The following is a 559,027-nucleotide window of genomic DNA, read 5'->3' as shown; positions in this document are numbered from 1 at the left end:
TTCTTTGCTATAACACAAAATTATAATTTCTTTTTCGTATTTGTGAAAATCCAATGGTAAAATTACAAAAAAATACTGGAGAATTTTTCTGTTTGTGTAGCACTTCCGTGTGGAAGACTCAAATTGCCATGTGGGCATTCAAAGCCTAAACTCTTAGTTTTTTTAAGATAGGTTCAATATATCCAGTTAAATTTATGGGATAAGACAACAGTGCCCTTCCGACCTGCCCAGTCCTTGCTGTTTGTACCTCATGAATCCACAGGACCTACTTACAAAAGTTGTGTTTGATTACTTGAACCTAGAGAGGTTAGAAGTCATTGGGACATTTCTGATGCAACAGAGTGAGGAGGGAACATACATTTACTTATTTTTGTAAAACTGAAAGATCTTGGACATGCATAACATCTTTTATTAGAATGAACTCAAACTGTGATTCCAGACCTTTTTCATGCTCACATCACTACACTACCGTGTCTACTTTACAAGCTGTGAAAATGAGACTAAGAACCCACACTAAGTACTAGACATAAGACCAAGAACACAACCCAAAATCTTGTCTGCTGTTGCAATTCATTTCATTGTTGAAGTCTGGGGGAATGGAGCAGTTAGAAAAGTGCACATGCCTTTTATACGGAGGCTTTCTGAATCACAAATGGCAAGATGAAGTTATCCTGGCTAACTAGGTGGTGGTTTATTCACAGGTGTGGAAGGTGGAGATAAGAGATCCTTTCATGAAGACAGGTAAATGGATAATGTATGTGATACAAAAAAGGTTGACAAAGCTGAAGTTTGCAGTTTCGTCACAAAAGTTGAAGGATGAAGTCTTACAAGCCAGACCTAGATTCTAAAAAAGGTGTTTAGGTATCTATCTCCCATTCAAATAAGTAAGAGGATTCAGACCTAAGTTTAGAAATAATTAGGGCATAAAGAGAGATAGTTGTCTATCTAGGACAGTGGGGAGCACTGAACATAGCCTAAAATACCAAGTTCCTTTAGGAAAAATCTCTGACTGGTTTTTTTTTTGCTGCATAGGCTGCTTTTTCTTGAGTAGTGTTGCGCTGAAGTGAACTGCAAGCCTCTGTGTATCCTTCTCACAGATGCACTGATGTGAGGGGATGGGATGAAAGTAGGATTTCATAAAATTTTTTCAGGCATGAAGTAAGCAAAAGGCGGAGTGGAGGCCGTGCTGAAAGGAGAATAAGAGATAATAAACGGAGAAAGGAGGCAAAACAAAGTCTTTGAGGGATGAAATGCTGCAAAGGATTAGTCTGCAAATAAAGATTTTGTAGGGTTTCAGGTTTATGCACTAACTGGGAGAGTAAGATCTGTGTATTTAGCTTCATGCCCAACTTTCCAAGAGGTTCAAGAGCTGCAGTGATAACCAATGATCTAAATCCACTTCTAGGCTGAAAAGAGTCCAAGTTACAACTAGACTATCACAACTGACCTACTTGGTACACTTGACAGTAGTCTCAGTGGAGAACTAAGGAGCAGATGGGAGTACAGCCTGATACATTGCTCTGTGGACAGTCGTTTCAGAACAAAATCATGTTTTGGAGAGTACAAGTTGTATTCACTGCATACTTCAGTCTCCTAGATCTTGCAGACTAGCAAATTTCACCATTCCCTGTGCAGAAATCTATCTTTACTAATTGGGTTTGGCTAAAATTCCAGAAGGCTCCATAGCAGTGTTTCTTTAGAATCATAGAATTGTTAGCGTTGGAAGGGACCTTAAAGATCATCCAGTTCCAACCCCCCTGCCATGGGCAGGGACACCTCCCACTAGATCAGGTTGCTCAGAGCCCCATCCAGCCTGGCCTTAAAAACTTCCAGGGATGGGGCTTCCACCACCTCTCTGGGCAACCTGTGCCAGTGTCTCACCACCCTCATGGTGAAGAACTTCTTCCTAACGTCCAGTCTGAATCGACCCATCTCTAGTTTTAGTCCATTCCCTCTAGTTCTACCATTACCCAACATCCCAAAAAGTTCCTCCCCAGCCTTCTTGTAGGCCCCCTTAAGATACTGGTAGGCCACTATAAGGTCTCCTCAGAGCCGCCTTTTCTCCAGACCGAACAACCCCAACTCTCTCAGTCTGTCCTCATAGGAGAGGTGCTCCAGCCCTCTGATCATCCTCGGGGCCCTTCTCTGGATACGCTCCAGCACATCCATATCTCTCTTGTAGTAGGGGCTCCAGAACTGGACGCAATACTCCAGGTGGGGTCTCACGAGAGTGGAGTAGAGGGGGAGAATCACCTCCCTCGACCTGCTGGCCACGCTTCTCCTGATGCAGCCCAGGATACGATTGGCTTTCTGGGCTGCTAGTGCACACTGTCGGCTCATGTTGAGCCTCTCGTCCACCAGCACCCCCAAGTCCTTTTCTTCAGGGCTGCTCTCAAGCCAGTCACTGCCCAGCCTATATCGGTGCTAGGGATTGCCCCGACCCAGATGGAGGACCTTGCACTTGGCCTTGTTGAACTTCATGAGGTTGGCATCTCTTCCCTCCAGCGTGTCAGCTGCCCCACACAGCTCGGTGTTGTCGGCAAACTTGCTGAGGGTGCACTCTATGCCACTGTCCATGTCACTGGCGAAGATGTTAAACAAGACTGGTCCCAGTACTGATCCTTGAGGGACTCCACTTGTCACTGGCCTCCACTTGGACGTGGACCCATTGTCAGCCACTCTTTGGGTGCGGCCGTCAAGCCAGGTCTTTACCCACTGAATTGTCCATCCATCAAACCCATATTTTATCAGCCTGGAGACCAGGATGTCATGCGGGACAGTGTCAAAGGCTTTGCTCAGGTCCAGGTAAATGACGTCAGTTGCTCTCCCCTTGTCTATTGATGTTGTGACCTTCTCATAGAAGGCCACTAGGTTTGTCAGGCACGATTTGCCCTTGGTGAAGCCATGTTGATTGTACCCAATCACCTCTTCATTATTCTTCTGCCTCAGCAGTGCTTCCAGGAGGATCTGCTCCATAATCTTACCAGGCATGGTAAGAGCTCCTCCTTGTCTCTCTGTACTTCTTTCTTTCTCTACAAATTATTGAACACATTCCAGCTATCAGTATTGAGCACTATTTCATTGGCACTGAGGCTTGAATGGGGTTGAACCAAGACCCTGCTGCCCAGTTCTCTGTGGTGCAAATCAAATCGTAGGACAACATACATCATTGGGCTGAGAAAACAGAGGAAAGAGCTCCTTTATTAGATGTTTTAGTTGAGACACCTCATTTGCATTAATTCTCTACAGCGGACTCTGTTCTTGAGCCAAAGAAATGACTCTCCCTCTCCTCACCTGTTTTACAAACGACTAGTAGATACTGCTTCTTTCTGTTTAGCTAGGTAACGTATCATTTTACCTAGACTCGGCAGTCTGCTGCTCTTTCTCTGCATAACATCTGCTGCAGTTTTCATAGCTTGAATTGCTCTTGGACTTGTTTTAAAAGGCATGTTTCAGAAATGTCTTTGAGGATGTGAATTATCAGTCATTGTTTTATCTGCTAGGGTGTTCTTCCTTTATGTTTGTTATCTTACTTTTTAAAATAAGATTAAACAGGCTTTGAAGTTTAAAGTTTATAGGTTTTAGTTCTTGTTTAGGTTAAAGGTACCAAGAATGGTAAAGTAATTTGTAGCAACAGGATTTAAGTGCAGCTTCAGAATTTAATTTATTTTTGTATGACAATAAACTGGCATTTAATCTCCTTCACATTTTAGAAGCTAAACTGTAAATCAATCTTCACGTAAGACAGCAGTCTCTCTCTGGCTGGTCAGTTCTAACTTGTGCTTCTCCTTACTGTTGTAGTATTTGTGTACACACTTCTCACATAGACCTGAAAATTCTGATATTTACTGTTCCAAAGCCTTTGTGTTATTTATACTCCATACCTCATTTCTCTACTACTTGATGTGTGACAGGCGTTTTATTAGTTAGTGCACTTTTAAACCACATTTTTGTTCTGTAAATTAACTTCAGTAACATTTGAGATTTGGCACTTCAATTTGCTCACTTAATTCATATTAACATGCTTAATTTTTTCCAGAGAGCCTCACAGCTTTGTCTCGGACTCTGCATTTTACTCAGCAGCATCCTCAGCGTTTACTCTGCCCATGACATCACCTGTGACAAACTTCTAAAGGCCATCTGGGATGTACAGTTGTTAGTAAGACATTTTAAAGGCAAAAGGTTTGTGCAAGTATAACTCAGAGCATAAACTGGTCTGAAGAATCTTAATTGTTGTTGAAGAAGCAGAAAGAACCCCAAGTAAAGTTAGAAAAACCCCATATCTTCTTTTCTTCTAAACTGATACTTGCATCTGCAAGAGAATGAACTGGAAGCCTAAAGTGACACAGTACTGAATAACTTTTCAAATAACTATCTTGAGCTGTAATGGGATAATAACGCACTCTGGTCTTTACAGGGCAAGGGTTAGTGATTCAGTCTCTGTGTGATGCAGGTGGCTCACTACTCCACCCTGATATAAAAGAGGATGGTGTGGCTCCTGTAGGAGTTAGCTAACTAACTTAAAAAGTTTGAATCTAGAACACCTAAAAGCAGTCAAACTGCAAGAGTTCTGTTTTGTGTGCATCTCTTTTAATGACAGGAAAGCTTTAGGAAGGTGGCAACTTGGCCTGCACAGACTTTTTTTTTTCTCTTTGAGTCAGTGGAAATGCTGGCAATAATACAGGGGTAAGAGCTAGCATGTTGTATGATCATACCGACACATGAACCAGTACTCACCTTCACATAGTTTTTAAAATCGCAAGGATGTTAGGCTTGATGGGTTCTTGCTGGGGATGAGGGTGTAGGAGGGATGGCTTCAGGCTGCCAAGTCATACAATTCTACTTGGATGGCTTCATGTCAAGGAATAGTAATGAATGAGCAAACTTACTGTGCCACTAAACTGTACAGAGCAGCAAAACTAGCTCCCTCTTTTGCTCTGCTGAAAATAATTAAGGGAAACGAGTTTTATAGTTTCATAAAAACAATCTGACTTTCCGACACAAGAATATACAAATTGTCTACTGCTCCCCTAACTAACCAACTTTCCTAAACAAGATGCTGTTATTTGTTGCCTGCCATTTTGTCTGGTCATTAATAAAGAGTTTACACAGATGGATGGGTTTACTGTCCTAGCTAGAAAATCAAGTAATAGTGATGGCAATGTTATACTTCTGTGGTAATGGAAGAGTACTGCAAGTAACGCCATCCAGACAAAATTGACAAGGAACAACTTCACATAAAAAACTTGGCCCTCCATCTGGGTGTGTCATTTCCTTTGGATTGGAAGTTTTCCCCATCTTGTATTTTGAGAGATAAAATATTCATCTGACTTTCTTCAGAACATGTATTAGTTTCTTCCGTCAACTGTGGGAACGCATCCCATATTTAATTGAGTGATTGGATTTGTTTGGAATGTCAAAAATGAGTAAAAGCTCATTAATGGCATAGGGGCAAGCCCTTGAACTCTGTCTCTGATGGTGAGAATTTATTTTAGGTAGTGTAAGAAAGTAACCTATAGTCTGGAATCATATCCCTAACTATTTTAGACTGCTGGAGAATTCACAAAAAAACTTGTATAATGGCCTTTCGTGATGTGTTTTCATTAAGTCTGAGGCAGCTCAGTAAAGAAGCTACAGCATGATTTATTTTAATCAGTTATTACAGAGAAGTCATTAAAAGAAAAACTTGGCAAAATCTTGCTTACGTACTTCTTGCATTCCAAATCCATAAAATGTTTAGATACAATCTCATTTCATTATAACCAAAACAAACCTCCCTTACTAGATTTCTTTCATTTTTTTCTTTAAATTATGATGTTTCCGTATCTCTTCTGTCTACACTAGCTTTCCAGTATGGTGCCTTTTGTGTTTGTTTTCTTTATAATGTCACTAGGATTAGGCAGGTTGCTCTGAGGAATGCTATCATCCCATAAGGCTTGGTAAGAGCATTTGGCAGGCTATGAACTAGGGAAAATAATTTAGCCATTTTTGTCATCCGAAGATGACTTTCAGAAATGCTTGCACACGTGATTATTCTTCCAGTTCAAATCATCAAGAATCTGCATTTTGACCTACGTATTGTACATACGCTGAAAGTTCTACCAACTTTTTGGCCTGTTAATTTCATTTGATATTTCTTACTGTTGAGCTAAAATGTATATATTCAGCACACACACAATCCTCCTTTTAAATAACTCCCCTATTTTAAAAGAGAGGTGCCATGGGGCTATTGAATGATTTAGATAGGGGCATAGGCACAAAGAATGTGTCTGGCTCTGTTCCTGTGACTTCGGAAATGGGGTACGAGGCAGAAAGGTGAGGTGGGATACTGGCTACGAGGACAGTGAAGCTTTCTGAATAAACCCAAAATTTGTGTGGATTCTGTCATCTTGTGTGACTGAACTTGTGGAATCAAGGTATTACTTTCAGCATTTTAAATGATGGGTGGCTGGGCAAGGAGCAGAGAAAGGGGCAGGAAAGGAGAGCAAAAAAAATCACCAGTCAAAACTATCACTATCAGTTTTTCATCTATTTATTGATGGGACTTCAGTATTCTGATTGGTCAGTTGAGACTCATAGGAGCTGCGTACAGACAACCAAAAGCAACTCCCCTTCCTGCAAACCATCAGTAGGTTTCTCTGGTACGTCCCTTTTCACCATAATCCATACCGCTGTCACCTCTGTCAGGCATTCCTGTAATGAATTCTAGGCTAACTATGTTTTTAGAAAACAAACAGAAAGAGAATTGCATTAACACTTGTATCTTGAGACACAGCCTCTGTGCCGTGATCTACATGTGTTCTAGGGGAAAAAATAAGTATTTTTAATAATAATATACTAAAAGGAGCAGCTTAAATGAACTGACAGTCCTTCATTTTTCCTGTATAGCTCCTGCTATCTTCTACTCTTTGACACTAAAGAGCATCCATATGTACCTGTATGTTCAAGATATTTTGATGTGGGTCAAGATATGATTGCTGGTGGGTGAATACATAGCATTCACTGTATATTGAGTCTGACTATTTCTACACCAACACCAATAACTACCAGTAATCCATTACTAGAATTCTTATGCAAGTTGCTCTTTTGTCCTATTTAAAACAGAAGGTGAGCAGTACAGTACAGAGGAGCTGGAATCCCAGTCCTGAAGAATCCAGTCCAGAAAGTTATTTCCGATGTCAAACAAGAGGCAGAGAGTACGAAGAGATAAATTATTCAGTAATGAATCCTACACACTTGTAATGCACAAGTTGTAATGAATCTCTTGTAACTTTGTGAAGTTGTTTACCTAATATGGCAGATCTGCCATATGGTACCCTAAAGAGAGTGTTAGAACAAGGACATGAAGATTTCTAGGTTTTTATTTCTAGTTTTGTGTGCAACTGTAAACTACATTCAAGCTAGCAGATGTGAGCAGTAGAAGAATACAGGCTGCTCTGACCCTTCACGCTGACTACTGCTGCCGTTTGGTAATTTCAGCCATCTCTCACATCACTGTCCCTTCCTCCATCACTGCTCTGTCCCCATGGCCCAGATGCCATGGAAGACAGACCTGCAGCTGCTCCGCACCTTTGGGCTGGTTTAGCTTAAGTCGAGTTTTTTTACCCTTAATAAATCATTTGAGCAGCAGATACAGATTAACTCTTCCACTGGTTAGGGAACGTGACCAGACTCCTATGCTGGCTAGTTCTTTGGTATGTTGCTTATAGAATTTCACCATAGCTAAAACTAGCTATGGGCTCAACCGTGGCAGCAGCAAACTGGTCAGGACTACCCCGCTTGAAGCAGCGTTCCTCCCTCATAAGAAACAGGCAAGATGACCTACAATGACAGCTGTAAAATTACAGCTACTTTGCAGCTTTGTAATTTGGCAAAAATTGATAAAATGGAAGTTAAAAGTCATAGAAAAGGGCATTTTCTTTCTCTCCCTTGAGTTTCAAATGATGACTGAGAAAATCTGCAGAGAACAAAACATTTGAAAACAAAAGATTAATGTAAAACTTCTCAGAGGAGCTAGGCAGTCCCTTCTAGGGATGCCACCCGGTGAAGTGATCAGAGCCTCAGGAAGGGCTCAGCCTGGTAATTTTTACTGAGCAGCCAAACTCTACTGCAGGTGAGAGGCCATGAGAAACTGGAACAGTAACATCCCTTACCATAAACTGTGAATTTCTAAGACTTTTGATTTAATGATATTTACTCACCTATTATTCGAGGCCTATATGTTAAGAACAAATACCTATCGGTTTTTATGTTTCCCCTGCAGCTTTTGGCAAACAGCTTCTCCCTTGTAGACAAGACACCTTGGCATACTTGGGAACAGGGTAAGGCATGGGACAGCACTTCGGCGCTGCTCCCATCGCTCCCCTGGCAAACTGGACAGCAGAGCAATTTAATTCACATTACAGTATGACAAGTGAAGTGATCACCACAAATACGTGATGCAGGAAGCATTGACACCCATGTTTGGGCAACCCTAAGTAGAAAATACTTTGTCTCTGACCTATTTAAAGCAATCCCTTCTCGCAGGTAACTCGTAGCTCTTGTCCTTCCGAGTCTCCACCTTCCGTCAGCTCTCATGGGGCCAGGGGATCCCGGGCATCGCCATCAGCAGGTGCCCAGCCGGCCCCGCTGCAGTGCGGTTCCAGCCTCCAATTCCACCCAATACCTAAAGGCAAAGCTTATTTTATAATACTGAAAGAGGAGGTGCTATTTTAAGCTTAAAACTTACCAACATGCTACGATTTATCTTTTAGCTATTATTGTTCCAATAGCTCAGTTTTCTGGGGAAACAGTGCCTGGCAAAAGAGAGCATTTATTAAAAGGCAGGTTGTATTTTTACTTTAACGATATTTACTTCCTTTATGACGGTTGCACAAGCGGGTCAAAGTGCGGCTCCCTACTGTAAGGCCGGCGCTCGGCGGGACGTGCCCACCCGCGACAGCGCCGGGCCGGGCCCCCCGCGCCCCCCCCGGCATTCCCGGCCCCGCTCCCCCCAAGGGTTAACGGCGGCGGGGTGTGACACGGGCGGGGATCGCGGCAGGGCCCCCGCCGCGGCGGGCTCCGAGCTGCCAGTGGACGGTTCAAAATCGGGATCTCCCTCGCTTTTTTCACCTCCCTCCCCTCTTCCTTTTCGCCTTCCCGGCCCTGACGCCGCAGCCGCCCCCCCCGCCTCGGGCGCGCCCTCCCGGGGCCGGCCCGGCCCGGCGTGCTGAGTCAGGCCGCCCAGGCCGCGGAGGGAAGCCTGCCCAGACCGCGCCCGGCAGCGGCCGCCCCCGCGGCCCGGCCGGCGGGGCCGCCTCCCGCCCCAAGGGGCTGCGATCCCCCGGGCGAGGCCGCGCTGCGGGGCAGCCCTCGGCCGAGGGCGGCGCGGGGCCCGGCGCGCTGCTCCGCGCCCGGGGCTGGGCCTGGTTCCCCCCCCCGCCCGCCCGCCGGTGGATCAGTTACAGCAGCTGGCACAGGTGTGGGGCGCCCTTCAGACTCGCGCCGGCGGCGGAGACCCGGACGCAGGGAGCCATGCAGCCATTTTGGGCCCGGGCAGACAAAGAGCCGCAGCCGCCGCCCCCGCCGCTCCACCCGCCGGGCCCTAGCCCCGGCCTCGCCCGCGCCCCCCGCCGCCACCCCCGTCCGCCGCGCCGCCGGCGGGCCGCTGCCGCCCGGCTCCCACTAAGCGCTCGCAGCCATTTGCCCTGCCTTTTATAGGCGGCCGGCGGCCAATGAGCGGCGGGCGGAATCCCTCTCCGGCCGGTGATGTGAGGCTGGGCGGCCGCGCCTGCGCAGCTGGCGGGGCCGAGTGTGTGTGTGGGGTGGGGGGAGGGCGGGAGGAGTGGAAGGGGAGGGGGGGGAGGAGGGAGCAGCTCACAGGAACCCTCCAAAAAAAAGATGGCGGCGGGCTCGGATCTGCTGGATGAGGTTTTCCTGAACACGGAGGTGGATGAGAAGGTGGTGAGCGACCTGGTGGGCTCCCTGGAGTCCCAGCTGGCGGCCTCCGGCCACCACCACCAGCACCACAAGGCGCAGGAGCCCCTGAGGGCCGCTGGGGGGCTGCTGGGGAACCATGTTGTGAGCAGCAGCAGTAGCAGCAGCAGCCCTAGCCCTAGCCCTGGAGGAGTAGTAGTAGGAGGCAATGCTAATGCCCAAACAGAGAGCAGCAGCGGCAGCAAGATGGGACTGAGTGCCCCAGAGATCACAAAAGCAGGTAACATGGGCAGGGGTGGGGGGCTCTGAGGGAGAGGGGCCCTCCCCTCCCCCCACTCCCCAGCTCCGGCTGCTCCTTCCCTCACTGCTTTCCCCCCTTTTCCCTCTCTCCTCCTTCTCGTTGTGGCAGGAGCGGGAGTGCAAAGGGTGGTATCGATCATCTGGGGGAGAGCCTCCCCTCATCATGCCCCCTCGGTGTGTATCCGCGCCTCTGCTCCCTCCCCTTTATTTTCCCTCCTCGCCTCTGCTTACGAGAGGGTGTTTTATCATGTGTGGGGGCAGCTTCCCCGCAGAATCCGCCGGCAGAGCCCGTCCGTGACTCTGCCGGTCCCCTCTGCTTTTCGTGCCCTTGTTGCTGGAGTGTAAAGGGGCTGCCTTCGTCTGGGGGGCCGAGGGCGGCAGAGCCCACCCCCTTGGTAACGGCCGTGCCTCCCATGCCGTCCCCGGCTGCTCCCCTTCCCTTCCCAGGGGTGGAGGTTATGGGGGGGATTCCCTCTTGATAATGCCGCCTTAGCTGTCTGTGTAAATGCTCCTTCCCCTCCCCCTTCTCTGTTGCTGAAGTGCAAGGGGGTGTTATTAATCATGACACCTATTTCCTGTAGAGGAGGAAGCGAGGGGGGATTTCAAGGGGAGGAAGTCCCTCAAAATGCTTCCCCCCCATATCTGCCTGCCTGAATATTCTTCTCCCCCCAACCCCTTCCCTTGTTCCAGGGGCTTGGAGGGGGGCATCCAACACCTCTCATTCCTCCTCTGCCCTCAAGGGGGGGTTGTCACAACACCAGGTCCCAGGAAGGGGGGGAATTCAGGCCACAGCACCCCACCTTGTACAATGTCTTCTCCCACCCACCCACCCCCCGTAGCTACCTGGGAATATTCCCCCTCTTCGTGTTGTGAAGATTGTAGGGGAATAGTGCAAAGGCTGGGACTAAGGGCTCACAACACAAGAATGGAGGGAAGCTGTTTTTCAGGGGAATTAAAAAAAAAAATGTCTCCCCAGAATTTCTCTGCAATTCTTCCCCTCCCCCTATTTTTATTTTTTTTCTTTCTTTCTTGTTGCTGAAGTGTAAGAAGATATTACAGACCTTCTGTCATGATTAATGAAGCTCTTCTAGGAGGATCTCCTTAACCCTTATAACATGCATCTCAGTATCTGTCTGTCGCTATTCTTTTCCCGTTTCTGTCTCCTTAGGGCCAGGACCTGGACTGTGTGTGATTGTACTTGTGATAGCACCAGGCCTCATCAAGGGGCATGAGGATTATTCAGGACAAGAAGCTACATCATCTTGTCCCTTCTCAAAACCAGCTTTGCTTTTTATTTATTTACTTTTAACTGTCTCTGGCTGAGGTAACTACAGATCCGAAGAACAAATTCTGTAATAAAGTGGAAGAGTCTTCTGGTAACCTACTCCAGGCCTTGCAGTACTTCTTATCTTGACAGCATGACGTTTTTCTTTCCTTTCACTTTTTCATATTTTGCTGTTGTTGAGCCTCCTGATCTAACTGACTTACTCTGTAGAAGATGAAGGGATTAGAGGGTAACGTGTGCTGGGTATAGGGAATATGTCTTATTAATGTGTCTTCCATTGCCGTTTTTCCCTCCTTGCAGTTGCAGTCCTGTTGCTAAATGTGATGGCAGGCTCTAGAGTGGGGAAGAGGTCTAAGGTGATCTTCTTCCTCCCTTCCCTTGGTTCATATCAAAGCTGTTTTCCCTATTTTGTATTATTGTAGTGTTGAAAGCAGGGGTGTTACAATTAATATTGGGTCTGCCAGTCTTGGGCAGGAAGTTGGAGGCTTCAAGGTAATGTCTTCAAAGCCACCTTCAGTTTGTGCTCTGTACGGTTTTCTTGGCTCCAGGCAGGTAGCCTGGGAGATGGAGAAGACTTGGTAATGAGGGAGAACGTTCTGTCTTTGCTGGACTTCTCTTCTTGCTCATTCTCTCTGTTTAACCTTGTTGTTGTTTTGCAGGAGCAGGAGGAGTGCAAGGGGGCGTTATTAATCATAACACCAGGTCCCAGACTTCAGCTCTGGATGGAGCCACCACAACGAGCACCAGCACCACCACTGCAGCAGCAGGAGGATCTGAAGTCACTGCTGCTCCAGGGACCCTCAGTCAGGGCAAATCGGTGGTTATCAGCACCATGGCAACTGCCTTGTCCACCAGGAATGGCAAGATTGGGACCACAACAGTGCAAACTTTGAATGGGAGTAACGTGGTGATGAACTCTCACCACACAGGAGGTGCTGCTTTCGCTGGGACTCCTGTGACTGCTAACCCTGCTTCTGCACCTGCTGTTGCCCCTCTTGTTAACAATGGACCTGGATCCGTGGGGAAAGGAAATACTGTTAATGCTGTTTTGCCATCAGCTTCCAACACTGTCATCCAGACTTCTTTCCTTAATACTGCTGTGTCCTCTGCATCTTCCTCCTCGCCCACAGTTATCTCCTCGCAGCCACCACCGAGCATTGGAACTGGGGCGCCTACGGTAACGCTTGTGAGGCCACCGATTCACACAGCAGGACCCACAGTAGCTGCAGCTGGTGCAGCCACTCAAAATGGGAGCAATACTGTGATCAATTCAACCATCAGTGTGGGGAGTTTTCCTGCTGTTGCTACAGCCACTGTGGGATCTGGAGTTTCCCTCCAGACATCGCTTGTGAACAGCCAGTCTGGTTCCACTGTGCCAGCAGCTCCCGCCACACAGGTCATCAAATCTGAGTCTCCTAAAACTATAGTCCAGGCAGTATCCCAACAGCAGACGCTGGCTACTGCTGGCCAGCCCAGTACTACAGGGGGTAACATGATTATTGGGCAAACTATGCAAGCTGGGCTCTCCAATGTTGCTCCCAATCCTGGTGGGATACCTCCTGCAGCTCCTGGCACCCCCACAGGAATGGCTAAAGGCACTGCCAATACGGTGGCACAAAGTCTGCCGAGGACTCCAACAGCAACTACGAGTGGAATCAGAGCAACTTTGACTCCTACAGTTTTAGCACCTCGTTTGCCTCAGCCACCTCAGAATCCAACTAACATTCAGAATTTTCAGTTACCACCAGGTGAGTAAGAGGACTGAAGGGTTTTGTTTTGGAAGTGTATTTCTTGCAGGAAGGAAGGTATCCAAATAAGATTTCTTGCTGTTTAATTGTGAATTGTGGAAGAAGTATTGCATGTAACAATGAGAATTGTCTGGTTTTGAGGAGTAGAATAGTAGCATTCCACTACTTAGCATGTGATTTCGTGTGACCAAAAAGTCTTTTCAGCAGTAATAATTTGAAAATAATTCTGCCTAGTATCTTTGTTACAATGTGAGTGTAGATGAAGCTGCAAACTGCCAAAGCGTGACAATGGAATATTATCAAATGAAATGTTGCTATTTCACTTCCACGTTAGGTGTGTTGACTTTTAAGGCGCTTTTGTCAGTAGTTCGTATAACCTTCACGTGCCGTTCAGTTCCCTCTCTGTCCCTGCATGCCCCCAGTACCACAGAGCTCTCATGAATAGAGAAGCAGCAGATACAACACAACAAAACTACCTTCTTTTGCTTTAAATGCCTTCAAAGTCTGACTTATAAGCTTCAAATCTGTGAGGTTTTGATGATCTTTTTAGTCACTGGAGTTCTGATACAAAAGGCAGTCTTCCTATGTCCTTACCTCACCCTGTTGTGTCTAGGGTTGCAGCTTTTGTAGTAGCTAGTCTCATGCTTAGTGCTGAGCATCTCTGGACAAGGAATCTAGTTCTGAACTCAGTGGGTGAGTCAAAAGCAGGATGAGAAGTATTTCTTTCCTGAGAACTGTTCTGTCCCTCCTTAAATATCCTAGATTTGGAGATTTAAGGTTATATATTTGCTGTTATTTTGAACCAGGCTTGTACTTGTGTGCAGTTTCATTTTTAACTGAAAATACTTGTATGAACCTACACATAGCTTCCTGTCTTTTTAATAATATATAGTAATAGCTGTATTCTTACTATTCACTGTTTTCAGGGCAGTATACAAAGAGCAGCTAATTAAATTTTACTACTAGTACCGAATGAAATCAGTAGTAGTTGTATATCATCTGTTTCAATTGGTGTTTGTGAAAGTACATCTATTGAAACTCCTGACCAACCTTAAAGCAGTGCACCTGTCACATAAGGTAGATCAGAAACCATACTCTGTTACTACACACCACCTTTTTGTGTAATGTACTATTTATGGTATGTGATGCCATGTAGTTTGGTGAAGCCTGTCAGACGTTCTGTGTGTCCAAGTTCTAACTGGCATAAATATTCCTCATTTTTGTGTGCAGAAGATTATTTCCTATATGAGTAATTTGAATGACACACGTTGCTAATTTAAAAAATAGCAGTAAAACGCAGACCTTGAAACCCCAGTGCCTAATTTGAAGCTTGTAAATTGATAGGCTGGAAAAGCCTTATTTATTTATTTATTGCCACAGCGTATCAAAGGATTTTTCAGGTTTACAGTCTATTGCCATGTATACCTACATTTTCACTAATACTGCATTATAAACCCGATTATGGCAAAAATACTACTGTTGAGTCCAGTGGGACCTTTTTTCCAGGTAGCTGATGTTTTCAAACTGCCATAGCATACTGAAATGTGTTGCTCTTAAAAGCGGCGTTGCCGGTCCTTAAGCGTAATTGGACCATAAATTGCTCCTTTGGAGGTCTCGATAGATCAAAGCAAAACAATATAGGTTCTAAACACTTGAGGTTTTTTATTAAGCACTTTTCTTGTCTGTCCTACACTTTAAAAATATTTATAACTTCAAAAGAATAGCCTGACTCTTAAAACAAGCAAGTCTACATGACTGAATACATAGAAATTGGAAATTGGGCTCTTGCTTGATGAGACAGACTTAATATTGGAAAGGATTTTTTTTTTTTTTAGTGGATCAGATTTTTTTAAAATTGCTTTGGTTTGCATTTTTATACCTTGTGAAAGTAGCCAACTTTGAAAATGTTTTGCATAAAGTGTTTCTTACGGAACACTTAAGAACTGATGGATGTTGAGCTCTTACAAACATCTCACAGGTGCAAGGGCTAAGCACCTCTGAAAGTCTAGCCACACGCAACTGCTTTAATCTTTAGCAGAGGACATATACATTCATAGTGAAAGCAGAATAGATGACTCTGCTTTTGAAATTGTATTTCAAATTACAGCATCATAGGCCAGACTTTTAAAGGCAGTTTGATAGTATGGAGCTGCACCTGCAGTGCTTGCATGCATACAGTAGGTGCACATCATCGAATTTGCATGCACAAGTTTATGTTTTTAAAAGTTAGTAGTGTATGTTAATAAGAGTTTGTAGGACTTGGTGCATGAAATAGCTTGAGATCATACACTGCACATATTGCTTTTTACACCAAGATTTACAAACACTTGTAAAGAGCATTGTAATGGAAGGTTTGACCAATAAGCAGCATGTGTCTTATAGTTATTTTCTTACCCTGAATTACTGTTTCTAGCTCTCCAAAATACAGTTACAGTTTCACGTGTGTGGAAAGTAGAATGTAAAATGTCAGTAACTGTTACTAACCTGAGGCTTGAAAATTAGAAACCTTGAAAGGTTTCAAATGTTTTCTTATATAGGGCATGTAGAAAATAGCTCAGTCAACACTCTTTAAAATGTATTACTTTTAGAATAATGCTTTACATTGCATCAAGGCAATTGTGCAACAAACATCGACTGACGAAATTGGAGGTGTTCGAAAAGCTAATGGGCCGTAGTTATTGTGACCTTACTGGATTCTGGTATCTTGCTTCTCAAAGAAACCGGGCTGTTTGGAGCATCTGTGCATTAATAATGGTTTTCCACTACTGACGTCTTTGAGGACGAGGACTATTGCACTTAGTCTTTTCTTCAGGAGCCTGTGTTTGGAACTTTGTAGTCCAATTGGACAGATTTGGGTAATGAGGGTCCAAAAATAACCTTATTTATAGCTTCTTAGCAAAGATGTGAAAAGATCAGATAATTTTCTAGGGGGCAGGAACACAAGTTATGCAGTGCTACTTGGAAGGTGCAGCATCTTTTGGAACTGTGACTGAAAATAAATTGTATGAAGTTATTTGTTTCGGAGTACTTCAAGCAGTAATACGAAATGTGGTGTGTACAGTAACATGGTAAGAGGTAGGAAAATTGATGAGTTTGTTAAAGCATTAAGTCAGCGTTCTGCTGTTACAGATGCTCAGAAATGTCTGCAGAAAACTGTAATTGAGATTATGCTCCAAGATTAATCTTTTGCAATGTAAGAGTTTGTAAAGTCCTTAGAGGTCATTGCTGACACATGTACAATCATCTTGTAAAACGACAGAACTTGTGCACTTTAAAATCACTCTTCAAAATACTATATTCTCCAGCAAAGCAATAATACAATGTCAAAACCATCGTCTGTGAGTTTATGCTTGCTTTACCAGTATTGTCAACTTGAGGGATCAAAGATTTGGATTCTGTTCTTGCAGATGCTTGATGTTGTTACTCTCTTCTGCTTTCTTTTTATGTACAAGCATCTCATAATAAGCTTTTAAGGTGGCTGCTTAAACAAAGGAGCAGATTGGAGAGGGTTCTGTAGGTATCGAGTAAGAACAATATAGAGCTGGTAGGTCTGGACAGTTTTCTCTACCAGCTTAGGTGAAACTGAAATCTAGAAACCTTCACTTCCCCCTGTCCCCCTCCTTGCTTTCCTTTTACCTTCTGAGTGAATGTTAGTACTTATGAAAATTTGCTAGGTTGATCCTAAAGACTAGCTTTTTTTTTTTTCCTGAATATACAAGATTCTGTGACACTCAGTCCTGTTTGAAGATAGCAGAGAGGAGAGATTGTCTTTATGTAATTTTTTTTACTTCTGCGATCAGGGTCAGTATTCTCCTTAGCAGTCAGTAATGCAGTTGTGCAGCTGTAGTAAAACTGCTATCACATATTTGTTTTGCTTTGTATCTAATAATAAAACTTCTTTATTACTTTCACAAAATTTAGTTGGATCTGCCAGTAGCTGATGATAGCGGATGAGTCTAGACTTCTTCATCGCTTGCTTTCTGGCGGCGTCTCGTGCCATTTCTCTAGTGACTATGAGATGGGCCATTTCCCAACTGTGAAACTGATGGGGCTTCATTAAAAAGTGAATGTTCCAGAGTTCTGAACAGTACTAATGCAAGTGACCTCTACAGTTGGTTTAAACTTACTGTTGGTGCTTTTTAGAAGTAAAGGGTACCTGGGAGAACATTGGTGCTATGCATCTGCTGACCCTGGAGGGTGGACTACATCTATTTGCACGTGCAAGGTTTTCTTCATGGCCTTAAGAGCCTGGAAACTTCACTTGGTGTTAAATGGAAGCTTAGGTTTTGTAGAAACTGATGATTTTTAGTTTGTGTTAGCTATCCAAGAAATATTCTAACTTAGGCCTTGATTATAGTGGTTTTAGGATGGGAAAATTACCTATTGCATACTTAATTTAAAGCATGGGTTCAGATCCTTTTGACTTAAGCAGTCGTGATTTTTTTGGAGCTGGAGCCACTGAAAAATAACTGTAGCAGGAGTAGTTCATTTTCCTTCAGTAAGGAGCTGGGGTGGTAGGCTGCCGGGCAAAAGAGAGCGGATAGAAAAAGGAGAAAAGGCAGCAGGCTGGGAAGAATCAGGCAATCTTTTCATTGTAAAACAATTTGTGTTACTTGTTCATACTGAATGTGGCATACTTTGGTTACTTTGTACTTGAAACATGTACCCCAGAAGTGCCTAAAGTAACTAGGAGTATAAATAGATGAGGAAATCTACAGGTTTCCATAAAACGAGAAATATGGAAAAGAACAGAAAAAATACTATGAAGTAGTGGAATGTAGTTGTTTCTATTTCTCACTGACTAGCAAGCGAGTTCAAACATATCCTGATTATAGTTTCCCTGTATGTTGTATGTGCTGCCAATATTATGCCTGTTAACTGTGTTGGCATGGCTGTTTTTTGTTAAAAATAATGTCTGTAATGCACAATGATAATAGGAGGCTGCTTATAGCGTGTTTTACTTTCAAAGCATTTTACAAAATTTAATCCTTGCAACATGCCTGTGTGGTTGGTAAATAAAGTAGTATGAACTCTGCTTCAGAGCTGGGGGAAAGAGCAAGTTAGAGAAGTTCTGACCTGCCCAAGGCCATGAGGGAATTGATATTTTGCCAAGATAGAGCTTGGGAGTCCTATACTTGGCACATAAAGTGGTATCTCTCTTTCTGAAAGATAACTGTGGATCTCTTCTGCAGTACTCTTCTGGGCGAGGGGTGGATTTTATGTTCAAATCATGCATCAGCAAAAGGAACATTCTGCTTTATTTGAAATCTGCTACATCAGATCTGCCATATGTCGCCAGACTGAAAGTTGTGTTTGTTCTTATTGCAACTTTCATAATTGAGGAATCCTGCATGCTTAGCTTTGTACCCCAAAGAACTTAAGACTCAGAGATCTATGCGATAGGATTTTTGTTAAAATGAGTGTCATGAGGCAAACCAATGCCTTGTTTTGTACATCTGATAAGAGTGTCTGTGTCTCTTTAAGTGATGGGATCTAATGGGTATATAGTCGTTGTTCCGTTAAGCTATGAAAGCTATTAACTTTGACTACATATTGTTGAGTTCTGTTATGGAAAATACTGTTGTTCCCAACAGCCTTTGGAAGAACATGTATGGATTTGTTTCATTTGCCTATCTATCCTTCAAATTGTGGTCTTCTGGGTTTTTTTGGGGTATCACTAGGCATATGATCAAGGTTGTTGGTCAGTGACCAGAAGTGAGTGATTGATTTATCTCTTTTGAGCCATTTTGCATTCTGCTACTCCTGAAGTTACATGATGTTTCTATGTTCAGTGAGCTAAATGAGTTTTCCGTCTCTGGAAATCTATGTGGGTTACTTCTAAAATGCAGCATCTTGGTTTGAGGACCACAAATTTGGATGCTGCCCAGGACTTGAATCACTTACTAACACGGGATGCTGCAGCAAAGTTAGCAATCTGAATGAAAATGCAACAGTTTTGAGCACCGATAAGACGGAAAATGAAATGTTTTGGTGTGTGAAAACTCATTATTGTTTGTCTTCTCTGTTTTGGAAAATGATATGTAAATAGAATCCTAAAAAAATGTATGTAGTAGTTCAGGAACTCAGTTGAAAATACTGATATTAGCCTGAGTGGATTTTAGCAAAGAGAAGAGATTGGCTCGTGGAAAGCTGGCCTTCTAGCTGCATACAAAGGGCCTGATCAAATGCTGAGTCTGCTAGGCATACAAGTCACTTAAGAGCACAGCATGTTAAACCTTTTTGTGTTACTATATGTATTTTTTGCCAGAAATACTTGAAATCAGCATTTTTTACCTGAAAATAACTACTCTTGTCAGGATTGTTCTCTGTGTTGAAACTTTATGAATGTTTATAACTCCACTCATCTGTCTGAATCTGCTCCTTGCACTTGATGTCACTGCTTGATGTTAAAAAGAAAACTTTTGCCGGGTGGAAGACAGTGTTAGCAAGTTTAAACTTTTTATGTTAGGCGTATTATCTCTTGTGAAAGAAGACTTGGAGAGGTAGTGGCATGAAAAAAATAATTTTGAAAATTGTGTTTCTCACAACTGAAGACAATGATGGGAAGGAATTCTTAGCGGAGCTTAGTAGACACCTATTTTGGTTGTATTATGAACTGTAAAGCTGTATGTGAAGGAAGGCCAAACTCTAGAGAGAATATGTGGTGCTCACAAGTTAAAGGACTTTTTCTGTGCCCCAGCCACAGGGATGTTCCCGTGTACAATAGTTGTGTGATATGGGGACGTTGCTGAAGTTTCCCCGGTGCACTTCTGGGGCCAAAGCCTCCCTACGGCTCTGTCCTGGGACAGACTGCACACCGTGGGGGTATGCAGGCTTTGTTTTTGGTGTTGTTTTAAGTTGCTAGTGCATTAACTTGAATGTGTTTTTAAACTAATTATGGTCTTGCCTAAATGCAAGAAGTTGTGGTCTATTTATACTGATACAGGTTTCTTGAAAGTTGTAAAACCCTTCTTGTCTGGATACAGTTTTTGTGGTATCGGCCCTCTTGCATACTGCTTCCTCATGAGAGAAGGAAAATAACTTATACAGTAAGTATCTTTTACAGCGATATAGTTGTGTCCACTCTGGATTTGTGCTACTAAACTATTGTGGCAGAATGGTCCCATTTCCAGCTCAAATGTTGAGAGAAGCAGGAAAACTGTACACAGACCAGGCTCTAATGAAACAGGTGTAAGGACCGTGTGGGCACTCATATTTCAAATCAGGTGAGGCTTTTTTTCATCCAGACCATGGACACATGAATAGAGCAAATGATTTTTATTTTTTTTATTTTATTTTTTTTTAAACAACCTTTTAGGACACTTTTGCCTCAGTTTAATGTGGAAACTCTTACCCCAGCTCTATTCTGTGGTAATTTCCTTCCAGAAATGCTGTTTGTCTTCTGCAGGTACAGGTGTCTCGAGGAACTGAGTGCCAAGTTTTTACCACAAAGCCTCCTGTCTTGGAGTAATTTTCTTCAGTTGTCTTTAGGGTAATGCGTGTTGTAAATTGCAATAATTGTCCTTGAAGCCTCATTTATGCCTTTAACTAAGGGTTTTTTAAATATAGAATATTTTTTTGGTGAAAACAAAACCTTGATTATCATCACTCTATAATATATGGGTTATCAATAATCAAGACAGATGTGATAGTAATAAGGAATTGATACAGCTGCGTCCTGTTTGTGCAGCGAGATCTGTATAGGCAGAGTTCAGCCCCTCACAGGGCTGTCTTAAGGCATTGTACAAACATAGATAATCTTTGGCTCTGTAACTGTTGTCAGGCTAGAAATAACATTTTAAAAAGATGAGTTTCTGTACTTGTGTTACCAGTGATCAGAAAGTTACACTTTGAACGTAAAAGGCTGATTCTCAGCAAAGTGCATAAATAGGTTATAAATCCTTTTACCCAGGGACAGTCCTTTTGCCGTGTATTTGTACAGGATTTAGTGCAGGGTGCAACTCAGTTGCCAAGCTCTTTTTGTGAGATTTGGAAAAGTATATTGATAAAAATGGAATAACTTCTTGTGAGTGTAGAACTCTGTTTATAAATTAGAACTGTAAATTGTGAACACCATGCATCTTTTAATTTTGATGCTTTTTTTTTTTTCCCCCATAAAACCCATTACTGAACTATTTTTTTCAGTAACACAGTGTAACCAGTACCTAGGCAACTAGTAACATAAAACTTCATCAGTATGTAGTATTATTCTGCATGGCTAGCATGACTGTTCTAAGGTTTGTATTGAATCAAGTAAGTCTCTAGTAAAAATGGTCTAACTTATCATTATAACTTGATTAATATATGTTTCTGAGAGTAGTTGAACTGTTAAAAGCCATCACAGTGCTTTTGTACAGAATAAAGCACATGCTGGGTAGACTCTGTGCAGACAACCAGTGTAGATTCCGTTGAAAAATGTGTGCTCTACGTATCAGAGTATAAACAGCAGCGAAGCAATGAGGTGTGCGCCATGCTCTAGTCTTTCTTAAATGGTTTGAGGGGGCAGCAATGGCTGTAGTAAGCTGTCTTCACGCTTTCCTTCAGTTTATTAATCAAATATTTCTCTAAGGGAGGGCTAGTTTAGTGCCTCTCGCAGGATGTAATAACATCAGGTGCATTCAGCGTGAGTGGTGGTGCAGCGAGTGGGACCAGTTGGACTCACATGAGTCAGAAGTACCAGCTCCAAGCAGCAGCACTGGGGAACTGCAGCACCTGTGGCCAAAGAGGTGACGGAGGTGACCAGCAGAGTGTCTGCTGAGGGCTCAGCAGAGGAGGTCGGAAGAAGACTTCTGGAGGAGGAAGGCTGAGAGTGGCTAAACTCTGCAGAACTTCATAGAAAAGCAGGAGGAGCTGTTAGTTCTTAATAAACATATGTGCAGTCATGTTTGCAGTAGTATTAAGGGTGGACTGGAAGAAGAGGCAAGTGTTCGAGCCATGAACTTCAACTGCTTATTTCCTTTCATTCTTCCTTTTTTCCAATGTATCATTTGGGTTTCTTTTCTTCCCTGTCCTCCATGGGGGAGGGGGAGAGAAGGCACTAATTATTTATAAGTGTTAGTCATACCCAGTCATTAAGCTTAGTCATTACTCAGGACTGTGCACTTGATGGTTAGTAAAAATCAAAACTAGACTTGATTTTGTTTAAAAGCTTTCTGCGTTCAAGCTTACAGGTGTGAAAATACTTTTATTTCTGTGTTCAGACTAACTGGAAAAGCAATGCTACTTAATAAATGTTGCTATCGGCCAAATGACCTGTAATGTCATGTCCACGGTGATAGTTTGTATTTGAGGCATAGTGTTTGGCATATTATCAAAGCAGAGTAACTTCTGTATCGGCAGTGAGAGAGCCGTAAAATCGCAGGCTGTTTCTGCAGAGGCGGGTTTGAAGGGAACGTTTCCACCGAGGCTGCCCTGGGTAGCTGTCAGGCGGTGGCATTGTCTAACATCGGGTCTCCACAGCTCTGGCTGAAAAGGTGGCATCAGCAAAGGGTTTTGTCACTGCTAAAATTAGAAAGGGTATATACCTAGAGTAGGGCATTCACAGTGGGGACATATTAAAGAAAGCGTGTTTTATGGGATTTCATGTACTTGGTTGTTTTAGGGTGTTGCTTTTTGAAGGAAGATCGCATGGATTTAATGCATTACTCTTCATCAGGTATTTGTGTGCGGACTGTGGTAAGTGCAAAGTAGCTTGCCCATTCCCATTTCATCAGGTGCTTGAACAGCACTAATGTTGATGTGCCTCAGTACAGACAAACTGTTTGCCAGAAACAAAGACTAGTTGAGTTTTAAAATCTCCTATTTAGCATAACAGATCAAAAGAATTAGTGGCACTTTATTTTGTGTCTTCCTTTCTCAAAAACAAATCCGATTTTGGTATAACATTATTGTTTGATGTAAGTATATTGAAAATCATGGCAGAGCTAAATCTGAATCACTTTGAGATCAATAATTAAAGTAATTGGTTTAGCTCTTGATAGTGCTTCTCTTAGTTCTTTCTGCATCAACCTAAAGACAGATTTGTGTGATGACTGGGTTGCAGTTTGACAGAGCACTCTGGTGTTTTGGCCTTGTGTGCCTGACTAGAAAGGAATGTTAACACACTTTCAAGGAACATTGCTTTCCAGAAAAGTCAGAATAGTTTCAAGTCGCATTGTTTTGCAGCATTTGTCAATTGTTGCTATATAAAATGACGTATTTCCCAGAACACTTCTTACACACCTTTTCAACCGAGATTTTTTTCCATACGGGATCACCGTTAAATACAGTGGTTTTTTGGTACTCCAGGATGACATTATTCCTTTGACTATATTCTTAAGAGACTCGTGAATCAATATTCTACAAATTATTCACTTCTTCACGTTTTGTACCAGGACAACAGTACAGTTGAGTTCTGTAGTTTGAAACTGAATTCTTGCATAGTAAGAGTAAGCAAATCTTCCACTACGAAGTTGAATCTCTTTGGCCTTTTGACTCTTCAGTAAGAAAAAACAAAAGCAATTTTTCATAATATGAACTTGTGTACTTGGTCTGTACAAAACACATTTTCTGTGCACTGCAGTCAGGGTTCTTGGTGATTTTTGAGAATGTATCTTTCATCTATGTTGGCAATAATTGTAAATCAGCTGTTCAAGAATTAGTATTTCCCAGACCATAACCGTTAGTTGTGGTCTGTGATCTGTGTGTGCAGGTTGGGCACGTGGGGAGAGTGGTCATAGGCAAATGAAGTGGAATGCTGTAGTAAACTAATGCTGTAGTAAACTAATGCTGTACCAAAACTTTTAGGCGTTGTATTTGGGTAAAATCTTATTTTATTCCAGCGTGATGTTGAGTTGAAAAGTGAAAGGAGTGGTGTGCTTTCGTAGCTCTATAGTAAGTGCTTGTCCAAAGCTCTGTGCCATGTCAGTCTTCACTGTGGTGTGAAGTTTGGTGCCTGTTGGGAGGCTCCAAGTGCTTTGTATTAAAGATGCTCTGAAGCAACACCTGACAGCCATGGTTTCTCATGCCAAGTTGTAGCTCACCTGAAGCAACACAGGAGCTGAACATTTAACAGGCACCTTTAAGACGTGTTCGGCATAGCGGGTGCTCTGTGGTCTCAATCCAAGTGCGTGCAAAACCTTGGCATTCATTGCTTTAGGGTGCCCGTTACGCTGCTGTGAGAGGTGAGGGGTCTGGTACAGGATCTCGGCCTGCTTCAGTGTGCTGACCAGCTCTGTCCCTGCCTGGCAGTTTTATGGCCTGTAGACCTGCAGCTCAGCAGGGAATGTATCTGCTACTAACTCATGTTTGTAGAGGCTGAGCTCATCCGTGCCAGTGCGGTGCAAGCGCTTCTGGAGCAGGTGAAGGCACAGGTAATGGTGGGTTCATTTTCAGCTGGCTGGTTTACAGGAGCCGACACCTGCACTATGTAGACTTCTCCGTAAGCACTATGGTTATCCTGTGGAGCTAAGACACCTTTATAGATGTCACAAACCAACCAACATTTCTTCATGAAACTCAAGAGCCTGCGTCGCTGATGGTGTCAAACACTTTGGCAAGGAAGTTCAAGTAGAAGTGTTTTCTGGATTTGTTGTGCAGCAGAGATCACCTGAGGTTCGAAGCACCTAAACTAAGGTCACGTATCTAATGTGGTGGTGCACATCTCTCATCAGGTACAAAACAAGGTGTTTTCACTAACATCTAATCCACAGCTGTGTTGCTGTTTAAAGTTCTGTGCTGTTCATCTTGATTTGTAATCACTATTTCTCATGAGTTGGTGTATAGATTGTCCCTTGTGAGCTGCTACATGTTTGCTGGTTTATTACAGGTGCTCTTCTTTGACGTATGTAAATAATTCTAAATCTGCCAAAAGTTGTCTTGTATTAGGGAAGATTCCCTTGATTACTCAGATTTTCATGCAGCTGCAGTGGACTAGTAGACTTTGGCATGTTCTTCCCTCTTTTCCTGGCCTTTCATTCCTATAGAGTGAGAACTTTTCCAGACAAGTCAGTTGTCACAAGAGGAAGAAAGGCGGATTGTTGGACAGCACTGATGTTGGTACCAGGTTATCATTTCCTTTTCTGTAATAAGGGACGCTATCGTATTTATCACTTCTGCTGAAAGTTCTGTAGTGTGTGTAGGCAGCTATCATTTTTTCCAGCTGTCTCCCCGGTATATTATCTTTTTTGTATTGGGAAAATCTTAGAAACTTTATTCTTTTACAAATGTTTTGTCATTCCAGGGACCCTGTATAGCCTGATCCAGTCATCTACAGGGCATTGCCTCATCCCCTTTTGCTGTATATGGTTTTTGTGGCGTGCACGATACCAACTTGCATAACATTACAGACACTTGCTTTCCTTTTTGTTGCAACAGAATCTCTTCTGACAATACAGAAGGGACACTACAATAAAGCTTTCTCTGCTAATATGGCACGGCTTGCTTATGATTACCATCTGATTTTTTTGCCATGTCAAATGTTTGCAGCATCTTGACACAAATGAGTATGTGCTTGAGAGCTTAAGGCACAAACTGCCTTGATGTTAAGATAACCTCTTAGTGAACTTTGCTGGCAAACCTAGTTAGGGTTTGAAGATATGTTGGATGTCAGTGGACTTTATGATCAATAACCCTTTTTTCTAGAGGTGTTCGTAGGGACTTGATTTCCTACACCAGAAGCATCAATCCTCTAGTTATTCTTTCAGGCTTGGACATTCTTTCTGAACATCAGCATGTGTATGTATTGAACGTCAGTTTTTGCTGCCTAACAATTCTCCCTGACCCGAACTTTTTCTCTGGAAATAAAGTTCAGTTACTTTTTTACTTTAAGAAGATAATTTCCTCAGGAGACTGGAAAGGGGTATTCTCCATGCAATTTCAAGATCATACATCCATTAATTCTTCTGTCACATCTCGGCTGCTAAAAAAAAGAACTTGCTAAAGGTCTAGGTTCCTTAGTAATGGTTCTGAATTGATCTGGATTAGACCATGGGCTACATTGTAGGTAATGAGCAAAATCTGTCAGTTTGAACCTAAATATTCTTCCATTCAGTATTTGCATCAGAAAGAGAGATGTCGCTTGTGATCTGACGGGATACCTTCTAGGTTTTCTATTTCAGATACACGAGAGTTTCTTTCTTGCATCCTGGTATGCCCGGTGACGAACGTGGGCAGACCTTTTTATGGTCCTCGTGTTAGGTGCTTGCTAACTGTAGATGAAGTCTCTCAGTGTGTCACCTGCTGTATGAACGGAGTCCCTGAGAAACAGAGCATTTCTTCTGAGAGAGGGCGGCGCCACGCTGCGTTGCTGTTTGAGTGGCTGCCTGCTAGCTATGGCTGTTAGGAGGCGACAGTTTGCCGGACTCTGTATTTCCTCTGAAGATGCCTGCTGTATCTGCAGAAAATTTTACCTCTGTCATTGGGAAGTCCAGCTCCTGTAAATATTATTAATGTAGATTTACCAGCAAAAACAGATAACAAACCAGGAAACTCTTTTGGCTTGGGCTTTTTGTGGATGTAGAGGTTCTGTAGCAAGAGCGCTGGAGTTACACGGGTAATCAGAGTGGTCTGCAAAGGCTACAAAATATTTTTTTACTCTTCTTCCTTTATTATTCTGGTAACTTTTTTTCTTTAGTCTTTGCTAAGCCAAGACATGTTTTAAAGAAAGAAAGAAGAGGAAGGCATTAGAAAAAGGGCTGGCTTGTGTTTTTTCTGACATGACGTATGGCCAGAGGTCTTCACTTTTTATTCCAGTGCAGATTTTGCAGGTTCTATTAATTTAAAAAAAAAAAGGAAATCCAACTAACAAAAAACCCCCAAAGCGTAAGACTTTGTAAATGGAAGTGCCATTAGCAAATGGAAATACAAATAGCAAGAGGCAAAGACGACACTGTAGAATCATGCGGTTACATTGTATAATAATGAACTTTTCCATCCAAACCCTCTGGAAAACAGGAGAGATCCAGGAAGGTCTCCACAAGGAGAACACACGAGATGACCGTTGTACTCATCAGGAGAGCAAGTCCTTTCGGCATAAGGAGCAATCCAACTCAATTTTGTTAATCCTTCATTTGGAGCTGTGATGAGTTGTTTATTCAAACTAAAATATGACCCTCTTTCAAGATTCTGTTAAGCCTCCAACTTCTAACAAAAATTGTAATTAATTTTAATTAGTTTTTTAATGAGAGACTTGGAAAGAATGCTTGAATGTTTGCATTTTTAATAGTGAATATGGTTTTAGAGTACACGTGACCAGACTTTCTAGGAAAAAGAAGGCAGAGAGAAATTTAAAATGGCCAAGTTTTGTTGTCACCTTTTTCTAACTGAATATTTCCAATGATCGTTATTAGGTGTTTGGTCTCAAATAGCACTTCATACATTTGTGGAACAAAAACCTGGATGGTAAACTTGAAACAGAAAGATATTTTTCATCCTTACTTTAAATATGTTGCTGAATTTAATTGGATAAGTGAGATACCTTGGTACAATTCCAGCTGTCTTCTAGTACTTGGTAGTCGTTTCTGATCTGGTTCGTGCAGCATTTGTACCCTTATGCATTGGAGTTTGAGATTATGATACTTATCATAAAGTATCATTAAATATGTACTTAAATATTTAAAATACAAGTTTTGGAACATGAGAAAGAAATGTTTTGGGTTTTTTTTTTCTACACCTGTGGCTGTCAGCCCCTTCTTTTTTTCAATTGCAACAAATGAATCAGTTGAGAGGTGGTTAATGTATGTATGGAGAGAGGGGGCTGTTGGAGTCCTACAGTGACTTTGTTTAGAAGCGTGAAATAAATGGGACTTTCTTTTTAATTCTTAATCAAGTTAGCTCCAATGAGCTTTCTGAACTTCACTGAAAATCCACTTAATGCCAGCTTGGGTATAGTTTTGGGTTAGTGAGTTTCTTTTTTAGCTAATTGGGTTGGAAAAGAGTCTCTAGTTGGGCTGGAGGGAGAGAAGCTGAGAGCAGCTCCGGCTGCCTTCTTACAGAATTCTCAACAAGGCTGGAGAGATGTTAAGTGCTCAGTCAAAAATTACTTGCCCACACGCTGTATTACTCCTGAATTTCTGCACAGAAATTTCAATAACAAAGTTCATCAGTCGTAGACCCCAACTTAAAGATGTGTTAGAAACTGTATAAATTGAAAATAACTGTGTATCAAATATGAGTGCAGTATAAAAGAACTATTTAAACAGGGACAGCTATGAATGTAGCTTTGTATGAATTACTTTTTTATTACGAATTCAATACTTGGGGGAAGGTTCAGACTTCCCATAGTTAGCAATCTAGCGGGATAGTGCTTAGAGCCAGGGTTTGAATTACAAATGATTGTTTTGTCTGTCTGCTGCTAAAAATTGAACTTTCTTGATATGTTTCCTAAAGCTCACATTAATATGCTTTTCAACTGTCTGTTTCAGCAGTTGTGCTGTGTTAATGTGTAGGCATGTTCTAATTTTCATGTAGCTCAGGGAAGAATATTTCATTGTTCAGCCGATGCGCTTGCTCTTCAGGGGTAGTCAGCCTTCGTTTTGTGGTTATCGTCCTTCTTTTCTCTCTTTCCTCATTGATGTTTTGGGGAGCAAAGAGTTGCCAGTCCTGGTGTCCCGAGGGCTGGCTGTGCTCTTGCAGGGCACAGAAGTGTAGTGCAGACCCATTCTTGAGCCTGACTTGTGTATTGAGCTGGAGAGTGGGACCGGTAGCGTAGAGCTGCGGGCCTGGTGCTAAGAAGGCTCTCACATGTGGGTGAGGTGCTTTGGGTCGGCACTTTCTAATAACTCACTTTTGCACTGAGAGAGAAGATTAAAAACAAACCACCCCCCTTCCCCAAACCCAAAACTAGAGTTAGTATCTCTTATGTTGCTTCTGGAAGGAAAAAATATATAAGTCTCTAAAGAATTTGGGTGGTACATCAACCCCCAAAATGGTGAATTTTAAGAAAAAGTTTGTTATGGGACGTCAGTAGAACTCTGATGTTTAAGGGCTTCTGAAAGCACAGACATATATAGTTGCATTGGGCTTTTTCAATTGCTAGAAACTAAATGGTCATCAACAAGCCCTAATGTTTGATGTTGACTTGAAAATACTCGTCTAATCAGACCTCCACTGTGCTCATGTTTTCAATTATAACAACATTGAAGATTTCCACTGATTCAGTGTTTAGTTTCTTTAGCTCATTATTATGAAGGATGACAAAAATGGGCAACGTGAGTTCACTTCCCAAGATTTTATGCTTGCACTTTGGAAGAGGATGCCACGTTCTGTTTGTGCAGGAATTAGCTTGATGTAGTAGCAGGTCACACTCTAGTCTTTTAAAATATTTAACTTGTCTGGTTTTTTCAGTAGCCCCCGTAGCGTGAGGCTGATGGTGAGAAGGTAGTGATGGTTCTAACGAGCAAGTGACAGGATCAAGCTCTGGATTCACTATTGAGGTTTATAAATTTCTTGGAGGTGGTGGTGGTGGTGTATGGCTTTGCTGTTCTAACGAAAATGCTTCTCCTTATATAAGTTACGGGCAAAAAGACCTTACTTTCTGGGATGGTTTGGAAAATGGTTGGTTTTTTTTTTTTGGACTTGTCAGCTAAACTAAGAGTAGTTATTTCTACAGTCTGCAAGATTATAAATAAGCTTTCCCCCTCTTCTTTTCCTACAGAAAACCAGTTTGAGAATATTTGTTTCTAGATATAACTCTTGTCCATAGCACATTGCAGTCCCACCTTAACACTTCTAAATAAGTCATAACGGAAAGTCACCTTTTTGATGTAAACTAGTTTAATGTCTCTGTGTGGCTCTGCTTCATGAAAAGAGTTAACGTACAGAACGTAAAGAAAAAAATTAGGTTTTCTTTTTCATTTATTTTTGTAGAAATCAGTATATGGCTTTTTGCAGTTTAACACTAATTTTCAAACAGTCCAAGAAAACTGCTTAAGAAGTTGTCTATAAACGTTTCAACGCATCTGAATAGGAAAGCAAATAAAAGCTTATTCTTTTGAAGAAGTCATGGTCTGAGTAGCATAGTCCGGATCTCCAGATAGTGTTGGGCAGCACGTGTAGGCTTTTTCTGCACTGAACAACACTTAACAAAAACTTTCTGATTTCAGTAGTGCCTCTTGATTTTCATGGTGAGGTTTCCTCCTGTAGTTTGTCGCTCAGAAAGGCTAACTCATTTTGAGTGCCCAGTTTGCTTCCTTAGGTGGCTTTTGCAGAGCTGATGAGGTCCTGGGGCTCTCGTGGACTGACTGAGGCGTGCGGAATGAGTGAGTCCTGGGAAAGTAGTTCGTGTTGGCCAGATCCTGTTTGTGCCTTTGAGAAAGAGAGACTATCCTCTGAAAATCTGCCGGTTAAAACCTGGTTTCCTATAGCTACCCGGTGGGGTTACGTGTATTGGTCTGAGTCACTGAGTGGGGAATGACAGCCTTATTTCCCTCTCCATTTTATTTTTCTTTTGGGGTGTAACATGGCACAATGCAGTCTGTTGCAGATGCACATGAGAAAGATTATGATTTTATAGCCGCTTTCATTACTAAAGTTGTTATGGGAAATTAATTTAGAACTTAGACAATTGTGTTCCTGTTGATGGTGAAGCCTATGTTTGATTATATTTTTTTTCCCTCTTAAAGAAGAACGAAAAATAATCTTGCTTAATGGCAAGATTTTATTTTACTTGCAGTGTTTCATAAAACAAATTTCTTAATAAAGAGCAGGTAGGACTTTTACACGTTTGCTGATTTTAACCTCTAGTCACATGGAATTTTTTGGCTGGGGCGAATACGACTCATTGTGTGTTCTGATGCACACCATACTGAGCATTTTGATAGAGAAAGAGTATTTCTGTGATTAAGCTATTCTATACAAAATGTGATAATGCGGCTGGGTACTTTGCTTTTATTCTAAACCACTTTTGTTAGCTGTGTAGTCCTTCAACAGCACATTAATTTGGTATGTATCTGACTTAGATTAAAAAAAACACAACAGAAAAAATATGTTCTTTCATCTTTGAAAAGGATATATGTGTCTTGACCAATTTCTTTTTTACCAGGCATGGTACTTGTGCGTAGTGAGAATGGGCAGTTGCTGATGATCCCTCAACAAGCCTTGGCGCAGATGCAAGCACAGGCACATGCCCAGTCTCAGCCTCAAAATACTATGACTCCTCGTCCTGCTACACCTACCAGTGCTCCTCCAGTGCAGATATCGACAGTGCAGGTTAGTGCACTAGTTCGTAGTGTTAATAACTGTAAGATTTTTTTTTTTCCTGTGAAGAATACAGCAGAAAATAAGGCGTTGATTTGAGTGCTTTGAGGAAACCATTGATCAAACTGGTGCTATACAGGCTTTTCCACATGGCATAGGCATTGCGTTTTGTTCCTAATTCTGCTACAGTTTGGCTGTTACTCATCAAAAATATTTTTACCTCGCTGAGTGGCATTAAGTTTAAAACTGTTTGATATAAGGAGGACTGTTCAAGACCATATATGGTTAACATGGAGAACTCTTTTCCCCAAAGAATCCTTATTCTTTATAAAACTAAAAGAAAGAAGTGCATATGGGTATATATATACTGAGATCATCACAGTTGCGTGAAGTTAAGACTAAAAATCCTTCTCACGGATTTATAGAGGTCCAGATGCATTCTTTTGTATCTGTAATAATGGCAACTATCCAGAGACAAAATACTAGATAAGGTAGATTATATTTAAATATAGGAACTAATGTGCTTGGGTTTTTCTCCTCTTCCCAGGCTCCAGGAACGCCAATTATTGCACGACAGGTGACACCAACTACTATTATCAAGCAAGTGTCTCAGGCTCAAACAACAGTGCAACCCACCACAACGCTACAGCGTCCTCCTGTTGTGCAAGTGAGTTTCTAGAAAAGTATTGCTTAGATGAGATACATCAGCTGTTAAGATTAGCTGAAAACCTGCTTGAGACTGACGGAAATACAGGAAATATAATTACTAAGTGCGTAGAAGAAGTATCTTCTGGGTTATCCTTTCTAAAACATTTGCATATCGCAATTTACTGTATATTTTGGACATATATGTATATTTTTTATAGGTATATTATTATTGCTTTGTGTTATACCTATATGGATATATATTTAAAGATATATCCTGTTACTAGTTTGTATGACCGCAGAACTGACTAAAATAAAATATCTTTATGCTTTCTGCCTCAAGAAAGTGACACCAGTTCCCTTTGGATTTGGAGCTCTGATGATATTCCTGTGATGGCTCTGTAGTCCTCTGAATTCTGCCGCAAAATTTACAATTACAGAAAAGGCTGTACTGGTAGCCTCTTCCACAAGCCTCTCCCTCTTACACGAGTCTCTGCTTTGGTCTGTGTACTTAGGGAGATTCTGATAACTCAAGGACAAATAGTGGTGTCTTAGTCTGTGGCTGTCTTCTAATAGCCTGGCCTGTATTAATGCTACGCTTTCTTGTAGATTTTTTTTTTTTTTGATGGGTGGTGGTGTGAGTTTAAAACACAGTGCAAAAGTGTGAAATTCTCCACATGGCTTCCAGGCAACAGTGATACAATATGATTGCTGTCGCCTAATCTGTTTCATTGTGCTTTCTTCATCCTTTGAGTAGACAGGATTAGAGAGTTTTAATTTAAAACATGCAGGTTTTGCTATGCATCCAGTTAACCTTTTTCCCCTCAGAGAGCCTTTGCCTATGCCAGTGATCTTTCCAGATCTAAGAGTTAATTTACCTAACTGAGTCTCCTTCATTTGCACTGCTGTTATAGGACAAAAAAAATCATTCCATCTGCATATTTTTTGCTGTAATGAGCATACCACGGACTTCATTTATCCCGATTTCAAAAAATGAGACAAATTAAATGTCTCCCAAAATAGCAATGAAAGTTAGCTTTGGCAGCACTGGAGCCTCTTTTCTTGTGCATCTCTGTATAAAGAGCAAGTTTACAAATAATTTTTTAAAATTCTGAGAGCTAGCTTTAGCTTGGTAAGAATTGCTGTCTCTCTGATTGGGTTGTCATTAGTAATTAGGCTGTGTTGGAAGTCCATGAATGAACTGTGCACGTGAAAAGTGCTTGTTTACAATGTTGATTCTTTAAAGGTGGTATGGTATTCCTACTTGGAATTACCAACTTGTCTACAAGACTAGAAAAATGTTTTGTCCCATTGTCCACCAAAAAGATCTTGGTAAGACCTGAGCTTTTGTCTGTCCTGCCTTTTTAGAAATCCCTCCCTTTGAAAGTGGCATTTGATGGAATAGGCATAAAAAGCTGTTGCATTCATAGAAATTAGTACTTGGTTTAGTTGTGTTTTGAAACCACGGTGTAGGAGGTTATGTTTATGGTATTATTTTGCCATTTTATCCAGTAACCAAAAATCGTGCAATTCTTGATCAACTTTTAGGATTTCGGTTCTGAATGTGTAGTGTTTTGTGCCATCTGGTGGCTCTTTCTTTCCACTGCAACAGAGAGCAGATGAGTAACTTCTTTTTATAGTAGCTTGGAAGGTGTTCTGCTGTCTGGTGGCTCAGTTTCTGTTTGATGGGTCAGGAGAAGAGGCTTTGGTGTGTTCCAGGTAAAATAATGCTATGCTTGTATTCTCTGCAGCCTCAGATTGTTCTGGGTGGTACTGCACAAACGACTACGTTGGGGACAGCAACGGCTGTACAAACTGGAACTCCTCAGAGAACAGTGCAAGGAACAACGGCAACCTCCACTGCTGCCACAGTAAGACACTGAGTGCAGTTAGAGCCTTCTCTGGTTCATTCCCGTGCACACGTGTGCGTGTGTGTATGTACATAGACCTGAACCCAGATCAGAGGGGAGAGTAGTAAAGGTGCAGGAGTTCTGTGAACTGTTGGTCTTGAAAAGGTAAACTTTTAGTAGAAGCATATAGTTTACAAAGTGAATGCAGGTCACTTGGATTTTGATGGCTGTCAAAGTATTCGTTTTGATTTCTGTAACTGTTTTAAAGCACTCTTTTTTTTTTTTTTTTTTAAAAAAAAAAACCACCACCACATATTAGTTGTACCTTATAGAAAAGTGACTTGTTCAGCACTGCAGAGTAAAATCAGTGTGAGAAGGGGTAAGAAGTTGGCACTAACTCATTCAAAATGCATGTTTCCAGGACTGCAAATCAGGGCGAATCCGTGCCTTATGCACAGGGAAGGAGGAGTTTGTTGTCCCACCAAAACACGTATTTTCCCATATACAACGTGCCATTCTTAAAATACTTGGTATTTCCCAATGTCATTAAGAATCACAATTTATTAAATTTTGATAACAAAAATGTACAATACATATGTGTATATGAAGCAAAACAATCCAGTCTGATTATGTCTTTAAGCAGTGAGGGACACAAATCTGTAAAAAATATTCTGAAGTGGTGAACCAGAAAAGGACTCTATTTCTCGGAGTATAAGGTCAGATCGTGTATTAAAAGAGTTTATCTTCCCTTCTCTGACTCTTTCCCTTCTACTTCTCTTCCTCCCATAACAGGAAACTATGGAAAATGTGAAGAAATGCAAAAACTTTCTGTCCACATTAATAAAACTGGCATCATCTGGAAAACAGTCTTCAGAGACTGCGGCTAACGTGAAAGAATTAGTACAGAACCTGCTGGTAAGAAAAGTTAATTAAAAGTTCTAAGAAACAATGTCTGGGTGAATTTAGGCTCAAAACCGAGGGGTTGTTTTTTGGAGAGGACGGAGATTTTATAATCTGAGATAAATCAAATTGAAACTTTGCTTCTTCTGAATTTAAACATATTAATAAATTTTCCTTTAGGCTTTTAAGTTTTTACCAAAAAAAGTAATATTATCTGAGGCTAATGTAAAAGCGTGACATACTTAGTATTTATAGAATGAGTACTAGTATTGCTTAGCCTAGTTGTTCGCAACCTTTAAGTTAAGGTAGAGCTGTGTATTCCAGATGTTATCACATGCTAACCAGAGGTTGTCACAAGACCAAAATTCAAAGTGTGTCTTCCATCAGGGATGTACATTTAGTTTTGTGAGAGACATCTGCCTTTTGAGCATAGGGTGGGCACAACTGTAGCTATTTGAAATAGAGGAACTGTGGTACCTTGGGAAAAGAGAACCCCAGAGACGGGGCTGCTGGGCGCTTCGGAGCAGTTGTGCAGGTCCCATGAGTATTCCTGTAGGTTCCACCTGCTTCTCTGATCTATAGACAGGACATTCCTGTAACAGTGAGAACAACTGAAAATGTTTCTTAAAATTGACTGAAAGAGAAGAAAAGGAAAGATGGGACTGTAGGTCTTACTAGTTGAAATTTGCAGTCAAATTAGTCGCTACCATAAAGCTATTGATAACAATTTATTGAAAATAAGTGGTTTTATCATCCATCACTATTTTTAGTTAAGTCTTAATTTTTTTTTCTGGTATTGAATATCTGTAAAAATTAATTTCTATAAGTCGGTTCATTTGGATTTTCTGTTTTGAAGGATGGAAAAATTGAAGCAGAAGACTTTACCAGTAGGCTGTACAGAGAACTTAATTCTTCACCTCAACCTTACCTTGTGCCTTTCCTGAAGGTAACTTGTGTTCGCTGGTCCTTATATATTTCTGTGCCTATGTAATGAAATCTGAAAAGTTTTCTTTCTGTGACTTATAAGCAGTTTCTTTCCGTAGCACCAAACCTATGAAATGATTTATTATCATCTTTTTAGTCTTGGAAAGAAAACAAGGGATTGAATGGTACAGAAAACTGTACCTTCTAGACAAACTCTTTTGCTGTGCTGTATACCTGTTTGGATAAACAGGAAATTAGTCACCTTTTGATGATAAATCCCATTTATCATAAATTTTATAGTAATTGGATACATCTCAAAATAATGCTTATACCAAAACATTTACCATCTGAAAATCAGAGAAAGTACAGCAGCGCTCTATGATAAAACTCTGCTTGACTAATATATGGCTCTGAGCAACCTGATCTAGTGGGAGGTGTCCCTGCCCATGGCAGGGGGGTTGGAACTGGATGATCTTTAAGGTCCCTTCCAACCCTAACAGTTCTATGATTCTATGATTAAGGGATATAGTTGTAGGCGTGTGTTGATGTTTCTGGGTTCTGAAATGCTTGTTCAACCCAGAGCTGTTCATGAGGACAAAAATCGTTACCACAGGAAAACAACTAATGTAAGAATCTATTAAAACACTATGGTCTCTGTTGAGCTATTCTGAAATTTTCTCCAGTGTTCCAGCGTGTCTTATAAGCCATCAGATGTTATAGCCTGCTATATATGTGGGAACACAGTTGAGGATGGCAGCACGGGCTTGGTTTGTTAAATACGTCCCAGGGCTCCCATAACCTAGACGCCCATGATATCCAAGCTTCCACAACTAAAGGTGCTGTCACTCTGTCTGGCTTTAAGTGTGAAGTAGCATGGTATTTCTGTGTGCGCCGCTGTCGTGTATTTTTGGGTGCATGCCGACTGATTCAATGGACTGAAATGAAAGGCATTGCATTTTACAATTAACGTTTTCTTGTGTGATCTGGGATTAAAATACTCAAGCAAATTCTTTCCTTTCTTCCTTTTCAGAGGAGTTTACCTGCCTTGAGACAGTTAACACCGGACTCTGCAGCTTTCATTCAACAAAGTCAACAGCAGCAGCCAACAACGCAAGCAACGATAGCGACGATTCCATCTGCGGCGGTGCTTCTAAGCTCCTCGGTTCAGCGCACAGCAGGAAAGGCGACTGCAACTGTAACGAGTACCCTCCAACAACCTGTCATCAGCCTAACTCAGCCCACACAAGTTGGTGTCAGTAAACAAGGGCAGTCTACACCACTGGTACGTTAGCCGAAGTGCATCATCCCTTATTGCACAGGGGCTTTTTGATAATGGTGACTTTTCTGCTTAAATTGGTGGTTTAGCTCAATCGGAGAACTTTGATCTCTTTAGAGAAAGTATCTACTAGGAAAAAAAAAAGTTATAATTTAAAATCCATTCTTGATTAACGTACTCTATTATTTCCTATTTTGTTGTCAAATATTGTCAGATTGTCTCAATCACTGCACAGCCATGACAGAGCAGGCTTCTGGAGGATCTTTCATTTCCCATTTCATAAGTCTAACAACAGATTACCCCAAAAGAGGAGAAAGAAAACAACTTTCTTAGGCCTGCACATAAACCAAATAAGAACAGTATAATGTGCAGCACTTTTTTTGGTTTTCCTCTTCTCATAGCAAAGCAGTGTCTGTGTGTAAGCTTTTTCTAGGATGTGTATTAATTAATACACATTATTGAATTACTAGGGGTTTTTTTTGCTACTTAGTACTTCAACGTTCCCTTTAGAACGTTTGGCATTCATTTGAGCTGCTCTGTCCAGAAATTTTCGTATAAAATGAAAAGGAGAGATCTCTTTTGTCAACCCACAAATATTTTTCACTTGCCTTGAGAGAAAAACTAGCGATTGTATTGATCTTCTGCCTTTATAACCTAGGTAACCTGTAGAAACCTGTAGAACCTTTATAACCTATAGCAAGAGATTAGGAACCCAGGGAAGGAATAAAAACTGAACGTTAACTAGTGCAGGATTTACAAGAAAATGGTTTGGCCTTTAACGCAAATAAATATATATAATAGTAGCAAAAGTATCAAAAAAACCCCTTAGAGTTATGGAAACAGAGCTTGCAAAACAGGTAGAGTTGGTAGATTCCTTTTCAGTAGTTTGCAAATAAGTTTCTGAAAAACTAGTTGAAGGGAGACGAGGAGTTTGCAATCCAGGGCTCTGATTGTAGCCCTGCGATGTGACCCTGCCTTTGTGAGTTCTTCAGAAGCAGAGTGGCTACAATTGCCTGAGACTCAGTCTAACCTGACAATCCGGTGGTACAAAGCGACCCAGCTGTAGTTTGTGCTGGTTCTGGATGAAAACGGCATATGTAGAACCAGCTGGATTATCTTTAACATGTCTCTCTTATTTTTAGTTCTAGAGTTTGTTCAGGCAGATCCCGTTTCCCTCCGTATCTCTAATGTAAAAACCACATGTAGGAAGTTTTAACTGGACTTTTGTGATTATAGATTTTTTGTTTGCTTTTTTAATAGAAATAGGTTACTGATATTTTTTTTTTGTACCACAGAAAGTGGAATATTAGTTTTTTTGTAAGGTGTTAACTTATCTAAAGAAACTTTTAAATACCTTAAAATGAGGTGATTCTAGATCAACGAACAGATGTGTTAGGATCACAAGTTACAAGTTGTTTGTTAGGTTTGTTCTTCCTGCCTGATTCTTAGCCGTAGTTATTTCTCCAGTTGTTTACAGTTCGTTTTTTCTGATTACTTGCAGGTTATCCAACAGTCTCAAAAAGCAGGGGCGTTGATAAGGCCCCCACAGGTAACGTTGACACAGACACCAATGGTAGCACTGCGGCAGCCACACAGTCGTATTATGCTCACTACTCCTCAAATTCAACTGAATCAACTTCAGACAGGTAAGAGGTCAAATGCTTGCTATATGCCATCTTTGACAGCATTAACTGAAGTCTGGTTTATGAATGTCAGTTCTGAAGTGCCCTGTAGCTGTACGATGGCTGTTGTACTCCTGCTGAAACCTTCAGTGCATTGTGCCATGGTGGCTGGGGATACACATATGTCAGGGCAGCATTTACAGTCAGAGAAATTGTACGGCACTGGAATTGCGTGGGAGGATGCTGTTTTAGATGGGCGAAATGCTGACAGAAACTGTTGAGGTCTTTGCACCAGACCTGTTGCCATTGCTCCCCACGTCTGACACTCTGATATGAATTTGATGGAGTACAAACCTTGTCTGTCTTCCTGCAGTACCTGTGGTAAAACCAGCAGTATTACCTGGAAACAAAGCTATTGCCACCGTTTCGACACAAGTAGCTGCTGCTCAGAAGAATAAACTGAAAGAACCTGGGGGAGGCTCTTTTAGGTGAGGAACCGTGTGCTTATTTGTGCTTGTGCTGCCTGGGCTGAACGCGGTGGGACCCTTTCTGTGTGCTCCACGGGTGCTGAATCAGGCTGGGGAAACTCGCAAGGACTAGAGGTGGATTTTCTGTGGGCAGGTTTGCTACTTTATTAAAGGCTTTAACAAATAGCTGTGAACGTCCTTGTGCCAGAGTGGTTTTAGCATTTAGCTGGCACTAAGGATAAATATCAAACCTCACAAAAAATTCCTGCCTGGACAAGCAAGTAGAGTTCATTCCTTCATTCCTCCCAGCTCTGCTCGGGTGACTCGGATGTACAGCCTGTCTTACAGTGATGAGTGCAGTTTATTATCGTTTTGTGGTAGCGATGGGCCTGGCCTCTTGTTTCTCAAGGTGTTGAAACATTTCGTAAGAAAGGATGTTGACAAAACAGTTAGGAAGTACAAAACCGTGAAAATACTTTCAGGGCTCTTTGGGATCAAATTACATTAGTTTTATTTTATCATATAATAAAAGCAAGTAAAATGCAAAAATGAAATAAAGTATTTGGGTTTACTGTAGAATTAATTATATGCAGCTGTGGTATTGTAGCAGTGCGTGTGCATAAGCACTAAATGTTATGATTATAATGAGTTTTCCTTTCTTAAGGGATGATGATGACATCAATGATGTTGCATCAATGGCTGGAGTCAACCTGTCGGAAGAAAGTGCTCGGATATTGGCAACAAACTCGGAGCTAGTGGGCACGTTAACAAGGTCCTGTAAAGACGAAACCTTCCTTTTCCCGGCACCTTTGCAAAGAAGGATATTAGAAATAGGTATGTTGATTTTTCTTGAGCTTTAATAAATGGATTTCACTAGTCTTGGGTTTAATTGAAGGCCTTTTCTGTAGAAATTGATTTGAAGAGTTGAAAGTTGCTGGAGTCGTTACCTTTTGTATATTCTGGTGCTTGTGGGCAATCATTCAGCTTATGAAAGCAGAATAGTGTTAAGGGATAGCAAACCTGTAGAGTTGCCTTCTAAAATAATGGCAATTTAACATCAAAATTACTGGACCCGGTTAAAATTCTGGCTGTATAAACTGATAAGGCGTAACAAAAATAATAACATGTGTGTTTTAAAAAATAAGCCCAGAAACACTTTTATCATATTTACTTACTAGTTTAGAATTGATGGTAGAACAAAAAGCATTCCTCAATTATTTGTTATACTGTAGTATACAGCATTTATTAATAGATTGTAAATTTTCTTAAGATAATGTAAATTTTTGTGTTTGACATTTCCTGTTTAGTGCTTGTCTGAGAGATACCTGAAAGCCTTGTTTTGCAAAAGGCATTTTACATTTCCACGACTGAGATTAGCCATGTGTTTACCTGTGTTGTAAAATCATGTTTTACAACTGACTTCTCTCCTGATTGTAGGTAAAAAACATGGAATAACAGAAATCCATCCTGATGTAGTTAGCTATGTATCACATGCTACACAACAGAGACTACAAAACCTCGTGGAAAAATTATCGGAGACTGCTCAACAAAAGAACATTTCTTACAAGGTAACTGTATTTAATTGCACAAATTAAATGCCAAAATTGCACAAATTCAGCAGGCACTCACGTTGGCTGTAGTGCATGAGTTCGGTGTTCTTCATTCTGTGAAGTTAGGTTGGTTGTTTATTCTCTTTGGCTGATTCATCTTATATTAAGATATTAATACACGTGGATGACTAGAACTTTTCTGCTTGCATATACAAAATGTTTTTAAAACAAATGCAGAGAAACTGTGCCCTCCCCTTTATTATGTCAAATGTTTAGAGTCTGAGTGACTGTACAATCAGATAGGCAGATAAGAGCACTGGTTTGCATCCTCAAGAGACTGCAATCTGACAGATGTGTGTTCTTAATAGATGCAAATGCCTAAACAGCGTTTAAAAAAACCCACACAGCTCTGAGATGCGTTTGTGAGGTTAAAGCTGTGATGATATTAGTTTAGAAGTCAAAATCTGATGATTCATGGAATAGAGCAAAATGCTTTTAAGAATTCTAGCTGGTTTGACTGGTGTAAATATACACTTGCTATTTGTTTGAAAAGGACAAAGTGAACATTTGAGCTTTAAATGCATATGTTCTTCTACAGTACAGTACAAGCTAACAGCTTTGTTTTTAAGAAATGTAATGAGAAACATATTTGCCGTGTTTTCAGGATGATGAAAGATACGAACAAGCAAGTGACGTTCGGGCACAGCTCAAGTTCTTTGAACAACTTGATCAAATAGAAAAGCAACGTAAAGACGAACAAGAAAGGGAAATTTTAATGCGTGCAGCAAAGGCAAGTGCTTGGATTTCACACACGTTTGCAAAGTGTCATTTTTGACGTCAAAACTGCAGAGTTTCTTTTCATTCTAAAGCACTTGTAATGAAGGGGAAGACTCTAATCTTCAAAGATGGAGCTTGATGAATATGTTCTTTAGCTAGAGCTCTGTTCTGCTTTTCATGCTAAAGCATGTGAGACAGCTTTTTGCCACTGTCATTGCATGTTCCCAAATTAAAGTAGGTCTTAAAACTTAGTCATTTGCACTTTGTATTGTGAAAAAATATGAATTTTATAGCCTGGTAGTACTCTGAAATGGAATAGAGAGGTTACAAGTGTGTTGGAGAATAGAAATAGAACTCAAAGATTTTTACAAGTTGGAGAAATACGACAAATAGGAAGCAGTTGATGTAAGCGCAAATGTAAGCATTAGACTTTGTGGTTTTACTCAGTGACCCAAATATAGGACGAATATGACTAACTAGGCAGGAGCGCTCTAGAAATAATTCAGAAAACAACGGAAGGTTTCTGTTGGGTTTGTGATCCGGTACGAGTTGATGATGTTAAAATCCACTGCTTGCCTGCAAGTTGTGACCTAACACCTTCATTTCAGTTGGTTCCCGTTAGACCTGTGCTGGAATACTCTGTCCAATTTTGGGGCCCTAGACCAAGTAGACTTCAGAAGGAAAGCAATTTAAATGTCTAGCAATTGTGACCTATGAAGAAAGATGAGAGAGTAGATCATTTACTTCACGAGAGAGAAGGCTGGGGTCAGACAAAGTCTTCATGACTGTGTTTTGCATGTTCATGTAATTCCCTGTGTTTGCTGCATCTGAAGTGCAGCGGGGAGTACGTAGGTTAATCATTAGGAAAAGCTTAACATTTTAAGGGTACTTGAGCACTGAGTTAAAATAATTTATTTTGTTGGTGGTCTAAAGAATATATGGGGTTAAAAACGGTCAGGATTTGTTTGAATATAGTTAGTCTTGCCTTATGTGAGAGTATAGATGAAGGACTGTCTTGAAGTCTTTCCTGTTTTCTGTTTTTTGACTTCTTGGAAAAAAACAAGAAACTAAGAGAACTGATATATGTAGCAAAGAAAATTAATTAGCAAATGTATGTTTACGGTATTAGACAATAAAGTTTACTGGAATTATACGTTCTGTTGCTTCTAAAAGTACGATACATAGAAGAAATTGTAGGCGCCTAAGTGAAATGGGCAATTGCTAATGAAAATGGTGTGTTGGTCAGTAGCTGCAGTTTGTTCAAACCAGAGTCTGACTTGTGTAGGAGTGGCAGAAAGAGGTCATCTTAGTAAGTGCGTAGTTACACAGCAACGGGGGGAATTTTTCCAAATAGTAAGGTCTGATTCCTTTTTTTCATATGCAAAGTGTGTGTGTTTCAGTTCAAATCTGTGTACTTTGTCTTGTAACAGTTTTGTTTGAGGCATCAAAGCTTAGCTATTCTTTGCTATATTTAACAAAGGTAAAAAAGCAGATGCTTTTTCAAAAATAGATACCTGAAACTAAGAAATGGAAAAATGCTTTTAATATCTAGAAATTATTTTCCCCGGTTGCCCTCCCTGGGAGTCATAGGTATTCTCCACTTCCTGATGAAGTTTAAGAAAAACTTTCACGTGCTATGTAAACCTTACAATCTTTAACTGCTTTCGTAACCGAATTAATTTTTCTTTCTTTTTCTCCAACCATTCCATGTTCATCCTTTATCAACATAGTCTCGATCTCGGCAAGAAGATCCAGAACAGCTTAGGTTGAAACAGAAGGCCAAGGAGGTAAGTGTTCACCTTAACACGAACTTTTATTTTGGAAATTGAAAGAAAAATAATTAACTGTACTTGTTCTGGCAAATGCAGATGCAGCAACAAGAACTAGCACAGATGAGACAGAGGGATGCCAACTTGACCGCATTAGCTGCGATCGGTCCCAGAAAGAAAAGGAAAGTAGATTCACCGGGATCTGGATCAGGGACAGAGGTACGTATGGTGTAATTGCAGTCTTTGGTTGGGCTGCGTCAGCCTCTGTAAAAACCTTTCTGCTCAGAGTGTTTGCCTAGTTTGTGGAAGCTTTCTGAGTGGCAGAAGTGTATTTTGTGTTCAGATTTGCCTGCTCTGAGGCCAGGATCAATCTTTAGCATCTGTGTAGCTGCATAGGGAATAAAATTGGAGTTGTCATTCCTTGGTTCACGGAACTGGAGGAATGTTAGAAAAGCCATTGCTGTTCTCTCAAGTCTCTTCTTTTTTTGGACCTCCATAGTTTTGGGAAGAGATTGTTGTGGTTGTAGCCAGTCTAACTAACTAAGAGTGCAGAGTAGTGCTGCTGAGGTGGGTGCAGTGGTAGAACTAAATCACTGCTAAATTTGACAATCCAGGTTTTAGGAACTTGCCTAACTTCTTTCTTTAGCTGGTGATTGGCCTTAGTTTTGGTATCTCTGCAGCAGATCAGTTTGACCAATTCTGCCTGATTATGATGTTCTTGCGTAGCCTTTGTATATCTTTCTGTTTAATCTGGCCCTTCACAAACTTCTCTGCAGACTAAGTGTCAGTATGCTCAGTATCTGATTCGTTTAATGTTAACTTAAATTCAGGTAGATTGGTAGACTATCTGCTGTATTTCTAACCAAGTTAATAAACATTAAAGAGTATAAAACTACTTTCTGCATGGAAGACATTTAATGTGGGATTTCTCTACTGTTTAAAAAGTAAAAAATCTTCTTGAAACTTGTCATTTACGGGGCCAAAAGCTGTCTCCGTAATTTGAGGACTTTTCCTCAAATAATTCTGTTTAGTACTCCCTGAGCATTCCAAATTTTTAGTGCTAAAGCATTTATACTGTAGAAAAGCCTCTTGTTTCAAAATAATTTGCATTATTTTATACTGAGTTGCTGGAAGCAATAATTTACATGTGCTTGATATCAAATGTTAGAGAACACTCTGAAAACTAGTAAATGTTATTTTTTATAATAGAAATCAAGCCTCTCAAGAATCTCTTAAAGTAATTTTGAGTTTTGAAATTTACGAAAATGCCTGTTACTGATAATAAGCCTTATTTTTATATAAGTTAACAAATTACTGTATTAAAAGTTTATAAATGTTTGAAGTTATAAAAAGTGCAGAGTGTGGCACTTCTACAAAGATAGATGTGTCTAGAAACGAAGTCGTCTCTGAGGAATACGCTGAAGTATCTCATGCAGCGTTAATGTAGGCGTTGCTTACTTACGCATCCTCAACTGGGCAACGTTAATAGTCTGTTAATGTCACTTAGGTTATGGGATGTGTTTTACATCTACTGTGAACACTTGTTTGTATTTCATCTAAATCTGACTAATTTAGTTATCCTAGATTAATCACTTACTGGTTAACCAATTAACTACAGGTTCCCTGGAAATCTAATCTTTTGTCTGTTTAATTAAGAACCAGCTGCTTTTGATCTGATAGACTCACAGCTGCGCTTTTGCTGCTGTGTCACTTGACATTTTTAAATTGGGCTCCACTTGTCACCATTTGTGTGCAGTTTGTAGTTAAGGCATATTACAAGAAGTGTGGAAAATAAGGTTTGTCATTACTTAGACACAGATTTGTAAATGTAAGCTTTTGATGTCTAGGAATGCTGAATCTTAATTACATGTAAAATCACTTCGAAGTAGTAATTGTACTGTTTTGATTCAAAATTCAACAAAACAGGTTGCTGTCAGTTTTAGACTTTTATGTCCGTGTGATTTTATGGAAAGTTACCAAAAAGCTTCTTAACTTATTCCATGCCTACAGGAGTAGCACAGTTCTGTGTCTTTAAAGACTCCTGACATTTTACCTTTGCATTTGAAGTATTATAGTCTACGTAATAAAATCAGGCTTGAGCTTCTACTGGCGGATATTTAAAAAAACAAAAATTAGAACCCCGTCTTATAATTCTCTCTATTGTCTTGTTAGTAGTCATATGTATGTATTTGAGAAAATTTAATTAGCATCCTGTGCTCTCTCCTGCATCTTCTAATTTCCATGCAAGTTGATGGAAATGAGGCACCTAAGTCCTGCAGGTGCCTTAAAATACCCTTTGAAAATCCAGCCTTTAAACTGTTCTAGTGGTTCTTAGGGATTTGCTGCTCACTGGTGCAACAGGTAACGTGCTTGAGAAACAAAAGTCTGACTTCACCGTTAGCAGTGCGGTGAAGCGAGAACACCCGCACTGGGCATCGTATACTGCTAACCCAGAAACGGTAATTTACGGCACAAGTTTAGATTGGTTTCTTAATAATGTACATTGATCATAAATGCACTACTTTCGCATGTAGAGAAGACGGTGTTAGCGTGAGCCTCAGCAGCTTATTCACATGGCTTTTGCACTACTTTAAATTTTGGCTTTTCTCAGGTCTGGAGTATCCTTATTTAGAAGAGTCTTTTAAAATTCTACAAACTCTTGGGCAGATGAATCTATTTATTACTGGAGTGTGTTTGGACCTTCTGCTGCCACTAAGTATTGAAGTTCAGTTAAAAAAAAAATAAAAGGAAACATTATTCTAGTAAATGAAATTGAAGGGAAAAAAAAAAAAGAATCCATAGGTGAGACACAGAGCTATAACCTGTCCCCGGTCCCTCGGAACACCTTCATGATTTACACAAAGAGCAAGGTAGCGGCGACAGGCAAGGGCCAAACCATTCCCGGCTGTAGGATTTGAGGCCAAAGCTGGCTTTTCGGTGTGTGCCTGCCATCTGCTGGTGGCTGTGCCCTACTGCGGCTCCGAGCCCTGCGCCCGCTCGCCGCCCAAAACCTGCCTCCGGTGCATCTGCGCAGGATCTGATCCGATGCCAGTCTTCACTGGAGGAGCCACCGGGTTACTGGGTAGCGCTCCTGCCGGTTCTCGCGCCTGCTGGCTTTAAGGCACTCCAGGATTTCTTTGCTTATATAAAGGAAGGCATAACAGTCATGGAAGAGTTGCATTAATCGGATGTATCCTATCAGAACTGTGTCTTTGGCAAGTGAACATACACTGGAGTCAGCCCCGGCAGATTTGCTTTGTAACTCACTCACCAGGCAGAGTACATCTAACAGCTGAAGGATGTGGGTAACTCTAAAGATATCAAATGGGGTTTTTCCCCTGGTTTGTTTTTTTTTTTTTTTTTTTTTGAAGCGACAAATATAATAATATTTGTCTTGCCAGTTTGTGTGGAAAACTACTAGCGTTTACCAGAGGGATAAATGTTGCTGAATGATGGAGAAGAATTCAGAGGCCGTTAGGGAGTGCCTGCCTGTGTCCAGGGTAGCTGCTTCTTCATCTAACCCCGAGCTTGGTTACAGCCCTTCTCGCCAAAAGGAGAGCTCATGGCACCCTGCCAGGAAGATTGTGGGGAACTAGGACGTTATTCAGGACTTCATGGGCCAGGGGGACAGGACGGATCCCCAGTTCTTCAGGAACTCCAGGGCTACCCTAGGAAGCTGTATGCCAACCTTGTGGAGAATACTGTCACTTCTGCTGGTTTTGTTTGTTGGGATTGCTTATCAGTGGTGCCTTCCTGAAGATAAAGAGCGGTGCTTTGGGGTCTTTTTGTCTATATTATAAGTCACCAAAAACTTCTGATTGTTCAACTATTGTTTATAAATAAGAATTAAAAAGAAATCACTGATCCGGTAGCGTACAGCATACTGTTTGATAGCTCCCTGTGCATAGTCACGTAGTTCTTACCTCCCGTGTTTTCCCTGAAGAGTTTTGGGATACCTGAGGCCCCGACACGTTCTGATTTCTCTCTTCTTCTCATTCCCAGGGATCTGGTTCAAGTGCAGCAGTCCCAGGCAGCTCTGGAGTTGGAACAACCAGACAGTTTACGCGACAAAGGATAACGCGGGTGAACCTCAGGGACCTCATATTTTGTTTAGAAAATGAGCGAGAGACAAGCCATTCACTATTGCTATATAAAGCATTCCTTAAGTAAAATGGAAAAGATCAAGGTATTTTTGACGGAGAGACGCCTGAGGACATTTTTTATATATTTGCAAATTACGCCTTTTTGTAACAAGCGAATGGGATATTGTTTAAAAAACAACCACCTCTTTACACGGAACAGTTTTATATTCCTGTTTATAAATAAACTCTTCAGTATAGGAGAAATACATTTCTGTAACAGTGAGGATACTTACAAGGCCTGTGGATACTATAAAAGGACAATTAAATTTTAACTCATCTCTTGATTGAGTGGCCTTCTTGCCAAACAAGCCATATATAAAGACTGATGGAATCGTTTAGCAAATAACTAGCTACCCTTTGTCAGCCCTGTAGCAGTTTCGACATTAATTGTACATTTTAGTTCAGTTTTATTCAACTAAATCAATTATATAGGAATATGTCTACAGCAGATGACCTCATTTCATTTAGCTTTTTTTTTTAAACAGTCAGTTAGCAAAGCAAACTGATTTTTTTAAGAATATTTATCTTTCCCCAAAATGTTCAGAATCTAGAGGGATATACAGTTAATTTTAAACATAACCTCAATTTTAATCACATTATTGCTTATTAGAGGCCCTGAAATCCCATAAAGGAGGGTTACTTCTGAATGTTTTAGCAGCATCTGTAAAAATGCATTTTATTTGCTATAGTTTGTAAAGCTGTAAAGTTAAAAAAGGAAAAAAAGGAAAAAAAGAGAAACCTTTTCAGCATAAATATATTTTACTTGCACTGTGTTTTTTAGCTAAAGTGAAAGCTTAGATTAAATAAAATCAAAGTTGAGAGGAATCATCAAAAGACTGTTTCTCAGTGTGAATCAAGTGTTGAAAAATGGTTGGTGTATTTTGTCAGTAATTGTACATAATTTTTGGCACATAACATAAAAATGGCTATGTAAACTATAATTATTTTGCTAAAAGACTGTATGCAAGCTGTGGGCCTACTTTAAAGATGTCCAGAGCAAAGTCCCTTCTTTGTACCTATTTTTTTATTACAAATATACTAATTGGTTCTTTATATTTTCAGAGGTTATTGTATTAAATTGTCTATTGATAGTACTTTTATGACTGTAAATACTTTGGCTTTCTTTGTGTGAACTCTCATGGTAGAATTTAACTCTCTTGCGTGTAAACTGAATGCTGATCAGTATTTTTATCAACACCTGACAACTGTTACACCCCTTTTATTTTGTCTTTTAGGAAATCCTGTCTTTCCATTTTTTTTCATGTAAATTTTGCACAGTTACTTGTTCATATGTAAATATTTTACTTTCAAAAATGAAGTTTTTAATTGCTATTGTTTTATATAGGATTGAAAGAAAATTAACTCCTTTATTAAAAACAAATTTATCTGTATTTGCTAATGTATTTTTCTCTCTAAATCATTTCTCCTCCTGGATTTATTTTTCTTGGCACAGTAAAAGATTAGTCTACCTGAGGGGATGCTCTTTCCTAAAGATGCACTTTGGGGTTTTTTTAATATTGTTTTGTTTTGTCGGTGTTTTGTCGGTATGTAACTTTATGAATCTTGAAATTTCATTGTTGTCTTAGGGGTTTTGGACAAAGATCAATGGATAGTGGCGTTTGGTTTGGGGTTTTGGTTTGTTTGTTTGTTTGTTTGTTTGTTTTTTAAGCAGGGAAAGTTTCTGAAGCAATCTTAAAAGTATTTTGTCTAGTGAAGGTTTAATAAAACACCCTCTCCTTGAGGGCAGCCTGCTCCCTCAAACGCAATTAACTGCGGTGGGTTGCAGAAGGGGTGACGTGAAACAGGGAATTTGGAGCACAACTATAAAAGAATATAATCGGGGCCGCACTTGTGAAAATCTTGTGAAAATCTTGTGAAAATTAAGGTGAAGACCTGAGGGGGTGTAGCTCTGATGCTCTGTATGGAATGTTTAGCTGTTGGTTGGTTTGTTTGTTGTTTTTCATTCCCTCTCTCATGGGCAACTTAAAAAAATAATAATTCACAGTTGTGAGGGCCTAATCCTGCTATTCGGTTAATAGAAAAATCACATTAATTTGATAATTAGATCTTGCGTGCAGCCAAACCCATCTCCAGGCTCCTGCGCCGGGCGCACTGTCTCCCACTGGCGCTCGCTCGGCGCGAGGAGAGCGGGTGGCCCCAAGAAACGGGATCAGCTCCCGAAGGGATGCGCTCACCCGGCCGCGCGTGTGACGCTGACTTGGAGAGTTGGATTGTTTGTAAACTCCAAACTGTCTTTCAAATCCTGTAATGTTATTAAGTGGAAAGAAACAACTTTGACTTTTGGCCAAAACATTGTCATCGCCTTCCTTTCATTGCAACAAGCGTGGGTTGTCCTAATCCCCACCGGCCGTCCAGCGAGCGAGCACCGCGACCGCAGGTGAGTTGGGAAGAAACTGCCCTTCAGGTGCTGCTTCCAAGAGTAAGTTGGGGGTAAGATATATTTGAAAAATTCAAGTTATTACATGGTGTGCTGTACGTCGCGCTCCCGCTGCAGAAGAGGTAGTAGCTGAGGAATACCCTGGAGAGGCCAAGGGAGGTGGGAGAGATCTTCTGTAAGACCATACTTCTTGGTTTTGCTTTAAATAACACGTCTTTAAGAGCACAGTCAGGCCTTCGCTCCGTATAATTTTTCTCAGCTTTTAAAAGTTCCTGTTCTCTTACTCTAAAAAGCTGGTATAGTGCCCCTCTCCCTCCAGTAGTTCCAATTCATGTCATTTTTGGCTGGGATGTTGGCACTTTGTTGCTGGTCCTGGGGCGCACGCTGCCACACGTGGCTATCGGCGTGCTCTTGGGGAGAGGTTCTCAGGGCAGGTCAGTTGCTGCCTCTGGCTTTTTTTTTTTTTTTTTTTTTTTTTTTTTTTTTAAATGATAAAAATGGTGACTATTTTTGAAGCTGCTCAGAAGCTTTATGTCTCAGAGCAATGTCGTAACTGAGGAGGGGTGGCATTTACAGGCCAACACGTGTGTACAGCAGCACTTCTCTCGTGCGTTGGTGACCTGTAAAGAGAAACTGGGATTCTTTCCTGGCCCTAAGCCTGCACAGGGGCATTTACCGTCCCCTTCCGTCACCTTCCTCGCCCAAAGAGTGCTGCAGCTGCTCTGTAGCACCTGTGGGACTGGCAGTGTGTGCGGTGCACTGGTGATGGCCGCGGTGGGGGCTCTCTCTGTGTCGCACTTGATGGTCATAGAGTCATCGAATTGTCAGGGTTGGAAGGGACCTTGGAAGGGACCATCTAGTTCCAACCCCCTGCCACGGGCAGGGACGTGGTGGTTTATTCTACCTTCTCTTACCGCATCCATCCCTGTGTCCGGGACGGGTTCCTTCTCTCTTGCCTGTAGGTCACCAGCGTTTGTGCCTGTGACCTAGAGGTGGGCTCTGCCCTGGTTACGGCGGTCTGTGGTTTTTAACACCTTTGATTAGATAGCGCATAGCTGTGATGTTCCTGAGCTATTGATGCCATCCTTTCTCTAGCACAGAAATTCAACAGAACAAATAGGATATAATAAGGCGCTCTGAATTCAACCGGTTTTTCATATTTCACAGGTATATAATTCAGTAGATGTTTTCAGGGAACCTATTGAAATACATACTGAGAGGTGCATGCGTGAATGCTCCTATAAATGCCATTGAATTCAGGGTAATTAAGATTTTATTGGAGACTTATAACTGATCCAAGAAGTTTCCCGTATTTCAGAGATTGCCTAAATTACAAATAATGATATGAGAAGTCTAACGCAATGGTAACTTTAACCATTTTCTTATGTTTACAGTTATTGTCCATCTGCGGAGGAGAGCTGACTTTCGGGGGCAGGTCGGGCGGGCTGGCAGTGCAGTTGGGGACAGAATCGCAGTGACACCTTCGGCCGCCGCGTTTCCCCGGGGTGTGTGGGTACACCCGCGCGTCCAGGTAAGCGTGCAAACCCTCGTGCTTGTGGGTTCCAGCTGGGAACGGCCCCTTCTTTAAATACTTCCCATGTTTGTGCAAGGACTTAGAATCACAGAATAGTTCGGGTGGGAAGGGACCTTAAAGCCCACCCAGTGGCACCCCCTGCCCTGGGCAGGGACACCTCCCACCAGCCCAGGCTGCTCCAAGCCCCGTCCAACCTGGCCTTGAACCCCTCCAGGGACGGGGCAAGGGATGATGACTTTTTACACATCAGGGCTTTAGGCAAGTGCGGGCCAACGCAATGTGTTAAAATATGATATAAAGTGCGAGAAGAAAAGGTTTAGGTGCTACGGGTTGATCCTAATCTTTCAATCTTTGGAAGTGTCACGCAAGCAGCACCATGTATCCGACTGGCTTCTCTGTATTTTGGGACATTTTTTAGCTAGTGCTGTTTCCCTGATGGGAGGGCTGCCAGGCTGGTGAATTTGGGGGACGTTTGCTCGTTGCAGCGATGCAGAGGGAGGGCAGCGCATGGGCCCCTCTCTGCCTTCTCACCTGCCTTTCATTCGCCCAACACGCGTCACCTCTGCAGGGAGCGTCCAAGTCCTGCCCGGCAGAGCATCCCGCTGGCTGCCCATCGGGACTGTGCTTCAAATCGTGTTTTAATAGCAGGGGCCTGTCCTCCCCCAGCCTCAGCCGACCCTGGGCTCAGCCCTCCCCCGGCCACCCTGGGCACGGCTCGCTCCAGAGGCCGGAGCGCCAGGCCGGGCTTCATTCCGTTTTGGTGGTGTTACCGTTACTCGATGGCACACCGAGCTGTGAGAAAGGGAATAAATTCTTTAAAACCTGCTTTTAGGAATTTGCTGACAGCCCGGGTACCCCCGTGGCTCCTGAGGGCCCCCGGCTCGTGCTGCGGCGGGGGTGGGAGCGCGCCGGGGGAGGCTTCGCGCTTCAGAGCCGCTACCTGCTTTTACTTGTCTTCTGCTGCCTCAGAAATAGCTTTCCTCATGAAACACCGTATATTTTCCCTTTGTTTTCCCGCTCGGCTTATTTACTGTTATTCCTGTAAGGAGCTGGGTTGTGCCCTGTTTGGTTTCCCCCTGGGAGTTTCCCTGTTCTGAAGTCAATAGACAACTTGTACAAACAACACGAGCAGCATTTGGTCTCTGATATGTACCACGCTTCTGTAAAATACTGAATAAATGCATAACAAATCTCCCTTTTACTGCTCTGTAAAAGTACTGTATGGTTTTACTTGAGCACCTACATACTTTTCAATCCAACAACAAAATTAAGTTGCCAAAAATAAAAAAAAAGTTGCAAGAGCTTTCTGGTTTACTGCGATGCGTTTGGTGCTCTAATTTCAAGCACACGCGTTGGAGTGTTGCCCAATTATTGCAGATTGGGCTTTGAAGAACAATATATCTAATTTCCCAGGAGACCAACGCGGTGATGTTTAGGTACAACCTCCTTAAGAGAAAATGAAAATCCTAATGTCGCTTCAGGCGCGTCACGGCGTAGCACGAAGGCTCCTTTGCTCCGCTTCGAGAGGGACAAGGGAGAAATCCAGGTAAGTTGTGGGTAAGGCCCTTCACCTTGGGGAGGAGTTGGTGGAATTGACCATTTGTGTTTGAGAAACAAGAGTTAAAGCGCCTTAGAAAAATCAAATGTTCTCATACGTTCCATGCTGATGCACAGCAAGGGTGTGTGATGTGGTGGTGGTGGGTTTTCCTTCATATAGCAGCTTTTCTTCCTCCTTTTCCTTCTCCCCCAAAACCTCTGTCCCCTGATTGCGAAGGGCCCGGGGGCTGGTGTGGGTAGGGCCGGGACCAGGAGCTGGTGACGGGGGAGGAGGGAACGAGAGACCTTCCCCCCTGCCCAGTTTGGGATCCCAGCCGAGATGCGGGGCAGCACTGGGGGATGACCAAGCCAGGGGGTCAGGGGGGCTTCACCCCCCAGAACGTGCCTGAGGCGGCACCCGCCGCTGATGTGCTCCGCCAGCTTGGCTTAAATGTGAGAGAAGCTGGTCCTGTGCGCAGTCTATGCAAATAAATGCATTAAAATAGCTGAACCGGGCCCCTGGCACCTGCACAAAGCAGGTCGGTGCGAGCATCCTCCGTCTCCTTGGCAACAGCAGTCTGGGATGGGTGAGGGGGTGGCCCGGGGCGGAGAGAGAGGGTCACCCCCCCAGTGCCAGCGTCCCCTCCCGGCGGTGTGAACCGCTCTCTGGGGATGGATTCTGCCGTGAGTTTATGAAGTCGCTTTGCCGGCGTGGAGGGGAGTCGGGGGGGGGCTGCGGGACCCCGGGCTCCTCACGGCATCGCCTGCACCGAGCCACTGCCTGCAGCTTGCGGCTCCCCCTGCTCCCAGCCCACTTTATTTATTTACGTACATAGAGACACAGAATATATGTGTGTATATATGTTTATATATAGATTTTATGTATATTTATACATAAACACACACACAAGTATATATGAAAGTCTCCGCGGGGAAGCTCTCTTCTCCCACAGCGGGGCCGGCTGCGTGACCCAGCAGGTCTCCCGTATCCCTGCTCCTGCATAAAGCTGGTTTTGCAGAATCGAGGAGCGTAAGTTGTCACCCAAAGCTGCTTAGAGGTGTAAGAGGGGAATCATCCCGTAGTTGTGCACCAAGGAGCCTCCCAGATGTGTTGTCCTGCGCGTGAGTGCGATGGGACGCTCGCCCTGGGGATAAGGATGCGAGTAGCTACTTCAAGGAGAACTACTGGGTTTTTTCTGTAGCCAGTGAACATTTCTGTTGCAGAGTATTTTGTGGCTGGATTTGGAAGGGGAGGGGAAGGGGAAGTGTGAGAAGCTGAGGAAAGGAATAATCAAGTGTTGGCGAAGTAGTTCAACACTCGGCATGAGCTTAATGGGAGAAAACCGGGGTCAGTGTGGAGTCGGGGGGGAGAGTAAAGAGGTCAGTGCTGGGGTTTTGGTGCCTGTGGTTGAGGGAGAGGAAAATAATGGTTTCTGGAGGGGAAAAAAAAAAATTAAAAAAGAGGGGAGGGTCATGGAGGCAGCTGGTCCTCGCTGTCCCGGGCCCTCACCCGGCAGAGGGGATTAACTCGCATCCCATTCCTGCCACATCTGGATTCCTGCGGAGGGAGCACTCGGAAACCCTGGGCTGGGCAATGCTCTGTAATTGCTGTTATTTCATTAATAAGGCGCCGTATCCATCTCTCCCCCGTGCTCAGGCGGCAGATGGTGCTCTGAGCCCGGCTACGCTGCCACCGAGTGCTCCCGCATCCCTCCTCCATCCCTCCCGCATCCCTCCTTGGTGAAATACAGTCCTGCAGAAATCACAGGCCAGGGGGATGGGGGGGATGATTTTCTGCTTAAATCAAGGTATAAATTATACATTTGCTGAGTGCTAAATAATAGAAAGTGGGAAGGGGAGAAAGGGGGGGATGCAGCTTATCCATGTGGTGGGAAAAACCCCAAACCTCCAATTAAAAAAGATAAATAAAAGAAATGAGGACAGCCCTGTGTGCTGCAGCAGACTTTGATCAGAACGGGTGCCCCAGACTACTTGTTTATGTATTTACGTCTTTTTGGAGGGCACAAGTGCCGGGGGTGGCAGATGTCTGTGAATTTACAAGCGCAAAGGCAGGTACAAGCCAGGGGAATTCGTCGAGGCGCAGAAGAAAGGGATCTGCCGATTAGAAACGTTTACAAAACAGGACACAGATGTTCAAAGGGAACTTCTGGTGATGGCAAGATGTAAGAAAATCAGTGTCAAAAAGCACAGTGCACGCAGAATCAACATTTTAACCGCCGCCTCTTAATTTCCCCTTTCTTTCAAGTGCTGCGATATCTACAAGTTACAAATCTATAAGGCTCGATACGAGATGTATTTGAAGAGGGTCGAGGTAAGCTGAGCTGGGAGCTGTGGCTGCTGGAGGTAGAAAATCCCAAATATCTCCGGAATGTTCTTTGGGAGGGCTGGCAGAGCCGGGAGGGCACCGCTGTGGATCAAGCTCTGTCCTGCTTCTTGTCGCGATTCGCTTCCCCGCCGCTCCGAGCCTTTGCCGGGCAGTTTCTGTGCGAGGAGATGCGGGTCGCTGTGTGTTCCCTGCTGCCCCCGTCTCAGCCGGGCTCCCTGTGGCTCTTGGCCCCAAATCCCGTTAATCTGTGCTGAGCCGAGCAGTGGTGGGATTTTTTTTCTCCCCCTCGTCCATGGTTGGGGGATGCTGTGATGGGGAGAGGTGGGCGCAGGGCCGGGCTGTGGGGGCGATGGCGGGGTGACCCCGCTTCCATCCCATCCTTCCCTGCCACCGGCAGCCAGCGGAGGGTCGAGGCTGTCCGTCTCCCGGGGTGCCCGGGCCACTACAGACCCCCGCGGTGCTCCCCAAACCACACTCCAGCATCACCCCGCAGCTCGAGGGCTGGCTCGGCCCCGACACCCGCATCGATTCCAGGTCAAACCATCCCATGGGCAGCGCCGTGTCAGGGACTGCGGCGTTTTCCAGGTCGCTAAGTCCTTTGGTCTTTAGCTCTTTGCCTCCTGAACACCCCCAAGGTGTGTTATAATCACCCCAAAATACAGCTGCTAATCGTTTGGTGTCCCCCAGGGGGGAGGAAGAGCAGAGTCGCATTAAATCGCAATAATCAAGAGCTGCTGTAACAAATGAAGTCGAACCTACTTGACAGGAGGGAGCAGAGGTGCTGCCTCGCTCGCTGCGAAGGGCCGTGTTTAGCGGTAATCTTATTTGTAATCTAATCAATATGTTTACTGAAGGAGAGAATATCATCAAGTGTTACTTTCAGACACTTAGGGGATGTGACACCGTTCACAACTCAAACGTAAATGTGTTAGTTGACTGCATTTGCTAATAGGAGAAACACGCTGGTTTTTAGCAGGGCCGGCGGAGGGGGTTATTTGGGGGGACGGGGACAGGCTCCCAGTCCCACCATCTCCAGGCGAGTGCCTCTTTCCTGGGCTTGCGGACAGACGGTCACCTCCAGTCTGCTGAGGCTGACGCTGGTGCCTGCCCGCAGCCAAGCCCACGTCTCCTCTCCTGAAGGTCGGAGGCCTTCATCTCATGGAGGTGATGCCCGAAGACTTCCTTTTTCCAGAGGAGTTCAGCCTGTCATTATAGAACCCTCAGCACTGGGGAAGGACAGGTGGCAGTGCCTGGCCTTCAGCTGCTCTTCTGCCTTTACTAATTGCTTTGCTTTGTGCTGGTGCTGGGAGAAACCCCTTGACTTGGGTCAACACCGAGGATCATGAACGGGAGCGTCACGCTGTGCCAGCCGGGGCTGTCCCATGCTGAGCAGAACCAGATCAGGCTGCGTGGGGCCGGGGAGAGCAGAGGTGGGAGGAGGAGGAGGAGGAGGACGGGCAGCAGCCGGCAGCGCAGTGGGCAGGACCTGCTCCACCACCAGCAGCTCCTCGAGCAGGGTCACCCACGTCAGAGGAGGAGGTTTAGAGGAATCACCTCTTTGAAGGAAGAGGCTGTTCATGTGTCAGAGGAGGAAATGCCTTTTGGAAATGGTCCAAAGGAAAAAAAACCTGTTGGCTCCGTAAATTGCTGGAGAAGCAAAAGTTGGTGGCTCTCCCCCAGCCATGGGCAGGCAGAGGAGAGCAGGGCTTGTGCCATGGGTAGGGGTCCGGGGGTCCTGCTGGGGTTGTCTCCCTCCCCCGAGGTCTCTGGGGGAGCTGAGATCTCCCATCCGAAGCCCCACACACTCCCACAGTCCCAGGGTTGTGCCATTCGCTGCGGGAGCCGCTCGTTGGCACCCTCAGTGTAGCTGCCGAGCATCATCCGGGCTGGGGCAGCACTGCGGGGGGTGCTCGGCCAGGCTTCCAGGACCCCCTCCCAGCCCCCTGCCCGGGGTGGCCACCGGCCCCCTCCGTACCGCACATCTCTCATCCGTTGGATGCTGTTAGTAAGGGGCTGTTGCTAAAACAACTAGGGTTTTCTGAGAATTCCTTGTCTGCCGCTTCTAGGGCTCTTGGAGCGGGTTATCGGGCCATCAGAGCTCCGTGGGCACGGCCTGCCAGCGCCGGTGGTGGAGGATGATGAGCAGTAAGTGAGAAAGGCCAGCGGGGACCGTGCCAGCCCTGGCAGCTCGGGGACACGCGCCTGTGGGGACGAGCACGGGGACAAAGCCAAAGCTGCTGGGAGGTAAGTTTTCAGAGCCCTCTGCCCCGGGCAGCGCCAGCTGAGGCGGGAGTAAGGATGAAAAATCAGACTCTTTTTTTTCTTTTTTTTTCTTTTTGGTTTTCAGGAAACTTTGGAGGTTTTAGTAAAAACTCAGAGGCTGACACATAACATCCATAACAAACAATTAGGCTCTAATGTGCCCAGTGGAGGAGTTTCCCACTCACCGCAGGCAGTCAGAAGGTGCCTTTTATCCTGAAACATGAGGGTTATATGTATAAAAGTGTATAATGTTTCCCTTATAAAATTTTTATCCTGTCTAATGTATCCCAAAGCTCTTTAAAAACTGAAAATACAAACTCCGGAGGTTTGGCTGCAGTTGCAGGGGAAAGGGATGGCTGCTTAGTTCAACACGGACCGGCAGCGATGGGGGACGTTGTATCCTAAGAGGGCAGAAACATTGTCCACGAGAGGTGGGATGGGACCGTCCCCGTGGGTCTTGGCCAGATGAGCTGAGCTCCTGGAGCATCTTTGGGGACCCAGAGCCCATGGCATCGCACAGCCGTGCACCCTCCCCGCTGCTGCACGGCACCTTAAATCTGAGCTAAACTGGCAAGGAAGCTGGTAGGAAAATAAAAACGACACGAAAAATAAATGCTGGCTCTTTAATTATTTAAATTAAGACTTATTTGAAAGCTGTGTTTGCAGCAAACACCCCCCCCCCCTTTATTTTTTAATGAGCTCCAGCGCATTGAAAGGGGGGGGGGAAATTCTAATAAACTCCTCCTTGCAGTTTCTTAACATGTTTAATTAAACAGGTAGGAAAACCCCCTCCATCCACCGCTTCCAGAACAGGAGCTGTCAGCGCTCCTTCCCCAGCACATCATCCCCTGCCTGCGGGAAAAGGGCCCAGGGGTTTCCAGTGGGGCTGGGGGATCCCCGCTGCGACCCAGGAGGGGCTCGGGGATGTGGGGCAGAGACCTCCAAGAGCTTCTCCCTGGGGAGACCGAGGGCCACCGTCAGCCCCGCTCACGAGAAGGCTTTCCTGCATCCCTAGTGTGGATGCTGCAGAGGAACGGGCTCATCCCTTGCCTAGACCAAAGGAAAAAATCACCGAGGGGAACATATGTCATTTCTACCCTCCTTTTGTCATTTTAATTGAATTGTGTCATACTGCTTTGCTTTGCTAAAAATTGTTAATTAGCAGCTTAGAGCAGTGGGCCGGTGGAAACGGGGAGGTCTCGTCTCGCTGATGTTAATGCGGTAACAGAGGGGCTGAACTGGGGAGCCAAATAAAATAGACTATATCAGGGAATAACGAAATAGCTGGAGATTGCTGTGCATGGGGTGGGGAGGAGGTCAAGCGTGTGAGTTAGAGCCAGGGCCATTTGCAAGCTAATTGTGGCCACTTATTTATCTGAGTAGAGGGGGCAGGTGGGTTTAGGTGGGCTTTGGAAATTGTAACCCCATTCCTGCTGCAGCCCCAGTGGTGCGACTAGCAAAAAGCAGCTGATGGGATGTAATAGAAAATTATGATTTTTTGCTTGCCTGTTCTCATCTTTGTCTTCCTGCCTGGATCGTGCCGGGGTCTGGTTCGGGAAGGGCCGTCTCTCCCTGTACGTACTTCGCCCAGTGCAGCCCAGTCTGGGGGGAGCCACTGTTCATTGCTGAGCTTCAAGTTATTAAAGAAGAAAAAAAAAATCAAAGGAAATGCTTACGCTTTAGTTTTACGTTGGCCGTGCCAGGGCTTGGATGTGGATCCGTCCATCCAGGAAAGGTGGGGATGGGACGCTGCCACTGTGAGGGCAGGATGCTGGGGGCCGGCGGCGGCCTCGATGGGGCTGCAGCAGTTGTGGAGCGAGATGTGGGGCTGGCAGCCCCCCACCAACGCTCGGCAGCGCTCCGGTATCGCACACCCTCCCTGTGCAGCCCCTGCGGCTGCGAGGCCTTGGCTGCGGCTTTTCCAACCGCGCAGCTGGAGAAAAACACTTTGGGAAGCTGGGAAGGACTGGGTAAACCGGTCAAAACACCTGTGAAACAGCGTTTGCCGTGGTCACGGGGAGGATGTTCAGGTGGTGGGTGCCTGGGCAGCGGGGCCACGTTGCCCAGGGCATCACCCGCGTGTCCCCTGCTGTGGCTCCCAGTGAACACGCCGGCTGCGGGGCTGCGTGGTGCTGGCACAGTGCTCCTGCAATGGCTTCCTGTGGGTTTTTTTTTTTTTATTCTGTTTTTGTTGAAAGTGGCATATTTTTATTCGAATAACATCAAGAGAAATTAAAAATAGACCCCACTCATCGGCGATGACAGCGTAGTTATAAAATCCAGTGCTTCAGCAGAGAAACGCCAATGCGACAGCCCCCGGCAATGGGAGAAGCTGGTGGGTGAAGGGTGGGGGGCTGCGCCGGTGCCCGGCACCAACCTGGGTGCGGAGGCGCGTCCCCCTACCAGGGAACAGGCACAGAGAAGTGGGCAATGGCGTTTCTGGCACAGTCCAGGTACTTTTGGCCGCAGAGGACGGGTGTGGGGGACGCAGTGGGGGCCGTGCCCTGTTTAATGTCACCCGGGCGCTGGACGAGCGGCCCTGGGCGGAACGGGAGCAGAGGGGGAGCATGAGCCGGGAGTGGGTGGGTTCCACCAAAGCACAGTGTACGGATGCTCTGGAGCTGATGCCTTGGCCAGGGCAGCGGGCATTCCCTGGGCATTCCCTGCCAGCTCTCCGGAGAAGCAGGGTAAATATTTGGACAGCTCGTCCCCCTGAGCGCCCGCTGCTGCCACTGCTCCACTCACTGGGAGCAAGCTTGGGGGGGGTCGGTTCCTTGATTTAAGGGATATTGGAGGAGAAAACACAGGAGAGGTGTGATGTTTCAGGAATATCTTTCCAGAGGAGTTGCTGTGGACAGGTAGCTCGTTCCCCCATGCCGGCTCAGACACGCTCTTTCCTCCTCGTCTCCTCCTGGTGCAGCTGAACGGGGCCTGAGGACCCCAAGGGAGGCAGGAGCAGCCGCTGGCACCCCGTGACGGCGGCATCATGGAGCTTGTCTTCCTGCTGCCGGCAAGCAGAGAGCAGTGTCCCCACGTCGCTTTCTCTGCAAACCTCCGGCTGGTGTGCCGTGATGCTTCCACGCTCAGAAGCGTTGTCCCCGGCCCCTGTCCCTCTGTCCCTGCCCGCCCTTCAGTGCCGATGCTCCGCTGCTCCCGCACCCACCAGCCGGGAAATCGGTCCAGGTCCGTGTATCCGGACCCGGTGCCGCTGCTGTCTCCTGCGCAGGGAGAGGGCTTTGCTTTAGTTCTCTCGTTATCGGATAGACTGAGTCACACCAGGATAAATACTGTAGATATTACAGTCTGTGTGGGCCTTAAAAAGACGAATTTGGATGCTAACGTTGCTGGTTGTCACCGTGCTATGAGAAATGCTGTAGAAATAGAGAAAATATAATAGATACTTCAGATTTGCAGCCTTAATAGCTTTACAGCACATCCTAATTATTATATATCTATCACATCAGTATACTCCAGCACTCATGTGGTATTTTTATTTAGCTCCATCTGGCGTATGATAACATGCTTCAGATGCCAAAACGAGTGCGAATTGGAGAGAAATGTAATCTATAGTTCTGCAGAGAATTTCCTTAAAAGACATCCTAGAACAAGCACATGTTGTGTAAAAACAATACTGTGGTTTGGAAAAAGGAAACGCTTCTGGGGGAGACAGAGGGACATGAGCGAGTGACAGTGCGCACGCACGGGAACGCTGGTCCCGGCTCCCTGCCTGTAGCCCGCAGATGCGATACCCATGCCGTATTTGCTGGTCTCTCGGTACTTCACACCTACGCTGTGGTGCGGGTTGATTTCAGGTTTTCTCAAGCTTTGCAGGAGATGCAGGAGTGGAAAGGGCAGGCAAAGGGACAGTGGGGACCCAGCAACGAGATGGGAAGGGGCCGGCAAAACGCCTTGGGAATACAGGCAATGGGGAAAGGCATAAATATTGAATGGTGAAAGAAATCCTGCTCGCCGTTGGCTCCTTTGCCAAGAGTTTCGGACTTCCTCAGCTGTGCAGAGGAGAAAATGGCTCTACTTAAATGGTAGAAATAACAAAATCAGTTCCCTGGGGACAGGCATCCCCCGCCAGCAGGCGAGGGGCACGGCGCGCGGATGCTGCCAGGATCGCGGCACCACAAAGTGCCAATGGAACAGCAGTAGGGAGTGTTGCAGGACGCACATTAAGAGGGAAGAAGGGGCTTTGCAGGGGGAAATCCGTTCCCAAGCTGTGTGGGATGAAGGAGACGATGCACATGCCTCGCCGCAAGCATCCCGTGCTGGGGAAGCCGCCTGCGGAGCCCCAGGGATGCAGCAGCGCCGAAACCCTTCTCTCCTGCTCTTGCAGAGATTTGCCTTCGTTCTCACAGCCCTGCCCCAGAAAATGGAATTGTAGCGAACGCCTCCGGCAATGAACTCCTGGCTCTGCGGAGAAGCAGTTTATGGCCAGACCGGCAACAGGCGAGTATTAAATACCCGGCTCCGTCTCGCCCTGGCTGCGCTCCGAGCGCATTGGACATTGCAACGACCCTCAAGGCTGCTCGAATAAAAGCAGAGAGAAAAGAGTGGCTGCACTTCTACAGGTGAGGAACCGCGTGAAGTTTTCGGAGGTGGCTCATACCACAAGGTGCGGTGTGTACAGGACACAGGCAGGTGAGCTAAGACCTCCCCGTTTTGACCCGTGTGAGTTCCAGTGGGATTTTCCAAGGGAATCTTGCTCCGCCTTAGTAGCAGGACGTGGATGGCTGCACAGACCCAGGCCTGAGCTCGGGAAGGGTAATCACATCCCAAGCTTCTGCACAAAACCGACGGCAGCTCCGTGCAGCTGGTCCTGCGCTGAGCGCAGAGGCGGCTCGGCCAGCCTGGCCCGCAGCGGCTGGAGGAGGGGCTGTGCTGTACTTACCCCCAGACTACTTTTAATCGTATGTTTTCCTCCAAACAAAGCGTTGCCAGCTTGGTACTTAGAGATCAATGCATTTTATTCGTCACCTCCAGGCAGGCACCATTTCCTATTAATGTTTTCTTCGCTTTACGGTCTAATTAAGACCATCCGACCAGCAGAATGCTGCTGTGTTTGTTTTAAACTACTATACCTAATTATATTTTTTAAACCTTGTGTGGAGTAGCCTGGGTCAGAGCAGGCTGGAGGCTCGGCATCGGCTCCCTCCTGCTCCAGGGCAGGAGCTGATACGTGCGGGGACGTTGTGCATGGGTCTCTCTTGTCATGCTTTTCCTTGTTTTAAGATGTGGGAGCTCAGGAAAGGCCCTGGAAGCTGCTCGGCACCAACCCAGCCTTTTAATCCTGAGTTGGAGCCGGGCTTCTTGCCATGGAGTGACCTCTGAGCAATGGGAAAGTCCGACCTGAGCCTGTTGGTCCAGGAACCCCCCCAACGGTGGTGCATCTCCCATAGTTTTCTTTGAAGTTGTCCCCAAGCTCCCAGCGCCGGTGTCATTGAGCTTGGCTCCGTGTCGCATCCGATTTCGTCGCAAATCACCTCAAAATCCTTTGAAGGGCACGGCTCCCCCTAAACAGATTGTAGGATCTCCACCTACCCCTCCGCTACGTTTAAATCAAACTTCTCTGAATATATTACACCGCAGAGCCATATGTTCAGTGCCACTTCCCTCGGCGTGTCACGTATTCCATCGGCTGTAGGCTTCCTGAGACACACGGACATTGCCAAGAGCGGGAGCGGCGGACGAGCCCTCCTCCCGCTGCGGCCAGCAGCGCGTCTTCAGGCGGCTGAGGAGGAGGTGGGTGGGGTGGGCTCCATGGGCCGCCGCTAAATGCCACAAGTGAGAAATGCCCCTAAATTTTGCTCCACGGACCCCCACCGCAGAGGTGGTTGTGCCACCCCACCGGGGCCGACGGGGGCCTCTGCCCGGCCCCCTGCTCCTGCCGCCTTTGCTGCCCCCCGGCTTCGCTGGGGCTGTGCCCATCCCAGCAAATGCCCGATGCCCTCGGTGCAGCCCTGTCCCGCTCCCTGTTTTTCCTGGTTTTCAGTTTGCATTTCCATGTAACGCTCGGCTGGATACAGACATTCGAGTGTGTCGGGCAAAAGGCATCTAGGGCATCCATAAATTTTTGCTGCCACGGGGGGACAAACGTGTTCCATTCCCATCTGAGCAGAACGGGACCTGCTAAAGATGCGCCAGGTTTCATCTTCCTTAGTATTAGCAGCCTCCCAACGGGGCCATCGGGTCCTTGTCCTCTCGGCAGGGACCATACCTGCTGGTGTCCTCACCCGGGGGTGGGTCCCCACCCCAGGATGGGTCCTTCCCCGGTTCTATTGTGCAGTTTCCTTTCCCCCCCCTTGGTTTTTGCCCCCTTTGGCCACAGGGGCTGATGCAGCCAGCACCTTTGGGGGTGCCGGGGGGCTGCGCAGGCAGGGCACTGCCGGGCCCCGCTCAACGGCCGCCTCGACTGCAATTACGGCTCTGAAATGTCCTTTCCTGTGAATGCGTTCCAGTCCCGGCTAATGTATGCTCTGATATTGGCACCGCTCTCCCTAATATTCCTGCCAGCGAATCCTCTGCTCTGCTTGAATATTCATGGCAGGGAACGTGAAGAGAGGCACAAGCCTAAATGAGGTGAGTTCGTTTAAAAATTCAGGCTCGAAATTCAGCGGCTATTTCTCGCAGCACTCACCCAAGCGTTAGCTCCCCCACTCTATTAATATGACTCCTTGTTTCGGACTTCTGAGCAAATTTTCTGCATTTCTCCCTCACTGAATTTGCACAATCTTCCCCCCCTAAGATCAGTAGCTTTGTATAAAAACAGCAACTCTCTGTGCTGAACTTTGCAGTCAAAGGATTTGTTTTCCCTGACTCTTATTTAAATTACTCTGCCTTCACCTCCCCGTGCATGGTTCAGAGCCTGCGGTGGCTCGGCGCTGGGATAGAAATGATTCTTGCTTAGGCAAACTCTCATTTGAACTTGTCAAAGGAATTCGGTGTGTTTGTAATTAAATGCCTATCACACCTTCTTTAACCTCGCTTACACGAAGTCAAAGCGCTAGAAGAGCCTGCGAGAGGCAGGAAAGGCTCATTTGCACCTTGAAATGCCCATGTTTTTGGAGATCAATGCTGTCTGTACAGAACAAAACTATGAGCAACTTTCAAGTGCTTTTTTTTTTTTTTTTGAAAGTAGTGCCTCTTTTACATATTGGCTTTATGTCTGATTATATAGTGACTGAGGTGCAAGACAATAGGAAAGCAGCCTGTAACGCAGTGACTCCCTCGGGCGCGTGGCGGCTCCGGCACGGCTGGGCTGTGCTTTCCTCTGCTCGCTCCCTCCTGAATATAATCACACCCAACCGGATGATGGAAAAGAAACACCACCGCTACAAAGCCAAGCGTAGGAAGTTTAGACTGTATCAGAATTAGGGTAATTAGTGTTTGCATTAGGCTGTTTCTCAGCCCTACGACTGATGGCAGGCGCAGGAGAGGGAGGGGAGGCAGGAGGGGCTGCTGCTCTCCTCCCCCTCCTCCCAGAGGTGCCATCGAGAGCGGGCGACGGCTAGACTTTGTCCATGCCCTCCGGCTCTGTGCTGGCTCGAGCCTTGCCACATCCCCACGTCCAGGCTGAGCTGGGACTTGAGCAAGCCCAAGCTTGGCCCAGGCACCGCTCTGCCCGCTGCCCTGGGGTCGGCCGGGAGCAGGTACCGCCGTAATCGTCCATGCACCACTCCTGCAAGGCTATGAAATTTCCGATTAGCTTGGAAACAGGGTAGATAAGCGTGTAATTCCCAGTCCAAATTGAATCAAGTGTCCAAGCACGCTATTCCCACACCGCTATGTAACGTCCATCACCACCACCTCCCCTCCACATCTTTTAGCCTGGGACATTTTTCTTTTTAATTGGTGACAAACATTATCCTTGCAGTAGAAACTTTGCTAGCGGATGGAAGGAAGGGGCTGTTGTCTTTATTTGATTTAAAGAAAGGCTTTGCTGTTGTGAGGATCTAATGCATAATCTTTTGGGGGGTTTCGTACCGACTCCCACGGCAGGCCAGCTACGGCAGCCGGGCTTCAGCCTGGCGCGGCCGAGGGCAGGTGGAAGCTCAGTCTGAGCCACGGCACCGTGCTGCCTCGGGGAGCGCAGTCCTGGGCCCGGCCCATCGGGAAGCTCTGCCAGAGGCTTTGCATTGGAGATGCGTTGATGCTGCTGAACGTGGAAAACCGAAGGGGATATTAATGGCTCACTTAACAAAAATCTCAAAGTGCATTTAGGGTCCCACAGACACCCCGAGTCAATTAGAGATCAGGAGACAAACTGGTGCTGTTGCATGTGCCACATGGAATTTGTGCCCCAGCCCGCGCCGGGGGAGGGACACCCCGCGCCCACGGGCACCCACGAGCCGGGCAGACCCCAGGGCCGCTGTGCCGCTGTCGGCTCCCAGCCAAAGCCACGGGGGGTGGCTGAGTGCCACAAGTTTGAAACCTGCTACAAAAATAAACAAATGATGCCATCAGGCCTTGGCTTTCCCCACCAGAGCAGCACCTCGGGTGCTTGGAGGCGGCATTTGTAGAGGTAGGTCCCCACTGAAACTGTCCTTACTCCCTTTGCTCAGCACGAAGTAACCCCATCCTTCCCACCTGCAGTCAGTGCCCTTTCCCCAGGCTTTCTGCAGCTTGTCGCCTTTTAATATTTAGCAAACAAAACCCAACGAGACCCTTTTTTTTATTAAATTCTGTCCCAGTATGCAACTGTGTAAAACATCCAAATCCCAGGGATGGCCAGGGAGCCTGTTCCACCCCGGCTCAGTGGCTTTCCCAGTGCTGGGCTCATCCGAAGAAGTAACAATCCATTATTTTTCTGTCTATGCAGCAATTGCTCCTAATAGCCGTCTCCATTGTGCGCCTTCTGGTTTCGAGCATGGCTAGTGGGAGGTTTGTGCTCGGCTTGAAGGGACGCAGGCTTTTAACGATCAGAGAAAGCGCCAGCGAGCTGGAAGTTCACAAAGCGATGCCCTTATTTCTGCTTTCCAGAGTGAACTTCTCCCATCTGCAGCTCCTTCAATTTAATAAGGTGGGGGAAGCCAGAGCCGGGCGAGGAGGTTGCAGGGCGGATGGTGGTTCAGCTCCAAAGCTGTGGTGGGGGGGGTTAAAGCAGATTTTGGGGGGCAAGTGGGCATTGCACCGGGGCTGCTGTTCGTGGTAAAGCGCGTTGGGATGGTGCTCAGAAATCTGTGCGCAAAAAGCTACGGTTCAGCTGGTGAGTTCATCCTCTTGCTGTACTCAGCAATCCCACCCCCGTACCGCCCGGAGCCCCCAGCTCTTCCCCAGGGCCGCATTTCCAAACACCGGGGCAGCACTGGGCCACCGGGGTCTGCAGCGATCCTTCCTCTGGCACAAACACTGTCCACGCCGTGGGACAGTGTGGCAGCATCAGCCTCTCCTGCACTTACAGCAGAGACTTGGCTTTGCTTCAGCGTTTGTGTAACAGCAGGAGAAACCCGGATCCTTGTGCCCAGGGAAATTCATCTTGGGCCAGGCGGAAGCAAGCAGCAGGTCACCCTGTCCCGAGGTGGCCTTTGCCAGTGACAACAAGAGCCCTGGTGGGACAGCCCAGCGAGACAGCCAGCAGCAAAGGCCATGGCTCGTGTTTGGGACAGCACTCCAGATGGATGCCTTGGTGGGCTCCAAGGGCAACGCAGAGCTGATGAAGTGGGATCAAGCAGTAACCTTGGAGGCAAAGCCCTGTGAGGGAGGTACCAGGCTCCTCAGCCCAGGGCCGAGCTTGCCACTGCAGGCAGCGGGAGGAGGAGGAGGTGGTGTAACCCAACCCACCTTCATTACCAGGCTGCCTCCTCCAGCCATGGGTCCCATTTGGTGGGGTGGGTTTGGACATGCTGCTTTGGCCGGTGATGCCTGGGGTGGGACAGCGAGAGGCTGGGAAGGGCTGGAGGAAGGCACTGGTGGTCTTTCCCTCATGCCAGAGGGAAGCACCACTCCTGCAGCCGCACAGCCTGATTTTCTTGTGTAATCCCATGGAAATAGGGATGATTGTGATTAACTAGATGGGCTTTGGTGGAGAGCTTTGATCCTGTCAGCAGAGATGGAAGAGGGATGGGAAGAGCAGAGAGCACAGGGAAGGGTGTGGGAAGGTGGGAAGCGCCGTTGAGGTGCTCCCGGTGGACAGGGAAGAGGTGATGGGCGTGGGGGGAGATGCTTCCCACCACCGCTCAAATAGGCAGGGGGAGGACAGGAGCTTGCTCTCCTTCTCGGGCAGAGCTTTCTCTTAAACCCGAGCTGTGATTTCCATCGGCACCGTCAGATCAGCCCCTGAAACGCTGGCAGAAAGGGCAGTTTGACATCAATTACTGTAGTCCTGTCTCTCCCTGGTTTCGCAGCAGCCCGTGGCGTGCGTTTCGGAGACAGATGTGTTTGATTTGCGGACGTGATGTAGAGCAGAATATTAGGCAGTGTGTTGGGTTTGGTGATGCTCCAGGTGTTTTAGTGGGAACTAAGACACCGCACGGGCTGGAAGAGGGAGGGAGGAGCTGCCCAAATCCCTGTTGGTGGGGGAGAGATCCAGGCAGCCGCAGGGAGCTCGGGAAGTAACGACTGGCACCACTTGGGGTGAGGGGACAGCCCGCCTGCGGGCAGCCCGTCCCTGAGCCAGCTGCCCTGTGCTTTTAGTGAATCCTCCCAAAATGAAGCGTCAGGCGCCTGCAGGCTCGTGGCTGTCGATGGCAGCCCTGGGCATGCAATTCCCCGGGAGCTGAAGGATGAATAAACCCAACGCAAAATAATTAATATCAGCTCTCCCTTTTGACCTTCCTCTCTTCGCAGGGGAGCACTGGGAGTGCTGGGGGGGGGTCTCACCTGCATCTCCCTCCAGCACGAAGCCCAGGGTTACCCCCCTGCCGCCACCGTCCCACCTCCCACTCGTCTCCCCCCCCGGCAGTGCATCCCGCAGGAAGAAGCAAAACTTGTCTGGATCAGATCTTTTTTGTAAATGCAACCTCGACACCCCCACACTTTAATGCAGCACTTTCCAGTTCTCTGCGGGAGGTTTTGTAGTGGAGGCTTCTAAAAAAAAGGGGAATTTCTGGCATTATTTACAGTTAAAAAGATTGGGTTTGACACATTTATGGCTGAGACAGTGAACATGACTTATGGCAAATCAATTTACTGTATTTGACTGCGACATCTGCGCTGCCGGGGATTTGATTGGGAATTGACGGGGTTATTTGCCCGAGGGCTGGGAGATGCCACCACTGTCGGCGTTGGGGCCGGCCGGGGTCCGGGCTGGAAACCCCATGGTGGTCTCGGCGTGCCAAGGGCGCAGCCAGCCCCAGCCTCTCCCGCTCTTCCCAAACCCTGGGAAAGCAGGGGCTGGGGCGGGATGAGTCTGGAAAGGTCCATTTGTGCTGAGTTGGCGTTTTCTCAGCTTTGCCAGACTTTCGGGTTTGTTTTCCATCCCTCCCTCCTTCCTTACAGCCCATTTGGGTGTCTGAAAACAGAGATGTTGGAAACTGAATTTATGCTACAAAGCAAAATGGTGTAGATAAGGGGGGGCCGGGGGGAGCTAGAAAGGCAGCCTTTTTTTTTTTTTTTTTTAATTTTTTTGCTGATGGCAAGTGGTAAGCATGTTTTATTTATGTATTCAGAGATCCGCCAACGTTAGGTTTTTCTCCTGACTGATGCATTGGCTGCAATGACAGCTTACACCGAGCCGGCTGTGCACGAGGCTTATTTACCCTCCGCAGCCACCTTCCCCAGATTGACAGGGAATTATTCTGCACCTTGAACCGCTACTCAGTTAATGCAATGCAAATTTTGCCTCTTCATTAAAAAATTCTTTTTTTTTTAAATGTGCAGATTATTTTTTTTTTTTCAATGAAAGGGGCTAGAGGCTTTTCTGAGATGGAAAATACAAGCCATCCTGAAAAAATTGTAGTAAACTCCACCTTCCACCTGCCTTGTTTTTCCCTAACTACAGTGGCGGTGGAGCGTGGATGTGAGGTGAGAGCTGAAGGATCACAGAATCCCAGACTGGCAGGGGTGGGAAGGGCCCTCTGGAGATCACCCAGTCCAACCCCCTGCCAGAGCGGGGTCACCCAGAGCAGGTGGCACAGGCGGGTTTTGAGTTTCTCCAGAGGCGGAGACTCCACACGCTCTCTGGAGGTGCCTTTCCCACTCCGTCGGGAGCTGGGGTTTGCGGAACCGCTCGCCCTGCCCACGAGAGCCGCCCCGGCGTCCCCAGTGCCCGCTCTCCTTCCCACCCACACTGGTGGAAAGTCATTTGTCTGCTTCTCTCCGAAACACTTTTTGGGGTCCTGGTGATCAAAACCATCTAAGATCAATAAAATTAGAGAGAAACTCCCCAGGTGCTCAGCGGCCAGGCTGGGTCTGAGGCTGGAGGAGATGCTCACTCCCAGGCGGGTGGCTGCAGGAGCACACGCGTGGGGTCAGGAGCAGCGTTGACCCACAGGGACGTTGGTGCCGCCGCCGCTCCGCTCATGCCACGCAGCTCTGCCCGCCGCGGCGCGGCTTCGCTCCCGCCTCACCCTCCGCCTGGGAGCTGCATTGGCAACATCATCACTGAACGAGGGTTTTAGCAGCGTGTGGTATGGAAGGCATCCAGGGTTGTGGTTTTCCAAGGTAACAGCAGAAAGAAAGGAAAGAAAAAAAAAAAAAAAGGTAAGACTGAGCTTTTGTTAAGTAATTAAAGAATTGAGGCTTGCTGGAAAGCCCCAGGGCTGCGCTTCTGCGGCTGATCAGGAGGCTTTGTTTGCACGAGGCTGGTAAACAATTTGCAGTTCTGGGCAATAACCTGAATTATGTTGTACAAAAAAAGAAGTTGGAAACGCTGGGTTTATATAGTTATTTCGGGGCAGGGAGAGGAAGGAGGGAGGAGGTTTCTGATGGCAGACGGTGTTCACCGAGGTTGGTGTGAAGATGCCCTCGCTTCTCTAGCTCTGTCCACGGGATGCTTTTAGGTAAATAAATAAAGTTGAGCAAGAGCAGAGAGCCCAGGATGAATCAGCGCCGGTGCTCCTTCCTTCAGAGTAACTAGGTCTAGCCGCTGTCTTTTAAACAGCAGGGCTCGGCGCACGGAACATTAATATGCTCCGTATGTATCCTGGCTGCATGCTTACAGCCCGGAGATTTGCATGCTAAATCTGTGCTCCTGGAGCCTCTACACCCACATCTTTAATTAAGCAATGCCCCGTGTTTCTGCTCTATAGGATAAGTGAATACATGCGACTCCAATGCACAGGAGAGAACTCTGTAATGATTTGGCTGTTTGTTTAACTGAGGAGGAAGTTAGCTCGGTGGGTTAGCCTTACCGCAAGCTACACTTGGTTGGAAAAATATATAAATAAAGCGAGCTGTGATTTCCCAGCTGACAGGAGCTGCCAAGACGGCACCTTCACCGGCGCGTGGGGGAGAGGGAGGGTGTCGGGGAGGCCGAGCCGAGGGGCTGCTCTCGTCTCCTCTCAGTGTGGCCAGCACTGCCTGGCCAGGGTTAGCCCAAGGCCAGTGGTCTGCATGGCTTTGGGCTGGGGCGGAGCCGGGGCAAGGGGAAACGTCAAAATTGGAATAAACCCAAGAAGCGCATCTAAAATATACACTGCGTTGGCCAACCTGCTGAGGGTGAAGTTTGCCGGGGAGGCTGGGGGAGCGCGTCCGCCCCAAGCTGGGGGCACCTCTTGGTGCTCCAGCCCCGTGTCCCCACATCCCGGCCACGCTGTCCCCGTGGGGTCCCCATCGGGTCCTGACCTGCCCACCCTGGGGGTCCTGCCTTGGGTACAGGATAACAGGCAGGCGGACGCTCATTAAATCCCCTCCAGTCCTGCAAATGGGTTAAGAACACTTCATGGACACCTGTTAGGAGGAGATGCTTCTAGGAGAGTCTCAATGTTAAGCACTGTTGACTCTACCCAACCTTGGGTCAAGTGGCGTTTGATAGCGTGGTAAAGGACACGTACTCCAGGGTCTTCACAAAGCCACAGGAGGGTTTGTTTTTTATTAGACACAACCACTGAGACTCAAAAAAAGCTTCTAGAAAGGAGGCACCCCTCCTTACCACTCCGCAGAAAAGATCATCTGAATTAACATGAGCTTCTTGGCTATTAAACGGAAATTTTAAATGGGAAGAAAATTCTGCAGTGACTGCTAAATTGCGTGTCAGCAGAAAGGGAGAAAAAGCAACGTGTGTCATTCCTATTATCATCTTGAAATCCATCTTCCCTCGACACGCCATGACGGTGGATAATCCCCGATACGATGCCTGCATCACTAATATTTGCAGAGGCAGGATTCCTATTTTGGAAGAATTTTGCTCTGCATATCTTACCCCCCACCTTGAAAATATGGTCTGAGATTATCCGAAACACTGAACACGCTGTCGCTGTGAGTGGTGAATTTTGCTGTTGGTGGCAGCAAACCGGCCTCTGAAGTCCAAGGTGTCATGAGCTTACTGGGACACCAAGTCCCTGCTGGTGTGCGAGGGGAAGGGCCCTTTCTCTGCTGAGCTTTGGGTTGTCGTGCTCTCCCATGCTGCGTGCCCAGCCGCGGGGCCAGACCTGCTGACAAGGACAGGGCATGTTTTCTTTACAGAAAAGTGGGGCTGAGCCCCGTCAGGATGAAGGTGAAATGGCGGTTGCGTGTACCCGGAGCTGCAGAAAAGCACCTTCAAAAAGAAAAAGAAAATCTGTGCTGCTTTTTTCTCGCCTGTGGACAAGCACAGAGATCAGACGGGAATGCCAGGGCATGATAAATTTTGCAGCACCTGCGTTTTCTTAACACCCCCCCGCCCAGTTGCAATAGATGCGAGTGGATGTTCCGCTGCGATGGGTTTAGATGTAAAAGTCATGAAGGTGCCGCAGGGACCCTCGCTGCCGAGATGGCGCTGCATCTCCCACAGCGTCTCCTTGGGCGAGGGCCCCGTCTCTGCCTGGGGCTGTTGTTGGCACCTGGGTGGTGGGACAGCCCAGCCCCAGGGTAGGGTCACCTCTCTGTAGGGTTTATCATGGTCATTAGGCAAGTGGTGTGGGGCGGACGGCCTCGCGCTGGTGGGAATTTAAAGCAGGGCGTCGTAATTAAGTGGTAATGCACTGTACAAGACAATTTGCTAGTTCTAGGACTCAGTTATCGTCCCTCACAAGTCTGTTCTCTGACAGGTGTCCTGGTGGTTTGAGGACAACCATGCACCCTTGGCCCCCAGCTCCCCCCACCCTGTGGATGGGCGCCCAGCGGGGAAGCGGTGGCTGTGCTCTTGGCCACAGCCTTGGCTTTCCAGGCCAGGCTTTGGTGCTTTTGCGGTGGAATGGGGCTGCGTGTGCCAGGTATCGCTCAGCGGGCAGGTTTTGGAGACCGGTGGGCATGCGACGACCTTGCATTGCTGCCCCTGCGCCAACACATGGTGGGTGGGCGAGGGACCGGGGTGGCTTTGTTTGCAGTTGAGGGGCTAAGACGTGGGTATGAAGTGAGTGATGGAGGACCAGACCTTGTGCGTGCACATCTTTGCATGTGGCACTGAAAAACTCTGGACCAACTCCCTCCTTCAGCAAAACAACCTCAGTGCCAATAATTCTCCCCCCCCACCCCCGGCTCCCCATCTCGCTCCGCTGACAGGCTGCAGGAGCACAAAGATGGCCAGGAGGAGAAAAGTGTGGAGGGGAGGGTGATACAGGAGGGAAAAAAACCAAGCTAATGATGTAGGCATTTGTGCAGAGGTTAAAAATGAAGCAATAAAACCTTTACACAAACTTCCAAACGCTTCTGCAGCCACACACCGCAGCTCAAAGCAGGGAATAAATAAGAGCAAGTGCAGCTGGTTGCGGGCAGAGGGAAGCTGACAGAGCCATCGCTCCTCCCGAGCGCAGCCTCGGCAGCGAGAGGAATACGTCCCCGTGATGTATCTGCGGCCCCCGAAACACTTGGCTGCTGCTCCCCTTCCTCCTGGCTGGAGGCAACGTGCGCTGGCAGCCCCAAACCCCCCCCCGGCCTGGGCTGCATCCCCAGCAGCGTGGGCAGCAGGGCGAGGGGGGGATTCTGCCCCTCTGCTCCGCTCTGGGAGACCCCCCTGCAGTGCTGCCTCCAGCGCTGGGGCACCGACAGCAGAAGGACACGGAGCTGTTGGAGCGGGGCCGGAGGAGGCCCCGGAGATGCTGGGAGGGCTGGAGCCCCTCTGCTGGGAGGACAGGCTGAGAGAGCTGGGGGGGTTCAGCCTGGAGAAGAGAAGGCTCCGGGGAGAACTTCCAGCCCCTGCCAGTCCCTAAAGGGGCTCCAGGAAAGCTGGGGAGGGACTCTGGAGCAGGGAGGGGAGCCATGGGACGAGGGGGAATGGGTTTAAACTGAAAGAGGGGAGATTGAGATGAGATATCAGGAGGAAATTTTTTCACTCTGAGGGTGGTGAGCCCCTGGCCCAGGTTGCCCAGAGAAGCTGTGGCTGCCCCATCCCTGGAGGGGTTCAAGGCCAGGTTGGACAGGGCTTGGAGCAACCTGGGCTGGTGGGAGGTGGCACTGGTGATCTTTAAGGTCCTTTCCAAATCAAACCATTCTGTGATTCTAAGAGTGGAGGCTTGGGGTTTCCAAATGCCTCCTGATGGATTTGGGCCATTGGTTGAGGAGGGACAATGCATGAGCCGAGTTTGCCGGGTCTCTGTGGCTCACAGCAGGGTCCCTGGGTGGCACAGCACCACCGTGGCGAGCTTGGTGGTTTTATGTTCCCTGCCAGCCTGGCAAGGGGGGGATTAAAGCTTGTGTGTGGGTTGAGGGATTTATTTTCCACCCTTTTGGAAAGCCTCTGAGAGGAGGTCTTGGGGGGGGGAGCAGGGTGGGGGGTGCAGGTGGGACACTTCCTGGTTGGATTTGAGGGAAGGTGGGAAAGAAAGAGGGACTTCTGGGGTCTCCTGACTTTTCTGCTGTGTCGTGGAGGGGAAGGGCTCAGCGGGGGGCTGGGAGCCTGGGGAGGCTGCAGAGCACTCTGCAAAAGGGGTCGGAGGCTGTCGGGTGGCCCGGTCCACCCACCCTGGGTGCCCGTGGCTGTGAACACCCGGGGGGGTCAGCAGCTCCCCCGCTACAGGGGGCTGGGGTCTTCACCCAGGTTCGCAGTGGGGGGAGACAAGTTCAGCTCATGTCTCCTCCACGATGACACAGGGCTCGATGCTGGAGACCAAAGGGCTGGTCTAAAGCTGGGACAACACAAGGGTCTCTCCGAGGGCGTGTGCGGTACGGCAGGAGTTTTGCGCAGGTCCAGCTCTTCCCCTTGCGCAGGACCCCTGAGCAGAGGGAAAAACACATGTAGGGTCGGGAGTAAAAGCCCCGAGAGCTGAAATCCCACGGCACGTGCTCCCGGAGTCAGGCTCAGTCAATGCGAGGGGAGATCCCCACCCCTGCGGTAGGAACCGCCGGTATCTTTCAAATGGCTTTAAGTGGCTCAGTGTAATGGGACTGGTTTTATCCTTTTACTCTTTGCCTAAGGGAGGTTTGCGCTTTATCCTGCCTCATGAGCTTGAGAAATTTATGTAGCTAACTTTCTGTTCTTCGGGCCGATTTCCTCCCCTTGGCGTGCCGTCAGGAGATGGTTTCCTTCATCTTTTCCTTTGCTGGCACCATTCCACCACGCTCTCCTGCCCCAAAGAGCTTCGGTCACTGTTGTGATGAAGGAGAGCAATGACGAAATTGATGATTTCTGATCACACACCCGTCACTAAGGCTGATGCATGGAGGATTCTTCAGCCCTGGATTTCACTGGTCCACAGTGGCTCTGCATCATGGACTTGCCTGCAAAGAGGTTGTCCAGATGCTGGTGGAGAGCAGGGAACAACTCAGAGGAGGGAAGGGATGACTCCGCTATCTGTCTCCCAAGGCTTTCATGCTGTTTGCATTGACAAGAGGCTTTTCTTAGCCACGGCTCTGACTAGAGGTCCCAAGGATGTCCATCATTAATCCATCACTGATTTTCCAAAGGCAGAGATCTGCTGCTGGGAAGGCATTGGGCGTCCCCAGCTCTCCATACATGGAACCTCTTTCTTCCCACCCTGCTGGACTTTCTACCAATGCGCCGATGGCAACAGGTATCCCCCTGTGCTGCGGCAGCACCAGGCTGCCCGAGAAGGCAGAAGGTGGGGAAAAAAGGCTTTTTATCCAAATGAGCCTCAATGTAGAGCCAGGGGGTCCCTCCGGTCCCGTGCCAAAGCCCCTCTTGGCCACGCAGGGAGGAGCGGGGTCGCCCCGCCTGCACTGGGGCTGCCCACCATGAGCCACGTCCAGCCCCGCTCTGACCCATCGCTTCAGAAACGGGAGTGCGAAAGAAATGTGAGCGTAACGCAGCTTTCCAGGGAGTTATTCTGCAGCCTCTGCAGATGAACTCCCCGTCTCCTTAGCTGAAGGCCTGGGTAAAGAACTAATTATTTGGACCTAAGCTTAAATCTGTTTCCACAAAGATGGATTTGTGACTCTTGCCAGCTTCCCCTGGAGGATTGCAACCTCATTTTGTTCCTCATGAACTTCTGCTGAGGTGTAAAATAACAACAATCTTGAGAGCTAAAATCGCTGAAGGATGGATTAAATTATAATGCAATCAGTCCCAAAGACCTTCTGTCTGCAAGTAGCAGCATTAGGCCGTCCCAGGAGCGGCGCAGGATTACCCAGCCTCCGCCGGCCGCTTTGTCTTCACCAGGAAACTGCATTTCTTGGGCAGAGAGATTACGCTATCAGCCACCGAGTGTGTTCCTCGGGTGCCTTGGCATCACCCTGCCTGGGCCAGAACTCGCCTTGAGAAGAGCTATGTAAACCCCCCAACAAAAAAAAGGACACAGACGGCAGTGAATATCTTGAGGTCTGCAGCACGTTCCCGGGGAAGGATCGCTGCCGACCGGCCGTCTCTGCGAGGACTCGAAATCACCACCCGAGAAGCGAGGCTGGGGGCTGTTAATGTGTGTGTGTCTAGGATTTAGCATAGCAGGGCTCCAATCCCCACCGAGGCTTTTTTAAGAATAAGCTCCTATAAATAACCAGGACAGAGCCCATGGGATGATTTTCAGGCATTTGGAACAGGCCCCAGCTCGGGGAGCAGTGAGAGAGTGGGGGGCTGCTCCCCTGGCCCCTGACGCCTCCTGCCCTGCTCCCCGTCCCGCCGAGCCCCGCACCCCGGGATCCAGCACAACGCGCTGCTGCTCCGGGGAAAACCGGGCTCCCTCCGCCAGCAGCGACTGGGGCTCCGAGCCCCCAGTGGGGTGCCAGATGGTCACCTCAGAGCAAACAAGTCCTTTCACAAGTGCCAATGCAAGGAGGTGTTGGGTTCCTCGTGGCTCCTGGCAGCTGGCTGCACATCCTCTTGGAGGTTTTATCCCGGGGCAGGTTTAAGGTCTCTCGGCCACGGAGACTCTGTTTTGCCTATGCAAATTCTGTTTTATCTGCTCCTTGAACGAAGCGTCTGAGCTGACAAAGCTCTCCTCTGGCCCCTTATTTTTCACAAAAAGTGCAGGGACTTAATTATCTTCCTGGCAATTTACCTGCTCCTCGTCAACGAGCTCACCGGGCTGTGCGGAGCAGAAGGGATGCAGCGGAAAGGGATGGAGGCAGAACAAGGCTGCTTTTTCTTAGGAAATCCTGCTAAAAAGGCATCTCCTTTCTGGAGCTGACCCCGTGCTGCCCTCTGCTCCCCGCTCAGCCCCCAAAGGCGCCTCGGCATTGTTCGGCCGCACTGATTAGGATGCTTTGAGGAAAGCGAGCCTTGAGGCCCCTGCCCTGGCACGCTGCCGCAGATGGGAGGCCGAGCTGGCCTCGGCCTTTTGGCTGTTCATCTGCCTTGTTCCTGGGCAAAGAAATGGAGAGTTTCTCTTAAAAACCCCCTCTTCTGCCTGGGCTGAAGTCTGTAGGTTTACTGCAGCCTCCCTCGAGACAGGGGAAGCCCAGACGATGGGGACCGAGCTTCTGTCTGCAGAGGGGTGGCACGGCCAGGGCTCCCCCAGCGCCTGCACGCCATTTCCAATGGAGCTGAAGTCTCACTTCTTTGGTTCTTTGCTAAGTCTGCTTAAAAGTGGGGGTTTTTTGTAGTTTTTTTTTTTTTTGGTTTGGGATTTTTTAATTTTTTTTTTTTTTTTTTTTTTTTGTGAGGAGGTTGCTGCACTGCCATGGTGTTTTCTTTGCAAAACGGCGAGTTGCGCGAGTCCCCTCCGGTTGCACGTGCAATTGCCTGGGTGCCGCCGCGGCGCTTCTGCGGCCGCCGAAGTCTAAGAACAAACGGGAGCGACAAGCAATGAACCGAGGCAGGACAAATGGAAACCCAAGATGCTCAGTGAAATATTTAGCAAACCATTTTGAGCAAGAGAAAGAACGTTCTTCTATTTATTATAAGCTTTGGAAGCGAGGAGCTGCCTGCTCGCAGAGGGCTGAATACCTGCAGTAAAGCCGTGCGTTCTATTTGCACATTTCCTTGCATTAAGGCAGGGAAGATGTTAAAGTGCTTTTGATCAGAGTCACTTAAATAGCGGACATCTCCTGTGCAAGCGTGTTTTCTGCCCTGCTGTGCATGGGAGCGTGTCCCAGCCGGGGCGCAGGGGCTGTGGTGGTGCACGGGATGTGGTGGCGGTGGCATCCCCGGCAGAGCAGGGACAGCCCCTCCTCGGTAATGCACATTTTGTGTCAGCCTTGTCCCTTGTCCCCCGAGCCGGCGCGGCCGCAGTGCCGCAGCCGTGTCTGGTTGTTCGGGAGGTGGATATTTGCTCCCAGCTGCGGCTCTTTTACAAGGGCACAAAAGAAACCGCTTTAGTAATGTACTCAAAAGGTAAATATTTTATACAGTACCACAGTAACGTGATGTATTGCCTTCTTGACATACTTTGCTGTTTGCCCGAGATGTGGGATTTGGGGCCGTTGGCGGGGCCGGATTCCTGCGTCCTCTCCTCGCTGGGGCCTCGTGGGCTTTTCCCACCAGGTGCTGAATTTCTTTCTGTCCCCACAAAACGGCAAGAGCAGCTCAGTCGCAGCTCGTGGCAAACTGTGAATTCTGATCAGATGACGGTTATTGTTTTAAGCTCTCAGGATCAAGAGCGTTATATTAAAGTCCTTGCTCCTTCTTGAGGTGCGAAGTGCGAGGAGACTCATGATGGTAAGTGCAGGGCAGCCTGCGCTGGGTGCCGGGGACCTCAGCTGGGAGACAGCAGAGGCCGGTGAGCCTTCACGTAAATGTATATGGCTATACGTCTAATTTATACTTGCTGGTGCCCCCGCTGTAGGAACCGCTGACGAGTGACTGCCGTAGCAGCCTCACCAGCAGCGTTTGCACGGCAGCGTGCGCTCCGGAAAGCTCGTCTGCAGACCAAGGTGCCTGCAAGACTTGAAATGCATCCCACAGCTTCAAGGAATCGGCGAAGTGTTTGCCTTCGACCGAACCCAAAGCACTTGCGCAGCACCAACGTCACCGTCCCACGGCATGGCCGGCGGTGTCTGGCGCTGGTTTTTAGCCCACCCCTACGCCTGGCTGGGGGAAACCGGCCAGGACGTGGCAGGAAAAGTGCAGGACGTGGCAGGATGCCTCGTCCCTTGCCTGTGCCACGCGGTGACGGGGTGCGAAATCCCCGACACAAGGAGCCGGGTGTCCCGCGGGGAGCAGCGAGCCCTCAAAGGGCATTTCTGCAGAGGGCTATAAATCCCCCTGGCATCACCTGGCCGTTACATTCCAATCAATATGGTTTTCACAGAGCAGGATTAGTTATGTCACCTTTTGTACTCCAAGGTAACTCAAAGTACTTCATAAAGTAATGAGTTTAGCTATAGATAGCACAGGTTAATGGTGCAGCCATTATGTACTCAGTGATAAAGCTTCCATGCGGCCTCGGATATTATAAATCTGGTTTATTAAGGATGGAAATATTGACAGAGACCTGTTTCTTCCCTATTCCTTCTGCAGCCTCCTGGGGATTTCTGACAATCCACTTCTGGCAGCTTCCAGCACAGATAGAGAGAGCCTTTAATCTCTCAGAGGAAAACTGCTATTTTGGGGTAAGCACTAACCCATTGATTCATATTTGCAAACATTTTTCATGTGTTGGGAGACTAAAATGGAGCCAGGATAAGCATAAACGGGAGGGCCTGTGCTAATTCTCCAAACCAGAAGGAGTTTGAACTGCTTTGCAATGATGCTGGCTGGACACGGCCAGCCCTGCCCTCCATCCTTCCCGGCCAAGACTCCAACCACCCGAGCACCGTGCCCGGCTCCCTGGCTTGGTGTAACAGCCCCTGAGCCTTAGATGATGGTTCTTCTGTATTTCTATTACTAGAAGCAAAGGCAGGGTTTTAAAGATGCACATGACAAACAAGCACCCGGCACTGGGGAAGTCCACAGCATCGGATCCTGCTCACCATGGAAAATGTGCCTACACAGCCATTTAATGACTAAAAATGCTGCTAAAGGCGGTTGCTGCTTTAGGTTAAATTCCTGCAGGAGGGGCAGGTTCTGCCTTTCAGCGGGGAGCCGTGACCCGAGGCTGCTGCGCAGGCGGCGGGCGATGGGGGCTGCGGAGCCGGGGGCAGCCCCATTCCCCACCCGGGCAGCGTCGGGGCTCTCCCCGCGCTGACGGATCCTGCTGTTACCGGACTTACCGCCTTCAGAGCGAAATAACCCCGGGGTCGCCCTGCCACCTGCTCCCGGTGTGCAGCGAGGGGTGCTGGAGCCTCTCGGGCTGCACCCCTGAGCCGGCGCTGGCACTAAAACATCTCGTTAGGTCTTACCCATCCTTTTTTTTGCCTTTCCCACCATGACCCATGTGTATAAACCCCCTCGCCCCCCCCCCCCGCCCAGTTTCACCCTCGGCTCTGGGCCGGGGTTTGGGCTGGGGTTCACAGCCCCGGGCTCAGCCGGGGGGGCCTGGGGCGTGAATCCCCAATTAGCGGGGAGGGAGAGTTTCCCTTCGCTGCAGGGGGAAACGACCCTTCCTAAAGCCAACCGGTCGCTAATTAACACAAACCCACGCACTTTACTTGAAGCGAGGTTTCCCCTTCCAAACCTGTCGACCCAGCGCAGCTCACCAAAGCCTCTGGGCGTTTCAGCAAAGGTTTGGGGTCATTTGGGTTAGATTGGCTTAAAAACCACCTTCCCGAGGAGGCGGATGAAAGGTGGCGACTGAGGCGCCCATCTTCCTGCTCCTCGTATCTCCATCAAGAGGGGGCTGGACGGTCAGCAGCAGCAGGGAGGGCAAACCTATCTGCAACCCACGGCCTTTCTGGAAAAAAACCCCAGGAGTAGCCCAGAGGTTGCATTAAATTTTTATTTTTCATCTCTGGCTATTGCATGAGGAACCTGTCACCGGGCTGGCGGTGCGCTGGGTTGCAGCCTGCGCCTGTTGTGGGGAGATGTTGCCATTACTCACAGCCACCCCCGCCGCCCTGCACGCAGAAAAGCATCGCAGCAAAAAAAAAAAAAAAAAAAAAAAAAAAAATTCTCATTAAAAAAAGAAGGTGGGGAGGGGGGTGAGGAGCAGGGGAGATGGATTGTGCTGTGGCGCTGAGATGAGTGCGGGGAAGCTATACATTAATCATCGCGAGAGGCGGAGGGGGGAAAGTCCTACAGCTCTATCAGGAGGGAGCGTTTGCGGTTGGGGAGCGTTTGCGGTTGGGGAGCGATGCTGCTGCAGAGGCCCCGGCTCACTGCGCGCTGGGTGGGGAATCCCAGCTCCCCCCGTCCCCCGCCCGCTCCGCGTTGTACAGAAAGCTGTAATGTCTCAACTCCGTCCCCCCGCGCGGGATCGGCCCTGTCTGGGACAGGAGGGTGCTGTAAACAATAACCCAAGCGTCGCTGCTGCCGGCTGAGCAGGGCGCCCGTGCTGCCAAAGCCCGTCCCCAACGGTCCCCTCGCTGGTCCCTTCCAGCCACACCGGGAGGAAGAGGGATGCTGCTGCTGGGGCTGATGGGTGCGTGTGGTGCTGCCCTCCATGTGGCTGGGTGGAGAAGCGCCGGGGCTATGTTAACAGTAATTAGTCAAAGGAGCTACTTAGCTGGGCACAGGGTTCCCACAGGGGTCCGCATGTCCCAGTGTCCCCGTCTGTGCCACACACACCTTGGTCCTTCGCAGCTCTTCCAGCCCTGACTGGGAGAGGGAGCGGGATTGCTGCGCAACGCAGCTGGCCACGGGGGCTTCTTCACAACCACTTCGCATAATAATGAGAATAATGATGATGATAATAATAATAATAATGGTACTAATAATAATGATGATGATGATGATAGTCAGCATCCAGGAAAAGAAGCCAAAGCTCAGGCTCAGGGCGGCTGTTATCCCCAGCCCATGCTAACACGCATGTGCGCGCGCACACACACACACAGAGACACACACACGCCCTCACTGTGCCATTCGTTACAGCAGAGCAAATTTTTCTTTCTACGTGGAAGGAATTTGGAATAAAAAAAGACCTTTGGGTTCTTTTATCTTTTTTTTTTTTCCAACCCCCCCCCGCCCCGAGACAGCTTGGCCAGCAGTTAATAAAAGCATTTAATCCTCCCGCTGCTTCCTGCACCCCCACCTGGGGGCTGTTTTAACAGTAGTGTAATATTGCTTATAGAGTTATGGGGTTTTTTTTTTGGGGGGGGTCACCTAAAACTGCCTAATGTGTCTGTTTACTCAGGTTTGGGTTAAAAGACTGGTCTCTATTTAGAAAGACTTTTTTTGAGAAAAAAAAAAAGTCTTGGTAACACAAAGGTTACAGTCTGGGAAACAAAAAGAAAATGGCAGTTATTTCATTTATTAAAAAAAAAACCAAAAAAACCCCACCCTAATCCTTGTGTGTTTCAGTTTGATCTGAACCAAATTCTACCGCAAATTCCGGCATCTGCCTTTGACTTGGGAGAAAACCAAACCACCCAACCCGAGAACCTATCATAACTGTAATAATGGTATTGTTTTTAGCTTTGGTACAAAAGTCCAGGGGTTTAGGGGAGGATGGCTGTTTCCATCAGCTCAGTGAAACTATTCACACGGTCAAAGTTAAGCACGCAGCTAAAGCACTGGAGGAACAAGGCTTTCTGCAGGCAGGTAAAAGGCTAATAACGCGATGACGAGAGCCCAGGCTTCCACAGATAGCAGAAACTAATATTTGTGATGCAACAGTCTTGCATTATTCAGTAGTTAAAGATAATTCTAAGAAACAGAACAGCTTGAGAATTAGCAAAACTAGCAATAAAATATTCTTAGTTGACTCCGGGGGGAAGTAAATTGCCATGTACGGGATTTGCATTCATCTTAATGTTTATTAAAAATGAGAGAGCGCTGCTTTCCGCTCCTCACCCGGCTGGAGCCCCGCGTCCTCCCGGCCCTCGCTCAGCCCCGGCTGCGGGTGGGACGCGCTGAGGCCTCTCGGTACCTCATGGCATGGGTGGGCTGATGTTGGGATGAGGGTGATGGAAACCCAACCAGCCGCCCAGGCCCTGCCCAAGTGCCCGGGAGGCTGCGAGTGGTCGCTGCCAGCGTTAATTGCTAATTGGGTGCCAGGCTGTGGCCACACAGCCTCGCCGCAGGGGGGTCCTGCCCCCTCCCAGGGCACTCGGTGCGACGCCGAGGGAAGAGCAGCTTTAGAAGAGCAAGAAGCTGCTGGCCCTCAGGGAGGTGCACACAGAGAAGTGCTGCCATGCTCGGCAATGCCAGCGGGGACGAGGTCCCACGCTCTCTTTGCCACTTGCACAGTATTTTTTTTTTCTAGCGGTTGCTGTGTATTTGGTATGAGAGGAACGCCAGGAATGCGTATTGGTTTAGTTGTTGCCAGGTGATGTTTATATTTTCAAGGACTTTTTCCAGCTTCCCATAGAAGCTGATAAGGAGCGTAGACAGACCGCTGGCATGGCCCATGGGATGTTGTGTGTCACAGACATCACCGTTGGTGTATAGTAAATGGGGTTAGGTGGGGGGGGAAAGGGGGGGTACTCATGATCACTGCTGGGGATGGTGCCAATTCCCCAATTTACTGGGTGGTGAGAGCGACTTGTGTCTTGTATAATATTGTTTTACCATTATTGTTATTATTTTCCTTTTCTGTTACTGTTCTATTAAACTGTCTTTCTCCCAACCCACGAGTTTTTTCCTTTCCGTTCCCACCCCCTCGTCTCCCTGCCCCTCTGGGGGACGGGGGAGAACGGCGCGTGGTCCCAGCTGCTGGCTGGGCTTAAACCACGACACAAAGACCCCTGAATATGGCTGAATTGGGCTAAAGCACAAAGATTTGGTATCACAGGAACGAAGTCACCACCCGACTGATGTGCACCGACAGTTCCCGGGGCTGCAGGAGGAACCAGCACCACCATCGCCGCCACCTCGGTGCCCAAAGCCACGGCCGGGCTGGGGCCGAGCTGCACTTCCCGCTGTAAGGAATGTGATTTCCCACCCGTGGCCAAGCGCAGAAACACCCGGCATCTCCCAAAACCCCACCGACGCCTCGTAGGTGGAGCCACCCCCGCACCCAGGCCACGGGTCACCCCCTCGCTGCAGGGGTAAGTCTGCCGTTGGCAGCGAACGAGCAGGGGTGTGCATGGGGGGAAGGAAAATGAACCAAAAAAATAAAAAAATTAAAAAAAAAAAAAAAGGCAAGTGAGACTATTCAAAAGGGGGACTTTATTTTTATTACACTGGAGCCAGGCGTCAGTGCGCCAGTTCAGCTTTGATACACAATAAATCAGCAAAGCTGTTACTCAGTTTGGAACCCAAGATTGCAGTGGCACTAAAAACACATTGAAAACATTTACTTTCTTCCCTTTTTTTTTTTCCCTCTTTTGTTTTTGGTACAAAAATGGTACAAACAACAATACAAAATATTTGTGCTGTTGACGGTTACAAAAAAAGGTTTTTGAACTGGGTTAACGGACGCAAACGGCTTTTGCGCTTCAGCGTGAATACAGCAGAACAGCAGAAGTCTTCCTTGAGAACAACCACAGTCATGCGGGCTGCTACACAGCTTCTCCATCGGAAAAGGAAACATGCAAAATCATTATTAAAATTAAAAAAAAAAAAAAGAAAGAGAAAGTGCTCCAATTATACATCTATATATCGTTGTTGTTTTTTCCCCTATTTGATTTGTAGCTTCAAGCACTAACTACATTATGTACACATTGTGTGAGCAATTGTGCATGGGGTTGCTGTGTGCCGCAGAGAACTTTTATTTTCCCCATGAAACTGAGTCAACTTTGCGTGGGAGACACCTACGTTGGCGAGCTGCTGCTTTAAACATACGCATTCATCGCTATACGGCATTCCCCCCCACCCCCAACAGTATTTTTTTTTTTTCACATTTACAATGAAGAGCTCCAAAAGACATCACAAATAAAAGTCCCGTATTTTACCTTTTTTTTTTTTTTTTTGAGACTAAACAAAGTTGCAATCTTGGCATATTGTGTTGTACAGACCCTGCACTGACCGTCACCGTCCTCCAAAGCCCCAACGCCTCCCCGCTGCCGAGCAGTTGCAGGCCATACGGCCACCTCCCAAGTCCCGCTTACTGCTGCAGGCTGGATTCCGGCCCGACTATCCCTCCCTAAACACCCCACCTCCCTAAACTCCCCACGTCGCCTTACGACCACCACCGGCATCGCCTGGTCCAACAAAAATGGAAAAAAAAAAAAAAGAAAATGGAAAAGAAAATGCAGAAGCAGAACTATGACTAGCACGTGACCACTAGGACAGACGTGCCTACTGACTGTCATTAATTACCTGCTGAACCTCCTCGTGTCCTTGCAAAGCATTTCTGTGACCGATGCCTCTCCCTGGCTCAGGCCACACAGGACACGGACCGAGGGGGCCGCAGCCGGGCGGTGGGGCTCTGACGCCGGCGGCCGTGGGGACAGCTGTGCTATCGGACTGCACGGTCCCTGGCTCGGGGACGTGCAATCCTCACGCCCAGGAGGTGGGGAGCCACAGGTGTCTGGCGTGCCCCACACCCTGGGGGCTCAACTGTCCCCATCCCCTAGACAGCGTGGTGAGCTGCGGTGGGGTCCCCTGACAGCGCGACGGGGTGCGGGGCAACGGTGGTGTTTTGGGGACAGGGTTCCCTCCACCTGCCTGAAAGCAGCTCCTGCCCCAAGGTTTGCAAAAAGTGGGGACTTGAATGTGTGGCCACCACTTCTTTAATTAGCACCACTGCTTTAGATTAGATCAGTCAGAGACCGAGCTTTCTGGTCTCAAGGCATTAACCACTTCGGTGGCCTGTAAGAAAAACCAGTGACTCTACGTTCAGCCAAAGCTGCCGTTTCCCTGCCCCGGCTCCGTGTCAGCCACTGTCACCTCCAGCTGTGGATGGCAACGCCGCGTCACCTCCGCGACGGTCAGAGCAGGGGACACACCGATGGCTCTTCAACGGTCCCTCTCAGATCAAGCCAAGTTTTCTCAGCCGGGTTACAAACCACAAGGAATATTGACACGCAAAAAGGGTTGCAAAGTGACCTGTTTTCCTTGCTGGATGTGCTCCTCGCTCACCTTCCGTCTGTCCCACCGCGAGGGAAGGGGCCCATTGCTGCTGCTACTGAAAAAGCTGTAAAGCTGGGTGGTGGAGGGTGCAGGGGGGAGGAGGAGGAAGAGAAGAGGCAGAGGAGAAGGTCCTGCACAGGGAGACTGAACATAACTAGGTCAAAAGACATTAAAATAGTTGGTTTGATTTACAGGCTTGTGGGGTTGGAATGGCTGGATTGCAAACGCTGCAGAAAAAGTATCTGCCAATTTCGAAAAAGTTTCCGCCGATTTCAAAAAAGTCTCCGATGGAAACTGGTTGGTTTACTTTTAATCACTCAAACAGTTTTGTTTGACTTAGGTTGCATAAATGTTCTTAAAAACCTGAAATGTTTGGAGGAGCTGCAGCCTGACAGCCCCTTCACGGCTCCTTTCGCGCGTCCCCGGTGCAGCGGGGCCATGGACGGCAGCCGTCCCCTGACCAGCCATCCCGCGCCGTGGCCGTCCCCATTCCCACCTGAAATCCTTCCCCCCGCCAAAGCCGCCGCAGAGACGGAGCATCTGGAGCCCGGAGGCAGCTCCTGCTCGGGGGAGCGGTGGGGGGTGGCGGCGGGGGCACAGCCGGTGGCGCAGGCTCCGCGCGGGCACCCCAGGAGCCGAGCGGCGGCGGCGGGGAGCTGGGAGCTGCGGGCATGGCCCCAGGCCTCGAGCCGTGGCCTCCTGCTGGGTCGGTGACGAGGGTACGGTGACGGACACAAACCACTGACGGAGGTCACCAGCGAGACACACTGAGCGCGTTTTTTATTATTCACTACTTGTGCTGTGGCCGGGCAGTGTCTGCAGAGGTGCAAAGCCCAGGTGGTGAAATCCTCCGGCCCGTGGCTTTTCCAAGAGAAAAGGGGGAGAGCGGAGCGTGGCCGCGGGCAGGGAGCCGGGGCTGTGGGCCATGCGGCCAGGGAGGGACGGCCAGGTGGGCTGGAGGCGGCCGGAGGAGGTGGGCAGCGCGTGGCAGATGCAAACTATGACTTCCATAGTGGTGACGGGAACCAACTGAGTTCCTAACTATGGACCAGGAGCTGGGAAAGGCATCGGGTGCCGGCAGTTCGCCAGGCACCGCACTGCTAGCCCGCCCCCGGGGAGCCCCCTCCTCGCCTGGCCGCCACCGTCCCGCTGCGGGTGCGCGCCATCGCTGCCCGCGCTCCCCGGGGGACCGGGGTGAGCGCCCTCGCTCCCCGAGCCACAAAAGGACAAACCGACCCGTCCACCGACCGAGCGCGACAAAAAGGAAAGACAAAAAGCATCCTCGGGAGTCAATAACATGCCGGTAACGCCGGAGTCCCCTCGGGCAGACTTTTACCACATTGCACTTCATACAAGACACATTTCAAATGCTCGTTAATTTACAGAAATTGCATTTTATAGAAAATATGATACAATGAAATATAAAATGCACTAGGAGCATTTCAAAAATCTATAGTAGACGATCTTGCAGCCCCTGTACCCTCGGAACCGGCGTCCACTCGTCACCGCAAGCTCTCGTCCTCGCACTCTGCCGCTCTCGCGTGCACGCGCTCGCTCCCCCCGCCCCCCCCAACTCTTAGCATTCAGCTTGAGAATTAATCGAGATATCAAAAAAAAAGCGAGATTATCCCCTGGATAATCACCTTCCAATACTGTGCACATTCTTGGATTTAAAGGAAAATATATCTAAGCACTTTTACAAGTTTTAGCGAACCCACTGCAAAATCGTCTGCAGAATATAAAACACAGGTAATCCAAGATTTCATAGCACATTAATTAAGTGGCTCATAATCCATTAAATGTGGTTTATATTACACATCCATGCAGTCTAAATCATTTTACAAACATTAGACATAAACCCACTAGTCCAAATCAGTAAAGGAAAAATGTAATAAAAAAAGCTAATACCTATTTGTTATTGGTTAAACTGACCCTACGTATAAACTAGGTAGTATGCTACCATTGATAATACTGATGTTGAATTACGCCTGGATGCTGCAAAACCTCTTGCTTACTTGGCAACGCTTGAGCATATTGACCACAAGATACTTAACAGGCCCTCGTCGCGCTCCTTCTCCAAGAAAACCACATTTACTACAGACAGCGGCGCCTACCCATCGAATAGAAAGGACACACGTTAGCTGAGTTACACGATGGCGCTGAGCTTTGGCTACTAACGCTCCAAGGCATTAATATTGTACTAGACTGACTCCATACTTACGGATGGGAAAAGTGCTGATCAGCTCTCCCTGCCCCCCGCGCCCCCGGCCCGCGCCGCACAACCCCGCCGTGGGCGAGGAGGAGCCCGTCCCGGGCCGGGGGACACCGCCACCTACCCCAGCTGGCGTTTCCATCACTCGCCGGGGGCGGGGGAGCCGAAACACGCCGAGAGCATAAAAACAAACAAATGGGCCTTTGGTCATTTCACGATTTACTTTGTAGGGTTTAGGCAAGGGCTGGCGGAGCTTTCTGTGGCAATAACCAAAGGCTTTATCAATGCTATAGTTCTATGCAGCTACATTGAGTGTGACCGGGGGACAGCACAGCCCCCCCCCACCCCCGGTCCGTATTTTGCATCTGATAACACTGAATTATATACAACATGATGACTAGTTCACCACCTGCTGAGGCTTAAAGATGGCTGTTAAGATTTCCACTCAAACCCCCCCCCACAACTCCTCTTCCACCCCAGAATGAGTCACCCCCTTTAAAAAAAAAAAAAAAAAAAAAAAAAAGGCAAAAAAGAAACAATCTCCACAGTTCCATTTTGTTAACTCCTTCCCAGCTAGAACTGGCTTAGGGTCACAGGGAGTGCTGCCCAGGATGGTTGTATGTTTGTTTTCATCACTCCTGAGATTGAAGGGAATCTGATACATGCACCAAAAGGCACTTTCAAATATATATATATATATATTTTAAAAACAGTGCTTCTGTTCTAAGAAATTCAAGTTAAGACAGAGTGCCTTTCACTCTCTTTAGTCATAAAGCAGATAAACGAGCAATATCCCAGCTGACATTAAAAAAACCAAACAAAACAATAAAAAAAACCCAACCTGCAGCAGAGACAAGTGTTCATGCGAGACAGCTCAATATTCTAAAAAAAAAAAAATCGGAAAAGAAAAAAAGGTAAAAGAAAAAGAAACCTTCTATATCACCACTAAAAATAACAATACAGTCAGCAGGGGATATTAATTAAAAAAGCTGCCACATCTGTACAGTTCTTGCTTCTGCATCGGCTCTTTTTGTTAATGTTGTCGTCTGTGGGTTTGTTTATTTTTTTCTAAATTGTTTTTTTTCTTCTTCTTCTTCTTTTTTTTTTTAAATTTATTTAAATAACGTGAGGTCAGTTTAATCTTCCTCGCCTCCCCCGTACATGTCCGCCAGTTTCTTGAACCTGGGCCCCCAGTCGTTCAGGTAGTCGTAGTCCTGGTCCCCGGAGCTGGAGGAGTTGAGGGAGCTGACGGAGCCGGCGGTGGAGCCGCTGCCCTCGTAGTCGAACACCAGCAGGGAATCGTAGGGGGGGGCCGTGGGGTCGTTGTCCGCCGCACGCAGGCCCTGGGGGGGGCAAACACACGGCGTTAATGCCCCCCGTGGGGTTTGTGGTGGTGCTGGGGAAGGGCGCTGGGTACGGGTCCCCCCTCCGCTGGGGATCCCTGCAGCGGAGCGAAGAGGGGATGGGGACAAAATGAGGGTCCCGGCGCCCCTCCCGGCTGCCCCCAGCAGAAAATCCACCAACTGCCAGCACCTCCGAAACAGCCGGATGGAGCGGGAAGGGAGCTGCTTCCAAGGATCCAGCGCTGGATCTGGAAAGCTTCCAGTTCCGGACAGCCTCTCCTTTCTGGGGTTGCCTCTTAAGATTTCCAGCTTGGCCAATTAAAGAACAAACAGCACCCTTCCTCTCCTACAAATAATTTTAATTTTGATGATTTTGTTTCCTTTAGGGGGGAAAAAAAAAATCACTCCCGGCCAAATTCTGCAAATAGGAGAGACTCGGGGTGTGAAAGCCCGGCAGAGGGCTGGGAATCTCTGCCCTCCCGCCTCGTGGGCAGCAGGGCAGGCAGCCACGGAAACGGCCTCGGGATACGGAGAAAAAGAATTGCTTTGCTGCAGCCCGGTGTCAGGAAAAGCCTCGTGGAACGGACCTGCAATAAAACAAAACGTTCTGCATTCGCACCTTCAGAAAGCCCAGTCCCGGGGTGGGGAGATGGGGCGGGTTTTACGGCAGCGAACGGCAGCCGGAGCAGGGCGAGAGCGGGGCTTCGTGCGCGGGGGTGTGTGTAACGGTGTGCGGGAAGGATGGGCAGGAACAAAGGAGGGAGGAATTTTAGTGGTGAAAATGAGAAAAAAGCACAGCAGGAAATGGATGTAATAACAGAATTAAATCGCTACAACATTTATTTTTCTGACTTAGGAAACGGATGGCGCGTTTTGTCTTGGAGGAAATAACGCATTGATTGGTTTGTAACCACTCGCTCACTCAAAACCAAAAATGAGGTAAGAAATACTAAATGGGCAGATATTTGTACAAGCAGCTAAAGGAGCGGTAGTCTAACATAAAATAAAGAGAGCCTCTCTGATCCGAGATGAACCTCTCTGTTCTGCAAACTCTTTTGAGGTTTCAGACCAAAAGGAGCTTGCGAGGGGCAGACAGAGATTGGTGAAATAATTCCAAGTCCAGGAGCCACAAATGGCTCCTTCGGCTTTAGGCAACCAAGGCAGGTGCCTGGCCACCGCCTGGCCACCAGGACGACACGCCTTTGCCCACGTCCAGCCAACGATTTTACTGACAGCAACTGCAATATTCATAGTAATCCAAGGAAAAGTGGGATCAGGTTATACTGCCCGAATACCGAAAAGCACAGTGTTTGTGATACCCACAGAGAGCTTGTGCTTTTTGTTTGCACCTTGGCTTTTTACAGGCTCGGTGCCTTTATGAGGCCAAGTCCGGCGTCCTTTGCTCCTGCCCATCGTTCCCCTGGCGCCCATCGGACTCCTCGGGTGAGTAACAGCATCGCTTGGTCCACGCAGCCAGCGCAACGCCGCACAGCCGATGTGAGCTGGCTGCTCAAGCTCTCAAGATGTGACACGGCACACCCTGCAGCACATACCTCATTAATAAAGTCACCAATATCCCCTGGATGTGGGATTACTGGTCTTATAGGATACTGCGGTTCAGCACCAATAGGTCTCTCATCCACCCGTCGGACTCCAGGTGTCTTGTTCAGCACGTGCTCCATGGTCTCCGGCTGCTGGAGCTGGCTTAAATCGTAATCCTGTGACAAATGGAAAGGCACAGCGTGAAACCAAGAGCTTTTCCTTCAGATCATCTACTCGCCCAACGTACAAACAAGTCGAAGGGTCTAATCCTATTTCAGCTGAAGTTCGATGGCAAATCTTATCCCTGGCTACGTAGCTCCTCTGACTATCTAAATTACAGAGGAACCCGACCTCTGAATAGCTCGTACAATTGACCTCCTAAGACTGTATCTTAAAACGGAAGGTAAATCAAATATTTAAATGCTCTACGAATATTTTACATGGTGTCTAAATCTTTGGGATAAAAAATTGGCTTCGGTTTGCATGTGCACAGATACGTGCATCATTTTTTGATGAAATACATAATATAATGTAAAGACACAGTGTTGGTAGGCATATTATTGCAATTACATTTGTACAGAAGTAAAAACATTAAAATGTGTATTGCATTTATGCATGTAGGCCTTTCAAAGTAATTATGTTCTTTCTGCTTGTGAAAAATCCCAACAGAATAGGTTTCTATCACGGAATGAGAACCAGGTAATATTTCATTAAAAATGTATTCATGTAGGTAATGGTGTTTTGCTCCTCTTCCTTTGCTGTTATTTTTAACGAATCCTTTCTAAAATATTTAAGCCTACAGTGTAGTTGCCTGAAAGCAGATACTTCAGCTACTTTGAATGCTTATAACAGTACTTTGTTCTACCGGTAAAACTATTCTTGTGCTCAGATGGGGACGATTGAATCTCCAGGAGCAATATTTATAAATAACTTGTCAGCGACAAGAAAAAAGGAATGCTAATTGCAAGGATTTTTCCGTTGAATATGAACATCTCAAGTTTTGGGCGAAGTCCCTGCCTGGGCTCCCCACGGTGGCTCTCGCCAGTCACCCGCTTGCCATCGGGTGCCGCTGGGACCCCCACGGCAGGACGTGCAGCGGTGGGGCCGCCTGCTCCCAACCACTGGCCCTGGCACCCCCTGACCCCCCCATGCCCACGGCAGCCCCCGCACAGACCCATCACCCACGCAGCCCATTTAAGACAGCAAGAATAAAGCCGTTATAACGAAGCAGGGTCACGTAATTTGCATGAACATCATATCTGAGAGTGTCGTGGGCTCTTTACTTGTGTGAGGTGGGAATAAAAAACCAGCGACTTAAACACAAGAGACAAAACTCTGCTATTTTAGCTGAGGAAATACATCCGTAGCAGAAGGATGGCATGTCCCAGGAGTGCAGGCCAGCAAGCTCTCGTGCAGCATCAGTGCCGGTGTCCGTAAGCAGCAGCCAGTGCAGAAAAGCTGACGCGTTCAGGCAGAGCGTGGCTTAGGGCTCTGTCACCACGCAAAGCCGTGCCACCCTGCGCTTCGCGGGGAAAAAGAAAATCCCCGAATCTATTTAGACGTTTCTCACAAACTACGTCCAGAAATTAAAAGAAATTAAAAGGCACATTAGAGAGGATTAAGTAAATCCTGGGAAAGCCCACAGAAGCTCTCGGCTGAAGCAAGCCAGGGCCAGCGCCTGCAGCCACGGCTCTGGGGAGGGCGGTGGCCGCCACCTGGGTTTACTAACGTCTCTGATGGGGAATGGGGAAACACGCAATTTTAATGGCTGAAATACCAGAAATATTGTTTGAAGAGGAGTGTCGATGGATTGATTTACAGTCTCTCCCCAGGAAGCGGGCCTACGATAGCAAAATCCACGTAGCACCGACCTCCCAGCACAGGAGAGCGTCCCAGTGACAGGCTGGACCTAGGCTGGCTCTCACCGATGGCCACGCCACACCAGGGAAGCCAATAACGCTGCCTGGGCACAAACAAGGGCAAACACAACCCTTTCTTTGCAAGTACTTTAGTGAAAATAATGTGGTTTCTGCCTTTTTGAGAATATAGATTGCACAGCTGCTCCTCAGCCATGACCTGCAGGCTCTTCTCACCTGGTCTTCCTCTCCGCCTCCCTCTTCGTCGTACTTCAGGATATTGTCCCTGACGTCGTCCTCGGGGTCGATGAGGAGCTGCTTGGTATGGCGCTCCTTCTCCCGGCGTTTCATCCACACCACGAAGAGCAGAACCATGGCTGTAACGGAGAAGCAGCGGGGTCAGCCGGGACCTCACGTGGCGCGAGGCCAAGCTGCGTGTGTCGAAGCATGGTGGCGTGTCCTACCACTTCACCTGCCCTCTCCTGCTGTGGAGAACCTCACTGGCTGCTAGCAAGAGGAATCAAATTTAATCCTATTGCATGTTCTAATTTATAAGGGAGAGATCAGTGAGAGCTGTAAATACTGCGACAGGCCTCCACTACAAACGTTTCTTTAAGATCCATCACGAATGCTGATTGAGCTGATGTTTATCAGAAGCCAAACACACAATCAAAGGAAAAGCAAACAGAAAGTGTGAAAACTGATGCTTTCTGAAAATATTTGATCTAAATCCTGAATTTTCAGGATTTAGATTTCCACCTTTATTTTATGCAAGGGCACAAAATAAAGGCGGAGGAAAGAGAGCTGCCGAGGTGCTGAGAAGCAAATTGTGTTCCACCAGCGGGACAGGGCGATGGCGGTTGGGGAGCCCTGGCCATCGCTGTCGCTGTGCTGTCATCTGCACTACGTCACGCAAGACTGGTTTGGCAGGGTGGGTAATACTGGTTTGTGTAATCCGATTTGGGCTCACTTATACTCTTTTTAGGTGAGTGAGGCAGGCTTTCTGGACTTCCAGGATCGCATTAGCCAGGACATCAGCGTATGCATTTGGCCGTGGAATTGCAAAGCAGATCTAAGATCATGCGAAATCCTTTCAGAGAGCAGGGCTCGCTTTGCAGAACGAGGGAGAGCAAATCCGGCAGCACTCAGCCAGCTCCTCAGGCATCGGCAGCTCCGTGCCAGGCCCTGGCTAATCTCAGTTCGGTAACAGAGAGAGATGAACCGAATCATGAGAATTTTCCCCCCCTTAAACAACTTTACCCAACAGGAACGCTGGCTCCCTGCTCCCCAACCTCCTTCTTTACAGGGCCATCCACGTCCCAGAGGCCGTGCTCCCTGTGACTCCCTGCAGGGAAGTCGCTCTGGGAGATTAAGTCTCCACTAACATAAGGCAACCAGATCTTGTCTTCTTCAAGAACCTGTTAATGCGTTAGTTTTCACTCTCATATTCAGTAGCTGCAAATAATGCCATCACAAATGAAATCAAGCCTGGGCAGCTGATGCAGTCACACCTCCCCGTGTCTCCTCTCCCTCCGTTCCCCACGCGAGCCATGCACACAGCTGTGACGGTGGCAATCTGCAGGAGACGGGAGAGACGGATGGACAGTGGAGGTGGCAACGTGTGGCTCAGGTTCATATCACTCAGGTCAAGCCTTGACCGTGCCAAAACAAGGCAGGATGTAGGATCCCAACCTCTCTTTGCGTTTTTAAGCTGCATAAGGAGAACAAGCAACCAGGTTTTCTCTCCCTTCGCAGAGCCGTGGCGTTGCTTCCCCGCGGGCAAGGATGGAGCAGAGATGTGCGCTGGGGACACGGGTGAGCGGCTGGGCTGCAGCCCCACTGCCTGGGGAGGGGGTCTGGAGGATCTGAGTTTTTCCTCCCAGCACCCAAGTGTTTATACCCAACAGGAGTTTGGTGAAGTGAGGCGAGGAGGACGGGACAGCTAATTACTGCCATTGTGTGCCAATTGGCTGCCATCCCTGCCTGCCAGCGAACAGAATTGTTTTCAAATAGTTCAGCATTTCTTTAATGCTTATCCTAGATCTATTCAAGAGAGAAAAAAGGAAAGAAAATGTAACTCTTATCTGCAATATAAAACCTCAGCTATTTAGCAGACTATTGAAGTCCTTTTCTCGTTCCTTTTCAAGTCTCTCACAACAAGATACCTGCCTAGTCCACAAAGACAATATTATAATGGTTACCAGGGTTTATCTTTTTCTTTCTTTCCTTCCTTCTTTTTTTTTTTTTTTTTTAAATGCTGCTTTTTCATGCACTTGTGGAAAAAACTGTGCCATTAATGCCTTTACAGCTACCTTGGAAAAAAAAAGAGACCTTCAAAGTGTCAATAGCGGATGTAGTGCACTCTCCTTCCTTTTATTCACTCTGCAGAATGGGAAGTGCTATTACTGCTGTTAGACCCATTTTCCCTCTGCATGTAGTTTTCCTTGAAATCTATTGTCTTCACCCTTCACAATTTTTTATTGCACTGCTCTTCTAAATGTGTTATTCGCGCAGCCGATACATCAGGTTTCGGGAAGAAGAAAAAACCTTTGAGTGAAGGTAAAGCCAGAAACTTCCTTCACCTGAGCCACCTCAGATCTGTCCCCTTGCTGCCTCTTCCTTTTCAAGCCATCAAACTTTGACCTGCTGACTTTAAAATGGACAAACAGCACAAAACCCCCTGCATCTGCCTTCTTCTGGGCTATTGTTCAGAGGTCACGATATAAAACAGATAGAAAGGAGGCAAAACACTGGAAGGATGTAACTGGGAAACCGCTCATCGCAAATTACATTTTTCATCACTGCTACAGTGCTTTGCAGCTCTTGAAGATAAAAAAAAAAGTCAATTAGAATTACAATGAATGTAAAAATAAGCTTTTGTAATAAAAACCATAATTTAAAATGGGATAATGTATCTGAAAATGAAAGGAGGAATCTCTTAAATCAAATGTCCTTCAGCTGAAGTTAATTTCAGTCAATAGGATTTTCAACTGTTTAAATCATATTTTAGCACTGGATTTATAGCAGAGCAGCAAAAAGGAGACCCGTGTTTTATCCCCTCTGTGGCTTCCAGTGCCAGCTTTTTGCCCGCCGTTGGCCTGCCCGCCCCAGGGCAGCGACCGCGCGGCACTGACGGACACCGCGGCGTCCGCTGGGCGCGCAACTGCGCCGCTTCCCAACCGGTGTCCCAGCCGGGGGGAGCAGCAGAAAGCACCTTGCTACGGGACCCCGCAGCCAGCGCAGGGCAGGCAGCGGGCAGGGCGGCGGGGATGGGGATGCTCCCGCCGGCTCAGGGGGGCTGGAAGAGGAGCGGGGACTGCGGGGCCACAAACACCCTGGTCTCTTGCTCGCTCCCCAGACTGATCCGGTAAATCAATTATACAACAATATGTTCCCATCGCTGGCCCAGGAGGATGGATGTTTGCCCAGAGATGACCCATTCTCTTAATGTACCATATCGTATCCACATTAGGTGACATTTGTAGCATACGTCGCTCTGTCTGCTCTCTGTTTAAACACATTGGGGGTAAATATTAAATGTGATTTAGCACCATAACTCCCATTAGCTTTAATGGGAGCCCCATGGTTTCATCCTGCGTTTCTTGATGAATATTTACCTCATTGTTCATTTCGGCGCTCATTTTTATCTATTCCTACTGTGCCAACTCCTGCTTGAAGTTATAATGATATCATTTTTATTTTTAAGTGTGTGCACACATGGTTATTGGTAATGCTTATGAAAGCCCAAGACTAACAGCGTCGCTGGGCAAAAGGGATGGCTTTGCTTCGAGCCAAGGGATGGCCAGCCCTTCTCTGCGATGCCCCTCCAGGCCCCCAGCGCTCCTGACAAACTGGGGATCCGTCCTCTTAAAAACACTCTCAGAGGAGACGACAATTCTCCAATCTGTTGTCATTTTACAAGAAACGGGAATAACTACTGCTGTTCTTTTGCTGGGAACAACCAGAAGACTACAGCTACGCACTGGCTCTGCCAGGGACTAGCCAGACTTTTGTAACCAGTGCCTCTGCTACTGGGAACCAGTATATCCACAGCCAGCCAGGGACCTGAGAGCTATGGAGGAGTTTGTCACAGGATTTTGGACAAGTCCTTCAACTTTTTCCTGATAAACGTGGAGAATCGTATCGTGTTCACTACCTACAAGACGTTGTCAGGTGTCATGGTGTTTGTAAAGCTACTGGAAGCCTTAGAAAGAAAAGTCCGATGCGTGTGGAGAGTGCTCCAGCTCCTTTCAGTGATGGAGGTTCCAATGCAGCTGTGTGAACCACCCCCTGCAGCCCGAAGCTCACGGCTCTGTCCTTTGCGTGGCTCTTGAAAAACACCACGTATAGGAACGGGACAACAGGGAACGGGATGGGCAACATGACATCTCCCAGCAGGGTCAGCCCCTGCGGTACTTACTCAGTAAAATGATGATGCAGATCAGGATGGCGATGATGGCGCCCGTGCCCAGCCCCGCGGCAGCCACCGCCCCGATGGTGGTGCAGTCGCCGTTCTCGTCGCACGGGCACACCTTCACTTTGATGACCGATGTGTTGTACAAGGGGGGGTTTCCTGAGTCCGTCACGATGATCGGCACATCATACACACCCGCTTCCAGGTACATGATTCGTAAACTAAGCTGGGCGTAATCGCCTGGGGAGAGCGAGACAGACAGACGGGTGACAGACACTGGCAGAACCTCGCAGCCACGCTTGTACAGACGGGGCTCCTCTGCTAGAGCGGTCTCCTGAAGGGGCTACCGACACCACACCTGGGCAGGACAGCTTCACACGTCTGCCCTAACACTTTGGTCAACAATCAGCCTGTTTTTTGCAAAATACCGTGTTTTTTCACTGCTGCACTAACCTACTTTGACACCGTTTGCAAATCCAGTTGCACGCGTTTAAAATGGCACGAAATGCAAATACTGAAGCATGGATGATTCTCCCTGGGTCTGGCTGCCCCTGCCCAGGCTCTCCACTCGCCCACTCTCCCATCCCGGGATTTTTGGGAAGCTCATCGGCCATCGACGACATGCTCAGCCAGGTAATCCTTGTGTTCCCTTCCATTGTGACACAAGAGCTGTGGGAGCGAGCCCTGAGCTGCCAGGGCACAGGCCATGGCCCCTGGCCCGGCACAAGGTGCCTGACCTCAGCAAGAGGGATGAGCTTTGAACCTCAAAGCAGCCCATGGCTCCATGATATTTTCCATCCTCTGCTGAAGCTACCGATAAGAGGAGCAATTAGGGCCATTTGCGGTTGCATGCTGCAATATAAAAATCTTTCACATACTGGTAATCTTCACACTTACCTAGCCCTCCTGGTTCCATGGTAAATTAAAAGGCTGCCTTTATGCAATTATGGTCAGAGAAATGAACATTGATCCTGATTGTGGCTTATGACAATTACACTGGAACATAAGGAAGACTGATAATAGCTTTTTTCCCCTTGGCCATTATGGATGATTTATACTCTGTTCACTACTGGTAACTGTTCATAATTATGAGCTGCACTAAAAAAAGCCAAGTGCCAAGGCTCTTAGAGTTATGCTGCAGGTCTGATACAAATCATTTCTGATTAACTATCTTGTCTATAATGTCGGCCATAATGTGCTTTAAAAAATAAAAATCAGATAAAAAAGTAGGAAAGTTTGGAAGTTTGAAGCCGCACGTGGCCTCATTAGTGAATCAGAGCCCAAATGTGCTCAGGATTGCCTGCCCCATTTACCATTCAGCCGTGTTATGGTCCAGTTCTTCCTCACCGCAGATGGCACACTTGGCAGCTCGAAGACAAAGGGCCCGACGTTTGGATCGATGTCAGCATCCGCGGCTGTTATGTTGATGACATTCAGGTTTGGCTTTTCACAGATCTGTGCCTCCTTTGGCAGGAGCTCAGGAGCGTTATCGTTGATGTCGATTAGGTAGATCTGCAGAGTGCCAGTGCCGCTCGCGGGGGGTATACCTGCACGGGAGAGGCAGAGCCGAACACGGACGGATGACCATCACTCGAGAAGCAGCGGGAATGAGAACACCATGGACCAGCCTCCTCTCTGCCTTCCAATTTTAATAAACCAGGATTTTCACCCTCCCTCCTTGGACCTTATTAGGGACATACCGCACTTCCATGGTCCCTTGCTTTAAGAGGTGTTATTAAAACTTCCCCAAGCCTCCTAATGTTGCTGGTTTTTGCTCCTGCAGAACACGGAGGTTGAATTCTGCAGATTTGTAGCCTACAGCGATGTCCTTAGTCAAACTCTAAAAATACAAGGAGGTGATGCCAAGCTGCTAGTGCAAATTTTGGTAATGGCTGTTTTGAAGAGGAAAACCCATTAGGAAGATAGCTAACGAGGGGAAGAAGAGGGCTTGGAGGGGAAAAATAAGTAAGTAGAGTTATCCGTTGGTCAGCATTTACTGTAGCACTTGCTACAGCTTTTCAATTTGCAGACTATTACACGGCTTCAAAGAAAGCCCAACTCTCCAGTCAGCCCTGCCTGTAGTGGGAAAGGTCCTTGCTCAAAGCCTACGGAATGAGCTACCCAGCACCAAACGCGGTGGGTGATGCTACTAACCCGTGGCCTGCCCACCGTCTCCCTTCTCAGGCAGCGTGACTTCAGCAATACATTATTAAGTTTGTATTTTCGGTCCTGGCTCTTCCTCCCAGTGCTGGATACAAAGCTACACAAACCACTTCCCCACTAGGCTTTCAAACATTGCTGCTGCTTCCACAGACATTCCTTCCTACATTCCTTTCTCATTTCTGCTCCATTTTTCAAGGGAGCCTTGAAAACTCCGAAGGAGCCCTGAAAATCCTTCTTTCGTGGTTCCTAGACAAGCTCGTCAATCATTGATCTCATCCTTTCATCTAGTAAGCACGGGGTAGGTCTCCCTCTAAAACAATGTCTTTGATCAGCCTTGAAAGTCTCTGGAGAGACAGACAGCCCGTCAGGATACTGGGGCTGAACATGAAAACTGACTTTCGGGACCAAGCAAAATGATTTCACCGTATTCACATTACCCAGAATATCTTCTGGGATGAACGTAAGACCCACACTCTAACCTCAAGACAGACCGAACACAAACTAGCAGTCCTGAGAGGCACTAACCGGCACGTGGCTGAAATAACCTGCAATTGCCGCGGGTACAAAGGCAGTTTTGTAGGGCTATTGGGTATTGCTGGGCTCCGGTTCCTGGTTTTTTTGGTTCTTTGTGCTCCTGACTGCAGTTCTGGGGCAGTCTCAGGAGAGATGAACAGTAAACTATTTTTTAAATGTCTAAGTCCTACAAACCATGGAATATTTCAAATTATTTCAGCTGTCGTATGTGGTGAGACCAAGGATAGAGTAGGAATTGATGTACTACAAAGGATCCTTGGACTTTATGCTCAAGAGACGAGGACGACCGGAGCACCACTGACTCCAGCGGAGAAGTTGCTCCACTGCCTGAAATTACGATTGAAATACTAATGACAGTATTTCAAAAGAAAGAGAAACACACAACCGCTACATCTACATTTAACCGTTGCATTCCCCATCGTTGCCTTTTTCATCGTGCCAGCGTCGGCACTCCTGGAGCAAGGTACAAGCCAACTGGCTTTCATGTTCAGCAGCAGGAGTTCAGCTTTCATGTTCAGCTGCCTGCACGAGTCGCTCCCAGCCTGCTCATGCAAAAATTTCTGAGGAACATGGGCCACTACCCTGACAAATCACGGCAGAAATGAAATAAACTGTGCCTGCATCTTCTTGTCACCATGTGCCTGCAGAAGAGCAAGAACTTGCGTGCAGGGTCACTAATGCAGCCTGGTTTCCTACAGGATTGGGCCCCAAAGGTGAGTTCCCATGGGGGGCTCCGGTATCAAGGAAGGGGCAGGACCCTGCTGCCTTCAGTGACGGCGTCTCTCGCCCCTACTCAGCTCCCTGTTTTATGAAACCTGTTGGAACATGATATATTTGAGTTCTCAGCTTCCCTGTGAGATTGGTTGAAATTGGCTGAAGGGTTCAAACACCGCCAGGCTCCACACCTGTGTAGACACGGTGTGATCCAAGAGCCTCCCTCTGCTGGAAAACCAGGCAAAAAGTACGCTGTTAATTAGGATTCCCCTTTCTGCCCCCTTACATTGCAGCCAAGACTTTTCTTAAAGCGAGCATCTCTGCCTTAGCGCAGGGAGAGAAAAAGAGCATGTCCAAGGAGCATTTGGCTAAACTTCTTCTTTATCATATACTGAAAACAGCAAAAAGAACTTCAAGGAAACAAGATGCTGCTGCTTCTTCAAGAAAGAAACAAAAATCCCCACCAAAACGCCTGACCCAAAGCCTTTCTTTGATGAGTACGTGATGCCAGAGAACCTGGAACTTGGGAGAAAAAGTGGAAAGAGTCTATTAGCCTAGATGAAACTTTAGCTGTTATCTTAAGCACTCTAGACAGAATTTTAAATAAGGTGTTGCTTTATGTGCATTTTAATGGCTGCAATGTACCAGTGATAGATTAATTTTTCAGAATAAAGAGATTTATCTAGGTCCTCACTTTCTGAGCTGCTGAATGATGGATGTGGAGGCGCCGATGCACTGCAGCATCAGCACCGACGCCAAGGAAAGGGGGTAACTCCGAATCACGTCGCACTAAGTGCCCGGGATTTGCAAGGTCAGATGGTGAGGATTAGTTTGATGGGTTCAAGGCTCTACCACTGCTTTTGTGAATAGCCTCGGCCAACTCATTTGACCTGTTTTGCCCTCCGTCTCTTGCAGATGAATGCTGCTACATCCCCTTGAGACTATTTTGGATTTCGCTGCCCTGGCTGTCTTCACAGAGGGGAAGCTTGGGATGGGGCTGCGGGACCACACCAGTCCTACCACTGAAGGCACAAAGAAGGGGCAAAATTTCCTTCTTGGTACTGCTACTCTGCGTTGAAACTCTTCCCTGAGTTTGCCCTGCCCCGGCACCCAGGACGCAATGACTGAAGTGAAGCCTGAAACCCCAGAGGGAGCAAATTTTCATTAGCCCCACAAGCACCACCGCATCTGCTCATAATGGACGTGGCACCCTGCAGCCTGAGGGACGCCAAGAGCTAACACAAACGCTGTCCTGAAAGCACCTACAGAGTACGAGCGATATACTCAGGTGCTCGCAGCCAAGACTAGAGTTAACTTTGTTGATGAAGCATGGCTCTGGCCCGATGTGAGTGCTCAGCACCCTGCACGGGGAGGGTGGGAGAGGGGGAGGAAGGCCCTCTCCTTGCCCAGGGAAGCTACTGAGAAATACCAGCATGGCCGCATTTAGGTATGGTTAGCAAAAAAGTCATCGACAACTCCTAATCGGAATGAGGAAGAGAAATCCAGGGCAGCAGCAATGGACCGCCTGGCCTCGAGTGCGGCCAGTGCTGAGGTTCACGGTACTAATTTGGCCAGAAGCACTGTGTGATCTGTAATGAGTAGAGAAGAGCAAGCCTTAACAGGACCTCTCTGCCAGAAGATCAGTACTGGCCTCAGCGACTCTGATAATAAAGTACACCAGCATCCAGAGGCTCTGATGATGGCTGGGCATTTCAGAAATGGAAGCAGAGAGAGAGAGAGACCAGCTCCGATGACAGACAGACAGGACACCTCTCATGAAATCCACAGCAGTTCAATGGATTGGCTTATTTTTAATACCCACCTGCCATCCCCTACAATTATTTCTGGTTTCCTGCTGGAAGGCTTCCTGAACGCTGTGATCAGGGCCTTTGGGACGATTACCAGGACCGGTGTGCTCGGCAGCCCTCAGAGAGCACATCCCTTTGGTATTTTTTTAAGTTCAGGCTACACGGCTACACTGAACTCCCCAAATCGATTTTCCATTTGCCCTCCCTTTCCCTTAATAACACTCCCCGTATACTGTGCACATTTAATTTACTCCAGCAATTTCCCGCCCCACTTTCACATTTTTGACCATAAAAACCTGGGAAAAAGATAACTTATACTGACAACTCTGTCAGGGCATCATTTCTCTTAATGCATCACATTAGAGTCTTATTGAAGCATGAACAATGTGAAGCCTGGGCTCACCGTTGTCAGCCGCCAAGAATGTGGCCTCGTAGACATTATTCTTAATGTAGTCTGACTCTCGATCAAGGACAGCAGCAGTAGTGATCTGACCATTTGTGGCATTAATGTTCAGCCAGTTTGCAGGATCTGACAGCTTAGAGTATCTACAGAGAAAGGAAATAAATACATGGCAGTCTTTCCACTGACAAATCCTTAATATTGCTTGAAATAAGTTTTTTCTGGACTCCTGACCCATGATTCAAAGGACTTTTGGATACCTAGTTTTGTTGACAAACAGAACGCTAATTGAGTATCTGGTTTTTGACCTCTACAATTATTCAATTTTTCTATTTCTTTCATTTTAAAGGTTTTTCTTTCCACTAAGTGCCACTTACATACCAGCTCCCTGCTGGTATAGGAGTGGACACAGCCCGAGGGAGTGGACACAGCCCGAGGTCTCTGCAGCGGAGGAGAACGGGGGTCTGCGATGACCACTGCGCTTGTATGCCCGAATGAGAGGATGGATTCCTGCTCTCTCCTCTGAACATTGCCTTTCCTAAAATAGCTCTTTCTCCAAAGCCATGGATATTCCCATTTTCTGCCCAGTTTGGAAATACCACATTGGAAGAATGGTGGTTTTCGGGCCACTCTTTGGTATCAGAATTGTATCTTCCGCAGCCATTGCCTTGGGGACTCTGTAATGGGAACTCACCGCTGTACTAAGGCATGGACCCAGGGGTGAAGCACTTTCAGGTCTGCTCTCCTGTAACGTTTTTGTATGTTCCTGAAAGAGCCGGTGAGATGACGGTACGCATGTGGGACGTTCGGAGAGAGCAGTGACAAGGGGGTCCCCCTGGCAGTCCCCTGCGTGCCCTGGGCCGGGAGGACCCAACGCCAGACCCCCGTCCCAGCTGCTCAGTCAACTCACAGCCCCAGTCTGTTCACGTCCTACGCAGTCAGCTATCAACACGGTTTGTTTTGGGCAAACTTTTTCCGTGTTCTTCAGATTATCATGTTCTGTTGAAAACTCGCTTGCTTTCCTGGTTTTATTTTACTCGTTGCTTTTGATTTCTACCTCTCAGTTCCGTACAGTTTGAGTTCAGATGGACCCTTATTACTTAAACTGGAACTAAAACTAAATGGACAAACTATAAATTCCTGAAATAAGCAAACAAAAGCTGAGCCTATTTCATGGGTAACTCAGACCTGCTGATAGTTTTATATAATTTTTTTGCAGTTAGATACGCAGGCAGGAGAACTTCTGGCTTCTGGTGAATATTCCTTTTCAGAAATGGGCTGTTTGAAGCTGAAACTCAAAGTGAAACTTCAGCTGCGTCAATCCATGTGAGCAGGAAAGCAACACACAGCTGCACAAGCCCTTGCCAAAGGAAAAAATTACATTTCATGGAGCTAGACTCTTTGGGATGTTTTCATTTCTTTTTAATATCACTGCTGTGAGTCTCCTGCCCTTTCTCTGCTAAATGACCAGGGATCCAGTTTCAAAGCTGGCTTTGTGAACGTGCCTGTGGCTAATGAGGATAACTTGAGGTGTGACATTGGCCATGCCAAGCTGTGCCTACTGGAGATGCTCCGGCTTCCTTATCTCCTGTTTGTAAAAACCCTATTTCATCAAAGACTATTTAGAGAGAGCCTGAAAGCTGCAGCAAGGCTCTAGCAGCTGGATCAGCTCCCTGAAGTGCTTATCATGGATCTGTAGGCTTAGCTTTTTGGGTATCTTATTTCCTGACTCACCAATGGCAACTGTGAAGCAAAACCAAAATATCCTTTGCAGGGCTCACAACGGCAGGAGCCCAACAATGCCCCACTGCCTCCTGCAAAGCCTTGGCCTTGGGCTGTCCTGATGGAAACGGGGAAAGGGAGGTTGTACTTGGGTTTGGAAATTAAGTGCTGGTGGATATCCAAAATGTGCGTCCTGGAAGCCCTGGGAATAAAACAACTCAAGGAATCGGCTGTTCATATTCACAGAGAGTCTTACAGGACCCTGCACGTGCACAGTGCGATGGCAGGAACGGCTCGGCAGCGCCGGTGCCTCTCCCCGAAATGGCGGATGCGCGTTTGGGTTACAGGTCATCCACCTCCGGCTTCGAGGGAGCATTCCGCCAGAAATGAGCCGTTCTCCCCTCTGAAAACCAGCCTCGGTACAGACGTCAGGGAAATAAAGACCCTTCAAAGGCCAATGTTTCAAAACGAATAGAAGAAAAAGTGGCTTGTTAGTTAGGATGGTCTCTCTCCTCGAACGTCGCAATACCTGCCTAAAGACAACAAGCTGCGGCAGAGAATAAACTATCATTTTCCAGACCAGACAGCTCTGTGCCAGGTGAAATATTTCAAACTCTTCCTGACACGAAATGTCACAACCGATGCAAGTTGAAGTGGCCTCGGCTGTGATCACGTCAGACACTCGGGTTTTGCCAAAAATACCGCGTTCCTTACAGAGTGGGAGTAAAAAAGAAACAAACTTCTGTGGTTGTAGAGGTATCCAAGGGCAGGAAACGCATTTCCCATCTGCACAGACGGAGGCTGAAATACTTGCGAAAGGTGTCACAAGGACTCTCATTTTCACACACACTTCCCTGCCAATGTATTTCCCGGTGGGAAGGCGTGTGAGTCGGGGTCCTGCACCGGGGCTTCAGCCCCCGTCTGCCCAGGTGGCACAAAACACAGCAAGTGACAGGCTCCCGCTCGCAGCATGGACTAAATCCCATCTTAAACTGACTTTCAGAAGGCTAAAATTCTGCCAGCTGAATCCAATTGTAGGGAAAGCAGCTAACGGAGAGGTTGTGTTTGGCAGCTGGTCTGAAGGGAAAGGGAAGGTCGGAACAAACCTCGCTGACGGCAGAGCAGGCCAGGGCTGCTGGGGTGCTTCACGCCCACCGGCGTTAGGCAGCTGAGGACCCAGTGCCAACGGCATGGGAGTGGGCGTTTGGCTGCGCGGGCAATGTTTAAATGTACCACATCTTAAAGGCCTGTTCAGCAGCTGTTGTGACCAAGCGAGCCTTGCTCTGACCAGGCTGCCAGCTCCTCTCGCGCTCTGCTTTTTAAGCCAGGTTGAACCTAAATCCTCTGGCAACAACACAAGACATGATTAAAAATCCCAGTCAGTCCCTTTGGAAATCTAGCCCTTCCTGTGCCTCAGTTTCCCCCCTGCAAAACAGAAATAACAAAGCTGACTTTTTCTAAACCTCTGTGTTTATAAAGTGCATGAACAACTTAGGCCAAAGCATCCCTGACAAGGCAGAGACAAAGCACTTAGTACCCTGCAGCCCTGACCTCTGTCTTTGAACCAACGCGGGGACCCCTCGCTATCGACCGCGTGTGTTTGGAGCTGTGAACTGCCCTTTGCTCTGCCTGTCCCCCCGCGCCCAGCCGTGCAGCGCCTGCCTTACCTGGAGCGGGGAGGATGGCGAGTTCATCGCGGGATGCTCTGCAGGCACTCGACTGGGGGTGCCAGTCCCTGCCAAGCGTTTTACTCGCATCGTAACAGTTAGTTTGTGAATTAGCTTTCGGCTGCTTTGCTCCCCACACTGGAGCCGAAAGCCCGCGCCCGTACAGGAGCTCACTTGCCTGCCTGGTCTCCCACCTTACTGCCTGCTGCATGAAGCGGTCGGGATCCACCGCGGAGAACGTTGTCAGGACTGTCCCCGTAGGCACCCCTTCCTCCAGCCTGATTAACTTGTGGTTTGTGGGGAAATACGGTGCTTCGTTGACGTCTGTGACCGAAATGGTGACTCCTGCTGTCGACTGGAAGGACATCTGGATGCCGCTGGCCAGGGGAGCTTGGTTTGATACCATCACTGTCAGCATGAAGGCTCTGTTCATCTCGTAATCGACTGCCTAAAACAAACAAACAAGCAAGCGTAGAGCCAAGCAGAGAATAAATTCTACCTTCTGGCCGAAAGCTGCAAGATTGAGAAGGCAGATGATTTCAAAGTCATTGCCTCATCTTGTTTCTTCCTGAGCCCAGTTCTTTTGAAGGTGTAAACCCAGACCAGCTTCAATCCAGTGGAGGATTTGGCCTTCCAGTATTTGGAGGGTCAAATAGTTAAAAAACCCCACAAGGTAAAAATTGTAAACAGCAGGGAGGATTTGCCCTGTGTTTTGTTCCAATGCGAAGTAGTTTCCAAAGAAGAACCTGCCTGTGTTAGCTGAGCACTGGGTGAACCCACCATGGGCTGCTCTAAATGCACCGGGTGGAGCGCGTTCAGGGGCCCTGGACAGGTTCTTCACAGCACCAACGGCATTTAACGCTGCAGCCTAAGAGCCAGGACAGTCTGTGTGGGCTCAGAGCTTGACGTGCTCTTCCTTTTCCCTCCTAAGTGAGTTTATAAGCAAAGGTGGAACTGCAAGGACCAACGCCTGGTCCTGCTTCTCAGATGGTGCTTCCAAGGGGACCTCTCCTGCTCTTGCACGATGCCTCAAGATCTCCCGAGGGTGCCCGCACGCTGCCACGGGTGCGTTATGCCGATGGGTGGCCACAGACGTCTCTTCAGCACGTGCAGAGAGACGGCGTGGCTGAGGAGCCAGGAGAAGTGAAAAGCCTCTGCTGGCACAACTGACTGAGCCGCAGTATAATAATAATTTCTAAGCCATCCCACTAATTATTATGAGGGAAGTCACTAATCATCTGCCAGGGAGGCTTGAGTTATGCAGGATCACACCTCTGCTTGTTAAAAAATGCTTTGCTGTAATTTATGAATTTAGAAGCGTAACCATTCTCCCTAATACCTTCTCCAGCGCTGAGTCTGCAAAGCCTACGCTCCTGGTGTAAACCGCCACCGCTACGCTGGCTTCGGCACAGCCCTACTGATTTACATCAGCAAGATCTGGCTGCCATGCTCTGTTTAAACCGCAGTATTGTCAGGGGAGAAATCAAATCATAGGAGGCTACACGAGAGAAACAAATTTCGGGGGCAAAAGGTAAAACAGTGGAATCTCTATTCGATTGAAGTGCAAATGTTCCTATTGCTAAATGGTTTCCTGACAGGCAGGGCCAACATTTAATAAATAAAAGGAAGCATAAAGATTCCCAGTACACCCACCAGCCCTGACTCACGGACTTGTATCGCATTCAGAAAAGACGCGTGGTAAAAGTTCCCATTTAAACGCTATTCAAGGCCTTGAAACAATACGATTAATGCATTTCCCGAATTTCTTTTCACACTCCTCTAATTTACATTCCTCCAGGCTTCACTTTTTTTTTTGGTGCCGGCCTGTTGGCCGACCCTGCCCACAGCCAGTCTGCACCCCCCGGCAGGGGCTCAGACGCAGCCGGGGGGGCTGATCTGAGCAGCCCCAGAGGGACCGATGTGGGGAACCGCCGGGCTCCTGCCCGACGATGCTGAGGACACACTGACCACACAGGGATCTGCGAGGATGTGGCCTGATCCACGGGAGTGGGGGTTTATTCCCCCCCAAAATGTAGAGCTGCTCACTCGGCTTCTTTTCCTCTCTTTCTTCACTTTTCCCCTCTTCTGGGAGCAACAAACCCCGGGCTGCAGAACAGCAGGGGAGGGAGCGGGGCTGGGCTGGGATCGCCCAGTGACGCCCATCCACAGACCGTCCTGGTGGCATCAGTGCCACGTGCTGGCAAACGGTGGCACAGTGACCACCGCGCTTCAGTCTGCGAGAGAGAGACAATCTGCCTCCTTTTCTTCTGTGCTCATCTCAATGCCAGTTCACACGTTTTCTTGGGAAAAAAAAGGGTAAAATCAAGAGCATGCATCTTCACGGCAGTGCTTGTGCCATTGTCCCTGGTGGGACAGGAGCCCCTGGCAGCCGGGCACAGTCCAGCCCTAAGCGGAACTTCTCTCTCACCATAATAAGCAATTTCTACCAGGACAGTTCATACTTTTGCTCCCTAAACTGCCTCCCTGTGAGGATAGCGCTGCGCAGAGCACACCGTGTTCTTCACAGCGCACCAACTCCTGCCACCTCCACGCGTCTCGCTGAAACGCTGCACGTTGGGCAGGCCAACAGGAGGAGCAAAGCCACCCGGAGCCGCTGCATCTGGGACAAGCAGGTGCTGGACTGTCACCTACTTTTTAATTTCACCTCTAAGAAGCACATGATATGAAATTAAAAAGTAGCACCTTTGCAGATACCCCTTGTTGGACGTTCGGTGTCCGATATGGCACAAACACTCCCCTGGAGATGCTGCACCTTCTCCTCCGAGCTGGATGCAGCAGAGTGGAGCCCGGGGCCTGCCACGTGTCCTCCTTTTCTCAAGGTACTTTTAACTGCAGTGAACAAATTTGCCTTATGTTATTATTGAAGCAAATAAAAACTGAAGCTTCGGAAGCATCTCCATTATAAATTCACAGCTCTGATCCATGCCGAGTTTGTAATAACGATTTACTTAGCTGCCTGCCACAGGGCAGCCACTGCTGCTCGTGGAGATTGTCTTCAGACTCTGCGGTGTCTCAGCTGAGTGGGAAGTTTCTCTCTCCCCTTGATCAAGGCTTTCTTTGAAGATTAGGGCCTTGCACTCCTATGGAAATGGTTTGGAAAGGCATGAACAGAAAAAGGAAATGTTACACTTTTGGTGACTGGACGGGAGCTGCAGATGGGGTTTTGCTGAGAGCAGCTGCAAAATGGCCCCCAGGAGCATCATCTGAACTCCAAAGGGCTTCTCGGTTTGGAAGCATTTCCAGCTCTCCATTTCTGGCCCCCGAACTGCTGGTGAAGGGGTGGGATTTCTCACAGAACGCCCTGCTCTGCGCTGTTTCTGTCACGGCTGGGGCCTCTCTGCTTGCAGCAGCGGGGAGTTATGTGTAAGCGATTCAAAGAGCCACATGAATATCCGGCCATGTCGGGGCTGTAAATAAAACGTTCATTACTTGACTTAATTTTTAGCCTGTGTTTTCAACCTACATCAGCGATCAAACCAGCAAGAGACAGCTCCCACACCACAAAGAACAAGCTCTGAAGGGCCACCCAGTTCAACGTGCATACATTCATCTACCCTTTAAGCATATTCACTTATTAACACAGAACAAAATATTTCAAAGGAGAAGGTGGAATCCTAAGGGTCTTCCCTTCCTCACCATGAAAATTTAATCACAAGCAATTTCACTCGTTCTCCTTGCTGAAAATACACCAAAAAGCCTCCCGGCTTGATAAGGGTAAGACACTCCGGGCAGATGAGGTGAGGTTGTGCGGTGAAGACACTCACTGCAATCTCAAGCTTTGAGCTCAGCTTGACAAGGTGGGATTTCCACGTGGTTCCTCGCATTGTGATCACCGTGGGTCACACTGCAGTGGAAAGTCAGCACCAACGTCGCCGGTGCCTTGACAGATCTGCCCTGCTTTTTGCCTGCAAGTTCTGAGTAAGGGAGGGCTCGTTTTGCAGGAGTCCTCATGTAGCAGTGACGATCATGCGAATCCCCTGTTGTTCACTTTGATGTGCCTTTAAACTGCCGTCGTGACACTTGACTAGATTAAGGGGTTCTCCCCTGCTCTCACGAAAACGTTGGCATTTCGATTTCAGACTGGCTGCTGATGTCAATGGAAGTTAAATTGTTGCGTTTTACTTTGTTGAATGTTTTATGTTTAAGCAGAAAATATATAGATATGGATATGGGTGTACTTACATACACATACGCATTGCATCCACATACACGTGTCCAGAACTACTTCTAAGCTTGAAGAGGTTTTGTAACGTGGCACCAGATAGGGCTGTCACCCGTCGTTACAGAGCAACAAACCAAAGGACCCTGCTGAAATACCATCTAGCAGGTAAGATGATGTTGCCCGTAAAGTCTCAGCAAAGTGGCATCTGCAGACACACAGGCAGAGCCTAAGGGCCAGAGAACAGGACAAGCTCACACGTTCCTACCAGCGCAACCTCACTGGCATTTCACGGATGTCGCTCCCCCTAATACGCAAACCGTCAGTATTAAGAATGACTGCAACTTGTTAGCTACAAGGGAGCGAGGATCTTTTCCGCAACACAGAGCTATTCTTAAATCACGTTGCTCTTTAAACATTAGTGTTTCATCCCAAGTTGTTGATTAAAGTTTTTGTTAGAGAAGATGTCTGTTATCAAAAGATGCAGGCTTTCTCCATCACAGCAGGTGTTTTCCTTCTCAGGGGCGGTGCATGCCGTGTGAGCTCCTGCAGAGCACAGCAGCCTATTCGTGACGCCTTCCCTTTTTCGGTAGTCAGAGGGAGCATCCACAGGTGTCTCATCTGGGGAGAGATTCCCTGAATGCTGCACGGATCTGGTTACGTTCTGACTGTGTCGTGGCTGCAGAAGCATTCATGGGCTGCTGGCCTCAGGAACTGCATGGGAAGCGAGCGCTCAAACGAAGACAAAGTCATGTTTTTGGGGGCAAGGAGGGAAAACAGAATTGGGTACTTGTTGCAGATACCTTGAGTGTTCCAGCTCTCCTAACGCTGAAGGCAATGGATGGAGGAAAGAAGGCAAAGAGGGTATTTACAGTCTCACTTCTCGGAGTCTTTGGACAAGATCCTCTGCTGATCTAACCTGGGAGTGGCTTCCACTGGAGTGGAGCTATTCTGAGCTGAGGATCTGGCCCACACTGTGTGTTTATTGCTTGATACTAGGAAAGGGAAAATGTCTCCAACTTTTTTCTGCCAAGCAACTCAATCAGAGGAAAATCTCTCCTCTCCTTCTCTTACCAGGGAATTCACTCCTGAAATCTCGCCTGCAATCCCTGTTTTCAGAGGATCACTTGACTGATCCTCTGCAGTGAAACGCTACCCCTGATTCGCAGCTAACGGGGAGTTTTTTGCCTCAAAAGCAGAAGGTGCAGCTTCTGCCCAACCTGCCCAGTGGGGCTGCACAGCCCGGGCACCATCCCCCCCGAGAGCGCTCCACGAGCTGAAGAGGAGCAGGACACGGAGGTCAGGCTCGGATGCTGGGAGGTGCCTTCAGCACCCGAGAGTTCATCAGAGCTTACGGTGGGCTGGACTGAGCTGGGAGACCCAGACCCAGGACATACGCTTGGAGTAAAAGCAGACAGGACTCCTGCAGGGAGAGAGACGGGAAACAACGGATCCGAGCACTCTCATTCCCGGGTAGAGAAGGCAGGAAATAACTGCAGGCTTCTGGCAAAACTTGTGGCCTTAGTTGGCTGAAAGGGTAACAAACACGAGTTGCTTGGGCTTCCCCCTTACCTTCACGACGGTTACCATGCCTTCGTTGGTGACGGGGTCTGTCCGGATGGTGAAATGGCCAGAGGGGTCTCCGCTGATGATGCGGTAGATGGCGTTCCAGTTGGGGGAGTGAGGCTGGTCCCGGTCCATCACCGTCAGATTTGCCACCACAACCTCCACTCTGTTCTCAGGAACCTCTCCCGAATACTGCAAATAAAAGAGGGCAGTGGTCACGGTGGGAGCCTTCTGTCAGTCCTCACGGCTACCCCCCCTCTCCCCGACACCAGCACACCAACTGGGAAGTCAGACCCATGAAGACGACCACAGGGCTGTATGTTATGAGCAACACAACTCTCTCTCACCTCTGGTTTTCCTATTTTTTTTCCTTTGAATATTTTTCCAAACCTTTCGAAGTTTGGTCTCACCTCTCAGCCCAAAGGAGAACAAAGCTACTACTGCCCAGCCACCACCCAAGTGTCAGCAAATGCTTCAAGTAAACGAACAAAAAATGTCCTTGATATTCTCGTTCAGTTACAGCAATCACAGAGTCAATCGTCGACAGCAGGTAAAAATGGCAGGCTAAAATATGCAGTTTTTAGGATGACTATGTCCCTTTAACCTGAGGTATTTTGCCTCACTCAGATTTCAGTGATGGCATTTTATTGCTTCTTCAGTGATTTTACTTCATTTTCTTTCTTTCTTGCCCTTGATTTGATTTTTGTCTCATTATTTAAAGCGTTTCTCGTGATTTTGCCACAGCCTTTCCTGGTGCTTAATTCTCTCATTTAGCACTGATTTCCACGGAGCATGTCCAGTTCAGGCATATCCTAATGCATTAGCTGCATTCTTTTCCGCTTTCCAGTCCCTGATTTATCATGCGGCTGATCAGGGATCCTGGCCTGTGAATACTTCCAGTGTTTGGGGCTCAAAAGCTGCCAGTAAGACACATTCCCAAATTTTCAACTGTCCTCATCTCTCAGCATCGCCTATTAGCAGTGCTTGCAAATCAACACTCTGATTGACATATGGCAAATTAAACACCGGGGAAACGAGGGGAGCGGCTGGCTCCGAGTCTGCAACTGAAATCCTGGCCCCGAACTGCAGGAGCAGAGCACTTCTGAAAATCTGGCCTTTGGTGGGCAGCAATGCCAGGTTACGTCAACGATAATAAATCATTCCTTTGTTAGCACAAGAGTCCCTTCCCACTCCTCACCCATGCCCATCCATTGGAGCCTTTTGGTTCTGCGTGCTCATATTTAGTACATATTATTCCACCGCTGACAGCAAAAATATCCAATCTGCCTTATGTTAATGTAAATTTAAATTTGCCCTTTAGTGGTATCCTGAATGGCACTTTGCCCTCTTTTCCGTTATGCACCTGTCCTACACGAGTTTTCATTAGCCAATGCAGATGGCATCCCTTTCCAGCCACGCTGAGTGGTGGGGACGAACAGTGGGAAGCTGCAGGATAATTGTAATTCCAGTACACGCTGCAGCTCTTATTTTCTCTTTATTTCCCATAATTTCACTCATTCTTTACCAATTCTCTTGCCCAATTTGGAATCTCTGCGGCACACAGCTTAAGCAGGGGTAATATCATATGGAAATTTATCAAAAGCCTCTTGAAAAATCCAGTAGATTACATCATATGTACACTCCAATTATCAACCTTGTCTGAAACCCGCTCCAAAGAACGGAAGGAGATTAGTTAAACAGGATTGCCTCTTACTAAATCCACACTAGTTACCGCACATTACATTAAATTAATGTTGTACGGCATGTCAGCGATGACAAGCTGATGAGCCTCCAGTCTCCTTCGGGAGGTGCCGCGCTGCTGACATCAAGGTATCATACTGCAATTCCGAAGGAGTGAAGCACTTCGTGCGACCACCTCAAATCCTTCACCTAGGACCACAGGTTTTTGTCCATCACTACTAGGCTTGTGCCTTGCAGAACCCAACGGAATTAACTCATCAAGAGCAAGCCATCGGCTGGATTTAAGACATTTAAGAGGCCACCTCGAGTGGGTTGTAACCCAGGTGCTGCCAATGACTTTGGGTTACGTGGAGAACTCCCACACAATCACCAACGGATTTTACAGCAGCTTCTGTAAAAGCCATCACAACATTCGTTTTCAGCCCGTAGCGATAAAAGTTTACTACAAGACGTATTTCAAAAATATGAGGTATATTAAAAATTATAAATACACAAGCACATCTCAATATAAAACCCGGAGGAAGATTACAACAGTCTATAAAGCTTTTCCATTAGGGTAAACCCCACAACACTCGGCATATATTGAGCAGCCCAGGAGATCATCCAGTCCTTGTTGACACCTATTAGGTATAGACAGGGAATGATGAGTCCTGTGTCACACTGAGGGTGGATGTTGTCTATTACACTTATAAAGCCAAATATTTTCCTGATGAGAAGAGAGTACCTTCACTGGAATCAAAGGAGCCATCCACAGCTCTTCAGGTTAAGAAGCAAAATCTTGGAGAGAAGCACCACGAGGAACAGAACGATTTTCATCAGCTACAGATCAGCAGCTATTGGGAATCCAAACCGGAGCCTGTCTTTGCTCCTTCTAACACTCCCCCACTATCAGTATTATAAGTAAATGCTGTAATGTGTATTGTCCACAATTGTCTTTACCTTTAATAAAATTAAGTAATGACATTAAATTACATCTGCTAAAGGAAGGATGGCAGCTCAAAGCTACCCACACTTCTTTCATGTCGTTCCCTCCCTACCCTGGAGTAATTTAGGATAATGAACAATGCCATCTTTCACCGTGCTGCTTTGCAGCATTCCCTGTGCTGTAAGTTCTCTTTCATAAGATTACAATTGATTTTCAAATACAGACAAGCGTATCTATTCAAACAAGGTAAAACAATGGGCAACAGAGGAGCTGCTGGAGTAAACATAAGGCTGATAAAGCAGCGCTTGACCTATACTTGTAGCATTTACTCATATTCCCCTGTATTTCATTTAGCTTCACTTTCAATTGTTGCATTTGAAGTCCTTAATTTCCAGAGTGCTTTTTAAAAGACCATTCACGAGGATTTCTATGGCTGATTGTTACACACTTCGCTTCCCTTCTCAGATAAGGATTTGTTCGGAACCTGGCATGTTCTTAAATCCTTAAATTCTATAGGGTCTTTTTTCTTCCTCTCCCATAAAAGCCTGTCCTGGCAAAAGTCCTTCTCTCGTTGCTCTGGAGCTGGCCGGTCTGAAGCCATGTCTTGCAGAAAAGGGAATAATTCATTCTGATTTTCTGGTTGCATCAGATGATACTAAAATTGGTTAATCCCAGAGTTTGTCTTTCGTCTCACTCAGTACCTGGCAGCATACAAACACGCAGACAAATATCACTCCGGAAGAGAAAGGGATTGATGGGGGGGACACACGATGAATTCACACAATGACTTGACTTCGCGCAATAAATGCGGAGTCTGGGCGCTGAAGCCACGCACAGCGGAGTAAAACCAATTAGCTCACTGCAGCAGCTCCTAGGGAGGTGTGGAATTGAGATGGATGAATACAAAGATAATTATTCAGGCTTCCTTCTAAAGGGAGTTCCTTTTTTTCCAACGTTCTTACTTTTTTCTAGCTGGTTTTGCTAAAAAAGCTGCGAAAGCAAAGACTTGTTCACATGAATGTCTGCGGGAATGATTTTTGTGTTGTCTCCAAGATTTGCGAATGATGACGCAGCAGTAGGGGCAGAAGTAGTTTATGAGGGTTGAATTGCCTAGAGAAATAGAGTATTTTATGACCTATAGCTATGGATTAACGCAGCAGAATAAGGGCGTCTCAGTCCTCTTACTAGACTTGGAGCCCTTCCCCTGACAGCTCCGACTGCCGCCAAGCCCTGCATCTTCTCCCGAGGTCCCACAGGGCGAGAGAAACCCAAACGAGAGCGAGCGAGCACACACGTGTGGCATGTCGCATCCCTCACCGCCTTCTGCTGCCGGGCCACCCCGTTCGCAGCAAGCTCTGGGCACGGGCGACGTGCAGCTGGGAGCCCAGCACACCGACCCACCGCTCCTGCGCGGCCAGGGCGCGCTCCCAACCCAGCGCCGGCACGAGAGCCAACTGTTTACCTTTTCCACACGATATTTAACAGAGACGCTTGAATAGCAGGCAAATTAATAAACAACCGCGGTCTGGTTGCAGCAATCTGTGTAAAATGGAAAAAAAAAAAAAGAAAAGATGAAAATCTCCTAATAAATCTTTAATTGTGATGTGCCTGCCCAGCTGCAGCGCGGAAACAAGCAAATGCCATCCTAATTGATTGCTTCTTATTCCATCTTTATAGGCCTGCATTTTTTATTGTGAGGGCTGAATAAGCCCAGAGGTGTAAAAAACCTCTAGATTGTACTCTATGTATCTGCCAACTTGATATTTAGATCAATAATCCTCTTTTTTTTTCCCCCTACTCCTACTACCGGTAATTTAGCTTTTCTTCCTAGCAGCCTAATTGCTGTTTTCTTAAGCCTTACTATCAATTCTCTGACCTTTAATTTCCAATATCGTTCGCTGTACGGATGACTGTACTAGGTCTGCAAGTTCTCCTACCTCTCTGTGCCGCATGGGACAAACTTGGCCATCAGGTTCTGCGGCCGTCAAACAGTGACCTCCAGGCTCTCGCTCCAGCGCTGCCGCTGTGCAGCACAGACCACAACCTCACTCGGATCCCCACAAAATCTCCATGAAGCCAACCATATTTTGCGTGCAAAGCAGATCGTGAGACGCTCATTTCTTAATCACGTCTTATTAAAGAGCTACTCGCTCTGGTGTGTTCTTGAATGATGACCACCCTCTAGGTACCGATGTCCTCTCATTTTTTTTTTAAGGCAGTCCGCGGCCCCCCTGCTCTGCATTCACCAGCCAGCAACCCCTACGGAAACCTCCTGCCGTTGGGTTTTCAGGCTGATGTCCCCAACATCCCCCGCACTGCAGTGTCCCTGCTCCACTTCACCTTCACTTGGATCTGCTCCACAGTCCATCCACTTATGCGTATCATAGCTCAGACTGGTTATATGCCATGTGGCAAATGCTTCCCAAACCGTTATCTACACAGCCCAACGCACTCGTGCCAGCTCGCGGTTCTGCTCGGCTGGTACGAGGCCCAGCTGTCACCGTGCTCATGCAGAAATTAATTGCTCAGGCTGCAGCACCGGCTCCTCGCGGTCGGGCAGGAGTCAGCCTTGCCCAGCCCAGCGGAGGGAAGTGCATGGCAATTAGCACCAACTTTTACAGGATGCTTTGGAAGTTCTGCCTTTGTCTTCAGTGGTTTGTGCTATTAAAATGCCTCACCTGCCTGCGAAGGAGCTCTCACAGCTCCACGCATGGTGTGGTGGAGACAGACCACCCGCTTGCTTATTGGGAGTTCCTACAAGGAACGACGAGCGATGTCCAGCGCGGTCTCAACGTGTTGGTTTCACTTCTGATGGCTGAGTTTGAAAAAGAAGAGCAAGCCCTGAACTTTGACACTTCTGCAGCTGATCTTGCGGCGGGGTGTAGACAACCTCCATCGTCTTTCTGTGGCTGACGACAGCTGCTGGCTCTACGCTTTGTCTTTACTGGTGCTCAAGTTATGACTAGTTTTGGATTAAATGACAAATTTACTCTTTGAATATGAAGACAAAGCTGAACACAGGAAAAGAAAGCAACACCCTTTCCTTCAGAAGCAGCAGGAGAAAACCCTCACATTTCAACTCTCTGGTGTGAGGAAGGAACGTGCAGGTTTCAGCTTGGTTCGAAGACTCTTCGAGTACTTGCCAGGAGTTCAGAGAAAAGAGCACGTAAAAGTAAAAGGATATTAAAAAAAAAAAAGAAGTTTGCACGTCTGACAATGAGCACTAATTTTTTTTCATTATCAGATGTTACATTCTTGTGACAGTATGAAAAGATGCCACAGAAATGATGACACGAGACAGTATTCTGCTGCAAGATAACCATTTCCAGATAAATATATCTTATGAAACGAGGTTCGAAGTTTGCATAGAAATTTAGATATTTTATAAGAATGCATTACAACACAAAGGAGCTTTTTACAACGTCAATATGAAAGGTTTAAAAAGAGATTAAAATTATGTCCTTGGAAAGGCATATAGCCTTGTCAAGGAAGAAAATTCTACATTAACCCTGTGTAGGAAAGTTGTACTTTATCTGTATTTCAAAGGCTATAAAGAACCACTTTAATCAACCTACTTGACTTTGGGGACTTGCACGTCTCACTGAAACTCATGAAATCTGGCATAGTGTGGTTTCCAGAACACAAAAGCCTTTAATCTGTAACCTGGCACTCTTGTACATTCAAATCCTGATACTATCTCCTTGTTAGGAAGAAAAATTGTGAATTTATCCAAAATGGGATCTCATCTCGTCTAAATGATGTAGCCTTCGCAACAGTGACCTTTAACAAGGGTTATACTCAACAATAAAAGATTTTATCTCGGGAGCCAGTGGAAACAGTATATGTTAAAATTCTGATCTGATAGAGCAGCCTTTTATTTTCCAGTTTTAGACAAGAATCCTTTGAACGTTTCATTTGCTCCCTTGTCTAACATAGCTTTGTTTCTTGCCTCCAGAATGAACAGCAGGGAAAGGTAGCTGATACCTTTCTGCAGACTATCTGATTGTCAGGTATAATTAGTAATGCTATCTTTTAAATAGAGGCACGGATTTTAAAACAGCTGGAACTGCCTACAAAGCCTCATTCTTAAGAAAAAAATAATTTGTATACATACATTTATATAATAAAACATTTTTGCACAGATACATCACTGCCTTATGGTGGCTGACAGCCCAATGCTTCCCTGCAGCTGCAGCACCAAAGGCTCGGTGACCTGCCCGTGTCTCCGAAGGCAGCTGCAGAACTGTCTCCGCTGCCTGGGTTGGGCAGGATCCTGAGACCATCATTAATTCATCTGCTACTTGATAAATCCGCTAGGGCAGCCTGCATTAGTCTATCGATCTCGCCAGTGCGTTGCCGTGCAGCCCCGTGATCCCCGCTGAGCTGGGGATGGAGAAGCTCCCGGTCGGGGATGCTGGCAGAGACCTGGGCGCTGGGATGCGCCGGGGCACCAGCACCCCCCCAGCGGGGCTTCAACCGAGGGGCCCGAACAGGCCGGTACGGCGGGGGAAAACGGGTCAGAAGAACAACCGGTTGTGAAGCTGCACCGTCTCAAAGGCCAACAGCGGTTTGGACACATTGACCTCAAATTGCCAAAGTTGACCTCAAATTGCCAAAGCGGTGCCAGCATCCCAGGCACCACCCAGCGTGGCCAGAGGAGACCTCGCTCTCCCTCGCTTGCCCTTACGCCTTGAAATAACCATCTTCCTTAAGAGAGGATGACATTCGTTCATACGCGGGCATGTCAAGCCTCGAATTCCTTCCTCCTCCTTCAAACTGCAAGCAGCAAAAACCAGCGCTGTTCTGACCAAAACTTTGAAAACATGTTTTTCCTCATTTACATGCAAAGCTGACACAAACTGTGTGACAGTGCAGCTCCTAAGCGAGCCCAGCGTACTCGGCCGGTCTGGCTCTGCACTTCTTGCTGAAATGTCTACAGAAGGGGATGTTTCAATTCAGGCACCTGTAATAAAGTTTCATAAAGAAGGACCTTAAGCTGATAAGTCTGGTTTAGGATTTTCTTATTAACTGCCCACTCCTCATAACGAGTTTTTAATTTAATTTTTTCAGATTTTAAGGCATATAAAAGCTGCTCATGTGCCTTTGGGATCTGCAGACGGATATTTGGGAAAGGGAGAATTTTAAAAGCACCGAAACAGGATTTTTTTATGTACACTATAATCCTGGTATTGAGATTTTTTTAACAAGTTTCCTGCGTCGCAGGGCTCAGCCGACCCGCGTGCTGACTCCAGCTCAAACCTCCTCCGCACGGAAATGGAAATCTCTGTTGTTTCCAGATTAGTCTCAGAATTAGCACACAGGGGGATTTTTTTTTAATGACTAGATTTGACCACCGCAATCAGGCACTGTAAAACCCACAGGGTCTGGACACAAACAGGGCCGCGGACCGGACAGAGCGTCCTTGCAGGAGAACGGCGCTGAAGCATGTGTTTTATTCCAGCGCTGCTACCGTGGTTTAAAGACGTGATTTCCTGAGCCGGTGCCACAATGGCCAATTTTTTATGCCCTTCCTGCTGTATCAAATGTGGTGGGGTGAGGGTTGGCACTCACTGTGTCCCCCCGCTCCCTGTGCCGGGGCGCCCTGGGGAAGGACCCGGGATGGGGACGTGTCTCCGGCTGCGGGGGCTGCTGAGGAGCCCCTCCGTTTGCGGACCCGAAGCGAGCGGAGGAAACCCGGGCGTCCCAGCTCACCCTCCCACGGAGCCCCTGAAACCCCGCGCCACGGAAGAACGCCCGCCTACAGGAATTCGGAGCACAGAACAAAGGCTAAATGAAATGCCGCGTAATTCATCGGACTCACCAGGAGGAAGAGGATTCTCGCTGAAAACGAGGGAGCTGGACTTTGGTTACCATACGGAAGCCAAAGCGCGTGTAGCAGAGAAGAGCAACGCACTGAGAAATGGGAGGATGTTTGGCCAAAGAAAAGAGGGAGTCACTATATACATGTAAATTTAGAAAGGAAACCCTTATTATTTCTTCTCTGTTTTTTTCTGGCAGTTAAAACACGCAATTGCACTAAGCTGAAGAGTTTGAAAAAACTCCACCATGCTCAAAAAACCGACGTGAAACCTTTCAACCTTTCCTCTCTGATTTTAACTCAGGCTGTTTTCTGTGCCCTGACCCTTTCTTCTACAACCGGGGAGTGTTAAAGACATCCTGGACAGTTAGAAATATTTGATAAGAGAAAACTCACAGCACTACCAAATCCTTTGCTAAATCTCCTTTTTTTTTTCCCCCCAGTATGTCACCAAGGATTTCGTAAGTGAAATGTGCTTAATGAAATTCCAGATATATATCCTCTTAAGATGACATCCCTTGGAAGTAACTGTTTTTGAGGCAACAGAATATTGAAGAATTAAAAAGCTGCCGACCCAAGGAAGTTAGGCAACTTCAGAAGGGGATTTATTTCAGTGCCTTGCAATAACGCAGTTACAAAATATATTTAAATTTCTCAGCCTCACATCAGCGCCTGAGCCACTGTGTACTTTTGAGGTAATGAGTGAATCCGAATGCCAGTGGGTGTTTGCCGGGACGTCTGGCAGACGTGGGACGTACCTGCCAGGGCTGTGCGGACGCCCCGCCTCACCGGGGACGCCCCGTGTCCACATGCGGGCAACCGAGCTGTGCCCTCCGATGCCAGACCTGGGCTCACGAGGAGAATTTGGATATTTAATGTGTATCCAAAAGCAGAAAGAGGCATGTAATTTAGAAAAAAATCATTCAAATTTGAGAGAAATGCCACAGACAGATAAATTGGAGAAAATAAATGCTGGTGTGGGTAGATATGAGAGATACGGGAGCATTAATGTCTGAGTTCTCCTTGAAATTTTAGCTTGATTGACACACCAGAGATTATGGGAATGGTGTCTAATCCACGCACGCGTCTCAGGTGATGGAGACCAGGGTGATTTCCGTCACAGCACATCGCACAGCAGGGAGGGGGGTTCTCTGTAGGGGTTTCCTTTGACTATGGAGGTTTTGTCAGCGATAGCTGGCTGTGTCACCCCCGCCTGTGTCACACCTTGCTCCTCAGACTGCTCTGGCGCCTTTTTCTCAGTGGGTGACTCCTCCACACCACGCCGGGAGGCAGGGGGTGGGGAGGTGGCCTACAGCCTCTCCCCCCAGATCCCCCACACATCCAACAGGGGAGGAGGAGAGAAGTCCCTGCTAAATGAGATGTCACACCGGGGGATACAGCACTGCCAGGGGTTGCAAATGAAGAGGCTCACAACAAATGGCTGACGACAGCGATAGCCGAGAGGTGCTGTCGCACCGCACTGGCCTCGCCAGTGTCCAGGTACCACCTGTGCTGCGACAACACTGACCCGACCGCACACACCAGCCAAACAGCAGGCTAGAAAACCAAACATGGAAACAAATCACAGAATGGCCGGAGCTGGAAGGGCCCTCTGGAGATCACCCAGGCCAACCCCCTGCCAGAGCAGGGTCACCCAGAGCAGGTGGCACAGGAACGCGTCCAGGCGGGTTTGGTATGTCTCCAGAGACGGAGACTCCCCCACCTCTCTGGGCAGCCTGTGCCAGGGCTCTGCCACCCTCACAGCAAAGAAGTTCCTCCTCGTGTTGAGATGGAACTTCCCATGGTCAAGTTTGTGCCCGTTACCCCTTGTCCTGTTGCTGGACACCACTGAGAAGAGCCTGGCCCCATCCTCCTGACACCCGCCCTTTAGGTATTTATAAGCGTTGATAAGATCCCCCCTCAGTCGCCTTTTTATTACATGTCGCTGCGATGCTGCTGATGGATACGCCCGCGCCGCTCAACCCCCGAAGGTCGGCTCCCGCCGGCAGCGCGGGGCGAAGGGGGACGGCTGGGCTCTGTGCTGCCAAAGGGGCCACGAGCAGGACCGCGGGCGCTACCACCCCTGCGGGGCCTCAGCTCTAATTGCCCGAGATTGCGCCCTCCTGCATCGAGAGAGCAGCTTACGCTACTCTTGACTTTACACCAAGCAGTACATGTGTCAGATTTGAGAGAGACTATTTTTTTATATTCCCCCTCTTTTTTTTTTTTCTGTGACAGAAAATTGAAATCTGTAATGAAACTATTGTTCCCATTTTTTTAAATCACTGGTCTTTGGCAATTTTAAACTCTGAGGTCTGAAAAATTCATTACTACTAACTTCCATCAAGGGTGTTCCTGAAACCAAAATTACTTAATCAACTCAATTTAGCTTCTTGTGTAGACCTAATTCAGAAAAACTTTATCTTCTTGAATTGTTATTGCAATTAATTTCCCCCCCTTCTTTTTCTGCAGCAGACGACATTTCAGTAATTAGATATTTTATAAAAATGAGTTATTCATTCAGGGTAGCTTCACTTTTATATTTGATTAATCATATTACCACCGAGGTCTGGGTTTTGTCTCCAAGGAAAGTTTAATGACCTCATTTTAATCCTTCTTTTAACCACCAGGCAGGTATCAATGAAGAGAAATAAAATTATCTTCTTTTTTCTTTTTCTCTCCTTTTTTTTTTTTTGCAATCTCAAGATTACATTTGATGTTTTTTCTGCGTGACTGACCCATTTACAAGGAAGAATCCGGCTGATTCCAATTAGGTTCAGGACAGAATCAGGCTAAACAGAGCCTTGAACCGCACCTTAATAACTGACGCTCAGCGTAAAGGAGAGGAACCAGAAGCATTTCACCACACGGCACTCGGTTTAAAGCACTGTACACGATTAATTTAGTGATAATTTGAAAATGAATGTACTGAAAGGAAATAAACAAAACAAAAGCTACTGTAAGCTTAGGTTTTGATTAATGGGATCTATTAGTAAGAGACTTCTATCAAGGAGACCACATTTTTTTTTTATATCAATGCACATATACCCACACAATTGTAACGGAGTAATTCCCATAAACAACAATTTATTTTATAGATGACTGTTTGCCTTCTATCAGTGTCTATCTATGCTTTGAATCTAGCTATATGCATACCTGTATTTGTGAATTCCTACATACACATCTTCGTATCTATCTATCTACCCATCCTGCAGACTACACTAAGGGGCCTCGGAGGTATTTCATCCTCTCTGCCACATGCTGCACTGCTGCAAAGACTTCACAGAAATCACAGAGGGGACTGATGCTCTTTTCATTAAGACACGGGGAATTATTGCTTTCTCACGAAGTGAGAAGTATCTTTCATTTTAGATGAAAGAGGTGGTAAAACAAAGAGCAGGAGTTGAGTATCCACAAGAGAGCATGGAGCGTGTCTCCTTTTCCGTGGCACCGCAGTGCGAGGGCGCGCAGGCACGTGGGGACGCTGCGCCTGGCAGAGCTGACACCCATCTGCACCCCGCGCGGGGGATCCCGCCGTCCCCATCCCCGTCACAGCTGGGCAGGCATCCCGTCTGCTAGGCTCTGCTGGATGGGCTTTGCATTTAGGTCGGGATCCACATCCAGAGGTGAGTTTTGATTCAAAAGGCGGGTCAAGAGGTAAAGAATTCCTACAGGACATAAATACTTCCCTAACCAGGGCTGACCCGTGGCTCTGCAGCGGCAAAGCCCCCGGCGTTAAGTGTGGTGAGTCCTGGGCAAGGCTGAGACAGGATGGGAAGAAACAATATTGTTTCTGCTTGTTCTCTCTCCCTGTGTTACTGCTACCCCTTGACCCAACAGACGTCCTTAGTCTAATTCACCGCTTGCGACAAAGGCTTTCATCAGGACCTGCAACGTAATGAGAGGCGGAGAGCCCATTTCCGTGTATAAACACTGAATTCTTATTTAGGAAAACTGAACTGATTTGTAGTTTTTAGACTTTGCCAACTATATATTTAACTGAAACACACACAGAATTAGGTAGATGTTCACGCACCCAAAGGCTATCGGGTATATTTGATTCACTTGAATATAATAATTTATTTCAGTTAGATGATGACAGCTCTACAACAGCCCAAGCTTTACCGCGTAGTTCGGCTGAGCTTTGTTTTGATTGGAAAATTGCAAGCGAACAGAGTCCCCTGGGATCTTCCATGAAAGCACAATTGATTTTTAACGATAAATCCTGTCTGCAGGACTGCACAGAACTCCTGGGTTTGTTTTTAGCTGTAAAACAACGCAGTCTGTAAATTTTCTCACTATGCCGTTAGATCTTTCCCCTGCCAGCTCTGACCTGTGCTGTTCACCTTGATTTCTGCCACTTCTGACAACTGCCTCTACATTATGCCACAGGCATAATTTGGGTTATTTTAAAATACCGTAGCATTCAGGCTAAGCTATATTCAAACGTCACTGTAGACTTTCTGAATGGCACAGGTGTACCGACGGGGACTGTCAGACCTGAATGGGCAGCTACACACACAGCTTTAGTCCGTACGCTGGGAAATGGGGTACGCGGGGCTCAAGATTTAAGCCCTTGATCTTTTCCAGATCTGGACACGCGCCCAGGCCCTGGGAGACAGTCAGCCACCCACTGCCACTGGTTTTCCCTGGATGAGCTGTGGTAAGACCTCTTTTTAGGACAGCCCTTGGTAGGCGCCCCGGTCCGTTTCTCTGTCCGTGGGAAATCCCACCGGGATGCCGTTCCTGCCGGGCTCTCCCTTCACAGCACGAGATTAACCTGTAAAACACGAGCACGCACGTAAGGGGGAATTCTCACCACGCTCACAGGTACCGAATGCTTCCGGATACATCTGGCCGTACATGTGCTTAGGAAACCCCAGACCGCCGGCAGGCTGGCTTGGTTTCTGATGTGGTTCCTACCACCGTTTAATATTGTTTCCCCAAACTAGACCTATTTACACCTTTGCATCTTTTACCTCATTTGGAAGTCAGTAACTTTCAGCCTAAAGGAAAAGCTGAGCGTTTCCTTTGCTACTTTGCTAGTCCTGAACACACAGTTAAAACCAGAGCTCAGCAGGATTCCTCTCGGGGGGTGGAGACCCGGTGAAGCATTCACCCCAAGCTTTGCCACTTGCAAAAAAGTCACATTTTCACAGCTATTTCTGCAGCTCTGCACAGTGCTGCTCTTGCACTGGTTGATGCGCAGCTGTATTTTGTCCTCAAACAAATGCACACAGAACAAGGAATAAAATTTGGGCTTACGCTTGTTTGCTTTTCCAGAATTTTGGCAAGTTCAGAGAGCAGAAGGACTAAGGAACCATGATGCCATGGCACATTTGATCCTAGGAAATATTAGTGCTCTCGTTCAAGACACCGAAAAATCTCGTCTGGATTAATAGATACACATCTGGTGAAAAGAGAAATCCGAGCGGAGCCGGGTGCCCAGCAGGGTTAGCAGGATAACCAGGGAAATGGAAAAAAAGGGTCTGGAGGAGCCCGGCTGGTTTAGCTCCACAAAATGACGTGCACTGGTGTATCAGGAGGCAGACGGGAGAGAAACTGGGAAGGAAACACCGAAACGGGAGAAGGAAGTACTTATGGTACAGGCCCACGCTAGCACGGCAGTGCTGCACCAGCGCCTGCTTCGCTTTTGAAAGTCTAAGCCTTCTCAGAGGGGGCTCATCAGCATTTCCCACCAAACTCCTGTGAGCCAGAATACCTGCACGGACAGAGCTCAGACACTTCTGGCAGTGCAGTGCCAAACAGAAAACACCCTTTTAACGTGGGTCTCTCTCCATGTCATTCTGCTCATGAAGCGCCGAGCTCCTCACTCACATAGAATCACAGAATGGTTCGGGTTGGAAGGGACCTTAAAGATCATCCAGTTCCAACCCCCCTGCCAGGGGCAGGGACACCTCGCACTAGATCAGGTTGCTCAGAGCCCCATCCAGCCTGGCCTTAAAAACTTCCAGGGATGGGGCTTCCACCACCTCTCTGGGCAACCTGTGCCAGTGTCTCACCACCCTCATGGTGAAGAACTTCTTCCTAACGTCCAGTCTGAATCGACCCATCTCTAGTTTTAGTCCATTCCCTCTAGTTCTACCATTACCCAACATCCCAAAAAGTTCCTCCCCAGCTTTCTTGTAGGCCCCCTTAAGATACTGGTAGGCCACTATAAGGTCTCCTCAGAGCCGCCTTTTCTCCAGACCGAACAACCCCAACTCTCTCAGTCTGTCCTCATAGGAAAGGTGCTCCAGCCCTCTGATCATCCTCGTGGCCCTTCTCTGGACACGCTCCAGCACATCCATATCTCTCTTGTAGTAGGGGCTCCAGAACTGGACGCAGTACTCCAGGTGGGGTCTCACGAGAGTGGAGTAGAGGGGGAGAATCACCTCCCTCGACCTGCTGGCCACGCTTCTCCTGATGCAGCCCAGGATACGATTGGCTTTCTGTTGAGGCTCATGTTGAGCCTCTCGTCCACCAGCACCCCCAAGTCCTTTTCTTCAGGGCTGCTCTCAAGCCAGTCACTGCCCAGCCTATATCGGTGCTAGGGATTGCCCCGACCCAGATGGAGGACCTTGCACTTGGCCTGTTGAACTTCATGAGGTTGGCATCTCTTCCCTCCAGCGTGTCAGCTGCCCCACACAGCTCGGTGTTGTCGGCAAACTTGCTGAGGGTGCACTCTATGCCACTGTCCATGTCACTGGCGAAGATGTTAAACAAGACTGGTCCCAGTACTGATCCTTGAGGGACTCCACTTGTCACTGGCCTCCACTTGGGCACGGACCCATTGTCAGCCACTCTTTGGGTGCGGCCGTCAAGCCAGGTCTTTACCCACTGAATTGTCCATCCATCAAACCCATATTTTATCAGCCTGGAGACCAGGATGTCATGTGGGACAGTGTCAACAGCTTTGCTCAGGTCCAGGTAAATGACGTCAGTTGACATCTCACTGCGCACTGGGTCTGTCCAGCCGCAGACGGGGTCCTGACGCAGCACTGCTGCAGCAGCCAGGGACCAGCCCGAGCCAAGACTGTTAATTACACAGCCCAGTTAAAAACTGGCAAGAACTGCTTTTTCCAACATACTTGCAACAAGTACTTGCTCCTCCACTGATTAGCCAAATCCACTTTGCCACTGGATTGACCTTACCCAGTGACGCAGCCCCTTCCGCTAGAACACGAGCATCTCTGCGTGCTGGTACTCCCTACCCGCTCTCCTGCTCTAGGTTCAGAGCCAGCTCTGGCCAGGCTGGCGAGGGCCAGTCCCAAACCCTTCCAGCTCTTCTTACTGGGAACCAGCGCCGAGATGCGGCAGCACGGCGGGGAAGGGGACGCAGTCCTAGAGTTGCCTCTTTAAAACACCCTCCACTGGATTCAGCCTCAGAAGAGGAGATTCTCAAAGCAGTGCCAAAGGGCAAATTTTAAAGTAGCTTTAAATAAGACCTCCTAAGGCTCAGGAGCTTAAAGAACTTGAATAGCCCAGTTTCTTTTTTTCCTTTCTTCCATATTTTTTTTTTTTTTTTAAAGAAGAGGTTGATTGCCAGGCAGGTTTTCCCAAGAATCCACAAGCTCAACTAATCACAAGCTCTTCAGCCCTGTGAAATAGTATTTCCCTTGCACGGGCTACTATAAAAACAAGTTCTGCACAGTAGGCAAATTTAAAATAACTTTTAATTAACATTTAAGACACAGAAGTCTGATCATGCAAATTCATCTGCGTCTCCTCTCTGCGCCTGATTGTTCCTGATTGAATATGATAAAAATAGACTTTGTATGAGTCAAGTGTAGGCACGGATTTCTTCAACGTCTCCTCCCCTCTGATTATGCATTTCCTTAGATAAAGTGGAAACCCTTGGCTGGCTATTAGCGGTATCACGGGTCAGACTGGAAAGGGCATCCTGTCTGATAGGAGTTAGATTTCACTGGAATTAAAGGCATTCCTTCCGTGAGCAAAAAAGATGCCTTCACCTTGCATAAAATCTCACCTGAGCCTCTCCGGCATTGTTCTGTCTCAGCTGGCTTTTAATCTCTGAAACAGCCACACTAATTTGAGAGCAGCCCCCCCTATCTGAGGTGAGCATCTGGCCAGGGGGGCAGCTACAGATCTATATTAATACGGCAAATACGCAACTCGCCTGCACACAGGAGATAAATATTTGAAGGGAGGCTGAGGAGTTTGCACATAATGAAGACATGTGAGAGGACACGACCCTGTTATGAGTAACAGAGACTCCGGATAAGGGAGGGCACACTGATACCAGTTCCTTTATCTTGTAACTGTTATGGAGCCCGTTTCCCACTAACACTTACTACAAAGCCCTTGTAACACAGGCCGGTTAAAATGTCACTATTTTACACCAGCTGATGATTTGGCAGGTGCAAAACCTACCAAAAATGCCACGAAAATGAACTAGCACAGTTAATCACTCCCGAAGGACCGTGCAAAAACTTGGGCGCAGGGGATTAACCCACCCTTTTCTGAGGCATCTGGTGCAGAGCCCGCGGGCACGGGCTGGTCGGGCACGGCATGGGGACAACGCGTCCTCCGCTCGCCCAGAGCTCCTACCTCGGCTCTTCAGCAGTCAGGAGAATTGCCCCTCTCCGTTTATTTTTGCAAGCAACAATGTCACATGAAGAACACAACACAAAGAGCGGGCTGAAGTCCCTTAGCCAGCCAGAAGAGCCTTCCCTGGGTCACGGTCCTGCACTAAATCATTAAAATTGCCCAAAATAGCTGCTTATGATGTTTACAGCATCTCACAGGATGCTCCACTCTTCTGGTGCGGATCTGATTGCTTCCCACTCCGGGGCAGACTCTCCTGAGACATTGCCTCGCTGTTAGCTGCTCTCTGAGGCTTCCCAGCACGGCCAGATCACATCGCAGATCAAGAAAATGTTCACCATCACAACACCAGAGCCTGAAAGGATTAGAGGAGGTCACCTCGCCATCGCTGTGCCCCAGCGCCTCGCCGTTTGGTGCAGGTAGTCCTGGTCGTTGACTATCGGGACTAGTCATGACTCTTGCTGATGGAGGCTGGACTTACAGTTCACAGCAGACTTTAGTTTAAAATTATTTCGTCGAAAGACTGTGATTTTTTCCCCTCCATATAATTTCAGAATCCTTTGTAGGAGAAGGTGGGGCTACTTCTTCCCCTGCTATTGTGCAGAATTTCACCCACTCTCAGGCGATGTGCTCAAGGGTACGAAAACCACATTGATCCACTTTCCCGTAAGCAAGCAATCATTTTGGAGTTTTATCAGAGTGTCTTCAATTTGTACATTTAAAGATCTTCCATGTGATTTTTTACTGCTCTTTTTCCACTTCTCTCCCAGCGCTGTGTTTTGATCCCAGCCCACCTGGTGCCTCGGCTGCCCGTCCCCCCGCGCCTCGGCAGGGCAGCCGCCCCTCCGGACATGGGCTTTGGGCTCCTGTGTGCCCGTGTCTGAACCTTCACACGGTCCCTGCACGCAGCCTCTTCACCCCCCAGCCTGACCACGGACGTGACCTGACTTTCTTGACCATCGCAGCGGCTGTTTTCTTCTCTCCCGTCCTGTTGTTAAGTTTTACACAGTAACATTAATTCCCGCTGCTGAATACATGAGCTGTGACACCAGCATGGTGCAGTGCCCTCCTGAGCTACACTCTTATCCAGAAACGATTAAGTCTAAAACCACCCTGGCTGAATGACAGGTAATTTAGGAGCGCTATAGGGTGGGCCTTTGTATGTGTCTATGCTGAATACAGTTGCCTCAGTTCCTTTCATCTGGCAGCTCTCCAAGAGCAAACCACAATTTCAGTTATTCAGCCTATTTTGTTTTTACAACAGCATCTCAATACAGAAGTACTTTAAATAAAAAATACACTGTATCTGTCCAAGCAGTCCCCGCTCTTAAAAGAGACCATGGGCTTTCCTACCCTCTGAGGAGCTGTAGATTTCCTGGAAAGAGTTCTTTCTGTTTTTTGGAAGTGTTAAAATGCAGATCAGCCTATTTGAGGACAGGAAGGAGATTCAGCTCAGGTTTAAAGAGGCTGATCCGCACAATGGTGTTCTCTCTGCCAGTCAGGGGAATGACATATTGTCCTTTCATACTCATGTGAAATTCATCCTGCCTATACCTAGAAGTATATCAAAGATACTTGTTTCCATGGAATCAGAAAATATTGTTGTAAAGCACCCTTGGTTTTCAAATCTTTATAAAGTCCCATGTGCTACTGTGCAAAGCCCTTTGGCCCCTGCAAAACTCCTTATTCACTGATTGAAATTAGAGAAATAATGATACAGATCAACCCTGCTTAGAGGAAAAGCAGAATTTTCTAATCCATTTAACACAATCTTATGGGTAATTCTCTTGATGGCTTTTATTCCTTCTAGGTTTAACACACAGTGAGACATTAAATACTCAGAATTCACCTGAAAGCAAATTTCCATTATCTCACCTTCCATCAGCTTCAGCTTTGGAAAGTGTTTTGGAAAGACATTAAAACACCCCACATCTGGAGGGATGCTGCCCCCCCGAAGGCACTGATGGGGGGTGTGACTGCCACGGCCCATCCCGGGACAAGGACCAGCCAACCTGGGTCATCGGGAAGTACCTGCGCTTAAATGGCGTGGCCACTAGATGTCATTCCTTTTTCACGCCAGCGTAGGTTAAAGTAGCCTTTACCCGGCAGAACAAGGTCCCCCCGGCAAGCACTAGCCAGCTGGGGCACAGGCACCGCTGTGGTCAAAGTCCCATGGCCCGGGAGACGCACAACTCCGTAGGACACGCCGCTGGAAAACCTTCCTGACAACCAGCCCATGCTGGCAGGAGAAAGGACCAGATGGCCCAAGACTTTTATCAGACTTCTGGGGCTCTTCACAACCGCACATATCCTACTGCAGGAGGTATTTAACGACGACTGTGCCGTACAGAGCTCGGCGCGTTCACTCGGGCGGACACGAAGCACGCGTGCTGCTGCTACACCCACCCTGTCCTTGCCCAGCAGCAACGCGGGCCCAGATCTAAAATAGTGTTGGGTGCTCATCTTTGATGCAGGAGGGATTTAGTGCCTGCCTTTCCCTGAGAATCCAGGCCCAACTCACTTCATCAGAAAATGCTGGCACTGCTCAGCATCCGAGCACACCCCACCCATGAGCCTGGCTCCCAATGGGAAGGAAGGACCCGGACCCCGCAGCAGCCATGGAGCCGACTGGGGTCCACGGTGGCATGAACTGGGCTCTGCATGACTTCTTGAGTTCTGCTACGTGTTTGTAGTGCGTAAGGGTATAACTAAGGGAAACTTCAGCACTATGTGACTAAGTATTTGCATATCTCTTAGGATGGAATGAAAATTCAGAATAAAATAAATAATACAAACATTCTTCAAAGGATGTTCAGTGTCTTGAGCAAAGCGCAGTGTGACTTTCTGTATTTTTAAAGATTTGGTATCAGTTTAAGACAGATCATTTACTGCTCCTTGTTGACCGTCATAGGAATAAAAGCGGTGGATCCGCAATGATTTCTCACTGATTAGCACATGGACCTCTGTACTGCTCTGTGGTTTCTACAATTACCAAGCATATTTCTGATGCTCTGCGTCTATGGATTGTGAAGGTTGGAAGCAACCAGACCACATCATTTCACCTTCCATCTCTTCATTTTTACCTTAACCAGCTCTAAGAATTTGCCATTTGCAATTTCTTTATTTTTTTTTCCCCTTGTCCCCCAGTAACAGCAACTGGGAGCACATGAGAACAGAATAGAGAAATACTGTACTAATATAAGAACAATCTTTAACTGATTAAAGCCAGATGTACTGAAAAATGTCTACACGTTTACTGACAGCACACACAAATACATCTGGTAGAGCTATCAGTAAAAACAAATTTTACCGGATACCTGTTACTATTTAGAGTATTTACCGCTTCCTCGAAATCATATCCAAGCTACTAAGCCCCAAATCTCTCTTACTGCTCAGGATTTCACTCATAAGTAATAACAACTCTGGTATCTCTACAGCCAGTTGCTGTGGAACCACTGCACCCTCTCCGCTGCAATCAGACAGACTCTGTTTGCCACCTTATTTCAGCTCCTTTAGTACCTCAGCGAAATTGGTCGCCAAATAGTTTTGCTACTTCATGAATCATTATTCTTTTCCTTTTTTCCTCTTGTTTTCCCCCCAGAAGTCTTTGTTCTCTGGCTATCTGTCACGTTCTTCCCGTCTGCCAAACCAGCTGAGAGGGACGACGGCTATAAACACCCTGAATTTCTGCCAGGCCGCGCGTCCCCGCACCGCTGTGTTGATGTATCGACACTCACAGTGCTGGTGGTGAATTCGGGCGGGTTGTCATTCACATCTGTCACTGTAATGATCGCCGTCGCCGTGTTGGAGAGACCATAGTTAAGATTTCCTTCCATATCGGTGGCTTGAACAATGACGATGTACTGCTGAACTTTCTGGAAAAAAAGAAAAGGAAAGATGAGAAACAAAGATGCGTCCTGTAAAATGACTTCGTTTATTTTCCGTATACAAGGGCAATCTTTAAGACGACTAAGAAGTTAATTGGATTCAACATGTTAGTAAAAAAGACAGATAAAATTTTCTACCACATTTTGGAAGGGATTTTTACATAGATTGGTGGATATCACCTGTTTTATGGGAAAATAAAAATCTTATGGGCAAAATTCCTTGGTTGAAACAGACATTTTCGTTCATCTTAAAGGATTTTCGGCAACATTAGTTTCTGTCTTCTGAAAGCCAGTAGAAATTTTGCTAATGTGTTTTCACTGAAAACATCACTAAGAACATTATAACCCCCAAATTGACAGCAACGTTCCCTGGCCGCCCTCCAGCTCGTTCTGCTCACACAGCCCGATGCCCACAAAGTGTTTTGATACTTAAAATACTCTCCATGCTTCAATCCTTAACACAGTCTTGGTAAATAAGGAGAATTTAAGTCCAGTATGAAAAAAAAAATATTCAACGCAATAAACAGAAGCCTAGTAGAACTGCTTTAAATTCCTGAGCACCCCAACCGACGTGGCTCTCAAAGAAAAAGCCTTACAGAGCCAGCCATAAAAATCACTCATTAGAAGGTCTTCTAGAAGACGCTGTATGTCAGCGCAACTGGAAAATAAACCTGAATAAAACAGGAGGGGCACCTGATGCTGGATGTATGTACTTCTCCCTGGGATGTCTCTTCACTTCGGAATATCTGCCCGCACTGAGAAAAGCCTCCGGAGCTTTAAAACTGGCCTCAACACTAAATTTTCACTTGGATCTGTGGAATTTACTATGGATGCCTACGCGTGTTGCGCTAGGGGTTCACGGAGCACGTTGCAGGCAGATAAGAAAGCGAAGCTCCTCTCCTGCAACACGGGCAGAGCGATGCGCTGAGAGCCAGGGAGGGATCCAGCCCAAATGGGTGGGACTCGGGGCAAAGCCAATCACGGGTGTCCATTCGTTAAGGTTTCAGGTGTAATTACAGACACAAACTGGGACACGAGGGCAAGCGGCTGCGATGGTGCCATCAGAGAGCCCGAAGGGTGCGACACCCAAGGGGAGGCACCAGGTTCGGCAGCAGAAGCTTGGGCCAAGCCACGGGCATCGCCCTGCGCTCGGAAGAGGGCTGAGATCCTCCAGGGCAGCTCCGCTCCCCCGCCGATGCCAGTGTGTGCAAAGTGTCAAATGCCCTCTGGAATTTCAAAGGGCAAGAATTAGGTCAATTAGGTCTCTCTGTTCCTACATAAACATTCTCAAAGAGCTGTACCTGGCTTAACTCCTAATTCTTCTGAGTTGCTAGAATAACAGAGATCTGAATTTTAGCTTTATCTTGATTCCAGGTCTTTTAATTGACAGATATTAACCTGCTAAATTGTCAAGAAATCACACACGAGGATCCATCAGCACCTTGCAACTGGAATATATTATGGAAATGCACTTTCATTATCTCTTGCTGCCTTGTATAATAAAACATGAGGGAGAAACTATTGTTAGCCCTTGTTTTTCCTCATGCAAAGAAGTTGCCGTTCATTACTCCAGTTGTAAAGCACCGTGTAACTGTAAGGCTGAAGTGTCCTTATTAGTGAATGTAATTTTGATTTCACATTTAGCTTTTCCTTCCTTATTCTCTCTTATAGACAACTTGGGAGGCTGACAGAAGTACTCCCTAACAGGCCGAATGCTGGTGAGCCAAATCAGGTTTAAATCACAGAAGGAGGGGAAGGTATTTAAAAAAATAGTGGCAATCAGATTCCACGGAAACCAGCAAAGCAGGACAGAGGGTCACACGAGAGACCGCAGTTCAGTAGTGCCCTAGATGGCAAGGCCACCCCTCACGCTCCTCGCCGCAGTGCGACGGAGACAGGGAATTCACAGCGTTTCCGACTCGATGGCGTAGCCACCCCGCGGTACTGTAAGACCCTTGGGAGCGCCGGCAGGAAAAAAAAATGTTCCTTCCTTCAGTATCAGCCGAGAGGGCGATGAAAAGTCTCCATTGGCCAGGGGGCTGCTCTTCCACCTCGGCTGTTTTCCACCCTCCCGTGTTTGCAGACTGACCCCCCCAGCAGCTCCCAGGCAAAGGCAGCCCCCGCCTGGGCAACCACAGCTCCGGAACCCCCAGCACCCTCAGGCGGGCTTGAGTCTGGACTGCGAGAGCGAGCTGCAGACCTTGGGGAGGGTCACGCTCCGCCTGCGCCGCACTTACCCATCGTGGGACCCAGCCTGCAAGGCTCCCACCCCGCCTGCTCCGCTCCGGCTCGCTTCGCGCACTTCTTAACTAAAGCTTCCCCTGGAAACACGGCTCTTCGCATACAAGAGGGGGCAAGGGACTAGAAAGTTTCATTTGAAAGTTTTCTTAACTTCACAATTTCACTGCTTATTAAATTATAAATACTCTCATGACATATGCCTCTGTGTGTGTGGGTAATCACAGACCCTGTCTTATTAATCTCAGCTTCACAATAAAGTTATTTTTATTTAACAAAGTGCCTTTCAGAGCACCGTAGCACAGTGTTAATAAAAAACCCCGCACAAATTCAGAACACTAAATTAAAGAAATTTAAGAGAAAGATTGTATCAATCAGATAATACAAAGCCAAAAATGAAAAATGCCCAGAATTTAGTAACGTACAATCATACCAGCCACCGAGAGCCGGGGCATAAGGATGGGAAGAGGGGAAGGAAGGCAAAGCAGCGCGGCGGAGCGCCCAAGCCCAGCGAGCAGTGCAAGGAGTTAGAGCAGATCTCGGATGGATGGAATGGTCAGGCAGCATCATTCGGGAATGGACCCGTTTGGGACGGGGGCTGTACGTCGGGACACCGGAGGCAGCGGCGAGGGGCGAGCTGTGGGGAAACTTCAGAGCCAACACCAAAGTTGTGCTGATTTCCAGCAGCTGAAGACTTAACTGTTGCATTCAGAGCAAGAGTGCAATCTGCCACGGAGAATGGCCGCGGCTGGCACGCAAAGTCTCAAAAAAGGCAAACCCATGGAAATGGAAGGAGTCTGGGGTTCGTCAGACCTTCAGGCACCGGGTTACCATCCACATCCAGTTCCATCCGGAAGGCCCCAGCGCGGGCATACAAGGGTGGTGCTTTCAAGTACCCAGTTTTAGTTTATAACTAATTCAATTCTCAGTAAGATTGGCCCCAGCAGATAACAAATTACTGATTTTTTTGTTTTTCTGTAGCTAACCTTTTTGCTTTTGTGCATTAAGCTGATTTTATTGAACCACTCAATCAATTTTAATTTCAACGTGTCCTTCCAATTCGTCACAACATCTCCAGGGGCATCTTAGTTTGTTGTCCTAATATTATTATTATTGTTACAGTTATTAAAAAAAGAAAAAAAAAAAACCAAAAACACAGCTCCATGCCCCCAAGCACAGGAGACATTTTCTTGATGGCATCTTCATCATACAGAATAATTCTCATAGACTCTTTCTTAACAAAAACGACATTTTAAAAAGCATGGGGCAGAAACTACAGCATAGAGGTAACACAAAAAGGTCCTAACCCAGAGAAATGAAAGAGTTGCCCTATGTCTGCCCTGACAGAGATGCTGAGGAACTAACGAAATGAGCCTCTGCCCCCAGGGGGTCCAGCCTGAAAACCCAGCCCCAGTGAAGCCCCTGGGTGGTCCAGCAGCCAGTATTTTTAACAAATCTAACAGATCTTCATGCTAGAGGAAAGTCGACGCGCTGCTTCTACTTAAGCCAAGGAAAATACCCCTCATCTGATAAATGCAGAGCTTTTAGTCTGACCTAAAAACCAAGATGGGCTTTTGAAGGAAAAAATTATGAAGGAAAGAATAATTAAAGGAACTGTGGCAGATCTAATCTGTCTGCTCTTCTGTCAATCATCTGATACAGTGACACAAAGAAATGCATCAGCTAAATTCCAGAAGATGGGAATTAGTTGAAGGAAGTTAATGGGAAGTTGAGCACGGGCTTGGCTACAAACGCGGCAGTGCCTCGTACAGAAAGGAGTAACAGCCTGAAAGAAGGGTAACCTGAGAATTAAACAACAAAACCACGATGTGATTTAACAGCACGAAATACAAGCTAATGCAGCAAGGGACCAATCGCAAAACTTTTCTGGAAGCTGGTTTACTGGACACGAGCAAGGAGGACTGGCACCATGTCCCACCAGCCCCCTGAGGAAGACACAAACGCCGTGGGCAAAGGCATCGTGTGCCGCGTTGGCGCTGCAGATACGGCAGGACGAAGGCCTGGTGCCAAGCCCCGCGGGCTCATCGGGATGCTGTGCGCCATCCAGGCCCCTCGTAGTCACTGCTGAGCAACCCGGATCCCACCAGGTGCCGGCAGTGAAGAGCCCATCACCGGAGAAGAGCCTGGAAGGACTTGGCTTGTTTTGCCTGGCAAAACGAAGGCTGATAGCAGACATGATTGCCGTCTATAAATACATCGGGAGGATAAACACGAGGAAGGCAAAAGAGCAATTTAAACTAAAGGACAATGTTGACACAAGAACAAACGGGTACGAACTGGCCATGAATAAATTTAGGCTGGAAATTAGTAGGTCCTTCACTGCTAAACGAGCGAGATGCTGCAGCAATCTCATATAGGGCCTGGGGAGCAAAAATGTTCCAAAGAAAGTATTAAATTAGGGATACAATCCTTTTGGTCTAGGTAGAAATTATGACAAATTGAGCTAGAGCAGAAGTCAGATCTCAGCATTCTCTGTGTACTAACAACTTTTTAGGAAGAAAAAGAATAAAACCCCTTTCAGGCAAATACCACAATATGTTTGTGTGAAAATGGTTTAAGCCTTAACACCGGTGGCTATCCCCGCTCCCGCCCGTTCCACCGGCGCACACAAAGGAGGAGGTGCCCCAAACGGAGTCACAGCTATTGCAAGTGGCTGCCCCATCCAGATACAAGAACGACACCGCCTTAAATCCCTGACCGAGCTGAGCACAGCCTTGTGAGAGGTTATAAATAAAACAAAATCATATTCGGAGAGAATCTAAAAGAACAAAGTATTTTAAAATTAAATCCTAGGAACGAAGTGCTCTCTGTGATCCCCATTTTCAAATGGGCATGCCCACTATTTATAGGAATATGGCTATTCCTGGTTTACACGTGCAATTATTGTAGATCACACACGAGCCGGGTAACTGTGTACGCTGAAGTCCAGAAATGCAGTAATTATGTGATTAAATTAATCTGCATTATGGACAAAGGGTTTGCAAAATTAGGACCTACATTTTCAAAGCTCTGTACAAATATTGTCCAATTAATTACCACTTCCTGAGAAATGTATGACTAGCTAATTTTAGCATCATATCTGGTAAAGCAAATAAGGTTACCGGGATGCTGCTTTACTGAGTAGGAATCTACTGATGAAGGAGTGAGAAAATCTAAATCCTAATTCCTTCCATGGCTATCCTCACATCTTTAAATTTCTGTGCTTTTCCATCTTCCCTAACTTTTGCAATGCCAATGAGAAAAATACGGGAGTATTTTTTGCTAAATAATTTATTTACGTGCTAGTGACATTTTGATGTTCACTTTTTTTTGGTGTGGGACAGCTGATGGTGAACACACGAGGAATAAATACCAGAGCCAAGAAAGCCAATGTGAAAACAAATAGACAAACTCCCCCCAAACATCCACTTGACTCTAGCAGAAGTACTTTTTCCAAAAAGGTCCAAGTAGCCATCATTTAAACAAAGCTCACAGGCAGGCCTTTTGAAGGATTTATCCCTTAGTACTCCCTACTTAGCCGTTAGCTAGGAACACAGATTTCCAGAAGAAAGCCCCGTTCTGGGAGCCCGGCGAAGGCAGCAGCTCCCACAGACCCACCAGAGCCCCCGAGGCGTTTCGCGGTGCCCTGGGCGGGTGGTGGTGAGCGAGCTCCGCCTGAGCTGCCCCCGGAGCCAGAGCCGCGCAGAGCCTTCCACGGAGCTCGACCTCCTCATTCCCCGCAGAGCACAGCGTCCCGTCACGCACGCAGCACCTCGGCAGACAGCAAACCCCGGGCCCGTGAATCTTAATGCACAAACTGCTGCTGCCTGGGATAAAAAAGATGCAGTTTTGCTCCATCCCAATCCCGCTAGGCAGATCCAGCTACTATCCAAGGCATTTCGCGCTCCGGCTAGGGCAGGGCTATGACAAGGGAGGGGACCCCATTTTTAAAACAAACTGGGCTACTTAGTGCTGCACAACCAGGACCAGTGAAGCAAACAGACAGGTTTATTTTCTCCGTTTGGCTGAGGTGATACGGGCTTTTGTTCCAGCTCCCCACCCACAAGCACCCGGGCACACCTGACTTGATGAGGTACCTGCGACCGCAGAGCTCGGGAGCGGGCAGCGTCTTGCTCTAACTCTACCTATCGATGCGCAGCTTCGCCTCCTGAAGCAGCCGTGTGTTAATTAAGCTGGCTTTCTTCCTTAATGGAGGTGCCAACATGAAACATCCCGGCCTCTAACACACACGTCAGGCCCCGTGAAATCCCGTTACCATCGGACTGGCCCTGCCTGGCACCCAGGTACTGAGAAACACCTCTGGCTGAGGAGAAGCCGCGGTCCCACCACCCGCTGCTCTCCGAACCGCGCTCCGCAGCGTGCTCCCATTAAACCCATGGCTGCGGCACGGCCCAGCTGCTCCGGCCACCCCCTGTCAGCCCGGTGGCACTGCACGGGCAGCCGAGGGTGGGAAAGGCAGCAAGCACTGAGGATAACACCTGGGGAGGTTTCCCTCTGCCATTGTGAGAGGCCGAAGCACCCCGTGCTCAGCGCCATCCCAGCACACGCTCCACTCCCACCCATCCATGCCCAGCCAGAGCGTGCGGAGGAGGAGGGAGAGGAGGAACGCTCCTGCCACCCTCCCCACAGGCGAGGATTCCTGCCGGCAGCGCAGAACGTGCGTGACTCAGAAAGAAGGAAAATATTTATTCGGGAGCCGCTCTGATGAGCGCTTCTAGCGTTCGCTCTGACTCACCAGCAGCCGGCACCCACACCGCCAGGCTGCCCGCAGAAACCAGCCCAACACACGCCACGTTCTTCTGAGACAAAGAAAGGCACAGGGGCCACACGCCAACGCCAGGGCTTTTATTTGCCACTGCACCTGTATTGACAATCGGCCTGTGATAGCTTTCACCTGGCAGCCCAATTAACAACCAGCAATTAAACTTTTTCTAACGCTTTCCCTCTCAGCACCTGAGACCTGTAACCTGTGGGGTCTCCCACTTTGTATTACTCATCTTTTTCTCTCTTAAGCTACTGCACTTTAAGATAGTATTTTAATGCGTTATAATTTACACATTTTAACCCACTTAGAACCAGCAGATGCGATCAGTTCTTCCAGCTTCTCCCAGGGTGGGCGCTGGATCTCCCAGGTGGGTGTCCCTGGGACCTGCTCCAGCTTTGCAGCCGTGTTCTCTTTGGTGTGGCGGCTTCTGAAAGCCAAACAGCTTCTGGTGGTGGGTACAACGTCCAGCAACGCCGAACTGAGCTTTCCTATGAAAGCATGAGGAAGTGCTTTAAAAGTCACCTGAAAGAAACGGAATGTGATCTTTTTATCACATTGAGGTTATAATATGAAAGAACACCGGAAAGCCTTTCAGGAGTCTACTCTCTTTGGCCTCTCAGTAGTGTCAGACCAAACGCTTTGGTGGCTGTTGCCCCTGGCTGCCTTTTTTGTGTGTTATTCAGACAGTGAAAGTGGAAACCTTTCCAAAGGACAGGCTAGGTACAGAGAAGACTCTAACAGCCACGCCGAAAGCCCTCCAGCATCCTGGCCGTACCTCCCCGAAGCCTCCAGGACAGGAGATGCTGAACCAAACCGAATTCTCATCCCCCTGGTGTCAGGGTGAGAGCCGGGATGGGGCTGAGCAGCCGGCGCCCGGAGCGGGGCCATCGACTGAGCATCGCAGCTCGGAAAGAGATCTTCTAGTTGTCAGGGATACAAAGGCAAGCTCAGAAATATACACTCCAAACACTAAAAAGCCCCAAAACAAAACCAGTAAAAACCCCCAGCAGACAAATATCTGAAAACGGTAAGAGAGACCGGGGATCCTGGTGGATCATTTTCGTGGTAAGTTTCTTAACGCCGGGCGCTAGCAGCACTGTGCGTAGGAAGGGCTGCATTAGACAGGAACAGAGATGCTCTGGAGTGTGATATGCTGCAAACACATTCATCTGAGATAGAGATGTGTGTGTGTATATATATATATTTCTGAGTGAGTTTTGCTCCTGAGGGATCAGGCATGGAACCCAGGCTACCAAGGGTTTGAAAAAACACCCAAGCTGAAACCCCACGGCGGTGGGACACGGGAGGAATATCAATGCAGCAACTTCTGCCCGAGGAAAGGGACCTACTGGAAAACACATCCAGCAGAACAGTCAACTGACCCCAACGCACCTGCAGAGGCTTTGCCACGCTCTGACCCCCGCTTACGGGAGCAGCGTGGCCTGAAGCACGCTGGATACAAGGTTAATAGCCAAGGAGGGGCCGTTTAACCTGATACTTGTTCTAGGCTTCGAGTTGCAAAGGATGAGGACTACAGGTCACCACATTTTTTATCTGACATTTGAGCACAGACATTTGTCAAAACTTGAATGTAGTTGGTTGAAAATCTTTTAAGCCCAAAGAAATTTTTATATATGAAATAGTGCTTTAAAATTGTCCTCATTCTTTATTCTCTTCTATATTTAAGCCTGTGACAGCATTTTCCAGTTTTGGGAAGTTTTTTAACATGTACATAACATTTATTGGGATTTTTTGGTTGGTTTTTTTTTTTTCTGACTGAGCCTTGGCAAGTAAGACACCAGGCCTGGAGCAAACGGAAAATAAGGACTGGGCTGTTTTCAGAAGATAAGTATGAAAAGAAAAACACCACAAAAAGAGGCCAGTGTTCTATAGAATTTTTTTTTCTAGTCTAAAAATATTTTACGTACTGATGCTGCCAATGAGGGACCTAACGGACTTCCATGCCTCAAGGAGCCCCATAAAGGCATTTGGGTCGTGCACAGTCTATTGAAGCTATTCAGGCGCTATGGACTGACCTCAAAATTATTATCGGAATTATTATCAAAATTACTATCAGAAACTCTGTTGTAACGGTATCTCCGTCCTCGGATGGTATTGACTTTCCTGTTTAGAAAGACTGCCAGTTAACGACCTTCTCTTATGGTTCTCATTTAATGCCAAACTTAGAGTCACAGAATCATTAGAAATGGGTTACATCTCGCTCTTCAGTGATCCAAACTAGAGATCAGACAGAAGTCCACAAGGAAGCAAGAGAGAAATAAGGAAAATGAATTACATGCTTCTGATTGTCACCACTGCTATTCATGCAAGGGGGTGGCAGTGAGCTGGTATGAGCTACAAATAAATTTCATTAAAAAAAAAAAGAGGTACGACAAGTATCTTGGATGAGGTATTTTGATTCCGACTGCAGCCCCTGAGTCGGTGCCAAGGCAGAGCGGGGCTGTGATTAAGGCTCCAGCTTGGAAGACCTGGATTTCGTTTGCATTTTCCCAAACACTCCCCAAGTGACCTTTAGCAGGTCATTTAATTTTTCCGCGCCTCAAAAGAAATTGAAAATAACACTTCAGAACGAAATGAAAACACTTCCTTATCTCACAGCCATATCGTGAGAATAAAAATCCATTAGTTTGCTGAAGCGCTCGGCCACCCGGGATGAGGGGGGCTGCGGAGGCGCCCACCCCCAGCAGCCTCCCCTCCGCGGGTACCGCCGCAGAAGCTGGCGCCTCCAGCACCCTGGCAGGAGCCAGGAGCAGACGCCGCTTTCAAATCCCGCCGGTATTTCACAGGCTTTATGCCCCAGAGACGCCAGGTCATCTGGCAAAGCACTTAAAAGGGGACCTGAGGAGCAAGGCTTCTAACTTTTGGCTGAGGCAATTTTTGTAAAACCATGAAATTACATCCGGCTTTTCTTGGACGGGAAGAGAGGAGCAATAGTTCAATGTCTAGGTGGCCACACGGCAACCGTCGCTGCTGAGAGGTGCCCTTTGGTAAGTGTGCCGCCATTAAATTGATGCCGCTTCCAGTTTGCGTCTGCCGCCTTCTGACAAAAGGAGTGAGCGTTGAGAGACGGAAAAAATCCAAAAACCCCAGGCAGACCAGAAGGGAAAGTAAACAACAACCTGAAACACATTTTTGAAAACAAAAAATGATCTTCTTTGGGCTCGCGCAAACGAAATTCTTCCTATAGTGGGTAACTTCTGGGTGATTACCCAAAGGCCAGGCTTTGGGAAAAAAAACCCTATCCTAGTTATGTCCGTTGCACTCTCATAATCCACAAAACCTTTGCTGTCAAATGCTGCCAGAGCGATTTAATAAACAGGGAGAATGCCTTAATGTATTCTGAAACCTGAAAACCACCCATCATTAGCCCCACATGCTGTTTTCCTGCTTTCTCTGCTTTAAGCCATTTAGCCGCTACAGCTGTTTTTCTTGTAAGTCTGACTTCTGTTTTTATCAGCCTGATTTGTTTTCTGGTGTATCTCGCTTGATTAAAAAGAGGAAGAAAAACCTTTCACAATTCAGGTAAAACTGCCTTCTTCTTTAAGCTCTGTCGGGCTGGAAGCTTGGAAAAGATCATCAAGAAGATCAGCGTAGGTGAATAAATATTCATAATATTGCTCATAATTTATACTTGGTCTCATTTTTGCAGATAGGCTTGAAATTCCACACTCATGACACCGCTGCTATAGTCAGACCTTGTTATTCTTAGGAGCATGAGGTTTTCTAAATCCCATCAACGCAGCAATTAAAAAAATAAAATCAAAGCAATATATTCAAGATAATATATTCAAACCACTTCCTCTAATCCTATAGCTATACACATGGTGTGTACAACACAAGGATCCTGGATTTTAAAATTAACGGCACTCAGGAGCACACACGAGTCTTGGGAATCTCTACTGTGTTGACTCCGTGCGGTCTGGATAAAACAAACTAACTTGGTGTAATTCGTTATTCATTGCTGCGAATCATTTTAAGAAAACAGCTTGGCTAAGGCCTTGCTAGCTGCGTATCATATATGCCTTCACCAGTATGAATTGAAGGGAACATCCAAACAGTGAAGGAACAGGTTATAGTCGGAAAAGCAGCTGATTTAATTAAATTTGGCAGAATGAAAGGTTAGTGGAAAACAGTCAAATAACTGAGATTAATGCAAGATGCCCCCTGTTGTATTTCCCTTAAGAGCTGTTTTCCCAGGTATGGGAAGGGTCACGTTGTGTCGATTTGCTGAGAGAGAAAGTGATTGACAGAATTACCGGGAAAGAAACTCGGTTTGGTTGTGGAGTCGGAAATACTAATGGGGGCTCCTGTCAAAACCAGCCCTGCCTGCAAACGGCTCTGTCTCCCTGGCTTTCCATAGGGCCGCGCTCTTCAGGAGCTGCAGACAACCAGGGGCAGCTGGGCAGGGTCAGGCAGCGGAGGCTCAGATGGAAGCTCCCGCCCACCCCCGCCACTGAAAAGCCATCACGGGTCTGTGCCTCGCGTGCATCGCCAACGTTGGGGCCGCTGGGCCAGCGCCGGGGATCGAGCAACACGGGACGCAGAGCAGAACGTCCTGCCTGACGCCTCCACCGCAAACTCCTCCTCCGCCAGCTTTGGCCCCCAGAGCCATGGCCGTGTGCCAGCCACCTCTAACCTCTGTACGGCACCGACCAGCCCCTGCTCTCACTGCCGCCCGGGTGGGACCCGAGCCAGCCTGCGAGCCCTGCTGCTTACTGAAAAGTCAATTTTTACGTGGAAAGATCTACAATGCTGTGGGAAAAGCAACCAAAAGCTTATCCTGTGAGCAAAGGCTTTCGAGCTGGCTGGAAATGCTGACCCACGACATGAAACAAAGACATTTGAACAACAACGAGATTTGATCTTGTTCATTTCGTACGTATTGGTAACGCCAAAGGTGCGACACACAAGGAATAAAAAAGTGCCGCTGGTTCAACACTTGATTGTTGTACTATGCCTTGGTGGAGAAGAGGGAGGGATGCCCAGGGCAGTGGTGGAGTCGCCATCCCTGGAGGTGTTCCAAAGCCGGGCAGACGTGGTGCTGAGGGACACGGGGCAGTGGTAACTTGGCAGTGTTGGTTAACGGTTGGACTTGAGGATCTTAGAGGTCTCTTCTAACCAAAATGATTCTACGATTCTGTGATTGTAATTCAGACTGAATCTGATGGAAAACCCACGCAAGTCCAGCACAAAATCCAGTAGGAAAGTTTGCGATAACTCACCAAATGCAACACAGCTACAATCCCTTAGGTGGTACGAATCCCTCACTGAACAAGATCTAGGATTAATGGAGGCTAAAATGCTGTACTTCTTGGAATGAGGCATCTCAGCTGTTTTTTAGAAGCTAATGATCCTAACGTTTATATGTAGACGTGTTAGATAAATACAAAAGAAAGATTTTTTTACTAAACATTGTATTAATGGATTTGAGTGAAGTCATGAATGGATTACATGTACTTTAAAAAAAGGCAGGCCACCAAAATAAAGAAATTTTTGCAGAGAGCACTCTTAACAGCGCAGAGCTTCCTGTGGAGCTTGCTGATGTTCTCAGCACTCACTGCTCTCTGGGGTACAACATTTGGGAAATGAGAAACAGAGAGAACCCAGGAAAATATTGATTGCTGTATTGAGCAATCGTGGGTTTGCAATAGCAAGTGGCTGCAGGGCATTTGGGCAGACTTACTTTGGTGATGATGTCTGCGTCTTTTGGGTTCTGTTCCGCCCGAAGACTCAGCAGAGAAACACTGCAATGAGGTCTGAAATCCAAGCTCTTGGCGCTTTGGGGACACCGTTTGAAGGATGCGATGGCAGCTCTAGGGCAGCCCAGCTTCAGCGGGGCTTCACCGCCCTCCACGGTCTGTTTTCTGCTTTGGGGAGCAAAGACCTGTACAACTCAATATACTGCCTGCTCAGAAGGTCTCAGACAAGAGATAAAACGGGGGAAGTGAGGAACCGGAATGAACGGCTTCACGATAACCTGAAAAACTGCTGATAAACTAAATGACTGAGAAGCCGGGCTGGCAGAGTGCCACCGCGAGAATTCGCTGTGATGAGCAGGGACGTTTTCCTTCCCATATTGGGCCTGTCAGCCTTAATCAGATCTCCGTTAGCAGAGGCACTGTATGTCCAGGTGAGACTACAAACAGAGCAATCATTATCATCCGGGAAACAAACTGCTCAATGTCAACGGCAGGAGGAGAAGGTCTGGCCAGAATAGTTTTTTAGAAAGTCCTCCGAAAGAAGTGTATTGATATACAATGTGTGAAATTTAAAGGCCGTGTTTATTAATTTGAAGGAGGAGGGAGTGGACCAAGAAGGATTTTCGACAGTCCTAAACCGTCCCAGCTGTCCAGGGAGACCTTTGGCAGGGTAACTTGGGTCCTGTCTTGTGACTGTCTAAAGTGAGGATGGAGCAGTAGCCATGAGCCATTTCAATAATTGAAGGCAGAATTTAATTTTCTCAGATCAGGGCCTTAATCAAGCAGCATTTAATTTCTACGCTCTTTGTCATCTAAGGGATGCATGGGATCTTTGCGAGTGTCAAAGGCCTTTAAGTGACCAGGAGCAGGTTCCATCTTCCCAGGGGAAATTTTATAAAGGAGTCAGCACTGTAGAGACCCCCTTGACAACCTCCCAGGTTCCTGTAATACGGAATTAACTTCACATCGCCACAAGGTACGAAAGAGGAACTTGCCAGCCATCTTTATGGGATGAAATGTTAATACTTGCAGTTATAAAATTAGAGGAATGTAGCAGTTTCTTGGCCATTAGCTGCAAGAGGGAGTTTCAGCATTTCAGTTCTTTCCAATTCTGGCTACATTTCCTCTTAAAAAACATTTACGTATGGAAGAGCTGAATTTCATACAAGAAGCAAAATGACCCTGAATTTAGTAGCCTATATTAGAAAATACTTAAAAGTAACAGACTGAAATGAAAAATCGCAAAGCGTAATTCTGCCAAGATAATTAATCCTTGTTAACCCATGACCTGATCATATATGATGCTGCGCTGACGAGCTTACTGAAATGCTATAAATAATGCTGACATATTTTATTTTCTTTGTAGGCATAAATATTGACAAATTCATACTCATTAAACTTCTGTGAGCTGGGAATTATCCCCATTTCTCAAACGGGGAACGGCAAGAGGAATTAAGACTATTTTTGCAGAGGCATTCATGAGTTTGGGGAGTCCGGTTTGAGATGCTGAATCCCGTTTTAAGCCTTCTTTCCGCACAGGAGTAAAGCTATATTGATCACATCCATACTGGCAACGTTACCTCTTTTCCCCCCGCCCTCAGCCGAGACCTGTTTCTATGTGCAAGAAAATCCTTTTGCTGCGACGCAGCAGTCTCCTGAGCACAATTACTTAGCGCAGAAAGAAACTTTGTGCCGCTGTAACTAGACTGACCGTAAGTTTTGGGCAGCAACTCATCGTTTTATACTCAGTGTCAGAACTAGCCCAGCAAAATATAACTGCAGAATAAGGATACAGGTACATAAAAAAATGTTCTGAGACAATCTGGGGGATGGATTTCCAGTCCCTCCCCACTGGATCTGCTTCCTCGCTCCCCACCTCTGGCTCCCACGCGCCAGCTCCCATCTGCTCAGGCTCCAAACGATAGTCCTTGTTCCAGCACTGATACCTCCTGACAACTAGAAAGGGAAGGGTATGTTGTGGCACGAAGAATCCCTCAAAACTAAGTATTTTTGCTCTGGTTGTGATGCGGAATTCAAATGCAACCACCTCAGCTGTCCGTGCCCCATGCTCTATAATCTCAGCTCCCTGCGTGACACACGGGAAACATCTCAAAACTTCACCAGAATATTCTTCAGGATTTAGTTTAATGTCTTACCCCTGGAGCAGACTTAGAAGGGGCTGATGAGATTCTAAGTTTAATGCTCTCCTAAATACTGGTGAGACTTGTACTTTTGGAGAAGAAAATAAGTACTTGCCCTACTCCTACAGCAGTATATAATGCTAAACTTCCATAGAGCTTCTCACCTCAGGCTCTGGAGGTGGTGTACAAACTTATACTAAGTAAATGTTCTATGTGTGTTGCTTTATTTCCTCCACTTCTCAGACAAAACAGTGCTGTGAAAGTAGGAGGAGTAGAAGCCGATGTCCTCCATTGCAAGCGAGAGCAGGGCTGTAAGAGCGGGCTCCATGGGGACCTGGAGGGACCATCCTCTTCAGGCAGGACGTGAAGTCCTGGGACTTGGGTCCTTGGGCTCTCCTAAGAAGAAGCGGGAGGCTGTGATAAGTATGTGTCGAGATTTTTGTGAGATGGATTAACTCCCTGTGGGGAATAAGGTGAGATCATGAGAGGTATTTAATTTTATCATAAGTTGCACTCACATTTGTGTCCCAGAGGTGAAAAGGTTTTATCTCGTCCCACTAACGGCAGTGTTCACCTCACTCCCGGTTAATGGGAGCTGTATGGATTTTTTATTTCCCTTTCCTTGTAGCAAATGTCAGAACAATCCAGGTTTAGAAATGTATTATCTGAGAGCAGAAAACAAAGTGCTAACTCAAACAGCAGTAACAGGTCCTTACTTTGAGTCATTAAGGTCTCTAACTAAACCATTAGCCCACGGAGTCATTGATCTGGAGGACGGACCTTGCCCACGCAAAGTTGTCCCTGTCACTTTGAAGGGGCAGAAAGTGGAAAACACAACGCGCATCACAGAGATCCCATTTTCACCGCTCCATTCGAAACAGAAAGGCTGGTCCTGGGCTGGCACCTTCCTCAGGTTTGGGAGGGTCTGCACATTTGCCTGATGTTATTTTTCAGAATCTTTTTCAAGCGGAAGGGGACGTTCAACCCCAGGCGCCCAGTGCCGCTCCCTGGGGCTGTGTGTGCAGCACGTGTCAGAATTGGGCCCTGGTATTTTTATAAAAGGGAAAAAAGCAAACAAACAAAATCAACAGATGGAAATCCTCAGATGGAAGGGGACACACTGGTTATTTATTTAAAGAGCTGCTAAGGTCTAATGGAAATTTTCAAGAAACATTCCATTTAGAACTAGCAGAGGTTTATTTAGCCCATATTTTCTGTTTGTTTTCAATCATTTTTCATAGCAAAGAACATTTGCTACCAGTGCTCATTCCTAGCATCTTCAATTGTGTATTCCCCAGCACTACTCTGGTTGCTACGGAGACGAGTGAGATGCCACAAACAACAGCAAAGCTCTTCTGGTGCGGAAGCAGCGCACCAAGGAAACAGCCCTCGGAAACACGAGATCTTCCAGCCCTTCTATGCTGGAGAGGAAAATGGGTGAGACCTACCGGACATGTGGCGTGCTGGACCCCGAGTCCAAACAAAGTATTTCCCCAGAGTTCATTCCCTGTCGCCAGCTGCTTTTCAAGCTGCACAAAAGCCACGAACCCCGTTACTCTAGACTTGATGCCAAAGAACATTTTCTACCTGGATTTGAATAATGTGAATATATTAATTAAAGTTGATAATGGCTGATAATGATTTCCATCAGCAGTAGAATGTTGCCATATTTATCATTATCTATGAGATTCTCGTACTGCACTGTAATTTATATGGAGAAGACTTGAAGTAACGTGACTTGCCATCTTAACAACTTTTCTGATAACACCTTTAAAGTCACAGAACATTGTTTTCTCAAAGAAGTCCATTTCTCAGTACATGAAGGAAAGCAAAGAGGGGAGATCAAGACCCCCAGGTTTTGCTTTGAGCAGCTTACCCTTGAAAAGGAGTTGATTTTGAGACTGGCCACAGCACTGGCAAAAATCTGAGAACAATTCAGCATTTGTATTTATTATGGACATTGCTTTGCAGAACTCTGACATGGTCTACAGACAGAAGTAGGGCTTAAAGTAAAGGGAGATGGGGAGAGGGAAGACAGAAACTCTGTGCTTTGGTCCTTTCTAAAATCCATCAGGAGAATCCACCAGGAGATACCTCTGAGGCTGGGGGAACCGGCTTCCCTGCCTGAGCAGCACTGGCCCCAGGGGTCTGGGCTCGGCCAGTCCTCGCAGCTTCCCCTTGGACTTCAGGGAAAGAGCATCTCTCCTTAGGCAGCGCTCAGGGGCCCTTCGAAATGGGAGCTTTGGCAGCAAGAAGTAAGAAACATCTTGCAGAAGCCAGAGAGGTTGCAGCAGGAAGGCGGCCAGAAGATGTCTTCTGCGACCCAACGCTCGGGCTGGAAGGGTGGGCAAGGAATGGACCTTCCCTCAAGGGGGTGAAGAGGGGATGACCGGATCCCACTAAGGAAGCACCCAAATCCTCACACGGTGGTGGAACACAAAGGTCTCCAACCCAGTGGGGTAGAATTCATGGGACTGCCATGGTACCATCTCGATCGGGATGTAGGAATCATCGCTGCTGCCACCGCTGTGGCCAGGCTCAGCGGGGCTCCTGGTGGGACAGCCCCTCGGAGAAGAAGAACTACAGCCAGACGCTGAACGTCGGCCAGCAACTAGGCTTTCATGGCAGTATAACCTAAAAAATCGCCAAACTGTATCTGACTTTAAAAATTCATTTTTATACTAGGCCACTGGATATAGACATGGACTGAAAATTCTGGAACAAAAAAATCAAAAAAAAGCATTTCCTATAAAATAGGTCTTAGGGATATAAAATTTATAAAATATGAATTCATGGAACATGCAAAACAGATTCACTTCTAGCTAGCATTGACAAAACTCAGAAACGTCAGTAACTGACAAACAGAGGTCAGAAAAGTTTGCAAAATAAAATAGGAACAAACCATCTGGGAACCTCAAAAATCTCTGATGACACAACCGCTCTCGGTTTCAGCAGACCTCCACTCAAAGACAGAACAACAGGAATCTTCTTAAATATTTGTTGTTAAGGTAAATCTAAAATGATTGTCTAGCACAATGTTAATTACATTGTACAGCAATCAAAACAGAGACGCCGAGTCTAATGAATCCCTACTCTCACCTTTGGAACAGAACTGGAGTGTCTTGTTCACCTCCTTATTAGCCCATAAATATTCTAATTAGGAAGCGACTCCAGATGAATAGGATTAGCAATAAGGACATTTTAGACTAGGTACACAAGAGATACTCAAAACTCTCATGTCTTATCTAAGGCTCTCCTGACATTTATAATCATGTAGAAACGCTAAATTTACATAGCTCTGCCTAATTAGACATGGTTGCAATTATGTTTGTGGGCTTCCTTTTTTTCCTGCCCAAGTATAACTTACACTGTCAAAACAGGAAGCAGGAACTGAATAGAAGCTCAGCAAGAAATAAAAGTATTTCTGCTATTTATTTTTTGACGGTTTTAATTTGAAATTCGTATTTCAAAGCCATTCTTTTTCGATGCCAGGCAAGAACTGGCTGTTACGGATCCAAGTCCAGATCACTGCCGCTCTACATGTAAAAATGTGCTTTTTTTTTTAGATCGGCAGCATCTCAAGAGCAGGCCGAATTCTGCGAGAGGTGACACAGGCTCTGCCTGCCGTCAGTGGGCGGCCCCTGCTCCCAGCGAGAGCAGGAACCAGAGAAACTCGTGTCCGTTGAGGACCGTGAGCTCCCCGACATCCTCACCCTGCCCGTGCATTTCGCGGACTGCCCTGCGGTGGTTGTTTCAGTCCCTCTCCCCGGCCTGAAAGAGCCTGACTCTGACATTTCTGAAGTAATTCCGTGTTTGCCTTCCTTGGCCTTCAGAAAGATGGCGAGAAGCAGGTAATCCATCAAGCTGTATTTTCTGTGCGGCAAATGCTGGCATTATCGGGCAGGGATTTGATAAATGATGTGTACATTATAATAACTGAATTTCAATATATTGTCTTTGATGTCTATAATAACGGATAGAGTTCTTCCACCTTAGCTCAAACATAAATCAAAGTAAGTGATATGCACTCAATTCAACATGCTTACGAATTTCTGTTTCAGAACTAAACCGTAATCATGAAAACTCACCTGTGCCGGCAGCCGGCGCCCGCGCGGAGCTCAGGCTGCGCTGGAGGCAGGCGGAGATGGCCATACAGATGGGACTGGGGTATCGGGCAATTCCCAGGGCAAACAGCCACAAATCCATTTTATCGACTGCTTAAGGTCTAGTTCTCTCTCCTCCGGAACACTTTGTTTATTAGAAAACCAGCATCTTATTTGACTGCCACGTCACGTTTCAAGCTCCATGCAAATGAGGCAGCAGGGTCAGGGAGCCCTGGGAAGCCGGGCGTCCTGGCAGCAAAGGGCAGCGGCTCTTGGCACAGCGGTACTTAGGAATACCTTCCTAATAAAGACTCAGGAGGAACGGGGGAACCACCGAAGAACGGTATTGAAAACCTGTTTACAGCTTCGCTGCTTGGAACGTGGGAGAGGTGGAGAAACAACAGTTCTGCTCGTGCAGGTTTGTAAAAGCCAAAATAAATCAATTAAGAAACCAAGTATCTTCCTTCTAGCAAACTGAATCACGCAGCAAAGCGACCCCCAGGAGCCCCCCCAGACTGTTCAATGCACAGCCCAGATCGGGTACATCCACCAAAGTCACCCCAAAACCAGCTGAAACCCAAAGCCTGATGAAGCCCAGCCGCAGCCTTCCAAGGAATTTTACCCTCGGGCTCCACTGAGCTATAAAGAGCTGGCATCTTTCTGAAAATCTGCATGAAATAAATGCAGCAGTCTGCTTCTAAAGGGACGTAACGGGCATGTTTTCTTTGGCTGGGACACGAGCCTCACGCCTGCTTTCTCCTCAAGCCTTCTGATCAGGAGTGCTATCAGCCGAGATGGCTGGATCTGAAAGCTCCCGATGACAGCCCAAGGAGCTGAAACAAAATCAATAACCGTACCAACACCACTCCCATCCTCTGCTCTGCTATATTTAAGATCAATCAATATGCATAAACGACTAGCGCCAGGCACATCTGCACTAGTCTCGCACATAATCAACTTTGTCTTGTCTCCGCTTAATATAATTTTCCACCATATTAGCAGTCTTTATGATATCCTGTCTTTTCAAATAGACATAATTCCGAATCACTACATAGTTCAATTGGATTATTTGAGTGGCACAGACCCACGCTCGCACGCGCGCACACACAGATCTGCTCCTCGGTGACAGCCTCTCCTCACCGCGCCGCGGCTGGCATTACACTGTGGTGACAGTGTTCGCAAGGAGGTGACATTCGAGGCCGCAGCCAGATTCTTCCGATACCTCTGAAAGAAAAATTTGTGTGTCTGTGTGTATACGTACACTTAACAGACTGGGAAAAGAAATGAACTAACTTATCAAATGCCATGCTGAAGCATCCATTAAAAATTGCACACACTTTTAATGACTTGGGTGAGGGTTGCTGTTGCATAAATTTATTTAACGTTAATGTCCCTTGTTTGCTGTAAATTTCCCACTGTGAAATTACCAGGGCAATTCTAATGGAGCTGAAGCCTACAGCTGCACTCTATGATAAAGGAGGAAATAATTACGAATTCCTCTGGGAAGCCAAAGAAAGTCAAAGATCTCCTTCGAAACTGCTCCCAGATGAGCTGCTCGTCAGCAGGCTCCGGAGGTGCAGAGCCGCTCTCGGGCGCCGGGGAAGCAGAACGAGCGGGATGCTCGTCCTGACGATGGCTCCGCCACCAACTGACATTTAATTTGGAAGGATTGAAAGCTGGTGTCTGCAACGGCTTCTGCCAAGAAACGTATGAACAGTCAAGACAGAGCATGGAAGTGGTTTTATGTTCCAAGTTAGGATGATACTGTGTAATTTTACATCTAATCACCTAGCGCGAGACATAACCAGCAAACACAGCTCCAAGAGCTCACGCCTGAAGCTCTGAGAGACGCCCGTATGATGAGAGGATGCTGAACTACGTGGGTTGTGCCATCTAGAATGGCATTTTCGACATCCCTTTGAACCCAGAGCCTATAGCCTTTGCCAGAGTTCACATCAAGACTGGAAGAAGGATAAAAAATAGTAACTGCCGAAACTCTTCTCATGATGTACAGAAGATAAAGAGCTTCAACCTCTTCCTTCAGCTGCAACGTCCCAGCTACGCTCAATCCATGCTTGACTGCTCTCCAAACAACCACGAGTGTTCACGCTTATCACGGGATCTCAGTTTTCCTCCTTCAACACAAGACATCCTGCACTACCAGCACCATTCATTCATTAACCAGATTTGGTTGTTTTCAAGGCTGCTGATGTCCTGTCATCAGAGACAGCAAGCGCTAGGCTAGTTTCGGCGAGGAGATGCTCCGGAGCCTGATCAGGCTCTACTACCAACCCCTTTGGGCCACTCACCTCCTTAACCCTCTGTCCCTGCGAACATCTCTCCTCCCCTTTCTGTTTTCTCCCCTCCCTTGTCTCTCCCCGCTCCTGCAGAGACCCAATGCCGCAGGACAGATGTTTCTCCCTTCTTCTCCCTTCCTCCACACCACCCTGGGCTGGCCAACCCAGCCCAGCCCTGCCGCCGGGAGGCAGCACCCTCCCCTCGGGCAGCTTGGGACTCAGTGCCCCTAAGGAGCGACCCAGGAATGGCTCAGACTGCACCTCCGAAATGATAAAACAACTCAGTCCTGGTAAGGAAAGCAGAGAAACGTAAGAAACAAGATCAGCTAATGGAACAGACAGGCAGTATTTATGCAGTCGCTCCCTGTGCGTCACTCACAATAACGTGCTGCAGTGTACTTCAGGCTTGTTTCCCAAGAACAAATGTACTTCTTATTTATAATGCAACAAAGGATAAAGCAGGTTTCCTGATTCTGATAAGTGACTCTGTGATTATTCCTTCAATAAAAAACATCATGTCTTTGAGATTATTCTTTCACGTTTTATTCTGGTTCGGAACAGAGAAGGCACAGACGAGCGTCTCTAAGCCTTGAATCACTTCGTTTATTTTCTCATTAACAAAACCCGGGGATCGGCTAGAGAACACTTCAGTGGCACTTAAGGACTTTTGAACACCAGATTGAACTTTGCGGACTGGACTTGCAGCGGCACATAACCAATGCACGGCTATGGGGAGCGTCACCATTTATCAGGTAATTGCATCCTGCGAGATGATAACGCGCCGCCGGCGGCTTGCGGCGTTACCCGTGCGGATCGTGACACGGCACTCCCCCGGAATAGCAATCGCCCGTCCGGCTGAACGAGCGGCGAACCGACACGCTGCTGGGAAGCCTGTCAGCAAAACGCCCGGACAGTGCATCAGCATCCTCCAGACATTGGCGCGCTGTGCCCCGGTGGGGTGAAAAATGTTAACTGAAATGTAATCACCCGCTTGGACTTTCTACTTACATTCAAATTTCTCTAAGAAAAACATGCACCATATTATTTACTGTGTCTTCTTTTAAGGTAGCTGTCACCACAGGGTTCCAAAACACCAAACAGACTAAGAATGGGATTTTCTGTGTCAAAATGTCCCATTGAAATTCAGACACCTCCTTCTCACAGTCTGTGCAACGCTGCGAAGCAAACAGGGCCCGCACCTCATTGGAAAAAATCCCCAACCCAACGTTGTGTTTATGTAACGGTGTATTTATTTAGGGCCACTCCAAACAGATACAGCTGGTGAGACTTGAAAATAACTGCGTGTGAAAACGCAAACAATAATTTACGTAACTTTAAATAAGTTCTTCCAAGATGTTTTGATGCGTTTTCCCTGAATGCTCCCCTGCACACCTGCTTATCGAGTACGCCATGCAGCCTACCTTAGTTTCTGGGGACGGTGCAAGAAAAGCACCCTGCCCGTGCTCCTCTCCAAACCTGCCCCGGTACAGCGGCGGGGTCGCACAATAATGCGAAATCCATCTCTCCAACCCATCAGTCAGCCTTCGGAGACGCTAATCCTGCAGGCGGTGGTCACTCCAAGTTACGTTAATAGGCTCTTATTGCGAACGGTGGAATTAGCTTTCAGAAGAGCATCCCTAGATACCCATTTTGGTACGGTGGGATGACAGCAGTGGCAGAAACCATACAGCGAGCTGAAGGGGCCTGAGGATGAAAACTGGTGGAGAATATTGTGACAAAGTGGTTTTTCATCAGAAGACGCTAAGAGTGAAACTGCTCTCAAGGAAGGGCCGTCAAAACCTCTCCCTCACTTGGAATTCATTTTTACTTTGCAAAGTAGGCCCTTTTTAAATGGTTTTAATGGTCTGAGATAACTTCGACAAAAATTGATCTTTTAAAATGTCAAACATCATTTTAGGAGATCAATATCAACGTGACATTTTTGCAGCTATTAAAATAAAAATGTTGATTCTCTCCAGATTTTTTTTCTGATTGGCAGTTACGATTTTAAAAATTCATTACATTGTCCTAATCTGGGGGTGGGAAACTCTTGTGGGGCATTTCCTGCCTAATCAGGATCATCTACATAAATGATTGCTGACGCTTCCATCTCTGCTCACACGGATACAGCTGAGAGATTCTCCAGCTCTCTAGTCGGGGGCTCACAGAAATGTTGCCGTGGCCAAAGGAGCCGCGGGCGGGCCACCTACCCAAAGAGCCAGCCGAGGTCCTGCAGGTTTCCCTGCTCTCCAAGCTCCTTTCCCAGCACGAGCGAGGTTGGCTCATGGAAAGCAGGTTTCGATCCGGCTGTGCGCGCCACGCTCGGGGCAGGGATTGCTTTGCAAGGGCTGCTGTGTTGAAGCCGGGCAGTCATTCCTGCCTCTCCCGCACATGCTGATGGAAGCCGCCTCCGCTTCCCATCCGCAGGGCAGATTTTGGGATAGTGAGGAGCGCTGGTAACCCTCTCAGATCTTCTCTTTGTGCTCAAATATGCATTCATTCAAACCACATCTCACTGCTGATTTACAAGCAAATACCGTTCATTACCTTTTCTGTCAAACATCATGTCTTCTGATATCAAACATCAAGGGGGGGGAAAAATGCACATAATTTACAAATCTAATAACGCATTTCCCACCACTCTCCTCTGCATTGCCATGGCCACAAAAAGATGGAATCAGCCAAGATGAAAGCATTTTCAGGGCTGAAGTTTAATGGCTAAAATAATTGCAGAAACATACACATCTCCAAAACAAACCACTTCCAGCATGAATAATGCGTGGAGTATCCTCTTATCTACTACTCCACTTCACCTCAGTACAAGCTCCCTTGGAGCACAATACATACAATATATTGTAGGGTATTTCAAACGCTGCAGCTCTCCACGGCCGGGCCAGCTCCGCTCTGCTGCAAACAAACCGCGGAGTCTGCACAGAGCTGCTGCTGCTCTTCTCTCTCTGAAATTCCCCTTCAGAAGGTGAAAACAACACTTCCTAAGTAGGTATTTCATGTGGCATACGCTTGGGTGGTATCAAACCCTCCCTTTAGAAAAGCAGCTACCTACCAGAAAAGCTTTACCAACTCTCCAAGAGTCACTCGCTGTTGATTTGCAAACCCTGCTTCCCGTCCTCAGGCAAAGGAGCCCGGCCAGCTTAGCCCTGCTCGAGCTTCTGCTCAAACCTTTAATCATTAAAACAAGATTTTTCCTTATAAACGGAGATGAATTCCACGTTGGTATGAATGTGAAACTGCAATCTATTTATTTTTCAGAGCGCTGTATAAATTAAGACTGGAAAGGCCAACTTACTGAATGTCTGGAGAGTATGAGTCACCGCATTTTTATCCAATTAGTTCCCCTTCTAAATTTTAGCCATCAGATTTGAGGTCACTCAGTATGTGACCTGTTTACTTTAACCGAAAACTACATTTATTTTTCTAGAAAGGCATTTGGAACAGAAAGCATTTTAAGTGCAAAAAATGAATAGCTTGAATAAATCATCATTGTACTGACTCATACTCTACTTAATGAGGATTTCTCACACTAAATCCCCACTTTTTTTTCTTTTTTGTAAATTGGAATAACAAAACAACAATGAAAGGAAAATATTTAGCCTAAAAATTAGGAGAAAAAATGGTGAGGTTACCACGACGAAAGAACAAAGCGCCTCGCTGCCCTGCTACTGCAAGCTCCTACAGGCTTTAACGTGCCATTCTGGGCAAAATACGGGCAGGCCCTTCCTGCCTGCCCTCGGCACCTCCCGGCGTATCCCTCAGACTCAGCCTGCAGCGAGCGGAGAACATCCCAAACCCCGGCACCCGACGCTGTGGGTATTTACAGCCAGTCTGGTGATGCTTGGAAGTGCCGAACAAGAACGGCCCTCCCCTTCAAAGGGCCACCTTCTGCCACCTTTTGGGATACTGATTAGTGCACAACTCCAGGAATTAAAGAGCATTCGTGGTGCGGAACAGCAAACTCCCACGTTTTTGGCCCTGTGCACACATTTCTGTCTTTTTGGAAGTATGACATGCCCAGCAACTCCGTACTCCACGGTCCTGACACGGTTCCAAAGCTCTGGTGAGATGCACTATAAGACACTAGATGGATCACCATTTTAATTACGCTTTACGGAGCACATAGTGGCGTCTCCATTGTTTACACCGATCACTTTCCATTTGAAGAATACTTTAAGACTAGAAGACTCTCTATCTGGTCTTCCGACAGTGACATTCCTTTGCATTTAAGCTGCCTTCTTCTTACGCTCTGTTACGAAAAGTAGCTGCTGCAGACTGAAACATCCTGTGAGCTCATTCATGCTCTCGCAAGCGTCGATGATAATATTTTAGTAAGAAATGTAGCCAAAGATGCTTATAGGAATGGGTTGTGTTACTAAAAAACGTACTACTAGGTCTAGGAAGAAAGAGTTAACAAAGCCTCTCTTTAAAATGCTAATAACAGACAATGGGCTGTGGATAAGTTAATTAGTGGAGCCAGCTTGTGTTTAATTATTTCACTTGACCTGGTGCAGATTTAGACAATAATCCCTTTAGAGAGGGGAAGGGGCTGTTGGAAATTATGTGATGTACCAGAAGGAAAACTTTCCATCTGCCTGAGCTGAGCAGGTAGTCTACTATCTAAAATTGGAATGATACGCTATTCTCCACTGTAAGACAAGCTCGAATGGAAAAAGAAATGCAGGTCTGAACCAGAGAGATTATGCTAAGGACCTCGTGAGCTTTCCACTCCGATACTTAACTTTCCCCCCCCCTCCCTATTCAGCTGGGATTTTACTATTGAATAATGTATAAGCCAACCCACTCTAGTCAGAGGTGGGATTTCACCAGCAACTTGAAACAAGCGCAACCAGACTGAAGCAGGAGTCTCTGAACACACGGAAATGTGTGCGAAGAAAGAAAAGGGTCTATAGACTCCTAGTATACGTGGAATTTTCTTACAGGAGAGGCTCTGAAGATTTGCACATTTGAAAAAAGAGAACTGATTAGGTTGGGTATCAGTCCTATTCTGGCTCAGACTCTACAATCGGATCCAATTAAACTCAAAGGTTTGTTTTATCCGAGGAGGTCAACCCCAAATCATGCAGCTTTTCAATTTGGTACCATCTCTTCAATCGCCTGCCCAAATACGAATAAGAAGTTTAATGTGCGAATCAGTACAATCTCCTCCAGAGGCTACAGCATCTGAACGCCAGCAATGCTTAAAGGAAGGCAGGTGTATAAAAGAGAGTCTAAGCCAAATGGAAAAAAGAATTAAAAAAACCAAAGTGGGAGCTGCTCTGGCAGGCAGTAAATATGCACCGTCTGAGTGGGAGAAGACTCCTCATTTCAGCCAAAGGGTGGGACTCATTCTTGGTGGGAATCGGCTCCACAGGAGATGTAAACTGCCTGCAGGTTTACTTTTACGCACTGGCCAGCGATGGCAGGGCCATTCGTGCCCCAGCACAGGGAGGACAATGAGTGACTACGGGCGGAGGAAACCTCAGCCAGGCTGAGCTTAGGCAAACTCACGATCGAACAGTGACAACAGGTCGTCACACAGTGTATAACCAGTTGGTCTCCAGCCCACTACATTTGCGTCCTGATCATCTTGCTGGTGAATTTTTTTTGGAGGTGAATACCATGGCTGTTTTCCTGTCTACTCATTGGACTCCCACAGGTTCCAAGCTATTTACCAGCCTCTTTTTTTGGAAAGTTCTTCTGTTCTTTAGAAGTTTCTCCTATCATCTTCAAATATTTTTTTTAGTGAAACACTTACTCATGCTATCGTCTTCCAAGGCTCATGGCTCAGAGCTCTATCAGTTTTACTAGTCTACCTAGCTATCAGATTTTTATCAAGGAAAAATAATCGTAAAAACCTTTCCATACACAAGAGCTCCAAAAACTGATTGACAGCTTTGTATTGAGAGCGTTGCAGCAATCGTGCAGAAGACCGAAAGGTACAGATGATTCTGGGAACGCCCACCAGAAGCACGCAGCGCCACTGCCGTTCGAGAAATGCAAACAGGGAGACATAATTCTTTCCAGGTACTGTAAACAAGGCTTCAGAACCACTGACATAATTCCCTTCTTAATTAAAACAAACAGCATTATTTCTACAACGAGGCTTCGCTCAGGTCTTTCCCATCTTGCCACAAGGGCTACCGAGGAATCCACCACGCCATGCTGGACCAACCGCGCTCACGGCAGATTCCAGCCTGCCCCATCTGCCAACTTCTGGTATCTCAAATTACTACAAGTGGCCCTCACTGGGTGCACCACGCGTTTCCAAAGGCACTAAACGGGGTTAATAAAATGAACCTTCTTCACTGATGAGTGGTAGTGCTCCTCACCATAATTTGCTGAAAAAGGTCATTCTTGTCTGTAATGAGAAAATGAAATGCATGCTGCAATGATGGAGCAAGCTCAAATCAGTCCTACGTACAATGTAGAAACGTAAACCAGAATCAAGCATAAATCTACTGGCTAAATTCAGCTTATGGCTAATCAGCTCTTCCTTTGACAGGATACGCTGCTGTGGAAATGGGATAATTTTATAACTGAATAATTTAACCAGTTTTATCTTTAAGTAATGATTTCAGGCATATTAATATATAAAGCTTCAGTATTTACATTTTTGTTACATGGACCTGAAAAATTACAAGGTGTCAGGACTAATACAGTATTCAGCGATAAATGACATTTTCAGAGTGGCTTTCATCCCCCAGCGTGACTTTGTGCTCCACAAATCCCTGGGATGGCAGGCGGCGAGGGCAGAGCCCGCCGTGCCACGGGGCTGGGGCAACCGCTGCGCGAGAGCGAAGGGAAGCTGTCGGAAACGGTACGGCCAAGGCTGGAGGGGACAGGGAAAACGCGCTCTGACCGCTGTACAGAGGATGCTCTAGCACTTTACCTGCTTATCCCTGTTAAGACTCCGGTAGTTTATGTCTGGCTTGAAGACACGTTCCACAAAGACTTCCAAGTCATTATTCGAATGCTGTGAGATGTGGAAAAGCCACTTACCCTTGAAGTCTGGTACAGTCCTTCATCATCTCAGCCATTGGAAAACACGCTGGGAGCCTGTGAGTCTGGAAGCTAAATACAGGGGCTTGTGGTCCGAATTCACAGAAATGGATGTGCCTCACTGGCAAAATAATTACTAATCTCTCACGCTCGTTCTCCTCCTGCGAGTTCAGCTACGGATGCGTTTTTTAATGCAGTGATACGGGAACTTCATCTTTAAAAGCAAGATACCTGTGGCTCAGCAGAATCTAACAACCTTGTTTTAGTTCTTCTCCGAAAAAAAAATAATGGAGAGAACATGAAAACCAGAATCCCTCTCACTTTAAAGAACTCCTGTAATAGATACAAACAGCAAACACAGCCCATGGTAGATTGTGCCTGTCAGAAGGTGACATCCTCTTACCAATTTTGCATAAGTCCTCATCGCTCCTTGGAGACGGCTAATTTGGGTGAGGAAAATGGGAAACAGAAATTCTTAGGATGCAGTCAAGCCATTTAGACGCCGCTTCCCCTCATTCTTTGTATTTTGTCAGTACACACACACGACTGATAATCTGCACAGGTTCACTCAGGTATCACCCGCACCGCGCCGAGGTCCTTCACCCTCACGCTGCAGCAGACGCTCCTCCAGCCCTGCCCAGCGGAGCAGGCGCAGCCCTGCAGACCACGGCATTGATGCGCAGTGAGGGGAAGTAATTAACTCAGGCGACGATAATTTAGAACAGAATAAATTCCTTTTGTTATATTCCAGGGGTGGAAAAAGGACTGAAAGCTGCTGGACTCTCCCGTCGGAGGACAGCGCGGAAAGCAAGGCCCCACCTGCGATACCTGTTGGCTACACTTAGAGCATCGGCCGCCTGGAAGAGACAAACCCAGATTAAACTCACTGTATTCGGGTAATCTCAAACTAGTGGATTGCTACCTATGGGACTGTTCCACAAAGGATGAACTCTAGCAGTCTCCATGGCCAAGCTAATTCCTACCACCAGTGCCATGCCTTGTTTACTCCCGGCCAACATTTGAAATGAAGCAACAAGGAGGTTTTGCAAAGCTACTGCAATGATCTGGAGATAAACGTACTCAAAATAGTTACCACAGATGGTAAAAACCGATCCCCGCTCAGTTTTCGGAAGAGCAGAGTATCCTTTTTCTTTTTTTTTTGACATAACATTTCAAATTTGTGCTCTATCAGAAATGTCTAGTTGCACCAAAACCAGAGTGTTGGAAAAGAAATCAACTGTCTCTGCCAATAAGAAGAACTTTTCCTCTTCCCCACAAAAATCCTGCCATTTCATTCATAAATAAAATAAGCCACTAACTCAGTTGTTGGCAGGCTCTCCCTTTTATCTTTCACTCACTTGAGAAAGACTAGCAACATCACGTTTTCAGAAAGCCAAGTGTAGTAATCATAGAATCGGATTTCATGTATTTTTAAAAGCATTTGCAGCAGCAGAGCTCCAATCACTGTTAAAAGAAATATAAACATACAGAAGTTCGGAAGAAGCAACTCCAAGCTCCTGCCTTTCTTCATTTCTTCAACACAAGATGAATGTGCGGGGAAGGGACTCCTTTCTAAAGGAGATCTCAAAAAGTCAGCCACATTAACGCTACAAGCACCGCAGAGCCAAAATACTTATTATCTCAAATAAGCCCGGATGACATTTGAGATGCCTCGACGTCTCCTGGCCTGCCAGCGGAGTGGGGGATCAACCACCTCCTTCGCTCTCATTTCTCCCTTTTCCCTCCTGCTTGCTCAAAGTCCACGTTCATAAAATATTTAGCGGGAGCTCTTCAGAGGATGGTATCGCCTATCCTATAGCCCTAGCGCAGTTTTACTGCGCTACCGAGACAGACATTCTGCCACCAGAGCAATCAGAAGAGCTGACGGGGCTGAACTCCTGCCCCGGGAGCTCACGCTCAGACTGACGCTCTGGGCTCCATCCCCGCCGGGGACCCAGCGGGAGCCGCGCTGGACAAAGTGAGCGAACACCCAGCAGATCTCTTGCACGATTATAAGCAGAATTGTTACTTTTCAGAACCGAAAGCAGAAATACGAATGTTCTGCCTGTTTCCCAGCCCAGCTGGGGGCAGCTGACCCTTCTTTACCTCTTGTTATTTTCTTCCCAGTGGAAAAAGAAAAAAAGAGCAACGAAATCCAGAATTCGGATGCACTGCTAACTCCATCTGCCAGCTGGGCAGCAACTGACCCATTTCTGGTACCCCCCATTTCTGGCGCAGCCTGCCAGAAATGAACTAAGCTCGCACGGTCCCCCTTGCGCCCTTACCATCTCCCGTGTCCGCAGCCTTCCCTGTTAATCCGCGCATTTTGTGCTCCCACCGCTATTTCCTCTTTCCCTCCTAGTTTCATTGAATCAGCTACAAATTCCCTACGTTTCCCTGCACTAGAGCAAGTATCTGCTTTTAACCTTTCCAGCTAAGCCCGGCTCTCCGAATGCACCTTTCAACCTCTGGCACGCTCTAAATCCCTATCATTTTCCCTATTAGTTGAAGGGAGACATGTTCCTTTTTTCCACCTTTGGCATTTCTCACCCTTAAGCATCCAGCAGCTGAAACCAGGCTGCTGCTAAACCGTCCTCCTTTAATATTTTTTATGAAGCGCAGTGCAATTATCTTTATCTTCCTTGGGGATCCATTCAATTAAGCGCAGTCGTAATGAGTGAATGGACACAGAGCATTGTAACCATATTTACATCCAGATTAATGGGAACCAGGTAAGATAACTTTAAAGCCATCAATATTTTAATACCTTGGCTTTTCATTTTGCTATCTCCAGTGTCAGACACATTTAGAGAGACCAGCACAATTTGAGAGGCTGAGTTTTTAATTTCCTCCTTGGTTTGTGGAAATGAGGGTTTAGAAACAGCAGCAAACTGCAAGACTTTGTCTTAAAATACATTTCTTGCAGGTTAACTGAAACACTTCTCATGACGCAAAGCAAGCTGGAACGCTTCGTCCAGGTTCTCGGCCATTTAATGAATTGAAGGCAATGTAAAAAACCAGTAAAGAACCAGTACTTAAGTGGAGCTGCTGAGAGCACCGGGAAGGCTCATTTAATGAGCACGCAACAGAAATGCTGAGCTAGAAACACTGATTTTCAAGTCACTTTTCTCCCCTCTGAAAGACAAATGCTGGATCTGGAACGTGGATCTGTCTCTCAGATTCGGAATAGCTTTGACAGCTATTTTCGCACCTGCTTTGAGGCACCTTCACGTCGCAGGAGCAAGGTAGAAGGGTCCAACGCAGACTGAAAACCTGGTTCCGTTTCAGCACAGCTTAACATAATAGTGTCATAGGCGCTGATAAATGTGTCAATAAGCATTTGGAGAAATAACTGGTATCCAGGGAATTTATCTTGGTTGTAGTAGTTTCAGCTGAATAGGTCAGATTTGTTAACATTTTAATTTACACAAATCTGCATTCCAAATACTGCTCTTCGGCTCCTTTTCCTAACAACAAGAAAATGTCAGCAGCAAAACCAAATTTACTCCTCTAATAGCTTTCTCAAGATTTCAGGAAAAACAAACAAAAACAAAAAACCAATCTGTGGTACAGTTACGGGAGCGCTTAAACACATTTTTCAATTTGGACCTAATACAATTTTATGTTAATAAACCAGAAACTTTTGTCAATTCCAGATGTAATCCTGGGAATAAGCATGTCCCGTAGCTTCACGGCAGCCCCAGGCCTGTGCCCGGAGCCGGTTGTTCTGCCTCAATCCAAGTGTCCCTTGTCTCACCCGGTACCCAGCCATGGGACGCCCGCCCCGGATTTCCATCTCCAACGTGCCAGCTTGCCTTGATTTCCCAGACTCACTAACGTTAAGCATATGGTTCCCCTGCAAGTTTTTAAAGTACTTCAGAGGCAATGAGATAAACCTGACAAAAGCTGACCGTTTTTGCCTTACCCGTTCGCTCTAATTATCACCTGCCTCTTCTTTCAGCTGATTTGCCGAGATTAAAACCTCTCTCCCACCAAGCTATACCAACCTATGTCTCTGAAATGAATACAAACCGATGACCTTTCTCTACCCGTAAAGCCCTACATTAAAATGCTGGCCCCCACTGATGTCAAGGGGGCAATAATAGTTCTGTCATTTCCATAAAAGCAGCATTTTCCTGCCAGAATTCAGATCCCTCCTCCGAGTGCTGTGCCACTGTCCCCCCGAGGGCTGCCAGCAATCTCGACAGCACTTGCGTCTCCTCTTGGACTGCGAGCGCGCTGCAGGCTTCAGCATTGCCTGGGATAATCTACCTGCTTAAGATTCCGCCAACTTTCTGCTTCTCTAAAGAAAAAGAGCCGGGAAAGGTCAAACCTGCCCTAGGTTGTGCTCGCAAAGTCTGCCGCGTCGGGTGGGAAGGAGCAGGCTGCGGTGCTCCTCCTGCTCCCCCAGCGCTGCTCCTTCTCTTCACATCCGGAAAGCTCTCTGCTCACCCCACCTTCTCCTTGCGGAGACGTTTCACACGGTGCTACCCCCGGCTCGGCTCGCCCTGGAGCCCTGCCTCGGGCAAGCCCCACATCCGCGCCGCTCCCAGCCGCGGCCGGGTCCCGGCGCTGGTCCCACCAGCTGCCCCGCGGTGCTTCACTTGCTGCTGAGCTGCTGCCGGTGCTTCCATCGCCCTCGGCAGCCACCTGCAGGATTCCTCCCACAGCCCCCATGCAGCTCGGAAGCGAAAACGCGGCCCCAGGCATATGAATGAAATGGGCACAAACCCCGGCACAGCGATGCCTCTCCGCTGGCGCTCGGCAGAGCGCTCTGCAGCGGGGCCAAAAACACGCCGCTGGGGATGATGTGGAAGGGAAAAAATCTCCAAAGTGCTGGAGGGTTTCACCCCTCTGATGTCCCAGGTAGGAAACCCAGGGCCTCCCGCTCGCTCCATCCCTGCCATCCGTCACGGGGGCAAAGGAGGGAAAGGAAGAGCAAAACCAGTTCCTGGTGCCCTCTCTCGGAAGTGCAGCACGTTGGGCTCTCTCAAAATGGATTTCACCGGACTTGCTATCTCTGGGGACTGCCTGAAGTTAAACGTCTGAGCCTAAGACTATGTAAGTCCTTGCTTTTGTATTTGCTGCATAGCCATGTTCTCTTGGCCAGCTCTTCAATGAACAATGACCCTTCCCATCACTTACAAGCCGATCAAGATCTCCTAGTTGCAACAGACAGGTGACACTCCATGAACTGCACAGACCAATGGGAAAAAATCCCAGAACTTAAGTTCCCCCTGTCCCTTCACCCCCATCCCCTCCTCCCCAGGTCACTCCAACCCACCACTGATGCTACATGGATTTTTGTTTAATGCGTGAGGTATGTTCATGCCTTCTCCTCGAGCTATACTCACATCTGGAGAGGGCAGACCTCTGAGAATCACACCGTACAGCTTACACCAGTAGAATATGCTTCTGCATTTGGAAAAGCTGTACATTGTAAAATACCAGAAAGAAGAGGTACTAAAGGCAGAGCCTCACACAAAACCGAAACCACTGGAAGACATTTTCCTAGTTTGGAAATCACATAAAGGTGCCACCATGAAACACGTCAAGTGTGTTGAGTATGGGCTGTGTAACTGCTTCCAAAGATAACATGCAAAGAACAAAGCAAGACAGGTCTAGAAAGGGCTACAGATGCATGGCACTTCATTTGTCCCCTGACAGAAGGGGGACAAATGCCAATTTATTCATCCCCCTGCTCCTCCTGGAGCATTTTCTACATCTTTGAGTTGTACAAATTTACACAAGGAAAATATCAGCTCCATGAGTTTGAAGATTCTCCCAGGGTTTCATCGACTGATATGGATTGAGACAAAAATATCACATCAAAGCCATGGTGCCCCACAGCTGCTGCAGAAACAAAGACCACGATCTCCACGCCGCAACTCAAACTTTTAGCGGCTTTATATTCAAGACAGGATTTGGGCTTTGCATGTCAGCAACCCTCAACAACGGGAAACCCGGTCTGACGGCGTTTAAACTCACCTCTCTGTCCAGTCCAGCAGCCACAGTGACAATGTCTCCCGTCTCGCTGTTAATAGTAAACATATTTTGCGATGGGCTCTGTGGGGTCTGAGTGACGATTCGGTATCTCACCATCCCGTTCGCCGTGGTACTATCATCTGCATCATTTGCTGTCACTGTCATCACGTAGGTACCTTGGAACAAGAGAAGACGAAATATCAGGACTAGCTCGTTGCAGAGCAGACTGCGGTCCCATTGACTCGGGGTCATGCATTTTACTCAGAAATGCTACGGAATAGACAGCCCATTGCAATCCAGCCAGCTAGGCAAGGCGAGGATTATGAAAATAGCAACACTGCTGAGACTAGATGATCTGTAAGGATACTGATTACACATAACTGGTACATAGCGAGAAGTCATATGAGGATATCTATGATTAACTTCTAATTCTTTCAGTGATTGTAACTTTTAGGGCAGCATTTTTCGTCCTGCAATTTCATACAGATTCCCACATGAGATTTTTTTCCACCCAATCACTGCATTCGCATGCATTCAAACGTTTTTCCAGAGTTTAATAGCGGAGAGCCCATCAGAGTTCTCAGCAGCTTCAGAAGGACGCCCTCAACACGCCCATGCCCAGTGCAGGAAACAACTGCCTGCTGCCTCCAGTTCTTAGAGAAACGTCCACCTTTCCAGCCCCTTCTGGAGAAAAAAAACCACTTCTGCGGAGCAAATGGAACAGCTGCTGCCCAGCAGGACAGAAAATCAATGATTTGGTATGTGTGGCCAGCGATGTATTGAATCATTGGTTTGTTTCTTGCTAATCACCAGTGTCTTCATTTGCCTTGCAAAAAACAATCCCTACTTTTGAGATACTGTTGGTAGCGCATTGATGCACTGACAGGCTCATTATCACTGGAGTTTGGCAGCAGGGTGTTTTGCTAAAGTGGGAAATTATCATTATGAGGGTAAAAGATGTTACTTGATTGGATGGACTCCTGCAGCTGCATGGTCCTGTGACCCCCCAGAGCTCCCAGGGCCCAGCTTTACGCTTGTGATATTGGTAGGAGAGAATACTAAAAGGGCAAACACACACTGCTTACAAAAAGCAATCTGCAACAGTGGATGAATCTAATGATAAGAAACTTGAAAGGAGGAGTGGGAGGCAAAGAGAGACAGGGAAACCAGACATAACCCCGTTTAGTGACCACCAAACCCAACAGCACCAATGGAGAGATGGGAGGGAACGCCTGAACACTGCTCGTTTGCGAACTCTGAACAGACGAACCAACTTACGAGCCTGCCGCGCTGGAGGAGATGCAAAGTGGTCCCAACAAGAACCTGAGCTGATTCAAGATGGAGCCACACATTGTTTTACAAAAAGAGCTGAGCTTGTTCTGCCCGCTTGGTTAGATGTGAGCCACTGGCAAACTCGAGGACACGTGGCTCCATCAGCACTGCATCGCGTCTCATCTAACGAGCCCAGATCCCCAGCTTGGTCACAAAGCTACCACGCTTCCAGCTCAGAGAGAGCAGAGCTGGAGAGCTTGCATCGCTTTGCAAGAGAGTTTAAAAACACAGCCCATGCTCTGAGTGGGCAGATCTACCAACGGCAGCAGCACGCCCCTGTTCTGTACCCCAGCAAAGTGTCTTCAAGCCACTCGGCACGCAGCCGAACCCTCCAGTGTCTTCCCCAACTTTCGGAAAACAACATTTCTCAGTATTAGCGAGAAGCGGCCTCATAAGTTTGTATTTCTGCACTGTGGAAAGTGCTTTGCTGATCTCCTTCCATCTGGCTCAATCAGGCTCTTTTTGTTCTCTGTGGTGATACATATCCCTGTGAGTTTTCTTAGTTCAATAAGAATTATAGATTAAAAAATAAATGAATGTGTAAAGCAAATTCTAATGATGAATACATTCCTATCTTTCTGCAATAATCCTGACTCACATTTGTGAAATGAAAACAAATTATTCAACAACTTTAACATTTTTCCGATCAATAAACTTCAGGAGAGGGAAAGAACACTGAATTGAAACAAGGCTGTGCACGCAATGAATTTTCTCCTTTCTCTTCAAGCATTCTTTTTTTGCTCTTTTGCAAAGCCAGTTATCACGAGACGACTGATACGACTAAAGAAGCCAACGCTTAGATAAGTACAGGGGAAATGTACAGGAGAAATTTAAATAGGGAATATGCAGAACGAGATGTTTGATTTGGAATTTGTGTTATCTTAATGCATTCTATACTGAAAATATCTCTGAACAGAATGTCAAAACCTGGGGCTAATGAAAACAGAAGCGGAAGAAGAAAACAGAATCTATTTTAGGAGGTGCAGTCTTAGGACATTTTCCAAAAATCAGGTGGTATTTCACGATTCCCTTCTAGTGCAAGAAACAGCCTAGAAAGGAAAGTTGTTTGTTGGGGCTACCAGGTTCAGACAAGGGCACCCCACAGCTGTGGTGCCTCCGCATCCAGGATCTCTCAGACGGCACTGTAGTGTCCAAAACAAACCAGGACATGTGTGAGACGGTGGGTTCCCAAGGTGGCAAGCGAAGCCACCAGGCTGTGGCTGTAGTGGGCACAGGGTGAGCTGACGGCAGCTGTACTGTGGATCATAGAATCACAGAACCATAGAAACACAGGGTTGGCAGGGCCCTCTGGAGATCACCCAGGCCAACCCCCTGCCAGAGCAGGGTCACCCAGAGCAGGTGGCACAGGAACGCGTCCAGGCGGGTTTGGGATGTCTCCAGAGACGGAGACTCCCCCACCTCTCTGGGCAGCCTGTGCCAGGGCTCTGCCACCCTCACAGCAAAGAAGTTCCTCCTCATGTTGAGATGGAACTTCCCATGGTCAAGTTTGTGCCCGTTACCCCTTGTCCTGTCCCCGGGCACCACTGAGAAGAGCCTGGCCCCATCCTCCTGACACCCACCCTTTCAGTATTTATAAGTGTTGATAAGATTCCCCCTCAGTCGTCTTTTTTCTGGACTGAAAAGACCCAAATCCCTCAGCCTTTCTTCATAAGAGAGGTGTTCCAGTCCCCTCATCATCTTGGTAGCCCTTTGCTGTCCCCTCTCCAGCAGTTCCCTGTCCTCTGGAACCAGGAAGCCCAGAACTGGACACAGCACTCCAGGTGCGGCGGATGGAGTGTATAGGAGGTCTTCACTCTTTCCCTGACCTTTTTGCTTCTTTCCTGCAGTGTAGCGTTGGACTGAGCACATCTGCTCTAGAAAAAACCAACTATTTCAACAGCAATTGACCTACATCCCCATAAAGGGAGATGGGACTGGACAAATGTCTCTGAAGTCATGAACTGAGCACCAGGGAGCTGTATTTCAAGAGGCAATCTGCTCCCTATCTCATATCTTTAATTTCCATTATGAAACTCAACCACAGAGAAAATAAAGACAGGAACTTGGCATTAATTACTAACTTGTAACTTAATAAAACGTCCTCTGCAAAGGGCCCTGTGTGGCTGCAGCACTCGGCAGCGCATGATGGAACTGCAGCAGCCGCTTCCTTCCCCGGCTCCCCGCTGCTCCCGGGGGCGGCATCTCTGACCACAGGCTGCTGTAAACCGCCTGCAAATTACTTCTTCCTCTCTGCAGTCTGGCTGGTGGCCGAGATGGCTGTTCCCCTTCCCATGCACTCGCATTTCCCACCTGGCACTGCTGGCCGAAGCATAAGAGAGTGACGGCACCTCCTGTTACCCACGCTGAGGGTACCACTCCTGAGGACCGCTCCCAGGGGATCTGCAGGTAGAACCCACATCACCATCCGTATTCCACTCAGTTTTCTGTATATTTAGTCTGTCTTTATGCAAGACGTATCCTCTAGACACCTGCATGCTGCAGTAAATGACATAAACAATATATCTGTGCACAGAGTATTCAATAGAGCAACGTGGAAATTTACTGCGACAGTGTCTAACATCTTCTGGGTGCTGTATAAAGTCTTCCACTACGCTGAGATGGTTGGTGATGATTTACCTGCTATAAAAGTAAATAATATTGTGTTCTATTTCCTATGCATGGGGATACATCTTCATATACTTTATATTAAAATAAAGGAAATACACCCCCATATCCAGCCCCTATTACTACACCGATTAGGCAAGTACACGGTGGCAGACTGCACAGCTCCTGCACACCTGAGGATCGGGGCTGGTATTGTTTGCGTGTAAGTGAAAAAGTACAGACTGCCCAGACTGGCCTGCAGGACGCGTGCATGCATTTTGTGGAAATCAAAGAATTAACCCCAGCACCTCTAAATCCCTATATCCTACCCACGCGGAGACTGGGAGCAGTTTGAACAGAACAGAGACACTGGGCAAACTCCTCCACGCCACACTCCCACCCCAGGCCCTAGGCTGCCCTTTCTGGGTCAGCCCTCGCCACGGGTGATGGAGATACAACGGAGGCGTACAAACAGGGCGAGAGGGACTTCACGCTTTCAGTGTGAGAGAGAAGCATTAGCTTTATTTTTCTGCTCCAAAGGGCTTGCTCTCAAACCCGCTGACAGCAATAAATGAATGCATAAAGTGCCGAAACTCAGGAAATTTGCCCCAGCCTGCGCAGTGTATCCCCCAATGAATACTCAGTCCAGACGGTGTTGGATGTAACTGTATTAAACTACACACCTGGCCTACTGACTCAGGTAGACAACCTGTTGAAAGAAAACCATTCCTCATCAAATAAGGCACACGGTGTGTTAAACAAAACACCTAACCTAGTACATCATGTCAATATTAAATCAAATTTGTTGCATGTTGAACAGCTCTTCTGAGAAGCAGATTGAATTACCATGCACAGCTAGTGATGACAAGATTACTGTGCATTAGCTTTCATTAACTAATGTGCCAAGTTCATACATCACCTGAGTTAAAACTGACGTATGGCATGATGAAGACGATCTATCTAAAGGCAAGACCCCAAGAATCTGCAACTTCACAAAGCATTCCCTTTGATTTCCCAGAGACGGCAATCTCCTAGATGTTATTTTGTCAAACGAGGTATTTTTGTTTCAATCTAACAATGGAGAAGACACATGAGAGAGATGCTTGAAAGCACCCTTTATGGAAAATATTCCCATTAGATTAATTAAGCTTTCTACAGGATAGGCAAAATAATGCCTTACAGAATCTGAGGGGATGGAAGCAAAGGGACGTAATTTTTACCTGTATATTCAGTTTTGTTTATCAATTTTAAAATTAATCGCATCTGCTTGTAAAAGACTGCAATAACATTTTGTTAAGGTTCACTATATCTCATTTGATCTTTACACGTTGAGTAAAAAAAAGAAGCAAAACAAGAAAGATAGCTGCCCTGTGTATGTACAAGCAGATAAGCACACGGTCATAAACAAATGTCCCGTCCAAATCCCTCTGGAATCTCAGAATCAGCTCAATTCTTTCTGGCTCCGCCGGTCCCAAAGCACGCCAAGGACTGCTCATTCTCATCACGTCGGCTGCAATCTCTGCTCTCCCGCCTAGGCAACTTCATTTCTCCGTAAAGACTCAGCTTTCATGGTTTTAAGGCATACAAACAATATCTTAGCACCGTTGTGCTCCCAAAGTCTTTGTTACAATTGCTTTATAATTACCATTTTTCTAAGCTGGTTTGATATCCGTTAGTTAGACTTAATGCATGTTAAAAGAACGAGCTAATGGGCACTTATCAGGAAGCCAAATTAAAAAAAAGATAAAAAAACCCCGTTCACTTTGCCCTTTATACCACATATCACTATAAAAATACACAATCCTCTCTGTCTACTCATGTGATATAAACAGAAAAAGCTAAAACTTCATCCAGTTTTTACTGATAACGCTGATTTGCTATTCAGCTTTATCTTACAGTTTATGGTTTTTAATGGCTGGTAAATGGTTGCAGAATCATTAAAGGTTGGTTAACCTTCTCAGTCTAATTTTGACCTACAAGCTACTTAATTTAATCATTCCCCCATAGAAAAGGACCGAATCATTATGTGCAGACATGTAGTGATGGCCATATTACATTAGATCTTCATTAACCCAAGTTAATAATGGCTTTGTACTAATGGAAGCCTCCCCTTCCTCCTAATTTTTTTTTCCCCCAAATTGGAAAGCTCACTTAGTGAATACTCTGCATCCGATGTTAGAGAGAGAGAAGACAGTAATTGTTGATGGGAAGGTTTAATACTGAACAGCAGTGTAGAATGTACAACGTTTCCTAAAAACAAAATTTTCCATTCAGAAGAATGTCCTGATATTAGTTTTCTTCCCCACAGAGAACGGGAATCTCATGCCCCGACTCCACAACAGGAACGCTTCAACCTTTAAGTGATTTCATTCATTGCAACAAAGTCTTGGAACAGAAAGACAGCACGCTGGAAAAGCAAAGATGTCAAAACCAAGTTACAGAGAGAAGTACGATGGGATCCTGAACAAGTCCTCAGAGCACAACTACACACGTAATTACTTGTATACAGCTCCCCTACGTAAAACGGGATCTTTCTTACCAATAAACACGCTGAAGTGTGCTTGCGCTACTTGTCTTTTTAATTGATCAATAAAACTAACAGTATTCTTCCACTCCAAACCCGGGAGGCGAGGGACGGGGGGGCGGCGGGTTGCGATGCCGCGGAGAGATCCCAAGTTGGCTTTACCTGCGCCGCCCGGTACCCGGCACGCTGAGCGGCACCGAGCTCCTCAGGGCTGTTCGCCTTGCCAGCGAGTGTGGGTTTGAGAACAGCATTGGGAGAACTGCTGCAGCGTTACACACTAAAACATCTCGGCAAACCTGTATCCTCAAGTTGAAAACATAAAACGCATTCAATGGGCGACGCGAAGCGCTTTCACACACTCGTTGTCAAGGGTTTCAAATGAAAAAGGGGGAGCGACGCACAAAGGTGCTGAGTGGAGTTACGCAGGTAAACAGGAATGTGTGCAAGACATCACGATGACAGAAGTGCCTGAAACTCTACTGCAGATGTAATAAATTGCAAATATACTGAAATTAAACTGCATCGCACATGCTCTAGATAGAAAACTAAATAAAACCAGCACGTTCCTTCTGAACGATATTCCTTCAGTCATAACTGATAGCTACTGTCATTCTCTTCCACTGCTATTTTTGTAATCACTGGCAAATTTTGACCTTTCAAGCAGCTAACCTAATTCATAAAGGATGCCACTTCCTAATTAGCGGAGACATCAGACTCTCTCAAACAAGGCAAGAGCCAACCTAATGAGAACAGAGAGAGCAAGCGGGTCTGGAGAGATGACTGAGCAAGTCGAAGAGGCTGCTGTCACCCAGAACTGCAATAGTACCTTCTTATTGTCAAGAAAGAAGTAAGAGAAAATGCGCGGGATGCAGTGCATACATGGGCATGGCCAGATTTGAAGGTAACTCCCGTACGGCAGCCTGCGGAGGCCCCGCGCACCGCGGAGAAATAACACAAGTAAAACGACAAGATGGGCAAAAGCGCATTCAGCCTCTGAGCAAAGAGCTTTGACGGCACAAATCACCGAGGCTCAGCTCGACTGAGTTCCTGCAGATGAACCCTCTCGAGTACCAGAGGCAAATTCAAAAAATGGAGAAAGCGTGACTTAGGACAAGGTATCCTGAACACCAGCACCCAACTGTGCTTCCAAGTACGGCTGGGTTTCACGCTTAACTGAAGGCATCTGCAACCAGTGACATCGTGCAGACCCGGCTGCACAAAACCTGAGACTTAACACATCTTCCACAAGGCTTCAATCCAATCCTTGGATTTTGACAATATAATACAGCGCAATCTAATATAGTGTAATATAATATAAATACTGTAATATTTATAATACTATGTTCTTTGTAACTGCTGGGTAAAAGGAGGCAGAGAGGACCGTTGCAGTGCTGTAACTCGCTTCTGGAGTGGTCTCAGAACAGGATTTCTGCATTTTTTTTCATTGTATCAACTTGGCCTTTTTTTCTGGAGGGAAGAATCATCGGTCTGGGGATTTGCATTTTTTTCTCACCTACAGTCCTATAATTCCCTTCCTTGCTCCTGGGACTGGATGCTTCTGAAAAGGAAATTAAGAGCACAGATTTCATAACCACTCACCTTGAAACAGAATGGAAAGCACTACTACCACATGTGTCTGCAGAAAAACAATTTCTTAACTTAAAATTGTGCTTGGCTGAGCAAAAGAACTTAAAAAATGAGTATTGTATATCCTGAGTCTGTGTGCAATGTGTGAGAGAATAGAGTCGGGCTGGACAAAGTCATTTTTATGACATGCGTATGAAGCGCAAGGATAAGAGCAGCAGCTCCCCAGGCTGCGCTGACGGCACCGCACGGGCGGCGCGTTTTGGCTGGGGATGAGCCCCGAAGCAACGCACCAACCTGGAAGAGCTCGGGGAGGATCTGGTGAGACCTGCTCTGGCTCTTGAAGGACTTTCCTTTCCATGATCTCTCTGAAACACGCGGCACTTGCGTTACTCCTAGCACGAGCGCTGCCAGCAGCACGGGCTCCGCCTGGTCTCCCGGCGCCACGTCCCACCAGCAGCGCCCCGGCCCCGGGCCAGGACCCTGCTCTGGGCTCTGCTGAACTGGGACCATCCTAAATGATGAGTGCTACCATCAACCTACCACCAAGCTGGTAAAAAAATATTGAAAAGAATAGTTTAATTACGAACAGCACTATGGCATTTTGGAATGGTTTGTAATGGAAGAAAGGGGTTTTCACTCGGTGTTCCATTAGTTTTTAAAAGTGAAGCATCTTCTTTTCCAATCTCAGGCTTTAGTTTCCTCCCCTGCCACCCCGCAACGCCCTGTCCCTTCACGGAAAGATCCACCTGCAGGACACGGGGCATTTCTTCATGAATTGTACCGATGGGCTGGAGAAGAAGAAGGAGCCAGAAATGTAGAATCCGAATTCTCCACATGAATATATATATACACACACACACAAATGCAACTATATGCCTTAAAAGATTAATTTCACAAGCCTTAAATTGCAGTTTAATTTGAAAACTAATTCAGCCTCATAATTGGCTTTCTGTTCAAATCACTGAGGCTAAAGATTTAAATTCTTAATATTCAGATGACTTTCAAGTTTCTGGCCCCATCTGTGCATTAGTCCATGGTGTTAATCTCTGAGGGAATCTCTGCTGGCATAGAAATAAAATAAACAAACTGGGACACCAGTAGAATAATCGGCTTTTAAAATCCTTGGGTTTTTTTTAATATACTGCTTATTTTTATGAGATTTCTTTAACTCAATTTGCCACATATAGATTTGGCTCCCAGCTATTTCATTTTTCACGTGGCACGCTATCAACAATTATTGTATCAGAGTTCCATGAAATCAGGAGGAGACAGGGAAATATTAAATTACAAGATTTCTCATGTAAGAAATACTAATATTCCGTTGTTTTGGAGGACTGTCCACACTCAGCACTCTCTCACACCACTGGCAGGGCGGGTGGCAGGAGGACACGATCCCACCCAGCACCAGGAGAAAGAAGGAGCTGGACGAAACTCTAATTTAGAAGAAGCCACTTGGACTTTTGCTGTCGACTTGAAAGGGACGGAGATGTATCCCGAGAGTTAGTGAAGTGGAAAGGATGAATGGGAACGGAAAAGGCCAGTCTGACAGGCACAAATTGTTTTGGAGAGATGTGTTAATTTTTGACAATCTTTCTGTTAAAACAAAATAGATACAACCCAGAGCAAAGCGCTCCAGTCACTGCGGAGCATTTCACATTGACCTTTTCAGAACGGAACGCTTCAGTTAAGTGAGACATCCACATCCCACCGTCAGGTACACTGTACAGCGGTTCTATCAAAACTAACCTTCCGCAGTGACCAAAATAATCTTTCTCCATCACATTTTTGTTCTGTGATTAAATTCCCTTTTCTCTCTGTATTTTAGCATTTTCATTTAATCTTATCGAGCCTTTTTTTTTTTTTTTTGGAAAACTGCAGAATTTCTTTTGAAACAGCCCTCCCCACGGTCACCCCTGGGACGCCGCAAGCCCGGCGGTGCAGGGCGGTAATGGCTGTTGCGCAGAGGGGGAAAAACCCACCCCCAGGCCGGCTCCCCCCTGCGGCGGGGCGAGGGCTGCGGGAGGGCCGTGGTGCCGGGCAGCAGAGCTGGGCACCCCCTCCCGCTTATCGGCGCTTGAAAGGCGACTTGTGCAGCGCCGGGAGAGCTCTGCTGATTGCGGCTGCCAGAGGCACCAGGGGAATCGCAGCCCGAGCTTGCAGCTGCATTTTTAAAACTTGGCTGCGTTCTTCACACAGAGGCAAAGTTCAAAGAGGCAGAACATTATTCAATATGAGTAAAACACGGTCTTTTAAGATACACTTTCAAACAGTGGCGCATTAAATCAAAACAACTAGCGGAAAAGAAAATCCTGCATCGCTATTCCTGTTCTGCATTTTTGGAAGGGCCTGCATTTACACATGTAAACTGTCCAGCTGCGTGACCTTAGGCTAGATAAACTAAAAACGCATTAAAATGTTTTCTTGGGAGTCTCACAAAAGGAAAAATAAATGCAGTTTAAGAGCCAGCACACATCTGAGGATGTATAGGGGCAGCCAGGCTGTGACACGCGTGTTCACACTATGGAGAACTTCACAAGAATGAGCTCCTGATTTCAAGAAAACTATGCTACAGCGTAAGATACTATTTCAATTAAGTTATTTTAATCTTAACCAGCAACAACAACCTATCATAATTAATAATACTTGATGATTTCTTTTCTGTTCCTGTCAGGAGTTGCCTCAAGGTGACTTGCACATTGCAGGGAGCACGCTCTTGGAAAGGCAGGAGTCGGAGAGCTCTGCGGTCTGGGAAGCCCCTTTGCCAAAACGCCACCAGACTCTCTCTAATGAGTCTCTTCACATTGCTGCCAATTCTTCCAGCGCACGGACAGTCCCCTTTGAAGGGTATTTGTATTTTAGGCTAAAGCAAACTTGCTTCTTCCATGGGAGGCTAAGTGCCCAGCAGGTTGGAGTTACCGTCCTTCCCGCATCCTCATCTCTTGGTTCACCCTCCCTCCTTTCGGTTCACTCACTGTTGAGCCAAGGTCACACCTTACGCGGCCACGCTCCATCCTCTGCCTCGGCAGCAGGACGTGCAGCAGTCCTGCGGGGTCAGAGATGAGGCACGGCGCGCTCTCCAGCTCACCGCATCCCGGCTGCTAAGAGGGGACCATGCTTTGTAGAATCATAGAGTTGTTTGGGTTGGAAGGACCTTAAAGACCATCCAGTTCCAACCCCCTGCCATGGCCTATGAAGTGGTCTATCAGCAAACAGGGGCTTACAATGCAAAGGGGCAGATGAGTTTAACTCAGCATCGCTGCTCACTCTGCCAGCGGTGGTGCCCTCTGTAGCAGTCAACAGAGAGCAGAAGACAGCTGATGGGTGTCACCTGCACCACCTGTCCTTACACAATGAAATAATTTGCTAAAATTTTATTTTTATCTACCCAAGGGCTGGCTAAATTACAGTTTCTTCTGATTATCTCTGTATCTTTGACATGCCGCTCCTACAAAACCAGTCACCCGGTAAAGTCAGAAGCAATGGACAAGCCCCTGAAAAAATGTTCACGTAAGATAAAAAATACTCTTGTCCCCACCAAGCAATCCATGATTCTCCTCCAACACAGCTCATAAAATGAAGGCTGTTAACAGACATATCAAAACTCAAGCTGTCCCCTGCATACCCGGACCTCTGCGTTTAAGTGACAGCCTCATGAAATGTCTACTCTTCAAAGCGTTCACCGATGGTCACTGGTTGCTTCCACTAGACCAGGATGCTCAAAGCCCCGTCCAACCGAGCTCGCGGTGCGGCACCCTGCTGTGGCAGAGCCCCTTCGCTGGGACAGCACTGCAGAGCCCGACCCTGTCCCCTCCGAACGGGATCTGCTCTGCGGAACCCCTGAGGCCCTACAGGGGCTCTCCCTGCAGCTCAAGGTCACTGCGCCCTGCTCAGGCTGTGCTCAACAGTCTCGCTCTGCAAAATCTCCATGGGCAGAGCTTGAGCTCCATGTGTCCCTTTTTTCTTTTTTTTTTTAAGTCTCAGCAAAATTCCTACTGACTTCAAACAGTCATTGGCTGCTCACACTAACTGCCCTCAGAGTCAGCATTTATTTGGGATACTCTCATACTCTAGCTCCTTTTCTCATAAGAGGTGTGCAAAATTATTAAGAACGTTGCAGATTCTGCGGTAATTGAGTAATACTGCATTTTTAATCACAGCCATTACAAATGGACATATGGAAGATGTGAGAAATAACAATTGCACAGGATACCCAGGGAAGCATTTCCAGTCCTCAGGCATAGTTCAAGAGCAATGAACAGTGGAAAATGAATACTGAACTTCTGTAATATATAATAAGATTTTTTAGTTTGCTTGAAGCAAATCTGTACTTTCTACATGGATATACATACATATGCATATATATATTTATAAATGCATATACCTATATAACTCACTGTTAAATCAATACTGAACACGTTTTGCTGTTACCTCTAAGAATATGCAATGTCTTTCATTTGTCAACCATTGCCACAAATAATCATGAATTCTGGCCGCGTATTTTTTCTCTTGCAATGGCTGGTGGGGTACCTCCTTAATTATTATAACCGTCTGAAGCACCTTGAATGACAAAGAAGTTCCCAAATCTCCGCAAGACCTACGCTTAGCTAAACGCACTGTCTCGACGTGTCTCTGCACAAACCAGGGCTGCAGGACTCGGAGGCAGAGGAGGAGCACGCAGACATCACGGTAACTCTGTGACCTCTCTCTCACTTTCTCAAAGACACAACATCTTGTTTATTGCCAAGTACATGGAACGGGCGCCTCGGATACCCAAACTCACAGGAGGTTCTACAGAAGCAAAGAGCAGAAATTCAATACTAATACAAACCTTTAAAAGAATACCGATTAAACAGGAAAGAGGGAAGAAAAAAACCCCAAAACATCAAAGACAAATGTAATTGCTTTTGAATAAAAACAGATTGCTTTCTACCTACCTGCCTTAAAGGCAAGCACTCCAGCCGGGGATACAGAATACCAAAAATCACTTGTGCAGAGGCACAAGTATTTTGTAGGCAAAGTTATCCTATTCTGATTTAATAGCTCAAAGGCTTATCTGGATTTCAGACAAGAAGAGGATGCAATTTACTGCTTCTCTCGCACAAATGAGCAGAGCTAGTTAAAACAGTTGGGAACACTTTGAATATTGATCTGTCCTAGAGTAAGACGTAAGAAATTTGATTCGCTATGGAAATGTTGTATCAACCTTCAAACCCTGATATGCCCCAAAGCGGCCTTCAAATGGAAGCCAGAAAATCCCGTGGGAAGACGTCACTGGAGCCATCAGCTCAGGGACTTCTCACATCCCCTCTGCCGAGCAGGACCGGGATCGGCATTTTGAAGCGGGGACGCCACCACCCAAAGCGTATCAGGAAGGGAGCTGTACCTATTCTTTCCTCAAAAAGAATGTCACATGCTGTCCCCACTACGTGTCACCGCAGCAGCCCATTCCTCACGCTGCTGAGAGACAATCAATCACGGCTGCGAATCACCTTGTTAAGAACAGTGGCCACCGGAGACTTTCCCGTGACACCTGAGGCAGCAGAGAAGCCATGATAAATGTTTGCTGACACAAAACAAAGTCACGCGGTATTTAACCCCTCAGCTGGCAAATAACCGAGGATAAAATTTGTCTGGGAAAAATCTCACTCAGATTTCAGGAGACTTACAAAACTACTGGTGACAGATTTTCCAATATAATTTCTGCTTAAAGAATGAATACGCTCCTGTCAGCTATGTTCAGCGATAAGCTAAACCGACCCTGCTACCATATTGGACACCGCATGGTTACACCACACCTAAATCAACAGCACAGTTGAAAAGAAAACACTAAAGACCCTTATAACTGTATTTTTCCAAGCATATAAACAAGTTCATGTAAAAACCATTACGTGCATTCCATGTACAGCTTACACCCTCACTAATTATTCACACATTAATTTTCTGAAATTCCGCTTCGAGTTCTTCCCCATTTCACTCTCTGTAAGGAACGTCCACGGGGACGGAGGATGAGCCAGCAATTTCAGTGGGAATATTCCCACCTCAACAGGTTTGCATCGGGCCGCAAATGAGAAAGGATTTTCTTCACACTTTGGGATACAGACTTTATCGGAGTCTGAACGGGTGCCAGGTATTGAGTTTGCCAATGGCTGGATTAAATATCAAGGAGGCAGATAATTCAGATTTCAGCAGAGGGTCAGCGAGAGGCCACTGCCAGGTTGGCTTTCAGTACTCTGCAGATACAATAACAGCCCTGTACATCTGTAACGAGCGTACGAGAACGGCAATATAGAGAGCTACTCCACAAAACTGGTGCTTTTACAAGTTCCAGCCCTAGGAAGCGACCATCAGGATCTAGGTTCCCTCTAACCCAAGCCTGTGCTTTCCCTGGGGCCAGAGAATGAGATCCCAGCGAGACTGTTCTCCCCTCCATTGCTCTTCAGCAAAGAACCAGCAACAACAAACCTCTCCTACGTTCGCTCTGTTTCAAGGGGGGGCAAAGCCACCATGCCGGATCAATGTTTGGAAGCTAGTGAGAACTTTAAGACTTTTTTCAACTGTACCTGGTTTAGAGCCTTCATCAACAGATCCATTATAGACTTGGTTTATAAACTCCGGTCTGTTGTCATTCATATCAATCACATAGATGTAAAGGTCAATAGGATTCTCCACCTTGTTTCCATTCATATCCACCGCATGAGCCCGGAGCTGGGAATAAGCACAATGAAAGCACAGTATCAGCAATGGGATTTGTTGCAGAATGAGAGACCATGTTTTGTAAGGACTGACTTTACCTCATAAATACTTTCTCAGAATTGAACCGAGCAAGTATCTAATTCCAGCAGAAAGCAGTGACGTGGTTTCCATCTAGAATCTACACACAGACACTTTTTCAAGGCTTAACATAATATTGAAATAATATTTTAAAATAGCAATTGTCAGTGGAAACACTTTAACTCTGCTGTAGTGATGCTATCTCCTTCATTGCTAATAGACCACTATATTTCAATTTTTATGATGTGCTGAACCTTGTCTGAAAAGCAAATTTTGCTCAGTTCCAAACAGAGTGAGGAAATGAGTTTGACTTGAGAGGTTTCTTATGGGAACCTGCAGCCTTTCATACCCAGAATAACAGGGATTAATAAGTGAAGAGATTTCAGAATGACATCAGTATTGTTTACTCTTTGTTTAATCACGGTCTCCAGGAAGAGCAACAGTTCCTGATGCCATTGCTCTATGCACCGAAAGACGTAAAAAAAGTCCCTTTCCTTCAAACGATGGGAAGCCCTGTGGCACTAAGAATGAAATATTTTTCTCAGGCTTGACTAAAATCTCCAGTGATGAAGCATTACAACAACCAGAGCCACAGTGTTAAGTCCTCAGCTAAACTGGAACTGCGGCTTTATCTTATTAGCAATAACCATCAGTAATAATGCTCGAAAACAAGAGCATCTGCTTTCTGAACAAAAGGGACAGATACAGCATGTCAAAATGAGTAATTAATAAAACGAAGCAATCAACAATAGTCTGGAACAATCAGTAATCAGGTGAAAAAAATGGATAGCTTTCTCATTAAAGGGAACAGGTGGCTACTCTAAGTGGTGTGTGTGCGGAACGTCGGCTTCGGAGGAAAACCCAGACAAGTGTGGACGGGGCTGCCGGGCCTGGGCGATGGTGGGCAGCGCAGGGGCATCACCTGGGTGCTGGTGCCACACGTTCCCTTTGCCATCCCCCTTCATTTTGGCACCCGTGAGCATCGCTGAACCGCCGCGATGGCATGGGACATCCCGCGGGGGCTGGTGGGGTGATGGATGGAGACTTCCCAGGAGGTCAGTGCGGTGCGAGGGCTGGCTGGGAGAGCGGGGCTGGGGGACACCAGCCCATGCCTGCGGAGGGATGGAGGCCTCTGGTCCCTCCCCACCGCTCCCTGGGCTGCCGAGGGTCCAGCTCCTCCGCCAAGGAGGTCTCCAGCTCCTCTGGTGCGTGACAAACACACGTGCTAATTGCATTAGCGCTGGTTTCTGCCCTTCGCCCTGGCTGGGCTGTGACTGACGCAACTTTCTCCTTCATGTACAGTGCTCAGAAGCCCAGAGCTGAACAAAAGGAACCGCGCGCTATTAGAGAGGGCTGCAGTAACATTTAATCAAGCAAAGAGAACAAACTGCCATGTGAAATGAGCTGGGAGAAAAACATTTCTTTTAAAGGAAGTTAAGCAGCACTTTTTCCTTAAAGACTGAGGAAGTCCGGCTTCGTTTCCAATACAGGATGTACCGTCTGTACTTCGTGACTTGTAACGCTCCTAATATCTGCATTTCTTGCCCGCACACAAACTGCTTGGGCTCCCACCTGTTGAGCTCTCCTTCGTCACGTCAGATGTCGCAATTCAATAACTTTACCAGTCAGAGGTCAGACTGCCTTTGAAAAAAAAAGTAATTCGGAACTAAAATTAAAGTTATTATCTTCAAACTGAGGCAGCACTGGGCTCTCTCCTGCTGTATTTCCAGCAGCGGAAACGGTTCCACTCAGAGATAAAGCAGAGAGCGAAGCTGGTATCTTCCCCCTCAGATCTGACTCTCCCCCTGCAAATTTTTAATTACATTTGATAGCTTTTGTTTGACATCTCCAGGAGTAAGGGATTTTTCAGCAATGCAGGTCTATCTGCTTGTTGCACTCACTAAGCCCATGTACCCACAAACGCGTCACCGCCTGCACTCAAGGAAAAAAAGATTCAATAAGCAAGACTGCAGGAATCTCATCAAACCCGCGGTGACGTGCACAAGCGTCACCTCTGTCCTCAGCCCAGCGCCAGCCTACGGGTGCTGACACTTGGCCCTGAGCTACGGGAGGGAGGACACTGCCTGGGGACACGGGCACTGGTGCCCGGACTATCGGCTTTCGGGCAGCCAGGAGGACGGCACCCGCTCCCCGAGCCCAGCGCAGCAGACCCTGTGCCTGGGCCGTGCTGGTATCTGTCTGGGTGTCCATAGCCGCTCTTCTGCTCCCCGGTGCGGCCGTTACTGCTGCCCTTTCTGCACACCCTCTTCTCTCTCCTGCGCCTTTTTCACCTGACTTCAACGAAGTTTTCTTCTTTTTCCCCTCTTGTGCCTGCTTGCATGAATTTTCTCTATTTGTATTCTTTCAACAATTCTCGTGTGCTAACGCCTCCGTATCCTTCCACAACACGTTGCTCCCCTGGGGTCGGTGCCAACCGCAGCAGAGGGAGAAGAGAGGCTTGAGCCAGAGGGTTGAATCTCAACTCAGCTCAACAGGAGCTCTTCCTCGTTAGACACCATTCCCAGCGGAGAGAGCAAAGGAAGGAGGGACTCCAGTGGGGCAATCTGTCCCACGGGAAACTAGTTGTATCTCCAAGGCTGATCAGATACTACATTTCCCTTCCTTCATTCATCTTCTCCCTGTTCTCCTGCCCAACTCTTTGTATTAACGAGGCACCCTCAGGCCGGACAAGACACTTTGTTCTGGAGTCGTTCTTCAGATGCGGAGACAGGGCTCATTTCTGCGAGGCGCAGTTCGAGTCTCCGCAGCTCAGGCTGCTCCCTCCTGTGACCAGGCGGCTGTTCTGGTGGTAGAGCCGTGGACGGGATGGGAAGCAGACGCATGCAAGTGCTTTGCGGCACAGGGCAAGGCACAAAAGGTGACGGCTGTGTTCCGTCAGACACACACGTCGTTTAGAGCTGGAAAGACCTCCAGGGAAAAGGCTGGTGAGCACAGCCTGGGCCCCAGGACACAGGCCAGGCACAGGTCGTGCGTGAGTATCCAAATGGGAGCTGGTGGCTACTGGAGACAGAGTTAAGAAACATTTATAAAGTTGGCTTGAAATACTTACATTGTCCCCAAGAGGGAGAACGTGACAGGAGTAGAGAAGGAACAAATAATATCAAATAAAATACCTTGCAGAGGATTCTGAAAAATTAATACAGGTACTGGGCTAATCTCTAGCCGGTGTATCGCTCTGCTGTACACCAGCCAAAGAGCTGGCTCGATATTCTTTAACAAATATTGTTTAAAAGTATGACAATCATTGCTATCATATTCCGTAGCAGCTACCACAGGTCTCTGAGGTTTTTCTACTGACAGTTTCCAGTGTAAATGTAGCTGTTGGCATACAAATGATTCAGTATCATGATTATTGATTACACTGGAGGCTGGTGGTATCTGAAGGTAGTTAGTCAAAGTCAACACAGTGAATTGTGTTAAATATGAATATTACTTATGCACTAATACCACTAATACAAATATACATTATCAATCAGTGACAGAGCCTTTATGCAATAAGCATACAATGTCATGCCTAATTTGTGCATGCTTAATTGTGATTAAAAGTTCAAATTAGAGTATTGTGACACAAATGGCTGGCATTACTCACTAGAACTTGGTTCCGAATACTGGAATTAGCTTTTGTATCCCTTAATTTCCAGTAATTTTTTTTGTCTCCTTGCACTTCAAGGAGACCTCTGCAGACTATCACCCACCTGGTCTGCTCCAGCCATTTCGAGACAGCATTTCCTCAGTCTGATGCTGAGGGCACACACGGTGTCTGGGACTGGGTTAGGACTTGCTTCAAAGTTTCCCCATAACGCACATGACTTGAGCATCATAAGCCATGACTACTTACCGACACGCTTACGTTGATGTCTTTTGAAAACAGAGCTTGAAAAACGTCTTGGAAAATTAACCTGCCGATTTACAATCCCTTGTACTTGCCAGGCCTAACTGCAACTTGATGTGAAACCGGCGTCTGGGTCAGAAAAGACGTTCAGAGTGGCTAATTCTGCCGGCAGTACAGACGGGACTTCGGGAGCACAGTTAAATAAGGCCAAGAGAACTCATGCATATTAAATATAAGTACCTGCTGAAACGTCTTTAGCATGCAGTAAACATTAAGGGCTGTCTGCAAGGGGAGATGAAGCCACACAGGTCTGTCGCGGTGAGAGGGCGGCAGGGAGGGGACGAGCTGCGGCCCCCAGGCTCGTCCCCAGACACGGGCACCCAGGACCAAGGGTGGCTCCCACCGCATCCTCCAGCGCCACACGTCCGGTCCTGCACCGCAACGGGGGGTTGGCTAAGCGTCTGCAAAGCCCTTCTCTTTTTTCCCTGCTCGTATTTGCAGCTGACTCTGCGTCTGGAATGTCTGCAAGGCCCCCGGAGAGTTTGCACACTGGTTTGTAGCGCAGACGAGAAAACAGATGAGGCCAAAATGCAGCTGAACTTGCGATGGCTACCATTCCCGTCGTGCTGGGAGGCTAACGCAGGCACGCCAGCGCACCCGGCACCTGGGCAGACACGGTGGGCCCCGGGGGCACAGACGCCTCCGCACACATCGGGCTCGGAACCATCCTCCCGAGGAGTTCAAGAATGATCTTGAAAACAGGGGAAGTTCTGCTGCCGAACTCCCCATCTAATTAGAAAAAAATCTGTTTCACCTTAGGGAAAAAGGTAGATTTCATCAGACAAATGGCTTGCTAAATGCGGGGAGAGTTAAAACACTAGTATTTTAAAAATGGTAGTCCTGAAGCAATACAGATAATTATGCATAAGAAAATATGTGTTGAAAATGTGGGAGTTAATGAAACAGAACTCTTCATATGTAGCCTCACAACACTTGCAAATTATTATTATTTTTTTATAATTAGTTTTTAGATTACCTGGGAATGAAAGCAGCAAGGACAACACTCAACAGTGACAGAGATGCTGCAAAGACTTCGTTCTGTTTAGGACTGCAGCAAACCTGACGCTGTATAAACGCACCCCTGTAGAATGCAGCACACCCGTATCGGACAAGACGCCCACGTCCTCCTGGGTGAAAAAGCCCAGAGACCAGGGATGGTGCCTTCCAGCTCCACCGACACCCCTGACCCCAGCTGAAGAGTTAAGCTACTAAGCTGAGCGAAGGAAAACTCTACAGCAGGTGTCAGACCCATGCGAAGGTGGCCAAGCTCAACGGTTCAGATCCAAGCCCATGCCGCAGCCACGGCTTTTCCAGCACTCGGAATAAGCCTGGCTCCAAGCCTGTCATTCCTTTCAATTGGAGACACGGCTACATGAAGCGGCACAAATTCATCGACTTCCCTGAAACTTGCAACAGCCGAGACTTTGCACTCTGTTTTTCTTCAGGAAGCTGGCCTCATTTTTTCCAGTTTCTAGGATTGCCCATTCCTACTGTAAGCGTCTGCACTAGTGTTTGGGTCATTGCCTTGTACATGGTGTATTTATAAATGCTTTGTAAAGGGTTTTTAAATGAACAATTGATGGTTCAATACATCACCAGTCCATTGCTATTGAGGCCGAAGGATCCAAAGGTTGTTTACAGCCATGACTTAAAGTGTTCTCCGTCCCCTTCTGCTGTTCTGCTAACAAAGGTTTTCTATCACTCGCTATTCCTGTCTATAAGGTCTTGTAACAACCTTCTCAGTTATTCACTCTCTATAAACTACATCTTCCTGTAACCTTCAGAGTGTGAATACGCTCATTTACATGTGGATGTCACTAGTTCAAGGTTTCCGTAAGGAGCAGACAGGGCTGGAAATCCTGCGGGGCGTACGAGGCAGACCTACCCCCTCACCTTTGCCAAGGTGAGAATTCAGTTTTCCGAATTCACGGTGACCGGCAGGTTAGGTTCATTAGGAGGGGGCACGTGATTTGTTATTACGGAGGACAAAATCGCTTTCATCTTACGGTTCTGACTGAGAGTCTCTGATAGTAGACACCACAGTGGCTCCACCCAGAGCGTTGTGTATTGTATTATTGACTACACTGTGATAACCTGGCACCGCTGAAACAATACCATCAGGGCTGAGATGACACACACCGTCTCTCAAATATGCCTTTTTCAAAACCACCGCTCTTCATGTTTTCCTAGGCACAACAAACAAAATAATTGTTCTTGTTCACGGAGGATAAAATAATTTTCCTTCAGATCTTCTTTTACCCAGGGGAAATCTCTTTTTCCACCCAACTAAAGAGGTAATCTATTTTCTTTATCCTTCCACCCCAGTCCAGAAGCTGTGTCAACATGGTTAACTGGATACCTGATAAAGCTGACAGAATGTGCATCTCCGACGGCGCAGTTTGGAATATGGTGTCAGTGGAAGTGACCCGTACCGTTCCACTGACATTACCGCATCCCCGGGAACGGCTATTACGGTGCCGACAGATGCGGCTAATGCTGATACAAAGCAATCCACGGAACAACCTTTCGCAACCACTCCAGCAGAGAAGTAACGCGTAGAGGCACGAAGTGTTTGAAATTTTGCAGGGCTATCGTGCAAGGTGCAACACATTTTTTCAGCAATTTGTGGGACTGTAGCTGCTGTGCAATTACGCTGCGCAATACCGGGGCTAGGATTTATATCAAAACATAATGGCCAATTACACACTAAGTATTCTGCAGGTAGAGCATTTTATGAACTAGGATAGTGTGAGGCATCGCTTTTGAGTGTAATTAATCTTAATTAATTTCCTCATATTTAATATTAGCCTATCTGCATATTTAAAAACCTATCTGACACCCCCCCATCATACTGCCTGAACATCTCCTAGTGATTTAAAATGAAAAACGACTATACCAATTATTGCATGTTTAGCTGCGGTAATGATTCTTAAATTAGTAATTTCCCAAGACGTGCTAATGTAGCGATTGGCTTCTCATGGTTTTGGGGGGTTCAGTCCGCACATAAATTTGCAGGGATTTAATAAGCAGCGTGAAGTCGCACCACTCTAAACAAATGACTCTGACTTTGGGTCCGAAAAGGACATCGGTTTAATGATGCTCTGCATCGGTGTGGCTGATGTAGCAAGGGCGGGTTACACTAAAGGACAGCGGGCACCAAGGCAGCCTCTCCGTGCACACACACGATTGCTCCGGCAGAGACTCGCGCTCCGAGGCGAGCCCGAGCACCTCTGTGCAGCCCCTCGGTCCCCACTGAGACCAGGACCAGCCCAAACTGGGACCTGGGCTCTGATTTTGAACAAAAAGCCCCGGGTCTTCTCCAAGCTGCACGTCCCTTCTTGAGCCCAGCGATTCTGGTACAGTTTTGCTTTGAGCTTGTGAACCTCGATAAGCCTCAAAATGTGTTATGCTTACATGGTAGGAAGCTCTCTCTTCCCTGTCCATCGGGCGAGTCACATACATCCTGCCGGACACGGGGTCAATGCTGAAGACTTCCATCGGTGGCTGGTCGGCTCCCACTCCAGTGATGCTGTATCTGATATGGATCTCTTTGTCCTTATCGGAACGAATCTGGATGGAATAACAAAGACAGCAATCGATAAGTTTTGGACAAAAGCCATACGGATGTTTAAACAACTTTAAAGATCTGAGCCTGAAAGCTGCATAAATGTACTACTGCTGTCAATTTTGACAGGGGAGCTGTACGCCAAAGGTTTGGGGAAAAGCCAGGAAAAGCGTATTCCACATATTTTCAGCTATTTTTCTCCTCTTTTATTCATGACAATTCTCTAGGAATCATTGAAATTCTGACTTTTTGCCTTAGATGCGGAAGAATCTATATGCACAAAAAAATGCTGTTTCCATGTTATTGAAACCTTCGGCTCCTTAAAGTGTCCAAATCGTTCAGCCGTACCCGCAGCCTCCCAGCCATTAATCACTTCTGAAAACGGTGTCTGCAGGCTCCCCCGTCACGTCCTGGGTCCCTGTGACTGTGCACACAGATATTCCCATCGAATTTGGAGAAGGGGACTGTTTGGTCCCTCTTTCTCCAGCCCTGCCGGCTCGACAAGGGGAGGCCGGGAACGCCCGCTGGGACGTTACCATTCCCTGTGCCTGTTTGGTGAGGAAAGGTGCGTTTGGCACGTTGCTTTTGAAACACCTTCCCACCCATACCCCGAGAACAGCACCGCAAACCGAATACAGCAAGAGGAGCTACATGAACCTTGGATACAGAGCTGAGAAAATAAAGAAGGGAGGTTAATATGTTGTCCTAGCAACCCTGACTATCTCTTTAAACCCAAATTAAATTTTCTGATCAAATGCTGAAAGAAGTTCTTGCAACAGCATGACTATTCCTGAAAGAAAGTGCAAGGTACAAATAAATTACCACCCCCCGCACCATCGCAAACTGTCTTGGCAGTGTAAAAGCGACGTGCATAAATTTTTCTCTAACAGGTCTATGAATACAACAAAGTAGTGGGTAGATAATAGAAATCTCGTAGCTGAGTGCATGTCAGCATCTCCGCTCCGGCAGCCGCACGCTCGGAAGAGCCTGAGTGGGCTCAGTGGGATGCAGGAGGCCCCGCACCCCCAAAACCGCCCCGGTTTGGGGAGCGACGGTGGATTCCCAGGGCAGAGGAGGCTTTGCTGGTCAGGCGAAGGAACCGGGCTGGGGCTGTGGGCTGCTCTCGCGCTCCTCCCGCACGCGACCTACCGCCGTCCCCTCCTCTCCCGCGGCGGGAGGCGGACAAGAAGCCGAATGCGTCAGTGCAGAATAACATCAGATCCCCTGGCTCCGCGAATCTCCTCTGATGCCTTTGTCCAGATCATTACCAAGTTTGTACACTATTTTCTTTGTACTGCCTCCACCAAATAGTCTGCTCCCGTTAACGGCTAATAATGTCAGTTATTACGAGACACTGCCAGGATTGATTCGTGCTGCACCTCCACTGCTGGAGCTGAAGGTCAGGGAAGAGAGACAGTTTCATCTGTCTTTTCTCTACAGGATTCACTGCTTGTTTAGGCTATTAGTACCAAGGAAAACTGATTGGACTGACACGGGCATAACCACTTAAAAGAGGTACCGGGGACATTGTGAAAGTGTCCTCACGCTGCACACAAAGGTTTAGAGGGGGTTTTGTGTGCCCAGTGGGTATTTGTAATAGCCACCCGAGTAGACAGGTATAAATCCAACTTTCATTAGCAAATCCATGGGTGAGAAGGAGTATATTAAAATCAAGCTTTGTTTGCGCAACTGTGGTTTTAATGACAGCAACTGACTTAACAGTTCAATAACTGAAGCCCCCAGTCCCCATTTTTAGAAAGTCAGCTCTCACCCCGCCAGGCGGAAAGGGCTGAAAATTGAATTTATGTGAACATCTGTGCAAACGTCTAGCTCGAGTCAGGGAGTTCAAGCTCCAACCCACTACGTACACGTTTACAGCTGGGCTTCAGGTAAGTGAAAATGGAGGAAGCCGTGGCTGGGCCTCTACCTTCGAGACGGCGTGGGGTTCCCGTTTAGAAATTAAACAGGGTAACGTGGGACGCACAGTTGCGTGTCTGCCTCTATCAGCGTGTGCCTGCACAGCTCCAAAGGACCTGTAAGGTGTCAGGATCAAACCAGCCCTTCACCCTTAAAGGTTTTCTTTAACAAAGGCGGAAGACAAAAAAAACCAAACCCAAAACGCAAACCCAAGATATCTGCACTTTTCCTGCCTCTCTGCGGCCAGAAGCACGGAGCCGGGAGGGTGTCCCTGTCCCTGTCTCCAGCTCGGCCCAACGGCGGCTGTAGCTCAAGCAAAGCCCCGAACAGCAAACCAGGGTCCCTCCGAGGAACCACAACGGCAGCGATTCTAACCTGAATCACGGAAGGGGAGAGTCTCTTAGTTCTTCGTGGATGTTTTCCTGCTCTATTTCCTGTTGCACAGAGTGCCCAGATCCCGTTGTGAGAGAAGCATTAGAAATGCATAGAGAGAGCCAGAAACAGGGAAAAGGAGGCTGGATTTAAATATTCAGTGCTAACGGCGCTATATTTTATTTTCAGGAAATGCAGATAAACAGAAGCTCTCTAAGAAAGCTATGTACAGTTTAATAAAGTGTATGCTATAGGATGTCCTTGCAGCACTTATTAGCATTAATAGGGTCTAAGCTGTCTGTATGTAAATCATTGCAGATCTAGGAGATGAAATATATCATAAGACGCACATGAGTTACCCAATTATACTAAGAAAAATCCATGAGCTAATTGTACTGCATCGAGCAAAACAAAGACAGGGGAAAACATGTTGCAGATCTTCAGCAATGACTCATTATTTGTTGTTAATTGCCACCATCCAACAATGGCTTGCCTGTTACCTGTATTTAATTCCATTTCCAGTAAGAACACAGGGACATGAAGTGTTCAGGAAAAAAATATCACGTAAGGAGTAGCACTTGTCACAGAAAGTTGCAAAGCCCGTTGACAATGAAGCATAGTACGTATTACTACCAGGGAGATATTCATCGCACAAAGGCACATGCTTTTTATATTGGAACATGTAATTTTAGCAATCTTAATGAGATTTAAAAAAAAAAAAAAGATAGATTTTTTTTTTTACAGTAATCCAGTAACATTTTGACCAAAGGCTTCATTTGCATAATTCCCAGGGTGCAATTTAGTAAATCTTGTTGAGAAGTTAAGAACATTATCTGAATACAATGTAAGGTTTACTTCTTTTGTTGAAACCATTCCTGGAGCAGTTTACCATAATAATAATAATAATAATAATAATGAAAAAACCTCTATTCCCAAGGAGCTCACTAGATCTGGAGAAAAAAATTACTGGTTGGCGGAATTTAATGGCTCAGGAAAGAGTTGCTTTTTCATTCATTTATGCCTGGGAAGCGAGAAGATGATAACATATCCGTATGATAATCTTCTGACTGGAGAACATACACATGAATTTTTTTTTTCATTTCTCTTTCCTTTTATAATGCAGCCGAAAGTTATGCAGGTTCTGGACCACAGAACAGATGGCAGAAGGATAGTTTTCCTTAGCTGCACTTCTGCATTTTTTACTCAGAGAACCCTCAGAGCTTTGAGCTTCTCCAGCGCCAGGCATGGTACAACCCTGCATAGGATGATGTGAGCAAGATGAACGATGCAAGATGAACGATGAACGATGACGGCTGAGGACTGTCGTAAGAGGAATTTGCTTGTAAAGCAGCTTTGACTCCCTAAAACACTCCTCTGGGATGGGCTGTATGTTGGTGATGGAAAATGCCCCCGATCAAAAGGCAGTTTACGGTGGCAGATGGGATGCCCTGATCCTATTCAATCTCATGAACGCAGGTGAAATTCTCTCCACAGGAATGTTGGGGTGCCGGGCATCCTCCCCCATGCTGACAGATGCAAATGGACCCTCTGGGAACTGGGGGACCGGGCACCAAAGCCACAGAGGGACCCTGCAGCAGCGCCGGGTACCAAACCCGCATTGCCAGACCTCCGCCTGGCTGCGGCCGGCGAGGACACAGCAGCCTGCCGGCCCCCCGGGGGCCACAGCGGCACCTGAGCTGGGAGCACTGACGCTCCATCCCAAACGGAGCACAAGGGCTGCCGCCAAAGTCCGCAACTCGCAACCAGCCTGGCTCTGCTCTCATTTCTATAGAGCAATCCCAGGACCAGGAGAAATCACTGCGATTTCACAGATGGGTATTTTCCACTGCAGGTTCTGATATAATAACTAAAATGCGTGAAAATGAACATTGCAACTCTTGAGATGCTAAAGAGCTACGCCCTTCAGAGCTGCTTTCTCCTTCGTAGCAATCTCGCATTCAGACGGGCTTGGAAAGCAGCCTGTGGTTGTGACACAGCACTGCATCCCGCTTTTGCAGACAAAATCTTAGGGTTCGTGCGTCTCCATCAGGATTTACTGGGCAGCTAAACTGTTCCTGCAAGTTTTACTGGTAAGCAAAATTTCAGCTGATGAGCTCCTTTGAGGTACCGGATTTTATCACCCTGTTTTACTCCTGTTGATCCATATCCTTCTTGTGCTTTTAGCACTTCCATCTCTCGCTGCAGGGTACTGAATTTATGAGCCCCCTCATCCTTGCAGATGACAAGAAGAACCAGAGATCCGCGTAACCCTCCCGCGCCAGGAGCAGAGGCAATGCGGACTAAGGAAAGCTGTATAGTCAGCAGATTGGAGGGCACCTGTGAGTCCATAAATTACACAGTTTTTGGAGCACGACATCGCTAGAAAAAAGTGACCCAATGGAGATTGTTTCGGTGTCAGCAAAGGAAATGCCTGGAAGCCTAGGAACCCGGGTGTGTAAGGAAAGGCTGGGCAAACAAGGACAAGTGAGCCCACAGAAGAGCAGACGGGGCTGTAACGAGTACTCCTGTACCTAACCAACTCTACTCAGAGGATTTCACTGAGCCCGCCGTGGCCTGGGTTCTGCCCATCACCGTGCGGTGGGATACCTGAGTGCCTGGGAATGGATCTGGAGAAAGCAAAGCAGGCCAGCTATACTCCGGTGCCTTTTCTACCCACAGAGCAAACCAGAAAATAAATTTCCTTTGAAGTTGTCCAACTTGTTCTATAACGTATGGAGTTAAGAATGCTCTTCAAAAAACACTTAGTTTCCCAAATCTCCCACAGAATACTACGCAACATTTGCACTAACATGACCTGGGGAGACTTAGACTTGATTTTTTTGTTTTATAAAACCCATTATAATTACTAATGAACACATAAAATAATGTAAATGATAAGCAGTAAGTATCTTTTATTATTAAGCTCTTAGCTATTTTGCCCATTAAGAAAACCAAATTAAAATAATTGAAGACTATAATCTGTCATGCATTCAAAATGCTCCACAGAAATTCAGACAGGCAAACATATTCAAAGTCTTCAAATGAGCACACTTAAGAGTCAGTCTAAGCATTCCAGGATTGGCTCATTAATTTTAGTGGAAATATTTTAATTCAGCTACTCTTACTGCTTATTGAAATCCTTGCTAAGGACCGACTTATTTATTTTTAACTGAATCTGCAATATGTTTAAGACTCATTTGTATAAAAGTTCTTAACTCTTATTTCACAGTTGTTTTAGAAGCCAGTAAAGAGACGCGTCTCTAGCCCTCTATTTTCAAACAAATTCCTGCGTGTTGCTAAAAGAATCGCATATGGTTTCAATAAATAGATGCAAAAGTCAAATGGACAGAGAAAAATTAAGACAGATTTGGAGACCCAGCCAGGTTAAGGTGATATTTATGAACCTCTGTCCCCTTGTATCACACTCACCAATGATCCCAAAAGAAAAAAGAAAAAAAAAAAACAAACCAGAAAATCCTCTAAAACGCCTCAGCCATCTTCAGGGAAAACCATCTACTCTGCACCTTGCAAAGCAGGTGCTTTGGCACGGCAAGGGCAGATACCATGAGTAACAGGAACGTCTCCCCTGACCGCGACGCGGGGCCAAACAGCAGCCCGCAAGGCTTTACCCACTGCCGCACAGAACGACCATGGCTGAGCTCACTTTCCCGTGGTGGCAGTATTTGCAAACGAGTTTAAGCAGGAAAAGATCTCTATTGGCAAAGAAAGAAAGGATGGAAACGCACATGTGTAATTGTGGATTTCTTGCTTCCCTCAATGGGGACTGGTTTCATCTCATACAGAACTTTCTAAAAACTTTGTGTGTGGTCTAAGACAGGCAGATAAACAGAAGACAAGAAAGCCTTTCCAGACTGAAATCCATCCTCCTGCCTTGAACGCTTAAGTACGCACCGATTTTCCTGGAAGAAGCGGTTTTCTCTTTCCACATATTGTAGAGAGAGAACCAAGGATTATGCTTAAGACTAGACACCTAATTTTTCCATGGTTGAGATTCACTGTGATGAATGCCATTCTTCCTGCAGATACAAACAGCATTTAGATACTATCATTACTACTATGCAAGAGTTTAAGTTTCTTCCTCTTTAAAATACAAATCCAAAGCCACACTATAAAAACACTCCCTTTGTCCCAATGGCTGGATGTCTCTCACGTCAGGTTAAATCCTCCTCTGCTCCAGTTGAAATCTGTGCAAAGTGATTTATAATGTATTTATTTTGATGATAAATCACAGTAAAACTTGTATGCCAGAGAGATTAGAGCTGTCATTTAAGTTATTGACGCAACTGATGACGCAGCCTGCATTACGGAAAGAAATGGAAGTGCAAAACCTTGGAACCCGGAAGAGGAGAAGCCCCACGCGCGCCCCCTCGCGCTCTGCCGCCCGCAGAGGAGCCTCCCCCGGCGGCTCCCCGCTGCCCACCCGCCGGAGCTGGGCTCCTCTGCGCCGACCCTGAGCGCCTGGGCTGAGGCGCTTCACCACACGTTCCGCTGCTGAAAGCTTCCAGCATTTCCCAGGTCCTTCGGCATTGCCGTGTCTCCCCGCGTCCAAGGGCTGTTCTCCAGCGCAGCAGCTCCCTTCAGGCCAATCAGTCCCTGTGGATACATTTCTCCGAAGCTTGTCCTATGCCCGCCAGTAGCTTTGATAGTCTTCACTCCTTCTCTCCCTTCCAAGTTTTTTGAATTGTTTACCAGGATTTTTCTCCTCTACCTGGATGAAAACGTAACATTGAGCAGATGGAGGACAGGAGAATATAAATCAGACTCAACAAGGAGACCGTAATGCAGCGGGAAAGAAGAGTTTCTGTCCGTGATTCTGGCCAGTAACTGTGCATGACCCCATGCATACATACGGGATGAAAATGAACTTGTCAGACTCATGGTCCACTTCAAAACTACCATTATTCTGCTTGGGATAGAGGCAAAATAGCAATACCTTTGCCTAGGAAATGGAATTTCATACATGATGGACGAGCCACTACCAGCACAGGATACCTGTTACGCAGCAGCGCAACCAGGCCCAGGATCTGCTGCATTTTAAAACTTTGCTTTCCTGCCTGCTGAAACAGCAAAGAATTTATGTTTTAGCATCAGTTGTCCGGACAGAAGACGACCGAGGTCTGCCGGATTTGCTGGGCCACTCTGCTCTCTGCGGAACTCGCCAGTTGGGCCAAAGTTTTCGAGCGGTGACTTGGGACTGACTGCGGCTGAGACGATGGCAGCCCTGCCAGGTCTCTGTCTTCACCAGGGAAAACTCAGTAAATTGCAATTTGTTGTGTGGTCTTCATGATTAAATAATTAAGCAATTTTCATTACTTGCTGTTATGAAGGTCAAGAAGCTAATGTGCCTGTATCAGGAACTGGCCAACGCTAATGGATCTTCCACATCTAATGGTAATTGATACGGCAGAGTAGTTTCTAGAGCAACATGTGCCTTTCTTCAGACCTTTTGCAGCCGGTTCCGTTTTTAAGCACTCCACTGTGGAAACACTTCAGACCGTAGCAAGCTGAGCGAGAGGGAGAAGAGCTGCTCTGATGGGAAGAGAAGATTATTATGGATCAGCAGAATATCACCACGTGACAAACGTCTTATCACCGCCAGAACATTGATAGCGGAAAGAACAAAACTCGGTTTTACTACTCTTTTTCTTATCTCTCTTACAAGAGAGCAGATCCTTCAGCGCGGTGACTGAAGGCATCCCAGTGGAGATGCTCCTATCGGGTGAATTTTGGCCCTGAAGAACCGAGGCTGGTTCACACTGTGCAAGATGCAAGTGGCTGATATTAACTCCCTGGGATTGGAACCAGATGCACGAGCCCTGCTCTGCTGCAGGGGATGCTCCCTGACAAAAGGTCAAAGAAAATACCTCCGAGAGTTCAAAACACATTGTTCTTATTCCTGTGCTCGAGGAGTCGTGACAGGCAAGAGAAGATCATCCTTCATAATCTATTTATGAAGGGCTACGCACTGTTACCCTTACGCAGGGCACCATCCTGCAGCGCCTTCTTGCAGCTGACCCACTGCTCTCCGCTATGGCTATGCCCACGTGAAGACTGAGGCAAGAAAAACAGATCACGGTGGCGGGACTTTGTCCTCATTTCTTTTTGAAGTATGTCTGTCCTGAAGCCTTAAGTCACGTCTGCCACAAAACCAACCAGCAAAGAGAACCCGGCACCTTTCTGGGTAAACCCGAGCAGGAAACCCGAGTGCTCGGTGCAGAAGATAAACAAGGGCAGCAAATCCTGACCCACACGGGAGCCACCGGATCACCGTAACTAACGACCGAAGCCCTCAGCTAGCATAAATCACTGGCTTCAAACAGAGGCATGCTAATTTATTTCAGCTGAAAATCTGCTCCATGGCGTTTAAAAATTAAGCTGCACAGCAGAAGAACAAGTGAAGAACGATCTTTGTAGAATGGCAGGCAGCAACTGAACACGAGCAGGGTTCCTCTCGGTGGGACAGTGAGCTCGGACACAGGGAAAAAGCATTCAGTGGGGAACACGCACGCTTGTGTCCTCATGAAGGGAGTTTTTCCCAGACTCAAGGGACAGAACTGGTCTTAGTATGACCTTTGCTTTTGTAATGAGCTCTGGCTTTCCCAATCATACATAGCCACGGGTTGAATTCACATTTTGCACGACACCTGCGGATATTACTGATCTTGGAGAGGTGATGCCGTGGCATGATTGCGAATGCTGGTCTCAGCAGAAAATTAAGCTTTTGGACCTGTCTGCAAATAGCTAACAATAGGAAACAACAATAAAACCCTCTAGTGCGTATATTTCGGAGAACAAAATCTGCTGAGGCTCATGTTTGAGACAGTACTTTGGGATGCTTTTAGAGCAGGATTTAAAGCTCTGCAGTTCTCAAAGTCTCTCTAATAAGTTTAATTATCGGAAAAGCAAACCCACTAGTTTGTTCTTTAGGGTAGATTACGTGGCACAGCACGTACGGAAGTTACTTCAATGGTCAGAAAAGGGAAACACCAACTGTGAGGGGGCACAAAAAAGTTCTGCCGATGCACTACAGGAGCAACGCTACCAGGCATCAGTGCAGGTCTAGACTCGATGATCCTTGTGGGTCCCTTCCAACTTGAGATACTCGATGATTCTACGATTTATTGTCCACTGAACAAAGCCAGCGTGAGATGATTTTAGTCCTAGGACTCATCCTCACGTTACGCAGACAAAACATTGGATCCTCTATAGCCTTTCCCTGAAGGCCAAATTCTACCCGTGGATGGCCACACACGCTTCCTTCTGCAACAGGGAAGAGCAGCTGAGCAGGACACCCGTGAGGTGCTGAGGGTGTCCTCAGACCCAAACACCCCTCCTTTCTGCAAACCTGCTGCCTGCACTAGGGACGGGAGACTGCCTTCAAGGAAAATTCAAACCTAGCTGAACTCGGCTCATTGGGAACAAATTCACAGGGTCGAATTTTTGGCAAGCTTTTCTTTCCTTAACTGTACCTCTGTGCGGGTTAGATCTGAGACCCCTGCTCCCTTTGTCTTGAATTCACGTTAGACCTATTCACGCGACTCACTGACGTGCTTCCCGTCCCCACTCCTTTAACACAAGAGGCAGACGGGCCCGCTTGAGGACCATACATTTAAAAAAAAAAAAAAAGGCAGTTATTTCTGACATGTTTTAGAGTCTTTTTACATCTCACCTTCATTTATGGCATGTTCTGGTTTTGAATTTAACCCCCCAAAGCCAGCAAGAGTCCTCAGAAGTCACAGACACAACCAAAACCTCCTGCCCTTCGAAAACAGGCCGAACAACGACCGCCTTCGCTAGACACCTCTTGGCAGAAGGTGCAACGCGCAGACGCCCGAAGGAGCGGGTCAGCAGCCACAATCCCGAAAGGGTACCTGCAGCCGAGCTCGCGCCAGCCCCCCAGCGCCGGCGCAGTGAGAGGGGCTGTGTGTGGGGACGCTGCACACGCCGCCCCAACCCCCCAGGTGACCCCCACCGCAGGGCAGCCCGGGGCTCCATCAACCCTCCAAAGGCCATTTCTAGGATCTCAAGATGCTCACAACGAGAAGTGTTCCTACCACTAATAATTTACAGGGGGGACACATTAATTTGCTGCTGCTGCCGTTTGCCTCCCCAAGCCCTCCCCCGCTGGGTGGGAGGCGCGAACCACCGACACAGAATTTCTGCGCAGACCCGCAGCTTGGGGGACTTGGTGGAGCCCAGCCTGATCTGGGATGCTAGTGCTCCACTGCCTTTTTAATTGCAGACACTCCGACAGACATACTGAATTTCTTGGTTAATTTTTTTTTTTCCCCCAGTATTATTAATTGATAATTTAATTTCCGATCTGGTGAATTACATGCAATTCCTTCACCATCAGTTAAATGACAAGTTTCGAGCAGAATAGTTTAGGTAAGCAGATTGTCAGTGCTTATGGCTGTAAGACATAATTATGTACAGCCAACTGTGTAACGCGCTTGAAAAAATTATAAGCCTATGCACAGAAATTAAAATTATTTCAAGATGAAGTTGTACAAATACAGCTGCAAAAAGCTGCAAAATCCTATTAATTTATTCCAACTGTAGTGAGTAGTGCAGCGGGGTTTCAGCCCCCGCCGCCCTGCCCAAGAAAGTTTAACTATAACACGCAGGGAATCAAAGGCTAGATGTTTAAATCTAAACATGGCTCCAGAAAACTATTTCAGCTATTATTTATGTACTCATAAACTTCTGGGCATCAGCTGGTAACTTGGCATGACGACTCCTCCGCGTGTCACGGCAAACATTAAACGCTAAATTACCATATGTCAGCTTAGGGTCGTTAATAATTCTACCACATCTTGGACAACTTGAAGGCTTTTCTGAAACTGCTGTCAAATCGAATCTTTCCTTCGATCAATAAAGCAGCACAATGAAATACGCCATTTGTGGTGTCTGAAAGAATAGATTAGCAAAGTACTGTAAATGCAACTGGCAGGGTCTAACTCCGTTTCTTACCCGGAGATCCCCAATACGCGTATCAATGCCTCCAACGAGGCGACCCACGCGAGGGAACGGCACGTATCTGTACCTCCCCTTTCTATTTCGGTGACGGGCACTTCTGGTTTGCCACCAACGCCCCCGGCCGACCCCAGAGCTGCGTGTTACCTGCACATCTACCAGGCAGCAGTTAATTACGGCAGCAGTGTTTGTTCCGCACCGCTGGGTCTATCAATCGCAGCCGGAGGAGTAAAATCGAGAAAGACTGCAAGCATAGAGAACCCATCCGACCTTCCGCTTGTTTTCCAAGCTGTGTAATAGAGATATCTCTGGCAATACTGAGAGTAAGGACCATCAGCAAGCTCTGAGAACACCAAATAAAGTAGGAAATGCAGAAATCTGCGCACTGGGCTTTGTTTAAAGGGGCATTACCAACCCCAAACCGCACTTGTGCTGCCACTTGTACTCTCAGTCAAGTACAGCGACAACTAACGCACGCTGCTACAGGGGTAAAACCCACTGGAAGGAAACGTTATTTCCTCTGTGCGTGTGACGGCATCGACGGCACATTTCGAGACACTCAACACCAGCAAATCAGGGCCAGATCCTCAGAGCAACTGAGCTCCTGCTAAAGCACCTGAAACTGAAGTCAAATTATTTCTAAGGCTCGCAGCAGATTTTGCCATGAATCTAGAGAAAATCTGGCCCTGGCTTCCCATAGTGCAGCCACAGGTCGTTTGTAGCCCCTATATGAGCCCTGGGAGGGATTTTTACTTAACGCAAACTGAAAGCAAAGGTGTTGCATCACGAACCCCTTCTCCGCACAGCACCCAGCCTGGTCCCCCCTCCCGCGGGCAGCCCTCCGGGAACCAGGCTGGGAAACCCGGCTCCGGTTTCTTATTTGTAAGCACAGATGAAATCCCAGCTCTTCCAACATTCCTGTGTTTTCTCGTGCTCTTTGGCCCGTTCACTATATCCACTGTCGTGTCGGATTGTACAGCTCAGCTGTAAGTCAGAAATACGCCCTTCGGGTCTTACAGATCCACCCCATCCAGTGCACACCTCTTCCTAACGCCTTGTTGGAGACGGATGACAGCAGGAGTGGACCTGAAACACAGCAGTCCCCAACGAACTTTCCAGCCAGCAGCACTGAGTAAGGGAAAACCATTTCTTATAGAACATTTTTTTTTGAGCATTTTGGGTTTTTTTGTAATTCAGGTCACTCAGCCCTCTGTCGCCAACAGATTTAGCCGTAGCGGTTGTTCTCAGGCTGCAGGGCCCTGAGAAAGTGATGTGAAAGTCGCTGGTGGCAGGAAATTGCCTTCATAATACTCTCAATTTAAAAAAGTTGATAACGACGCAGGGAATAGGCCCTGTGGGAACCGGGAGGGTTGAAAATAATCCACCAGTGAAAGAATTGTGAACTGCTGACTCTCAGCTTTTAATTGGGATGGAATTACAGGTCATCTTCCTCTATCAATCCCATCCGTACTCAAAAGGTGATAGTAAAAAGGAACAGATCATTATTATTTCATACAGTATCTTTTTTTTATCAGAGAAAATTAAAAGAAAACAGTCTGTCGCATACCAAAATCAGGCGGCTGCTTTATAAGCCCTGCCTTGCTCTCCAAGCTAGTGTAAATCAGCATGGCCTCTTTGAGTTCAGTGGCTTTACACCGATTTCCACTGGCTGACAAGCTGACCCAGTATTTCTGTGGTGATTAGAGTGGGATATCGCTTCATGTTTATTTCTAGGAAAGCTCAAAGTTGGTTCTTGTGCCTTTGAGAAGCTGGATGTATGCGGGGGAATGATGTTTCTTCAAACTCTAAATCTTCAGGGCTTTTTTTTTTCCTTTTTAATAAGAAGCAGGAGGAAGATTTCCTGACCCTCTGAACTATCCCTGGTTTAGAATACGCTACATGGCATGCCTGTAAACAGAAGAAGAAAGCTCTTATGTGAAACTTCTTAAACTGCAGAGGATGATGGACAGCAAATGGGCTGCAAGCCAAGGAACATGACAATTAGCACAGAGAAAGTTTTCAGGGTTTATTCCATCAGTCAGCACTTAAGGAGGCTTTGAAGGGGAAAAAGCATCCTTTTATATATTAATCCACTACTTCTGCACTTTCCCCCTGTTCCACGGATTTAGTGCTTAGCTGCTAAATATCTATATGCAGAGCTTTATTAAGAGGAGTTGGTTTACTTTTTGAAAGATTCCACATCCATTAGTTTATAGAGAGAAAAAAGGCAAACTCATTTCGCCTGATGCAATATCCAGAGTTTAAATGACGATTTACTCTTCCCCAGCTTCCACTACTTAAAGATGGGGATGAGAGAAGAGCTGCATTTCTCGCAGTGTTATTTCTGGTCCTCACCTTACTAAAGAGTCGGGCTGTGCTACCGCTGATAAAGGAACTCAGTGGGAAAATCCCCCCCCATTTCACCCCCTTCCTGTTCCGTCTTGGCAGACTTTGTATCTACAGAGGCACCTTACTGTTCCAAGAGAAAATATTTTCTTTTTTTCTTTAAAAAGAAAAAGTTCTCTCAAGCAAGAAGTTGGGCAACAGCAGGGGACAATGCCATGCCATTATTAATTAGCAAATTCCAAATGAATCATAGTTTGTGCCTAGCGGGGTATGCTTGAAAACCATGTGAACTTTTAAAATGCTGTGTTGAGCATAATAGCCGCAGCTTATTTTTATATATATTTTTAATAGGACTAACAAAGAGTTGCTGTGGAAGGGCATCTTATTTATTCCCTCCATGGCCCTGTTCCCAGGCGTTTGTGCTCTTGCCCATCTCTTTATTTGGAGGATGACACCCCCCTTCACTCATCCCTTTTGGTTCGAGGCCACTACTGGGCGACAGGATTTTTCCTCTAATTAAGAGATGGCATGTGTGGTTGTCCACGCTGCGCCCTGAATCACCTAGCAGGGGGTGCACTGTGACATGCCACACTTGTCATTTCCACGGCTCTTTGATCCCGAGTCCCCAGGACTCCACAATTTGCCTTCCTGGCAGAAGCAGGCCCTGGATCCTGCTGCATCCAGGGCTCCCACCGCGCCGCAGGTCGGGGCTTTCATGCACCCAGCTCCCGGCCTCAGCGTGGGACCCAGAACCGAGGAGGGGCTACATATGGCAGCAACTGCAGCGACAGACCCTGATCTTAATTTCAAGATTATTTAGGTTGTGGTTGAGCCCCGGCACCTGCCTGTGCAAGGCTCATCAATTCTCTTTGATTTGGAAGACTCTGTACATCTGTGTCAGACTGTGAACTTCAATTTCAGTGCAGAGCTCCATTGCTGTTTTTCCTCCCTTTCACTCCTATATCAAGGATAAAAGACACAGGAGCTGAGAAAAGAAGTTGGTGCACCAGCACGGGGTAAGAGGAGTGGGAGGCTGTGAGCATTCATTCAGGTAGCACCCAAGGAGCAAAAGACGCCCTTGGAGACCCGAGAAACACCAGCACTTCAGCTCTGGCCTTCAGGGGGGCGGTGAATAAGCAACAGGTCAGACCGAGAGCAGCTTCAACCACCTGATCCCAGTTCCCTCAAAAAGCCTCGGATGTCACTATAGAAAGGTTTCACTGGCCACTTGAGCGGGCGGCAGAAAGATGTCCTGAGAGCCAGGACGTGGCCAGACCAAGCCACAGCCGAGTGGGACACGGCGCCGGCGACTCGGCCTTGGAGGGGAGGTTGGATGAGACACCCCAGGCGTCCCTTCTGCCAGGGGAGACCAGCCCCACCTTCCAGGGGAGAAGCTCTTTCAAGGTGGGCAGAGACACGGAAAGACCCTGAAATTTTTAAAGGATTATGGTCTAAACACAAAGAATGTTCCAGAGCAGTAAGAACACTCATACAATGAAACTTTATTATTTTTTTTCTAGGCGTGTGTACTTCTCGAACCTGCTAAAGGAGGACCAGTCCCAGGGAGCGTTACGAACCCTGTTGGCTGGGAGGAGGGAAGAAAAAAAAAAACAAACAGGAAAACAAAGAAAATCCAATCCCTCCTCATGGTGTACCAGGACAACCCCGCTGCAAGCAGAAAGCAGGCTGCGGGAGGATTCAGCCGCTCAAATTCACATCACACCGCGTGGGTTTAACTTAACTCAAACCTGTCCACCGTGGTGTAGCAAGAATGGCGATAACTGTGAGATTCACGTGTCTCCTTACGCTTCCCCTCACCCTGGCAAACAGAACTGACTGTGCACAGAAACGCTGGGGGCTATCGCAACCTAAAGAACAGCTGCAGCGCCCACTGGGATCCAGAACACTCAGAGCTATTTTAATCAAATTACTATTGATTAGGGACAAACTAGAGTCTATTGAAGTTAATGGACAGATTTCCATCAACTTCAAAGGGCTCTGGAATAGCCTGTAACACAGAAAACAAGCAAGTATCAAAATGAGAAAATGCATTTCAGTCTAACCTTAATTGCACGAGATGAAAGAACTGTTTCAGAAGAAACTTTTTGAAACTGTTCTGCCCGAGACAAACATCAAACATCTCAAATGGTCCAAATCCAGCGAAGCTACCCACAAACATGGAGAGAGCCTGAGAACGGCAGCACGGCCAGCCATGGGTACCAGACGCCTACAGACAGGTATATTAGCTCTGCTGACAGCCAGAGAAGACCTTTACCAGCTTAAGTAGGAAAAAAATTTTGCAATTTTGTGCGTGTGTAGATATATACACTAATTTAGTTTCACTCTACACTTAAATTTATTTTCTTTAAGGAGAGGACATTTTGCTTTTCCTTTTTTCCTAGAAAAATCTTACTGGTTAATTCCTCCCTACAAATACATCACTCGTCCTTTTGTCTTCACAGGACCTAATCATCTTCTCCGAGGGATGAATACAAAATCATGACACAAGCACTTTCTTTAAACTAGCCTCTCTCTTACTGCCTAGAACATTTCATTGTCTTTAAAGCTATGTATTTATGTGACAGCCAGACATCCATTAAAACCCACAAATCTTAAGGCCTAAGAGGTATAAAAGGGATTTCTTCTTTTAGATTTTATAAGGGAAAAATCAGGCCTGAATACTGGGGGCTTGAGACTTTACTGATCTTCGCAATATTAGGTTCTTCCCAGAGTTGGTGTAATTAAGTACCGAATCTGTGGAAGAAATAAGTTTTCCTCCTATTAAGGAAGCTAAACGGAGAGTGCACTCTAAAAGGCTTGCAGGGACCAGCAGCACCATATTGTTCCCCTCTCCGGCATTACGTGTCCTCAGCTTTCATTCGTTCAAGAGGTTTAGCAGGTAAACAGATAAATCCCACTTGAAGTCGCTTGTGCCCTACTCAAATGGCAGCGGAGGCTGTCCTGGCCTTCTTGATCACACAATAGCTGAGAAAATTTGAGGTGATAGTTGGAGGAAGGAAGATTTTGGGTTTAAATGATCTATCTTGTCTAGTTCCTTCGTACACCAACATTCACTAGGACGTTTTGTTCAAAGGGTATCAGAATAAGTACCAGAAATCTGCCCATACATGTCATTTTTTCTGATGAATGGATGAAGATCCCAAGACCACCATTACCACCAGGAGAAGAATGCAAACATCTAACAAACATCTAGCTACCAGAGCCCTGATTGCCAGGTCTCCTGGCAGAAAAGGTGGCAGAACATTGTCCAGCAAAGGCTCCAGGCCCAAGGCTTTCCAGGCAAACCCTTCCTTCATAAAAACCCTTTGAGAAGTCCAAATGCAAAACCCAGCAGTAGTTGCTGGGAGCTCTTTCTCCAGCTATGCCGCCATTTCAAACCGCGATGTTCAACCAGGGGAGATGCTGTTTATTACTTTCCAGCTCAGTGGTCACCTGGGTGGTCATCTCAGAGTGTGCGACTGGAGCATTGGCCAAAGAGCACATACCTCCACGCTGCTTCGCATAACCACCACTGGGATCGAAAGCTATGGTTCATGTACCTCTTCATGTCCTATTATCTGTGGATCACTGACAGGGTTGATTATAACAGTTTGACATGACTCCAAAGGAGCCGTTATGGTCTATTGTATCAATAGGTACCTAGGGAGCCTTTAATCCGCAGATGCATGTGTAATAACAGCATACTAAAAACATAGTATTTCTTTTTTCTTAAAAGTTGCTACTGCTAAAGCAGCAGAAAGAACCAAAAGTAATGTTCATTGTAAAAATAAAAGCCCTGTCATTTTTCACATGACAAAAGCACAAAAAAAGTCTGAAACCCAAGATTTTTCCCCTTTCAGTTGTAATATAAAAATGATCCGAAATGCCTACGCCGGGAGACAATTTGGAATGACTTGTTTTCCTGCTGAGCTATAATCTTGGTCAGCGGGAACGCTACTGATGTGACTCAAACTGCACTGCTGCTGTAGAGCGAAGGAAAGAAGGGGTGAACTGTCATAATTCTGAAATTAGCAGAAATGGGTTTTGTGTGTATGATGTGTGAAAGTATGAAAATAAGCATGGGGGAAATTGTTTGTGTCCCTTGGAAACGGGTAGATGGATTTGATTAAGAAAAGTCTACTTCCATGTTAGGTTCTCATGGGGTTCCCGGATACTGCCGAGACAGGCGTGCTGCGAAGGCGCACGTACAAAGATACTGTTTTAGCAACGAAATTGGAACGATACACAGAATAGACAGTTATCACTTACGAAGTCACAGGCTCTTGTGTTTTTCAGAGCAGATTCTTTCCAAACACTTACTTGTTCTGTGAGGTCTATGAGATGCCACATACCCAGAGCACAGAGTCATTCAAATTTGTTTTCCTTGAAAACGCTGTTAAAAATTATTTACTTAATAAAGAATTCTGTTTACAAGAAACAAGTTAGGAGGCACTCTGGAAACATCTGATTGCTCATTCGTTAAGCCGTAGATTTTTGCAGATACAAAATTGGTTTCAAAAAAGGGTATAAGGTACACAAACATCCACCACCTCTGTCGAGAAGAACACCGACTGTTCAATCCTATTCCTACTTTGTCCCGGCAGAGAAACACACCCACAAGAAGTTTTGCAAAAGAATAAACATCCATTGTGCCAGCCATTGAATCCTTACTGGGTCTTAATGTTTCCAGTGACAGCGGTGACAGAAGAGTGCCAGCACCTCCGGAGAATTTTAATGGAAAATTCTCGAATGTAGAACTGCCCTCTGTGACTTGGTGCTTCAGCCCCTGGGTCTTCAGGGGAAAAGAAAAAGGTTACAAACCCCACGCCATAAACAAACATTTGACAGTTAGCTTCGAAACGTTATTTAAATAAAGACTTCTGTTGGAGTTATTAATGCTTTTAATATGGATTCTCCTCTCCTCTTCTCTTTTTATTACTTTGTGTGTCTTTCTGGTTATTTAAAGAGTTGTGAAAAGAGCTGGTCAGCACTTCAGAGCTCCCACTGCTCATCAGCGACAGATGCCGACCATAAAGCTAAAGCCAACACAAAAACAACCCCAACCCAGAATCCTTTTTTCTTCTCTCAGGGGAGGGAAGGCAAACACGTCCATACCTCCCCATCCTGCTCCTCCAGCGTCCTACTGGAGAGGACACCGAGCCAGCACAGAGCTCGCTGCCTTGGTTTAGGTCGGAATATGGGAGCACCAGCTCTTTGTGACTATAAAGCACTATATTCCCTGGATGGCATCTGCTCCTGGGGGAGCGTTAGAGAAACCCAGGAGAACATCTCACACCCTCAGGAGAATCCGTGGGTGCTTGCGCAGGCTGTGCCCCCTCCCCTCGTGCTGCGCTGCCCTTTCCTGGGGGCAACAGCTGGCTCTGACAGCTTGGTGTTTGATGGCGTGGGTATCGCACACATGGGAATAGGGGCACGGTTTCCAAATCATCTGGTGGAGTAAAGGGAGGAGACAGCTCCCCAGCAGCGAGAGCCAGAACATCTCTGCGCTCTGACAACGCGTCAGGACTCCGGGACAGTCAAAAGCAAACCGGAGACCTCCTGTGCCCCGAAACATCTGGTCATCTACATCAGACCAGTGGTGGTGTCAGATCGTGCCAAATGCATCTGGGCTTCTTTCTTATTTGCTTCATCTTCCGCACCTTCAACCTGAACTCGTTCAAAGCACAGATCAGCTGGTGAATTTCGAGTGCTCACGGAAGCCGGGACCGTTAAACACAGGCAGAACAGGACAGACAGACTCCAAAGGTAAAAAGCTTTAGTCTTATCTTCCAATACACTGACCCGTGTAGCGCAGGCTCTCTCGGTACCAGCTTCTTACCCCGACATGCCAATGTTTAGGTAACATTTTTCACATTAACAGCCCAGCAAGGAAAGAGAGAGCCAGACAGTTCACGTTCATGAGTAAACTACGTAGCCAAGGAGAGCAATAGACCTAATCCATCTGGAGTCTGAAATCGGATCTCCAGGGATGCTTGAGATTATTGCCCTACAGGCTGCCGAGAGTTTTTATCTAACTTAATGGTTTTCCTAATGCCAAAATGCTACTAATGAATAATATGGCCAGATGAAAAAACTTTTATAAAGTCACTCACAACTGGATTAAGTGTATCAAGATGTTTTCTTTGATATCTTCTTGTCAGCTCGTATCAAGTGACTCTTCCATGCTTTCATGTCAGGTAATTCCCAAGAAATTCATGGCTACAATCTAAAATAAACGTGTGACTTTCAAATCAGTGAGAGCCGAACGCTAGGAATTTTAAATTGCTGGGATAAAACTGCTAGCTACTTCATAACACTCTTGCTGCTTCCAGATTTAATACCTGCCTTTTCAAACACTATCAATTCACTTAATATGTCAGTGGGGAATAACATTACTTTATTTTATTTTCCTTTACAAGGATCATGAACCATTTTCTCTTAGAGAAACGTACCAATTACCCACATGCCAATTGTCCCAGACACTCTCTGATCTTACAGCATGGCCATTCAGTTCAGACGCACACAAAGCTTTCTGATGCTACAAAAGAACCACCATGGGCTAAATTCTGGGCTGATGTAAGCAGGCAAATTTCTGCCGACATCAATGGAACCGCACTCCCCAACGCGGGTTCTGAGTTTTGCCCTCTGCCCCAAGAATCTGACAAATGCCGATGGAAGCCGGAAAGAAACGTTTCAAGTGAAAAATACCTAATTTAAGGAATTAGCAGAGCAAAGCGATAAAAAAAAGAGGCGAGAAATAAGAAGCTATATTGTTCCACTGCCACTGGCATAGGCACGTTGTGCCTTGCTCTGCCAGCTGGGACGGTCGCGGACGGGAATTGCGGCTGGGGCAAGGCGGGCCGCGTTTGTACTGCCCCCTGCCCTTGCGGGATGGCTCGGCAACGGGAAAAGTGCAACAGGAAAAGGGAATCAGTCTTTGGGAAAAGCCACGTTCAAGGGAACACTGAGGGGTCAGGTAGCGCAGTGGCACAGCTTGGCCACTCAGCATGGAGCACCGGACGCGGCGACTACAGGGCACAGCGAGTCAGCGCCGGAACTGGAAGCCGTGTATCCAAGCCTGCCCTCGCTAATTGGTCCTGCTGAGAATTTGGGTACGTTAGCCAGGGCAGAGTGCCACGCTAATGAAGCTGTACTGGTCCTGTGCCCGGGGCTGGTCGCTCTGCGGGGCACTGCCCTGTGCTCGCAGGCTGGCCAGGCTGCTGGCCGCCACCGCGGCCACCTCCACCCGCTGCTGCCCCACGCGTCGCCGTGCCTGGCCACGGTGCCACCCGCAGCCCTGCCTCCCACGAGCCCTGAGGGTCGAATGAGCTCTGACCAGGTAAAGGAGCTTCGTTATTCTGCATTTGCTGACTACATCCCAGAGCTACCGCGCTGCTGTACCTTCTGCAGGCTCCCATGGAGGAGACGGGGCGCCGCGCTCTGACCCGGGGAGAGCTGGCAATGCCTCTGCAGCAGGTCCCTGCCAGTTTATTTCTGGTAATGAATTGTCCCACTGTTTCAGCATTGTTTACGGTGATTTATTCAGAATATATCTGCATATACATTATATATGCAGCTCTCACCAGCGCCTGGGTAGACCTTATTCTGCATTGATTGGGATGTGCTGGGAGATATGCCAAACATCGTTAGCAGGGAGCATCACATTGCACTGAACTCACCAATGCCTTTCAGCAAGGAATACTCACCTGTCCTGCTCTTCTGAGAACTATTAATAAAGCCCCAATTTAGGACTTTGCCCGTTATAGCGTTGATGTTATTGCAGGTTACAGACGCAAAATACCACCCTGACTGGACTGATGAGCTCACTGTGATATCCTAACCACCGGGGAATATCAGCCCAAAGAAATGAACAGTGGTTTTTAGACTTCAAATGTTTCCAACATCTAGGTGGCACATGGAGAACTGAACTGCAGAAGCCAGGATTTCAAAACCAAAAGGACTTTGCTCCTGGGGACTGAGCATTGCACGATATTCCTCAAGGGTAAGAAATGATGGGATCCTCAGATTAAGATTAACATTAAGATGAGTTCATGGAGTGAAACCATAACATTAGTCCAATACTGAACCGGACTATACACTTGGGCGATCCTGTGGCAGGGAGAAATTAGGAAGAAGACATGGGAAAGAAATCAGTCACAGCCACATGATAAAGGAGAAAGATCTCCCTGTACCTGCACACTGCAGTGTAAAACCTCTATGAGCCAGTAGGAAAGATATTAATGAGCATCAGACAAACCTAATAGGAGTTATCAAAAGCGGATACCAAATGTGATACAAATAATAAAAGAGAGAAAAATGTACAGTGAGAGAGAATAACGACACTAAAAATGGTGGCTTATATCTCTAGGACCACAAGTAACAATTTAATTTGCACTGACCTTCAAGAAGCAGTCACAAATTTGATTTTAAATGAGCAGGCTGCAGCGTTAGTGGCCATTCACATGGCAGACACCCGCTCGCCTCCTCTTAGTGGCGGCTGAAGACGAGGGATCAAGGGGACAACCCCCTCTTGAATTTTGCAGCCGTTCCTGGCAGACCCAGGGCCAAGCGACAAACCCCGCGGTGCTGCAGGAGCCAGGGACGTGCTACGCCCGACTTGTTCTCCTGCAACCCAGTTGTTTCACGGCATATTCCCCTTTTTAACAGGTTGCTCTAGTATTGATTCAAATCAGCGAGAGCTGCATCGCTCCCCCAAAGGGTTTGAGTGTTACATAGGAAGAACATTTCAAAAGACTTGATCCTCCTTACTTTTTCATGCTTATTCCCAAAGACGCAACAGGAGAGAGCTTGAGGCTTCCCCCGTATTCCTCCCTTTTACCTTAAAAACATTTCAGGAAGTTATCCTCGGTCGGCAGCAGCGTACCGGACAGGCGAATCTCCCCATGTAAAATCAGCTGGCGACCTCTCAGCGTGGCTTCCTTGGCCGAGCGCCCTCCACGCAGGCTGGCGGCCAACCTCCCAGCGCTTCTGCTTGGACGGGGCCCTTCTTTGTTTTATGGGTCTTCATTTCGTTTTCGTTTTAATGCGACGGTAAAAATTTTATCTGATAATCTAAACAAGGTAATAATTTTGTGCTATAAAAGTGCCTGTCTTCTGTTGTTACTGCCACCATCATATATTGGAGAGTAATATTTTCAACATTATACAAAATTGTTTTTCTATTAAAATGATAAAATGGCAGTGGTTTTATTACATGAGTGATTTTCCAGGCACTGAGATGCCCTTTACTGCAGACAAGAATAATAAACACATTATTCACCAACACATTAGGGAACAATCCTTTGATTTTGGAAAACAGTTGTAACAAACAAGTAAGTTACTGCAGCGACATGCTCGGGACCTGCAGCCCCAAATCTTACCTCCTGTAACTAACTGCTGCTAATAGCCAGGGACTCCGCCTGCGCCACACGTCAGCGCTTTGTTCCCAAGAAGCTGGGAAATCATAAGAGCGACACTGAGAATTGTTCATGCACTTTTTCCAATCCCATCTAATCCCGGCCTTGGGATTTTAACCCTTTCTTCCTACTGAAGTCTTAAGTATTTACCATCTGCCGCTGCAGAATCCGCGAGGATGAAGAAGGGTAGAGGATTAAATTAATTAACAAATTCTAATCCTAAAACAGCGTTGGCGATGTTAGGGCTCTGAATTCTAATGAGGATTTAAAGTAATGCTGACTACTTCCCCATTAAAAAAGGAGGAAAATTATGTCCCATTATCACATCCCCAGCCTCTGCCCACCCCACACAGCACTCGTGGGGCGTCTGATCTGGTGGGGTCCATTACAGGGAGCGCTGGGTTATCTGAGGAACCTTCCAGCCTCGCCGGCACCCAGGAGCACAAACCCAGCTGCACAGGTCAGAGCTACATCAGGCTGTTGCTTGAAAACATTATCAAGGGGACGTGTATTACTGTACGTCCTCTAAGCTCTTCCCAAGGTAATCCTAAATCAGGTAATACAACCTGATGTATCTGACCGGCAAACAGACCTGGGATTTTATTCCCTCCTCTTCACTAACGCAAATGGGCCCGCATCCGTTGCCACCCAAAAGCAGCAGACGGTCTGCGTCCGCAGGTAACCAACGGGAACGTCAAAACCGCATAAACACGTGTGTCTGAGGTGTCTCAGGTCACCAGTGACTCCAGTTTAATCCCAGAACGCAGCAAACACAACACGGGAAGGCAGAGCTTCAGCAGGGAAAACACGGCTTTCCCCTCCTAACATGGTTTTACTTGTCATAAAAATCAAGCACCGGGTGAAAATCAGACCACGGCTTGCCCGTAACATGACGGCTATCTATGCAATATAGCGAAGTACAACGTGCCCGCGCCACAGCAAGTGGCGTTACGATGTGCGATAGGACAGTCCACAGACCCACACGCCATTAAAAAGCATTCAATTTATTGGGGGAAAAGTGCAAATTTAAGCCATGTTGGGAAGGGAATTTCACCAGGGGAGCTGGGCCCTTCGCGCTGGGAAGCAACTTTAAATTTTCCAACATCGCTGTGAATTTGTAAAGGAAACGTATGGAAACCAGATGACATATTTCACAAACTGCCAAGCAGATTTTGCGTGGTTTTAGAGAACCTGTACTCCAGGGAGCGTCCACAGCAACTCGATGGTCTTGATGGCTCACATTTGTTTTGCATCTTTGTGCAGAACCACCAAGACATGATCATTCATCTGTCTCGTGTTTCCATAGAGGTGCACGCTTCCCAGCCGCGCCAGAAGGACAGATGTTGCCTTTCCAAGGCAAATGCCTTTCCAAGGCAGGGGAAGAAGAGGGGGAGAGAGCACCGGAGGGCTCGGGGGCTGGAGCGCGCTGCCCGGGGAGCCCCCTGGGCGGTGCAGAGGGGGCGGCCACAGCCAGCGCTCCTCGGGCACGGCGTCTGTGTGGAAACCGCTCACTACACTGCGAACGAGATCGGGTTTGTTATTAGTCTCCATAGTGGAATAACAAACTGCAGAATTCATAGTACCTAGAGACCAGTGGCTACACTTCGATTTTCAAGCTTTTGCAACCTCTGTGCGCAAACAAACTCTTCAAAACAAATGCAAATTTGGCAGTTTATGCAACAGTGAAAGCCACCTGGGGGGCTTAAAGGCTGATGCACTATCAGCTGAGAAAATGAGTAACCCTGAAACACAGAACCTGAGCTCCGACATTTGTGTATTGATCCTCTACAAACTAGTGCAGCAAGTAGATTCCGAAGGACGCCAATTCCTTATTTTTTAAGCCTTTTTTAAGTAGGAGAAGCTGAAGAGATCTGACTGTTTACACGTCGTGAATCCCATTTTCACAACCAGGCCCTGAGTTTTGGAAGCACAGCCTGCAGCATACAAGCTCCAGATTACATTATTAATATGCACCGATACCAAACCTACCGAAGCCAATGGGCGCCTTTGAGGCCCTGTCAAAAATGAAGCCTGTAGTATTTTATTTACATTTTGATGCTTGCTTTAGAGGAGCGACTCGCTGCACAACGTGATGCATTTGCAGATATTCCTCCAGCTCTGCAGCCCGAAAGAGGTAATGGGCTATGAGCTTGTCTGAATCTTGACCAAACGGAGTATTTGTTCTTTCCTAAGGATGGCTCACCGGCTCATGGGGATGAGAACACGTAGCTGCCAGGGAGCTTAAAAACATCATTTCAGAAACTACAGGATAACTTAAGCAACAGAAACCTGAATCCCATTCAAATTAGCCCGTCTCCTTTGAGACATACTGCTAGCCTAGCAAGAATAAAAAACAACTTTCCCTTCTGTACATTGTGCTTCAGAATACTGTTATCTTTAAGACATTTTGTTCACTTCTTGAGAAGGCCTTATCAGGGAGGCACAGGATGTTATAAAGCCTAAGTAACCATGCACCCAAAGTGTGTGTGTGTGGGTGCATATCCACTGGCAGAACTAAAATAGATTTAAAAATACTTCCACATAGCCAAACAAAGCTGGAAGATGGGCTGGTAATTATATGTGCATTCCAAGTAGACTACACACAGTAGGGGTTTAAAACATTCATATAAATTATACCAATCAGCACAGAAAGGAGGAAAAGAAACACCGAGGACATCAAATATGACACTTCTCTATAACTGATACACACGAGTACTCAATCATGGCAAAACACTGCCTTAGAACACAGGGACTAAAATGTCATCCTCAAATGAGTTCCATCCACAGCTTTGCTGCCTCTGTAAATGCATATGATCATCTTAATGATGTATTTTGAGGAGACGTGATAAATCACAGAGTTAAAAGACCCCATGGAATGTGAATACATGTGGAGACTTTTTTCTGGAGGGAAAAACATATTGCAAATGAACTGGAGTACCGCATATCGTGCAGGTTTGTTTTAATTGTGTGGTTGAACATGGAGCTTCAACAGCTTCTGGGGTGCGATAAGAGAACGGGTTTGTTAAACCCCATGCAAGAGGCGCACGGGACATGGTGGCTCTACACGCTGGGGAAGCCGGCATGGCAAGGTTTTGTTAGGAAATCTCCAGTCACAGCGCCTCGGGACAAGGGAATTAGAAAGAGAATTAGGATAATCTTTCCAGGCAGAAGATTTAAAGTCTGCTACAGTTATTCTCGATTGATCCCCAAAAGATTGCCAAGAAGTGTGTATCTTAAAACTGCTGCTAATTAGGAGGTTTTAAGACACTGTTATAAAATACCTTCTGCTTGGCTTGTAAGGGAAACCATTTAGGCTAGCAGTACAGAGAACAAAACAGTCATAAAGCGTTATTTGTAGCTTCTATTATATTCCCATTACACTATATTATCACCAGCATAGTTACATACCTAACATAAAACCATTTAATGAAATGTTTGAACTTTGAGGAGACCTACTGGTAACCTTATTTTTAGCAACGGGGATGACATTTGTTGTTTGCTGCAATACAAACAATAATAATTACACACAGAGATGCTAATGGGGACGAAAACTAATATTTAGTGCTGTTGTCTACGCGTGAACACACACACAAATATACAGAATCCAGGATTAGTAATTTAAGAGGGTTTTTTTGCTGTATGGGATGCTTTTTGAGTTTACATTAGAAGCAGTGACAGACAAGCAAGAACGCTGCTTGAACGACCGCACGCGGGCAGACTCAATTCCGCCAACCAGAGAACTCAACGTTCTTGTCATTCCTGTAAGAATGGGAAAAACCTCTAAGAAGTTTTCATTATCAGTTTGCACTGTGCATTATGGCTGGTTTAAAACATGTATTTGGAATGTGTTATATCTAAATGCAAGCCACGATGCTGTCTGACCATTGATTTTTTTAGCCTGTAAAGATGGCTAATCTCACCTGGCCAAATTGCATGACCTTTAACTGTTCCTTAAAGATAAGCTAGCGAGAGCCCATCCCAGACAATTACTGGAGGTGTCAATATGAAAGGTACAAAAAAATAATATAAATGTTCCCTAATTTTTTCACACTTTTGCATTATTTGCACTTTCCTCCTTGCCGCTTGCTTGTCTGGATTTCATTAGTGAGCCACAGGCTTCTGCTTTTCAACTCTGGCATCAAAACCCGAGTTTTGTGGGATGTTATGGTCTTTGGGATTCATGCTACGTGAAATACCACTTACAAAGAACAGATGTGAGAAAACATTCAGAAATAATATAGGTTGCCCCAAGAATTGATTTGTGTAGAGTTTTTGTAGATTATTCGTTCTGTTTTCCTGTTTGTTCTCTTGCAATGGCTTACAGAAATAGCTTTCTCAAGACTTCTGCAAATGGATAAAGAAATCGCAGGTTCAGGTAAACAGAATTATGCCTGATCGTAATGCAATTACAATGCCCCACTTCTAACAAGCGAAGAGGGTGCAGACAGCAGGTCTGACTTGACTTTCCGTTTGAAAGCTCAGCTACTCTGATGTCTTTATGTCTCTTTTTTACATGTTTTCTCATGATAATTTAGGATTAGCAGCTTTGAGAATCAAAACCGAGAACAAAGTTTCCTGAGCTTAAATTTAATTCTGGCTTGATTCTGATCCAACGCCTTTGTACACTCGCCAACTGTGCCATACAGCATCACGGAGTGGAGGATCACCGAGTGATCTTTTAGGTCTTGAAGGTTTTTTTTCTTGTTGAAAAATGAAAAAAGATGAAGAATTGTGTGGCCTCAGCACATTTCAAAATATTTGACTAAGAGTTTAATATTACAGGATTTATCCCTTCTCAGCGAGTGTGTTTTAATACCAAACCAGTGAAATCACCTGCTATATGAGAGGGACCAGGTCAACTGCTGGTCATGAAAACGCACTAAGATTGACAAGCATTATTATTGCGTGCCAGCGACTTACGGGTGTACTGGCTTTGCTTTAGAGACCACTAGAGTACAAAAAGAAAAGAAAAAGCCCATCAAATAATTAAAAAAAATAGCACACAGATGTAGGAGATATTAGTGAACTTAAATGTAACGATTTACTGATCACCTGGACCGTAGCCATATATTCTGGGGCAAACCTCTCCTCCACCTTGATCCAGAACATCGGTGCATCCCAACTCCCTCCTCCCGTCCCTCCAGCTTCGTGGCTATTTCCTGCTAGCTCTCCCAGGGGTGACATTAGCATCAGAAACGTCCCTGTGGGTGACAGCTTACTCCACTTCCAGAGTGAAATACTCCTTACGGAGTGTCTGTGTGCAAACAGTGAGGGTGCAGTAAATTCCCATTCTATCTTACCGCACGCTCCCATTTGATCTGCATCAAGCTTTTAGCCACACCTTACGAAATGAATACTCGGAACCCTCCCCTTTGAGAGACGACCAACCTGCTGCAAGCCATGGACACAGCTGCTCCCTCCGCAGCCCCCCCAGATGTCCAGCTGTATTAATACCTCCATGCACCCCCAAAAGCACCATCCTCTGCCTCCAGGCACACTGGAGCCCCGCGGTGCTAAGTGTGAGCTGGGGACGGGTTATGACAGATACGAGACAACTCGATCCTGGGGCAGCTGGAGATGGGAGGGAGACTGAAGGAGGAGCTGGGAGTCTGTCTGGAGGAACCCATCTCAAGTTGGACCAAGGCCAAGCCCATTCCCCACAGCCACGCTCTGCAGCTCTACTGGAGTACAGAAGAAGGGAAAAAAAGCAGAGCCTGCTGGATCCGCTAACAGGAGACAGTGCTACGTATTAGGGGGAGAAATGGTGAAATTCAGGGGGAACACTAGCTTTCTGTAAAAAGGATTAATGCAAGAAAGCCATGGGTTTAAAATAGCCTAATTGACCCAAGCATAATGTAGTTCGCAGTCACATGGTGAAGTCAGGCAGTATTTGAATGCCTCCTCATCATTTAATATAACATTTCTGGTAATAGAATATTTAAATCCTATTTTATCAAAATCTCATCACTCAAGTGTAGGAGCCTTTTCCATTGCTGGAACATACAGTGTTATAAATTCATGAAGGTCGTAATTATGAGCAGCTTCAACACTGCAAATGTGTTTGGCAAAGATATTATGGCCTTTCTAAACACAATTTGAACGACTACAGCACACATTCAGAGTTGCAGGGGTTTTGCTTTTCATGTGCCTTGCAAGCAGCAGACTGGTCCCTTTTCCCTGAGATTCCTGCTCAGACAGAAATGTCCCGTAGCCAACAGGCCACCCAAAGCCCGCCACTGCCGCCTACCCCAACGAGCAGACACAGAGGAACACTCCCATCTCATGAAAGTGGAAAAACAGCATGTTCAAATCCTTATTTAATTCAGCCGTTTCACATCTGGATAATTAGTCAGGAAAGAAATCATTTCCCAAGATAGAAGAGCTGATTACCCCTAAGTGGGACTTGGGCTTTCCCAGACCAGCGCTGCAGGGGGCTCCGTGGCCGCAGCACAGCCCCTGCAAGCCTTCCCCTCTCTCAGGAGAGAACGCTTTTTCTTTCCTTTTTTTTTTTTTTTTTCTTTCTTTCCTTTTTTTTTTTTTTTTTTTTGATAGGGAAATTGCTTCTCTCTGCCCAGATCTAAACCGAGGATGTCCCTCCGGAGCCACCGCTGAGCTCTCCGTGTTTTCAGGCAGTGCTCAGATCTCGGGGCTGCCGGGTCCCTGCCCGGCAGTGACTATTCAGCTCAGCCCCTCTCCGTGGCGTCGGGATCGTGCAAGGCTCGGCTCGAAGCCGGACATCTGAGCACTACCTGAAACACTGCAAAACACAAGGCTTGTTACAGATCCCACAGCGACCAGGTTCGCGCGCGCGCTGGAACTGATGGAAATAGCAAGTGCACACAATGGGCCATGGTTTCCTCTGCAACACCCGGGCGATCTAAAAAAGATTCAGTTTGGGCAGCTGAGCTGCTCTGCGTTTACGCTCTAAGAAAGGAGATGAAACTCCTGCGACAGTTGTGTACAGGGCTGGCTCGGAGCAGAAGGCTGCTGCGCAGGGAAGGCAGTTTGTGAGGCTGCGGCAGAAACAACTCTGCTCCCTCTGGCCTCATTTAGCTATTCCTAAGCCCTGGAAAACCAGTCTGGCTGCTGCCACTGTCACCGTGAAAGAGAGAAAATGTAATTGTGAAATGGTAGTGCCGAAGCCCAGGGACACTATTTCCTTGCACATCCATCTTCCCCGGCAGAACACGGCTCAGCACCTCCCGGTGCTCCATCCTCTTCCCAGCCCCATCCTCTCCCTCGCGGCAGCAGCATCCACCCGCCTCAATTCACCCACCACACGGGGAAACCTTGGGTTGGCTCCGGTTTAGTGTCCTCCCTAAAGCAGGTAGCAGATACTTGTTTGGGAAGAAAGGAAAAAAAAAAATATGCTGAAGCGTTTTATTCTTTAGCCCAGGCTAAAATTATTTTCAAATAGAACGATAAATGCTTCCGTTTCATCCAGCCAGTAAAGCTTGGTCTCTCTCTGCATCTTGTTTTCTGCTGTGCAATTTACATCCTACGGCACATCCTGGTACCCAGTTCTCATCAAATCAAACTGGACCAGTGCGTACCGCGCACAGCAATACTTCATCTCATGCTCAGGCAACCGACTTCACCCACCAGTTACACACCTGAAGCAGCCCCTGTATTTTGGGGGCGTACAAGCAAAACCCACACGTCTACACATTAGCTGAGAAGTTAACGTCTACTATTTAGCATTACACAGCACGGTAAATTAGATGCGTCTTCATAACCTGTTTATTTTACCAAATGTTCCCTTATGTTCAATAATAACATAGTTTTTCTACAATCCTAATGGCAAATTCCAACAATTTCTCAATTCTACAACTGCTGTCACACTCCCAAAATCAGCAGCTCTTCTCGAATGAGCAAACCACCACTGGACAGGATCCTAACTGGATATTTATTTAATGTGAATTGCTTCATGGTTATCAGAAAGAACTGGTTTTATTTGAAAAGGCCCACTGCTAAATAAACCAGATATGGTAGGATTTGACTGATTTCCTACTAACGTCCCTCGTAAGCGCCATAGGGTGCCGTGTCAGAGGTGACCGCCCTTTCCATTCAGATCTTCACTTTGGCACAGAAGTGTCAGGTACAGAACTTTTCTATTTCTACTGTCAATGGTAAAATCTGTCATGCAACACAATGAGAAGTCACACTTAGGATAAGAAGATCTGCAGAAGTAAAAGGCAGCATACATAAAAGCTACCGCACTAGGTTTTTTCTTCACGGTCGTGACTTCGAGGTTGCTTTCCAGCAGGATATATCCTTTTGTTCACATTCTTTATTCTCTTCTTACTTGCAAACATTTAACAAGAATCAAAGCCAACCAGTCACACAAAGAACATAGCCAAAATGCTCAGATGCAAATAAAGGGTTGAGATACGTATTTTTTAATAATCAAAGCAAGCTCCTCAGGTCTGAAGTACAAAATTCTAGAGGAAAAAACCTAAACCTTTGGTATCTAGCTACAAACGTTGAGCAAGGGGACACAGGCTGACAAGTAAATATTGAATTATACAGAGCCCTCAGTTAATATTTATGTTCACATTCTAGAAAGTCTAATATAATTGATCAGATCTGCACTTTAAGACAAAATTATGAAGATGCTTTTCACAATTGGCTTCCCTACTGAAAGATGAGGTTTTGTGAAATGAAAATATTCCACAGTTACAGCATTTTTCTTACAGAAAAACGCCCAGAGTACCAAATTCTTGGGTCACTTCTCACCAGAGAGAGAAGAAAATTTAATCTAACAAAAAAATCCCCAAACAACATGACCTTTTTGATTAAAAAAAAGGAACGCTTTCGTCCAACTCAGCTTCCCCAAAGTAGAGGTGTCTGAAGTGTTTTATTTTCTTGCCATTATGAAACAAACACAAATCCAGAAGCTCGGGAAACTCTTGCTGTGGTGGAATCACGGATGCAGAGGTGCAACAACACACTATGAAGAGCCCGGTCCCGGGGAAAGGCGGCTGCACCCTGAACCGGCGCAGCACTGGGGGAACTGGTTTAGCATTCAGAGGGGGCTGCGCACACAGACCACGGCACGTCCCTTGGCGACTTCTGAACCATCTGTGCTGGGATTGGGAGCGTGCTTCGGACAGGCACACTCCCGAAGATGGATGGAAAATTGCGTGCTGGGATGAAACGATTCAGGAGGGACTTGGAAAAGTGGAGAAGGTCTTCATTTAACCCCTTCTTCATAAACCACTACTTCCAGCCAGCACGAAGCACGGCCACTGCAATTTTATTATATTATTGAAGTGGCTTTTGGATTTATAAACTTACCAGAAGAAAATTCCAAAGAAGGAAGTGCAAGTTGTTATACTAACAAGACAAAAACCAACATAACCCACTGAGCTTTAGAAGCTGAAATCAATCGAAGCCTTTCCATTGACTTCAGTGAGAGCTGGATCAGGATTTAAAGAGATTACCATTCTGAAGTTCATCTCTGTTACAGTTCAGAATTTTTCTTTTGTTTCACATCACATTAAAGATTCAGCATCTCTTTTCCTAATGCTCTGAAATATAGTATGATCTACAAGAGAACAGAAAACAGAACTAAAGGGGAAAAAAACCCCTCCTACACCTCATTAAGATCTAAAGTTTGTCCTTAATGTGCCTATGAACTCAAAATGAGTGTCTAAATGGAGACATTTTTTTCTGCTACAGGGTAAAGTGATTATAAATGTCTCTTTGTGCAAAAGCTTAGTGGTATTTTATGCAGCTGGCACTGCAGCGTTTGAAACAAATCCAAGAAAACAGATTGTATCTTTAAGGTTAGAAATCAAACTTTCCATCGCTGGAGTGCACATTTCCTGGTAATGGACTAAGCTCTGCCACCAGAAGCTATGCAAACGGCATCTCTGCCGCTACGTTACGTGAAGTGTATTGCTGTCTTTATTCCCTATGGCCTTTTTATCCATTCATTCCACTCCCAAACTATCATCAAATGGTCATTACAAAGTCATTTTTTTGTAGTTTTCTATTTGGTGTATTCTTAACATTTTTTTCCTAATACCCATTCAGAACCTTTAAGCTTTTTAGCCTACATTTTCCTATGGATCAGCAAACACCACGGATGCCTTTGTCAGTCAGCAAGAGCAGTAGCTTCAGTTTACAGGTAGAAATATCCCATGCTGCTAAACCTTAGCTACGATAAACCTCACGCAAGAATAGAGAAAGCCCACATCCACACAGCGCCATTCTTCCCAGGCTTTGGAGGCATTTCAATGCCAAGCGCTTATTTTGTGTATGTTCTTTCTGGATGATTGAATTGACTCTCAAAAGCTTAAGAAACCCTGTATTACCATGTAATGAAATCCCACCGTGCCTTCCCTTGCAAATCCTGCTCTGGCCCAAGGCTCGTGAGAAGGGGCTGCTCTCAGGCTCGCGGGCGGCTGCTGCGGCCTCCGGGGATGGAGCAGCCCCGAGAGCAAGGAGCTCACTCGCCGCCGCTCAAACAACCTGCCCTCAAACCCTCTAGTGATGTGCAGGTTAAAAACAGCCTCTCGAGGTTCACTGGACTCCCACACAGTGATGGAAGCCATGAAGTGGGCTGCTCTCCGCCTGATGAACTGCCCAACGACTGGCAGCTGTGTTCTAATTTGAGCTCGCGACTAGTCCTAATGAATAACCTCATGTACAGCACAGGCCGCAGAGAAAGGATTGGTCTCCTGTTCCTAGCTAGAGGCAGATGAGGAAAAATCCTATTTTTGGCTACAATCGCCGTTTGATCTTCCACAAGCAGCCCTGCTTCTAATAAAACTCCACACTCAATTGCGCTCAGTGGGGACACCGCAGCGAAGAGCGGAGGGCATGGAAGATGCAGGCTTGGAGAATGGCAAATGAGTCTGTGAACCAGCTGGATTTATGACCCACAGTTTGATCCAAAGTGGTTTGTGGCCAGTAATTCCTGCCGGTACTGTACAGTACTGGCTTTTAGCTCGCTCTGTGCTACTCCTGCAGATGAGGAGAATCTATTCTTTCCAAGATCTGTGATTGCTGCCGGGAAACTTTGTCTGTGCTGTCATCTCCCCTCTAGAACTTGCTCGGGTGTATCCGGCACGGGTACAAAGCACATCCTCTGCCCAGGCACAGACAGCGGAGAGAGATGAGAGTCTCGCAGCGTACTGCCATTAGTATTCCTTACGTATTTGTAAACGCCTGGGTTCAGAGAGCGTGTCAGGTTAATACGTAGCTCTGTGACTAATATCACCGGAGTCGACGGGAGCAGCTCCATGATTACATGACTCGGCACAGGTACCCCAGCCCATGCCGGAGGGATGCCTCTGCCGGAGCATCCATACGGGATACTGGCCTCAACACATAATATACCCCAACTTAAAACCGCCTCCATAAACTCAACTTTCCCTGGAAAGCACTGAGGGGAAAAGCAAACAGATTACATTGCAAGTTTACCCACTTGCCCTACGACACGGGAAAGGTGAGTGCAAATATACTGTATCTCCCTCTTGGCATAATGCAGCACCGCAATCTCTTGTCACAGATACCTGCTCAAACATGACCTTGACTCCGTCCCTGGCAGCCGCGTGCCACTAATAACTGATAGACAAACAGGCACATTTACTTTATGTTTACCTTTCTCTTTGCGCCCGTTGCACGGGCTAACGCCGCAGAGCCAGGCTCCCCGATTAGCTCTGCCGACTGCAGTCACACTGTGGCCCCCATTAAAGACAAGCATTTTGAGAAACTGTATCCATTCCATTTTCTATCATCAGTCCTTTGTGAAAGTTGGATTAAAAGCACCTCGGTGGTAAATCTACCTCTCCCAGAGGTAAAACGCAAGGAGCAGAGAATGATGTTCACCAGCAGAGAGAGGAAGTGACTGAAGGACAGAGAGAGAGAACAGGGGATGAAATGTTGCCTTTAAGAAAAGATGTTGGGGATAAATATTGAAATTCTTAATTTTCAAAGAGGTGCCTTTGTTTTGTTTTCTGCTTCAAGGAAATCAACGGTGCTAGTCCCAAAAGCCACAGCATGAATTAGTCTGTTATTCAGCAATCGGAGGCAGTACCCTACTTACCGATGGTACTTCACTGGTCCTACTAATACGTTTCAAATATCCCGATCTTCCCATCATATTTACTATTTGCATTAAGTGATAGTCTCCTTTAAAATAAAAAAAAAAAAAAAAAGAAGGAAAAATGAAAAAAAGAGGGAGCTCTGGGGGTAGCAAAGATTAAAGGCAGACTGTCAGTCTGGCTCTGCCTGGTTTGTATTTTCACTCCAATGAGTGGAGTGTGTATAAATAATGCCTTTGATTGCTTCAAAGATGGGGCTGGTGTCACCATAGCATTTGAATCATGGCACTTTCTCTTTGTATCGCTTCTGTCAGTCAGGAACAATATAGAACTTTTTTTGTTAAAGAAGCCTTTAATTTCACATAGTAATTACCTATTTGATCAGACAAAAGGTGCTGTGAATGAAAGTCATTTACTTGTTTGATGTGACTGAGACTGAGTGTCACTACAGCTGCGAGACTGTCAGAGAAAACACTAGCGGCTGATTAGATAAGCAGTCCTGCGCGGAAAAAAAGGGTGAAAATGGACGGGGAAAAAAGTCAAGTTCTGCCCAATTTAAATACAAGGAAAATGAGAAATCCCTCGGACTATAAGTAATGTAATTATCAGAAAATGCAACTCCCATACAGCTTCACTGAAGTCAACTTTCCAGACACAGGGTTAAACGCCCTCCTCTCTCCTCTGCTTCATCAGCCAAGGCCGATTTACAAAGCAACTAACGATCTGCTTGGAAGTGGGCGAACACCTGGTGCTGTGTCACACACTCATTCACATGGCCACCGAAATCACACCACCAGGACATGAAGAAGTATCACCTGCTTAAGCCCATCTACTACTATTCAGATAAAAGTTTGGTGTTTGAAATCAGAGACATTGTCTCCTTGTCAAGAGGAGCCTTTTGGTACCTTCTGGGCCACAGCAGCAGCCCAGACACGGTGGGGATGACTTCAGCTGGGGGGGTCTTGCTGACCTTCCCCAGTGAATTATGTTAAAAATGCAGAAATTTGTGAGACTCAGCCAGGCTGTCGACTCACGCAGACACAAGGCCTGAGAACCCAGCTTCAGTTTTGGGTCTAGCACAGACCCAGGCGCAGATGGGAGAGGAACTCCCATCTCACCCTACCCCAGACCCAGCCGTTTGCCTCCCGGTGTCCAGGTTGGGCCCCTCTCTAATCTCTCTGCACAGTGACCAGGATATTAGTGGGGGAAGGACCATCTTCTGGATGGGACACTGACGAACTAGAACCTGCTGGATGAATTCACTCTTCTGATCATCTCAACTTCATGCCAACAAAACCTTTACTCCATGGCAGCAGAATCATCTCTCCCTTTTGTACACAGGAGCATGCACGAAGCACGGGCGGGTGGCTTCAGCTCCCAAAAAGCTTTCCCTTCCCTCCACCTTCCTCTCCCTGTCCTCCGTGAAAGCAGCAAACAAGGGGACTGCGATTTCCAGCCGTTCGTCGCTGGTAAGCGCGGCGCAGGAGCAGCCTGGGATGCAGGCTGTCTCACCCCTGCTGGCCTCTCTGCACTAGCTGGTTAGTGCTGCACATGTTTAAAACATTAACTGGAAATATTTTATTCTGTTGGATAACGTATCAAACAACACAGCAATGAAACTTTCAAGGGCTTAGAAGCTGTGCCTGGAGGTACTCGAGAAGTCTCGTGGACTCCTTTACCGCATGCTGCCGGGGTGCTGCGGCACAGCCCGAGAAAGCCCAGGGTGGGTTTTTCGTCCCCCGTGTCTTTAAAGTGACTCAACAGAAGTGACTCACGTAGCACGGAGACCGAACGCCTTGGTTTCTCTTTCTACATGCTCTCAAACCAGGCAGAAGGTAGAAGACAAAAGGAAAGCCCTCGGCTGGCTGACAGTTTAGCACCGTGTACTGCCGCCCGAATGCGGAAGGCTACTCACGCGACGTACGCAGTGCTGTGGGAAGGCTGGAGCCCCTGGGGCAGAGTCCTCGCAGCCAGCGGGAGCAGGAGGGTTGTCCTCAGCTCCACTCCTGCAAGGAGAGCAACCTGGGCCCGCTCCTGTCCTGCCTGCGGCCAGCGCTGCTCAAAGCTCCCATCTAACGCCGCCCGAGGAGTCCCCATTGCCTTGTCCCCATACCTTGCTCTTCAGGTGGTGGCTCTGCTAACGAAGGGGCCCCTACCCTGATGAGTGTCTCCTCAGACTGCGTGTTCCCAATCTCGGCTGGGAACTGCTTTTGAGGAGCTGCTGCTGCAGCATCTCCCCAGGAACTGCTCCAGAGCTACAGACACTCTCACAAAGGCAAAGCCAACACCACGGGAGCAACTGTTCTCTAAAAAAACCAAACGGAACCCGTATTTCTCTTTAAAGTCTGCTCTCAAAATCTAATTTCACACCATGATCAGTTCCAGTGTTGGAATTACTTGCTTTCTTATTTGAATAGCATAAAAATGAACATATTAACAAATAATACTCATAAAATTCACTGGACAACACAATGGAAAAAATTACACTGCATGAAGAACTAGGTTACAGAAGTTACATCACCATTTGAATCAGATGTAATATGCATCAACCCGGAGAGCCTGTATATAGAATTAAAGAAATCATTTAATTTTAAAGTAATATTTTATTCAATGCATCCCTCAGTGCATGTAACTGCTAAATGAAATGCACTGCACGCTCTACAAACACATCATCACCTTGTAAATGAAATACCCACGATATTAAAACTGATATAACATTTATTAAAACCATTATGCAAAGAACAAGGTTGGATACTTGAACCGCTGAAGGCAAGCGCTAGTTCTGCCCTCTCAGACGTGCATGTGCTAAGCAGCTCGTGGCTCTGAAACGATGAACGGAGGAGTCTGTTCCAAAGGTGAGAGTTCATTCCGCTGTCAGAAACCCACCCCTCCATCCCCGGGAGCAGTCTGGGAAGGTGCCGGGCTCCCGGCGTTGCCGTGCGGGAGCAGAGGTGCCCCGGCTCTGCAAGCAGCGCTCCTGCCCCTGCGCAGGGCACCAAGGCGTCTGCCTTGTTCCACATGAGGTCACTGTAAGAGCACGTTAAATCCGCCACAAAGCCCAGCCATTTGGTTTGATATTGTTTCTTCCCTCTAGACTAATAGCAAAGTTTAATAGTGCCGTGTTTCAGGATCAGACCGTGACCTGTTTCCTCAGGAAGGCAGAGGCTGAGCACAGGGAGGATTTGGTCTCTCTCCCTTACAGATCTGCTGTGATGGCCAGGGGATGTCACAACCCCCAGATGTAAGGGAAGTAAAGGGATCATTCATTTGGGAGTCCCAAGGTGGACAAGGAAGGGCTGAGCGGAGGCTGCGTGCGGGGGGAGCGCCGTGCTGAGCCCAAAGGGCGATGCCACCTCCCCCAGAGCGGGTGCAGACACGCAGCGCAGGGACCCCTGTGGCTCCGGACCATCCTTCTGCTTCACAGAGCACTCTTGCCAGGTATTCCCTCTGTGTATTTTCAAGACGTTTGGGAAGTTTTTCAAACGCAGCCACCTTTACCATCTCCTCCTTTTCAAAATCAAGCATTGTACTACTAATTAATCTGTAGGGGACAGGGCTGACTGCCTTAAAAGCATAGCTCTATTGTGAATGCTAGAAGCATATTTTTATAGGAAAATCTCAGAATTTTACTTTACAGTATTACTTCATTCTGGTCTATGACATTTTTAGCATCGCACAAAGGATGCCTCTCTGCAGAACGCTTGCAGTTCAGCCGAGTTACACATTATAAAACCCTTCTATTTGTTACTGCCTTCAAGCCTCTTCAAAACGAATTCTGGTTAGGATATGTGAATGTAAAATGCTCTTGTTTCCTAATGAAGCACTTTGAAACGCGCTGTAGGAGAAGCTTGATTTTACCCTTCCACAGACACAAAGAGGAGTTCTCGCCTTTAAATGTTCTATCCTGAAAGATGAATTCACACAAGCCACATAGAGCTCAGGCTGCCAAAAAGGGAAATACAAACTCTCTTCCCCATCCCTTTCAACAAATCTCAGTCTAGAACAGAAAGAAATGAAGCACACATTCGGCAAAAAGGGATTAAAGGAAAGACGAGGGGAAAATCCTTTTAAATACTAATATCCACTGAAATTAATCTCCAATCACATCACAACAGAGACAGGTCCTTGACAAAAAGAAAGAAAAAAAAATGCACCTAAATATACCCCATGCTGCCAGCCCGACATTTTTCTCCAACCAATAGTACAGAAATCTGTATGTACCTATAGAGACGGATTACCACGACCCCAGCGCAAGCCGTGATTTCCCTACGTAGGTACCACACATTGTGCTCCACTTCCGAGGACGCCAGTACTCAGCTACCAGAAAAAGCTAAGCAGATGCAAACCCCGCCACAGTCACTCTTAAAACCAAGGTAAACCTGGCGCCTCCACGTTTATTATAAACTGGTTGGGGACCTAATGAGGCTAAACAGTTTGGAGAGGCTTCACGCTGGGATCTGCACCAGTTTATGTACCCAGCTGGCAGCGGCTGAAGCGGGAAGGTGCGCGTCCTGTGATGAAGCCCGCCTGCTGCGCAGCTCCTGTCTGAAAAACGCCCGTGCTTGTGTTTGAACTGCCCGCCTGGCACGCCATCATAGGCAGCGTCATCTGTACTCTTCTGGCAGGGAGCTCCCAACATTTTACACATGTTGGTGCCAACTTCATCTCAACTTTGCAGAACCAGTCCCCCGGCACGGGCGTGCTCCAGTGAGGCAGGACAGCCCGACGCTGCTCATTCCCCGCTACCCAGACTTGGAACCAAATGACAGTTTTCCATTTCTAGGCAAAACTGAGCAACTGAATTAAAACATCTCATTTGAGAACACAAGTTTAAATTTAAACACCGCATGCATAAAAGTATCACATTTTTTGACTTTCAAATATTTGAGCATTGGGAAATTATACCGTAGCAAATGTGCCCGGACTGACTTTTTCAACAGCACCATCATTAACTGCTCACTTTCATGAGTCACCCACAACGTCCTCACACGCTGGAGACTTTCTGGTCAGACATTTCTAATCTGATCAAGAGAACACCGTGACATTTCATATGGCAACGCACTGATAAAAGCCCTCCCACACTTCATTATGTAAACAGGTATAGCTGCTAATTAATGAATTAAAGTGGAGAAAGAAACCATTGGCAAGACTGGAAACTTGGCCCAAAGTCTCCCACGAGTAATGTTCAATCAAGTGAACTAAACCCTAGTAGTGCTCGCTGCCAGGTGCGGCTTTAGCACCCGTTGAAGGAAGCGGATTTTTTGCAATATCCACATTTTTCCTTCCTGCTTTCCAGTTACTAAGAATTTTTGAAGTGATTTTGCTTTACTACCACACAGCTACTCTCATTGCAGGTGTACAACAGCACTCCACACCAGGCACGGAAACAAGGAGTTAAGGGTCAAAGAGCACCTCTCCGAAGAGGGCGCGTATCCGCACGGTGCCACCTTCTCCTCACCTCCTGCCATCCCAACACGGCAGCACGTTCAAAACAGAGCGAAGCCGTGAATGCGGCAAGCTGTTCAAATACGGCTTGGCTGCAGATAAATCTCAAGGAAATTAAAGACTGTTTGGATTCAAGCAGAGTTTTCAGTGTTGCCGTGCAGCAGGCAGTGGGACAGTTATTAGACTGTATGGCAATCTTTGGCCGGCGGTAGGGAATACACGCTCCCATGCAAGCGGTAAAGTGTTCAAAAGAAGAGTACGAAAACTGAAACCATGCTGGCTGGAATATGGAAAAACTACTCTCTCTCAATCGTACTCCAGGTTGCCTAGTTCTTCCATGGTGATATTCCTGTTTAGTTTAGCGGTACGATTTTAGACATGATGAGGATTTCAGAAGTGCAATTACGGCTTCATCCTCAACATCAAAACCAGCACAGTTCACCCAGCACTACATTTAAAAAGCACTAAGTACTAGACTCTCACCAAGAGGGAAGCAGTTAGATTTTCAGTACATAGAGTTTGGAAACCTGGGGTTGAATGAATGTGAGAATTACCAAACTCACATTTCAGGAGCACAACCCAAACGTATGCTAACAAAAAGCTGTTCAGAAAGTTGGCTTTTTCTTTATCTGCAGAAAATTAATGAAAAACAAAACCTACATAAAAATTAGCATCTTAGTAATTTCAGCCAAAATACAGTCAGATTTTGAACACTGGAGCCATTACGAAAAATGTAACGCTGCTGATGCTACTATGTAATGCGAACGCTCACAAGTTTCAGTTTGGCTGAATTTTATTTTTAAAACTAGATTTAGTAGAAAGATCCATCAGCTGTGCTTTCAAGTTACCACCAGCAACATCTCAACAGCTCCAGAGCAAATGCAAAGAAGGTGAGGGGATGACACGGGGGGATTTGGGAGACTGTTCAGTTCTCAAATATGCCCTGGGTTTCCTTTCTGCCTTTTGCCAAGTCGTTTGGCCTCCCTCAGCACCAACAGCATCTGTGCCTGCGAACTGAAGTCTGAGACCATGTAAAACCACTCAGTATCGGAGAACAAAAGCCAGTTCGCTAAAGCCACAGATTCAGCCACAATTCAATTTGCAAGCGAGAACTGGAGGCACGGGAAGAGAGGCCGGACCTCAGCCCCGTTGGATAATTTACTGCTTAATTCCTACCAGTTCCTCCTCTCAGATTTTACCAGGTGTCAGCCGTAATTCAGACGCAATTGGTTGTGTGTACTTGTGTTATGAATATGCTATGTGCCGTTTACTACTCAAGAGCAGTAACAGCAACCTGGATTTGTACAACATTTTAGCATATCCAGCGCTTCAAAGAGCCTAACAAAAGGAGATAACTCACCAGGACGGCAAGCCAACCTACCCATTACAAAATAAATAAATCAGTTTTAAGTTGAGACTTCAAAAGGGAAACAGTAGATGCCCCATGAAAATCTCTGTAGGCATGGGCTTCCACGGAGCGAGAGCCACGTGGCTGCCGCAGCAGCGTCCTCGGGTGACACATCGTGGTCCTCGCCCAGCCGAGATTAATGAACAGCGGGAATGGAAATGCTAATAATTAAGAAAAGGTTAAAATGTTCACACTGTGTGAGAACGGTGCATAAAAGGATACAACCGCTAAAAATCACTGCAGCAATGCAGAATTTTTTCACAAACTAAATTCCAACTGGGAATATATTAAGAACAAGAAGAAAGAAATTCTCAGAGTAGAAAACCAACGCAAAACAGGCAGCGAAACCCAGCCAGCTCTGTGGCACGGAGGCACTATATACATTAGAAACTAAAGCTCTATTCTGAACCAAAAGCCATTTGAAAAACAAATTCACAGAAACACCCAGACCTGACAAATCCCAAAATTACTATCTGAAAATTTTTTAATAAATCAGACATTTTTCCATACGAACAGTTTGTGTTCAAAATAGCATTTGCCCCTTAAATCTCTCCTAATACAGCTCTAATTCAGAGTAAGAAACAGGGCCCAATTTTCAAGGCACACATTTAGTACAACTAGTTATTCCGTTGTCACAAATAAACACTCGAGTGATCAGCTCTGCATCAGTCTCACCGGTCGCCTGCACGCTCACTGGCCGTGCTTCCCTCCTCATCACGCAGCCTTCCTGCAAAGCTCACCCCCAAGTTTTTACAGAAGTTTGCATGCAAAAATTGGAAAATTTGGTCTCGGCTCTCCTTATTCTTTTTAAACCCCTTGCCCTCCCAGAAAGAAGGGAAGGGCATTTATTAACTGCATGTTGAGGAAACTAAAACATGCCAAGAAAAATTATTTCCAGAGTCTGCCAGGGGCTTCTCTTCTGTAGGTGAAGGGTGGCCCGACCTCTGCATTTCAGGGGGCGGCGCTCGCCGAGGCCTCTCTCTGCTGCGGCAGCTGCATGAGGGCAGGCTCCAGGGAGCCACAGCTACAGAGCTCCGCAGATTTCTGGTCCTTCTGCTGCAGATAAAGTCAGTTCTAGCTGCCAGCCCACACCTTGGAGGAACACCAGTCCCGCTGTCCACAGCACAGACCTTCCTTCCTTTGCAGCCAGCAGAGACCAAAACCTTGGTGAACGTGTAAAATTCTCCTTTACATCCCAAGGGTCAGGAGACCTTTCTCTTGCTTCAGAGCAAGCACTTCAAGAGCAACAGCAATAGCCCCGGGCTCATCTGACTTTAACTGGCGACTGACACACAACCTCAAGGGTCTGTGTTCTGGAAAGGCTGGGAAATAATTTTTTTGTCCATTTTAAAGTACATTTAAAAACAGAGAGAATATAAAATTACCCAATACTGAGATCCCCTAAGGTGCCAGGTCAAAGCCCCAGCTTCGATCTCTCTCAGCAGGTCAAGACCTTTCAGCTACAGGAAAGAGAATAAAGTCATGGATCCCCACAGACAGCCCATGTGCCACCCTGCGCCTCCCAGTGATTCCTCCTGTCGGATCCGGACTGGTGGACCGTTCCCGTCCCCTCTGGGCACACCAGGACTGACAGTTATAGCTCATGATGGTCTTGTACAGCCACATGCCAACATGGTCATCTCCATTCACCATGGCTGCACCCAGATATATGACTGGGTGATGACGATTATTTCAAATCCATCCCAGTTGATGTATATACGTACACAGAAGCGGGCTTTGCTGTATCTCCAGAATTCACTATAAACTGACTGTTAACACACTAGGAGAGATCACTACCTGCGAATTGTACCAGACCTCCCATCTTCCCATTACTTCATCTTCCAAAATTTGGCAGTCACATTTTGCTACCCGTGAACTGCTCTTAGCAACAGAGCGTAAGGAAGGAATGTCCTGTAACCAGGAGAAAAATGACATAAGGAGTAGCGAATATTTTTTTTTTTTTTTTTTTTTTTTTTTTTTTTACACACATACAGTTAGTTTCCACATGCGTAGTAATTATTATTTGCAAACCACTAGTCTTGAACAGAGAAATCAGCATATAAAGATTTTTTCAAAGATAATATTAGCATTGTACCAGAGAACACCTAAAAGGAGAGCAGGGCCTGCAGAACATGGGTCGTCCCCACCTGTCCAAGGGACTCTGTCAGCAACTGATTTCCTAATCACCACAAATTCATCTTCCATTTGCTCGCTGCAATTATGCTATTGAAACCTGCAGGTCTGCGGTTTTTTCCCTTCCCTTACTCCAAACTGAATTCATTTTTAATGTCTACTGCAGAAGGCCAATATGATACAAAAACCCCAAACATTTCACTACTCATGCACTCTTATTCATAATATCACATCAAATTGCTGAAGTAGTACCATATGGCGCTTGAGCACAGAGCCAGAACAAGTTGTTCAGCTTGTCATAATCTCAAAAGCTGCATGAAACTTAAATAATTTCTCTATGAAGTGGAAGATCTTTGGGTTTAATATAACTCATCAGAAATGGATTCTGCATTTTCCTCCTATTATTTCCCATGTTTTCTCTGATTCACATTCCATTTTCCAGTGTGAGCTATCAGTATAAGTGGCTACAACTACGGGGCTGAAAGGCTCTAAAAGCATCCTGTCCACACTTTCTTCTTGATCATTCATCATCGAATTGAATGGATAAACATCTTTCTCAATCAGACAGATATATAATTATAAATAAAAAAAGCTCAACCAGAAAGACTGAACGAAAGCGATTAATGAAGTCTCCCACACTTTTATTCAACGCTTAAAGCAATACCCTCACTTGTAAAACGTCCCCACTTCCACCCACGCTGTCCTGGAGGAACACACAGCAGCCCTTCAAGAAAACCGGTGCGGTGACATTTAAGTGGTACATAGGTCCAAGGAGAGACAACGGTGGGAATGCTCAGGGTTTCACCACAGATTGCTCTGTATTTACATTCTCAATTCCTGGAGTCACTCCAAGTTTACCTGTTGTTTTTATATTTTTAATTTTATTTTTTTTTTTTTAAATATTTCTTACTCTCATGCCTAAGAAGAAAGGTTTGGAGCGATGCAGGCTTGGAGACTGAAGGTGCAAGAACTAGAGACAGACGAGCCTTCAGCTGACCCCGCAGCTTTCAGGGATTGTGACCGACTCCTGGCTGGGAACGGCTGAGCAGCAGCGTGGTACCATCCCAGATGGAGAACACACACAGGGAGATCTTCCCGGGAACACACAACAGTAAAAATTAAAAGGTGAAGGCAGAAGCAGGTAAGACCCAAACTGGAGGGACAGGAGACAAGTTTAAGGGGAGCACTGGGAATGTCAAGACACGAGGAAGGCAGATACGTAGCCAACGGTATCGTGCTGGAGGGGAGAAAAGCGCATTACAGAACTCCTCAATGGGAAGGCTTATTTTAGCTGCTGCTTAATCAATTGAAAAATGAAAAGGACGGCACCAAATCAAGCAGAATTTCCTAGGCCGCCTTTGCGTGTATGTTCAAGCCTCATTCACACATGGGAACAGGATAGGCAAGAACAGGTGCTGAGAACCGTAGCCTGGCACAGGCAGCGCAGAGACGACTACTACGCAGCCTCTTGCTTAACGAGAAAATAGAACCAGGACATGTCTTCTGGAGCTAGCGCGTACCGGGAGTTTCCAGAAAAATACTTCTATAATGGTTACATATGTGATTGTTCCTTTTTTTCTTAGCTATATGGAGAAAAAATGACTCGTCACGAGCCCAAAGGGAAAAGTGCTTGGCTGCACGGGGGAAGACGGGACTTGTTGCATCTGTGGCTTCACAAAAGGAAAAGAACAGCTCTTTAAAAAAAGCAAGCAGCACAGAGAATATCTAGGATAAATAAGTGAAAGGAATCAGTTCTTCTTCCCTGATGAAAAGATGATGTCAAATTATTAGATGGCTGCACGGCCGCACACGTGGTGATGGCTAATGTGGGGCGGCAGCAGCCTGGTGTCCCTGCCCCGATGCTGCGGCCGCCAGCGCAGCCAGCTGGTGTCACAGCGGGAGGAGACAGGCCCCGGGGACAGAGAGCAGGGACAGCACGCACCCCCTGGCACCGCTGCCCTTTGCACGCCCGCACAGACGGGCTTGGCCACGCCGTTTTGTTCTCTCCACCAGGCCCGGGCGGGTTTGGGGACCAGCGGAGGGTCATCCCTGCCCACACGTGTGCTTACTGCTCAGAGGTCTGCGTCTGAGCCAGCGGTCTCCCTTATTCTGTGTTACTGGGAGGCACTGGAATGGCTCCGCAGCCGCGGACCGAGGCTCACTCCTGCCCTGCCCATGTCCGCACGCTGCTATGCTCTTTCTTTCAAGGGCTTTTACCTTTAAAGATCTGTAACAGCATAAGAAGTCAAGGAGGGCCATTCCCACTTTCTGGTTTTCTTTATCCTAAGGGCCTATCTCCTGAAACGGCAGTGAAGAAATTGAAAGAGTTGTAAGCCATAGAGATCCACGCTTTAAAGGCACCTGGGCAGGAGGCAGGATTTGCTAAGGCACCCCGGTATCTAACTCACCTCAGCCCACAAGAGAATCTAAATCACCAAGGATGAATTCTTCGCTGTGCCCCATCCTGCCCCGCGTTCTGCCTGGGGTAGAGATGTGGCTTCCATCCCCGCGCTGCTCCTGGCCCAAAGAAACACAGGAACGTGTTTGTCTTCAGAAATGCCCTGCGAGGCCCGGCAGCGCTTACCCGTCCTCGAGACAGGCGAGGTGGGCCAGGCAGGGGAGCCTCGGAGGGCTGGATGCTGATCCCTGCCACGGGTCAGCGTCTCAGAGGGGCGACGGGAGAGGGAAAGGGAAGGAATCACAGGAAGGCTGGAAGAGAAGGGCCTGGAGAGCGGGGCCATGCACAGCCCCACCACATACAGCCTACGCCTGGCCCCAGCAGCTCCCATTTGAGGCTCTTAATTCTTGGAGATGCTGTATCTATTAAGAATTTTTAAAAATCTGGACAGGGTAAAAAGGAGAAAACAGAATAAGATATTTAATGTGAGCCCCTTTGACATGCCTTGGCGTAGCTCCTCTACCAGCACAGCCTCAAGGGAATATGACAAGCAGCCCATAGAAATCGGCAGCCAGCCTCGATGGCTCGCTCACAGCAGCTTACTGGCATCAAGAGCTCAGACAACACAACATTTTAGGTTATGTTAAATGATGTGTTGAAAGCACCTTGTCCCAGAGAAAAAGGAAAAAAAAAAAAAAAAAAGGAAATGAAAAAGCTGTTGTGTGCAATTAGCAGCTCCCTTTGATGAATCCTTTCCAATGCTACCACCTTTTTGCCAATACTCCCTTTCTTGAAGGACAATTCTGATGGAGCCAACGCAGGCAGAACTTCAAAACAGGATTATTGAGAGAGAAGATGAGTTGTGAGTGACAGCACCCATTAACCTGGGACAGAAAACTCTCCCCGATCGGCATTAACTCCTCGAATGCCTGATGCATGCTTACAGTAAAGACCAATGGAAAGGAAAACTCAAGTTTTCCTTACTTTAAGATCATACCATTCAGCATTTATTCTCTTCTTTCAACAACATACGCACTCAGTGCTCAGTACTTATGAATACCCTCTATCCAATTAATACCCCATTAAGCCGCACGCCCGCAGTGACTTTATCCTCAGACCACTGTATGGCAGCTTTTAACTCCATAATACCCCGGCATTATTACCATATTAGACTACAAGGGATTGATCTAAAGCTCACGGAGGTTAATGAGGGCTCATTAAACTTTGAATTAGGCCCTAACTGCTCAGCAAACATGAAGTGCAGTGAAACAGTACGTGTCAGATAAGATGACAGAGGACGTAGTAAACTTTAAGGCGAAATATTGAATGCTGATCAGGACAAAGGCAGGCACCAACGGGGAATGCGGGCGGAGAGCAGCCACGGGAGAGAATTACGACGACATTACACCCGGTATCAAGCGGGACAGCTTTGTGCCTGTATAAACAGATGTTGCCTGGTCTGACTCTGATGTGATTTTGTCATCATATGGTTAGACATAGCATAATATTGACATTATGGCTTTCCTTTAGATTTTAGTTTTGAATTTCAGCTGGAGAGTGTGATACTGGAGACTTGAAATCAGTATGACTCCTTCCCTAATTACTGATTAATCAAGAGCTAAGGTTGCTTACATAAAGAGTCATGGGGAGAAGGAGGAAGTCTCATTAAGAACAAGAGGTTAAGAAAAAAAAGAAGGGAGGGGGACATTTAACAACTGGATAGATACAGAAAGAGAAGAAAAAGAGCTGATTTCCTAATAGCATGTTATACCTGAATGTTAAATTTTGTATTCGTGTCTAATTAAAAAGTTATAAGAAAACGTTTTAATACTTGCAGATACCACGGGTTATGGTTCAAAAGGAATAACAAAGTTTTTTTTTCTTTTAACAACTTCAGAAATACATATATGTTGTGTCATTCTGTCCCTTAGGTGCTCAAAAGACACAGCAGCTGGTACATAAATTTTGAATTGCCTTTTCCTTTAGCATACAAAAATCTGCGCCATAAACATAACACTGTCTGAAAAATATTCGGTAAACCCAGACAGTTGTTGGAAATACTTCCTCCGATATTTAAATTCCTCTCTTAACAGGAGTTTCCCTGCAAAAACAGATGCTAACGAATAGTGCGTTTGCCATCAAGCTGAATGCGAATGCTTTGGTGCAGCATTTTCTTTTTTCCATGGAGACATTAGAGGGTGCATTTCCCATCACTGAAAGAAAACTGCCACCTTGCTTCTCAATTCTTTGCTTTCAAATAATAACTAACTGCTATAATCTTCTGTAAAAGATTTATGCTCTGATGATGTCTGATTCTTCCACCCTAATTTCTTTTTGTTAGAGGCAGTTGAATGCCATTTACTGGTAAGTAAATTGTGTCATCACTTCACTGCAAACCGCACCATTGAACATGTAAGCTGGCCAAACATTTGTTTTCCAACTCACAGAAATCCCTTTCAGAGGGACATGGCTTAATCAGCAACACTTTTTAGTGCAGATTCTTCATCTTAATTTCTTTCCCCCTCTCTACCAATATGCTCCCTTCCAGTGACGTTACTTCCGAAATAACTCCAACAGGTTACACTGCGGTCAGAAACACAGCCTTTTAGCTGCCACGCTTGCCACAGTGGCTTGGAAATACAGCAAATTGGCCATTTCCACTGAATTTTTCGTAGTCCTGTAGTAACGGGGGGCGCCGGAGCTCCACCTCTTCCCCTGGGGGGTTTCATTAGCGGAGGGGGCTGGAGACCACGCACTGCCCGTTCCTCTACGGGGGCAAACCACGGGCCCTGCGTCCAACCTTTCCACAACACCGCGTGCACCTTTCATTGCTTGGACAGAAACAACACGCCCACACGGCCTTTCTCCTTCCTTAAACTACCCTGCTTTTAATGACAATAAAATGAGCTTATTTACTTAAATAAATGTTATAGCTCACAGAGCCTTGAAGCACAAATCAAACAAATAAGTCAACTGCAAAACAACCTGGAAGGGCTAGGAACCCAAGCACAGATGCAAAAACCTCCTCAGGTCATGTAATGTTTTGGTTAAAATGAGCGGAGATCACGAGTTAAAAAAGGAGTCGGGGAGGTGAACTGTCCCCCCGACGCCTGCCAGCACTACGGCATTTAAGGGTCTGTTAATATTTCCACTAGAAACTTTTGGGTTTAGGGGTTTATAACTTGAGTGATAGAGGCTTAGTCCTGGTCTCCAACAGCCCATCCCCAAAGCGGGATTCTTCAGGCAAAGCTTTGCAAGGGGAGGCCAGGCCCAGGTGGTTTTTTATGCCAAGGCCAAATACTCTGCATGACTTTTTATCCAGCTACATCTCATATATATGCATATATATATACACACACACACATATACACCTCCCAGAAGCCACGCAGAGACCTGAGGCAGGGAAGGGACCCCTTACACGTGTTGGATGAAGGTTTTTTTTCTAAAGCACCATCTCCCAGGCACCGCAGCCCCCACGCCTCCCCGTCCCCAGAGCCGTCTCCCGCTGCCTCTCACCCTCCAGGAGCCCACGGGTGACGAAGCACAACCCACATGGGGCCTGGCCGAGCCAGGCCCACACTCAGCACCCTCCATCAGTATGAAATGACACCACAAACTGCACCAAATCCTCATTTCCACTCTTTTGCTAGCTCGCTCTCTTTCACGCAGGACACTTGAGCTTTGCTCAGAGCAGCTCCCTTTGCTTCCCCGGCGCCACGCTCCCAGAAGTCACTCACCTCAAAGTCCTTCTCCAGCACGTCTCCCTCACCCGTAATGAAGGTCCCTTCCGACCTAGGCGATTCTATGATTCTACGAAGCAGGAACAGCCCCTGCTCTTCCCAGAGGCTTCTTCCACAGAGTGCCCACAGTCGGGGCAGCTGCAGCCCAGCACACCTCATTCTCTGGGGTGAAGACAAAACCTCCCGCACCTGTGGCCAAACCCCATCCCTCCTAAAGGAGGAGCCCACCCTGCCCTTTCAGGAGATGCCTGAGTCTCTTTTGATTCACAGAGCCAAGAGAAATTCAGCTCTTTTTACTTAGTGTCAAATATACAAAACCAAGGTCGACCGGATGGCTTTTCAGGGCAGGCTTCTGGCTTGGAGTCTGTTAGGGAAGAAGGAACATGCCTGCGTGACACACGCAGAGGCTTGGGGGGGTGTGCGCGTCTGGAAGCGTGGTCTCTGTGTGCTTGCAGTACACGCAGAGAAATGCAAATAAAATCAGGAATCTAAGAAAAACTCTAAGCATGGCCAAAGAGGTTGGTACCGCATAATGCTGAATGCTTGGTCTTAATCCAGTGAGGCACTACTCCTGTCCTCTTCCAGTCTCCAGTCACTGAGTAGACTCAGAAGAGCCACTGGAGCTACTTAAAGGCTCAAATTTAGGCACGTACTTAAAATCTCAACTGAACAAGGGCCAAAATGTTCAGTACCATCTGCAGATACCCAAACTGCCTTGGGCAAAATGTTTCCCTTAATGTAATCCAAGGTTTTGTTTGTTTGTTTTTTAGTTGTCTAACTGTTCAGATAGGAGGAAAATGTCCTTTAAATTAAGGAAATTAGCAACAAATATGAATGTTATTAAAAATATGATATTTATTAAAAATATGGTAAGGGCTATGGGAAAGAACAAACTGCAAGGAAATGGGGCCTTTAATGACACTGTGGTAACTGCTGCGCACCCCCTGCTTGCTGCCCCACCATCTAACCATGGCTTACGCCTCTCCTCAGTCTGCATTACAGACAGAGGAGAAAGGATTTAGATGGTGACACCTTAATCACTGAAAATCTCAGCTGTTATAAATAAAACAATTAACTGCAGCACTGAAGGCTTAATTTTAGCCCAAGAGTAAATTCCCTAAAATCTTAAAAGCTGACATCCAAAATTCCAGGGTGCTGAATTTAATTTTTCAGCGGCGCAGACTAGCAAGAACATATGCAACAGTAAGGAAAGAAAAAGCGTGGATGGGTTTTTTGCTTCCTATCTCGTTCCAGCCTGATACAGTGAATTTCAGCAACAGCCTAGCTGTCAAGGTTATATCTGCACCATCATTCTGCAAATCCAAACTCACACCCACACAGCGGCACTCTGTCTTCAGGACTCCATTTCAACTCATCAAGGAAGCCAAATCCCACAGTAACCTATTACTAATGTGGGTGATGAGTGTTAAATAATGAACTACTGCAGCAAAGAGGCAGATTGCAAGTTCTTTGTCTCTGTTCGTGTCTCAGCTTTTTTCATTATTACTATTTTTCTTTGGAGAAGGCATGAGCGAAACCAAAGCTTTTTTCTTAGCAAATTAACCCACTGTTTTTGTGTACTCTCTGTCTTTACAGATTTTCAATAGCTTTCACGAGCTGTGTACATTAGCTCTGACTATGCCTTCCTGCCTTTGCCTCTGCACATAATGACAGCCATACTGAGCGGCTATTACAGTTATCTCACTTTCTGGAGAGGACGGGGATGTAATGATATGTTGCAATATGTGCAATGGGGTATTAAGCTAAATACTCTTTGGAGTGATCGATGAACTATTTTGCAGTGTGCCTGGTACGACAGTTGAAGGCGAGGGGTACTTATCCTTCTGTGCTTCCTACATTGCCTGCTCCCGAGGTGAACCTGGAGCAGGAGCGAAAAGGCAAGGGCTGGAAGGGGGCGGTGGTGGTGGAGGAATCACCCGAGACCCAGCAGAGAAAAGGAGCTGCTGCGTGGTCCCTGGATGGTGGCGGACAAGGACCTTCGAATCACGGTAAAAACAAGCCTGTACGTTAGCAGACCCGATGCACAGATGCAGCAGCTGCACTCGGACATGAAATGAGGTGACGGAATATAACCATCAGCAAAAGGCTTCTGAATACTTGATAACACCCGAGTCCATTATGAGATTCTTCAAATAACCCAAGGACAGGCCCAGATGCCGATAACTGGAGAGCGCTGCTCATGGCCATGGCAACAGCTCTGTGGTCTTGAACAAAGCCACTCATCTTTTCTGCCTTGGTTTCTTATTTGTGAAAGAAAGACAATCCTCGCTTACACAAAGAGGTTGAAAAGATCAGATCCTGTACGGAAAAATGCCTAAGCAAAGATCGTACGGCTCTAACTTACAATTTTTATTTAACAAGTAGCAGTTGGTGTAGGGTCACAGATACCTGCTAGTATATCCCAGCCCATTGCTTCCCGGGGATGCTGAACGACTGCAAACCAGCTTAAAACACTGGACGTGAGGTCAGACCAAAGGTCTCTTACCCCGGTACCCTCTCGGTTTAACCCACTGCAGCCCAGATTTTTGCTGTCCTCTGTTCTTCATAACTTCTCCATTTTTCATGCCTGCAAAATTGGTAGCTACACGATGGCCCTCCTTTCTAGGAACGTATTAGCACAAATCTGACCAGGATTTGTACCAGCAGTAGGTAATTATCCATGTGCATGGATATAAGTTTTAAGACACCAGGTGCTAAGCACAAACACTGATCCTCTAATGACAGCACCTGGACCCCGACCTGACTTTAACCCATACTATAAAGCAAAAAAGTAACATCCTGAGATTCTGCTTAAATCTGAAAAAAATCAGAAATATTATCAATGAATTTTGAGACTGCTGAAATTTTGTCAGAGCGGGAGCAGTCTCGTTGCTGCCAACGGCTTCTGCGAATGTCTTTTCATGTTGTGTGGGAAATTAAAAATTGGTTCCATTTCTTTCATGCAACTGGGACTATATTTGATGGAAATTTATCACTTCCAAGTCACATGACATTTTGCGATTTCGTGGTTTTTTATTATTTAGTGGGGCTTTTTTCCACTCATGTTACTACTCCCAAAGCATCCTGGAAAATGGCAAAATCTCAAGGGCGGTATTTTCAGCTGAAGTGGGCAATGGGAGCCCTTCATATTTGTCTGCAAAGTGTCAATCACCTCAAAATCCCAACCTCGCTTAGGATGGTTCTCCTTCAGTAGGTAAGGGCTGGCAAAATGAAATTCTTCAGTAATACACCGACAAACTCAGAACCACGAAGCACCGAATTCCCCCTCAGTCTGGATTTGAATGCATAAATAAATAAAGCTCTTGCATTTATTTCTGCTAGGAGGTTGTATTATTCCATTCTGCAATTATGGAAAAATGCAGAGCGCAGGCAGGATTTAGTGTCTGAGTTTTTGCTGCAAGACTTCTGTCAGTAGAAAGGCGTTTGTGCTCTCGGGAATCAAAGTGAGATTCACCCATTTGTGGCAGGTGTTTTAAGCACTCAGCCTAACAATCTACCCACGCATGGCACTACAGCAATTCAACGACTAAATTAAATCTCTGAATATTAAATTAATGATGGAAATCTAAAATATTAATATATTCTAATTGAATATTCTCCGATAAATTATCTAGGCATTCTCAGCAATTTGATTTTACTTTCATTTCTTAAGGAACTTTCAGCTGCATAAATACAGCTATTAAAGCAATTCAAAAAGGGAACATTTTCTGCTCAGACAAGAGAACTCTAAACACAAAGAATCTAAAAATTTCTTTCATATGATTGATTAAATCATAGAGCCCAAGACAGCTGAATCATTAAATGACTGCTTTCCTTCAGTCCCTCTGGCTTTAGCAAGGACAATATAAATTCCCCATGGGTCTGAATACAAGGAAATACAATATGTATAATTACAGTATAGGCTTGAATGCTGTTGTAGGAGAATTTCAAATGGAGCATTTATGCTGTAGCTGCACTTTTCAATCCATAACGCTGTATGTGTGTGTGCATGTAAAGCCCATAAAGCACTGGGCATCTGCTTTCTCCGACCCAGATTCCCAACCGGTACATGCTGGTGCAGCCCCACCAGCTTTGGCAGGGACACATGAGTTTACATCAGGATCCGTCCTGCTATTTCTGTGAAGTGCTGGGGATTGAGAGTGACATCTCCACACGCCAGGGAGAGGGCAAACAAAGGAGTGTAGTGTGAGGAATTTACACAGTGTGGTATAAGTTTAGGAACCTGCTCTAAACTGCATGTTTGTAAGACATTTCAAACGGACGTGTCAAGAAAGCAGCAGAGTGTCCTAGTTCCCTCTCCCCGTTCATTCCCAGTGTGCCGAGTCCTGGTTTGGCAACACACGCACAGATGAATACCAGCGCCAAGACCATGGCAGCACCAACGCTTAATGAACCATTTTCCTGCTAATCTTTTCTCCCTTTGGTGTCAGGCTGGTTTGCGGCATGAAATCACAGTCAAGAGCTGTTGCAATCTACATCCTTTAACCAGCTTTCCAAGAAGGGCTGTGCCTCCGCAGAGCAACTCAGCACGCACAACGTCCCGTTTCCTCTCCACCCTCCGGGCTCGCTCCATCTCATTCCTCTCTGACTGTCACAATAGAGACCAAATCACCTAATTTTGGAATTTCAGCTGGTGATGCTCACAGGGGTACCAAAGAGGAGATGTACTGAGAGCCAGAACTAGCAATTATGGGGGTTTTTTTGTGGTTGGTAAGGCAAAAGAAACAACTGTTCCCATGAAGAGCAGGGAAGATCTAGGCCTGTTTGTAATCAAGGCTGTCCGTGTCTCTCTCAGGAAAAGTAAGGTCTGATGTCCTTTGGGAAGTGTTTGCAAGGCCTTTTCTCGACAAACCTTCTCTCACCACAGACAGATGCCATCTGTCTTGCATCTGGGAGTTAATGGATCCTGAACTGCCAATTTCACAGCAGTAAGCAACGTGGCTGAGAGAGGGGGCATGAGGGATTTCCTACAGTAAAACTATTTAACACAGTGCAAAGGCGCATGCGGCAATAGCCATGACGAGCAGAGGAAACGGCAAAATTGAGGGCTGATAGTCCAAGCCGGCAGGGATTGCACAGCTCAGCATCTCGTGTGTATCTCCAACACCAGGATTTTAGACTTCTGGTGAACTGTTTCCCCGCACCTACTTCCTGCACCAGGAGGGGCCACGGCACACAAACAGGCTGCGCAGCTCGTGTGTCCTATCAGCTTTTTTCATAGTAAGTATCCAGTTTCACCGGATAGCTTAAGACGTGCTAAACCCACCCACGAGTCCACGCACTAAGAAGAGCTCTCTGACCCAGTACCATGCACCGTGCCGCACGAAACCCAACCAATCAAGGACACCTCTACTAAGAAGGAGCACGAGAGTCTTCAGGTATATTATATTCCACCAACTTTCCAAGCCACTTCAGGACTTTCTGATTAAATTTACATAAAATGCATCCTTCCCTCTTACTCCCTGTTATACACATTAGATTATTTCTAGTATTCTTGTGTCTGAGATTACCAGCGCTCGCATACGAGAGAGCATGCTGTGCCTGTAGCACGCAATCAAGGCAGCTCGCAAGAGCACCAAGATCCTGTCTCGGTCATCCTCAGTGGATTTTCATGCTGGTGTAATGAGGACGAACAAGTTGTTTATCGGAAGAGATCTAATGGACAAATACCCCATTTTTCAGTTCCAAGTTTAATAAAGGCAAGCTGGAAAAATTAGGGCCTACGCAGATCAAGGTGGAGACAGGGGGCTCATACGGGCTCTGGAAAGGTCCTGGAGACAAAAGTTGGAAGTTTGTAGCGTTCATAAAGGTGAATACGGTTGCGCTGGTTGACAGAGGGGCCCGCTATTTAAGCACCCCATGACCAAAGGGGTCCTGCACAAGACACTTGGTCTTTTAAGTGAACGATTTTCATGCAGCCCAGTGAGACAGGCCAATGCTTCAGCCTTGAAAACTGACTCGAGATCCCCGTTAGAAGAAGCTGGAGACTTGCATGTGGATCCAAGACTGCGATACTTTTTGAAGTTCAAAAGAGGATGAAATACAAGATTAGTTAATAGATAATTAGATAATAGATAATTAAGAATTAGCTACACGTGAAGCTAGAAAGGATGAGTCAGTGAGAAAATAGATGGTACTCAGCAAGGGCGCAACTATTTAGTATATTATCTTAGTTGATCAGTGTGCCTGCATGAGTCATTTGCTTGGAGAAGGAGCGGGATTTCATATTGTTTTTGTATTTTTAATAGGCATTTTTAGGGACCTCATAGTTACAATAATGAGAGTACCTGACAATTAGTAAGGAAATTATCCTCACTACAGTAAAATATTTCACAGCATGTAAAATATTATTCCTAATACAAAGGTGGAAGTGAAGCACAAGGAAATCAAACCCAAGATTTTCATAAATGTTTGCAGAATAAATAATCATATATCAATAAAATTTGATAACTGTTTTCTCAGCTCAAAGACAAAACCAGAATTTGCAAAACATTTTTTGTACCAACAAAAATTATTTTTAGCTTATACATGTCAGATGTTTATTTCCACAGCCAAAACTAATCACAAATTCCTATTATTATTTTTTACATATTATTTTTCTGAAATACATTTCCTAGTGAGTGTGGCTGATGCATATGAACAGACACGGATGTGCCTTTGAAAGAAAAAACCCTGTAATTAACAGAGGGCTTTTTTGGCAGGGATAATTTCGTGACGTCTTCCTTTTTTCTTTTTTTCTAAAAACTTTTTAATTTAATGTATTTTATCAGAATGAAATGGTTTAATGAGCAGAGAATTATAGTTGATCCCAGCTGAACCAGATAGGGCTGCATTTCGAGGTACGTGGCTCCCATCAAGCTGCATTCACCTTTGCTACGATTTAAACTTCATTCAGGCACAGCCTCGCTAAAAATACTGACAAGTAACTAATCAACTTCCATATAATGGAATTTTTACCTTCACAATAGGAAGCAGGAGTAGGAGGGAACCCGAAAGATTTGCCTATGCATTTCAAATTAGTCTGACCTATAAAAACGCAAACAGCAAGTGGTACTACGAAAATGTACTTCTGGTAGGGCTTTCTGGTTTTTTAATATCCAGATTTTCTATGCCATCCCTTCCTCTCCTTGGAGGTAACCAGAACCAAAGACAGCATAATGGAGGGACTGGTTTCCATTAGTTATACCTATAAAATGCAAGCTCCAGCAGGGCTGTCTGGACCAAAAATAGTTCAGTGTCCAGGAACTAGCGTTAGGTTTGGGCGCTTTCTATAAAGTAGCCGAGACAACTGCGACAGACTTCTGTCCGTACAAATGGCATCTGAGCTGCAACTTCACATGTGCACTCCTAGCTCCAGTTTGTGAGCAGATGGACACAAAATACTCGGCGCCCAGTAAGCAAAAGCATGGGAAATCAGATCAAAACTGCTACCTAGATCTAGGAGACAGCAGAACGCTCCAGGGCGATCTGAAGATTATGCGGATGGAAATAATCAGATAGTGCTGGTCTTCGAAGATGTTGGTTTGTCCTATTCCGGATAACTAAAGAGCAACGTCTAACAGGGGAAGCTGTAACCCCTGCTAGGAAACACCCAAGCTTCATGTTCAGGGCCAGCAAAGGGGCCAGACGCTGCAGATGAGCAGAAACTCAACCCAAGCTTGAAACATCAGGGGTCTCACACTTAATCAAGCTGCACTCTTTGTACCATCTTCCCTGCCATTATGATACTTTCTGTACGTCAGGTGCAAAGGAAAGCAGCCCTTTGTAAGCCATTTCTTTCTTTCCACCCCATTTTTTACTTCATTTTCAGTGTTTCCTCTAGCGTCTGTATTTAAAAGGTGCAATGGAATAGATCGCTGAAAATCCGGGAGCTCTTTTTCCATCAGCTAGGTTATCTTTCCAAGGTTACTGGTAGTTTCAGTGATGAATATCAATTCTTCTGTACCTATACAAAATTTATTATTTGTCACTTTCATTAATACTGGAGTTTTGCATCCTTGAGTCCTTCCGTTTCATCTCCAGACTGTAGGGGGAAAAAGTGCCACCGAGATTTCAGTCCTTATAAATCCCCAAATTTGCCATGGTAAGCTGGTGCCAAGCTGCCCTCTCGCTGTCTAGTCAAAGCTCAAAAGAAATCAGCAGGGAGTGGGATGGGGCGTAAGTTCATTTTGCAAGCACTCTGCTTACTTTTCACAGGAAATCAAGAATTAATCTAAATTATTAATCTGATTTAGGAAGATATTTTTGACACAACAGGTTATTCTCCTCTTCAGACATTTCTTCGGCTTAGTAGGACAACACATTAATGGGTCACTCCGCACCCAGCACTGCTGACCACACACAGACTCCTTGGCTTCCTGCCCTGTTTTTCCAGGACAGACGTAAAAACATTTGCCACCTGCTCCTTTTTTATTCCCTAATTGCACAAAGAAAGCACACCAACAATCCAGGTTTACCCAATACTTGGTGAGTTGGGAACATGCACCTTCAGTCATTGCGTGAGTCGTTGCAAAGTTCACCTGAACTTCTAAAGGACTCATCAAGCTCCTTCCTTCCTCCCAGACACGGGCTGTGCAGACGAGTGTCAGCTAATCAGTGTGAGACAGGTAATGAGGACAACTCATTTGAATCCAGGCACTGTTTCAAGACGACTCGGTGAACTTCCTGAGAAGGGATGCCAATGAGACACCACTGGTGCTCAAAATAACTTCTAAAATTTTATAATTGTCGCCATTTTCTTCCAAGGGAAGAGTTGAAAAAGTCTGCCAGGGAATTCTTTTTTTTGCAGCTAATCTTTCTACCGCTCCAAAAACTGAAACCAGCAGCCGCAAGAGCAACGACAACGTGTGTTTGTATTTTGCTAACGCTTATCGACAGCATTAATGTATCAACCAAATGTGTCTGTCAAAGGCCCCTTTTCCCTTCTTTTTCTCTTCCTGTCATCCAGTAATCATTGCAGAAAACCACATGGGTAAACCTGATCTTGTAAGGAAAGAAACTAGCAACACAGAGAGGATGAGGGATCCATCTGCAGCGGCGGCAGGCAGCCAACCTCCTCCAGCCCCGCCGCGCATCTGCACTCCGGCTCCGCGAAGGCAGGGAAGGACGCTCACCCCCTCGTCGCTGGGTGTCACCAAGCCCAGCTTTACACCTGCAGCCGTTTTCTGGATGAGAGCGTGGGCAAAGTGCCATCTTGGCAGCAATGCCAGCGTCTCTTGAGGGACTGGCTGGAAGGAGGCGATTAGGCTGCCGTTCAGCTGGAGGAGGGAAATCTGGGGCAAGACGCTTTGGAAAAGACGCGTTTCGGCAGTGTGTAAAAGGCAACTTTTCTTGCATGAGGGAGGAGGAGCAGAGAGCCTGTGCTTCGAGCCAGACCTCCTGTGCCATGAGCCTGGACCACACCTACCGCTTCACTAGACCCACGGCAAGATTACCATCATCATTATTATTATTTCTATTTCTTTTTTAACTTACTCGGACCAGCTGCTGCGGGAAGGGTCCTCTGGAGTTTTCGGGCACGTTGATGGGCGGGATGACCCAGTCTCGCTTTTGCCGCCGCAGGCCGTTGGCGCTCTGATGCTGGCGCCACGGGAGCAGCGTGTCGCTTTGCTGCTGCGCCAGTTCCCCGGGCACCGTCTTCCTTCCTTTTGGCTGTTTTGGAAACAAGAAAGCACAACCAGTTAGTTTCTTCCTCGCTTCTTAGGACCTCCCCCAACAGCAGCGCTTCCCTGCACGCAAATGGTCACGTGTAACTGTGAAAATAATTGTTATTAACATGATATATTTCTGTATCACAAAGACACAATATGTTTTGCGGGCAACTCCGCTGCCACTTTGTTTCCACAAATATACGGAGCCGTCACTCTCAAATCAAGATGCCTCCCAGAATATATCGTCTTCATTACACCAGCTGCAGGGAGCTTTAGCGGCACATGGGGGTAAAGAAGTTTCTGCAAATTTCTTGTAAATGCAACCTACCAGAACACAAAAGAAAGGAAACAATTCCTTTACAGCCCATGTCATGGGTCCAGTTTTATGGTCGGAAGTTACCTGGCTCCTTGGCATTCCCAGGGTTACGGTAACCTGCGGTCTGTGCTTCTGCAGATGCATCCTGCCAAGCCAAACAAACCACGACCAGCGGGAGAGTCAGCTCCTCGGCTGCAAAGGGGAGTTAGTTCAACTTCTTAGTGCTTCACGAGGAATGACCTTTTTATAAGAGCTGGGTTTTGAACACAAATCCCAAACACGCATCTCCCCACACAGCCTGGGAAGTGTAACACATCCCGGGCAGCAAACAACTTGCAGTATTTGGGGCACTTTTGAACCCTTCTTTGTGACTTTTTTTTTTGTTTTAAACTACGGATTCTGCCCATGACAAACTTTGGTTTTGGTCACATTAAAGTGCTGGAGCATTAAAATGGAAATGGTGGAACCACGGTTTGGAGTTGGCGAGTTGTGTTCACCATTAGAAAATTTCTCTTTACACAATGATGAATCAATGAAATGTAGATTTGGAGAGGCTCCTCAGAGGTTACCCCGTCCCAATACTTTGTGGCCTTCTAGGATTCCAGGCATGACTTCTGGAAAGTCTGCAGAAAAAGATAACTAACAAAGATAAGCTTTTTTTACCGTATGGTGACCTGGTCTTCCACCAGAAAATGTTTAAACTTTCATAAATCAGAAAGGCTGTAAGCCACATTCTCTTCATTTGAGGTCAGATCCAGTGGGAATACTATTCTCTGAATTTTACCATTTTCAGCTACGTCCCCAAAACCAAGAACAATGTAGGAAAACCCAGCAAAGTATTTTTTGAGCCTTCTGCAATTTTAAGCCACTCTCACTTTTAGTCTTACTCCAAATGTACAAACGCAAACATCCTACAAAAATTTGCTAGCAGTTATCTGTAGGCACTGATTTCAGTGGGGATCATCACTCCGGGCTTTATAGTTTGATGTAAATCTGTCTATTAGCACATTTCAATTCCTGATCTGGAAGCGCAACGAAGCTGGCAGTCGCATCAAAACTATACAGCCCATGAAAACTAAACACTCCATGGAACTGAGCTGTGGCTCCAAAGCCGTGTGGACCTTCTGGATGCTGGTGCAGCTTGATCGTGGCTCCGATCTGTGCTCCCTGCGGAGCGCAGACATCCACTGGGTGCAACGGTTGGAAGCGTTTGTGCAAAAACGCAGCTATTTCTACTGCAAACCTCAAAAATGAGCCAGCTCCAGAGCTGAATTTTTGTAGAACAGATAAAAGGGTCTTTTTCAGTCACACACGTAGCCACGTTTCCCAAACCCCCTCTCACACTAACTCATGCCACCGAGGTGGCTGCTGGTTTGTGTTTGCCTGGACGTTGTTTTATACACCTTCAACAAGCACCGCCACCGAGGTGCTGCAAGATCGCACCATCGCTCTTCAATATTTCCATGTTGTTCTAAAAATTCTCAAGAGTGTAACGAACAGAAACAGCGTCGCGATGCGGCAGCGGAAGACTTTTCTCAGGATATTCAGGATATTGGTAGGTGCTGTTGAACTCCTCTTTCCTACGGGATGCAATGTGCTATATCCCATAGTTTTAATCTGAAAAGGATTTTATCACCAGAAAGGTGTCTTTTCTGAACACTGATGAAAACAATGTTATCTAAAGAAGATGCCCAGAAACGAATGTCAACATGAAACAGGACTCCTAGACACGAGCTACAGAAAAGTGCCTATACCCACTTTTTTTTTTTAATTGGCTTGTGATTCCCAAATGGGGATCCTTTGAGAGCAGGTATTTGGATCATTTTATATAATTGGCAAGTGAGCATGGGGACAGATTATGAAAGGATGGTCAAATAATTTGTGCTCTGCTGAGTTTACACAGTGGAATGAGTCTGAACTAAAGACAGACTTGAGAATTAACACGAATCCCAGAGCTCCGTGTATACTGAAATAATTAGTGTCAGCTCAGCAAGGCAGTACCAGCCTTTTTAGTCTTTATGAAATATTTGCTGGCAGGTGACTAGACAGTGACTAGCTTGCTTGTCACTCTTGATGATGTTTTCCTACATTAGAATAAATCATCAACATGACTGTGAATTTGGTATGTAGAATTTCAAAAGCGTCTTGCAACAACAAATTTTTTTTTTGAACAACAGCTCTTTTTTATCTTCATTTGTTGACGATGCATTCTCATGACCTTAATTTCTCTGGTGTTGTTTAAATACGTTGTACATGTTTTCTGCTGTTTAAAAGCTGTGAGACAAATGCAGTAACAAAGTCTGGTGGGTACAAATGCCAGAACTATTCAGATCTCCAACTGAAACATCCGAGAACATCTCTGGAATAGCAGCAACGACTAACCGCCAGCCCCAGAAAACTCTCCGGTACTTTCGGGTTTGCAAGGATCTGAAGTCCAGCTCAAAAGCAGAATGTGACACCAAACTAAATTAATTCTAAAATACAGTTTCCAATTCTGTTTTTGCTTAATAACAGTTTTCACTGAGATAACAACTGCTCCTTCTCTCGCGGCCTTACTGGCCATATGCTTTCCAGAATCTCAGGCAGAGATTTTTGAAAGATAAAATATTCCTCTACCTTTTGTAGTGTCATCAGAACACAACCTGCCTGCAGTCCTTCTCACAATCAAATCGAGCATCTCTAATGCTACTGCTTTAGGGTGGTTTCCCTCCCGTCGCTTTTGTGAGGTGCCATCACCCTCCTACATATGGCAAAAGGATGACGGGCGTCCGCAGCAAAGCAGAGAGGCCAGTGCATGAGACACATGCCCACTGGAAAATTAAATCCACTCTCCATTCTGAAAACTACATGGTGACATTTATAATTCGTTACAAGGGGATCAAACACCAAGCATGGAACGTGTGAGCCTGGTCTCTGGCAACAGACAGACAATTAAACGAGGATATAAAATAATCAGATAATTTAGCGATTATGCCTGTCCGTTACTTTAGGACATTGATAAGCTAGAGAAATACAGCTGAACCAAAACAGACGAAAACCAGGACAACCGTCAAGTTCAAGGAGAAAAATGGATTACAAAGTGTGGGATGAAGAAAAACAACAGGAGAAAAGACCATACCGGGATGTAAATTTGCAATGAATTTGGATCCAGTATGATCTAATGCCTTAGTGTTCATACCAGAGCGGAATTTTTTAGAGCTTGCTAATGAAGCGATGCAAAGCGTGCCGTGCTAGCTGTGTTATTTAAAGCCTACATTCCGCAAACCTGGGGTCAACGCTTTGCTCTGAGTTGTCCAGTGTCTCTTCCAACGGGCTTGTGGCCCAAAACTGCAACACAGGCGTGCACAACGCCAACGTGGGCAAATCATAACGCAGCCACTGCACCTTCTGAAGAGAAAATGCTTTCTTCTCTGAAAAGTACAAATACAGTATTTGCTGGGAGGATAAAGGAAACTCTCTGAGTTTTATCAGGGAGTCACACTGATGAGCTGAGGATTAACTGCACTCCTGTGCGGCAGAATCTACCCTACGATTCCCCTTGCCACTCTTTTGGGGGGGGTTTGGGGCTATCAGTTAAAGTCAATTAAAAACATGCTGAAGTCAACTGGAAACCTTTCGCTGAGGTGACAGGTCAAGCTTTCAGAAAGGCTGAGGGAGGCCCAGCCTATAAGGACTGCGCAAAGATCTTTCTTCTCAAAGGCTCTCCCCAGAAGGTGTCCAGCTTTCTTGAAGTCCATGTCAGCCACTTCACTGGCATCTTACAGGGGTCATTATCAGTCTAGCATTGCCTTTAATGATGGTGAGCGCCACACCTGCACTGGGGAGAGGACACGCAGGTAAACCCCCAGGGACTGTCAGACTGTGAAACCAAACAGAATCAGGAAACCTTACCCCAAGCTGGTGAGGCTGCGTGGTGCTCTGGCGAACTCCACTTACACCGCGGCGCTGAGAGCTCAGGGCGATCCCTTGTCTGCCTTTAGCGCTGGCAATGAAAGACAAGGCAGAACGGCCACGTAGCCAGTGGCTATCTATGAGCTCCGGCCACTGCTGGTCTGTGGCTTGTCAGCCTTGGAGAGACTCGGACTGAACAACCCTGACTCACACAAGAGCACGAAAATAATTCACTGAGAGAACAGGACACGTGGGACCCCTATAGCCCCCCAAGCCCCATCTCTGCTCGTGAAGAGAAGGCTGCGAGCCACTGACTTTTCACTAGTCCACAAATAAAACCAGTGAGTGTGAAGAAATACCAGCTTTCACCTTCCACTACACTTAGCAGTCGCCAGTCACGCCAGCTGGCACGTCCCCCCCCCAGCCAACCTGCCTTTGATATCCGTCAGCCCCTGGCTACAGAGACATCTGGAAGTTATTATCCAGCAGAGCGTATCACAAACCCATTTACATAATATAATATCATATTTTGTGTTCCTGCTTAGCTGAACATTTTGGATCACTCTAATGTTTGGGTAAATAAGCCACCATTCTCTGCATATAAATAGCAGCGTGTCTTAGGAGATTATTAATTTTATAGAGTTTGACCCGCAAAACAAAATGCTCTAGATTCTGCACTAAAATATATTATCCTTGCACTCGGAATAAAAGCTACCTCTGATCGGAGGAGAGGTAATAAGGCTTTTATTTCCCAAGTATCGAAATTATTTAGGATTTAACCTGTGCTTTATTTATATGCCAGGCTTATGATTTTTACAGGATCTTTACCACTTTGCACTAGACATTTTTGAGAAAAGAAATAATACTTGGCTTGCTTTGTTTCTAGTGTTGCTCCTAGGGCTTAACCGAACCAACGTGGTTTTAATATCTTTTTATCAATACGAGGGGATACAAAGCCACGTTTAGTCCATTGCTCAAACATATTTCCTTCACCTCCTATATCAATACACGTTTCGAAAATTGGTACCATTTTCTACCAAGGAAAAAAAAAATCTATTTAAAAATATTTAATCTGAAGCATTTTTGCTTGTTTCCATGGTAGCTGCGGAAAGGACAGGAGAAAATGATATTTACCAAACAGAAAATAAGACAATGAAAATATAGCTTAGTTCTTTAACAAAGGGAACATGAGCGCGCTGCAAAATAAACATTTGCATGAATTCTGTTCTAAGGAGACAACATTTTGCTGACATCGGGGACGGCAGCGGCGGACGAATGAGCCCCTTTTTTCCCAAAATGCACCATTTCCCCAGTTTTTGATCTTTTAGCAGAAAAGAGATATTTCATTTTGTGTTCTCATACAGTATAATGAAAGGGTTGCAGAACAAAAGGCAAATTTATTTATTTTAGGGTAATTGATTCTTTTCTATTTAGGTCATTGCTGAATTCGCCAAAGTTGGAGACAGCAAAAAAATAGTTTTAAAAAGATCAGACTATTTATTTTAGACTTTCTTATGTTACAGTCAATCTACGTGGAGGTATTCCTTAGGAACCGCTCAGGTAAGGAATCCATAATTGGTTTTTCTCCTTACCCACCTCCCAGAAATCTGTTCCGACTATCTGTATTAGCTCTATTTACTCATAGTTGTAAGCTGTGGTAAATTTAATCAAAGATAGCTTCGTGTCACGTCCCATTACCATCACGGCATAAGTTGCTATTCATGAATGATTTGTGTCAAAGTGCTCTGAAAACCAGTGTTTTAGCAGCAAGATGTTCCAATGCGCGCAGTTCTTCAGCAGGGGCATTAAATTAATGTGTTTGCAGAGAAGCCACTAATTGACAATGAGACGTGATTTTGGCAGTAGACTTCCACTTTAAAGATAATGAACAGTGTTCAGATACAGAGAAGAACCCCCTCTGCTCCTAAAACTATATTAATAATTTCTGGGATAAACAGGAGTGGAGGGAACCAATCCCGACAGGAGATTTCAAGTGCCAAATCAAGCTGTTTGATCATCACGACTTACAAAAGCAAACAGTGGAATCTCAGCGTTTGTGACCTTTATCAAATCTGGCTACATACAGTCAGGAATGTTATGTTTGGTTAGGAACTCATTAAACAAAATTACCTCTCCATTTATAGAAACCATACAATTACAGTATAAAACATTTTAATTAAATCAGCTAGTTAAGCAAAAATTCATTACTTTTTTTTTTTATCAGCTAGCAGTGGGGCTGCATAGAGCAGATCACATTAGAGTCAATTAGTAAGAAAAATTGTCAGATTTGGCAAGTACGTGAGCTTCCAGAGCACATCAGCTGACAGGGAAGAAAAAGTTTGACTAAAATCTAGCGGAGTTACTGCCCCCGGAGGAGGAGAATGAGCCACGTGAAATGCGCGCACACGCGCCGGCCGTGCCAAATGCCCCTCTCTCCCAAGGGGTCGGTGTCAACGCTGAGCAACCGCCTCTATCTCCACCGGTCCTTGGCAGGTGAAAATTGAGGCGTGCACGCAGATTTCAGGTTGTTAGGTACCCGGCTGGCTCTGCAGACTTCGGAAAATTTTATCCAATAGAACTAATAAAACGCGATCGGTGTGACTGAGGCATCAGAATGTTCCTTAGCGCTGTAGGGCTGCAAAGCAAGAAAAAAGCTGAAGGAGAATAACAGGTAAAAGCAGGAAATTTCTAAATAGGGAGAACATAACGCTCTGGTTTGCAAGTCAGGCAGAAGATCCTTCTTCACAAAAGACGCCGCAGGGCCATAGTGGGCAACTGTAAGGAAATGCAAAGTTACATCTGGACTCCAGAGAGAAGAGCCCCACCAGCTCTCAGCAAAACCCACGAGGCTGCCACAGAAGACTCTTATTTAAAACAACAAATACGGGTTATTCTCTCTGATGAGAAAACCCAGCACGGTTAGGGCCCGGAGAGGGACCTCGCAGACACAGACTGCAGCTACCACGCAAGCTCGCGCCTTGAGCCAGAACATGGCTTTTCAGGTGGCTGCTCACCGGGTGACCCCTGCTGCGATGGAAGAAGATCCAAGTACAATTTAATTGAAATTCACCCACACCTGAAGTCCCCCCATCTTCTGTTTACCTACACGTTTTGTAAATTATCACTGTTTTAAGTTGAAATCTGGTAAGTCACCAGAGCACTCCAATGTGCTCTGCGTTTGTACTAGCGGAACAAGGACACCTGCAGGCAACGCACGCTCACGTTCGTTACTGAGCAGACATGAAACGCGAAAGGTGTCTCTAAGGTGAGGGACATTTGCGCTGGGGTGGAGAGGCAGAGCTGTGCTGGAACCTCTGCGGTGCCACACCGCACTGATGATTAGAGGTATCTCCTGTTCTGCGCACTGCTTTCAAGAGTTCAAATGGTGCTCTTCCTCTTCCATTCTCTGGAAGAATCACATACCAAAGCAGGTACATAAGAAATCCATCTGCCTTTGGTGGAATCTTTTATGGTTCCCGCAGGTTTCAAGCACCTGAGATACTCTTCTTGCCATTGTCAGGCTCTGAATATTACAAGAGCTTTCAATGAACCGAAGAAGATGACATCATCCACAAAGCACAGCTCTCAATGTACTTTTCTTTCTCGTTTTAAGGCTTGAACACCTCATCCCAACATGAAAAGTTCTGATGAGGCTGTTTCTTGTAAAGCTCCCCACATCAACTTGACCTTTTCACATTCCCTTTGTAAGATCTAATCTCGCAGCGCTTCTTAGGTAGGATTGTTTAAGAAACATCTAAATTACTGTTGTACTCTACCTTCTAGTGTTTACAAAAAGACACTTCTATCTTCAAGTTAATGTCATTCTCATAATTGGAAGAAGCCATACACAATGGCTTCAGAACTACAAGTACTTCTCAAGAGCGTGGCTATTAAATTACGGAATACTACATACTTGTTACCTGTTCAGATACCTATAGGACAGGAATAAAGGGGGTAGATCTTGTCTACGCTATCAACTAAAAACTGCTACTGCAGCTTGATATAAGCTCTCTCATTCTGCACGTATCTTGTTGAGAAAAATGTATGAAATATCTGGGCTTGCAAGCTGAGTTCTTCTACCCAGATGAAACTTCTAACAAATAATTTGAAAAACTGTTCCAAAATACATTTCCTTTGGCTTCTAGAACTCAGCCTACTGCAATTGTTCTTCATCGCAGACAGAAGCAGGAGCAAATCTACCCCTTAACAAGCCTATGAAAAATTCTAATCTCATTTTATTTTTCTAAAGCCATGAGGTTCAGAAGATACATGAATTAAAATAATCATAATGAATTAAATGTAACAATACTCCTTCTCTCCATAATGTTTGCAAGTAAAAAGATCACAAGAGATTTAAGAGATCACAAGCACCACTGCTACTTTAGCACAAAGCGAAGTAATTCATTCTGGTACTTCTCCCCAGCGCTAGCGTGCGAGTTTGCCCTTTCAAGTCATCCTTTGGTTATTTCAAGAGGCTCTTGAGAAAAGGCTGTTCGTCTTTTATTCCCCAATTTTATTTTATTCTGGAGTGCACCTAAGCAAATGCTTAAATTCCGACATGCGAACACGTTCAATTTCTCTCCATTTGCATGATGAAATGCCAGTGTTCAAATGCTCTGCTGGTCGGAGAGCGTGGACTGGTGGGGCCAGGATCTGGCCTTGGAGCTCGGGAGGAACCGCAGCCCTTCTCCACCCTGAGCGTGGAACCCCCACGCTGTCTCAGCTCGCCGGGGCCAAGAAAAGACAGGTGGGCACTCACAGCCCCTGAGAAATGTTTGGTTTCATGGATGCACCCGCATGAAGCAATTTTTGCCTTTAGTCAAACTCATGTTTACGCACAACTGTCAAAGGATTACCACAGCAATGAAGGTTTTTTTAGGAGATTCAGTCCAAAATATTTTTTGGAAGCGGCAGTCAGACTTCAGGAGTTAACAACAAAGAACACGAAACCGGAGGTCAAAGGCTTTGATCTGGCAAGGGCAAGGCACACCTCACAGGCCGGCAGTACCAGCAGTCCCAGGGTTTTGTTTTATCAGAAAAAACTTATGTCCACACAGGCAGTTCAATCCTTAGGACTTCTTTTTGTTTGAAGGAAGACAGATCTGCAGTGAATTTCACTTACGGATGATCTTTCTAGTAGGGCTTTGAGCCTGACCCTTGGTAAGATGCTGACTATTTAAGAACTAAATGCAGCAAGTGCAGCGCTCGGAAACTTCCCATAGTGGGCTGATTTTCCAAGGCAATGAGCACCTGTGTGTCACGTTTTATCTTGGTTTCAGAGCCAGGCAATGTCACTCAACACACCTGAAAATCAGGCCAAGTAAATTCACACGTTTTCACAAACAGCACTTCCATCTCGTGCGATGATTAAATGCTAGATGTTCAAATTCACTTCAGCATGAGGTCAGACACGGTCACCTCAAGCATCTTCATTAGACTTACACAATTAACATGAGCAGTCTCACTGGTAACAATTATATGATATTAATGTATTAGTCATACGCTTTCTGGTCTTTTCCACCGATCTGATTTGTTAAAAGCCCAAACAGTGTCTCACGAGTTACCTAAAGAGAACAGAAATCCCCATATTCACCCTCAATGACTGCGGTCAGTCAAGGCCTCGTTTCACCGATGAGGATACAGAAATATAAATGATGCCGACTGCTGTTTTACTGGACTTAGTTACTGCCTTGGATCCCCCACAGAGGCAGTCAAACAGGACAGCCCCAGCAGAACGACCCAGTACTTCAGATGTACGTAAATACGGCCAGAAAAAGGCAGAATGACAAATACAGTCCTGGCTCTTCTGAGGTATCTAGCGTTAACCCAGTTTGATGGGGCAAACTCCATCACCCTGATGCCATATAGACAATTCGCATCCCACTGCAAGGGAAGGAAGGAAAGGGAACAAATGCGGCAGCTCTTTTTCCCGCTTCTTCCAGGCACACCCACCGGAGAGCATCAGGGAGGCCAGGAGCCCTGGCAGCACAACTCCCACTCAAACTGTCATCTTCCTCCATCACCGCTCCCAGCCCGGCGCGGAGCATCCTCGCTTGCACAATAACCCAGGTCATAAACAAGATCAGGGCTGAATAAGCCTTCCCTTGCCCGGAGACCGTTGTATTTGTGATCAGCAATAAAAGGCCATATTGGAATTTAAAATCTCAGCCAGGTAAAATGCCAGAGATGATTATTTAAAGGCTTTAAATAAAAATACGTCTGTCTGTAAGAATCAGCTTTTCACGTTCATACCAAATGGCTGTGGACTCATACCTAGGTTATGAAAGAAGCCCAAAATAAGATGAGAGATAATAAAACACAAGCTGGGCTTAAGCGAGGATTGATTTCTGACAGTCATTCTCAGCATTTTGAACACTAGCTGCACACCCATATATTTGCAAGATTTTAATTGCGCAATTCCCAGTAATTTAACATTGCAAAAATGTTCATAATTCCATGCTCAGAATTTGAGAAGCCAAGACAATGAGAAACTCAGGCTGACATAAACAGGATTCAAAGAAAACAATATTTTCTTTTCTAAAATAAGACACCGGCAGCAGATGACTGGCATCCCACATGTACTGAATGTACCGCGAATCTCCAAGCTCTTTTGCGGCAAACTCCTTTCCACGCTGTGTTTCTACGACCCTGATTTTAACTCACGAGGTGAGAACTGCAGGAAAATACACAAACTAATGAAGAAGAAAATGTGCCAGACATGCCTTAACGCGCTTAGATGCATACAAGCACTGAAAAATAAAGATCAATATGAAAGTGGGGGCCAGAACTTCAGGTGGGACAAGCCAACACAGGGAATGCGGATCAGCCAGGAGGGCAGTGTGGGAAGTGACGGACAAATGGTACGTATCCATCCGTTTACTTAAGACAACTTGAACTTCTGCAACTAAGAAACAGAGGACACTGTGAAGACTGAAGTCTTCAGCAGTGTCACTGTCCACAAATATAATCTTCATTTTTAGATTTTTGGCTAAACGGAAATCCAATTGTTGGAAATAGCAGCATGCACAGCAGACACCGCACTGCTGATTCCAGGTAAGTCAGGTCTGGCTTTACTTTGTTTTCTTCTGGAGCATTATCCCATGCAAGTTTATCTTTCATAAATGCTGACACAACCTACAAGGACTTTATATTATTTCATAAAAAAACTTCTTTTATTTTCTTTTTTTCTCTTCTTCTTTCCAAATTATACCCACAGGTCCGATTGATGCTTTCAATTGCAACTCCAGGCAGCCAGACAAGAACAGTACGAGAAACTTTATCTTAAGTATTTATTGTTATGCCAGAATATCAGTCAGTTTCCTCTGGGGTAATTCGGCGCTCCTGTGGGAAATGTGTGACCTCATTTGCATTTTCTAATTGAATTGCTATCAGGTTTCCTGCAAGACTGAACAAAAAAAGTTTCTAGAGTTACTACCACCACTTGTATTAACAAGAAAAAAGTTTACGTTCAAGTGTTTGCTGGGGAGGAGGGGAAAACATACACCTCGTATCATAAAATACATTTTTAAAATATTTACCTTCTTTGCTATCATTTCATCCTACTGGCATTAAACTTTAATGTAGTACTTTAGAATTCTTTCATTGCAGTGGTTTCCAGTGAAAATTTGCAGATTTGCCCAGGTTATTCAGTTATCTAAAGCAATTAGCACATTCATAAGGCCGACACTACGAAGGAGGGGAAACTCATTGTACTGGGTCACTCGCCAGCACAACGTCGGCTGGCAGCGGGAGACACGGCAGAGCTGTGGGAGCTGAGCCACGGGCACAGGCACCAAAACCTCCTGCTTTGCAAGGAAAGCACACACGGGGACAACTGCCCCAGCAGGAGCCATCCTGAACTTACCTGCCACCCCGAAAGCATGCTGGCCACCACCAAAGCTCGCCCAGCCCATTACGCACATTTCCAGTCATACACTGCGATAACAAAGGATCACAAAGCCAAAGGACCGTCTATTGAGGGGTTTATCCTCTGCGCCCTCCTGGGAAGTCGACCACTGCCTCCCTTCTGCAGGCAGGCAATGCGCGACGGGGTTTGCTCCCCCCAGAACGCACCGGGAGTTTGCGGCAGAGCAGGGACCTCACTTCTGGTCCCCCCCGACCTCTGCCAGCACCCCAACAATCACGACGTCTCCTATAACATTTATTCTGTGTTAACCTCCGTAAGGAACTAAACGTCTAATAATGGCCACACCAGGAGGGCTAATCATGTTGTCGTGAAGTGTTAACCCACGGATGACTGTGACCTGGATTTGGGTTTCTCCTCTCCGAGGCGACTGGGAGGAGCAGAAGCTCCCCATCCCGCGGTGGGGCTGCCCCAGCTGAGGACCATCGGTCAGGCGCCGCTACAGAAACACAGCGGACGGCGAGCAAGGCAGGAGGACTTGTTTGTGCTGTAGGTGCCAGCAAACAGACATCAGCAGGTGCAGTAAGGCAAATTTCATGCCAATTAATTTTAATGTCTGGGAACTGTTCAGCATTTTCACAAAATCAGTCACAAATTTACAAAGAAAAATGGAAATGGATGTATGCGCCAGAACAGAGAGTCGGTCTCTCTCCCTCTCTCACGTCGCCTCCTCCTTTCTCTCCCATATTTGCCGTCTCGATATCCTGAATAGAACACAACAGTCTGAAATGTCTTTAAAAAAATTATGTAGTTCTGCTTGAGTCATATTATACTATACAAATCCAAATGTGAAATCCGTTTCTAGTAAAAGCCATGAAATGTAGTATATTAGGGTCACGGCCTGGAACACATTGAACTGGATATTGTTAGGTTTATGGGGTTTTTTTAGCATAAACACTATTATTTTTTACAATAATCTTATAATCATATTTATTTCTTTAGTAAACAAAGGATTATTTTGCTGGCAAAAAGCACAAGCATTTAAATAAAACACAAGTCAGATGCCTGCAATAGGGACCCACAATAAAACTGCTTATGACCTTGTCATTAGTCTTGTTTTCCATATTTTTCCAGCCTCAAACTACACACTAATAAGGCTTTTAGAAAGGAGGGATATGAATTTTAAAAAGCTTAGTGCTCTCTGTTTTGAACCGGAGTTCAGCTTACATTAACATCAGATGAATTTCCAACCAAATATTTTACTAAAACAGAAATGTGTGCTTATTCAGATTTCTTTCGGCTACGATGAGAAGAAATTTAAAGCAGTATATACGACACCTTACTTTGTTCCTTCAATATTTAATTACTTTTAGAAGGAAGCAGTATTTCTTTGGTTAGAAAATGGCAAATACAGTTGACATAACATACAGGGCTTAATTATATCTTGCAGAAGCCAGAGCCTCGCTGAAGAGCAGCACAAGTGTATTTATACTACTCTAAGCCATGCAAAACCTCAGGGGTCAGCCCTGTGGGCAACTGCTGGATTTAAGTCTCTCCAAGCCTTTTCCTTCTTGTCTCACGCGTGGCAAAATTTCTCCCAAATGGCACAGACTCGCGTGGCGTCATTCTGACAGGACGGGGCAGAAAGTCTCCCCCTCTCCCCCTGCCCTCGCTGCCCGAGCTCTGCAGGGAAGAGGAGAGGAGAGGCTGGTCCGGCTGCTCCGACAGTTCCTGCGGAGCATCAGTGCAAACTCCGGCCACGGCCAGGTGACCTCGCCTGTCCCTGAACTAGCCATGACTGCTCCCCAGTGACACACACCTTCATCCCTGCTCTGCCGGTCTTCAAGATCCAGCAATAAATCAGGCTCTTCAACCGACTTCCTGCCAAATCCTGCTTAAATGTAACCGCCCAGCCATCACAGAGCGGGGTTTTTTGAGCAGGCCCCAGGCAGTATGTGTAACGGTGTCACTCAGTGCAGCACAGGATCTTCAGCCCAGACTAACGCTGGAAAGGAAGGAGGAGAAAATGAAAAGGTGGAGAACTGCTGCTGCCAAAGGAGCTATGGAAGAGGTGGGACAGAGGCGCTACTCAAGGAGCTGAGCGGAAGAAACGCGTTTCCATGGAGCAGCCCCCAGTTCCAATGGCACTGGGCAGCCACCGCTGGGCTCACCCGAAGCAGCGCTGCTCCGGGGCTGCTGGGCAGGGGCTGGCCCTGCTCGCCTCTCACCTGCCTCTGTGAAACCATACAGGAAAGCAAGCACCTGTACCCTCCTCTCTGAAACACCGAGTGGTGCTGGTTTTTCATTCTTCAGCTGTGGGGAGGGGAAGATGCTGGCACTGAGTGGAGGGGATGTTTGTCACTGTGGTGCCACCCCGCTGGCCTGTGCCGCGTGTGAGCAAAGGTCCCTCGCCCGGCGGCAGCAGCAGCTCCCTGTCCTTGCCGCAGCGGAAGGGAACAAGCCCAGCGCTCCCTGCTGGAAGCCCCCCCGCCCCCGGGCGCGGCAGGGCCACGCAGACGGCTCCCGGAGAGGAGAGAGTCACAGTGAAAACCAGGGAGATGCCTTAGCAGCAGCCAGTGCACAACTGTATGCTGTCACTAACGGAATCTGAACTTGACCTTGTATCTCTCCAGAAGATGGCCGACCTTGACTCTGGAGAGAGCGGGACATCCCTCCTTTGCAGGTTTTATTTCAAGTCAAGAGAGCGCATTAGCAGTGAGATGCAAACACGAAGTATGCAACCTTTAGTATACACCACAGCCAATGGTCACCTAAAAATACAAAAGTCTGAACTTAAAGAACATTTCCCTCAGTGGTGACCTCAAATCGTCTCTGTCAGAGAGGTTCAAGGATCATTTGCATGGAATTTGATGCTGCTCGTGCTATCTTCTACCCGGACACTTCTTTAGGAAGCCCAGACCAGGCAACACGAACAAGCCGCTGCCGCACGTAACTCTTACAGGTTTGGGGCACCGGCAAAAGAAGAATGAAGCATGAAAAAGCGCTTTGAAATCTTCTTACCTTGTGTCCATTGTGTTGCGGCTTCTCTGCCACCAGGAACCTGACCATCGCCTCCCGTCGGCCCAGGCTCTGGGGATCCCACGCCGTCACCCTCAGCACCGGCGGCTTCGGGGGCACCTGCAGCTGGTGGGCAGCGTACAGGGTGCCATCCGCCCTCACCTTGAAGTCGGGGCTGTTGATTTCATACCGAACTCCCTTGTTACCGGCACAGTTATTAAATTTTACTAGAACAGAGAGCAAGAGATGGAAGAAACGTGTGAGATTGGCGTGATAAGAAAAGCAATCAAATACAAGTTTCAGACATTTAATTTTCACTGATGTCTTCTATATCTCTAATAACCATCAAGGAAATGATTTAACTGTTTCTTCGACCTTTCAGGAGTGCTCTTGTGCTTTATCTCCGTTCCCCAGGGAAGACGTTGTAAGCCATTTTTAAAGTATTTGATACAGTTTCATTAGATCTCAAACACAGCTGTTCCCCATTTCTACAAGTGGATTTCTCCCTTGTCGCCATTATCTTTTAAATTCGACTGGAGTCTATTACCCACACTGTGGGTATTTTTTTGCACGAAATGTTCTCCATTTCCCTAACCCTTCAATAACCTACTTACCAGATAGCCTATTTGCACATTCTTAACTGAAATTCAAAAGCCCATAACAATTCCATTATCAGAAACATAAAACCAAAAAACTTAAACAAAGGAGAAAAATTGAACCCATTCTGCGGATCGCATCCGCTGCTGGAACCGGACCCCCCCAGCCAGAGCTGCAACCCCCCCCGGCCGATCCCCCCCCCACCGTAGAGCTACTGCAACAAGGAACCGTAAAACTTCTCTTCGCAAACCACAACTTGTCATTTAAAAGCCTACACTGTCAGATCAAAGCTCCCCAGTTGCTGATATTTTTATTTTTGGCTTTTTTTTTGGTCAAATTCTTTTACAGTCTAGTTTGAAAACTATTTTTATTGGCATTATGAAACATGTCACATACATTAGGCTGGGAAAAAAACAAACTATTAGATGACAAAATTGACAAATCTGATAGAAATTGAACCTGCAGCTAATCACACAGGAAACAAAGCGCGTCCTGCCACTCGGGTAATCCACGGGGCGGAACACACATGTGGTGAAGGAAAACATATTGTACCCGTAAAAACATCTCAAGTGAGTGAGAACGGGTAGACAGCGTTCTGGCCGGGACGGATACAGGGGATCCTACGCCGCGGCTTCCGAGCGCTCTGCAGCAGCGTGCCCAGCCTCCCCGAGGCAAGGACAACCCGCTGGTCCAAGGCCGATGCAGCTTCAGCAGGCACTCAGTTTTTGCCCCAGAAAAGCCAGCTCGGAGGAATCCTACCTAGCCTGGCTGTGGTGGGAGGAGAAGGGATGCCACGGAATCCAGGAGAGAGGAGCTCCCGGGCCAGCTTTACCCCAACCGTCCCCTTCTCCCCCGCCAGAGGTGGCTGCTTCTGCAGCGCTGCTTTGAGCTGAATCGGGGACTAATCTGGATTTAAACAAAAATATCCAAGGGATGGCACAGGAGAAAGAAAAAAGCAGGCAGGAAGCTGCTCAGCCTGTGCTGCTGCCAGAGCCCCCGGTGCCACCGCAGTGTGGAGAAACGCGGAGCAGCCGGGAGCGGGGAAAGGGAAAATCCACCTCCTCCTTCACCAAGGAGGTGATCCAAGGAGGACTGACCAAAATCCACCCCCCAGCACCAAACCTCTCAATAACCGGGTGCTGTGACCATGTCGTAACTATACAGCCCACAGAGGCTTTCCATGCTACGCATTTATTTAGGTCACATTTGTACATTTTTGTGTGTGCGTGGTGAGAACCGTCAGCTAACGCTGCACTCGTTCCTGGGCACAAACAGCAAATGTCACACATGGATTTACAGAAAAGAAGATGGATAAAGTTATCTTGTATATGAAAAAAACTGCGTAATGCTTTTAAGCAATTTCATTGTCATAGACTACATCACTAAAATCTCGTTTAATGTGGAATCCAGGGAAAACCAAAGTCCCCCCGTTTTTTTGGAAAGCAGGGGTTTGCCCATCTTTACCTTTCACTGTATCTCAGACCGCGGCAAAGGACCTCCCCGCCCCGTCTCATCTGAAATGCTTCAGTCGAGACATTCGTGCAGGTATCTCTGCCTTCTATCTCCAGAAACATAACAAATGTTTTCCCACGTAAGAGGAAGCAGCATCCCCTGCATTACTCCAAGTTTAAATGAAACTTTGGTCACAATTTTTTAAGGGCCAGGATATTACTTATTTGCTACTTTGGCCACAGTTTGAAGCTCTTGGCACCCCTTCCTCCAGCCACTGAGTGCCACAGCACAGGGCAGACGTCCAGCGGTCTGGAGGAGGAGATCTCTGTCTTACCAAGGTGAGACATCCATCCACTCAAATAAATAAAGTAGAAAGCCTACGGGATTGAGTCTTCCATGATTTCCAGAAAAGCTAGGAATCATCTCAAATTTCAAAGCTCAGATGTACAAATTGGAAGCCAAATTTAAAAAAAAATAGATGACTCTGTTGAGGCTTCAAACTTCAGCATCGCCAGAGCTGGAGCTCGGGCCCCTCTCGAGGTGCTGTGAGCCATGCAGTGCGGGGGCATCCCACCCAAACCCCACCAGTGCCGAGGGCCACCAGTCCACGCTAGCCAGCCAACGCTCCATCCTTGAGGTCAACCGGCACACAACAGCTCAGCTCCTGAAGGACAGAATGTCTTATCCCCCCAAAGGAGGTTTCACTTCGAAATGGCCTGCTGGGGACAACGCGTGGTCCGCACCGGCAGCCAAACCCTGCGGTGCCACCATCAACTGACTGTACGGGCAACCCCAGGCCAGCTCTCAGACCCATCCCAAGCCCTGCTGCTTTAACAGTAAAGACACAGCTTTTGGACTAGTCTGAAAAACAAAAATTCATGGAAGCACTGAACGAGGTTAAACGCACGCATGGTTTGGTGGCACCTACATGAACCAGCGCTGCACACCCGGAAAAACAGGGATGGCCGCAGAGACCCGTGAGGGGGCTGGTGCTGCCGGGGAGGTCCCCGCGCCCCTGGGGACCACCCTCCTGTCAGATCCCCTTCATCGCTCAGGAATTTCTGCAAATCTCCCTCGCATTCACAGCTAGAATAAATATGTGCAAAAACATCAAGTGCTTTGCTGCTAATAGGTTATTTATTTTGAGCTCCATGCCACCAGCGCCGTTGGAAACGAGGTGCATCGGTTGGTGTATTATTGCACCCCTCTGCTGTATAACGGCAATGCAGAAAGGCAGTTCCACCTCTACCTCCTGAAGTACCCACATGTCATACACAGAAAGACATTTGAAGAAGAGAGAAAGGAGTGATAATGACTGCACATTAAAAACAATTCAGAGCTTACTTTGATTTTATTGAGATTAAAAGAAAGCCCGACAGTGTACTACTAGTCTGAGGGGAAAAAACCAACCACATCCCTTCCTATACGTGTAGGTAATGATTTCAGTATTCAAAGTACTTAAACATCTGCTTAAGACACAGCGCGTGGCTCCAATATGCCGCTCCCATGTCATATGTCACTGTGTCAACTTTTATGCTCCATTATCTAAAAATGGCTACCTCTTAGACAAAGTCCCTCTGTGACTCGCTAATTACTTCCATTAGTTTAAAACAAACTTGACTAGAGACAGAGAAAATCCTGAGAGAAATTAAGTTTAATTTTTTAAACAAGCAGCGTCGCTGCTCCACATTGCTCTTCCCAGGTAGCACAGGTAGACGAATGCTCAGCAATGAATTAACACAGCCAGCTCCTCTCCGAAGAGTCCTTAGGAGCTGCAGGCACAAAAAGGCTTCAAGGACGTATGGATTCCATAATGCTTAGTCACGAGGAGGGCTGGCACCTGGCACGGCTGCCCCAACAGCAGCAAACAGGCCATGGCTCACCCGGTGGCTCTGCAGAGATTTCAGCCACGGAGGGGAGACAATTTGGAACCCCCCCAGTGCCCAAATATCAGGGCTGAGGGTGCTCAGCTGCTGCCGGGCACCGGGCAGAGCTGCTGGTCTCTGGGACCGATCGGACACGGCGTGGGAAGAGCCGCGACACGGCACCGACGAACCGCTCCCCTCTCACCACAGCCTGCAGGGCTCCGATGGGAATCCCGGCTCATCCTCCCGGCTGCCCCAGGAAAACCATTCCTTGGGAGGTCACACCACTACTAACATGCACTGTTATCTATACACATACATCATATATACAGATGTAAAATATTTTTTCCAAATATGTATATTGGTTTGGAAAAAAAAATCAAACTATTGTTTTGTTCTATAATAAATAACAGCTCAAGGAAAGGAGACGTCGACCGTATTTTCAAATTCCACCTCTTACCTCTACTCTCTGCTCTCATGGAAACAGAAATTAAAATTTCATCCAATGGCAGAAAACCTTTGCTTTTTCTTTTTTTTTCTTTTTCTCTTTTGGAAAGCTCTAAGTCTATGTAATCTGCAGTTGATGCAACTCTTGACTTTAAAATAATTTAATAAATAAACAAACAAACATTGGCTCTGTTTACTAGACTCAGATCTCTCTGTGGACACAAATCCATCTTTCTTTGACCAGTTTGAAGTCTGAAGAACACTGCATGAATTTAACATTCAAAAGCTGCAGCATCAGTAATTAGGATTTCAGATAAACAGCAGAGCCACACATCTATCATTTTTACAGGATGGCAAAAAAAGAAAACTTTTTTTAATATACTCTGGAAAAATGTTCAGTGATGCTTATCGAAAGCTTATGCTGAAAACAGCATCAAATGCCTGATGAAAAGAAAACCAAGAAGGCACCCTCATTAGCAGGCTTTTAGGTTTAACCCTTTACCCTCATCATTTTTAATTGCTTCTCTATGAAAGGAGGAACTACGACAATCCGATACCCTGAAACAGGTATTGAGTGATGGGCAGAGAAGCTGCAGGAGTCTGCAGCGAACTGCTGGGCATCTGAGAAAAAAAGTGGTATTTTTCTTCAAAAAAGACACAGGGTGAAAAAAATTTCAACAAGTTTTGCATTGTTCCCTTTTATTATTTAGCTTGTTAAGCTAGCTGGACAGAGTCAAACGATCAAGCGAGGATCTTGAAAGATGTACGAATACGCTGCACTTCCTTGCCCCCCAGATGTCTGAGAAATAGATTGAATTTAATAGGACTATAAATGGTATAAACCAAAGAATTCACTTTAAGCCTTATCCTTCTGGATTCCCCTTTAGCTTCTCCTGGTCCATTAAAAAGTGCCCCCTCTGGCAAGCTGCAGCGGGCTGGGAGAGCAGGAGGGATAACGCTTATTTATTAGGATATACCCCTCGGCGGGACATCAGCCTGCAGTTCAGGACACGGGTCCCTTCAGGACGCTGCTTTTCACCAGGGTTTTGAGGATTATCGCTGCGAAGATGCTTCTTTCCCGATGAACTTCAAAGCAGCAAACACACAGAGCATTTACAGCAGGACCCCTCTGCTTTTGAGCTGTGTCTCTGGAAGAGCTCCCTCCGCACCCGGCGCGACGGCGATAACCTCAGCCGCCACATGCCCCCCTCGCACCACCTCCACGGCACCGGGAAGATGAGGATGGCTTAACCGGAACCTTTGGGAATTTCACATGTTCAGGTAACCTGCAGAGTCCCGAGCATGTACAGAAATGTCCCTTTTGTGTGATCTTTGGCAAATCACTTGTATTCCTGCCCTGGCACTTCTGGCCCAGCACTCCTGTGTGCCTGCACTCATCCATCTTCCCCGGATCCCGCAGGGGCTGGCAGTCCTGGCCAGCATTCCCGGCTGGCGTTCCCCTGCCTGACACTTCATCAGAAACGAAAAAACCCAGTTCCCTAGTGGATCGGAGCCTGTCGTCTAAGAACAGGCGTGAAACCATTCAGTTAACCAAAAGATGTAGGTGTTGCCGGGCCCCCTGTGAGCGCATCACATTCTCGCAAAGGGATTTCTCCATTAGCTGCTAACACGAAGCAGCGCGCGCCGGGCCGCATTGCAAACCTGCATTTATTTCAGAAAGTAAGTTCGTAGCATAAACTTTTACGTGGCCACATTCTAGAGGCATCTTTCTTTATGTTGGCGCAACCCCTCTGCGATTCTGTGAGGGAACTGTTCTACAGCAAAGGGAAGGAACGGCACGCGAGCGAATTCCCCACGGCCGCGTGGGAAATCCCCAGCAAAGTCGGGATCCCGATCCCGAAACGCAGGCTCCCCCTTTCTCATTCCAGCTGCCAGATCACACCGCCTCCATCACCACTCACTGTTAACCAAGCGCAAGATAAAAATTTGAAATGGGGAGACAGATTTTTACGGTTTTTACAGTTTCCATGTTTTGTGGAAACAAACCAAACCAAAAACCAACAAAAAACCAACCGACTGGAGCCATTCCACTTCCACACAATGCTGCACTTAAGTCCAGAACCCTCCTTCTGTCCCATTCCAGCTTACAGTGAATCCCAACTGCCACACGACACACAACCCGATTTGCTTCTTGCAGTTAATAAAATACTCAGGGCCCTTCTCCTTCCCTACAAGAAAAACAAAGCATAAACAGGGAAAAACGATGGCTGTAAAAGAGAATAAGAACAATGTATAATTTTCATCCTCCCATTACTAATTTTATAGGTTACATTTTCAACCATGTCCCCATAAAAAATATTACACTAATAAACTCTTAGTGTCTTTATTTAATATTTATAGCACCGTGGGAGAACCAAACTCTACTGGTAAAAGGTAAAACCAGCAATTCAAACAGCTCCTTCAGAGTCTAATAAACATATCCCCAGTGATCAAGTTTAAGAGTATACAGTTTAAGAAAATGCTTTGATACAGAAAACTGTTGGAGATAAATGGAAGTATGTTGGTTGGTATATGAATGTATATAAAACTGTGTGTGCCTAAACCCTCGGCTTCACAAAGCATGGATTATTCATTAAGTGTTCTCAGCATAAAAACCAAAAATAATGAATGAATTAAGAGAATTAATGAACTGCCCCACAGTCTATCATCTGCTAAAAATATTTAGCATGATTTAGCATGTTCTCAATGTTATTTTCTTGCAATTAATGGTACAGAAATCTGCTGCAATTTTACCCATTTTCCATATCTCAGGTCAATGTGAAACATTACATCCAATTTTCCAGTGCATTATTTATGATCTCTGAGCTATGACTGCTAATATTTGCCTTACTGGAATAATAATAAATTACCATAACAATTTACCATATGTAATTATGTTAAACAAAACCGTTCTTTATTTATCTTCTTGTAATCTTCAGTTACAGTGAATCCTCCTATACGGCGTATGCAACAATACGACATTCCCGACATTCCCAATCTCTCATATACTTGTCAGAAATGACTCCACGTGCTAGTCAACTGGTGACACCTCCGAATCAGCGAACGAGTTGGAATCTATCTCCAGCAGCAAGTAAGATAAGACTTGAAATGGCACAAAAAGGTATTTTACGTTTGAAAATGCATTTTGCATTTCCCCCTTTCCACGCCAAAGCTGAGCCCCCCCCCACCCCAGCTCTCCCCGCGGGTTTGGAGCTCCCGACCACTCACCCTCCTGCGCAGGCTCTTTGGCTTTCGCAAAGCCAGGGTTGCCTCCAGCAGGTTTTATGGGGAAAACCGCAAGCCTTGTTCATGCACAAGTCATTTATTAAAAAAAAAATAAAAAAATTCTGTGGGCAGAACTACATGGAAAATCCATCTTTTCATTTCCAGAGCCACCTGAATGCTTTCAACGCCTTTTCCAGCTTTATATTCACTTTTAATAGCTCTTGCTTACACAGGGTTTCTGTTTCCATGGCCAGATGAAAAGAAAAGGAACAATACAATTTCAACACCCTGAAATCGGAATCCTTTAGAAACTCATTCTGTCACCTGTACAGCCAGCCAGTAGCAATGAGGAGTTGAGAGTACATTAAAAAAAGATCTAAATCCCATTCAAACAAAACAAAACCAGCCCTACAGTAAACAAAACCCAATTCCCAGACACTGCCTGCCTCCTTCATATTCCCACCAGTGCTGTTTTTCATTTACTGGAAGCCAATCCAAGTAAAATACATGTTTTTAAGGAAGAAAAAAAAAAAAAGTGTTATTTCACTTTTGGTATTGGAATTGGAGGGGAGTACAGACCCCTGGAGAGAAGGACTGTAGAACATGATAGAAAAGATGAATCACTCTGGCAGCAGCCAGCCAGCCATTAATTTTCAGCAAGCCAGGAGTTGGTCCAATTAAACCAGGCTCCTTTCTCTACATTAACATGCTTTACTCCGTTCTTTTCTGAAGCTAAAACATCAGCTCGAGACCCCAAAGGCTTTTCTATTTAGGATCAATCAATCTACCTTGCTGCACTGTAAAACATACACTGTCAGCTCCGAGGCGAGCTCAAAAAAGAGCAACAGTGGAAAAATTTGATAAATCGACATGTTCTGGCAGTTAGGAGAGGGATCCTTCCTACACTATCACTTATTTTTATCTGATTAGAAACAAGTATTAGTGAAGGGAATATTCCCCTCTATTCTCTGCCGGTATTTAGCACTGGACTGAGAGAGGAGTCTTTTCATCCCCAATTTTCTAAATCCAAGCCAGAAGCTTCCTACCACAAAGGCAGAGAGACACTGCCCGTGTTTCAAAGGGCGGCAAGTTTGAAGCGGGTGTGCATGATGTGGGACTCACACTGAAACCCCTTCTCCAGCACAGGAACACGAACCCGCGTCTGTTAGTGCCCCGTGTCAGAGACGGCGTTCACCGCCTCCCAGGGGTTTGTGCTCAGGGCGTCACCGCAGGTGCACGTCCTCTCCGGCAAGGACTGCTTTAGTCGGGATTTCACTGCCCATTTGAGACCCTGTCACTCTCCCTCTACCTGACTGGGATGCTTCAGAAATGACTCACTAATAAATGAGCCGGGGACTGATGCCAGCGGCTGGGAAGGACACTCATAGGGTCCGAAATCCCCTGCAGAGCAGCACCCCGAGCTGGATCACTCAGAGATCGCCCCTTTCTTCGGCGAATGCCACAGTAACTGTGCCGTTGGCTTCCACTCTTGTTCTCCATAGACAGCTTCATCCTCGGATAATAAACCTTTCACAGTCGTTTCACCATGACAGTCCTCCTCTGTTCTTGACAGTAAGGTGGACCAAAAGCCACTGGGATGTGTGGCTGATGTTCTAGCTGTGAATTAAAAGGCCATCAAAAAGGCGGCTGGTGGGGGTGATCTTGCAAATACCAACTGCACCACACTTTTTAGCAAATCCTGAGTTTTCACTGGCAGCCGTTTTCATTCTTTGCTCTTCTCTAAATTCCATGCATCTGTAGGATAGTACTGACGTTTTCTATGGCACTAATGAGATCATTTTGCAATTAAAGGCTAAGTAGAAACAAACCTCTCACCACTCTACAGGAGAGTTTGGGTTCTCTGATTAAGCAGCAGTAAATAAACCTGTTTCACTCCTAGTCCTGGTGCAGAGGCTTTCCATGATTAACTCTCCAAACAAGATGGACTGATTGACCCCATGGATTAATCAATGAGTTTCTCAGCTTCAGAGCAAAGTGCAAGTTGTGGGAGTTACCTGCAGTAGGATGTGTTTTAATTATTATTACTACAGCACAGAGTAAATAAATCCCAGGACACTTTATTTGGAGGTTTTACCCTTAGCGCTAACGATTTTCACAACGCTCTCATGTTTGTCAAACTGCCTACACGGGAAAAGATTTTAAACATCACTACGCATTTCTTGAGGAAAACCTCCAGATTTTATGGTAGCTTAACATGCCAATTATAAAGGGAGGAGCCTATGTAATTGTAGGGCAATTCTCCCCAGCACGTGCGGGCGGAGCGGAGACCCTGGCCCTGCTGGGACCAGGAGCATCCCCACACTGGGAGCACTGGTGGGGGGCATGCACCACTCCTGCACAACCGCCGCCATCCCTGCCCGCTCCCACCGACGGCGACCTGCGGCCCCGGGGGTTTTTCCTCTCTGCCACAGATCTCTTTTCAACTTGCCAGAACTGTATTTGAAAGACGTGGGGAGCTGCAGGAAGATTTTCGGGAGAAAAAAATTCCTGAACACAGGCCATTTGCAGCCCAGGAAAAGAAGTTGAAAGAGATGCTCCAACCGTGGCTGTGTCAGATCGCCTCAGGCTCCTCTCTCCTCACACTCTTCAAAACAAACAAACTCTCAACACCTAGAAACAGAGGCTGCACATGTCAGGGGGGGAAAAAAAATCAGACACACCAGTAAAGACACTGAACTCCTCGTGGACTTGACTTGCGTGTAAATACTGACAGCTGTGGGCCTGACTGTTCTCGTCTTCCTTAGCCCGGCTCAGGAGCGAACCTGTGCTGATCCAGGGAGTCAAATCACAATGCGGGAAATGAATAGATCTTTCAGGCAAGAATATTAGAAATGGAAAATTTTGTTAGCTGTACGAATCAAGGCAGGGTAGCTATATTTAACCTGCGGCTGCTGTGCACCTCTGCTCGTCTGCCTGCACAAAAAGCAGCTGCAGTCCTTACCTTCAGCTGTAGCCTACACAAGCCTTCAGGTTTCAAGAGAAATCAGTATTAGGTGGAATAAAACACTCTTTGACATTTGGACAAATTCAGAGCGCTTTATTTACAGATGGCGGCTCTGGGTTCTGTTGCTGGCACTCGGTCAGAGCCAGCAGGAGAAGAAAAAGTGGCCCCGATGCCAAAGCTGCACTTGAGCGGGCAATAAATACTGGGCAAGTGAGAGATGGCGGGGCTGCAGAGAGCCACTGCGTCCTGCCCCAGGGCTGGGCTCCAGTCTACACTGGACACATGGAAAATTCACCCACCGAGCAAGATATTAATTGGAAAAGCCAAACCACAATAAAACACAGCTCCACACTCCCTGATGTTGGTCATCACTGAATAAAAATGACCCCCCTGGCCCCTGCAGCCGCCCTTGAACCGGCCACGTCCTGGCAACGGCATCCGTGCAGCCGCGGCGCTCGGCTGCTGCCGCCTCCGATGGAGACACAGGGAGGAGGGTTACTGTCGTTCTCCCTTTCCTCGCTCACGTTTACGCCCTCTGCCCCTTCTTACCACGGTGCTCTGCAGCAGAACGCCAGCCCTCCCCTCGCTGAAGAACGATCTCGGGATTCAACCAGCAACCTTATATTGAACGGAGTGCTATCGGCAGGGCTCAGTACCGCCAATTAAAACAGACAGACTAAAGCCAGTAAATTAGAGAACGTGACAAATGCAGCACAAAGCACTGACGATCCCAGAAGGTATCAAATTCAGTGTTAAAGTAAAGAAACAATAGGGAAGTCCAAGACGTTTCAGAGTGTAGTGAATCAAATTAAATTGCCTGAAATTCCACATGGAATACATTTGACAAATTTCTTTCCCCCTCTTCAGCTTTCTGTTTGAGATGAACTGTCGTCTGGCAGCTTCAAACGTCTGGCACAGCTTCAGCTTCAGTTTGCTGGGGCTGAATCCAAACACGAACCTGAACTTTACCAGTTCTGCTCTTTTTGTAAACATACTTGCTGTGGCTGCCAAATGCTTTCCAAAAGCACACAAAACCCAGAATCCAAAAGGAAAACATTGTCTTGCTGCAATAAAATTTGCCTTTTCCCACCTACAGGGATCACCCCGCGTGCAGGGCCGTGGGTCGCTCAGAGCCCCCGTGTCCCCAGGCGCTGTGGCCGGGGCCGGGCCCGCAGGAGGACGCGTCTCCCACGTCCCCGCGCCATCCCGCAGCCCCCGAGCCACGGCCTCCCCCAGCGCCGCGCGGGCAGCTCCTCGTACAACGATCAGCAGAAGGATTCCTCAGACGCGCCGGGCAAGATGAGCAGTAAAATGTCATTCTACGCGTGTCACTTATAGCCAGGACCAGTTAGATTACCCCAGTGAGTAGTCTCGGGAACAAATTCATTCTAAGGTAGGGAACTTGAGGCAGATACAAAGAGGGTTATGATCAAATTGCTCCTGAGCGCAGACAGCACCAGCCTTGATATATCACATTTTTTTCACTTCGCTTTTAAAACAGAGCTGGTTTTGCAAAACGCTTACAACAACGGCACGTTTCTTTGAAGCAGGAGGTGATTCTTCACCAGCAGCTTCCCACTAGCTCTGCGGGTTCTCTCTGACAGAAAACAAATTCTTCCTTCCTCCATTTTAAAGCTTTTTTAAAACTACCAAGCTCCATAAACCATACAACTGTGGAAGGCTGCGCCTTTGGGCTGAAGAGCAGCAAATGACAGAGGTGTGTGAACTCTGGCGGCGACACACAGGCCGGCAGCCGCTCTCAGAACAGCGGACTTCATTATCCAGGCAGCATCGGCCTCATCTCCCAGAGCCGCGTGGGGTTCCACCACTGCCCGACACAGACAGCATCTGGTTCACGTAAACTCTGATTTATTGCGTGTCGTCTCTCCCCTTGGATTTTAATTATGAATAGATCTTGTAACTATTACATTTGTATTTGGTTTATTCATCTAGATGTTTTTCTACACCAACTGCAAACTGAAAGCTCTTTCTAAAAATAGTACAAAAATATACTTAAAAATGCATATGGCCTTTATTATGAAAATCCCTATGCTGTATTTTTAGATGAAGTAAAAGCACCACTGAAACCACTGATTAGCAAGCAACCTTTTACCTGATCTCCCAAATAGGAAGAGACTGAAGAAAACGTTTTTTTATTACAATAAAAACTCCAAAGAAAATAGAGTACAAAACGGGCTACTGCTCTTGACGTTAACCAGCGCGGTAACGAATAAAAATCACTCCTTACTGCCCCACTCTGACGGCTCCCAGGGGCTGTCTGGGGGGTGTTGAGCCTGTTTCAATGGTCAGCCGTCAACATTTAAAGAACCTCTCTAAGGTGGCACCTGCTCAGCAGAAGAGACAGATCCAGGCAGTCCCTGAAGAATAAACCATCCTTTCTCCCCTGGGTAGGAGTAATACAACCAGGAATGCCGTAGTTGGAAGCCGTCACCCTGAGAAAGTTTTTTGTCTAAGCTTTTTTTTTTTTTTTCTGATGAAACTCTTGCTCTTTCTGGGAATAAGTTGATTTAGAAGTGACTTTTTAATTTGTATGGTTGAATAACTACCACCATAAAAGAACATACAGTGCAATAAATAAATACCGCTTGTAAACTTCAGAACTCTCTGCCACCGCTTCATCCATCAAAACTAATTCTGTAAAAAACAAAGGATGTGACAAACCCAACCAACCTTTTCCTCCATCTTCCAAAAAGACTGACATCTAGTTCTGGAAATGTCGTAACGTTGCTATTAAATGATGGGGTCCTCTGGAAACGTTTCGCGGTCCTACACAAACACCCTCCCCACGGACCAGCAGCCCTCCTCTCCGCAAGCGCAATACACCCCCTGGGCAGCTGAGCTCCAAGCACTTAGGCAGAAATCCCGGCCCTACTCACAGCACAGAATTTTTGGGAATATTAGGGAAAACAGAAATTGCCACAGATGTCTGAATTTCTGGAACCGGAAAGCAAAAAGGGCCAATAGCTGTGTTTCCCTCGCCCCAGCGTCAGCAGACAGCGTGACCCCCATGCTGAACCCTCCTCTGCACAACGAGGAACCCTCCAGGTGGAGTAGGACGAAAGTAAGAAATATCTTGGCTCTGTATTTGTTTTTTAATTAAAAAGTTTTGCATGTACACAGCTATCTTCTCTTCTTCCAAATCCACATTGACATCTACTACTTAGCATTCTGAAGTGATCGCCAGAGGAAACATGATTAAAAAATATCATATTCCACGGAAATTTTCTTAGTGCAGCCCATCATGGTGCTGTCTGGTCCCCTTTCACATCAGCTCAATTGTGAGAGTTTTAAGCTGGCACCAAAAAGCCAGGCCATTGGAAGACATAAAAGTCAGCTATAAGGTTGTCATTTTATTTATTTATTTATTTATTGATTGATTGATTGATTGGTTGAAAAAGAAACGACGACTGCCTGATATATTTTAAAGGTTAACCGAGTGTGATGCATGGCATCAAGGAAAGCCCCACCAAACCTTCGTTCCCGGGTCTTTTACAAGCTACACAGACATCACCAGTCTAAGGATCCAACGATCCCCACTTGACCGACAGGTACCGCAGAGCGCCGGAGAGGCGTCCTCTCCTGAGAGAGGAGAGAGCAGCAGCTGGCCCCGGCCCCAGGAGGACGCTGCCCGGGCTCCTACGCCCCGTTACCGACACACGTGGCAGCGCTTCAACACCTCCAAGTCACGCATCTGCAGCTTTTTCAAAACCAGGCCTCGGCGAGGACTGTCAGCGACGTCTCGCTCCACGTAAACACTTGGTTAGTAACGGGATGAAATTACACCTTCAGGTTTATTCTAACTACTGAAATAAATCTTTTCACAGAACACATAGGCATTCATTCACATTGCACTGCTATGACCATAAGTTCTCATTTTTACTGTTTAATTATTCATCGTGGATCAGGTCTCAAGTTAAGCTAATATGCAAAGATGAGGAAGTATGGGCACTTGTTTATCTCAGTTTTTTCCAATTAAGTCAAGTCATTCATTAATCACATTACTTTTCTACTGTGTGATAAGCAAGAAAAACAAAACCAGCAACCATCCAAACAACAACAAAAGACCCCCTTTATAGAAATAGCAGGATATTCTACAAAATTTACTTGCATGAAAAGACTTTGTTAAACCAATTAAAATATCCACGTATAGGGATGGTTCATACTATTGACTCGGCCTACAAGGGAAATTTTTCTTCTTTTTGGCTTTTAATGTCTACAATATTATGAGTGAATTGACCTAATTACAGATTGTATGATGGAGACTGGCTCAGGTTTCATGAAGAATTTTGCCTGGGAATATGAAATTGTCCTAAATTTCCCTCCTGTTCCATTCCTGCAGTGATAATAAATGGTACATCAACCATCAATTTCATGTCTATTACCAGGTGCTATACCTGAATTAATTAAAAACAACACTTCCAACCCCCCCCCCAATGTCTACTAAAAGTAACCCTCTTCTATCTTTTTTTTAATAAAAAACTTGGTAAAAGTTGAAATAAGAAACAAGAAAAATATCATTCAGTCCATAATTCATACAGTTTTAATGACATTTCTGACCTTTAAAACAAAAAATATGAACAACTCACACAGACCATTGGCCAAATAGAAAAAGTAACAAGAAAAGCCAGCACAGAAAAGAGGAACTAACCACAAGGAATCCTCTGTGGCTCCAATATGACAACGTTTCCACTCTTTAAACATAAAACGCCATCAAAACTTCCCCCGCCACTGCCCTCACTTTATCTGAAGAGACTTCCTATTGCTCACCCAGTTACTCTGATGTCCACAAGTTTCTGCTAAGTAGACTGTGCTAAGGACAGATCACTGGCTGAAATGTGGCTGCCAAACCAGAATATTATTTTCTTTTTTTTGCCTGTAAATACTAGCAAGAGTCACGCTCTGTCATCTGAATTGGTCACTGAAAATTGTCCAACAGCGGATATAAACTTCACTGAGCCCTTCTGATTCATGCCCATCGCTGTATTAACAACTTCACCTTGTTTACAGAAACATCGGAGTCCTGGGCTTTTAAAGATATCCCATATTTCACTAATGAAATATGTGGCCTTGATTATTTTTGTGCTCAAACATAGGCATCATTTGATGCTCTGTCACTACACGTATATGCACAAGTCAGTTAATTATGCTGCAAATTATTCTACTTAGCCATTTGCCATCGCGCTTGCCTGACTCGAGCGGCCAGTTGGCACGGTGAACCCATTACACGGAGGATGGGGCAGACATCGAGCTCCACTGAACCCCAGCCCGCCTCACCCCCAGCCCTGAATGGGGTTGATTCAGATCTCTACGGTTTACATTAATGTTTTCCTGAAGGTTTATAAAAAATCAAACAAAAATGAGAAAATTTTTTTGTCAAACCCGGCTGCCACCGGCAAGTCCTTCTTCTTTGCCGGACTCTCCCCTGTGAATACACCTCCCAAAACACTGTGGCCTGTGTCCTCACATGGTGGCACTGAAGGTCACGGAGCTGCAGTAGGAGCCCCCGCAGTGTCCATGGACAGTTAGGTCGTTGGTGCAACCGGGCAAGCAAAGCTGAAGAGCTCTCCTCTGTGTGCTCGTGGCCAGGACACCTGCATGGCACCTATCTGCAGCACGCCCGGCTTGATAGCTGCTTATTTCCTTGAGCACCAAAGGGGCTGAAGCTGTAAAATGAAAAGGCAGTGGGGTGGAACGTAACCATCTGGGGAAGATCCCCCCAACTAGTAGTTTCAGAAAGAAAAATACAGGCTGTCTTGTTTAAAACCCCTGTCATATGTTTATGCCGCCGTCCTCCTTGGGTATTTGCGCTACACAACGCCCCCGTGGAGCGGCGATATTACATGTTAGCTCTCTACCCTGTTATTTCTGGCTGCTTAAGCAGCAAAGGACCAATATCCCGTTCAGCTATGCTCAGCTGGTGCAAGAGGAATCGGTGAGATATCGCTCTGCGGCTCGCTCCAACACCTCTCGTCCTTGTGTGGCACCGCTTGTTTGTGACAATGATTGACGACTCGTACCAAGCCTCTGCAGTCGCTATTACTAGGAACCAAATGGGTATTTCTTCATGAGCTAACCCTTATCTCGCAAACTCTATGAGCTTTAAGGGTAGAAAGCTTATCCCCTGGAACAGTCTTTCACTTCTGAAACACCTCCTCCTTTCTCCTGTGATTCACTGTTCATTTATCTTCACGGGAAACCTGGTATTTCTGAGTTGCAAACTACAGACATCTCAGGCTCTAGTTTATGGAAAAGCCATCCGCGGAAACAAGAGAAATGAAAAGCCAACACTCCCACCAGCGTTATCAGCTGATTTTAGACTATAGTTAATGAGTTCTCAATCATACATAATTTTACATTAAATTGCATTTACATGTAAGTCACAGCAGACTGAGCAGCGGTGTACGTAGCCATCAACCAGTTTCCAGTGACCATCAATAATTAATAGCCTCTGTTTGCCCTATAATCTTGTTTCCTAAATCCAGATTGACATCTACCAGGCAGACTGGCTCCCAAGAAGTAATTCACACCTGAAACACGGAGCAGGCGCACGGCCAGTCTCTCAGTGACGGTTTACTTCCTTTCCAAAAGTCACCTCTCTGTTTCTGGGAGCAGGAAGAGCACTCAGGTCATTTTGGTTTAAAAGGGAGCACCAAACAGAGCAGTGCCAAATATCTCACACAAGGCAGGAAACCAACTAAGGGATTGATGAATTTTATTCACCTACTTACTGAACATCCCACAGAAGAGCCACAGAAAGTGCTTGTGCCCTCTTCAACCTCTTACCCCAATGATTGGTGGTGACAGTCTTGAAAACCTTGGTTCCATTTGGCATTATACGCTGTTGTCTGGTTTTCATGTTGGCATCTAAAGGGAAGACTGAAGGCAGAAGGTCCTTGGCTGGGCCAAATCACGCTCATTTTGAAGTGACATCACTTGGCGAACAAACATCATCACCTCGTCTTTTGAAACTACCTGGTCTACCAGGGAACAAAGAAGAGCCGACCGAGCCCCCGCGGGTTTAGGGTCACTCTAAATAACGAGCATCCAAAGGACTGGTAGGCAGCTGCATCACAGCCTCCTGACCAGGGTTCATCCCCATTAATTGTGAATTTAGGCAGTTTTCTGACACTGTTTGAGTGGCAAACGAGGGCCAAAAGATGATCAAGTCCGCAAAGAATACACTAGGATAAGCAAAGGAGAAAGCAGTAACTCTTATTCTGTAGCTCCAAGCCGTAAAACATAGGCTAAACAATATTTAGTGATTTATTCTGCTTACCTCTAGATAGACAGAATACTAAAATATTCTCCTCCACCTTAGCGCCAAGGCAGGGTGTGGGGACACGAGGTGAAATCTGTTTACGCCACCTTTTAATTTAGCTGATTTGGGCTGAAAGGATTGCATTAGAGATGAATCACTCCCTAAGAGGTTTCTTTAAAGCAAGGAATTTTAAAAAATTCTGAAAAGCTCAAGGTCTCCTAGTACACGTGACTATTTTGCTGTGTTTCAGCCCTGGAAAAAAAAATAATTACTGAAGCAACAAAACTCTGTTTCTTCTAGTAATAAACAGTAAAAGCTTGTCTGGGGGAAAAATAGTGATTAGATTGTGACTGTGCGTTGCTTCCAAATGTAAAGCCATTTTGCTCGAGACAATATTAAGATGCTAGGATGCAAGGTTTGATCATTAATTTTGGCTAACGCTAGACATTAGTGTTACTGCAGTCTTAGATTTTTTTTCTTCTCCCCTGGTTTTAGACAGCCTTAATCATGCTTACAGCCGATTCTAATTGCTGAATCGTATCACTCTCCACCTTCTCTAAAATGCTTGGGGCAAAAGAAATAGTGAAGATTAATGACAGACGTGTAATTAGGAGAAAATGTAAAGATCTTGTGTTAATCATTCAGAAATAATTTGATAAATATGAAATTCTGAAGAGCTCTCAAAGTAGAAGATGATAAAATGAGTACGGTAGCACAAAGCTAAGCAAATCTGTACGTACCGCGCTCCTTGCGACTGGAAAGAGCGAGCTCACGCGAGCACGCGCAAGCGTGTGGGTACGCGAGGGAGGCTTCATTAACATAATGGCATTCAGCATGGAAGACCATCTGTTTTAATTGAGCAAGCTTATTCGTACAATGCTTTGCTCCACTAATCTTGTTTAGATTAATGTTAATGTTCTATTAAAAGGTAGTTTATCATCCCACAATACTGAGGTAGTGATCGCACCCAGAGTAATATTCTCAGCTCTTACGGAGTCAGAGAGCTCCCTCATTACCAGGCTATTGATCATCCTACAACGCAACTTTTAAGGCTGGGAACCTTGGTTAAAGTAACCATAGGCCTTTTTTCCAGTGAGGGTAAAGGCACAGATACGTAACTTTTATGCAATTTATTTAAAATACAAAAGAGCCCAGTCTGCAAAATGATTCTCAATTATGCCTTTGGATAACTACAGGAATGACGCTTTAGCTAATAATGCCTTTCAGGTCGTAACAAGGAGAGTAAGTATGAAACCAGGGTGGGTTTCTCTGGATTGCTATCTTATCTTTTCTTCCTAGGACACATCTTCTCACCATTAACACTTGATCTGTCCTTAGCCTTTGCTTTTAATGAGAAAGCAGGACGCTGAGCGCTGCCTGGAAGCACGCCTATCATTAAAAACGCAGACACAGGGCAAGGCAAAAAAGTGTAGCAAAGCACATTTTGTATATGGATCTAAAAATCCCCAAATTGCAGGAGCCATTACTATATCCTGAAGGTTTAACTTTTTTTTTGCAATTATGCAGAATCTGAAAATGAACTCTTGCATCCTCCATAGCTGGAGAATATTGTACGTAAATGTTCTGGTTATTATTTTTTAGAAGGTTATACTTTTAGAACAAAATTACGTGCCGGCCAAGAAATGAATCATTCCATCGTTGTTTGGGGGGCGGGTGTTGGGTGTTGGATTAGCAAAATGGAGTACAACCAACTAAATTTATAACAAAAATAAGATTATAATCAGAAAAATAAATTCTAGAGCCATCTGAGTTGGGTCACATTCAGTGATGGAGTGGGGTTTCTTCCTTCAAATACCTAACACTGCTTGTAGGGCAACGTTCTGCCTCCCCGTTCTGCTTCTCTCCTCTCATAAATGCCACCTTGACCTGCTCGAGCCCAGCCTCAACCCCCCGGTGAGGACCACACCTCCTGGCCACCCCAGCCACCACCATGCCGTTGCGTTTCGTCGCCCCTCCCTGGGTCCCCTTTCTCCATTGCACCAAGCAGCGTCTGGCCCCTCCAACGCTTCTCCCCTCTCCGGTGCCACCACAGCCTTGGCATTTGCTCCTCTTGTTCTCGGCCAAGCAGCTTCGCCCTTTCTCCCTTGCTGCTCCGTCACTTTGGAAGAGCTCCTGGCGAGCCAGCAGCACGGCTACCTTTCCATTTCCCTCCTTGAAACATCTCCTTTGCCAGAGCAGACAAAAAACCTTGCGAGGGTTAGGCAGCTGGCGTGCTGGGCCACTGCCTCTTCTCTGGAAATCGTTGGCTTTGTTCGGGAGGACTCGCCCCATCTGTCCATCTCAATTCATCAAACGTGTCCTGTCTTACCCTGAAACGGCAACCCCGCAAGGGCAAGGATCAAGTCTTTTTGTGTTTATTTTGTACAGCTCCCAGTACAATGGTGCCTACAACTGCCGCTGCTAAATACCACTGCGGTACAAATAAAGTAACAAAAGGAGCAACAGAAGTAGCCCCCCCTTGTCCCCAAATTTCAAGCACGGCTTGAAAGAGTCCAGTTAGAATTTTTATTTCCTAAGGGAACATTTTATAATTACATTTTGGACATACAAACAAGGAAGATGAAGGATACCAGAAGATGAAATATATGTGAAGAAATTCTGCACATGCCATTCTAAAAACAATAATCTCACAAAGCAATAATTCAAGTGAGATTTCTCCCCCGAATACCAAAACATGCCAGTCGTTAATTAAAACTCAGAAAAGCTTCTCTGCGCTACAACAGCATCGCCATTCCCCCTCGCAAAATCGGGAACCTGAGAAGGAGAAAAGTTAAATGGTTGGTCCAAGAAACCCCAGCTGACAGTTGCCGAACTGCAAAACACTCCAAGCAACACCAGACGCTTGTTCTCACAGTGGCTCTGGGGATGGCAAAAGCTCCTCCTTTTAGCCTGGGATAAGTTTTAAGTTTCTGCGTAAAACTAAACCTGAGAGTAGCCCCTGCACCGAGCTTTTCAAAACCCCATCCGAGCTGACTCCAAAATACACTAATTATGTGGATTATATGGGACACAAAGACATCTTCTCCTTAAAGAACCACACTGCGAGATGAAATCCTCTCTCAAATTGGTGTACTCTTGTGAAAATGAGACCGGCTGAGGACACGTTTATGAACCAGAATTTTTCATGGGAATGTTGGAAGAGACTTAAATGAACCCCTTAATTTGCAGGGCGGAATTGTTAATGCTTCCCTCAGAAAGACAAGACGCATTTCCAGCTCTAACAAGCGATATCCATCTATAGCTAACAAGCCATACAACCTCTGAGCCAACGCTGACAACTTCACAAGGGAGACGCACGGGCCAGAGATGACACGGGAAAAGTTGATAGTGATCAGGGTTACAAATCACCCATTTCCTCAGCATTAGCCAAGTGCCCGTTCAACGCTCCAGGCTGTGTCCAACACACTGAAATTACAAGTGACAAAATAAAATTAAAATACACAGACATCTCTGCCCCCATCTGTTTTCACTGTTTATTGTCCTTTCTGAACAAATGCTGAGCGCTGTCTCCCCAGCCTGGCTCTCCACGCACAGCACATCCCTTTCGCACAGCTCCTCTGCAGGGGGATGCAAGGGCTTGCCTCACGGGCTGCTCGTTCTGTGGGGCATTTGCCACTTTTTGGGGACAGGTACGCTGGGCCAGAATGGCGAGCAGCTGGGATCTGGAGTGCAGGAGGTCCTGCATGAAGTTACAAGGTTGGCTGCCTCCAAGCACTTTCTCCTCTGCGCTGAACCCAAGAGAAGAGAAGTGGGAGAAGCAGCCGGGGAGTGTGAAACCGCCGGGGCAGCGTGAAATTGCATGGGAAGTGTGAAAGGACAGGGACAACACTCTCAAAGAATCACAGTTAGCAGACAATTAACTTCTATACGCCGTTTTATTCCATCATCCGCTGTACTCAACATTAACATGCTCCAAGCACCTTCTCCTTTAGGCTGACGTTAGGCCGCGCAGCACGTTTTCAGCAGGGTGTGCAGGTACCCGCCTGTCCTTCTCCGTGGCTCGTTATGGGAGGGCAGAGATCACACGGCCTGTGGTGTACAACCACCTCAGCACCTTCCCTTACATTTCCAGGCTACCTCCTACGTTTCCCATAGGGAGGGGAGGGACAGCAGCGCCCTTTGGGGCCACCCTCTCCAGTGACGATGATGGACGGGGTGCCTGCAGGACGACCAGGGGAAGGCCTGTACGTACAGGAAAGGGGCAAACCCAAACACCTTGCTCGGCCAATGATACAATGCAGAATGCGACTGGCATTTTTTTCCTCCCAAGACACATAAGAAATGCATTCAGGAACCTGTGACTAAGCTGCACGGGCTGGCGGCCAATGCACTGTATCTACACATGACAAATTATGCATTCATCCATTGTTTGAAAGTTTTGAATTCACTGTTGGTGGTAAACTTTTTACTAGAACACACAGATGGTCCTGCCTGATCTTGTTAATGAAAAACTCTCACACAGCTACAAAAACAGACGTGATCATCTGTTTTTCAACATTCTGAAAAAAATCTACAGAGGTGTAAGGTGCTATACAAATGAGAATAATTAGCTTGTGCCATCTGTGGACATTAAAAAAAAAAAAGAGTATCTGTATTCCTATGTTTTATAATGATAAGCATTATGTCTCCAGCAAAGTATGCACTTAATAACTTTTCAATTTATTGTGACCTTCTGCTCCAATTTACTTAAGGAACTATAATACTAGCTGTGCCTCACACCTTTTTCACCTTATAATTAGCAAGTAATAAAAAATGCTATTAAAAAGTAATAAGTCTGAAGCTCTCTGACAATTCACTGATTAATTCTAGAGATTTTAAAGCACGTTGGAACATACTTGCCTAAAACATCCATTTTATCCAGTTCTCAGCACCGCTAACAAGCGCTGGTGTGTGATCCAGTCTCACAGCTCACCGACACGTAATGGCAGCAGGAATTGCACCCTGCAATGTTGGATAGTTTGATGACAGGATAATACTTCCCAGTGTTTCCACTCCAAGTTCAGTGGTGAGCTGTGTTCTGCCCTTGCACATACAGTGCCGCACGCCTGGAGTCTTCCCGCAGGACGGGCACAGGGATGCCCTGAGCATCTGACGAGGAACAGTTAATACTGATGAGTGCACTCGAGGGACAACAGTCAAAATGATCAGTATCCAGGACAAGATTTCACCCGGTTCTGCATAACATCCCCTGGGGACACCGGGGGTGCAGAACTCCTCTTCCTCAGCCTCCAAACCACGGGGAGTGACCGGGAAGGCTGGTGCGGCAGGCGGCACCGGCTGGGTTCTCCCCAGCACTTCTGCAGCGAGAGCAGAGACTCTGGCTGCAAAGGGAGTCGGGTCATTTGCACAAACAACTGAAGAGCACTTTAAATAGCACTGTACGAGCTCATGCTGGCTGTCCCCACGCTGGAAACCCGGAAAAGAAAGAGGCAAGGCAGTGAGGAGGGCTGAGAGCGGCGCCTGCGTTACACAGATGTTTTCTGAATACCAGCAGCAGGAACAGTCGGGGAAGGTGCTCCCCCAGTCCGCTCCCAGCCCTCTCACAGTGGGCGCTGGTGTGAAATAAATCCCTCCATGTACCGCTCAGCTCCTCTCTCTGAAGCATGTACTGAAACACTGCCATATTAATGGTTTTCCTTTCACATTATGTGAAAACAAGCGATGTGCAGCGGACAAATGCCGAATCCATGCAATGCTGAGAGTGGAACGCCGCTGCCATCGCCACTGCTCATGCTCTTCCACTCATCGACTGCTCTACGTTATTCATGCAGAGAAAAAGGCAAACAGCTCTCTGCCTCCAAACCGCTGCCGAAACCCAGGACTTTTCTCAACAGCATTTTCTACACAGAGCTCCAAAATGGACCTTAAGCCCCGAGCACTGGGTCAACAAACGCTATGTTTTATTTATTATTTCATGGTTTATCGTTATTTTGTTAGATGCCAGTGGCAGACCCCTAGTGTACAATGCAAAGATCCAGACCATAATCGCCGTGCCCCAAACAGCCCGTCACCTAGAGAAGATTAAAATATATAACACGTCCTGCGCTCCACTTGGAATCCCAGCATCAACTCCCACAGCCGCAAAGAAAAAGATACCCAGTCCTTACTCCCTCATCTGCTGCACGGTTTAGTACCAGCAAAGGTCTATCTCTGTCCATATTTGACTTGGAGCCAGGACGACCGTGCGAGGAAACAGGCAGGAGGTACTGAAAGCGTTTTTTAATTGAGTAGTCCCGCTCCCAATATAATTTTGTGGTCTCACTCATTTAAAAACCATCCTGTACCGTCTGGTCTTTTTGATTTGTACTTTCTGATTTGAGCCACCGTCATCCTGACTCACCTCCTGCCTTTAGAGAACGTTCATTCGTTACCTGTTACAGATGGTTAAGATTAAAAGTGTGAACAGGCCAGGACCAACTTATAACAGGAACTCTCCCTCACCCATTTTCTAACCGTCTTAGGGACACGGGTGAGGTTAGGCAGCCTTTGCTGTCAGCCCAAGGACTTGGGGTGTTTTCACCTTGTAAACCTTGTTACCTTCAACTGACCCATTTTCATTTCTATTCCTGAAACACTTCTTTTTTTCTCTCCTCTGATGGCACTGATTTCTGAGATGTGAATGTATGGCCCTGTTGAAGGTTTGAGAGTACCTGCCTTTATTATGACTGCTGCGCTCATTTAAGCTGCAGCATCTCCAATTAATTTATTTTAAAACGTGGGTTTTTTTTTTCAGACTCCCACTGAATAGAAAGTGGCATAACTTTACTCTGAGATGACTTTGAGAAGCCTGCGTGCATTGCTCTCTCCTAAGTGCACTCTGAAGTCAAATCAATTCACAACGTCATGTTCATAAAGTGGGAAATGATAAGAAAAGAATGAGTTCTGTTATACAAATTACCAGCAATTCAGTGTGGTACCTTAATGTCATTCCTGTTCTTCCAGGGTGTCACTGAATGCACCAGGCAAGCGAAGTGCCCATGTGAAATGAAGACACTAAAAGTAAATGTTTGCTCCTATATTGTAAAGAACCTCATAAACGTCAGAGGTTTTTATTTCATGCACACCACAGCTTGTCGAGACACCAGGAAACATTTGGCTCTAATGGGAAACCGATGTTCATTCCAGCCCCGCGCTGCCCATTAGCGCCCGTCTGCCGATGCTCCCTGCACGCCCCAGCAGCCAGGCACAGCGGCCGGCCAGCGGAGGACAGAAACACGGTTCAGTTTCGATGGTGTTTTAAGTGCCAGAGGGATGAGCAATTCGTGTACTACTCAAAAACACCGGGTGTGAAGTCTCGTGTCCCTTAACACAGACAAGTGTAGGAAATTCTCATTATAATTATCTGTTAGCTCAAAAGTTTATCGAAAGTTTTGCGCTGCCCCACCTTCTCTACGCTTCTGCATTTGACAGCTCAGCTCACCTCTGGAGCCTGCAGAAGTGGCAGATTAAAGGTGACGAGGTTGTTCTGGCTGGGCAGGAGCCATGGCGGCTTTAAGGCAACATGCTCTGGGTGCTCCTGCATTTCACTGCTTCTTGTGATCTCCCTTCTGCCCGCATTACTGGGCACAACAGCGGCTGATGCTCTCACTCCACCAGGCGGAGAAAACCCTGCTCGCTGTGTTAACACATAAGGCGGTGAGTCCCCCACCTCCTTTCCCTGCCTTCCACTTGCAGTGGAGGGCTTTTTTACTCCCGGTTTTACTCTGTTTACTCAATAAAGGTGCGAGGTGGAACGCGAGAGCAGCCAGAGACAAGGAGAGCTGAGGGGGGACCTGCCTGGGGTAACGCTGGTGACTGCAAGTTGGAGAGAACACGGAGCTGAGGCGGCTGCTCCAGCTCAGCACCCCTTTGCTGCCCCACTCGCTCCTAACATCCCGGGGTGTACGAGTATGTCGGGGCGTACCAACTGCATGAAGGTGAGCCTGGCTGAGCACTATAATCCCACATTACAACTTAAACTGGATGCTCCTATCGTAACAAGGGAGCTAGGTATATCATGTTTCCTCCAGTACTCCCGGTACTGAGCAACGCTGCAAAAGCCCAGTGCAAACACACCACAGGCCAGATTGCCAAGAGAGACCAGCATCCCAGCAGTTTCTGCTGAAACACGGGTAACAAATAACTAAGGGCATCGTATCAGAGATGCTCCATTCCCATGACAACACATTACAACAGATGGTCAGCCCCCAGCGACTCAAACCTTGCTGTAAACCTGGTAACTTCATTAGGTGATTCGAAGGCGGCTCTGTCCGTAAAAATCTAGTTTCAGCCACGAGAAGGGAAGATCTGAGCATCTGACCCCATCCTCCTTTGGAAACGGAGGCTGAGCCCTTCTCACAACCCAGGTATTATCCTGGGGAGGAAAGAAACGTTCAGGGAGGAGCTCAGCCTGCTCAAAGGCAAACTGCGCTTTCAGAGAGGAAAATACACACCCGAGTGGTATGTTTTTCAGTCTTGGAAATGCTAACGAGATTTTTGTGTTTGAGTTTTGGCTTTAAATGAGTCAAATCAAAATTAAGGGATTTCCGTGCGTGATACTGAACACACACACACACACACACATGCTTTTGCATAAGGGATTTGTGTTTTGTAAATTACACCCTTTAGCCATATCACTAGTCATTAACCTAATTTAAATTTCAATAAGGAGATTCTCCGCTTTTATCATTAAAATTAACTAGCTCCTCACTGCGAAGATACAATCAGGAGGGCGAGGTGAAAGGATATCACCAAGTCAGTCTGATTAACTCCACCGTTTTACTCCGCAGCTCCTTGTACTCCCCTGCAGTGATACAAAACCAACTCCCGAGCGACTTCCCCTCGCTGGGGGAAAACGTGCCAAAGTCTCCCTTTTGCAGTGTCTCGCAGGCCACTCGCTGCCTGCTGTTCCTGCTAACCGCTGTCTGTCAGGTACTGCCAACGTTTGTAAAGACACCTCTGGGATCATCTCGCGAGTGCCCTTCTACGCTGTGTTCAAAGGCAGAGGGTCACTGCAGGAATTACCGGTGTGAGCAGCGAAGGCAATCCTGGGGACCAAACCTGGTGGCTCCCGGTGCCAGGCTGCCGGGTCTCTCCGGTTGGGAAGCTCAGCCACCATCACCAGTTCGCAATCAGAGCACACGATGGCCCCACAACCACCCACTGCTGCCCCGGCGCCCGGGACATGGCCCAAGACAGGCAAAGAAGGGAAAAGCTTTGTCTGCCAGGAGCCGACAGGACAGGGCTGTTGTAAAAACACCAGGAAAGAGATGCTGCCACATCCAGACGCTCTCTGGAACAGGAAAATCGGCACGTGTGGGGAGGCAGAGCTTGGATGGAGGAGATGTCCTCAGGGCTCGGCCAAAGCAGAGCCCCCCAGCCCCAAGCCGTGGCACGGGCCCACCGGGACCTGCTGCCCCTGAGGAAGACATGAGCAGGCGGGTGCCGCCAGGCACCGAGCTCCAACCGCGTGCCTTGGGCTGAAAGCAGGAATATAGGGCAAGGAAATCCCAGCCATGCTGTTTAACAGGGTTCAAATATTCATTTGGGAGGATGCTGCAAGTCCTGGTGTGAAATGAGCAGGTAAAGAGAAAGCACCCAGATTTAATGAGCTTTTTTTTTTTTTTTCCCCTAAAGTTACTGGGGAACTTCATGGAGCCAAATTCCAGCAAAAGAGGCACCGGGAGTATAATAAATCAGAGAGAGAAGTACAGCTCCTCTATGAACGGGTGTCCTGCATCTCTAGACCAGCGGGGGAGAAGCCACAGGACTTTCAAGGCTGATTTGCCTCGGGGCATACTCTTCTGCAATTTTTTCCTTCCAGAAGTAGCTTTAGAGCCAGCGCTGAGCAACACCAGCCAGCAGAAAGACAAACAAAGTGGGTGGTTAGAGCAAATACAAAGATAAGACCTTTGTAGGGCTTCATCTAGAAAAAACTGCTTCTCAACAAAAGGACATCCAACAACTCACTGAAGTGCCTCTGATTTTATGGGTCCTGAGGATGCAGTAGAAAATTAACGGCATTGTAGATTTCACAGAAAACAGGTAAGAAAGGACGTTGAAAGGAAATGTTATTTTAATTGGATTTCTTTGTTCTCTTGTTATCACCTCAACAATGCCTGCAGTACTCAAAAATCTTCCGGGACTTAAGAAAGCTCCATTTCTTTGATTCCATTCTCATTTGAAACTTATATGAGAAATATTATTGGTACGTAAGAAAAAACACATGTACAAGAGTATGCAAAGGACACACTATGCTAACTGTCGTAGGGTAAACCTGCTCCACACAACCGGCAACAGATGTAACCCAAGAATTCTAAATTCCAATCAAATGAATCTGAAGATTAATTGCAAAATCCATCAAAGTACTTTGGGGAAAAATGGTAAACTGTACATAAACATTCAGGGACTTTTGCAAATTCCCGTAGCCTATAATTAGATTTACTGAACGCTATCAAATCCAAGGCTCCAGTGCAAACATAGACAGTTTTTGTTGTTTTAAGATGGGTACACAGATACATGAAATGTGTCTAATTACCAACAGTTGTTTTGTTTCCCTGTTTAATTTCAACAGCACAAATCCACTCAGCACAAGAGCTTCATGTACACTGGAATAATTAACTGCAAAGTCTGAATGTCTACAAAGTTAAAAAGTAAAATAAAAAAATGGAAAACAGTCATAAGCCCTTGATGAACCATTTTGGCAGCGAACGCAGGGCAGGGGTGGTGATGCCTACACCTCTCCTACCATTTACATCCAGATTCATTAAATTCTCATCTTTACTTTTCTCATTACAGAGAAATATAAACGAAAGCCCTTAATCCTGCAATTTCACCCAGGTGAAGAGCTGAGTTTGCATGAAGCCGTTACAGGGTTACTGGACTCTGTGCCTGCAACAGCCCTCTGAAGGCTGCAGAACCAAAAGAGGTCATTCCTAGCCACAGGATCTTCGGAAAGTGTCACCCATTTCCCCCAAAATCCCCAACCCTCTTTTTTGAGGAGGACTTTTAAAGATTCCCATATCACACGTTACACACGAGGGATGCTGGAGTGCGGACCATACCCTCTGATCGACCACGGCTGCGCTTTCCTACCAGAGAGGGATTTAACTCATCAACGTCTTTCCCCTTTCAGATGCTGAACCTACATCCAGATCTAAAGCGATGCAAGACTTGCTGTCTCTCATGCGCAGTCCACGTCTGCATCCATGTGTTGGAATAAATATGTTAGTATTTTTAGTAAATGCACAATTACATATAATTTTAAGACTAAAGTCACAGGACGTTTAAATACGCACACACCCAACAGACACTTTACAAACAAAATTACAGATGACATTCTTCAGTCTTAACTGTTCTATGCAAAATATTTCCCAAACTTGAAGAAAGAACACACTAATCTGTTTGCTAGCTGAAGTAATTTTAGAATTAACTAGAACACTTTTTATTATTATTGGTACTTGCATGTTTAATTTTAGAAGCGTAAATCATGTAATTAAAGCTTTGACATAAGAAGTGATTATGTTCAAATGCAGCTCTCAAGCTACAAGAAAATACGGAGGGATGATTCCAGATTTTTGTATTTAAAAAAAAATCCATGCATTTTAGAAACGTGCCACAGAATACTGTGTTAAACATCACTTTCCTGCAAGCGCACTGGAATAAACCAATAGGCATCATCTTCCTATAGCTGCTTCAGCATTTTGGCTTGCAGTGAGGCTTCCATCGGGTTAACAAGTGGAAAATCGGGCAAAGCGAACACCTTACCGAAGCTCTTTGGGGACTGCGGCAGAGGTGCAGTGGGTACGTACCGAGCACGGGCGGTGGGTCGGGAGCACGTGGGCAGAGGCAGCGGCAGAGCCGTGTGCGCAACGCCCGGGGCACGCCAGCGCTGCGGCACAGGCACGGATCGCCTGTAAGATCCGCCCGCGTTAGACCCAACGCAGCCACCTGGGACATGCTGCCTGGCACAGCCCAGCCCGTGTGCCTGACACGGGGCAGCGCGAGAGCGCACCAGCAGCAAAACCGAGCTGTGCCGGCTGGAAACCAGTCCAACGGCATCCCTGGCTTCAGCGTGGTCTCAACTAATCCAGGTTACTCTGCCTATGCTGTGAGGTAGGAGCGCAGAAACAGCCAGCCGGCAGAGATCAGCTGCCACCCTCCAATGTGTTACTCCATGATATCATGCATCTGGTTTTCTGAGACTCCAGACTCAAGAGAGGTGCTTTAAGAAGTTTTACACTCTACGTGTTACTTGATGACATTGTCTGGGATTCAGAAGACAACATACGGACTACAGTAATTGAATGGTGTATTGAATGAGAATTGAATGAGACTTTTGCCCCATCTGTTTCTCTGATGCAGCAATAAGTCACTAGGACGGTATTTTCCTAAAGTCCCGGTTCCAGCCTCAGCAGGACTTTCCTGGCGCAAGCACCGGAGAAGACAGTTCCCAAACACGCACCTGAGGTCTCCCATCCAGAGACCACGCTCCGTGGGCAGGGCAGCGGCACTGGAACCACATCGGGCTGTCGCACTGGTATGGACAGCTGGAGAAATTCCTGGTAGCACAGACCCCGACACAACGAAGGGGTACATACACCATATACGCCATGTGACGCAGCCGGAGGGGTCTCCGGCCCCCAGAGCAACCCACGACTGGGAAAAACTACAGATTACTTTTAGCCATTAGAGCCACAATGAACAACTTCTGTATGAGATCTGTCTTCCAAAGGAGTATGACAAAATCTCCCCTCTATTCCCAAACAGGTTTAACTCCCAGACAATTTCTTCTTTCTCATGTCTTTTCCCCTTATTGAAAAGAATCAGCACTGCTGAGTTGACGTAAACTGATAGCTACATAAGATAATTTTTTATAAAACACTTATAATTTCATATTGCAATAATAGGCTTAACATAATCTCTTAGACTTTGTTGGAAATTAGACCCTTAGGGAATTAGAAGCCTAACGCACCTTAACTTTCCATTGTATTTTAAGTCTAATTGGCTTAGCATCTTTTGAAAATTCCAGCTTTAATTATTTGTTACATTAGTTCTTAAAGTTACAGCTGAGTAAGAAAAGTGAATAACAAGGTGCTCATCCCAGTTTCTAGGCAGGGTAACAAAAGTCCAAGTGCATCAGCTGAACCTCTGTCAGAGAAGCACTTCGGCCTCTCCAATTTCCAGGTTCCAGGAAGGCAAATGCTTGGAGCATCCTGAAATCCAGCAAGCCAAAGAGCAGAAGCAGAGAAGTTACCCTGTACCCCATGCGCCCAACTTGAACAACTGGTAAATCGGGGTATCCACTGACCTCTGTAACACGGAGAGGATTTTGTAAACAATCTGTTTAATAAGCAAAATTAATTCTGTAATCCGACTACAGTAATGAGCCCCCCTCAGCTCTGCTTCTCTACTAGTGTAATATTATTCACAGCCTATCTAGACCCATGACAAAGGATGCTTCTATACTTTGTAAAGTAACTTAATCCCGTGGTCCATGTATTATTCCATTTTTCTAGACTCTGGGCGTCCTTTTAAGAAATCTTCCTTTTCAAATTGTGCTTTGCATGGAACCAGAGCTACCTGTCAGCAGAACTGCTGCCCAAATCACAGCATCTGTGCGTGCAGAAAGGCCATGACTCAGTACCTCAAGAGGAAAACAAGCAGGACAATGCAATCAGCTGGCATCCATGCACGAATTAATGGGCTGTAATTTCTGAATTACATACATTAATGCCTACAGTACTATGAACACTATGGCCAAGAGTAATTCACTTCCTGAGCTTTTCTCAGAACCGCTTATGAACCTCCTTCATGGTCTTTTTGCTGTTTGCATAGTTCCTTCGACACTGAAAAGATTCATTTTTAAAAAAGAATGGAAACAGCACGTGCCACTAACGTCTTGCTGCTGTACGCCGGCAAATGCACAAACTGCAAAAATCAATGAGCTGCATGATTCTCTTTGCTTATGGTGCTTTTACATCTCGCACAGCTTCGGTCATGGCTCGGCATCCAGCCTGCCTAAAGGTCATAATATGACAATACTTGGAGGAAGAGAGAGGAAGAAAGGGCAGTCTGTAACCATGGCACGTCTCTTAGAGATCTACAGTCCCCTCCGGTGCCAGTGGGGATGGCAAAGAACGCTTTCCAGCCAGGTCTCTCTTCCACTGTTGCTGAAGTACTTTCAATAGATCTGAACTGGATTTATACTCGCATCTAGATTTAAAGGGGAATATCCCACGACAAGGAGAACGAAGACAATCAGATACTATCCCACAGATGTCTGTAGAAGTTTAAGAGGTTGCCATTGGCCCTGCCATCAACAAACTTCGTGATGCACCCGTGATTTCACATTTGCCCACCACCACACACTCTCTGCCAAGCACAAAAGACTGGCAATTATTTATCACTATTGGCAGGACACCAGGACCAGGCTTTAATTTAGTACAACCGATATTGGTTTTCTTTTCCTTCTCCTGACAGCAATTCCAAAGAGAGTCAAAATAAGACTGGATCCCAGCGTGGTGGGTAAGGTATAGGCACATCATAAAGAGCTCTGTAAGAAACATTATGGGGTTGCCTCTGACTTTTTTCACAAACAAATAATGGCAAAGCTATACATTAAACCATTTCTAAACACACGGGATGTAGGGTGAAAGACAGGAGGCTCTGTATCGTAGACGAGAACTGGACACAGGATGTTACGTGACTCACACCTTGCTCCTCTGCATTCCTGATTTGTCGAACAGAACATTAGGATAGGGACCAGGTTGCAAAAATTGATACTGGGATAAAGTATTTTCCTACTTCATGCGCCCAGTGAGAGCCAGCCTGGATCTGGGGACTGAAGGCTGGTGCCGGGTTAGTCCCCTCTGCCGGTGGCTGCCAGTGTGGAATTCCAGCTGGCTCCGAGGGGCCGGCTGCCAAGCTCGGCTGGAACTAACTGGCAACTCTGCAGGCAGTTCCATTGGCTCATGTAAGTGCTAAGCGGAGAAATAATATGAATCAACTATACCTAAATGAGGTGGTTTGCAACCAAAAAGGAGAAATAAAAAGAAGAATACACTCAAAGGTGTCTGCTCCTCTGGGTTCTTACAGCAAATAGCCAGGGCACGTATCCATAAATGCAGCTGGAGTCTAATTTCAGGCTTATCTTAAATAGTAGCGCATTCACGGATTTCGCTGGCATTATTCCCAATTTACATTCCAGCACATTGTCCCATCTCCATTCCCTGCCTCCCTCCAGGAGCGGAGTTCCCAGAGGTCCAGGGCTCCCGAAACCTCTACAGAGGCTGCGTGGCTTGGTCCGTCCTGTCCCTACACCTGGGGAACGGATGCTCGCCTGAAGCACAGGCTGAGACCCAGGGGGATCACGGCCCCAGGGCAGAGCTGCTTTTACAGAGCGGAGGAGAGGAAAGAACGTATTTGTCCCTAAAGCTGGCAATTTAAAGCAGTCTCTCTGCTGATGGATAGCCTATCTTTTTGTACAAGCAGTGCTACAAGACCAAGGTGAAGCACATTTGTGGAATGCTTTAGAATTATCCGTGTTAGAAAGCACCTCTATATATAAAATATTGCTATTACTATTAGCCTCTAAAGTAGGTTTCATCCTGCAGAGATGCAACCTTAATAAATCTGAAGATGATTTTAAAATGTAAACAGTGTGTCGGAATATTCAGTACTCAAATTCTTCCTCCAATTGCTGGAAAGGTACGAGTCCAGGAGAAAAGCAGAATAAATCTTAAAGCTGTAATGAAAGCAAGTTAACTTCATACCTCTTCCCAGTCTTATTGCTAACCATGGCACAACTAGTAACTTGGGGGACTAGACGTGTTTCCATCGCAACATGTGTTACTGCATGAGGACATCAGACTTTGAACGCTGTGTTTTTTCTGAATCGTGGCAACAGGATGCCCTGCGCGGAGCTTACCAGTATTCTCTTATTTGTTCGGCACTTGCAGCCAGAGTGACCTTTCTGGAAGCACGGAACGGTCAGCTGGTTAACATATAAAATATTGAGAAGGTCAAAGTGTGTCTTAGATGACCACGTTTCACATTAAAATTCAAATACATCACTGTTACCATGTAGTGCAATGAGAACATGCAACAGCACAGAACAGTGGTTTTGTGACAAAGGTATAAATATAATCATTTCCCAATATTCTGTGATATGTGAAATCTTCTAGCCATACTTTCAGAATGTGACATTTTAAATAGCACTTCTACTTCCAGAGGCATCTGATTTCCACAGTCACCAAAGTGAGGGCTTTTACATTTCCATTTTCTATTGGGAATATTCCCACTGGGTGCTTCTGTCACCAACTTGCAGGTGAAAAGGGAACGTTACGTATTGAACTTGTTCTGGGTAACGTTTTAGGGAGTTAAAATAAATACTTGAAAATGCGTGTCGGAGAACCTTCCTTACATTGCACGCCAGAAACAAGCAGCATCTTTCGCACCGGGGGGTGAGGGGAGCCGCTACCCGGGGGACAGGCCGAGGTGGAGCAGAGCCAGTCCCGTCCGACTGAACGGGGAACGGGGGGAACAGGGGGAACAGGCTGCAGACAGGCAGGGCAAGAGGGATAAGGGGGGAGGCTTCAAAAAGGGGACGTATTTGATCAGTAGGAGTCTTTTTTCCTAATTCTTATAGAAGGACAATATAAAAGTGCTTTTTTTTCATTCTTAAATCCCACACTTTCATGTACTCTATATTACCATTGCATATTTATGGACGGGTTTCCATGTCTGCCTGGCTGCTTTGCCTGTCAACTCACAACAGCTCAGATCTCCTGAGAGAATAAATTTCATTGATCCTAATATATACAGTTATGAATATAGTTTTTAGCGATATTAGCATCAGAGAACATCTGTTTACTTTGAGTTAATCAAGACTAATATTTTATCTTCTGTCTGGCTACAACACCCACCTATATGAAGCATTCTGCTTCAGTTGTAAAGATGGAATCCTTAAGTAACATAATATTAAGCACATACCACATTTTTGACAGGGTTTTATCAGGTACTGTATGATTAAGACCGACTGATTTGCCTCACAGTTGATCCCATCTCAGCGTCCTGAAATAACTCAGGATAGACGGTAGAGAACCCAGAGGCGTGCAGTGGTACAGACAGATCAGCGTGGCACCCTGGACACTTTCCAGCAATGGAGAGAGAAGTTGAGTCATACTTGGAACTTTCCTCCAACTCTTTATTTCAACAAAAACTACGGCACAAGGCAAATGAGGGCAGACAGGGAACTCTTGTGGCCCCCTAACCCATTTTCCCTCACGTGGTCCTCGCCACGCTTATGCAGAATGCTATTAATTCCTCCACGTAGGTACCCATCATTAATACGGGCAATCTGGATGTACGATATCAAAGCCTTAAATTCTTGCTCTTGGAAAACACGTCTGTTTTGATCTTTCTATGCAGCCAACCAGTAAAAATGTTGCACATATTTTCTGCACCTATCCAAAGAAATTTATCTTTCACACCCTACTTCATGCCATATGTTGGAAGCTGAAAGAATGAAGGATTTAGCTGTCAGTCTCTGAAGGCAGCACAGGCCCTCTTCCAACTGCACACAGCGTCAGATCTGAAAGTATGACATTTCACTTTAGCTTCTGTCAGCACTATCTGCAGTGTATCACTGGTGCACTGTTGAAAATATTCTTGATAGGCAGCTCATATGCGCTGGATAAAGTGCTCATTAATCTTGCCTTTAAAGTACTGAGAAGTTGGGTGGCAAAATTCTTAAGTGAACGCGCTCGGCTCCCGCACAGAATGGATGTTCCCACTGCATTCCCCAGCCAACAAAGGGAGGCTTCAAAAAGCCGCCTGCGAAGTGATTTCGGCTCTGTTTGTTTGCTCTAGGTACGCTGGGTTTCCTTGCAGAAAACCTCCCTCCTCCCGGTCGGTTTTGTGCTGGCAGCGAGGCACAGCCCTGCAGCGAGGGGAGCGATGCTGCCAAGGCACGGCCCCCGGCGGGGGCCGGCTGGGGACGGGCTCCGCGCCCCCGCATCCTCTGCGGGGCACCCACGGCCCGCCACGGGCCTCGGGACACAGCCCTGCCTCCCCACGACCGGAGTTAATCCTCTCACCGCCACAGAGCAGGTGCGTTTTGAAAGAACGATTTTGAACCCCCTCAAGAAATAAACGCACGGGGTGTTTTTTAACAACTGCTCTTCCCCCATGCTGGAATACTTTAGTATTTAGCAAGAATAGTTCAGTCTGCAAGAACCTGGTTCTCTGACAAATATTTTAAAAATGTTTCCACAAAACAAGGACACTTCATGAAACATTTAATGAAAATATGGATTTTTGCTTGTTTTTAATCCCTTCCCTATTAATAAAAGATTGGTTTTTTAAAAGATTCACTATTTATTTTTCTCCCTCTGCAACCTAATACAGTAGAAACAGACAGCAGGTTAGGCATTTGCCAACAGCAACACGAAAACAATAAAATGAAACAGAACAATATTTTTTTTAGCTCCCCCTGCCCCTCCCTAAAACTTCCTAGGCAGAAAATGTATGGTAAGAAATTCATTCTGACAGGGGACCATCAATCACTTCTGGTGATGATCCTCCGATTTCTGATTATTGTTCACCTATGTTATGCTTATACCAGCATTCATATAAGAGAACTGATTTCACAGTAGAACGTACTAAATACTTTACTAATAGCTGAAATCCTGCATTTCATAATAACATCAAACCCATGTTTTGGTTGGAGTCTTCCAGTGCAATTCTATGAGGAATAAAAAGCCAAAGCAGAAAACAAAATCTCAGAGAGACAAAGCTCTCCCTTTTCAAGATAGATTTACACTGTAAGCGATACCCATAATAAAATGATTGAATGCCATTTATTTTAGCTTTATTAATCTTTGTAGTGTGCAAATATTCCTGCACTAGGTAGCCACGCTGGTTACACCCTGACGTACCCACTGACCAAGCACCACACCAGGCAATGACAGTAACCTGCAACGATCAGCTCCAGCCGAGCCTGGCGAAGCCTCAAAACCTCTGAATTTCAAACCAAGCTGGTAGGAAAGTGGCTGCACCAACTCCCTGTCTACCTGAGGCCCGGCAGGAGAGATGCCGGAAGACGTTCTTTGATTCATTCACACGGAAGTATGAATGAATCAAAGACCTCACCCAGAAACATTCCTCAGGCTCCATTCATGCTCGTGAAACAGAAGCACGGGCTCAGCATCCCACTCTCACTAACGCCCATGCCTTATTTTCCCATGGTAAAGCACGTTTTGGTGTACATTCTGACTGTCCACATTTATTACCACGTAAGAATGTCTACACCATGATTTCGGATACATGTAAAATCCTAAAGCACGTACACTTTACTAGGGAGCCTCTCTCAGTAATAACATTCAGCCACAAACTCTAACAGCTTAGTGTTAACTACCCTCTGCCAATATCTTAACATATATATCCTTCACAACCCATCTGCTTTGGAAAAATCTGGCAGAGAAGATCTGGCAGTGCCTATGAGCTATGCCCTACGGCGCACGGAGGATAGGGGGAATAAACCACGGCCAGCAGGTTCTCCAACAAAAACGTCCTGTCCCCCGTGCGAGCTGACTGACAGCTCAAGCGTTGTAGCCGTGCTGTGGCTGCACCAGGAGAGTGAACATCTCCAAGTCTTTGCTGAAAAACACCCTGTCGTACTTCCCATCTTCCCGTAACAACTGCTGGGTCCCAAGACCATATGGCAAGAATAATCAGTGGGCTACTAATGCTGTCGAGAGTGCATTAGTAAAGGGGGACGTACACGTGCCAGAAACACCTCCCTTGGAATCCCACTGCAACAAGTTTGGAAATGAGCCACAAAGACCCCGAATCTGTTGCTCACCACTAGCTTGAGAGAGGAGGCACACAAGGTCTGCAGACGACCACCTGCTCGGTGAAGCTCCTCAGGATGGAGCTTCGCCTGACTCGTCAGCTGGGGGATGACGGGGAAGGAAGCGTGGCATTTCAGGAAAACCAACCAGAAAGGACCACGCCGGTTAGAAAGAACGCTTTAAGCAACAGAAACACCTGCTAAGTCGATGTCAAGTTACCACCCAAAGGACAATACTTGTATTTTCTGCCATGCCCCAGGACGCAAGAGGCTCAGCCCAAGCCGTGAGTGCGTACATGGGAAGCAACACGTGAGACCTCGCAGTATGTCTGCCTCCCGACGTACTAAGTCCAGAGACTGTATGGAATTGGAGTCTTGAACAAATAAGGCTTAACTTAGCCCCGGTGAAACTAATAAGAAACTTTGTACAAAATGCCTTTTAAGTAAAACCTACTGAAGCTTTAGACCTCCATATTAAGTCTTCAAACACTCCATCTTACAAAGGTCAAGCATCCAAACAAGAACTTGACTGATGTACAAATCTAATGAGAGATGCTCGCATACGCTCAGTGTGTGTGTGCCAGAACGACTCTTCTGTGCATCAAACTGCCACCCGCACAAAGAGAGTCCCCGAAATGATCACAGTCCATAGGCACACAGCTGTGCACGGGTTTCTACCTGCAAATTTGCACAAACTTGCACGCATACCTTATAAAAAAGCAGAGCTTAAAGAAATGTGCTCAGCAGACACTGCTTTGCCCATGGCATCTAGTTTTGGTTCTACCCAAATAACAGAGAGGGGGGTAAACAAGCCACATCTTGCCCCGAAAGGACAAAACAGCAGGAGATCACTGAGGAGTTCTTCAGAAAGGCACCTATATGGTCCGAGCCCACCTGGGGGGTCTGACTTGCCTGAGACAATTTAATTGTACCACACAAACTAAACAGCTCTCTGTCATGTCAAAGCGTGTAGCTTCACTTATCAGCACCTAAGCCTTTTTCGGTGAAGCAGAACTGAAGTGTTTATGTGAAAGCTGCTTATGTGGCCAGCCACTCGAGAGTTCTCACTTTAAAGTACCATGAAATAGGCACGCTATTACGGGAATTAGGGACATTTCTCAACAGAGGGCCAGCTGGCAATCACAGGACACCCGGCTTCATCTGGAACGTGATTGACTTCGCACATCTCGCCCTGACCAACCGCACGTCGGGATAAACCCGGAGCATGTTGAAGGTTTACCTCCAGAGGTACCTCATCTCTGCTGGAGCCACGGATCGGCAACGGCGCGACACCAGGAGGAGAAACTCTCCTCTGTAAAGGCCATAAGAGACCCCTGGCAGTGCCTGGGAAAGGGAGAGCGTCAGAGGCAGGGATGTCACAGCGATCCCGGGATGCTGGGGAATGCTTCACAAAGCTGTACTTGATACTGTCTCATGTTTTTGATTCACTATTTTACTTAGTAGACACATCTGGAAGTGTTAAGATTTTCCTCTGTGAAATTTAACTTGCAGAGAAGACTCTCTTCTGACACATTACAAATTTCAATCAAAAAGTTATAACTTGCTGAAGTGCCACGTACAGTTTCCTATTGACCCCGCAGTGGCTAGCGCCACGATCTATTACAGGGGAGACTCACTTACATTTATTTCCCTGAGGAAGTATTCATACCACCACAAAAGGGAAAGCTGGCTTGAAAAACTCTGGAAGGACCTGAAGTATAAATGTCCCCTGATAAAAGTTGCCATGAAGCATTTTGACTTCATAGAAACGAAACTTTACAGAAGGTATACTGACTTATTTCCAGTTGAAATTTTTCAGACACACAACTGCATGAGAAATTTCCCTTCCTTTTTCAGGCGTGAAATTCCAGAATTTCTCCCACAATGGATATTTCCCATTTTACTGTGCTCCTGCCTGAGCCTCAGTCTGCTGTCAATTCAGTGGAAATGCTCAAATCCAGTATATTCCTATGAAGAATCCTGTATATGTGTTAGAAAATGCGTATCAGCAATGGCGATTTCCACCTCGGTACACACCTACTGACAAAGGACAGTTTCCCAGGCCCTTCCAGTCACTCGGCTACACAGCCAGTGAGTAAATAAGGAAAAATCCCTCAGTATCTTGGAGGAGGCAAAATCTCTGAGTTATTTGGTATCTGCAGCCTCCCCACGGCAAAGGCACAAATGCAGCTGGACGCGCACACTGGGCACCGAGCAAGGACCCTCTTTCCTCTGCACTCCAAGGTGTTGCTGTGACTGTGAGACCATTCGAAGCATCCCGATACATCTCCACTGGCCCATCCCAGCAGCTCGAAGCGTTCAGCCAGAGGCACTTTGGGTACTTACCCCTCTCTGAACTCCGCGTGCTCCAGCTCCACCCTTACTGGTACGCCACAGGCTCGTTTTGCGTTATGACTAACCACAAACCTAGCAGTGAATACAGTAGAGACCCACTATTTAAAATGTTTGGCGTTATTTGTCATTTCTGTTGGTTTTCCTATGAATTTCTTTCCAGAATGTGGTGGATATATTAATGATGGGGAAAGCTGCTGTTTTAACAGCAATAGAGTATCCCAATAACACTTTTGTTTCCAAGTATTTTCATGTCAAGACTACAATTTCAGGCAATTAAGCGTTTCACCATCCCTGAGAAACAAGTAATTATTGTCACTCCCATCTAACAGACTGAGGATCTGGCACACACCAGTTGCTGACTAAAACAGAAACCGGAGCCGGGATGTCGGGAGGTGCTGCAGACGGAGTGCGGGAGCCGTTCGCAGAACGCTGCACCCTGCCTGGGCCAGGGGGAAGCTGGGGGAGAACTGGGTCATTTATCCTGACCCCAGGAACTGCAGATCAGCTCCAAGCAGTTTCAAGCTGTCCTTTGTTTATCAAGCACGGTATTTCGAAGCTGTGAATGCTTCTCAGCCATTTAAATGCCATATTTCCCGTTGAAGCTCCTCGGTAAATTCTTAGTGTCAGTGACATCTTGTGGCAATGAACTCTTCGCTACAGCATATGGCAAACGCCGGCAGGAGAGGGACCGGCAGCCATCCAGCCTGCTGGTCCCTCGGGTACCGGTCTGGCCCAGCGCGGAGCCAAACCCCGCGCAGCCAGAGCCTACAGCCCCTTTCGGGATACGACCCCTTCTACCAAGGTCTGCCCAAGTGAAAACCTACAGGGTTATTCCAAACCCAGAAACTAGACATCATTTTTCGAATTTCCTGTCCTTTGTACTGCTTGAATGCTTGGGCTTCTGAAGTCCGTATGATTCATCCCGAGAGCTTTCCGGCTCAGTATGCAAATTTGGCATAAAATACATTTAAACAAATTGTTTGAGTTCATAAGGACTCAAATAATTTTGTTTTCTCTTTTCCTCGTTCTTTCTTTTGTAGAATAAAAAGGGATTAGTGCATGTCCAGCTATCTAAACGGAACCCTTTTAGGAAAAAATGTTGACAAAGGAGAATGTATATTTTTATAGCTCTGAAATCCATGCAGAAAATAAGTATTTCTAAGATAAATACCGCAACTTCATAACTTCAAAAAGTATTTGATGAAACAAAATCAATTTGCTTTAGCTGCATTTCATTTCCTTCTGTTCTAATACTTCCTTTTTTAGACTTTCTTCTGTCACTTCGTGTTGTTGGTCCAGTGAGTATTAAAAAACCCACTGAAAAGTCCATGGCTGGATACACAGTCTGCTTAAACAAGTGGAATCTTCTTTACTCTCAGCAAATCTGAGGTCAAGCCCTTTGATAGTCTTAAACAGAAGGGTATTTTTGCATTATGGCTGTTTCTCAAACACTTGCAACGTTCAGCTTATTTACACATCTTTGCACACATCAGCACACGCTGTCAGTGGGAATTCTCTCTCTCGGTGCTGTTATTAAGCAAACTTCCATACAGGTTACTTGCATGGGATTTTACAAGTTGGGAGAAAGAAGGAACCTGGAAGAAGAGAAGCAAGGGAAGCGCAGCAAACTAGAACTGGGAGATTAGCTACATTCAAACCACCAAAAGGTCACAATAAATGATGTGTGTCTGAAACACATATCTGATTTCATCCTTCTGAATGCAGAGTCTTGTGAAGTACACAGACATACAACAACTCGCCTTTTATAGCCTAAGGAGAAAAAATTTAGGAAAAGCAGAAATTTTAAGAGGCAACGGCAAGGCAACAGGAAATTCCAAGTATCTCTCAGTCTCTTCAGTTTGGAAAACTGTCTGAACGGTCTGCTCCGTGCCTAACACAGATTTCAGGCACTGGAAATCCCACTACTACATGCGAGAAGGAGGTGTTTAAAGTTGCTCATTTCTCACTGCAGGCGTGTCTCAAAGCAAACAGCGAATGTTCTGGAAAAAACACTGGACAAAACCAAAATTTTTGTCAACTGCTATTTAAACACTTGTTCAAACTCCTGCCTACTCTCCCGATAATTGCTTCCCATTTAGATCAGTAATTAAAAAGCAATTGTGCTATTTTACATGTGTTACCATCAATTTACTCTTCCACTGCATATCTGAAAAAATGCAAGATGAAAGCACTTGAGCCTGGATTTAGACAGTCTAAATTCCACTTGAGTTCCTGCACCTAATGTTTCCAATTAGCGAGGTGTCTGTGCAGACCCAGCAACCGGGAATCAGGAGGCAAAGAGCCCGAAGCCATCTGAATCTGGGCCTCCCTGCAAGCACCTTGCTGCAAAAACACACCCTGATCTGCAAGGGCTTGAATCCGCAGAAGGGTTTCTGGGCTGGGGCACTGCTTCCATGCACTGCTTCAGTCAAGGTTAGTTCATTGATTGCATTTAAAGACAGGTTATTGACAGGTTTATGTCATAAATCGTGTAGCAACACTTAAAAAGAAATAATCTGTCCATAACCCTGATCCATAACTTCCCTATGGCATTTATGTAATGCTCAGTCCTTCAACTGGCTCAAAGGCGGCTGCACTGAAGTTGTAAAGTACGGCTTTAGTAAGGACTCTTGTGGAAGAAAACCTTAAGAATGGGACTTTTCCTATGAGGAACAGGTATCTGAACTAGATAAGGAAGGGTTTCTGAGCACGGAGGGACGTGTCTCATCTGTGCTTATCAGTGAACATGACGGAATGGAATCTATACCCTGAAGGGCTCCTATTTCACGACAGGTGGAAGATGGAATGTTGGTAACAGGAATCAGGAAGTCCCATGCTTTCAGAAAGCCAAAACTCTGTAGACATCTGTCACTAAGAACTGGGTTTGTTTCCATACCAGATCACGTCTCTTCTGCATGTGTTTGTTCTTAAATAATACAGCACCGGTTGTAAAATCCACATACCTCCACAGCTGGGTGACGGCCCTCCATATTTGTGCGAACCAGGGTTACTAAAACAAAATGGGCTGACGACATCTGTGGCCTTTGGAAATGTGTTTTGGAACATCAGCACGGACAGAACATCAGCAAGAAGTCAGGATGTCTGCAAACAGCGTGGACCAGAGCAACTCAGGGATGTGCCAGAGCAGGAACCTGGGCATCCACGGGCTGCTGGGAGAACACTATGAATGCATTAACTCTTCTTTTGTTACTCATTTTGATCAAGAGGGACGCAGCAAGGACGGCATTCCATTTGCTCACAGACAATAGTCAAGATTTGACCAGTGCAGCAATGGCTAAGACAAACACAAAGCACACGTGTGATGGATGGAAGAGCAGTGTCATCACCTGAAGACTGCTGAAACCCATGAAGTCACCTGCAAAGCCTTCCAGGAAGAACTCAGACTCCACGGTCAATGCAAGTGTGTTGGATTGGCTCAGTCACCTTCAAGAAGGCAAATCACTGTAATTCCCTTTCAAGGCAAAACAATTTCAAACTCACTTTCTCAAAGTTAGGCACCTAAGCACAAGTGGCCTTATTTCCAACAGTAGCAAGCACTGAGGCTCTCAAAAAGATGAATGGGAGCTGTGATTGCTCACCACTGCTGACAATCAGGTGGCTTGTGGTTAAGTGTCTACATCTGCAAAAGAAAAAAGCTGGCTCAAAGGCTTCATTTTTACTGCAAGTGCACGCGGGGGTATTTGAGTGCAGCCAACAGTCTGAGCGCCTTCCTTGCAAAGTCTTGCAACCTCCAGCAAAAAATGCTAAAAGCATCGCGTGGGTAATGCTCCTTTTCTCAATTTGCAGTTGTACCTTCCTAAATATTTTAAAAGTTTGACATCAGTTGCAGGCACAGGTACCCAAGAAACGTGTGCCTTCTGCAGTGCGGGTTCCCCCGGGAGCCCGCCATCAGGCAGCGCTGTGCTTAGACTGAAGGGAATACTGCTGACTGAAGCCCATTTGCTGCAAAGGATGGACAAGAAACTAAAAATTTCTTTAAATAAATTCTTTTAAGTTGCATCCATTAGGCTGGAGCTCACTTAGGCTGTATATTCTTGCCGTGTTTGCGGTGGGGCTGTGACTTGCCAGATACGCTTAATAAACCTTTCCCCCATTTAGTCCATTTATTTTAAGAATCAGCTGCTCAGTAAAACACAGAGAAGGGTCACTTCTCACCAGGAAAACAGAATCAGCACTCCTTGCCCCGAGATCCTGTCCTTCATGCAAAGAAAAGAGTGCCCATAAATCTACAATGGTGGATCTCAACAGCTGAAATGGGATTTATTTGGATGCCTTCCACACACTGCAGCTATATTTCATAACCACTTACAGCGCTCACTAAATTTTGACATGGCTGTTCTTGCAAACATACTCTTTTCATGGGGGGGATACTTAACTGTACACCTTCTACCCACTCAAGAAGTATCAGACTGACTACCTTACAAGCAAGATCTGAAATCTGTTGCTACTGCGCCATAACTCTTCTTGAAAAGGTGTTTCAAGTTCTAAGCACGATGACAATTCAGAAATATTTAAAAACACAACCTAGACCCATTCTTTGCATTCTCGACAGGATCTCAGCTATCATTCGATCTCCCTGTTCACCGTCACATTTTCTGCTTCTAAACAGACAGGGAATGTCCTGACATCTAAATCAAGTTAAGGAAGAAGGAAATAAATTTTTCTCATTTAAAAATCTTTTTTTTGGGGGGAGGAAAAATACAAAATCATTTCATCACCAAAAGCACAACGCACCGGTTCAAAGCCTGACCTCAAGGAAAGTAAGAAAGAAGAAAGTGAATATTGAGAAGGGTGTCAGCTACTATACCTAGGAGAGAAGGAATTAAATTAATGAAGAGAAATTAAGCCTGAATATTAAGATGGGGAGGAATCTGTCACAGAGAGGCTTCTTCCTCTTAATGCAGCACAACACAACGACGTATGCTTTTTGCCTTGTGGAGAGGTTTACGTGCGTACCAGACGCCTGACTTCCTAAGGCTTTGGAAAAGAACCGGGTGCCCTAACCGTCCTCTACACCTCTGGACGTTCTCTCCTCAGACCCTAACTAATCCTTATTCATTTCACTTCCTCCATTTCCAGGCTGGAAATGAAGCACTCAAGTGCTCTGCGCGAGATTATGGGATGATGTTGTGGAAGCAAAGCTGAAGCCCCACCACATGGAACATTTCAAGGCCCACCATCCTGACGAACGCACGAGAGCGACCAACCAGTCCCACTCCGCGGGGCAGGCTGGCGAGAGCAATCCACCACCTCCTCCCCGTTCCTCTTTCTCCCAACCAGAAATCCAGTTGTGTAATGACAAACCCGCAGTTTCAAAACAGAGCTGCAGCTTCTGTGCAAACTCAAGATTTTTCCTAAAGGGAGTCTTTTCATGCTCAAAGTACAACAGACACTCACGTAACTACGAACCACCATTTTAATTTTTCTTTTTGCCTCATCAAGTACTTAGTGAGCAGAAGGTACTACCTGTGATAAATGCTACCTGTCAAGACTTTACTTTGATCATGCTTCAAGAAGGAAGGATTTCCAAATCATTTGCTTGGAAATTTTTAATTCTTAAGTGGGTTGTTTGTTTGCCTCAAAGGAAGCACTAACCTATTTTACATTGTCAAAAGTCTATTTTTAAACAAAGTTTTCCTTTGTACTTTAAACATTCCCTAAAAATACTTCTTAGGCTCATTTTGTAAAATTAAAACGAAGTAGATGTTTAAACTATCATCTGATTCAGCAGCCCTGTCGCTGTGCTTACCCAGCGCCTGTGGAAGGATCAAATCTGGCCAATGGCTCTGTTCACCTGAATTAGGGTGTTGAGTTAATACTGTCATTTGTCATGGCACCGAAGTCCCTCTAACTGTGTCAAATCGCAAACAGCAGAGATTCCTAGTTTTGCTGAAAATTCTTTTAAAAGTCACAAGCAGAGCATAAGTATTACAGCCCTCTCACTAGCCCTTCCGATGGTTTATATTTAGTGTCAAAAATAAAATGAGGAGGCTTGGTGTGGGAGGTGGTATAAAAGGTCACCTCTAGAGCTTACAGAAAGGATTTGCCTTGCTTCGCTAAGCCCCAGACACCGCACTTCAATTTTACCGGTTAAATTTGACTTTGCAGGACCGGGCGGGAGGGCTGCGATTTATACAGCGCGGTCAGCAGAATCCCCCGAGCGATGCATCACGGCCGAGCAGCGGCAGGAGCTCCCCGGGCTCGGCCCCGCGCAAGGAAACTGCGCCAGAGAAAAACCAAAGCAGCCTGTTTTTCCTGTATGATGGAAGATTTGGAACTACACTGATATTCGGAGCCGTCATGCTCTAAATGACTGGTAGCCTTTTTATGGAAGAAGACAAAAAAATAGCCAGGATGTTGTTATCATCTACATATCACCTGTTAACAGAGGGGTCCTAGCACTAATATTACCTATTTTAATCAACAGTAAAAGCAGCAGCAGGAGAGTGATTCTCCTGGCAATGGAGACTTCGCTTTCTGCATTTGGAGGATGCTCTTTTCCACTCCTTCATGTCACGTCTGAGGGAATTATTCACAGCAAACACAGCAGCCAGACCGCTTTGTTTTGCACTTGCTGTTCTTAAGACTCGAGAATTTCATTAAAATCCTTTCATGTTAAAAAAAGGAAAATCTTGGAGGAAGGAAAAAATAAAGCTTCTCCCCCCATTTTATTTACAGACACTGCTAAGCCTCCTTAAGCTACTTTTGACTCGCTGTCTCATACCCCGACAAAGCAGATGTGAGGAAGGCAGATATATAACAGTACAGCACGCACAGCAGGGCTGCCAACTGTCAATAAATTTATGAACAGTTTGTAGATCTACAGGAGTTTTGTGAAAATTCTTATTCTTTCAGTAAAAACTGGCAAGCTCTCCTGCATCTTGGCAAAAAAATATATAAAATTACAATTTGAGAACATAGCAGTCTACTTCTACCTGGAAAAAAAAAAACCCAAACCATAACCCTGATGTTGCTGGATCAGATCATTCCTGCATGGAGCTCCCTTTCAAATCCCTCTGATGTTGGAATGGATAACGGAGTTGCTGATGTTTAAAAGTAATTGGCAAATGAATTCTGCAGGATACCAAATATTGTGCAACGGAACGTGAATGCTGTTTAGTTAACCACTAAAATAGAAATACTTTGTTTCAGAAATAACTTACTGACATTGGAGTTTTAAAAATAACCACAAAGAATTACTTTTATGAAAAATCACATGGGATATTTCCCTTTCTGCCCCAAAACTGGGTAGGTTGATATTCAAATGCTAATCTGCACAAACAGCTCCGAGCTCCGGTTTCACTGAGCAACTCGAATGTGCAAAATCTGTGCTTCCAAAATGTAAAAGCTGTACTGAAACCGTTTTGCATAACTGGCTTAATATGCATGAAATTATAGGGGCACCCTACAAATTAGTCATTGCGTGCTTTGTACTTGCACCTGTTTGGGTGTCTGTAACCTGCCATTTGCCTGTGTGGGTCCAGCAGGCAAACCCCACACCTGGAGACCCCACGTACATAATCCACAGCGCACGCCCCGGGGCAGGCGTAACGACGGAGGTCAGCTCACTATCCACAGACATTTAAAATATCAGGCCCCGAGCTCCCTTGCTCTACGGCTAAACCCTAAATTCAGTTTTTGCCTCTCTCCAGTTTTACGGATTGCCAAGGTTTGATTTAGAGAAGAGCAGCAAGAACACTACTGGAGAGAAGTCTTGCCCACAAATTTTTATTGTAACAGAGTTGAATTTATTCCAGCTGGCTTTCTGCAATGCAAATAGTACAGCCGAAGATTTTACATTCAAGATTAAGCAGAATTTTAAAGGCAGGAAGCACGCCTGCCTGCAACAGCATCTCATGAGGTCCCACATCTCTTTGTGTGGTTGAAAAAATTATGAAGAAGCTACAGAACATCCATTCTTCTCAGTAGCTTTCCTGGTCCTATAGCTACAAGTTAAAGATTTCCAGGGCTCATGCCATCTGTCAGGCTTCACAACCATTTTGAATACTTACTCCAACCACGAGCTGTGCTACGTTTCTATCAGCTGCTTTTATCAGCACTAAGTGTTCAAGGCCAGGCTGGACGGGGCTTGGAGCAACCTGGCCTAGGGAGAGGTGTCCCTGCCCATGGCAAGGGGTTGGACTACATCATCTTTAAAAGTCCATTCTGACCCAAACCATTCTATGATTCTGTCAGGGACTTAATAAAATAAAAGTAAGGAACTGAGACTGTGTCTTCATCTTCTTCCTATTTTGGTTTGGGTAATGATAAACATGAGCCTTTCATAACAGTCTGTTTGTATTATTTTTGAAAGTTATTTTAAATGTGTAAATTTGAAGTGTACAAGTGAAATCAACTGTAATGTTTCTCAGCATCCCGAATGTCAGAAATGGTGTGTGTGCACACACAGACACCCCACCCGAGCAGGGGAGGGAAGCAGCGAGAGCAAGAGCTCACATCCATGCCCAGACAATCATTCTGGAGGGAAGAAAAAAAAAAAATTGCCTTATATCAAACTGAGATTAAGTGAATTTCTGCCACTACTGAATGACTTGGGAACTCTATGCGCTTTAATGTACTATGAGCTGTCATTCTCATCTTTATACAAAGACACTGAGTTTCTCAAGAGCAGCTTGAAAAAGTATTCAACATTTTCTGTACTTTCTATATGTATTTTTTTCCATTAAAATGATACTGCTGCATGTTAGCAGGAATAGCACAGACCTCTCGTCTCCCCCGGTTTTCTGTTTGTATATATTATTTATGGGGAGAGCTGGCTCCAACCCTTGCATTTAGGCTACCTGACACTTGCTATTATAAAATATTATTGTGACCTTTTTTGAGTTCTTAACACTGTCATTGTTTACAGCTGGCCTCAGAAATTCAGAAAAAGCCCTGCAGGCTTTTCCTTGGTCCATGAAATTCCTTTCAGATTTGACGGGTAATGATTCGAAAATCTCCATTTTGTTCTCTCCCTTTGTCAGCAAGGATTTGGCTGTCCCCAGACAACACCTGGACCCAGGGACGCGCTGCACCCATGGCCGCAGCACTGAACGCAGGGCAGCAGCACGTTTCGCCACCCTGCAGGAGCTGAGTTTTGAACTCCATCCCGCCCTGGCCGGGGACATGGTTTGTGAACCCAAGTGCTGCGACACCGGTTTTAACCCATCCAAAATGAGTTCTTCAACACGGCCACTGGTCCCACGGCTACACGATGCCCTGGGACTGCTGAACTGGCTCTTTAGACATGCCCCTTCAAACTCCTGACCCTCCAAGGCCACGGCCATGCATCAGGTATGACTTCACATGACATACCCCAGCAGAGACCCCGGAGACTGGCATTAACCTTTCACCATTTGCGCCCCGGGAAGAACAGGCAGCGCATCAACAGCAATTGAGCTGTACGTGCCCCGGAGCCCCCGGTCCCTGTCCCACCACCAGCACGGCAGACCCAGCTCTCGCTCTTGGTGGGTCCAAGATCCAGTCAAGAACAAGCTGCAGCTACGAGCGCACCCGCCGTTTACAGGAGGCAGCCCGGGGGGGAAACGGCGGCATCGAAAGCCGTTTTGCAGCCGGCGTGTACCTACCACACGAACACTTTCAGCTCCAGTAATTCTTTTATACTGCAGCAGGGACAAGATGACAAATCTGATTATATTAAAGTCCATTCTTTCACCCAGCTTTCCAAAATATGCAAGTTTACCATACGCTTTAATGGAAGAATAACCTGCCTCTTTGTAGGTAACTATTGTTTCAGCTTTAAGGGATTCAATCCTTTCGTGCCTGCCTCGCCACGCGTGCTGAGGAGTCAGCTCCTCTGTATTCCTGGGCAAACAGTGCTTCTGCCGAGCCCCACGCTGCACGCCTGCAATCTGACAGACAGCAGCTACGGAACCTTTGCAAATGGGTCTTCTCCATTATGGGGCATTTGTACCCAAATTTTAAAAGATATTCAAGTGTCTATTTACTAATTATGTCAAATTAACATTAGAAGCATATATATATATATATAAAAATGCAGGGAGGGAGGAAGAAGGATAGATATATGGATAGATAGACAGATAGCTAGCTAGATAAATTGTCTAATGTATTTTGCCACCTCACAATTTAACTGTATTCTACTGCATCAGATTTTTATTTTTTTTTTTAAATTTCAGAGAAGACACATTGTTCAGTTTGTCAGTGCGAGAAAATTCATACCAGGTACTGCAGAGAGCTACTTACCGGCACCGTATACAATTTGTAGGTAATTCACATTAAATTATATCTCCCATTCCACTGTGTATTAGAGAACAAAAGATATGCCTGCAAGAATGACAATGTTACATCTGCATAGGGAGTCTGTGATTATTATACAATAAGGCACATTCTTCCCACATCCACCTTATGGAAATGTGGATGCCCCGAATCAAGGGCCACATTTTGATACCACTTATGTCAATGGGACGTTGCCACCAGATAGGACAAAAGATAAATTTCTCTCCCAATCACACTGAATATAAAAACATAAAATACACTGGGAAAGAAGGGTGGTGGAGGGCTTTTTTCTTTCTTTCCTTTTTATTTTTTTCAGGAGGGTAAAATTACAGATCTAGTCTAACGGTTTTTTTCCTTCTGGTATGTGGGTGTCAGGATGTCACAGGTTCTTCTTCACCTCGTGAAATATGATTTTGCTAATGTTTCCCTCACGCTATAACAAAAGCCAAGTAGGCGGTATGTACTGGCTTCCAGAAGTGCGAAGTCCTATTATTTTTTTGTAATAAATTCAAATGCGGTCTGCAGGAAGGAGTTTATCCTGGAGAAGGGATTAATTTTTACTCTTCAGCATCAGCGTGAACACACCCGCGCCCGTGTTTGCACGTGGACTAACATCGACCTACGGAGGAACCCCGAAATAAGCATAAACAGCGGCAGGAACCGTGTGTCATACTAATCCACGAGAAAATTCTGGGGCATGTAGGTGTGAGGCTATTTACGGGATTTCCAAAAATGTCAAAATGTTAGCAGGTTTTTTTAATTTTTTTTTTTGCACCTGCAAAGTGAGGGTTTGCAAATCTGCAGTTCTCAGCACATGTGGAGGCAGTGTTGAGGCACCGGTAAACAGTCTGAGCCCGGGTAAACACTGACAGTTTTTTCGCCTCCTTACATAAAGGAGAAAAAAGCAGAATGGCAGCTTATCAGAAGGGCTTTATAGAAACCCAAAGCATGGAAGACAGGAGTAAAAATCCAGAGCAGTCTCTTGCATTTAGTGGAACAGCCCTTCCTAGTGCTAACCGCAAACGCCGAAGTGGCTTCAGCAAACCCTCTCCTAGGGACATCCAGCCCAGGAAAGCAAACGGGAGACGTTCACCCCCCGGTGGGTGGCACCCGCCCCGGCACAGAGATGCTGGGGACTCCACGGCGAAGGAATGACTGGTTCTTCCTTTGGCCCTCGCGCGCCCGCCAGGTCCCACCACGGGCCAGCGCTGGCCCCGCCGCAGCGGGAGCCGCGGAAAAGCCCCGTAAGCATCATCTGAGGGGCAATCACAGCAGAAACGGAACGTTTTCCGAGGTGACTCTTTTCCTCACACAACTTTCATCAAAGATCAAATAAAAAACCTAATTACAGTATGTGTATACATGCTAGCTCACACACGACCAATCCCTATACTAATGAGTGAAGCATTTGAACGTTTGAATTCTAAGGAATCAAGTCTTTGGAGAGCTTTTTAAAAACACCAAGCAGTTGGGGTGCCTGATGTTCTTCCTCCTGAGATTTTTGTCACTTAAAAGATATATATATATACATGTTTCTTTCCAAAGCAAGGCCCCAAATGAAACTTTTGCCCCAAACGCATAATTTGCACGTAGTTAAACACTTTCCATTTTCTGTCAATTTTAACATTATTTACAGTACAATGAGGCCTAGTTTTAATTGAATATCTAAATAAATGCTTTCTAATAGATGAATGCTTAGTGTCTGCAATACGAAGAGGCAACCTTGCTACAGCTAATTATGTCCTACTTTGGTTTGGAGTTTATTTCAATCATGAAATAACGAAAGGAATGGGAACACAATTTCATCCAGAATTGTATGTTTACTCATATATAATTAATAAGGCCCGTACCTAATTTGCATTCCGAACTCCTCAAATGAATCTGTTTAGGCAGGAAATAACATGTCTAATTGGTCTAAATGGACAGGTTGTGTCCTGTCAAAAGCCCTCCCCTTTGCGAGACGAAGCCCCTCTAACCCACCGCGCCGCACGGGAACTTCTGCCAGGACACGAGGGGAGGGGGCCTTCTGGACGGAAAAAAGGTCACTGCCTATACGGCAAACAAGTGCGAGGAATAAATTCCTTTACGCTTGAATATTAATCACTTATATGTGAATAATAACCATGCCCCATGAGTCTGAATGATCCACTCATGTTTGTGAATGAGCTATCCATAGAGATTACTCCCACACAAACTTCTGAAGACCCAATCTTGCTGCTGCCAAAGCCAACAGTAACATCTCTATAAACCTCATTACGCTTTGAATTTGCCAGGCCCACAATAAAATATTACAGTCTTATCATTACAGGATAGCATTTCTCAAACTTCAAACTCACTGTTGGTTTCTCTAAACTGCGGATACCCAAATCCATCCTTTCAGAAACGACGATTTCTTGAACTCCTTTCAAAATATACACACGTGCACACACATACGTTATTCAAACCCATTGATTTTGGGAGCTGCTCTATCCGAGCCAATACATACCGCATACAACACTAATCCGTATGGATACGTTTTCAAAACACCTACCAGCGCATAGGAGAACTTCCAAATTAATTACATGTAGTAAAATTCACAAAGGTGCTTAAAAAGGTTACTTAAAACACTGTTGCTGCCACATGCATAACACTTAAAACTGAAATGGGGCCATGTATTACCGAGTTCAGCACCGCTCCGCCGGCCGGAGTTGTGAAGATAATTAAAAGCCACTCTAAGTTACGTAAGAAGATTATTCTTTTAGGAAGCAGTGCGTTAAAGGCTTCGCTTTGCTTCCACAGCACTTAGCTATTTGTTTTGTTTCTTAGAAGTGTTTTATATTAATAAGTGCAGTTTTATATGGGTTCTACTGCTTTAATGTAAAACAGATGAATATGAATGCGCAGTATTTACAGAGATTTCCCCCCTGCTTTCTGCTCTATTTTGTCATATTGTCTGCAGTAGATATGTGATTTTTATTTCCCCTTTAGCAGTGAGGTAATTTGCCCACGTTATTTGCTCTGTGGGCATCCTCATAACACATTCTGAATTTATTTCATGATGTCTCTTGAAAGCACTGTGAATCCAAGACATGCCGAATCAAACTAATGAAGTAACCCCTGCACGAACAAACCCTCCCTGTCTCAACTCCGTTAGAGGCAGAAAGGACGTAAGACTGATAGACAAATATTAAAGATATAATTCTTTTGGACTTGGTCCACATGTTCACAAGATAATGAGACCTTAACAAAGACATAGATACGCATATGAAATATTAGATCTGACATTTCATTTGAGGTGAAAATTGCCAGTCCTCCTAATGACATCTTTTCTTACCAGGTACAGGAAAAAAGAGGACTGAACTGTAAAAACTTGCTTTTTTCACAGCACTGATTTTGATCTTACTGTGCCTATTTTCATTGAAGAATTTTAAAATTAATACAATGAAAAGCTGGCAAGAAAAAAAAAAAAGGCAAGCTGCTGGCGACTCACCGAGAGTTCCTTTAATTTTAAGAGCTCAACACCATGAAACAACCTTGCTGATATCACCATTACTCCCTAATTTGTGGCTGGCTCAGGCCTCTAAGATTTAAACTGCGCTACAGGAAGCACAGAGGCTGAATGTAAAGTGAGAATGTACCTCCTCCAAGTTAACGCTATTTATCTTGAAATACTGAGGGGGTTAAAACCAGTTTACATCAACCTAGACATTTTCATTCCTCAAGTTGCATCTTCAGCTCCGTTTGTGACCTTACAATGCAACGTGTCAAAAAGAAGAGGCATCTGAATCTTTTATTCCAGCTGTAGTATTGCGTCCTGCATACATTTATACATTTTGTTTATGCTCCAATGTCACATCCCATTCCACATCGGTCACTCACACACAGCTGCCAAAAGTTATTTTCATTAAAGCCTTTCAATGTGTTGGTAGGGGAAGGAGGTCAGGGCTGAGACGCCTTCTTTTTTGTTTGCTTGCGTTTTGTTGTTTTTTTTAGAAGAGAAGAGAAAATATCAAGAATACAGAAGAAAGGAAAAGCTTCCCAGACAATACCGCAGAACAAGTAAATGCCATGGCAGATATTCACTCCAGGAAGATAAAAGAGACACTCAAGCAAAAAGTTCCATTTCACGTATTTATCCTTCAAGAGATGACAAGTGTTGTAACGCAATAATTGCAACTTCACTAACTCCATGGCATTAACCCAGCAGAACCAAGGGTCCTCTACTGTAAATGCTGCGGAAAAAGGTGGTGGGACACCCTCACGACTGGATCGTTTCCTCCTCTATAGCCAGACCACAGCAATTAATTAGCCCTTAGGCTCTCGGTAGAGCTCCGGTATCATTCTTGAGGCTTGATCTCCAAACCACTGGGCACAATGGGCCAATCCAGATGGGATGCTAACAATGTTCTTAATTTTAGTCATTTAGTTAATATAAATGCAATTATTGGCCATATTCCTTTCTTCTCCTCCTCACCCTTTCAGAAGAATTTTGAAACATGGGCAGGCTCATCCCACAACATTTGTGCCAGCTCTCAGCTGCAGGACCAGGCTGTCAATAGGGCTCGATCCCATCATAAGGGTCTAACAAACATTTGCAAGCTTTCCCGAGCAAAAATCCCTGTGTCAAAAGTTATGGAGAGTGTCCTCCTGCACATCCCTGCGTTTTCCAAGGCCATGACATTGAGCAAAAAGAGCAACGCAACATGAACCACAGCCCCTCACTGAAACTGCAGCAGCACACCTCAAGAAAGCAATTTTCAAGGTTGCAACTCCATTACACCTGTTTGGGGGGTTCAAGTCACTTTCCTGTAATGACCACAACCTTAATGGGGTCTCTTAGAGCAATCGGTCCTCATCAGGCTGCCCCTCTGCCTACGTTAGCTTTTCCATTCAAAAGTGGAGCTCACTGTAAACTACTATAATCTTGGAGGATTCAGAGAGGAAAAACAATAAAGAGACGGTGAAGGGAAAAAGGGAAAAAATGACACGTGACAGCCGACGGTGCCAGTTAAAAATGTAATCTTTGCACGTAGGAGCAGCACAGCCTTAACATTATACACGCAAAGGTCTCGGCCATGTTTGATGTTAAATGACCCCAGTGAATTATGACGCAACCTCGCTCTCCTTGGCTACACATGCTCCGTGAAAGATGAATAAACATAAGCCGGTCTGCGATCCTGTATGTGTGCTCAGAGTAATCTTGAGGAATTACTGTGAATCCTTCCAGACTGTCTGAGCCCCTACGAAGGGCATGTTATAAAAGGCATTCATCATCCGCTAAGAAGCTACATCTGGGACATTCCAGCGCCTAGGTAGTCCCTAAAACCATTTAGCTGGGAGAAATGGCAATCAGCAAGATAATCAACTTGTACCACCCAAGAAAGAAATCACCCAATCCCTGTTTTGAACAATCATGTCTTCTCAAGGAGATTAAAATCTGGAGATGATTTTTCAGTAAATCTACAGACAAAAGAGGGATAAAAATATTTTTTAATTCTTCCAGAATATTAAAACACTATCTGGAATGATAAATATCACTAAGAACCCAAAGCAGTATTACTGGTCATGAAAAACTGGACTGTTAAATGTTAAATTGGAGCGGCTAAAAACCCCAGAATCAATGCTTATTTATAGCACCGTTCCCTTGATAGCTGTAAATAGCATCATTTTCACGACTATAAAATGCCCTGGCATGTGCTCCGATTCATTCAGCACAGGTCACGAGTCAGATCCAGGACAGCAGATAAGCACGTGCTTAAAAATAGGGTGCATCTAAGTCCCAAAAGGTGGCCACTAGAAACAGTAACGCTGCTAAGACCCCTTAGTACTTGAATAGTATCCTCTACCTGAGAAGAGAATTTCTTCAGCCCAGATTTAACTATAAATATACAGTTCTCAACAACTGATGGTGATTTTTAATTATTTTTGTTGCTGTTAACATGCTGGACATATTCCACTGAATTTCATAGCCTATAGTGGAAGAACTGTTTATCCTAAATTATAAATTCTTCTTGTGGACAGAAATATCGATCTACCAGCAAACAGCAGTTTTATTTACTCAATATCCGTAAGAACAGGCTTACAGAAGTAATTTTAATTATTAAGTCTATGTTCAGCAATTATACGTTACGTACAAATTTCATTTCTTTTGTTAATTTTAATAAAAAGTCCATTCCGTGCCTGCTGTGTTCCTCTTCTACAGAGGCATTTAAAAGATTAGTCTTAATTATGGGTTTCAATATACAATGTGAGGAGGAAAAAAACCAACAAAAACACCAACGATGATGGATGGACCGCATGGCTTTCTGCTAATTTCTCAGCAGGCACAAACCCTGTGGCATTAAAAACATAGAAGGAAAGAGACTTCTGAAGTTACTGAGGGAAAAACATCATCAAAAAGCAAACTCATGTGGTATCTGTGTCACGTGCATATGGCACAGGCTAAATCCTCAGAATTTCCTATCTGCAATTAAGTCACATTTTAGATGATTTTTGGTGTCAGATTTCAAAGAGCGTTTTGCTGACGCAAAGACTCAGCCCAGAGGCTTGTAATGAATGAATTACGTACCTGATCAAACTCATTTCACCAGGTGTCAGGGAGCCACTTGGTTTTGGCATTTTGCAAATCCCACCACGCACCCGTCAGCATCCCTGGGGATCCCAGTCCCTCCAGACGGCTGGATGGACGCTCAGTGCGTCCACGCGTCTGCGTAACTACAGCCAGGCAGGGACATACCCGCAGGCGTACGGCAGGGACAAGTCCGCCTGCCTGAAACACAGCCCCTTTCTGGGTCTCACGCACTTAAGCACATCAGCAATCGCCATCAGTGGATCCTGTCACTGATCTGTATTCGCGAAACATTCCTCAATGCACCCTGAGGGAGGAGTAGTTAGAAACAAACATTAATGAAGGAGATATTATGGTGATGGAGCTATGTGAACATTATCTGGTTTGAAAGTTTTTGCTGCTGCTATTATGGCCTTATCGCAGATGAGCACCTGGAAGCTGCTGAACGTGCGAACGTGCCAGTATCTCGGTGACAGCTCAGGAAAGCAGCTCTCAGTTCTCCACCTCCCCGGCTCCCGTCCTCCCCAGCCCAGCCCAGTTACGGGGCCCAGATGGACTTTGCTCACTGGGAGATGTTGCGCTGCTCACTCCCCACGCCAAGTCCCTCTGAGCTCGGCAGCCATGCTGCCTGCTTGAATCGAATGATTCACCAGCCCCTCTCCACTCGTCCGGGATCCCAATGTGCTCTTTCTTTTCTGCTCCTCTCTGCCCTTCTTCTCCAGTTCAGTTGCGTCTGAATTTCATTACAGCCTTTCTTCCCAGTGTCTCAGCACGTCCACATTCATCCACGTTAACTCTGAACGGCAAAGTCTCACTATCTGTTGGGAATGCTGACAACAGATTGTTTCATAATTAATTGAAAGGCAAAACCTGGACATTCTCAATCAACGCTGATGGGAATTACTTTGTCCAACTTCAGTAAATCAGCAGTGCATGGCACAGGGAGACCAACGCTCAAGTTAAATACTAGTTATTCCTCTGTGAGCTAAACATACAAAATTAGTGCTTATTTTAAGAAACCTTTTTAAAGCACCGCTTCAATGGTGAGTAGTGTAGACATTTGGGGGTAGGTTATATCTGGTTAAATTAGCTAATATTTGCCTTCAAGACAAGATTACATAATATTATAGCTTCCACTTGCAAAGTCAATGGGGATGTGCAACAGGGATCAGACATCCATGGTATACAACCATCCTACCAGAAACATGGAAAAAGGGCTCTGCTTTTTACAGCACCCATAAAAATGTAAAGGTCAGTTCAGTGCACATTTAATCACCTTGGTGCCCCATGGCTGTAACGTATCTGTGACACAAAGGATATGGTGTACAGTATTTTGCACCCATGCTCCTGGTCTACCCAGTATGGACTAGATTCTGGTTTTGGTAAAGCTGAAATAACTCTGTATGAGTTATTCTATAGGAATGTTAATGCAGTGCATATTTGAGTGCCTCATGTGAACTGTAAGATAAAAACTGCCATTTGAGATGAGGCCAACGGTCTCGAACCTCCTCCCCAGCTGCAGTCCATCCCCGCGCTGCAGAGCCCATCTAACAACTTCCCAGCAGTCGGCTACGGAAGATATTATCAGCACAAGGATGTTGCTCATTACTCCCTTAATTAGAGCTTGCTCCAAGAATGAAGGTTTATAGTCTTTACTAATCCAACTTTGGCCATCTTTCTTACCTAAGTAATCAGGGCTCTCACAAATCTTATCAAGCTTTATGTCCCGTAAGATTTAATGACCTGGATGAGATCGAAGGTCCTGCTATGAATCGCATTGTGTCTTTGCCAATGGCCAGTACTAGATACTTTAGACGTACAACACAAAGGTACATAATTAAACATACCTTTATGTATAAATATAAACATACATACACGTGTGTGTGCTAATGCATAAAATAGAATGCATATAATAAATATATATATATAAATAAAAACAAACTTTCTAATAATGAACAACTCTAAATCTTTCGATCTTTCGGAACAGGCTGCCCAGGGAAGTGGTTGAGGCACCACCCCTGGAGGTATTTAGAAGATGGGTAAGACATAGCGCTCAGAGATATGGTTTAGTGATGGTTTTTGTCAGAGTTAGGCTGATGGTTGGACTCGATGATTTGAAAGGTCCCTTCCAACCTTGGCAATTCTATGATTCTATGCACGACAAAGCAGCAGTCACACACGCGTGCACGTCAAAGCAAGTGCAAGCCCCGCTGAGCAAAGGAAGATGGGTGCCCACAGGCCACTGGTGGCCGCGGGGGAGGCGGGACGGCAGGGCTGTGCCACCCCAGTCCCGCCTGAGCAGGGTGCGCCTGCCAGCGGTGCCGAGCAAAGGGCTGCCAGGGTTTAGCGCAGACGGCAAGAGAGGCCGTGCCCTTCTCTGTTGTTTTTTTTTTTAAGGAACAAATTGGGAAGAAGGGATATGTTACACAAAGAAATTCAGCACATTTTTATTATGCGGAGAAGCTGACAGAGGAGCTACATTTTTAAAAGGAATCAACTTTTGTAAGGAACAGAGTAGTGAAATATTTAACCATCTGAAAGGCCAAAGCTCACTATATCACAGTTTTGCTAGTTATGCTCTCACTTGACTGAACCACGGGAACAAACGAAGGTGTATTTTTTTAACGTTGGGTCAAACCAAACTAACCGAGATTTCAACTAGTACTTTTAAAATGCTCCCTTTATTCTGTTCCAGGTACTTCATTAAAATACGAGTTAATCTCATACTATACATTAGAGTATTGTACCTAGTGACTGTATAGGAAAGGATCTGTCAGGCTTTTCATTACAAACCCCTATTCTAAATCACAAAAAAAAAAATCCCTCTGGGCTGAACCTTGGCATACAAGAAACTTGAAAGAAATTCATTTTGTGGTTTTTGAATTCTAAGAGTGCAAAGAAAATTGATTTAAAATGTTTAAGAGACTATGTCGTGCTTATGTAACTCAAAAAATAAAATTCGTGTTTCTGAACAAAATCTTGCTGGTTCATTAGTCCCTACCACAAGCCAAGCAGTCTTGCTTTTAAAAAACAAGCACCCTCCACTCAAAACTAGAGATCTTCCACCTTCCCAAATGTATTTTCTATAGATGAGAACTTGTACAAATGCTACATAATATCCCACCAAACTCAGACGAGGAAATATTCTTGGAGGAAATATTTGGGATACATCAAGACTGTGTTCAAATAGATAGACGTAAGTGATTTAAAACCAGAAATGAAATAAAAGAACAGAAAAGGAAGAATAATGATTACAGCAATCCCGGAAGCCATATGAAAACAGTCTGGCTTCAGCCTTTGAAGGAAGACGGGATATTTACAACACAAGCGGCTGTCTCCTTGCTGCTCCTCCATTTTGGAGAAGGCTGGCAGGGTCTTTTGAAGCGTCCACCTTGTGCCATAGAGGAGTGTGGAGAGCGAGGCGTTGCTGGGGGGAGTTACCACCTCTGCCCGGCACACAGACCGTGTCTCTGAGGCAGGAGAGCCACCGCAGCCAGCTGCCCGCCCGCAATTCAATACCAACCACCCCCGCCGCAGGGACCCACTCAGACAGGTAGCCTTCAAAAATGCACTGGAAAACGCTGGCTTCCTGAATGCCTTTGAGGTTGCAATGCCTAGTTTGCCTTACAGAGAAGCTAAATGTTCTCAGCCCACTGGTCTCCAAACGTGGAGCCATTTTTGCAGCTGGTGGTGGGGATCAGTGAGGAGAACTCTCCCCACCACGACAAGCCACACAACTCACCTCCCTGGTACCTTGTGCCAGCACAGGCGCAACCCCCGCACAGCCCCGTTCCTTCTGCACGTTGGGATTTAATCCAGCACCGCTAACTGTCATGCCTGTAACTGCAGCCGCTCCTCTGTTGCTCTCCTCTGCTGAGACACATGGGTAGACACGTGGGTTGCCCCGTGGCCCACAAAATCCCCTTTCTCCTCCAGGGACCAAATGTCCTCCCCTTCCCTCCTCTGCTTGGGCACCTTTTAAGTTTCTGCAGCCTGGAGTCAGCACGACCCCTGCCCCACGGTCGAACTCGTCGCAGAAACAGTGGCTGTTTCTTCCCTGAAGTCGTGAAATCCTCGCTCGATGGGCAGATGAAAGGCAGCAGACATTGACTCTTGGCAGTGGACGGAGGGCTGGATCCTGACTCAGCCCTTGCACTGACACGCTCCTGCTGAACTCAATGGGAGTTAATCCGTAAAATGACTGGCTAGAAATTGAATCAGGATGTCAAAAGTCAGTTCTTTATCTTCACAATCCAAAATCTTTATTAAGTTCTCACTCAACCAAAACTTGGCAAAATCAATGGGGCAAATCTCAAAGTGCTTACTCGGTTTTTATAGCGTTGGGACTAAAGCAAATTTCTATTGACTTGAGTAGGAGCTTATTTGAGACAGGACCCAAAAAACAGTGAAAAACCTATGAGATGTTCAAAAGTAGTTTGAGGTTGTTTCCCCAGAACCTTTTCCTCTCTAGGATGAAGAAAATGGGATATTCACATCCACAGAAAATCTTTAGAGACACATTCTTGCCAAAAAGCTTTTGCAAAAACCTTAGTTCTTCCATCAGCGCCCTGTTTCCACCAGTGCTGTTGTTCACCCATGTAACACCTTCTTTTCACCCCTTCCTACAGCACGAACAAATATTCTTCACATTCCCCAACAGATTTTAGGGTAGGAGCAGAAAGGCTGAGAAATTCCTTGTAAGGTAGTTCTGTAGCTGCGACCGGTGCTCTTGTTTCTTATTTCCATGCCAGATTAGCAAACGGTGCTCCTCCCTCATTTACCCTTTCTGCCTCTGAATTTCACCACGCAGCACGCTGTTCTTGAGGCTTCTGCTTAGCTTCATCCTCTGCTGCTTCTGCCTTTCCTTCCCCTTTGCAGCCAGGTTAGTTTTTCTGCCTGTTGGCGACTGAATTTGTGGACTTTGTAACATTCTCTTTTTTTCAAGCTTCTCAGTAAAAAGTGCTCAAGTTGTGAAACTAAATCCACTGGTACTAAAACTACTTCTAAACTGCACGGCAGAACCATGAAGACAGGACACAAATGCACCTCTGGATCCTGCAATGCTGTGATCTGGCTCCCACATTTTTAAGTACCGTCCCTGCGTCCTCCAGCACAGCATTTCTGCCTCGCGACTTGTGAGAAGGCAGGTAACTGGCTGTATCAAATTCCGATACCTTTGGTACCACATTGGCAAAGGTGCCGGCAGAAGTTCAATTACAGATTCCCTTCTTGTTCAGCGTGTTCGCTCAAAGGACAACAATGTCTCTCCATCTTACAGCTTTATTTTACTGCTCTGAACAAGGCTGCAAGGTTTGGAGCCGCTGTAATGGAATCCGTCCTAAATAATCACCGAATGCACCCTTTGCGATTTAATAATCTTATACAATAGGAGTATTTGTGTACACCCACCGAAATAAAATGGGAGCACAATCATCCTCTGATATCATTACGGTGCTGATGCAAGTCATTCTTGAATTTAAAGGTTATTTTATGCAGATAACTCTACTAAGTACATAAGGAATTTAGGCACATAATATCAACAGTTTTCTGAGACGAGAGTTCATTCTGAAATGAAGCAGCTCATTTATCTCTCTCAGTAGTGCTCTTTGCACTATCCACTTTAATTTTCCAAGAGAAAGGTGAATAATAGAATTATTCAGATAATCCTCCCCAGCCCCTCCCCCAGTCCCCAAATCAATACAAACTGTGATTTGCCTTGAATTCTCTCCCTAACGTACAATGAACACATAATTCAAATACTCGCAGGTACGCACACTTCATACAATATGCAGCATTAGTGCCTCGCGTTGCCTTTGATTTGGCATTCTGTTAGTGAGGCAGGAGCTGCCTGGATGCTCCTTCCAACGCAGGGCAGACAACAGGAGCTCTTACACACCAGCCTTCATATACGAGCCGATATTAAGAAACACTGAAAAGACAATCACTATTCTTTGTCTGGTTTCTAATTTATTCTGTGGCTGAAAGACTCATTCCGGCACAAAATTCGCCATTCAGTACCAACGCAAAGAACTACTTACAGGTTAAGCAAGAAGGAAATGTTTTAATCTATGGATTGCTTAGCATTTATATATTTGTGCTCTGACAGATAATTGCTTTCTTTGATTAAAAAAACAAAGGAGAAAATGAGCTGCGCTATGGCACTATTCAGTTCATTAAAAACCGGGACTAGGCGCGGCAGTATATTTCTGCGTGTCCCAAGTTCCAGGATCTCGTATCATGATACAGAGCTATTCTCCTGGCTCGCACTGTCAGCAAGACCAGATGGGTCTGATTAGTTCCAACCCAGAAATACAAATGGTTGACAGTCTGTACGAGACAACAGGGAACAGAGAATTCAGTGAAGTGAAATGCTAGAAACCTCCAACTGCACACAGATATTCGCCGCTCCTCAGCCTACAATAAAGGAAACACCAGGAAACAAGTGAGTTTGGCCCTTGTTCAACAGGCATGCTGAGCTAAGAGTAGAACGGCAATCCAGTTACTGCGTGATTTCCATTGTCTAATACATCAGTTACTTAAATATAGTTGAAATGCTGAATCCTGATGCTATAAAGACTGTAGCGACGGGAGGAGTCCCCGATCAACGATATGGGCATAATTACATTCTCTGCTGTAGATGGAGCCGACAGACCTTACGGTAAAAGACAATTTTTTCATTTGCTTATCTTAGTGATGAACTAAATCCATAGAAATGTGCACCTCGCATTTACAGAATCAGATAGGCATTAGAGAAGTCAAAAATTAAGTCTGCTAAACCTGATACTAAGAGTGTGGCATCCTTTAAACTGCTGCAGTTGCGCAGAGCTGCTAAAATCCTTCCCTATGATGGGTGGAATTATGAAAAGTAAACAATAAACTCTTAATAATTGTGGAATACTTGTTTTGTTTCATAAGCTTAAATTACTTTTAGAGCGTTGCACAGGAGGGAAGGCCCATCTGCCTCTGGATACAGCCACATGAATATTACAAGCCAGCAATAACGGCAGTAGGCTGGGAACTTGCTTAGGATTCAGGATAACAGAGCAGGTCTCAATTCCCCACTCTTCCAATCAGTAATTTCCTCCCTGTGCCATCTATATTCCTGGAGATGTACAGAAGATCAGTACTCAGTATTGGAGATCACGTAAATACCTTAGAGAGAGAAATATAATCATCTATTTAAAAAAAAAAAGAAAAATAAGCTGCCTCAAGAACAGCCTGGGCAAGCTCTGTCTAGTTGATCTGAAAAACACTTTAAAGACTCCGATAAGCTCATTAGTACCGATGACTAGATAGATGCATCCAAATCCCTATAAATACAGGAGAGTAGCATCATGGATAAATATCTTCCTTTTTCTTTTTAATAAAGAGTTCCTGTGGACCACAGATTACAGGATGTCTGGTTTCCTTCTGTGGTCGCTCACTTCCCGACAGCGGGGCATAAATGGACCAATTGTTGTTTCATTTATTCCTTCCTTGCAGAAATGGAAACCCAGTTAGAGGAATGCAAGGGCAACACTGTCAAAATCCACATCTTTTGGTAGGAATCTCAGTGTAATTTTCTACAATAAAGTTATCTTTCCTTCAGTAAAAATGAGGACACCTGGCACAGAGTGGCTCAAGCTGCGAAGCAGTTGCAGAGAGTTCAGGAGCCGCCACGCCAGACACCAGATGCCTTTTTCATAGACATCACACTGTGTATTGCACATTTGTAGACATAATTCCCACTCAATAGGCACGTTAATTCCAATACTATTCATCCTCTCCACTGAAAAAACGTTTACGTTGACAGGTACATCAACTACAGAAACATAAAGAACCGCTGGAGATGTGTCTGCACCCTCCTCACTCAACATGCCCAGCGCCCGCATGGACACGAGGGACGAGCAGGCAGATAGCCCACGGCCAGCGAAAGGCTCGCAAATGCCACTGCACCACGCAGAATGACAACCACTTAGGGCTGGGTTTTTTCCCCCCAAATTTTAATCTGCAGTAGTCACACATGGTTTTAATACAATTCTTTCATTAATCTATGGCAAGTCATGAAACCTGGTATTTTTTACCACGACTAGTCCCTGAAATTTGTCAACTCAACCCAGGAGACATGAGTGTTATACAAATCCTACCAAATTCACTGACAATATCTCTACCAACTTCGGGGGCAGAGGATACAGCCCCTGCCTGTAACTCTGTGAAATTTTATTAGCTTTTTGAGGGGCTCCAGCCTCAGGAAATATGTGACATCGTTTCATTGCTCATTAAAAGCAAGGAGTTTTTTAGTATTCCTCACTGTCAGGAAAACTTGAAAAAGTCATCTCTGAAAGCTCTAAAACTAAGATACAAATATAAACAACGTTAAATGTGTCAGGTCCCTTCACATCACCCTCGGTTTCGGAGGTCTGATGCTTGTTTTGCCTCGGCAATACTGCAATATGTTATCTCCCATGCAAAACTGCATTAAAGTAATAACTAAAATATTTACCTACTTTACAAGGGTGTTGTGAGAACGACTGCAAATGTTTCCACAGTGTTTTGAATATGTAAAGTACTATATGTTTTAAATATTATTCTTATTTGCATACGACAAGGCAAACAAGCTGTATCCTGGATCTCAATCAAAAAATAGGCAAATGAAACCCCAAACCTAGCTACCCCGGCTGCAAACGAAGGGAGCCCCATGGAGAAGAGTAAAGCTAATCAAATCTCAGTGCTGCATCATGCTTCAAATGGTCAAGCAAGATCTTCAGAAAGAATAGGTATGACAACCTGCATATTCTGCATAATTATTCCAATCAACACTTTTTCTGACAGTGCAGGGAATCTGTCACTGCAGCAATGCCAACACCTGAACACTTGCGCTTACACACAAACATAGCAGAACTCTGCCATTTATCACTGAAAAGACAACAATGATGTGAAGATCAAGGGCTTGCATCTAGCACATCATTCACGGGAAAACACTGTAGAAAATCTTTTAAAATGCAGAAATGGTTCTTCTGGGTGACATTCTTCCTTCTTTAAATCATTAGGAATGATTTAAAATAGGCTGCACTTTATTGGTTGGCACTATCGTTATTCCATCGGATGGTACCAGAAGCTCTTTAACCCTGCCACCCCGGACGAAGACGCGTTAAGTTCTGTTCTCAGACCAAATGAAAGGCCATCGAACATCGGAGCTTAGAGGACATTCATGTATAAACAGAAGGCCCTACTCCTGCCTTGGATGTGTGCTTCCTGAGGAACCACCTGTAGGTACCTAAAACCAAAAGGTTTTCCAAATCCCTGTATATGAATATATGTGTACTCCAAAGGGAGAGTTCTTGAGAGAGTTGCTTTACATTTAAATTAGCATTTATTTATCTTAATTTATATTTTTTATCAGATATGCAGATAAAGGCCAGAGATGAACCAGAACCACGGCTGCAAAGTTTTCCACCTGCGTTGTCCTACATGTATGGGTGGCTTTTATCCAGAGCCCTGGTTTGGGTCTTGTCTTGAATTATTCAAGACAGAAGCACTGTATAAATCTGAGTCTAACAAAGCCGGGGGGATCCCTCTGCCATAACATCATTACTAACAGCGCAAGAGATGGGGTTGGAATACAAAGATGCAGAAATGCCCAGAAGGAAACAGTAATTATTATAAAGGGTCCTAAAATCACCTGCAGGAGCGCTCGTGGCGAACGGCCGTAGCTGCACAAAGCCAAAGGCAGTGCCGTAACCCACAGAGCCTGCGAGGGCCGGAGCCAAAGGGAAGGGCACAGGGACAGCCCGGACTGAGCCGCCCAGTCCAGCCTGCAGAGCCTGGGAAGACAAATTACCTCCTCAAACACTTCTGATCCATCTGTTTATGTTGGTAAGTTTTCATTTGTGTTTCATTACTCTTCCTTCCCGAAGCGAGGGAGAGAAATCACAGACCCGTGTCGCTCCTGCTGCCCTCTGCTCATGGGAAGACAATGCAGAAAAATGAAAGCAGCCACATTTCACCCTGAAGTTGCAAAATCCTCCAGGCTACCAGACAGCAAACCAGTTTGGCACCTGCCTTTGCAATGGGCCCATAATGCTTAAACTCATTCATCCAATACAGCTCCTCCTGGCTGCTGGGATCTCCCGAAACACGCTCAGCACATGTTTCTGCCCCAGGCACGTCTTCAAACACCCCCTCCCTCAGCTGATACAGCGTTGGCTGTGGATGTACCTCCAGGCTTGCACACGGATGTCTGCACACCAGACCCAACAGCACATGTTTCCTCGGTGTCGAGCAAGAGAAAAAACAGAAGGGAGAAAGAAAACACTTCTTCCAACAAGCTACTTACAAAATAACCATGGAACTGTGTGGTGGAGAGAAAGAACTGCCAGCTGCACCTATCTCCTGAAGCTTTATCCCGCAGGAGGAGGACAGGAAGAGAAAAGAGGCACAAGCAGGTGGTCGAGGAAGGAGCATCCCGGTGAGCAGCAGAACTGCTGGGCCGCGCCTGCGTTATCACTCGGGCCCCCTCGCCCTTCGGGGAGCAGTTTCATGCCCACTAAATGAGACTCAGATGGAAATCCCCACTCCACAGTGAATATCTAGAGAGGTGGCTTCAACATCACTTCTCTCGAATTACTGTTTGATCGGGGAAGGAGCGGAGTAGGTAGGCACGGTTTCTACTACTCAAGCTAAGGGTCTTCTCCGTTAGGCAGTTTTTGCACTTTTGTTTATCTGGAGAACCCTTTCCCCCCCCCCTCAGGTTAAACTCAATTACGCAGTAAACAAAGACAGCAACAGTCACTTCTCCTGACCTTTGGAGAGAATGAATGTAACAGTTTTATCTGGACCAATACAAATATTGCGTCCATCTGTGCAGAAATATACCACACACAGAAGAGGTTTATCTTTAACCCCAGAACTAACCATGAAGCTACCCGTGGTTGTGATACTAATTCAAACCCACACCTACAGGTTAGCAGGAAAGACAGATTTTGTGGTTGACCTCAACACGGTCACCCACAATCTAATACTTCTACTATGCAAACCTAGCTGCACGTAGACTGCAAAAGAGAAAGATGGAATGATTAAATTTAATTCAGAAATCCAGAATGAGGAACAGAGGGATAAATCTTAATAGGAACATGGGATTAATATCTTAGCATAAATAATAGTCTCAGGAATTGCGTTTTGATGATTCAACAGTTCTGCTATAAATAATTCACATCAATAAAAGAGAGATAACATCAAATTCAGTTGGAACACTGGTTAATCTGAGCATAAAGTGAAGGACTTCACTCAAACTAAAGGACAGCTGTAAGTAACTGCTCTACTGTATGGGAATCAGCACCGAATATTTTCTGCACATTCACATGCGTTACAAATTGCTTTCCAAGGTTACCAAAGAGCAGATAAGAGGTGAAGAGGGATAAAAAAGCTGCCAGTGGATGGAACTTAAATGCCTACACTGTGCAACAGAAAATCAACATGGAACAAGCAAATCTGCTGGGTGATCCCTTGCGTGTAACAGTGAGAAATACTTCAACGTTTCTCATTTATTGAAGTATCTATTTCTGCCTGTGAAGGGTAACGACAAAAAGAGCAGTGACAAGAAGAGTAGCTTAAACTGGAACCCACACATCAGGACTTTCTGGTTGCTCATTTCAGCCTGTCTTCATGGTTTCCACCTCAACAGCACAAACAGGGAACGGGCCACCCACGCTAACAAAAAGCCCTTGTTCTGAAGAGCATAAAAATAAATATTAAAGAAGGCATGGAACAAGGAAGTCCAAGGGGCGGGTGAGGCACAAAGGAATAAATGACTTGTCCAGTCTCATAGAGGAGGCCGGGGTACAGAGCTCGATATCACATCCAGGCTTCCTGAGCCCCGGGGTATAACACAGACCATAACATTAACCTTCTCCCTGTCCCTGGTTTTGGATGTGATCAGCAACGGGATGAGTATCAATAATGTATTTGTAAGGCTTATTATTTTTCAATGGTGCACTTCACCCCAGGGAGGTTTCCAAAGCACTTTAACAATTATTTATATATGAAAGTCATTTTTCCCCAAGAAACGCAGCCATCCTTGTGATAGAATGTGGCAGCTGTGCTGCAGTGCAAAGCAACAGTGAAACTCGTTGAGGCCAGAAACTAAGGAAAGAGACTGCATTGAGTAGAAACTGCGGGAAGTATTTAGGTAACAGACTGCAAGATTTAATTACACAAGCTGGATTCTGGCCAGCAGGCATGAACAAATGTTTTCAGTGTGTTGTGTTTAAATATTTTAATTTACTTTTTTTATAAACGTTATTGCAAAAATCATGAAAAATTGAAAAGGATACTTGTTAGACAGTGCATTCCCAGAAAGTGAAAAAAGGTGATATTTTAATCCCCTAAAGTGCTGTAAAATACATAGAAAGTTCAACTACTATTGAGATTTCCTTGAAAAAAGGCATAGATGCTTTACTGTAAAACACAAAGAACACCATCATCGGAAAACAGGCACCCCTATCGCTGTCTGCAATAAGTAGTAATGATTTAGTTTTCCTTTCTTTAAGCGTAACAAAACCCTCCAGATCACCTTGACTTCAGCAGACCATGGCTTAGACCACACGTCCTTAGTTCATTCAGTAAAGTAACTTACAAATCCTTTTCTCCTCCAAGTTCTTCCAATGCCATTTTGATTTAGTGAACTGATACTTAAGTGTGTCAGGCTACAACCTACCTGTCCTGAGCCCACCTGCCTGTGGCCCTTCACACAACACGTGCAAGCAGAGCGGAGGTCACCAAGCCATGTTTGAGATCTTAATTAGCACTGCAGGTCCCTCCAAGCTAACGAGCTAATGCTCCGCTGTTCATCACATCCCTGAAATTACCCACTCATCTCTCAGGCTCATCAAGATCAGAAAGACTGAATGTAGGAAGCTACGTGACGGACCATGCATCAAAGGCACTCTACCATGCAAACCAACACCATCAAAACACCATGTTACCTTGGAAATCCCCGCTCAAATCTAGATATCTCCTCTTCGACCGACTGCTCTTGTTTCCTCAGAGTGCTAGAATTAGCTTGGAGAGCGAGTTTTAGCTTTCTCTGGATCGGTATAAGGGCAATTAGAGATTATAGTAGAGATACTAGCAATTTATAACCGCACGGAGAGTGGAAATACGCTACATTTGGTACATTATGTCTTAATGACAGATGAGGCTGGGATCAAACGATGTGATAAGCACGCACAGAACCCTTATTACTGAGTATTGGGTCAATGCCATATAATTATGCACAAATAACATATGTCGTGGATGATTGATAACACTCCAACCCACCTATAAAAGACATGCATTCTTCATGGTTGGGCCAAATCACATCCCATAAATGACTTAATCATTTGTGTGCTATCAATTTTTCATCTCACACTTAGCAAATCACTTTGACATCTGTCTGTCACTTCAGTCTGAAAGACCTTCTTTAGGAAAAGCCTTTTTGTGGTGAACTTCATTAGACATCAATGGAATCCTATCTTGCTACTGTTTTGAACACGTTGGGAACGTGCGTGCAAAAATGAGTCTGTCTGGATACACTGTTAACCACGCATGCCACAGGATAATTTTGTTTTGCTTGATACTGTACTATGTTACTATACTTTTTATTTTCTTGTGAAAATGTAAAGACAAAGCTTCCATGAACACAATGCCCATCAAAAAAACTAGCTTTTGAAGGCTGGGCATTTTTTGACTTTTGCTTTTTCTAAAAATCTTCTCCCGCAATTTATTTTATTATGGTCCATTTTGTCTTGCCGTTTAGTGCTAAGGCTGTACAGAACTTTGATTAACATAAAAACATTATTTTAGAAACCAGAAGTAACAACCTATTTGTGTGAGAAGCAACATGAAACTTTTTGTTGTTGGTTCCCCAGCAATAGTAGGTCACATTTTCCATGGACGTGGTGCCCAACTAATACATGCCCATCATATCCCGAAGTTAGCAATCCTTTCAAACAAATCCACTGTTTAAAGTATAAATGGAGAGGATTTCTTTCCAGGATCCCAATTTTCAGGATCTGTCACAGCTGAACGTCCTCATCGAACATTTCTCGTCTCTCCTGCTAGATGCATGGGGAAGACTTCTATGCCAGAGGCATGCCCGGGCACTTCAATCAGCTCGGTTTCATGCTTGCATTTTCAACTAAGCTTTAAGTCAGAAGGACAAGCCTGGATTTCGGTGGTGTCAGCAGCGCGCAGAAAGAAGGTTCAGTCAACAAGCCTTGCTGGGTGCCTTCCCCCGCCCCACTCCCTTGGAGAAAAACTGTGGAAATGAAAAGGTTGGAAGAGAAGCAGAGGAGAGGAAGGCAGTAAGACTAGAGGAGACACTCAGCAGCTGGCGACACAGCTGTGTTAGCGCTCATCTTCTCCCCTCCTGAGCGTCTCTTGTTTCTGCTGCCTGTCCTGTCTTCATTCCACCCCAAAAGACCTCACAGAAGATGGGACACACCTGATCCAACTCCCACTGAAGTCAAACACGTTGTTCCTCGGATTTCCTGCTTTTCCTAGTGCCACCAGGAAATCCCCGCCTGTTGAGGCAAACCCACCTGCAGCCACTGATGCAACACCTGGTCCAGCTGTAAGTCAGGGCAGGAACCGTGGGCAGGGAACCGCACCTCAGGGCTCCCTGGCCTTGTCCCCAGTTAAGCTCTGATTTGTACACGGCCCCGCTGCAAAACCATTGCCGGGCCCACCTCTCATCTCCCTGAAAGTGGCTGTTTATTTCTGCTAATTCAGACCTGAACTATGAAATATTAAGAAGATATTAGTTAGAATACAGAAAAGTCTCTGAAAATAGACCAGTCCTGTAGCCACAGCTTTCACTGTTCTTCATACATTAATCAATAGTTCATATTTAATTAATTAGCACCAAGTTCACTTGGTGATGAAAGTAGAATTTCCATGAATAGGAAAATAAATTAATGTGAAAATCCAGCTACCAGGCTGTTCTAAAGACCGTCTCCCACTGGCTTACATGTGATAACGGATGTCCCTTCTTTATATTATTAGGCTTTTTGAGCTTTTCTTAATTTTATTTTTTCAGAGGGAAAGAAAAGGACAGCTTTTTTCCAGCTGGGCAAGAAATATCTTAAACTCTTACAGCAGAAAAGCCACCTGCCTGTAATGGCACCATTGCGGGTTGATTTAGGTAAATGGCATCAGCAATCTACGTATCAGCACTGACTTAAGAGCACGCTTAGGATGCAGGCACCCCAACTTCTCAAGACAGCACTTGAGTGGAAAAGTACAGAACGTTTACCAATTAGAATGCCAACCCAGAGCATTTATTTACAACCAGAAATTTAATAAACTGCTTATATACTATAGAGTAAACACCTCTTCTGCTGGCGAGCAAAGTATGTTTAATATTCAGGATCTATCTGCAATGTTATCATGTCCTCTTCATTAGAGCATTGGTTTTGTTAATTAGCATTTACTCATGTGAGTAGTCCCCTTGACTTTAATTGATCCATTTTCATGAATAAGTAGAACATAATTTTATAGTTAAAGAATTCAGTTCCTAGTGAATGCAACCAGCCGCCGCTCTCAAAGTTTAATTCTTAGCATAATAAGGAAATAAAAATGAGTACAACACTTTTCATCTGATAGAAGAGAAACATGTGCAAGGCAACAGTAAGAAGGAGTCCAAGCCAAGATACCTGGCTATCAAACCCATTCCGCTTGCTCCCTTAGCACAGCAAAAGCGTGATCCTCAGAAATACAAAACACGTGGCTAGAGATAAGGTAGTCTCTATTACAACGGCAACGCCTTCACTAGCAGCACTGTGTTTTCTAAAATGCCAAGAAGCATTTGTCCTTCAAATTTTTGGGAGTTAACAGACCGTGAGATGATCTGCTGAGAACTGAGGTTTTAGAAGAAAGAGAAACAGCACAAGCTCCATCTGCTTCCCAGGGATTTGTTCGCAAGCTCTCACTTCTCCTATCTGCTTTGTGCTTATAACCGAACCCCCTTTGTTTATACTCTTTATTTTTATTCTTCAAGCTAAAGGCTTCAGAATGGATTATGGAATTATTTATAATGATCCTTAACACCAGAATATTTTAATAAAAGACTACGATAGCTGAAATTTGGAGGCTTTCTTAAGGATGGTAATTGAAGATGGTAGCCAGTATTTTTCCTTTCAAAACTCCTTATCGCATTTCAAGAATATCAGATTAGGGATTTAAGTAGAGACATGAGTGTGGGTCACTGTGAACTCCTCCAGGCTGACCGAGTGAGTGGGGGCACCAGATTACCCCCATTTGTAAAAACTGTTCACAGCTGTAGCTGGCAGTTCTTCACATTTCATCACGGGCTTTATGTCTTTAATTTTACCCTTAATTCAGAGTCTGAGGACGCAGAGTGTGAGATAACCAGTAAATCTTTAACTTTATAAACTAAAAAGAGGTCGCTTTAAATAATTCAGAAAGAATTAATATGTTTCAGGAAGGAAGCCAATTTACTAAACTAATTGCTGTGTATATTTTTTTAGAGGCTACCTTTGAGAAGGCGGCTTTAATCACCAGGTGCCTTTAGAGTTTTCTCATGTGACTGATTAGAGCCACACATCTAATGGGCTGCAAAACCACGAATGAGACATGCGGGTCTTTTGGATGCACTGCTCCCTCTGATTACTTTGTGACCTTGCCATTCCCTAATTTTCATATATAAGGTAATATTCTTTTAACAATGTTCAGCAAATGTCTAAAGGGACAGAACCGAGTTTATGTGAAATTGAAAAATAGAGGCCTCCTCAGCCAGCATCTGCACCTAATCTGGTTAACCCAATAAAGTATCACCCATTTTTTCTAGAAAGGCATTTGTTCCCAAAGAGACTGACATTAGCTTTGGTAAAACAGCTGACCTAACAGCTGAAACAGTATAAAGATTATGGTCAGAATGTGAAACCTTTTCCAAACACAACAGGATTCTGATGCCTTAAAACTATTCCAAATCCCTGCAAAAAGAAAAGGAGAAAGCAGAAAGCAATCCAACATCTCTTTGAAGATTCACTACAAAGTTATTTCCTTTAGTTTGGTAAAGAGGTAAATAGCAGACCAAACCAGGAAAACAGTTCCTTTCATGTGACACAGACGGATGACCTACCAATTCTGTTTCAGACTACATTACGCTTTGATATAGTAACTGTAACATTATATTTATCAACTAGTGCTATAAATTGCTTTGAAGATGAAAAGCCCCCCCCAAAACAGGTTTGGGTGGTTTTGAACACAATTAAAAAGACGTATTTTGAAAACGTTATTTTCTCAAATGAAATCTATTTAAAAAGCCTGGCAGAGTGGCATTACAGGGGCTTTGTGGGGTGGGGGTAGATGTAGGGGGATGTAAGGGATGAAGGGAATGAGGCAGAATTAGCAAACAACAATTGGCAAGAACTGCTCCTTACCCACGGCGGGTTGGCAACAGCCCGCTCTCAGGTTCACGGCAATTAGCAGATACAGCCTGACGCACGTGCTCCACCACCTCTTTAGCTGGCAAAGTCCCATTAACCACCTCATGGAGAAAAATGCTACCGATGGGCACTTCTCCATCGCACGGGAGGCACAGCAGCCCTTTGCCATGCAGGTACTTTGCGGGTTCTCAACTTGCAGCATAGGTAAGGTAGAATACAGAGCACCTGGGTTTGCTCTGAGGTCTCAGTAACTGCTTCATGTGTGAGACACAAATAGGATTATTATTTATTAGTAAATTTATCATCATATGTTATGAAATAATATCACATTCCTTGCCCTTCAAGACCTGAACAGTTCAATTAACACATTCGTTTTCTTTTACTATAGCGCATTGGAAAGGCACAATGTACTCACTAAGAGAGAGAGAGGGAAAAATAACCCACAGCAAATTATATATACGGCCAATGAAGGAAATCAATTAATTCAATGAGACATAAGACGTTAAATTACCATCTGAGTTGATGTAGCCAGTGGTTATTATCAATAGTCTGTCGAGTAATTGCCTTTGCCACTGCTAGAGTAGGATGTCACAGAATGCACGTTACACAATTTAGACACTTTACAGTCTGGATCATAAATGTATTGATTACATCAGCTAGGGGTCAGGTAGACACATAATAAATCACTGTTGATCTAGCATATTTAATTTATTGCTTTTGATGAACTCCATGAATGGTTTCCAAACCTCATAGACTGCAGTATTTTTACTTGGCTATGTGCTGTGTGTACGTATTTTTTTTTTTTTCTGACAGCAATATCCATTCTTGCTGGCTTCTTCTTTTTTTGCTTCACTATCAGTGGAGCCAGACTTGATGGTGTCATCAATGGGGAGGGGGAAGAAGGGGGGAGTGCAGATGCTGCAATCAACCTTACGCTGATGATTTCCTTATCAGAAAAGTCTGAGAAACTGCTTTGGTAGGTAGTAAAGTGGATGACCAAAGACAGCGTGAAATTTGGATTACAACTGAACATACAAAAGGAAGTGGCAGCTGCAGCAGGGAAAGCAGCATTTCAGTTAGCTTAAGAGCAGGAGAAGGAAAAGTTGAGCTTGCAAAAGTGGTTCTCCTCCTGGGATACTAAAGACAGATCTAGTGGCAACGTGAAGGCCTCCTGGAACATTCAGCCCTTACAGAGCTGAGCTTTGGGTTGCTGTTTTCTTCCCAGTCTCAGGAGGGACTGTATTGTTTCAATGAAAGGAAGATGACACGTTCCCTATCTGTAATGCCCAAGCATGAAAGCCATTCCAAAAAAAGAAAAGCCACCGATGGCTGCAGAGGTACCTAGTGAGCCATGGTACTGAGAAGTCAGCATGCATCATTACTCAGCATCCAAAGCTCATCTGCAGCCCTCCAGCGTGCACTGTTCCCTCAATCCATGCTGTTCTCCTTCTCCGGATACTCTGAGGCTCGACTCCCTCCTAGAGCAACACAGCTTCTCTCCAGCTATTGCTCTTTTCCTGTTGTGATGGTTCGTGTTGAGCCGAGGCTTCTAAAGGTTGATGAAGCAGATAACTAACAGCCAAAGTCATACCTTCTGACATTCCTGCTACTAAATACACACAGGTAGCTGCACACTGTCGTCGCAGCAGAAACCTCAAGCCTCCGTGTTGCTTTTAATCACCTAGCTGGAGCAAGAATCTGGCCAGAGCTACCTGGAGCTCAGTGTAGGCTGGGTCCTCCCATGCGTTCAAAGGTAGTTTATGTATGTCCACTATCTTAAGACACAGTTAATAAACCCCTGCCTTTAATTATTTTTTTTTTTAAACAAAATCAGAAAGAGGATATTCTTCAGATTTTCCTCCTTTCCAGTGGAAGACTTGATTCTGATGAAGGGAGAAAGAAAGAAAAAAGGGAAGAAAAGTAAGAAAAAGGAGCACAAACTGGTCTGCTCATATCCTTCCAGAGCATTCTCTGGGGAAGCTGCTCTGGAAAAAAAGATCGATTGCCCATGTCTCTGTGTCTCATCATGATTATTTAGCACATTTCAGCCCAATTTGGTCCATTGTGAATGTCATTTTCTCTAGCCATGCACACAGCCACAATCACTCCCGCTACAGCCCCAGCTGAATCTCTGGCCCTTCGTTTTCTACAGTTTTACCAATGATGGCGTGACTCTAGGAAGAAGGTATTTTCTGTTACTTCAGTAAAGTTTTCAATTCCACTCACATTCTATTTTAGCTTGTCCAGGAACCATTTCATTAGTTGGAGAACTCATCGTTTGAAGTCGAGGATAATCAGTTTAAAAGGAAGGGATGCAGACAGATGCCAAACTATGCACGGAGAATTTGAAGTATCTATTAGACCAGGTAACCAAAAACTGAAACGATGAAACATCCTATTTATATTGGAGTCAAGCTACCATAACAATGGGGAAAAAAGGTAAGAAGAGTGGCAATTAATGCAACTCCTGCTGTATTAGAGACTAACATTCATCAGTAACAAGAAGGGTTTTTAAACACCTGTTGCTATCTCACAGAATGGTAGTTAATATAGGAAATATACAGCAGGGTGATTTGTTTCTGCATTTCTCCTTCACCACTTTCCACCATTTCCTTTTCCATTATAAGAAACATTTGCACAGAAAACATCTGCTTTTTGCCCCTAGGTAAGATAGTTATAGCAGAATTTTATGACATGATTCTAAGAAGAGCTGGCAATTGATATTAATTGAATAGTTTCCCCCCCCCCCCCCAAATAATATTTTAACGGGCAGAATACATTACTGAATAAAAACAACTGATCAGTCGTTTAATAATTTGGCAAGCAGTAGCACAGGTAACAGAAGGTATAAAAAAACCCTTAACTGATCCAAGCAAGCCATAAAAGCCAAACTAAAAAGCCACTGACAAAACACAGGGTCATGCTAGAGGCCTGTACGCCATACAGCTTCTTGCTCCTTGCAAAATGCCCCGGCGATGTTGCAAGCAGCTACGATACCATCAACAGAGGTGCCAGAGGAAAGTCACACAGAGGGGATGACGGCACGCAGTGAGGAAGATGCAGCTTCAACAGCTGAACAGGAAAAAAAGGAAAAAATGACTGCTTTCATTAAAAAAAATACCGAGCAACTGAAGATGAAGTTAGCTTGATTGTGCTTGTGCACGTCCACATGAGCAAGCACAAGTTAAGACAGATGTAAGTATGCCTGGTGGTGTGAAATCCACTATTATACCCGCACCAGCAACTGCTACAGGAGGTTCAGAAGGTCGTGGAATATAGTAATCATGGCCAAGCTCACAGATATACTGCAATGCCCTATTCTGAATTAAACAGGTCAGCTACTGTTCTGAGAACAGGCATTAAAAACAAACAACCCCCCCCTTTGGATTTCTATCCTGACAACATTAATACATTTATTAGCTTCAGTATCTGTATTTTTTTCTCCAGTTCCTGCAATAGCATTCCTTTTCTTGTGCAAGGGGTCTTCATTTGTATCCTTCACATTTTCCTCATTTTTTGAATGTTTTCCTTAATCACTGCTGAAGAACAACAAAATATGGAAACAAAAATGAAAAGAAATGCATGTGAGAGAGAAAGAGACAGAGTACTGGACTCTTGTTTTGGATTTGCTGGCATCCATGAAATATAAAGTGCTTTCAAAAAGAATCTCTCACAACTACAAGGAGTGAACGGTTAAAAGAGCTCACAGGGTGCAGGGCTGGGCTGCAGCCACAGCTCCACCAGTGGGTTACGGAATGACCTTGCGCACACCTTTCTGCCTCAGTTTCTCCGAGTGTAAAATAACTGCAATGATATTGACTTCCTGAAATGCCTCATTGCCTCAGGATCTACTCATGAAAAATACTATTAGAAAAGCTGAGCATAATTATTATCAGTTTCCAAGCCGTCTGCTGTAAGCTGCTGAGGTGAATCAGCTGACTCAGTAATGAAAAGTCAGTTTTCCTCCTCAAGGTGTTACATGAAATTGTTATCTGAAAGACTTAGGACTTGACCTTCAAAAGAACTCAGCTCCCTGGAGTTCCAATTTCTGGCACACTTTTAGACATTCAGAAACGACCGCATTTCCAAGTGAGCTTCTCCCACAACGGATCCCATCATTTGCAGAAAGGTTCTTCTAGAACTCCCCCAGCTCCACTCGGCTGCTGGGAACGGGGACTCGGCTTCTCCCGAGAATCCCTCCATTCTTCTTTACCACCATGGGTCAGACTTTAGCATCTGGAACAGTGTATTTTCACATGGAAAAAAGATAGCACATGCCAAATTTCTCCACTCTTGCTCTAGAAAAAAGCCTGACCATGTGACAGACAAGCATGGAGATTTCTCTGTCCTCCTCCGTTAACTGTTTTAATCTCACAAGCAACGTCGATTAGGGAAAGCAGCAACAACAAAAATTAATTCTCATTAAAAAACACAACGAAGACCTTCGGGAAAAATAGCTTTTTTTTTTTTACCCACAGTGTCTGCAGGGTCTTTCTTTTTTCAGTAAGAAAGTGTTTTTACCCTGGAAGGGGGCTGCAGTCCGAGGAGGGAAACCAGCGCTTCGTCACCGTCTGGGTGTACAGGATGCGCGTGTGCCCAGGCGAGTGCGTAACTCTGGTGCTGTCAGCAAAACTTGCTGTCTTCTGACAGACCCCCTGTGCAGCCTTCAAAACGCCTGCAGTCAATCCTCTCACCTGCCAGCCGCACAGATAGCCTGGGCTGCTCTCCCCTTCTCCCTTTTCCTCCATGAAAATAACAGAAGAGGTACAGTCCTGTCATTTGGAAATATGAAGATTCTGGGATTCTCCGGCACAGTCTCTCTCTGAGGGCTTCTTTTAAACATTTTTATCTTCCAGCTCACTTAAAAGTGTAACAAATAAAACTAAATGATGGTGTTAATTTTGTCTGCAGCTCCATGTATTGCTGCAGTCTTCAGTCTTCCGCTGCGGTCCCCCTCCAGCGGCCTGCGCAGCTGAGCCGGACCAGGAGCCGGAGCTGACTTTACACAACGCCTCAGCTAATAACAATCTGTCAGTTCATCTCCCTCCACTGTTCTCTACCGCTTTCCATGGGGGGTAACAAAAATGTTCCCAAAGCTTTTTTTTTTCTGCTGCATACATATGTCTATATAATTATCAAAGCATCGCTTAATGTTCACTAAGACAGATCGCGTCACTGAACAATTCATTTTCTAACACCACAGCCTGATATGACTGGGCCTTTTGGCAGTAATTGAATCCAGTCTACTCCTGTCAAAACAGAGAAGTTATGAATAATAAATTCATTATAGCCAGCAAAGCTAAGTCTGAGAGATAGCAGGTTATGTCAAGGAATAAGAAGAAATGTAAAAACACAATAAAAATTAATTTAGAATCAAACCTGCAATGCTTCCATGGTGGACAATAAAAGCAAATAAAACTGTCATTCTTATATGACATAATCTGTAGTGCCACAAAGCGCATGAGCTCACAGACAGAAATAAGTGAAGCAAAAACATGCACGTACCCAAAACGTTAGTGCAGATATAAGATCCAACATAAGAATTCAACGCGGTGGTGCGCTGTTGTAGCCCTAACAGTTTTTAGGTTAGGTTATCACCATTTATAGGAAGAGGTAATGTGTTTTATTAGACCAACTGCTATGCAGAATGAAAGCAGGCAAGCTTTTTGGCATGTATTTGTGAGATCTTTGGACTGGCAGCAATCACATTTCAAGGTTTCTGTACAACCAAAAGGCGAAAATACAGATACAAAGGAACTCCACCCAACAAAGAAACAGCAAGAATTAATGGCCACAGACTGAAGGCAGAAAATAAGCTGTAGGGTGCGACTTTCTTTACAGCAAAGGCACTTACGAGATGGAACAAAGGGTCAAAAGGAGGGCCATGTTCCACATCTCGCCGCTTTCAAATCATGACTAGCCGCCTGTCTGGAAACAGCATTTTAACTGCATAGAAGTTACAGGAGCAACAGAGTCACAGGGTAAAATCCTGCAGCTTGTGATCTACAGAAAGCCATCGGTGCCCCACCAGTCCCTCAGGGCCTCAGGCCGCGTTAACCTCTGCGTGCCCGTGAGCCACCCAGGGCTCTGCAGGGCCAGACTCCATGCTGCAGTTCATCTGCTAAAAGGAGATAATTGAGACAGCACGGCTGGTTCAGAGAGGAGACTCCAGCAATTTCTCGTGTATCTCCTGTTATTCCTGTTGTCTGGGAAATTGTTTCTCTTAAGCTTTCTCTGGTTTCTGGCTCTCATCTTGGACTTAACAATCCCACTAAACCTCCATAAATGCGTTTCTGGATTCCTCGCAAATTCCGAACTGGTCTGACTTGATGATCTTCAGCATTGCTTCAACAGTTGTGGCTGAGGGTTTACCAGGGCAAACGGTGCAAGCCCACCCCTGCCCAGACCTTCAGCTTCTGAGACGTGCTTTGCAGATGCCGGCCAAACTCCCTGCACATCACCCGCAGGTCAAACCACAGGAATGGCACACACGGACTAATAGCAGCAGATGGTCTTCTGCCTTAATGGTTCCTAGGGAGCCAATGGACTCGATAAAGTAATCATTAGCAACACATTATGTTGGTTTCATGAGAAATTGTTCTCCAGGAATGTAAAGTTCCTGGAGAACTGTTGGGAAGACCCACAGCCAGGCATGCACAGTCCAGGAGGCTCCTCCAGTGCATTGATGACAACTTTTTGACACAGGTGGTACAGGAGCCAACAAGGAGAGGAGCACTCCTGGACCTGGTACTGACAAACACAGAGGGATTGGTGGAGGACATTAAGGTTGGGGGCACCCTAGGTTGTAGTGATCATGAAATGATTGAGTTCAGGATCATGGGTACTATCCACAAAACAACAACAAGAAGTAAAATTACAACCTTGGATTTCAGGAGGGCTAACTTCGACCTCTTTAAGAAACTGCTTGGAGAGATCCCGTGGGCTAGGGCTCTGGAAGGCAAAGGGGCTCAAGAAAGCTGGTTGATATTCAAAGACCACTTCCTCCAAGCTCAGGATCGGTGCATCCCTAAGAGAAAGAAATCGGCCAAGGGACGCAGGAGACCTGCATGGTTGAGCAGGGAGCTTCAGAAAAAGCTCAAGTGGAAGAAGGAAGTTTATAATAAGTGGAAGAAGGGACTGACCCCTTGGGAGGATTACAAGAATGCCACCAGAGCGTGCAGGGATGAAACAAGGAAAGCCAAGGCCGCCTTGGAATTAGACCTGGCTAGGGACATCAAGCAAAACAAAAAGAGCTTCTACAAGTATATTGGAAGCAAAAGGAAGACCAGGGAAGTTGTAGGCCCACTGCTGAATGAGGCAGGAGTCATGGTGACGGAGGATGTGGAGAAGGCAGAGTTACTGAATGCCTTCTTTGCTTCGGTCTTTTCTGCTCGGCCCAGCCCTCAGGAGTCCCAGGCATTGAATAAAGTAACAGGGAAAGAAGACGACTTCCCTTGGGTTGAGGAGGAGCGAGTGAGGGACCAATTAGATCATCTAGATATTCACAAGTCCATGGGCCCTGATGGGATGCACCCGAGAGTGCTGAGGGAGCTGGCGGAAGTCATTGCTGGGCCGCTCTCCATCATCTTTGAAAAGTCCTGGAGAACAGGCGAGGTGCCTGCGGACTGGAGGAAAGCCAATGTCACTCCAGTCTTCAAGAAAGGCAAGAAGGAGGAGCCGGGGAACTACAGGCCGGTCAGCCTCACCTCCATCCCTGGAAAGATGATGGAACAGCTCGTTCTGGGTGTCATCTCAAGGCGCGTGGAGGAAAGGAAAGCTATCAGAAGTACTCAGCATGGATTCACCAGGGGGAAATCATGTCTGACTAACCTGATAGCCTTCTACGATGGCATGACTAGATGGATAGATGAGGGGAGGGCGGTAGATGTGGTCTACCTTGACTTAAGCAAGGCGTTTGACACGGTCTCCCACAGCATCCTCATAGGGAAGCTTAGGAAGTGTGGGTTAGATGAATGGACAGTGGGGTGGATAGAAAACTGGTTGAAAGATAGAGCTCAGAGGGTTGTGATTAGGGGCACAGAGTCTAGTTGGAGACCAGTGACGAGTGGTGTTCCCCAGGGGTCAGTACTGGGTCCAGTCCTGTTCAACATATTCATCAATGACCTGGATGAGGGGATAGAGTGCACCCTCAGCAAGTTTGCTGATGACACCAAGCTGGGTGGGGTGGCTGACACACCGGAAGGCTGTGCCGCCATACAGAGAGACCTGGACAGGTTGGAGATCTGGGCAGAGAGAAACCTTATGAAGTTCAACAAGGGCAAGTGTAGGGTGCTGCACCTGGGGAGGAACAACCCCATGCACCAGTACAGGTTGGGTGCTGACCTGCTGGAGAGCAGCTCTGTGGAAAGAGACCTGGGAGTCCTGGTGGACAACAGGATGACCATGAGCCAGCAATGTGCCCTTGTGGCCAAGAAGGCCAATGGCATCCTGGGGTCCATCAAGAGGAGCGTGGCCAGCAGGTCAAGGGAGGTCATCCTCCCCCTCTACTCTGCCTTGGTGAGACCGCACCTGGAGTACTGTGTCCAGTTCTGGGCTCCCCGGTTCAAGAGGGACAGGGAACTGCTGGAAAGGGTGCAGCGGAGGGCTACGAGGATGATTAGGGGACTGGAACACCTCTCTTATGAGGAAAGGCTGAGGGATTTGGGTCTCTTCAGTCTGGAAAAAAGACGTCTGAGGGGTGACCTTATCAACGCTTATAAATACTTAAAGGGTGGGTGTCAGGACGATGGGGCGAGGCTCTTTTCAGTGGTGCCCGGGGACAGGACAAGAGGCAATGGGCACAAACTGGAACATAGGAAGTTCCACCTAAACATGAGGAGGAACTTCTTTACCCTGAGGGTGGCAGAGCACTGGAACAGGCTGCCCAGAGAGGTGGTGGAGTCTCCATCTCTGGAGACATTCAAAACCCACCTGGACATGTTCCTGTGTAACCTGCTCTAGGTGACCCTGCTCTGGCAGGGGGGTTGGACTAGATGATCTCCAGAGGTCCCTTCCAACCCTATGATTCTATGATTCTATGATTCTATGAAAGTTAACACAGGATCGAGACCTCTCTCCAAAAGTTGGCCATTAACAGCTGGTCAATTATTCTACTTTTAAATAAAACGAGTGACCATAACTGAACTCAATTTATACAAGCCACATAGAAAATTTCGTAACTGCCTCCAATTCAGCCTTCATTTAAAGCAAAAAGTTCAAATAATCTAAACAAGAAAAAAATGGTATGATTGGTATGATCTGGAGCCACCCTCTTTCACACGGTAAACTGGAACTAACCACTTCCAGCTCAGTGGATTTATGAAGATGGGTGCGTGAATAAGGAGAAAACACTGTTGGGGTGAGGTCTTCTCTGGCCACAGTTTGTCTTAAACAAGACTTTCTTTTTAGTTGGGGCATGTCCTGACACATAGCATCCAGACTCCCAGCACCCCTGTTTCCAGACTGGCACTGCAGTCATGTCTGCAACCTCTGCAGGAACCCACCACGCCGACAGAGCTCTACTTGGAAGCTGTAAATCTGAACACACGCACCCCCTCCACACCACCCACACCACCCCTCTGCCCTGATTTGCTACTAACCAAAGCCATAGGTTTTATTCGCAAGATTTTCAGTAAGGAAATGGTTCTCAGGACAATACTGATTCCAATGACAAGATACGGTAATTGGGGCAAATGAGGGTAAACTTTCAGAACTACATCGCACTGACTACCTGCCTGAAAGCATCTGTGGATTCAGAGATAATCAGGTCAATTCCAAGGGAAAAAGTCACAATTTCAGGACAACGAAAACAGTAGAGGCTTTCTGCAAACCTCTGTTGACTTTGCTAAGAACACAAACTCTAAAAAAAGGAGAGAGAAACCTATCTATACATTTGTATGGATGTCTGTATTCAGAAAAAAATTCTCCGTGCCTTGACCTCTTATCATAGCTGATCCTATTACATTCTTTTTGGATGGTATCGAGTGGTTCTATCATATTTAATAAGACACGTTGATATGACATTAATAAGACAAGCTAAGTTCTCCCCCACAGCCTCACAGAATACAGAGTAGCTGATAGGCTTATGTTCTTCCAAAACTGATGGACTTTTCTTATTGACCAAGTCTTCCCCCTGCCAACTGTTCTCCCTCCTCGTCTAAGAGGCCTGGAGAGAAGCAGGACAGCATGGATGGGGGATGGAATCGAATGTTCCACAAATTTATCTTTATCCACCTTGTCCTCTCTTCCCTGCCGCCCACTGCCAAACATCAGGATGAGGCAGTGATAAGGGACTCCGTATTCCACAGACGAGCTTTCTAACACTCTCCCCTTCAGCAGACTCTCTCTCCAACACACATATGTTTGACTTCACCAAAGTAGTTGCCAGGGAACCCAGCCATGATGGAAAAGGAAATGTATTCAGAAGGAGGATGACGCTTTTTCAAGGAAGGACCAACACAGTATTAATGCTGGGTACACTTCCACCATCTTTGAGAAGAGGATCTTAAAGTGCTTTGCAAATAAAGAGTCTGCAACATCTCCCTTAGTTTCTAAAATATTGTTAATTTGCAAAGTCAAGCCTCACACTGTATTACAGAGATTAAGAACTACAAATGGTCACAAAACTCTCTCCCATGCAGATGACTGATTTTTTTTTTTTCTTTTTTTCTGGTCCTGTATTGGGGTGAACCTCCGACATTTCATTAAAAAATACACCGGGCTTCCACAAGTCTAATAGTCCATGCTCACTTATGAGGGATGGGATATACAGACACCCCTGCTGGTGTCGCAGGAGCCTGGTGGACATCCAGCTACTGGTGCTACCTGTGTAGCTATGTGCAGAAATGCCCTGTGGCTTTTCACCAAAAAAAAAAAAAAAATTTGATATTTTTATTCATGAAAGCTTCTTCAAAAGTTATATAATCCTATAGGAAGTTTCACTATTCATTATCTGGTATGGCATGACAAAACCCTTGTCCACCAGAGCGCTCTGCGGCCCGCAGGCCAGCTGGCTGTCATCCCATCGCACAGCTACAACAGAGGGACCGGGGCAGGGAGCTCGGCAAGTCGGCTGAGCTGATGCAGGGAAGAGCTGCTCCCTTGGCACGCGGGGGAGCAGGAGGAGCAGGACAGCAATGGGAAATGCTACCTTCTATTTTTAGGGAAAAAAAACCAACCCAACCCCCTAAACCAGTAGTCTTCCCTCCTCTTCAGACTCTGTTTCACCTCTACTCACACGCTCCACATACGGACCATTACTGCAATTTGGCTGTAGCGTGCTGGCACCACACCACCCTGTAACAAAGACCTTACAGTCTCCCGCATCCTTCCAATGTGGTTATGTCAGATAACAATATAGTTATATACAGGGTGAAATCTTGGTCCTATTTAAGTGAGGCTTCTTCTGCCTTAAATGGAGGTAACATTTCATTCCTGTTTAACTGACTCCTCTCCTGTCCTTAGTTACATGTATCCCAAAGCCACACACGCTTTTAAGACAGGTTATAAATTCCATCGGCTCTACCACATTTCTTCTGCAGAGAACACGCCACATACTTACTAAAAATGAACCACTACCTGCAGTAGCACTGCGTGAATCAGTGCCCCCTACCAAAGGACAGAGAAGACCCAATTCCACTTAAAACTCCTAGTGCACATATGGCGGTGGCGTATCACACATAAAGTCAAATCATCAGTACTTAATTTAGGAGTTTTACCGCTTTACAGCCATAATTCAGTTTTCAGAGACCCTAAATTTTGTGACAGAATGCAGGTGTGCCCATAAACAAGCACTCATACACAAGACTATCTCCTACTCGGCAGTTACACAGTTCACACAAGTACACGTGTATTTATAGTCATCAACAACAAAAAGAGACATTTTCAAGGAAACGTTTTAAGGAAGCTCTGTTCTTCTTAGAACTAGTGAAAAGGTACAGATGAAAACCTATTTTTGGATACTGTAATGCTCATCACATCTCACCCCTTTTTAACTTCTGTGGCTCTGGATGTTACTGGTCAAATTTTACCCTCTTTCCCGCTGCAGTAAATCTAGGCTAAACCCACTGACTTAGCTGGAATTACTCAAGTTTTGAGCTCGTTTCCTAGAGCATGAAAAATGTTATTTGTAGGAAAAAGAAGTTATTGTATTTTTCTCTCCATTAACACTGATGTGTTCCATATAACAAATACTGGATGCAGTCACTGTATGCACTACCAGTGATGAGAGAAATGCAGTAGAAGATTGGACCCTAATTGTTAAATGATCTTTCTGATTGTCAGAAAATTAATGGCCCACTGTGGGCCATGTAGTTCATGCCTTGGATATCTCAATGCAAGTTCCCAACTCGTTTAAATAATTTCAGTTTATACATTTAATTTGCTTTTAATGCAGACATTTAATTTGGTTTTGGTTTGTTTTTTAAAGAAAAGCACCACGTATTAGGAATCTTTATGCATGTACATGTACATACACAATTTCGAAGAAAGTGCTATTTTCAAGCAAATTGTATGAAATGTAAAATTAACAAAATGCAAATAATATAAACAATCTAAATTAAATATTAAAACAATGCTATATCTGAATGACTGAATTTTATTTTCATAAGAAGCTAAACCATAAACCATTCTTACCAATGCAACACCCAGCTGTTTGGTGTTTAGCATCGGAATAACATTATTCTAGTGCAGCTGCTGTTATTGTTTGCTGTATTTCTGCCAACCCGTGGAAGCCAGAGATGTTCGTCTCGCGAAGAAGGACAGCTCTGATGAAAGCTCCAGTTTGACAGATGCTCCCATCAACAACTTTGTTACTCTGATTGACTACATGGTATTTTAGGCAAATTAACCTGTCCAAAAAAATTCTTTATTGCTATGCTTGTGGCACAGATGGAAATATGAACTTGACAATTCTGGGTACTAGCTTAGCAATTAACTGAGATGTTTCAATAGACTAATGAACTTTCATTCAAAGCATGCTCTCTGTCAGGAGAAGAGACAGGCTGTTGTTTGAGAAGGTGTTACAGAATGTCAAATAGATCTCGACAGCGATGTTACTATGAAATCTGAAATATTAGAAAGACACAGAAAGAAAGTCATTTAACACCTTTATAATATCAGGAGATCTGGGCTGAATCTTTATTATCAAAGTCTGAAATTCTATCGCATTTTACAGTCCTTTTGCTCTAATTCACGCCTGGTACAATAACAGTTCTACAGTCACGGAGGCTGTTCAGTTTTGAATGGTCACTCTTTGCTAGAAAGGGGAAAAAAATCAAGCCATCGTTTCTTCTATTTCCTGAAGATATTAACATTCAACTAAAAAATTATCTGAGCCTAAGAAACTATTACAGGAAAACCAAATTATCTGAAATAATAAGGTAAAAAGAAAACTATGCATAATTAGTATAGATAAATTTTAAAAGGATTAATTTGTTTGGGGAGAAATGAATGTAAGGTTCTAGGGTAGCCCGAAGAAAACATACAGAAATTACTTAAAAACGTGCATTTGATCTACTGAATTGACCTTTCTGGGATCCAGCTTAAATTGTGTATCTAGCAGTCTTAATACAGTAATACTGGACAAATCACACCCTCGTTGCCCTGTTCCAACTACTGTAATAAACATACTCTACCGTCAAGTTGCAGTTATTTTGCCACCTCAAACTGCACAAAACGTCCGTGACACCCAAACCACCAGCTCCAAGGATTTTCCAGCCATCAAAGAGCTTCCCGCTGGTGCATGAATTCAGCCTAATCCCGAGGAGCAGCCCTCACCCCACCCCACATTTATACACGTCACCAGGAATGGGGACAAGCGGAGCAGGACAGAACGTAGCTGGATTAGACTGGAAAATCTGCATGTTAACCCTGGAATATTTTTCAGTGCATTTCATTCAACATCGGCAATGTATTCTTTAATTTTTGACAGTCGCGTTGTATTTCTTTTGTTGGGGATGAGCTGAACCTGTCCCATTACAGTCATGTACCTAACCTTGAGTGAAAACCTGTACTGTGACAAAATATAATCCACTTTTCCTACATACCTCATAAACAGCTTGACTCTCATCATAAAATATTAAAGCCTAATATTGCAGTTGGTTCCTTCTAAGTATCAAGACTTGGAGTAGCCCCAAGCATGTCAAACATGCATTGGAAGCGCTACATTTTTAAAGCAAGGCAACGTGTTAACTGATATACTGTATGTAATATTTAGTCTAAAAACCTTCGAACAGTTTTTAAAAATCTTTAAACCATTAACTACTTGATGACTTAATAGCTCTAAAATGACCGTTAAAATTTAAAGTGGCCTTTTTAACAACTAGTCAATAAATAAAATATGAAAATACTGCATTGCTTCTATATTTAACCCTACAACGAGAAAATTGCTTCTTCTACTTAAACTAACTGCAATATTCCCACCAGTTTCAAAGTAATTCCGTATATTAGCTGGTGACTTGGACAACTGCCATACCACAGTGGTTCTTTGAGCTGACAAATTAATAAACCAGGTAAGACGGGCAAACGGCCCTGACCCGTGTCACCGCTCCACTTCCCCGGTACACCAAGGGCAGGGTTCGAACTCCTGCTGCCACGCACTCACTGCCCCGGCCTGGCCAGGGCAGAGCAAACAACATAAACCACCGGATAAAACAGTTATCTTGATTCCTTTCTCAAACTGTTACATGCCACTTGCTTCCACTCCTCTTGAAATTATGCTCGTCACCATAGGTGGCATGATTAATTACGCAGACTATTACTGCACGGGGCATACCTATTTCTTACTTTTAACCATCAGAACAAGCTGTTTAGCAATGACAAATGCGAATATTTGTTTCCAGTGTTCCACTTCTTGCTAACGACGGAATCACAGAAAACAAGCTGATTTTGTTGAGCTGAATCTTACAGGAATGTTTTCTATCCACCACCTCACGGCAGGTTCCTCCCAACATTCCCTGTTTCACACAATTTCCCAATATCAACTTATGAACATTTCTTAACCTCTTGACATACCATACAAAACTCAAGGCAGCCAGAAGGCAAACATCCATTTTAGCGACTTTAGGCAGCTACACATGATACTCACCAACACACTCTTCACTTAAAACGCTTGCCCTGATGCTGCTGGATCAAATGATTAACACCATAGTTCGGAGCGAAGGAGGACAGTTCAAAGCAAATAGTGCTTGGGAAAGAGACTGTGTGAAGAATTACTCCAGCCAGAACGGTCAAGGGTAGGTTGAGCCCCTTGAGAGAAACAGCAGTCTTGTTAGCGGCAAGTTGGAGGTCAACCAATAGCCTCGTGAGGAGACAAAAAATAATGGGGAACTCTTTGTTTAAAGGTGATATTAGAGCAAAAAGCTCTGAGGAGCACTGAAACGGGACCTCTGGCATAGCGACCCATCATGCTGAGATCAGTACGGTATTTCTGTCTCAACGTATTTGTTTTATATTCTCTATCACACAGGCCTAGGAGCACGATGTTACGCTGAAGCTCACCAGAACTGCTTTGTCTGCGAAGGCTTTGTCGTCGAACAGGGAGAAATGGGCAGACGACCTATTGACTACACAGATCGATTCCTTTTGTTATCCTGGCCCATGAAACTCTGCCAAATTTTAGCACTAGTAAAATCATCTGAAATTCCCTTTTAACTTGAGGATGAAGTTTCCAGCTCTTTAAAACAGCTTGCTCTGATAGCAGGTAATGGAAAGACACTGCTGAAAGAAATACTGTAGTGAAAGGCCAAGAAAAGTCCTGTTTGCAGGAAAGTGGAGTTAAAAGGCTTGCCTCGGTAACTGTAATCAAACAGCCAGATTAAAGGCAATGCTGGATTTCCTGAAGTCCACAGAAACTCTTAGGAAGGCCCCACTCACACCCTGAGAGACAATGAGTCAGCGGCTGCTTTTTCTGTTTGAAAAGCCTTCCTATTTCTCCCTCCATTTTATTCGCATCACACTGAAGATGAAAGACTGGGTGACTGTCACATGCCTGGTATCTCCTGCAGCACAGGGTGCATCAGAGTGTGGAGAAAATGAGCTCCATAACACAGGAGGAAAATAAAGCTGGGAGGACTGGTGAGGTGCTGCCAACGTAACAGAGCACTGGGGGAGAACTGCAGCCCCATCTCAAGTAAGTAATGGCACTAACCTTGCGTGAGGACAAATCCTGGATATATTTGATGATGCTTTGAACCGATAGAAAGAGGAGGAGAAGGCATTATTTGAATGAGGAACATATCTACAGATACATATACACAAACATATATATATCAAAATATTTACAGCTGCAAGCTTTCGTAAATCACTGCACTGCCTTGAGTCTGCAAAACATTTCTGGTGATTTCAACAACTAATTAACTGGTATTTTCACCCTCATTCTCCTAGTTCTTTATTCACTATAAAAATGACACTCGTAACTCCTATAAAATGTTGATTCGATTCAAGACACTTAGTAAATTTACCACCAACACTTCCAAAGCAAGATTAAGGAACGCCCTACCAACCTGTTCCTAGTTTATAAATAAATTGTACTTCCTGACACAGGAATTAAATGTGTTGTTTGGGTAAGGTGGTGAACTGCAGCCAGACTTACATTTTATGTAAATCTATGACAAACAGGCTAATAAGCATTCTTTATTTTTTATTAATGTTTTTGAAGATATCTCACCAATTTCCCCTTTGCGTATGCTGATTCATTACATTTACCAAGTTCCATTTTTCTGTATGTAGAATACTTTGAGCCTTCCTTTGCAGATAAATCCGATATACAACCTTCTTTAACTACTGAATGACCAAAAAGAAATTAGCTAATTCTGAGAAGTGAACCCTAAACAACCTTTCTCTTTCATTTTTCACAGCAAAGGTTTTTACTTCCCTGAGACATTAAGCCGACAACTACAGTCCCGTTTCGGTTGCAATGGTAAATACTGCTTCAGCCCCTGCATGCTTATTATGGGTGTAAGCATTTGCTCCTGTTTCAGAATCAGGAGTTGCAGGCTGCATCCTGCCCGTCGTATTTAATTATCACCATAAGGTCACCTACTCCTCCTGCCTATTACAACGATGGATCGTACCTCACGCTACATTTTTAAATTTTTCTTGTAGACACCATTTTCTTACTATGGTTTGCATTGTGCTTAGCAGCTCAGCACCCTAGGACTCTATCCCTATGTGGTGGCATAAAACAGTAAGCATAAAGTACTAGTAGTAATTATCAGTAGAAAATAATTACACGAACAAGACTGTGACCTCCCAGTGACAAATCACATAAAACGCTGGTACGTAAAGCATTCAGGATTCTTAAAAGCATCAGCACCAGCAGAAGCCGTGCTGGTGATCAAGACAAGGCAAGAAGCCACAGACAGAAATACTGTAATGCACGCCGAGAGCATCGCCATCCGCTGGAGACGCCTGTCTGCGCCCCCCTGCAAAGGAGGAGGACAGGCTCACCTGCAAGTGGGTGAATCATCCCCAGAAAGAGCATCTCTGTCCGCACCGACTACGCGGGACACCCGGGGAGAACAGGCTTCTGATTTAGTCACCTCATTTGGAGACTGACACCGAGGAATGGAAGCCCTCCCCTCTGATAAATGGTAAATGGGGCATGGACTGCTCGACAGGAGCTTCATTAAGAAAGGTGTGCTTTATGACACTAAACCTGTCATGTTTTGCTGTGAACTTACTTCTGCTAGATGATGAGATAACTCAGTATTATTAGAGAGGTTTCTCAGTGATTCAGAAGATGACACATCAGGAAGCAGTGTGCACCTTGCAGAGCACTTAATGCTAAAAATCAGAGACATTCAGAAACAGAAGCTTTTCAGAGAGCCGATGATAAGCCGCAGCAGCCACCCAGAGTCCTGCCCAGATTCGCTGGTGTTGTCAATCAACACAGCTCCACTGATTACAATCACAGTTAAATATGAGACTTGAGCCGAGAATCCATCTCATGGTTTCTTGTGTTCAGAGGGCTCTATATACTTATTTCTCATTTTTCAGTCAGGCAACATGAAAACACTAATAGAAAAGAAGCATCCCCACGAAGGTGATAATGAGATGGTAAATCTAGCGATCCTCCTGGTGTTCCTGTAAGCAACAAAAAAGGAGCTGTTTGAAGTAGAGGTTTCCATCGGAAACGCAGAGGGTAATCTTTTAAATACTGCATTTATTCAATAAAAATATTTTAGTGAAGTTGCTTAGGCTACATTCTTGCATGGGATCCTCTCAAATCCTTTGGGTAATGAGCCCACAGTCACAGCTCTGGCTGCGAACTCCAGGATCACGCTGCATCTGTTCCACAGACAGAAGGCGCAGGAGGTTGGACTCCAGTAGGTCACATCTGGGGGGCAGAGGGCACACGCGGCTGTGCCGCAGTGGAGTGGCGACCCCCATCTCCACTGTCCTGGCTATATATTTAGCTCTTTTTTCCCTGTAATACCTAGAAATGACCTATTTATTTGATGTGCAGCTCAGTGCCTTAATAACTTTCCCTGTGACATTATTGATGGAATTTGCATCCTCACTAATGCTTGGAATGGGGAATTATCAAAAATACCATTAAAAATATTAATGAATCTGTCACTAAATGGCACCTATTGTATTAAACCAAGTATGCTGTGAGCAAAATGGATGTTCATTGCAAAGTATGTTTAGTTTGCAACGCTTGGGTGTTGTCCAGCACGACTGGCTGTATGCATTAAGCAAATCCCTGTCCATAGATTACTACACAATTTCCCCTCATTAGCGCAAAGGGAGTGACATTTTGAACTTCTGTGTGAAGACATATTTCAAGGAATAAGAGAAGCTGGTGTCTGGAAGCTAACCGCTGGGTCATTACTGCTACAGTGCCGTGCGATAACTCAACAGCAGCTACGAAACCTGGCTTTGGAGAGCATCCAGGGGAACATGGCCCTCCCACTAGTTACACCACGACCTGAGAAATCGACTGGGTTACTTGGTAGACAGGAATTGTTAACCAGATACGCTCTCACAGATAGACTTTGCTGTCCCACTGGAAACAGAGAAGGTAGTAATGAACCTCTCTCCAGAGGCAGAAAAAACATCTCTCCCAGCTCACCACCTGATGATGGGGAAGAGACGGATTTGTACTGGCCTGGCACTGCCTAAGTCTGTGGGCTCTGCTTTTTGTAGCAGCAGCTGGCTCACTCGCTTCCAGGGCCTCGGAGGCATCATTCCCGTCATCAGCTAGAATGGGGGAAAGAGCTTTCTCGCCTTACTCCCTTCTTTGAAAAAACTCACCCGTACAGTGCTATGTGGGAAGGATTGCTGGTACTCCACTGCTTCCCCAGAGCCCCTGAGCTGCCATAACTCAGCTGAGCACCATCTACCGAAACAATCGTTTGTTTATATTAAATCTTACTTCAAACATGATAATGGTATCATTTTATATTTATACAGTGCTATTCATCCCAGAGGATCCCCAAATGTTTCAGCTACTTATGGGCAGCAGCTGTTTAATAGTGGATAGTACGACTGCACAGCAGTGCAGGGCAGAAGCAGGGAAGAGCTCTGCATCCAACAGAAACTACAGGGGGAATTCAGGCAGGTGAAACAGAATTACCCAAATTGCAATTTAGCCAAGACGCCTGGGGCTAACATCTCTCTGCTCACAAAATGTTGCCTTTAACAATTCAGAGGGCATTCATCTGTTGACAAATAGAGAGAAATGTCTTTGGATATTCATGCAGCTTGCTCAACTCAAAAGCAAATTGAAAATTATAATAAAACCTGTTCCACATTCTTCATTCATTAAAACTGTGTTTGTGCCATGCTATTTCTGGGCATATTAGCATCTGCTGGGAAGAGCTCATTAAATGACCATTAGCCTGGTCTCCTTTCCTTCCAAGACAGTGCAGAAGCTGAAAGTCTGTCCTTCCTTCGTGGCACCACACATGTAAATGGCAACACCACAGAATTTAATTTTGGCAAGAAATATGACAAAGAAAGTTTTTTGTTGGAAGCAACCGTGAAATAGAGGGAAGAAAGTGCAGGAAAAAAGGCTGCTGAATAGCAAGCTTACACAAAGTACTGCCACGATCATTGAGGAATGACTGCTGACACCCACAAAATAAACAGGGACAACCCTGGCCACTGATCTAGAGAGATCTGCCTCACATTCATGGAGATACGGTCCACCAACAAGTCCAAAGATAACTTACGGTGTTGGAATGGCCCTTAGAGCAAGGGTGCTAGAAGAAACATTGCACAGACCCAGAGCTTTCCCAGACATATCTGTACCCAGAACCACATCTGCAGCACGCTGGCAGGGGCTGTGAGCCGACGGGCAAAGCCTGCACTCCACTACAGGAGGAGAAAAAGTTGTGGGAACAGTTAAGTCAAGGAGAGAATGAGAAAGAATCAGATTTGACATGGGAAGCACCAAAACCCAAAGCAATTCGCAAGTTCTCGTGGTTTCCACAGTACAGATCAGCTCTGAGACAACCTAGCGATGACACACTTACATTGCTTTTCTCTTCTTTTTAAAACAAATTACTTCTCACTCCTACCAGCAGATCACAAAACATCAGAACTGGAGTTAACAGTCACAAAAGTAATACTGCAAATGCAGAAATGAAAAGACAGGAAGAACCTTGCACTCCAAGAAGTAAACAAAAGAAACTGAGGGCTAAAAATTGTATTTGGGGATTTTTATTTTATAAAAGGCTTTTCCGGTGGAGAGAGTCCATCAGGACACTGTTTTTATGGCTTGTGTAAACATCTCTGCCTCATGTCTTCTCCCTCTTACCCATTTTACTTTTCAATTTACCAGGAATATCTATTAATAAGGAGCAACAGAAATCGTCATACAGGATCAAGGGCACTGCAGTCATTTCCCTTGCTATCATGTCTGTGACATTCTTTCAAAACATCTAATTTAGATCAAAGTTCAGAATAGTCGGTTGTTGGCAGTCACGGAGTAATCTAGCAACTGTCCTCATGACCACTAGCTAAAATATGCAGATTTACCAGACCAGCAGATTATGTCTTTCCCTGGAGGTATGACTATTTGGTGCTTTAGCCTCATTTCTCAAGGGAACGGTATTTAAGAATCTCTACATCTATGCACCACCCTTACTCACTCCCCTCCAGGTAACTTCAGAAGCTTTTAGCCTGCTTCAGTTGAATTTTCCAGAAAGACAGAGATCTCGAGAACTTTGTTTTCCAACAAGTTCCAGAAAAAAACAGGCAGCTGGGGAGAAACTCTTCCAGTAACTCCAGCGAGGACAGCTGCAGTGCGAGCTCAACTCCTGCCGTCCCAGCGATCCCCCAGGACAGAGCCCACCGACGCTCGGCCACAGCCAGCGCAGCCGCCGGAGCGTGGCTCCGCAGAAGGCAGCTCCAAGAGACGCCCAGCAGGAAGCCTGGCTGCAGCAATTCACCGCTTAGAACTGCTTGCTAATCTTGCCCGTCACAACTGCTCCGGCCAACCAGGTTTTGGAAACTTCCCAACGATATTGTGTGTCAGCGAGCTCCTCAGACTAATTAGACACTGCAGAAAAGCTTTTCCTTCGGGGTGCCTTCAGTTTCACTGACTATCCCCCCCTTCCTCGCAACCCAGAAGGAATTATACAGTCTACATCTCAGACAGTAATTACTATCACCTTCTCCTCTTAATTGATCTGGCTCCAGTGAGCAATAAGAAACTAAATAATTAGCAGATATGCCTAGTGTTCCTAACGTCCCACCTACACTTTGTAGTCTATTTACTCTAGAATCAGCTGGGTCCATCGCTTTGATGGTAACGCCACACCGTTCTGGCTCACCGAGCCATCTGACTAGCCAAGTTCGAAGAAGTTTCCCAGCTAACACACAAAGCCCAGCTGTAGCTGTTGCAATCGTCAAATACTCGATCAGCAGCACTGGAGCCCTTGTGAAATGGTTCTTTCTGAAGCTCATTTGGAAAGGAACTGAGGCTCCCTGCTCTCCTGTCCCCTGGAGAAGCAGAGGATTGCCAGGAGGTCTTCATGCTGCCAGCATTCATACATTTGCTCCACTTTCATTGGAGACAGAGAAACACACACATGCAAGTCGGGAAGAGAGGGTAAAGTCTTGGAATAAAAATAGCATATTTAAGGGATTAATTTCAGTTTTGTTCCTAGTGATCTCGGCATTGCATTAATTAATGTTCCATCCTGACTGCTGAGCATGGACAGATTTATTTTTTTTAATAGAAAGAGAGAGCTTTGAGCACCATGTGGTTTTTCCCAAGCTCTTGCTCCTCCAGTAGCTAAATGTGGAGATACCACTTAAAGCAAATCGTGCCCTCTCTCTGCCCTTAGCAAATAGTCAGTGATTTTTTTTTAATTTTTCCTTCCATGCACAAATAATCTGCATCCATCGCCCTCCTTTCAAGAAACAGAGAAAATCCAGACCCCAGCAAAGTTCAACCTTTTTCCCCTGCACTCTGTAAATTTAGTCAACAATATTAATCCACATCGAACAATTCTGCAGAGTACAACAACAAGCTGGTTACACAGACAGGGATGCATTTGGAATTTAAATGAGATCCTGTTATTCCCATTCTCTTGAAGCCTGCACAATGCTGAAGAAGCCTGTCTAATGTCTCTCAAAACAGTGAAAAAAATCAATTTCAAATATTTTTAACTGTTCTGCTAGTACTATTGTCTGTACTCCTGAAGGAGAGTGTTTCTTGATTTGCCCCCCTCCTCCCCCCAATTAAAGGCAATCATCAAAGATACATGCTACCCGGGTTGTCTTGACAATGCTTTATGATTAAAAGACTCAAATACCTTCAGCTTATCATGCATTTAAAAATATCATGAAAACAAAGAATAATTTAGCATTCTGCAAGTTCGTTGTTTCTTCATTCCTTCTACTTTAAAATTCTTTTATTAACATGATTTATTATTTCTATTGCAACACTACTAATGAGGCCAACTCGCATACTCATTGTGCTAGGAGCTGTACAAACAACAAAAATAACAATAGCGCATGATACTTATTTAACCTGCATCCATACAGTATGTTCTCCCACTCTCAAATCAAAATACTGTCTAACGGTTGGGTTAACGCTTACCAGGGAAACAGTGGATATTTGTGGATACTTCCTTAAGTTGAACCAGGTCTTAGCCTGTTCTTCCTGCACAACATTCACTGAATTAAAATACATTATTCCCTTGTTTCCTTTCCTCCGACATATCAAGGGGTTATTCAAAAAGACAAAAGAAAATCTTGGCTACCTTTCAAAGTAGACTCATTTGTCCATTTGTGTTCTCTTGAACAGCACCAGGTTGCAGAAGTTAATGTGGACTGTACTCCTCTACATCTGGCTTCAAAGCATCCCTTCCGCCAAAGCGCTCATTAGGGAACTCTCCAACCCATCACCAATGATCTCTATTCCTTGCCTCTTCTACTGCTGAATATAACCTAAACTTCCAGCCCGCCGTCTTTAACATTCAGCAAAGCCTTTTTATTGACCTGTATGAACTGGACACCTGAACAAGTATGTCACTGGACAAGCAGAAGGGCCCAGTGACTGACGATTCCCTCTCACTGGGTCAGTAACAGAAACGAAGGCTAAAATTGAAATAAATGTTTGAATACTGACTGTATGAAATACAACCAGCTCTCAGGCTGAAGATAAATTCCATCATTAGAGTACTTTGCCTTAGACAAAACTCCAATTAAACTCTGGCCCTGCAAAAGCGTACCCCAAAAGAAAAAACCTAACACAACTGAGAGTGGACATTTTGACAGTAAAAGCTGAGCACTATTTGTATGCTGAAGTGACCACAACAAAGGAATGCGTCTGCTTTCCAAGGCCTAAATATTAAATAGCATTCTCTCTGAAATCTTTGCTTGGGAAAAAAAATCCCTTGCTCTCAACTGAGCTAAAAATTTCCTTGGCCTTTTCTCCTGGGTTCTTAGAGCTCGTTTACGCATTTTATTGCAAAGAAAGAAGGAAGAATTATGGTAATTTAATGTTTATTCTTCTTTGTGAACCACTCTCGGCTCTTCTGTATAACTAACTAAATGCTCTTATTAGTCCTAACACACTGAGAAATACATTCTATTCCAGACTGTCTCAGTGTGAAATCTATGGAAAATCAACTTCTGTCTCTTGCCCTTATTTTTCAAACAAGAGTTTGATATTTGCCTCTAGTTTTTTCTTACCTGCTGTTCTGACAGCAGCACCCCTCCAGGTATCAACAACAGGGAAGGACCGTGCTCTCACTGGGACAGCAATTCTGTATTTTATGATCATACTACCCAGCCCTTGCATTTATTCCAACAGCGTGTGTCTACCAGCACACAGAATGCGTTCTGCAGGCTCCCCCGGGCTGGGGAGGACACCAAGGCAACAGCCAGCAGCGCCAGGAGCACCGATGCCACCACTCCCAGGGAGTGCTGCTAGAGATGTTCCCAAGAAAAACCATCATGGATTGCACAGACCTCGCCACAGCGCCGGGATGTGGCATCACATGGCCATACCCGTGCCAGTGGGGTAGCCAGGACGAGCGTACTGCACTAACGCTGCGCATTCCTCTTGTTTCAACTGAAATGAAAAGTTCAGGGGAGACTGTAATTTCTGGGGAAAACTTCACATCTCTAAAGTATTTGTGATAGTAAGTCAAACTGCATTTCTTCCCCCCAAGTCTGAAATTTCCATGCACTTCAGGCCAAAACACTTTTAAAAGAGCAGAAGGACACATAGGTTGCTTATGAAGTCAAGGAAGAGAAAAATGGCAGTTCAGATTTTGAACGGATTGAACTGCCCGGTGGAAATATCTCTCACTTCTCACTAACGAGGTCGAAAGCTGAGAAGCAACTGTGCTCCTCGCTCAAGTGAAAGAGAACATGAAAATTAAGTGCAGCATCTGCTTCGGCGTTGGCTCTAGAGAACTCAGCAAAGAGGAGCAGAGATCAAGCCAACCTGAATTTCAGCATCAGCTCTGAATGTGCCTTTTTGCCTTGGGGAAACTAGAGCTCTTCTGCTGCCATTTTTTTGCCATCTGTAAAATGATGATGATATTAATCACCTACCTGCGACAGTTATGCTGATGTATAGATTTTATCCCCACAGTATGGCACATTTCTGTAGAACTACAAAAGCAGAAATGTTTGGGCTTTTATAATCTTTTCCACAGTACATCTGTATCTGTAAGCACCCAGAGCTCAAACTGGCAAGTATTTATTCTTTATTCTCATATTGATTTCAATAGGACTTCTGAGCACAGAGTGTTTTCAGGAGCAGTTTACATGCATAGGTCTCAGAGTACCACATCATCAGTGAATGGAAATAAATACATGGTAAAAAATAACAGCTGCAGAACACAGGGGGATATTCTACGTCAGAAGCAAAATTCCACAGCCTCAAAAGAAGAAAACAGTTCAGAAAAACTTGGGGTTTTTTTCTATGAAGTATGGAGATTAGCAGACACTAAACACAAGTACATAATATTATACACGTATCTCCATAAACACACAATTTTCTGTCTTTCTAAAACCATTCAAAATGGTAAGGAAGACTACACAAGCGACTTGTTGATTGCACTGTGAATCTAAGAACTCTTTGATTATTGCTGCCATCTACTCAACATTTCAGAAGCTAAGTTGTTTAAAAAAATAAAGTCAAATCCTGACACTAATAATTGGATCTTTCAAGTTATTTTTCCCCCTCTCAGTACAATAACTGCTTGTGTGTGTTAATATTCCTTTTCTATTTGGTTTTTAATAGTTTTACAAACAAATGCAAATACTGATGATGCGAACACTAAGAACAGAAATCATTTTTCAGCACGGGACATAAATGTCAGGAAGAGAAAAGAGCGATGCTGGGCGCAGGCAGCGCACGCTGAGACCTCCCTCGTTTTACGAAATGTCCTGTGCATTTGAGGGGGGGATGCTGTGTAAAGCCCCTCCCGCTGTTTGCTGAGGACAGCCGAGCACCACGCTGCGGCACGGCTGTGTCTGATCCTGGGCCAGCTGAATCTGGGAGCCGCTCGGCTCGAAGCTCTCTTGCTTGCACACCTGTCTGGGAGAGAGCCCTCCTGGCTCAATGGTGTGGGCCAAGAGAGCACGTAACGCCCACCACGGCCCATCGCTCTTGCCAGGCCAATAGGCAGCATGGAGAAGTCTCCCTCAGATGGGCTTCAGCCCCTTTGGCTTTGGAGCTCACAGGCTTTTTGGGAAGTCAAGGCACCATTCAGCATTAGTGGGAATGCAGGGATAATGATGAATACTCACTTTTTGTCAGGCAAAGAGTTATTTAATATATGTGCCAGATGACAGCAGTAAGGAATATCCACCTTACTTCCTCAGTCAACGAAAGATGTTCCTTTTCTTCCTTGCAAATCAGTTCTCTATAGGAAACTTGCACAAAGAAAGGTGGCAGCATTTTTCCTTCCCGTGTTAAGGAGAATAAGCTCCAAATTCTCCTTTTGTGCAGTATGTTCCTTTAGAGACACATGACTGCAATAGAATTTTTTAAAGGGACATCGTTCTGCATAGTACAGAGAGGTGAATTTGTATTGGTGTTTACAAAAAGGTGCTACAGAAAAACTCCTACAACTGGGCTTCTGCCCAACAAAGTTAAATGCTCAATTCTTATAAAGGCAGTTCCTCAAGAATGTCATCGAGGCTGGATCCCAGAAAGGGTGAATGCCACGAACTTCTAGTCTTCATGCTGATCAAAATGCAACTTGTGCAGAAGGGGCTGGACAAACCTCAAGTGCACAGCTGCTTGTTTTACAGTTTTATTTTTTACATTCTGAAAGTTTATATGATCTAATTACCCATTTTATTTCACAAAAATACACGTTGGCACAGTTGGGACTTGGAACGACTCAAATGCAAGGGGTTTGCCTATGAGGGAGGCAGACGAGCGCATGGAAAATAAGCGTTATGCTTCCGTTTCAGAGAAGCAGAGCTAAGCTACACTCGCATGGAGATGGCTTCACTGATTTGAAGCTTTTACATACTGTACATTTCTTGAAATCTAGCTGGGAAGAAACAGTGACAATGCCTAGCAGGAATGCCTAAGTATTACTCAATCTTAACGAAAAGGCTAAGAGAGCAAGAGGCACGAAAAACACGGCGTGTTCACCCGTATTCCCCCGGGTTATCTGCACCGCTGACCCCCAGCCCCACGGCAACCCAGCAGCAGCACAGCCACACCAGGGGACTTTATCACCGAGCCATCTTACTCCCCAAGGCCCTCTAGTTTCTCATCACGCAACGCCTGCCCTTTCCTGTAGCAGCTCCTCTGCCTCTGATTTTATCTGGTTACCCGAGAATGTGGATTATGCGCCTACTCGTTTCCAAGCCCCAGCACTGTGAAAAGGGTTATCCGAGGTGGGGGTTTGGCCAGAGAAAAACCAGCAATTAGGTTCCTGTATCTGCAGTTATTCAGCAGCGCAGACACCTCGGGGAAGACATCCTTGCCATGAATATTTCCAAGATATCCAGGTAAACAAAAACATATCATCCACAGAGCCAAATGTCAACCAGCCACTTTTTAAAAGCACTGAGATAAAACATCTACCTGTGCTCAGAGAGCTGACACAGGCCTACACGCTACTTGACCTGAAGCAGCACTTAAGCAGGACCCAAGACGCATGCTGCTCCCGCACAACTCTCGCCGAGATAAACTTTTTCCATGGCCAGTGGACAAAAACATGCCCATCCTCCCCTGCCTCGTATTTGTATCATGAAGGAAAACCAAATGCCTGACTTGAGACACTACCAGGAGATTCAGAAAACAAGACAAGCCAGACAGACAGACTTGTTCAGAAAACAAGTTAACATCTTACTCACTGGTTTCACACCACCATTTGTGATAAAAGCAAAGTATTAAAGCATAAACTAGTCATGGAACAGCCGCATACTTAAAACATACAGTCTACTTGAATTTACCCCCCAGGGTCCTTCCCCATAATCTGCAGTCCTAGATTCATCACGATGGGATAAAAGGTAACGGGGAAGGGGTGAATCTTCACAGTTGTCCTCCTTCAGACCCACGCGCCCTGACACAAACAGCCCAGGTAGGCTCCGGCTGTGAGAGCCCACCAGGGACACAGAATAACTAGCGCTTAGTGCTACCACTTCACTGCGTTAAAACGGTAATCTGAGTAACCTGAGGCAAATCATTATGCTACAGAACATCTTGAAAATGTTAGAGCAATAAGCACTTTGTTTAAAGGATTCGTGAATGCAAACATGTCTAATCTACACACTCAGGAAGAAAACCTCAACCCCTTTTGGCTTGTCCTTGCTTTAATCCATCTCACAGGAAATGTCATCTAGCTCCAATTGTCAGTGATTGATAATAAGGATAAAATACCTTTTTACTTCAAATGCCCATCTATCACTATTTAGAATACAAATGTCCCTTGATGATGCATGAAGGTGCATTTGCTTCTCTTAAAACTGTTGATGGATTCATTTCTTTTCATTAAAAGAATAAATCTTACTGTGTATCTTATTGTTAGCAGCAATATGATTGTATCCCAACCTGCATCAGGCCCACTGTGTTTGACAGTGTACGTGTATTTGATGAAAGACAGCCCTCAAGAAAGAACTGGCTGATCATGGGGAAAAAGCACCATTTGACAGCGCAAAAAATACAGATAATAAATGGTGGAGCCGCCAGAAAAACAAAAACCTACGCACTTGGACATGCAGATGAGGAAAGGGATCAGATCTTCTCCTATCATTTAACTAGCTTTTACAAGATGCTTGTCCAAAATCACCTCAGTGTGCTGGCCCCTAAGTCTTGGCTTCCTCGGAAAACACATCAAACGCACATTCATGAAGCGCCACCTTCTATGACCAACCATTAAATACACTTCTCCTCAGTAATTTACATATTAACCATTTATGCACAAGTAACACAAAAAAGCATAATGGCACATGAATGCTGCTGTATATATATAGTGTACGTGTAATATACATGGTCTCTCTGCATTTATTATGAGACGTGGTGATGTGCTAAAATGGTTTTCCCACTATTATTTGCTCCGCTCTAAAACTTCTCTAGACCAAGGATCCATTAAATCCCACAGATTTCTCATGCGTTACAAGGTTAACCACCAATTCATGTTTCCTTGCTCCCTTTTCTAGCTAATTTTTTTGACAAAACTTTCAGAAAGACAAGGCAAACAAGCGTTTTTGAAGAGATCAAGGATACTTAAAGTATCAAATAAACAAAAAATATTTTGAGTAAAGATCAGAAGGGTTGCACAGGCCAGTCAAACTTTTGCCGAGATCATTACGTTCTTCAGATGGGCACTGTAAGCGGTGATGGGTTACCTCATACGCCTCGCATGACTGGCTGCTGGAAAATAGCTGCAGAATGGGGCCAACTTCTCGGCAGAGACAGGACATTAAACATACGATTAATTGCATGGGATGATGTGCCAGAAGTCCGACAGTCAGTTCTGGCCCATACCAATTCCAGATACTAGCTGGACTCTTGCCCCGTATTTGGTAAAGACAGTTTTCAGCAGGGAGTCCCACACCTACTCCTTATGCAGCAGGCGGTATTTAAATGGAAGGACACAGCAACGCATATTCCACCCCATCAACACATTACCAGTGACACCGCATGAAGATGTGCTCTGTTATTATTTAGGATAGACGCTTAATCAATTGCCCTGATTTACTAAGCTTTACTGCTTTCTAAATGACTAGCAATATGTAACACCATTTTCAGCCCAGTTTTAGAAACCTTGATCATTTACCCCATTAAATCAGAAGGAGAAACACAGGCTGCTAGCAGGAGCATGTTCTGCTTCTTATATGCAATTCTGTGACAGCAAAACACGCCGTAAAAATGCATTTGCTGTTTCAGCTGACATACAACACAATATTTTGAAAGAAAATATTAGCCTTGCCACTGCTACAGCTAGTGATATGTCCCCTCGAATTTAGTACGTGCACTAGGCTAGAGGATAAAAACATCCCAAAGATAGCAAAAGAATTTATAAGTCAATGATCTGCTTATGAGGAATGGAGACTGCTGATGCAAGCTGCAGTCTTACTGATAAAAAAATGGATTTCCCATAGCATTGCCGATAGCACTGGGAACTAATTGGCCTGAGTTTACTCCTGCTGACTATCCTGTGTTCATTCTGGCTTGCTCTGGAGGACCCAATCAATCACAAGCCCAAGCTGCAGCTGACCCATAGGCAGCCACAATTAAAACTCAGTTCCTACTTACTTAAAGGTAGAAAGTGAATGTAACCTGATCTAAGTAAGGGAGAGAGAGCTTGAAACCACCTGCAGTCCCTAAGATGTTATATCACTTTAGATAACCCTTTTCCTTTTAAGCGGTGCTCTTCACTGCCCACAACCTTTAGGAACGCTCACACACCGTTTTGGCAGAGAGTTCCTCTTCCAGACGCAGGGTAGACACAGCAGGATGCTACAGCAGGTCGGGATCCTGAGGATCAGGCCCCACAGTTCTTAAGGAACTCACTGACTTGCTTTAATGAATGTTCTGTCTAAAACTAATTACGTGCTTGCGCTCACAGCACTTTTCTGGGCACTTGACAATTTATTTGCCTACGTGCTGCAGAAAAGCAATCCACAAAGAAAAAGCCTCTTGGAATAAGCCACGAGTTGCAGTACATTTAGAAGCAGGGTGTGCACATCCTTGGAAATGTAGACAAAAGCACACCTGGATTGTGGATCCGTTTCTACCCGGGTGCTTCTTGGACAGACAAGTTTTACGAAGCTTTATAAAGATGGGGATAAGGAGGCGGCAGAGGAAGAAGAGGCAAACCCAGCAACACGGATAGCACTTCATCCAGGACACAACAGGGGTTGCAACCTTCCAGCTACTGCAGAGCTTTCACATCTGTGCTTCCAAGTGCTGCTTCTGGGACGCAACAACTACAGCTGCAAATCATGTCTTGCTACGCCTACCCTAGCCCTGCATCTCGACCTCTTCCTGCCAAGAAACCATCGTTTGTTTATCTCACTAAGTCACAATCCAAACCTCACTCTTCTTATGTGGTGCAATTTCACTTTTAGGAACTTACAGTAGGGTTAAATTTGGCTCAGTGGTTTGTAACTGTACAGCACATACACGAGACAGAAACTGAGCCGCTTTAGTAGCACTATCGCCTTGAGACAAAAGCTATACTTAAAACTGCAGGTCACAAGGAAGTCAAAAGCAGTTACAAAGAAAAGAATGCCATTAAATAAAAAAAAATCTCATAATGGCTTGTATTTACTAGCTCTGTATTTTTAGAAGCCTCATTTAAAAAATAAATAAATAAATAAAAGAAATTCTTTTCAATGGATGCTGAATTTCAAAACCTTGTCCACTATACACTCAGCCAGGAACCGCCAAAATCTCTTATCCTCTAATATATTTTGCAGATTGTGCAGTTTTAGCATTCAGAGAGTAGCACTGTTTTTCTCAAAAGGAATGAGTTAAAGGACAAGTCATATTTCAACCTAGTCACGCTTTGGGCCATTTTCAAATCTCTTTGCACATTCTCGTCTGAACCCTCTTACCCACATGTAGCAGGAAACACACATCTGGTCAAGTTAAAGAAAACAACCAAGCAGTCAAGAATAAATGGGAAAGTTCCTCTCTGAAATAGCAGGAATTAGCTTTGGATGACTATGCAAAACACATTTCCTTGGCTTAAAAGACTGATCATGGAAAATGTTCAAACAGAATTTAGGAAAACAGAAATTGGTATTTCACAGTCAAACTAAAAAGATGCTAAAATGCCGGCTATACTGGCCTCTTCTCTAGCCAATAATATGCATTTTCACAGCACTGAAGTCCCTTCTTTGTAACTGCCGTGAAAAAGATCGTTTCCTGTAAACTGTAACAGGTTTTTTTAGCATCCTGTGTGCCCACTTTTTAGATCCATTTTAGAAACATACACTGTTTCCTGCTCACGAAGTTACATAAAGAAAGTAATTACCATTTAGATAAATCAGGACAGGATGACAACAATTCAACTGTTGCCCAAATCATAAGTTTTTCAATTCAATCAAGCATTCATTCTCTGGTTTTGGTGACAGCTACTGTTGGGGAGAAAGCTGTGGTTAATTGGGCAACAACTGCAAAATCAAACATTCTTACTAAAAGCAGAATTCTTTCAGAGTCAAGCTTCTGGGCTCTGTTACTTTCTCTGCAGAGTGAACAGCTACACAGTGCAAACTCTAGAAAAAATGCAAAACACCAAACAATATCAATTTGTTAATGCTGTATGTCAATCATGATCTGAAACGCAGGGAGTAAACATCATTTAGACTCTAGTTCCTTTGGAAAAAAGAGTGCGCAAATACTTGAAAGATTGCTAAAATAAATTAAACGAAGCAAACTTTGCCTGTTACGCAGAGTCCAAGAGGCACACCTTGCCAGATGCCACACTTTAATGCAAGTGCCGCATAACTCAGCAGCACTGAGCACTGTTCCTTCCCTCCTTCTTTTCTCCATGAACTTTCAGCTACTGAGTCCAATCGCATTATTAGATCGTAGTCAGCCCTATTCAGCAGCTCATTCATCAAAGATATTTAAAAGTTGGAAAATCCAGAAAAAACATGGGAAAAAATCATCATCAGATGATGCCTTTTATGAGATTCCTGTACAGCAGCAAAGCAAACATGAGAGATGAATTTCCGAGTACAAACCTCCCGTCTTTGGCCCAGGACGTGGCAGCGCAGTCGCACAGAGTACCAGGAGATTCAATTTTACCTGTGCTGCCCAAGAGCCAGCGTCTTGGTCTCTTTTCTTGCTGCTTCTCCCTGCCCGGTGCCGGCAGGCCCGCTTTTATAATTGCCGGGCCCTTCGGGTCAGAGTCACCACCCTGCCGTCAGGAGACGTGTGTTAAGGCTGGGGCAAACCAAACAGCTTATCAAAACCAATCCTCTAGTTTTCCAGCCCTGTCACCCTTTCCATTAATGGGATTCTGCTTGATTCTGCTGTTCTTTGTGCTTAAATCCCTTGGGCTCCTGAGGCGGTGACTGATAAATTATAAAATGATTTTGAGAGGTTTGGTTAAATGTACCATCTTGTTACATGATACCTTTTTGTAGGTATCATATGGGAGACGCCGGCCCCTGAGGGTGCCGCTCTCCCGGTCCCTACCCTTGGCTCTTTCAGACTGTAGGAATTTAAGCAGTACTTGCCCAGAAAAATGGCTTTTTTCTGTTTCTTCTTGTTTTAAGTTTATTAATACTGTCACATCAAATCTCAATGCAAAGTGATGCAAAATGTCATACACTAAAAATAACGTGTTGGAAATGGGTCAGTACTGAAATATTTGCACTGTCTACAAACCAGTTTATTACTTCCTCCAGTTTCGAGCTCTTTTAATGCAATTCTCAAGTCTACCAACACAACAGGGAGTTAAATTCTGATGAATTTTAGGAGAAACACAGACAGAACTGAGTATTTAGGTCACTGATGGTGCAGTTATTTTGAGGGTATTTCATCATTTTTGTGTAAAATAATTCAAATGCTTGCTTCTGACTTCACCACCCAGTGCTTATGGCTCCATACAAGCTGCGGAGGTGCCCAGTAGGTACTTGCAGTGAGAAGAGAGGCAGGAGGAGCAGGAGTGAACGACCACTATCGAACAATTTAGGCTGGAAGGGACCTCAGGAATCACCTGGACCAACCCTCCGCTCAAACCAGGGAAAAAGGGTGAAGAAAAAAGGAGAAAGATGGCTTGTAAGTTTTAACAAACATGGAAAATACATAGAGAAAGGGAGATGGTAAAGATGGCTTGGGAGACAGAGAACTCTTTCAAAGCTTTACCAGGTAAGCCATCAGCTGACAGAACGGACGCAGAGACAAGGACGGATGTGGTTCTCACTACCTTTACATGGGGAAGAGACAAATACAACACATCGGCTGTGGGAAGATTATCAAATCCGCAGACACGCTGCGGGAAGTTTATACAACCATGTACTTCTGCGATGCGCTAAGACGCAGTAATGGGAAAGTACCTCTGCTATAAGAGACGAGTGCGGTTTACCGAAACAAACACAACAACCATCAACGATGTCCAAACAGCTGTCATCTTTTCAGTAAATAATTAACACGAAGCTGGAGTATTACTCTGGGAAGTATCTGGCTCAGGTTGTGCTGGGTATTGAACAATGACACCCTCAGTCCTTCACAGCAAGGACAAATGCCCATTCCAAGTTATTTACTCCTTTACACCGCACACGCACATCCTTCGAGGAATGGCTCCAATCCACCTGGCACCCAGGAACGTAGGAAACAGTGTCATAACATTTTAGAGTTTAAAGTGCACGCACAATGTGCCAAATTGAGGTAACAGATGGGGATCCAAACATTGCTAAGTGCTACCTAGCAATGCAACATATGCAGTGCCTGGAAATCGTGACATCATCTAATGAACGGAAAAGCCTTGCACCAATATCCAAATTGCATACTTAATCAAGACAAAAACTGGAGGCCAGCGAGGAACAATAGTGCCAAAGGTAAGAAAGAGAACAGTGCCAGGAAGAGAAAAGAGAGCCACCCTGCTATCTCTGAGTGACAGAAGAAGCGTGGATTCTTTGCAGTCCTCATCTTTTCCCCTTTCTGCTTCAACAGTTTTTGGCAGGCAGATAGAGACAACCTGTGAGATAGTTTTGTGTTGAGAGTTTTGGAAGGGTAGGCTTGTATCCAAGAATTTAAGATAAAAAGCTAAGTGGACTTGCAGAATACAGACACCTCCTGGAAGCTAAATATGTACTGTACAATTTGAGGGTTATCAGTTGAATTTTTTCATTTTAATTGTTAAGCATGTATCAATTTTATGAGGTCGTTTATTTATATTATTTGAGGGGATTATGATGAAGAAAAGAAAAATTGGTACAGAATGCTGAACACCCAGCTTGAAAATTTTGGCCTTCAGTAAGAAGATGAAAACACTTTTTACTGATTCAACTTTCACTCTAAACTCATGTAATTTAATCAGATATGTTCACAGCTAGAATTGCTGCATGCTGGAAATCCTTCCTGGCAATATAGAAGCTACCACTTTACCACTCCACAGATAATTTTCTCATTACATTATATACTACAGTTAGAAAAAGCTCAGTTATATTTACAAGTGTACAGTACAACCAGTGATTGTAAAAATATGCATAATGCATAGCTAGCTTGCCCAAGTAATTAATGTGATTATGCATGCAAAGCAGGTAAGTGCAATAATTGGGTTGCTATGCAAGCTGTGCAAGTGCATGCACAATTCTGCACACCTAATGTTTTGTGAGGTTTGCCCGCTCAGGGAGATTCTGAAGTTCTGTTTTGCAATCACAGCCTAGAAAATAAAAATAAGATTATTTCCTGTGCCATAAACTGACCTAAGCACCAATGCTATTTTCCCAATATAATTAAATGTTAAAAGCCTTTAATTAAAGAATATAAATCAGAGTGAATCATTTCAGACCAAAGCAAGCTTACAATACAGGATGCATTTCTTGCTCGAAGTCTGCATGAGAACAAAGCCATAAAAATGCCATTCACACCTTTTAATTGGTACATTTGAGTATTCCTTTTATTGCTCTGCCAAACCAGCAATGGTACCACTTTCCTTCTGAAAACATTTTCAGAACTCTAAACTTCAATCGACTGCAAGAGGACAAACGATGGCCTCTGCTTCCCTCAAGTCCCGCCCAGAACAAAGCGATTCTTTGTCCTGAAATGCCTGAAGCATACCTGAGGTCTGAACTGAATTCTCATCGATATTGTACTTCCTTCCATCTCGAGCTCTTAGGGATTGTTATTTGTTTATGTATTTACTCGGAGGATAGAAGATATTACTGGTTCCCTTGACATGGCTGAGATGCCAGGGCGAAGGGCAGTTTAACCCCCTGCTCGCCTCCTCCTTCCCTGCTCCCGACAGCTGCCGCGCTCCCCGGCAGCAGTGATGGGCATCCAGATATTGTCGGCAGAAGAATGTATTTATGGATTGCCAACACAGAAAACTACAGTAAATGCAATCAGATTCACAGATAAACTCAAGGCCTCTGTAAATCTGGACTACAATAGAAATTAGAGCGAAACAGAGTGAGGGGAAAAAGGTTTCTTGAATTTGAAAGCCAAGATTCAGATTCAGCTCAACCACATTTACAAAGCTTTTGTTATCGCTTTCCACAACATTCAAGCATTCAGGTTTTGTAGCTAACATTGAGGAATAAGACAACAACAGATTTTGAGCTTGTAAATAATTTGCAACCGTGTATTAAATTCTAAAGTTCAGTTTATACTGTGCTGGGTAATTATGTAACAGTCAAATACAGACAAGGAAACTAAAGCACGGGATAATACAGAATCCAGTACCACAAATTTCAGTAATAATCGCAATCCAAAAAGAAAGCAAAACCCCAGAATGATGCCTCAAAGACTTTTAGCAAATAATTTCAAATATGGAACCACTCTAAGGATTTCACGGTCAAATCTCTAATAAGGAATTCCTAAAAGGAAAATACTTGAATTATTTACTCAGCCTTGATCAAGTGAATAGAGAACCAAGTAGATGAAAATAAATAATCAGAAATACTTCTTTTAAAATTGCGTTCTAATAGTAGAATATTGCTAAATAATAGTAATTAATATCCTCATAACTGTTAAGCATGCATAAACAAGCATGCCAGCTCTCCCTCCAGCCCTGCAAGCACAATATGGGTTTGCATCTGGTCTCAAGAAGCACCGGGCAGATCTCAAACAGTTTGGCTGTTGAGTTCAGATAAGCGCCCAGAAGCATGGCTTCTTATCCAAGGCTTACTCAACCTACCTGAACCTTCTGGGCCGGCAAAACGAAGCTGGCAGCCTAATCAGAACAGGCGTTTGCCTAACATTTCTGGCACTTACTGCTTCCAGTTGAGCTAGAGATACTGCAGGAATAATCATTCTCTTTTGACATCTCACATTGTCGTAGTGGCAGGAAGCTGGAAGTGTGGAGATGCACAACATGCAGAATGAAAGAGAAAAACATTTAAACAATCTGAAGCAGAGTTTGCAGCGAAAGCCTGGTAGCCAGGAGCTGCGTTCTCCTCTTTGTCATCCATCCATCCATCCATCCATCCATCCATCCATCCATCCGTGGCATTACAATCACATAACCAAACATATTTTTTTTAGCCCTTTTAATCCTTAGGAGATTATCACATGAACAAGTTGCTTCACAACGTGAAATCTGAGAGCCAAATGGTGCCCCTCTCGCTCCAGAGTTTGAGGGGTGCACCCCACCATCCTCAACAGCACAGCCCGAGGTGCTCGACACAAGTGTGGGGCAGCCCCTAATCTAGCAAGAGTCCCAGCACCCCACTTGCTGAGAGCTGCAGAAACCACTGCAGGAGCAGCGGTGCAGGGGCCACACCGAGACTTCCCCTGTGCACCGCAGCTGGGCAGGGGTCCTGCTTCCCGAGCCAGCCACATCAACTACGCAGTGAAACAGGGGGCGGATGCCGGCTGTGGGGAACCCCAGGGTGTCTATGCAACGCAAAGGATGGAAGGGGTCTGCTAGGCTCTGGGGTCTCACCACGCTATGGAGAGGTGAGGTATGATGGGGCTGGGGAAGGCGTCATGCAACAGCTGACAGAGCCTTCCCTGCAACGGCAGGAGAGGAACACGTCTCTGGAGTAAGCTGGGAATTGAACTGGTGAAAAATGCAAGTGCCTGTAACAGGAAGAGGTGACCTTTTCAGCACAAAGTATCTCTGAAAAATAACGGCTCCTTGTGTAAGCCCAGTATTTGTGTCAGTATCTCCTAGGATGATACTGATGCACCACCCACCATTTGCAAAGCACCTGTTAACGACCATAAGGTATATATGGTCAGTAAAAAGAAGAGCTCCTCAGCTAGCCTGTGATTTCACATTAATGGCATGATGCCGAGAAGGCTTTCAAAGAGCACGTGAACAATGAAAGCTACTCCACACCTATGGATTTCCAGGTAGTGCATAAATGATAAAGTATCCTTTACGATCAGCTAGGTGATCCTGCAAGGACTGGGGGAATCATCTGAGAAGCTGAAGTAACAGTTAAAACTGAATCAATAAATGATTTGATTGTGCTGAGAGGACAACAGATTTTTCCCTGGAGATGGGAGACAAGATTTTCTGTCTGGGAGCGCTCTGATGCGTGCAGCATGCACGAACAACCCGGTGGGCTGGGCAGCACGGTCCAGCAGAGCGCGGGAGTCAAGAACTCGCAAGCTCCAATCCCAGCTCTGTCACCATTCACTGCACAGCCTTGGGCAAGTTACTTAACCTCCTTGTGTCTCAGTTTCACCATCTGTAGGACTGGGCTAACACTAACTTGGCGAGCAAACAGGGGTATTCAGAGGCTTAATTAAGGATAGCTGGAGTGATTAAGTTCCAGCTGCTCGGATTGTGGCTGCAGCGATTCACTGCCCAGCATCAAGTCCCAGCACTATGGCACTCGAGCCAGGCGCAGTGCCCTCAGAGGAGGGCAGGGAAGGAAGGCATTGCTACAACACAATATATGGGTCAGCATCTTCCAACTCCAGCAGGCAGTGTGCTGCCTTGGCATCGCCCTCCTCTGAGCCCTTGGCTGATGCACACCAGAGAAAGCTCGTCGCTCCCAGCCCGTTGGAGGTGGGAACAGAGCCAGGTCCAGGCAAAGCCCCAACAAGAAATGAGTGGGCTGCACCTCCACACGTGGGAAACGGGAGCCAGGTACACCATGCTCTGACTGTGTGCTACAAGTGGCGATGGAAACACAAAGGCATGAGCTTTGTGCTCCATCTGCCCTTCTGAAGCACTGCCGACTGGCATCCAAGGGCCCCTGGCCGCAAGCCCAGGCAAGATCTGAGCACAGCCTCGGCTCAGGCTGTCCCAGCCTGAGGGAGCTGCTTGGTCAATCCCACCCAGGAGCCGAATCATGGATTGGGGCCACCAGACAGCACCAGAACTGAAACACTGAGGGCTCTTGCATGAAAACCTTTGCCAGCCCCAATTTAGCTGTTGCTTATCCCACTGCATACCCCCTTTAGCCTTGAGTTCAATGCCTGAACTCCCTCACAGAAGTCTCCCCACATCTGCTCGCTGCATCTCTCCTCATCGTTTTGATTCTGTCAAATGCATCTCCCTCTTCCCATACAATCCCTCGCTTTCCAAGCAGTTTACAGTAAATTTTCAGTGGTCATCAAATATACAGAAAAACACAGTCCATCTTGCAGCTTTTCTCCTGAGACAGTCCATTTGAAAGCGGTGTTCATGCCCTTTTCAGTATTTATAGGACTATCCAGGCTAAAGAGGACCCATATATATATACATAGGTATTAAGTGCATCTTGGAATAAATGTCAAGATACAAGTGATTGCACAAGTTGCAAGCAGACTCTTTAGCAGCAAAGAGAAACTATTTCACAAGCTATCAGTAATCACTGCATCAACAAAGAATGAAAATTAGACAACACAGTAAAACGGCATGGTTATAAGTCAACCCCTATAAATCCATGAGCCAAGTTCGTTTCAAAGATCCAAAGAATTAGATGAAAGAAAAGAAACTCCCTTATCTATATATAATTTATTTTTTAAACCACCTTTCCAGTGCTCCAGTTCTTTCCTGAGACTTTTTTAGCATGACAAATCTATTTGCATTTTCCAAAAACTGAACACGGTCAGAAATGCACTCCTACCCAGGACTCACCTGTAAGAAATGGAGCGCTTTGATTTAGGAAAGACTACAGAGCACTTGCCCACTACTCACAACACATTTGGCCTAGGAATACGCATCAGAATTTGAATCTTTCACATTATCAATATTAAAGTCTTATTTCTGCGCAGTCTTTGCCCACTGGGAAGAAAAACCACCAGACAGCACACCAAACAAAAGAAGCTCCTGCATGAAAATCTTGGTCGCCTTGCTATTTGTTTTCAAACCCTTTAATATGGTATTAACCTGTCACGTGTGCTACCTGACTTGTGCAGTCAATGCAGAAGTGTCAGACCAACCCACCAAGGGCAGCAGAGAGAGGGTCAGAAGACCAGTCTCACAGGTACGGAAAACCATGTGGTGTTGGTGAATGATCAGTTTTTGTTGGCTGGTATTGCCACGATACTGCATCAAGGGTGCCACGCCAAGAGAGGATTGCAGTCTTTGGCTCAGAGTTTTCACAAACATCTTTATTTCTCTCTGTGTCCTGTGACCTAGGTAATGAAATAACATTTAAAACTCTATTAGGGCATCTAAAATACAGATCACTGCTCTAACATGCAGACATTTGTGGTACTGCAGATTTAATATGGTAACGACTGAACAGATGTTTAGGAAATCAGCTGATGCCGACTGACAAAGCATTCATATTTTAGGTCTTTGGCTTCCACGGGTTTACACAAGCCACAGCCAGAAAGTCTGTTTTCTGCTCGAAGATGAGTAACTATAAAAGCCTCTCTGCTTTACCCCCGCAGCAAATTAAAGACTCGGGCAAGTCAAAAGTAACTCTCTCCTCCACATAGAATGATTTCCAATGACTCAACTTTGCGTGTTTGCACCACAGTGAAACTACCACAATACCTTTCACTCCGAAGAAATGACTCCAGACTTGCCGAAAAACTCAGATGAGAGCCTCGTCCAAGTAAGCCAAGAACACGCACAAACTGTTTTTAAAACACCACATCCTGTAACTGCACTTTCTTACAGAGTGATGCATAGCACTGGATTACTGGAGACGATTCCCATTAGGAAGCGTAATTCAATACAACAAAAGGTGGCAAAATTGAGCCCGGATTGATCAAGAAGATTTAACTTCAAATTGACAACATTGCTGAGCAGTGAGGCAGGGAGCACAGGCGTAATTTGGTTTCCTGCAGCACCACACTAAATGATGGCTATCAGTATTCCAATCAGGGGCTGATAGTTTTATTTCCCCCATGAGTTTCTCCAGGTCATCCCTGACAGTTAGAAAAGTGCTTAGTCGTTTGGGTTGCATTGAGCAGATGGTTACTGATCAGAGATTAGTACCGGAGCCGGGGGTCAGCGGGCTGCCAAACAAACTCATCCAAGGGCTGGCTATTACAGCCTCCCCCGGGACAGCAGTTTGCTGACCGCTACAGACAGGGGACTCGCCAGGCAACGGGAACGGGCATGTTCAGGTCTCTCTGTACTATAGCCAGAGCTTGCCTGATATATAATTTATATCCCTGCAATTTCACTGCCTGTTGCTACAATATCACTTTTTGCTTTGGGTCACTCAGTATAGACTTTTGAAGGAAATGGAGGACGCGCAGAGGTGGCGGAAGAGAATTATTAAAAACCAGACCACCCTAGCTCGGCAAGAGCAGAGTCCCCACAACCGCGTTTAAGCCAACTCACATTTTTCAAACCTCAGATCAGCACGACAACAGCCATGTCTTTCCACAGGTTTATTATTGTTCCCAAAAAAATAGAGAAAGAGAAAAGAAAAGAGAGTGGCAAGATTACAAACATCAAAAAGCTGCTGGGCTTGAACACAAGCTGGTATTTCAGGGACCAGCGTATTGTGGCTACTACTATGCACGATGCTATCCCTTGTCTTTCTACTGATATGGTTCAAAGGTGAGCTTTTGCACTGACCTGACTATCGTGGAATTTAGGTGCATATAAACCTGAAACGGGACACATCTCTACAGGTCTGGACTCTCTGAATTGTGCCTATTTTTACCAAAACATGAGGACCGAGTCTAAGCAATGTGTCTGTATTGGTTTTGAGCTGAGGTTTTCCCAGTTTCAGTAGGGTTTTGCTGCCATAGAAGAAGACCATGATAACGTTACGCTGTAAGATCCTACACCAAAACCACTTTTTACTGGTAAAGGTGACGAAGGAACAAAGCTGAGCTTTGCTTGAGTATTTCCTCCAATTACAATACCCTATAAAGAATGGGTACATGTTGCTTAGATACGGTACTACATATAGAAAAACAGGTCCCTAACTGTTTTCAATTAAAAATTACACAACAGTATTAGTTTGGGGACACTTTTAAGCCTTGTGTAGTCGATTCCATTTTAATATGTTTTCTCCTATGTGTTTTAATTTGTATATGCATTTAAGTACACACTTCCGTGACACAATATTAAGTCAGATCTCAACCCTGCAAATGTTTACGTGCATAGTTAACTTAATGTACATATAGCCTCACCACGAACTGATGTATGTCGAATTGGAATGATCAGGATTTCATATTGTTTCCCATTTGTAGCCATGTTTGCCTCATTCATTCCTATTATTCTTTGATATTATTTCATTGATTTACTTTGACATTCATGCATTTATTTCCAAGCCAATACATCATTTGAATTTAAAAGACAAAACTCTTTAGGAATTTAATGCAATGAAAATGAAAGATCCGGACTTCTAAAGAGGAAAATCAAGAAAAACAGGAAGTTATCCTCACGACAGAGAAGCACATTTGAAAAAAAAATAAAAAATCACATCTAACCTGCCTTGAGAACTATTTTATGGTCACAGTTTGAAATCTGTTTGGAATTACCATGATGGCAACGCAGCTCCTCTCTTCACAGCATTGTTTCTGTGTGGCTAATAGACCTCTGAGGCTCTGGTTCTGAACCCAGTCCTCTGAATCACCTAAGCATGGATACCCTTCACCATCTCCACTAAGTAAAAATATTCAGGAATGTTCAGAAAACTAGAAAAAAAGAAAGTTACACATCATAGACAAACTATATTTTCATATTATAATTTACAATATTACCACAGTGGCAGTTGGTTTGGATTCCAAATCCAAATCCACTTACCGCTTCTGAGTCATGAACCAGCAAAATAGAGCATCTCCTGACAAACAGCTTCCCCAATGTCTAGCAACCTCTGCGCAAAATCCTTGTCCGCTGCAAACAAACAACTCTTACTACATTTAGGACTCCAAATGTTTTCAAGTATTTGGTACTGTGGCTTCAAGCGATTGTACAGTGCAATCTACAGCAACTGGTCAGCAGGATTTTGTTAGAAAAGTACCAAAGAACTTTAATAGACAACATGCTGCAGTAGCAGGGGAAGCACACGTGTGATTTGAAGTCTTGAGAACAAGCACAATTCCCAAGTACATTCTCAATTTAGGCTTTGTACAAATTTCTTCTTCCATGCAATCTTGGTGATATTGGAAACCTTCCACGTTTACTTTGGGCTTCCACTTCTTTTTGTGTCAGTTATTAAATAACCCTCATCCTCCTCAACACATGGGCTATACCTCCTGCACACCGATTCTGTTTACACCCACTGTTGGTGTAAGTGACCCAGACCAGCTGTCACATTACGTGGCAATAGCTAATGCCATGTTTTATCCCAATAATTACCCTGCAACTTGCACTACCTCAGCACCACCAACAACTAACCAGAAACTCGGCTCTGGTCAGAGGGCTGCTGTGCAGTAAAGCTGCCGTATTTCTGTGCAGGTTTTCCCAACAGTAAATGTGTACGCAAGCACTGCACAGGAAGCAACAGCCCTACTGCACACCTTCAAATGAACGGTTTAACACACGAGCCCCTAAGGATAACTTTTCCCGTAATAAACTGATAAAGGATTGGAGAAGGCTGGATGGATTTCAGGCAGTAGGTCTGCTCACACCTATTGCACAGGAACTCCTACCAAGTGCCAGACTTATGGAAAATTTGGAAGTGACTGAAAAAAGAGAAATCAAAAACCTTCTCCAACAAATACACTGAGGTAGTAAAAGAGGGTATATGCACTGAAATGGAGAAAAATGAAAGCCCTATTGTGGTGTGCTACTGGAGTATTGCTGTGCTGCTTTCTCAAAGTTAGTAGAACATTAAAGGAAGTATTTCTCTTTGTTTCATCAAACAGACAGCCCTAAGCAGTGACTTTTGTTTGTAGGAGAAGCCCCGAACGGTGCCTTTCTATACACCCAGAAAACTTCTTGAAATCCCCAGCATCACTAACTGCAAACTGGGTGGACAAAAGCTACTCTCACCAGATTCCGCAGCTTTTCAGAACATTACTGCGCTGCCTTTTCTTGCTGGGGCTTACTCAGCCCTCGCACGGCAAGCGGCAGCGATGGTTCAGTTCCATCGCCAGGCTCCTGAGCGAGAACCCGCAAACCAGCAAGACACAAAGCATGCTTTGCCCAGAACTTCTACCTCTAGTCGGCTGCAGAAATGAAAAACGAATGGTTACACATTTCTCTTTCACACTCTGGAGGTACGTTTTTCAAGCAAAACCACAGCATTATTTGCGTGTCAGGGTTTTTTTAGCGCAGTTAATAAAAATGTAGATTCTGAAGCACTAGCTAAAGCAAATAGGAAAATGCATGTGTCCATGCACTACCAAAAACCAGGCAAAGCTGCCAATACATACCACTTGCCAGAATCACCACTTTGAGTACATATCATTTACACCTTGAACTATGCATTAGTAACCTTTTGAAGTAGAATTTGCTTTTGTTCCCTAATCTCCAAAAGAGATTTCAAGGCGATCAAATTCTACTGATGCAAATGCTTGAGCATACAGTGTATTTTTCTTGGGTATTTACAAATGTTTTTCTTACTCATGAACCACCTTGTAAGCAGGAACTTGTTTGAACAAGTATTCCTGGAAAATTAAAAATAAGTTACAAATATGATTGTTCATTAATCCCTTTTCATACTCAATATTCAAAGAGTTCTTCCTTCAAAGGTGTTTTGAGAATGGATTCATTCCTTTATGGAGTGCTGCAAAGGTGTAGTACTGCTGTCTAAGTGTTAGATATTGTTGCACTACCGGGGTCTGCCTGTGGCCCTCTTGGAAACGCTCATGCTTCCACATCCGAAAAGAGAGAGCAAAGGCAGCTAGAGAAAAGACAGCTGAAAGTCTGTGTAGCATATTTTTTCACCCAAATATTGCTTTTAATGTATAATCAATCTTTATAGCCTGTTGCTGCAGGGAAGGTGTAATAGAATCAAGTTTTCATACAATTGCAAGTTGTATGAATCTTTCAAAAGCAAGATTATAGCATTCTTCATTCCAAATCAATATTGATTATTCCTTAAGTTACATATAAATTGCTTTTAGTCCCAGACATTTCATGTCATACAAATATATTTCATAATGGGAAATATCCCTTCTACCACACTAACAACGCCATCCTACCTGCTGGGCTTATTTAACGAGAAAGAGTATTTTCTTCCTCTTCTCATATATTATTTTAAATATATTTTAGCCAATCTGCGTAACCTATTTTACTCTTGTTACAGTTGATCTGTACAGAACTTTCCAAAAGTAAAGTATTTTGTGACACACAACTTGCTGGTCCTGACCAAAAGGCCGTTGCTTTTAATGCTGGTATTTCCCCACTTAAGGACTGAGCCCATTCTGAAGACACATTATTCAAACTCTCTCAGCAAGAAGCAGAATTCCAATTACTTATACCAAGGAAAGAGTCATGAATCATGCAGGAAACAAGCCAGAGGAGGCTGCTCAACACTGTAAATGCTGCACGGGCGTTTGGCTGGCTATTTCTACTAACAGCCCTGGAAATTCACACATGGGGTGAAAACATGAAGGTAAGCGAAATCTCTGTTCTGTTTCATCTTTCTGCTGTTTTCTCTCTGTTCACAAAATATACTTAAAATAAATAAATAAAAAACCCGCATCAGTGAAATTTATGTTCTCAATAGATTCGAGATAAGACAGAGGGCAAAGAGCATGAAAAGTAACAAGTCACTTGGATGAAAATTAGGAATTCAGCAGTTTCCTCCTTGGTTGGCTACTCAGCCGGAATGGCGCAGGTCGCTGCCTCTAATCCGGTATGCTGCCACCGTCGCTTTGTATGTGGCCAATGTAAGAGTCTGTTTGATCATCAGTTATTAGAGCGCATTTCTGCAGAAGGAAATACAAAGTTCCCTTTGCAATAAAATGTTTTGTATTATCTTTCATGGTTTTAAACCACAAAATACTCCTTACATTTTATCTCGGCATTTAATGCTTTTTAAGTTTACATTTGAGTTGTGATGATTAACTTTAAGAAACAAAGTAAACTGCATGTGCTTTTTTAGCCCCTAAAGACAGTTATTGCTTAGAATATAACTGCAAAGATATTTTTACATTGTAGGAAGCTGAGTATAATGTATATTACAGCTCATTTTCCAACACTGGATTGCATCATAAATATACTTTAAGCTGCCAGTGTTAAAATGATAGTGGAAAATTAAAACAAGCATAACCCACATTATTTAAGATGAATTTTATAGCCAAGTAAGAACCAAAACGAAATAAAAACACAGCATTTGCATCCAAGAAAATTTGGTGGAAATAATATAAAAAAACTGTTAAGGATAAAACCTTCTTAGCAAAAAAAAAGTAGATGAAAACATTTGCCATCTGTTGAGAACACAGAACTGGTTTCCCTATTACAAGTAATCTTAAAGCCAGGGATTAATATCCATGGTAGCGTCACCTCCTGCAAGTCCAAGCAGCAAGACTGAGGGCTGTACGTTTGTGGGCAGCAATCCCCAGCCCCTCCAGAGCCCGGCGCTGGCTCTGCACCAGAACAAGCCATTCTCCAGGAATCCGGCCTGGCCACCGGTGCCTTTTCATGCTCTCCCACGGGCTGGGAGCAGAGCCGGCTAATCGGGAGCCGGAGATTCAAATGTCAACAAGACTCCCTAGCTCACCCAGGATTGAGAAAAGACAGAAATTGGCTGTAAGCAGCCAGGTTTGGCAGTTTGCTCTGTTTTGCTTCTTTGTTTGTTGCTTTTTTTTCCTTTAAAGATGAGAACATTAATTCACCTCAAGCCCCAATTAGCTGTTGTGGCTGAAACTCGTATCAGATGATGTGGTGAACCATGAAGGCTGAGGAATATTTCTTTTAAAACACGGATGCATACTTGATCAGCATTATGTTCCTCTTTTCACTCAAAAGATTTATAAAAATCCTTATACTAATTACTGCCTATAATTAGAGATCTTTCTCAGGTTTAACAGTGCATGAGCACATCATTCAACATCGCACTGCTTCGTGCCATTTTTGACCACAGGAGAGAACAGAACATTGTCATGCTGAAGTATACATAATTAAAATACATTGGTCTTGTCTCATACACTGATGTTCGTACCAAAGATCAGAAAGGTAACGAGGACTTTGAGTCTCTAGACTCCAAATTTAAGAACACTGAGGGCTAATTGTGTCCAGGAGCCTGATTTTACATAGATAAACCTGATCGCTGCAGCACCAAAACAGAAAAGCTGTAGCTAGTTCAAGACTTTTGGCACAAAGATGGATTTCTGTCTTGACATCAGACTAAACGTTTTTTATTTAATTATCAGCGTGAATATTTTCTGCATTTTTCATCTATGTGTCCTTAATAGCTCAATACATATTTCACTTTTTTATACTCACTACCTACCCCCAAAATATCTCTGAAAAACTGCCATAATTTGCAATGTCAGGTATAAATTGAATCCAATACTGCGATTTTACAACAGTATGAAGTATTACAAAAGATCATCATCAATACAAAATATTTGAAGAAAGCGCACAGGGTCTGTCATTGATCACTGAAAGCATTTATCAGGGAAGAATCAAACTTCTAATACTCCCTAAGCATGTGTTAGAGACCACTGCCAAAGAAAAGTTTTGGGGCTTGATGAATCTTTCAGCTGACTCAAGATAGCAGTTATTTTGTAAAGTTCATAATGAATAAGATTCTCAGCTTATAAATCAGAAATTTTAATTCACTACACAGTCTTGCCATGACAGAAATACTTCTTTTTTTTACAGTACATTCTTTCAAAAAAAAATTCTGTATGGATTTGGAACTGTGAAGTTGATAATTTTCTTTCTTCAGAAAGAAGAGCAGTGCCTTTTATTCAACATGGTTAATAACGATTAACATCATAAGTTTATCATGTGTATGTCATAAAATCAATGGCTAATTTATAAAATGATCCTATTTGTTGTTTCATGAGGCATGTATTTCTTTCCTTAGTCAAATGCTATGTTGTTCTAACAGTAAAAATTAATGCTGTATCACTCCCAATTAAACTTCTCATATTTAAAGTTAGCTCATCAAAGCTGAGCCTGATTTGGTATTCCTCAAGGCTCATTCGGACATACTGTTCTTGAATAAACATACCTCCAAGTCCACATCTTGCTTGCTATCAGACCGGTACAGCCAGACCTCATCTTGCTTCAGAAAAACAGCTCCATTTGTAAACTGAACACAAATCTCAACCACTGCTCATCTCCGGAGCACTCAACTTCGTATTTATATTTATTCATGATCACAAAGAACAGCTTGCCTGGTGAACATGACCCCCAAAATATTTTTATTTATATGGTACTGTGATTTACAGTCTTTAAAATATTTCCTAAGTTGATGTATACTTGAGTGAATGCTCTGTACACTTCGCACCTTGAAGGCTCTCACAGTCTAGTCTAATTTTAAAGGAAGTCACTGTATTTGTTAAGACTTCTCTCACTTTTTTGTATTCAACTGAAAGACCCTAAGCAGAAAATACACAGGAAAAAGGGCAGTGAAAAACAACTTTACATTATAATACAGAATATTTCATTAGTATTTCACTGGTTAGAGTAAATAGGGTGGAGAGGAGGAGGAAACCAACTTGAATGAAGAAAACATTTCAAGGAGGGGAAGACGGGTAAAGTAACCTGTCTCATACCAACTGCCATTATTTGATATACAGAAAAGACGCACATCTCCAATTAAACCACAAAAATTGTGAGTATTTCTGATGCATAATAGTAATTTCTTGCCTCCATCCTTATCCACTGCCTATAATATACCCTGTAAGTCAGGGTGGGTCCCTCAAAGCCACTACACACCGACTTCAAGCTTTCTTAGCTTTTTCTGGCTATTTTGCTCTCCTCCCCTTACCGCTCCTTGTAAATGCCAGTAAACCAGTTTTATGAGCAGCAGAGTTCAATCAGGGCACTGTATACTACACACAGTCAAGAAGGGGTCACCAGCCTTCCCCATCACACCAACAGTTCAGATGAACCCCGGGCCAGTGGTGAACCCAGGAAAGCTCAAAGTACCCTTGTGGTCTCACTACCTTTAAGAAGTCCATCACCACAAACCAGCACCCACTGATGTGCTCCACGGGGTATGAAGGACCACGGGCTTTGGGCAACCTTTTCTTTCATAAAGAAGAATGTTAGACTCCATTTAAGCAGATCCCCAGCTACAGTCGTCAGGATCACAGTGAGAGTAAACGCAAAAGTGGCACTTAACGTCAGTTTCTTGTCAGAGGTGCAAATGACCCAAGCAGAGGCATTAAAGTAAGTAGCAAGACATTAATAATTAATTCAGAATCCACCGTAACAATACTAATTATGGTGCGTCATGTGGTATTATTGAGAACATAATATGTGCTTCTACAGGAAATCAATTGTAATTCACCAATTAATGTGGTGTTGTGAAATGTGTTTTACCACTGGCAGTGGAATTTAAAAGCCTGATTTAAATCTTCACCTCGGTGACACATTTTCTGAAAGCAGTGAGTTTAGACAGATTTGACAGCAATTTTTATCTACAGAAGATACAGGGCTGAGCTTCTCGGCTAAGTAGCCTACGGGGAGAGGGACCAGAGTTTTGTTGGGTATTTCAGAGACCATATGCAATTCTTCTATAAGGCTTATCTTTCATCTCCTAGCTAGACCGAAGGATCTAAGAAATCCCTCTCATTCAAATCAAATATCAATCCAACTCCTATTGTTCCTTTCCTTACCGGAGATGCAATCCCCTTGATAAAGAAGGATGCTCAGCGCTTCTTTAAGCACTTATCAATACTACGTCGGCAGCAGACAGCATGCTTGTTCAAGGCTATCCATCTCTGAGCAGCACAGACTGACAGAGGCTAGAAGGCCTGCATTTATGAAAAACAAAATATTACTGCAAAGCCACGGGTGGTTTTTAGTTACACTTTCAGCCCACAAAGTCAAACTCAGAGGCTTATCTGAGCAGGGAGTCTCATATCCCTGCCACACGAACGCGTGAGAAGAGCGGATATCCTGTAGCAGGGCAGGAGATTTGATCAGACTGCAGGTGAGGAACAAAAACCTCTCAGGAAACACGAGCAAAACATTTCCACGCTCATTTACAACCCTCAACGCTACTGATATGTTCACCAGGGTGTTTTGAGACCCTGATTCTCTGGCGTCCCCTCCAGGCAGCATCCCCAGGGGAGCACAGCCCTGAGCGGTCCCCGGCGCAGGCAGGAGTCCTGCTACGGCAGGCGACTGACAGCACCTTGAAAGGTGCAGACTCAAGTTCATTACTCAGTCATTCAGGGGAACATTAATACAAAATCACTTATGCCTATGCAGACAAGAAGTCAAAGAAAGACACCTCCAAGAAGGGGAGTGGTGATTTCCGCCTGCGGTGTGTTCTTCCTCCGGCACAAGAGGTGGAGAAGTCAAGGGCACAGATGAATTGCCCAACACGACCAGAGAGTGACCGGCGTCACCGCACAGCTGAAGCACCCTAACGACACCTAGCATCCTTTTAGAAAATGCTTGACAGGACACCTTAATAAATTTGTGGATCACCTCTTCCTTCTAAAATCCCATCCCCAATTCTCTTTTCAACTGCTCATACGTCCGGGTCAATAAAAAAGGCGGATTTTAGCATATTTTAAAAAATGCTGAGCTTGGAAACTGTTCTTAAAAATTACTAATTGTGTCTGGCTAAAAAGCTGAATCACATTTTTTACTTAAGTGCGGAAATAGCTCTCCTTCCCACCCCTAGAAACAGCAGGAATGAGGAAACATTCCCATCTCCAAACTTCACCCACAGCAACCCCTACATGGTAAACAGCAAAGAGTTTGGGTTAATGGCTTCTTCACGTCTACAAATAGATTTGCCAAAATAAAATGACAGTGTTTTACCTCAGGCCTGCCGAGTTCTGCCTGGCCCAATCTCCCTGTCTCCGGCAGGCGCTGGGGAAGGGGCAAGGCTGACCCTCTGCCCCCCGCCACAACACTCGCCCCACCTCTGCTGACATTTCTGCCGTTTTTTGAGGCCAACGGACCGTTTTCCCACCTCCACCTCACAGGAACGAGGCAGTGGCTGGCCGAAAGCGGGAACCCCACAGGCCGACGCTGACAGGACATGGCGGCTCCTCAGGAGGGACCCGAGCAGAGGGGAAAAACGCACTTTTACCTCAGCAACACTGAGGGGAAAACCACCCCAAAACACATCCTTCAATAAAGGATGTGAGCGTGAGGAAGATTCTACAACCAGACCACCACAGGGTTTTTCCTTCCTCAGAAACTGATGAACCAAGTCACACAAGATGCGCTAAATTGGCCCTGTGGTCTAAGGACTGTGACAAAGGAGCCATGTTTGAGGCTTTCCTTGTCGATCCCTTGACAGGCCTTAGTTTCATTCCTATAAAATGAGTTTAAAAGCCCTTTCTCACCGCACAGGGCAGCTCCAGCCATGCCATCGTCACCCCAGGGACATGGTGCCAACACGGCAAAGGCAGCCCACAGGCACAACACGCTGCCCGACAACCAGCCAAAATCAATGGACATTTTTATCACCAAATTTTCTCAACACGTTCTTGCCCACAGAAAAGTTGCCTCACCACCCTTATTTTGGAGAATTTTCCTTTTTAGCTCCATCTTTCAGACAGGCACACTTATCATATTCAAGGCTAGCCCTGCAAGCAGGATGTAAATCACTTTACCAGCTCAGCTGACACGTATTTAATAACTTATTCACAGTTGCAGGAGGGAAAAAAGGTTAGATTATATGGGAGGGGAGACAAAGAAGGAATATAATTTCCGAGAGTTACACAGGACCTTCCATAAATACGTGCAATGGTGGAGGGAAGCCCCTTTATCACATTGCAGGGCTGAACCTGGAGCTGGAGTTAAAATCACGTTGGTGGTGTTTGATGCCCCTTGTGCTCAGGAGGGAATAGCTGCTCCTGAGCAAGAGCGAGAGAAGGGAAAGTCAGTTTGCTGGAAAAAAAAAACCAAAAAAATGGAAAAAAGAAAAAAAGGTTTTGTTTGTCAGACAGAGCTGTACTATTGTCTGCAAATGCCAAGGAGGGCAAAACTCTCCGAAGACATGTCAAGCCCCTGATCCAGCTGTCAATTGTTCTCGTAGGCAGAAAATGAAGGCTGACATGTGAAATGAATTCGTACAGTGCCTGGGCGCTGGAAGCCCGTCCTGTCCTCCCCGGCCAGCGTGCCCCAGCCCAGCCAGCAGCGGCAGGGAAGCTGTGCAGATTTCGCTATTAGCTTGATTGACCTAATATTGGATGACTCTGTACCCAAGTGCTTATGCGAAATAATAAGCCTGGCTACTGAGCAATTATTAAATACAAGGAAATGTTAAATCCTTGCATTGTACATATTCTAAAGGAAATTAATCATTTTGAACTCTGGAGAATACAGTTTTATAAGAAGAGAAGAAACAGCAAATACACAATAGGGTATTTAAATGCTAATACAGTCAAACAGTTTAAAGCATAGCATACATTTTAATATCGGTTTACTGAATACTAATTATGCTCTGCTAAGTAGCAGTAAGTAGCATTTATTATGATTTGTTGAAAGTATTGATCCAGATAGTGACAAGTACAATTTCCCTTTCTGCATATATCCTTAAAAATACATATTATCAGATTACCAAGCCTTCTTAAAACATGTTTTCTTTTGAATATTCTGTTGCAACTATCAGTGGCAGCTTGATATGTTATAGCCCGGTATTATTTCAGCTCAATGGCGTGCGGCAAAGAGAGATTGTTATCAGTGATCTAAATTTATTCTCCTTTACTACTCAAGGCTGATGACTTTGCATGTTTTTTGCATCTGGTCACACACAAGACTATATGGGATGGAGAAGGGTCTTAAACGGCCACTCCCTGTGTTTCGTCAGCAGCACTAACACTTCAAAAACCAAAGGACTGTCCTGCATCTGGAAGTGTTTGAAGCAGTGGGCTCTGACGGCCGCAGTCAGGCACTGGCAGCACTGAGACCCCACGTGTGGGTAAAGGCAGATGGCAGGGACCCAGCCTAATGCCTGACCAACTCTGCGCACGTAAATGCCCTCCATAGTGACTGCAGAGAAGCGAGCACCGCCCTAGCCTGAACAGACACCTCCTGCCAACACCCATTTTGAGAAATACCACCCTGCGAGAAATCCATTGATTTTAATTAAAAGGAACTCTGCTTAACAACATAAAATTAGCAAAATTCAACTACACTGCTACTAAACCAAAGAAAGCTGGTTGGGATAGAAACCAGCACAGAATTAGTCCCTTGGCCTGTACTGTACAGTCCTTCTAAATACATCAGGCAACAACTGCCACAAACACAAAGCAATTCATTCCTAATAAATAATTTTTAATATTAACCTTCAATTTGATTAACATACAATACCTGTTGCATTAAATGCAAATTAAATATGCACTTAGGAAATTCAATTTAAAGCTTTTCTGTTTTATCTGTTACATCAAAGATATCAAAAAAGTAGTGTCTTTATTTTTTTCATGTGCTTCAGAAATACAACGTGAGTAGAACTGACTTAACGGGAACGTGAATGCAAAAGTAGATTCAACTCTATTAACTTTTACAATTTTGCTGCAGAAATTGTTTCTCTTGATATTTTAATTTCAACTTTGCTGATCGCAGAAAGAAGCAAGGTCAAAACCTCCGCGACGTTCCTCAGGCTGCACAGGATCACTTAGCATAATTCAAGCCGTTGTGAAATTAGCACTGCATGCTACGATAAATGGGTTTGTGTTTGCGTTTCTAATGTAACAGGATTAGGGTAAAAGAAAGTACCATTTCTGTAGTTCAGCTGAAATAAACATTACAAAAGGCCAATTTACACTTCCAAGATTACTTGTAATCACACGATGGTTAAGAAATTTTTTCAGTCTAGCATTATTCTGCCATATAGCTGTAAGTAGGCCATTCACTAAAATATCTTAGCTGGTTTTCTTAGCAGCAACAGATCACAGATGTTTTACAATTTATTTTTATCACTAAATTTAAAGCCAGTAGTGCTGCATTCACACTGCCATAAGGGTAATGTATTATGGCTGTGAAAGTAACAAAAGAACCTGACACTGATGAAATTAGCATCATCTTCGCCTGTTCAAACTTACTGCTAGGAACTTCACAATCCGAAAAAACATCCATTTTTACATCAGTCAACTTGATACTAAAAAAACCCCAAACAGATTACATACTAGTTCTTTAATAATTTGCTAACTCTGCCGAGCAGGTGAAAATTCAGGTCCCTCTTCCTTGACAGGTTTTCAGTTTGAAACAACAACTTTCTAAACTGTAAAGGTATTCGGGTATATACAATTAACAAGTTACTTTGTGCAAGCAGAGTGGTCAAAACCTCTTCCTACACTCTCACTCATACCTTCTTATTTGGAAGAGAAGTTACTCGTGGCAGGTGATGCTCAGAGACAAAAGGGCTTTCAAGGATTGGCAAACTGCTTTAAACCGAATATTCCGTTTGTCTGATTACGACTACCTGCAATGGGAAGTCGTCAGGATAATGCTGAAGCCATTCAACTCCAGTACTACTGGAATACTGCCAAAGCAATTAAGATTGCTGACTTGGCCATGTCACTGAGAATATATAAAATAATTTTACACCCCATCATGTTGTGGTAATGGGTACTTGCACCCATAGACGAGGGTGAAATAACTATACAGCACGGATTAAGTTAATTGATAGAATATTTACCAAGAGCAAATGGCTTCCAAATGAGAGGTAAAGCCCCAGCCACCAGTCCACTCCCGCAACTGGGAAGGAGTGTGGGTCCTGTTGCATGGGTGCATGTTGGTTCATATGCCCTGTCTGCCTTTAACATATTCAAATGGGAGGTCCCCAGAGGGAGCCGGCACTGAGCTATGACGCTGAGGCACAGCCTAACAAATCTGGTGATGCTGATGTAGAAACTTACGCTCATCTTACAACTCTCCCAGCCCAGCTCCAGTTTTCCTGGATTCCTATTTGAACTACTACTTCTCCCACCAGCACCAATTCCCACCCAAGCTGTGCAAGACTCGCCAGCCCAGCAGCCACAGCAGCAGCCAGGAGGGTATGAAGGTCCACCTCCAAGAACACCTCCCAACACAAGGCTCTTGGGCTTGGACCGAGCACAGAAGAGAAGCGAGCAGGTGCTGCGGCTGCCTTTGGGAAGGACTACATGAACATAACCAAAGACACACAACTATTGTACAGTTTAATATTGCGCTGGGCTACATGGCCAGCCAGCCCACACTGCGATGAGAGGGCAGCACAGCGCACCTGCAAACACATGACGGGATGTATGTTCAAAATGCAGGGTGTAGAGTTTATTGCAGCTCCAGGACAGCAATACAGCTCTGCACCAGCTAGCAGCCTTTACATGCTGCTTAATGTAATTATCAATATATAAAAAAAAAGCAAGTAAATGAGGAGTTGCCATAGCAACTGCTACCTCCTAGGAATACAAAAGACATGGGACCACCCTCACTGAGGGAATGCTTTATTTATTGTTTCGTATTTTGAGTGTTCAGCAAAGCTATACTGCTGGACACTGCTGTGCATGTTGGCGACCTTCACTTGGTAGCACTTGTTTTGTTGGCTAGTTCTGCCTCAAGAGAGGACCCTAATTTCCAGTGCTGAGAAGCAAGACTAAAGGCAAACCCTCCGATCAGCATGGCAACATCTGCTCGTAATTCTAGTGCCTGCTGATGGTCAGCACTTCCCCTGCTAAATTACAACACGCTCCCAATTTATAAACCATCTAAATAACAGTGGAAAGTAGAAAGACAGGGGATTTCACTTCAATCTTTGTAATGATAAGCATATAAGGACCCATGGGCTTTTCTATTTGTTTGTGGTTTTTTAAACATGCGCTGTTTTTGCCCTAAATCACCTCTTTCACTGGTAGCTAAACTTTCATGCATTCAAAGCATTTTGAAGCATATGCCTAAAATCCATTGGTATTAATGGGACAAAAGCACATGTCAAAACATTTAGCTGTACAGGAATGGCGCTAAGTACGTGATTAAAGTTAAGTATAAGCTTAAGCTTTGAGGAATTGCAGCCTTACACCATCAAATTTAGGCACGTGAGCATGTAACTGCTGTACAGAGCTGAAAAATTTACATTTGGGGAGAGGAGGACAATATTACTATTTCAAGATCCTGATCGGTTCCCAGGACACAGAATGGCACACCACAAAGAAATAAATGCACAGCTTATATACCAGCTTCATTAAGACCATAAAACACTGAAGGCCACCTTCAGAAACCACATTTTATAAATACTCTATTTTTATGAATGGACCCCCACAAGGGAAAGGAAGCGAAGCTGAGGGTAAAATGCAAGATTCAATAGTAGTAGGAGCAGCAGGAGTAGAAATAATAACATAAAATTTAAAAAAACAACCTGAATTCCATGTGAAAACCTTTGGGTCTCTACGAACCTAGACTGTGTTCATGAACTCAGAAAAGGATTTAATTTCTCACCTTTGCTGAGGCTAAGCTTTGTCACTCTGACATCAGCAGACTAGCCCCTTTCTTCTCCGTTTTTGTATTTTATCTCCTGTTCAGCTTGTGCATTTCTCTTTTCATTCCTGCTGTAGCGTTCTTTAGCGTTGCACTGCTAACTCAGCCAGCAGAGACAACAGGACACTCATTCCCACTACCTATCATTTCCTTAAATAACAATCTAAATAATATTTCTAATCCACAGAGTAATATTACATTAGCGCAGTGCAAATACACTTGCATGTAATACGATATATAAACTTCTCCTACCAAAAATATCAATATTACCAGCTGGAAGTAGAAACAGGATAATGCTGAAACACAAAATAAAACAATGATTTTTTTAAAAAAACAAACATACAAACAGAAAAAACAACAGCCTCCACTCTCTTCTGGATTTCTTTATCTGAAGCAGACTGGATTTAAATCAATCTAAGTCTATGCTGAGTTTAAAAAAAAAAAAAAGGCAAAAATTCAAGCTTACTCTGTCTTTTAGAAGCAGAAAAACAGAATTCAAATCATCCTTCTAAAAAACCCTCATTTTAAAAGTGTCATGTATTGAGCTGAGGTATCTGAGCAGCTGACAGTGGCAGTGTAATATTGACTTGGTTGGGTTATGCCATATGAAAGAAATTCACCCTATTTTCCTACCTTGAAAAATGGAGATTTTTTTGTTGCCCTGCGAGATGCCTACTCAATAATGTAACAGAATGAGACACAAATTGTAACGTATGGAAGGGCACTAACAACACAGCCAAGATGGCAATGGTTTTGCCACCAACTCCGTTCTTCTTCAAGAAAGAGGGAGAGACAAGAAGCAGAGGTGTGAGGGAAGAGGGAGGGAGCGAGGAAGAGGTTTGCTGCGAGGAGGATGCATTCCAGGACAGTCACACAACACGCTCTTCCCTCTAGGCAAAAGACAGTCGGTGAGGAGCAATAACAGCTTTTACTGCGACAGCAGCTGTGCCAGTCGGAGCTGCAGCCTTAAAAAAGACACATTCCTGTTTTCTCTTCTCCTAGTATTTCCTTTCCTAACTTTCTAGCTTGCTTTGCTGCCAAGGCTAAAATAACATCGCTCTGCGCATCACATCATTTTAGAGAGAGCTGCTAACTCCTGCACTCTGCCGCCAGACGGGAGATGTGAGCCCCAATATGTCGCTGCTACAACTCTCTGCAAACGCTTGAGCAAATGGTAAATCTGCCCCTTAAATGCGGCTGAATTTCTATCTCAGTATCCGGCACAGAGTGGAAGGGCTCCAAGAAGAGGTGCTCGACCCACTGAGCTGTGCCCAGATACAACACACCCGCAGCCAGCACGCCCCGACAGCAGCCTCTTCAGGGAGCGTTTGATTATTTTATCTAAGCAGAACAGCGACAGCAGGGGAAGCTGCGAGCACCCTCTCCTCCTCCCAGATCCTCAGGGATGCGGGAATCAGGATGATCTCTGAGGACATGAGATAGCTGAGCTCAGGGCTTCCAGGAGGAGAAGGGAAGGTGAGTTGGCAGCTTTCGCATCTTGAACTCTGTGCTCGTAGATGAGGACAAAGAGATCATTCGAGCACGACATCCTTCCACTGCTCTGCTCCTGGAGTTTAGCATTTCACCACTTCTCCCACAGGTGGCTGAAGTGAACTACCCTGTATTAGGTCAGGTGGAAGGGTTTGTCTGACAAAACTTCTTTTGCCTCTTTTTTTTGGGGGGTGGGAGGGGGCAAGGAAGGTTTGTTGGGTTTGGCTCTTTTTTTTTTCATTTCAAATGAGGAAGAAGAAAGATGGGGAAAAAATTAATCTTTAAAAGCATGTCAGTCCAAACAGAGATATATTTCTGTTTTGTTTCCCAAGTTGAAAAATCAATTATTCACGCAGGCAAACTTGTACACAGAAAGGGATCATCAGGTGAACATCCTGATGGGACACCACAAATGCCACATCGGCCCATAAACCTGCCAGCAAAGGCTGCTGCAGCGGTTACCGAATCCCCCCTCTAGGCTCCATCACGGCTGACTTCTAGCTGTGTCCAAGTCTGCCATCTCTACAGACGGACACTAGAGACCCCGCCCTGACGGACTCATGGCTCTGACGCACTGCTGTCCCACACAACAGCCACGAAATCGCTCACGAGGGGAACGAGGGCACGTCCACCTCCCCCCAGCTGTATTTCAGCATGGGGCAGAGCTCCAAGTGCCGGCAAGGCAAAACAGCGGCACGAGGCTTTTCACTGCTTCCACTGCCACGAGGTCTTTTTGATGTCAAGCGCACACAGGGACTGATGATGGCAAAAGCGGGTGTGGGGAGAAGTTGTCAGGGTTTGATTGTTTAAGTGAAAGACACTTCAAGGAAGAAGAAAATGTTCAAATTATAAAAAGGCCTACTTCACTCATGCACTTTAAAATTGCAATAATCCATTTGATGCCAAAAAAGAAGAAAGAAAAAAAGAATCAAAGAACAATAAGAAAGATGCTCTGGCTTACGATTTTACTCTCTTCTCAACAAATTCTGTAGCCTTTTTTCTTCCTGTTCTATCATGAATCTTCCACAGCTGTAAAAGCCCTCAAGCTACGGACAGGTTTCAGTCCGGTAAGACTGTGGCTTTTTACAGCTGAAGATCCGTGATGAAGGACTGAAATATCCTCAAGTTTGCACACTTGAACAACGCTAGAGATAAGAACAAACTTTAAAATCCTGGATAATCCTCACTTTACTAATAAGCAATTTTATCTAAATCCTCCTTTAAAAAAATCGTGCTTCCCTGAGTGATGCTAGGGGAAGTAAGTTACCGCGTCCAATTTCCAGCTCTATTCAGCGAGTATTAACCTCAGCCTCTGCCAAGTCACCGGGGCTCTTTGGTCCTCCTCATCTCAGCTGCCAGCAGTTTCCTCCTCATCCTCTGTCCTGACAGCGTGAGGTTTAGCTCTCTCCAGGCTCCCTCCCACACCGTTCCAGGTATCCTGCTCCCAGCGGCCACCCCAGTGCTCGCTCCTGTCTCACAGTGCCAGTCTGCAGCAAAGAAGGTGAAGAGATGGATTTGCAAAGGCACTTATAGTTTGGGGCCCGCAGCACTGACTAAACAACTTCCATCTTTGGGTGCCCCGAGCAGAGCCCACAATATCCACTGACACCCCGAGTCTCCCTTCTAACTCATTCAAAGAGAAAGGCTTCCTTCTCACGTGGGGTTTTGGGGCTAACACACTCGATCCACCTGAGAACTGACTGGAATTCTTGGAGGAAGGAAAGTTTCATCCAAAATATGCCAATTAATTAATCAGCATGTTACAAACCTTTTGTTGCATGCAGAACACCTCCCAAAGGATCCTCCAGCAAGTATCGCCCCATCACAGGACAGGCACACAAAAGACAGACACTTTTTTCTTTATCTACACCCAAAGAAGTCTTCCCAGAGGCTTGCTCCACAGTAAGATCCCCAGGAAACTACAGTGACTTGCACGCATTCACAGTAACAGCCCGTAATCAGCCTCTGAGTCAAAGTGATGTATTTCTTCTAACAGGAGCAGCCAGAGCTGGTCTTGAAGATGGAGCGTATGCTCAGAGTACTAATTCAAATAACATAACGCACAAGTTATTCAGCAAGAAATGAGCACAAGCAGCAGCTAACTACAGATCTATGTCTTACTGCTCCGAATTTGTACATGTGGTCACAACGACAGCACAGTGCAGCCACACTTGTACATCTAACTTATTAAATCTTAATAGCACCAGAGGGAGCTTCCCTTAGGAAAGTGGTGGAAAAAATGGAAACAGGAAGGCAAACAGGGGCCTCTTCTATGGTAAGTCAGGAGAGCTATGAAATTATTATATTGACTTTACTTACGCTGTAGAGGTATGTATTGACCTGCAGTAGCCTTCATTGTGTAGCTGCAGTTGTAACGCAGTCGTTCAAATGTTAGTTGGAGTACAATCACAGCTTGAAAACGTTTTCATTGTGGAAAGTCTGCCTGGCTTCAATTTTAATTTTGTGCCCTGTTTAGAAGATTAACTGTGAACCACAGTACTGTATTCCAGCTGGCTCCGCTCTGAAGAAGCCAATCCAACAGCAATGTAGGACTTCTGATCTAACCAGGATCTCCTAGCGGCACGCTGTACTTCCCCACGGCTCGCAGAGCCACGTCCCTAATTAGTGCCATCACATCAAGGGAAGCGCAGACGCGGGCTGAGGGTGGAGAACGGCACTGCAGCAAGAGTTACGTACGCAAACCTTTCCCTGGCTATCCCTGCCACCGGGTCTGGGCAGCAGGAGAACACCAAGCTGTAATTGCAATACATAGGATGAAAGACAACCACTTGTACTGAAAATAAATTGAGTACAGTTAAACAATCTCCTTGCTGCAATCTTCAGTTATAAAAATGAAAGGAAATGAGTGAATAATTCCTTTCCTCCTTAGGGAATAAGGAAAACCAGATCTTCAGAAACGGGGAGTATAAACAGCAAGGCAAAATCTATTCCCGAACAAATTCACCTACAGAGCAAATACATTAAAAGTTTTTTGCATTACAACATATTTGTTTCTCAGCTTATGAACCAAACAGAGCAAATTGCACATACATTTGAAATTCTGCGTTAAAAATGTGTACAAACATTTCCAATAATCAAGATGACTGTGAAATGCTTGTGCCAAGTATTTCAATAGCTCTTCTTCATTTGAAGATGGTTCATATCCATCACATGGTATTGGTTGCAGGCCCAGTGTTTCAGCCTGAAGTACTCAAACACCATGAGTCAGCTCCCCTCGAAATGATTTCCATGACTTAAAATGAGACACAATACATATATAAATCTTGGGTTCTTTTTAAACTGCTTTTTATCTTACATGCATCAATATCACTGATTTTCAGGCTGCTTTTCTCTAACACTCAGACGTTAAGAAATTTCCTACAAAAATTAATATATTAAATGTGAAAAAGGCAATTTTCTCACACTCGCGTTGTTCCAGGAACTGCTGTGTTAAGCCCCCATTTATCAGAAGGGGATCCTGAAGGCCGGAGCGCTGCCCCCTGACCGTGAAGGTGAGCTGAAGCCTCCCCGGAGCCCAGGAGCACACTCTGCTGGTTGGATTGCAGGGGGTGAAACCCAGCAGACAGCAAAGCAGTGTCACTCCCGGCTGACACTGGCACTGCATGGGACACTCTTCACCTTCAGTTACCAAGCTGTCAAATAAATAATGCCCCCGGCAAGGGGAACAGATCCCTGGCATGTGGCATGTCAGGGTGCAAACGTAACTGGGAAAGCTCCTGCTGCTGCTTAATCTGGGTTATGCCTTTGCGCTGATTTCTCCTTTTTAAGATTCCGAATTGTTACTTTTGTTTATGGCATTTTCTCAGCAGCCATCACCACCCCATCTTGCGTCCAGCCTTGCCAGGCTGCGGCAACTCCAGATTGCCAGAGACAGCGACTCTGCCTAAACATATCAAACAGCAAAATTGTGAAATTTCAGCCTAAAAGAAGGTTTCACAAGCTGAAAAAAACAACCCAGCAACCCACACCCAAAAACAACACAAAACCCCACCAACCCTCCACATGAAATGAAAAAGAAAGTGCCAAGAGCTCACCATGCATACAAAAGTAAGTGGATGCACACTTCTGCAGGGATTTTATTTATTTTTGAAGTCAAATGCTCCCTATCTCCTTGACGGGCAGAACCTGTGGCTCTGTACTTCCAAATATCAGCATCAACAACACGAAAAGCTACCCGGATTTTTTTCTTAATCTGAGCCTTAAGACAGCCTCATGTCAGTTTGGTTAGTTTAAAGCCAGAGAAGCTCAGGATCAAAAGATTCCAGCAAAGTAACCATCCTGCAGCCTGTTGGATAGCAATGTTTAAAAAAAAAAAAAAAGAAAAAAGAAAAACGAAAGAAAGAAAAACATCCCACCCTTCTACTCTGCAGTGTTCGTAGAGGAGTGCTGCACAGCATTGTCACAATAAGTTAATATGACAGTATAAAAGCCAATACTCACCCTGGGATTATACAATAAATAGACTCCATTAAACTACTCTGTAAACTCTCCTGTGAGAAATTTCTCTTTGATCCAGAACTTAATAGGAATTATTTAATCATAATGAGATGGTAATAAAACAGCATCACCTGAATAAGCTATTTTATTACCTGTTTTATAATTAGCTCTTCTTCATTATAATTCTTTCAGATATTTCAAGCTCATAATGTAAAGGGCACGTATAGAAGTATCCGGGGCAGACAAGTATTTATATTTGTGCTAAGGAATCCTTCCCACAGCACCCAATGCATTTTGATATTTATCAAGTTTATAAGTGCCCTCAAGGGGGGACTCCCTAATGCAATCTCGTCACACGGACGATGGAGAAAGGATGGCGTCCTCCGTGCAGACCATGCAGGGAAGAGCAGGAAGGCTGAGCTATCTTCTTCTCACCTAAATTTGGGCTTTTACTGGCAGGGGCAGGCTCCGTCTCCTCTCTCTGCCCTCTAGTCCCTCACTCCTTCCTCTCCCTTGCCTGGGCACTGGGGGCTCAAACCTAACGTGGTCTGGGTTTGGGGTTTTTTGCTGGGTTACTTTGCACTCCCACAGCTACAGAAGCACTTGTGCTGGCACCAAAGAAGTGACAGCAAAATGCAAGAAAGGCAAGACCCGTCCTGTCTAGTGTTTACAAGGAAACCCACATTTTAACCCATCTCTACTGACCATGTTCACACAAATTTTTTTTCACAGACTAAGAAAATCTGGTTGCAACTTCTGTAAGAAATAGTACATCCTTTGCCTTCTCCAACCTCATGCCAAATGCCAAGTTCCTGCCCCAAATTAGCGTCATGCAAGACCTTAAAACTACAAAAATATGACAAAATCTTGGAAAACCAGGATGGCTTTTCACCAAAGCACATTGTTGGGTATGACTGGACAACCGTTACTGACACCTTCAAAAAAACTATGGGCGGGCACGCACCAGGCAGAACACTCACGGAAATGATTTATTTTCACTTGCTAAAGCTACAGGCGACCAAAAAAAAGTCTTACAAGAGGAAGCATCGAGAATCCTTAACAGAAAATAGGGGCATAGCATGTGCATAGACTGAGCTATTTAAAAAGTAATATGACATAATTAGATTCTACATTGCTGGAAAGGGTTTTTGATCACACAGATGTATAACCAGAAGCCCTTACAGAGCATCCTACAATTTTTAATGTTCATACACCCTGTACAGCTGCACATCTCTTCAACTAGACTGTAAAAAGTAATGTTTCGCTCTTATCTTCCTCTACTCTAAAACTTCATTTAAGGATATGAAATCTTGCCACTGCTATGAATTTTCTGTCTTTGGCCATACATCCCTCCTAAGTATTTTCACAAATACGCCACAAAAGTTAAGAGTATTAAAATAACTTTGTAACACTTTGGTATTGCTAATAATTTCCTTTAGTGCAATATTAAGTCCATCAGACTCTGCTCGCTCTTAGGGCTCTCTTCGAGACCTCAAAAAAGTATTAACGGATCACTTGACAAGCCTTTAAACGCTGTTGAGCTCGTAACAAAAAATTCATGCCAGAAACCAAAGCCCTGGCTGTACACATGCGAAGTCTTAGGCAAGTTTCACTCTAGTAAGAATGTAATTGGATTAAAACACATCGTTTGATAATTTTGCAGTTAGTCACCGAAATAAGCATGCAAGTAATTTCAATTTTGCAGAAAACTAGTCATCTTAGCACAGTTGTACAATTTGGTAGAAAATTATTTTTAGGAAATTTTGAAAGACTGCACTATTTAAAACCATGTCAAAGATGCAAGTGAAAAAAAAACCACCACGGTACCAAATTCTGTCAATACCTCAATTTGTGAATTACCCAGCTCCTGATACTCAACTCTACTAGAGTGATTATGGGCTAGGGCCAAGAAGGGGCATGTGTGATAAATATCTCTCTTTTATGCCTACATAAAATGCTCTTATAACATGAATAAAAAAAGTAGATAAACAATCTGTGATGACAAATTAGCATTTAAAATTTCTAAGCTATCTAACCTCCTCTGCACGTACTCTGAACAAACACTAATAAAGTGTTCAGCACTACAATGTAGCTGTTTTGGTAGCTAAATAGTAATGGAGCAGATGCTTAATATCAGCCTTTAAGCCTCAAAATGTACAAATACAATTAATTGCCAGCCCAATTTCGGAGGCTGGGTTGTTGGAAAAAGAAGTGTCTTTGAAATTCTGACTGTAGGCAGATTATTATTTTTTTTTGGGGGGGTGGGGGTGGTGTGAGAGTGGTGTGTTATTTTTAACATAATTAAAACCTTCTTTTTAGCGCAAGTATCACCTTCACTGATGTTCCTCCCACCACCATCCACGGGTATTGAATTCTTCTTATTTATATTCTTGTTGTTACATGGAGAAAGTCAAAGTCTGAGCAACCCCGATAGTCTTTTTTAAATGGACAATTGCACTATTCAGCTCTTAACAATGTAAGCAATTTGAGGTTATCAGTCTGTTTGCATGTGTTTTCACTGCGCTCAGCACAATGAATCCCTGGTCTTAATTACTGGCTATCATCATAAAAATACCACTATTACTACTACCAGCACTGAGTCAGAAGCATTGTTTTATACATGATTACTAGAAGGTGAACCTCTCCAGTCTCGCTTCCCTGATCAAGCCGAGTGAAGTAATGCTGAAAATAAAATAGCCTTTTAAAATAAAATCAGTTTTCATAGTATAAAGTGCTGCTGGAAATAGGACAATATAAGCTATTCATTCCCAACACTGGTTCTGCGAGTACAATCTATGGTTTATAATTAACAGACATACAATACTTTTCCCTTGCTACTCCTTTTTTAAGCTCTCCTACATTTATGACTGTGCTAATTCCCGGCGGAGGTGCCTACACCGCAATGCTGCTGAAGCTCTCCTTGTAGCAGAGTCCTGCTAACACCAGGCATTGATCCAGCAGCAATTACTAACGGGGTAGTAGAAAAGTTACACTAATTCCCCGTCTTTATTTTTTCCCTACGTGGGGTGATGTGTTTCTCTGGCTGGGAGAGGCGTGCGGCACCCGCTGCTCGCGTTCCCGTGCTGCCCGGGCCCGAGGAGCAGCCTCGCCGCCCTGCCGGGGGATGCCGGGGCTCCGCTCCCCGCTCTGCCCCAGCTGCCTCCCCGCGACCCAGACCCAGGGAAGAGGCCGGGTGGGACTTAGCCCAAGGCAGGGGGGCACATTCATCAGCTCAGTGGCCTTTGTTAACTAAGTGCACAACTGACACACTTGGATCCTGACCAGTTTTTTCCCCCTTATGAAGCCCACTGAAGAGCTGATGCCACCTAAACCCCCGGCAGGTAAAGGAGGGCTGAAGCAGGGTTACGGCACCCACCCCCCCCCCCCCTTCTAGGAATCTACATAATTACAGAAACAGAATCAACCCAATCCTGCTGAAAAGGCCTCTCTCTCCCCTGCCACATCACTTGGCATTTGGCTCGTGAAAAAAAAATAAATCTGTGGAGTTTAGGGAGATCTGTTTCATATCACTGCCCAGTGCCATCTCTCAAGAGGAAAAAAAAAAACCCAATCAAAAACTCCAGGAAGGGTTCAATTACACTGTCTCATACATCACTCTGAACTCTATCAATTTCTTCTATTTCTTCTGTAAAATGAAGAGCAAAGTATACACCTTAATTTTGCTGACACTACCCCTGCTCAGTAAATAAGCGTTCTGCATCAATATTTACTTCCCTCTGCACAAGGCAATAAAGCATTGTTGGAATTCAAATCTTCCTCACTCCCTTTCAGAAGTCTCGGCTACCCTGAAAAAAAAATCAATCAGCTGTAGCAGTCACTCCTGAATGGTTTGTAATAGCTGAGCTCAGGCACCGGGCAAACCTCAAGATTATCATCCAGAAGCTAGTTCCCAATGAATGCAGCCCGGTACTACAAATTCTTCTTAAATTTATCACCAGCTATTTTGACCAGGCATCAGCTCCTCTCCAGCGCACTCAGCAAGGCTCAGGGAAACACCCCGACACGGGAGGCTCCCTCCAGGCGCCTTGGTACCAACGCCGGGTGCTGGGCAGGGCCGAGCATCCCCCGGCTGCTGCCTCGGCAAGGGCCGCTCACAACACGCCGGAGGAGACGCCGCCGTTCTGAGGGACTCAACCCGCAGCAGGTGAGCAGTTACCTGGTTTGTCACCAAGAGAGAAAGAGCACGCTGGAGCAGACTCGGGGAGCGGCAGCCGCCTGGGCAGTCGAGTACAGCAGCTACTGCAGGCCGTGGCACGGAAAATGCTGGAAGACACAGAAAGCTCCTGGCTTTCAGGTATACTGGTGTTTAGGTTGGTTTATTTGGGGCTCTTCTTCCCCCAAAATGCAATCGCCAATTGAAGCTTTTCCCCTGACAGAGGGTAGAGGTAGAACTATTCAGTTAATAAAAATAAATTTTTAAAAATTAACTTTTACCGAGTTAAATAAAAGCTAATAAAAATGGAATACCAGTGCACATGGCAGATTTATGCTAACCACTTCATTGCAAGACAGAGACACCTGGGCGTGCTATTAAAAAAGATCAAATTAAACTTCAGTGACTGCAACAGCAGGTGACAGAGCAGCGCTTTCCCCTACAACATCTTTAGACTATAAAGTATGTATTTTTATTCTGCCTGAATCAACTTTTCAACAAGCCCTTCTGGAGAAAACACTATTTCCTGCATTCTCCATCTCCCTGCAGACATCTGTGGGGAAGGGGAAGAGGGCTGACACCGAAGCCAGCTCCCAAGCACAGGAACTGTTCTTCAGAAGTACTCCTGACCGATTCCAGAGCTACGGTTTCTAAATAACGGAAAGACTGTTTTCGCAAAGTGCCACGCTGCTGCAGCTGAAGTTGTGCTGTAATAATATGTATATAATGAAAACACAAAGTCGTGTAAGGAGCCTTTTGTTTAGACACTATGAACAGTTTGACATCTTTCATCGTAGCCAGCACAATGCCAGAATTCTTTTATTAGAAAAAGTCACAAAGATGTAGAAAACAGTAAGATCTCATATTATGTAAACGCTAACTGGGGACAAACAGCTTAATGTCTACCAACAACAGCAGGCGCTGTAAATTTAGCTGCTTGGGGTGAAGGGTGTTTTGCTTATTATTTCTGCAAAGTCATTATTACTTCAACCTTATTTACACACATACACACACACACACACACACGCACACAACATACGCAGCTGAATGCCTCGTATTCTCATTACTGCTACGCTACTGCCACGCAGAAAACACTTTCCCCCAGTTCCCTGGCAGTGAGCTCTCCCACTCGGAACTGTAAGACAAGCACAGTCTTCAAGGATAAGGTGGAGACAACCAACCACAGGCTGCAGGTCTGGGAAAACCCATGGGTCCGGAAAACCCATGGAGTGCAGACATCATCCCCTGAGCACGGAAGCTACTGGATTTTTAGCAATCTCTACCCGCAGAGTCACCACCAAAGGTCCTGCCATCCCAGCTCCTCCAGCCGGTGCCTGCACAGGCACCCACTGACCTCCCCGCGTGCGCACTGGGGAGCGGGCTCTCACCAGCAGTCAAAGAGCCATTCCCCCCCAGCCTCGGTTTTGTGAAACGTCTAAAATTCAATTAGTTATGCTTTCCCTCTTCTTCTACGGCCTATGCAGTTGATTTCACACTGTGACAAATGCAGCTTGGCTTTGAATTTCGGTGGTAAAGTTGAGTGCCCAAACGCGTGCAGAAAGCAAAGTGATGCAACGATGGCCAAGGTGAACTCGTTTAGATTTTAAATGAACACTTGTAAAGCAATTTCTTAACACTATTCACCTTGCTTTCCTCCCTCCAGAAAGAAGCACCATTTTAAATGATCAGAAAATCCTCAATTTCCTGTTTCTAGTTATGTATACAACCTATTCTATTTTACAACATCACATCATGGAGAATCCATGTAATTCCTAGATGTTCTTCAGATCCCCTTGATCTGCTCCCATGTTGGGGTACAAAGCCTGCGAGCTTCCATCCCAGCACGCTTCACATTTCCTAAGCACGAGCGTAATCTTCAAACTTTGAAATAGCATATATCCATTCATAACTGCTTATTAGGAAAAAAAGGAAGAAGAAAAAGCACACTACTTGCCTTCCTTTCCAAGGGGGTGGGGGTGGGGTGGTGTCAAATGCAATTACAGTCCATTTATTCATAATTGCAAATAATGACCTTTTTTTTTTTTTTTTTTAAATTGGTAACGGAAATGGGAAATTCAGTGACCTGCAGCAGCCAGGCAGTCTTACTTGGCTCTGACGCAGCTGAATTGTTGTAGATGTCTCCGTGCAATTTCAGTGGCAGTGACATCTCTACCTAAAGCATACAGCTCAATTATATCTGCATGACAAGTATCTAAAGCTCAAGAAACTACTACCAACAACTGGCATTTGCAAACAGGCTAGGAAGGCAGAAATTACAGCCACCGCTATTCATTCATACCTGGTACAGCTGTTTAGGTTTGAGGGTTTCTGGCTGACAGAAAAACTGCAACTTGAGCCAACTGATCAGGGCTTCAATTTCAAAAAACACCTTGAAGCTGAGGAAGATCCAGGACATACAGGTATTATTTACTGCGCATTGAGATAATGATGTTCTACCGCTATGAGTCATCATGTAGTTACTGCTGCTTCCAATGCTTCGCTTTGTTATTGCAATACAGAGTCTGATGGCGAGACTTTGCCTTAAGATTTATCTGCAAAAATCACACTGACTTCCATCGAAGTCTTTTATCCGTGAGAATTTTTTTGTGAAATGATGTGTGTGGGTAGAGTGCAGGCAGCAAGAGAGGAGCAAACAGAGGGAAAGACTGGTAGCATCAGAAAGAAGTGTGTCACCCCACTGCACCGCTCTTCTACACCATCGCTGCCTGTCCCACCTCACTGCGCAGCACTCCAGTGTGACCACTGCAAGCCGAGGCACGAGCCACAGACCCACACCTGGCTTCCGAAGGTATAGAATAATTAACTATAGATAAGCAAAGGCATTTATAATGTAAGGGATGAAATATCTTCATGCCACCTCTTCGCTCAGTGACATAATAAACAGTCTAGTGCAACCAATAAGAAATCAAGCAAAAGGGTACAGTCCCATCTCGACCGCACGGAGAGAGACGTGTGCTACAGGAGATGCTCCTCTGGCCCAGACCCTCTCGGGCACTGCCGGGGCCTCCGCCTGCCCCAACCAACGCGCCGGTGTGGCCCACGCCAACAGGGTTCTGCATGCAGAAATGCACCTGGTGCATTAGAAACCTCTGCCACAGTTTTCCTACAGGCCAAAGTATCAGTAACTTTGGGCTGAAAATCTCTTGCCAAATGCAAATCCTCCCGAATGGCTCCTCTGGGGGATGTGCGGTGGTGGGTCGCCCACGCGTAAGGGAAACAGCCAGAACAACACCAGGAGGATAACGCGTTTCCAGGAATCACCACTGAACAGATTTCTGTCCTAAAGCATTAGCCCCTTTCATGGTACATGTGCACTTGTAACCAACACAGCTCTGTCAGGACACTGACCCCCTCCCAGGCTCTGAGCCGCCCCCCCAGGAGAAGCGGGTGAGCAGGAACACGGAGCCAGGATGCAGTTTGGGGACAAACTGTGAGAAAAGCCAAAAACGCAGGTCCCAGCGCTGCCGTCACTTTCTGAAATTGTCCTGCTGCTCAGGTAAGCAACTACAAACAACCACTTTTCGGCCACACTTACAAGCTTCACAACATATTTCTCCGTTTACCCCTTTAACTGAGACTTAGTATTAAAAAGGCTCTTTTGAAAATTACTTTTGTCTAATTAATCTTCTGCCCATATAAAAATCTTAAAATGATTATGAACACATTCAATTTTACTTCCATTGATTTATCTCCATCTGATGGCCTATTTTATCTTTTATAAGGCTCACAATAGCAGAACTGGGTCATAATGTAAGTAATACAGTAGCAATGTACATTTTAGTGAACCCTGTTATTAAACCTCTCATTCCTCTCTGCTCCGTTCAGAATGAAGCCTATTACAGCAATTGGACTTGCGCTGCTTGGATAAAGCTCGGTCAATTGAACTGACTCAACCTAATTTTTACAGTCTTAATCCTGACATTCAAGGCACCAAAACCAATCCCACAAAGGGAGTCCTCAGCCAGTGCTTATGCCTGATGGCAGACACCGTCACGATGGCCATGGTGGTGTGATGGGGGAGTTTAGAAAAATCATGGAGAAAATGAGAGGAAAAACGGTCACCTGCAGTCACTCCGGGGAACGGCCAGAATTCACTTACTCTGAAATAATTTCAGAGCAGAACCGGCAGCGACGCAGGGACGCTGAGGCTGGACAGTGTTTTCAGCTGAAAGCCCAAGGAACTGATTTAACTGGGTAACGGTCACCACCAGCGACAAGCGCCGTTGCAAAGCTCCACAGCATGAAAACAGTTTGGGATCATTTGACTTCGGACTGGAGACGAAGCCCCGGCAAGTCAGAGCCTGCGAAGGGCATTATTGGTTTGCTGCTAAGTTTCCCAGTCCCAGAAGTCAAGTGCTGCAGTCTGAAATCAAGATAAAACGAGCTGTATCTACTTTGCTGCAGGCTGCTTATCAGCAGCGTGGAGACATCCCAGAGACTCATTATATACAATATACATGAGAGATGTGGAAATAGTTCCTTCCAATTTATTGTAGTATCAATGTCCTTAGGTGATAGATTCTGTCTTTCTGAATACTATTAAGAAAATCGGCACACGACTCTTCTGAAGACTTTTTTTCCAGGTGAGATCCACCTCAATTAACCCAGAGAGTACAGGGGAGATGAAGTAGATAGGCTGAGATTCAGAAGTTGCTTGAATTTCATTTCAAATGGAAATTCACCACCATGGGTGAATTCACCCACTTTAGAGGGCTAATAAGAAAGCATCCGCAGCGCTTTGGCATCCTTGCACAATAAGACCTTTAAGTGAAGTTTTGCATCCAACTCGATGCCTCAACTGGGAGACTGCCATTCTCCAGCATCTTTCAGTGTGTGGGTTTTGTACTTTTAAAATATTTACAAACGCATTCATCAGTTAATAAAAATTTAAAAGTCAATATTTGAAAGTTAACTCTAGAATTAACATACTCTCCCAGTTTCATGAATTAAACGTTCAGTTGCTGCTGCTCTACCAGTGCACTTGGTATTAAACCTTATACAGTGATGAGAATGGCTAATCACAGCATTGAGAATAGGATTCCTTTCTTCTTCAGACTTTCTAGTCACAGCTCACTTTGTGAGAAGGAATTACCGTATTTTCACAGTAACCCCCAGTCTGTCTCCTCCTGCTTTACAGAGCAGAAGCCCAAGGAAGCCCTGTTAAACACACAGGTACAGAAGTAGTTTCCTCAGCCTGTGGCCACCGCAGACCACAGCGCAAGTGCCCACCTTGTGGTACAAGGCAGCACCGAGGTGTGAACAGTGGGAAGTTTTGTACATACGACCTTCTTTACCCCTCCTCTTCCTCCTATCTGAAACCAGCACCAAATCAGGTCTTAATCCGTCCTTCTCCATCCCCACAATTCGGGCTCTCAGTCCCATGGCTGCACCGCCGGAGCACCCCCAAGAGCCCGACCAGTGTCCCGGGACCTGCGCAGCCTCTTCCCTCATCCACGAACCACCTCCTCCTGCCTCTGCTGCTCAGGTCTGTCCTAGCACAGACAGAAAGGGAAAGGTACTGATCCCTACCTGATTAAAATTAATGTTACTTCTGAACGCCACACAGGGGTATTATTACTTAACCTAGTCTTCAAGGAAAGAGAAAATCCCATCAGCTTTATTTTGTCAATCTTTGCAAAAGTCTGTAATTCTTATTAATACCTTCTGCCGTGGCACTTCTGGAAACTGTTAAAACTGGAACAGGTCCCCAAGTAGCGGGGAATAGCCACAGTCACAGAAGATATTCTGAGAACATGGAAATACGGCATGTCCTCATTTTATCTCTAATTTATGAAACAGCTTCAAGAGCCCCTCTCCAGAACTCAGTGAACAGGGAAAAAGACTTCCATTCGCTACGCAGAGATGTGTCTCAAAACTTAAAACACCAGCGAGACTCAGTGAGAGGGTTTTTGTTGTTTTCCTTACTTAAAATATAATTTTATATATAGAACTATACATACATTACTATATAAATGGGTATATTAGTTTGAAATATGTATATATTAGTATATTTTAGAGAGAGGGAGAGAGAGAGTGTGAGTACATAGGCAAAAAGAATTCCAGCCCAGAACTTTGGCAATCCACTTCATCTGTATCAACCCATTTACAGGATAAAAATGTATAGCTTTTCTGTGGCAAAACAAAGATAACCGTTCTCACCAATTAACAAAATTACCTTTTTGTAATGGCTTGCTGCCTCATTTACCTTTCACTTTCTCAGTAGTGCTGCACTGTCAGACACACAAGAAAAATGAATGCTACAGGTGTTCTTTAAGAACTAGTAATAATGCATCACAGGGAATGCAGAAGCTCATGAAATAATGATGCCACAAGGGTTCGCCGAGGAGTATGAATCGTGTATGATCAATTCTAATCTAGTACAGGTGTGACTGTCTCACTTACTTAATTAAAGCAAGATAGAAAGCAAGTCTGTTTTCCATTCGGATGCGAAATAGAAACTGCCATTTTATGCCGGGCTGTGTTTTGAGGTAGAGACACAACTCTTCATCAGCTGGAACTCGCCTGAAACCCAACCAATATTGTCATTCTGACAGCAAAGATCGTAGCCTTTTTCACAGACGTAAGAAAGAAAAGACAACGATTACATTTAATTTTCATACAAGCTAATGCGTGCAGAATACCTGCTGTCACCCTTGACTCACATCGGGTTATCGGAGTGCTTTTTTGTGCAACATAAATCATTAAAAGAAATGCTCTTATGATCCAAAGCTTTTTTTATACCTCATGCATGTGGTACCATCCAGATGTGCTACAACTTGACTAGTATTAAATCTTTCTTTTGTAAAATCCTGGTTCTCGGCTGTGTTTACCCGAAGCACTAGCTGCCTGGCCAGAATGAATCTTTTAACTGCCTGCCCCAGGTTGAAAGCTCCAGCTGAAACAGGGCAGCTGGATTCAAGATGAGGGTGAATAAAAAAATTTGTAAGCCTTAAAACAATCTGGCAGTCTCTTATTTGAAAAGCCACAGTATCTGCATAGCTTTGAGCAACAACCGGGAATTCAGCAGAGCAGGCTCTGAAGAGGAGCTATGCCCTTTTTCCCATCCTGTGAAAAATGGAATCTCAGTCCCCGCACAACGAGCAAAAAACCCAGCGGTATTAAACTCTTCAATATTTCATACAATCAGGTCAGGGCTCCAGGGGAAAACAGAGGTCAGTGACACGAGCGATGGAACGGGTCAGGGCAAGGCAAGAAGTCAGGCAAAGATCGGCTGGCGGGTGTCGGAGGCGGGGAGGACCCGGCTGCGAGAAGGGGCAGAGGCAGGAGCAGGCACGGGGAGAGGGGGGAGGGATGGGACCTGCCGGCAGGCAGGGGGTGCAGATGGCAGAGTTTGAGCCAAGGGTCTCCACGCGTTCCTCACTGAGAAGCCCCTGCCAACAGAGTCCTTCCTCACCTCCATCAGCCCACAATCCTTCCACTGTGATTTCATTAGCTTAAGTGCAGGGGCTAAATATTCACAGCCGCAAATGGACTCAGTGGGAGCTGCAATTTGGCGGTGTAAAGTGCTGTACATTGCTAAGTGGGCTGAAAAAAACAGGTCCAAGGCATCTGAGATTGGACACCTGAAATTAATGGGTACTTTTGACCTTAATCTCCTGTTGGTCAATTCAATCCTATGATGCGGGGGTAAGCTGGAACTCCCTTACCTCACAAGGAGTTTTAATTCAAGAAAAGAAACTCCCAAGTGCTTATGAACCAGTCAAATACTAAAATGATGAGCACTACAGAGAAGCCCAAAAGGAAATTAATAATTCTGTCTTCAGAACACGGTTTGAATTACGAGCAGAAATAAGGCATAGGGGACGCATTGATTAATGAAAGGAAAACAAAATATTGAATAGCCTCTCATTAACTGAGCGTCCGACTTTCTGTGCGCTGAATGAGGCCAGGGTCCTGTGCAAAAATAGCATGAGACCATATAAAGGCTTTATTGTAATGCAGATGCGCACGAGATGCAAATAAAGGTTGCGCAGACAATCTTAATTTGAGGATTTCTTAAGGTCTGCGTGCTCCGTTTAGCAGCCTTTCTAATATCCTTTAATGCAGGTATTTTTGTGTGTAACAATTTACTGAGAAACACTCAGTGAATGCTGAAAGGGCTGAATATTTCCACCAGATAAATCAATTGCCTAACCTCACGAATACCAGTGTGCCTGAGAAGTGGATTTGACACATGATTTATACAGATGCAACGCTTTAAATACCCAAGTACACTCCCAGTGCTTTCTGCTCAGCTAATTCAAATAACTCTACCTATGTAAAAGCCCCTTTGAATTGACAGAAGTGTAGGGGCAATATTTTTACATGATATGGAAAACAACAGCGTCTATTCAATTAGGGAGAGATGCATGTTTAAAGCACATTTTGCAAAATGTGACAGCATGGTGTTATATGTGCCATTAAAGATATTCAGCATCAATGACTTTTGAACTCGGTAATTTTCCTCTTAGTATGGTCATAGTATTATACTTTAAAAATGGAAATACATTTCAAAGGAATAGCCCCGAGGTTATGGAATATATCACTAAGCTAATCACAGTAAAGTAATATCGTAGGCAATATTAAAGCCCCAGTGGTAATTGCCCCGGGTATTTAAAGTACCAGCAGCATTTCCTGTACTGCAGCCAGCGCAAGACAGCCAGTGCTGTGTCTGAAACAGGAATCAGACTCTGCCTTTCCCCTCCTCATTTAAGGACTTTACACTGAAATACACTGACAAGCTCTCTTCATCTCACTTAACATAATAACTGAATATACACGCGCTCATTAACTCCCAACTCCTTTACCTGGACAGGCTGGAGAGTTGGGCAGAGAGGAACCTTATGAGATTCAATAAGGGCAAGTGCAGGGCGCTGCCCCTGGGGAGGAATAACCCCCCGCACCAGGACGGGTTGGGGGTGACCTGCTGGAGAGCAGCTCAGCTGAAAGAGACCTGGGAGTCCTGGTGGGCAACAGGATGACCATGAGCCAGCGATGGGCCCTTGTGGCCAAGAGGCCAATGGCATCCTGGGCGGCATCCAGAAGAGTGTGGCCAGCAGGTGGAGGGGGGTCATCCTCCCCCTCTGCTCTGCCCTGGGGAGGCCACGTCTGGAGCACTGGGCCCAGTTCTGGGCTCCCCGGTTCAAGAAGGGCAGGGAACTGCTGGAGAGGGGACAGCAAAGGGATACCGAGATGATGAGGGGACTGGAACACCTCTCTTATGAAGAAAGGCTGAGGGATTTGGGTCTCTTCAGTCTGGAAAAAAGATGACTGAGGGGGAATCTTATCAACACTTAAATACTTCAAGGGTGGGTGTCAGGAGGATGGGGCCAGGCTCTTCTCAGTGGTGCCCAGCGACAGGACAAGGGGTAACGGGCACAAACTTGACCATGGGAAGTTCCATCTCAACACGAGGAGAAACTTCTTTGCTGTGAGGGTGGCAGAGCCCTGGCACAGGCTGCCCAGGGAGGTGGGGGAGTCTCCGTCTCTGGAGACATCCCAAACCCGCCTGGACGCGTTCCTGTGCCACCTGCTCTGGGTGACCCTGCTCTGGCAGGGGGTTGGCCTGGGTGATCTCCAGAGGTCCCTTCCAACTCTATGATTCTATGATTCACTTTCTTAAAGGTATTTCCCACAGCACGTGCTTTAGAAGAGCAAAACCAGGACACCGGCCACGCGGCAGGGCAGGGACCGGGGCAAGGTGGCGCCCGCAAAGTCTGCAAAGAACCAAGTGCTGGGGCTGCTCACGCAGGAGCGGTGGGTCCTCCTCAGCCCCTGCACCCACACCAACACGTGTCCACACACACCAGGGCCCACCGAGACGTAAGTTTCTTTCAGTCAAGGTGAGGGGCCAGATGTATTTCATTGCACTTGTCTGTCCTGAGGTTCAGCCAGGACCGGAGAGCATTTGGCTGCGGCTGACCCATGCTACCCTGAAACCCCCAACGTACTTAGGAGACCTCCCGTCCCGCAGCAGCCGCTGCCGGCCCTCCCAGCCCACATGCAGTGCTTCAGCATCTCGGCAGCTACAAAAATGGCCACTTCACTCTGACCTGAAGAGACTCATTTCTATTTCCAGGGGCCGTAACGCATCGTATGTGGATCACTCTTGAGGGACAGCCGCAGCGTTCGCACAGCAGGGGTTACAGGGCCGACACAGTCGAACTGCGCCGAGCCAGGTACTGGGGGTGCCTCCAACCACCGCGACCAGCCCGAGGGCTGAAATAAAAACAAGCGGAGACAAGGCACACGAATTTGGAACATTCCCGAACTTCCAAGGAAGGAGCAATCACGGCTTTGAACAGTTCTGCAAGTACACTCAGGAACCGCAGAAATCCCAAAGTGCTCCTCAGCCATCGACAAAACCTCGGGGATGGTGAGTAGTGCAGGACGTGTGTCCCAGATAAACAGCAACGGCAGATTTCACAGAGTACCCGTTCCTGAGAGCACACGGTGCTCCTCTGGTCTAACACAACACCTACAAAAAAAGTTAGCAAACTTCCTAGCCCAACGCGCCACCCAGCCTGCCAAAAACAAAGATGTCCATTTTTCTAGAGGTACCAGGTCCTGCCGGGCTCCCTCTTCCCGACGCCGCTGGTCACCAGTAACATCTGCCCCAAACTACCTGACATTTCCCAAAAGCGGCAGCTGAAACCCAACGTGGAGATTGGGTGGAATTTCTTTGTTATGGTCAAAAGTGTAAGCCACTTTCATTTGGCTTCTGCTAGGAACTGAAAATAAAGCAAATCTACTTACAAAACAACTGTAAAGTGCTAATGTAATGCCGCATTATCTGAAAGATGGTTATTATAATCAAGACAGCTCTGCTTTACTCTGCTATCTCCTAATGAGAGACACTGGCAAATGTTATTCCAGATTTTGTGGGGGAAAAAAATATTTCATTATCTTTTACTTCTTTATGTACAACCCAGATTACACAGAAGCCTCACCCAAACACCAGCTTTATTGGCTCTGCTTCTTACAAGTTGAACAGGCACCTCTTGCAAAGGGGGGATGTTAAGAATATTTCAGTATGATGCCGTTACTGGTATTTTTCTTGTTGAGACTGAAAACTGTCTTGACTTACTGCTTCTTTGAGCACGGTACACAAAACTGTTTTGTGTTTAAGCAGTCAGAGGCATTTGTCTCCTTAAACAAGACATTATAATCATTTCTTTTGTAGCCTGCTAAAATAAAGATTCCAGAAAACCTCCTCTCTAAATAAGGATAAACACCACGGTGGCTTGATCACAGCAGACTGCCAGAACAATCACACGTATAATCTCCGCACTGACAGCGTATTTAGCAATCTCAGTTACAATTACTTTGGTCTCATTTCACAATATCCTCGGGATGATGACTCTGAGGATGTTAGAGAGAAATCAGGAACTGTTTCCAGAGATACAACCGCAACTCGGCAGCGCAGACTAAGGAACAAGAAAAGTGAACAGAAGTAATTTTAAACTCTTGAATGAAATCTATATATTTTTTTTCGCAGCCCTTCAGTACTTAAATGGGGCTTAGAAGAAAGATGCAGACAAACTTGTTAGGAGGGCCTGTTGCGATAGGACAAGGGGTAATGGCTTTAAACTAAAAGAGGGAAGATTCAGACTAGATATAAGGAAGACATTTTTTACGCTGAGGGTGGTGAGCCCCTGGCCCAGGTTGCCCAGAGAGGTGGTGGCTGCCCCATCCCTGGAAACGTTCCAGGCCAGGCTGGACGGGGCTCTGAGCAACCTGGTCTAGGTGAAGGTGTCCCTGCTGATGGCAGGGGCTTGGACTAGATGGCCTTTAAAGGTCCCTTCCAACCCAATCCATTCTGTGATTCCATGATTTTTTTTAAACCACTTATTTGCGAATATTTTTTCTCGATGTCTACCCGGAAGAACATTAGGCAAAAGTTGGAGGGTTTTCTGCTGAATCTTTGAAATGAAGTCACGAGGCTCCATTAAAAGCAGTAATATCAACCAATCTTCCTAACAATTATTTCTTATTTTTATGACATATATATTTGCCCCTAGTAAAAACTGCAGCGTCCGAGGTTCCCGTGTCTAATTTCTGCCCTTTCAAATAAAAGCTCTTTCCAGTCTGGTAACCTGATGGGAAGTTCGGAGCATGATTTGTTAAATCAGATCAGCGCAATAGCTCTACTTCAGTAACAGTCATTTCCGAGATCAATGAAAGCAGATACACGCTTTAAAATAATTTAAAAAGTGAAAATAGCCTGGCGTCGTATTTTTCTTAAGCAAAATACTAAAATATAAGCAATGAAGTCTGAGGAACATAATCAAAAAGAAACACCTTCTTTTACACTAGGAATGGTCTGAACCGCTGTCTGTGTTGTTTCATCATTTTTTCCATTAAATCAGACACTTCTTCTAAATCAAGCCCTTGGGGAGTAAGAGACAAAAGTGATGAGAATGCAGTGTGTGAATATAAAAGTGGAGCATGTGTTTTATAACTAACTCTGTTCAGAGATCAAGGGAAACGTCACTATTTATAGCCATCAGTAAAGAATCAATGTAATTATATTTGTAGTATCAATTCAGGTCATTATTCTAATACATACACCATAAAGCCACAATTACAATTTACATCTGCATTGAACAAGTGCATTTATCTCTTAACCTTACGTAATAAACAAAACAAAACCCTCTTCTCTTCCTCTTTCCCCCTATACACTCTCAATATTTCAATCTTGAGGCCAGATGTAGCTCAGCCACTCAAATTAAGTCAGAAAATAACACAGTGCAACTGGATTTGCTCCGGAACGGCGGGGACCTGGGTTCAGGAGTGAAACCAGAGCACCAGGGCTTTCAGTGTATGGGACCTGGATGAGCAAAAACCTTCATTCTCAGGGGAAAAATAAGAATTCCCAGATTTGGAGTAATTCCCACTTCAAAAAAAAAAAAGTAAGAGCACTGCGCCAGGATGATTTTCCCCCTTGCCAACCCAGCCACCTCATTACTCCGTGGGAGGGCTGAGTCTCCGGGGAGGTGAGACACACTCTCCTGGTGCACTGTTCAAAAACCAGTCTCTGCCGCTACCAACACCAAAGTGCTTTGCAAACCAGACTACGTACAAGAGAAATAGTCTGACAGCCTCTAATCCTCCTTCCATGGCTCAAAAACCCGTGAAAGTTAAAATTATAGATATTTACACTATATTTTTGTGGATCCATTGAGATGAACAAAGCAACAGATTGCTTCAGCCTATGTATGCACGTTCACACACAATTTAACAGTTCGCGTGACTTTGTAGTCATCTTCACAACCGTATAAGCGAGAGTCTCAACTTTGAAAAACATAAATCTTAAAAAACCCCACACACTGCAGCAGGGGACCTCCTGCTGGGAGGTGATTCTCACTCTTACTCCATTCAGTCTGTACCAATAGTCAGCCTCAAACTTGAATCTAAATTCAAAATTTATTTGGCACATGATTCTAGCTCCTCCTTCAAGAACCCATCACCCATTAGGCATACAGGAAAATGCCAAGAAGATAAAAACATTCTTGCAAACTTAGAAAGCACTGCAAATCTGTGGCAGATTTTACCAAAATTGAAGGGAGATTCACTTGTTCAACAGGCATCCAACTTTTCGCCATTCAGAGAACTTTCCTGCAGTTTCAGAATGGAGACACTTACCTAGAGGGTGGGGAAAAAAATAAAAAGATACATTAGGCAGAGTGAAAACTTCTGGGAAAGTTTTGCTTTTTAAATGATGAGACTGCATTGGACAAACTTTCATTATAGATTATAACTACATATCATAAATACTTCACTACAGTAAGGTTTCATTGATAAACAGATACCAAGTATTAATACACCATTAATGCGTATTTTTCAGAATGCCTAACCAATTTGATAAAGTTCAACAAAACTGGAAATTGCTGATGCTTATCACAACTTTCAGCAGTGCTTTGTTAATACTCCCAACTTCGGTTTAATCAACCCTTGTTCACCAGCCGGAAAAGCAAGCCCCAAATCCAGACTTTTACAAATCCACGTACACTAGGCAAGCTGATAGCACAGTAAAACTTTAATACTGAGATGTGAATTCCGGGTGCAACCCAATTCAGTCATTTTAAAACACCAGCTCCACCTCTGGCAGCCTCGTCCCAGCAATGATCAGCAGGCTCAGAAACAGCACCCGGAGCAAAGGCTGAGTGTAACGAGGTAGAGCATAAAACATAAAAGAAAATTCACTGGAAAGAAGAACAAGGAAGAATCTCGTAAGGCAGAAAATGTATAAACCAGTTTTAATTATCTGCCAAATCTGTTTATTGTTGTTATCACCTGGGAAGAGCTTCCCATAACGTCAGTTAGCAAGGACATGTCATGTGCCCAAATTATCTTGTGATTAGAGCTAGCAGAAATCTGGGAGAGGGGCTCAGCGCTTGTGGCTCCCATTCATTAATCCTCCTATTCCAGGCTGAATTTCAGCACAGACTTAAGTCCCAGTGACTCAACTGGACTCGAACAGATACGTGAAGTTGAACATCAGCTTAAGGGCTACCTGGAAGGGAAGCCTAACGGCTTACATCACTCTCACGCATTTCTCCCCCAAACAAGCTAATATTTCTAAGTAGAAAAAAAGAAAAAAGAAAGTCTGCAGTACTATTTTTATCCTCTCAAGCCTTTGGGACAAATGCTTTACAGACCTTCTAGTCTTACAGAGTGCAATTTATAAAGATTAAAGATTAACATTTATAGAAAAATGCCTTTCCCTAATACTGTGGAGATGCCATAAAAAGTAATACTTTTCATTATAATACCACTTTATGGTACATGAGAGCTTTAGTTCCCCACAGGTCTTTTCCTTCTCCATATCTGGAGGGGAAAGAACACAGATTGCAAAAAGTAGATGCTTCTTTTTTCCCTTCTTTCTTTTTCCAGCTCAGCAAATATCTATCATTACTTCAGTCCCTTCAAGGTGAGCTTTGTTGTGAAGAGAGATAAGGCCCAAAGCAGAGGCAAGGTTTGAAAAAAATTAGTCATTGTATATGCATTTTTATCCGTTTTGACAATGTAGAATTTTAATGAAGGAATGCCACAAGGATTCTGCTCTGAAACAAGCAGTTTAATTCTCTCTGTAATTCAGAAAGCAAGTTTAAATAATGACTTTATAATTTTTAATTATCATGGAAGAATCCTTTTTATGTTCTCTTTTTCTTTATTACTCCAGTATATCCTATCAGAAATTTAATTTTCATTTTCAACTTAGGCAATAATATTTTTCATTATTTGGCAAATAAAAACATTACAATGAACAAATTAGAGAGGGGCACACGCATGAAATGGCATCATCTAGAGAATATTTGTTTCAGTTTTGCATCCAAGCAGCTTCTAAAATTTTGCAGTGGTTGTAAGAAGCGTATTTCAGCCTTTAGTCTCTTAACGCGAGAGCTCTCCGCTCCCAGCCCGTGCCAACAGCCTGCACCGCCGCCGCCCGACCCACCACACAGTCACTGGCCGCCCCGTTGCACCACAAGCGATTCGCCACCACCGGACCCACTCTGTCCCTCAGCGAAAACACAGAAAAAGGGAACCGAGAGCTGCAGGGGAGGGCTGAGGGGCTCAGGAAGGGCGTAGAAGTGACAGGACAGGTTTAGAGCCAGGTCAGCGGGACAAATAGTCACAAAAACCGGTTCTCGTTTTGGCTACAAGAGTTGTTGGGTGCCCAGCACACTCTACCCTGGTGCTGAAGGCAGCTGGAGTTGGGCGAATTTGCTTTCAAGAACGGGCTCGCGTTCTCTCTGTTCTGCGCCCACCCCTTGATAAACCCCGTGATTTGACAATTAGTTTGGGTGAAACTCCAGTAGACAATCTACAGCAAGCATCTCTTCATCTCTGCATGTACAAGTTAGACAGAGTTTAATACAATCAAAAAAACCAAAACAAAATCTCGGAACTAATTATCCGCAATATGTATTCTTATTTTTATATAATTTTGATACTTGCCATCAAAACACCATGCTCATAAAAGATTTGCCTCCTATACAGATGATCTATTACCACCACAGCTCATCTTATTTCCTCAGAAGAAAATGAAAAGCTCCATTTGAAGCTCACTTAGCAGCTGGTTATTCTGCATTTCATACAGAAAGCAACACCCGTAAAGGTGAAAATGAATAATGATACATTTGTGAAGAAGTCACAAAAATTCAAATGCAAGATTTATCCAGAGCTTTGATACTCCAATCCTCTTAGAGACTTTATAAAATAATGCTCTGCACACAGTGAAAAAAAAATTTCATTCCAGACACTGCCCAAAACCAAAGGAAATTCACCTTACAAAAGGAAAACAAATTAAACAGAAACTAAGAGGCCTAGCGGGCCTGTAATTCATTAGGCGCAGCCCTCGGGTCCCTCGGGAACGGCCTCACGCACTCGGCGGAGCTGGGAAATGTGCGGTTAGAGGAAACCAAGACTGGAATTAGCCAGAAATCTGCAACTCCAAAGACGGGTTCTCTTTTGGTTAACTCGTGTTAACACCTCGCTTGGCTCCGGTAGTTGTCTCCTCCGCTGTTCTGCACCCAGAAATTCGCCCTGCTCCAACCTCCTCAATCAGCCCAAGCCGCCCACCGCCGCCCAGCCTGGCTTTGTCCCCAGGACTGTCCCCCAGCCGCCCTCGCCCCTGCCCCAGGCGGCGGAAGGGCTCGGCCCTGCACCACGTCCCCACCAACCCTTGACCTGTGGGTGGCACCGCTTGATGCCAGGCCCAATTTTTCTGGCCCCCCTTCCCAGCATGGCTATGGTGCTTCATGGTCCCACCAGACCGCAGAGGATGAGCTCCAACATCTCTGTCGCCCCAGCACAGGAAGCCCGAACACGCTGCTCTGCATTACAAGGGAAGGAAAAAAAAAAGGCAGAGTGGACCTGGCCTTTTCTTCTCTCTGAATGGACTTCAAATCATTCACCAAAGGATGGCCAACACAGATTCACTCCCTGCTAAAGTAACTGAGGCTGTCAGAAGTGAGCAGACACCAGAGCATGGGTAACAGCGGGAAAAGCAAGCGCAAGCTGTTGTGTTTTGTAGAAAAATTCAGTTCTTGATAAATATTTTGTCCCCCCTTTACAGTTTTATAAAAAGGACTCAGGTGCCACGTTCAAGCTTTTTCTTCTCCAACAGAGCTTGACCACAGACTCAGAAGCGAAAAACCAAACCCATCCTTGTCCAGCAGAGACGCTGCTAAGCGTGAAGTTTTATTGAGACAAACCCCATCAGGAGAAGAAGTTGTGTGGAACACAGCGGGCTCGGTCTGAAAATGCCAGTGATAAACGTCTGAGCTGAGTTTACAGTCCAAGAGCGATACAAATGGTGCTGAACACCTCTCGGAAATCCGCCTGGTCGAACTCAAACTCGTCAGACTGAAAACTTGCGTAAGGATTTGTGCGCAGCATCCAGGATTACCCATGAGATGCCAGGAGCGCTCGGTTTGAGGTGGATTGCTAAGGCGAAGTTTAACAGGCAGGGACGGGAAAGCTTTTGGAGTCCAGGCACACGCAGGAGACCAGCTGCGTAGGAAAGACATGATCCCCCAGCAAAGGCTCATACTGCTCCTTTATGTATGTACAATATGGAAAATGCCGGCTGCATCTTAAATTTTTAATGCATCCCACGTTCACAGAATTTCTCATTTTTGCTAAAAGGGAGCTTCTAGGCAACGTTGCTGCCTGCACACCTTGAAACGCACAATCTCTTTTCTAACAACTGCAACGAATCGGATGATTCACGTTAAGAAAGTCAGACTGCTTCTGCTGCCGGGATAAAAGAGGTCAGGAGAGCAGAACACAAGGAGACCAACTCCCACCGACTGGAGTAACAACTAAAACCACTTTTTGTACCCCGCATTTTTCAAGCTGTCCTTCCACTAACGCACCCAGCTCAGACAAGGAGCACACAACAGCGGGTGAGGCAGCTGTAAAGGTGCTCTGGCATCTGGAACAGCTGCTAGAAGCACTGGGGGAAGCAAAGCTTTCAGGCACCTCATTCCCAGCCAAAAGGGAATCACCCTCTGAAATGAACTGAACTGATGGGGACAAACGTGGTCGGGGTCAAGAGGAATGATCCGCATCAACTGCTCCCACGTCTGAGATGATGTGGAGCACAATTCAAATGACGGGGACATAGGGACATACAGAGATGTGGGATTATATTGGAAATACGTTCCTGCCAGGAAACCAAGCACAAACTAACCCATTCTCTGAACCTGCAGTGACTTGAGGGAAAACAAATAGATCTTAAACATCTTAAACCAATCCTTTCTAACTCCTTAAACTCGTTTTGTAACAGTAAAGGCTTAGCAACCGTTACGAACAAAGTACTTGGGATTTGTGTCTGTCCTGAAAGGTCCTCAGCCTCCAGGGGACAACCCGTACCAAGACGGAGCAAAGCCTAAAAAACGGCCCCCACTGGAGCAGCGATGGGGGCACTCTCCTCTTCTGAGGAAGGTAATAAATGAGCTCAGGAGCACTTCACTACTTTATAAGTCCTGGCATTTTATACGTAATGCCTGATTAATTTGTCCCCGAATCACACAAAGACTTCTGGTCAGAAATGGGTCAGGCTGACCAGAATTTGCAGTTAGGACGAGAAACAGGGGCAGGGAATGAGGGAAAAACTGCAGCATCCCTGGGGATCGGTGCCACACACCGTGTATTCCTCCAGGGAATAACAAACTACTTGACAGCTACAAACCCACAATTTTCCACCTAACCTACAAAAATATTTCCTCTTTGCCTAAAGAAATGTTAATTTTTCAACATCTTATTTAAAAAAAAAAAAAAAAGGAAAGAGGGAAAACCACAGCTGTCAGTCACAACCCCTCAGCTCTCCTCACCACTGCCCCTGGAGGAGATGAAGACATCCTCCCAAGGAACGCGCACGCGGAGCAGGTCCCTTCGGAGCACCGTGCTGACATTCTGCAACAGCTACTCCCACTGATCCCCGGAGATAAATGCTACAAAAACAAGCCAAATTATAACGGGACTCTGTAGAGCAGGGCAACACAACATACCATTACTGCATTTCACAGGGAGATGAAAAAATAGCCAGCATGCAAGTATTCAACAGTTTTTCTTACGAGGAAAAAAAGAGGCGGCTCATTTTCCTGCTCCTTCCAAAGCCAGCAGCATCGGGCTGTATTAATTAGCTGGAGGAAAGCTGAATGATGGGTCCCCTTCGCGGTGGACGGGTTTGTCGGGGCTGGTGAGGCCGCCCAAGGGGACAGAAAGACCAGGCAGAGCTTCTGGAGCTGGGTCTGGAAACAACTAGTTTCCACTACGACAGAAAATCTTGTAGGATATAACTATTGACACAGATGAATCTCTTAATAAAAATCTAATTTACTTTTTTCTCCTAAAAGCGCTGCAAATGCCTTTTCCCACCCAAATACGGAACGCTCGGTTATTAAGCTCAACTGGCTAATTCTCCATTGGTACTTACTTCAGTCTTGCTCAGTAATAACCCAACATCACCGTAACAGTTGAGCAACCAACCGTGAGAACAGCATTACTCCTAGGTACTGCTTAAGCAAAACACAGTGTTTATCTTTTTTTTTTTTTTAATTGGTATAAAGGAACTTATCTCCATGGATAAAGATCATCCTGTCTAAACAACTATCATAAAGCCTCTGCTATACATCACTTTGCTTCATTACACACAAAGATGCAAAAAAGCCTATTTTTGAGAATTCAGACAGATACAACACTACAATACTTTGTTGGCGTCTATCAGCGATGAGCCGAGCCAGGCTCTGCAGAACGCGGCCAAAGCCACGCAGCCTCGGGTTCAAAGCACTTAGTGCCTGGGTTGACTGGGATTACAACAACTCCACCCTGTTCTACCCCTGTCTCTCTGGGACCTTTTGAACCCTGGTTCCTGGAGCACACACACTTTAATATCAATGTATTCAGAGTCCCGCCCAGTCCAACCAGCACCACACAGAAACACGGCATCAAGAAGAGCAAGGCAAGCAGCTGAACGCGTGCCACGCACTGACGATCGGGCATCCGGCAGGGCTGGGCACAGGCAGAAGCCAGCTCGTGTCTCATGTGCCAGAACACGCAGGTTAGATTTTGCATCCGAAACTTCAAACCACTCTCAGCTGTCAAGTGAAAATGCTTGGGAAGGATACGCCAACTCGTTCAGAAACCGCAGCACTAGTCAGAGAAGTCAGAATTGCATTTGGTGGCCGCAGCACACGGACTCAGCTGCAGGCACCTGGGATGTTATTGATGCTGCAATTCTAAAGTGGGCCCAAGACGTGCACACCTGCGCCGTCACCAAACCAAACAGCTAGAGGGGAAAACGGAGAGCGCAGAAATCATCCCAGAAAACCTCTGATCCTTAGCACTAAACTGATTCCCTCATTTTTCAGGGAGGAGGGGGAGAACCAAACTTTAAAATTGTGTTGCTGAGACATATGTCCCCTGAGTACGCAGGTGCTCACTTCACTGCTAAAGAATAAAACTCTCGCCAAAGTTAATCACATTAAAAATGAATTTTGCCAGTTTATCCTCTGTAATTGAGCTGCTCTTTGGGAGACAGCTATAACTGCAAAGAACCAGCCTGTGAAAAAACATTTGCAAACACAGTAGTCTTAGCACAGATATCTGCTGTTACTTCCTAAAAACAGGACTTTCTATGGCAGAGATTGCCCCTACAGAGAAGCTAAAAAAAAAAATTCTTTCCTCCTTAAAGATTTGAAGATGAAGTACCCAAAGCTCTGTGATACCTCATAATGCAGCACCACCCTCCTCAAGAGCTATTTTATGTAGAACAGCCTTTGATGCAAGAGGAATCAAAAGGACAGTATTAACCAGAAAAATTAGAAACTATTTCATCTTATTGGCTCAAATGGTGGCATTAGCGGCACTTAAAATAATGGTAATTGAAGATTATTTAAATTCTGTTTCATGCTATTTCAGGATGCACCGATGAAGGAGAGGGATGGAGGAGAAGTCGCCGTGGTGGCACCGTCGGGGCTGCCCCACGCCTGGGACACAGACCTGAACTCCTCGCCCTCTGCCACTAATTCCCTGCGACATCTCCAACTCACGGCTGTCAACTCCTGGCATCTTGGCCAAATTCAAACTCGACGATGAGATTGTGCCTAAAGTGCTTATTTATTTCTGGAGTTTTAATTGGATAAACATACACATTTTCTTTTATGGATAGTCACAAATGTCCCTGAGTTCTTTCAGTACTTTCAGTTGACTCCACACTTGACTCACGCTGCTCTGGGTCAAACCAATTCCATCAAGATCTAGTTCTACGCTCACTAATCGCCCACAGATTTCTACCACCAGAAACAGTACAACTAAAAAGAACAAAGGATTACATTCTCCTTCAAAATTAGATCATAAAGAAGCTACAAATAACATTTTTCCCCTCAATGTTTATTAATAATTTTGGAACTGCTCCATCCTCAGACCTAGCAGCAAATTAATTCTTAGTGTATCACTTGCAAATTTCTTGTGAAATCCCATTATAACCTAGCCTTCAGTTTTATAAAACAGACTGTCATATATCAAATAATTTTTTCAGATTTAACTATCAAGCTCTAAAACAATGTTTATTTTACCTCCAACCATCAGCTAAAACGCTATTATTAATCATTTATATTTCCATACGGACACAAAACCAGAGGAGGTCGCTTCAGGCACACCGAAGATCATTCCACCTTTCTATGGGGTGTGAAGTTTAGAGGCACCGGCAGGAACCCCGGCCCCCACCCAGCTACCGCAGCCTCCGAACAATGACTTAGAGTCCTCTGGAAACTTTATGGACTATCTACAGAACTTGGGCTCCCAACAGACTCCTAAATTAGACACCTGTTTTGAGATGGTGTCAGTATCTCATGTTTTCTATTAGATTAATTGGAAAACGTGTCTAAAGCTGGTGGATCTCTTAGGGGAAAAAAAGCTCATTCTCTACTATTAAATTCTACAGGTTCACAATTTTTTATGTAATCAGACAACTAAAACACTAGTTTCTGCATAAATATTTTCATAACTTTGACAATTACTTTAAAATAGGAAATACAATGCTCGACTGCAGGCTTATTTTCCTATTCATAACACATTCTTTCATTAAATATCTCAGGAAATCAGAAATTGATCCTTTGTGCAGTCACAGTTTCATACTCACAATTAAACAGCAGATTTTGATGTACAGTAAGCACATCAGACAGGCAATTAATTGCCTTTATAGCACTGAGCACTCTGTACCAAGAAAACTGAAGACACCGTTTCCACTGAGCATTACTAAACCTATTAGAAACACAACGGAGCAGAGCGTTTTCACTGTCCCGCTCTACCCCCAAATATCCTGCTGAGAATAGGTTTAGCCTGCGATGGATAAAACTCATAAATGTTGAATCATCATCACATTCTGGATGATGTTCTTTTAACCTAATCAGCCCGGCCCAGGAACAGGGCTGCTGGGGAGCGTGTGGTCGCGGAGCGGAGGCATCCTCACACGCAGCAGGTCCAGCAGATGAAAGGGCTCCGAGGCACAGCGTTCTGCAGGAAATGAAGCATCAGTGATGAACATCGGTTTCGCATTTTAAATACTAAAACAGGCCACGGGACTTTGCCCTGTCTAACCGGGACTGAAGAGACAATTTGAAAGGGTCGTTAAGTGGCTGACAGGTAAGGGGGACACAGTCCCAAATGTGTGGAGTAAGGTCTGTCCATGGAAAGGTGGGGCTTTACATCTGCGGGCGGCATCAGGAGAAGGACCAAAGGCCACATCAACATAAGGACCTTCTGGAAAGCGGAGGCAAATCCAGGAACGGCGTGCAGTCAACGCGCAGGAGTCACAGCACATTAATCCCCAGTATGAACACTCCCACGGGAGAGCACAGTCACCCTCCTGCGTTTTAGCTTTAAAGCTGTTTTTCTCCTGAATGTCAACTCCACACACCATTTAACGTGCTTTAACTTGTGCTTCACACCCACCACGGAAAAAACTTTCTAGAACTTCTAAAAGCAAAGGAGGCTGGTGGCTTTACAGCATGTGTCTCACAACTGTTGTTTACTCTGCGTCTGAGCTTCTCCTTATGGAAGTTAATTTGGTTGGAAAGGTACTACTGGGAGCACAGCAGATGTGATGGAAAGTTGATTCGGCCCCACCAGTTCCGTCCCGAGAGCTCTCTGCTGCCCAGTCTCCACAAGCATTAGTTTAAGAAATTAAATAAATCATCACAGGACTTTTGTGTTTTGCCAGACTTGGATACAAGAGTGGTGCACAGCAGCGTATCTGAAGGCAAGGACTGTGACCAGGCTTCTCCATATCTGCACCTTTGTCCCCAGAAAACTGGGAAGGAGCCGCAGCAGTGACCCGAGAGGCACCGTGCGTGCCCACGCAGCACCGCACCCCGGCACCCGTCAGCTCTGCGCGGACAGGCGCCTGCACCGCGGGTCACCCCTTCCCATCACAATCTGTAGAAGTGTAAGCGAATTTAAAAACGAGGCACTTTTGATATTCAGAACTTCAATTTTACATAGAATTTATGTGCATACACATACAAATCTCTTCCCTTATTTTATCTCCATATGCATTACTGACTGATGTATAAACACCCACATGAACTTTTGTTCAACTTCTGCTTCACGCACTTCTGTATCACTGATTAAAACACTTATCAGTTGTGTAAGACTCAAGCTAGCATCCCCGATACGCTTTTTTTCTCCCCTCTTTTTCTCTAATTTTTTCCTCTTTTTTTAAAGCAAGCTGGTCAAGAAACTAAAATCCACACGAAGACGACTGAGACTTTTCCTCCCAGTCATTCAGCACGGAAAAAGAAATCCATACATTTATTGCAAGCTTGGATTTGTACTACAACATCTTGAAGTGCTCAATAATTCCATAAAAGCTTTGCAGGTGAGAAACATAACCTGCCAAACAGCTACTAAGACTTTCCTCTATTGCAACACAGGCCACAGGAGCGGTTCTTTGAAACAGTAAACAAAAAATGCTCGAGGCATTAAAAGATAATATTGTGAAAAAGGAAAAAAAAAAGAATGAAATGTTGAAAACCATCATAATTATGTTTTAAAGAGAGGTCTTGATTGCTTAACCTAAGACACCTAGGGCATAACGATTACCAAATTCATAACTCTTCCCCATCAGAGAGTAAATGGAAAAGTCTTAATAATCTAAAAAATATTGCAGTATCTTTCTTTCTTTGCAGTGAATCAATGATATTTATAGCCCTAGAGGTACTGAATTTCTTTTGTATCAAAGAACACCAATAATAATGTACAATTCCATTATGGAGGTGCATCTCAAGAAAGTGAGCACTGTCTAAGATCACAGAAAAGGAGGAAGTCAAAACTCCGTACCTGTGATCCCAAGAAAACGTGCCAATCTTCTCCCAGCAGATGGAACAATCAAATAAACTCAGGTGTTTGTAGCTCACCATATAAAAACGGGATGAGAAATGAAGACGTTTTATGTGCTTTGACAGGAAAACTTTACAGCCTAACTCCACCAAAAAAACATTCTGAGAAAATCAGACTTGCTTAAAAAAAAATAAAATAAAAAAAATATATATATATTAAAAAAAGAAATGAACAGAAGACAGCAGAGAATTTGCATTGATTCTGAAATCCAGAGTAATTCAGAGACAGCAGCATTCCCCAGAAGCAGAATGAGGAGGCGTGACTGGCAAAGAGAGAGGAAAGTGTCTGGCCCAATAACTCCATAGACCTTCAGGAAAACATTTTTTGCCCACAAGAAGAGTAGTTCATTCTCTGGTTGCTCCCGCCTTTATTCTCCCACCTATGAAGAGCATCCTCAGGCATCATCTAGCAGTTAGACTGGGGACCTGTGGGAGTCATTAAAGTAATTAGAACTGCTTGAATGTCAGCAGCAGATGATGCCATGGAGGACGACACATCCCTACCCTACTGTTAGTATGAGACGTTAATTTTGTGAAATCTTTTCTTTTGTGTTCTGCTTTCCACATGAATTATATAAAGCAGAGCCCAAGCGAAAAGACCTCCAAAGATCTCAGCAAGCAGGGTATCAAAAGGGGCTTGGTTACCATGACGTTGGCATCCAGGTGTTTGTAACTTTGAACTACTTGGCATCTTCCTTTGCGTGACTTTTAAATACTTGGGAAGGCAGTCAACTGCCTCAAATAATGGGAATTTAAACATGTGAGAACTTAGACTTAGCTTTCTCCTGCTGAAAAATCAGCATCCGACTTGATTCCTGTTTTCAAGGATGAAGGCTATCACAGGCACGATGCAAATTCCAGACGGTGCTAAAAGCCAAGCCCAGCACCCAAGCCTGACCCCAGCCTGTACTGGGAGCTCCTCTCCGTCCTGGAGTCCCCACGGCTGCTACCGAGCTCGGAGACAACCAAGACAAGAGCTATTTCAGGAGTTTAATTAAGAAGTTTCCTGTTCAGATGAACAACGGGTATTTGGGCACAGCTAAGCAAAAGGTGCTGTTTATATTACCAATAGCAATAAAAAAAAAGTGCTCGATGCACTCCAGCTACCCAAGGAGACAGTGTTCTTGCCCCAAATTTTCTGGGTCAAAGCCTAAAGCAAGCATATGTGAAAGGGAAACAAACAACAAATCCGTACTTCATGAGCTGTAAGCAGTATTGCTGGTCTTCCAGAATAATAACTGATTATTGTGAAATTGTGAGAAGTCATTACACTGTAAAGGAAAAAAGATCCTGGATACGAGAAAGGGCTAACACTTAAATCTATATGCAATATGAATTCATTTTGGTTCTCTTTATACTTTGCTATTCTTAGACAGATAACAGCTTCATGAGACCTGATTTATTGCTCGTGTGTATCAAAATAGGAATGTGCTCTTACGTTTCAAGGCATTAAATGAGATTTACTCCTCAGTAACTTCATTCTGACTTACCGAAGCAGGATTTTCCATGCCCGGCACTTCTGCCACAATAGAAAATCTTTTCCAAGAAATGCAGAGCTTAGTGAAAAAGTTACTATTACTAGTGTCTCGACACTTAATATTGACAGCCCAGGCCATCAAATGTAACTTGGTCTGTGACTAGAACTGTCTGCAGGGAATAATGGATTAGAGAGGTGGAACCAGCAAAGTGCAGCTGCACCAATGCTACTCGGGAGGACTCTGGGCACCCCAGGCTGCACCACGGCCCAGGCTCTCTCTGCCCAGTGACACAGCGGGGGGCAACGTCCACACACTGAAATACTCGAAATTCCATCTAAACTTAAGAAGAAACTACACCATCTCCACAGGTGACTTCCAGCCTCGACTGCTCCGCAGTTCTGTGACCGCCAGCGCAACTGCTGTTCAGCTGTACGAGTATTACGAGCACAATATTTAATAACTATATCCTTAGCTGTGTATAGATTTTTAATCCAATTTAAGAGAATGATAAAATATCCTGGATTTTAATAGGTCATCACAGTGACAGTCTGGTCAATACAATCCCTGATTCATTACTCATACTGCATTCTTCTGTTCTCACAAAATAAATCATGCCAAAATAACATAGAAGTGTTTTATACCTTCTTAACTGCTGTATAAAAAAACCAAAAATTATTTCACAATATTTCTATGAAAGAAAGAACATATTTCGCATATTATAAAAATTGGGGCAACTCAGAGACAGCTTATAAAGTGATTTTCCCAAGACTATATATAGCTTGGATTAACTGACATCACATTCATGAAAAAAACTAAAATAGCAACAATAGGAAATCCTCAGCACAGCCCATATTCATGAATTATCTTACTGGCTTTGGCCACTCTTCCAACAAGGTACTGACAGCTGAAGGGGAAATTCAGATTCCTACTGCAGAATGAATGTACAGTCCAGACCCGCTGCCTGTGCTCCATGTCAGGTGCTCTTCTCTACCTGGTTCCTACTTGGTTTGCTGCTCCATAAAGTTCTGCAATATTAAATTATATGGAAATAGCTATAAAATTATGCAGTTGGAAGCAGAAATAAGCTGTGCCCATCACTTCAAAATACATGTGGTCATGAAGAAATGTTGCTCCACATAAGTAGCATTTCTGGTTTGATTTCCTCCTTTTTAGAGTGCTTGGGGATGGACCAGTACTTACTGCCAGGTGCTCCCAATGAGAGCCGAACATCTCAATCCTGCAGCACTTACCATCAAAGCTTCCTTTCCTCCAAATCCCAACGCTGATCGTTGCACGTTTTGCCTATTACAACAGGACCCAGCAATGTTTGACTTTATCCAGATTATTTTCTTACTAATATTATTGTAGCAGAGTTTATATAATAACGAATGGACTATTCAGTATGTGCTCCACAGTAGCTCACGCAGCCTCCGACAGTGGGATTACCAAACCCATTTGATAAGTTTCATGGGAATCTATAACATTCCCCTGAACTGTCACCAAAGAACAGCTTTGCCAGGGAATGAGGTCTTCCTGAGAGGCACGTAATAAAGGCAGCCTTTACGATATACCTTGCCGGAGGTCAGAGGCAAGGCTGCTGTTCTCATTTGTGAAGGGGAAACACTAGATCGTAACGATGGCGTGAGAATGGTAAAAATAGTAAAGTCATTCCCCCAGTTCAGGCAAGTTTAGCACATTTTGCCCAGTTAAGTCCTATTCACTGTAAAAGTACTGCCTAAAGGTGCCTTTAAGTACAGATTTGCAGACAGCGTAGAACTAGGCACGTGTATCGCGTCAATCGCAGCAGGTGACTTTTTGCCTAAAAGTTACCAGGACCAGACACCCCGCCCAGCGCAGAAAATCGGTTCAATGCTCATGGCACGTCTTGACTGAGAACACGTGGCTCTTCATGTTAGAGCAAACAACTCCAAAAGTAGACCTAAGCCTAGAGAACAGTAGGTTTTAATTCCTAGCTTATATTAGGACCTTTTATACAGTACTCACACGCACAGTGACAGTTCAAGTTTCTCTTTGAGCTTGTAGATGCAATCACTGACCCGTGCCTTTGAGGTGGTGCTAACCACTGTGACGTGCACACTTGTTACTCATATAATTCTTTTCTAAATTACCTTAAGATAAAAGAAGCAAAGAAATAGCCACGTAGAATCAAACACAATTGCTTCCTATTAAATGGCTGTCAGTTCCACCAGATCTGCACCAACCTTGGATCAAAGGCAGTCACACTTGGACACTTTTCCTTTAATAGCAGCATCCATGCCTGGGCAGCGCTGGAAACCTCTAGCGTTGTTCCGATGCTATCTCAGTACCTGAACGAGTACTGCGTACTGCACTGAGCGCCTCTGGCCTCGTGACTGCCTTCAGTTTTGAACGAATACTTCTGTTGGTAGAGAAGCACAAGTATCTTGGTGAAGAAGCGACTCCTTTACAACACGTGGCCAGGCCAAACTTGTTGCCATTTAAGTTTGGGAAGAAAGGATGCCGACGTGCACAATATTTACAAAGCCTCTTGCAAAAATTCACCACTCGATGAATGTCCCACAGGCCTATTCCCAAACCTGCCCTAGCTCAGAAATCCCACTGAAACCAGCCAGAAGAGCCATTGAAGAACCAGGTCTTAAATTCAGAGCAAGTCAACCAGCTACTGCAGCAGCTTAAAGCCGCGTTATACTGAAAGGTGTAGGCGTTATGGTGCAAGCAAACAGGCCAAACCCACTGCCTTACCCTAAAGCAGTGCAGCCAGCAATGAGCAGCTGAAAACCCTTCTTGAAGAAAAAGGAGAATTATTGTCCTAATTTAGAAGGGTCCTCAAACCAGCAGAGGCGCCTGCCGGGACTCTGATCTCAGTTGTACCAGGTAAGCGGACAGGAGAGCACCCCAGCATATTCCAGACATATACACTATCAACTTTTATCTAAAGGTATTAAAATTTGGAGGCTAGTATGCTGGGTTTTCCCATTTAAACAAGACAGAAAAAGTCTGTCCCCTGAATATTCTTCATTCACTTCCGCATTCCGCAGAACGCCCACTCTGCCCCCTCAGCAAACACCCTGCCAACGCTCCCTCTCTATGATCAAAGTTTCTCTTGGCTTTCACGGGGGATTTGGAAGCACAACCTTCAGATGTGAAGCAGTGTTAAAGGAAAAAAACCACTAAAACCAAACCCCTCGTGTTTTGAAGACCTACAGTAACTCCAAGGACTTGCCTAACACATGCACCAAAATCTACATCTCCAGGCTTTAGCTTATTAAATAGGGAAAAATGTAAAAATGCATGACCTGGATGAAAGTATCATTCTTTTCTGCTGTGTTCCCAAGTTTTTGAAGTTGGGGACTTTGTTCTTCGCGAAATTACTTTGGTAACAACTCTGTCTCCACCTAATGAAAATCTATGTCATGAAACTACCCGACCTAGTTTGGTTCCACTGTCTGGTTCTGCTCTAGAGAGATTCCTGATTAAACTCAGAGTTATTCCACACTCCTTTTGATGACTGAGGCATTCAAATTAGCTATCAGATCCTTAGCAAAGCTGGTAGGAACATCTTGCAGCTCTCGTGCTAACTCACATTCGTAGATGTATCACGGACCGTAGTTTCTAGCATTACACAAACCAATTAACCTTTGCAAGCATCACGCGCTACAGAGAACTAAATATAATAAAACATTGTAAAAGTATTGTTCAATTCATACTAAGAGTGGTTTCTCAGAGGTAATTACGTACTGATATGCACTGAATCACAGCACATTACTGTGTTGTTCCGTGTTGTTCTATACATTCAAATTTGACTCCCTCAGCTCCAAAAAAACCTGTACCCAACGCCTGGCACTTGTTGCTCTTAGATTACCGAACTCTTCAGCAGATAAAGCTGGCAAAGAAGCACACAGAGCATGCAGAGCTTCAAAAAAATTAATCTACGTCTTATGGAATTGTTCACTTCTACACTGAGCATATGTATATATTTATGTTAACTCAAAACATCGTGCACTTTTGGGTTAACAAAGTATGGGTAGCCTTTCAGAAACTGGAAGGAAAGGTGGGTTGATGGATAGGGAAGATGCGTGTTTAACACATACTATTCCCAGTTTCTGAGTTTGTATAAAAAGGCAGAGATGCCCAGGCAAGACGGCATTCACGGGATTCTCTACACAGGAAAGATACACCTGGACACGCCGGATAAAATGTCTTATTAGCACTTGTATGAAAACACTGTATTAATAAAAAAATGTGCCACCTACTTAATATCCAAAAGATGAAAACTATCCGCCTTTAAAGTTTTCTCTTTTTGAAAACCTAAAAACATATCTTTAGAAAATATCGAAATATATTAAGGCTGCTCAAGCATGTTCAAACAGCAGGCTACCAGCCCCCGAAGATGCGAAGGTACGCGTTTGGTCTAACCGATCACATCCCTCCTGCAGGAGCCACATTCGCACGCAGAGGCAGACGGAGCCTGGCGGACCAAGCAGGTATTTGAGCCACGGGTTCATTAAAACAACCCAAAGCCTACACGCTCACCAGTCTCACCAGCAGTGGCAGCACACAACCTTGAACAGACTTGCCAAAAAGAGACTACCTGATTCCTCCCTTTAACGAGCAAACTGGCTAAATCACAGGGATATTTTAGTGTCTTACTGAAGGTCTATTAACCATGTCTGTTCTTTAACGAAAAAAGGTTTTCATCATGCTTCACCTCTGAGTGAAAAATCAAAGCAGTGCGTTCAATATTAAATTGCAGAAAGCTGATAGGAATTTTAAGATTTGGTCCAAACTATCTCCTGCACACGGAGCTACACACAGCACTAACCGCTATCAATCACACAGACACAGAACGTCGCGTGGAGAAACACCTGGTGCATAAATGGCACTTTTGGCTGTGTATGTTTTTTTTCAAATCAGCCTTTTTATTTTAATTGTCAAGGAATGACCTTGTTAAAACAGCCTGTTCTGTTCGTTTCCTTGGTGCTTATCAGCTATGAAGTCAAATTCCAATAATTGCATTTATTCAGCTTCCCAGCCCTTCCTCGCCCCCCCCAAAAAACAACAAATGAAGGGAAAAAAGCTTCCAGCTGACCACACAGGAGTATCTAATCTGACGCGAAAAGGTGAATCCTGTATGACATGCATTTTTTGGTCGGGTTCATGGGAAGCCTGGGGGTGCCAGAAAGACAGACTGAAATCCTTAACAAACCTATACAGTGAAAAAAGCAACATCTGCCCATGGAAAGATAGGAAAAGCAGGGCCTAATACAGACTGACACGTCGTAACTACTGTTTATGTATATTGCCAAAACCCATTGCCCTCTGAAATTTCTAAGTAAATTTCAGATTTCGTCTCTTAATCACTTCAGCACTCTGCTCTTGTCCAAATGTCTTGTCAAAAGGCATTACCGTGACTTAAAAACTTTACATTCAGAGGAACTCTAGTGCAACTTAAACCACGTCTATGAAACATGGCACTTCTCATCTTAATTTTAAAATAGATTCCACTTTCATGATATGAGGCACTATGCTCTGTGCCCTCAAAATTTACACCACCTCGCAGGGCCAGAATAAGAAAGCATGTTGAATAATTCCTCTCTTATCACTTACTACTGAAGTGTAAAGTAAATCTGCTGCTGTTCAATAAAATTCCTCCTTGAAATCACAAGGCTCTCAGTTACTCTTTCTGTCTCGGTGGCATTGAGTATTCCAGGTCACCGCACAGGTTAAGTGAACAACCTCACAAATGCAGAAATAACACAAACTGAGATTGTTCCAATTTCCCCACAGCAGCACTTTAAAAGAGAAAATAATCAGATCTACCATCTCCTTCCAGATCCGCACCCCCTGCCTTTTATTTATTTAAGATTTTGGTACTTGTGGCCTCCCGAACAGGACTGGCTCTCCCTCGAGCGTTCATTTCGTAGTCACCTGCTCCCACCCGCAGCATCCCTGCTCCCCCGAGCATCCCTGTCGCAGAACGCCTTCTCCCAGAGCTGGGCTCAGCTGATGGGTTTTGGTTAAAGCTCTCTCTGCTCACGGGTTTGCTGAGTTCTGACACTCAGCATGGTTTGGGGTTCAGGGGGTTTTCCCCCTCTGTACTCTAAGTAGTTCATTAACCCTACATAACTGCCAATTAAGAGATTTTCTCCTCGAGAAGGAACATTCTCTCTGTGAAACCCATTTAATTACAGAAAAATGCATGGCTTAAATATAACCACCTCCTCTTCTGTTAATTCAGCTGTGGTGAATTTTGCACGCTCTATTTTATCCCCTGGTTATGATATAAAGGAATGCTGGAAAACACCTCTTTTTTTTTTTTATAAATTATTTAAAAGTTCCTGTAAGTTGGGTAAATCCTGACGGCTTCACTCCTTTGGGGATTATTCCCACAGAGATCAGAAAGCGCAACTTTGGGAACTGCCACAGGTCTTTATTCTAAGAGCGTCCGCCGGTCCCATGACTGTACTGGCTGAATGCTTACAAATACATCACATTTTTCTCCTGGACGTGTTCTTATAGAAACAGAAGTTATCTTCCATTTACTGGACGATCACGAGAGTCAGCCGTTTGCCAGGCTGACACAGGTGAATACGTACAGGCTCCAAACCCAGCTCAGCCCCTCAGGGGCACAAACACTCTGGTACCCTGTCCCCAAACTCCCAAAGAGGCACAGTCCCATCGTCCCAAAGAGACTGTCCCTGTCCATCAGCAGATCTTCAAGGGACCAAGCAGGAGAGAGGCAGGAAAAAAAAAATCACTTATCAAAAAGGATGCAAAAATATTATTACTATGTTTTCGACAACTTTGCCTATTTGGCCTAATTTGACCAGATGCAATGGCAGAAAGGTGGGGTTTTTACGAAGGCAAAGCTAGTTTGGTCCTAAGAGCATGTTCACGATACTAAAAAAAGCCACTGACTTTTCAGATTTGCTTTCCAAGTCTGATTCTCAGCTGATATAAATTGATAATGTTGCTCTGATATTCTTGTTACGTCCACTTCATGCTCTGTAGAGTGTTCTCACCATAAGACGTGGTGATCATGGGGTTTTCTACGTGAAGAGTGAGCGTCCAACTGATGACACAAGATAAGCCGAGTAATTAAAGCTCATATTTAGAGCTATGAACTCTGGAAAGCAACGTATGCAGATCAACAGTTATCAAAATACAGCCTCTACTAAGAAAAACGACGACACAGTTTGAATGCATCTATTCATAGGCAGCAGTGTTCATTACTGCACCCCTTCACTGCATGGAGAAAGCAGGGACAGACACGCGCGACCGTGCAGCCGTTTGACAGCCAGCATGAGCCGCAGTCCCCCTCCTGCACGGTAATGCATGGGAAATACATGTCCCGCTACCGCACTGGCTGCTCGTTTCCCTCATTTTCCAGCTTTCAGCACCCCTCTGCCGAGAACGGTTTCTCGTGCGACGACTCCTCCTCACCGCTGTGGCATCTCCCAGCAGCTCAGGAGAATCCCAAGCGCCGCAGGGCAGTGGGATGCCCCTGAGACACAGCCAGAGGAGCCCAGCATCCCTGTCCGGCGGGTTCCCCGCAGCCCTGGGTTCCTCCTGCAGGCGGTTACCCCAGCAGTGCAGCACACGAATCACCAGGTGGCTCTATTCGGTAGCAGACATTGCCAAAGCTGCCCAGCACAGGGCTTCACGTACTGGAACGGCGGGATTATTGGAATAAAAATGCCCCGTGTCCCATGGAGCCAGCTCCCCATGGCTTACACCTTGTTAGGGACAAAAGGACCGATCTGGAGATGCTGATAATCTCGGGAAAGATGTGAGAAAGGCTCGGCTGAAGGCAGAAAAGTGAATGGTGGCAATGACTAACATGTCCCAACGTGCAGTGGGACAACCGACGTGAGAGGTGACCCTTTATACAATGTGAAGGAGGGCATCCCGCATTAAATAAAACAATTAATCATACAATGTCTTCCCAGTCATTTTTATTGGCAATTGAAGCAATTATTTTCATGTATTGGTAATCAGATTTTAGCTCAATACATGTGTATAAAGACAGCATTCTCACTGTACGTTAAAAGTTCAACTACCCTAAGCTTGCAGCTTCCACAAAATTACAGATGCACGTAAAAAACTTCCTATTCTTACATCCCAATTAAAAGGGAACAACATATTTTCAAGTACATTATCTCTCCCCTGTGGACCCAGTCACTAAAATTTGCAGCAAAAGCAATTGGATTTACAGCCCCAGACTACTTGGGGGACGAGTAGTGAAGTACAAATGCAAGCACCAAATGACTTCAAAACTGGCACCAGCACCAACCTTCTATATGCTTATTCTACCTATTCGAATTAACGTGATGACCGTCAGTGCGCAAAGCTGAACATCTGTGTGAGTCCTTACTTGGTCAAGACTTCATCAACAGTTGCAAAAGTAGCTGCCATAATTAATGTCAAGAAATTCTGAAAGGACAAGATTATGCACAGCTAAGTACTTTTTTCAGGCTACGAAAGACCAACTTTATACATAAGAAAAACCCACCCCTGGGTATTTTCAGATGTATGACATCTAAGTCACCAGGCACACATTAATAAGGTAAGCCAATTTTCCAACAATCAGCAGGCAGGCGGATGTAACGCAGAAGCCACTCTGACTATAGAGGAAACCTCCAAGGGCCAGAGATTAAATTCTATTTGCCTGAGGTCAAAAGACCTACCTTAGTCCCTAGCGAGCGCTTGTGCCCATCACGGAGCCATTGCACAATTCAGCAAAAGTGGCAGCCAGAGGAGAAGCCTTCAACAGGAGAACACCACGGGGATTTAACTCAGAAGTGAGACGCTGTAGCTCAGCTACATTAAGGAACCTTCTTCCTCATTAGCATCTGCCTGTAGCCAGACTGTGTGACCCTGATGCCATACACGGGCACCCAGGAACCGCACCAATACGTAACACCAACACACCAAACGTGACTCTGTCATCCTCTCTCTTTTGCGTCACAGGGTCCTTATCAGAGCGAAGCAGGAGATGTGTTTCCCTGGAAGGTCGGGTACCCGAGTGAGCTCCTTGGACTACGACCCCAGTCAGAAACTTGCCCTCGATGTATAAGGTACAAATCACTAATGTCTTCTCACGTTAAAGTGACATTTTAATTGCACTGCATATTTTACCATACTCAATTTTGGTTTTAGCAAAGTTGACTGCGTTTCTTTATTTCTTTGTGGTATCTAGTCATTTATTATAAATTGGCATGGTTAATTCTCAAAGTTTCATTTGCATATCTTCATTTCCTTGCTTAATATGGACTCAGAATTTGATGGATATTTGCAGATCTATGGATGTTTCCATACACAGAAAACAGAACCCGAGCATCCAACGCAGATGTCCGTGTACTAACACAGGAACTAGCAGCACAGCAGCAAAACAAAACCAAAACAACTGTCAGAAGTAAATCACAATATTAAAATTTGCGCCAGCACTACCCAGACAAGGCCCAACACTTGCAGTTTTATGGGCATTAGGCAATTCAGAACATGCATTATGACAGAAGTCTTCGTTTTTGTATGCAAGTGTTTCCACCAGAAAAACGCACCTGTATGGGAGCAGTGGATGTCAATTTTGATACACACACTTTGTAAGAACATAAAATGAAAATGCACCGTGCGTGCTCTGCCCTCTAACACCTGTTAACGCTCCCATCTCAGCGGCTATGAAAATCAAGCCCAGAGAAATAACCAATGATTTCCAAACCTTCACTTGAATATAAAACAGCGTTTCCTTAATTTTACGCTGTAGTTTCTTGGATTTTTTTCTTGAACAATATGAAAAGAATAATGATCCTACCAATGAAGAGCCCTTGTAATAACTGACTTTTACACTTCAGAAAGCACCTCAAGTTCACGTTGGCATTTAAACATCATCAGAGGCTGTTCATAGACACATATGTTATCCCTCTAAGAGCACTATCCTTTAAATATTTATATTTTTATGCAAAAATGTGAAAAGAAACCAGAAGCTACTTAAAGACATCACGATCAGGATTAGCACAAATACCCACGCAGTCCGTGAATCTACAGTATCCACTTGCTCATTTGCTCTTTGCCACTCCATTGTTTCAGGCACTGCTCTAATTAAATCAACCCTTGACTGTCTATCCTGAGTAATGGCTAGAGCCTCCGGTAGGGATGTGATCGTGGGTTTCTGTGACCCCCTATGCTGCACCTTTCCTTCAGACACTTCCTGAAAACGCTTACACACTGCCTATACTCCAAACAGTTTTTCTGGTTCACTTTGACTTTATGCCCCCAAATCACTCAATGTTAATTTTTAAGAAAAGGATCTCTAAACTTTGTTCATACTTTGCTCTCTCTGTGGCATCCCAGGAAAACCACCTCATTCCATGTTATGTTGTCTGTTCACATTATTACCTGAAACTGTGCTTGTTCTCTCCTGTATTTGTTTGCGTGGGCTCAAAAAAACATGCTCTCACACACTGAACTGGGACCTTGCAAAGCCAACAGCCCGGGCGACGGCTGGACCAGCACGCGCTGGCACGGCTAGGGGCTCTGGCTGGGTAAAGAAACAGAGCCAACATCCGCCAACATCCCCACTCGTAATGGTACAGGCACGTCTCCTCCTGCACATCGCCTAGCAGAGCCTTTACTGGCTGCCTCTTATGGCCAAGGCAGTATCCTCACCTGAGCAACCTCGCCTGCAGGGGAGCAAGGGGGAGCTTTTTGCATTAAAAAAAAAAAAAAAAAAAAAAAAAAAAAAAAAAACCCAACAAAAAACAAAACAACCAAACAACTGAAATTAGGGTTTAACAAAGACAATTCACGTTGCCTAGTCTGGGAAAACAAAGCTTAGGTCAAGAAATTTAAAAGCAAACAATACAAGACAAAGCAGTTTTTACATAAAGAGCTGTTCGTGTTCTGCCACTTGGTTAATGTAACGGGGGAAAGAAAGGAAGCAGAAAATGGTCCTTGTCAAAGTGCAGCCAGTCCTGTGTAACGAGGCTAAAATGGAAACCTGCATAATAGGGTATTAAAAGCTTTAATTATTTCCATTTCTTCCAGTCTGATGGCATCTACCTGTAGCCAGCAAACACGTCCTTTGTTAAAGCCACCCTCTCCTCTTCCTGGACACTCATCTGCTCCCGTGCTGAAGCTTCCCGGCTGCCACCCCCAGCACGCACAGCTCCCCCAGCATCCCTAATTAGCCACTAGTGACAGGGACTCCATGTGGCACCTGCACAGCAAAAAGGAAACTACCCGGGGTTGGAATATTTCTACTTGAATGCAGCAGCTTCTAGGAAAAGTCGTCATCTCCTCTCCCCCACACCTCATTCGAAGTAAACCGACAGGAGTCTGAAAGTTTGTGTTTCCTAATAACTTTATCACATGCTCCGTTCTTACACAAACTATTCTCATACAAGAAGCTTTTCCTCCTATGACTTGTTTGTTGTTGGAGGTTTTTTTGTTGGTTTTTTGTTTTGTTTCTTTTTTTAATTTTGTCGTTTATTCTCACAACTCACATATTCTCTTTGAATAACAACTTAAAAAAATGAAAATCTTCAGTTAGCAGCAGCAATCGCAGCACATTCCACTAAAAAAGAGTGAGCCTTTAACAATACCTGTGATTAAATCAATTTGGTTTGCCCTTTTTACAATACTTCTGGAACTCTCAGAAAACATACTCCATATATTTATTTCCAAACCAATGTTGCAAATAAAAATGAAAATAAAATTACATTATATATTTCAGGAGATTAGACATGAAAGAGGCATATGTAATGAACTGCACCTAGCTGGACAGTAAATGGCAAATAACTCCATCCTGCCTTTGTGCATAGAACTCTCTGATTTTCTATTTTGTGTATTCTCTCATAAGAAGTAAGGGAATATCCATGAAAAACAAATACCATTGCTGCTGTGCCAGAACCCAGGATCGCCTACTAAAACCTCGCCTAGCAAACAACTGAAAAAGCATCTATCTAACCCACCCAGGAAAGACAAAGTATTTTGAGCCATGGTTAAACGTAGCAACAGGTAGTTTTTTAAGTCTTAAAAGTAAACTCTTTAGCTGCGGCTTAAAAGCCAGTGAATTAGTTAAATGGACACTAAGCCAAAAAAATTCTACCAGAAATTTTCTCAAAGCAATCCATTTTAAGAACCATTACTTTAACTTACGCCCCAAAACCTAACCATTTGCCCCCGGGACTGGGCCAGGCTGGCGCTCAGGAGCCATCACACACACAGCGGGGGAGAAGGCAAAAACAGGGAGGAAAAGCAACGCAGACAAAACCGCAGGCAGGTCTTGCTAGGACAGACTATCAAAAGGAGAAACAGTGACAAAAATTGTCTGCTTTATGAATATGCTTCATTTGCCCCCCCATACACCTGCTTTTTTTTTTTCTCCCAGAAATCCAGTTTACAAAACCATTCAAACATCAGTAACACCTGGAATAGCCCTTCAGCTTTTTGATGACTATTGGTGACCTCAGAGGGGGAATAAAGCAGCACCATTTTTCTATGACAAAACTTAGTTACATAACTTTGCTCTTTTCCTATAATTTTGATAATTACTCCTCAGTTGCAAGCTCAATGCTGGAAGTGCAGAGTGCTTCAAGTGATATAAAAATGCTGGTAATCACCAAAAAGGCCGGCTAACGTCGATACGTTTTTAACCAAAGAATGTCCTATTTTTCAGGATTTCCTTCATGTTTCATATTGAACGTTGAGTTTGGTAACTAACGTCACAGAATCAAGACCAGCAGGTAAAGAGAATGGAGATACTGAGACTTCATGACTGGTTAAGATTACAACATATAGTAAAGCTGTAATATATTTATCTTGGTGACAAAAATGATTCAGAAAGGAGGAATGACTAAAACACACCACTGACTACTCTGAATATTGTTCCTCATCCTGACGCTGGGGGATGAGGCAGACGGGTCTGTAGGCATCTCCCTGAGGCAGCCAAAAAACCCAGTCACCTTGGCTGCCAAGAGACATTGCAGCAGATCTTTGCTATAAATCAAGTGAAGTTGAGTCTTCAGATATTTTTATTTCAACACCTTCGCCAGCAGTGTCTTCTTTTGAAATTAATATATCTGCTCTAGTGGTTTTCAGTTTTCCTTGTAGGATAATGACAGCTAATAGGAAAGCACTGTCATGTATTCTGACTACAGGTAACGCGTATGTGACAGCTGTGTGATCATCAGCAGGAAAGTACTTCCAAAAGACAAAAGGAATAATTAAAATGAGCCTGCAGACCTAGCTTTTGGATTTAAATGTTTAAATGTTTTAATTTGAAAGAACAATGGCTCCTTGAAGCTCCCTCCCAACCCGTACTGACAGCCTGTCATTCAGGCCCGGGCACCGGGAGGGCCCGCAGCCGCCCCCGGGGGCCGCACGGCCTCCAGCCTCGTCAGCGTTTGCTCCGCTAACGAAGCGTCCTCGGAAGGAAAGCGAAGGCGAGGAAGGCAGCGGGCCTGGGGGGTGCGATCTGTGCCCCAGCACCCCCCGCTGTACCACCAGGCAGCCCCCGGCCACGGGGGGCAAGCCGAGCCCTGGACATGGAGGGCTGTCACCAAGAAATCAGGTGCAAAAGGGGCACAGCAGGGGCAGAAACTGGTAACTCCAGGCTGAACACTGAAAGTTGTACACAGAAATACAAGGCTTCGCTCAAGAAGCATCAAAAGCTTCTGAAAACTTGATTTTTACACAGAAAGCTAAATTCGCCATTTTTGTGGAAGATTCTGTCTGAAAACAATTTGATTTATCTAGGTTAACAAAACGTTTTAATAAAAAGAATGTTCTTTTTCCCCCAGACAGCTCCAGGACAAGGCGCAGAGCGAAAAGGGTCCCTGTTCCAGAGAACCGGTTCTGATGTGACACAGCATCCCCCCGCGCCTCCTCCTGTCCCCCCAAAGAGGGGACTGTCCTCCCGCCGGAGCAAGCGGCTCTGCAGCCACGCAGGCAGCAGCGCGCTTCAGGTGAAGAGATTCTGCGTTTTCTCTCTGTCGGGAGAGACCTACAATGAAACAGTAGCAGAATGACGGTTGTTTGCATTAAAGCAGAAACTCCAAATCCCCACCACAAAACAAAACCCTGTGCGTGCCTGAAGCGTTTCCCCCCCTTCAAGGCGCGCAGGAGGAGCGGTGCCGACCGCAGGCAGAAGCTGATGGACCACACCGACCGGGAGAATCAACGGCAGGCAAGATCGATGGCTTGACTGCATTTCAGTGACGTTAGTGTCACTGGAGGAGTTGTGTCTCCAAATGTTTCTGGATCCCGCTTTTCCCTTCTCCTCCCCTCGCATCCTTTTATGATAATGCAAAAGAAAACAGAACACTACAGGTTTTTAATAGAGCAGATGTTTATTAGGAAAAGGTCAAGCATTCAAAGGAAGATTGAACCTCCAGACAGGAAGGCCATGCATCACCTGGCTGAAACAAAATAAAACGTCCTAACATTGCCGAACTGCCTTTAACCACACAGCTAAAAGGGACTCTCTTTCATTTTAGATTGTATGGTTCCTAAAAGAAAACGCTGCTGTAAATATTTCCTTTAAATAAACACGTTTTGATTTGACAGATTCACTGGTGACTAAAACAAACCCGTCGCAGCAAAGTAAGAAGGGGCAATACCAATCAACATCTTTTCCTGTGATTTGGGATTTTGGCTTCATTTAGCCGTTTTAATTTTCTACGGTCTGAATTATGTATTTCTTCTCCCCTTCAGGGCACGCACGTCACATTTCAGAAACAGTAAGAATAGCAAAATCTTTTTTTTGTTGTTGTTTCTTATCCAACTAAGCGAGAACCAGGGTCAGCCTTGTATAGCCTTGGAGATGGTACTGCAGTGGCAGAGCCAGAGCTGATGAGCCTGAGGAAGAGGAGGTGCCTCTGTGAGCGAGGAGAGAAGCACCGTTGCGGGACTCACTAAGGGGTGGGTGCCTTCAGAGCACAGCAGGCAGCACCCCGGGCACCAGCCCCTGCAGCTCTCCCAGCCAGGATGCCTGGGGGGGGTCACCACGTGCCCTGGAGAGCATCCTTAACACCAGCACCAAGGCCCAACCTGCCCATCACCCGTGATGCTGCAGGCAGGCTCCCAAGGAGCCCCAGGCTCCTCCAAAGCCTCTTTGCTATTCTTCTCTTGTATTTTCCAAGTAGGAAAAGAGGTAATTCCGAAACCAGGAACATCCATCCCTTGGAACTTGCTGTACCATCAAGGTTTCTTTGTAAAGATCTGGCCTGCCATCAGCACAAGATGGTGGAAGGGGCTTTAGACTAATCCACTGCCATTGTATGAGCACCTGGGGACTCTGCTGTGCTCACGAACAAAACTACCATCAGATCGTTAGAGCTCAACAGCAAAACTCCAGCTTACTCCAATGGGTTAAGATTTCCCCCAGAATATTTTTGCAGTAACTGATTTCATTTCTCTGGTTTTCCATATATATCGATCAATTCTCAGGCAATATTTGCCTCCGCTTGCTGCAGAGGACAGCTCGCTCCAATAAACGTTCTCAAGATGTTACAGAAATACAGATACTCTGATCTGCAATAAATTTTGCATAGGAGGTGATACACAGTAAGCAGAAGACAGCATCAATGGAAAGCCAAGTTACTCTTACTCCAAGCATGCCACTTTGCAACTTTCCAAGTGTTCAATAAAATATAAAAGTCTTCCAAAGAGTACTCTGCACATAGAACGTTTTCCTTTTACAGTAAAATGCATCTTATGGATTTATAACATACTTTCAAGGAGAACAAACCATAGTTTATAAAACTAAAATTTAGGAGAAAGCATGACTGCCTGCTGTAAAGGAAACTCCACACCACTAGTGAGGGGTTACATATTCTCATCATTGCCGATAGACGGATTATGTTCTACCATTGTTCACTTCACACAAATAGGAAATAAGGCAAAAAATGCAACTATAAATGTAGAAAATAATCAGTACTTCTAAAGTAATGCATAATTTAAGCAAAGATTGTTATTTAAGAAACTGAAAGGTGCATTTGTTAAAAGTGCTAGAGAACAGGATCTCAGCCTTAAATAGGCACACGAGTAAACCAAGTTGTTTACTCTCCAGTTAAAACTGAAACTCTTTAATAATTTACCAATTTTTCAGAGGACTGTAGTCAAGGCTTAAGCATGTTCAGAACACTATTGCTGCCATTTTTCTTCCCTTAACATTAACTGCTATTTCAATATTTTTTTGTTTACAGAGTGTTTTATCAAGATAAAGTGCAAGGAGTCACTCACAGCTGGATACGGGGAAAATCATTTTGATTCTTGTTATTCCATCAAAGCAATGGTTACGTTTGTGCAAAATAACAAAATCATCTCTACCCTGGGAAGATGAGATCTGTGCTGATGTTATTCAAGCCTACACGGTAACTGCATTTGTTCTAGTGATAACAGGAAAAAAATCCGCCACCGTGTTTAGCAAATCAGTACACCAGAAAGGGCTTTTGTAGGAAAACATCCTAGAGCGATGCCGAAGAGAGTCCGTAGATAAAACAGCTCTGTTATTCATTTTCTAAGGAAAGTTTACTTAAGCTTACAAGTGTGGTGGAAAGGACTAGCAAAATAATTACAAGCGAGAGACAGTCACGCTTTACGGCTCAAAGACATTAAACACATCATCCATAAAAGTCCTGCCCTGTTACTGCTGAACATATAAATCTCACGTTGAAGACTTTTTGTCGGAAGTTTTCAGCCGGTACCATTCAAGATGTGAAAGGCTCAACTCCTGAATTTGCAGAGATTTTGGTGTGTACATACCTGATTGGTAGTGCTTTAATGTATAATATTAATATATGCTATATTACCAGTCCATTTATTCTTGATTTATTCATGATGTTATATATCCCAGGAGATGCATGAGAATTCTGGAAAAGCTGTTGTTCAAGTCACCCCCGCTACCCTTCACAAGCCGTGCAGCGCTGCCATGCACGGCAACGCACGCTCATATAGGACTTTAAGCCTTAAGAAGTTACAAGTTAAAAGCACATCAGTCCAGCACTGCGGCTCAACTACTCAGGTTAAGAATGCAGAGAGCACTATCTTGTACTCGCTGGAGCAATAGTTTTGCTAAATAAATATAGTTGGAAGACGCTGCCAAAATCAGAAGCCTTTGAGTCTATGAGATAAAAGGAAAGCTGGTTCAGCTGCATCCTCTAACAGGAAAGAGAAATTAACTGAATGCCCCGCGGCGGCAGGATTCCTCTACCAAGGCTCACCAGCTCTCTCGGGTGCCCGGACATCTTTCCTCTCTCAAGCCCCTAAGTCGGATTCTCAGCTCCCATCCACGGGATCGGTCTGGACCAAACGTTGCGTTTTTCGGAAGGAGGAGAGCCTTAGCAGGGACCAGAAAGATACGGATATACAGATGACAAGTGAAAGAAAACTTCTGAAACCCAAGGTGAGCCCAGAACGTGTTACATGTAACGTGGAAAGCAGCCCTTAAGGACAGATTTTTAGGTCAGGCCAATCTCCAAACAGCTATGGCCAAGAGACACGCTTCTGCAACTAACCCTTGCAAGGAGAAAACAAAAAATAAAAGAGAGAGAGAGAAAAGAAGCGGGAATGAATTCCACTCCATGCTTTCAGATTTTTTTTTCATTTAAAACATACATTTGTACAGTTAAATTCCGCATAAACAGCATATATTTCATAGTTGATAAAATCTGTAATTAGACTTTGAAATTCACACTGCTGTTAGTTGTCCTACACGGCACCAGTTTTGCCTGAAAACAGCATTTAAGCCGTTTCCTTTTTCTCAAACTATCACATTTGGAAGCCTATTACACAGGATGAATTTTTCTTGAAGAATAAAACTAAATTGAGTTTATTTGAAAGATCAAACTGTAAGGACAAGATTGAAATAAATGTTTGGTTGCAACAAATGACCTGCTGTATAAATCAAGCTCAGAAAGTATATAAACAAAGAACACGCACAAAATAGCAAACATCGGTTCTGCACAGTCAACTTAGGAAACTGAAAACTGTACAAAGAACCCACACGAGTAGGAGAGAAGTAGGTGCAGAAGAGCTGAGAAAGCACCAGCTAGAACACAGCTTCCCTTAGTCAAAATTCGGATCACGCAGCACCGCAAATGAGGGATATCCCCGCTACGGACTTCAGCTGTAAAACACAGTAATGCCAATATTGCTGTATTTATCATAGAGTAATTTAAATTTGACCCAAAGACACCCCAAGAGACTTGATGCATCTTTGTCTTAGGTGTTCTCGGAGGGTTGCATAAATCAACATGTCACCCCCCACCACGAGCCAGAAATCCGTACCCTCCACCCAAAAGCCGTTGCGATGTCCATGCTTTGGGTGCAAAAGAGACGCAGCGCTATTTATTTTTCATCAGCACTTTGCCTTTGTGCCATTCACAAGTTTTGCTCCTTCTCTAGTGCAGTTTGCTATCTCCTCTCTTTCTCATGACTTCTTTTGCATTTTGGCCAGCTCTTCCATGGATCCTGATACACAATTAACATTCTGTTTGCTGAGTCAACTTCCCAGGATCTTTTACAGCCCATTGCATTGTGCTTTAAGGTGGAAGAGAAATAAACGTAGACTGTAACTCTTAGTTATAAATATTTATTTTACATTCCAAATGAATTTTCACTGCCAGTTCTTCCATATGCAAGCAGCTTGTTGATAGAGGGATACTCCAGTGCAAGCATTAGATGCTTTACAGCGTATGGGTGGACAACCTGTGCCAGTCCAAGAGTCAACTCCTGCAGCAGGTGCTACACACAGAACAATACAAGCAGTAAATTATTTACAGTGCCTTCTTCCATACAGTGAAATGCTCAAAGTACTCTACTTGAATAATTAAAATAGCTTTTTCCTTCCTGCCCTGCAAGGCTTGATCCCGAGTTCTTAGCCTGGACCCCCGTTTCTCCTCCATATGGTGCGTTCAATTTCCATTTACTTTTTGAGTGCTAATAGTGGCCCATAACTTCAAGCACCGCTATTCAGAGTCGGTGCATTTTCCCTGATTAATTACTATGGAGAGATGATACCTCTGGGAATCGAATACATCGTGTGCTTAACTCCAGAATAGACAGTTCTTGTCAATAACGTATCCAAGCAGCTTAAAACTTCAATAGCCTGGTTTCTTATATACTGTAAGTGGTGCTGAATATTCAGTTTTATTTCTCTGTTTCCCTGCCAGTAGGAAATAAAGAACACACTTTTAGCTAAATGAGAACTGAAGTGCAGTGGAAGAGTGCTATAAATTATATGCAGGCCACCAAATAAAATTCAATTTTCAGGTAATGTGAAGGTGTAATGCGTCTGGAGAAGCTGTTTTGCATATCACACAAGACAGCAGGCAATAAGGAGCGGGGAATGACTAAAACCCGATCTGTCACATGCAACTCTTTGATTGTTCCCCCTACTTTACCTACTCTAATCGCACTGTTGCAGTGTTGATTCAGAACACGGCGGCCCATGAAAAATGTCACCGTTCTGTCGATGTTGCGGATCCGCTGGCAATTTCAGCAAGCACTGGATGCACATAAAGGGTGATAAGGCACTACATCCTGCCATGCTCAGCAGGTTTTCCATTTCCTCCTGCAATTACACATCAAACTGTTTTAGCTTCACAAGCTTCGGCACTATAAATGGCCTCAAGGCAGAAGTCTGCTTCGCACACTGATGAGTCTATCTTCAAAGCAGAGTGCAAACTCAGGTTTTGGGGAGAGATTTTTTTTTTTTAAATACCCTTTTTCCAGAGCTTTTAAGAGTTTACTTAGAGATTATTCCTACCATTATCTCCATGTACTCCAATTAACAGGCAGTTTTATGTCAACATTAACTGGAGCTGCCTCTAAGAGGCGATGAAAGCCACGCATCCACGAAGAGCAAGCCACCATCTGCACAAGAAGCCTGTTCACAGCATTACGTCTGTACACAGTGGGCTTTGTCTTTTGGTTCTTTGGGAATTTTTGGGGGTTTGGTGGGGTTTTTGTTTGTTTATTGGTTTGGATTTTTTTTCTTATGAGGCTCCCTGGCATTCCAGACTGATAATAGGCGAAGAGTCTGTTTTTCAGACGCTCAAAGCCTTGCCTCATGCTACAGCCACGCTGTCTCTTTCTGCCGTTGCTCCGTTTAAAGCAATTCATGCATTCTGGGACGGATACTCCAAACAGTTCACTACACAGATGTACCACCCCTCCCTTCCTGCGTGCCCATACTACGCTGCTGAACAGAGGAGGCAGCGGCAGCTCCTCACCTGCCCTGGCTGAGCCGGGGCATCCTCCTGGAGACGCTGCCGCAGAGCGGGCAGCTGTGAGAGCCCCTCTTTGCTCTCCTGCCAGTTCTGTCTCTTTAGCATGTAGACCCCAGGAGATATGTAGAAAGTACCAACAAGATTACTCCCACTGACACTGCCAGAGCGCTCTCCTCTGATTTCGTACTTGCTCCCAGAGCGTGCTAACACTTTGAGACTGTAAACGTGGCTCTCGCCTGCCTGGTAGGCTGAGATCCTTACAACTGGCAAAACGCTTGGAGCATCTGAATTCCCACCATGCAAGCTGAAGGCTAAGATAGAAACAAGGCAATGTTAAATGAAGTTACTGCTCTCCACATTTGAATACACCGGCGTCGTGATTTGCTCAAACGCAGATATCTAACTTCACATAAAAACAATGGTGAGACAAACAAAACTACAGTAGTATCTATGGACCAAAGCAGAAGACAAATCCCACCCAGAAATTACAGCTTTCACCTACTCACTCTTCTCATACTAGCCATGAGAAGTGAGATGAGATACAGCAGAAGCCATAATCCCCACCGTGGGGCCATGACTAAAACCTCCACCCACCTCTGAGCTTCAGAGTCCTCAGGAGGACTTCCCAAACTCAGCACCACAACAGCTGTTACAATGTCTGCAGCTCCCGTGACACGCATGGTCACTCACATGGGTTCTCAGTACCAACGAAAAACAGATGAACCTGCTCCAGGTGCCGCCAGCTGCAAGACAGGCTTGTGGCTTCTCCCACAGCCCATCCCCGAGACACCATTAATGAGACGTTGGGATCAGGAGAAGGAACCACCACTGCCACAGCATGCACGGTTCTCCTCCTCTGCCCATCGCCCCAGGGACAGGGATACAGAGGGACCTGGGCTGCCCGGATTACACCCTCTGCCAAACGACGGCAACAGCAGTAAGGGAGGCAAGTCTTCGGACTGGTCTGGAATAATAGATGGCTTGTGTCCCCTCTACCCCTATGAGACAGCGTGACAAAAGGACTGTCAGAGAAAATGTGAAGCAGCAGCATTTAGCCAGTGAAAACGAACAGGAACAAACAGCTCCTTGCATGCCATAGGTGACAGCTTGTTCCCGTGCCTCTCCACTGACCCTACCCATGAAGAACATGGACCTTTTTTAATATGCCTCGGGGTGTGTTAGTATTCATTCCCAACCTTTGAAAAGCTCAGCTGTCATCGCCGCTTGAAACGGTCTTTGGGTTCTTTTTTAAAAAAATACAAAATATTCTGAACTAATGATGTTCAACATATACCTAATTTTCTGATTAAGTCAATTATCAGAGCATATGCATATATGCCAGCCCTCCCAGCCAGGCCAGCACTGTATCCTTCTTAAAACACGTTTGAAATTCCTCAGGAGCAAAGACCTTTCAAGGAGGGAGTCGACAGCTCCGGGCAGCACATTCAAAGCCGCAGAACGGTGACTCGATGATCCAACTTACGCCTCCGAGCTCTCCCCATTTAGGCAGGGAGAGAGCATCGCACACACAGGGCTCCAAAACCACCGACCCTCCCACGCCAGCAGCCAGGGAGGGGGCGGCAGGGAAGGCAGAAGAGGGCGTTCGGTACCTTAATAAAACTTAACAAAGCTGTGAATATTAGTGCGTTGGTAAGTACAACACAGAGCCAGCGAAACAAGGCAATGATGTGCCCGAATGGGAGAGAAACTCCTGGCGTAGCAGGAAATTTAAGTAAACACAGGGAAGACTCATCTGCCTCTTTGATGGCAATCTGTGCCTGGGCAAGAGCCGCATCTGCCCTGAGTGTTTACGGTCAGTGCTATCTGCGTCTTTGACTCTACCTTTGCCATCCCATGACAGGGTATTTTCCAACCCTTGTACCTATTGCAAACTCAGACATGTCTGCCATTGCTTGCTGCTCCAACTTAACCACCTGCTGTTCGTAATAAAATGACTATTTCCTTCTTTCTTGGCATCTTCCCTTCGGAGGCATTGTCACCACACTTGCTGCAATTCTCAAGTGCTGCTCCAGATTGAAATCTCATCAGGGATAAGAAAAACCTCTTCAAAATTCAAAAAATAAGCAACTATTATAGTATGGCTGGGTGGACCCTTGCACGATTTTTTTGTTGTTGGGGTTTGTTTTGTTTTTGGTTGTTTTTTTTTTTTTTAAATCTGGAGGTGTTGGCTGATCCTTCCATTCACAACTACAAAGAAGAGAGTGAGAAAAATGGGAGAGATGCCGAGAGAAGGCAGGTGCAGCCAGAGGACACCGATCTGAAATAAAGACCATACTGCTACCAATAAAAGGAGAAAGTCCAACAAATTACACATACATAAAAGTAACCGCTTCCACATAAAGTCCTTTTGCAAAGCAGTCCATCAGGACTCATTGCATAAAATACTTGTTTAAAAAGGCCTTATTAAATGATGCTTGCTATGGACCCCTCTAACGAGCGCCAAAACCAAACCAGATGCAACCAGAACCACACACAGAGTCTGTCTTCTGAATGCGAGGTAGGTCCAACCTCACGAAGAAGATTTCGGTGACTGCAACACAGACGCTCACGGGTGAGGTTTGGTGACTAAGGAGGACGATTAAGCCCTGAAAGTCTCCTTATGAAGAGGAACGTAAACAAGCTGTGGTCAGAATTTAAGTAGCCTCTAGTAAATTTAGATTATATCGAATAACCCTTTCCCCAGCACAGTTAATAACGTGGAGGAGCAGCACATATCTCAGCTGCTGCTCTAAGTTGTTTTAGCTGTGGATGCTGGTCAAGCTGGTATCAATCAGCACAAAGAACAAGACCATCCTCCCATCTGCAGTTCTCAGAAACCGTATTTCAGAGTCTTTAATGGACTTTTAAATACTACAGAGGAAAACCTAACCACGATCACTCACTTAACCAAGAAACGATGAGCATTTTCAAGCAAATCACTTACCACATCCGCATCAGTAAGCGATTTTAGTGAGTATCTTCGTTGGCTTTATTCTAATGTGAGCTTCCATCGTCAGTATATTTTGCCTGAACAATTATGTCAAACACACGGAAACAAAGCTGGGGAGAGGGGGGGAGGAAGAGACGGCACGGCACACCAGCCGGACGGGACACAGAGGAATGGCAACGGCACCTACGTGGAACTGCAGAGACTAACTACCAGAGGTTCTGCAAAAGAAAAATTATGTTTCTCAGATATATTAGAATTATTTGAAATTCAAGTATATTTACAGAATCGTTCAGGTCCTTCAAAGCATAAACTGCAAGAGATGATGTTCAAGTCATTTCTATTACCCTGACACAGCTGACAAATGCAACACTGAATGATTTTATCGCTATACAAACTCATCATAACTATCAGCACACCACTACTAGTAACGAAAAGCACTTTATAAAATGCCCTGCGTGAAATTTAAAGTTTGATATGCCTTCTATCTGACAACCATCGTGTATTAAACTCACCTTTTAACTGTGGTTAAAGCCAGGTGAGTAGCCACGTAGCCTTGGATACCTGCACTGAGAATAGCTAAGCAGATGGAGTTCAGAGGAGCTGAAGAACAACAATATTAACAGCATCTAAGTTCATACGGTTATTTCCTCCAAGTACAGCACGTTATCTTCAGATGCAACATCAGCCATTTATATGCATCCCGACAGGCAGCGAGGATCCGCAAACCAAAATTAATGCAGGTGGTTTTCCTGGTTGAACGTATGTTTTGCAAAAAAGATACACAGCTCTTAATCCTGCCTAAGTGTGGCGCACAGTAACGCTAAGAAATTATGAGCACACCGACATCTTTATGCTTTGCCTACTTGGCATTCTATATTTTCTGCACACAGATTTATTTGTAAGTGATCCATATGCATACCATTCCCAGACTTTGTATAATGGCATACTTCAATAGCAAACACAATAAAATAAAATCACTCAGGGTGTGGTGAAGGGCAAAAAAGGGCAGGCTGGCACAAGGGGTAATTCAGACAGAGACCGCAAACGCAACCTAAACTGCAGGAAATAACGGAATTGGCTCCAAAACCAAGAACAACACTGATACTCAAAAAGCAATGAGGTTTCTTCATATAGGATTTTTTTTTTTTTAAATTATCGTTACTTGCTTGTTCCCAAAAAACTTGCCTACTTTGTGACGCTTTAGAGAAATCACGTCACCGACATGGGCAAGGTTTGGACGTCTCCAGACTTGGCAACACGGGATTGCTCCAGCTGCTCGGTTCCCGCTTCTCCCCTTCAGGACTCAATCACCTCTGTGTGAAACAACTTCTTCCTATATAAAAACATCTAATCCACCTAAAGGCTATAAATGATGAAACAAGGAATCAAAATTGAGGTATTGCTGGATAAGCCAAGCAGCGGATCTAATTTGCATCCTGCAAGCAAACAAAACTTCTGCAAACTGAAGCCTGGAGAAACAACGGTACCTTCAACGTGCACATTTCTTGCTGTTTAATCAAAATTGTTTTCTTTTATATTTTTGTGTATGTTTGACGCAATTACTGGAAAAGTTTTTAGCTTGTTATGCAGGTTGTCAGAATAGATGATCTAACAGTGCCTTCTGGCCTTAAAATGTATGAATCTTTGATATATTTCTCAGGAGCTGGTGGAATATTACCATTACTTTTAAAATGCCTAGGCATACACTTCTCCGGCAATCCGCAAGTTATTACTCACATTTCATTTACTTAATGCTCTACCTTCCCAACAATCTGAACTAAACTTTCTATGGGGGAGGCATGTCAGGGGATGCTCTCTAGTATTGCTTTGCAATTAAATTCTAATTGCAGTGTATTATCCGCACTGAACCAAATGTTTTAAACTGGAATATTTAAAAAACTAAACAGTCTTGCTGCGGTGAATGCACCTGCAGCGTGACCGGCCCCTGCTCCTGCCCAGGGAACGCGCGGTGATCGACTGGGTGCGCCTCGGCCCCGTTCCCACAACCAGGGCACTGGAAGAGGCTGCAGCACACACCGCGCCACACAAACACATACGGCACGGGGGCAAAGGCAGCTTGGGACTGGCAGTTAAATATAGACTGATTTACAGGGGAAAAGAGAAAATAAAAAAAGGAAAAAACAACAACCCACAAACCTATTTTGAGGACCGTCTGAAGCATGCACCTACTGAAGAGAACGCTGATGTATAATGCAGGCTCCAGTCCCCTTCTCCGCTAGTAACACCACTGCACTTGCAAATTTCCAACTTAAAATACATTTCTCGTGCACTGAAAACACGTGCAACGCCACATGCTTAAACCCCTTCCTCTCCTCTCTCCTCTCGTGCCAGCTTACTGCTGCACTTACAGTATTTCATGGGCTTATTAATATTGCAGCTGCACAACAAGAATTACTATAACCAGTGCCCGAACTGAAGCTATGCATAAGGGGGTCAGTTTGTCAAACTACCAACGAACAACGTTTGTAACAGCTGAATTGGAGATGTCCCGAATACTTTCCTGCTGGCAGCAAGTCTCTGCCTTATTAACTATTGACTTTGCTCCAGAGTTGCCCAGCAAAACTGCATTTTTCAGCCTAATCTGCATCAACCAGAGCTATCCACCAGCAGAAGAATTTTCTGAATACAACATTGGAAGCAATGGAAGTATTTCCTCCGTAATCAGAATTATACTTTTCTCTCAAAGCCAAGCTGCTTTCTGTGATCAGCAGCTGCTTTGTAGTACTAACCATGGTTTCTTATACTACACAATCCCAAAACATACTGCTTTTCCATATCTTATTTTAATAGCAATATGCTATAAAGATCAATCACTGAAAACATTTGAGTCCAAGTCTGAGATTCATTTCAAGCAATGGCCAACTGGAGGGCCGTGAGGCATTTCCAGCTTACCCTTAGGATTTATGTTTGTAAATCCATTGTTATCATCTTTCCCACATTTGTCCCGTATTCATATTCCATAAAAAGCAGCATTCAATGGCAGAAACAAGATGACACCACTGTAAAATATCTCCTAAAGGCTCGGCTCTGCCCATACCAGAGTGAACCAGGCTGCAGAATTTTCCTCCTCCACTTGGAGCTTAACAAGAAGGTGAACCGCGTAATTTTAACCTCTTTTATTATGACTATATTTTGCTTGGAATAGTTCCAAAACAGATTCTTCCTCTTCTATGTTTTCGGTTTGGGGAGATACTTCCAAGTTGAATGATCATGGTCAAAAGACAGCAAAAAGCAGCTTTGAAAAAAATCTTACCTGGAAGAAACTGAGAACGAAAAGAAGAACAGAGAGAAGCAAAAGATGCAGAGAGGCTGGCTTTAAAATGGCATGAGAAAAAAATAAGAAAAAGATCTGTCATAATTGCATAACTGTGGGACCAAACTGGGGTTCTCCCTTACCAGTATGAACGTTCACACAACGGTGTTGGTTTTAGTGGAAAGGCCCAGACAAAGTGTGGTAAATCCAACACTCCCGCCATTGCCTTTCCTTCCATATAAAAGAATATCCGTCCTAAAAAAGACGATCCAGATTGTGGGAAAAGCCACACGTGTTTTCAATAGATTTTTCTCTTTTCATCATAAAAGCCAGCTCCAGCAGCTCTCCCATGGAATTCACTGTGAAATAAAATTTGCAACCTGGCAGCAGAGTCTGATGAGCAATATACAATCCTTCCTGAAAAGCCCAGGAGGATTCTATTGTTTTGAGGCTTAATTTTCAATTTGCATCTTTAAAAAGGTATGATTTCATCCAAATTCACTGGTCTGCTCATTTATATTTATCTGTAAGAGACCACATTTTAGTTCCTTTGAAAAGAAACACAGTAAAAAATTTTATGATCGAAATTATTCTAAGAGCACTACTCATATTTCTTGTTTTATTGCAATCTGCTTGGACAGAGACGTGACTAATTTGTTTTGAAGGGCCTGATTCTGCAGGCACTCAATAGTCAGTAATGCCTTTGTGTTCTGTACGTAAAGCAGCAGAAAGAGGAGGTCAAGTGGCAGAAAAACGCCCAGTTTCATTGCAGTCAATGGCTTCAGGCTGATTTACACCAACAGAGGATAAAATCCTGTCTGTCTGAATGAAAAATATGGAGATATTTTGCCCCATGCTAAACAAGTCTCTCTTTAACAACGATAAGCTGAAAACTAACTGCAACTGGAATCAATTAAAATTCATCTCAAAGCACTTAGTACCTTGCTTCTAACCAAAAAGTTGTGCCTCGCAGCCTACAGTATCTTGGGAATGTTCAAGCCAGCTCCCTTCAGAAAAGGCTCTTGACTGTGTTTCTATAATGAACAACTTAAGAACTGTAAATGCGACGTTAACTGGTGGTAAAACCTTCAGGATACACAATGATTTTGAAAGAGAGCAATTAAATGGCTAGTTATTTTCAACCCACGTCCCCATTTAAACTATTTTCCTTGTAGTCCATCTGCCAGAGAGCCTTTAAGGCAGACAGGAAGATGCAATCCCCATCACAGAAAGCTTCCATTACACTAACGTTTCCAAAAGACCCGCACTGCTGACTATCACGAGTCTCATTAAGAAAATGCAAGTTGCTCCACTATCCGTAAATATATTGGTTCCACGGGCATTGTGTAGGGAAACAGACGGAGCTCTTACAACAAACGCACCCAAGGACAGCCCCACGCTCTCCACCCCCGCTGGTCTTCTCGCGGATGCGGAGATAAAGTCAGGGTCCTGCTAATGGAAGCCCGGTCCCATCTTGGCTATTTGCTACTTTTTTTCCACTGATACTACTGGATTTAAACAAAACATGGAAGGGAGGACGGGGTGGGGGGGGGAGACTTCACAGTTATCTCAGCAGGAATGAGAAGTTTCTCTCTTACTCACGACTACCAGATGGCAAAACTAATTCCACAAGGAAGATGAATTCTGGGGTTGATATTTTTACTACACGTGTTCAATAAAGTAAATAAAGAATGTGAAGAAATTTATGTAACTCAAAGGAGATTCTCAGCACAGAAAAATTCAGGAATGAATTTAATTGCTGTACCTGAAGAAAAAGGAGATATTGCTAAGGAAAACTTGTCATCCTACACAACGTTCATTTTACTCACCGTATCACGAACATGCGGCAGTACCAGCCATTTTGCATCAAAGCTCAAAATACTCCAGCAGCGCTCTGGCATGAAATCCTTACCTACTGGAAGCAATGGGAATGTGCCGTTTGGTCTAGGCAGGATTACAACACACGGATTTGATGTGCTTACGGAGATGGACGAACGGGACCCCAGACTGACTGCCATTTGAAGCCTTCCCCCCTCACCCTTCTCATTTCCTCTACAAGGCTCCTTCCAGCCCCCTTCATGGGCAATCCCTCTCCGAAGGCAAAGAGAATCAAAAGGTCAGAGCCTTAATTTGTACAAATCATAATGTGCACAACGTAAAATTCACTGCCAACCTTGACATTCCAATAACTGGTCACCCAAGCTCACTTTGAAAGCAGTAAAAACAAACAAACAAAATCAGAGAACTCGCTTCATGGTTTAAGAATCACTGTTACCAGCAACATCAGAAGCCCTGCAACATTTTTTTTTTTCTTCTTCTAAATCCTGGAAATTAGTCATTACCTGAAAAAGCTTTCCTTTAAAAAATATATAGAAACCTTTGTGAAGTGCAATAAAAAAAACTGCAAAACATGAAATTACTGAAACCAAGGAACAAATAAAGAACTGTAAAACACAACTGGGAACTCCTTCCTCCAATCGCACAAACATCTGGAGACTGACGCGCGAGTTGGGTGTTGTCTTTGTTATTTTGAGTTTGGCACAACTCGGATGTAGCATGTTATGATTTGGCCAAATTAATCCTCTGGAGTAAAAGCTACTGAAGAGAAAAAAACAGATTAGATAAATACTATGTTTATATATTTCACTGACTTTCCCAGTCAATGTTGTATTTGTGAGACATTCCACACTGCGACCTTCAAGTAGATCTCTAATGTAATGGCATTAAGCAAGTGAGAACTGAACTAACGGAGCTGAAGTGTTCAGCAAAACCTATCACCGAGGCTGCTCCATCTGCTTTTACTTATTTAGGAAACAGCAGGTTTCACATATTTGAGATGAAACGAATGAGAAAACATTACAGCAACATAACTTCCTTCAACTGAAAATATCCACCTAACAGATTTTAAAACAGATTTCTAATACGTGTAGGAAGGGTTCCCTGATTTTTTTTTAATTGGCTCAGTAAAGTACAAAGATGTTTCATTTCTCACAGGTTCACTTCTGTAACACTTATTTGTTTAACAGTTTTGCAGTGGAAGCCGTGCTGCCGGCTCATGCTGCTTCTTCCTACATAATGTTGCTAGAATCCATCCTTTAAAAAAAAAAAAAATAAATAGAATGCAGGACTCAGTGGCGTACAGTGTTTATAGAGGTGTTTGCTCTTACCCATCAGCAGAGCCGAGGGAGGACAGGGAACTACTGGAGAGAGCCCAGCGGAGGCTACGGAGATGCTGAGGGGCTGGAGCACCTCTGTGCCGAGGAAAGGCGGAGAGCGCTGGGGCGTTCAGCCGGAGAAGAGCAGGCTGAGGGGGGATCTCAGCAACGCTCAGCAAGAGCTAAAGGGCGGGGGGAAAGAGGACGGGGCCAGGCTCTTCAGTGGTGCCCGGGGACAGGACAAGGGGCAACGGGCACAAACTGGAACACGGGAAATTCCATCTCAACATGAGGAAAAACTTTTTTGAGGGTGGCAGAGCCCTGGCACAGGCTGCCCAGAGAGGTGGTGGAGTCTCCGTCTCCGGAGACATTCAAACCCTGCCTGGACGCGTCCCTGTGCCACCTGCTCTGGGTGACCCTGCTCTGGCCGGGGGTTGGCCTGGGTCCCCCCCAACCCTGCCAGCCTGGGATTCTGTGATTCCTCAGCCCCGCACCCCGCACTCCTCCCTGCCTCCAGCACCCTCTTGCACCTCTGGTCTCCAGCCTCACGTGGGCTTCACTCATATCGAATTTTACGTTCTCCAGCCCAGCCCTGCCCGTGCTGCAGAGCCCCCCCTACCCACAGCACCCCCTCCGCTCCCCATCCCTTGCCTGCCCTGCTCCCCCCAGCCGGCTGCCCAGCCCCAAAGCGGGCACCACTCCAGGAAAACCATCCCCAACTCTGCAACCTCACGTCTGCCCTCGAAATCCCTCGCAAAACTCCCCTCTTCCAACACGTTTTCTAAACACAACTGCTTCTGCACAGCTCCACTCAGTTCACACCAGGGTCACTTCATCAGCCAAACCATTCAGTCCATGTACTGGGGCTTCGAAGGCATCTCTCCAACAGAAGGATAAAAGCCAAGCCACCATCAGTCCTGGGCTTCCCCAAGGACACCATTCCCTTAGTACCATATACGTGTATACGCCGTGTGTGTGTGTATATTTCTCTATCTATCTCAATGCAGAGAGCTATGCACTCACTTGAGTTTGGTCTTTTGACTTCAACTCAGCATAAACCGAACTGACAAGTTCCCACTCAAAGAAATCTCGGGCATCCGCGGCGTACTGCGCGCTGTGGACTCCCTGAAACACTGCAATCTCAGACTACACCTGCAGTTCGCTCTCTTAATGTACTACATACACGTAAGGCACTAGAGAGTCAATACATTAACGGTGAAACTACAAAACTGGAGGAAAAATATAAAGCAGCAAATTCTCCTTCAAGCCACCCCACACCTGACAGCATTACCATTTCCCTCTGCATCATCAAGAATCATCATGTAGCTTTTTTGCAACCATTATAATTACAATTAAGTTTCAAAGAATTTCCTCCAAGCCAGGTGCTATATACAGTTTTAATGTCACTGGTCATTTCTGAAATGCTAGGAAGCATAAAATTTTTCTGATGTTTAACATGACAGCAACCCACCATTGTGACAGAGCGTGCTAACTCTGAAAATTAAATAAATTATCTCAGTCTTCAAAAGATGGCATTGTTAAGGATGCTCAGAAACAGCAAATGTTACTGCCTACATGGGGGGAAAAAAGGAAACCTCACTTTTGAAAGTCAAATAGTATTCTCTTATTCTTACTACTACACAGAAAATGGAGTCAAATGAATGGAATCAGGCAAGAGTAAAACAGCAAATATTTTCACATTTTCAGGCTGCCAATTTAAAACAGCTTGGTATTTGTCACCATGGTCACTCATAAATGAAAGTAATAGACATCTATACGCCCCTATCATTTTATTTTACCATGGTTGCCAGTCATTTATATATTTCAAGAAAATAATTAAAACAATGCATGAAAATCATAATATTTTCTAAAGGTTACCTACTGTAATTTTAAGATTTTACTTAAAGAGCAAAACCAATAGCTGAGATCACGTAAGCGTCACTTGGGTGAAGACAAGCACTGTACAATGGAGGGGAAAATCATCCGAAAAGTTTATCCATATACTCAAATATGAAAATTCACTTCCTGGTAAGACAACTTTTCTAATATATTAGTAAGAACTGACTAAATCACCTTTGTCCATGTCAGCGTACTTCCAGAAAAGAGATGTTACAGGAAAACAAATCAGAACCTGAAAAACTGAAATTATAGCAGTCTGAACCTGTAGTCTTGCATTCAATTTTAAACCAGTCTTTCCACTTCAAATACTGGGGCTCTGTGTACCTGAACCTGAAACTGCCAGGAGTGCAACCACGGCTCCTTAATGCTACAGATGACATTAACTAAATTAATTAAAAAAGCAAGCAGAAATAATTTGCTTGCTTAATGCATCAAAACCGATTGAAAGGTTGAATATTTAACCCACAAGGAGATAGCTACTTCAGAACTCATCCAACATTATGAGGAGTTATGTGTGAAAATAAATTATCACCTGAGAAGTTACGTGGTAGACTTTTCATTTTACAGCGTAAGTCATAGATTAAGAAGCATAAAACAGCTGTTTGTTTCAATAAGGTTCCAATCTTCTATTTTGATCAGGTTGAACCACACACCCCCGTATTTTGCGATGAGCACGCCACCAAATCCTAACTACCAGCCAGCACTTTGATTTTACCACAGCAAAATTTACCATTGAATTTAACTGATCTTTTGGCCATTCCTACAAAGCTATCTGGTCATAATACAAGCTCATAATAAAAAAGCCGGCAGTGAAACCAAACAACTCTCCCTCCTTGAAAAAAGCCTCGGTTCCCCCACGCTTCAAAGCATAAATTCTCTCTCAGCCATTTCCAAAGAAAAAATACTGCCACTAGGTAAAACTGCCCTGCGCTCCAAAAGTGACCGTCAGAGGAGACTGACCTTGACTCTGGCACGGCATACTCAAATGCCGACCAACGCTTGAGTCCCTACATAGTCAAAGTCTTAAAAAAAGAGCAATTTGCTATCCGGAGTTTTACAGAACACAACGCTAACTACTGGCAGCACATCCACGGGCTCATGGTCAAGGTCTAACGCTCCTGAGATACCCATGGGGACTCCTCTAGTGCCCACAGTCCCACAGCGTACGAGTGGACAACAAGAGCCTGGACACACGGGTGGCAAGTTGGATGAGCCTCTAAATATGCCTGTGCTGAGGTTAAAGCTTGAGCAACAGGAGCAAGTATCTGTGAAATGCTTCTTTTTCACCAAATTATCATCTACTCCCATGTCTCCCGGATTTTCTGTGAGCCATTTAACACTTGCGAGCCACAGAGGAGTTCAAAAATCAAATGGTCAAACACCAGCCTTTATTAGCTGGCCATGGAAGAGCTCCATCTCTCACCCCCCGCATATATAAAGGCAATACAACATCATCCAATTTGATTTTGTCATTTTTCTGCATAACTTAGTAAGTTAAACATATATTTATCTCCCTCTTGAAATATCTCGCTAAAGGCTAAAGCTCGTGGTGTTTTTGTACAGACAGGAGATACATCTCCCTACAACTGACAAACATGTTTTGAGGTTCACAAACGCATCACCAACAGGAAAAGGGCAACTGGTTGATAAATGGAATATTCTGCGTAACTCCTTTAATTGCTAAATACGTTTTGCTCAGAGAAGGAGGCATTAAATGGATGTAATGGCAAAAGATGAACCGTACATTATTTTTTCTGTCCTGCACAGTGGCAAAGTTCATGATTCTAAAGAAAATTTCAATCACTGCTCTGGCAAACAGAAAGGGCTGTAAATCAAATTCCATGTGGCTTCTTAGATGGTATAAATCATTACGTTGAGTGAAGAGACCAAGTTCCTTCAGCAATCTTCATCAACTAGGTTCTGGTCAAATTCACTTCAGAATGACCATGTTTCTAAATCTGTTCATGGGTTAAGGCCCAGCACGGTCTGTCTTTTGCATAATTACCGAAAATCTTTTTTAAGGGACACACAGGAAAGGAGAAGCTCCCAGTAGCCGTAACGCAATGCAACGCCCATCTCCAACCCCCATCCTCTCCCCTGCCCATTCTGTCCCATCTACCACAGCCATCTGTGACCACTGAAAGGACACAAGAAGCAGCTTCATTGCCCTGCAGACAAAACTACAGGAAGAGCAACCAGAAATGGCCTTTCCCCTTCAAAAATACAGCAAGATTTTAAGGGACTTTTGCAACAGTAAGGGAGTGAGCCCCAAAGCCCACCTGAACCATGAAAAACCAGTCACATAGACTTGATCAGTGTCTGCTAAGAAGGACGTCCAGCCTTGCATGCAAATCCCAATGGAGGCCCACAGTCGCTGGGTTGTGGACTCAAACAGCACAGAACTGTCTGAAAACCAGAGGAGAAGTCAACAAACCCAAGCACTAAAGGTCTCACCACGTCAAGTGCCAGAACTTGACTTCACATGCACTGAAGTCAGGTGTGCAGCCTCCCCTCTGGCATCCCCGAAGAGCTCAGCACCCAACTTTGGCCTCACCACTACAAACGCAGCACAAGGCACCCGGCTTCCAAAATCACACCGGCATTTACCAAACCCCGGGTCTCTCTCCCATCAGCTTTGTGCATACATGAGTAAATAGCCACACAGTGCATTTATCAGCAAAACCAGAATCAAAGCCACCATTTGTCTCAGAGGTAAGATATCTCTGGAAGATTTGTACTTAAATGTACAAAACATCCCAACATTTACTTCCAGCAAGGATCTTCAGTGAAACCAAAATAAGGCACATACGAAGCATTCCTGCAAACATACAGATGAAAACCTCCGGTGGAAATACGCCATGGTATTTCCAACATATTTTCAATTTTCAGTGGATTTTATAGCTCTTACTTTCCCACTGAAACACGGTTACAGAGGTTTATCAGCCTGAGAGAGTCACTCATTAAGAAGAGGCATCTGTTTTAATTACAGCAATAATATTGAAGAGACGCAGGACGTCTGACCCCCAGGCCTGGCTACACACCTCCTACACTGGGTAACGTCTGTACAAGGCATCCCATTCAGGACGTTTTCTGCTGCAGTCAGGTTGTCCCAAGACACCGAACGTCATCAGACAGACCAGTAATAGCTTCCATTTCACAATGAAACCCAGAGTAAGCTGAGCAACAAATCTGAGACTACAAATTTAACAGCAGCAGCTGCTACTGATGCTAATGCAAAACGTTATTTGATCTGGTAACAAAAAGGGGAAACATGGGCAAGGAAAGGCCGCCGTCAAACAGTCCAAAGGCAAGTATTTTTTGCAAGACAAGTGATAGTTTAATTTACTGGCCATAGTGAGTTTTGCAGTGAAACAAACTGCAATCCAATTACTTGCTGCAAAACAAGAGCTTGATTTGATTTCAAGAGAGGTTCTCTCTAATTCCCTGTTATTGTTTTGTCACTGTAAACTTAGATTTTGCTACAGGGCCAGTGAGTTTAATTTTCAAATCAATCCTTGATTTACACACACGCCCTGACTGGTGTCCACGTGTAATGCGTAAACCGTCCGTCCCCAGGCAAGACTGTTATACAAACAAACATAATTGGAAAAATATCTACCTACCTTATTTCTACACCCATGGATCTTGGGGTTTAAAAATAATAATTACAGAAAGCTCTCAACCACCTGCATAAGGAAAAAGTACTACCGAAAACTCAAGAGCCCAGAAAATATAGAGCACCTGGCACAGGAAAGGCACAGCAGCAAATAAGCAAATCTTAGATGCAAGCGAGATTTCTAGAATATCAGTAAAGCCGGGTATCCACAGGTACATGTTAGAAAGAAGAGTCATTTTGCATAAGCTACAGAAAGTATAACAACATTTCTGCTAAAAGTGATCTCTTGCAAGTGATGTTAAACCATTTAGAAATTATTCAGTTTACGACTCCTCTGAAATTTATTTGAAAGTCATCAAAGAGGAGAACATCCATTTTGCCACAAGATGCTCTGACTAGATTAGATTGCTCCATAAGCGTAAGGGACCACACGCAACACTAGCTACATTATTTAAAACCATTTTACGCAGTTGCTCCACGCATTTTCAGCTTGAGAATCTGAAATGCAACATTATCTGAAGGCCTTAAAGATGTATTCTTGGAGAAATCCGTACAGGCAGGTGCAAAGCCTTTGGAAGGCATGCCGGGAGAGCTCGAAGGAAAGCCAGGCTCGCCCCGGCTCATGTGGAGGGCTCTCCCGGCTGGTCCCTCGGCCGGCATTCGTGTCCCCGGGCGAGTGTGGCACGGGCAGTGCTGGACCTTGGCTGCAAATGTGGCAGGCTCCGTGTCTGACACCCTGATGGATCTCACGGTGAGGGCAGGGAGCTCTGTGCATGGGAACTGCAGCAGAGAACTCCCCTTGCAACCACTTTGTTTAGACAAACCAATGGCATCGGACAACCGTGTGTTTGTAAACGGCAAGGGACAGCCACACACACATCACCACCCGCAGGTTATCACAGAATGGTTTGGGTGGGAAGGGACCTTGAAGATCACCCAGTGCCACCCCCTGCCCTGGGCAGGGACACCTCCCACCAGCCCAGGTTGCTCCAAGCCCCGTCCAACCTGGCCTTGAACCCCTCCAGGGATGGGGCAGCCACAGCTTCTCTGGGCAACCTGGGCCAGGGGCTCACCGCCCTCACAGCAAAGAATTTCTGCCTGAGATCCAATCTAAATGTACCTTCTTCCAGTTTGAAGCCATTCCCCCTCGTCCCACGGCTCCCCTCCCTGCTCCAGAGTCCCTCCCCAGCTTTCCTGGAGCCCCTTTAGGGACTGGAAGGGGCTGGAAGGTCTCCCCGCAGCCTTCTCTTCTCCAGGCTGAACCCCCCCAGCTCTCTCAGCCTGTCCCTACAGCAGAGGGGCTCTGGCCCTCAGATCTTCATGGCCTCCTTCCTGGACTCGCTCCAAGAGGTGCACGTCCTTATCATAAGTTTCAAAACATATGATTTATCTGGCCACTTACAAAGTTCTAAAATAACGTTCCCGTGACTCTTGATTCACCGGCGATGGCAACCTCCACAAGAGAAAGAACTTCTGCCTCGATCCAGCACCAAATACATCAGCAGCGAATTCAGCATCTGCCATGCTTAATGAGTGTAAGTTACAAGCAGAGGAACACACCCAAGCCACGACCTGGAGGTGCACCCTCACGCTGGGTTTGCAGTGCCTTATTATTTCTCTTACCCCCAGCCAGGCTCCGGCAGGGATACGGCACAAAAGCCCGAAGTGAGCAGCTATTCAACAGCACAGGAGTCAAAAAGCCCATGAGCTCACAAGCAAACAAGCAAGATGCAGCGAAATGCTGTTAAGAAAAATCACAATGGCACAACAAAATTTCATTTAAGTTGACTTGAAAGAATGAGAGCACAGCTCAGAAATGTGAACAGTTCAGGTTTTGTGCCGGGTAACCAGCGCAAACTTGACATTTCTTCTTGGAATCATTCTTCTCGCCTGTTCCCCCACATACAGGTAATCTTTTGTCAGAACATAAAAAGTCATGTCTGTATCAGTTGCACATAAAAAAAACCCTAGCGCTGCTGTTGAGGTCACAAATTATGATAAATATGAACTAAATGAACGTGCCCCAGCTTATTAAACTGATAAAAGTATTCTATTTTTCTATAGAGATTCAGTGGAAAACTGCTCTGTGGGAAGTTACAAGCAAAATAAACAGCAGACGACATCACCTAATGACGTCAGGAAACGTCGTGCAGATTTTGTTATAACATTGTCTTTATTAATGCTTTCAGCAGAATGAAAACAACAGCCAGTTTTGGACAGAAAAAGTTCAATTTCTGATAGCAGTAACAGCATTAATTCTAAGTTTATTCTCTGCCTGGAAATGTGCTTCTGGCCAACAATTAGATCCCAGTAAACGAAGAGCCGTAGTAAAATGACAGCTGGCTGAAGGGATGAGCCCGGGACACTTGACATTTCAGAAGGACGGTCTGCTGAAGCCACTCGCCTCCTTTTGCCTTTCAGGAAAAGGAACGTGAAATAGGGAGTTTCTGGTGAACACGGAGACAGTCCGAGAGTCTTTGAAAATGTCAAATTTAACAGCATGAGGAAATGTCTTTTGAATCAGAAGATGAGAACTCAAGGGAGTTAAATTAACAACATAGCACAACATTTTACCAAGTAATAGCACTATATTTTTTCTTTTATGGAGCACTGCTCGGGGCAATATTTAATCTCTTGAGTTTAATGAACTTTTAAAACTACTCAATAAATACTCAAGGCCATGACAAGTACAATCATAAGATAAATTTAGCCCTACTCCAGCGGACTATATCACTTTTTGTTATTAAAAAATGTTAATTTTAATATACTAGGGGACTTCATTTCTATAAAATAAGGTGTCAGGGTTTCTAAATTCATATCACAATGGTTAGTTTTCATTAAAGATGTTAAGTACATTGTCATTTTTAATAAAAATACATGGTGAGCCCTTCTTTCTAGGCTAATAATAGAACTTCGGATAAATAGTGCTATCTATAAAATGTTCCAGCTCTCAGCAAGGCTTCCTTCAGTCACTATGGAGGTTAAGATTTCAGGAAATTACTTAATGAATTGAATTCACATAGCTAAAGAATTTGTGATGGAACTCAAAGTGAAGACCTAGCTGATTATTGCATATTAATGTACTATGCATATAAAATAACGTAGCTAGAATAAACAAATAGATGATACATCCATTAGAACACTAAAAAAAAAAAAAGACATTTAAAAATACATAGAATTCACATTTCGAATGTGATGAAAAAAAAAAAATCAAACAACTGTACTGGATCAGCATTTCTGCAAGATCCTGGCACACGTATACTGAACGCAATACACTATTTCATGGCTTGGGACGGATTGAAGACTCCGGTAGATGGGCAAAAGCACCGTCACGGTGAAGTCAACAGGAATTGCCACTGTCTTCAGCAGGACCAAGAAGTGGGACCACATCCCCCTTCTGTCGCCATTTATGCAGACAGAGCCCCTCTCACAGTACCAGCACTCACAAATAACACCTCTAAGTCGGATTAGCATGCATCCAGAAAAAACGTATTAACACAAAAACTGCAATGTCAAGTATTCAAAAGGCAGGAGGCACTACAGCTGCGGTTATGAATGTAGGCTGCCAGGTATCTCAGATTTCAAAGCATTTTTAGGTAGCGCTATGAAGAACATCTGCCTGCAGTTGTCCAAGAGCAGCTCACCATTCTCTGTCTACACCATATCCTGGTGTCAAGACGGCTTATCAGAGAAAACAAAATCAAAGCACCAGGAGGTTTTGGTCAGTGGCGTGAGAATATCAAAGAAACAGAATTCAGCGTACTCAGGTCACCACTGCCACACGCCCCCCCACCATTTAAGCCAGTACATCCAAGGTCACCGTCCTTGTTGCCTTCATACATAAATACATCGCGCCTTAAATGCCTTCGAAATCAACTACAGTTTTGTATATATGCTCTCTGAGTTATCAGACGTGAAGTACTAAGTAGTCTACCCATTTATATTTCATTACCTCCCTGAAAAATGGAGAAAATCAACTGCTGCAATTCTTTTTGAAATATATTTCTGAAAATCTGTATATTGATTTAACCTCTTTCATGCCACATTTCTTTCTATTCCCAGAAGCACACCTTAGTAAAACATCCCTATTAGCTTCAAACAGCAGCCAGGATGTACCGCGCGAGTTACGGAAGGATTCTTCTCATGAGAAGTACCTGACTCCACAGACACCAAATAATGTTCTGCTCACTTTGGCTTTGCGTGTATAAGAAACCATTATATTACATCTTTCCTTAAAATCAAAACTACTAGGCACCCAAAGAAAAAAAAAACAAAAACGTTTAGAGCCAGTATGCATTTTCCTTCTATAAAACATCTGCAGGAGATCTAACTAGATAACCACATTGCCCTGCATCCAGTAAGTTCTGCAGGGTGTCTCCCAAGCCGTACAGATAATTTGCACTGAAAGCATCCATGACAAGCGTTCAGGGCTACAGAGAACTCATTTCACTGTTTCCTAAATTTTTTCCTCAGTCTGATAAAAAGATTTAACCGTGTTCATGGGACACAGGAGGTTGTCATTCTGGTCTGCTACAGGTAGTGACAGAAGTGCCGTGCCTAATCAGTCACCACCGAAAACTGTTGTTATTCCCAGCAGTGCTCTGTCACCGAGCCACGGGGCCACGCGCCCGCACCTGGGCCTTCCGCAGCGCTGCTGTTGTCAGATTTAATGTGTTCTGCAGGTACCAAAGCAAAGCACTTATACTTTCCATTTTCCCTTTAATAAACCTTCTCTGCACCTTCTCCCACAGTAACTGACATTGGTTCTTGTCTGTTTGTATGAGCCGCTCCGCCAGAAACACTTCCCTTGAAAACAGTGGGACTGGCCGAGGTACGACGCGCATATCTACAGCTCCTTCGGGGCGTTGACCTGTCTGTTAGATAACACATTGCTGCAACAAGTTTTTAAGATATAAAACCACACTGATTTAAAATGACAGTTTACTGGCCTTAACCTAGGTGAATATTCAGCTAATCTCCTGAATGAGCCCTTAAATCAGGAGAGCCCATTTACTTTGCATTCTCCCTGATCCCTGCCTGCTCTGGCAAGAGGAGGTAGATCAAACTCAACATCACCAATGGGAGAGCTTCAGCAGGAGTGCTCCTCAGGGGCTTTAAAACACCTTTTTGCCAACAGCTTCTTAAGCGATGCTGATTAAAGCTGCAGGTGACACTTCCCAGTCTGCACTGTGGGTGTCCCAAGCACCGCTCTTCCACCAACCCATCTGCACATGGGCTCCACAGCTTCTGCCCGCTCCAGGAGGAACCACTGAGGTCCTCCCACCCATCAGCTCCCCCCCTTCACCGCACCATTCTGCAGGGGCAGATGCACAAGGACGTGTTCAAACCGGAGCCACCACGGCTGCACGAGCTGGAGTTGTCCTCCTCAGGGAAGGAATGGCACAAATTCCACCATTTAATGAATTAAGCACAATCAGAGATGGCTCAGTCTTGCCTTTCTTCTGCGCTCCCACTCTTCAATTCGATTGCTGTGTCAAGGAGATCAGGATCAGTCCTTGGGACACAACAGCTGGACAAAATCAGATAATTATTGTTACAGGAAAAAAAAAACACCTTAGGTTTTCTCCTCAACAAGGAGAGTAAAGAGCTCTCCAAGGCTGTGGTCTCACACACTCAGGCACTTAGCAATAAGTTCTTGGGGAGGAAAAAATTACAAAAAGCCTCACCCCCGCCCATCCATAATTCCTGGGTCTCAGAATTTATCACAAGATCCACTCTTCTAATTAACAGCTCTGTTCTTTGTTACTTCCAACGGCCAAACAATTCCAGGGTTTATATGTTTTCTTTTTTCCAAGAGCAGCAACACACGGTGTATTTATATAGCATTCTTTTCAATGAGTTGTTTGCTTTAAAGCGCCCCTGTAGAATGAGTCTGTCCGTAGCTCAGCTCCTCCGGACGGTCACTACGCGCGTTATCCCCACCAGAGGCAGCCAGAGAAGCCTCAGGTGCCGTGTTACTCCTGCCAGGTTCTGCCGCCCTCGCCACTCGGAGCACGAGGCAACGTGGACAAGTGAAGTTAAAAAAATGGTTCTTACGTATAACTAGTTAATTTGCATGTTACCTTCTGATGTTCAGAATTGCCTTCACAGTCTTATGAAGACATTTCAGGACTGGAAAAGAGAAATTGGGTGGTTTCTCCAAAGCCACCGGACCAATGGTTTTGACCCGGTCTATTCCCTCTTCTCCAACCCATTACTCAGTGGACAGAGCTGTCACTATGAAAATTTAAACACTAAACACATTTACTGTATTAGACATACTGTACTAGACATCTCACATATAGCTGAAAAGCTGCACTTTCAAACTTGCCAATTATCTTTGTTGAACATAATGCTACCCAAAATAATTGTGTACATTTGGTGCAGTTTTCCTACGGATTTTCTTCTCTTTAATTACATGGGGAAGGCTGCTGATCGTAGCTGATGATACAGCTTTGTCAAAATGGAGCCAGCGCCATCAAAAGCAGAGCACAAAAGGCAAGATGACCTTTCTGCTGCATGTGTAGCAACAGACCAAAGTGAAACAAATTAGATGGAAAATGAGACTAAAAAAGGAACCATTATTATTGCAACCATGCAACCGGGTAGAAAATTTACACAGGAAAACTGTACTTGCAATTTCCCGTCAAACCCAGACCCACTCAAACAGAAAACACCTTCAGCACTTTGCATCTCCTCAGCTGAGCTAAACAAACCCCTTTGTTTGCAGACTCCAAGATTGACTCCTCAGCAGACTCATCACCGGGAAAAAAATTATACTCAGTGCTCACATTCGCATTGCTTCCGTGCAATATGCTGAACTAATTTGGGTTTCATCAGTCAGGCCCAACCCACATGCTGGCTTACACTTCAGCTACCTTAAAGAGCGGCTGTGAACGAAAACATGCATCTTTACCACATAAAATCCATTTCTTTCAATTTCAGATGGAGGTTTCCAGTCTCACAGGAGTAATGGGACACAACCACTGACATTATAATTCAATAAAGGGAAAAGGAATCATATCTGTCAGTCCATTTCTAGATAACAGGGCCTCTTTCACGTTCCTCCTAGCTGACCTCTGCAACAAAGCTGTCAGCTTGGAAGAGCTTAGTATCCTTAGAAGATAACCCCTTTAAATGTCTTCCCCAGCTCACTGACACTCTGTCAAAAAGGAAAAAACCCGGCCCAAATTTGGGATCGCTGGGAATTCTCTCCGCTTGCTCAGCAGCATGCCAACACTATCCACGGCTGCCCAGGGTCATTCCCAAAGAGCCCGATCCCGGGAGCTGCCAGGAGACCAAGAGCCTCGCTGGTGCCTCTTGGTGCCAGGCTGCCTATCATACAGGAGCGGTCTGTGGGCAGACAAGGTTTAATTTTATTTGGTCTCTTACATGCATAAGCAGCATCATGCTAGAGAACCCCAATCTCAGCCCCCCTACGCCTCTCTGTCCCCAGGGTCACTGCTGTCATCACAAGGATGGGGATTTCACCGTCCTCTCCCATCGGGAGGGACTGGCAGTCCTCCTCAACCGTAATGGGAGAATTTACCGCGCAAATGGACCTGATTTCAACCGGACTGTGTTGGGCACCCCCGAGCCCCTCAGACGGGATAGGGGTTAGGCCCCAACTACAGACCCCTCACTGGGACAGGACGGTCAGCGATGGAATGTCTCTTGGCATGGACAGTTAAAAAGTATAAAGCATTTATATAAGGGCAGTGGCAGCCACTGGAGATGACTGGTCTTCAGCCACAAGCAGCGTTTACTTCTCGCACAGCCATTGAACATGACCCCACACGTTCACGGCACGCGTTTCAGTAGCGCTTGCTTTACTTTCTAGTGATGCAAAACAACTTTTGAAGAAAAACCTTCATTATATTGTTATAATACACAGATATTATCTGCAGTTTTTAAACAATAGGTCATCTGAGGCTAAAAGCTACCGCTACTAATTCTACATTTTATAAGAGAAATCAAGATTTTGGGTAATTAACATTTGGGCAGTCAATTTAGGACCACCCAAGTTGACGCTTCGCTTTTTGTTTCTCGATTCTGCTGGACTTCTTAAGAAGTAAGTCTTTGCCATCAAAATCATTCACAGTCTTAAGACTAGAATCAGTCTTTCATTATCTGAAGCCCATTTAACCAGATTTTCCACAATCATTTTTTCAATAAAATACAGCTTTTAACTATCTTCCCCCCCCCAGCTGAGCAATTTCCAATCACTTTTTACATGGTTGTGATTTCAAACACTGAGTGGCTGCTAAAGAACCAGAAGTGAAAGAACTCCAGGGAAGAGACTGACAATCAAGTGAAAAAACATTATTTATTAAACCATATTAAGGGAACATATAGAATTTGCAAGTTCCGTCATAACACCTGACACGTGCCCTTTGCTATGTTGACAGGGAGGTACGAAACCCCTGTCAGCCACCCTAATGCTGGCACTTGGCAATTAGCATGTTTTTAAAAATGCACCTAATGGGCAAATTGGATCAGATTTATTGTAGGAATGAAGAATTTTAATTCAAATTGCCTGCTGTTGGGGCAATGGAGTATTGCTGTGCACAAAAAACACTATGAAGGATTTTGGAGGGGAAGTCAGCAGGGGCTGCAGGGTGCGTACATTTTTTTTTACCTTAAAAGTCGACGTATTTCTGACAACGTGCAGGGAAATGCCACACATTTTGTGGATCTAAGGACACCTGAGTAACATGATCACCAGCCTCTGCCACTAGGCTTTGCGTACAGAGATGGCTAGATTATTACATCTCTATCAAGGAATACGGCATTATAAACTTAAGCAAAGGAGTGGGATGAAGCAGAGACAACAATGATTAATGTATGAACAGTGTCCACTCAACCATTGAGGCAGTAATAAAGGTATTAATTTGGCTGCAAACATTAAAATATGTACAGTAAGATGGATTTTTGAACAGTGCAGTGTGGCATAACCTTAATACAGTACATTAAAATCATTCATTACAATGAATAAATAGCTTAATGAGATTTGAAACATCTAGCACTCTCTGCGTAAGCGGGTGATGAAGTGAAGCCTGATATCGGCACCACTGAACATAAATTATGCAAAAGTAATACTTTTAATGTCATCTATTCACTGCCATTGTTGCTTTTGTTAAATATTCAAGTGTACATCTTTCTAGGACAATATCAAATTAGTCTGTACGAGACTTTACAACAAATTCACCTACCGTAGCCTGATTTGCATAAGAGTAAACAAAATAAAAATATGCACATATAGTGTGATTTCCTTTCACTGATTTATTTTTGTGAGGAAGAAAAATACATCTTACCAGGGGTTTAACGTCTCTTTTTGGGTTTTTTTTTTTTTTGTTGGTGGTGTATTACTTCCAAAAGTTCCGTTGTCACATTAAACATGGTATTCTCCGGTAAACAGCAGGAGTATGCAATATACCATGTCACGCTGCAGGGGGATAAGAGGAACCGCTGGAGCACTTTTTTCCTCCCTATTAATTTAAACAACTTATTAACAAATCAAGCCGTTTTATTTAAATTACGCGCCTAACCATGTAATTAGTGAAGTAAAACCACTTAAAGCACATTTTTCTTCCCATTTTAAACTGCGATGTTGGAGCTGTTATAAGCTAAAGCAGAAAGGCAGGCAATTACTCTAACAATGATTTTTTAAAAAGGCTGGTACACAAGTTGTGTGCAGCACAGACAAGGCTGTGGATTTTGTTTAATGATCACTTATTTCTTTGCTGTGTACAGACACAGCTCCGAATTTTGGATTAATTTCAATAAATATAAAAATCTTTATTCTAACTGTTCCAAAGCACTTGTTATTTACATTTGGAAGTGCAGGATTACTCATGCATGGCTGCCTGTCAATTAATCCAATATCACCCTGTGGATTTTCCCATTTGTAATCGGAAAGTAGAGCTTTTTGGTTCTCTGCAGAAACAGCAGCCATTTAACTACAGGTGGTACTTGCAGTGGCAACGCACACATTTATCCAATGTTTATATACAAAATAAAAATCCTATTTCCTCCAGAGATAGTAAAAGCATTTTTGGAGATTATTTTCCTGTCTCTAGTATTAAACTGAACTTTTATAAATGAGAGGACAGAAGTTAGAACAGCAGCAATGAGTGAAAGAAATTAACGATCTTAACAGTATCAGTGTAATTTCTTGAAACAGGGCAAAACACACTGGAGAATATTAAAAGAGGATTTCAGGATTACTCTGCAGTTTTTTCAAGGATGCAGTATTTTACTTTGTCATTTACATGCTCCTGTACTTATTCTCCTAAAAGCTCTCGATGCACTCTTTCAGCTTGGGAAAAACATGTTTGGGAGAGCGGTTAAGGGACCAGCCACCAGCCTGCACCTGCTGCCGACGGCCTGTTCCTCAAACGAGGGATTTATTACGGAGTTTGGTGTTCCTGGCAGGTCACAGACCCCTCAGGGCCCTGGGCCATGACTCTTGAGTAGTGCAGACAGAAATCCAGCCTTTGGCCCTCCAGTTCCCACCTCCGCGTCCCAAGGACCGTCTCCTTCCCCGGGGTGCGAGTATGTCACTGCGGGAGCTGAGCGGGTCTGGGATGGGAAAGGGCAGGAATCGTGAACAGAGCCTGGAAAGGAGCTGCCAGCTGCAGAGTATTCTGAAATACGCCTTACCTCCATACCAGCGCACATCCACAGCAATTCTTTTATTTTTCCCCAGAGGGCCAAATCCTGCCTCAATGACTGAGAAAACAGACTGGACTTCTGCTCAAATCCAAGAGAAAGCCATATTCTGCCTTCCCAGCCCAAATAAGCGTACTTCACTGGGATTTCCTACCAACCTATTCCCAACGGTGCACGCGAGTCGCTGATCCCTGCGCTGGCTCCCCACAAGCACCCGGAGCAGAGGGCAGGGACCCAGCTCATCCCCGCGGAGAGAGACGGTGGCACCGGCTGCCACTCACACTGCCATCCTGCGCGAATCCAAACGGAAAAGCCAATGGATTACTTTGAACACCGGCTCCCAGAACTCCTACATATTCAATGCAAAAAAAAAAAAAGGGGGGGGCGGGGGGGGAAAGAAGGAATAAAATAAAGATTAACCAAGTGCATATTCCCTACAGTGTCCTAGAAAAATAGGTATTTTATCAAGTTCAAAACCCACCAAGTTTTATCCTGTGGCACCTATTCGTCAGCTATAAAGTGACATGAAAAATGTTTTACTGGATGCCATTACGCTGACGGGTCACAGTGCCACAATGGTCATGGCACAAGCCACCGCCCGAATTCATGGGGCGGCTGCAGGGCAGCGCGGGAGCTCCCAGGGTCCCGGGGGTCCCGGCAGGAGCCAACGCTTCTGTTCTCAACCAAGGGAACGGGGCCGAGCGGTCGAGCATCCCGCATTCATTAGGGGAGATCAGAAAAGGAAAACAAGTGCATCCAGACTTGGGTGTTGTCAGGGACCCCATCAAAGTCCCGTTTCCAAACGTGATGGAAAACACAACAGCTCTGACAGTGGGACTCGGCTGGAGAGCGGTCACCGACCCACGGCAGCTGGGGGTGTTGCTGTTAAGGCACACACAGCAGTATATGCTGGATGCTCCAATAAGCCAAATACAATTTAATGTACAAATTCGCATGAAGGAAAAAAAAATAAATCAGCAAATGTGACTCAGCACTAGAAATTTCATTCCAAAAAGTAATTTTGAGGGAAATAAAACCAGAGAGTTCAACTCTGCTGCAGTATAAATAGGTGTTTACCTTCATTCAAAGGCAGAACTCACAGCCAAAGAGTCATCTCAGCTACCACAATAGCATTAACATCACCTAATTATTCCCCAAATGCCGAAGAGAAGCTTACTGACCCAGCCAAACAGCTCCTTTTCCCTCAATACCGGCGCTGTCAATACCCTGCCCCACACGGCAAACACGGCGCTGGAAGAGCAGCCGCCGCTCCGGGGCCGTGGGCTCGTGTTCGCAGAACGCACCCCGACCCCATCACACGCTTCGGCGGCTATCACGTTTCAGAATTCAATAGAAATTAATTCCTTAACAACGAGGGCAATTAAAAGGTCTGCATATTACAAAGTGAGAATACCTGCTGACACACCAGGATGGTTTTTCCAGCAATGCCAACAGAGCCGTAAACAAACAAAGCTGAAACCCAACGATATTAAAAGAAAGACATTAAACTTCCACGCACTGATTATGGGACTGTTAATATGGTTAATGAAACAGTTACTAGGTTAATACAGTATTAACTCTAGCACAGCTTGTTGTACACTAAGTTACATGTAGTAACTAAATTTTGCACTCTAATTAAAGGACTTAATGCGAAGTACAAACGAAAGCTTTCATTGTATTTGTGGTAAAACATCATTGTTAAAAGGTTCAAAACAGTCAATGCAATCAACATTTCTGGAGCTTATTTGTATGTTTGTCTTTACCATTCAATAACAGTTGCTTCAACCTCCAACCATGCTTGAAATCCAAGCCAAAAAAAAAAGAAAAGAGCATCAAAAACCTCTGCTGAGGAGGCAGGGTCCCGCTGCACTGCCTGTGACGCAGCAACGTTCCCAGAGCAGAGTCAGGTAAAGGGGGGTTGTCAGAAATAATTCTGGAACACCGTGACGACCCGCACTGGCTTCCCAGTCCTCGTACAAAGTAACCGGAGGAGCCACACGGGCTTTTGCCCACTTTGCCCAAAATAAGGACACAGGTCACCAGGCAATGCCAGTGCCCACAGGGGACGGGGGGGTTCGCCGCCCCGCTGCACTAGGCCGGGGGAAAGCCAGGAGGAGAGGCTGGAGAAACAACAAAACCACAAACAGCTGGACACGGCCTGGGCAAACCCCAGAAGGAAATCCCTGAGGAAAGCCCCTGGAAACGCTTTTTTTTTTTTGCCCATGGAAGTGCCACGAGGAGGAAAGCGCCGGGAATGGGGGTCGCACTCCTCTTGTGCTTGAAACCTGTCTGCGATCCCCCTCCTAATAGAAACAGCTAGAAACTAACTTTTTGGCTAACTTTATCAGAATTAAAGAGGTACTTTTTTAGACCTAAGCCGCCAAATTAACACGAGGAGCAGTTTTGTGGGAAGCAGGCTGGCTCAGCCTGTCCTCTGGCACGGCTCCGGGGACCACCAGAACAACTGCTTGTGAAATGCTTCTCCTGAAACCCTTCGGCCAATACACATTCCTACAGTGTGGCTTTTTGGCTTTTTTTTTTTTTCCCCGTGACAGAAATCCTTTGTGCCTTAATCACATACGCAGTGGAAGTCTTGCTTCACACCAGCAGTGCCTGTGCTACTGCAACTATTCCGGCTACCGTGCAGGTAATCAAGATACCTGTATTTAAACACAGAGCCCACGGCGACCTCCACAAAGGCAATATATTTTCCCTTCCTTGAAAAACTCCCCAAACTCCTAAGCGCTCACGCTGAACAGCTTTTGGTTTTGACGTATCTTCTCAGTAGCTGCCTCAGACCCCCCGAAGAAAGTTCCCACCGTCATACGACAGAAATAACAGAAGTATGACAAAGTGCCTTTCCTTAGCCCAACAGCTGGCTTTAACTAATTTTCAGTTAGGGAACAAGCTGGCGCAGGTGTGGAGCGGTTGTGGGGAACTCGGTGCAGATAAATGAGAAGACCAGCTCCCTGCCGCTAACAATCACGCGAGCAGCGAACGCGCGGCCGCCGCCGCCACAACAGACACCACGGGATGTCATCAGGATTCAGGTGGAGTACGCACCGCGCCTTCCCTTGCCATCATCATTTCATTAAGCAGCTTTCAAGATACCTAAGCTGCTGCGTTAACGGCCCACAGACTGTGTTGTCTTCAGCCACACACCCTAGCATTACACCAAAAGAAACTGTATATCAGACATAAGTTAATTTGGGGGGGAAAACAACCATATTTAGGTTTTTCTTCAAGAACAGAGTAAGCAAATAGCATCGCCTTTGCTGAGCTTGGGCCGGTTACTGGCGTGGCTCGTCACGTTTGACCTGCAGTCTTGATGCCACCACAGCTCAGCTCTTCATTTATCCTTTAGCGGAGCTAAACCACAAGGCGATAACGGTATTACAGCAGAGGAAGAAAACTCCACTGGTCACAAGCGAAAAATTCTCACAGCCAAAGACTGCGAGCTTCAAGAAGAATGGGCCTTAAAATTCATGAACACTTTCCTAAATAGTTCTTCAAGTTACATGGGAAATCAGACCTCAAATGCTGACATTTGACCACCTTCTTGCAAAGCGTCATAAACTCTGGATACGCGTAGATTTAAACTGCAGCCTAGCTAGGAAAAACCATCAGTCACACAATGCAAAATGGAGTCTAGCAATTTCAGTGTCTAATTTGGAAAACACAATACAACGGTCCACAGAACTGTTGGAGATGCAATTTCATTTTCACACACAGAAGTGAAAGGATCTCTCTGAAACTAGGCTAAACAGGCAAATGCAGGCTTTACGTGCCAAAAATGGGTGCAATTAAAGAGACAAACTTTTCTCAGAAGCCAATTTTAAATTTACACTCTGTTTAATTTGGTTAAGATCAAAACTGAAGCAGATTTTTCCACTCACTAGTACCAACATGCGCTTTAAAACATCTAATCAGAAGTTCTGCAGCAGGGACAGGTGCCAGCTCCACATGCCAACTGGCCTGTGGCTCGCTAGCCAGCCGGCCCCAAGATCTGCTACCTCCTCTCCCCATCACTGTCATAAAGGTACTCCCTGAGATACAGGACCGTTTTTCACTAGCTCTTACTCTATAAACGCACACCTAAGAAATAATTAGGCTTGCAAGTACTTATGCTCAAACTCGTGGCTTTTTTCAGTTTGAATGAAATAACAATTTTCAAAACTCATCTCTGGACTAACTCCAGGATCTCAGAGAACGCCGGAGACCTCAGTAGACAGGACTTTGTCCTAATGATTTGTAAGAAAACTGGAAAGTTTGAAGGAATAAGGCTGATGAGAATGACAGAGTCCTCTGAATAATGAGCTGACTATCAGTTGACAGCAATCATTATTCTACTTCGTAAAAATTCCTTTAAAGTTTAAATACCATGACACCTCTCTGCCCGCAAAAGACATTCCACACCTGCTTTTTCTGTTTGTTCCATTCATCACCTTTCTTTATTTTTTTTTTGCTGAAATACAGTGACAACTAATGAAGTGCTAATATCACAGTGAAGGACTGGGCAAGACCAGAAATATTCCCTCACAGAAAAAGACCTCTTTAGGTGATCAAATTGTGTGAAAACTTAAGAGAGACAACTTCATATAAATTAAAAAGCGCGTTGCCATTACAGGATCAGAGGGCGGCCCTGGGAGAAGATTCAGCTGCTGGTAAAACCCCAGCACTGTGACAAGACCAAACACTGAACGTCATCGTTTCCACAGTTTGCATTGTACTTTGTACCTAGGTTCTGCAAAAATATTATTTTTAACATGTGTTAAAACAAAAACAAAAAAAAAAAACAAACAACATTTTCTCAAGTCAGGGAAACACTTTCAATTTTGTCTAAGCAGTAAAAGACAAGCGGCACTTGTTCAGGCAATCAGAGACCGAGGCCCACGGGAGTCCGGGCTCGGCCAAGGGCTTCCCGCAGCCGAGGCGCTCACAAGGCTTTGCCAAAGCAGGTGTAGGATACGGTACAGGTTTCTCCCTTTGGCAGAAGACTTTTCCTCTTACGCTCGCTTATAATCCTTGCAGGAGCTTTATTAATAATCTTTGACACTTCTACTGCTTCCCAGCAAACCCTGGAATGGGGCAGTGGAGCCGGCTGGTTGGGAAATCCCTGGGAAGTCCATAAGGGAGGGGGCCCGGGGCTCCAGCTCGGCTTCCACTGAACCGCCTGGAAAGCTCCTGATGCAACGCTGCCACAACGCACAGAAAATAAAACTTAAATCATTTCTTTTACAGGGTATTTCCAGACTAGACAGTGAAGATGAGCTTTACAATTATTTCTTTTTATGTTCAGTATTTACAGAGCCCATCTGTGTGTGAATTTAGCAAAAGTTCCCTGCCCCAAGGCACACCTTTACCTAAGATGATTCAGCCTAAGCAACATGGCAGAAGGGGAGCCGAATCCATTTGACCTTTCATTTTTAATTAAATTTCCCTTATTCCTACCACTCTTTCTTCTCAATGGGATATAGAGGAACCCAGTTTTCTCTGCCTGTTATTTTCTAAGTCTGACTGGATGTCTCAGATTAAAAATATAAATATACAAGCTGGTTTGCTTCTTGGGGCAGGGGCGGGACAGCAGCAAGTTGTTTACTTGGCATTTCTAACACCAAAAATAACCATAAAACGAACCTGAAGAATAGATGGGCCCACTTCATTTGCAAGCACAAACTCTTAAATTGCACACACAGCCCAGCCACACATACCCACACATTTTTCACAAACTCAATTAAATGCTCCACTGCCTTTCAATATTTCTCTGCTTGTCAATATAAGGAGATGCGTGCATACAGAAACCTCCGCCTTTCCGCCAGCCTTTTTATCTCGGCCCGGCACCGTAGCGGCAGTGCTGTGTTTTGCGACAGAATAACGCGGTGCCACATAAACAGCCACGATGAGCCGCACTGGGCATTCCCGTATTCCGAAGGCTCAGTGCAGGCTGGAATCCCACAAGCCTTACCCCAGGCCCCAACAGGGGAGCCCCCTTTGGGGGCTGTTCATCTTAAAGGCTTTTCCAAGAGGCTAATAATGTATGGAAACTATAAAATCTTGAATCCAAAAATTTAGCTTAGACTAAGCAACACACCAGTATTTTTCCCTCCTAAACAGAACTAGTTCACTAATTCCAAGTGGAATCCAACTTCAGGTCTCTGACATTTCCCTCTCAATTTTTTTTTTTTTCATTAAAAGAAATAATCCTGAAAGACGTCCTATGACAGGACTTTATTTCCCCGCCCCCCCCCCCCCCCCATTTCTGAATTAGGTGAGTTTCTGCCATGGGTCCCATTTTAGGCTTCACTCCAACTACAGGCACAAAAGCGCCTTTTTCCGAAATGGGAAACCTAACACGGAAAGGAACTAGGTCTATACTCTGAGATTGTTAAGGAAACATTTGTCTTTAACCACCTAAATTCCCAGTTCGCTGCTGTACTGTAACACTAGGCTCATTGCTTTCTCTCTGCCTACAGCGCAATAGGTTGTGTGAGCACCAAAGGGACTGAAGTAAATTCTTTGTTATGTCTACACAAAGTAGTAAATGAAGCATACAGCTCAAACCTCGCCGGCAGCGGCCAGATCCTCGGTGCCTTTCCCTTTGCAGTGGGAGATTTAATGCTATTTTCTTTCCCATATGCTTCATCTCTCAGCTTTAGCATAAAAAGGGAAGAAAAAAGAAAATCTGAAGGTTTCGTTTTGCACTAACTGCTCCCTTCAGATTCCGAGACATGTCTTGATGAAAGCTCGGTTGTGATGGAGCAAAATCAAAAGAGGAAGAAATTTCACCCTGTGAGATGATACTTAAAAGGGGGGGGAAAAAAGGCCTCGGAAAAAAAGTTCTTTATTGAGTAATTAGCCATAATCTTAGATAAGACAACAGATCAAACAACTCCTCTTAAAAGAGCTGCTGTGGGAAAGAAAGAGAGGCTTTCTGCCAGGGTTTACAAACAATGCTAAAAAAATTAAAAAGCAGAAACACTGGCAAACTTTTCCATCCAAATGAAAACAAATCACAAGGTTGTGTCTGCCCCGCTTCGGGTCTGGGAGAGGTGCAGAGGAAGGGAGCTGCGAACGAGCTCCCCCCGTTCCTCCCCAGCGCAGAGCCCGGCGGGCTCTGTTCCCCGAGGATGGAGGATTTCTGGCCCCTTGCTGCCGGACCGCGTGCCCGAGCCGGACCCTGGAGCAGGGACACGGCCAGGAGCCCAGGAACGTGTCTCAGCCTGATGCTCCTCAGCTTCAGAGTCACGGCAGGTTTCTGCACCCTCTCCCTCTGCTGACCCTCGTACCACCAGGTTGAAACAAGCAAGCCTTCAAATCGTCAATAATTAGGAATTCTACATTTCCCCCTTCATCACAGCACTGCAGGGACTATAGTTTGGAAGAAACCTTTGTGTACCTGCAGCCCCCACTGCTGAGCCCATCTCAGGAGTCTGATTTCCACAGATGTCACCTATGAATGAACCTGGTGGTGGGCTCCCATGGACACCCGTGTCCATCAACTCTGAACAAACCGGAAAAGCAGCTGGACAAGCTGTGTATAAACTCACTGGCCTGAATAAAGCCTTAGGAAAAAACCCTAAATTGCTGTCCTCGTTCTAGCCGCATCCCTCCTTAGACACATCCGTACTACATCTGAGCAACTTCCCAGTCACAAAACTGTGAGGACGGTGAGCCCCTGGCCCAGGCTGCCCAGAGAAGCTGTGGCTGCCCCAGCCCTGGAGGGGTTCAAGGCCAGGCTGGACGGGGCTTGGAGCAACCTGGGCTGGTGGGAGGTGTCCCTGCCCAGGGCAGGGGGGGTTGGAACTAGATGATCTTTAAGGTGCCTTCCAACCCAAACCAGTCTATGAATCTATGATTTTATGACATCATATGGATCTACTCCAGGCACGAAGAAAATCAGTATGTGAATAAAAAGCAACTGATCCAAGTTCAGCCCAAAACAGAGACTGGGTAGGAAAAGAGAGCTACTATGCAAAGCAAGTCTTCCCTGAAAATCACGGAAATAATTAATAAGAAGTTTTTTCAAGCCAGTTGATGCCATTAAGCCTGATACAGCTGGATTTTAATTTCTCCCCAAACATACAACTTTCACACATCAAAATATTTCACACAAAGATTTCAGCTAGCATTTTGATAATGGAAAACTACATATGGAAAAACACTGTATTAGTCTATTTGACTTTAATTTTAATATCAACCTCATTTTGATTTGAGCATTTATTTTCTGTCAATTTCCCCTTCTTCGAAGTGCCTGTTTTCTAGGAGAAGGTTAAGAATGAGAGAAGAAATTGTTCCACTCAAAAATATTTGTGGGAATGCAGCCGAATATTTCAGTCTGTGACAGACACAGGCATTACTGTAACACATTTACACATTAGATACAGTTATTAGACTTTAGACAGGAATAAACAGGTGACATTCCTTGTCGTGCTACAAAGGTAGTCAGAAATAAAATAAAATCTAGTTGACCCTTTTGACCCTAATATCCATGAATCCATCAACTTTGTTTCACATTTGACGTGCTAGCTTCACCCATGTTTATAGGCTGAGTAGCAGACTCTACGCACCCAGGTCCTCCCCGCTGCAAGGTTAGACAACTCCCAGTCAAGCCGGTGCCTCCAACCGGTTACGGTTCCGCCAGAATTGCTGATGCCAGCGCTCGGCACAGGCAGCGCTGACAGTGGAAATTAAATCCTTACCCAGTGCTCCCTGTTTGCTTTCTGATGAACTGAGCTTGAAGTTCTAAGGTAAGCGATGCTTCCCGGGTCCAGGAACAAAGCAACAGGAGGGGCAGAGCGGGAGGCCCCAGCCCGGCTGGGCGAGGAGCCCTTCCTGGCCACAGGGTCCAGAACACCTTCCAAGAGACTGGGCCCAATCACAGCTGAGTGGGGCTCGCACCTTAATGAGATCACAAGTGTTCTAAAGACGATAGCCCTAAAATTAATGATCTTCAAAATATACAGCACGAAACCCGCACTTGCACGCTTTTATACTCTAATTTATGCAACACTTGAACATCAAGATGCCACAAGATCAGGGAATTGCTATTCGTTGGGGATCAGCCGAGAGCTCGACTGCACCCCCCAGTCGTGCACGTCCTACCCGTGCACCAGTCCTGTCCCAAACCGACAGCGTGTTTGGGACTTGGGTGGTTCGTACACTTAGCATCCAGGCTGCGCGTTGCTTCCAAGTGATGCGCTAATAACATTATTGCTCTTTAATGGCATTTTTGATTACATAATTATGCCAGAAGCCTCACAGACATGGGAAATATATGTGCACTGGCATTTAATTGCTCTATCATCATGACTGTAATCACAAATGAGGACCTTCCAGAACTGAGAGCCAACTGAGGCTTTTACTCATTCAATGCTACCTGTCACCATAATAAACACTCCCTGGAAATCTCCCATGTGCTCCGCCGTATTTTAAAGTATTATGCATCGAAGAGCCTCAGTTATGTATTTTGAGTGGGTGGTTGCTTTTCTACAAAACCGTTTCCATTTCTCAGGATGAAGTACGCTGTGCAATGGGATGAAGGGATGCAGGTGTAGGTATTCCCACACAATTACTGCCGCCCACGCGTTGAGGCAAGCCGGCCATCCTGTACTCCGGGGGGGCCGGTGGAATTGTGTTACCCACGCTACAGCGCGGGGTTGGGCTCCCGCCCAGCTGCAGGTGAACTTACCCCAAATAACGCCCTGTACTGGGGCTGCTGGAGCCAGCCCGGTCACGTCCAGCTGCTCCTGCGCAGGTGGTTCCCCATCTTCTCCTCACACTCCAGCACTGTCCCCATCCCCCTGGGAGCACGGGCACGAGGGGCAGCTCCATGCAAGCTGATGACGCACAGTCAGATGATATTACTATCTCAGTAAAATATTGCACACAGAGCCCCCGAAAGACCAGACACAATATTACCCAAAAAAAAAAAAAAAAAAGGAGGCATTTCCACTGTACAAACAAACCCTCACAAAATATCCCTTCACAGTATTGCACCGAAACAGACAAGGTTATTTTTTAAATCAAATAAGGCTTATTTAAAAGGCAGAAGAAAATATTTAAGTTCAGAATCAAGGATTTTAAAGAGCTCAGTCCTTGGAGTTAGATCCCATTTTCTGTAGCTGTAACTGAATATCAACTTTTCCTGGATGGAAAAACTAGGAGAACTCTTTTCAAGGCTATTCGAAGGTAAGTCTTATTTTTCATGAAAGCAACAATTAATTAGCACTCAGCAAGGTTCCCTCTACTCTGCGCTGTGAAGTAAACGCAGGTCACTGCAGCCCCTCACACCTGTCTCGGGTCACAGACCCCTCACCTGAACACAGTATCTGATTTGCTGCTTCAGCACCTCAAGGTTAAAGCCTATTTTCCTTCCAAAAATAATAGCAAGTAAATTTGTCTTTTTAAGTACGACTGCAGCAAGGGATGAGTTGGCGACGCTTCTGTTTGAGAGCTGAAAAATTCAATCAATTTTTTAAAAACTAAGCATTTGTGCTAAGTTACGCAGCTACACGCCAGACCCCAGGGCTGCTGCAAGTGCGTACGGCTGACCTAAGGCTGGGGACAAAGCCTGCTTGTCCCCCTTCATATCCTTTTTCCTTAAGGACACCATCAATAGAAGGGCCACCACATTCACCCTCCTTACTGCTCCTGCTAAAAGAAGGCGAGTTCTTCTCTGTCGTTACTGACTGAGACCGGGGCAATCGCCATTTGATTAGTTAAGACGGATGGCTGGCAGATTTAAATTATTTGTATATCAGTATTGATGCTGCTCCACATTTAGTGTAAATGTAATTATCATTAGGGCCCTCAGAGCTATCAAACGAGAGTACTTTGAGGAACGTCAATGCTTAAGTAGAAATAAATGCATGCACACACACACAGGTGGACTCAGAATAAATTCTTGGGCTCTTTTCCCCCTCTCTTCCCTGCCAAATTTCTCTCTATGTACCTCTGCTCTCATTTTCTCACACTTCTTGCAGCAAAAGCTAGCTGGGAGAAGCAATCAAATCCATGTAAGACAAGCTAAAATTTCACCCCTGCCCTCCCCGGAGCTGTGACAGAGAGCTCCGGGTTAATAGTGTCCTCTCATGGGTTAATAGTGTCCTCTGCCGAAGAGTCAGGAAAGGCTCCGTCCCATCCCCATCGGCAGCCAAGAATCGCAGCTTTATATCTGGAGGGGAGCTCAGCGTGGTTCACCTCCCCACTCCCCATGCCGTAACTACTTTGCACAGGTCTTCAAGGCTGCCGGGTCAAAAGGGTTGGAAGGGTCTTCACGAGACACCTGAAGCACAAAGAAATTTCCAGGAAGAAAGCAGGAAAGACAGGGAGAATCTGAACTTTTTTTGATGCTGCCCCTCGGGGGAGACTTAGTGACAGGGCTGGCTCAGTCAACGGCAAAACGAAGATCCGTCGGCTGGGACATCAGGCCATGATATGCAAAAAAATAACATGTAGGATGCTGGTCTACCAGGCATCTCCTATGTGACTTTTTGCAAGTCTTAATTGAGACTCATCTCACCCAACCTGAGTCTAGAACACAGTGTCTAAATCAGTCCCCATTATCAACAGAGAAAGACATGTTAAAAAAAAAAAAAAAGCATTTAGACCTCCCCACCGGGAGAGGACAAACCATTCAGGAGGTTTCTCCCTCTCCTGCTGAGGGGAGGGGAAGCTCACAGCAGCTACGTGCCCAGCTTCTCCCGGGTCATGCCCGAGGAGATAAATCCCTCAGCCAGGACAAGGGGGGCGAGAGCAGAGGCTGCCGCCCCGCAGTGCCGGGGCCAGGGACCACCGTGGGCGGGCTGCGGGGTCTGCAGAGGGACTGCCGAAAGAGGCGAGTGGGACACGTCTCCACGGAGCACAAAGGTGTCTTCTTGACACACTTTCCTCCAAAGAAATAGACCCGCAAAGACTGAAACTACATCCCACAAGCCGCGTTCCCCCCACTTGACTAACTTGGGTGGAAAAAAAACCCAAACCAAACCAACAACCCTAAGCTTCCTCGCCGTACCCCAACGCTTCACCCAGGGAACTGGCTGCAAGCTGCAAACAGAAGATGATTTCCAGCTACAGGGAAAAAAAAAATTACCCTGAAAAGCAAGAATTTAATAAAGCCACTAGAGCTTTTTTCATTGCACTATTAGTTAAGATTTTTGAATACATAAATGAGAATTATTTGACTGACAGCCTCTTTATCAATAGTATAATCAGCTTTCTATTGTTGGAATAAGTCATATATTTCAACAGTAGAAACATTTATTTTAGCTGTAGAAATATAACCCTATTTATTTCCAATCTGCAAAAGTAACCCTTGGTAGTATAAACCAATTTAAAGAGAAAGGTGATTTCTTATCTGCAGAAAGCAGCAACAACACTAGCAAAGGACAATGGTCTGCATTTTTATTAATGCAAACACTAGCTTTCTATTTCCACACTTGAATTTCTAGCCTCAGAACAATATTAATGTCTACAACAGAACTAAATTTATGGTAATCTAATTTTATCGTACATTATTTAAGTATCAGGACATTTATCTATTAATCTATCCTTTTACCTCCTTAGACATTAATATTCTCAGCCTGCTTACAACTTTTCACAGGCAAGTCTGCTTTCTCACCAGCTGTCATCATTTAAAAAATTATTTCTTGTATTTCTAAAGAAAATGTAAAGTAGTAAGCTATGTCACAAAAGCTAGACAGAGAACATACTTCTGCATACAGTCACGTGCTGGTTCCTACTTGACTGAACATGATCATATTTTTAGGTACTATAATTAATAGCTAACAGCTTTAAAAGTCTCACTAAATATTCATTATTAGAGGGGAAAAATGAAAAGGTCTAATCCATTTTGAACGTCTCTGACAACTGCCATTAAAGCGCCCTTGTGCAATTTGTCATAGATATTTATATTTAGTCAGAACAGAGATGGAACGTAGGAGTCCACATCCTGTGTTGTTCTTCCTCTTTAAGTGTGAGTGGAAGAAGTGTCAAATATGTTATAAAAACACCTCACACTCCCAAGCCCTCCCCAGACACACGTATCTGTGCCTGCAGGAGTGACGGGGGTGCCTCCTGACAATGAAGTACATGCACAGTGCTGCCAGCCGCTGAGGATGGAGGAGATGACCTGACTCACAGAATTGCCCAGGTTGGAAGGGACCTTTCAGATCATCGAGTCCAACCATCAACCTAACTCTGACAAAATCCATCACCAAACCGTATCTCTAGGCACTACGTCTACCCATCCTTTAGAAACCTCCAGGGATGGTGCCTCAGCCACTTCCCTTCCAACCCAGGCGATTCTATGATCTGTCCTTTTCCGACTGCTGCCGACAGGCCCATGGGGACACACGGGAACACAGAGCCACCCCTCCATCTCCCGCTGCCTGGCCACGAGGGACCGGGACCCTCCCCGCGGCTCGGCCGGGCCAGCCTCAGCGGGCGCTGGAAGCTGCCCTTCCCTGGCCAGACCCAGTCCCCTAAAGGTCTAAGGGGATGCTGCAAATGTCAACCCTGCCCCGAAACAATAAAGCCCATGCTTGCATTTTCATAACAATTAATACTTTCTTTTTCCCTGTTGCTTAATATAGGTTTCAAAAGCCAAGGTTTCAAAAGCTCATTTTACAGTTGATTGCGATTCTGCTTGGCTCTAGCAATAAGCTTTGCTTGGCCTGGGAATTGCCCGCGTTCAAGTCCCATGGGAACCCACTCTACATACGCAACATACATGATCTCTTTGGTATATATTTTTCAAGGTTTACAATTTAGTTTTATTCCTTTTCTCACAAAATCACTTGAAAGTTATGCTGCAAGCCTCAAGTGAAGCATATAGCTACTGTGAGTTCAGGAGGCCCAGGGTGCCTGGTACAAGTAGTTTAAGTGCTATGGACTGCTCTTACAATCAGCGTGTTCTCAGAAAGCTAAAACTCAATTTTTCAGACTGAAATGCACGACTGGCAGTAATCCATAATCCTGACACAGTGTCATGGGTGCCAAAGGGCCGCCAGTGAGTGCTGCCTTTGCATTTTTAAAAATGTTTTATGAGCTCAAGACCCTAGAATTAAGTATCTTTACTTTGCAAGCAACCTGCCATCTACTAATGCTATAGGAAAACCAAGCCAAACAAAAAAACTACAGCTGAGCACAGAACAAAGGATCTCTAACCCATAAGTAAAGTCTCTTTATCCCCAAATCCTCCACTTCAAGGGTTTGCGTGTTAAAAGCTAAGAGCTCTCAGCTTCGAGCCCATTACCATTTGCCCTTTTTTATCTGTATCAAGTTGGTTTTGTTGCAAACGCACATTAAAAAAAAAAAAGGGAGAGCAGGACAAACAGATGAGCCTAGCACATGTACGGCTGATTTCTTACAAATGATCAGGTTTCCTATTAACGATATTGTAGAATTAAGCAATAAGGAGATATTTACAGTCCTGGCAAAAGATGGACTATGTTATAGTGAATTAGGTCCCCAATCAACTTCCTAATTGCCAGACCGCAGTGTTTACTAACCTGATTCCAGAGCTACTTAATTCCCTGCTCTAAATAAAAACATAAAACAGACTATTGGTTATTTAACTAAGAAAGCTGCCGATGCGGCTCTGTTTAGCATGAGGACATGATTTTTTATTTATTTTCAAAGACTAGGGAGGCATGGAGCTCCTTACGTACAGCTGTCATCTGCTCCGTCTTGCAGTCACTGCAGCAAAGAGGAAAGCAAAAGGGCAAGCCTGGAGCAGCCTGATCAGGACTCTTCTTCCCCGAATGCCATCGTGAAAATCAAACATTAGTTTTTAAGGAGAGTTACTGCTGTGATCCTGAATGGAGAAATACAGAGTCGGTCACAGACGGTATTTCATTAACATTTCACGAGGAACTGTGTTCTGGAACGATTTCTCCAGGTAAATTCTGTAGATGCTTTTTCTTAAATAAAGGTTACGTATTTAAAAAAAAAGACAGTAGCAGTATATCAAGATTCTCCGAGACGGAAAATTTTCAAAGCGGTACACAGACACCTTACGCATCTTTTTTCAAGCTTTGTAACCTTAGTATTTCTTATAGAGAGATTAAAATCTCATCGCACGAGCTAAGCAAGGGAATGAGACTGAATTAGATCAGTACTTCTCCCAAAACCACCTCAAGCACCTCTCCCAAAGGGAAAGCAACGTGACAACTCCTACCAGGATGGACGATGGAAGCAGGAACAGCATGGGGCAGCTGGCTCAGCCCAGCCACCGCCGCCGGCCGCACGCCGGCATCGCTGCACAACACCCCTACACGCACACACCACCTGTGGGAACACCAGCAATGAGTCTGCCCAAAGCCCTTGGACACCTCAGCACCAACCGAGAGGTTCCAGAGAGCTGTGGAGGTATTCAGGTGAACTGACAGAGCCAGGAACAGCAGTAAGAGGTATCAAACCCACAGAGAAGCCAGGCTTAGTGAATCTGTAGCTGCTCGGAAAACACCAAAGAGGAGGATTGAATCCTACTGTAAAGTGACCGTATGAATTATCCATCAATATTTAAAAACGCAAACCCAGCAGCACAGAAATTCAACTCATTCCAGCTTTGGCTCCTTTTCCTGTGTCTTCCATCTGTTGGTACCCACCTGACACCTCGCAGCGGGATTAGTGCTGCTTTAGTCCAGAGACCACCAACTTTCTGGAGGCTTATTCTGTGCTCAGTAATGAGCCTCTAAGGCACTATTTCAACGCATCATTATATGAATTATTGTTACTTAAGATAATATCAACATACTAAACCTGGAGGAAACATTAAAATTCTGCATGCGTTACTGTCATTAAACCATCGCTACCACCCAGCCCGCCCACTGAGGTTAAACGTCTGTCCTTCTCTACCTCAGGATTCCTCTAACATCCCATAATGACTCAGACTGGAACATCGCACAGCATGTTAATTTGGAAAAGAAGTGAGAAACACTTAAAAACAAGAATAATGAAAAAAATTTTTAAATCATTAATAAATCGTAAGATGAGTGAGAAGTACCGGTCCCAAAGCAGAATTTACGAGTAGTCTAGCAGCTGGCATGGGAAGTTTCTGCCCATTATGATTTTTAATGTCCTAGCTATGATAAAACTAGAGAAATTAGAGGTAGGCAAGAACAATTAGGCCAAATAATCCATCCCCCGCCAATACGGGATGGATACAAACTGTTCAAGAAAAAAGCATCCCAGCACGCAATGGCGACAGCCTTCACCTTGATCTGAAAGTCCAGTTTTGTGAAAATTTAACTTCTCAGTACTGTAAGGCACAATTACTATTCTGTAAGAAATATTTACAGAAAGACACGTGATGAAGAATTCCAAGTGTTGTCTCTATTCAGGGACACATAATCAGAGGAACTTCAAATATGAAGAAAGCTTTATTTTTTCCTGAAGTAACTGGTAATCCCACCACTCAGAAAAAGATTAAGTCACACACAGCAAAAACTGCATTTTAAGCAATTAGATTTATACATGAACTGTCATAAGCTTATTGATCATAAATCTACCTGGAAACGCTGTTCTGCCCTGTCCTCCAGCATACTCCAAGAAGCTGCTTTGGCACGTGCTTATCTTTAAGGACGTGGCCGTTCTACTGCAGATAATGCAAATGCTCAAAGACTCCTGGAACGGAGGCTTCCTAACGAACCCCCACAAGTGCCAAGAAGCGGCGGATGTTTACCTTACACAACGCTGTTAATCACTCGTCTGGAACGTTTGATAACCTTTTCTCAATGCTTTCATCAAACCAGTGGGTTTGACCCCAAACCGGTTCACACATTTAAATTAACATGCAAATTATACACTTAGATCACCTAGAATCTGCCTTTGAGGGGCAGAAGTTGTTTGACAAGCTTTATGATGACATTTCAAGAATGATGCAGCTGCTTGCAAGAGGGTGTCTAAGATGAGAGCAAGCAGCACCGAGCTACAGAGTCATTCTGCCTGTGTTGATGTCTGGCTAAAACCTCATCCTGGGGAAAACAGATTTTTAATATCCAACTCCTAATCATTATCACCTGCTAGAACAAAAAGTTTCAGGTGAAAATTATATTGTTAAGTCCAACAGCTGGCTTTGAAGATTTCGGTAGCACCTCCAGCTGCAGAGATAATGGAACACCCTCCTGGAAGACTCTCAGAAAGTAGGATTGGAACAATAGAGGCTCAAACACCTTTTTACCCAGGTGCCTCTCCAGCCCTTCCCCAAGGGATCCAGACCAGGCAAAAGGCACGAGAATTCTGGGAGAAAAGAGTGATGCACACTGCTAGAAATATTAGCACACTGAAAGAGCGACAGGCGCACACACACCATGCAGACATCTCCAGCAGGTATCTGAATATACGACAATCCCTCTCCAAAACACTTCTGGAGGCAGCAGCGCGCAATGCGACATCAGGGCTTTGCAGTCCGCGGGGAGCAGGATGCCTGGCTGAAAACAGTCATTTTTGTTTCCTCGTACTGTGTCACCAACACGAGGAGCTCGATATGCTGAGACTGGCACCAAGGGAAGCGCGGCCCCGACTCCAGCAGCACCCACCGCGCCGCTGGGAAGGAGCAGAGGATGCAGCACCGAGGCCTGCGTAGGCTTCGTGGAATTTTTAAAACACGTATTATTGCAGATCATTGATGTGCCGGAAAGGGTCTGGATATTTTACCTTAATAGTAAGAAACTAAAAAGAGAAGAGGATGACTGAAGTAAGATTTTAAGAACGATCTAACTACCTTTTTTAAAGCATAGCTCACGCTTCCTAATTTAAGTGACTTTGTACGGCCTAAGCCCCGTAGGAACGCCACGCAAACGACTGCCTTTCCAGCACTAACACACAGCAGTAACGACAGGGGCACAACTGCCGGGTCGACAGACAGCAACATTTCTCAACAGGTTTGTGCTCACAAAGAGAAATAGAACAGTCACTCTATCTTCACGGAAGCTGTCCTTTTATTTTTTTTAAGCTTATCTAATGAAATCAATGCAAATACCCACAAAGCTGAACTTACTTCACTTAAAGATGCAGTTAAATTTCTTTTAAATTAACTTAAAAAAAACAACTGTCAAATAGATTAGATATACTTATTCCTACAGTTAAATTAAACTTCAGTGAAACTGATGGAATAATTCATCTTAAATGTCAAGAAAATAATAGGAAATGACTCATATCTACATACAAAAACAAGTTCTGCAGGGTCCTAAACGAAGAATTTCTGTCGAACATCTGGCTTCGTACATGGTTAAATTTCACAGTTACCAACAATTTTAAATTCAAAATTTTCAAAGAATTTATTGTTTTGCACAATTAAAAAAACTATTGCTTATAGCACCCTGGGGTAGACATGGTGATCCACAGACAATCAGACGTTTAGGAGATTATGGGTTCCAGCTGTTCGCCTTGCCTAGTAATCTCCCTAAGGTGCTGTTTCCTCATGATACCAGTAATCACTTTTCATGGGTTTACATAAAAGGTGCTGTATATCATCAAATCAAAAGAAGGTTATTGCTCTCTTCTTGTTATGCTGAATATGTGCCTTAATCCTAAAAACAGCCAAAATAAAATGCGCATTTTTACATTACAGTTGACCTATTAGTTTTTATTCAGCATATAAAACCAAGTGTTGAAGCTGCCCATTAACAACTTGGCTTCAACATTACCTTTCAAATCATGTAAATAGATTCACGTTTTCAGAAGTCATACTTGCCCAGTACTGCTGACTTTTCAAGTTAGACTGAACAACACAAAGGCATGACTTGTCAACATACTTCATCTTACTAGTTTCACTCAGCAACAATCTCAGTCATCATGTTTATTAAAATACAGATTGTTCTTGTATCCTGTCGAAAACCATGCGAGATTTGCCACGCCAAAAATTCCCACTGCCTTGCAAGAACTTTTGAAGTTAGAGCAAATGCTTAAGTTTTCACTCTCTCTTTTCTGCATCTGACAAACAAACATTGCATCACTTCTGAGGCACCAAAAATAGTCTACAGTTAAGTTCATATAGTCATGAAAATGGCAGAAAACGGGAGACTCTACTGGAGGGCTCACTCCTGCTGTCAGCAGCTTCTCCGGCTGGAGCATCTGAGCCATCGCCAGTTCACAGGAACCAAGTGACCTTCCCAGAACTTGGAGCTGGGGACTCCTGGAGTCTCCGTAAGCTAAAAATCAACCATTCTAGGCCATTTCTCACTCGGTTCCAGATGAAAAGCTGAATTTCAATGAAGTTATGTTGATCCACAGTAGAAAGGAAACTGAATACTAGGAAGCACCACCACCTACCCTCGGGGTGATGCCCATGGAATGAAGTGTGTTCTGGGCAGCAAGATCTAAATTAAAAGCACCAGCGTCTCGTGGACAGGCAAAGCCCACAGCAAAGCCCACCTTCCTCAAAAAGGAAAGCTGCACACGCAGCATCAGCATGTTGGGCTCGATTAAAGGGTGACTGTTTCTTCAAGGCAAGACTCATCCCCACCTGTACACTGAATTACTGCTGTTCACCAGAAACCGCTGGCAGTTGTGCAGCCGGGGCACTGATCTGATCTGAAATCCTCTGTCACCAGGCCATTTTAGTATTAATTTCTCCTAATGAGTATGAGTAACAGACACAGCAAGAGGATGGCCGCTCTCTTGGAGAGGAGCGAGCCGGAGAGCTGGAGTGGCTAGCTGGCCCATCTGACCCTGAGCCCACCAGCAGGAACACCCACCTCAGACCCCAAACTGATGAAACGCTGAAGGGGATCAGTACCACAGATGCCGCCTCTCCCCTCCACTTCACAGCAGCACAAATAAGGGCATTTTAGCTTTACGCACCATACCTTCATGCCGTATTTCCCCCGATAGCCTAGAGCAGAAGTTTTGGTTGTGTTCATGCAGGTCCATAAGCTTTTTACTTTGCCACACGTCCCCCGAGACAGCACACACACGCTGCTGGCATAAACTAGTCACAGGGGCAGCTCTCCACGTAAGCTATTTTTCCAATGATTATTCTGCAGCACCGTTCATCTCTTCATTTTAACCAACCTGTACTCCATGGTGACACTGCACAAAGCATCTCCAAATTAACACGGAGACCTTTCTTGTGCAATAGTTTACTGCTGCTGTTCCATCAGTCTGCGGCTTCTGGGAAACAATTTATTGCTTATACTCAGAATTTTAATCATTCAGGACATTATTGCAGTTTTGTTTGTTGCAAAGTTTTCTTTTTTGTTGTTGTAGGAACTCAACAATCTAGGTATTTATAAAGGTCTTTAAAATAGAAAACCTGCAGTCTAATACAGAGGCTGTCTTAGGGAGCAGGAAGGACAAAAATCAAGTTTGGATATAACACTCCTGAAATTCTGTGGTCTAAACAGACTTTCACTGACGAGATTAACACTAAAGGTGTGACTAGGGAATGCAAAGAACTTATGTTTGCAAAAAACAAAATAAAGAGACACTCCATGAAAACACACTGTTATTTACAAGGAAGATCTATCAGTGTCTACATCCAGTTTAATAATTCAAACTACAACTATTACTCTCCGATAAACCCGTTTTTAAAGCGAACACCCTAACAGCTTGCATACAGGTCTTTTCTACTATCTGAACAATATTCTATTAAGGCTACGACTATGACAAGGAGCCCCCCAGCCCCGCAGAGGTAACGGTGGACACCAGGAGCCACAGCCCTAAACCCTCAACAACCCCGACCCCCAAGCATCCCTCCCTCCGCTCCCCGGCTAAAACAAGGGCGAGAAGTTTTGTGACCATCAGGCACGTTACAGGGCCTTTTTTAAGATACTTTGAAAGCAGCAGGGGAAAAAAAACCCAAATAAACAAACAAAACCACTCGCCATATTTGGTGTCAGTCTTTACTGTCAGTGCAACTAAAAACTCTTCAAAATAACTAAAGCTCCACAAATGTTATTAGCAAAAATTTCACACTTTTTAATGGATATTTACAGTTCGAAGCAGTCTTTTAATTACTTTTGCTATTTGCATCTGATGGTTTGGGGAAATGTTGAATTCAGATATTAGACTATCAGGGATCGCTGGATGTAGTCCAATAAGAAACTGAGATCAGAGTAGTTAAATTAGCCATCTGTCCTAAATAAACACAAATCAGAGCTACTTCTTAATATTCTTTCAACCCGATCTTAAGTGAAACAAGAACTTTATAAAAGGCAGCAACTGGGATAAGGTGGGCTCCAAGGAAGTTTACATCCGTCGGTTTTGTAACGTATCTTAGTCTCAATACTTCAACTCTGTAACTACAAAAAATGTCCTAGATATGGCACAAGAAGGCCACGCGATAACAACCAGATGTCAGTCTTTAAATTGTCATAAAAATGAATTAATGAATTACATTTGTACCAGTTACTGTTCTAGTTAAATTATCACCAGGAGAGCGGATTTATAATGTGCTGGTTCCTGTTCTCATTACAATCCATTCTCACGAGAACTTATAATCAGAATTTTAATGCCTCATTCATTCTGTGAAAGACAGCTGTAAAAATATATTAATTTGACCTTTTCAAAATTTTGTTATTTGACTTAGTGCCTATTCTTATTTGCTCCTATCTGCAGCTCCTACATTTGCTCATATCTATAAATTACTAGAAAATGGAAGTATGTCAGTAAGGCAGAAGACTTTTCTGTTCGCTTTCTTCACCCAGGGTGAGGAGTACAATCTTGTGACACTCTTTCAATACCATGTGCAGGCCAAAGTCACTGCCTTAAGCAATCATTACACTTTGGGAACGTTTCATCAATGGTAAAGGAACAGTGACATCTTAGAAGTATGGAGAAATACAGAAAAACCCATTCAGAGTGTCTGTAGCAAACGAGCCCTTCCAACAGCCAGTCCCAGAGGATGACCCAAATTGAGCCAAAATGAATCCCTCCAGAGACCCCCTCTCTGTACCGACTACAACAGCAGCCCTGAAGACTAACTTCCACTACGACATAACGGTGGTTTTAATCCTAATTGTCTTTGCTTGTGAAAACACGCCAAGAAGGGGAGCTCACAGGGACCTGGTATTAACCTGACAGAGGTCCACGCTGCGCCAGGCCCAGCCACCTGCGGCCAAGGAGCCGCTGGGAAGCGACTCGCAAACCCACAAAAGACATTACAGTATTAAAAGGAATATTTTATCTCTTGCCAGCAGCCCACGGGGACTACTCCCTCTCGTGAACTATGCACAGGCTTGGAATCATTACACCAACCCTCTGCCCACCAAAATATCCCTTGATGACTTCATCTGAATTAATCTTAATTTCATAGCACGCAAGGAGGTTAACAGAAAGCAGATTTATCGGGTGGCAGAACTTGACCTTTGTTTCATTACCAATACTGTACGGTCATTCTCACCGCTCATCTCTAAATCTGGTGCTGTGCTACGCAGCTTTGGGCTACCAGTGACAGGCGAAGGACCACGGGTCCGGAAAGACAAGGTTCAGAGGCTAGCTTTCAGGCAGACTGCTGATCTGCACTTACGGGTTTTGGGCACTTGATGTGACACCAGATCTAGAAATACTTTTTTTCCATCAGGGTCATAACACTAAATAAACCAGTACGTCCCCTTTCAATCGCTGATTTTTTAAACACTCCTCAGGGTTCCGCTCAGCCAATGGGCTATTAAAAGTACACCCAGCTAATTACGCGTGCACTATCCAGGAAACTTGCTATAAAATTCAGCTGCTGTTCCATAGCATATGCTGCAAACTAACAAGAGATGACACCTTTCTCAGCATCGTGTCAGGCAGGACCACCAGTCCATTCAGGACTCTGAAGTAAACCTCGTACAAGATCAGTACCATCCCCTCCGGGAGAAAAAAGTGAAACGCACAACATCAGGTAAGTCTTTTATTCCTCGTCTGGTGGAGTTTTCAGATTCTACTCGTCCTGCACAGTTCAACCCCTCTGTTCTCACAGCAGCCGCAGTTATGATTTCCCCCTTTCATCTGCCTTGTGAGCAAAGGCTTCTCCTGTACAGCTGTCTGTGATTGCAGATCAACACACACGAAAGCATTCGGGCAGAAACACACATACACACCCCCCCGCGCTCCCCTAGGTCCTTGGTTCCATTTCAGAGGAAGCTGGGCACAAACCAAAACCGTGACAGAGTAACACCTGAAGCAGCCAGTGATGTAGGAACCTGAGCTTCAGCAATTATGCCATTGATGGATTTTGCTTCCCGAGTTGCTCGGCTACTTCTAAAAATTACACCCGTAACACCTACCTCATCATTACACGAATAAAGGTTGTTTGAGCCAAACCTGACTACATTTCCCATCATATCCATCACTCAGCCGACAACAGCGTTCAGCCCCAAACAAGGACAGCAGGTGAGACAGATACCTCCCTGTCTCCAGTGATTTGTTGCTCTGAGGGTTTTGGAGCCATAAGTCACATCTTTTACACGACATTGCTCAGCAGCCCAGCTCCTTCGGGCACGAGTTTGAGTAGCTACGTACGTGCACCAGCCAAGGGAACTCCTGAACTTCCTTCTCTATGGCAAAGCCATCTCCAAGTTTTTTGCCCACGTCCCAGTGACTTACTGGGATCTACACTTGACTTTCTCACTTCAGATGAATTCATATGTCCTACTTCTGAAGACACATTGGGATGGTTTGGTGTCTTTTATGCAGCTAATAAAAAAAATCCTGAAAGCTGAATTTGTACCGTGCAGAGATGATGTTCCTGTTATCATGTTAGTGATCCAATGAAGGTAATGGCACGCAGTGTTGTTATAGCGAAGATGTTGCGACCTCGAAATGTTAATTCCCAGAGACACAAGGGATTGGAGATGTCAGCATGGCAATGTTTTTGGCTTCCACAGGGGACGGAGCGTGTTCGCAGCTCTGCTCTTACAGCAACCCCTACAGTTTAGCGCATGGAGTGGAACTGATGCCTGTCTCCATAGAGACCTCCTGTCCTGCTTTCGAAAACGGAACGAAAATGGGAACTATGACAACAGACAAACCTGGGGGATAAGGCGGCATAAACAAGTCAGCAGGAAGCCCACAGTAGGACACTGGGGCCAAGCTTAGTGTTTTTGTTGTTATCTGATATTAACACAAACAGATAATGAGATGTACCGGGGAACCGAGCCATTGGCGTAACCAGCACCAGCCACACCAGATCCACACCACCACGGGGCTGAGCCCCAGGACAGCGGCTCGACACACGTCCAGACACTGGCTATTCAGACTGACAAGGAAATACCTCAATCTCCCTCCTGTAAAACCGCAGTCCCGGTGCCACAGTGTTAGTGCCGTCGTCTTGGCATCACACAGAGGCCGACACAAACATTTAAGACACTACTAGACTTACCACATCTTCACCCAGGATCATTTTAGGTAGAGGAAAGAAGGTGACATAATGAGTTGATAGGACAAAAACAAAAAACAAAAAAATCATAATTTACTACGCCTCCTTTGAGACAATTTAAAACAAACCAATCTGATGACACTGCTCTTCTCAACAGATCTAGACAGAAAATGCCCCTGCCTTCGCCGTGTGAGCCATTCCTGTACACCTCACTGGACTGAGAGAACTTTTCCACTTCAGGGCAGAAAAATATTCAAGACTTTTTAATAGAAAACATCCCCATCTAAAGAGCACCCTTGGTATTTGTGAAGCATTTTTCAAAAGTAATTTACTTTAAGGATGATAAAGTCAGCTCTTCATTGTTTTATTAGAAAGCATCCAGAAGGTCGTTACCTCCAGCACACAGGGATCCATCTCCTGGACAGCAAGAGAGATGGCAACAGGCAGCTCTTCGGTGAGTCCTGGAAGAATTAGAGCTTGTAATCAACTTCTGGTCAATTTGTTGTAGACATAGCCTGGATGCACGGGCTCTAAAAGATGGTGCTATATCAGTCTCAGCCTCATTTCCTAAGTGTCAGGATAGTAAGATTTTTTATATATATATATATATATATGTGTGTGTGTGTGTGTGTGTGTGTGTAGTATTTGCTCAGTGACTCCTGCCCTGTTTCTACTGAGGCCACCCCCCAGCACCATCACCGAGGTGTGCTCTGGGGGTAAGGCAGACACCTAAAATAAAGCTCTCCATATTTTAAAAAACAGTGCTTTCCTGGAAGCACAGGGCCTCTCCAAGATGAACAGTTTTCCTGTCCTCTGTACTCTCTCTACATAAATATCAGTGCTTGATATTTGCTCTTTAGATGTTTAGCTATTTCGCTGACCTCACTCAAGGAATTTATTAGCATTTCACCAGCTTTTCCGTAACGCACACTCACCCTCAGTTTAGGGGGTTACCATCCTCTAACTCTTCCCAGCGCAACGCTGCAAAAAGCAAGCTGCACGGGCTTTGAAGCAGTGCATTGTCCAGGACTGTGCGTGCAGAAACATTCTGTACTCATTCCATTGTCAGTAATTAAATTTGCTATTCCCATCTGGGACACAATCTTCCCTGAGTTTGCAACAGAATCTCTTTGTCTGATTGCACCAATAGATTGAGATGATGTTCTCCTCACTATTACACACTTTGGGTAACAACAGAGATGGAAAAGAACGACAGCTAATGAGGTCAAATTTTCACGTAACAAACGATATATTGCCTAAATATATCCAGTCACATCCTAGGATGCCCTTTTGTAGGTACACATTACAGTGCAAGTAGTATTTTACAGATTTAGTGATGGAAGCGTCATCAACTGGTAAAATAAATACTGTAATTAATCAACTCTTTCGTCTTACTAGTAAACTATTACTAGTAAAAGGAACATGGCTGGATAGCTTGCTACGAAGACTTGACATAGTTCCTAATTTTAAAGGAAGTCATTCAAATTTTTACTCCTCTTTTAAGCCACAGATGCTCAGGTGAAGACGTGCAGGACCTTGCTTTCTGCATGCTTTCACTGACCAGACCTTCACACAGAGAAACACGGGCAGAGTCAAACCCACAGATGGACGTTTCCAGGCCTGCCGAAGAGCAGCAGCACCGCCAGCACGCAGGTTATTTGACAGCTGCCCCACAGAGCCATGTATGAATTTATCCACAAAACGCCACAATGAGATAAGGAAGCTTTATCATCTCTGCCACATACGGCAGAATCGCACAGAAAGCTCCCGAGGTCATACACGTAATTTATAGACCTATGGAAAGGGGGTGCTCAGGGCAAGCGCGAGAGCCTGCCAGGAGGTAATAGTGTGCAGCCAGGGAGCGCTACCACAATAGAGGAGGAACCCATCATGTCAGATCTAAGCCCTATTCCACAATGCAAATCAAAACACAAGAGGTAGATGATCCATGACACAGACTCATTTCTCATGGGCTCACAGATAAGGAGCTATTGAGGCAGACAAAGCAAGAAAATTTCTATTTTTGAGAGAAGTGCTTGTGCTCTTGCATGTACCAGCAAGAGAGGCAGGGCAGCTGAGACCAAGCAGCTCCCCCTTCCCCACCTGTGGCGTTTGTTATTGAAGGTTGTGTTTATAGGCATCATCATCAGACAGCTATCTGAAGGGCCTGAAAACCATACAATTAGCTGCAAGCACACTTTATGGCAAATGAACTCAACCAAAAGGCCGTAAATAGTTTTAATCCTGTTCCGAAGTCCATCAGAATCAGAGACGTCTATGGGTTGCAGGGGGCATGTGACCAATGCCGTTTCACACTGGTGAACAAACCAGAGACAATACTGAAGTTACAGTCTCATGTTTAATTTTGTTTGTTAACAAGTTTATTTACTATCAAGTATTGCATTCCATCAATGACATGACTGCCCTGCTAAATCATCATCGCCAAAGGCAGAGTGCTCTACCTTCAGCAAGCACAGCGATTTATTTTCTCAGAAGATGCATCATTTTTCCATGAAAAAGGGAAGGGAACTCTTGCAAAAAAAAAAATCTAATAGCTGAGAAGCTGATGAGTTTATCTTTCCTCTTTCTGCCCTTCCCCCTACCATATACCAGCCAAAGATTTACTCACTCTCACTTAAAATAAAAACCATGTCTTGTCACCACTGACGATTCAGAACTACCCAGCAGACAGGAGTAAAACTGGACTGATTTCCTCCAAAATCATCCCAACTGTTAGAAAAAAAATAAATATCCCAAGAGCAACAGTGATCCACAAGTTTGAAACGATCTGCACGACGTTTTTGCTAAGGTTGAGCTCAGGTCACTCTAAGGGTAAGATACTATCACGATAAAAAAAGGTACGATCTCTCAATTTAAGGTTCTCATCTCACCACCTTTTAACACACTTACATGCAGAACAGGTGTATGCTTGAATAATTTGTGATATGCATTTTGACAGGAATTTTTGGGCAAGTCAGGAGCTGAGAAACTTCAAACTACTTCTCTAATCCACGCAGGCAAGGGAATTTTCACTGCACGGCACATCTAATGATACTGAAAGGCATTACAGGCCAAGGCAAGCACCGAGAACATCTTAAGGGAAACGGGACTTACATGTGCCACAGAGGAGACCCGAATGACACAACTGCTTTTGTTCATGAATGGTCCCTCTCTTGATAGCCAAGACTCGTCTTATGTGATCTATGCTTGTTGGTCTGTGATTAACCACCACAGCAAGATTTACTGCAGTTCCTATTATAATTGGAAGTAAATTGACTGCTTAGAATAAAAAACCTGAAAAATCTGTAATAAATAGTACAGTATAGGCTGCATTTTCTCAGAGCTTCTGCGAACAACATGTATTTGTCTCATCAATCACAGAAAAGCATTTTCATGTCAATCAATCACCACATTAATGGGCTACTCCATTTTCCTCTGTAAACATGCATTTACTTTGTAGAGATGCTCACAGAAGGCGGGAATCAGCACTTACGTCTCAAAGGGTGCTTCTCCTTGAGGAGTTGAGAAAGTCAGTATTTATCGAATGATGGGTAAACAAAAAAAAAAATCTGATGTAAATGTTCTCTTTAGCAGGGAGAGGGAAGGAGCAGGAGCTGGGCTGATGGCTTGGCTCCTCCTGCAGGGAGGGCTTCAGTCGGGAGCACCATGACACGAGTCTCGTGTTTGCACAAGCTGGTGCACATCAGAAACACCCTCAATCTGCTCAAGATGGGATCATTTTCTGTTCTCATTATTTGTATCTAATTATCCTTACGTCAACTTAGCTTCAGATTGTAGGTTCATCCCGTACAGCCTCTCAACCCCCCCCCCACTCTCCTATGTTCAAATTGCTTATACACTAAAGAAATACAAAACAGGCTTCTGTGAGCAAATGGTGGAAAGCCTAATTGCCTTAAGAAGCCAAGACGACTACTTCTAATTACCAGTAAATATGTACACAGTGTGTAACTGACAACTCTCTATCTAGCAGAAATCAAAGCTCAGTGCCAACAGCTGAGTGTCTAGAATAAACAAACACACTTCATGAAGTTCATACAGAAGAACCTTAGGAGATACATTCCTATGTAAATGCACAATGTGCTGGTTTACCATTATTTTCATTCTTCTCTGCAGACAAGGCCTCTTACGTAAAAGAGAAACAGCAGATACTAAGAGGAGTGAAAACTCGGACGACTGCTCATACACAACCCCAGCAAATCCCCAAATAAAATCAGAATAGCAGATAGGATATCAACTGCAATGGCGTGTGTGTGAAGGCAGCCCTAAGGGCAGCTTTAGTTAACGTCTCAGCAAGTTACACAGGTTTTACACGACTATTTACTTCCCAACTCAATAAAGCTTGAGCAGTTACAGCACAGCAACAGCTCCTTCATCACAAGCTACCTGTGCCTCCCCCCGAGACACGCGCCACCTCCCGGAGCGAGGCGATTCTTCGCGTGCCTCACAATGGTGGAAGAAGCAGAACGTTCACATTCGCAGTATCACCCGCTCGGTATCGGTGCTTCCGCACAAGCGCTGCTTCAAGCCAGAGCGCACCAACCCCAGCCATGCCCACGCAGCTCAAGTGCGCTACCTTCACCAAAACAACAGCATGGCCTTTTGCAAATTACTTCAAAAACAATAATCTGCACAGCTGAAATATTCCACATAAGCCACCGGAACAGGCCGGGAACGGCTAAATCTGAGTGTTAGGTGCCACGTCCCTGGGAGGGAAAGCAAAGCCACATGAGAGGCAACAAAGTGCTTCCTCACAGGAAAAGGACATCTAAAAATAAGATACAGAAGAGGCAGCGTACTGAGCACTTTGCCTTTAAGAAATATCAAGAAACTGGGCAAAAAATAGAATTCTGACTGTCTTATGGGTGTCCTTACCTGTTCAGGAGTCACAGCCCCAGCCAGGTGCACACACCAGCTCCTCAGCATCCCACAGCAAGCACCACCTCCCACCACCCCCTGCCCTCCTTAAATCAGGTCAGCAATCAATGCAGGGGCAGCTCCCGCCCAGCCCCACAGCTGCCCCCCGTTCCTGAGATGACGGTGGCTCCAGGTGCACATCAACATCCAACCTCAGAGCAGAGCTCTGCTGCTCCTCCTGACCTGCTCAACGCGTGGTGGGGGCTACACCAGCCCCTCCTGACGTCCTGCTGGCGAGGAGAGGACACTGGGGGGAATCAGGGTCGAGAAAGTCAGGAATTTCAGGGTTAACTAAAAATTTGCTTGAGGAGACAGAGGGGTCTCCCATAATTTTGAATTTTACAGTATTAAATTCTACGCCTGTAGTTTATTGAGCCACCCAACCATTACACGCCAGAAGGCCAGAATCACCTCAAATGCTTAGAGAAACTCTACATTTTAAGCTTTTAATAATGTGTTTTTTCTGTTCTTATAGAATAGAAATATGAAACATGGCTTAATTTAGGGGAATAGAAAGATCATTCACGTGGGAAGCATCAGTATCTCGTTATAATGGGCTTTTAATTAAGCAGACATCGCACAGTGCTTGGTATGATAAAGAAAATGCTGCTAATGTTTCCCCTACTATTGCCCCTACCCTGTGAAGCAAAATGGAATCACAAAATCAACTGAGAAAATAACAACTTTATTGAATTTTCAGATTTATGAACAATAGACCCCAAAGCTGTTACGTGCCAGTAGATGGCAATCTTCAGATATAGTAAAAATGTGTCATTAGCAAATGCAAAATTTGAAATTAGAACTGCCTGAGGAAAAAAAAAAATCCATTCAAAGACTGAAATTGCTCAGAAGTTATTCACAATCACTCAGGCTTTGTTTTATAAAAGAGAAAAAAAGAGGACAGAGAATGTCTGTTAGTGAATTTGTTCTACTTTTCATCCTAAAAATTTAGACTTTTTTTTTTTTAAACAAGTTTTAAAAAAGAGCAGTATGGACACATACGTTAACTTGAAAACTGAATCTTTTTTTCTCAACAAGTGAACTAGTTGAAGTTTTCACTAAAATTCATGTTTCTGGTTCCCTTGCGAGTCCCTCTCATGGCCATAAACATGGCCAATTTCACCTGAGCAGATGTGGCCTACAGCCCACAGTTGGGTACCCCACCTTATTAGGGAAGAGGCGACGGGGAGGACCCCACTGATGGAAATGAGAGAAGTTTGAGTATTTAATTGCTATTAGGAAATAAAACTGTGTACTCAAATTTACTGGTTTAAAATTCAGCTGCTTCTCCATCTCATAACACGTTGTCAATACATCATCAGATACGCAAAAGAATACACTGGTCTATATTTAATTTCTGTTTTTCAGAAAAGCTGCACTTGAAATTCTGCTTACTCTTGGTTCTTGATTTTTTTAAGACCTCAGGACATTATGAAATGTGATCACACTTATAACAGCAGAGGAAACCAAATAACACTTCCAATACCCATGCTGATCCTACTCAATGTGCAACCATGGGAGTGCTGTACTGTGTCCACCAATAAAAGAACACTTCACAACACATCCAAACACATCACATTTTAAAACAAAAAATATTTATAAAATATAAGTTAAAAAATTAAATAGTGCGTCTATTACCAAATACAAACACTCGTACGAGATTTATTCCAAGATAACTCCTCACATGTTCACATAAAAGTACTTATTCTACTCACTCAAGCCCAATTTTTTTTTTAATTTTTCATATTTCCTCTTCTACTTGAAGCAGCCCCATTATATTCAGATACGGAATTCTACTCTTGTTCAGGAACATTACTTTTCTTTTATATTCACACAGGCAAGATCAGAATCAAGCCTCATATACTGCTAACGGGGCTCTCGGGAACACCCTTATTGACCATCGGGTCTGATGGCCTCTTCGGGTAACCCTGGAAAGGTTTCAGCTTCTTGGAGAAGTCCAACTGCTGTCACCACATCACCCCGCGGAGAACTACCATGCCCTACGTTAGCTCTCAGCAGCTCCTGCTCCACCAAAGGGAATATACCCAAACGAAAATGGTTTCCCGCTGTAGGATCATTCTGCGAGGTGGAATTACATCCAAAATTGTATTTATAAAAGAAGTTGCAAATTCAGTGCCTGTGATCTTCTTAAAAAAAAAGTAAAATCATGTAGGCAAAGCTCAGACACAAAAACCCTCCAACTGGCTACCAGAACTCCCCAAAGGAAACCCTCCGCCTCCAGAGAACAGAAGTGGGACAGTTCATCAGCTTTCAAGAGAATGACAGAAATGGAAGCTAAAACAAAATCCTAACAGCTGGAGCAATTTTCTTGGAATTAAAATTAAAAAGCCTGACTGTCATAAAAATAAAAGATCTCAGAAAAAATGATGCAAAGGATGTTATTAAAGTAAGGTTTATGAAGTCTGAGAATAATTACAGATAATATGTATTTATTACTCCTATAGGATCAATCTGTGGCACAGATTTTCCTATCTGAAGCCAAACGTACAGATACTTATCATATCTGAAGTTATCTTTGCTCTCAACTCCCACTCATCTCCCTAGCGACACATTTACTGTTTCCATTTGTGATATATCAATATTCTTCATTTTATTTATTTCAGTGTTCTGTTTTGTAAGAAAAAAGAAGGAAGCTTATTTTAACCTTTGGCAACACCCCCTACGTTTCCAAAAAGACCTAAATCCAAGGGGTCACAGCCCATGTCCAGCTTGTCATACCGGGCTACCTACGTAATGGCCGATCCATTTTGAGAGCAGAGACTAAAGCCTTAGAGTTAAAGAAATACCTCTAAATGTATCGAGGAGACAGAGGAAAGAGCAGATTTTCTGCTCTTTTGAGGACACCCATCCCAGCACACAGCAGGGCAAATTAAGGCCTCTGAAGCTGAAATACTATATACCTCGCTGGGCTCCGCATCCACACATAAGGAAGGTTATAGCTAGATTTCAGTTTACTGAAGTCATAGGACCAGCTCCAGACAAATAAAAAAGACTCGGCCCTGCTCGCACCGATGGCTCTAAGCGGGGGCAGGCACGGCGTAAAACGCTGGGTAGCCGTGCTGCATCCACCGCAGGGACAGCCAAGTCGGCAGAGGGTGGCCATGAGGCTCTCCAGACCTCTCTCAACACAGGTAGAAGATGTTTTTGCCTTCTCACTCGCTCTCCCCCAGCGTGATCCTGTTCTCCCCAGACTCCCACTCAAAAGGCACTCACGGTGCCGTAGCCCCGACCCCCTGCGCCAAGGGCCGGGTGAGGGTAGGAAGCGGCAGAACCCGGCTTGCTGGGGTTGGCCACGCGAACCTGTGCCATGGAGGCCCACCAGGACTGCTCCAGCCGTACAGCCAGCCGCCAGACCTTCCTCCCCGTGGCCCACATCTCCCGTAGGCACGGGCAGCAACCTCCAGGCACCACTGCCGGATTCTCCATAGTCTCCCGTCTCCCGCATCTCCAGCCCTAGCAGTTCCATATGGGGAGACCACTGATGAGATCCCCTCTGCAGTATGAGCACAAGGCCCTGTATAGACACAACTGCTTTCTCAAGAGTACTCAACTCTTGCGATCCAAACAGCTTTACTTCAGTTCTTAAATGAGAATGCAAAAGGCTTATCTTTAATTCTGAAACTACTTCATTAAATAATACAGAAGGCATCGCTATTCAAAAGCCAAAATCCAAACACGCAGAGGGAAAGAAAACCACCACATACATATTTCTGTAAATAAGTTTCCCCTCATTATGACAAATATATAACTTCACTTGCTTAAAAAACTTACTTTCTGAGGATATCTGGATCCTTTTCACCTAAGATATGAAAAGGTTTCTAGGCACAAATATAAAATAGGACAGAACACACCAGCTATCCTCTTGGCCCAACCATGCCAAAATCAAAATTCACTTTTCTGTCTTGTATTCTCCACCTGTCTTGAGAGACCCAGTCATGCTTGTTTCTGTTAAAAAGCATGACGGGCGGGGGGGAAGGCATTTTGTATTCCTAGACACTCGTCTTGCTTTGCAAACACAACTTCTTTAAAAAAAATTTTAAAAAATTAAAAAAGGAAGATCAAGTAGCCAGGTAGACAAAACCTGACTGTTTTCTTTTGCTAAGAATAGCATCTTAATTTCCTATGACAAAAGTTAACACAACCTTCCCAAATGTGTTAAGAAATTCCACTACTGAACAATCTCTTTTTATCATTATATCATTTTAAAAGTTAACTCTATCAAAACACACCGTTTAAACACGTCCAGGCTGTCTCTAAGTCTTGTACCAATTACCACGCAGTACTACAGCTTTTCAAGGTTTCCAAGAGCAACATCACCACCTTAAACATCCTCACTCCTTCTGAAAACGTTCTTATCTCCATGTCCTATAATGGCACCTGAGATCATTGGAATGGAATAATTAAAAGAGAAAGAAATCCATTCCAGTGTGAAACTTCGAAAAGTTAAACCAGTGAAGAATGTGACCCAGAGCGTCACTGTTAGACCCCCCTCGTCCCCAGCGGCCCCATCCCAGCCCTCCCGCAGCACCCCACTCCCTGGGAATGCGGCACGACCCCCACTCCCTCATACAGCGAAGAAAGAGTCCGTATCCTCGTACGCCATCAAATAACCAAACCTTCAGCCTTTTCAATGGCTGCCTCAAAATACAGGGCTGTTCTGCTACATGCTGACATGTATTTTATTTCGCTTCTTTAAATCAGCAGGTATGCCAACGATGGCCAAATCTTTCATGGAAAATACAAGAAAAACAATGAAGACGGGAAAAGAAAAAAAAAAATTAAGTCCTTTTATACTTCTGAAAAAGTTTTAGAAGAATTATTCTTGAGGAATTAATGGAAAGAAACTATTTTTTATACACAGTATTAAGTGATTAAAAGCTTGTTCATCGCTTTGCTTAGTTTAATTTTAGAAAGGCCTACTTGCAGATTCTTTGAAATGCATAATTAATTGATAGCAGCGTGGTTACATCAGTACAGAAGTGAACGATAGATGTGAAGTGGTTTTTCTACAAAAAAAATTCCACCAGTACAGGGTACAATTACACTATCCAATTCCCTCTGCCCTCCAATGAAGCTGTTCGATCTGCACGTCCGATTGCACAATCATCCGGAAATATCACTTGCATTAAAATTCTTACTGGTTCGCAACTCATTTCGATTTGTGCAAGATTTTTTTTTTTTGTCAACTGGATCTGACAGAAAAATTAAAATAATCCTCTTTTACCTCTGCATTATCCTTTAAGTACTTAAGTTTTAATTATATCTCAAGTCTACCTGAAGACATTTTGGGCAACTTCCAATAATGTGCATAAGCAGTTGAATACAGTGTAAAAGTGCATGTAATTTCCAAGTCCCCAGTTGTTAATGAAATCCCAAACATTCAGATTTTAATTGAACTAGATAAAGATTAAGAAGCTTAGCAGCAGCTGGCATTGCGAATTAGTTCTCAGCAGATTTTTATGTTGTACTCTAAATCATTGCTTTTGTAATCTTCCTAAATTGTCCTTTATCTTGCTAATGCAGATATGATTCTCAGAAAGCATTAGGCTTCCACTGTTCCCATTGCCTGTAAAATCTTGAACTGTAAAATCTTAATAGTCTTTTTTAATAAGTATTATGATCTATATGTATAATGTGCGTTCAATAAAATCTTACTGTAATTAGAAGAAAAGTTTTTAGGTTTTTTACGTGACCTGTTTTACAGATTAGATTTATTAAATAGCATAAACTGTTGGAGCTGCTTTAAGACCTATTTAGAGCCGACTGGCATCAGATGCGCAGAGAGTGCCAGAGCCAGTGCTTGGGGCTCAGCTCTCCAGGAGGTTCATGAGAAGTTTCCTTCTCCTTCTGCTTCAGAGAGCTCGGCATGAACAACAGTTTTGCTGCTTAAACACCTCACGATAGATTTTCAGCAGCGATCAAATAATTTTTTGCTTGCGAGGACTTCACAAGACTCGGAGAAGCACTCGGACACTTCACAAGACTCGGAGAAGCCAGTGCTCGTCGGTGGCTCCCCGCTCTGTCCCCTCCAGCCCAAGGCCACGCGGTGCAGGGACCCTGCACACCCCGGTTCTTCCAGCTGGACCCAGGTGGAGTGAAGGTCTGTGTTTGAAATAACCGTGACAAATGCGCTCTCAGGTCTCGCTCATGCGTTGTAACAGCTCCTACGAGAGTTACAAGTGCAATTATTACTTGCAGAATAAAAGGGGTTATATTTATGCATCTCAGTTGAGGACGCACTTTTCTTATTCGCACCAATGTAAGTAAAACTGGAGTTCCTGTCTTTACGGCAAAGGTGTGGGGGGAAAAACACAGAAAAAGACATAAAGACTACTACTACCATCATCAAAAAGCAAGAAATACTTCAGTCCACTTTTCTTCCTCATAAAAAATTCTAGCTATTTTCCCCAGCTAAATGGTCTTTCAAGTCTGTTGGTAAATGACCAACTAATGCAGTTACGTATGCACTGAAGAAGAAAATTATAAAGAGATAATACAGCCAACTGGCATTAAAGTTTTGAACAGAATGGGATTTTAACAGTTCCACTAAGGTCTTTTAATATTAAGAATCTTGGCTGCCCCAGTTTTTTCCCTAATAAAGGAAATGTCTGGCAGAATAACAAATATGAATGTCAGAAGAGAGGAAATATCTTCACCTGCACTTCTTGAAAATCTTTTTTTTTTTTTTTTTTTAATTAAAGTCTGGACGCCACCAGGCTTTATCTGACGGCATTCCAGTGCACTCTGCTGCCCCAGCCTCTTCCCAACCGCCCTTTCCCTCTTCACCCCATGTTCTGAACTCGGAGGCAGCCGGTGCACTCCGGTGCGGGCGGCCGCGTTTCCACGGTGAGCGAAGGGATCATTAGTCAACACCTCTCTTCAAAGAATTATGTTTGGTTCAGCAAGCTTTGAGATCTTTGAATGAAAGATGCTGTAAGTAGTGCTGAGCAATTTTCTCTCCCTCACAGTAAAATTAAGCCACTAGCTTTTCATGTCTCTTTAGGCCGCTTATTACTTGCCATTTCCCCTTAGCAATCTTCTCATTCCAAATACTGACATTCTGGCAGCCCAGCTATTTTCAGAAACTATTATCTAAGTTTGAGATTGTGAATTTTTTGCTTGGTATTTTTTTCCAAGCAAGCATTTTGCTACCCAAACTTCGGCAAACTTACAAGTAGACTCAGAGACAGAACTCTACTTACCTTTTTTTGCCATAAAACAAGGAGTTAACTTCACAATGTTGACTTCTCCTTTAAGCCATTTTCCGAAGTACAGCTCTACTTCTAAGAGTGACTTTGGTCGCTTAGCCTCAATTTTCTGAGATTTTTATAAAAGCTTGACAAATTTTTCCTAACATTAAATAACATATTCTCTGGATGTTCCAAGTTCACGTAGGGTTTTTAGATGCCTGCTGCTGATTCTAAGGCGCCCTAAATTGAGCATTCATTGAAAAGCCTGTTCAGAATTTTGTCCTTCAAATTACTCCCGTAAGAGCAATGGAACTCGGCTCCCAAATTGCTTCCAAGGCAGGAACCAGCTGGAGGGTTTCTCCTGCTTCAAGATAACCCATAAATAAAAACTTCAATCCACTTTTATTAAACACAAAATAAATTATGCAAAAGCATTTGACACCAAAAGGAATTTTGTTATGGACTTCATTGGGAACATACTCAGTTGCAACCCTGAGAGTCAGTCATCCCTCCATGGCCTTATTCTCAAGTTTCTTCAAAATTTACCAAAGTACTGTCAGAAGAAAAGCAGGAAAATTGGAAACATTTAATTTAGAACAAAAATGAAAGATTTCGTTTTCCTAAATATACAGAAAGGCATGCAGCAGATCAATTACTCAACAAAATATCTGCCCTGTTGCATGAAAATACGCAGGGTGGGAACTGCAAACAAATTATAATTATTTGGACTCCTGTTAAACAGACTAGTGAGCCTTATAATTAGTAACATAATCACTTTAAGACAAATACACTAAATAATATAATGGATTTTCAGCACTGCTCCGCATAACAATGCTAACAATCTATGCTTTATTACTTAGCTTGTTGCTCTATCAAAGCTTGGAATTCTGAACCTCCAAAAGTTGCAATCTCCGCTGACTGGTGGATTCATTCTTGATTCAAGAGACATGCAAGAGCAGAAAAGAACTTCCATTGAGTTCTCACACAGCTTTAAGACCTGCTTGTGGGGATGTTGATTGTACAGGACAATTGATCAATAAAATTCATGTATTTCAATCCTTTCCTTCTAACACACCCCCACTAGCCCTAATTGATTTCTCTGCTGGCTAATGACCAACGCAGATGCTCACTGACTTGAAAATGACTGACCAGCACTAGAAGGTGTTGTGGCCACGTCCAATAGATAAAAGTGACTGAAAAGAGCTAGGGAAGTTATTTTTCAAATACATAACACAGATGCAACTACTTCTCTCACTGAAATCATAAGGCAAAGAATGTTTCATCATGACTACTGTTGTTGCCTACTGGTGTTATTGGAATTACCCATTCAAGTGCCACTTGCAAGTGTCAAAAATTCTTCACAAAATTTCACATTTAGGTGTGTTACTCTGTTGTCTTATGTAGGTGGGGAAAAAAAAAAAAGAAAAAAAAAACAAGGGTAAGGACGTGACCCCAAGAGGCAGAGCAGGACTGTGTGCAGCAGCTCTAAGGGGAAGGCAGAAGCAGGGCAGATCCACGGCAGCCAAAGGAGCTTGGGCAGCAGGAACGGGCCGGAGCCCAGAAGGTGCCATGTTCATCACCAACATGCAAACCAGTAGAGATACTCCAGGATCAAAGCTCTTCATGTACTAAGGTGACTTCAGAGAACAGAAAAAAGGTCCAGTGAAGATCTCACATTAAAGGTCCGTAACCCCATCAGAGGAATTTACTAATGAAAATCATTTTATCCAAAGAGCTCTCATAAGCCTAAGTAGAAATCACAGGTTTCATCAAGTCTCCATAGAAAAGCAGAAAATTACATTTTAAAACGCTGCATAAATTTGAAGGATTTATAAGCAATAGAGGGGCCCTTAACGTGGGGTCTCATATGCACAGAGGCCATACTGCATGACAGTGGAGACTTGCAGAACCAGGCTCTGGAGAAGGCTCAGTATCATCCAGAAAAGAAGGAAGAACAGGTTATTCATGGCCTTTGATTTACATGACAGTTTTTAGAAGTGCATGTCCCTTTTTCATAATATCATAGAATAGCCCAGGTCAGAAGAGACCTCAAACGATCATCTGGTCCAACCTCAAAATTTGTATTTATTGACTGCTCAGTAAATTGATCTATGACTTCAGTTAACAACACAACCTCTGACTTGCATCCACAGTTACAGTTTTTGCTGGTAGAATGATTTCAGGAATGCAGATCTCAAGCAAAATCTCCTAGCGTTTATTTTCATAAAGCCAGGAATTAAAAATTAGTTGACTATCAGTTTGATCTTTATTAAAATAACTTTCTTCAAAAGACCTTCAGAAAAGGCTCATGACCAGCAGGTATTATTGCCCAACTTATTCAACTGGAGACAAACACTCCACCTGCCACCTGAACTACAAAAAGGTGCTCACTGGATGCACACAAAGGCCTGTGGGTTTTTGAATATCAAATGGGAAAAAAAATAAATTCTACTTCTGTTTTGCTCTGCCTTCTATTATGTGAAAACAATTTACTTGCTCTCAGACTCCAGCTACGATTACTTTGTTTTCACTTCATCTAAAGGCAATGAATAATCTTGGTCATGGCCACCGAGATAAAAGCGAACAGAATTCATTTGTGGTTCCACGCAGTCACAAGATGCTGGTGACACCTGTAACATCAGGAATGCAACTGCAAGTACAATCTGCTTCGTCCACAGACCCCAACACACCATCCTCCCAAACGCACTTTATTCATTTTTCTAATAATCACAGCAGTTTTCTGGACAAACATATAATGTCGTAAGAACAGATCTATACTGACAACCAAGGCCAACCGTATAATGCTCGTCTAAGTGGCAATGAGATTCATTAATTAGGTTGCTGCTTTAGAGTGTTGTTCCCCTGCAGCTATATTCTGCTCAAGGGTATTTTCAATAGTATTGAATAGACGAAGCAATTACTAAGCAAAATCCACTAACTGATGGCCACTGTCAGATTCCTCAGGCCACACTTTCAAAGCGTGTATATATATTTACTTGAACGAGTGATTGAATTTAGAGGAAAAAAGCAAAGTAAATAAAAATTCCCACTGAGACAGCTTATGTGTTCTTCACTTTTAGGGGTGTAATCTTTAAAACAAAGCTTTCCATTCTGCAGACACAATTAAGACGTAGAAGGGCTAGCTACAGCACACCCAGCTGCCTGACCGCACACGCAAATCAGGCTGTTTGCCATCCAAAGGCACATACTTACTCTTACAGTTAATGGCAGGCAAGGAGCTTTACCTACAGTTATTTGCACTCTTTATTGACAGCAGTAAAAGCAAGTTGTAAAAATAATAAAAGCTTGGGTCCAGCTAAGTGTTTCCTGTTCTATCATTTGACTCACATGCTAGTTATTAGTTTATTCCAGTAATGTCATTTTTATAAGATGACATATCCCTGAGCATTTAGGTTAAATAAACACAGCACAAATATTTTGGCTTTACTGTAAACACGTGGAAAGATTTTCTTCTTGTGAGCTGTTGCGTTGCCTTTTTTTCCCCTTTTGCTGCCTCAGTTACTATGATGTTTAGACTGTGCCTCATTAAAGTCAGGAGCAGAAGTAAAAGAGTTTTCAGGCAGGAGCATTATTCTGAAAGTTTAGGATATCTGTAATTCTAACTGATCTTCCACCTGGCGTCACATCTTCAAAGGACGTCAAAAAGTATCTTAAGAACTTGAGATGCCTGACTGTATACAGAGGAGGAACAGATGCACCTCTATAATTTACCCATGAATAAGTAAAAATGAACCATCAGCTATTCGGGGATACTTGCGTGCAAGCAGGCAAACACATCCTTTTTTCCTTTTCTTTTTTGTTTGTTTGGTTTTGGTATTTTTTACAGTTTTTAGACATCTTCTGAACCAGATCTTACAGGGTGCTGTTAAAAAGCTTTAAACACTGACGTGTTTCTTTTTAGAAACTTACTATGCAGAAGTGCCATCTCATAACTCTCATCCTTAAATAAAACCTTTCGCCACTGCCCTTGGCCTCCAAATTCAGTGGACCCATATACGGCAGTAAAACACACATGCACAAAAGGCACCATTTCTTCTCCCAGAAATAGCGAAAGCTCAGTCCGCAAGAGCTTCCTTTAAGGTCACGGCAAGTCAATTGCTGAAAAGAAGATAACTTCCTAAATTAAACTATTCCTGAAACCCAACAGGCACTTAACTGAGTCCTCCTAGTTCCCTCCCTGCTTTTGGTGCCTGGTTTATGGGCATGTCTTTCAGCAGAAGTGCATACCCTTCTCTAAGCATTCATCCAGCTGAGCATAAAAGGGAAAAAGGAGAAAGCCCGTAAATTTGAAAGACATTTAACTAAAGTTAATGGAGAAGAGTTTCAAAAGATAGATCCAAAAATGAAGTTTCGGCCAGTCCAATACCACTTAAGAACGTCCAACTTTAAACTTCCTCTTCATTCTTTACAAATTAATAAATACATTCTGAAATACTTACTTAAGACACTGTGCCCACTCCCTCTTCTTCCAACTGATAGGATCTATTTATCTACAAGGTAAATGTGACCACTGACACAGCAAGAGAAGTGGATTAAAGGACATGAATTTAAAAAATCCTTCAAAGTAACCCTGTGCAGAAACAAAACACAATTTGTAACTTCAAAATCAGTCAGCTACCGAAACACAGGTTACGAATTCACGTAGTAGGAAATCCTTTGGGCTGATGGGGTTCCCAAGCTTGAGAAAAGCTTGTCTAGGTGGTGATGGCATGGGGTACCATGCGGATGCTTTGTTCGTTTCAGCAGGTTGTGCTGGTTTCTGTGATGAGCCAGAACATCAACACTTGAATTACATGTCTATGAAGTAATCCCTTCATTCCCTTATCTAGAAGGAGCAGAGTGAAAAGAAACAAAGAAATCAGCTGGTTTCTGACTAAAGATTTTCAGTGTAAATTATTAAGCTGAGAATGGAGCGAGATACACATCAGTGGCTGACGGCACATGAGCCCCTGCACTGTGCTATATTATTTCCTGGTTATCTCATGTCACGATTATCATAGAATCATAGACTTGCCAAGGTTGGAAGGGACCTTCCAGATCATCTAGTCCAACCATCACCATAACCCTGACAAAAACCATCACTAAACCATATCTCTAAGCACTATGTCTCACTCGTCTTTTAAATACCTCCAGGGATGGTGCCTCAACCCCTTCCCTGGGCAGGCTGTTCTGATGCTTAATAACCCTTTCAGTGTAAAAATTTTTCCTAATATCCATCCTAAACCTCCCCTGGTGCAACTTGAGGCTGTTTCCTCTTGTACCATCACCTGTTCCTTGGGAGAAGAGCCCGACCCCCCCTGGCTATCCCCTCCTTTCAGGGAGCTGCAGAGAGCGAGAAGGTCTCCCCTCAGCCCCTTTTCTCCAGGCTGAACACCCCCAGCTCCCTCAGCCGCCCCTCACAAGACTTGTGCTCCAGACCCCTCACCAGCCCCACTGCCCTTCTCTGGACACGCTCCAGCCCCTCAATGGCTTTCCTGTAGCGAGGAGATTCTGTGAACTCAGGTCAGGAAAACTGTGACCTCCATCTCTAAGATTACTTGCAATCTAAGCAAAGATAGAGAGGCAGATGCGGAGGAAGACACAGAGGAAGAGAAGGGCACAGTGAACCAATATTACTCAATATGAAAGCACATAAATATTAACACTTTTAAAAAAAACCAACTATTTATTTAAAAACATTCCTTTCTGGGATCACCTAAAAAAGCTAAGCTGACACTAGGTCCTCACACGTACACCTGAGAGGGAGCAGGCTGGCTAACGCTGAACAACAATCACCAACACTTTGCCACCACCCGGGTTACAGACAAGTCCTTGTGCTACAATAGAGAACGGATCTCAAATCTGTGTTTGAGGAAATAGTTACAAGCAGTATTCCCCTTCTTCCATAAGCTTTGATCAAGGAGACTTAAGAAACGTGTTCTACCACGCTTTGATTTCACTTGAGGGTTTTTTGTTGTTTAAAGTAGTGAATAAAGATGACAGGCAAACAGCCTAATTAGCACAAACATCTTGCTTCTTGAAACTTCTGGCAATGTTTAAACATCAATTGCTCAGTATTATTATGATAACTCTCCATTACCTGAGCTAGTGTGGACCTTTCTTCTGCCACAAGGGCAGTTTCTCCCCCATTTACACAGGGAACAGAGGGATTCTGCCTGCAGCATCCTGACCCCCCTGAAGGTCCCGGGGCTGTGGAGCCAAGGGCAGCTGGACCCCGGGTGCTCTCACGGCCGCACACATTCCACAGGGTCAAGGAATTGGATTTGGCTAAAGCCCAGCTGCTGGCAGTCACTCCATCCCCCTCGGCAAAGCAAAAGGGTCAAAGCGTATTTCATTTCCCTTGGTAGCTCCCACCAACGGCAAGTCCCCCACCTGCTGGAAAAAACCACCAGGGCTCTTACTCAAATTCGAGTATTTTGGTTCTCCATCAAACCCCTGTTCTCCCTGCTCTGGTAAGGAGACAACGATCACCAACAGGCCGCAAACGACCCCTGTGGATCAGCAGGACTTGATGACAAAAAGTTTCTTACGTTTGGCTAAGGGTATGTCAAAATGAATCGTGGCAAACTTTATTAACGTCTAAGACGTTGCTGCTGGAATGCCATCAGCCCCAAGCGTGAGGTGACAGAGCCCTCGCGGCATCGAGCGCTTGTGATAATTGAAGTCTGAAAATTTTTCCACAGACAGCTGAAATACCAATTTATATTTAAGGAATATATTGAATTACCACAGATCACACAAAAAGGGTGACTATATTTTGTTGTTGGACTTTTAGCTTAGCATTTGATGAAAGGCCATTTAGTTTTAACCTAGATAAGTTGGAAAGATTATTCATCTACTGTCTTCTCTGGAAGACTGCAGCGCCGGTGCTAATAAGGGAATTTAATTAGATGGACAAGCCTTGACAGCAATCCTTTTCCAATACACTTAGTATTGAAATAGGTCTGGATGTTCCAAGATTTATAGAAGAAATCCACTATTCGAGTTAACATGGAAAAATATCTGAAATTTTTGACTATCCAAGATGTAGGCTCCTGGTTTTCCTACATCATTTGTGATATATATCGCAGTACACCGACAGCACAGATGAACCCCCATATCCAAATGCACAGGCTATAAAATATGCGCAGGATTGATTTTGCCCTCAGCATTAGTAAATCCCAGGAACTCCCTGGAAATCATCCCAGGACAACAGAGCACTCGGCGGCGCCTGGAGCAGGGCACCGATGGCCCCAGGACGGGGCAGAGCGGCCACGCACAGGGGCACGGCACAACACAAGCGCCATCTCTTTCAGAGACACATGAAACACACAGAAAAAAATTAAAAATAAGCACAAAGGCTAGTGCTTTCTAAAATTGCAGAGGGAACAAGGCTGCCAGCGGGCTGACGAAACACTTGAGATAAAGTAGCGAAATCAATAACAATGCTGCACCTTTAAAAAACAGCAAGTACAAGGCGATCAATTCATATCTCTGTGAAGTAGCGTAATAAAAATCTGCAACTACAATAAGCTAATTTAATGATACTTTATCAAGTGCTCGCATTTTCAACTACTGTTGTTCACGGCAGAATGAAGCCTGTGTAAAAATATGTCATGAGTCAATATGGCATTCTACTGAAGAGAAAAGGCCCACATCATTAAAATCTTAAGTAAGCCTTCATTAAATAAAATACATGAAATTAGCTCCTTCAAAAGAATTTAATTAGTCAACACACGCAGGTTAAACTCACAATCTGCCACTGTGGTTTTTTAAGCCATTCATTTTCTTAAAGCTTTGTTGTAAGGAGGAGTTTTTTATTGTTATTATTTTTATAATACGGGCGGAAACCATGGTTCCTTTATGAAAAGGACAAAGTATCCCTTGCGAACAGCAAGACACATTTTCTTTGCTGCTGTATACAGAGCGCTGCCTTGTTAAGGCAATTTCAATCATTTTACGCATCTTCATTAAGTCTGAGATATGGTTCAGCTTTTCACGGAGAGAAACCTCAGCAGCTGCAGAGAAAAGGAGGGACAACAGATTCTTAAACAGAAAAGAGGAATTACCAGCTATCTAGCTTGAAATGAAACCTCTGGGAAGCCCCATCTGCAGTCTCAGCCATTACAAATCACAATAATTATGTGAGCTCCCAGCCCATATATAAAATTTCAATACCTATGAAGAGCTGCAAAACTGCAATGTCCACAACACAAAAACATCGCCAGCTCATTTTGCGTAGCTTCGGGCTACTTGTAACACTGAGAGAAGATGAATCAATAAAATGTTATCAGTAAAACAGTTTGATTCCTGCACAGTTAAGCGCACGGCCACTTCTATATTTCAATCCCCTCAGGTCAATATAATTTTACACAGTTACCCAATTCTCAGCAGTGAAATGATACTGGTGGATGTTTCAGATATTCTAGAGCGCTTATTTCTACATGGGGGATTAAAAAAAAAAAAAGAAATCACTTTTTTCCTATCTGTTTCAAAAACTTGGATCTTTAGCACGCTCTGAAATGCTAGCGGTTACCCCAGCTCCCCTAAATAAAGTTACTCTGAACAGTTCACTCCGCCAAATCCTACTTGTCCTATTCACCCAGTGCTTAAACAGGAGTTTGGGAAGAAAAGCAAGTCAAATCTGGATTTGGCCCTTCATTAAAAGTAAATCTGAGACATGAAATAAGATGTAATTTCTGCCTACTCAAGAAAATCAGCGCATTTAAGCAAATTGAACTATTCACCAATAAATTCTGCTAGGTTACTCACCCCAAGGACTGAAGAAACTGTAAATGCTACTGACAAAGACTAACTGCATAGTTAATACAACATTCTTCCCCATATCCAGATAATTCTTCCTGCATGCTCTTAATTTCCAGCTTCCCACCTGGGTATGCAATAAAATAATGCCTCGAGTTAATCACATACCTCCAAAGAGCTGTATTTTTTGCATAAAAAAGAGCAACAAGCATACCTCCAAACCAGAGGAAGTAACACTCGTCATCTTGAACAAACTACAGTGCTCCAGAGCCAGGGAACACTCACAAGGATGCTCTTTCTAGACATGACTCCACTTCCCTTGATTTAATTTGACAACGTCCTAATGGAATAGTATAAACCTATTATTGGGCCAGTCATGGGCACTGTGAAGTCAAAGGCAGCTGATTTCAGCGAGACAGGACTGTAGTCCCAAAAAGGCAAAAATGCCTCTATTTATTTTTTTTATTTTGCTACCAATCACATCTCATTCATTTCCTCCTTTAACTCCCGCACCATACACGACAGACCAGTCCACTCAAAGGCAAAAAGGACTTTTTGGGTTTCATTGTAATACAAGACTGCTTATTCCTCTATTCACATCATAGAAAAAGTAAGGAACATTTTATGAACTAGAAAGTCCATCTACGTTCCTGCCACACCTCTTTCATAAGGTTTAGTTTCCTCAAATACTTGAAGGATGTTGGAAATAAGAGGGGCAAAGCCCCTAGGTATATATGGTGCAACTCCCTTGCCACATTTCTCTTCTTGGGAAATTACATTAATGCATTTCCAGCACCAAATTTTACTAGTTTAAAAATTAGCAGAAAAGGCCTAGTCACTAAGAAATAAAGCACGCATATTTATGAAAAGACAAAGCTGCACTAACCCATTCATATTTATATTTTGTTACATCACCAACACTGTTCCCGTAACTTTCATCTGAACAAGTTTCATAACTGCAAACTCTCAGAGAGTAAAACTTAAGTGATCTCCATACTCTGCGTTCCCCCTAAATAACGAGCCAAACCGGCACGGATGCACAGAGGAGGAGGAAGCCGGTCTATTTTACCAGACGACTGAGCTCATGAAAATCCAACGGCATCAATCCTTCTTTTATTATTCTTTCAAACTTCCCAAATCAAATAACTTTCGTGAGCTCGGCTAGAGCCTTCTGAATAGAAATCCCACTGGGGAAAGAAGTTTTAGATTAACAGCACAATACATTCAGAAATCAATAGATAAACCCTTGGCTTGGCAGCGCTACCCGATACATGAGACTGAGCGAGGTCTCAGAAAATGGAACAAACCGCTCAGAAACAACTTTTCCAATCTGCCCACTTTAGCTTCAGCATTAAAACCATCAATGTGAACTTCACCTTCGTATCACACTCAGAGAAATTTTGTTTGAAAAATGTTCTGATTCAATAGTACTTTTTAATTATAAAAATATTTCCATCTTGGTATTAAAGCCAGGAGGTTTTGTTTGGCAGTGCTTTATTTATTTTTAAACCACTGAGATAAAGCTGAAAAGCAATAAGGCAACTCAAAGATAACATGTACGGGGTGCCCGTCTTTCTGGTAAAAGGCAGGCCCCTTAAAGTGAGAAAACAAAGTGATTAGACACTCAGGCGAGGGAGGAGAGAGAGAGTGAGACTTCTGAACCTATTGTGAAAATTCTTTAAGCCTGGTCTCAACTGCGCTGGAAGACCTGGCTCAGACAGGACTGCCTACAGTTCTCTCTTCTCACCTCTGGAAGCAGGATGGCTTTTACGTTTTATCTGTCTCACCTTTTCTCTCCTCATTAACAACGTTGCTTTCTCCACTCACCAGAGTCCTTTTTGGATGGACCAGGAGCATCAGAGGGGAGCGGGTACATCCGAGCAACATCCATACTCGGCCAAAGACAGCCAGACCCATTTGCCATGAGCCACAACAGTGAAGCCCAAGTGGCGATCACAGCAGAGCCAGCTACGCCTTTCCAATACACAAAGCCAGCAGCTGCCAGTGAACAGAAAACACCCTTTTTCTTCTACCCATGTGCCTACTACAGCAGTGACAGACATCCCACTTCCCAGCTCTGTGGGACGGGAACACGACCCAGCTCACCAGGGAGCGCATCCCGCTGCTTCCCCCTGGGGGCAATTCCAAACCCGCTCAGGACTGACAAGAGATGTCCATATACACTGAGACACAAGAGGAAACAATTTCCCAAAATTCTGTTAAGTCACTCGGCCAGCTCTAATGGCACAACCCCCCGAACTCAGGCAGGACACTCACTGGTGCTACTGTTTTGTTATGTTCATTATAAACTCATATTCATTATTTATTAGCCTGTAATTCCCTAAGACAAATCTAAAGAAACGTTGCCATGACAAAAACACACAGTGGAGTTTTTACACTAACCTGATCCCCGTGATACCCCTTCCTTCAATTAACAGAACCCCATTTTATTATATCTCAACTAGACAATCAAAATATTTTCAGTCCTGCTGGTGTTAGCCTTACAAAGCGACCGACCGCCAATTCCAAAATTCCTTTGCAGTGCCGCAGAAGAGCTTTACGCACCGCCAGACCTCTCAGATGCTGTGGGCTAGGATACCACGTTCTAAGGCTGTAAAACTATGGCCTGTGGCTGCCGTCCAGCCTGCAGAGTAATTTAATCCAGCTCACAAAGAAATGAGGAAAATGGCCTGTGCGGTGCTGAATCAGCAGAGCTGGAAGCCGCGCCACCCTGGGTCAGCTCCTCAGAGAGCGCTTTGTCGGCAGTGCCAACTCTGGGCAGAGCCACTGTTGGGCAAAAGAAAAGACCAGCAGGAATACTACGTGCCAGATTTTCAGTAGATGTAAGTCAGAATAGCTCCAATGACTTCGGGGGTTGCACGGATTCACATCATTTCAGGATTATAAGGCTTTACATCCACTGGAAGTTTCACTTCTCTTTTTTTGTCTTTAATTAAAAGAATGGTGTAGACTTGGCAAGAGTACCAGTCTTCAACAGCCTAAGATTCAGGAGGGATCTTGAAAAAGTTTTGTAAAGCTCAGGGAAAGGCAATAAGCCATTTTTAGTTTAAAAAGATACAGTGGCTAAATGAAAATTCACAGGACATACATAAATTCTGATCTATACATGAGTAATAGGTACATAACTTCTTTACATGAGTAATATACGTAACTTTCACTCTTTACACTGGAGCTCCCTAAATATAACAATGGCAAAAGAACAGCAATAAATGAAAACTTTATTCATTCGATCTGGTTATATATCATGAAAAACTATCAGCACAGATGTTATTCCTATTTATGAGTCATGACTAGGGCCAAAACAAATGCCATGTATTACTCCATTTCATTTTTTTCTCCTAACTGTAAGTGCCAAAAAAATGACTGCAACTGGGATTAGGAGAAAACACAAGACTGGAAAAAAACCCCAGGGGGTAGTGCTCATCAGGAAGCAGGCCAACTGGGGCAGAGTTTGGTTTGCTTTCAGTTCCAAATAAACTCATCCCTACTACACCATGTCTCGGTGACCTCAGAGCAGTTTCTGTTGCTCATCTGCTCAGCTCTCAAAGAAAGCTCCATAATAAAACCAAAAAAGCTCTTTGCCCACAACAGAGCGTGCCTAACACTGCCCTCAGAAACCTGCACATCCCTCATTTGTTTCCCAGAGGTGAAACATGCCGGGGCATTTGAGATCCTTACGCGGGCAACAGATTTATGCTTTAAGAGTGAATTGCGCAGAACCTGTCGGCGTGGCCACGTGAGAGTCCACCGGCAGTTGCCCTTCACGCGGTGACCCGCTCCCAAGCCAGCCGAGCCTTCAGAAACACTACGGATCAGCCTCATAAATAAACAGGACACCATTTACTAGTGCAATTCAGCTGACGTGTTGCACAAGAACTTAAACTGTTTCAAAAGCCACCTAACAAAAGAAAAGCTTAAGGCAAAATGTCTCTATATTCAAGAAATGTACCCTCATTCCATCGTATCTTTTTCAGTACTTACCTCTGAACAGGTCAGCGCTCAATCTCCTGCTTCCAATGAGTCTGAATTAACAGTGTTCTTCAAAGGTTCTGCAATTTTCGGAGTATTAAATTTTATACCTCCTAAGCTGTCTATTAGCTGGGGAAGTACTTAATTGACATTCACCAGATATTAACTTTTTTTTGAGCGTGTATTACTTATTTTGGTATATAACCTTTAGCTTTTTTCTTTTTCCTCCTTTTTTCTTTTTCAGGAGAGCTCTCCTAAGAACGGTAGGTTTTTCGATGTGTGGATTCCTACAAACTTCTCTTGGAGGTGCAGACAGATATATTGCAAGGAGAGACACTTCGCAAGGGACCCCAATGCAGATGAAAGGTTGCAAAATCACTCAGACTGTCAATAAACTTTTGCAGAAATTTTCTTTTCTCTATAGGTCTCCATAACAGGCACCACTTCTGGAGTTGTCCAGACCCAACATGACCCATGGCCCATCAGTTCCACGGGTACCCACGCCTCCAGGCACTCAACATCTCACATCTCTTCTTCCCACCCACCCCTATTTTAAGTTCCTATTTTTTTTTCCAGAAGCAGCCCCACTCCACAGATGTTAAACTCTCCTTCTTACAGTTGCATTGCCGAAGGACACTGCTGCTGCATTAACAGAACTTTGCTTCGTCATCACGTCTTCCCAGGCAATGAAACTTGCTAGATTACTATAAAGGTAAAACCAGCTGTGCCACTATTGCTCAGTTCTGCTGCTATTTAACAGGATACAACCAACATTATGTCTCAATTCACAGTAGAAAGGGAAAATAAAACTTTGTTTTATTGAAAATACTGTGGAAAATTCATTCCAGTAAAACGCATCGTCTGCACGGAGCTTTGCCAAAACACCGCAGTTAATTCACCACTCCCAGAAATGCCCACAAAGACTCACGCAACGGGTATTCAGTGATCGGTATGGGATTAAACTTCTAACACAAACCCCAACGTTTCTAACTGCCCACTGCCCCACACAACCCTCCTACGTGCGTTTCTTCTAGTCAGGAGGTATCCAAACCACCCGGTACGCTTAGAGTAGCTCACTCGTTACCAGGTATAGCAACCGGCCTTTTAACTTGCAATTTCTCTTCTGTCCCAAACTCCAGGGCAACCAAAAACAAAACAAAATAAAAATCTCTTTCAGTAAACTTTGCACAGAGATAATCAATCTACTGTTCAGTTATTTGAACAAGCATCTAGAGTTGAGTGATCTAGAGATTATTAAACTTCTCCTGATGAGCATCTCCTCTTGTAGTTTGAACACAGCATTGGGAAATCTTTGGGTGCCATCCCAACATTTTTGATAGTCGCCATCCTTGAAGATTTCATCGCAACAAATCTTGCCATGACCTATAGTCTCTCCTCTGTCCAAGCAACCGTACATATATTTTTTCCTCATCCTCAACCCGCCCCTTCTCTCCACAGGAAAGGAAAAACCCAAACAACATCACATAATGTTTTTTCTAAAATGCCATTTACCCACATTTCTCTATCCTCTACAGAGGGTCAAAAGGCAAAAGCAGGCATTGAATCAATTCAAAAGTGTTCAGAAGCCCATGAAAAGGTAAATAAATGAAATGAAATGTAATTCATCCAAATAATTCAGGCACAAAATAAAAATACTTAAAGCTTCTGGAGATGAGCAAAACAGTTGCCTTTCATGTGTAATTGTGTAAACCTTCTGTTTTCAAGGGAGCTAAGCAACCAGCCAGCAATAATTAGGCTGCTGAAAGACAAGTAGCAAGGCATACAGGACCTGAAACGATGACTTTTTCTGATTCCCCAGGGAAGCACTTTCACTGGGGGGGGAAATACTCTATAAATAATTTTCCATCTGGAAATCTGCTAGCCCTACTCTCTATTCCCCCCTTAAAGCGAGGTGTTCCAGAATCAGATCTTATCAGCAGAGGGAGTCTCTTCCTCTAACACAGGGATCAGCGTGCATCTGGCTTTCTTCAGCTACCAAAACCACACCGGCATGACGGGCAAAATCAACCAGAGGTACTAAACAGTAAAACATCTAGTTGTGGGCTAGGCCTTCTAACAAGCTCTAGGAGTAAGACAGGTACGACAAAAACAGGCAGTACAACACCTAAGTGTTCTGTGTAGAGCATACACCTTGCTCTCAGCACACTACAAGCTCAGACAGATCACGGGATGGGAAATGGGACGCAGCAAAGATCAAAACGCCCAACCATCAGTACAGCGAACACAGACTCAACCGAAGGGTCCGTACTCCACACAGGTACAACACTCCCATTTTCTGCTTTAACTTTCATTTAATCCTGTTCTTTCAGCTCATGTTGGGATCAGTAACAGCCCCTTCAATAGAAGTGTCCTGTACCGAGCAGACCTCCCCAGCTGCCGTAGCCTGCACACACACCTCTGGTGCCGGGGCATTTAAAACCCTACAAATGCAGCGTGTCCAGCACCGGAGGGAACCGCAGCAGCCCTTCCCCTCCAACAGCAACAGCACTTCATTCAACTTGCATGAACCCATCCCAGGCTTTTAATGAGGAATGTTTCTAGATGGTGAAAATTCAAAGACCCCAATGTTTGAAACTCATAAAATGCCTCCACTGACAAATGGGGACGTTTGGGTTTGTGTTCCTACAGACCCCAGCTCTACAACATCAGGACAGAAGCGGCTCAGATTACAGGCCACTATTTAAATTTTAGTTATTTCAATAACTTTACCCAGAGCAGAGTTTTAATGGTTCATGGCCAAAGCAGAAGGCTCTATCACATGGGCTCTGCGACAGTCTGTTCTGAACCGATTTTGTTCAATGCTGTTATTAACAGAAGAGATAAAGGAATGCAGCATATGTTTGTTACATCTGCAAACGACACAAACGCAGGATGCAACTGCAACTCTGCTGGAGGTCAAGATTAGAATTCAAAGCAATCCTAACAAAGTCAGATCAGGCCAATAAAAAAAAAAATAAAAAAAAGATGTAGTGCAATAGAAGAGGAGCAAGGTTCCTTCAGCAGGATTAATCAAGTACACATACAGAAAATGACTGGGTAGGTAGCAGTTCCTCCAAAAGCGATGTGGGAGGTTATACTGGATCACAAGCTGAACATGAGTCAACAGTGTCATACTGTTAAGAAAAAAAAGCCACCACATTAGACAAACCAGCCGGAGAGCTGCCCGCAGAACAGGCGCGGCAAGGCCTGTCCGCAGCGCGGCAGGACGAGGCACCGAGCGCGGAGCCAGGGCCGCAGGGAGGGCAGCCCCGCAGGGCGCGCGACAGAACACGCGAGGGGCTTGGACTGCCAAAGCTGAAAAAAAAAATATTTCCAAGTGTGTGGGGGGGAAAAAAAAAATAAAAATAATGAAACAACTATTCTCTGTGCCTATGACAAAAAAGACAAATAGCAACAGGTTTAAATGGCATCCAGAGAGCTTCGGCTTAAGCGTGAAGGAAGGAAAGGGAAGCAGTATCCTACCCTGGCTGTGGTCCCTACGATGGGATCTTGGAGACCACAGTGGGGACAAAGCCATTCCCAGGAGCTCCTCGTGCCTGGAGACACCCTGCTCAGCTCCTCCAGCCCCAATGTTCTATGAGTCCCTGAAATGCCAATGAACAGACCGTAACAAGCACCAGGTAACGCCACGAACGGCTCCCGGTGACATCAGTGAGACTTCTCAGAAAAAACTGCATGGCTAGAGCCAACTACAGGGCAAAGAGCAGAAACCCAGCGTTGATTCAGAGGGCTCTATTAATCACCACTTTGTCCATATCAGTAACAAACAGGTTATTAGATTTTAAGCTTTCAACTAGTCCTGATTTACACTTTTTCAAATGCAACCATTTCTTTATTTTCTAATATCTTCACAAGCTTGTTTCTTGGTGTTTTTACTTCATATACCAATAATCCCAATATGCTTTTCCTGCTACACGGTGAAGTAACAAATGTTTGTTTCTCTGACCTGCCTTTTATGGTTCTCTAGTGTCGTGGGTTTGGCTATGTGAGCCCACAGAGCTTTTTATGGAACAATTTTTGTAATCTTGACTATTTATCTTTGGATAATTGCTATATTCATAATTATTTTAAAGACAATTTTGTTTAATAAGGATTGGAATTGCTACTAGACAAACTAAGTATAACAAAATTTTAGACTAAGAGGAATTTTTGTGACTAATCTACGAACTGCTACAGAACTGTGATTTATAATAGGCATAGTAATAGCCTTCATGATTGCAGTGCTTCCGGGTACCAATGAAACACACAGACTGGCTCATTTCAAAGCAGAAAGGGCATTATTTTTTTCCTCCTTCATGGGTGGCCCATACATATCTTCAGGGTCCTTGGAGGAGCTTCCAACGTTCCCACTGTGCGTTCCACACGGTGGCTGCTATTACCATGCTAATGTTAATAGGCTGCAGCTTGCGCGGCCCCCCCGAGCAGCAGCTACCGCACAGCATCGCTCCGCAGCGCTGAGCCACTGCCACCGGCTCCCCGCTACAAAACGCCGGCAAGTGGCAAGGAACGGTGGCAGAAAAGTAGCGAGGGCAAAGGAAAAAGAGAACTACAATTTTTGTGTTGTAAGGGAATCTGAAGAGGCTGGCAGAGAGGCGCTGGAGCCTGGGGTTGGGAGGCACGGGGCAGCGCGAGCCACTGGAAGTCGCTGCTCCCAAGGACAGCGCAGCCCATATGCCAGAACATTTGCCACTTCTCTCTCCCTCTGTGCAACTGCAATTCAAAATTAATAAATAAATTAGGGACAATGAATATAAGCAAGAAAAAAAAAGATATCATAAAGCCTGTGGCAAAAAGAAATCTTGTTCAACCCAACTATTTTTTACGTTGCAGAAAACTCACTTGGGAAAGATTCTGCTGAAAGCAGCGAAGCAGCCAGTACTAATGACAAATATTTTGGGAAAACAGAAGCTCCATATGTTCTCCTTTTATTCTACTAAAAATAAAGAGGAAACCAAAAGCTTTTTGAATTTAAGCGTAACATTTCCTTACGCCAGGAGACAAACTATGTCCAAGTTAAATCTGGACATTAATGGAAGCAAACAGCAGAACGCTGGTCCCTGGCGTTCCAATTATTCTCTCTTTAGAGGTTACGCTTCCAAGAAGCTTCACAAATTCCCTGTAAGGATCACTTTTTTGCAGGTTGTTGCAATGTTTTTATCTAAAGCTATTCGATCTGTATTTGCAGAAGAGCTCAGTTCCCCACTCCGCCTGCCCGTACACTCACCTGCGCAGCGGTTCAGAGGAGCCCAGCGCAGGGGAGGTGTCTCTGCAGGGCGGCTCCTCCAAGCTCAGCCAGAGCCGGCGCCAGGACTGTGTCCAGCTGGGTTCCGAGCATCTCCAAGAGCAGACTCCACGACCCCTGTGAGCAACCTCTTCCAGTGTCTGACAACCCTCACACAGAAAGTTTCTTCCCACATTTGAGCAGATTTCCAGCATTTCAGTCCGTGCCCACTTCCTCCTGCCCTTTCTCTGCACACAACTGAAAAGAGCCCGGCTCCATCATCTCTACACCCTCCCACCAGGTATTTATACACCACGATGAAGTCTCCCCCTGAGACTTCACTTCTCCAGCAGCCCCTCCTTTCAGAAATACTAATAAATAAATATTTAAACAAAATATCAAAACCAATATATCACAGCATACTGAGCAGTAAGAAAACCCTCTGGTGGCACGGCTGGCCGAGGACACTTCTGAGCTTTACCTGAAAAAGCAACACTGGGGGGTCGTTTAAGCACCAAAAGGAAAACTGAACGTGAAGCCAAATGCTCTTCAGAACCTTTGGCTAGCGCACAAAAAGTTTACAGACACAAAAATGGATACAGATCAAGCCCGCCAGGCCAGCAGAAACCCCTACGGCAGTGCTCAAGATGAGGGTCCTGGCAAAATCAGTCTCTAGCTGCTGGCACAGGTTCGTCTCAAAACCCTTATCAAATCACTTGAAATTGGATTCCCTAGGGCAAATATTGGTCTTACTTTTCAAACATCGCTTTCTGGTCTTAGTTCTTACTATTTCCATTTGCCAAAAAATAAAAAAGTAGGTTTTGTATAATGGCACTAATTCTGAACATACCAGTAACCTCAAATTGAACAGAAACTCCCTTCTTCCCCTATGTAACTCAAATTCATTCTATTATATGAAAAAATATTAAGAAGCAGATTTCCAATGAAATCCTATCCTCTGTAGTTTTAATCTCTTCTTGCCCTTCAAATAAGACTTTTAAGTATTATCTATATTACTAAAATATTCTATGACTATGCAGATGGCCCATGCTACTGTCAGACTAAGAACTTCACCAGCTTTAGTTCGCAATGAAATAAGCTGCCTCTAGAACATTACACTCCTCTCCAGGGTAGAAATTAAGGCAGAAGGGGGCTTTTGCATATAAATATCAATGAAATTAGGCGATGAGAACTGGTACTAGGCCAATGAAAATTAAGTAAGAAATTATTTCACCACTAGAATAAATAATTTTCATTTACCACATGCAAAAAAAAAAGCCCAGAATTTCCAGAATGCCTTCAGCATCTGCTCTGTGAGATCAGAGCTCATGAGCTCCGTCAGCAACAGTCAGTTTCTGAACACAGAAGTGACTTTAAAATTAACATTTTCTAACCTTAAAAGACCTAACATTATTGGTTTGAAGTTCAAAACGACAGGTATTTCACACTAAATAACAAACTGATACTGTTCCAGACATGGCTTACTTCCTAAAAGCCTAAGCATAAAGAAAGAAGTGAATAAATTATTCAATAGAAATAGTTGTTTCATTTTCTTCCTTGATTTTTTTTTTTTTAGAGTGCTTAATTTGAAGCAGAGTAATTCTTTAAAGACAAATTCCTGGGAAAAAAAAAAAAAAAAAAAAAAGCTCTGAGTCTCTGAGTCTGTTGCTGGAGAAGCAGATTTATTCAGATAAAAATCAGTTAGCTCCCCAGAATGCAGAAAAAAAGTAATTTTACTCGGGTTTGAGGAATTTGGTTCAGAGCTCTGATCTAGAAAGCAATATATACAGTTATTAAACAGTGTAAGGGGATTAACTCTACAGAGTGTTATTGACTACTCTGGTCTCATTAACTGCAATTTTATTTAGATAAAAATGTCATCTCAAACACCATTTCTGTGTCAGAAGTTGGATCTGAAGAATAACATTAAAAACAAATATGCATCAGCAGCTCCCCAATCCGCAGCAGCTTTCTGGGGTCTCTGCTGGAACTCATAACTGAAATGATGGTTTTGATTTGGAACATGCCCATCAAGAAACTGCTTTTGAAAGGAGTTGTCCTGTGGAATGGGAGAAGTGTTTTCTGAGAGGCAGCTTCACTGGAGCACATACAAGTTTAGCATCGAAAGCTGATGTGTCTCTGCCTCTTTTTCCTCCAAGAAAAGAAGGAAGAAAGGTTAGGGAAAGAGTTCTGGGTTCCCAGCGGACTTTTGCCTACTTTCAGATTTTATTAGGGAACTGTGAAGCTAATTATGTGTACGATAACTCCAGTAACTGCTTTTCATGCAGAATCACAGACCAGAAAATAATGAAAGCATGAATGGGAAAGTCTCTCTGTCTTTTAAGCTCGGAGCAGCTCAGAGGAGGCAGGGGCTATCTCAGCAGGCTGCAGCACAGCTTCCCTGCTGCTACCAGGGCCCAGCAACCCCCAAAAGATGCTCAAAAATCCCACCATACCCCAGAACAAATCCCCACATTTCTCATCGTCTTCACTTCTGAAAAGCACCCATACGACACACAGAAGGGCACTCAGACGATGGAGGCACGGCAGGGTGGGCAGGCGGCACCGCAGGCACGGGGAATGCCTTTGGGATGCAGCATCCTCCCAAGGACCTTTCAAAGGCAGACCTCCAACTCCCGAAGCCTTCAGGAACCAAGCTCCTACCAAAATTAACAGCTGCCAGGTACATATGTATTTTTTAGATTCTAGATCCAGGAAAAGTGGGAAGCCAGACGTATGGACAGGCAGAACGTCCCCATTAACCAATTCACAAATCAGGGCCACACCAGGCTGCAGATCCACGCTCGCCTGCAGGTTACTGCTGGTGACCCCAGGGGATGCTCCTTCCCTCCGGGCACTCAGCAAAGGGAGCAGTCCTCCTGAAAGATTTATTTGCCTCATGCTTTCACAGGGGCCAAGTTTCATGTATGCAGTAGTATTTTGGGGCTGTATGATTATTTTCAAGTAGAGCTGTTGACCAACACACGCTGCATTCCCTTTCCTGCATTACCCTGGCCCCAAGAGCACAGCACAGCTACCTCCAGGAGGAGGTACAGGATACATCCCCACAGCTACGACTACATGAATTACTAGGAACCAGATTCAAACATAGTTTGCAAAGGCTTACTCGGGTTTTCCTTCCCCTTGCCCCCCCCCCTTTATTTATTTTTTTTTTAATTAATGTTTGCTTCTACACTATCCGTAATGATTTGGAGCATTGGCTTTTTTTGGTCTATCTGTTCTATACTTTATAAACAGCATTCACGGCCTTCCTAAGTTTTACTGTTAGAGGCAATGAGGGCTGAACAGGATGGAAGTTTTGAAGCTTCAGCGGGGAGAACAAAAGGCTTTGGCCATAAAAAATATCCTACCTCTAAAAAAAAAAAAAAAAACACAAAACAAACCAATAACCAAAAAACAACCAAACTTATGAGAGATGGCCTCCAGACTGAATTCTTAGGAAAAAAAACAAAACAAACACGTATTTCAGTAAAGTTTGCATGTATTTCATTTGTTTTTAACCAAAAATAAAGCTAGTAAAATCCTAGCATGGAAGCAATTACATTTTTATACATTTGCATGAAGCTTGGCTACCTTTGGTTTCATACACTTGCTTAAAGCAGAACACGCTGGCACAGTTTATTCATCTTCCCGTATGAAAATAAACTGTGCTTCCACACGCTTTTACCCAAACGCAACTGCCTACACAAGTGAAGTTATCCTGCTGCATCAGTATAGGCACTACTTAGGATGGGCAACAGAAACATGAATCACTGCAGATGAAGAGATGCACAGAAAAACAAAAGGGAGGCCGCTTACGTTGTCTCCTGTTTGTAGGGAAAACCACGAGTTATGTTGTTCAGCTGTATTTCTGAGAGGTGACCTGCTGTAACTGTGATGGTACCAGGCTAGAAACAATAATGCATTTAACACCATGGTGCCATTCCACCCACTACCAATTGCCAGAGTCTCACAGCACACCAATAAAACTTGAATTCCTAATTTTGAAAAATGTCTTTTTTTTTTAATTTAAATCTTCAAAAACCTTACAAAAATGGAAAAGGGCATAAACCCAATAACAAGAGTATGAGGCCCGCTTAGATCATATTGCATATCACTTTCAGCATCCTGCTCCCGATTTCTCTCCTTCCCCAACAGGCCACCAGTCATCACCACTCCCATGCACCTGAGTTAATACTCGGGCACCAGACGCCCTGAGCCAGTCCCGAACTGTCTCGTCTCCAGTGCAGTACCGCGCGTCACTGCTCCCCACCTCTCAGGACCAATGTTCTTACCATTTTAAGTTAACATTAATAATTAACAAAGAGCAAGAGATACCCATGCCGTAATCGTCCTCTGCCATACTGCAGCTTTCAGATTTTCCCTTAGGCTGAAGAAGAAAATAGTTAATGATCCTATTTTAAACATTACCATGCATCAGTGATCAAGACTAATTTTATTACACTGCAAACAAAAACAAAGACCAAAAAATACAACCGATTACACTCCACTAACTTTTATTAAGAGCTGCAGGGACGGCATTTCTAAGGAAGGCACTGTTTCCACAAATCAACTCAGCTAACACCCCATCATCGGGCTACGACGTTGGCAGTGATGTGTAATATGTGGTAGTTGTGGCACTACTGGGGAAAACTATTTTAAGTCTAATTAACATGAAATTTTTAGAATGCAAATGCTTTTCATTTATACATAAAACAAAATGCCGTGACATTTCTCCCATACATTTATCATAAACAAGTTAATTACTGTGTAACAAATAGCTCCTGCTAGAATCTGTATGTTTTGAGGATGTTAGAGAGCTGACTCAGGCAAATAAGACGAACCACAAAGTAGCAGTTAATAGCTTATGGCATACTTATAATAAAACAATGACTCTGTAAAAGCTCTTGTTGTCAAATTAAGGCTAAGCTATTTCCATTGGAATAAGTCAATTATAAGCAGTCATTATGTTTTAAGTTGATTCAAACCTAGAATACTACAAGCACTTTTCATTTTGATACATTCATAACACTGCATACATTTGAGAGCTGGGTATTACAAAGCTTAGAAGGGAAAGACTGCTTTACTGCCACGCAGCTTATCCCTGAACCGCGTAACCTCCCAACTTCCCAACGCCGGCTGACGTTCACCACCCTGCCGAGCTCCACACGCTACCTCGCTTCTGATGAACAAACCTTTAGGGCGTATCAGCCGTACCAGGACTCCTCACCTCTCCTTCCCAAGGACAGAGGGAGGCTTCTGCAGCATAAAGACTTGCTTGCCCACCGGAATCCCCCGAGAGCAATTTGAACTACGTACGCACCTCCCCCCCCAATTCCATGAAAGCACCAAAGGTGAATTCCCACCTCTGCTTTTCATGCAAGCAGTCCCATTTGGGCTGGAGATGAATTACTGCGTGCTGATGAATAAGATGGTGGTAGCTGGCAGCAAAGCTTTGCGTGGTAAGATGGTGTGAAACGGTACATATGTCAATCTATCAAACATGATAATGTAAGCAATCTGAACTCATTTTTGGTCTGAACTATTGTACAATACTTCACCCAGATGGAAGAAAGAGATAAACATTTTATGCTTCAGACATATCAAGTGTTAGGAAGTAAAATTAAACCTAAACTGGAAAACTACCAATTTTACATGCTAGAGTATATATAAAGAACAACACAAGCATGAAGAAGAATTTTATGCAGCAGATTTTCTCCCCTATTATTGCACAAATTAATTGGATAAATTTATTTCCTATGATAAACAGCAGCATGTATTTGACTGTAGATTAAAAGGTGTAAAGACGATAGTTTGCTTATTAGCAAACACGGCTTTGGCACTTTCTTCTTTCTCCTTCAGTTGACAGACTGCTTGCAAATCACGTAACTCGTGACAATGTTATCAGGACACGAATCTTACAAGCGTTGCACGCATCCATAATAACCTGAGGGCCAGTTCAGCCCAAAATCAGAGACAGGTTTGCCATGACTAATGTAAAACTGCAACTGGCCCCTAAAGGATAAAATTAAAAAGAAATATATTTTCATTCAAATGAACTTGACAGCCCATCTAAATATAATTTCATATTTAAAAATTATCAGTTGCAACCAAAATGCAGTGACAGCCACTATGCTGTCTTCAAAGCCATTGCCAGCTGACTCCTCTGAACAGACCTTCTGCTCCATCCCTATTGCCCACCTACCGAAACGGGCAGCACAATTTATCAAGCACTAAACTGCAAAAAATACTCCTCTTAGCAAGTGTATTAATGACAGGATTTTCTAGTAGTTGGAGGATATTGTTTATCAAATAATTTCCTAAGTTTTGCATAAAGTAGCCCAAAAAGCATGAAAGCTACTCAGTTTAAATACTGAGTTGTAAAGCCTTACAGCGTATAAGACTAGGAAAAAATTGCTACTAAATACGTAAACAGTTGGTATTTGGTCTCTTCATGTGTTGCTATGTTCTTGGGTTTGTCTATGTCAAATGCCTATTTGGTTATCTTTCAAACTAAAAATAAACTCCCCAACGTCTACAAACTGATGACAGGCCAGTCAAGAGAATTCCTGAGCAGCAAAGCTAAGACAACTGGGCTCAGAAACAAAACTGATTGCCAACTCGCTTAGAGAAAAAACGTCCAGTCCTGGATTCTGCTGAAGCCAGAAAGAATACTGACAACTCTCCTTCTCCTTCATGAAAAATCAAAGTAACAGAGCAGGTGTTTGCTCTGGAGGAAGACAGAAATCCCAGCTTTCTGGCAGAGACACACGCATGTGAGTGAACGTACTCAGGAGAAAGCAGCAAAGGGTTTATAAACCCTTGAGCAGAGCATGAAGTCCCGATGTGCTCCCTAGTTCCCACAATATACTATGTTTTTAGAACTGCTGTAAAATCCACCAACGGTCAGTGATTTAACTCAAAGCGGGTATGGGGCAGGGGGGAAGGGGATATTTTGATTTTCAAAAATTCTCTTTGAGTAAAACAATGATTTCCTGCATCATGCAAATATAAAGTTTAATTATTTTTAACTTGAAAGGGAGAGAGATCAATACATAGGATAATCTATTGTTATTTGGATTATGAAGACGTCTTAGAGTTTACAATCACAAAAGTGGTTATAATCCTGCAATTACTATAAAGCTAATTGGTAGTTTCTTTTTGCCTGTGTTTTCATGTTGTCAGCGGGGCAGTAATGAAAATGAATGCCACATTTGTGAACAGAATGTCTGTAGGCTTGTTTACCACATTTCCAACAACAACGTCTGCTTTATCGTGCATTTCAAAGCAGAGATAATTTAAGGATCTTTGCATTTCATACATAAAAATACTTTCTAAAATATCAAATGTAGAGTTCCTTCAGACAGGGTGGGAGTGGGAGACTTAAAAGTGAAGTGACGACCTCACATACTATAGGCAAACAATGCACCTGAAGCAGACAGCATGCGGACTTTGAATAGTTCATCTGTATTCAAAACTGCACTCAGGTAAACCACTTACTGTTTCATCCTCCTACAAACATAATTCTGCAGACAATTTCACCATCAAAACCAGCATCTTTAAGTCTCCTTTCACCTCCTGAAAATACAGTTATTGCAGAACCTATTAAGCTTTTTATTCCACTTACCTTTGAGTAACTTCTGCCCTTCCATGATGTTTTGGGAGACCAATGCCGTGTAGTCATCTTCTGAGAAGCCAGGCTTGCATGTGGGTCTAACTGTAAGATCCCCATTGTGTGCCTGCAAAAACAAAACAAGGAGAACACACCATGACTTCTGTCATTTGGGAAAATGTTTTGCACCCAACAACTAGGTGTTTAGGCACAGGCAAACCTGAACAGTAAAGCAGTGTGCAAGTAGAAGCCGCTTGTGCTGAAGTGCCTATCTGCTGGAGCGCATCCATACTGTAGCTGCAAAAATAAAATGGGCCAGAAAATAGTTGCCTGACTACAATAGAGAGTATTGTTTGTAGGAAGGCTGGGATACTGGGCACTGTCAGCGGATGGGAGGAAACAAAGAGCAGCAATTCATCAAGGCGAGCTGCGCTCGCACTGGAGCCACGCAAAGGCCTGATGTTGCAACATCCAAATCACTGAGTTTTGCTATTGAAAAACTGGGCAAGCCCCAGGACCAGAGGAGGAGAAACACCACAGGTCGCAGCAGCCCCAGGAGCTCGTGACCAGCTAAAGCCCCCCTCCTTCTGAGGCTGTGCCTGCTGCTGCCCCTGTGACCCGCCAGTGGGGATGAAGGGGACACCGCTGAATAGCACATCCTCACGCACAACCTGCTAGAATGCAGGGGGAAGCATCCAGCTGAACACCCAGCTGCTCTGCTGCAACTTCGGACTGCACAGCGGGGAACCAGCCCCTGCCACAGGAGGGGTCAGCCTGGTCCTGGGGATGGGGCACCCGCTCCCCAGCCAGGAGGGTCCCGGACCCCGGCTCCAGCCAGCTCACTGAAAGCACGTAAGCCGGTGATTTATGCCTAACAAGTGCCAGGTGATTTATGCACAAACAAGCGCTAGTGGCAAGGGATGTCTAAGACTCCCGGGCTGCGGGCAGGGCTCGCCAGAGCACCGCTCAGCGACGCAGGCTGCACCTCCGACGCCTCCAGCCCCACAGCGCAGGCTGAAGCCGGGGGACCAGCGGAGCCACTGCCCCGAGAAAGTGCAACTCCAGGCGCGTCCCTGTCTCCCCGGGGAGCGGCACACGGCTCCCCTGCTCCCCCAAACACGCCCGGGCACAGACGATGCTGCATTCATTACAGAGAGAGAAAGGGAGGGAAGAGGAGCGAAGGGTCCTTTCGGAGGAGCTTAGTAAGCAGAAAGCAAGCCAACATACTCTGCTAAAAACCAGGCTGGGGAGGCGGATGCCAGCTACTGCCGGGGGAGCGCAGGGCAGCAGCGGCTCTGGGGACTCCGACCGTCGCTGGGAAGAAGCTGCCAGCAGGAAACGTTTCCAAGGTCTGAGTGGCGATAACGGGCTTTGACTCTGAAATCATCCCGTTATTACCCGGGCGCTCGGGGCTCCCCCCCCACAGCCGCCGGCCCCCGGGGGCCGGGACACCCCCGCAGGTTCCTGCGCCGGGGGATTCCGGCTGGGAAAGCAGCGGCTCGCGTTCCCGCGGCCGGTCCGGCACGACCCGCAGCGGCCGCCCCGCTCGCCCCGGAACGCCGCAGCCACGCGCTCGGGCGTTTGTTGACGTTCTGCAGAGCGCCCTTCATTTTGGGGTGGAAAACCCTAAAACCCCCGAACTTCCCAGACCGTTAGCCCCCGGCACGGCTCAGGCCCACTCGGGGTGTTTACGGGCCGGTAAAAATAAAAGTTAAAGGCACAGCCACGGCGGCGGCAGAGGAGGGATGGCCCGCGGGGTGCGGGCGGCGCTGGGGCGCGGAGGCTCCGCGAGCGCGCAGGGCTACGCGGGCGGCTCCGCGCCGGGACGCGCCGCTGCCCCCGAAGTTTATCTGGCGCGGCGCAACACGGAGGGCAAGTTTCGCCGGCACGGCTGATGCACTACACTAAAAGCGAACGATAGCGCCCAAAAAAAAAAAACTAAAAAACTGTAATGATTATTAAAAAAAAAAAAAAAAAAAAAAAAGAGAGAGGGTGACAGCGGCAGGGAGCTGCGCCGCTCCGCTCCCGCACACTCAGCCGCCCCGGCCGGCTCCGCGCTCCGACCCCGAAGTTGCAGCGGCTGCCGTGTCCGCGGGGCGCGGAGCAGCGGCGGAATCCCCGCGGGGCGCGCAGCCCGGTGCCCACCCGTCCTTCCCCGCCGCCGGGGCGCCCCACTTACCGCCGCCGAGCCCCAGACGGGAAGGAGCAGCACCAGCAGCACCCGCCAGCCGGTCCTCATGGCCCCGGCGGCGGCGGGCTGTGGCGGGGGCTGTGGCGGAGGCGGCGCGGATGGCCGCCCCGCGGTGCCGCTGCCGTGGCTCGCTGCCGGGGCCGGGCGCTCGCTGCCGCCCCGCTCCCGCCGCCGCTCGGCGCCCGCTCTGGGCTGCAGGTGAAGCGCCCGCCCGCGCGCCGCCGCCAAGCCCCGCCCCGCCGCGCGCGGGCACGCGCCGCCTTAAAGCGACAGGCACCGCCCCGCCGCCGGGTACCGCCACCTCCCCCGGCGGCCTGCGGAGGGGCGTGGGGCGGGGGCCGGCCGCGCTGGGGAACCTCGTCAGTCGCAGCTCGCCTGTCCGGAGGCCAAACTTAATGTCCAAAGACGAAAAACTAACGTGTTCAGGGAGAAAAACAGCATATCCAGGGGAGGGACGTGTCCACTGAGGGAAAAGTAGCATATCCACTGAGGGAAAAGTAGCATATCCACTGAGGGAAAAGGTAGCATTATCCACTGAGGGAAAAGTAGTATATCCACTGAGGGAGAAGGAGTGTAACTAGGGTAAAAGTAATGTATCCAGCGGAAAGATGTACCCAGTGGGGAAAAAATTAACATGCCCATGTGAAAAACAAGCACATCCAGTGAGGAAAAAGTAGAATGTCCACAGGAAAAGCTAACACGTCCCAGAGGTGATGGGCATGTCTGGTGAGGAGAGCCCAGTCCAGTCTGTGAGGAAGAGGTAGTATGTGGAGGGAAAAATTAACATATCCAGGAGGAAAAAATTAATATATCCAGAGCAAAATGAGCATACTTGGAGAGAGGAAAATGAGACCAGAGGCAATCACAGCCCCGCCATGACAGGGACCTGCTCCTTCGCCCGAGGCTGCTGGGGAGGGAGAGGCCTGGCATGGCGGCTGGTGCCGGGGCACAGGCTGTGCCTGGGCGGGCTGTGGGTGCCGGGGGGATGAGCACCCCAACAGTCAGCCCTGGGGCAGGGAGAGGGGAGGGCGCCGCAGGGGCCAGGGTCGGGTGGAAGAATGGGTCATGCCTGAACCAGCTCCTCAAGCCAGCCCCAGCGTGGCCCTCCTTGTCTGAGAGGAAAACGGGCGCCAGGCCCAGTCCGTGTCCGCATCAGTAGCAGATAAAGCTAACTCCACTAAACTAAAGGTTTTCTGTTGTAAAAATAAAGGCAGATCAAAAGCAGGGCCAGAAAGCGAAACTTAAGTCAGTTTAGTTTTGACAGAAAACCAAAAATGGAAAGCAGCGGTTTTGCGTGCTAAGCATGGTTCCTGCTATTTTCCGCCAGCGTGACCCCAGCATCCAAATATGATCTTTTTCCCTTCTGAATGCAGCTCAACTCCACAAATAGGAGTTCTCAGGCATGTATATTTTGTGCATATAAATCCAACAATGATTTGCATAAATAGATGCATACTATCTGATGTACGTGCAAAATCAGACATTGCAGCTGAAAAATCTGGCCATTAAACTATTCTGTTAGATTCACACATTTCCAAAGGAATGAGACACATAAATCCACTGACTGCATCTTTGGCTATTGAGTAGATTTAATAGCATTGTGTTAACACCTAGAGATGTTAGCAAAGAACTGAGACCTCATTGTATTAAGCTCTGTAGACACGAATAATGAAAAGATTGTTCCTACCCCGCCAATTTACAGTCTTAGTGGATTATGGGGTTTATTTTGTTTTTAAACAAGTATTTCTGAGTTCATTATATAACATCAAATAAATCCCATCATTGTATTGAATTTACTGTATACCCTTTTTTAAGAAGCACTTTCACGAAGGCAGAAATAGTCAAGTGACACCATCATAACAAAAATAAATCCTTATATGTATCTATCAAATCTAAATTTGTTCCTTTTATTTTTATCCTAAATTTCAAAGTTTGGAGTAGATTGTTCCAGGTTGAAGGGCAGCTGCGGTTGTTGCTATTTAAATAAAACTACAAGTACTCTGGAGACTTCTGGGGATATTTTGGATTTGTGCAGCTCCAGTGTGGCTATTGCCTTGTGAATACCCATGGCCGGTTATTTTGACTCTTGCTGGACTACAGCTGTTGCTATGCATGTGCTCACTCTGTTTGATAACTTCGTTAATATGACAAGTTCTACAAGTATTGTCAAAATAAGTCTGACACCACAACAGATTGTGAAGAAAAGGCAGAGCAGTAGTGAAAAAAAATAGAATTCTTCAACATGTTTACAGTTGATTTCTAATCTGATGGCAAATTGATTTTTTTCCCAAACTAGTTTGCCATTCCTCTTTTCCAAGCGGTGGTAACAGACTCTGTACTTGGGGAACAAGTCTGCAAAGGGAGTGAGTGTGCTTTCCACTTACATTTCTAATAGCCCTGGCCTATGTGGGACACCGGGAACCTTCCCAAACTGGGGTGTTTCCAGAAGGATCAGAGGAGAATACAAATCCAGTGTGCAAACAGTGGAAATCACTGATTTACATATGTGGTTGTTCTCACTCTGCCATTTTCCTTCAACTCTTGACACTCGGACTAGTTGTGGAAGGAATTAAAGTTTTGCTAACTGATTAGCTACTATTTCAACTAAAATACCTTCCTTCAGATCTTTAAGGAAAATTAAAATATGCCATTTACGTTTTTGTACCTATTGAATTTTTCACAAAGTATTGCATTTAAGCATACAGGTCTGAGCTGGGCCTGAACACACGTTATTTTGGAGGGTTAGCTTCAGGCTCTCACTTCACTTTGAGTCTGCTGGGAGGCTGGTTATGAATTGATATTCTTGCATAAAAAGGAAATAGGAAGCTCTACCGTCTAACATATGAATGCTACAAGATGTGGATTTGGCTGGATGAAGACATTTAGGAGCGTACACATGCACAGTAAATCAACTTGCTAAACACCTCAAGAGCAAAACTGCTGATCCTACGAGCCAACTTGCTATACTGCACAACGCTCAAGAGAATAAAAGGCTCGTAGATGAGACACCTACAGAACTGACTGTGCCAGGATAATGAGGAGCATGGAGTACACAAGGGATTTCTCTCTCCTTGATGCACACGTGTAATTCCTATTGACAGCAGTGGGAGTTACACGCACATATGAAGGGGACAATAGAACCCTTAGTGGTGGAGATGAGTATCAGATGTGAGCTGTGCTACCACGGATAGAAAATGAGAGAGAGGGAGGTGTGATCACTGAGGGACAGTACAACATACAATAAAATTGTCAAGCAGCCATCAAATATGTGAAAGCATGGGAATAACAAATTAAATGGACAGGAGGTGAGAAAACAGCGTCTCAAGAGACTTTTGCCTTCCTAGCTTAGGGCTGATATCTGAATTCCTTATCTGGGAAATATTCCCGCTGGCTTAACCTGTTTAATTCTCTGATAAGTAAATGTTCCGCTGAACTCAAGTAAACAGTTATGGCCTAGCTGCTAAGGATAAAAAGTGTTTTTATTAAAAAATCTGAGAAACAAGGAGAAATGAAATTAATACAGTGTGCAGACCACACCTTAGGTTTCTTCTGTATGGTCCAATGATTTTTGCTTCTTCTAGGAGACAGCTATCTGACTGGTGATTTAGAAAATCGTTATTACTAATTTTGGTCTGTGTCAAAAGTGGTAACAAAGGCAGGCATTTATACAGAACTGGAGAAACAATGATGAGTCCTGACTGATAGATAATGGCAAATTACGAGTTTATGTCAGCAGTTCAAAACTGAAGCAAATGTGAACTGCCTTCGGATTTACTCCACATTTGGGATCATTTTAGAGGATGTGTAGGGAAGAGGGGACAAGATCGAACTGAACAGTAAAGTGAAAGGTAAATCAAAGCTGTGGAGAAACTAAGGATCCGGAAAAGATATAAGCGCCTGCCAGATCTAGACAGAAGGCAACATAGGAAACAAAGATGCTCCCGAGTAAGAAGAATACAGCCACAGAAGGAAAATAACAGTAAAAGCCACACTTTGGAACATTTCAATAATTTTTTAAAGCAACAGCAAATCACTGGAACTACACGAATGGTTGGGCACAGCTCAAAATTCTGGATTACTTATGATCTGGCTCCAGTACAAAAATCTAAAGACAAAATGATGAGTCACAGAGGGGAAAGTGACTTGAAGAATGAATCCACAGGAAAAAGCGGCACCGAACAGGAACGGAATGCACATTAATCTAAGCTGGCTCTGTACCACCCTGCATGTGCTACCTGTGTGCGAGGATGGTGAGAAAGATACAACTATCTTCCTGGTTAAACAGATCTTTTGAAGTCACGTTTTCAGTCCTGCCAGACATGCTGCAATGCCAGGGAATTTGAACTTTCTCCCTTTTACGCTATCTACTCATCAGTACATTGTGGCTCCTATCGATTCTCCTTCCGAGTTGGTAATGTGCATGGCAATGAGGAAAATACAACTTCAGAGGCCCTATACAAAACCTTCCTGCTCAGTTAATTACACTGACCAAGGGAGGCCAACTTTAGTGTAGTCTGACCTCCAATTATGAGACACGCTGTGGTCTCGTCACTGAACTGTGCCAGCATTAATGGCAGTGCGCCAGCAATGGCTATATTAAAATCAATTTAAAAATCCCAATTCTATGTCTCTTTCACCTTAGGCAGGTAACACACCTTATAATAATGTAACTCTTATTAAAATATTGTAAAACAAAATTGACCTATGCAAAACAGTAAAATTTCTACTTTTTTTTTTCTAATTAATTTATCGTATTCTTGCAAAAACAAAGAAAAAAGGCAAAAGTAGATGGAGAGGTTTAATAGGTCAGTGGACTGCAGTTTAAAGCAGTGGTATTGAAAAAATAAAGCAGAATTAGGTTTCTTCTGAGAAGATACAGTGAGTGCCTATTTATGTCAATATGTCCCTTGTAAGAGCTTCAGAAAAGTCACCTCTGGTTCGTGGGCAAACTCGTGTGCCTGAGACACAGAGGGTCACCAAGGAGGATACACTGCCAGAGATCCCCAGCACAGCAGGAGTCAGCTCCCCGGGCTGCTCCGTGAGGCAGTGCCTCCCGTTCACGGAAACAATGACACCCCACCGGAGTTAGTAAAAAAAATATTTAAATAAATAAAAAATGAATAGCCATTGTGCCATTTTACAAGTGGGAGGAAGGCCACTGATTCCCGGGTTCCCAAAAGCCTCCCCAGAGCTACTGATTTTAAGGCACTCTTCATGCAAGCATGTGTTTAAGCGTGATTGGGCTGTCACTTCAAAAACAAGGAGTTACCTAAAGCAGTCATCATCTAAACCAGCTGCATTTGCAGCAGGTTTCACACTGTAACAGCAGTCTGGGAAGAACCTTATCAAAGCAAGATAAACCAAGTGATCCCCTCCACGTCCCCCCTCAGCAGCTGAGAGGCTCTTTCCAACAAGTCCCTGGCGTCTCCCCCACCACTGGGTCTGCTCACACATCCAGCGAGGTACCAGGGGAAGGATCTAACAGTTCTGTAATTTCTACTTATCACACCCCAGAAAACTCCAAATAAATATCAACATAATTAATCTTTATGTCCCTAGTTTCTTATAGGGACTGACGAAGGAGCATGAGGGTTTTTCAGACTCACAGCTTTTGCCGTTTTTATTGTTTATAGCAGCAGTTCTCCTCATCACTTCACCATTGCCGTTCTTTCTCCTCCCCTTTTGATGGACATGGCTCTATCTACATTGAAACATTCACATTAATATAACTTATTCCAGTCCAGACCTCAAAATAAGCTACACTGGTACAAGCAGCAGTATTAATAAATAAACACTCTTCTATCTAGCACAAATGTGAAGTCCAGATCAGGCTTTCTTATATTATTGACAATACATGCTTTTCTTCTTTATCAGAAAAAAAAAGTGTATGTTTTCTTCTGCACAGATTGGCAAAGCATAAACAGAAGTTATATTCTGAGCTCGCTCTGCCTTTTGCGGCGCCCAGCTTGTTTGTATGCCTCCCAAATATTTCTTCCTCCTGAATATATCCAACAGTTTCAACACCGCAGCAGATACTCTCACCCGTGTGTGTCTGCATGCTAAACGCTGAGGCAGAACTCCTCAGAGAAAGCCCCAGTTACCTTTTTAATACGAAGTCCTTTTCTGGAGCAGTTAGCATTTTTGGTCAAAAACCACCTGGAAGAGAAAGCCCTGTCCAGGAGACAGCTTTGGCAGCCTACGGATTTGAGCAGTAGAACTGAAAAGGAAACTTGGAGAGAAGGGAGAGAGAGGACGAGGTGTGCTCTTGTAAGAGATTACTTTATGACAAATTACCACACACAAAAAAAAATTCAGCATATTTCCAATTAAAAAAGGTAGTGAGAAATGTACAGTGTTTGTCTCCATACAACTTCAGTCAAGTTAAAGATGTATATAATTTATTTGAATATCTGAATCACCAATTTAGCTATAAATGAGAGCAATAATATGCTGTGGAGGAGTTCTACTACTAATACTACATGTTTAAGTGAAATAAAGCCTAGAGACAAAAGCAAAGGAACTATTTAGGAAATTATATGCATAGTCAGCTGAATAAGATGGACTGATTGTAGACCAAGAATAATAAAACCAAAGTCCTCCGCACACGTATAAACAGAAAGGAAGAGAAAGAGTAGAGTCACACAGGTAAAATATTTGGTAATACCATTGGTGGTTATCACCTGACTTGACTGTTCGACTGATGGATGCTATTTTTTGGTGGTCAGGGTTCTTGCATGATCCCAAGGAGTTCTGTATACAGAGTAACTGCAGCCTTTTGCCAGTGTCTAGAAATATCTGAACTCCAAAGATTAATTTTTCATGTTCATGCATTCACGTAATGAGATTATCTGTGGTTATCCTGTTAACGCTGGCCAATAGATCCTGTGGTCTCACAGCTCCCAATCTGTTCCTAGCTGCACACAGGCTCCCCAGTCAGACTGTGCCTAGGACACATGGGAGGCTCTGAAAATATCAGTACATCCAAGAGTGGGTAACCCCCAGGTAAAAAGTAACTCTGACAGTGGATAACTGTGTGGTCTTGACCTCTTTCACAGAGAAATACGATGGGAGACATTCCTGCACCATCTTCCGTTACAAGCTACAGGCAGACTGGTGGTTTAATAAAGCCCATTGTAAGTGACATTAATTCAGTGATTCCGATGGTGCTAATCCATCGATAGGAAATGGCAAAATCATGTAACAGATTTTATTGTAGCCCGGGAAGAAGCACAGGATTTAGATGGGACATTTTTATTATAAGATTTTAACAATAAATACAAATTATATCTGGTGCAAGTTACGGGCTGAATTGGGTAACCTGTACTTTACCTATGCAGATATTTCAACGGAATGGTCATTTACACAGCTGATCCTTAAGTATTTTATGAGAGATAAATCTAATAACCTTTCTGTGAAAACCTCAGCAGGATGCGGACACTGTAATAATCCGTACGCAAGCTATCACATTGTATTCTATGCTGTCAGACGACTCAATTATTTTCTTCCAGATCTAACATAAGCTTCTGTTTAGTAAACATGATGAGAGTCAAACTTTTACATATATATATATAAAGTGCTTAATTTGCATGCAAAATTGCCATAAGTATGTATGCAAATAGGAAAAGTCATGCACAGATGACTAATTAAGTGCATTTATGTGAGAAATTATCCAATGCACGCATGGAATCTCAGTAATTTTACACACAACTCAGATGTGCAATTGCATATGCATTTTGGACACATAACTGATTGAAAAAATTGTTCCTCGGGACTGTGTTGGAATAACTGATGCGGAGCCCCCCATCAGAAATACGGCGGCTGATGGGGCTTTTGAAAGAAGCGGCAAAAGCTCGTGAGGAGCTTTACAGTAAGACTGGAATTTACCCTCTCTACCCTTACTGTTTTCCTATTCACTTATAATCATCATGTGCGAATCTATGGCTTGAAAAGAGCCATTTCTGTAAGTACTGTAAGGAAACACTCAGCAAAATAAAATTAGTGCAACGGCACAAGAGACGGTGTCATTAAAATCAAACCTGCAGTTTGTATCCTGCTGTTGCCTGTCCAGTATGTGTTTTGGAAATAAGTGGCAAATTTTACTTTATGTGTCTTGACCAAGCACCCTTTTTTTCTCATCCGAGCAGGGTTTGTAGTGTGACAGCACAATCTCTCTTTGGAAGGTTCAGCGAGGTTTGGTGAGAAAAGGGGTATCTGTCTAATTTTCCAGGCGTTGTTGTTATGGTAGGTTCCTTTATCCCTAACCACTGATTAGTTCTCTTTATATCCCCAAAGTTAGAAAGTTCATGCTAACGTTGTTAAAATTCAATAGAGTAAACAAATTCTTTCAATATGATATGATAAACATCCCTGACATCAACATCCTGCAAAGAAAAATACCTGTGCAAATTGTTTTGATATGCTCTGGCTCCCGAAAGCAGGGATACATCCTCAGCCTGCTTTCTGCGGTTTCCCTATTTCCTTTTCTGTTCACTGTGCTGATAACCGAGTACAACAGCAGTTAGGGTCGTAGCTTTTTATTTACGCATGAGATATAACTTGAGTTCAAACGTTTCAGGCAGCCACTTATACGCAGGCAAAAGATCCCCGGCTGCTTCCATGGGCTTGGTTGAATGAGGAACAGGCGCAGGGGAGCGGGAGATGAGAGACTGGGATGGGATGGATGCGCTGGGACCGTTTCACTCAGAGGCAAAGTGCTGGAGAGACAAACTCACAGCAGCCCTGTGAGGCTCTGGGGGTGAAAAGTCAGGGAGGAGGGGAAAAGCATGGTTTGGTTTGGTTTGGTTTGGTTTGGTTTGACTCGGAACAAAGTTGCTCAGATTAGATTTCAGAAGGCAGTATTTGAAGTAGACTTCTGCCACTAAGTGGTGCTGTGTACAGTACAGCATCTTTATGAGACCACAATTTACACGGAGGAATAAACCAGAACACTGTCAAGCTGATTAGACTGATGTAGACACTTAACAAGTGTCCATTACGCTGATTTAATCCTTCTGTGGCACTGGATAAATCAGGAGGAAGAACAGGCCAATCCAAATGATTAAAGAAATCCAAAGATTGAGCCCTGGCATACAGTATCTGAAGTGGAGGATTACACAAAACAGTTCTAATTTTTTAAAAGCTTTGTCTGGCTTATTTTTGTTCCTTCTTAATTATTAGTATTCTTTTCTCCAAGTCTATGGGTGTTAGAGCCTGAAATATTTACCAAATAAAACTGAAGAACACCCCCCCCCCCCCGTTTTAATTACTACTTGCAATTATTCCAGAACTAGTAATCTTCTTTTTAAAAGAGATGCCCTATTTTATATCAACTGACAAAAAAGTAGAACATCCTCTTTCCGGAGTATAAATCTACGTGTAGATTTACTCCCTCCCACCCTCCAAAAAAGATGCATTTAAAAACAGGCTGTGGGTTTGGAAGGAGAGTGCGTGGGAGAGCTCCGGTCGCGGGAGCAGCGTGCACCCAGCAGGCAGAGGGGCTCTTCGGACATTTTGACACCATGGGAGCGCTGCCCCACGCAGCCACTCGCACGTCTTGTGTCTCAGGCTGATGCAGCGATACACTCTGTGTAGGGATCAGTGGACAAAACTGCGCCGTCCCAGGGATGGAGAGCTCAGGAATCACAAAGCTTTCCTCCGGTTTTATCAAAGGAGGAGGAAGTTATTTACCCACGTGCTGTGAAGCAGCTTATGCTTCTTCTCCTCTGCCACTGGTCTGTCCTAGAAAACGAAGGAAGGATGGGCAGAAGGGATGGAGCCACGAGCACCGATGCTCCAGGATCCCACCTTGTCTGTTGGTGCATTTCTCAGATCAGGATGGGGAACATTCAGTGCTTTGTATTTTGACGCCCATGAAGACGGCGTGTCTGCAGCCAGGCCCAGACACAACCTGGGATCAGATCGAAGGACCCCCAAACGTTGCCTCATGCTGAAACCCACAGAGTATCTGCCTGTGAGCTGCTCTGCTGAGCAAGATGCCTTTAAAAAACGAGGTGGAACTTCTGGGGAGAGAATTAGTGCCTTTTGTGGACTGTTTTTGTGTGCAGGGTGCTGGTTTATTCACAATATTCCCAGAGAAGCGATTTAAATCAAGAGTCAAAGCCAAAAGGGTATCAAAGCTGTACAGGAACTGATTACTACTATAAATTTTGCTGAAACAAGATGCTGCTTTGCTGATTCTTTGGTCCTTTTCTGGTAAAAATATTCAGAAGATGCCAGTGTTAACTCACAAAATTGACTTCTCTGTATTTTTCATTTTTGTTCCATGAGATTATTTTTAGCTCCTGTGCATTAGCTCTGCTTCTGAAAAATATTCGTAGGTAGAGGTTGCAGATTCTTCTTGAAAATAACAAATGATTTATTAACAGAAACACATTGATACAAATATATCCATAAAATTAATGTTCCTCACCACCACTGTTTTTGAATGAAGTTAGAGACAGATGCTAGAGACAGATGTGAATTTCTCAGGAGAGAAAGAAATATCACAGGTAAATCAGTTTTATACCAGAAAATCTGATAAAAATGAGTAAACCAGCTGAAAAATAAGCAAAATTTTAACAGAGGAAGGAATTCTCTTCATTTTTACAGGAAATGGCAACACCCAAAGTAACTGCATATGAGCTATTTATATTATAGCGTAATTTCTGACCCGGAAACAATAGCTAGATGCAGACACATCATAAGAAACAGTGGCTGCCCAAAATGTCCTCTGGAGAGAGCAGCAGAAATGCAAAGTTAAAGTGTTACAAACAGGGTCAGCCGCAGATCCAGAAACGGTATCATTCTACTGGCATTTACTTCTTTTCCATGCACCACCAAAACCATTAGCAAACCAGGAATTTGCATAAAGCAACAATCTTAACAGGTAAATGTTAGATGATGCCAGAAATTATTCTCCACTCATACCAAGCTTTTGACATATTAAAGTAATAACCTATCCCAAACAGGGAAAAACATGAAAACTCAAAAAAATTTCCTGAATCAAGTATCTGAATTAGTTAAAATATCATTTCAAAATTTCTGGAATGTTTCTTTACATTTTTTAGACATCCATCTAGATATTTTCAAATAAGTTTATAGTGGTCCAAAATTTTTGGCGAAGTTTTTGATTTTATCAGTGGCTTCACCGTCAGAGCAGATCCTCCGCACCTCTGCAGTCATCCTCAGGTTTCCCACGATTTAACCGCTGTATTTCACCATTAATGTCTTTCATGCGATGCAGACCTTTACAATGTTTTCCAAGGGGTAGAATTAATTTCCCAAGGCCAGCGCTGCGTTGTGCCATCAGTCCATCTTGCTTTTTCCTACTGCTCACGTGCTTTTTCCTACTCTTCACGTACTTTTTCCTTATCAGGCGTTTTGATTGGAATGGATGCAATAGTAAGCAAACTTCCTGAGCTGATGACGTCTTACTGTTCTATCTCTAAGCAGATACTACAAATTCAGGAGCAGTGACCTCAGTTCTTCAGCTGAGTTTCAAATTGTTACTGACTTGCTGATATTAATTTTGTTTATATTCTGTTGCCTGTATATTTGGCCTCGGATCTTGCTACATAGAATTAACGCTGGTTTCTGACATCACCGCCTCTGGATACGTGAAGTTCAAGGAGTGAGAACGTTCAATTTATGGCTTCTGGAGCTTTGTCCTGGCTGTGCACAGCCTGGGGCAGGCACTGCTCCCACTGCCCCAGAGGAAAGGTGTTCCAAACCAGCAGTCCCACCTAACAGTTCCCAGCTGCCTTGTACTGGGAAATTAATCTAAAATTCTTTCCCACGTGGCTGATCCACCTTGTTCCTGGCCGGACCTGCAGGGGCGTTCAGGTTATGTTGCGAATCTCTTCGTGTAGGAGACAGGAGTCGCACGCTCCTGCATTAGACTGTGGACACTTTCAGGAATGTTTTGTCTTTGCTAACCGCTAGAAAAAACCAAATACAACTCCTTATATTTAAAGAACAATCAAGGGAAAATTCTGGAAACATGGCTTTGGATTACTTAGAGACTAAGATATTACTGCCTCGTTCACAAAAAACTTGTTTAAATATCAGATGTAATTCCTACAGTGGTAGAAATGGATAAGGAACTCAAAAGCTCCTGTTTAAATCTGCAGGAAGCTTGTTGCTATGAAAAATAGGGTTAATAGATTTGGAATATAAATGAAGCACTGGGTAGATTTTCCTACTGTAGAATGTGTACAGCTTATATGTATATTAATCTGCAAACTACAGACCAAATATTGATTAAAATTTGAAATAAAATATAAAATGTCATTTATGCCAAGTATCATAAACAACCCAATATCCTTTCATCTCTCAGTTTATGAAGAATGGCAACAACAGCATTCCCTCACAGAAACTATAAAGAAGTTAAAAAGCAGAATCAATATCGTAAGAGGAACTTCTAGATGCACATATTTAGCTGAATTCCTAGCAATATAAAAGGGAAATGTTGCTGTTGGGCTCACTGCCTAGGGCTTTAAATTGCTGTATACTATCATGCAGTATGGACTATATTATTTATCTAATTTAGACATTTATATGGTCATCAGACAAGCGGGGACCTGGAGAGAAATCCCTAATTAAGACTTTGGAGTTTGATCAGAGGCTGTTGCTGCATGGTGATAAAATATTATTTTTGTCTTATCTTATGAATGTGTCAGGGCAGATTATGTTAAATGCTACCTACATGCATAATCAGATGACATATCTCTGGCAAGGCCCCCAGATAACAGTCTGCGAATGCACATTTATTGTTTTCCAGTTCAGAGTGTTGAAAGGAGAACAAAACTTGCAGATCCAGAAGTACGGCAAACCCAGCTCAGCTGTGCCTGCTGCGTCACCACCGGTGTTCTGCTTGGGACCTGGGGACAGGCTACTCGGTCTGCGCCGGCAGTGGCAGCAGCTGGACGTCTGCTCCTGTTCACAGCACCTGGACCCAGGCTGTTGGCTCTGCACTGCTGAACTCTCCAGGCGTTCCCTTTCTGCTCCCTGACATGCTTTTTATGCAATAGACCGTTGGTAGGTGAATTAGAGCCATCAGAAATTCAATTACAGCAAAGGAATCCCTACCTGATTGCTCCGGTTAACCTTCATCGCCTTTACAAAGCGAGGAGAACAGGGCAGGGAACCAGCCACTCCGCTTTCAAGGCTCCACATTTCATTTCATTCACATTACAGTCCACCTTTTTTGGCATTGTGAGTTTGTTGTGAATGCTGAATATGTAGCGCAAAACCACCAGCTCTGAAGGTCTTTTTTTTTCCCAATAAGCTTTCCGGGAAAAGTCAGAGCTGCTCTATGTTGTGCACACAGCCTTCCCGTCCTTCTTCTCACCTGCAGGACTGGCTTGAACAATAGTGTTCATGAAGGATCTCTTTCCTCATTAGGTGCTTTGTCTTCTCAAGGAGGATGGCCAGCCGTACCACAAAACAAAAGAAAGTAAGTTCAGGGAGCAAAACATTCATGACAGTTTTTTATTTTATGCTCTTGGCATGATCCAACACTGTTGATATCAATGGTGAAACTCCTGCCCTGTCTTCCAGTATTGGAGCTTAGCTGTTACTGGAAAAGGAGATGTTTACAATGTTTTGTAGCTATATATTTATATATAAGTACATATATGTAAGAATATATGTAATACATATATACCTTTATACACACACACTGACTTTAACACCGTAATTATCATTTGGGATTATTCAAAGGCTACATTGTAGAATTTCCATGACCTCCTACCTGGATAATATCTTTTTTCATTTTCTGTTATTTACAAGTATGCATAATACAAACTGACAAGTGCTATAGCTGAGGAGAGGAGGCGAGAAACAAGGACCAAAGGTCCTTGCTAAGTAGCAGGATGAAAGATGCCTTAGTGTAATTTTGCAGAAGCGATTCAGTTTCACAGATTTCCACACAAGAAATGTGGATATTAATGGGGGTTTGCAAACAGCAAACTCAATAACAGCCCTGTTCAATTAAAAGTACATAAAGTATTAATGTATTGTACCCCAGTTTACGTTTAAGGGGCTGTAGAGACTGATGTCTCAATCCCAGGAAAAAAGCCCATCAAGTTACTGCTGTGCTACCCCGCCATGTTTGTAGCTGTCATCCAGTACCAAGCAGCACCTCATTAACATCCAAAATGTTTCTACATGTTTCCCAAAACACTGATTAGCTTCAAGCAAGGGATTTCGAAGACTTGAGTTTAACCCTCTGTCCCAGAAGCCCAGAGACACCTCAGCTCCGTCCTCTCAGCTCAGGAGTTTCCTTCTCCACGTGCAGAGGGGTGCGAGGTGGCCTCAGGATAAAGCCAGCGGATTCTAGACTGGATGCTGCCAGAACAGGATCAAGGTGGGCTGGAGATCCCGGTGTGTGCCCGGTACGTGGCTCTGTACCCCAAGAGCTTGGGAAAAAGGGAAGATTAATTGGAAGCATAACGGAAGAATAACTGTTCACAAAATACAGAAACCTGGTTGAGGTGTAAGTCACTCGCTTTCACAGTGTGATGGCCCAAGCATGAAGAAGACCCAGCCACAACAACCGATGTGTATCTAATTTTCAGGTTTGAAGGAAGAGAGAAAAACCAACCACTTGTGAAAACTTCGTAACCCCTCTGGAGCCTGTTTAACCTGATCACTACGTGTCTGCAGAAACAGGCGATGGAAGGAACATGACCCAACAAAGCCAACGTGGGTTTGATTAATGGAGTGCCCCAAAGTAAAACAGTCATGCTGAAAATCTGAAGAGAAATGCAAACTTTTAATAACATTTTCACATTATTTAATCATACAATCAGGCCTGACCTTGTTCGATATGAAACTTCATTACAGCCTGGAATGTTAATATAGAGTTCCAAATGCATCATAAATTACTGGTTTCTTCAATGATGCATGGGCCTGTCCTGCTGTGGCCAACTGCAATTTTAATATTTTCTTAAGAAATGAAGAATTAGCAAATAATGGCATGATCCTGAAATTACTGTTCTAGGGATCACAGTTTATTAATCGGCTAAAAAGGATAAAGACATTACTCACTTCCACAGATAAATGATGCAGCAAGTCCTTTTTTTTTTTTTTTGTGGAAACAAACCTTAAATGCTTTTTTTGAATAGATCCATTAATAACCAATTCAACTGACCTACCTTTCTGCAACATGACAGGTCTGACAGTCAATGAAGGAATTACTATGTGTAACTGGCAATTTCACCATCAGAAGCATTATTTTGTATACAACTAGTACCTTGTAACAACTTAAAAGTGATATTCACTCTTTGAAAAGGGTAAAATAAAAACACTCTCAGTAATGACTGACAGAGATCCTTATTTGGAGCTTACTATTTAATAACAAAAGAAGAAAAGTGAGAGGACTACTTAAATGGCTACAGAAACCAGAGAAACCGAGAGGCCACTGTACTTTTACTTTACCATACATTTTGTAAGCGATCTGCAGTAGCCACACATCTTTTGGAATTAAGAGCAGGCTGTTGCTAGAAGTTTGGTGGTCTTCAGGAATAGTCCGCTCCAATCATCCCGTTCAGTAGTCCAGATTAATGGTTCCATTGATTTCATGTATGATTGGATTAAAATACAATTTTCTTTGCTCAATCGCCTGTTGAAATATCATAAATAAGCGCGCGGCAGTTCTGCCGTGGGTGAGACACTGGCCAAGGACATGTTGCACTTCGTGCGTGAACGTCCCTGTCGTCACCGAGGTCTGAAGGTCCAGACTGCACCTTGTATGCCCAAGATGAACGGTTTGCTTTCAGCGCTGAATAGTAACAGGACAGTCCTGGAAACAAAGCTAATAGAACACTCTGCAGCAATTAAAAAAAAACAGTAATTGCATTTTGTCATATAATTTTCATATAATGAAAAGCATGAAAATGGGGAGATTCAAGCAGCTTGAATACTCAGTTAATAAACATTTCAAGATTAGTTCAATTATCATTATGACCAGCACAATGAACCGTTCTCACTCTCCCTGTTTTCTAGATCTGCTTGTGACCTCTTCCGCGGTCTTTTGAGCCTGTACCAGATTCATTCTAGAAGCATTTAATGTAAATAAAACACAGAGGAGACAGTTCAGCTCTCCTCTAGGATAGCCATCCAAAGCTTTGCTTGCCAAGAGGCCACAACACTGAGCGATATTGTGCAGAAGTCTACAATTTGCTCTATAATAACCTCCGTTTGCTTAATTTTTTTATTTCTTCTGGCCATGAGACATGTCAGGAGTTTTCATGGGCAACCCATTGCCCAGAACTAATTGTTTGAAAATCACAGTAAGGGAAGAGTTTCATTGTTTTCAACCATAATATTAAACAACTATTTAGCAAAGGGAAAGAAAAATGCAGAATAATTATTAATTGAAGAAAACATTCAGAACCCACGAAACATGACGAAACAAACTATTAGGTCCAATTGTGCCACTTCGGTGAACACTGTAACGCTGTCTTCAATGAACTCGCGTTTGAAAGCTCCATTTTCTGTTGGGCGCTGGTTCCAACCTCAGAGACACACCAGTCCCAAGCACTGGCTGGCAGCGAAGTGCCAGACTGGGGGTGACTGGCAGCCCTTCCCCCTGCAGTCCGGCTCTGCCTTCCAGAGCCCCTGCCCAGCTCTGCTTCCCAGCAAACTTCATCTAGCTGCGGGAATCTGCACGGGCACAACGCACACCTGCAGGCACCGGCCATCCGGGAGTCTGTCAGACGGGCACGCACAGGGGATTTTAAGAACAAAAATGCCAGATACCTTCCGTAGCAACAACCCTATCAGACAGAACTGCCACAAAAATCAAAATGTTGGATTTGCAACTGCTAATCCATGACATAGTCTGTTTGTGAAGACTAATGCTTGAAAATTCGACTATGACCTTGCATTTATCTTAGTGCAAAAATATAACTGGAAGAACTAATATAACCAGAAATGTAGCTGGACAGTGCACTGTGTCATTACGGAGCTGAGAATTAAAGCTACGGAGAGAGAAAAAATGTGTTTTGGTGAGAAAGTCATCTCTAGAGTTACAATTAAGATGAAATTTATTGCCTCTGCTTAACATCTGTTTTATATTTATTCCTTCTGATAAAAAATTATATCCTGGATCCAAAGCTTCGGCCTCCAAAGTTGCAGAATAAATGTTAATTAAATATTTGATATAAAGTCTTTAAAAAACCTACTCAAATTATTCCAACCCAGCAAAATATAAAGGGTGGTATCAGATTCCATAATGAAGTCTTCCGGTCCCCTTGAACTCTTTGCATTTAATGTGAAATATAAAGGACTAACTTTTATATTTGTTTCCCTCTGGTATAAACAGACTGCGTAATGAGCTGCTGTGTGATAGAACTGAATGTCACTCAGAAGGCAACACATTCCCAGCTCACTGGTGGCTCTGCCCCTCTTAATCTTCACCTTATATCGGAGATGTTCTTCCCCTTTTTCATGGATGCTCATTATGTATCTGTTATTCATTCACTTTGCTGGGTTCAAATAAGTATGGACTTCTCGATATGACATAATCTACCGAAAGCTACCAGAGAAGTGAATGTTATTTGCTGAAAAGCCTCATGCTCCTGAACAGCTTGTCAGTCTGCCGGCTCCTCAGAGGTCTGTTTCCCCATTAGTGCACATTTCCCCAGTTGAAGATTTAAGGATTTTTTCCCACTGTCACAATAAAAAAGAGGAAGAGGAAGCAGGTGGTGTCATTTCTAAAGTCCAAGTGTTTTTAATGATCATTCTGTATTTCTTCAAGTGCAGAAATTTCAATTC

At 45.1% G+C, this 559,027-nt stretch overlaps 2 protein-coding genes and 1 long non-coding RNA gene across 3 annotated transcripts in view; 1 reads left to right on the top strand and 2 right to left on the bottom strand.

Annotated features, from left to right (window-relative positions):
• Positions 1–9,328: 9,328 nt before the first annotated feature.
• TAF4 (TATA-box binding protein associated factor 4) lies at positions 9,329–48,684 on the top strand. Its single transcript, XM_063350113.1, has 16 exons — positions 9,329–10,195; positions 12,160–13,248; positions 31,268–31,434; positions 31,970–32,089; positions 33,819–33,938; positions 34,710–34,832; positions 35,674–35,763; positions 36,772–37,023; positions 38,519–38,663; positions 39,013–39,127; positions 39,771–39,940; positions 40,544–40,674; positions 41,321–41,446; positions 43,164–43,220; positions 43,302–43,421; positions 47,205–48,684. The coding sequence occupies exons 1-16, from the start codon at positions 9,880–9,882 to the stop codon at positions 47,370–47,372; spliced, it is 3,309 nt and encodes a 1,102-aa protein (XP_063206183.1). The 5' UTR covers positions 9,329–9,879; the 3' UTR covers positions 47,373–48,684.
• A 39,880-nt stretch (positions 48,685–88,564) lies between these two features.
• CDH4 (cadherin 4) lies at positions 88,565–541,478 on the bottom strand. The gene is made up of 16 exons (XM_063350195.1): positions 541,238–541,478; positions 539,074–539,185; positions 264,412–264,635; positions 249,144–249,320; positions 189,273–189,428; positions 181,735–181,879; positions 167,131–167,303; positions 132,694–132,831; positions 111,951–112,136; positions 106,393–106,646; positions 102,813–102,955; positions 98,504–98,737; positions 97,197–97,430; positions 93,014–93,153; positions 90,932–91,096; positions 88,565–89,378 (listed from the first exon to the last, which is right to left on the bottom strand). The coding sequence occupies exons 1-16, from the start codon at positions 541,295–541,297 to the stop codon at positions 89,172–89,174; spliced, it is 2,748 nt and encodes a 915-aa protein (XP_063206265.1). The 5' UTR covers positions 541,298–541,478; the 3' UTR covers positions 88,565–89,171.
• A 16,893-nt stretch (positions 541,479–558,371) lies between these two features.
• Positions 558,372–559,027, bottom strand: part of LOC134522397 (uncharacterized) — a 2,974-nt gene continuing 2,318 nt past the window's right edge. Inside the window, exon 3 of the long non-coding RNA XR_010073048.1 lies at positions 558,372–559,027. This exon is cut by the window's right edge and continues 84 nt beyond it. This is a non-coding gene — a long non-coding RNA (uncharacterized LOC134522397).

This window comes from Chroicocephalus ridibundus, chromosome 12 (genome assembly GCF_963924245.1).
Source record: "Chroicocephalus ridibundus chromosome 12, bChrRid1.1, whole genome shotgun sequence".
NCBI lineage: Eukaryota > Metazoa > Chordata > Aves > Charadriiformes > Laridae > Chroicocephalus > Chroicocephalus ridibundus.
Note: the sequence above shows the minus strand (reverse complement) of the source record. Positions and strands in the feature narration are given on the sequence as shown.

Coding starts and splice junctions, on each gene's coding strand:
- TAF4 (XM_063350113.1), top strand. CDS start 9,880: ATGGCGGCGGGCTCGGATCTGCTGGATGAGGTTTTCCTGAACACGGAG. Junction 37,024..38,518: donor AAGGGCAGTCTACACCACTG/GTACGTTAGCCG, acceptor GATTACTTGCAG/GTTATCCAACAGTCTCAAAA. Junction 39,128..39,770: donor CCTGGGGGAGGCTCTTTTAG/GTGAGGAACCGT, acceptor TCCTTTCTTAAG/GGATGATGATGACATCAATG.
- CDH4 (XM_063350195.1), bottom strand. CDS start 541,297: ATGAGGACCGGCTGGCGGGTGCTGCTGGTGCTGCTCCTTCCCGTCTGG. Junction 539,186..541,237: donor CCGTCTGGGGCTCGGCGGCG/GTAAGTGGGGCG, acceptor TTGTTTTTGCAG/GCACACAATGGGGATCTTAC. Junction 132,832..167,130: donor CTGCTGGACTGGACAGAGAG/GTGAGTTTAAAC, acceptor CTTTTTTTCCAG/AAAGTTCAGCAGTACATCGT.